The sequence below is a fragment of the Ovis canadensis genome, chromosome 15 (assembly GCF_042477335.2).
Source record: "Ovis canadensis isolate MfBH-ARS-UI-01 breed Bighorn chromosome 15, ARS-UI_OviCan_v2, whole genome shotgun sequence".
NCBI lineage: Eukaryota > Metazoa > Chordata > Mammalia > Artiodactyla > Bovidae > Ovis > Ovis canadensis.
The window spans coordinates 15,648,347-16,191,839 of NC_091259.1; the positions used below are offsets into that span (position 1 = coordinate 15,648,347).

The window sequence follows — 543,493 nt, forward strand, 5'->3', positions numbered from 1 at the left end:
CATGAGGGCAAGCTTGCACACACAGCAATCTAGAGAAAGATGTAGCTGAGTTCTTCTTACAAGAGAGAACAAGGGTCATCAGTGCAGGCTAAAATACAGGGGGAAATAGTCTGGAAGTTTAAAACACTTGTGTTCTGTGCTGTACTCTGACACTTCTTACTGCGCCAGTGTGAGTTACCTAACATGTCTGAACCTCATTTTCCCTATCTGAGAAATGAGGACATATGATATACAGGTATCTCAAAAGCTTTGGAACTTACAGTTCTATTCACTGCATTGTAGACTCTTTAACTTTGCCTTTTCTTCACATTGAAATCTAGACAAAAGTAGTTCTATCTAAATTTTAACAGATTTTTAATTTATATCTTGGCTTTGTTTAACCTCATGCAATTTGAATTTGAATGTTTCTATTTAATTTCTGAAAAAATTAAAGGAAAACTTACTCTTTATTTCCTACACATCTATCAATAATCTGAAAATTATGAAATTTCCCCAAAGTGATTTTTACCCTCTCAGTTATAAAATTGGATAGCTATAGTATATAACACTAATGAAATTTAAAATGTTGACTTGTGATGTTTTCAAACCTAATATATTTTTCCTGCATTAAATCCTACTTTTCTGTACTTTATTGTCAGTGAATTCTAATTCTCTGAAATAGTGATTTGTGTCTGATACAATATTCCTTTCATCTTTCCATCTTCTCTCTACACATTCCCTTTAATAACACCTTGGTTCTGAAAAACAAATTACGTTTTCCATTATACTTTCTTGAAGTTGATTTTAATGTTATGATTCAAAATGTTAATTTGCATTTTAATTCTTCCCAGTTATATTCATATAATCCTATTGTTATAACTGCTTAAAATAATAAGTGAGTAGCTTCAAACCATACCCAGAGGATAAATGGTTTAGATGGAAATATGGAAGTCATTTTATTAAGTCCAAGTTAATTGTGAAATAATTTCAACTGAAAATTAACAGTGTGCATGATAAAGGTAAAACTTAGTTATTTAAAAATCATCTTCAAAATGTGTATTTCAAATTAATAATGTCTTCTGTATTAATTTGAAAGTCATTATGTTTTAATTGTTCTCTGAATCAGTATATTTTTCTATATGGACTTTTTGAATGACATGAAAAGAAAATGTACCTCTAGAAATGTATAAGTTAATTCATCTTGTAATAAATAGAAATCTATCATTTAAAACATTACTGTTAAAATGCCTTATTAGTGCTGATATATTTTATTCACTTCTGCATATCAAATTCATTATTTTAACCACGTTCCAAACATCACAATCTAGTATCTAAATTGATCCTCTTACCCAGATACATGTTGTTCCTGAATTATCTTTTTGCTTATATATGTAATATGTTTCTTCCCTTTTTTCTCTCATTATACTATTTAAAGCAAAAGTATGCTCAGAGAGTCATAGGATATTAGAGTTACACTGGCCTTTAAAAATCCTCTGATTCATGAGTTCTGTACCTGTGGTTCAAGGAATGACTTTGAGCAGCTTAAATCCCAGCACAGTCTGTGTATAATTTTAGTGTCCGTATGTACGTGTGTCTTCCATTGCTTTCATTAACTTTCTAACTCAGCAACAACAACAAAAATTTGTAAGGAAACAAATCAATTTGACCACCTCATTTTGCAAATAAAGAATCTGAAGCTCAAATGAGTGCACAAGTCATCCAAGGTCATGGAGGCTGTGAATGGGAAAGTTGGAGTGAGGTACCAATTTGTAGGTTGAACACTGAATGTTATCGCTCAGGTAGAACTCCCAACAGAAGTGGGTTTTCAGCTGATACAGAGGCTGGAAAATTGCAGGTTCCCTTTAATTTTGTTCACATAGATTTGAGTTAGTGAATTTAACCTCCCATTTCAGTTAGCATCACAATATTATTTTGATACAACTATAAGATAATTATTATTTGCTATCCATATTTTATGGATAATATGTATAGCAATAAAATATGGATTTACTGAAGAATTGAAATGAATTTCTCATATTTCTGCAGATAAATGAAGTTGTTTTGGGACACATTATCATTCTTTTTTCTCAACCAAAAACAATGATAGAATGATAGAAGTAGGCATTTCTGCTCCACTGATGATTATCTTTGACCTATTCATCAATAAATGTGTGAAATCTTTTGCTTTCTTATTTTTTCAGGCTAAAAGAGAGACAAAAGCAAAGATAAGAATAAAGTTTAATGAAGAGTTTATTAGTTCTAGAAATTTGTAACTTATCTACATCTCATCACTAATTTGCACAAAATTCAGTAGGGTGATTTCATATATGAAATGAATATATGAATGATCTCTCTATGTATTTTATGTTTTCAAGTATGTAAAATCACAGTTCTGTAAACCTGAAAGAGGAATGGCACTGCATTATCTTCCAAAAGTGACCAAGATTAAAAAAAAAAAAAAAGAAAAGAAAAAAAGATGTAGTTTTCAACTAAATGCTTGATCCAATGACCTTTAAAATAGCATCCTATTTTAATGACTCAAGGTCTATTAATAAATTGGCTTAAAATGATTAGGGGGGAGGGGAATGACATAGAAAACATTTCTTCAGACCATCTAAGGACCTGAAAAATGACAAGATGGAATGTCCCCCACAGTTCCCAAGAAAGTAACCAACATACATCAAGGTTGTATCATGTCCCATTCAAGATCTTAAAGGGTTATCTAAGTAGAAGACAAATTCCATCCACATTTAATTCATGATCTTATTAGAGCTGAGGAATACTGCACACATGATAAAAACTCAAGGAAATTTATGCCATTTTATAACTAAATCTTAAATCATGGGTTTCAATTCTAGTGTTATAATTCAGGGACGGGAGAGAGGCTAATGTAGCCCAAAGGAACGTAATCCGGAGCTGGGTCTGTTGGGCTTGGAAAGGTTGACAAAAAGGGAAATAGCAAGTCAAAGTGGTAGCATGAAATGCTTCATAGATGCAAACTTTTGACAAAGTCTTACAAAGGCAATGAAAAAGCCAGTGAAAACAGTAGTGCTTGAGTATCTGAGAACTTCATATTATGAAAACAAGAGTTCAGTGAAAGAAGGGGCCTAAGACAAGTATCTTAAGTAAGAACACCACCATGGTTTGACAGTGTCATTTAAAAGATGTTATATAAATAAGAAAAACAGGAAAGATTATTGAAAGAGAAAACTTAGAACTTGAAAAAAGAATTAAACTGTACTATCACATGAAAAATGTCACAGTAAATAAATCTTGTCCCCTCAGTCATCTGCAAGGGCCTTTCATTTAGGAATTATTTAATAGCTAATTATTTCTCAAAGCTCTGTCGATGGTATTATGACTTATTTTTATGTTTCTTTTCCAAATAAAAATGTCAGCATCTGAGAAATGCAAACCTAACTATGTCAACAGAGCAGCCACTCACTTTACAAGCAACCCAAAGAGAGACAGAAAAAGAGCTTGAACAGGTGCTGGACGTTGGTGGGGAGGGTGGGTGAGTTGGTCCCATAGCAGACTGTGGTCCCTTATGGGGTCAGAGTCCTTTCATTGCCAGGAGAGGCAACTGAAAGAAAATGTAACAAATCAGCTTCTCAATTACATTAACAAAGGTTTTAGCTTCCTGTGTACAGTACTTCTACCACTCCTCTGTGTTCTAGCTGTGAAGGTCAGTGACCATTCCCATGAATCTTTGTGTGTTTATATGAAAAGTACAATGTGAACTTTGGCAAAGGAAGTGGCTCTGGGTTAGCTGGGCTTTATAGGTAGTTACTGTAAATACAATTGAAAGCTAGCTAATTTTATACTATTGCTAAAGAATGAACACATTTATTAATGGCATCCAAGGACTCAGAAGTGATCCCAGAGAGTTGTGAAAGCAGATTTGTCTTTTGCACCCATACTGCTACTGTGTCTCTGCCATTTCCCTTAGGGCACCTTCCACATGTCTGCAGGGGCTTTGAGAACTCAGTCAATCCCAGGCACACGAGCCTCCCCAGCCCAGGTATTTGCTGCACACTATACAGCCAGTCCATTCTAAAGGAGATCAGTCCTGGGTGTTCTTTGGAAGGAATGATGCTAAAGCTGAAACTCCAGTACTTTGGCCACCTCATGCGAAGAGATGACTCATTGGAAAAGACTCTGATGCTGGGAGGGGTTGGGGGCAGGAGGAGAAGGGGATGACAGAGGATGAGATGGCTGGATGGCATCACCGACTCAATGGACGTGAGTTTGAGTGAACTCTGGGAGTTGGTGAGGGACAGGGAGGCCTGGTGTGCTGCGATTCATGGGGTCACAAAGATTCGGACACGACTGAGCGACTGAACTGAACTGAACATCTCTCCAGTTACTGCTATGAGAGAAGATGCAAATACTTTCCAATGAGACTAAAACTGTTACACAAGTGGGCCCTGATAATGCTTTCACATAAATGTGTATTTATTTCTTAGGGTCTGTTGGAGATCTTGAGAAGTAAATAAGGCAGTAAATGTGTTAGAGTCCACAATTCATGTTTATTGTTGTAAGTGTCCAAACATCTGACAAATAATAGGCTTTAGGGCAGGAAAGGACTGGGGCTGTTCCTCTTTGCCCTTTGAGTAAAATTCTTAAAACTTTCAGAAGTTTCAAAAGAAAGGAAAGTGAAACATTTTTTTTTTCACCTTGGCAGATTTGCGGGTGTTATGAGTTGGGTTTTGAAGGCAACTAGTTCAGAGTGAATCAGAACTCAGCTCAGAGTTCCATGGGTCCAGCCAGCACCTATCATTTACACCATCCCTTGAACTTTCAATGTGCTCTGTTTTTTGTTTTTTTTTTTTAATCTTAAAAGGCCAAAAAGAGGTGCTTCAACTAGATATATGCTTTTTAAGAGTACATTAATTCAGGTGATACATAAAAAAAATTCTACAACATGAAAGTTTTAGCATATATCAATTGTCCATATAAGTAGGCAAGTTGTACCACTAAGACATACTAAATTAGGTGTAATTCTTAAAACAGGTGAAGAGAAATAAGGACAATGAAATCAATGGTAACAATCTTCCATGAGTGTCCTCTGCTTTGCTATTTGTCTAAGGTTTTTTTATCCTTTAAGGATTGAATCGAAATCTCCTTTCCTAGGATGATTTCCCTAATCCTTTTTTTTTTTTTTACTGTTAGATTAGATAGTAGAACCTTTTATTATTATTATTATTATTATTAATTTTTATTTTTACTTTATTTCACTTTACAATACTGTAAGGAACAATGTTACCTTCCTAGGAAGACCTTTCTTAGTGTGGCAGCCACGAAGTTGACACAGAAGACTAAGAAACAGTAGAGAGGCTTTGCTGAGAGACAGAGGGCAAACACTCGCCAGTCAGTTTTGCTTCGCAACATCACTGACTATTTTGTTAAAATATCCCATGAAATACCTGTTGTGCTCTATGGAAAGGTTTTAATAAATAAGAGTCTTAGTTTGTTTAAAGATTTTATAAAGAAATTTTAAAAATTAAAATTCAAATATTTTAAGCTGTTCCTTCCTACCTCATACTATTTATCCTACTTATCTATTAATATTATATTTCCTATAGGACTATCTTTCATTTTAAATAAGACTCAGGTATCTTTGAGATTTAAAGCACCAGGAATAAAAACAAAATAGGTATTAAATCTTTTAATGGAATATGAAAATAATATATATAACTGAATCACTTTACAGTATAGCAGAAATTATAAATCAACTATGCTTCAATAAATTTTTTAAAAAAACACATAATGAAATAGAAGTAGTAATTCAATTTCTCCCCTTAAATAATGCCTATGGATTCTTATACCATTAGAATTTAATTTAGCATGCCTTCTTCACTTCTTCAAGCAGCAGCTGACATGTTAATAACTGCTCATATTTGGATTGACTTCTACCATTTGAAAAACTTACACAATCACTCTCTCATGTGTTGTCTGGAAAAGCATCCCTGATGGAAAGCAAGAATTTATTATCACTACATTTTTGAAGTACAGAAAATGAAACTCAGAAAGCTGATCCGCCTTGTCCCATGGTAACGAGCTGAGCATGAGAAGGAAATTTGGCTTTCGTCCCTCTCCCGGTCCATTCTTCTCCCCTCTTTTAATTCCATCTTTGCTTATGGTTAGACTAGCCTCTTCTTTGTTCAACAGGTCAGTTTGGAGAACAATCATAATTTTCTATTCTTAACATTCATAGAGACGCTGGCTGCCAGTCAGGCTGCCCGTGTGATTTAATTTTTAAATGTAAACCATTTTCTAGAATTTTTTTTAAAACCATGTGAAAAGCTTTGAACAAGAATGTCTAGTAGTGTTGTTTTCCTCCACCATTAAATGAAGGTTTTGAAAGTCTGGTATTTAAAACTATATTTATCCTATTCATCTATGTTATCCCAACCAGCAGTGCTAGCAACATGGAAGATTTTTCTTTAGTATTTTTATTCTCATCTGAGAATGCATACCTATTAAATTTGCATCTTGTAATGTATTTTTAAGCCAAATCGCTTGATACAACCAAGAAACCCAGCACACATTAGGCCAGTTCTGGTATCATGATTAAGAGGAAAATTATCATCAATATTGGTGGAAATTATGCCTTAACTAGGGCTAAAAGAAGCAACAAGAATCTGTAACTTCCCATGAGAGGCACTAGTTATGAAGAAAAAATAAAGACTTTTAGACTTATACTTACTTTCTTGTTATTTGTTGTTGTTTAGTTGCTCAGTTGTGTCCGACTCTTCTGTGACCCCCCAGACCACAGCCCACCAGGCTCTTCTGTCCATGAGATTCTCCAGGCAAGAATAATGGAGTGGGCTGAGGGGTCACATAATTTCCTTCTCTGGGGGGTCTTCCAGACACAGGATGGAATCCAGACCTCCTGCATTGCAGGCGGATTCTTTAAGGTCTGAGCCACCAGGGAAATAACCCTTTCTTGTTATTGCAGTTTCTTAAATTCACTCCACATCTATAAAATTTAGATAATACTTTTCTTTCTAGGATTGATATAAGAACTAATAATAATAGAAACTGTTTATTAAGGGGGCTTCCCTGGTGGCTCAGATGGTAAAGAATCCATCTGCAGTGCAGGAAACCCGGGTTCGATCCCTGGGTTGGGAAGATCCCCTGGAGAAGGGAATGGCTATCCACTCCAGTATTCTTGCCTTGAGAATTCCATGGAGAGAGAAGCCTAAGGACCACTTCTTGTACTACTTATAATCTATGAGATATTTTATTAGTGTTCCTGTGTTATAAGTTAGAATATTAGGATTTAGAAAATCAGGATTCAAATCCAGAAAGCTGGAGTTTAACCACAAGTCTCTCTGCCCTCTGTGAGGTGATAATACTGACAGAATAAAACCATCAATACAGGTGACACCACAAGAGGATAAAAGGTCAAACAGAAGAATTCTATGAAAATGTAAAGTCCTTATCCAGAGAACAGAAAGTTCTTTTTTTTTTTTCCCCTTTTTAAATATTGAGCCCTTTGCCTATCATTGCATGAAAAAGGAAATGAGCAGCTTACAGGATTTCTTGTCATGAGTCTAAAGGGCCCCAGATCTACACGCCTGAAATGAAATGACTAAAGGAGATAGGCTAGCCTAGAGCCCCAGACAGTCAGCATCCAAGCGGTGAGGCCCTTCTCTCTCTTTGCAGTGGCTGTGCTCCACCCCATAACTGCTCCACTCTTACTCAGAAAGAAGCAAACCCACACCAGGAGGATTTTTTTTTTTTGAAGAGTTAATTCTAATAGATTTAATCTATATTTTAAGAAGAATTTGCCAAATGCTACCTCAGCATAGGTATGTGGCAGCCTCCACCAGAACAAAGAAGCAGCAGAGAAAACTCCTCTCCCCGTCCCTGAAAGGATGCTCCTATTGAGAAAACAGAAGGTAGCAGTATGGGTTAAAATGTGGAGGCAATAATATTTCAGTGAAGCGTGCTTCACGTTCACAAAGACTTGATGATATTGATTACGACTCGTCCTGAACCTGAGGATCTCAGGCTGAAAGATGCTGGACACAGGGTAAAAAATTCAAGTTTTGTGGTTTTTTTTTTCCTGAGATCCCAGTAAGCCTATTTTAGATGACCGTTTAAAATGTTCATGTTCTAGGCCACCTCCTGGTCACACACAATCATCTTTATTTCACACACAAGGCCCACTCACTGTGCCAATGAGATAATGCAACTTTTCCTCAGCACCTTTAGATTCTGCTGAGCTCTCCTGTTTGTTCACAGCTATCTGCTTTCAACTCTGCCAACTAGACTTTTTTTTTTTCCTTAATGGAGCCTGTCTGTTTACTCATAAGGCAAATGAGGGAGCTGTGTTGGCGGCAAGGGCTTCAGATGTTGGTAAGAGTTTCCTCATCCAAGAAGACCTATTCTTCAACTGGAAGAAATGAACAGAAAGGTTGAAGCCTTCCCCTAAATGTACTGAACCCAAAGATCACGAACAGGTAGCCCACTAGGTGCATTTAAGATTATGTTGCTTGGTCCAACAAATCTTTCAATATTCTGAAATATTTGCCAACACTCTGAAAGCAAGGGATTACAGACAAATACCCAGATCTCAGCACCTCTCAAAAAATCAGAAAAGCCTACAGTTTTGCATGGCAACATCCACTTATTTAATCCTCCAACAGTAAGTAAATGCCATGAGAGTACTTCTATTCTAAACAGAGGGAAACTGAGGCTGGGACCTGCGTGCAGCCAGTCTGGCTCCTGAGCCCCTGATTTCCACTGCCTTTGCATCCGCGTCTCTCCTGTCTCCTGCACGGACAGGCGGGCTCTTCACCACTGAGCCCCCAGGGGAACCCTACTACCCTCCAGCCCTACCTGGTGGGTAGGTAGACCTTCAGGGATTTCCCAGGTGGCTCAGTGGTAAGGAATCTGCCTGCCGATGCAGGAGATATAGGAGAGATGGGTCCAATCCCTGAGGCGAGAAGATCCCCAGGAGGAGGAAAGGACAGCCCACTCCAGCATTCTTGCCTGAAAAATCCCATGGACAGAGGAGCCTGGTGGGCTACAGTCCATGGGGTCCCAGAGAGTCGGACACGACTGAGCAGCTAAGCACGTGGAAATCAGTTGGCGGTTAATAGGTCTGGGCCTTTTAGGTACAGCATTCTCTAAATCATGAGTCTTATTTGGCTCACTTTGCACTTTTATATTACCTGCCTGAACTCTAAGTGTGGCTGTAAGATCCCTGCTAACCCATGCTTTCTTGGCCATATCCCTGTCAGTAGATTCTGTCTTTCACCTTTTAAATTTTGCTGGGGAGTACTCTGGGAGGAGAAATATACTAGTCTATAGAAGTTTCATAAAAAACTATGATAGATATTATCTCTATTTTTTTCTGATGGAGAAACTGAGGCTAACAGAGAAGGGCTGCACAGAATTAGACAACTAAGTCCACAGCTAAATGAAGACTCCAACCTGGTTTTCTGACCCCAAGCCCAGCCTTATCTCCATTTAAGTATAATTCCTGTTGACCACTGAAGCTTGTGTCAAGACATTTGATGGCAAGAACCAAATGACTGCAAGACTCAACACATATACTAAAATACAATTTATACTTAGAAATTAATAAGCAAGCATGTTATATAAAGCTAAGGAGGACTTTAGTCTTCCTTGACAGTGAGAGAGCTGAGGCTTTGCACAACTGCAGAGAGAAACACTGGGTTGGGAGCTGGGAGGCAGGGCAGGAGACTCCTGCACTCACTCACCCGGTCACTTTGAGACAGGCCTGGGACCTGGGGCCCTTTGCTGCCACGCTACGATGCTTGCACCTGAGCACACCTCTCCTTGAGCGACAGCATACAAAGAGACTGTGTGGAACTATAACTGCGTGCATGCCCAGTTGGGGCAAATTTTGGACCTAAAAGATACAAAGAGACCAAAACACCCAGCTGCCACTTTTGAGGAGCCTGGGGTCAAAAACAGGGTGTTGGGAGCAAAAGCGGGATACGGCACGCCCCTTGCACACACACCATCTAAGGGGTGAGCAAAAACAAGCCAGCCCTCTGGCCCAACCCCTGGGCCATCCTACCTTCGCTCTACTTTCACCTGCAGGAAGGGGGCACCTAGGGAACCTGATGTTTGTTCTGGCTCCACCCTGCTTATCGGGGCAGGGGCCCCAACCAGCCCAGCATGAGTTTCTTTTCTGGCCTCTAGCCAATTTCTATTAACTGGGGGAGGCCAAGAACTCTGATTGGTAACAGCGTGAAAGTGAAGTGAGGTGAAGTGAAGTGAAAGTTGCTCAGTCATGTCTGACTCTTTGTGACCCCTTGGACTATACCGTCTGAAATTCTCCAGGCCAGAACACTGGAGTGGGTAGCCTTTCCCTTCTCCAGGGGATCTTCCCAATCCAGGGATCAAACCCAGGTCTCCGCACTGCAGGCAGATTCTTTACCAGCTGAAAAGGTCCCCTGTCTATTCCATGCCTCCGTGTGTGCTCAGCGTTTTATAACAGTCTTCAGACATAAGTGGCAGCATCCTCTGTTCAGAGACAATCAGCTCTGTCACTCTGCAACCCCTGAGTTTTCTCTTCATTCTCCCTTCTCCCTCTTTTCCCCCCAAGTCTACCTTTTCTGACTTGAACGTTTTCCCTGGCCTTTCTGTCATAAGTCTCTTTTGTCCATCTGAAGTAGAGCATCCCTCTGGAAAGTGCTTAGAGATGAATACAGAGAAAACATTTATGATAGAGAATGAACTCTAACTAGGTGAAAAGTGTTCCTATGGGCCATTTGCTGTAATACATACCTTTTAAAGCAGATTCATCATATTCTTATGGAATCACAAATAACACTCATGATTATTAACAAAATACTCATTTTAAAGGTTAGGTTGCAAATCTCTATGACATAATTGGATTGGTGAGTTCAGTTACTCAACATATAAATGGGGAGAGAAGCATAACACAGTGAAGGCCTGAAGTGGGTACATTCATCAACCATACATGGAAAGTCGTATCTCACAAACGCTGAGCCTTTTACATCAGGGTTCCTGGTTCCTTCAAAAATGCAGGTGAAATTAGTACTCAGCCACGATGTATGTAAAGCACAGCATTTTTTCATAACTGATATTCTTCAGTTCTGCAAATGGTTTAGTAGAACGAGGAGGAAGAAGGTATTCCATTTGGCTGACTGTAGCTGAAACTCAACTACACTGCTTAACCAATATGGTTTTTTCCCTCACAAAACAGCACAATTTGCAGTTATATTCCACAATAACATAAATGACCCAGGCTCTTTCTTGCTTTCACCTTTAGGGCCACAAAATTGTTGCTTCACCTCCAGGCTCTCATCCAATTTCCCGGCAGGAAGAATAAGAAAAGAAATCACAATGAAAAAGGGTGTAGCACTTAATCAGGAAAATAAAACTGAAACCTGCATAGAAACTTCCCATTTATAACCTTTAGTTACAAATTAGTGGCAGAAACTGTATCAGATAGTCTTCATATTGCAAAGGAGTCCAGGAAATACACTTCTTCAACTGGGCATATTGTCTCCTTGCCGTGCTGTGCTTAGTCACTCAGTCGTGTCTGACTCTTTGTGATCCCATGGACTGTAGCCCACCAGGCTCTTCTGTCCATTCGGATTCTCCAGGCAAGAATCCTGGAGTGGGTTGCCATGCGCTCCTTCAGAGGATCTTCCTGACCCAGGGATCAAACCCAAGTGTCCTGCATTGCAGATGGATTCTTTACCATCTGAGCCACCAGAGAACCCCAGGAATACTGGAGGGGGTAGCCGAGCCCTTCTCCAGGGGATCTTCTCAAGCTATGAATTGAACCAGGGTCTCCTGCATTGCAGGCAGATTCTTTTACCAGCTGAGCTACCAGGGAAGCCCACTGTTTCCTTAAAGGAAATCTAAATTCCTTAAGCATGGAGGAAGATCAGATTTGGGTAGGCCACTTACACAGTGCTCCTTCCCTGGGCTCAGAGTCTAGTGACTCACAAATAGCTAACAGAGAGATACAACCCAGATGGTATACTCTGAGATGAAAACGTGATTCACATCGCCTGATTCAGAACCCGCCTACCACTGCAGGAGACCCAAGAGACAAGGGTTCAATCCCTGGATCAGGAAGATCCCCAGGAGAGGGCATAGAAACACACTCCAGTATTCCTGCCTGGAGAATCCCTTGGACAGAGGACCACGCTGGGCTACAGTCCAATGGGTCGCAAAGAGTCAGACACAGCTGAAGTGACTTAGCATGCACACACTCAGCTGGAGGACACGGCTTTTGTTTATCTATGAGGATTACAGGTGCTAGTGACTAACTCCCCAAGCTAAGTAGCCAATCATGCCTACTTCCAGTTATTCCCTTGGCTGCCCTTTGACCTCCTGGAAAGCTACTAGGGAAGCCCCTGGGTTTATTGCCCTGTGTCCCTCTTCCTGGTATCACTGCTTCCAAGGTCTTTGGTGAGTAGAAAATGAATGTACTTGTTAGCATACAAATGCAACAGAGCCTTTGAATGAAAGAGAAGTTTCTCTTTCGTGTAACAAGTAGGTGGCCTAGTAGGATGGCGGTTCTGCTCCATGAAGTCACGAGGGGACTCCGACTTTTATCTTGTTGCTCTAGGCACGCATCCTGGGCGGCACAAAAGCACTCATCTTTCAAGATGCAGGATGTAGGAACAGAGTGAAGAAGAGATTGTCTCCTATCTTTAAGAGCCAAGAAGGAAGATGTAATTATTTACTCTCTTATTACTTTGTTGGAACTTAATCACACAGCCACACGTAACACCGAAGAAGGCTGGAAAATGTAATTTTCTTTGGAGCTACCATGTCACAAGCTAAAAAATGGGATTCCTATTACTGTGAGAGAAAGGAGGACTTTGAGAGTGCTGGGAACTGGACAGTTTTCACCATCAGTTCAGTTCAGTTCAGTTCATTTCAGCAGCACAGTCCCATGTCCGACTCTTTGCTACCCCATGAATTACAGCGCGCCAGGCCTCCCTGTCCATCACCAGCTCCCGGAGTTCACCATACTCAGTCCCAGTGCTTTGGTCCCGTAAGTATTGTTTCAATGATCTACATGGTTCCATAATTATTGTTTCAATGATCTACAAAAGTGAAAGTGAAGTTGCTCAGTCGTGTCTGACTCTTTGCAACCCCATGGACTATAGCCTACGAGGATCCTCCGTCCATGGGATTTTCCAGGCAAGAGTCCTGGAGTGGGTTGCCATTGCCTTCTCCAGTCAATGATCTATATGGTCCCATAGTTATTGTTTCCATGATCTATTGCTACATAAACTGTGCCAAAATCTGGTGGCTTAAAAGAATTCAGTATTTGTCATGCTTTTACGTGTCAGAACTTGAACAAGCGCATTGTTGTGTTCACAGGAGTTGTCTGGGGCCACAGTGAGCTGGCTTCGGGGCTGGAGCACGCGACAATGCTACCCCTCATGTCCTATTCCTGTGGCTTCAAATAATTGCTTGTATTAGTCTCAGCTTCTTTGTAGCGCAGTGAGGGGCTAGTGGCCCTGAGCTGGCCCAGAACCAGCACAGCACTTGTACCACATTCTCCTTGTCACAGCCAGCCTAGATTCAGGAGGAGAGTGACCTGCTCCAGCTCTGGAAGGGCAGAGAGGACATGGGCAGTGAAGACTGTCTTCCCACTTCTGGAAGACTATTTACCACACTCACCAAGCACAGTTTGGAATTTTGATTCTTCCTGCCTCTCCTTTCCTCCACCCTTTGCGATTTTAACAGGCAGAAGGTAGAGGCTAGTTGGTCCTTAAGCAATTCCCTACTATTTCCATGAATCAAGTTTTATTATCACTAAGAAAAGCAACTCTTTGAAAGCATCCATTATAAGAGGTATTGGTTTATTTAAGGTAATGTTTCTACCTAAAAAGACCTGATAACTATATATCTCTTTTTAACATATATTGGGGAAAAAATGGCTAACACATCAAAGCCAGACTTCATAAACATTGCTATGACAAAGCTAAAAATAAAATCCTCCGCCACCTTCAGCACTTTCACTCACTCGACAACCCCTGAGTTTTGTGCTTCACACCACTCAACACCCCCTGGGGAGAGGGAAGACTGGTCTACCCCAGGATTCCCGAGACGCTCACCATCAGGGAGAGAGTGTGAAGGCCCTCTGCCCTGCAAGGACCAGAAAACTCCTTCTAGCATAAGGATCACATGAGTTCCCAAAGCAGAAGAAAGGCCACCACCTCAGCTTCTAGGTCACAACTTGGCCCCAGGCAACAGGCTGACACTGGGGTCTAAACCCCCTGTAGCTGCCTCTGGCCCCCTTTAGGACCGTTCCCTTGATGTGTGATGTGGTCTCAGCATTTCCTCATCAAGCAGCTGCAGCATTTGGCTACATGAGCTTTTGAGCTTAGTCAACAGAGCTTCATTCCTTGGGTCAAGGTGTCCCCACTCAAACTCCACTCCCACCTTCAGGGTCAACCCCTGGTTCTGACAGACACGCTGGTCACAAATGTCAGCATCCATGTATGCAGCAGCATTTGGTATTCTTGCTACTTGGAGAAGGTAGATCAACTGAGCGCTGAAATTTGAGAGTTTGAGCATACCTATGGACCCTCTTGCTGAGAGGAAAAACGTGCATATACTGACTACCTAGGGGGTTCACAGCCCCTAACCCAGGAATCCTATCCTTTAAATTCTGGTTAAAGCCCCTGATTTTGTGGGCTGCACTAAGCAATCAATCTCTTAAGCATTGCTGCTAGTCAGCGCCTGAAGGGCTGTCCATCAGAAAGGCTCAGGAAGGTGAGCCTGTTACCCACTTCCACCACTCACAGTGCCCAGGGTTGTCGGCTGTTTGTTTCAGAATTGATAGCTTTGCCCATTGCCAGTATTGCTCTTCCTTCCCCAGTACCCTACAGACATCTGAGCCACATTTGAATCCCCTAAATTACTCATTCAAACAATGGCCATGTCATGTCACTTCGACCTCTGGAATGAATCATTTCCTTGGACTGACCCAGTTTGTCTTTCAGGGTTGAGGTAACATTGCCTCCTCAGCTTGCAGGGCCTGATACACATGCTCGACACTCAAACACAAACTCACCCTGCATTCTGCTCTCCGTAAAGCTAATCTGATCACATCCTTCTCCCTAAAGCCTTCCTGCTGCTCCAGGTTGGCCCTCCTCATGAAATCAGCTCTGCTCGTTTGTACCTCTTCCTGTCCTCCCATCTCCCTTTAATCTTGAATGGGAGAAACCCACTCAACTGTTTGTTGTTGGTGGTGTTCAGCTGCTTTGCAATGTTATGTTCGTTACTGTTGTATAGCAAAGTGTACCAGCTACACATATACACATACCCCTCTTCCTTGGATTCCCTTCTCATTTGGCCCTCACAGAGCACTGAGCAGGGCTCCTGCGCTGTGCAGTCGGCTCTCATTAGTCACCTGTGCATACAGTGTAGTGCATATATGGGGCTCCCAGATGGCGCAGCGGTATAGAATTTGCCTGCTATTGCAGAAGATGGAGGTTTGATCCCTGGATCAGGAAGGTCCCCTGGAGAGGGAAATGGCAACCCACTCCAATATTCTTACCTTGAAAATCCCATGGACAGAGGAGCCCGGCGGCCTACAGTCCATGAGGTCGCAAAGAGTCGGACACGACTGAGCAACTAAGCAACAGAACAAGTGGATACACATCAATCCCGATCTCCCAGCTCACCCCACCCCCCACTCACCTTGAAGTCTCTGGGTCTCTGTTCCTTGATTCCTCGCCCACCTTCCATTCTTGAAGGTCTACTGACGACATTTCCCTTCATGCGTAAAAGCTTTCACATGTGTTTCTCTATCACACTTTCTTCATTTGTACCATTGTTTTTAACTCATATCTGTTTCCCTCATTGAGCTATGAACTTGAGAACAAAGACCATATCTATTATTTTTTTAATGGTGAGCAACTAGAACACTGCTTGGTGCTATGCTTTGTTATTTGAAAGGATGAAGACACAGGAAGAGAGGAAGTGCAGCTCATCCCAGCACTTTCCCACTCCCCATTCTCATCCCTCCCTCTCCCCACCCCTCTCTGTGAGCCTTTCCTCAGCTTGAGGGGAGCTCCCACCTGCCTGCAGAGCCCTGCCCCCTTCAGCTCCTCAGTTTGGCCAAACTCAGTTTGATGGCGACATCCAGGCACAATTGCCCACAGTCTCTCTCTGGATACAATCTACTAGTGTATTCCTTGTCATCACCTCTCCATCTCCTGGGTTCAGAACAGCGCCTCTCCTCTGCTCTCACAGCATACAGTGCTCCATCTTCTCAACATTTCGACATTTCATTGATTTATCTATTATCCCAATTAACTACAGTCCTCTTGAAAGGAAGAATAATGTCTAATTTACTCGGGCTCTCCAATGATTTGCATAGGTCCTGGTGCTCAGTGATTGTCTTTTGAGACTTGTCTAAATTCTCGTTTTTCTGTTTTTCTTTGTGAAGCTCTGACAAATGGTGAGTCATCCAGATGCACTTAAACACTATGACGGAAAGCTGTGCTTTGAGTTCATTCCTTGAAGTGTTAGTGATAAAACTACTTTTAAAAAAGCTTTGCATCAGTTTTTGTGACTTCTTCCAAGGGGTCCTATCTTTGGCCTTTAGAATAATAAGACATAAGCTCTGTCTCTTCTTGCCCTTAGATCTCCCTGAAAGCCTCATCAAAACTTCAATAAATCAGTGCTTTTCAAGTGTAGTGTTTATACAAATGCACTCGAAATCTTATTACAATCAGATGCTGCTTCAGAAAGCCTGAGAGTCTACATCTCTAAACAGCTCTTGGATGGTTTCAAGGTTACACATGGAGTAGCAATACTCTGGTCTAAAACAATTGTCAGAGAACAGGGCTTGAATCCTCTCATCATCTTCAGTTTTCTTCTGGGTAAGGTTGAGTTTGCCAAAGACCTCTTTCAAATGCAGTGGTCTGTGAGTTTTTACCACACCCCACTTAGTGTCATTCTTGGTGGTTTAGCTGTATAGAATCTGCCTGCAATGCAGGAGATGCACAGGAGACCAGGTTGGGTCAAGATGATCTCCTGGAGAGGAAATCCACAGAAGAACCTGGCGGGCTACAGTCTATGGGGTCGAGAAAGAGTCAGACATGACTTAGTGACTAAACAACAACATGCTGATTGTAAAGAGTACTGGATTTCAAAGCAGACATGTGGGCTTGAGTCCAAGCTATCACTATCAACTATCTGACCTTTGGGAAGTTGGAGAAAATAACCTTTTGGTCTCAGTTTTCTAAAAAAAAAAAAAGACATCCAATGTCTGTGTCTAGTAGTTGGAAGGATCAGGGGATCATGAGACAGTATGGACTTCTGGTTATGTACCATATTTTTGGTACATTGTTTAATGTCTATTATTACAATTTAAGGTTTCACTGGTTCTTTTGCCATTTACATCAGAAAGTTGCAAAATTGTCATATGCCTAATTTAATAATAATTAGTATCCAGTAATATCTATTAGGTTCAAGGCACTGGGCTAGATATTTTATACCTACTTTTCAGAAATTCTTGAACACTGAAAATAATTTTTTTTCTTCCTTTTATAATAGCCAGTGCTGGTGAATATTATCTTTTGCCTTCTCATTGTACAAGTACCCATCAGGGAAGACACCCTTCATCAGAGGATATCCTTTCCAGATAAAGTTAAGACTTTTCAAAGGTCAAAGCATATAAGAAACTATCCTCCCCACATATCTAAAAATTAGCGGTCAGATCACAGCAGAGGATTCCAGGATTCCACTGAAAACATACTGACACGGCCCTCAGTTTTCTAATTAGTGATATGAGAGATTCTGACTTATTTCTACATCTTGCTCTCAAAAGCCTCAAGGATTCTAGATGCCAAAGGCTGTGGGCCTGGATGGGGGAACACATAGAGATGTACCCACTAGTAGCTAGGCTCACGTGTTTAACATACTGTGTTCAAAGCATGAAAAGACATAATTCTGCTTTTGTTGCTCCACAAATGTTTGAGAGACATTTAAACTGTAGTTCCTAAGGCAATATACAATGCACTCAATCTGTGAAAAATAAGCTTGTCTGTAGATATGTGATTCAGTGATATCAAAATCCGTAATGAGTATTGGGAAATATATGTTATTATTTTCCTTACTCTAGCCCAGGCTGACCAAGGGAATCTTCTTTAGTAGACTGGCTCCTGGTAATTTGGAAAGGTAGGAAGTTTCAGGTAACTTATTTTTATCAACCAGCAGAGCCCTGCTGAATGCCATGCTTGGCTCATTGACATGAAACACCCAGAAACAGCATTTGTAAGTAAGTATTCAACCAGTATTTTGCGAACTTGTGTTCCCAAGGGTGTCCCATATGAAGAGGTTTCAAATGTTCTCATCTACATTTTTTTTTTTTTTTAATAGGAAGAACTGCTGTGTTTTTCAGTTTTAAGAACTCAACTTTTCTGGACCAAGAAATTCCATTGTAAGTTTAGCTTAGCTTAATTTTCAAGTTTTGGAGTTATTCTGTATGGAATGGTTTAGAAAATCGAGCACTTCCACATCACTGCCAAATCATCCAGTTTAATTCAAGTATTTACAGGTCTATCAGAAGAACAGAGACATTACTTTGCCAACAATGGTCCGTCTAGTCAAAGCTATGGTTTTTCCAGTGGTCAGGTATGGATGTGAAAGTGAAAGTCGCTCAGTCGTGTCTGACTCTTTGCAACCCCATGGACTGTATAGTCCATGGAATTCTCCAGGCCAGAATACTGGAGTGGGTAGCCTTTCCCTTCTCAGAAGATCAAGTTTCGTATAATCTCTATACTTAAGAACATTATATAATGATCATGAGGAAGGGTATGTTTTCTCCTTTAATATATAAATAACTCCAGGGTAGAACCATGCATTCAGAGGATGTTAAAGAATGAATCCCATTATTCCTGGGCAAGGAGACATAGACACAAAAGCAACACAGGTGGATTCTCTAAACCCTAGAAATGTTTATTAGTAGATTCATTCATTTAATGAAAGGGCCTGACCCTACTGTAGACCAAGCTCTGATCTAGTGCCTGGATTCAGTGATGAATAGGCAACACGTCCCATACAGAGAAGGGGGAAACAAGTAAAAGTATTTGTCTTGAACAAAAGCAACTTAAATTCCACAAAGGAAATAAGGTATCCCCAGTTCATGTCACTATCTTGTGGCTACTTTCTGGTACTGTTTTAATTTTTTACATTATTAACTAAACTTTAGATTTTCTTTGGACGTCATCACTTTTTCCATTTATATCTTCTTTCCTTTCTAGAATGCAATCCAGGGGTCTAGTCTTCCAAGTCTCCTCTGATCTGTGACTCTTTCTCAGTATTATCTTATTTTTCAAAACTTTGACAATCTTGAGACGTACTGACCTAGTATCCATCCTGTAAAACGTTCCCCATCTGGATGTACCTGACATTTTTCTGATGATTAGACTGGATTTATGGGTTCGGGGAAATAAAACCACAGAGGTGATATGCTCTTCCCATCACATTGTCTTACAGATTGCAAGACAACTGCACAATATCCATGATGATAATTTCTATCACTTGGTTAAGATCTTGTGTGCCAGCCTTCTCCTCTGTAAAGGTACAATAATTTTTCTGAACTCTATTTTTAGAAGCTAGTCATTAAGTCTAGCTCATCCTCAAGTTGGGAAGGGTTTAACTCAAATCCCTACAGGAAAAAATAATAAAATATCAATTGTTATTTGAAATTCTTCTGTACAGAATATTTGTTTCTTCTCTATTTTACATTTATTTCTATAAATGAAATTTATCACCATTTCCTTGCATCAGTGTGGTTATGGACATTTTACACTTTGGGTTATAAACCAATTAGCCAATGCTACATGACTAAAATAAGTCATCAAAATAGATGTTTAAAGGATTCCAGGTTTGCCTATTAGGATACGTATAATGCCTTTAAAAAAATTATTTTTAAAATATCAGTTATAAGAGATTCCATCTAGGTCAGTTTCTTCTAACCTAACACTCTCAAACAGTAGCTGATCCACAGTGATTTCTAATACCTATCCTACAGTCCTTTCCTGCTTAATCATATGGGAATTTATTCACATTACTATCTTTTTATTCCAACAGATTTTGTCATGAATTTATTCCATCTCCTCTTGACACGGAAGAAATTTGCACAAATCAGGTTGTGTGCCCAATGACTGTTACTAACCCATCAGGCTTAGTTTTTGCAATGTGATTTGTTACAATCTAATAATCCACTTAGCACCAAAAAATAAACACATGATTCTCTTTTTTGAGGGAGAAAAGTAAAATTTCTAGCTAGAAGTCAGAGTGACCACGTGCTCAGTTGTGTCTGACTCTTTGCAGCCCCAAGGACTGTAGCCTGCCAGGCTCCTCCATCCCAGGCAAGAATACCTCCTACTCCAGGGGATCAACGCAGGTATCAAACTCCTGTCTCTTGCCTCCCCTTCATTAGCAGGCAGATTCTTTCCCATTACCACCGCCTGGGAAGCTAAACAATGACCAAAAGGGTCACAAAACTAATAAACATCTAAGAGGAGTATGCATATGCTGATACGTCTTCCTGGTGGCTCAGTGGTAAAGAATCTGCCTGCAATTCAGGAGCTGCAGGAGACACGAATTCCATCCCTGGGTCAGACGATACTCTTGCCTGGAGAATCTCATGGACAGAGGAGCCTGGAGGGCTACAGTCCATAGGGTCACAAAGAGTCGGACATGACTGAGCACGCATGCTCTTCTTTAACAGTACACTTGTGAACTTTCATGTATTTATTTATTTCAGGGAAGCCTACATACCTGCTTTTTTTTAAAAAAATAATTTGTTTATGATTTATTTGCTTCCTTTTCCTGTAGACATCTGCATTCTTATTACTTTGGCAATTTTTATTTACAGTTGCACTGAGTCTTTGTTGCTGTCCATGGGCTTTTATTGGCAGCAAGCAGGGGCTACTCTTGTTGCGGTTCATGGGCTTCTCATGGAGGTGGTTTCTCTTGTTGAGGAACACACGCTCTAGAGTGCACAGGCCTAGTTGCTCAGAGTCACCTGGAATCTTCCGGGACCAGGGATTGAACCTATGTCCTCTCTATTGGCAGACAGATTCTTATCCACTGTGTCACCAGGAAAGTCTAGCACCTGCATTACTAGTAAGTACCAACATTACAGTTGCTCAGGAAAGGGTCCAATTATCAGGAAAAAGTTATCAATTGTTATGATTTCTCCATTCAGCCATACCCAAAATGACCATTCATGGTACCTGAAACTTTATGAATCCAAGACAGCTGCCCTCTAACACAGTGGATTTTCAAATACAAAGACTAAATTAAAATGTGCTAAACATAGTTTATTTTTAAAGTAATTTAAAATACAGTGTAAACATACATTAAAGAAATTGTGGCAATTCAGATAAGGAATAACATGAAGTTATTTACATGTTTGTATATGTATGTGTGTGTGTATATATATATATACACACACACAAAGTGCAGATAAATACAAGATACTACAAAATAAACAAAAATTTCAATATGATAATTTACTAACAATCATTTTCATATTTATTATTTGTTATGTTAATTAATGGCTTCAGACAAATTACTAATACTGACATATATCATCTAAATACTCAACTTTTATATAAACTATAGTACCTCAAATTTAACAGTATATAAATAGGATTTGAATTAAAAAACAAAAACAAAAACAGCCATCTTCCCTGCCACACTCCCAATTTATTGTAAAGGCTTCAGCTTAGAGTTCAAAAAGACTCTTGAAATCACAACCCTCGATTTGTGATGACTTCTCAGCTGTTAAGCATAAATCATGACTGAAGATACAGAGGCAGACATAAAATCCTCAACATTCTGCACATAAAAAACAATGCACACTGTTAATCTAAGAGACAATGGATTCAAGGCAAAGTTGGGCTCTGGAAGGGTAACGACCATGGGAAACCTTGTCAAGAGATGGTACAAAGGGGAGAAAGTGATCATCTAACTAAGGTGGGGTAGGCACCTCCTCCAACATCAGAGGTCCTCACGTGGCCCTGGACATGACCATCGTGGATGGTGGAGGATATCTGTGTTTGTGATCCTTGTAAACGGCACTGCCTTTTGAGACTCTGCAGCAAACACAGAAACTCCATTTCTCCCTATGGCACCAAAGAAAGAATGTCCAACCTCTGAACGTGGCATGTCTCCTGTGAGTGCCACGGAAAGAGGATGACCTGTTAGGCTCCCTAAGTCATGCAATGACTTCTAAACTTTGGTTGAGAACATGTAATCAGTTTTCTGCCTATGGCTTGCTGTGAGTGCTGTCCATGTACTTGAGATTTCTTGTTTAAAACAGTGAACGCAACAGTCCAAAAAATAAGTGAAAAATCCTATTTATTGATCTGATCCTCTAAAAGACCATGCCATTCGTAAATGTGAATTTGTCCAAGGTTACTACCACATAATTTGGGGCAGGGAGATACTGGTGACAACAAATGGATACAGTGAATGTGGTGAAGAGATATGAGAATCGTTGACAAATACCAGAATTATGTCTGAGGATTAACAGGAGACAGGTAGGATACAGATTATTCATACGTCTATTCAATAGGTTACTAATTCTCTGGGAAAAGTGTTTTGATTTTGGAAGGTAAGCAAACAGGGTAGGAGGCAAAAGTTAACAGCAATATCTACGCAAAGTGGGAAACTTATACTAAAGAGGAAAATAACTTCCGGACAGTAATTAAGTCTCTACTTTTTTCCTTTAGCAAATGACGTGACTTTGGGGTCTAACTCAGTGATGTTAGGTCATAGTAACAGCTGTGAATTACAAAGGCATTGTAAAACTAAAGAACAAAACGCGTGCTGTAATGAGTCCACCTCTAACTTCAGTCAACAAAGTACAAATCAAGAAGGGGTTCTAACTGCTGATCAAGGCATGCAAAATATCTAATTGGGGGAGGCATACTAACAATGGAAGGGGTGTGAAGAAAGGCTCTGAGGGACCCTTGTAAACCAGCACCCTTGTGAATGAGACACTGCACATCAGACACGCACAGACCTGAAGAAGGCCGGGAGTGAGCAAGCTAGCAGGTTTTATTTCCCAAGACTGCAGTGCAGGTTCAGTTTCCTGACATCATGGTGGATTTTTAGGGGGCATGCCACACTAAGTAAAAGCTATTACCACAGAACAGGAAATAATCCCCAAATCACTATGTCTCTTTGCCTTCTTTTCCTATTTGAGAACCTGGAAACTTTGGAAGGTGCATTTGGGAAAAAAAAAAAAAAATCTCTACCCTTCCTGGAATTCCCTGGTGGCTCAGACGGTAAAGCGTCTGTCTACGATGTGGGAGACCCGGGTTTGATCCCTGGGTTGGGAAGATCCCTTGGAGAAGGAAATGGCAATCCACTCCAGTACTCTTGCCTGGAAAATCCCATGGACAGAGGAGCCTGGTAGGCTACAGTCCATGGGGTCGCGAAGAGTTGGACACGACTGAGCGACTTCACGTTCACGTTTCCTGGAAGAGCCATCAGGTAAGCCACTGTTGGGATGCCTGGTTATATCCATTCACAGTGCAAGGCACAGAGAGTGCATACAAGGGTAAAAACACTCCCATCAAGCAAGGAGAAATGGTACTTCCTCATGCCTCACAGACTTCAGAGTGATACAGAGATCATTTCACTGCTCAGGCATTTACACAAAACAAAAAGCCTTCACTCAACTGACTACTGCTTATAAGCCAGTAGATATGGTACAAGAGTCACCTGTGAAACACAGCAAGGTTTGTACTCAAGGATATCTTCATCTAACAGGTGAGAGGACTGACTTGGACTCATTAGTCTCACCCTCCTTGTTCCACTGTCAGAAGTGATTAGGGTGCCCATCTGGCCTGTTCCCAAGGTGTGGATGTGGCAATTCTGTGGTATCTTCATGAAGTCTCTGAAAGGCTATGGTTTCATTATTGAAACACTGTTGTCATTTCAAATGTGATCTTCCTGTAGTGACTGACATGTACCTTCTGGTGTAATGAATATTCCACGTGATCGGAGCACATGCCCTGATTTTCTCAATGTTTATAAATACTTTTATCTGTTGGAAATATTTCTAGGGAAGAGCAGCTTCATTTGAGCGCTAGCATAGGGCCATGACTTGCTTCCACACACAATCAATGCGAAGGGAAAAGAACCATTCTCACAAATCTGTGAGATTAAAACGTCAAACAAAAGCACACTTGGAACAAGCACTTTTGCAGCTTGTTTCAAAAAAGGGACCATATCAAGTACTGTCACAATATATGACTCACCATGAGGAAGGAGAGGGGCTTCATGCCCATGACTTTTAGAGCAAAAGGTTTAATTCCTCACTGAGCATCTGCAGAATTAGCTCACAGACAACTCAGAGGCAGGAACACGCTGGCCCGTGTTAAAGGAAAATGAAGGTTGAGATTTCTCTCTGCAGCAGCAGCAAGTTAAGTAGGACTCTGAATCACTTTTCAGAGTCAAGTTGGTCTTTGAAAGAAAATCAATTTGCCTTAAGAGACTCTAATTTAGCAGGATGCCAGATGCTAGCAAGGGTGCTTAAACTGAGGGTGTTGTGGATGAAGGGCCTGGTCCCTTAGGGAGACTACCTCTGTTCCAGCAGAGGGCAGTCAGGATGTCAGCAATGCAATTACTAAGGACCACCAAGGATCTAGAGGTCAAGAAGCTCTAGCAACACATAATCATAGTGCACAAAAATCAACAGTAGCAGGTAAAAAAGAAAAAAAAAAAAAGGAGACAAATGTACCAGATATTTTCATTATATTACTAATTTTTACAACATTAAATATTTTCCATTTCTTTATTGCCATACTGATATTTATTTCCGGTTGTAATTCTGCCTACTGTTATTCTCTTTACCTTTAAATCCTAATCCATTATTCCATTTTAAATTTTAAAAGCTCCAAGGCATAGTTGTGTATGTGTTTGTATATAATTTAACCTAATAACTCTAGAAACATTAACTTAACGTAGGAGAGATGGAGATTACAAATCAGTATCATGTAAAAAGAACTGTCTACAGTCAATACCTGAGTGTCTATACAGTGAAGAACTTTGAAGTAGCATGTACAATACTGTGGCCAAGGGGGCCAGTGCTGTGGCAATCGATGGCAGAGAACCAGCTTTCGGGAATCTTGAGAAGAAAGGCTCTTTGCCACATGCAGATATGTTAGAAATAATATGAGGATTATTAAATAGAAATAATAGAAGAAGTGGTCAACATATGACCAGATAATTATGGTGTATATAAATGGACAGTAAATACCTATTTCTATGCTCTATAAATACAGTGAAATTTCTATTAAAGGCTGTAAATCAAAAGGCATAATGGAAAATTATATATGATTTTATTCCTGCTAAAGATGATGAAATAATTTCAAAATAATTTAAGAATCTTGTACCTTTATGTAAAGATTTTGCCTCAAGTAATCACAGACTTTAGAAGGCATAGTGTTCCAACCACTGTCTTAATACATCATCTTTATCATTTGGAGCCAAAAGGGTATCAATAAAATCCTTGGACACAGAATAACAAATAGAATTTAAGCTATATGCTTGTATACTGTACTTTTCCATCGTTTTCCTATCATTGTAATTATACATTTGTGATACTATTATAATGATTCTAGCAGAGGATATGTGCATATCACTTGTCAGTATTTATATGTTAATGGAATAAAATTTCATAAAATCTCAAAGTAATACAGACAGTTTTAAACATCCTCCAAACCAGGGATCAGCAAACCATGACCCATAAGTCAAATCTGGCTTGCCATCTGCTTTTGTATGGCACATCAGCTATAAATTTCTATTTTTAAATGATTTTTTAAAAGTCAAAGAAGCTTAATATCTTATGGCACGACAGATTCAAAATTTCAGACTTCAGTGTCCTGAAAGAAAGCTGTATTGGTACACAGTCACACCCACTCACATGTTGTCTGTGACTGCTTTCCACTACAATGGCAGTATGGACAGTGTGATGGAGACAACAGGTCCTGCCAAGCCCCAGATATTCACTATTAAGCTTTTGCAGAAGTAGTTTGCTGATCCCTGCTCTAAGCCCATAGATGGCATCTGGAATGCTGGACAGAGTGTTTACAGCGGAATCAGTGTACGACTTAACTTGGTTTCATTTACAGACACCATATACATTATTGCTTTTGAATATTACCATCTACTTGGTAAACAAATAAAAATAAACTTATGTTTAAAAAAACCCTTATTTCCTTGAAATGTTTAGGACCAGCAAAACAATCATATATAAAACCAGTATATTTTTAAGAAAAAATAATTAATGAACAATTTAAATTACAATTTTTTAGCAATGGTTTCAAGGTTTCTCAGAGAATACCAGACAGTAAAGGGCAGGTCTTAAAAGTCTTACAGCAAATTTCTGGTTTCCAAATTTCTGGTATATAGTACTTAACACAGTATTTGAGATTTTTATAAATGTTATGAGAGACATTGTGGAGAGTTACTTAAAAAAAAAAAAAAAAGCAAGGGATGGGGATAAGCTATTTCAAAATAAGAAATCAGCCCAAGATAAAAAAGAATGGCAAACAATTTAAACATTTTTTCCCTTTCTGTTAATAGAGCTACATAGTCTGCTTTGGAAACTGGCTAGAAATGGATTATTTTTCATTTTAATGGGCTGATCCTCATATCTGTGTCAGATAAAAATCATAGCACTTATTACTTGTTACCATGGATACCATGAAGATACTGCCGTCCACTAAATAGCATTAGAGGAAGACAACATAATTTTCTGGGACGAGTCCTGTTTTGCCTTCATAAGTTGCCTTCAACCATCCTGGTTCCACTGATGGGTACACTGGCAAAGATAAAAATACATTAATAAACATCACTCAGTCAATATTAGCTTCAAATAATTACACACACAAATGGGTAAAAATCCACATCAGATTTTATGCATATACTTAAGCTGTCAAAACAATGTCACAGGACCTGTAAAGCTGTAAATGCCTCTTGCATTCACATAACCAATCACTCTGGTCGGGAAGATCCCCTGGAGAAGGGAATGCCTACCCACTGCAGTATTTTTGCCTGGAGAATCCCATGGATGGAGGAGCCTGGTGGGTTTCACAGTCCAAGGGGTTGAAAAGAGTCGGACACGCTGAACAACTAACGCTTTCACTCTCTCTCTCTCTCTCTGACACAGGAGAGGAAATCTGTTCCAGAGGAATTTGATGTGTTTACTTGCACAAAAGGCAGGGCCTGGGCTGGATCCCGAGTCTCTCCTGTTCTGCTTTAGACTGCTCCTTCGTCCTTTCATGATTGTAACCTTAGCGCGGGGGAATGGGTGGACTTACCGTTGGAGAATAGCGCCCCCTGTGGGAAGGAAAGCTCATGGCTGTGCTCTGCTTTACAGGAGTACATGGCTTTGGCTTGGCTGAAAGAGCAAGAGGCAATCTGTGAAAACCACAACACTCAAGGATGTTTGCACTGGACACTACTCTTAAAAAATGATTCTAGTTTTCAGTTATAATTGAAGCATAATACACACAGTGTGCACACAGAAGCGTGCATAAGTGCATTTTATAAAGTGCACACACCCGTGTAACCAGAGCACACCGATAGCACAAACAAAGCCTTTCTCACGTTTCCAGGCAATGCTCCCAAGAGTAACCACCTGGCTTAGAACAAATGAAATAATCTAGTTTTAAAGAATGCCAGGATTTGTTCGCATTCTGCTAAAGAGGCTATTTTTCAGCTCCACAGGGGTTCACAGGTACATTAAAGCACTATGTATTTACTTGCTACTTTAATGTCAGAGTATCAGATGTGAGCTCCACATATTAAAAGGACTACAGGGTATGGAAAATTAAGTGGGCGTGCTATAAGAAAAACAACAGGATAAGCTGATGATAAAGGGGAACCAACAACAGCCTCACTGTCAGGTAGACATGGAGCCATGTCTTTGTAAACCACAGTATACGCAGCTCTTTAAAAGGGAAGCCAGTACTCATCTCCGACATCTGTTCCCATATGGGAGTTCAGTCTTCGTGTAGGCAGATACTCTGGCTTTTTTTTTAACAGGAGCCAGAATTCCAAGTTTTGTATGAGACCTCCTTAAAACGATCTGAGCTAACACTAAAAAGCCATCCTCTGAGGCTGCTAACCAAGTCATATAATCAGTGAAGTCGCCTTTACTCTGCAACAGCCGACGACCTGACTACACTCCTTCTCACCATCTCTCCTTCAACTAGAGTCCGAGCCAAGATCATCTCTACCATAGCTCACTGAACGGCCCCCTAACTTCTTAAATCCTCCGTGTTTTTTCCTCTCCTGTCCCCTTGCCATCCCTTCTAAACAGAGCAACCAGAGGGTGGTTTGAAAGGTTTTGATGATCACATGATCTCCCTGAAAACAACCTGTCAACTGGTTCCCAACTCTGGCCTCCACGCTGTGCCCAACCAGGCGCCTGCCGGGCTCTCCTGCTTCTCCTGAACCTGCCTCTATGCACCTGCTGCACTTGAGTCACACTGGCCCGCCTTTTCCTCTTCAAACACGCCAAACCCATTCCCTCCTCAGGGCCAGCTGAGATTCTTCCTCATCTTCACTCAGCTCTGGCCTTCTAGTTTACCTTAAATCTCCTGAGTTTCACTGAAGGCCAGGTCTTCTCTGCAACACACTCTAAACAGCTCCCAGGTAACTTTCACATTCCCCTGTTTTAAGTCTGAATGGTACCCTGTTGTCGTTGTTGAATGTAACCTCTATGAACAATGCCTGATGCTAACTAGTAACTCAGTAAATATTTGCTGAATGAATGAGTTGGAAAAAAAAAAAAAGCGGGGGGAAGATGTTGTGGTCTCCAACCTCTTCGGCAGCAGGGCCGGGCTTCATGGAAGACAATTTTTCCATGGACTGGGGGTGTGGGGTGAGGAACGGTTTCAGGATGATTCAAGCACATTACATTTACTAAGCCACCACCGATCTGTTAGGAGGTGGAGCGATAGTGAGAGCAATGGAGAGCAGACGTAGACATAGACGGGGCTTCTCTCGGTTGCCCACCGCTCACCTCCTGCTGTGCAGCCCTTCCTGATGGGTTGCCGCCCAGTACCATTCTGTGTCCTGCAGGCTGGGGTCCCCTGCTCTGGCCTCTTTTTTTTTACATGATGAGTCCTTTTAAAGATTCAAGGTACCCTGTCTTTCCTGCCTGAGGTCCCAATACTTGATCTGCAAAGAGGCATCAGCAGTATTTGCATTTGTATGCTCTCAAAGCAACAGTGTAACATGATGATTACATTTCTCTGTTGGAACAAAACTCTGAATCTTATCTCCATACTTCCAGAATGAGGCTTGGTCACCTGAACCAGGGTTTCCAAGTGGCTACTGAAGATCAGAAAGGTTAGAGAGGAGAAGTATGGCCCTGCCCCCAGAGTCTTTTTCACATGAGCTGGGTTCTCAGGCTGCACTTTCAAGAACTTGGCTAGGAGAGTCTGCAGCAAGCAGGTTTAAGAAGGACCACCAACCCCACTTCCCAGTTAAACATAGTTTAAAAGAAGAGCTGATGAAGTGGACGCAGCCCGAGAAGGACAGAGTTTCACACTAAAGAGGAGCCATGAGTATGCGTGCTGCACGTGGGTGTGTTGCCTGACAAGGGCTGGGGGCAAGGAAAGGGTGCTGCCAAGTTACAAAGACTTCTGATAATGAGCCTCTGGGGACCTGACGTAGAAAGAACGTTAGTTTTTCACAGAAATCTTCCAGTCAAGTATACTCATTTGATCTGATATAATCTGGTGTATCTTGATCTGATATTCATAAAAAGAAAAATACTCTTCACTATCATTTATATATGGAATCTTAGGGAAAAAACAACAAATGAATATAACAAAACAGAAACAGACTCACAGACACAGAGAACAAAGAGCTGTTACCAGTGGGAAGAGGAAATGGGAGAGGGGTCAAACAGGGGTGGGGACTAACGGATAAAAATTACTTTGTATAAAATAAATAAGTAACAAGGATACACTGTACAGCACAGAGGCAAATAGCCATTATTTCATAATCACTTTAAATGGAGTATAATGTACAAAACTATCGTATCACTATGCTATAAACCTGAAACTTATATAATATTCAGTTTTTAAAAATGCATTTTCCAGGGACCACTCTCAGACTTATTACACTAGAATCTCAGGTATGCGAGTGGGGGTTGGGAACTGTTATTTAACAAATATAACCTTAGGTGATGGTTCTTTTTTCTGAGCTTCACTGAGATATGATATACGAATAAAAACTGGATATATTAAAAAATGATTTTATCTGATATCTGATACAATTGAAGGTTGCAGGACCATTTCTCTAAAAATATGTAAAGACTTTTTGTCAGATTTTCTAGCAGCAATGATTTCCACCAATAAATACTGTCTTATTACCTTGAATCATTAAAATAAATTAAGAGATACATAAGGAAACAAATTCCAGAGTTATAGAAATGTTTAAGATATAGTAAATCTTGCAATGATATATCTCATACTTCAAATGCAACCTAATTAATTTATAATAACATTTTAGATATGAGTATTGTATGAGATTGGATGGTGAGGGAACACATGCAGAACAATATCACTAAATGAACGGATATGTTAAATGTGTCAAAATACACAGCACAAAATAATATCTGTTGCAACTTTCCAATTATCTGTGCATGTGACTTAAACAACCATAATTTTCTTCCATTGAGATGTGTAACTACAGGTTACAGCTCAGTTCAGAGCTCTGATGATTTAATCTAGAATTCTGTGACAGTGGAGTTTTCTTCCCAGGTGCTAATGCTTTTTCTTTTACTGTCTTGGTGTATTGAAGAAGACGTGAAAATAACACTGTCACCTATTGAGTCTCTGTTCACAAGATTCTAATATCTTTTGAAAAGGATTTTGAGGATCCTGCTTCCTGTCGTATTGGAGAGTAAGGTGATGATGCTCGCTATCCTGAAAGCTCATTTCTTCCCTTATAGTTTTGAAGATGATCTGTCCACAAGCCCCATTCCTAATACTAAACGTTGTCTAATGCCAATGAGTGAACTCACACAGGTTTGACAAGGTCAGTGTGTGAAATTCACAATACTCATCTTAATCATAAGCAAAATAAAAAAATCACCACATCAAAACTGATGCAATGTTTTCTGAAGGGCCACTTAACAATGATACGCACACACACACATATGCCATCTCTCACATATATTTTTTGTACGCTAAGAATTTCACTTCTGAAGAGAGCAGGAATGCACTTCTGAGGGAGTGGAAGATATAGTCAAAAGGGTAGCAAAGAAGTAACATACACAACAGCAAAGCTAAAAACAAACAGATCACAACAATCTAAGTGTTCATCAGTAGAGAATTTAATAAATAAATTATGCCAAATTCAATAAATTAGTAGGTAGTTATTATGAATAAAGCTACAGAAGAACACACATGAGCAGTATTAGGATGTAAGGCAAATATTTTACAGAAAAATTAGTCACTGGCAAGACCTTTAAACTGACCAAGATAATCTGCAATAAATACTCATAAATAATGCAATAAACACATATTTACTTCTTGGTCATTGGTTGGAGATTTTTAAAAATTAGTTACACACCCTTTTCTTAGGTTTTTGTCAACAAAAATAAGCTGTTTCTGGCTTGGATGTCTTAGTGTTGGATGTCTCAAAGCTAATCTCTCATGGGAACCTGTAGAGTTAAAGCTGCTATGTCAAAGAACGAATATTGCAACTCTAATAAAAATGAACTGAACACATGAATAACAAAGTCTTTTAAGGTTAAAATGTTTATTTTATCTATTTACCCAGGAACTCTGTTGAGCATCTACTTCGTTGGGCACCAATGTAAGAGGAACACCATGAGCACCACCTTCGTGGGTCCTTTTCTGTGTTCATTACAGAGGAGTGGGTCTCTAAGTGCTCTCAAGGGAATCTGGAAGGAGGGGCAGGCAGGACCTGAGAGGCACTGCTCTGACAGCTAATGGAACGTGTATGAGGGTCCATTTATTTTCCACTATGCCAGATATTAGGGCTTCCCTGTGGCTCAGACGGTAAAGAATCTGCCTGCCATGCAGGAGACCCAGGTTAGATCCCAGGGTCGGGAAGATCCCCTGGAGAAGGGAATGGCAACCCCCTCCAGTGTTCTTGCCTAAAGAATTCCATGAACAGAGGAGCCTGGAAGGCTACAACCATGGGGTCATGAGTCAGACATGACTGAGTGACTGACACTTTCATGGCAGATATTTAGGAGATCTGCAGAAACGTAAAATAATGTGAGTTCTCAAGTTCCAGGCAATGAGCATTATTAAGGGACAGAGCTGACTGCAGCTTGGGGTGGGGGGGCGGTACACGGGAACAACAGAGGAACATACTTCTGTGTGGCTTAACTCAGGGGAGGAGGAGAAACAACTCCTGTTGTCTTAGAAATATGATCTTTGGAAAAGGGAAGAAATGGGAAGGTGAGACCCTATGAGGACCTCGGGGGCAGGCACATAAACTTTCTAACTAGGTTTTACAGAAAACAGTGATCCCCATATACTGGGGGTCTTGTGATCATCCAGACGATTCGGGTCATACAATGAGTTTGGACTTTGAAAGGAAATCTACATATTTCCCTGTCTAACCTCTATAATGAAGAAATGAAGGTCAAGAGACATTAACATTATGGCAGAGTCAGGCTAAAACTTACATCTCCTGATTGCTGACCTAGTGAATATCTGGTGAATCCACTTAAATGTCATCTGTAAAATCCCAAGATAACGTCACTGAGAAAATCACTTCTACTATTAATAACAGTTGGCTGTTAATGAGAGTGAATAATCACATCTACACAGGGCTATTGTTATGTTTTAGTTATATGAACTTATTTTTATTTTAAATATATTCATAAACATTTAAAAATTTTCTCAGCTTAAATTTCTAATACCACAAGTTTTAATAGATTTAATTCACACAAACAAAAGCTCTTTGGAGATCTTCAGTAAGTTTTTTAATTGTGTGTTGTTTTGAGACCAAAGGCTTTTGAGAACCACTGTCAACTGATAAGATTAAATGGCTGTGCATCAAAATGCAGTTATTCTTAGGGGATGAAATGAGTGGTGGTTTTCATTCACTTTTTTAGCGTTTTAGTATTTTTCATATTCTTTTAAAAACAGAAAAATCAAGCTATTCTTCCTAGCCATGGCTTCCTTTGTCTTCCTTATGGGTGTTCTATCCTGGGTGTCTTACATGCGTCACTGTGCTCTGAACCAGTGACCTACAGCCTTTTATTTATTTATTTTAAATTGTGTATTTATTTATCCAGCTGTGCTAGGACTTAGCTGTGGCAAGTGGGATCTTCAATTTTAGTTGCAGCATCAAATTGCCTAGCCAGGAATTAAACTGGGCCCCCTACGTTGGGAGCACAGTCAAAGCCACTGGACCACCAGGGAAGTTCCTTTACAGCCTTTTAAATGGACAAATTCACTAGCCGGGAAGACTGTGCTGAGGTTTGTTTTGTAACTATAAAAAAATTTTTGTTTTTAGATTATTGTAACAGAAAATTTGAATACTTATAATGAGTCAAGCATTCAATTCTTAATTAATCCTCTTAATTCTCAAGCGTGTAATTCTCAATTAAACCTTCAGAAGATACTAGTATACCTTGCCTAAATCATACTACTTTAAAGTGTATTTCTTCACTGCCCAACTGTAACTGATTGAGACAGAGGTGAAAGCTTTAAGAGTCCTGTTTTCCGTAGACTTTTGTAATGCTGAGACAGAGCCTAGTTCCATTTGCCTCTTGAAAGCAAGAGAAACATTTAGTACTATGGCATTTTTCTCTATTCCAATGGCTCTCAAAGGTTTTGATATACAGAAGGATCACTTGGGGAAGTTGTCAAAAATACATATTCTCTAGGCCTCAGTCTCAGACACTACAGTGTAGAGAGTCTGAGCAAATTCAAGAATCTTCATTTTAACAAGTCTGGCACATCAAGTTCCTTTGACAGAGAGAGCGGCCCCTCCCACTCCACTGAACCCAATTTCTGAAATGTTTCCAGTGAGGTCTTAGAGGTAAAAACCAATGCCCTCCTCTAAGGATCTCCTTGACCTTTTGCTAGCACCCATCACTGGGTAACCCCACCTTCATCTGTGCAGTGTGGCTGCTGTGCAGAAGTCTCTCAAACGGCATCAAGCTTTATACTCTCTCCCGGTTCCAGCTGCAGGTCTCTCGCTGCCTCTCAGCGCTCCTCAGCATTCTCAGACAATGGGGCTAAAACTTTCCTTGCCTTTCTGTGTACTCACACAAGCTGAACTCAGAAGCTAAATCACCATTCTTTCTTGCAGTCAGTCTTAAAAACCTAGAATCTTCTTTACCTGTCTCTCATTCCCAGTAGCAAAGCAATTGCTCAACTCTAGTTCTAGCCATAACATTCTCCTTACAGTTTATCATGCTTTTGTTAATGTGCTAATTAAGGCTTTTTAAGTATCACCTGTTCCATCCTAAATGGTTTTCTTCCCATCAACAACCTCCTAGAGAAGCCACCTCAATTATCTGATCAAGTGCGTCACTGATTAGATCAGCTCTTTGCTCAATGACTCCCAGAGCCTGCAGTCAATCCAGAGGTGTTACTTTTCTGTTGCTCAAGACCATCCACTAAAATCTCCCAACTGTGGTATTTCTCATAATGGCTGGTCTCCCTATGACCCACTACTGGTTCATCCTTCTTTGAGGTCCAATTCAAGAGTACCCTAAGTTTCCCAGAAGGAAATCAAAATAGGTATTGTGGGAGGTCAGTAAGGGAAATATCCTCACTTTATGTTGTTCAGTTGTATTTAATGGTACAAAAGGGTTTCAAGTGACTGATAAACATCCAAATACCCAATACATATTAATTAGAGGCTTGAATACCTTAAGTAGTTTCAACGATAATGGTTATAACAATATTAGCTATTATTGCAGAGGCAGTATATGGAGAGCTGACTGTGTACTTCAAATACATTGCTTCCTACACTGATAATCTGTCAAAAAGGGAATCATGACCTTCACTTTATACATTAAAAAAGTGGATTTCCCAGAGTTCAGACCAAGGTGACAGAGTAAGAGAATGTGGAACTCATCTCCTTCCATGAACACATCAAAATTATTATATCTGCATGCGGAAAATTCTCACTGAAAACTAACGAGAAACTGGCAGAACTCCTGTACAGCCCAGGCTGAAACATACACACGTAATGAAGGGAAGAAAAGCATCTGAGTCAGGACTCATGCCCCTGGGTGGGGACTTGTCCGAGACTTGTCCAGGAAGTGAGCACCTGAGCCACAGCCTGGGGGCCCCAGTCCTGAGGTCTTGAGTGGGAGAGAAAACCCTGGCTGGCTGGAGGGCTGGGGGAAGCCTGACTCCTCTTGAGAGGGCAGGAAGGAGAGAGGTCGACCAGTTGCAGGGTTTCCTGCAATCTCTTTGCTCAAGCCAAGCTAACGCTCCATCGCCACTGACTCCCCATTCCAGCGCAGCTCTGACTTCTCCCATGACTAGGGAAGAGACTCAACTGTGGGGAGCACAGGTGAGCCAGTGCCCGGCAGAGCCTGGGGGTGAAGAGCGCCTACGCCAGCAGTGGATCAGAAGCTACCCAGACCTCTGACGGTGGCTGTTCCACCACGGCTCCTTCCCACCCCAGCCAATGCACACAGGGTCCACGTGGGCCCTGCTGACCCTATGAAGTCAGGCCGGTGAGCTGGCTGTGACGAACAAACGGGGGTTGCGCCAGAGGCTGTGGCCGAGCAGAGCCATGGGCATCTGCACAAACAGCGCATCGGGCCTCGGTCTGCAGCTGACATGGGCTGGGAGTCAGCCCGGGCCCCACCTGCGTTAGCATCTCAGAGGCAATGATCCCAGGGCAGAGAGGGAGAAAAGCACACACGTAAAGGGTGTTCCTTGGCAGGAATGATGCTAAAGCTAAAACTCCAGTACTTTGGCCACCTCATGCCAAGACTTGACTCATTGGAAAAGATTCTGATGCTGGGAGGGACTGGCGGCAGGAGGAAAAGGGGGTGACAGAGGATGAGATGGCTGTATGGCATCACCGACTCGATGGACGCTGAGTTTGAGTGAATTCCGGGAGTTGGTGAGGAACAGGAAGGCCTGGCGTGCTGCGATTCATGGGGTCACAAAGAGTTGGACATGACTGAGTTACTGAACTGAACTGAAAGGGTACAGGGCTTCCCTGGTGGCTCAGATGGTAAAGAGTCTGCTTGCAACGTGGGAGACCTGGGTTCGATCCCTGGATCAGGATGATCCCCTGGAAAAGGACATGGCAACCCACTCCAGTATTCTTGCCTGGGAAATCCCATGGACGGAGGAGACTGGTGGGCTACAGTCCCCGGGGTTGCAAACAGTTGGGCGTGACTGAGCAACTTCACTTTAAAGGGGACAGAGCCAGGTCAGGCCATCAGGGCTTCTGCTCCACGAAAGTGAGATCAGCCTCAGTCCCTGGCAGGGCAGTGCCGGTCACTGAGCAGAGGAGAAACTTCACTCACACTCTGCAGAGGCTCTGGTTCCTCCAGCACAAGCTACACCCCCGAGCAAACTGAGAGCAGCCAGCACATCCTGAGAAAAGAGGTGAATCGGGTCCATGTCAAACCCACCTCTTCCAGCAAAGGCACTGGACACACACAGTCTGTACAGGGATGTGCCACTTGAGCTTCCCCTTTGAAGGCCTAAAGAGGTAACTATTTTACCTAAATGCATAAAGGCAGACAAAGTTAAGTAAAATAAAAGGACAGGTGAAAAGTTACGACACTGTCCACAAGTACTGCGGATTAAGTCTTCATCTTCAGTGTATCAGTGAGTGAGCTCTAAATTTATGCTGACAGCTTATTAGAAGTGGATTTAGAGTATTTGGAATGTAAAAGTATGTTCTAAATGCACAGGATGCGTGTTGAGCATGTGAGTAAACTTATTGTATATCAGCTTCATTAATTTACTGTCATACTAATTTATTTCATTAATACCTTGCTGTCTTCAAGCTCTTAAAAGATTATCTCTTTGATTCCAGTACTTAATAAATTGTTTAGAGTTTCCTAATAAAAGGGCTCCATCTAGTGGAGCAATTCAATCATTTTTGCAAGACAGAAGGTAGCAAGGTTAAATCCCTTATATTAAGGCCTGACAGCGGTGATAATTTCAGGGAAACGTTTGTTCTCCTCCACAGGGCCTAGTTTTCACCCTACCTTGATAAAAAGGCAGAGACAGAGGTAAGGTACATGCAAGGATGCTGGGATTTGCTATATAAATTGAAGGCATTAACCATCAGTAATACACCGAAGTGGCTCTCCTCTAAAAACACTAATTTACGAATGCGCTTGCTAAGCTTTTGAAAACACAGTTTGAAGTTTATTGTTGTCTCTAGTAAGTAGGATAAGCCTTATATTGTGTAGGTGCTTAAGAACTGCTGAAAAGGTCCTCATACTTTTAATTTTCAATAAAAATGCTATGGCTGAATAACTTCTAAAAGAACTATATTGTAATACTTTAATCATATTTGACTCCTTTCCTTCACAGCCTCAATTAACTGGTTGTGGCAAGCTCAAAATTTCCTGAGTACATCCAAAAAAAAAAAAACCCACAAACTAGGTTAGTCCTTCAAATGTTCCCATTTATACTCCCTTTCAAAAAGCATTTATTGAATACTTCCAACATGCAGTAGTTGCTGATGGTAAAAAAAAAAATAATAATAATCCATTAGTTTAGACATATTCAAAATTAAAACCAAAGTCTAACGAAGATGAGAGAATCAATTTGTACTAAGAGGAGAGGAAGCAGGAACCTTAGAAGCAAGCAAATGAATAGCAGCAAGACATAATCATTCATATCCTGTTAACAATGGAGCAGAAGGTAAAATCCGGAAACCCGGAATAAAGCAGAGTACTCAAACCCCCACGCCGCCTGGGGTAATCAGCTCCGCAGCACCACAGGCCACTAACAATGAGCACAGTCTGGACCTAGAGACTGTCACACTGAGTGAAGTCAGCCAGCCGGAGAAGGGAAAGTATGGTATGGCATCCCTTATATGCGGACTCGAAAAAGAAATTACACAAATGAACTTACTTACAAAATAGACTTAGAGAATGAAACCTATGGTTGCTGGGGCTGGGGGGAGGAGGAGGAGGAAGGGACAGTGAGGGAGTTTGGGATGGACATGGATACACTGGTATATTCAAAATGAACAATCAACAGGACCTACTGTACAGCACAGGGAACTCTGCTCAGTGTTATGTAGGAGCCTGGATGGGAGAGGGGTTTGGGGGAGAATGGACACGTGTATATATGGCTGAGTCCCTTCGCTGTTCACCTGAAACTATCACAGCATTGTTTGTTAATCGGCTATACCCCAATATCGTACAAAATTAAAAGTTTAAAAAAAAAAGAAAAGTATGCAGTTTTGGTGCATGTTCATGAAGCTTCTTACAGAAAAAAAAAATGCATTGAATTTTACAAGACCAAATATACATTTGAAAAATTTCAACAAACTGTCATCGAAAGTCTTTGGGGTACAAAGAGTTATTGCAACTTGTCTTTTAGAAAACCTGCTTGTTTAGAACTCTTCCTTTGTGAAGGTTTTAACAAACAAGGTACGGCAGTAACACTCTGAGATGCTAAATGCTATATATATGGTCACCATTTATTCCCTTGTCAAGATATAGGAGATGTGAATTTGACCATTTGCAAAAGTGAGGTGCAGAGCAGTCAGAGATGACCTGCCACGTCAACACAAAACCATGTCACCACTATTTTATGTTTTTTCACTGGAAGTTGAGAACTTACCGCCCAGAAGAAACTGGCTTAACTGAACCAGCGTTTTCAAACAGTTGGGCCTTTGCTGCCACACTGAAAAATAATTTCAAAATGCAAGTTTCATTAAAATCCATTAGAGAATCACACAGCTCGAAGTGAAATTCAGAGTTAGCAGTTAACGAAACAAAAAAATGAGTTAAAAATTGTCCCCAAAATATGAACTGAATTTTAACTGTTTTAAGTTTTAATATAGAAGTAAGTTTTAGATCTAGTTTCTAGTTCACTGAGTACCAGATGGGAATAAACCTGTATCTTCTTCCTCTGGGGATTGCACTGTCTGCATCTTTTGCACCCCAGAAAACTGGGGAAGCAGAAGAAAAAGAACCTTTTATCTCCCCACTCCACCTCTGGAAGTCCTACTATTGACTCCATGGAGCCACAAGAGAAGAGTCACATCAATAAGACGAAACAGAGCTGCTCTGTATTCTCATAGTCAAGACAATACGAATTCAATAACTGTTTCATGTATTTTTAAAATATTTGACATACTTCCTATAAAGTGAAAAGAGAGAACTCTGAAAATATGATCAATAAGTCAATTCATGGATTCAAATCTTGTTTCAAAGCATGACAAGGGAAAGGCAACTATATGAAAAGTGAGACTATAGGGTAGAATGAAAGGACTTAAAACTAATGTAACCTAGCTAATTAGATAAGTTCCTATATTTACTAGACGAGAATATAAATTTCTTTGAATCACGTTTTAATGAACTAAATATTTAAAACCTACCTTATTTCTTGAATTGACAAACCTTTCTCCCAGAACTGAGTCATTTGATAATCTGCAGGATCATTTTACATCTAACGCAGAACAAACACTCTCTACAATTTAAGTCCTATTTTATCAGTAAATCACAAAACTGAACCTCTTCTCTTTTGCTCACAAAGAATCAAGTTTATATTTTCTCATCTCCCTTTGGGCTTCCCTGGTGGCTCAGACAGGAAAATGTCTGCCTGTAACGCGGGAGACCCAGGTTTGATCCCTGGGTCGAGAAGATCCCCTGGAGAAGGAAATGGCAACCTACTCCAGTATTCTTGCCTGGAGAATTCCGTGGATTCAGGAGCCTGGTAGGCTACAGTCCACGGGGTCGCAAAGAGTCAGACATGACTGAGCGACTTCACTTCACTTCACTTCATCTCCCTTTATACATTTGGCTTAAAATTCATTTCCCTTAAGGGCTAGAACTATGCACCTGGAAATAGACAAACTTACACAAAATCTGGCTAATATTGTGGGAGCTGGATTTCTGATCACGAGAGAGAACACATGTGAAACTCACTCTGAAACCAAAGGGTCTTGTTAATGGGATGAATGAATGAATGTAAGATGTTGTTCTTATGGAAACAGGCTTAGTGAAATGTCTTACTGGACTTTCCGTGAATAATTAAAAGGTCAGCAATACCACCACAGTACAACTGGGCATGGCATAAGAGCAACAGCACAGACTCAGTTGGAGAACCCCAGGTTAGAATGCTGGCTCTGCCACTTACTAGCTGAATGAGGGTGGACTGGCTCCCTGACTTCCCAGGATGAGTTCTCCTCATCTTTAAAACAACGTTCATACTGCCTCCTGCAGGAGGACACTGTGGTCCTTAAAATAAGTAACATGTCCAAGGATGCTCAGTAATAGCTCTCGCAGCATCCGGAACAGCTCAGCCAAAGTCAGAAACATAAGATGGAAAGGAGGAAGAATGTCCCTCTTTGGATTCTGCTTCCAAATTTACCCTGCTTTCTCCCATCTGTGTCCTAACTGCTCTTGTCTACACACCCGACCCTCCCAGCCTTTACATTTCAGGGTTGTATCCTGCTCTTAGAAGCACGCTCTCTTGCTTTTCCTGCTCCCTGTTCTCCAGGAGTTGTTTAAATCAGTGAGTACTCAGGTTGGGGAGACAAATGGAGAGGAGAGGAGACCACCCCAGCTAGAAAACAGCCGTATTTCTAACAAAGAGGTAGGATTGAGGATATGGGCAGTCCAATAGTGGAGTGGTGGGTATTTAGTTTCCAGACTCCAAACCACTATATTATACACCAGCTTTCATGTCCTTAAAGAAAGCCTACTTCCAAGGAAAGTGCCTGAAGTGTGTACTAATGTTCACACCACTTGCAGAAGAGGACAGGGTCCTGCAGAAGTTGGTGGTACCCACTCTAAGGATGAGCGTTCAGCTGTGGGAACCTCGAGGGTTCTTCTGCACATGCTCAAGCCCTGTGTACCCACGGGAGACACAGAAAAGGCCAAACAAACACCCAGTCACTTACACAGAGCCGGGGCGCTGGTAGCCGTTGCTGGAGGTTGTGTCCAGCCTTAACCTCCTGCACATTTTTGGAGGCAGATCTGGATTTGGCGCCGCTTTGGGTGTCTCTTTGGAACCTATGGAAGTTAAGCTTTGAATGGATCCACTGTAGCTCTTGTTTCCTGAAAAGAAAGCCCAAGAAAACAAGCGAGGTGCTATTAGACAAAATAATAGCAATAACACAGTCCACAGGCATAACAAAAGGAAGCCGTTGTCTCTGTGTCCAAATGAGAAGGCACAGAATGTTCTCCGAGCCTAGCAGCCCGTCACTCAGGGGAGATCACAATCGGAAGTAATTGCAAATACATCACTGCTCAGAGAGGGAGAGGTCCAGGAAAAATGTCACAGCACACAGGAGGTTTAAAGCTCCCAGCTCAGGGACAAAGCAGAGAAGCACCGTTTGTGCCCTCGCTGTTCACGCCTCCCTCCTGAGTCATCAAGCTCCACAAGCCGCCAGGCAACGCAGAGACACGACATTAGCCGAGGCTCCATCCTGGCTTACCTTCGGCTGCAGAGACGGATCTGAGGGAGGAAGCCGAGGCTCTTTTCAGTCCCGAGAGCCCATAGGGCCCCTTCTTGGCCAGGTCAATGGGTGGGGACGCATCCCCGGGACTGGTGACGGAGGTGACGCTCTGGCAGTCTGATTCCGCGTCCGTTTTGGTTGCATCTTCTCGAGAACTTGACTCGGGACTCGTGGTCCAGAGACCGAGACTCTTCTGTCCGTTGCTGGGCGATGGGGATGCAATCCAAGGGATCCCGGTGGACTTCTCCCTGGGCTGGCAGGAGGCAGGCTTCGTGGTGCTATTCTGCTCGGAGGAGTGAGAGGAGAGGGACTCGATGCTCCCCATGGGCGTGCTGTCAGGGCTGCTGCTGTAGGAATCGCCTGGGTGGGCCGGGCAGAGACGGCAGAGTCAAGCACGGGGCCCTTCTGATCTCAGCCTCCCAAATGCTCCGCAGCCTCTTGACCCCACTGCAGTGCCAGACCTGGCTTAGAGAACTGTCCTCAGTTGTGCAGAAAGGCTTTAAAAAATTCATCTGAACTACACTATTCAAGGAAGGCTGTCTACGTGTCCCTATGAAATCATGTTGCTTCTTGAAGCATCAGTGGGGCTGACTTGAAATCAGACAAAATGTGCTTCTGAAACAGGACTCACCAGTAGGAGAAGCAAGATGCCTTGATGATATAATAAGAAATCAATGGAAAGGGGGAATACTAAGACATATTTCTGCCTTCTACTTTTCTGGTCCTAGGTGATTTTGAGTTACCATGTATCTGAGTCCTCCTGGTAGTAAAGGTGCTATTAAATGTCAGCAGCTCCACAATTTTTATTTTTGTCATTTTTTTTTTTTTTTACAATTTTTAAAAGGAAAGCTTGTGGAAGAAAATAGGAAAGGATTTCTTTCCTTTCCCTGCTAAGAATATACCAACATAAGAAAACTTGCTCTTTAACTGGGTGTATTTTTTAATGTTTCTGAAAGTTAAGGTATAAGAAAAAACATGAGAGAAGCAGTAAGGGAGTATTCAAATACTGTATCTAAACAGCAATTCTGGGGAAAACTGAGGGTGGATAGAAAGGGCTGGGTGTACAAAATACAACAAAAATGGTCAAAGCTGAACTCACACTTTGAGCTGAAGCTGCCACCCACCTTATGGTGGGGCTTGGCTCAGAATAATAAGTTAGGGATAATGTGAGGTGTAGAATCTCTTATTTCCTTTCTCTCTCTTTCAGACACTGATACACGAGAGATGAGGCTTTAAGAACATAATGTGAAGGAAAGAAAGAAAGAAAATGACTGCCTGGGCCAGGCTCCCCAGCTTTCTTCCTGACCACTTTGACAATAGGACAAAAGATGCTACAAAGTAGCACCTGATGTACTTAATCACAGCTACAGGAAAGGGCACTGAGCAAAAACTATTTTTCTTCCCTTTGCAGCAGGAATAAATTGGCTTGTCCAAGATCTATCCTGACTGAGAACATTTAAATGCGGTGGAAGGGGCTGGTGTTGGGAGACAGCCTCAGTAAGGGCATTTCCTCTTTCTACCTAATTGTCCATAAGGTGGGATAGAGCTGAATTAACGAAGACAGTATCTCCCTGAGGGTGGGACACTTACTGTCGGGTTCTGCCAAACATGGAGTATACCTCCCTCTGGGCTTCCGGGAGCCTGAGGAAAGGCAGATTGCACGCGTCCTCCGGGATCCGGATCGAGACTGAGGCTGAGGAAGAGGGATGCTGGGGTCTGGGGCAGTGTGAAAAATCTACGTGGAAGAGAAATGGACCAAGGTCAACGGAAGGGTGACACTGATATTTTCATCATAAAATAAGCTTTGAGTGTTATTAAATGATCTTAGAACTCTATGCTCCTGAATCAGCTGCCTGGCAAGAAATAAACCTTCTAGAGCAATTACAACTTTCTTTTCCATTTACACGGAATAATGTTTCTCCTCTGGATTTTTTATTCTTCCCTATTCTCCAGCAGTGAAATTCAGATTTTCCAATATTTTTAAGAAATGTGTCAAATAGCAACGAATGTCTATTGTCAAGACACGCTGATTCTTTTCACTGTTACAGTCACTCTTCCCCTTTATCCTGAACATAACCTGAGGGGAAGAGGACCCTGCTGTTATCATTCCCCAGCTAGCAGGCCCTTGCTTCTCAGAAGGTGTTGGCATGCTATTGGCCCTGAGCTGCAAAGAATGTGATGAGCTGCAGGCAGGCATCTGAGCAAGGCTACAAGATGCAGCTGTGGACTTTCAGGGTTGTGAAAGCACTTCCAGTCTGAGCAAGGCTCCAAGACTATCCTACAGGCACTAGAAAGCAACTGGGAAGGAAAGAGGCACCCCCATCCTCTCACAAGGACAGTGTCAGACATAAATAAATCACAATGTTTAGACCTTCGATGGCTGAGTTAGCTTAACAATCAGATCATTTTGGTCTTCCCATTTTCTCACTTTCATAATTATTCTAAGATCTCACTCCTAAAGAAAACCTGCTTAGTGACTGGATATAAAGAGGATTTCAAGATTGTTCTCTGATTTTTATCTAAAATATTAGTTCTATTGTATAATGGGACTCTAATTCAAGAGAGATAAAAAAGTTACAATATGGTAACTTAACAATATGGTTAAGTTACCATCACTTAACCATAAAGTGATTGTATTTTCTGAATACTGAGTAAAAACCTAGTTATGTAAATACTAAAGAAGAAAATCTCAACAAGCAAATGATGCAGAAAGAAGGGAAACCATCTACCTAGAGGATTTTGAGAAGTATTTAAACACTGAATAAGAAAAAGAAAAGCAAAGTCTGCATAAATAATTTATACAAAATTTATGAGACTGATACCATATAGGAATCTGACAGCACAATGAGATCATAGATGATACAAGTGCAAAATTCCTTCTTAGAAACAAGATAACAAAATGTTATGCTTCCACGCAAAAATTCAGCCTACCTTTTCATAGTGCTCTATCAGAATTTCAACCACAATGTTCTGAAACTTAATATTCATCATGGCAGCCACAGTTTCTTCCTGTGCTCTCATTAGAGTTGGACCAAATATAACACCCAGGTTTGAGACTGTCATGAGATTTTGTTGACTATGTAGGGACACTCTGCAAATAAAAGCAACAAAAATATTTTAAGTTATATGTTTAATAATTATGGAATGTTCTAGTCTATCAAATAATAGTGAGATGTAAATATTATACATTTTATATATGTATGATACATATTTAAATATGATACATAAGATGTAAATATGCCACTACAAACTAAATTTCTCAAACAGTCAGGTTCACCCACTACCAGTTGGCATTAGGGGAGTATAGTCTAAATAGATGTAAAAAGTTAATAAACATTAGCACAATAAAACATAATTACTAAGGTTAATCTCTTAAAGGAAAAAAAAAAGTCTTGTTTTCTTAAATCAAGTGTAATTGCCCTCGGAAACTACCAACTGTTTGGCAAACCCTATGGTAGTATACTCTTTTAGAACAAATGGGTAAGAGTAGACTGGTTGCAATTATATTTGGACTTTGATGCTGGGAGGGATTGGGGGCAGGAGGAGAAGGGGACGACAGAGGATGAGATGGCTGGATGGCATCACGGACTCGATGGACATGAGTCTGAGTGAACTCCGGGAGTTGGTGATGGACAGGGAGGCCTGGCATGCTGGGATTCATGCGGTTGCAAAGAGTCGGACACGACTGAGCTACTGAACTGAACTGAACTGCAACACTTTATTAGAAACTACTGCTAAACATTTTCAGATAACACTGCACTTAATTTTCCAAAAAGTCAGTTTTTCTTACTGTACAGATTTTAAAACAAGAAGCTCCTAAAGTAAGCATGATGTACCTGCTGCTGCTGCTGCTAAGTCGCTTCAGTCGTGTCTGACTCTGTGCGACCCCAGAGACGGCAGCCCATGAGGCTCCCCCATCCCTGGGATTCTCCGGGCAAGAACACCGGAGTGGGTTGCCATTTCCTTCTCCAATGCATGAAAGTGAAAGTGAAAGTGAAGTCGCTCAGTCGTGTCCAACTCTTAGCGACTCCATGGACTGATGTACATGAGGTCATAGCAAATTAAGGACACAGTTTTGTTTCAAGTTAGAGCTCCTAACTACAAGTCAAGAGTCTCCCTGAGCTCCCCGTGTCAGATGACTGATCAGGGCATGTTCCCATCCTGTCTTCCATCTATCCATCAACCCATCCAACCATCCATCTCCTACTTCCCCGAGGGCCTCCCAAGTGCTGAGCACTGTGTTAGGCAAACAGCAAGACAAGGAGATCTGGAAGCATTAGTACTGGCCTGAAAATAAAGAGTCTCTGACATTACTGACTTTAGCAAAGTAATCCCAGTGAACTCTCAAAAACAACTTTGACTAGGTAACTAATTTAATTTGGAGACTGGATGCATTGTTAGAGGTAACCTCATTTTATTTAACCAATCTTCTAGGGTAACCACTGCCTTTTCTATCTTACTCCCAGCGGGGCTGTGAGGATGAAAAATTCTAGTTATGAGCACAACATAAGATAATGTTTATACATGACTGAGTACGCATACTAACTCCATTCTAGAAGCAAAAGTAAAATTTTATGAGGAATCTAGGATTCTGGATTATCCACCCAACATTTGATGTAGGGCAGGAAGAGCCAACTGTCCCATTGACTGAATTTACCCCTTGTGCCCAAGACAGCGTTAGCTAAGATTCTTGGTTAGCATAAGAAGAATTTCATTCTGTTTCCTTTTTATGCAACCAAATATTATAAATTAATTGGAGAGTCTAATAGGTCATCTGTAAAGGCAGTGAGCCTGTCTGGATTTAAATCTTGGGTCCTTCCAATGTGGAAGCTGGGTGCAATCAGCCTTGTTATTTAATCTCTTTCAAGGCTTCAGTTCCCTCATCTGTAAAGTATAAGAATAATAACCCTGATAGCATTGTTTAGAAAATTAAATAAAATGAGTTAAATAAAATATGATCTTAAAATAATATTCTTCCTTGTAATTAAATTGGCTCCGGGTATTCTTGCTAAAAAGTAAGAGTGCCTGGTAGTATAAGTAATGATTAATATGGGAATAAATTTAGAAATCATAAAAAAACTGCTCTATTTTGAAAATGAAGTTGATAACCACATTCTTCGGAAGATGATATAATTTGATTACCATATTCCTCTTCACTGAATTTCCCTTCTGCTGGGCTAGTCAGCTGATATAGATCCTTATCATCCCACGTTTCAGCCAGTTCTGCACTCCACCCCCTCCACTTGTATATGAAGCACATTCTGAACTGCACTTTTAAAAATGTAAAGTTTAAGTCATCGAGGAGACTACATAAGGCCTTGTCTTAAAGACAATGCATTCTCAGAAAGAAGTCAATGATTTATACCATGTTTCAGAGCTAGTTACTGGGGATTTGTAATCAGTCATTGGTCCTTTAGGCCAGTGAGCAATCTAGGTCATTGATTTTAAATTCCCCTAAGTCAATAAGGTGGCCAGGGACCAAGATTGTTATCAGTTGCTACTAGTTTACTTAAGTAAACTACTATTGCCTGCCTGGATGAAGTATAAGTTGCAATCATGATTGTTGGGAGAAATATCAACAATCTCAGATATGCAGATGACATCACTCTAACAGCAGAAAGTAAAGACAAACTAAAGGGCCTCTTAATGAGGGTGAAATAGGAAAGTGAAAAAGCTGGCTTGAAACAATATTTAAAAAACTAACATCATGGCATCTGGTCCCATCACTTAATGGCAAATAGAAGGGGAAAAAGTGGAAGGGATGACAGATTTTCTTTTCCTGGGCTCCAAAATCACTGTGGACGGTGACTGCAGCCATGAAATTAAAGGACACTTGCTCCTTGGAAGGTAAGTTATGACAAACCTAAACAGCATATTAAAAAGCAGAGATACTACTTTGCCCACAAAGGTCCATACAGTCAAAGCTATGGTTTTTCCAGTAGTCATGTATAGACGTGTTGGACCATAAAGAAGGCTGAGCACTGAAGAATTTATGCTTTCAAATCATGCTGTTGGAAAAGACTCTCGACAGTCCCTTGAACTGCAAGGAGATCAAACTAGTCAATCCTAAAGGAAATCAACCCTGAATATTCATTGGAAGGACTGATGCTGAAGCTGAAGCTCCAATACTTTGGCCACCTGATGCGAAGAGCCAACTCTCTGGAAAAGACCCTGATCATGGGAAAGATTAAAGGCAAAAGGAGGAGGAGGCAGCAGAGGATGAGATGGCTGGATACCATCACTGACTCAATGGACAAGAATTTGAGCAAACTCTGGGAGATAGTGGAACACAGAGCAAAGAGTTAGGTCTGACTTAGCGAATGAACCACAAGAAGAATTAAGTAAGTCACTGGTGATGTGAGCACACATTCTACTGCTGCTGCTCAGTCAGAGGAGATTGACATTTTTAGGTTCAGCTAGTAACAGTGGTGAAGGCTGGGCAGAAGGATTTTCAGTACTCTTTAGTGGCTACATATACTCTATTTCCTGTATTACAGTCACAAATAAAGGTGAGGCTTGTGTTCACCTAACACTCTGGATAATTAAGGAAAAATATTTTATGTGACACTCATGAAGCTTTTAAAGTATATTTTAAAAGGATTTGCTAAAAAACTCGCTTGAATGTAGCAAGAGAATGCCCACTAAATGTTGTATGGTTAAGTTTCAAGAAAAGGACACACAACTCAAAAACAGAATTCAAGACTATGTAATTCAGACCAAGGATAGTGAGTCCCTGTTCATTAGCTAAATGCCAACAAGGGCAATCGTTAACAATGAACTTGAAATGAAATCATTCCTAGCGGATTTCCTTCTTATTTCAAGGAGGGCCAACTCATATTATCTTAAATCCTGCAAGTTAAGATGAGACTGATGAATATAGAGCACAGTTTCAAATGTGCATGGCTCAAATTAGCATAAATTGGGTTACTACTTATAGCAAACAAGGAAGGATTAATCATTTGACTGTGAATGCAGTACTCATTAAGACAAAAACTGTTCCCATTTGTAAATGAGACTATAAAGGAATTCTTAAGTAAGTTTAAAACCTGAATTTGGACTTTTGTTTCCAGCAGCATGGTAGCTGAACTGAAATCTCTGAATTAAATGTGTGTGTGTGTGTGTGTGTGTGTGTGTGTGTGAATCAAGATAGATCTGTTACGGCTAATATTACATGTCAAATCTACTAGGCTGCAGTACCCCAATATTTGGTCAAACATCTAGAATTCTAGATGTTTCTGTGAAGGCATTTTTAGATGACATTAACATTTAAATCAGTAGGCTCTGAGTAAAGCAGACTACCATCCATTATCTGGGTGGGTCTCATCTAAACATTAGTTTAGGGTCTTAAGAGAAAAAGACTGAGGTCCCTGAGGAAGAAGGTATTCTGCCTCCAGACTGCCTAGATTTGGACCACAACATCAACTTCTCTGGGTCTCCAGCCTGCCTTGAAATCAGCCTCCACAACTATGCAGCCAATTCCTTGCAACCAATCAGTCTCTCTTGCATATATATGTATGTATACATAGACACACATACAACAACCTATTAGTTCTGTTCTCTGAAGAAACTTGATTAATACAATATTTATCAAAACTTTTAAATACATAAGAGTCAAAAAGATCTTCAGAAACCAACAGACACTTGGAATCTGGGGAAGGAAGCTAATATTCCAGTGGCATGTTGACCTGGTAGAACCTGGTGACCCTAGTAAAACAGAGACCTGGTCTTCAAACTTCAGGCTTACGATGCATCTAAAAGAACTGGGAAAGAACTATATACTCCTTCATATATTTTTAAGTTGACATTCCATCGTAAGTATAACAGTTGCAGGGGTATAATTATTTGCATGTCATAAACACACATTTACATACACACATAGATTATATCCTAACAAACTGCCACATCATTTTCAAGCAATTAAATGGACTCTGATTACAGTAGCAAAGTTACAGCTCTATGACCCCCTTTAAAAGACATGAATATACTCAAGTTTAACAGATGAACAAGTAAGTGAACAATCTAAGTCAGAGAATTACTTGACCAGGTGCTTTATCAAGATGTCCAGCATCTCTCTGTTTTTCTCGGGCAGCTTGTGCACCAGTGCATGTACAGCCTCCACCCGGTAGTTTTGGTCATCAGACTCTGTAACAACAAAAAAAAGCTTGCGCATATTCAAATTCTAATCGTATAAACATTAATAACTTAAACATCATAACCACTTCCATCCATCATGCCTTGTAAACACTGCTTCACATGGTAAGTATTATCACTATTATTTCCTAAGGCTTAGAGTCACTGGGTAACTTGTCCGTGATCTGCAATCACTAAGGAGAGAAGAACTCAGTTCTATCTAATCCAGACCTATGCTCTTAGCCCCACCACACTACACTTTATCACATTGAAATCTCTGAGTGACTCTATCAGACCAGAGGAAGGAGGCATTCTTTTCTAAATTGTATAGATTAAAAGATGGCAGAGAGTTCTTTTTCTCAGGTGTCAGGATAATTGCACAACCAAAGGCCTAGTAGATTTTAAGTCCATGCTGACCATGGTACACCTGAAAGAAAAAAAAAAATCATCTCAAGCAGATTGAGTCTGCAAGGAAAAAGCCAAGAGGCTGACAAGTTGGCTAGAGAAACTTGTAATGCTTCAGAAAAAGGAATCTATTTAACAGTCTCTTACTACAATAAACAAATTCTAGAGTGACAGCCCATCCTGCCAAGCCCTTTCTCCAGAAAGTGCCCACTGCACAGGGTTTATAAATGGGACCTTCATCTCTTCTGGGCACAGCTATCTGCACACGAGGTGAGGAAAGGGCCTGTTTTCGTCAGTCTAAACATGAAGTCTCTCCCAGGAGTTGGAATGGAGACACCAAAACTCTGATCTGTCTGCTGGATTCATGTAAAGGCAGATCATGTAAAAAAAGGCAGACCATCACCAAATGTGCTCCCAAGTGAAGAAAAATCTGTCTGCAAATGAGGTAGATATGCAGCAGAGAACAAAAATGAGACATCTGAAAAGAGCTGGGAGGATGGATGAGAAACATCTCTTCCAAACTTTGTGGTTCCTGGGTGCAGACCATGGTAGGCAGGACCCATTTTCTGCCAAGGAGTTCTGACAGATTCCCCTTAGACCCTGAGTAACTTGCCCTTTCTTCCTGCTGGAAGAAATTTCTCTTGCTGGAAGCCAAATGATACCTATTTCTATTGACCCAGACAGAAGATGGATTCTTATACATGAGATGTGCTTTAATTATCATGTGAGTGAATAATACGATCACTATTTGCCACAAAGTGAAGAAAAAAAAATCTTGTGACCAAACGTTTTTATCAAAACAACCAGCTCATTGAGCCATTCTAGCTAACTGGATCAAACACATTTGTTATGAGACGAATTTCTTGTAACAAAGTGTTCTAGGTTAAGAGTCAAAAAACCTGGCTTGTAGTCTTGATATTGCTATGAATTTACTAGTGTCCTTGGACAAAGTCATTTGCCCCCTCTGGGTCGTGATTTCCTCACTAATAAAATGAGGTTGGATTATATACTTTCTAAGGTCTCATTGTTCTCACAAGGACGGATTTCTATAAAGAGGAAGTAGAGTGCAGAGCCTTCAGGAGAAAGCTAAATGGTATAGATGTTCATGAGATCATGTGGTCAGTCATGCATGCAGGGCTGCAAATCAAGGCCATTCAGCTTTAGCTGAGCAACTGAACTGAACTGAACTGCTCAGGTTACGTGACTGTCACTGGCCCCCTCTCCTGCTCCCCACAATTTTGAATTAAACCTGTTTATTCATATAACACCAAGGCAGTCACAGATGAGTTTGTGAGTGTGTGTGTGCTCAGTCATGTCTGACTCTTTGCGACCCCATGGACTGTAGCCTGCCAGGCTCCTTTGTCCATGGAATTTTCCAGGTAAGAAAATTCCCTACTCTAAGGGATCTTCCTCACCCAGGGATTCAACCTGCATGACCTGCACTGGCAGGCAGACTCTTCACCACTGCAGCATCTGATCGTCACCAATAAATATAATAAGAGAGAAAAGGTGTTGTTGCCTGCCAAAAACAGCTGACTCTTTCTCCAGATTTAGAAACAAAGCATGTGAGCACAGTGGAGGTGGGGGCATAACTGATTGTACCTCTTTGTGGTCTTGTTTATTTAACCATGAAGTCACTCTTGTAAGAAACTGACATTCATTAATCAAGGAAAATGTAATTTGAGCAATTAATTCCTCACACAGCTCTTTCTAATCACACCACATATGCCACCCTAAAGAGTCTTACTAAGTAACAAAGTATTTTAGTTCATCCTGTGACTTCTCATAACCATCTTGTAAACTATTAAGTTATGAGAATGACAATTTCTTAAGCCACAGGTAGGAAAATGTTAACTAGCAGGTTTAAATTTACAACCTCTGATAACAGCATAAAACCACATCAATTACAATGCATTCAATGGAAATGTACTTACTAACAGCAACAATAAAATCTTTGTGTAATTTGTAAGTCATCAGTGGTTCTGCAAGGCACCTGCAAGAGAGAATGAAGCAGATTTTAGAAGAGCAGTTACCTTCTGATTCCCCCTGAACTTTCAGTGCTTCTGTGAGAACTGGGTGACTAAATGTACGATAAAGTCCTACCAGGCAGTCGACAAGTAGCTCTAAAATGCAGACCTCAAAGATACCACTGTCCTGAGCACCTCTTCCTGTCACTGTATTAAAATGGGAGAGGCTGGGGGAATTATTTTTTAATACTTTGTGAGAACTACTAGACTACGGGAACAAAATCGCTCTCAGATATGGGGGCAATAGTTTCTTTTTTTTTTTTTTTTAATTTCCAATTCAGCTTGTGAAGTTTTATAAAAAAATATATGAAGACCTGAATCTGAATCTAATATGAAATAGAAATTATTATTTAGCACTCATAAACTATCGCAGCCTTTTAAGTTTACTGTTTGAAATAAGCACATATAAATCCCAGAACACTGAACGTAACTGTGACCACTCTGTGCTAACCCACCTCAAGTGAATGAGCTGTGCTAAGGAGGGAAGAGGACCCCATGGGGCTCCCTACGGTCCACAGTGCTGGCCCACAGGGGTGACCAAGAGACCACAGCAGAGCGGCAGCAGGCAGGCCCACCTCACCTGAGGTAGTTTTTCAGTCCACTTGTTATTGTCTTATTATCCCACAGTTCAATATCAATGTCCATGTCAGGGGGGGATTTGGGAGCTGAAAATAATTAAAGTAAGATGTTTAAACTGTGCAATTCAAAATATCATGAGCACTATTAAGAAGATGGATGCAGACAAAAGTAGATCAAAGAGAGAGTCATGTATTTCTTAGAAGGCCAGTGGAGTTAACTTTCGGACTGTTGTTTGCCTGAGTTGGTGCAAAGCTCATTCTGACAATGAACCTCAAGATTTCTTATGGAATGTAGTTTCTTAAATCAGATGTTTGATAATTGCTAACATCACAGCACACTTACCAAGTGCTGGGCGTGCTTCTCAGTGCTTTATATGGGTTAACATATCTGATTCTTACAATTCAATGAGCCTCCTATAAATGAGGAGGTGAAGGCACAGAGGGGTTAAGCAAATTATCCAAGGCCACAGAACTTTAAACTGGCTGAATCAAGAGTCCAGTTCAGGCCATCTGAATCCCAGAACCCATAAATCTTACTGTACCTCTAGCTAATCAAAGAATACTTGAGGAAAAATTCAACATTATAAAAAGGGCCCCTTTACAAATTCTGATTGGTCATCTATAATAATGGACATTAAAAATGAATGCAAATATTAATTTTAGATATTACTTGAAAATACTCAAAGACAAGCAATAATCTATACCTCAAAAAAACCTACAGTTTGAATTTTCTATAATAATGTAAAAGTTAAGTAATGGGCTTCAGCCAAAACTTACAAAATGTGGTATTCATGAGTTTCTGCACTTTGGAATTCACTCCTCCTATTCGGTAGAGACCTAAAATGGTGATGCCTAATGAGAAGGAAAAAATAAGAAAACGGCATAAGTCACAAGTTCCAAGTACAGAATGTTAAAAACTCAGATATATGCCTACATAAAATCTGGAAGGTATGCATACAATTTTACAGTCTAACTTTAGCAAACCTACCCTGAAAATATTCATCAGACATATATTTCTTAGAGCAGACAATGAACAGTGATATGAAAGTCTATGAAGAACTTCAAAATGGCAAAGTACAGCTGTCTATACACCACTACCTGAATATAAAAAACCATCCAAGATGAGAAAGAATGATCAGTATTTCTCATATTATGTTTCCTCAATCATGGAGTCCTGTGTTGAACGGATGTTGAACAGCTGGATGGAATCGCTAACTTCACTTTAAAGGTGAGGATGGGATTGACATATACACACTTCTATGTAAAAAAGAGATAACTAATAAGGACTTACTATATAGCATAGGGAATTCTACTAAATAGTCCATAATTGTCTATTTGGGTTAAGTATCTAAAATGTGGTAGATATATGCATGTGTAAAACTGATTCACTCTGCTATACACCTAAAATCTGCAACATTGTAAATCAACTATACCCCAATAAAAATTAAACAGAAATAACGGTGAGAAGACAGATTCAGAGATTTTAAGGAAATGACTTGACTTCTCAAAACTTAAATGGCAGCACCAAACTTTGAATCTAAGTTTAAAGAATTCCAAAGCCCGATAGGAGGTTTTGCTTTAGGCAAGTTTTCCTGGAAGTACAAGGCAACTAGAGTGGACTTTAGGACAGAGGTCATGACTAGAATGAAGACAGGTGCTGAATTTGTGACGGTGACGAAAATCACTCTGAGATATAATGCAGGGAAGGAGGAGAGCTGAATTCAAACTCCTCGGGAGTCTTACTTCCTACAGCTTGGAAAAAAATAATAATATCAGTCCATCAAAGTAAAGCGAGGCTATATCATGAAACTTCATGAAGAAGAAGTATGTTTGTAGTATGACTTTGGCAATCTGAAGTTCAAAGTACAGCTATTTACATGTTTGTATAATTTATAAATCATATGTTTCTTAAAATTAAGCTCCTATTGATAACAAAGTACATCCTGATTTCTGAGCAGTTTCTATGTAAGAAGGGACCATACAACAGTAACGGTATACCCATCAGGCAGCACTGACCTCGCGTTTCCACAGCTTGGATGCATTTTCTCACAAAGTTGAAGCCTGCTTCATTTAAGTACACTGAAAATAAAAGAAAACCATATTAAGTGTTTATGATGAACTAACATTACTGCTTTAGTCCGCTCTCCTGTTTCAGGGCTTGATGGCACATAGGTTGTTACTGAATTTATCAAATATTTTGGTTAGCATCTGATTTTTTATTTGGGTGTAGAAGTGAAAGAGGGAGGTTCATATTCGCGAATGTTTTTATGTCAACTTGGTTCATTAGAAACACAGATCTTTCACAGAAAGTAATACGTAAAATTGAGCCCATCCGTTTCCCCTAAAATGAGCATTATCCTTTACTATATATTTTTCTGGATGATAGAGGCAAATACAATAAAAATAAACTTTTACTGTGTGTTAATAATTATATTACAAAGGTATTCATGTGTTTTTCCCATGAGCTCCTCCAAACAACATTATGAGGTATAGATAAAGCACTATAATCTTAAGGTGATTTACCAAGTTGCTGAAAACTGCTTTTTTCTGTTCCAAGGTCTAGAGCCACATTTTAACTCAGGTCTCCTGAATTCTATGTACTATTCTATTTCATTTCATATCATATTCAAAATAGTTTAAAATATGCATAGTAAGTCCACTAAAAATCCTCTCAAAGATCCTCCATTAAGAAAGTACAATTTATTTTCACTGCTTTTTGACAGTTTTTCTTAAGGTTTAGAGGTCAAACCAAATTAGACTACTTGTTTAAGGAGAAAGGATTTAAACATACCAAATAATAACTGACAGGGAAAATTCAAAAAGTTTTGATACTATAATACAAATTTTTACCAAATATAGTGAATATATGATATCCCAAAGAATAATTTATGAAGACAAAGACAAACCATTAAAAAATTAAAGCTGGTTTCCATTTAAAGATGGTGGATTAAACACATACAGGTAATGACATCAGTTCAGTTCAGTTCAGTTCAGTCACTCAGTCGTGTCCGACTCTTTGCGACCCCAAGAATCCCAGGACGCCAGGCCTCCCTGTCCATCACCAACTCCACTCAGATTCACGTCCATTGAGTCCGTGATGCCACCCAGCCATCTCATGTTTGGTTGTCCCCTTCTCCTCCTGCCCCCAATCCCTCCCAGCATCAGAGTCTTTTCCAATGAGTCAACTCTTTGCATGAGGTGGCCAAACTACTGGAGTTTCAGCTTTAGCATCACAGATCCACAAAAAATATACATCAAAAAATTAGGCTAGAAAAAGGTGCCAGGAAAGATGAAAAACCTCTGGAGAAATGCTAGGCATAGAAAATCACTGAAACTGAATTGACTGAAAGGTTTGAGAAATCTGAGATGAGAAATGAGAAACTGAAAAACTAGAGGTACTACAGTGAGATGTCACCTCACACCGATCAGAATGGCCATCACACACACACCCCAACAAAACAAATAACAAATGTTGGCAAGGATGTGGAAAAAAACAGAGCCTGTGTACACTGTTGGTAGGAATATAAATTGGTGCAGCCACAGTGAAAAACAGTATAGAGGTTTCTCAAAAAAGTGAAAAACAGAACTACCATATAACCCAGCAATTCTACTCCCAGGGGGAATTAAAAAACAAAACACAGAACACTAATTCTAAAAAATACATGTTGATGTATGGCAAAAACCATCATAATATTGTAAAGTAATTGTCAAGATGTGAAAGAATAAATTGTGTTGGCCAAAATAACCGTGCGTTTTTGTTTTATTGCCTTTGAACATCCTTTGCTATTGCCTGAACCAGTATATGGAGGTTCTGGGATAGATGCAACACTCAGCTTTGCTTAGAGCCAAGTGAACCTGGGGTTGGATCTCAACTCCACTGCTTTATGATGGAAGCGTGCCTGTGAACCTTTATGAATGCTATCCTTTCATCTAAGAGGGATGGGATGGGGAGGGAGGTGGGAGGGGGGTTCAGGATGGGGAACACATGTACACCCATGGCAGATTCATGTCAATGTATGGCAAAACCAATACAATATTGTAAAGTAAAAAAATAAATAAATAAAACTGAGATTAAAAAAAGAAAGAAAGAAAGAAAAAGAAGGACTAGGTAAAAAAATAAATTAATTAATTAAAATGAGGGAAAGCACACTACATATCTTAGTGGGTTGCAGTAAGATGAAGACAAAACCACAGGAACTCCTGAAGAGCAACAAACGTGGGAATAGATGCAATTAGATGCTGGATTCCTTCTTCATGTGGTCCTATGCACACATCACAGAAACAGAAGAAATGATAAAAACAGCAACAAAAAAAGTCAGCCACTAGTGCTAAACAGACGAAACAGACAACAGTTACTCTCCCACTTAGTAACTATTACTGGGGATAGTTTTGATTCTTTCTCTATCTCATTTTCCTCTTCCATAAAATAAGGATAAAAGTAATACTGTCTACATAGGGCTATTCCTAGATGAAATATGTTAACATTTGCAAATCTCCCAGAAGAGTACTGAGAATATAGTGCTATAGAGTGTTGGCTCTTACCATCATCATCGTTACTGACTACAGGGGAATGTAACATTTAAATATACAAATCATACGAACAAGGCATTCTTTGGGCAGCGGTGAAGTCACTGGGGATTGAGGTACTATCTGCCTGGAGCATTATTCTTCAAAAAGGCATCAGTTCAGTTCACTCGCTCAAACATGTCCCCATGGACTGCAGCACAACAGGCCTCTCCCTGTCCATCACCAACTCCTGGAGCTCTCTCAAACTAAAGTCCGTTGAGTCAGTGATGCCATCCAACCATCTCATCCTCGGTCGTCCCCTTCTCCTCCTGCCTTCAATCTTTCCCAGCATCAGGGTCTTTTCCAATGAGTCGGTTCTTCACTTCAGGTGGCCAAAGTACTGGAGTTTCAGCTTCAGCATCAGATCTTCCAATGAATATTCAGGACTGATTTTCTTTAGGATTGACTGGCTTGATCTCCTTGCAGTCCAAGGGACTCTCAAGAGTTTTCTCCAACACCACAGTTCAAAAGCATCAATTCTTTGGTGCTCAGCTTTCTTTATATTCCAACTCTCACATCCATACATGACTACTGGAAAAACCATAGCTTTGACTAGATGGACTTTTGTCAGTAATGTCTCTGCTTTTTAACATGCTGTCTAGGTTGGTCATAGCTTTTCTTCCAAGGAGCAAGTGTCTTTTAATTTCATGGTTACAGTCACTATCTGCAGTGATTTTGGAGCCCAAGAAAATAAAGTCTCTCACTTGGTTCCATTGTTTTCCCATTTATTTGCCATGAAATGAAGGGACTGGATGCCATGATTTTAGTTTTTTGGAATCTTGAGTTTTAAGCCAGCTTTTTCATTATCCTCTTTTACTTTCATCAAGAGGCTTTTTAGTTCCTCTTTGCTTTCTGCCATAAGAGTGGTGACATCTGGTATCTGAGGTTATTGATATTTCTCCGGGCAATCTTGATTCAGGCTTGTGCTTCATCCAGCCCAGTGTTTCTCATGATGTACTCTGCATAGAAGTTAAATAAGCAGGGTGACAATACACAGGCTTGACACACCCTTTTTCCAATTTGGAACCAGTCTGTTTTCCCATGCTCAGTTCTAACTATTGCTTCTTGATCTGCATACAGACGTCTTAGGAGGCAGGTAAGGTGGTCTGATATTTCCATCTCTTTAGGAACTTTGCACGGTTTGTTTTGATCTTAATATCTTCCGCTTCTGTTAGGACCACAGTCAAAGGCTTTGGCATAATCAATAAACCAGAGGTAGATGTTTTTCTGGATTCTCTTGCTCTTTTGATGATCCAGTGGATGTTGGCAATTTGATCTTTGGTTCCTCTGCCTTTCCTAAATCCAGCTTGAACATCTGGAAGTTTATGGTTCATGTACTGTTGAAGCCTGACTTGGAGAATTTTGAGCATTACTTTGCTAGTGTGTGAGTTGAGTGCATTTGTGTGGTAGTGTGGGCATTCTTTGGCACTTCCTTTCTTTGGGGTTGGAATGAAAACTGACCTTTTCCAGTCCTGTGGCCAGTGCTGACTTTTCCAAATTTGCTGGCATGCTGAGTGCAGCACTTTCACAGCATCATCTTTTAGAATCTGAACTAGCTCAACTGGAATTCCATCACCTCCACTAACTTTGTTTGTAGTGATGCTTCCTAAGGCCCACTTGACTTCCCATTCCAGGATGTCTGGCTCTAGGTGAGTGGTCACACCATCGTGGTTATCTGAGTCATGAAGATCTTTCTTATATAGTTCTCCTGTGTATTCTGTCACCTCCTCTTAGTATCTTCCGCTTCTGTTAGGACCATACTGTTTCTGTCCTTTACTGTGCCCATCTTTGCATGAAATGTTCCCTTGGTATCTCTAATTTTCTTGAAGAGATCTCTAGTCTTTCCCATTCTATTGCTTTCCTCTATTTCTTTGCAGTGTTCACTGAGGAAAGCTTTCTTATCTCTCCTTGCTATTCCTTGGAACTCTGCATTCAAATGGGTTTATCTTTCCTTTTCTCCATTGCCTTTAGCTTCTCTTTTTTCCTCAGCTATTTCTAAGGCCTCCTCAGACAATTTTGCCTTTTTGCATTTCTTTTCCTTTGGGATGGTCTTGATCACCGCCTCTGTACAATGTCATGAACCTTCATCCATAGTTCTTCAAGTACTCTGTCTATCAGATCTAATCCATTGAATCTTTTTGTCACTTCCACCGTATAATGTAAGGTATTTGTTTTAGGTCATGCCTGGATGGTCTAGTGGTTTTCCCTACTTTTTCATTTGAATCAGAATTTTCAATAAGGAGTTCATGATCTGAGCCACAGTAGGCTCCTGGTCTTGTTTTTGCTGACTGTGTAGATCTTCTCCATCTTTGGCTGCAAGGAATGTAATCAATCTGATTCCAGTGTTGACCATCTGGTGATGTCCATGTGAAGAGTCTTCTCCTGTGTTGTTGGAAGAATGTGTTTACTATAAATAACAATGAGGAGACACATCCTCTCATTAGAACTAAACCGATTACAGTAGCTTGGGACTACCGTTCACCTATATTTGTTGCCCTTTCCTGTAGGATGGTTGTGTTTCTCGGCTCTCACTAAAACAGTTTGGTCATATGATATATACTAGCCAATGAAACATGAACGGAAGTGACAGACATCGTTACCCACCAGTCTGGAAGAACTGATATGTAGGAGCTTGACATTTCCTAGTCCTGTCTGGCACAAGATCATCAATGTTAGAGAGACAAGGTACTCCATGAGCTTGGATTTTAGAGTAAAAACCATAAAGAAGAGAATCACAGCATGATCAAGACATGAACCTTCACTGTGGTAAGTCTCTCAACCGCAGCTTAACCTGGTGTTTCTGATTTAATTATATATAACTTAAACAGTCTTCTACTCAAAAAGGACTAAATGAAAGAAAGCCAATCCCACACTTTTACTTGCTTAACTGAAATGTAGCAGAGGTTTTCTGGCTACTGACTTGCCAATCCCTATAAAAAGACATCAAAAGGCAATAATAGCAGTACCCATTCATGGCTGCCTTACAAACTACTACTCTTGCCTTCACACAAGAATTCAGCAGTTTCTGCTGAGTCTGAGGAGAAGAACACGATATGGCTTAAACACGCTCCAGAATCCTCAGTCTCCCGGTGACTGATGTAGGAGAAAGTCAAGGAGTGGTGCTTCTGAGGGAAGTAAGGGAGGAGTACATTCTGTAAAGGAATCCTTTCGATCTTCGAAAGCCACGAAGGCTACATTCCACTTAGTATGCTAGTGCTAAAGAGAATTCAGCAAAAATAGGTCTCTATAGCTTATAAAAGAAAGACTGGGAACTCTAATTTAGTGTTCAAATGAAAAAATCAGTGTAAGGTGTTTTTCCTAAGTAAGATCACACCATTAAAAGTTGATAATTTATACTTTTTTTTAGTGGAGTGCAAGTATTCCTGTTGTGACAGTAGAGAGGGGAGTATACCTGTCTGTATGAAACATGGACTGCTCAAAGCCTCCAGAGCAGGCACCCAAGAAATGCTTGCTGATCACTGGCTGGCTAGTTACTGGTTTGTAGCAGCCTTGCTCAAGTACCCTCTGGCTTCTACAAGGGTTAGAGCTTATCAGCCAACAGAAGCTGCTTTGGTCAACTCTGCAGGACTCTTAACCCAGCACTGTATCTCTCTGTGAAGACCAGGGTTAGGCAGAGTACAACTATCACAAATTTCCAGGAATTGAAATCCTATAGTATTAATGATACTTGGCCTTTAGGCGTAAAGCAGAAGATAGGCTAACTTAAAGAACTTAATTTATTCAATCAAAACTTAAAGAGAAACATTATTATTTTTCCCCTGACAACTAATGAAGGCTCAAGTTTTTACTGAAATTCAAGTAAAGTTTTCAAAAGGCAGTTTAACAACACAAAAGGCTATTAATCTCAACAGAATTCCAAAAGCCATGAGAAAAAGAATAGTCTTCCATGCAGTTAAAAAGTGAAAATCCTTGTATCTTCAATTTCCTAGTAATTAAAAACCCAGCATGTCCTTACAGATGTAATCTACTTGGCCTTACAATACATTCCCAGGATTGACAAAACAAAGCACCACTTGCCTTCAATTTTGAATTCACATTTCTAATCTGCCATTTCAGATTAAAAGGCTCCTATCACACACAACTAATATCATAGTACATGTGGCCGGAAAGAAACAGAAGAAAATGAATGCGTTTATGGGCATTCATGGTTCCCACAGGACCTTTTCTCTTCTCCCTAAAGGTGACTGCAGCCATGAAAATAAAAGATGCTTGCTCCTTGGAAGAAAAGCTATGACCAACCTAGACAGCATATTAAAAAACAGAGACATTACTTTGCCAACAAAGGTCTGTCTAGTCAAAGCTATGGTTTTTCCAGTAGTCATGCATGGATGTGAGAGTTGGAATATAAAGAAAGCTGAGTGCCAAAGAATTGATGCTTTTGAACTACGGTGTTGGAGTAGACTCTTGAGAGTCCCTTGGACTGCAAGGAGATCAAACCAGTCAGTCCTAAAGGAAATCAGTCCTGAATATTCATTGGAAGGACTGATGCTGAAGCTGAAACTTTGGCCACCTGAAGTGAAGAACCGACTCACTGGAAAAGACCCTGATGCTGGGAAGATTGAAGGCGGGAAGAGAACGGGACGACAGAGGATGAGATGGTTGGATGGCATCACTGATGTGATAGACATGAGTTTGAGTAGGCTCCAGGAGTTGATGATGGACAGGGAGGCCTGGCGTGCTGCAGTTCATGCGGTCACAAAGAGTTGGACAGGACTGAATGACTGAACTGAACTGAAAGGAAGAGCAGATAACTCTTCACAGCCCTGACCTAAACTGTTTTCTTTCTGTTCCGTCCAGGAAGGGGACTTGATTTCTGACTCTCTTCCTTGGTCTTGGTGACGAGAACAGAACTGTACTTGATTAGAGGCTTTGGGGAGAATGTAGTGAAGGAAAATGATTAAGCCAGGGACGTCTGAGAATTTCCATAACAAAACTATCTAAAGGGTAGTAGGAACTGCCCAAACGTTCATGACATTACAGCACTTGTCATGGATAAGAATGAGTTCACTTTTCCTGTTTGATTCCTGGTAGAATAAATTCCTGGAGTACACATGGGGAAAGCTACTGAAACACACAGTGGCAGAAATTTGGAGTTGTTGGGAAATTCTGAAAGTGTCTTCTGGTCCAATACCTTTGGTTTTGTATAAAGACTGACTGTTAGTACACTTTACCACTATACAGCCTAATAGTGACTTTAATCAGAAAAGTATCATTTGAAAGAACTTCCTTTTTCTTATTCACAATGATTAGAATAAATTAGTTTCATAATGGAGTATTGCTGAAATGAATTGTATGAGAGAATGAGAGCTAAAAAATTTGCCTTTCACAATTCCAGTTTCTGCAGACCTGGGATAGAAGGATCAACTGAAAAGTCGTCATATGAAACATATGCATGAGTGGAGACAAGGCTCAGGGCACCAAGAGAGAATGCCAGAAGAAGCAAGCCTAGGAAAAAGGACAACTGCCTCCACTCCTGTTAACAACTAGGGCCATTATGGGAGTCTTGGAAAAGAAAAGATGCGTCAAGACAAATACTTTGTGTTTTTGAACAATGGGCTCAAATGGCATAATTACATTTTCAGTGGTATGGTTAGAAGAACAGCTGGGTTCTAATCTTAATTGAGTGATATCTGTTTAGTTACTCTACTCTCAAAATAATTCCCCAAGTTAAGTTCAAGAAAAGGATACTGTGGGATATTTTACAGCCAGCAAAGAATCTGTGGATTTAACATCCTGTAACGAACTGGTGCTCTAGCTTTTAAACTTGACACTTTTTTCATAAAGATGAGTCAAGTTTTCCTTCTCTGCTGAATTATGTTAGGCTGATTTATGATATCTATACTCTTCCCTGGTGGCTTAGATGGTAAAGAATCTGCCTGCAATGCGGGAGACATGGTTCGATTCCTGGGTTGGGAAGATCCCCTGCAGGAGGGCATGGAAACCTACTCCAGTATTCCTGCTTGGAGAATCCCATGGACAGAGGAGCCTGGCAGGCTACAGTCCATGGGGTCACAAAGAGTTGGACACGACTGAGCAACTGAGCACGCATAGCAGCACATCCTCTGAAAATGGTAAATTAAGAGTAACCACAAAGGAGGGAGACTTTCAGGTTAGGCTGCAAAGAGCCTCATTACTCTGCATTCACAGCATGGTTTCATTCTCTATCTCATGGCGTGTGCTCCCTGCACATTCACAGCATGGCCCTATTTTAGGACACTAGATAGTTCTTTGTCTGCTGCTTATGAAAGATCATATGTCTGTCCACGACAGCACAGACACATGATGGCTCCCAATGGCTGACATTCAAAACAAATTTTTATCTGAGTTTTGTATTTTACCATCCTAAACTTCATTATTATCTTTTGCAATTCAAAAACACAAACACTTTCTTAGCAAAACTGAGTTTCCAAAGGATAATAGGAATAATTTAACACAAAAGGAATCCATCTGAATTGCCAAGGCTATAAAGAAGCACTTTTCAAGGTGGCAAATGAATAAGGGCTGGTACTGGTTTCAGATGCCAATTGTGAGAAATGTTAAAGACTAAAATGGACACCATGCTATTTTGGGAGAGAGTCAAGTGTCAAAAGGCGACACAGATCGCGGAAAAACAAGATGACATATAGAAAAATGGTCAAAGGTACAAACGTAAAGAAGACATAGCTGCTAAACTCAAAACAGGATGAGCCTGCAGGACTTATTCAAGACTTATGAAAGAGGACGAACACGTCACAATCACTAGAATATAATTTTGAATTGAAACAAATAAAATTCTGGATGTATCACTAGGAAGGAAATATGATGCTACTCAATAGGATCAGTGCTTGAATCTGGAATACAGTTTAGCATAAAAATGTTATCTTATGACTTGTTAAATCACTAGCAAACCAGTGATATGATACATGAGAAGGGGGTAAAAATACAGCCTAAGCCAGTCAAAAGCCATTAATAAATATAAGGCCTTGATGTAGTAGATTATTCAAAATTATATGGAAAATGATGAAATTCTGAGAAACTGGCAAAGCACTTCACTGCATGTTGGATTGGAAGAATGTTTAGAAAGCCTCACCCATGCAAACTGGCAATACTAAAATATCTACCAAGAGCAAGGGGCGTTTACTTCTAGAAGGTGCATTCAATCCTGTGCCTCTACTACTCAGAGTTACTTTTATTGGTGACATATGCCCTGGTCCTGACTTTTAAACAGAGCACTGATTCTGTAAACAAATTTGAATCTCCAAGAATGTGTAAAAACAACCAAAACCAAGTGCAATTTTGGGTCACTTGGTTTTATAGGAATGTGTAGCAAGACGTTTCTGAGGCAGCTACACAATTTCACAAGTAATTTGAGAAAATTTAGAATAGTTTAAAACGTATTAATTTCTGGATTTTTAAGCAAATTTACTAGACTACAAAAGTTGTCTGGTTGTTTAGTGAGATTATATTTATCAGAATCATTAATCTGTCTTATTAGGGTATTAATCTCATTTTATTAGAGGATGAAATTTAATAGCTTTGCAATTATAACTTGATATGATTCTAAATATCATACATGACAAATATATAGATACATATGTTAGATATAGACATAACATCAATAACCTTAGTATGCAGATGATATCACTCTAACAGCAGAAATCAAAGAGAAACTAAAGAACCTCTCAATGAGGGTTAAGTAGGAGAGTGAAAAAGCTGTTTTAAAACTAAATATTAAGAAAACTAAGATCATGGCATCTGGCCCCATTCAGCATAGTTGAGTTCAGTCCAGTCGCTCAGTCGTGTCCGACTCTTTGCGACCCCATGAATTGCAGCACGTGAGGCCTCCCTGTCCATCACCATCTCCCAGAGTTCACTCAAACTCATGTCTATTGAGTCGGTGATGCCACCCAGCCATCTCATCTTGTCATCCCCTTCTCCTCCTGCCCTCAATCCCTCCCAGCATCAGAGTCTTTTCCAATGAGTCAACTCTTCATATGAGGTGGCCAAAGTACTGGAGTTTCAGCTTTAGCATCATTCCTTCCAAAGAACACCCAGGACCAATCTCCTTTAGAATGGACTGGTTGGATCTCCTTGCAGTCCAAGGGACTCTCAAGAGTCTTCTCCAACACCACAGTTCAAAAGCATCAATTCTTCAGCACTCAGCTTTCTTCACAGTCCAACTCCCACATCCATACATGACCACAGGAAAAAACATAGCCTTGACTAAACGGACCTTTGTTGGCAAAGTACTGTCTCTGCTTTTGAATATGCTATCTAGGTTGGTCATAATTTTCCTTCCCAGGAGTAAGTGTCTTTTAATTTCATGGCTGCAATTACCATCTGCAGTGATTTTGGAGACCCCCAAAATAAAGTCTGACAGTGTTTCCCCATATTTCCCATGAAGTGATGGGACCAGGCCCCATTACTTCATGGCAAATAGATGGGGTAAAGATGGAAGCAGTGACAGATTTCATTTTCTTGGGCTCTAAAATCACTGTAGATGGTGACTGCAGTCATGAAATAAGAAGACAACTGCTTCTTGCCAGGAAAGCAATGACAAACGAAGACAGTGTGTTGAAAATCAGAGCCATCACTCTGCCGACAAAGGTCCTTACAGTCAAGGCTCTGGTCTTCCCAACTGTCACATAAGGTTGTGAGACCTAGGCCATAAAGAAGGCAGAATGCCAAAGAATTGATGTCTCTGAACTGTGGTGTTGGCAAAGACTCTTGACAGTCCCTTAGACAGCAAGGAGATCAAACCAGTCAATCTTAAAGGAAACCAACCATGAATACTCAATGGAAGGACTGATGATGAAGCTGAAGCTCTAGTATTTTGGTTATCTGTTGCGAACAGCTGACTCATTGAAAAAGTCCCTGATGCTGGCAAAGACTGAGGGCAGAAGGAGAAGAGGGCACAAGAGGATGAGATGGCTGGATGGCATCACTGATGTAACAAACATGAACTTGGGCAGACTTTGAAAGATGGTGAGGGACAGGGAGGCCTGGCGTGCTGTACTTCATGGGGTCGAGTCGGACACACTGGGCTACTGAACAACGTTTATAGAAGCTTGCTTGATTAAATGCATAAGTGGGAGAATTCTAGCAGATTTATGAAAATATAAAGAAGTAAAAATGACTTACTTTTAAAATTAGTACATTTATAAATAAGAGTTGTATGATGATTAAAAATGTTTAAAGAAAAATTATGGCTTAAGAAAAAATAAAATTCAATAAATAAAAATAAAATTCAAAACAGATTTAAGATTTATAATTTCAAGTGCTACCTATCAATAAAGCAAAGGTAATTTAAACATCCTTTTCATGATCAAAATCTTCCCCTTGGCAATAAAAGCCTCCTGGAACTAAGTAAGAATGAAACCAAGCAGGACCCTCTGGGGCCCCTGGGCAGGAAGTTCTTCTGTGTCTTCTGTTCCTGCTTTGTAGGGAACAGACTCCAGCCTCCACAGCCTCCCCTGAGTTCCCAAGGGCAGATTCAAGAGGCTGCTAATCAAGGAAGGGAGGAGATGCAGAGACAAGGAAGGAACAGTCAGGAAACAATAGTGCAGCCTTGGGCAAGTATCCTGGTTCTTCCTCAGAAGACACAGAACAATATCTTTACAGTTCTTCATAGAACTAAAACCTAACCAAGGAAGATGTCAGCATTTTTCAGACCAGAGAAGACCACCTGAGACTAGATGAAAAGAACCAGAGCAGCTCACTGTGAGATTATCTTTAAAGAAGGGCAGGCCCTGCACACACTCTGAACTTCTGAGAAACCCTACCCTTGAGCTACTGCTAAAAAACTCCTCACCAAGTCCTCCTGGGTTGGGACACACAGTGTTTTAGTTTGTTGGGTTTTTTTTGGCGGGGGAGGGGGAACACAATTTTCAACGTTAGGAGCTCTCTGTGCCCTGCTTTGCCTGGCAAAGCAATAAAGCTATTCTTTTCCATTTCATCCAAAACACTGTCACCAAGATTCCATTCAGCACTGGGGCAAAGAGGCCAAGTTTTCAGAATCAAGAATAAGAACAAATAACGTGCTGAACACACATCTCAGGGGAAGTTTGCATGGAGAACTATGGAGGAGAAATGCGATCTGTCACAAGGAACTGAGGGAACTGGTGGGAAACTAATATGTCACATCAAAATAGTCAGAATATGATAAATCATGCAAACACATGGACCCTTGGACTGCCATTTTTCTGAAAGACATATCAACTTATAATTATACCTGGTGGCAAAGAGATGCTTCAAGTGCCTGAGACTACAGGAAAGCTGATTTCCAAAAAAATAAGTCTTTACTACAAGAAGAAGTATAATCTCTCTCCATCACAGCATAAGTATATTTGACAACTTTCTCATTCAAGTTACCTAATTATGATTTAAAAAAAAAAAAACTAGTTCCGAGGTGCATTAACTATCACGTATATTCTGATTGACTTGGTCACATCCTATTCAAAAGCCCTATTCAGTATCATACAGATGTTCATTTGTTTTTCAGGGATTGTCCTTGAGAAGGTTCATTTGAATTTGAAAGGACTATCTTTATACTGAATTTCAACAATGAAACCAGTATTAGAAAACACATTTCAAACTCTAGACAAATGCAAATTACACAACAGATTACTTTTTAGGTAATTGTTTAGAATGGACATTCAGTACTTATAAACCTCTTAATGGCTGGTTAATGTTTTTGTGATTAGATAAAAGTGGGCAATGAAAGATATACTAATCACTCTGATTGGCAATAAAGAAAGAAACACAAGAATAAAAATTGGGAATATTTTAAAAATCTTTAACATTAAAGGTATTTTAAATTATGTATTTTCTTTTGATAATTTTTGAAATTAATCACTAGAAAGCACTTCATTCAGATAAAATGACAGGCTTCACATATACTCAATATTTATGATTTTCAAATAAGTGCTTTCCGAGTTTTTAATCTATACTCCGTTCTAACATATTTTAATAGCAATATAAAAGTCAGGGTTATTAGGCTGTTTTAAAAATAAATTTAGACATTATGAGAGAAAGTCAATTAAGTAAAATAAAATTTGAAAGTGCTTTAAAGGATATACATACAACCTTAGAAACACATAAAACTTGATTTTAAATGTCAAATTATTTGACTACTATAAATTACATATGAAAATACTCTAAACTAACCAAGGATTAAAGGTGGCAGATGATTAAAAAGGATTCACAGTATGATGGAAAATACATAAAATGTGTTCATTCAGAATGGTTTGATACTAAGGATTCAGTAATGAAACAAGGTGTTTTGACCATGTCCTTAAACCTCACAATCTTGTACATAATTTTCTAAAATTAGCAGTGTTCATGTATTCAATCTTGTAAACTGGAGCAGAAAAAATAAAAGAAGCCTTCTATTGCCATTTAAAGAAAATAAAACTAAATATTAATTGCCTCAAATCTCTTTCTGGGATAAAGTAGGGTATATACTTCTAAGTAATAAATACTAAATAAATAATTAAATAGGTTACTATAAAGTCCAGTAGTTAGTGGTTTTAACGTGAGAAACTTCTTTGAATGAAAATTTCGAATTTGCTGAATATCATCAGATCAAAGGTGTATTACTGTGATTTTCCAAAGTTAACTTCTAATATTACATAATACCTCTGTGATAAAAGTAACTGTGATGGAGATTGAATCTAGGTGCTGACTTGGGAAGATGCTGATTCTACCTCCTCCCACAGGCACACAAAATCCGCAACTATACAATGGATCAATTTCCTCTGAAAAAGACCCAAAAAACTGGCTAAGATGTTCCTCAACAAAGGATTAAAGGACAACATCAACATGGGTAGGAGAGTCAGAGGTGCAGTCTCACCCAAAATCTCACCTCTGGCACAGCAACCCAGAGGCACAAGAGACCTCACACATGTGGAACTTCTCCCAGAGGAGCTGGGCGTTGGTGGCCCATATCAGGCACCCCAAACCTTACAACCTGCACTGGAGAGATGAGCTCCCAATACTTTTGGCTTTGAAAACCAACAGGGCGGATGTTCAGAAAATGCAAAAGGCTGAAGGGACTGAAAAATTGCCTCATGCCGAGCAACTCACACCAGGACTCAGCACAAACCCAACAGTGTGGCAAGCTACTAGACCATATATGAAGGAGATCGATTAGTTAAGATTGAAGGCTCTGCCTGGAGTGCAGAGGTCTGTGAGAACCTCCTGAGACACAGGAGCTGATCTTTTTGGGCTCTCCTATCACACTGCTAGAGCCATAGGACTTCCCTTGCCTCCACGCTCTTCCTGGTCCCACTGAAGCCAGGGGGCTTACCCACATGTCCCTGTGGTCCTGCTGCAGCCTGTGATCTCACCCTGTCCCCCGTGTTCCTGGGGCCTCACTGTGGCCAGTGGGCTACCGTGCACTCCTGTAGCACTGGTGTAGTCAGCAATCCCATGCTAGGCTCTCCTGGCGCCCACTGAGCTGTCAGGAATGTTCACCCTATACAGGAGACACACCTTGACCACCTGGCTATGATACAGGGATGACTGGATTTCTGGGCCTTATGGGTCTGAAACAATAGAAGAGACAGTTCATGGTAGTGAACCATCACCAAAATATAGACAGTAGACTGAAACACACCCCTGGACTTCCTGTGAAACAAGCCCTAATTACTTGTCCCAGAGCTCAAGTGAGCGGAAGGCTTCCAGGGTACCATGTATCTAGAAGCTGCAGAGGAGCTCCCAGAACAGAGAACACAGACTCAGGGAATCATCTTCACATCGTTCTATGGCCTCGTGACAGCTCACCTGTACTTGCCAGAGAGAAGCTGATACGTCCATTTGGAGCTCTGATTTTGGCAACTGTCACCAAGGGGACACCTCAGAACCACTTGAAGCTAGCAGGGGTTATAACAGTGGTCACATAAAATTGTGTATACACACACACACACACACACACACACACACTTTTTAAAAGCTGATTCCCAAAGGTCTATATTCCAAACAGCCTAAAGCTAAGTGGTGAATTAGATCCCTCTCTGTGGAACACTGATAGTGACCTATCAAGAATAAAAAACTACTTAGATAATTACAAATGCTCCAGAGACAACAAAGAGCTAGGGCAGGGCTGAAAAAGAAGGTTCATCTCCTACAAGTCACTCCAACAAGACTAGAAGTAACTGCTTTGCCTAATTCGTAGAAACAAACACAGAGAGACAAGCAAAATGAGAAAACAGAGGAATGTGCTGCAAACAAAAGAAAAGACAAAAATTCAGGAAAAAAATCCCTCACTGAAATGGAGGTAATTTACCTGATAGTTTAATGGACATAAACACACTCACTGATCTCTTGGAAGAACAGATGAATACAATGAGAACTTCCACAAAAAGATAGAAAATATAAGTAAACACCAAAGATAAATCATGGACCTCAAGAATACTCTAACTGAAAAGAAAAATATACTAGAGGGTTTCAGTAGAAGACTAAATGAAGCAGCAGAAAGGATCAGCAACCTGGAAGACAGGAAAGTGGAATTCATCACAACAGATCGGAAGAAATAAAAGTATTTAAGAGACCTATGGTACAATATCAAGAAGAATAACAGTCTCATTGTAGGGGTCCCAGAAAGAGAAGAGAGAGAGAAAGTGGCAGAATGTTTAGTTCCAGAAACAATGGTTAAAAACATCCCTAACTAGGGGTAAGAACAAACGTGAGGAAGCATGCTCCATGAGGAAGCATGGAGCATTCCAAATAAGATGAACCCAAAGAGATCTGCACGAAGGCACATTATAACTAAAATGTCAAACATTAAGACAAGGAGAGAATCATAAAAGCAAAAAGAAAAGATAACTTGTTATATACAAGGGAAACATTAGAAGATTATCAGCTGATCTCTTAGCGAAAAATTTACAAGCCACAGGGAATGGCATAATATATTTCAAGTACTGAAAAGAAAAACCATTCAACCAAAAATACTCCACAGGCAAGGTTATTACTCAGAACGGAAGGAGAAATAAATAGTTTTCTACAGAAGTAAAGGCTAAACATAATCAACACTAGATCTGCCTTACAAGAAATGTTAAAGGAACTTCAAGATGACAAAGAAAGCCATTAAATAGTAACAAGAAAACATAAGAAAGTCAAAATCTCATGAGTAGAGGGAAACATATAGTATAGTTAGTGAATTAACCATTTAAAAACCTAGAATAAAGGTTAAAAGACAAAAGCAAGTAAAATTAACAATAACTACAATAATTAAGGGAAATAAAAACCGTATATAACGTCAAAAATATAAAATGAGGGTGGGAGAACTAAAGATGTTTTTAATGTTTAGAATGTGTCAAAACTTAACTTCCTCTCAGCTTAAAATAGATTACTATACACACATACATACACGTTTTTTATTTATGAATTCCATAGAAACCACAAACCAAAAACCTATTGTACATACACTAAAGATATACACATAATGTGAAAAAAAGTCATCAAATCACAGGAAAGAGAACCAGAGAAGAAAGGAACAGAGAGAAACTATAAAAATAACTAGAAAACAAGTCACAAAATGACAGGAAGCATTAATACATACTTGTTAATAACACTTTAAATTTAAATGGACAAAACTTTCTGATCAAAAGCCAGAGCGGCTAAACATATTTTGAAAAAGACACAATCATATAGTGCCTACAAGAGACTCAATTTAGATCTGAGGACACAAACAGACAAAGTAAAGAAATGAAAAAAGATGTTTCTTTCAAACAGAAGCAAAAGGAAAGCTGGTGTAGCTATACTTACATTACACAAAATAGAAGTTAGAATACAGATTGTAATAAGAGACAAAGAAGGGCATTACCTAAGGATAAAGGAGTCAATCCAAGAAGAGGTCATAATATTTTTGAATATAGAGTAACTAATACAAGACCACCTTAATATAGGAAGCAGATATTAACTGACCTAAGGGGAGAAAAATAACAGGAATACAATAATAGCATGGAACGCTAACACCCTGATTTCATGAACGGACAGATCATTCAGACAGAAAATTATTAAGAAAACATTGGCCTTAACATATTCGATCAGCTATACTTATAGATAATGCATAGCACATTCTATCCAAAAGCAGCAGAATATACATTGCTCTAAAGTACACATGGAACATTCTTCAGCATATATTACATTTTAAGCAACAAGACAAATTTCAATAAATTTAAGCAGACTGAAACCATGTCAAACATTTTTTACAACCACAATGGTATGAAACCAGAACTGAGAGAAAACTGAAAAAAATCACAAATATATGGAGATTAGGTAACACACTACTGAGCAACCAATGTCAATGAAGAAATCCGAGGGAAAATCAAAAATAATTTTAACAATGAAAACAGAAATACAACATTTCAAAATCTATGAGACAAGGCAAAAGCAATTTTTTAAAAACTATTAATTTGGCTGCCCTGGGTCTTCACTGTGGCGAGTGGTCATCTTCAGTTGTGGCTCACACGTTCTAGACTATAGGGGCTCAGTAGGCACGGTGAGTGGGCTTAGCTGCCCTGCAGCATATGGGATCTTCGTACCCCAACCAGGGATCAAACCTGGATCCCCGCATTAGAAAGTGGATTCTTAACTACTGGACCACCAACTAAGTCCTGGAAAAGGTTTTTAAGAAGGAAGTCAGGCCTACCTAAAGAAAAAAATACAAATCTCAAACAATCTAACTAGAAAAAGAAAAACAAAGTCCAAAGGTAAGAGGAGGAAGAAAATCATAAAGATTAATGTGGAAATGAATAAAACAGAGGCTAAAACAATAATAATAAGAAAGATGAAAATAAAGAGCTAGTTCATTGAAAAGATAAACAAATATGACCAACTTTTAGTTAGACTAACCAATAAAAGAGAGAAGGCTCAAACAAAGCGAGAAATGAAAAGAGGAGAAATTGCAGTGATAGTAGAGAAATACAAAGAATCATGGGGGACTTTTAAGAACAATTTTATGACAACAATTGGATCAGTTCAGTTCAGTTGCTTAGGAGTGTCTGATTCTTTGCGACCCCACAGACTGCAGCACGCCAGACCTCTCTGTCCATCACCAACTCTCAGAGCTTGCTCAAACTCATGTCCATCGAGTCAGTGATGCCAGCCAACCATCTCATCCTCTGTCGTCCCCTTCTCCTCCTGCCCCCAATCCCTCCCTGCGTAGGGGTCTTTCTCAATGAGTCAGCTTTTCACATCAGGTGGCCAAAGTACTGGAGTTTCAGCTTTGGCATCGTTCCTTCCAGTGAATATTCAGGACTGATTTCCTTTAGGAATGGACTGGTTGGATCTCCTTGGTGTCCAAGGGACTCTCAAGAGTCTTCTCCAACACCACAGTTCAAAAGCATTAATTCTAAGGCGCTCAGATTTCTTTATGGTCCAACCCTCACATCCATACATGACTACTGGAAAAACCATAACTTTGACTAGATGGACCTTTGTCAGCAACATAATGTCTCTGCTTTTTAATAAGCTGTCTAGGTTAGTCATAGCTTTTCTTCTAAGGAGCAAGAGTCTTTTAATTTCACGGCTGCAGTCACCATCTGCAGTGATTTTGGAGCCCCCGAAATTAAAGTCTTTCAGTGTTTCCACTGTTTACCCATCTATTTGCAATTAAGTGATGGGACCAGATGCCATGATCTCAGTTTTCTAAATGCTTAAGGCATTTTAAGTTTAAGGTAAATTTTTCACTTTCCTCTTTCACTTTCATCAAGAGGCTCTTTAGTTCCTCTTCGCTTGTTGCCATAATGGTGGTATCATCTGCGTATCTGAGATTACTGATATTTCTCCCAGCAATCATGACTCTTGCTTGTGATTCATCCAGGATGGCATTTCACATGATGTACCCTGCATATAAGTTAAATAAGCAGGGTGACAATGTAAAGCCTGACGTACTCCTTTCCCACTTTGGAACCAGTCTGTTTTCCATGTCCAGTTCTAACTGTTGCTTCCTGACCTGCATATAGATTTCTCAGGAGGCAGGTAAGGTAGTCTGGTATTCCCATCTCTTTAAGAATTTTCCAGTTTATTGTGATCCACACAGTCAAAGGCTCTGGCATAGTCGATAAAGCAGAAGTAGATGTTTTTCTGGAATTCTCTCGCTTTTTCAATGATCCAGCGGATATTGGCAATTTGATCTCTGGTTCCTCTGCCCTTTTAAAATCCAGCTTGAACATCTGGAAGTTCACCGTTTATGTACTGTTGAAGCCTGTTCAGGAGGATTTTGAGCATTACTTTGCTGGTGTGTGAGATGACTGCAGCTGTGTGGTAGTTTGAACATTCTTTGGCATTCCCTTTCTTTGGGATTGGAATGAAAACTGACCTTTTCCAGTCCTTTGGTCACTGCTGAATTTTTCAAATTTGCCGGCATACTGAGTGCAATACTTTCACAGCACCATTGTTTAGGATTTGAAACAGCTCAACTGGAATTCATCACCTCCACTAGCTTTGTTTGTAGTGATGCTTCCTAAGGCCCACTTGACTTCACATTCCAGAATGTCTGGTTCTAGGTGAGTGATCAAACTATCACGGTTAAGTGAGTCATGAAAATCTTTTTTGTATAGCTCTTCTGTGTATTCTTCTTACCTCCTCTTAATATCTTCTGCTTCTGTGAGGTCCATACTGTTTCTGTCCTTTATTGTGCCCGTCTTTGAATGAAATGTTACCTTGGCATCTCTAATTCATTTGAAGAGATCTCTAGTCTTTCCCATTCTACTGTTTTCCTGTATTTCTATGCACTGATTACTGAGGAAGTCTTTCTTATCTCTCTTTGCTATTATTTGGGACTCTGCATTCAGATGGGTATATCTTTCCTTTTCTCCTTTGCCTTTAGCTTCTCTTCTTTTCTCAGCTATTTCTAAGGCCTCCTCAGACAACCATTTTGCCTTTTTGCATTTTTTCCCTTGGGGATGGTCTTGATCACTGCCTCTGTACAATGTCATGAACCTCCATCCATAGTTCTTCAAGCACTCTATCAGATCTAATCCCTTGAATCTCCTTGTCACTTCCACTGTATAATGTAAGGTATTTGTTTTAGGTTATGCCTGGATGGTCTAGTGGTTTTCCCCACTTTTTTCATTTGAATCTGAATCTTCAATAAGGAGTTCATGCCTGGATGGTCTAGTGGTTTTCCCTACTTTTTTCATTTGAATCAGAATCTTCAATAAGGAGTTCAAGATCTGAGCCACAGTAGGCTCCTGGTCTTGTTTTTGCTGACTGCATAGAGCTTCTCCATCTTTAGCTGCAAAGAATATAATCAATCTGACTTCAGTATTGACCATCTGGTGATGTTCATTTGTAGAGTATTCTCTTCTGTTATTGGAAGAGGGTGTTTTCTATGACCAGTGTATTCTCTTTGCAAAACTTTGCCAGCCTTTGCCCTGCTTCATTCTGTACTCCAAGGCCAAATTTGCCTGTTACTCCAGGTATCTCTTGTCTTCCTATTTTTGAATTCCATCCCCTATATTGAAAAATCCATCTTTTTTGGGTGTTAGTTCTAGAAGTTTTTGTAGGTCTTCATAGAACAGTTCAACTTTAGCTTCTTCAGCATTACTGGTTGGGGCACAGGAACTGTATAATTTAGATCAAATGGATAAATTCCTAGAAACATATTACCTTCTAAGACTGAAATATAAAGAAATAAAATATCTGAATAGACAGATTATTAGTAAAGAGATTACAAAAAAAAAAGAAAAGAATCCCAACAAAAAGAATCCCAACAGCATCAGACTGTTTCATCTGTAAATTTTATCAAACATTCAAAGACTGAATATCTATCCTCAAACTAATCCAAAAAGTGAAGAAGACAGAACATTTCCAAACTCATTTTATAAAGCCAGCGTTATCCTGATAACAAAAACAGACAAGGACAGATAAAAAACGAAAATTACAGGCCAACATCTCCAATGAAAGTAGATATAAAAGTCTTCAACAAAATACTAGCAAACTGAATTCGTGTATGCTGCATGTTGGTTGCTTCAGACTGTGTGCTAGTTATGTCCAACTCTTTCTGACCCTATGGATTGTAGCCCACAAGGCTCCTCTGTCCATAGGATTCTCCAGGTAAAAATACTGGAGTGCATTGTCATGCCCTCCTCCAGGGGATCTTCCTGGCCCAGGTTTTGAACCCTCCTCTCTAGTGTCTTGTGCATTGGCAGGCAGGTTCTTTAACACTAGTGCCATCTGAGAAGCCAAACTGAATTCAATCGTATATGAAATTAAAATAAAAAGGAAAATAAAATAAAAAGAAAAGGACAATCATGATCATTAAGTGAGACTTGTTCCAAGGATGCAAAGTTTATTCAATCAATAAACATGATACTCATACTTAAATAATGAATCATAAAAAATGTAGGACTGTCTCCAAAGATGCAGAGAAAGCATTTCACAAAATTCAGCATCTAATTATGATAAACACTCTCAACAAAGTGGGCAGAGAGGGTACATATTTTGACACAATAGAGGCTATATATGACAAGCCCAAGGATAATACCATACTCATTGGTGAAAAGCTGAAAGGTATTCCTTTCAGATTAGGAACTATATAGAAGAATGCTCACTCTAACTACTTTTATTCAACATAGTATTGGAAGTACCAGCCACAGCAGTTAGGGGAAAAAAGAAATAACAGGAATCTCAACTGGAAAGGAAGATGAAAAAATATCAGTATTTGCAGGTGACATGATACTATAAAAAAAAAAAAAACAACTATAGAGTCCACCAAAAACAAAAACAAAAACAAACACCCACCTATTCAGTTCAGTTCAGCTCAGCCACTCAGTCGTGTCCGACTCTTTGCGACCCCATGAATCGCAGCACCCCAGGCCTCCCTGTCCATCACCAACTCCCGGAGTTCACTCAGACTCACATCCATTGAGTCAGTGATGCCATCCAGCCATGTCATCTTCTGTCGTCCCCTTCTCCTCCTGCCCCCAATCCCTCCCAGCATCAGAGTCTTTTCCAATGAGTCAAGTCTTCGCATGAGGTGGCCAAACTACTGGACTTTTGGCTTCAGCATCATTCCCTCCAAAGAAACCCCAGGGCTGATCTCCTTGCAGTCCGAGGGACTCTCAAGAGTCTTCTCCAACACCACAGTTCAAAAGCATCAATTCTTCAGTGCTCAGCCTTCTTCACAGTCCAACTCTCACATCCATACATGACTACTGGGAAAACCATAGCCTTGACTAGATGGACCTTAGTCGGCAAAGTAATGTCTCTGCTTTTCAATATACTATCTAGGTTGGTCATGACTTTTCTTCCAAGGAGTAAGTGTCTTTTAACTTCATGGCTGCAATCACCATCTGCAGTGATTTTGGAGCCCCCAAAAATAAAGTCTGACACTGTTTCCCCATCTATTTCCCATGAAGTGATGGGACCAGATGCCATGATCTTCATTTTCTGAATGTTGAGCTTCAAGCCAACTTTTTCACTCCCTTCTTTCACTTTCATCAAGAAGCTTTTTAGTTCTTCACTTTCTGCCCTAAGGGTGGTGTCATCTGCATATCTGAGGTTATTGATCTTTCTCCCGGCAATCTTGATTCCAGATTGTGCTTCTCCCAGTCCAGCGTTTCTCATGATGTACTCTGCATATAAGTTAAATAAGCAGGGTGACAGTATACAGCCTTGACATACTCCTTTTCCTATTTGGAACCAGTCTGTTGTTCCATGTCCAGTTCTAATTGTTGCTTCTTGACCTGCATATAGGTTTCTCAAGAGGCAGGTCAGGTGGTCTGGTATTCCCATCTCTTGAAGAATTTTCCACAGTTTACTGTGATCCACACAGTCATAGACTTTGGCATAGTCAATAAAGCAGAAATAGATGTTTTTTTCTGGAACTCTCTTGCTTTTTCCATGATCCAGTGGATGATGGCAATTTGATCTCTGGTTCCTCTGCCTTTTCTAAAACCAACTTGAACATCTGAAAGTTCATGGTTCACATATTGCTGAAGCCTGGCTTGGAGAATTTTGAGCATTACTTTACTAGCATGTGAGATGAGTGCAATTGTGTGGTAGTTTGAGCATTCTTTGGCATTACCTTTCTTTGGGATTGGAATGAAAACTGACCTTTTCCAGTCCTGTGGCCACTGCTGAGTTTTCCAAATTTGCTGGCATATTGAGTGAAGCACTTTCACAGCATCATGTTTCAGGATTTGAAATAGCTCAACTGGAATTCCATCACCTCCACTAGCTTTGTTCGTAGTGATGCTTTCTAAGGCCCACTTGGCTTCACATTCCAGGACGTCTGGCTCTAGGTGAGTGATCACACCATCATGATTATCTGGGTTGTGAAGACCTTTTTTGTACAGTTCTTCTGTGTATTCTTGCTACCTCTTCTTAATATCTTCTGCTTCTGTTAGGTCCAGACCATTTCTGTCCTTTATTGAGCCCACGTTTGCATGAAATGTTCCCTTGGTATCTCTAATTTTCTTGAAGAGATCGCTAGTCTTTCCCATTCTGTTGTTTTTCTCTATTTCTTTGCATTGGTCGCTGAAGAAGGCTTTCTTATCTTTCCTTGCTATTCTTTGGAACTCTGCATTCAGATGCTTATATCTTTCCTTTTCTCCTTTGCTTTTTGCTTCTCTTCTTTTCACTGCTATTTGTAAGGCCTCCTCAGACAGCCATTGTGCTTTTTTGCATTTCTTTTCCATGGGGATGGTCTTGATCCCTGTCTCCTGTACAATGTCACGAACCTCTGTCCATAGTTCATCAGGCACTCTATCCATCAGATCTAGGCCCTTAAATCTATTTCTCACTTCCACTGTATAATCATAAAGGATTTGATTGAGGTCATACCTGAATGGTCTAGTGGTTTTCCCTCTTTTCTTCAATTTCAGTCTGAATTTGGCAATAAGGAGTTCAACTCTTAGAACTAACAAACGATTTTAGTAAAGTTTCATCATACAAAATCAACATATAGGAATCTCCTGTATTCCTATAACTAATGACAAAACATCAGAAAAAGAAATTAAGAAAACAATCGCATTTACAACCGCATAAAAAAGAAACACCTTGGAGGAATTCAATAATTTTATGGAACCATGACAGAATCTGATAAGGCAGATTTCAGACAAAAGAATCATCAGAAAAACAAAACCCTAAATGAATAAATTAAAGCGGGAGGTATCAAACTCCTTGATTTCAAAGTAAACTACAAAGTCACGGTAGTCAAAGAGAGTATGGTAAGGGCATAAATACAGACATAAATCAACGGGAGAGAGTGAAGGGTCCAGAAATAAACCCATATGCATGGTTAAATAATTTATGACAAAGGAGTCAAGAATATAAAATAGAAAAGGCAGCCTCTTCAATAAATGGTGCTTGGAAAACTAGACAGACACTTGCAAAGACATGAATATAGTATCACACACAAAAAGTCAAATTTAAATGTTTTACAACTTAAACATAAGACCTGAATCCATAAAAATTCTAGAAGAAAATGTAGGCAATAAGCTCCTTAGTATCAGTGTTGACATCGAATTTTTTGGATCTGACCTTTTTTGTTGCAAAGGCAACCAAAGCAAAAATAAACAAGTGGGCCTATATGAAACTGAATAGCTTCTTTACAGCAAAGGAAATCATCAACAAAATGCACTGGGTGACCTACTGAATAAGGGGAAAATATTTGCAAATCATATATATTATAAGGGGTAAATGTCAAAAAATATATAAAGATTTCAAACAATTGAATGGTAAAACATAATTTACTTAAAAATGGGCAGAAGATTTATGTATTTTATTCAAAACACACACAGGTGGTCAATAGGCACATGAAAAGACATTTAACACCACTAATCATCAGAGAAATGCAATCAAAATGAGGTATCACTCATACCTGCTAGAATGGCTCTTATCCAAAGGATAAAAACAGAGAAGTTTTACAGAAAATGTGGAGAGAAGGGAAACTTTGTACACTATTGGTGGGAATGCATACTGGAGCAGCAACTATGGAAAAGAGTACAAAGGTACCCCAAGGTTTAAGAACAAACTACCATAAGATCCAGCTATACCACTTCTGGGTATTTATCCAAAGAAAATGAAAAATATGAATTCGAAAAGATATATCCATCTCTACACTCACTGTGGCATTATTTACAATAGCTAAGACACAGACACAATCTAAATTAACACTGATGGGAGAATTGGATAAAGAAGATAAGGTATATACACAAAATGGACTACTGCTTGGCTATAAAAAAGAAAAATTTTTGTTTGCCATTTGCAATAATATGGAGGGAACTCAAAGGCATCTTGTTAAGTGAAATGAGTCAGAGAAGGACAAATACCATACGATTTCACTTATATGTGGAATATAAACAATAAAACAAAGAAAAAAGAAAACAAATTCAGATTCATGGGTATCAGAGGGAAGGGCATTGGAGGGTGGGTGAAGTAGATGAAAGAGGACAACTTTATGGTGACAGATGGTACTAGACTTATTGCAGTAATGACTTTACAGTTTATACAGAAAGTAATTATATTGTTGTACAGCTGAAACTAATTTGTTATTTTTGTTCTTGTGGTTTAGTGGCTCAGTCGTGTCTATACTCTTTGCGACCCTATGGACTGTATCCTGCCAGGCTATCCATGGGATCCCCCAGGCAAGAATACTGGAGTGGACTGCCATTTACTTCAACTAAAAAAAAAAAATCTACATGATAACATTTCAAATAATTATTAAAGCAACTTACTTTCTTCTTTCTTGCTGATAATCGCAGGCAGGGTATAAATCTAAAACACAAAAAAAGTCAGCCAGTCATCTGCAGTTAATGAGCCACAACAGACAATGACCAGGGTGATACTGGTTCAGTGATATACAAAGGGAGTGTCCTGATTTCAAAGTCCTACCACTACTGTATGCACAATGCCCTCCTCCAATCTTGCCTCCCACTCCTTTTCCTCCCTTGCTGTCCTGCCCTGGGCAAAGGTTTACCCCTTTCCCTCGGATCTAAGCATCTCATTCTATTCTCTAACACGATGCACAATCTCCCTTCTTCAGGAAGTACCTCACGATGGATGCACCTGATTGTTTCCTCCTCAAATTACCTGCTTAGCATTTTTTCTCAGCATGTACCTAACTTGTGCTTGTTAAGCTATCACACTGTCTTCTAAATTTCCTCTAGGTCAGGGCTTGCCTCTTAACTATTAGCAGTAAAGAGACAAGTTGCTTTGTTTTTAATTTTTAATCTGTCACTGATGGATAATTTTGTAAATTACAAAAAAAAAGTGTAAATGTAATCAACAATCAAGAATAGACAGTCTAAATTTTTTTATTATTAAATTCAACAGATATAAAATGACTTCTAATTGCTACAAAATTTTCCAGATCCTTAATCATAATCTCTGCACTCAGTGTAGCCTGGTAATAGTTTATAGGATAGACTCAAAGTCTAGGGTCCACACTCTGTGTAGCTCTGCTGTTGCACAGGTACTTTTCACAAGTTCTTTGCCATTTAAAAGACAGTCTTCCAGGGACAGGCTGGTGTCTTCTATTGGCTCTGTGTGCTCATCCCCCTAAGCACTCAGTGCTGTGTGCGTCACAGACGTCATCAGTGGCATATTCCCTTTTTTATATAAGCCTCCCTGACCATTTCAAGTAAATTTATGTCAACATCAAAATATCTATTAGAAAACTGGGGATCTGGACTGAGGGAAATGTCAAGTTACAAACAGTTTTACCAAAGGAGACTTCTAACCCATGGTCTAGGTTACCCTGAAATTTGTTCATCATACTGATCATAAAACCTCACACTGGCCTTGCAAAGAGTAGACACTCAAGAACTATTAGCAAAACAAAGCAATCCAATCAATGTAGCCAAATAAAATTACCTTTTTAAAGTAATTTTAGGGTTTTAAATTAGTCCTAGAAGTCTCCCTGAAAAACAAATTCAAAAGAGTCTCTACTCCTGATTTGCTATTTTAATATTTTTAAATATACTATACATAGGCATATAAATTTTTTTAGATGTACTTTGCAATTATTAGAACAATAAAATCAAAATTAGAAAATGAGTCATATTCCTACCGGTTCCTTCCCATCCATGGCTTCAAGCCAGAGTTTTCGATTAGCTTCTGAAAAGGCTTGCAATGTGATGATTCCATGCCTATTAAAAATAAGTATTATATATATTCAATTCACTTATTTATGCCTTTAAACATATGCTGTTTATTTAAATTCTTAATTAATTAATTCTTAGTTAACTAAGTAAAATTTGAAGAAAAAGCAGGAAAGAGAAAAAAATGAAAAGAGAAAATAATATAGATAGGAGAGAAAAGAATAAATAAATTAAAAAATTATAAAAGAAATCCTAAGTGTTTTAGGTATAAGACTGTCCGAAGGAGGCTAGTCTCAAACTACTTCCCCTAAAATGACTGAAAAGGATGACAGAGCCACATTCATCAAAGTTCAAAACCACCTAAACATTCCATAAGATGTGAATAATTAAGAATATGACCCAGGGTATTATCATATAGTCACTAAAAATAATTACAATGAATATATAGCAATGTGGACTTCCCTGGTGGCTCAGATAGTAAGGCATCTGCCTACATCATGGGAGACCCAGGTTCAGTCCCTGGGTTGGGAAGATCCCCTGGAGAAGGAAATGGCGACCCACTCCAATACTCTTGCCTGGAAAATCCCATGGATGGAAGAGCATGGTAGGCTACAGTCCCTGGGGTTGCTAAGAGTCGGACATGACTGAGCCACTTCAGTTTCATATAGCAATAGGAGAAGCCTTATACCATAACTAGTTAATTTTACAGAAGAAAATAAGACCAAAGTGTTTATACAATGATCACAGTATTATCATTAACACTTTAGAAAACAACTCTCTCCCATGCACCCATTCTGAATTAGCTACTTGAGGATGTGCTTCAAGAAAGAGCAAGCAAAGGGAGAGATGAAATCAATATGAAGACAATGACAGAAAATACAGGAAAAAAAGTGAAATTAACCTAATGAACTGTGCAAGCTGTTCATAGGATAAACAGAAACGTAGAGGGCTGTGTGACAAGGTAAAGAAGAAGGAAATCTCATTTAAATATTGTGTAATGGGGAAGCCAATTACAAGCCTAGAATGAGCTAAAACTGTGAGAAAGGGATATGTCTTCATGGGTACAAGAAAATGGATCATTATATTGATAAGAAATGGATAAACTGATTATAAAGATCAAAGTAATTTTATCTTGGGTAATTTAAGCCAGTTTAAAACAGCAGTAATAACAGCAATACTTTAGGCTGTTTATTGCGTGCCAGGCACTGTTACGTCTCCTTCATTAACCTATTTATTCCTCACAACAACCCTTTGATGTGCGTAGTGACTAGCCTTGTTTTACAGATGAAAAGAACTGAAGCACAGGGTTTAACAGCGTGCTCCAAGGTTATATATCTAGAAAGCACTGAAAAAAGAAAAGAAAAATCACTAATATGTTAGTATTCATCTACACAGAAAATCAAGACGTTCCTATCACAAAATTATTAAAACCAATGGACATAGATTGATATATAAAAAAAATTACTAGCCTTTACACAGCAGTTTCAACCATAAAACAAAAATGCATTTCTACTAATCAAAGAATTCTATTCAAAATTTCAATGAAAAGAAGACACCCAAAAATAAAATGGGGGGAAGAAAAGATACATAAAATCTTAGGGACAGTTCAATTCACCATTTTTAATCTAATAACTTAATAGAACTCCAGTCAAAAATCCCGAAGGAATTTTTGGAGAGAAAAGTAAACTTGCTCAGCAGATCTACGAAGTATAAGAACACAGGGCCAAAACAGCTAACACTGTTTTAAAGAAGCATAAGAATGGGGCCATGTCTTACTAAATAATTATAATATGTAAGCTGTGGTATATAACAGTGTATACAGTATGTCAGAATGTTATATATATATATATATATATATGTGGTATATATTCACATGCAAAGCTAGAGTATTCAGAAGCATGGTGGTAATATAGGGGAAGAATAGATTATGGAATACAACAGAGATCGAGAAAACATACATACTTTTCCTGACTTTGTTTCTATTCTACCTGAAACGATAAATGAGTACAGCTGAACAGTTCCGTTAGATGACGAGCTTGGCTGCACAGCCTTTATGTCTCTCCCAATATCCTGTGACTAAGAATGCCCAGAACAGCGCTGTGTGCGTGGAAGGCACGGAATTTCACTGGCCGAAGGAAGCTTTCGGCAAGTGCAGCAGTGTCTTTTTTTATGCTTTGGCACAAGGCCGCTAGGTTTCAAAACCATACAGAAAGCTGACCCGGGAGCCATGAACAATGCTGTCAGGTTCCTTCACTGGATGGGGACCCTAGTCCAGTGTGTGCGTTTTTCAGATTCTTCGCTGCATGATATTACCCTTTGGTAGCACTCTGTGTCTAATTTATTTTTTTGAAAGCATCATGTAATCCATATTTATTGAATAAACAAGTGAGAGAATGAATTAAACATATATTTCTTTTTTAAAAAGAGACTGAAAAACAAGCACTTTATGCTGTTTCATATTTACAGCTATACACAGAAAAAAATTAAACCAAATTAAAACACAGAAAGTGAAAAGTTCAAACCTTTCGACCACTTCTATGTCAAAGCAGAATCGTTTATCAATTGAATCTGTCTTTCGTCGGATACAAGATTTTAATTTAAACATTTCTGGTGAGCTAGTAACAAGGCCATTCTGAAACAAGAGGTGGAACATATTTTTGACATGATGACAGAGTGAACTGAAATATATTAAATATACCATCTAAAGTTTCCATATTAAAATAACTCAGAGCACAGTTTATGTATAAAGATCATATTCATGCCCTATTTCTATAAATATTAATACAGAGATGTCTGGCTAATGTTAACTTCCCAACTGTAATACACCAAACAACTTATTACTAAATTAACCACATATATGTTTTATTCAAAGAATTCTGAGAATTCTGTGCCTAGCACCCTTCAACATATTTACTTATCATGTTAAATTATACTATAATGTGTATATATTTGAATCAGAGCTGTGGAGTATTAAATGACAGCTGACAGTTGACTCCAAATCTCAAGAGAGTTAGCAAAATAATATAGCTCTAGTAGATACTTGTTATAACATTATTACTATCATGCATACCATGTGATTCTTCTGCTGGTAACCAATTGCTAGTTTGCTTCTGAAACCAAACCTCTTTGGACAGAATCCAACATAAGCTCAATTCATAATTCTCTTCTATACCTGAAAAGCCATTCAATTTTAAGGAGAATATTTACCTAATGCTTGGTTAATTCTATTATCTCTGGTTGCAAATCTTATAGATTTACTAATAGAACTCTGGCTTAGTCTGTTTATTATCTCACTACTGTCACATGAACTCACTCCTGGGCAACAGCTTTTCTTACGAAAACTTGAGTAGAAACTAAGGTGTGATTACAGCATTTAACAACTTCCTGTGATGGTAGCAATCTAAGATTTCTTTTTCTCTGGTATGTTCTTCTTTACTTTATATCGGTCACTTTGAATTATTAGACTCTATTGAATGCCCAAGCACAATAAGTTTCAGTTGATATATTTGAGTATGTGCCTAAATTAGGTCAACATTTACTACTCCATGATCTATACCACAAATTAGGTGGGGAGTCACTTACTTTCTACCACCTTTATCTTCTAGTCAGTTAAAAGGAGGCGAGCCTCAATAATCTTTAGGATAACTTCCAGCTCTAGGATTCTCAGATGATGGCTCAGTCATCTTATTTGTAGGTCTCAGCGTCTGCCATATTCATATCTTAACTCATAAAAAGATTGCAAACTACGTGCAATAAAGGTGCTGCACTCTGCAGCACTTCCGCAAACAAAGTACACTTAGTTTGTACTGTTCACCACCCATGTGAGACATTCAGTGACTGATTGACTTCAAGGGTACATGAGCACTCACTGTTTTCTTTTGAGAAACTTTGTTGGCCAGCATTTCAGTAAGAAGGACTCAGTGCTTGCAGGGACTGTGGGATGCAGGGACAAACACGGGCTCCCACAGGAAACCACCAGGAAGAAAGAGGCGGACTCCGAGAGCCTCAACCCGCCCCTGACAACCTCTGTGGGCTGCTGGCAAACCAACACCACAAATGACTCTGCTGCCAGGAATGTGAGATGCCATTCACCAAGGTGTCCATACGTGTAATGTAACTGCTTATAAAGATTCATGGCCAAAGTGAAAAAGAAGTACTGGCTGTTCTTTTTAAGTGATCAAGGTCATTTAAAGTGAGGGAAAACTTTTGTGACTTTTCAATTTTTAAAAATTGTGAACACGTTTATTAGAAAAATAAGCACAAAAGATTTTTATTTCCATTACTTAAATAACAAGTTCAGTCAAAAAACAATAGAAAAAAAATGACTCACCATTTTCCCACTGGATTTCACTTCTGAAACACTCATTGTAAAAGTTTTACTTCCTTTATCATATGTACAATAATGTTTAATCCATGTAAAACCAAGAGGTCCTAATGAAAGGAAACAAACGATACAGACTGTTAATATATGAGTTGCATCTAAGTTTGCGCAGTTTTTGACGCTATGAAGTAAAACCGAGGATTTCCATAGACCATGCAAGTCAGTAATGCTTATTGTGAGTGAGAAAGGCCAGACTGGAGCTACAGTGGTGTAGGGTAGAGTGTCTTGCAACCAGACAACTTGGCTTAATTTGCAGCTCTGACACGTACTTGGTAACCTCAAGAGTTACTTTAGCTCTCAGCTTCAGTTATCTCGTCTGTGACAGTGGTTTACCCACGGATGTGGGAAGGATGAGAAGGAACAGTCTGAGGTGCTGTAACAGGTCTCCTTACATCTTCCTTCGTCGTCTACTTGCAAAATTGCCAGAAATACCTTGCTCAAAATTTAGCCAGGTTATTTCATCCTTTTGTTCAAAACTCTCCAATCATTTCCCACATCTCCCCAGATATAAACCGAAGGCTCCAAATGATCTGGATAGAAGGATATTATTGGTCTTACTGCCTTTTGCCTCCTACACTTGCTAGTTACACTGGGCCCTGCTGGTCTCTGAACATGGAGAATGCATTTCTACCCCAGAGCATTTCCACTCACAGGATGACTCTTCCTTCAGATGCCTGCATGACTTACACTGTCACTTCCTTCAGTTTTTTTCCTAAATGTCACCTTTATAATATGGCCCTTTTCTGTAGAGATAGCTAATATCACAACACCTTCACCATGACATTTCATTTCTTATCTCTCTCTTTTTTTTTTTTTTTGCTTTACTTTCTTCTCAGCAGTTAACACATATATGATCACCACTTTACTAATTCATCCTATTTATTGTCTGCATCCATCACTAGAATCTAAAGCTCTATGAGAGAAGGAACAAGTGATGTTCTGTGGAATAGCATATTCTTAATCCATAGAACAGGGCCAGACACATAGTTGCTCCTCAATAAAGATTTCATGAATGAAGGAATGAATTATTCATCTTTCTCTAAGACTTTTTGACCACAGAGCTGTTCCCTTTTAACACTAATCTGAAAAATATTAAATTCAAATCTCTCTTTAAAATGAAGGGTTTCCTTGGTGTCTCAGACAATAAAGAATCCGCCTGCAATGCAGGAGACCAGGGTTTGATCCCTGAATAGTGAAGATCCCCTGGAGAATGGAAAGGCAACCCACTCCAGTATTCTTGCCTGGAGTTTCCCTCGGACAGAGGAGCCTAGTGGGTTTACAGACCATGGGGTCAATGGTGCTGGTGGTAAAGAACCCACCAGCCAATGCAGGAGCTGTAAGAGATGTGCATTTGACTCCTGGGTTGGGAAGATCCCCTGGAGGAGGGCATGGCAAACCACTCCAATATTCTTGCCTGAAGAATCCCATGGACAGAAAAGCCTGGTGGGCTACAGTCCAAGGAGTCAAACACAACTGAAGCAACTTAGCAGGCATGCATGTCTAATGTTCACTATCTTTTTCTCCATAAATATAACCTCGCTGGGGTATGCAACCCTTTCCCACTGCATACCACTCTGTCATCCAGTGTTCTCCTTAAAAACTGGTTGATGCTGCTTCACCTGGGCAAACAGATAAATCACGAGTTCAATTATTTCATGACCTCGGTGGAAGACTTCATCTTTCCCACAGGGAAGCCAATTATCTTGCACCCAAGTGCCCTAGTGGGCTGAGTAGGTTGAAAACGGAGCTTGTTTCCTAAAGCTTCTTCACACAGGGTCCTATCTGGATTAACACCTGGATCTCTCTAGCAACAATTATATACAATGTTATTGCTGGCTGTGTTTTATAACAATGTATTCAACACTAAGAAGCAGAATTGTGAAAATGCACCTCTTGAGAAAAGTGTTTCATGAGCCATTTGAATTTTTCCCTGTAATAATAGTGCCCTTGGTGTCATATGTAGCTTTAATACTTAAACCACTCCAGACTTTAAAATTATGGGGTGCAGCTACGTACTTGGTAATCACAAAGGGTTACTGCAATTAACTTCAATTCTGTTTTGGGACTATTTCACACTGTAATACTTAATAATACTTGTTGATAACTCTGTTACATGTGGTGTAAAATACTTAAAGGCTTAGAGTTGATTAGTAGAGAGTGGCTGGATAGAAATCTTTATAGTGATTTTACTTCTTAGGAAGCAATTTATGAAGCAATATTAGCTATAATTTTTAAATAAAGCTGCTGCAACACTCTGACGACCTATTAGACCCAAAATGTTTCATCCTGCCTCTATGTTAACTTCAGAACCCCATGCACTTGATCTTCAAGTATGCTGCACACACATGCTGCTTTCTTTAAAGTTGCTTGGCACCAGGCCACGACAGATGTTCTTAGGCAAGTGATTCTGAAGTCCCTAAAAAAAAGTCTGGGAAAATAAAATTTATTACAGCTCTGAAGTTTCAAACCAAAACAAGTTTAATTATCTTATCCAGTGATCATCTGAGGTTGCTGGGATGATGCCTGTGGATTGGGAGGGAATTAACATTCACTGGATACCTACTGTCAACATTTTATCTAGGAACTTTTAAAGTCAGACATTATAAGGAGCATTTTACATAAAAGAAAATAAAGCTTAAGAGCAGCAGATGGTGCTGCTTTCTTCATTAAGAGGGCATGTGGTTGGAGTTGTTCTTTTTGGAGGAACGATACTTCTCAGGAGTTGTTTTAAGAATTAAATGACATAAATACAAATTGCACAGAATAGGAAGGGCTCCTGGAAGTACAGTGGTATTACTATGCACCACTACTGATAACAGAGACATTCCATATACATTACCTCTAATTCTTACAATGTTATTATAAGATTGGATATAAATATCCCTCTTTTAAAAATGAGGAGACTGAGCTCAGAAAGTTGCCTATGCAGAATCATCCAGTTAACAGGTGACATAAAATTCCAATGTAGTTCTATCTGACTCTGGACCCCATGCTCTTTCTGCTTAAACTGGAATCTACCAGAATGCAATTCACTGTATACCTGGAGGTGGGTAACATACAAACCACATACTCAGATGAAGTGGAGTGCTGTGTCTAAATAGCAATCATCTGCTACCATCGCATTAAATCCATCTCCATTTATCAATCAGTTTACAGCTCTGATATTTACTATTAATCACTGGTTGCTAACTGTGTAAGTCTATCTGTCTTGTACCTCCTACAACTGAATAAACATCTTGGAGCCATATTCTTCATCTCCTCTTTTGTTCTCCATAAGACTTACTCAGTGATAGTAAGAGCACAATCAATATGTCTTCGTGAAATGGTCAGATTTTCTTAATAAAAATGCTCTCAAAGATTCCAAGAAGAAAGGGGCTTTGAGTACTTTTTCCTCTTAGAAAAATAATTCCAAAGCATATAATCCCATTCATTTTCCTTTTTAAATCCTAGGCAAAAGGAAGAAGTGAGGATGGTAAGTGAGAATGAAAGGAGTGAGGGATTACAGTGAGGCAAAATAACACTTTTGGAGTGATGAATACATGTGTTATGTTGACTGTGGTGATGGCTTCATAGGTAGATATATGTAGCAAAACTGATCAAACTGTACATTTTAAATATGTGCAATTTATTGCATGTCAAGTGTGCCTCACTAAAGCTATAAAAACAGCACAGGTGGATATAGAGTAAAATGGAGATGGACGCTGTGCTGGGAACAGGAAGAATGTCATAAGAGAGGATGCTACAAATAGACGGGAGCCTTGAATGCCATGCCTGACCACGGCCATCACAGGAGAGGCACAACCAAGCAAGCACTGCAGAGGAAGCTGCTGTAAGCTCTCTGAGAAAGGACTGAGGCTGATAAGCCTGGAGGCAAAAAAGAACAGTAAGGAGGCCAGCGCAAGACTATGGAGATGGAGAGAAGGTATGGGTTCACAGGTTATCAAGGAGATAGACAGATTTGGTCCCAGGCTACAGAGACACTGGAATTGAAGATTTACCTGAGTTCTGTAGCCTAAAAGCAGATGTTAGAGGGATAGGAACTCTCAGAGAAAAGGTCAGTGCCACAGAGGGCTTTATGATCATTTCAGACTGACCCAGAGAAGAAGTCAGGTATCTGAGAATACAAGATATCAGCATCAGACAGGGGCATAAAACACTGCATTCTGTCTATGCATCCAGACCCCAGATTATTAAAGGGCTTATGCTTTTAGTGAAGTTGCTCAGTTGTGTCTGACTCTTTGTGACCCGTGGACTGTAGCCCACCAAGCTCCTCCGTCCATGGGATTCTCCAGGCAAGAATACTAGAGGGGGTGCCATTTCCTTCTCCAGGGGATCTTCCCGACCCAGGGATCGAACCCAGGTCTCCCACATTGCAGGCAGACGTTTTAACCTCTGTACCACCAGAGATCCAAATGTCCAACAGCTGGGGAATAGGTAAGCAAACCTTGGCACAATCCAATGGATGGGCTACCAAGTCGTGGCTGAACAGGACATATGTGAAGATTATGAATACAAGAATTTTGCTAGGTAATCCAAAGCTTTTTTGATTAGAACATGATATTGTATACCCACAATGATTTTAGCAACTGTGTTAACAATAGGAGTGAGGGGAGACATCAAGAAATAAAGTATTGCTGAGCTGCAATGAATAAAAAATCTTTGGGCAACAGGATTGCACCTACTTTACCAGATGCAGACTTGACAAGCCTCACTATCCACATATTCCTCTACTAGGCACAGAACCTCTCCATGTACCCTCACACTGAGGCTCTCAAATATGGAAAAACTATTCAGTATGTAGACTCTTTCTTAGGGTCCTGAGTTAAATCCATATACTCTTGCATATATGATCAATGAATTGGTCTTTTCTCATGACATTCTTGGAAAACCTATTTATTATATTTTAATTGTAGACTATAAAGGCAGGACATTAGATTCATCATTTTAACATCTGAAAACAGTAGATTGGTCAAGGTAGATAGCTATGAGAAGGAAAATCCTAAAACCAGATCCCCTGAGTCAGCAGCCCACTATCACCAATGTAGTAATAAATGTTTGCTGAGACTACTGGATCAAACTGTTATCTGCTTCTGTACTGTTAAGGAACAAATGACAATCTGATCATGTCAAATATAAACTACCTTGGCATATTAGTGATCACTTTGCATTATGCCCCCAAAACTTTCACACTCAACATCTACAGCTTCCACATCTCAAACCCTTTAACTATAATGTCTTCAAGAAAACTACCATGATCTATTGTCTAGAGATGGGGAAACTTAGGGCAACGTTACTCCATGTTGTCTTCAAGTCCACATGTGTGAGAAAAACTACAGAAAGTGAAAATAGGCATTTACCAACTTTTAGAGCAATCTGAGATTACTGCACAATCCACGCACGTGATTCTGTGTTTTATGAAGACCCTGGCCCATGATGCACTGGGAATGCAAACAACTGTTCCTTCAACACAAAGAGTAAGAGAGTGCTTTAGGGCATTCTGGGTTGAAACAGAGAGTTAATTTAATCACTGGTTCCACTTAATGACAAAAAAGGACTCTAGTTATACAAGTTTGAATGGCTTTTATTAACTTTTGTGAGAAAAACTTTCTCAGTGTGAGGCAATTATAATAATGCTCTATTGGATCTGAAGCTTATTTCCCAACACCAGGAAGTAAACAGTGCCAGTTTGAGATCATGTAACTGCCAGATTTACTCCTGAAAACTGTCAGAGCACAGAATTAAATGAAATAATGCTGCTGAAGGGGAAAACCACTACCAAAGTCACCAAGATGATTCATCTGATAAAGGCTTTGGGTTTCAATTCTCCATGAAACTTTGCATTGAGATCAGGCACCATAATTAAATTCTAAAACTGAACTCATGTTACGGTATCATCATGAAAATTCTAAGTTCCAAGTTCAACAACATACCAGCTTAGAGAATCCAATGGTGAAAAGTGGAAAAACTTCCACATTCAGTGATAGTCGCTGGCCAAGCAGACCATATAGGATAAAGCTGTTAGGAATTTCAGTCTTCCTTCTTGAAGGAAAAGCAAGTAACCAACTCACGTCTCATAGAAACAGAAGGTTAATCTTAAGAGACATTAATTTACATCTTTGCAACTCACGTTTCTCCTGGACATACAAGTAGCCTTCCATTGTCCACTGGCTGGGTGGCCTGTAATCTTGATTGGCAGATTTCATCCTCTGCATCAATCGCTCTACCTCTTGTCGAGTACTTTCAAAATTATTCCTCGTCTTTAGTAAACAGAAACAACAATTTCATTCAGTGTTTTCTGCCAGTTTTGAGGAACACCCAGTCTAAGGTTTCAAAACTATAAATGGTGCAAAGGATAACCTTGACTCTTTCAGGACTGTTTACCATATCCATCACCATCTACATTGAATCCTATGCTCTAATTTTGAATTGCTTTAGTGAAACTTTTCTGAATGACCTCCTGCATGTTTCTCTTTGCATCTGTGTATGTGAGTATTTTATCCAATTTCCCACTTAACATTATCTAGGGAACAACTTATAGCTTTACAAATATAAGATATTAATTAAAATAACATTTTATATCCCATAATACCTAAGATAAAAAAAAGCAGATACACAACCACTTAGTTTGTTTTGAGGGTTAAAATAAATTCACATAGTTCTGATATATGTGGCACTTATCAAGAAAAAGGTTCATCATTTTTATTCCAAAAACCTCTTTGAAGAAATATCACTTACCTTGTTTTCCCGAAATCCTAACATAGTTATCAGGAGGTCAATGCATAAATTAACACATAAAAATGAATAGGTTTCCAAGTTCTAATGTCTTCTACTTTGGAAATAATTTACTTACACCATAGCAAGTTTACTTAAGATATAGAAAGTATATGGCTTTTCTCTATGAATATCAATTTTGCATTCAGGTCATATTATCTCAACAATACGTACTTGGAAACATAAGAATAATCATCAACCTGTGAGGCAGTGATGATTATCATTCTGTTACGGCCCCTAATAAAAGATCTGAATCTCAAGGTAAAGTTGGGAAAGTTTTCTTAATTGCCACTTTTGCTGCTTTTCCCTTTAAAACATAAGGATATGAATTTTTTCTGATACTTCACCTGTCTCTTGTTCTCAAATCCCAGGAATCTTACAGCAATTGCATTTAATATGGAAGTAATAAAAATACTTTGGGTTTATAATTTACCCTTTTAATATTTACTGAGAAAGCCCAAATGGATTCCATATTGAAAAACAGTGGAATGAATTGCATGTGAAATTGATTCTGCGAGAAAATCTAGGTTAAATAAAAAGCTAAATGCAAAACACAAGTAGAATAACTGCAATTACTTATTTCTCATGGTACGCTCTGAATACATATTTCTATTTGCTGAACATCTTTACAATGGCAAAAATCAGGTAAGGAGTGAAAGGCATGCTTTTTATAGAAAATTAAGTGAAACCTTCACAAACTATTTTAGCTAGAGTACCAGACACGGTTTCAGAAATAACTCTTCATTTACACAAAATCCTCAACAACTAAGATTTTGTTATTGGCATCATCGACTCAATGGACAAGAGTTTGAGCAAACTCTGGGAGACAGTGAAAGGACAGGGAAGACTGGTGTGCTGCAGTCCAGGAAGTTGCAAAGAGTCCGGACATGACTTAGCAACGGAACAACATATTTGATAATACAGAATGGATCGGCTAGCTTTTTAAAGTGTAACTGGTATTCAGTACATGTAAATCAGAATTCGTATAACTGCAATCAAATATTAAAAGGATTTACTGGACAACTTTACAAAATAAACTCTGCCAGAAATAGGGTGTTTTTAAATAATTCTCCCTGAAGCTTTAAAGCAGCTTTTATGGATGCTTGAAAGCCACATTTAAATTTATTTTTAGAAAACAGTAAATATCAGCTATAAAATAAATAGCTTCAGGGAGGAAAGGGACAGAGCATGAAAGTCCATTGTGCAAGTCCTTTTCACAAATACAGAAATATTGCCCTCTCAGGAAAGACAACATGCCTAGGGTCACTCAGCAAAATAATGAAAACACTAGATAAAGGTAACAGTTTCCAAGGTTTCTGCACTCAGATATTTTCATTTTCATGAAATTTGGCAGTATATAATTTTCAAACATGAGATTAGCTCTTATTTTAAAAAGTTAATAAATTTATTAAGTGGTTTTTCTAAATGAGTGAGGCTTTATTGTACTCAGATAAGTTCAGCTTGGCTATAACTCAGTTGCCCTGGGATCGCCTGATTAACGAAGCAGAGGCAGTGAGAACAGGTATAGTCTTACATTCTGCAAGTTGAACTGCAGCTGTTGTTTATATGGTGCAAATTCCTGGGCGAGTTCATATCCCTCGTGGTAAAAAGTAAACAAACCCTGAAGGAATGATAAAAGCTGCAAAAATAAAGAGAGAAAAAAATAAACCATAAAAATGTGTTTTTTAAAAAGGATGATCATCAAATAAAATAAATTAGAGAAATTATATTTCATTCTAATTCCTCTAGCTAGTAAGTTTTGAATATCCTCAACTAAGTTGGCACTAGAATTACAGATATGAAATGGAAGCCATGGAACCTAATTTTTACTTCCTTTTTGGCAGACATGATTTAACTTTTAGGTCTTGTCATGGACAGTTGTCATGTTAACTACTCTTCAAATGCACTAACAAAATATCCAGGAGAGAATTAATGGAAATAAAGATGAAAATAACACAGTTCAGTTCAGTATAGTCGCTCTCTCACGTTCGACTCATTGCGACCCCATGATCAAGAGTCTTCTACAACGCCACAGTTCAAAAGCATCAGTTCTTCGGTGCTCAGCTTTTTTTATAGTTCAGCTCTCACATCCATACATGACTACTGGAGAAACTTTAGCTTTCGCTAGACAGACCTTTGTTGGCAAAGTTATGTCTCTGCTTTTGAATATGCTGTCTAAGCTGGTTATAACTTTTCTTCCAAGGAGCAAGTGTTAATTTCATGGCTCCAGTCACCATCTGCAGTGATTTTGGAGCCCCTCAGAACAAAATCTCTCACTGTTTTCATTGTTTCCCCATCTTTTTTGCTATGAAGTGATGGGTCCAGATGCCATGATCTTAATTTTCCAAATGTTGAGCTTTAAGCCAACTTTTTCAGTTTCCTCTTTCACTTTCATCAAGAGGCTCTTAGGCTCTTCTTCACTTTCTGCCATAAGGGTGGTGTCATCTGCATATCTGCTGCTGCTGCTGCTAAATCACTTCAGTCGTGTCTGACTCTGTGCGACCTCATAGATGGCAGCCCTCTGTCCCCAGGATTCTCCAGGTAAGAATACTGGAGTGGGTTGCCATTTCCTTCTCCAATGCATGAAAGTGAAAAGTGAAAGTGAAGTCACTCAGTCGTGTCCAACTCTTCACGACCCCATGGACTGTATATCTGAGGTGACTGATACTGCTCCCGGCAATCTTGATTCCAGCTTGTGCTTCATCCAGGCCAGCATTTCTCATGATGTACTCTGGATATAATTTAAATAAGCAGGGTGACAATATACAGCTTTGATGTACTCCTTTCCCGATTTGGAATCAGTCTGTTGCTCCATGTCCAGTTCTAACTATTGGTTCTTGACCTGCCTACAGATTTCTCAGGAGGCAGGTAAGGTGGTCTGGTATTCCAATCTCTTTAAGAATTTTCCACAGCTTGTTGTGAGTCACACAGTCAAAGGCTTTGGTGTAGTCAATAAAGCAGAAGTAGATTTTTCTGGAAGTAGTTTTTACGGAATTCTGTCGCTTTTTGGATGAGCCAACGGATGTTGGTAATTTGATCTCTGGTTCCTCTGATTCTTCTAAATCCAGCTTGAACATCTGGAAGTTCACAGTTCACATAGTGTTGAAGCCTGGCTTGGAGAAGTTTTAGCACTACTTTGTCAGCGTGTGAGATCAGTGCAATTGAGTGGTAGTTTGAACATTCTGTGGCATTGTCTTTCTTTGGGACTGGAATGAAAACTGGTATTTTCCAGTCCTGTGGCCACTGCTGAGTTTTCCAAATTTGCTGGCATATTGAATGCAGCACTTTCACAGCATCATCTTTTAGGATTTGAAATAGCTCAACTGGAATTCCATCACCTCCACTATCTTTGTTCGTAGTGATGCTTCCTAAGGCCCACTTGACTTCCCATTCCAGGATGTCTGGCTCTAGGTGAGTGATCACACCATCATGGTTATCTGGGTCATGAAAATATTTTTTGTATAGTTCTTCTGTGTATTCTTGCCACTCCTTTTTAATATCTTCTGCTTCTGTTAGGTCCAAAGGGTAATGGGCTTCCCTGGTGACTCCGATGGTGAAGAATCTCCCTGTAATGTAGGAGACCCTGGTTTGATCCTTGGATCAGGAAGATTCCCTGGAGAAGGGAATGGCTACCCACTCCAGCATTCTTGCCTGGAGAATCCCATGGACAGAGGAGTCTGTTGGGTATACAGTCCATGGGGTCAGAGAGAGTAGGACATGATTGAGCAACTAACAGCAACTAACTAACTAATCCTAGAAGAGATTCTAACCAGAAGTCGGAGATCAAAAATGTGCAGATGTGAGGAATACTAAACCAGTAAGCCAGAAATAAGAAGTACCCAAAGAGAACGAATAAGGATGGCCAGGTGAAATTCAGGAAAAGATCACGAGGTGGCAGTACTGGTTTATGTAATAAACAGACAGTATTTTAGCAAGCAGCAGGAAAAACTCAAAAAAGAAGCAAGAGTTGAGCAAAAACATGGAGCTACAGACAGATCTTTTCATGTAAGAGTTAGAATAAAATTTTCTTTGCAAAAGCATAATTTCTATGACCCTAGCTTTCTAATCCCACATTCATATGCAATTATTTATGATGTTTTTATTTGTAAAGAGCAGCTGTCCATGGAGTTATCAGACATGGTCATTTATATGAAATGTTGTAACTTAAAAATAATTTATTTAAATTTTTCATTTAATTTCCTGGGATTTTATTCCATATACATGTCTACCAATTCAATCTCTCCCACAACTTCTTCCTACAGTAAAGTTAGAAAACACATTTGAGAAGATGCTAATATTTTTCTAATTCAAATAGCATGTCTGTAAACTTTTATTTTATATGAGGAAAGAAACACAGTTTGAAATCATCTTCATATGTGAATAATATCCTGTCATTTCCTCTGTCTGGGGAAGAAGGAGGATTCAGTCAAGAATCAACTGGTATGTGTGTTATGATTTCCAACAGTTAAATACTGGTTCTGCAATGATCTAATGCTTCTCTTCCTAAACAAGTTAACTTCTTACAAAATCATACACATTTTGGAAAGCATATACTTTCAAATTGGTGTTAAGTTGTTACATTTTAAGGAATTTCCTTTCTTTGTTCAACAGTTCCTGATGATGTATCAAAATACATTGTCTGTAATTTTAGAATTATTTTATGCTGTCAATTTTATATCAACAAATAATTATTAGGGAAACTAAAGATTTAATAGATAACCCTTTAGTAAAAGGATGCTACATATATTTATTAAATTGTTCAATAATTTAAGATATATAGTCTGCACATATTGTGACCCAATTTAAAAGAACTGTATCTTAAAATAGTATTAAAAAACCTTTAATTAACCATGGCATAGACATGTAAATTTAGAGATTTTCAGAGACAAAATAAGAAAAAGCCTTTGAAGTATATACTTAGGCAACAGTAGCCTTCTAAATACTTGCACAGTAGTTATGAATTTGTTGCAGTAATATTGTTTCATTGCTTAATGTCTATACTGTCTTACTAGGCACTGGGTATCATAAAAGAAAGATACTATTGCAATATTATGTAAAGTATAGAGAATTCAACTTACAAAGGAGATACTTTAAGAACATCTGCAATAAATATTCCTATAAGACACCCAATTCCCTGAGATACTTTTTCTACTGGCAACTTCTGGTAAAATTCAGTTTTGCTTAGTAGTAAACAAGTATCTTTTAATCTCACAGTGCATGCTGAGGACAATTCTTTAGGGCGTAGAGAAAAATTATATACAAAGAGTTTTCCACCTTTTACTTTTGTTCCACATCTACTCTGGAAGCAGCATTTGAGAAAGTTTAATCAAGACAGCATGTATGACATAATTGCCTCTAGGTGGTGGCAAAGTTAAATGTTTAGTTCATTTTATCCTTAACAAATTCCATGATGCTAAATCAAGGAAAATTAACAGGGCAGCCTGACAGTCTTTAGGAATTGCATTTCCACTCTGTCACTTTCTTTGTTCAATGTGCCAGGGTGGGTGGGGTGGTAGGGAAAAGACTATTGTCTCAGCTTACCTTGAAGTAAACCTAAAACTTTTAACATGATAATGTCAATAACAATAAGCCAGTAGGTAGATTAGATTTTAATATTAAGAAAGGCACTTTTACCTTCAGGAAAAACTCATATAGCACTCTATGATTTGCAAGGGTTTTACAATCAATTTACATAATCACCACAACAAACTGATCAAAAGTAAAAACTGATACTGCATTAATGGATGAATAATCTTTCATGACATTGTACAGGAGACAGGGATCAAGACCATCCCCATGGAAAAGAAATGCAAAAAAGCAAAATGGCTGTCTGGGGAGGCCTTACAAATAGCTGTGAAGAGAAGAGAAGTGAAAAGCAAAGGAGAAAAGGAAAGATATAAGCATCTGAATGCAGAGTTCCAAAGAATAGCAAGGAAAGATAAGAAAGCCTTCCTCAGCGACCAATGCAAAGAAATAGAGGAAAACAACAGAATGGGAAAGACTAGAGAGCTCTTCAAGAAAATTAGAGATACCTAGGGAACATTTCATGCAAAGATGGGCTCCACAAAGGACAGAAATGGTCTGGACCTAACAGAAGCAGAAGATATTAAGAAGAGGTGGCAAGAAAACACAGAAGAACTGTACAAAAAAGAGCTTCACGACCCAGATAATAACGATGGTGTGATCACTCACCTAGAGCCAGACATCCTGGAATGGGAAGTCAAGTGGGCCTTAGACAGCATCACTATGAACAAAGCTAATGAAGGTGATGGAATTCCAGTTGAGCTATTTCAAATCCTGAAACATGATGCTGTGAAAGTGCTGCACTCAATATGCCAGCAAATTTGGAAAACTCAGCAATGGCCACAGGACTGGACAAGGTCAGTTTTCATTCCAATCCCAAAGAAAGGCAATGCCAAAGAATGCTCACACTACCACACAATTGCACTCATCTCATACGCTAGTAAAGTAATGCTCAAAATTCTCCAAGCCAGGCTTCAGTAATACGTGAACCGTGAACTTCCAGATGTTCAAGCTGGTTTTAGAAAAGGCAGAGGAACCAGAGATCAAATTGCCATCATACGCTGGATCATGGAAAAAGCAAGAGAGTTCCAGAAAAACATCTATTTCTGCTTTGTTAACTATGCCAAAGCTTTTGACTATGTGGATCACAATAAACTGCGGAAAATTCTTCAAGAGATGGGAATACCAGACCACCTGACCTGCCTCTTCAAAAACCTATATGCAGGTCAGGAAGCAACAATTAGAACTGGACATGGAACAACAGACTGGTTCCAAATAAGAAAAAGAGTATGTCGAGGCTGTATATTGTCATCCTGCTTATTTAACTTCTATGCAGAGTACATCATGAGAAATGCTGGTCTGGAAGAAACACAAGATGGAATCAAGATTGCCAGGAGAAATATCAATAACCTCAGATATGCAGATGACACCACCCTTATGGCAGAAAGTGAAGAGGAACTAGAGAGTCTCTTGATGAAAGAAAAAGAGGAGAGTGAAAAAGCTGGCTTAAAGCTCAACATTCAGAAAACAAAGATCATGGCATCTGGTCTCATCATTTCATGGGAAACAAATGGGGAAACAGTGGAAACAGTGTCAGACTTTATTTTTGGGGGGCTCCAAAATCACTGCAGATGGTGATTGCAGCCATGAAATTAAAAGATGTTTCCTCCTTGGAAGGAAAGTTATGACCAACCTAGATACCGTATTAAAAAGCAGAGACATTACTTTGCCAACAAAGGTCCATCTAGTCAAGGCTATGGTTTTTCCAGTGGTCATGTATGGATGTGAGAGTTGGACTGTGAAGAAAGCTGAGCACTGAAGAATTGATGCTTTTGAACTGTGGTGTTGGAGAAGACTCTTGAGAGTCCCTTGGACTGCAAGGAGATCCAACCAGTCCATCCTAAAGGAGATCAGTCCTGGGTGTTCATTGTAAGGACTGATGCTAAAGCTGAAACTCCAATATTTGACCACCTCATGCAAAGAGTTGACTCACTGAAAAAGACTCTGATGCTGAGAATGATTGAGGGCAGGAGGAGAAGGGGACGACAGAGGATGAGATGGCCAGATGGTATCACTGACTCGATGGACGTGAGTTTGAGTGAACTCTGGGAGTTGGTGATGGAAAGGGAGGCCTGGCAAGCTGCGATTTATGGGGTCGCAAAGAGTCAGACACGACTGAGAGACTGAACTGAACTGAACTGAATCATTTAGCAAAACCATAGCAAGTCAGCAAAGGAATAACTTATTCACAATCTCTCAGCTGATTAATCACCAGGTCACAGCTTAGTTGGCAAAGAATCCACCTGCAATGTAGGAGACCCTGGTTTGATTCCTGGGTTGGGAAGATATGCTGGAGAAGGGATAGGCTACCCACTCCAGTGTTCTTGGGCTTCCCTTGTGGCTCAGCTGGTAAAGAATCTGCCTGCAATGCAGGAGACCTGGGTTTGATCCCTGAGTTGGGAAGATCCCCCAGAGAAGGGAAAGGCTACCCACTCCAGCACTCTTGCCTGGGGAATCCCATGGGCAGAGGAGCCTGATGGGCTTACAGTCCATGGGGTTGCAGAGTCGGACACGATGGAGTGACTTCACTTTCATTTTTCACTTTCTTACACTGGAGTAGGAAATGGCAACCTACTCCAGTGTTCTTGCCTGGAGAATCCCAGGGACGGGGGAGCCTGGTGGGCTGCTGTCTATGAGGTCACACAGAGTCGGGCATGACTGAAGTGACTTAGCAGCAGCAGCTAGCATGGGAGTAAGGGACAGGCCTCTGAAGCAATCTGGAGTAATTCCAGTTATTTCAGACGACTGATGCCCAAACTGGGCAGAACTGGAATAATGAACACAGGGTGATACTGGAACAAGGACAGACATATGCATCAACAGAAGAAAACTCAGAGTCTGAAATAAACTCAGATATCTATGAACAACTTATTTTCAACAAGGGTGCCAAGATCATACAATGTGTAAAGAATGGTCTTTACAGCAAAGAATTCTTTGATGACTGAAGAGCCACATGGAAAAGAATGGAGTTTGACACCTACCTCAGACCACAGACAAAAACTAATTATAATTGGGTGAACTGAAGAGCATGTGTATTATATCCCAATAAGAGTGTTTTTAAAAAATACAAACACTTCTCATAAACAGAGCATCATAATGTACTAAAAGAGATCAAAGCCTCATATAGACGTCTACATTTGGCCACTGAAATCTCCAAGAAGACTGGAAAACTAGAGCACAGGCAAGGCATAAGTTTTCATCCTGTACACATGTCTGGCCTAGGAGATAATCCTGTGGTTTTTGCTATTCTTTACTTGGAGGAAAATGAGAGAAAATCACAAGGGATAGCTTCTGAATGACCACAGAGTGCTTTAAGTCTAATGTACGGATTGAACGGGAATGAAAAAGTATCAGTATCTAATGCAATGAATGAGAAAACCGAAGAAAAAAAGAGTCATGGATGGAAAGAGGTCAGTCAGTGTGGCACAGGGGACAACTTGTCAAAGAGGGTAATAATCAGAGAAGGTGTGTTGTTGCAAAGTTGCTAAGTCCCATCTGACTCTGTGACCTCAAGAACAGCAGCACGCCAGGCTTCTCTGTCCTTCACCATCTGCTGGAGTTTCCACAAACTCACGTCCACTGAGTCAGTGATGCTATATAACCATCTCATCCTCTGCCACTCCCTTCTTCCCTTGCCCTCAGTCTTTCCCAGCCCACGGTCTTTTCCAATGAGTCAACTCTTCACATCAAGTGGCCAAAGTATTGGAGCTTCAGCTTCAGTCCTTTCAATGCATATTCAGCGTTGATTTCCTTTAGGAATGACTGGTTTGATCTCTCTGCTGTCCAAGGGAGTCTCAGGAGTCTTCTCCAACACCACAATTCAATAGCATCAATTCTTTGGTGCTCAGCCTTCTTTATAGTCCAACTATCACATCTGTTCATGACTAATGGAAAAACCATAGCTTTGACTATATGGACCTTAGTCAGCAAAGTGATATCTCTGCTCTTTAATATGCTGTCTAGGTTTGTCATAGATTTTCTTCCAAGGAGCAAGCGTTTTTTAATTTCATGACTGCAGTCAACCACCCACAGTGATTTTGAAGTCCAAAAAACTAAAGAAAGAAAGTGAAGTCTCTCAGTCATGTCCAATTCTTTGTGACCCCACGGACTGTAGCCCACCAAGCTCCTTGGTTCATGTGATTTTCCAGGCATGAATACTAGAGTGAGTTGCCATTTCCTTCTCCAGGAGATCTTCCCGACCCAGGGATTGAACCTGGGTCTCCCGCATTGTAGGTAGACACTTTACCATCTGAGCTACCAGGGAAGCCATTTAAAAAAAAAAAAATCTGTCACCGTTTCCACTTTCTCCCCATCTATTTGTCATGAAGTGTCACGGGACTGGATGCCATGATCTACATTTTTTGAATGTTGAGTTTTAATCCAGCTTTTTCACTCTCTTCTTTGACTTTCATCAATAATAGGCTATTTAGTTCCTCTTTGCTTTCTGCCATTAGAGTGTTAGCAACTGCATATCTGAAGTTTTTGATACTTTTCCCAGCAGTCTTGAGTCCAGCTTGTGCTTCATCCAGCCCAGCATTTCTCATGATGTACTCTGTAGATAAGTCAAATAAGCAGGGTGACAATATACAGTAGTCTATGGTTCCATTCCTGTCCTAACTGTTGCTTCTTGACCTGCATACAGATTTCTCAGGAGGCAGGTCAGGTGGTCGTATTCCCATCTCTTGAAGAAGTTTCCACAATTTATTGTGATCCACAGTCAAAAGTTTTAGCATAGTCAATGAAGTAAAAGTAGATGTTTTTTCTGGAACTCAATTGCTTTTTTTATGATCCAGTGGATGTTGGCAATTTGATCTCTGGTTCCTCTACCTTTTCTAAATCCAGCTTCAACATCTTGAAGTTCTTGGTTCACTTACTGCTGAAGCCTGGCTTGGAGAATTTTGAGCATTTTTTGCTAGCGTGTGAGATGAGTACAATTGTGCGGTAGTTTGAACATTCTTTAGCATTGCCTTTCTTTGGGATTGGAATGAAAACTGACCTTTTCCAGTCCTGTGGCCACTGCTGAGTTTTCCAAATTTGCTGGCATATTGAGTGCAGCACTTTCTCAGCATCATCTTTTAGGATTTTCAATAGTTCAGCTGGAATTCCATCACCTCCACTAGATTTGTTTGTAGTAATGCTTCCTAAGGCCCACTTTACTTCACACTCGATGATGTCTGGCTCTAGGTGAGTGACCATACCATTGTGGTTATCTGGTCATTACGTCCTTTTATGTACAGTTCTTCTGACACTTGTATTCTTGCCACCTCTTCTTAATCTCTTCTGCTTCTGTTAGATCCTTGCCTTTTCTGTCCTTTGTTGTGCTCATCTTTGCACGAAATGTTCCCTCGGTATCTCCAGTTTTCTTGAAGAGATCTCTAGTCTTTCCCACTCTAATACTCTGTTACAGTGTGCAGGATTCTTACTGTGGTGGCTTCTCTTGTGGCAGGGCACCAGCTCTAGACTCAAGGGCTCAGTAGTTCTGGTGCCCAGGCTTAGTTGCCCCAAGGCCCGTGGGATCTCCCAGAGCAGAGACTGAACCCACATTCCGTGCACTGGCAGGTGTATTCTTAACCACTGGACCACCAAATCAATGAGAAAAGTATGGAAGAACAAATGAATGAATGAATGAACAGATATGAACACAGATTCAATTAATTAAAAAGCCAAAACTTTCTGAAGTCATGGCTATATAGTGCCTCAGCAGTGAAGACTCACTGGAGTTCCTAAAGATGAATTTCCAATATTTCAAGGGGATGGAATTCAAATGAAACAGAGCTGAAACTTCTTTGGTGAAGAAACAAGGCAATAAAGAATAGTCAGATTATCTTTTCAACTAAATGGGAATGAAGAAGGTAACATGGCCATCAATGTGATAAAATCCAGCAGAAGCTATGTTTAGACCAGGCCTTTACATGATGGATTTCTAAAATGAAGTATAAGAGATGAGTCAGTTAAATAGATAGAATGCATTTTTCCGACTTCTCCAAAATTCTTCATGGTCTAACAGTCACTGCAAACTTCAAACTTTCAGTAACAGCACCTATAACTAAAACCAAAGACTAACAAGCTTTTATTTAAATGTATGCAACCTGAGGAGAGCTTTATCGTTTCATTTTTTTACAATGACTGCACTTAGATTTTCAGCAGAATAGAAATCTTTTAGTCCTACAATGTCTTTAAAAAAAAATAATACTGTCTTATTTTCTCACTTTAATCTACTCTATAAATTTTCTATACTAAGGTTAACCAATTATATTGAAAATGAACACAAAATCTTTTGCTTTCAGGACCTGAAGGTCTACATACTATCTGGGAGACCTTTTTAACTTAGCAAGTAGTTGTTCAGTTTCAAAATTATTCACATCTATTAGAAAAGCTAAAAAGCATTTTATAAGTATAATTCATGATATAATAAGCTAAAGAGCTAAAGCATGTTAACTAAATTACCTTAGATTTTTTTCAGACAATGATTTAAAATTAAATTTAGCAGTCTAAGGGATGAGTATTAAAAGGAGCATGCTTCAGTTTATATTTAATTGCTTATTTTCACTTTTCCACATGACGTTTAAACATAATACAAAAAGACTGAAGTCTAAAAAAATAAAGTGAAAATGTTCTTATAGAATTTAGATGCATATTTTGAAGCATGTTAAAATTAAAAACGTGGTTTTGAAAAAGCTTTACTTGGCTTTGAAGCACACAGATAAATGACTCATCTAGTTGAAGATCTAGAGATCTCTTCAAGTTTCTCTTCTTGTTTTCTTATCTAGTGATGACAGTCCATGTGCAAGCTCACACTAGCTTATTGGTGCTTATGACAAACCAGGTACTTTGTGCATTACCTGCATCAGATGTGACAATTCTGGGAACTACACACAAAGTTTATCCCCGACTGACAGATAAAAACCTGAGGATCACAGAACTGGAAAAGCATTCCAAATTCACAGAGCTGTAAGACTGAGGCCAAACTTCAACTTATAGTCACTTAACTATTATACTTTGTCTCTACATGAAAAGTGGCCAGTTACTTGTGGCCTCGGGAGACAACTTAAAACAGAACTATGAAAGAAGGATGGAAGATCAAGTGAATGAATGAACAGATATGTTCATGGACTCAATCATCGTTACCAATGTGAAGAAAAATCTCTTGTTTTCTTCTTCTAATTTTTAAGGAATTAAAATAAATTTACAGTCCAGTTGTCTAGGGTCATCCATTTTATTTGGTCAGAGCAAGCAATAAGAACTAACTTTGCAATGAAGCAGTCTTTAAGGTTGTTGGTGGTATGAAATAGTTAACTCTGGACTTGGGTTCTGGCTTCCTGGTTCTCCCCCTCTTTAGGTTTGTGACCTCAGGCAACCACTAGTCTTTCTGTGACTTAAGTTCCTCATCTTGAAGGATAAAAACTACCAATAATAAAGCCATGGAGGGGTTCACATGGGAGAATGCGGAAAACACAGGACACAGAATAGTTGCTCACAAAACACTAGTCCCAACTACGTACGCTTGCAGGATACAGTCAAAACATCCAGCAACTGCAGCTGAATGAACCGTAAGGGAGTGAAGTTATAACAAGATTATTTCAGTTTTCTGAGCCACAAACTTCATGTTCCATAACAGACTTCCAAGACAGGGCATTCAACTCTCTTACGTAGGCTGTTCATGTTCAGCTACTTCTCAACGTTTTTCTCCTAATCCCTCAAAATTCTCGTAAAATCTGGGCAACTGTGAGAAATAGGAGGATCTTACAATCAAGAATCAGGAAATCATATTTCTCCCTTTCTGATCTCTTTTCCCCCACTACAGACCTGAACTCACATATCTTGTTGGCAAATCTGAAAGAATACAGTCTAGCACTGCTAGACAGAAATATAACACAAACTACAAATGCAAACTAATGTGAAAATTTTGATTTTCTAGTAGTCACAAGAAACTTAAACCAAGTGAAATTTAATATTTTATACAGTGTATTCAAAAGATTATCATTTCAACATATAAGCAATATCAAAGAGGATTTAATGATGTTTCTTTAAAAAAGAAAGGTTTTCTTTTTTGTACTAAGCCTTTGCAATCTAGTATGTGTTTCAGGTTTGGAGCACATCTTAATCTACACTAGTCTCATTTCATGGGTTTGACAGTCATACATAAGTAGTTGCTACCACACTGAGCAGTGCAAGTCTAGAGATCATGAATTAGCTACCATTGCATTCCAAATAAACTATGATAAACAGGGAAAAGGGCCATTAAAAATCATATAGCTAATGGAGAACTGAGTTTAAAAAGCTGGCTTTCAGTATGCTTCAAAAATAGTAATTTATAAAAAAATATATATAAATGTCCCTCTTTTCCCATATATTAGACCCAGATTCTCCTAGGAATAATGAAGCTGTAGCAACATCCTTCCCTGGTACCGCCTGAATATTCTGTAGGCATTTTATCATAAGTACAAGTTGACCTTTAAATAATGTGGGAATTAAGGATGCCTATATGCTCATGCGCGTGTGTGTGCACACAATACACACACACACCTTTTGGAACTCTGTGTATAACTTTACAGACCAGTCATGGCATCTGATGCTCTGCATCCACAGACCCAACCAACCCGCAGACTGTGTAGTACTGTGGTATTTATTGAAAAACATCCGAATATAAGTGGGATCCACACCGTTCAACGTCATATTGTTCAAAGGTCAATTACAGGAGGATCTTGACGTTAACTGAAATCATGGAAAATTAGTCTCAAATGATCATCATAAAGTAAGAATGTTATTTAATGGGAATCAACAGGACTATTTATATTTTCTACTTGCTATCACAGAATCTGTTTTAAGTCACATTCCTAAAGTACTTTGCTTTACTCTAATGCTTATTTGTCAAACAAATCTCAGCTAAACTAGCACAGATTGCTTCATTTCTTCAGTATAAAGCTTTACACAACAGGAATTGGATTTCTGCAGGAAATAACCTTCAAAGATATTAAAGTATCCTCATGTGTTTCTATCTTTATAGCTCCTGGGGGCTTTGTTTTTGAAATCGTAAAGCCTTTTTTCGTCTAAATTAATTTGTAAATGTATAACCTAAAGAGTAGCAAGCCCATGTTCTAGTGCTCCCATTTCTATTCTTCTCAGTACGGGGGTGGAAATTAAGTAAAATCCCATGGATGAGACTTTGTGGCTGGAAATGGAATGAGAGAGACTAAACTGACAGTACTATTTGGTTTGGCCAGACATTCTAATAAGAAAAATCCAGCAGCCAGGAAAATATTTTGGAAGAAGGACAAATTTAACATCGACCTTGACTGTGGTGTCACCAGAAAGGCATGCATTACAGAAGACTTATCAGACCATCCCAGTATGGGATACCGCAGAGGGAAGGAAGAAACATTTCAGTTGAAGGACAGTTTCCACTTCTCTACCTGTATTGTCACATGAATTCACAAATTCTTAGCATTCCTTCTGTGACCTGTGAGCAAATGATTTTACAACCTTTTCCTTATATACCTGATGTCATCTTACAGAATAGTTTGGTTCACTGTTCCCAGACAGGATAGGCTATAAAAGAGTCTTGGATGGGGAAACGGGCTACACGGGTGCCTCTTCAGAGGAGAGAGTTACTACAGCTGTGGAAGGATCATTCCAGGTGTGCAGAAGACCCGCACAGCAGATGAGCAGAGTATCTGCAGGGAATGGGAACACACAAGGAAGGAGGGTGAAGGCAAAGCATCAGAACTAATGGGGACACTCTAACAAAGAGCTGACATTCAGAAATCCCAAGAGGCAGGCCAGAGGGAAGTGTGCCAACAAGGAGACAGGCTTCAAAAACCATGATATGTATGACTCAGAGGCAGGACCTACTCCATGAGAAGAGGAGTAGGAATTTTAAGAATTAGTCATCTTCCTTGATGAGGGCTTGTCAAGCTGACCCTATGTCCAAGAAACCCAGCTGAGTTTCAGAAAGCCAAGTGAAAGTTTATCTGACCCCAAAGCATCTGCTAAATAAGAGGCTATCAATTCAAACTAGGGGGTTTGAGGACTTAGTGATTGGCAAACAGAACTTGGGAGTCAAGGCTGTCATCACAGTGAAAGCCGCTCAGTCCTGTCCGATTCTTTACGATCCCACAGACCCCATGGATCCTATACAGTCCATGGAATTCTCCAGGCCAGAATACTGGAGTGGTAGCCTTTCCCTTCTCCAGGGGATCTTCCCAACCCAGGGATCGAAGCCAGGTCTCCCACATTGCAGGTGAATTCTTTACCAACTGAGCTATTTATATAATAGCTAAATTGTTAAATTCTTGAGCCTGTGGTGTGGTCTCCAGTCCCTTAAAGCCTTCGAGGTGAAGGGTTGGTCTTGGAAACCTGCGAAGCGGCCAGTAGAAAGGCAGGCGGCTCTAGTCAAAGGGACAGGAGTGAAGCAGGGGTACAGAGCCAGGCAGGGGCTAAGACTCTTCGTGGACTCTGCTCTGTCCCAGTTTCCCATCACCTTTAGGTAATCACTGATGGGTTTTCATCAGGAAATAAAATTTCCAAATACATTTAGAAGTGTATTTTCCCTTCTCCTTATCATCCACTAAATTAGGAATAGGGTATTTTATTGCTCATAATAAGTAGTTGTGTTTTTTTAAATAAACTGACATAGGAAGAAAAGATGGGTTAAATTATATATTTGATTTCTTAAATATTTTATGATCAATATCCTATCATCTTGACTATAGAACTTACCATTATTCATCACAGATGATACCTCATGAAAATGCCTATTCAGGCAATATTGTAATATATTAAGGTATTACTTGGGAAAAAATGCCAAGAAAACGAAGTAAGCTTATAAAGACCAGCCACCTGTTCTTTTCTGCAATGCAGTTTACATTAGGGAATCCATTACTTTTTACACTGACTTAGGAAAATAAATGACTTCACTGGAAAGTCAGGCAGGTCCCCGCCTTGTAAGGAAGCAGAGTGGAACAAAGGAAGAAATACAGCCTTACCTTCTCTCCCTTCAACTAAAGGTTTGATAAATGGGTCACTGTAGTGGGGAGGTGTTTTCCCTTAGGTATATGTAATATACATACTTTAATGTTAAGTTTTAGGCTTTTTAAATCAACAGGCTATTTCAGAGCAGTGCTAGATGTACAGAAAAGCTGAACAGAAATTAGAGCTCACACACCCTCCCTGGCCCTTACCCACACGAGTTCCCATTATTAACACCTTGCATCAGTGTGCCACATCGGTTACAAAATGATAACCCAGTACTGACATATTATTATGAAAGTTCATAGTTTACATTACAGTTCACTCCTGGTATTGTACCTGCTACAGGTTTTGACAAATGTATAATGAATAACATGTATCGGCCATTACAATCTCCTATAGATGAGGGCATTTCATTGCCCTAAAGTGCTCCATGCTCCACCTACATACTCTCCCATGCTTCTCTCCTTTTATTTTTAAAAACCATAATTGTCAACAGAAAAAAACTGCAAATTTTTCTTAGAAGATGTATTATAGCTACTATTTTATACAGAAAATAGATCTCACCGGTTCAACAAATTCAAACTTCTTTTTTTCTTGAACTTCTTGAATTTTAAAGACATATTCTAGTGATGCCTCATAGAAGTTCTGATGTTCTCGGTCAATCTGTGTATCTGCCTAAAAAGCATAAAAAGGCAAATATTACATATTGAGTGATTATTGAAGGTTCTGTGTTAGAGAGGAAATCAAATGGTATTCTACTCTGAAACCTTTTTTAAAAATTAAGTCCTACAAAAAGTTTGAATATAGCAATTGTATCTTGGGAATATCAAGACTAGGAAAACACAGTCTTTGTCCAAGAGAGCTTATAGTGTATGGAATGGGAAGAAAATGCATGCACACACCCACACACACAGAGCAAACATACAACATTCATTAACTTAAAAATGATTATAAAAGGGTATGCAAATCTATATGAAAATCTAAGCAATCACAAAGGAGAGTCTAAATTCTGGGGAAAAAATGGTGGTGCTCTGAGTTGAATCCTAAGATGACTAACTGGCCATGAGTAGTCAAAGATAAGAAAGGGATCACTCCCATGAAAATGCAAAGAGGCATGAAAAAGTCTGGCAGAGTCTGCCTTCAGAGTAAGTGGAGGGAAGGAGGCAGAAGTAAGGCTGGAATAACACTACAAAAGATCCTGAAAACGGCATGTGGTGGTTTAGTCATTAAGTCATGCCTGACTCTTAAAACCCCATGGACTGCAGCCTGCCAGGCTCCTCTGTCCATGGGATTCTCCAGGCAAGAATGCTGGAGTGGGTTGCCATTTCCTTCTCCAGGGGATCTTCCCAACCCAGGAATTGAACCCACGTCTCCTGCATTGCAGGCAGATTCTTTGCCACCTGGGCAACAAGGGAAGCCCTGAAAACTGCATAATGTCTTGATTTAATTGAGGAAGAATCATCTCAGAATATTCAACAGCAGGCTTTCCTGGTGGTTCAGACAGTAAAGAATCCACCTGCAATGTGGGACACCTGGGTTCGACCCCTAGGTTGGGAAGATTCCCTGGAGGAGGACATGGCAACCCACTCCAGTATTCTTGCCTGGAGAATCCCCACGGACAGAGGAGCCTGGTGGGCTGCAGTCCATGGGGTTGCAAAGAGTTGGACACAACTGACTGACTAAGCACACACATAATAGAAATAATACTGGTAGCAGAGTTCCCAAAGCAGAGGTTCTAAGCAATGACTCATGCTGCAACAAAGCTCTGCACATTCTCTTCCCTCTTCTATGATCATCATCGTCCTCACATGCTATCTTTAGAACTGACTGGTTCAGTAAAAAGGCATGATTTTACCTTACTTTCATTGCCCAACTACACTACTCCTCACTGCCAGCTGAGATTAGTAAAGGCAGATGAGTAGAATGGCCTCTCCAGAATACTAAGTATCTGCCAGCAACAATTTGGGAATAGGAAACTGCTTTGGAGCCATTTTACACTGATAATTTAACAAATAAGAACTTAAAGAAAGATCAAGTTAGGTTTTCTGGCTTTGACAGCATAGCATCTTAAAACTTCATTTGAAAGAAGGACTTTAAAAAATACTTACATAATTAAAAATAACCCAATAAGTAGTTCATTAGCGATGGATAAACTTGAGAATTCCAAGTTTATAGACTAATATATCAGAAAGTGAAAGAGTCAGTCATGCAGTTGTGTCCGACTCTTTGTGAACCCCATGGACTATAGCCCACCAGGCTCCTCTGTCCGTGGGGTTTTCCAGGCAAGAGTACTGGAGTCAGCTGCGATTGCCTTCTCCAGGGGATCTTCCTGGCCCAGGGACTGAACCCCAGTCTTCCGCATTGCAGGCAGATTCTTTACCATTTGAGCCACAGAAGGAAGCCACAATACATCAAAAGAATATTATAAACCAAGTGGGAAATTTGGACCAGTAGTTTTTCAGTATCCTAAGTTAGTATTTCCCACAAGTTACATACATTTTCTTCCTACCACCTACCACTTAGAGGAACACCCTATTTATAGAATAAATGGTAAGGGGATATAGGTGGTGTTATGCTAATAAAGTTTAACAATTGGTTCCCTTCAGGGTGGGGGGAGATCCTGATTTACACTATTTGCTGGTCTTTGTGGTATAAACATTCCCAAGATAACGAGTTCCAAAGCACAAATACAACATCACTGAACCAGCAACAAGAAAGAGATGGAAAACTGGCCCAAGAGAAAGCTCCAGTGTACACCACAGGGTGTAAAAGATGAAAAAATATTTTCAGTCTCAGAAAGTCTATCCAACAAGTTATTTCTGAAGCTTCTGTTTACTTTAAAAGAGGATCTTTGCGTCAGCTCGCACACAGGAACAAACCTGAATGCTTGAAACACTGTTAGAGCCTAAAATGATTATTTCTGGTTAACAGGGCTGCAGAGCAGGCATGCTAGCCATTGAAAGGCCTGCTTCGATTAAAGAGCTAATACTGGTAGCAGAGTTCCGAGAGGCAGAGGTTCTAAGCAATGACTCATGCTCCAACACTACGGGAGTGTGGATTTTAGGAGGGTTCCCCACCTGAAAGAAGGAGCAAATGAGCAAGAGGGTGTGGTCAGCTCTCCCCTCCACATCCTCTATCTCTCACCCTATGTTTTGTAAATCGCCACTGTGTAACAGCTGAGAGCTCTTACAGCGCAGGCGCGCGCCGTCACAGGGAACTCGCTTGGCCACGGGCTACTTGTGTTCTGGAAGCATCCCTGAGCTGCGCCTGAAAAAGCCCCTGGGGCCACCTTATGGTGGGCAGGCTGAGTCTCAGCTGCCGCCTGGGTCAACAGCGAAGAGAGAAGACGGCGTGTCTGCTGCTCTGGCTGCTGCGCCAGTCGGGAGAGAAGAAATGTGTTCGCGGCTCCGGCAGCTCCTTGAGTCTTCTTCCCATTTCCCTGCTTACGCCTTGCCTACCATGGGTTCCAGGAACACTGTGCAACAGTGTGAATAGCGAGACACCACCTGCCTGACGGATGAAAGTAGTTCACTAATGCTAAAACTGTACAAGCGATATGGGCTGTTTTGAACCCCTGCTTTGTATCTGGGAGTCAGGAATTTGCGTACATGACAAGCAGAAGGTGTCTACATGACCAGCCTCCAGTAAAAACCATTGGCTCTCAGTCTGCGAGATTCTAGTAGATACCATCTCACATGTGTTATCCTAACTCGTTGCTGAGGGAATTAAGTCCTGTGTGTCTCCTCTGGGAGACGATTCTTAACGCTTGCGCCTGGCTTCCCTTAGACATCGACAACTAAATTTAATATACAAACCTGCTTTGAAAGGTCATCTAGAATGCACAGTTCCAACAGAATACAATAGCTTAATTCTTTTTTTTTTCAGTACCAGATTTAGAAAGACATTCTTTTACCTCAGATGAATTCCTTTAGTCCTTGAGCTCATAATGTATCAGTTGCTATATATTCATTAACAACTGTGGTCAAGTATTTTGTACTGGAGAAATAAGATGACTATGTAATTCATAGTCCAAACTTTTAAAAATGATAGGGAATAGTAATTACTCCAGACCAACAGATTGCTTAAGTAGCTGTTGTTTACGTAGCAAAGTCATCCAGTAAGAAACCAAATTAGGTACATAAGAAAACCGCACAGTTCAGCAGACAGCAGCTACCTAAATTCTTCCTCACACACCCTAAGCTGTCTTAATTCAAAATAGAGGAAAAAAGGATAGTGAAAACAAATATCACTCAGGTGACAGCTACTGATTTATTCCCAGAGGGAAAAGGATTTAAGCTGGATGCTGAGGAATGGAGAGGTTCTGAGAAGGTGGAGATAAAACAGGAGTTTTAGTGAGGGACTAAAGTCAGGAGAGGTTATGTTCCCATAGATGGAGCAAAGGGGTTTGTCTGGAACTGTCAGAAGTGAGAGCTGAGGCAGCACAGAGAGAATGAGTACACACTCATCTTATAAACCAGGCACGAACTGGAGGAAGGCGTGGTCAGGATCAGAGCTGGACTTCAAGAAGCTTAGAAGATTAGCGTGAGCATGATGTAGAATGCATTGATTCAACGGTGAAGCTGGGTGCACCTGCATGTAAGGAGACCTCTTACTTGATACGGGTGAAGGTGTTTGGTATATCCTAGTAAGACAGGCTTGAGGATGCAGGTGTGAGAAGCAAAGGGGGAAAAAGTCGAAGATAATTTTGACACAGGAAATAACACCAAGCATTAACAGAATTAAAGAAGTGAGAAGCAGGGTCAAATTGGAGAAAATGGGCGAGATTTCACACGTGTCACTATGGTGTCGTAGTAACCCATCAGTGGATAGTGCAAAGGTGGTCAGGATGGGAAATACGGTGGGAAACACTCACATGGTGGGAAACACTCACATGGTGGGAAACACTCACATGGTGGGAAACACTCACTGAGATGTTACAGATAATATGAAAGGGGTAGAGCCACTGGGGACAGAGAGAAGGACAAGAATAGCGGTAGGTAGAACCTGAGTGACTCCCTTCACTCAGGAGGTGGGAGAGGAGAACCTGTTGAAAGCATCTTTACTTATAGATGTTAACAGAAACCCAAACTCTTAGCTCCTAAAAGGAACCCTTGTACTGTTCTCCTAACTATAAAATTAATACATACTCATTACTATATGTTTATTCATTGTTCATTATTAAACAGGGAAATGTAAAGATAATAAATTAACTGCAGCCTCACTGTAAATATTTACAACATGTACACAAAAAATTACTTTAAAAGACGTGAATAATAGTATATATTCTGGTTTCAATCCTGTTATTCCACACTTAGGCTAACAAATATTTCCAAATGTCTTTAAATGCTTTTCCAAATAAAACTTTCACAGTCATATCGATTCTGTTTTTGGCCAAGCTCTACTTGTGTATTTATCCCAATCATTCTTTTGTGCTATTTTGGATGTTTCTAAAATTTTTATTGTGAATAACTCTTGGATCAACATATTTACACAATTTATTTTTATACTCATTTCTGATCATTTCTTCTGGTCAAATCCCTATCAACAGAAATCATTTTAAATCTCTTGGACATATAAGGTTGATTGAAATATGGTCAAATGTACCTCAAAAGTTTTTGAATGATTTCATATTCCCACCAGAAGAGCCAAAGTCTGCTTAGTTTCCCATACCTTCACTAACAATAGATATTATCTTTTAATAAATTAATGTGCTGCTGCTGCTGCTGCGTCACTTCAGTCGTGTCCGACTCTGTGTGACCCCATAGACGGCAGCCCACCAGGCTCCGCCATCCCTGGGATTCTCCAGGCAAGAACACTGGAGTGGATCGCCATTTCCTTCTCCAATGTGCTGCTACTATTATTAAATTATACTTTTAAAATATATGATATAGAAACTTACAATATTTATTATGGTTTATATTTCTTCGATGAAATGCACTTTCATATTCTTACTGCATTTTTTCCAATAAAACCTTTATCTTTTCCACACTGATTTCCAAAAGCATCTTATACATAGGAGACGGTTATCCTGTGTCATGTTATGTAAGTCCCCTAATACTTCATCTTTTAATTTGATTTAAGGTCTTTTGAAAGAGACAGATTACTTTTATGCATTTTGGTCTTTTTACATTCCCTTCATGATCTCTTCCTCATAGTTTATGCTTAGAAAGAAATTATCTATTCACATTTCAAATATTACTTCTTTTTGTCTACTGTCAAGTCCATAATTTTGACAAGTCTGTTTCTAATTCTGTGTACTCCAATGGTCCATCTAATAGCTGGCCTTGGAGCTTTACCAACACAAGCTGACCCCTAATTCAGTCATGGTAATGGGTAGTCACTCACGTTCCATGAACAAAATGAACAAAGAGACAGCTGTGTCAGTGAGAAGACACAGAAGGGTCTTTCTGAGAACAACTTCATAGGCTTGGTGCCGACAGAAGGACCAGAGCCGCTCTGGAAGTGAACAAATGGATTTAATGCCACGTTACAGAATTAAACATGTGCGTAGCAGCACCTCCCCGTAACCGATTTGACTCCTGGAAGGGCCGAGGAAAAAGTAAAAAACAACTTACATTGTGTGTGTGTGTCTGTGTCTGTGTGTGTGTGTCTGTGTGTGTGTGTGTTTGTGTGTGGTGGGGCAAATGGATGATGCTACTAACCATGTTACAGGTTTTTTCTAGCATCCAACTAAATATAAAACCAGAATGAACATTCTATTCCATCATATCCCAAGGGATTAGGAGCCACTAACAAGTATTAAATATTGAGCTACACTGTCAGGGAAAATTAAAGCATAACCTCTAGAGGACTTTACAATTATGATAGAGTTACAAAGTCAAACCAAGCAATCCCTAAGGGCAGTCAGTCCTGAATATTCACTGGAAGGACTGATGCTGAGGCTGAAGTTCCAATACGTTGGCCACCTGATGAGAAGAGCCGATTCACTAGAAAAGTTTCTGGTGCTGGGAAAGATTGAGAGGAAAAGGAGAAGCGAGTGGCAGAGGATGAGATGGTGAGACAGCACCACTGACTTCACGGACCTGAGTGTGAGGGAACTCTGGGAGATGGTGAAGGACAAGGGAGCCTGGTGTGTTGCAGTCCACAGGGCTGCAAAGAAGTCAGCCAGCTAAGGGCAGCCTCTTATGTCCACCAAGAATCTGATAACTCTTCAGAGACTCTATGCATTGCCCATGATTTTGAGGCAGTCGATTTTTAGAATGTGCCTTGGCCTTGGTCTTTGGTACATGATGGTGACAACTGGGGGAGCTTTTCCAGAGATGACTTCATCTACATACTGCATTCTCTCTCAGGTTTATTCTGAAGCAATGTTTAAAAGTTTAAATAGACACACATTTAAGAAGTTTAGAATATGTGAACACAATATTAAAGAACACACTACACTATAAGATTAAAAATGTCCATGAAAATTAAAAATATAATTTCTCTTAATAACAGATTTTTCTCCACTTCACATTAACCCCAAAATCTTTCCATAGGCACCCAACGGTCTATTAAATTATCCTATTTTAATAGCAGGTATTAATAACAAGTTGTTTATTATAGTGAAATACAAATCTTTCCAATGTTCAACATTTTAAGTGAGGAAATTCAATTCCCTCTAGGGGAACATAAAAATACAGTAAAAAGGAATCAAAAGTAACTCTTCCATGACTTTTTGACTGCAGTTCCACTGCACTTGAACTCGTCAAGCATGTCTCATGGCTGAACAAGAAGGTCAGAGAATAGGAATACAAATAAGTAGAGCAGGGGACCAAGCTGAACTTGAACAACAGTTCAGGAAGGAAGGTGACTTTGCTAGAGGATCAGAATCAGACATTTAAAAGAGTTCCACAATGCAATCCCTAGAAATACAGAGAAGAGATGAAGAAGAGACTGCAAGAGGCTCAGCGCCATGCAAGATTTCCTGAGGTGGGCTGGGGGCAGTGATAGGTGCTGGTGCTCAGCAAGTCCTGGTTCAGCTCTGAGACACAATGCTGTACACTGGGGAAAGTGTGCATGGTGAAAGACAACAGAGCCATCTAGAAAAACAGACAAAACGTATGCTATCACTAGAGCTGAAACTGCATCATCACTCCTCAGTAAGAGAGTTTTCTATCCGGCTAACTATAGTTAAACACTACCAATGAGAGGAGCAAATTTTCAGGAAAAAAGGAAGAAATGCATTCCTTGTATGAGGACATGGTCCACATTAGTAAAATATTTCTGTCGACTTGTTTAAATTGACAAAAAATAATAAAGATTTCAAAACATGTAACTGTATATCTTTTCTCCCTTAATGCTGATATAACAATTGAAGAACAGATATTTTTACCTTAATATAAATGTTACACCATGAATTTGGTAGGTCTTGCTATTTAGAATGGCTTTCTAGGTGGTTCAGTGATAAAGGATCACCCTGCCAAACAGGAGACGCAGGTTCAATCCCTGGGTTGGGAAGATCCCCCAGAGAAGGAAATGACAACCCACAGCAAGATTCTTGCCTGGGAGATCCCGTGGACAGAGGAGCCTGATGTGCTTCAGTCCACAGGGTCACACAGGACCAGGGCATGACTTAGTGACTAAATAGCAGCAGCAGTTATTTAAAATATGCCCAATAGGAAGAAAAAGAAATAACCTTGTTTCACTCTTTTTCATTATTGAAGGAAATATTAATCTTTCTCTTGGAACTGTTAATTTTAAATGTCACAAAGCATGTAAAATACTCAGCACCATGCCTGTCTATCTATAGCAAATGCTCAATTAGCTTAAATATTCTTATTATCATTATTTTATTAAACAGGAGCAGATTCTGAGATAATGTCTACTTTTGGAAATCTGGGCTTCACATGACAATGCTAATGCTCTTTTCACAGTTTAATTGGAAAAACTTACCTCTTGCAAATGAGATTCCTTTTTCTTTGCAGACAAATTTAAATGTTTGTCAAGAATGGAATAGTATTTTTCACTCTCTTTGTCAAATTTCTTCTTTCCATCCTAGGAGATCACAAAAACAACAAAACATTCAAATCAGAGAATCAAGATAGCTTTGATTGTCATCATTCTCATCAAGCATCCAATAAAATTATTTAATAAAGATTCAGTGAGCTTCAACTATGTGGAAAACTTGATGGAGTAGGAAGAAGGATATGAAGCAAAATCATCTGAATATGTATTCTGCTCTCAAAGAAGTTCATAGAACTATAGCATGGAGGGGGCAGGCCGCCTTTAGTAGAATCCCTTTGAGCACTCTATAACTGATTCTCAAGAAATTTTGACTTAGAAGTCTGGGACATAGCCAACAGAAAAATGTCTCTTTTAGGCTTTTTTGGTGATTCAGATGAGTTAACATACAAACAGTCTAGAGGCCATTCACAAACTCTTTGCAAGGAATCATAATATTTCCCAAATCACAAAAAAAGATGCTTGATATTTCGAACAAGTCATTCTCATTTTTCTAAGTAGGAGAAATTTTTATGGGCTTTCCACATGGCTCAGTGGTGAAGAATCCACCTGCCAATACAGAAGACACAGGTTTGATAATTCCTGAGTTGGGAAGATCCCCTGGAGAAGGAAATGGCAGCCCACTCTAGTGTTCCTGCCTGGGGAATCCCATGGACAGAGGAGCCTGGTGGGCTATAGTCCATGCGGTAGCAAAAGAGGCGGACATGACTTAGTGACTAAATAACAACAATTCTTTTATAGAGAAGGGGAGATAGGGAGGGGCTATTATAAACAAAAAGTCCACTGGAGGAAATTGGGAGTTTGAAGTATAGTGGCTTTTCAAGGGTTTAATTTGATAGTTTCACATTGGCTGAGCTGTTCAAACAGCACATTCTTGATAAAAAGGAAAATAAATCTTCACAAACTGGTGGTGTGAAATAATTAGACCAGTTCAAAGTCAAATCAAAAGGATTAGAATCATCTGTATCATACACTCAACATAACTTAATAGCTGACCTTTGAAATGAAATGAAATGAAATGATTTGCTCAGTTGTGTCAGATGCTTTGCGACCCCATGGACTGTAGCCTACCAGGCACCTCTGTCCATGGGACTTTCCGGGCAATAGTCCCGGAGTGGATTGCCATTTCCTTCTCCAGGGGACCTTCCCAACCCAGGGATCGAACCCGGGGCTCCCGCATTGTAGACAGACGCTTTACCTTTGCAATGCCTAAAATGACATTGTTTTATGGGTTCAGCTGTAACCAGGCTAGCCCTTTGTTGGAAGAGAATACCTTTCCCCTAAGGCATACTTCTATAGAAATTCAAACAGAATACAGTTCTAAAGAGAACAAGGCATGCCTAGACATATGATCTTCTCCAACTATAAATATGTTATCCACCAGGTATGTTTTTTCCATTTATGAGTCCACATGAAATAAACACTACATGACCCCAGTCATAAATTTCACTGGCCAAAGAAGTACTACTCCTTCCGTTTATCTCAGTGTTTCTTGATGTGCAATGTCTGGACCACATTAATCAAAGTTAAGTATTTTAAAGGCTACTCAAAATGTAGATTCTTATTTCCCTCATATAGAGATTCAGACAGGTCTTTTTAACAAGCTCTGTGATTATCACAGATAATGGTTTTCATTTATTTGAATCAGTAAATATTTGGAGGAGATTAATTAAAAATAGTGGGTGAATGGATGGATGAGGAGAGGAGGAAAGACTCTGGGAGGAAGCGAGGAAGACAAGAGAAGACAAGCAGGCCTCTGGTTTGTCTGTCTCACAATTCAGGTTGTCAGACCCAGACTAACAGATGAAGGTATTCTATTCTAAGCCAGTAGCACTCTAAACTTTTATCCACTCAATTGTATTTCCAGGAACCCATCATAATCTAGTTGCATGGATGGAACTTTAGAAACTTAACTGGTAAAGTTGCATTGAATGAAAAGAACAAGTAGGGTTCTGCTGTAAACGTTCTAGACCTTTGAATAAGTGCGGGAATGTTTGTGCATTGTTGTATTATGCCTGTAAATAAGGCAGAGGAGTCACATCTTCAGAGGATTTTTATCATTTAAGGAGAAAATGTGGCTCTACTAGGCGAAACACAATTGGAAAATACCAAGTGGCATTCCCATCCAAAAAAGGGGTCGGTGGAGGAACTCGCACAACAAAATGTGGCGGAGAGGAGCCAAAAGGAAGCAAAGAAGTCCAAGGTTCAGGACGGGAGGCGCTCGTCCCTCCACTGTTGAAACAGATAACTGAGTGAACGTTCCGTTGTCTGCTCCTTAATCTGGCATTTTATGCCCACAGCTGACCTGCTCAAGCAATCTTTCCAAAAGCCTCTCTTATTAGCCTTTCTGACCGCCTGTTCTTTCTTCTCTACAGACTATAAATATAAATGCCTACTTCTTCTAAGAGCCACAGCTTCAAGTTAGAGTTACTCTTCGCATCCAGCTTAAACAGACCTCATTCACAAGTCCGCTTCACCAGTTTCCTCTGCTTTGTAACTGTTCATCTACTTTTATAAATGGGTCTCTTACAGTGTTCAAGCCCTACATTGCAGCAGGGAAATGCATATCCTAAATTTACACATATATAAATATATATATATATATACACATATATATATATATATCCTATGCTTCTTAAAATTTTGACAGAGTACTCAATAAGTATTTAATGAACATGCAAAATTATTCCTCTTGTAACAGTGGGCATTACAGTCTCTCACAAACATTCCATTTGATCAAAAAACCGATATCTATGATACACGGGGCGATTCTGCACAAATGGCCTCAATTCAATCCCTGTGATACAAGAGCACTGTAGGGGGTGCGGGGCCACCAGCTGCCTTAGAGACTAGTACGGGAAACTGACTCACTTTCATCTTACAATAGGGGGCTTAAAATTTCTCACTGTGTGCAGAAGAAATGAGGTGGGGGAGAAGGGAGCACAGCTGTGGTAACTACACTTGCATCTTTGTTTTTCAGCGTTTGCTGGCATTTTTGGAAATGTTAACTCAGTGCCAACATACCAGCATTCCTGGCAATACAAAAATCATTCCCAGAGGAACTTCCTGGACTCCTAATCAAACCCTGGCCCTTCACACCACCAGGCCAACAAAAGAGATCTACTCAAAGGTTCCAATGATGCAGATAACACAAACACATTCAGTTCTAGTATAAAATTAAAGAGCTGAACTGAAAGAGGAGGGCACATGAAGGACAACTATAATCTAGGGAACCATATTCTCGAAAACAAAGAACACTTTTTGTGACTCACATCTCCCCCCAAAAGCCATGATTTACTCTCATGTAAGTTAGGTCCTATTTGGTTTTAGTAACTGAATACCACACAGCTATCGACTGTCTATTATGTATTTGTGGATATCAAGCTAAGAATTTTCTCCAAAACCAGTGCTGCAGAAGGAAGGGAAAATAATGCATGAATCTTTACTCTAAACGCTGTATGTGATTACTGACTTCTCACTGTCATAACATGACTCAAATAAATGGAGACTATGTTATAATGGCATGGTATAACGGTTTTCTGTAGAGTCACCGTAAGTGCATCTGAACCAGGTAGTCAGGTACAATGAAGTCATACATATGTGTGATATGTTTATACGTGTATATTTTTAAATCTTTAAAAAATGCCATCAAAAATGACAAGCTAATCCCCAAACCCAATTATAGTGGCAAATGTGTAAGATAAGTTCAAGGTCTGTAATCAATCTGTGTTCCAAGCTACACTGTATTTACTCTGATCACACGATCACATTATTATTTAGCATCTAAGATTAGCAACTGGGGTTATGTTGCACTTTCATCATATCCCCTGAGCTAAGGAATGGGAAGAAAACTCCAAGTGTCAGTCTTAAAGTTGTGATATATAACAAACAAATAGGCAAAAAATAAGTCAAAATACTCATATAAACTATAGTTCTATCACAAGTTATACACAAATGTTAAATACAAGGCCAAATCAACACGTTCTACTGACCACAAGAGGGTATCAAAGGGAACAGACTCTACCACAGTACCTAAAAAGTCACAAACAGACATATTTCAAGCTTTATCCAATTGTTTTTTCTCTATAATATAAAGACAACTGCAAAGCTTTGTTAAACAACTGTTTTAGCAACCTTTATCTTAACATTATCATGATCAATTTTTTTTAAGTAGAGGCAATGAAAAAATATTTTCTACTTATTTCTTTTAATGAAGCATACATTTAGAATTCATGCATCCAATTTTTAACACAATTTCAAGGTTATAATTGCCACACAGGATACTGCAAAATTTCCCATGCAATTATTTATGTTACCATGTTAGTATAACCATTAGCTAAAGCATATATTTTTAAAATCCTTTTAAGTGAGTGCACAGTAACAGAAATAGTCATGTAAAGAATAATAATAAATACCAATAGATAAATTTCTATTTCACAAATGCTTAATTCTTATAAACTGGCACTGTGCTAGGCATTGAGAGGACAAGATACAGCCCTAACTACCAGTCTTGGCTAGACTTCCTCCTTCTCTGATAGAGGGATTTCCTCACTGCTCAGAAAAGTGACCTAGGGTGACATCATCATTTTTAAGTCTCAGAAAGAACAGCTGCTTGGATATTCCTTAGACCCAAGAGATTCCTGGCGTCCAGAAACTCAGATTGTTGAGACCCTTAATACAGCTTTCATAGCAACATCCCAACTGCGGGTGACTGCACCAAACCATTCCCCACCATGTCCCTCCTCCTTAATCTGCTGAAATACAGACATTTCAAAAGGGTTTCCTTCTGCAGAGTTAGGCCAATATAATTCACCACATTGTCCCCATTCCAATTATCTTGCACTACCACCACCAGGTGATCAGATTCCTAAGAGCCAAAGCTTTCATATTTGCCTATATGAGGAACTCCTACAAAATGAGTCTTCCCTGGTGGCTCAGCTGGTAAAGAATCCACCTGCAATGTGGGAGACCTGGATTCCCTTCCTGGGTTGGGAAGATCCCCTGGAGAAGGGAAAGGCTACCCACTCCAGTATTCTGGCCTGGAGAATTCCTTGGACTCTACAGTCCATGGGTTCGCAAAGAGTCAGACATGACTGAGCGTCTTTCACTTTCACTTTTAAAAAATGGGAAGATAGAAAAACAAAGAGATAAAAATATAGATGAAGGATATGAAGGGATAACCAACAGAAGAGGGAAGTCAAGGGTAACAAGCATATACAGAGTTTTTCAAACTCATTAATAATTAAGAGGAAAGCAAATTAAAATATTGAGATATCACATTATATGTATCAGATATTGGTTGGCAAGAGTTATAAAGGTGAATAACAGGTTGAATGCATGTGGAAACATAGGAACTCACATATGGTGGAAACACAGGAACTCATAAAGGGGTACAGCCTTTCTAAAGAGAAATGTTACATTCAACATTTCTAAGTGGTTTATATGTGTGACTTAAAAACAAGCTTCTGGGTGTATATCCCAAAAATATCCTCAAAGAAAAGTCCATAAGGAAACCTGAAAGAGGATCTGTCTGGAACAGGAAGATAGCCAGGGTATTTACTGGTGAATATAAACGCATTAGAAGCATACCACAAAGTGGCAGGCATGAAGTAAGTACTACAAGTAGATGGATCTTAAAAGATAATTCTGAGTGAAAACCACAAAACACAAAATAGGTATGTAACACAAAATCATTTACATAAATTGAAGTCATGAATAGAAAAATAATATCAATTTTGTAAGACAAATATATACACATTAAACTTATGAGAATGGTTGCTGTATAAGAAAGAAAATGTGAATGAGGTATGAGTGAAAGAATAAAACAAAAGAGTTGGGAACTAAAAAAGAAAAGAGATGAGAAAAAATAAGAGAATTAGGAGATTAATCAGGAAACCCAACCTCTGACTAACAGAAGTACTGAAAGAAAAATGAAGGGAGGAATTACCAAAAAAAAGAAAAAAACATGAAAATTTCCAGAACTAATAAAAAAAAGTATCCATATTAAAATGACACAATATATACAAAGCACAATAAATGAAAAAATATCTGCAAGATATATCGTACACTATTATAAAACCATGATTAAAAACAAAAATCTAAAAACAGAGGTCGAATAAATGTCATCAGAAACCAATGAGTTCACAATAACATCACAGGAAGTTATAAAACAAAGGCGCAGTGCCTTTAAAACTCTGAGAAATAATGAGTTCCAACTCTGATTTCTATATCCAAATTGTCAATCTAGATTCATGATAGTATAAAAATATTTACAAACATACAGGGTCTCAAAATTATTAATATCTAAAACTTTGTACCATTTTTCAAAAAGATACTAAGGGTCAACTAAAATGATGGAATAAGCCAAAAAAATCAAGACATGAGATCTAGGAAAACAACAGTTCAAAGAGGCAAAGAAAATTCCCAAGAAAATGGTAATATGACCTTCCATGAAAACAGACAGACAAATAAGCCTATGAACTTTAAAGCAGCAGTTAAGATTAGAGTCCCAGGAGGGATGTGTCTTTAAAAAATCTGGAGAAAATATTCAATGTATACAAATGTATCATATGCATTTTGTAATTACACTAATGCAACTGGGAACAGAGACTTTTATGCAAAATTTAAAGGTAATTATTCACTCTAAAAAAAAAGTCTCCCCCTCCTTTATGTATATATGTGTGTTTACATATAAGTGAAATAAATGACAGCAATGGTACAAGGACAGGAGGAATTTTGTTAAAGTGTTTACACTACTTGTGAAACAGTGCAACATTATATCTAAAGTGGATTTGGATTAGTTGTAAATGTACATTTCAAATGTACAAATTTGTAAATGTACAAATGGAAGAAATAGGGAAAAAGAGAAAAAAAGATGAGAAATGGAAAAGAGTGGGAAGCAGAGGAGGAATTTATAATGCCACTTTAGGGCAATCATTAAAAAATGTTTTTAAAAAGTATAATTGATACAGTAAGAAAGCAGAGAAAATGAAATCATATAAAGCACCCAATTAAAATCACAAAAGGCAGAAAAATCGTGGAAGAAGAAAACAAGGAACAAAGAACAAAGACAAAAAGTAGAAAACAACACCAAATATCGTAGATATTAATCCAAATATAGCAATCATCACTTTGAGAGTGAATGGTCAAAATCCACCAATTAAAACACAGACATGGTCATAGTGAATCCAAAAACAAGCCTCAACTACATGTTTTCTATCAGAAACCAACTTGAAATGGAAAGACACATATTCATTTAGCACAAAGAGAGAAAGATAAACTTTGCTAACACTAAAAAAGAGATAGCAGGAGTAGCTATATTAATGTCAGATAGATCAGATTTCAAAACAATGAAAGCTATTGGGGATAAAGAAAGAAGATTACCTAATGCTTAAAAGGTCAGTTCTTCAAAGACAATGTGAAGGGAAAGTCGCTCAGTCATGTCCGACTCTTTGCGACCCCATTGACTATAGCCTACCAGGCTTCTCAGTCCATGGGATTTTCCAGGCAAGAGTACTGGAGTGGGGTGCCATTTCCTTCTCCAGGGGATCTTCCCGACCCGGGTATCAAACCCAGGTCTCCCACATTGTAGGCAGACGCTTTACCCACTGAGCCACCGGGGAAGTTATGCATACATCAATGTGTATGCAGAGCATAAGAACAGAGCTTCAAATATGTGAGGGAAAGACTGACAGAACTTCAAGGAGAAACAGGTAAATCCACTGTCATAGATGAAGACTGTAACACCCATCTACTAGAAATGAACAGATCCAACAGGTAGAAAACCAGTGAGACCACAGCTGAACTCAACAGCATCATCAACCAACTGGACCTAATGCTGTTCATTCAAGAACAGCAGATTATACATTCTTCTCAAGCTCACATGGAACATTTACCAACACAAACTACACTGTGGGCCATATCTTAGCAAATTTAAAATAATAAAAATCATTCTCAGAGCACCATGAACTGAGCTGGAAATCAATGACAGAAAGATAGCTGGAAAATCACAGAATACTTAGAGATTAAACAGGCTTCTAAATGACACATGGATTAAAGAAATATGAAAAGAGATTTTATAAAAAGCATTTTGAACTGATTAAATGTTAAAACGTGTAGGATGTAGCAAAGTCAATGCTTATAGGGAAAATGACTGCACTGAAAAACATTAAAGAGAACAAATGGATGGGATAGGGAAAAAGAGGGGAAAAAAAAGACGAGAAACGGAAGGAGTGGGAAGCGGAGGAGGAACTTAAAATGCCACTTTAGGCAAGTGGGAGAGACAGAGAATGCTGCTGACAGTTTCTGATGATGTTTGATTGTTAACTGTCTCTTGGGCGGTGTGAGGACAGAGCGGACTGGGATTGGGTGGGATATTGCTTGGACTTGCTAGAATCTTATGGGCTCTGGCATGACATCATGGATAAAACTAAGTTACACAACTGAGCAAACTCCAGGCAGGGTGAGTGGAACACCCTCCAGACAGAAAGTTTGGAAAATTACTCTGAGTGAATATAGGGATTTCTTAATTAAAGATAACACAGAGCTCTGCTTTACACCCACATTCAAATTTCTCTTTTTTCTTGCTTGACAGAGACCTTGGAGAATGAAATTAAATATTAAGTTAAAAAAACAAAAAGCACTGATAACATGTAAGGAAGAACTAACCTGGGGACAAAAGACGGACACAAAAGAGCGTGCTCATGAGAAGCCTGCATCTGACTGAAACACAGAGAGGTGTCTTTCCTGAACTCCCAGGGTGAAAGTCAGAGCAAGTAGAATTTAATTTCACATATTATGCTAATTTTATACTTTTTTAGTGCAACATTCCTAGAAAACAGAGCCAGAGGCAAAGCTTGCCTGCTACAGCTTGCATGCAATCCGTGGGGAGCAGGAATAGAGAAAAAGGGAAGAGAGACAGGAAAGGAGGAAGGAAAATATAAGCATTTATTCCTGAACTAACTGCAGAAACAAGAGGAGAAACAGCCTGTTGCTCATGCAATAAGGCACACCTTCATTCAGGTTTCACAAAACCAATACACCTCTGGACATTTCAGTTGGGTAAGCAAGGATTTACCTGCCACTTTCTAATTGGTCAACATCTGCCCCATGGATAAGAACTCTCCTGAGTCCTTTTTGGACTGTCATCTGCTTGCTCAACAGCTGTGCGAGGGGCCAGAACCCAAGGCCCCCGCGGCACTCCATAAAGGGTCCAAACGGGATGGGGAAGAGCCAACAAGACCGTAAGGCTGTGCATCGCTTATGAGGAATAAGAAGCGACAATCCTCGGCCAGAGTTCTCTTCTGAGCAAACCCCAAGGGTCTGGGAAGAGCATAAACCATGCTGAACAACAACACACACATTCCTAAGATGCAGATATAAGATTTTATCATTATTGAGGGTGCTATATTTGCAATTTTAGATAATAAAAGTATAACATTTTCAAGGGATTTGCAGACTTATTCACAACCTTGTTCTCTTGAGCCTGTTTTGTATATGTTACTATCAGAGGGTTTTCAAGAGGATCATGTTTATAAATAGGGAAGAAAGAGTGCATTATCATGACTCCCATGTTACACAGTGGAAAAAAGAGGTTCATGGAAATTAACCATAGGCCACTCAAACAGCAGAAGGGTGGAGTTCAGACTAAACTGTAAGATCTTTCTCAACATTGAGCATAACTAACACAACTGCTCAGTTTTAACATTTTAAAAGAAAATGATCCCCATCCTCCATGGGATTGAAGTGCCTTGGTCAAGGTCAAAGAATTAGTCACATGAGTCCAAGCTTGGAACAGCCCTCTCCTGCATGCAGAATTCATGGAGTTCTAAATTTCTTTTATCAAAAGCCCTTTCTGGCTGCGTGCCATCCTTTTTCACAGTAATAGAACCCCAGATTATAGCAGGGCACACAGCGGCCACAAATAAAGAATACATTTCCCAATCTCATACCAAGGAGATGTGTCCATGTGAGTAAGTTTTGTTTGAAGAATAGGAGCAGAAGCATTGCAGTGCGGGTGGCTTCCAGAAGCCTCCCAGAAATGCCTGGTGCTCCTCCCTCAACCTTTGCTACCACAAAGGAAGAAAAGGGTCTGATCGGGCACTGCAGAATATGTCCTTTCCATTTCCTCTGCTCTGTCTTCCTTGACTTCCAACATCAGGTTCATCTCTTTAAAAGAGTTATACATTCATGAGAACAGGTCCACGAGAAAGTTATTATTGCAGGTATTTCTGCCTAAAGGTCTAATTTCAACAGCCAGACTGAAGGACTTCCCTAGGATACAGATGAGTGGAAAGACAAGGAGATAGAGTCAGAGAGAGAGAGAGAGATACTGACTGACTAATTCAGTCCAACATGTTCATAGTGTAGAGGCTGACAAATCCTTTACTAGGCTATCAGCTAATACGGTATTTCCCAGTAGAGAAGTCTCAATGTGTAACTGCGAGTGAATGAATTATAACCAGCCCATTCTGTAACCACTGTCACATAGTCGTGGCCATCCTCTAGAACTGATCACCAACCGTATTACCTGGAACACTGAATAACTCTGGGGCCTTGGTCATCTTATCTGTCGCCTAACAGTTAGACTCAATGACTTCAGCTTAAACATTCTGGAAGCAAGTAGCATATAAAGAAGTGCTCAGTTACTGAAAATACAAACATGATTATTTCTCCTGCATTGCTCTACATAAAGCTTTTCCTAGGTACACCCATCAAAAGAACCACCTTGGAGGGATGGCCATTGATGGCGTGGGCCTGCCAGCTGGCAAACAATCCCTGATATAAAAAGATCAATATCAGCAGTCGGTAAGGTAGGGATTAGTAAGAAATAGCTCTTAGTTGCACCTTAGTCTTATTGAACTTAGGATTTTATACCTCAAAGATAAGAGCCAATCCTCAAAATGTCACACTAATTACTAAGAACATGAAGAGCTTAAAGGAAGGAGAGAGCACCTCAGGCTGCCAGCGCTGGAAGCCGTCCACTCGGCAGCTAAATGTGGAAGTCAGGGGGTACTGCTACTACTTGGCTACTTTTAAGCCACGTGACTTAAGCCACAAACTTCAGAATAAATCTCAATTTTCATTCACAGAAATATACTCTTCACTGCGTGGGTTGAGCATGCAGTGCTGTTTGTGCCTGAAGTTTAAACAGCTACATGTCACTTCTGCTTTATAAACAAGCAGTCTCTCTGTTTCATCCTATAAACACGATGAGCACACTTGTGAGATGTAGTCTGTGTAGTCTAGAGTCAGCGTCGCCTCTTGTGACATTACCAAAGTTACCATTCCTACAGCTCCCTGAAGTTTAGACCATTTTTATAACGATGCCAACTAGGGGAGAGCTGGTCAAACCTGATGCTATTAAACCGAAATACCCTGAAGGACTATTTGGCAGAATACATTCAGCCACTTCTTCAGATCATGGGAGTAGAAGAGCGGGTAACTAAGAATTCTCTTTTACTTTTAATGGAATGCAATTGTGCTAAAACTGAAAAACATCACTCACAAACAATGCTTAACTCTTTCTCATTTATCAAATAACATAGAAAAACTAAGACTTTGGTTAGTAAAATGTGAGCTTAATTCCCAGACGTGGAGTAATTCACTATTTCTCAAGAAATAATTAACAAATATTTTTAATGACAATCAGTCTAGTTTTGAGCCTTAGAACAACCAAGATGTTAAAGTGAACAATGAAGAAAGCTAAATTAAATTTTCCCACCAAGTGTACATAGAGCGTGATTTATGAAATAGAATTATTCTTTATCAGGGAGCTTACCAAATAGAATTAGCAAAAGTAATTTCTAAAAGTTTAGTTTTGCAGCTGCAAAAACTCCAAAATTGATTAATATGAATTTATATCATTATTTCTTCTAACTGCTGCTGCTGCTGCTGCTGCTAAGTTGCTTCAGTCGTGTCCGACTCTGTGTAACCCCATAGATGGCAGCCCGCCAGGCTCCACCATCCCTGGGATTCTCCAGGCAAGAACACTGGAGTGGGTTGCCATTTCCTTCTCCAATGCATGAAAGTGAAAAGTCAAAGGGAAGTCGCTCAGTCGTGTCCGACTCTTTGCGACCCCATGGACTGCAGCCTACCAGGCTCCTCCGTCCCTGGGATTCTCCAGGCAAGAGTACTGGAGTGGGGTGCCATCGCCTTCTCTGTTCTTCTAACTATTAACATGCAAATCAACAGAAATATTTAAGTATTATAATTTTCATAGATTTAATAACCAAAAATACTTACTTCTCAAAGGAAGTTAAATTTTATACCAAAGGACATAATTTTCTTTCAGTGAGTTAAATGAAAAGAGTAGCCATCTGTGCGCTCTGTCAATTATTTTTGATTCCAAGTTTTCTCTCCCCTTAACTCTTATTTGATAGCCTTTGGGTTATTCACTGTGTTCATTCCAAATTAGTGAAAAGGAATGTTTTAGCCCAACCAAATCTACTTTGTATATTATTCACAATACACTTAGAGTTTATAAAAAGGTCATTTTAGTGCAAAGGCTAAGAATAGGAGTTATCTATTTGTTCTCTCTCAGAGTCCAAGGAGGACGAGGGGACGACAGAGAAAAAGATGGTTGGATGGCATCACTGACTCGACAGACATGAGTTTGATTGAGCTCCGGGAGTTGGTGATGGACAGGGAGGCCTGGCGTGCTGCAGTCCATGGGGTCGCAAAGAGTCGGACATAACTGAACGACTGGACAACAACAAGATTCCAAATATCCTCTCTCTTTACCATAAGTCCAACCTTAAGTTCAACAAACTGAAGTTGAATAAAATAAATTTAGAACGGCCTAAAGGTACAATTTACAACCCTAAGACTCAAAAAGCTCTAATGTAATCCCATAAAGAAACACACACACACACATCCTGCTGCATGCTCTCTAAAGAGTGGCATTGGTTGAAAAGGGATTCTGTCATTTCTTATAACATGATCCCTTGACCTGAAACCACGTTATTCAAACGCTTCTGGCATCCTGGAGGGATGAGCACAGGTGAAAGAAATAATGTGCAAGTTCTTCCAGCTGCTTGGAAAATCTGAGTATTTCACATAGTGGCCACCTGCTCTCCAACTCCAGTTGAGGAAACAGCAGAAGGAAACGGACGACACTTGAGTTATTTAGCTTAGTCGTAGGGAAGAATTTTTCAAGTACTTACTATATCTGATGATGCTGGTAGACATGAGGTACTAACAACTAATAAAGAGGACTGAGCGGGCCAGGAATCTTCTTTCTGAGAGCTCCGTCACGGGGTTTACATGGAAAGCCCGAGATTAAAAAAGTGCTTCTGTTTTATGGGCAGAGAAAATCAATAGCTAACTTGACAGTACAAGTGAATTATGGTGACTGACTAGAACCCTGGTATTTTAAGACTTGTCTAGAAGCAATTACAAGTCCTTCTCTGAGAATATTATTTTCTTCTTCACTTGGTTCTAGACAGATGTTATACATAATCAGTTCCATTTATATTTACAAAAATGGCTTCTTTTTATCACACTTTCTAAACACAGGACTCAGACACCAGATTTGACTGTGAATCAGGGATAAGCCTACAGCATCACCTTTTTTTATAGCCTGAATCAATCAATATAAAACAACTTACCAATTAGTAAGCAGAATATTCAAGAAACTGACTGCTGTTGGTTATAATTTGATGCAGATCAGGAGCCACAAAGTATCTGTTTTCAGAGCAACAGATTACTCTGAGGACACAGCTAGCTTGCCCCACCATGCTAGTTCAAAAATATATACAATGAAAAGCATACCTTTCAGGTACTTCCATTGCTGCAACTTGTTCAGCCTCTGCCCACATTACATAGGGCTTTTGGTTCAGGGCATTTTATTATATACATTTTTTTTCTTTACTGCTTTTCTCTAGAAATGATCTTGGAAAGGCTACCCTTCCCTTCCAAACACTCTGATTTATTCATTCAATGAATACTGAGCAATTAGGTCTCTAGGGGACAAATATGAGCAAGACATACTGTGTATGTTTAAGGCCCGAATAGTTTAGGGGTAAAGAGACAAAGCAAAGCAAAAAATAAAATGCACTAGTCAGACAAAGGGGACCAGCGCACAATCAATGTAAATCAAGGAAGACATGGGTCAGGACCCAAAATTATTTGACTACTTAAAAGTGCAAAGAGGCTATTTGGGAGTTAAATCATGGCGCCAAAGAATAAGATTTTTGCACATGCTGAAAAGTTTTAGACCCTAAAAACTATGCTTTATATCATTTGTAGATTTTTATTTGGAGGGAGGTTTCTTGGGCTCCAAAATCACTGCTGATGGTGACTGCAGCCACAAAATTAAAAGATGCTTGTTCCTAGGAAGAAAAGCTATGGCCAACCTAGACAGCATACAAAAAGCAGAGACATTACTTTGCCAACAAAGGTCCATCTAGTCAAAGCTATGGTTTTTCCAGTAGCCATGTATGGATGTGAGAGTTGGACTATAAAGAAAGTTGAGCGCCAAAGAATTGATGCTTTTGAACTGCTGGTGATGGAGAAGATGCTTGAGAGTCCCTCAGACTGCAAGGAGATCCAACCAGTCCATCCTAAATGTCATCAGTCCTGAATGTTCACTGGAAGAACTGACACTGAAGCTGAAACTCCAATACTTTGGCCATCTGATACAAAGAACTGACTATTTAGAAAAGACTCTGATGCTGGGAAAGATTAAAGGCAGGAGAAGGGGACAACAGAGGATGACATGGCATCACCAACTCAATGGACATGAGTTTGAGCAAGCTCCAGGAGTTGGTGATGGACAGGGTGGCCTGGCATGCTGCAGTCCATGGGGTCACAAAGAGTTGGACATGATTGAGCGGCTGAACTGAACTTAGGGAGAGAGAAAGATCAGATTTATTTTAAGTGATATTTCTCTGGCAGCAAAATGAAAGAAGCATTTGAGAGTGGAAGTAGAGCCAAGAAATAACTGGGGCCTGAATTAAAAAACAAAAATACAGGAGTAAGCACCAAGGTACTAATTCAGGAAATCACTCATGACTTGGTGACTGTATAGACATGAGGGGTGTCAGCACGTTTGAACGAACACAAAGTTGGGGAAAAACACAGCTTTGTCTAAGAATTAAGACAGGAAATCTTCAGATTGCTCCCTTTCCCTAAACAACCATATCCATGTGCCCTACCTATGATTTTTGCCTTCAAAGTATGTGTCAAAACTTCCCCTTGTAGATTTCAAATTCACTGTAATAATTTAGGGCCTTCAGATCTCCCAGCTAAACTTCCAACTAATTAGCACTGACTTGGTCTTCCTGCAGATGGTATTCTTGTCCCTACTGGTTATCCATATTTCAGTTAGAATAATTAATCTAAAACACAATTTTTACTATCACATTTCCATAGGTAAAATTTCCCAAAACTACAGAAAAAAAAGTCCACTCTTGGCAAAGCAAATAAGACCTTTGGTAATGCAGCTCTCTGATTTCATCTCCGACACTTCCAACTTCATATTTTATGTTCCGGTAACACCAGCAGACCTCAAGTTCTGTCCACAAACCATCATCACCTCTTGCCTGCTTTGCTATGCTCTGTTCTGCCCAAAAGGCCCTTCTTCCCTGGCAAACTCTCACTCATCTTTCGATTCACCTCAGGGATTACCTTTCCAGAGACTAAACTTCCATATTGTATCAAGTGCCTTTTGTGTCCACAAAGCATTATGTACTTACATATAGCTCTGTTGTTGTTCAGCCATGTCCAGCTTTTTGTGACCCCATGGACTGTAGCACACCAGGCCTCCCTGTCTCTCATCATCTCCTGGAGTTTGCCCAAGTTCATGCTCATTGAATCAGTGATGCTGCCCAGCCATCTCATCCTCTGATGCCCTCCTTCTGCCCTTGATCTTTCCCAGCATCAGGGACGTTCCCAGTGAGTCGTCTGTGTACATCAGATGACCAAAATACTGGAGCTTCAGCTTCAGCATCAGTCCTTCCATATGCATATACCTCTAACCCAGCATTTATCATGACAAACTCCAGTGTTCTTGCCTGGAGAATCCCAGGGACTGGGGAGCCTGGTGGGCTGCCGTCTATGGGATCACACATAGTCGGATACAACCGAAGTGACTTAGCAGTAGCAGCAGCAGTGGATATAGAACCCACCTGGAATGCAGGAGAGGCAGATGATGCCGTTTCAATCCCTGGGTGAGGAAGATCCCCTGGAGGAGGGAATGGCAACCTATTCCAGTATTCTGGCCTAGAGAATTCCATGGACAGAGGAGCCTGGTGGGCTACAGTCCTTGGGGTCACAAAGAGTCAGACACGACTGAAGCGACTGGGAATGCGCAGATGTACACATATGTACACTGTCTCTATTTCACCCATCAGTAGTTACTGACTTTGAGTTATTTGCTACAACATACTCATCTTTGTACTTTCAAGTCTAAGAAAAATATCTACCTGCCATGTAGAAGGTCACTAAATGTTTTTAGACCAAAGTGTCTGAGAAATATATATAAATTGAGTCAACTGGGGGACTGAGTTCAGAAGAGACAGGGACAGGAAAAGAAAAGGGATTTGCTACAGGCTATAATGATTTTTGGTCTTGATTCTTCTGTGGATAAAAGTCTTATGAAATATTTGCTTGGAACTAAAATGAAGTCATATTTTAGTAAGTGCTTTCTTTTTTGGGGGAGGGGCTAAGAGTTGAGATATTATGATTTATAATAAGAAATATACAGTCTTCATTCCCACTTCTGGTACAGGGCTTCCAAAAACCCTTGGCATTTCCCAAGTGATAAAAATGATAAATATATCTTGACATTCATAATACATCTCTTTCATTAACACCTGAGTTTAAGTTAATAAGGTGACTTCTGAAAAGCCCCCAAAGATGGAAGTTGGTTGTCAATGGAACCAACTATGTGATTAGAGGGTTGGAACTTTCAATTCCACCATTTTTCCCTGACCCTGCACCTCCAGGAAAGGTAAAGGGCCTGGAGATTCAGTTTAATGAACAGCCAATGATGCAATCAATTATGCCTAAGTTATGATGCCTCCAGAAACCTAACAATGACAGGATTTGGAGAGCTTCAGGGTTTGTGAACTTGTAGAGGTTCTAAGAGAGCATGGAAGCTCTGCATCCATTCCCATGTGACTTATCCTACCCATCTCTTTGATCTGGTTGTTCCTGAATTGTATTCATGAGTCATATAGTAAGTACAATGCTTCTTTCAGTTCTGTAAACTGTTCTAGACAATTATTAAAATTCAAGGAGAGGATTGTGGGAAACTCCCACTTACAGTGAGTCAGGCAGAAGCAGAGGTGACAATCTGAACTTGCCATTGGTGTCTGGGGATTGGGGCGGGGGGTGGGGTGGACGCTACAGATTTGAAGGACTGAACCCTTAACCTGTGGGATCTGGCACTATTCTGCAGGTAGTGTAAAAATGAGCTGCTTGGTGGTATAGGAAAACTACACACATCAGAAGAGTACTATTCCTTCTCATCAGTCTCATATGCCTCAGAAGAATCAGATTCATTCAAAAAATAATCTCAAAGCCAGGAAGTAGTTGTGGATAAGGGAGAGATGCCACCATTCATTTACCTCATCTGCCCTGAGATGCTAAGAGCCCTCTCATTAGCAACCACAACATCTCTCTTGGAGAAAACCATGGTGATGAGATGACACAGCTCTGAAGCAGGTGCAACCCTCAAAGACTTGGAGCTCTTTCTTGAAAAACACACTGCCATATACCCACCTCCCCAGACTTCTAGATACTAGATTATTTTAATTAGTATCCTTGATAATAGGGTATCCCATTGCTCAGCAATGGAGTTTATGAAAGAGTAAAATTGATCTGAAATTAATAAAATACTAGTTTTTGCCAAAGGCACAGAACACAAGGATAGTTCAGGTAGCATTTAAACAAAATTTTTACTTCAAAACCATTAAAATCTGTCTTATTGATTAAAAAATAATATTACATAAAAATAGTGTATTATATCTATACCATATAATATATTATGAGCACAGCCTTTAGTGATAAATCATACAGTCTGCTTCCAAATCCTGATTCTACTACTTAGTAGCTATGGAAGCCTTAACACAGGTGATTTTACTTCTCAATTTTCCTCATCTGTATAATAGAAATAAAAATAGCGCTAGCTATGAAGTCCTTCAGCTTCCTGGTGGCTCAGATGGTAAAGATTCTGCTTATAATGCAGAAGACCTGGGCTCGATCCCTGGGTTGTGAATATTACCCGGAGATGGGAATGGCAACCTACTCCACTATTCTTGCCTGGAGAATTCCATGGACAGAGGGGCCTGGTGGGCTGGTTGCAAAGAGCTGGATGTGACTGAGAGGCTAACAATTTCTCTTTTACTTTCAAGAAGTCCTTAAAAACAGTAACTGAGGCAACCTCCTGTAAATTATTTAGTATTGGGTTGGCCAAAAAGTTCTTTTGGGTGTGACACCCTAGGGAAAAACCAGAACAAACTTTTTGGACAAACCAATATAGTTCACAGCACATAATGAATACTCGGTACTTATGGAACTTACAGGATAATATACAGAGTCATCAAAAACCAATTAGACCTTTAAACCATGAAAGGATATAAACATAAAAGAACTTTCGAAAGATCACCGGCCTGAAACTTGGGGGAAGTGAAACACCAAGAATCAGGTGTTGGCTGCAGAGCTGCTTTAGATCATGAAGGGCCATCAGTGGAGGCAAAAACACAGACCTTCAGAAGAAACAGCGGCAAGCGGCGGGGTCAGAATGGCAGAGTGAAAGCAGCCCTGACCTACCCCCCACCACTGTCTGTGAGAATGACCTGAAGACCAGCAGAGAAGGTGCTCCCCAACCAAAGACGCAGCACACAAAGTCATAGTGAGAGGGCAGAGTGAGAGCAGCCCTGACCTACCCCCCACCACTGTCTGTGAGCATGACCTGAAGACCAGCAGAGAAGGTGCTCCCCAGCTAAAGATGCAACAGATGGAGTTATAGTGAGATAGGCAGGAGGGAGACAGATGTGGTCTAGTCAGGACACACATTCCCAGGTCAGTGACCGACGGATGGGTGAGACAGCACAACAGCAGAGATCCTACCCAATTGTCAAGGGACCTTAAATGACACATCAGACCAGATCAACTTAATAGGTATCTATAGAACATTCCATTCAATAATATTTCATCCAGAATGACATTCAAGTGTCCATGGGACATTCTCCAGGATGTATGACATGCTAGGCCACAAAACAAGTCTAAGTAAATTTAAGAGTGCACTCATAACAAGCATCCTTTTTTACCACAATGGTATAAGACAGGAAATCAACTACAGGGGAAAAAGCACAAACATGTGGAGTCTAAAGGATATGCTACTAAACAACCAATATGTCACTGAAGAAATCAAGAGAAAATTTTAAATTATCTTGAAAGAAAAAAAAAACAAAACAAAACCTTGGGGTAAATGAAAATGAAACAGAAACACAATGTTCCAAAATCTATGGGATACACAATGTTCCAAAATGCAGTTCTAAGAAGGATGTTTATAGTGACACAGGCCTAGCTCAGGAAACAACAACAAAAAAATTAAAATAAACTAACCTTACACCTAAAAGAACTAAGAAAAGAAGAACATGCAAGACCAAATATGACAAGCCCCCAACGAGCATCATACTTTACCACAAAAAGCTGAAAGCATTTCCTCTTAAGATCAGAAACAAGATAAGAGTGACCAGTCTTACCACTTTTATTCAGTATAGTATGCAATTCCTAACCATAGTAATCAGAGAACCCTGGGAAAGCTAGTCAGATACATATAAAAGAGTTACACATAAATGAATGATCTTAAATAAATTCAAATGGATTAAAGACTTAAACATAAGGCCTGAAATCATGAAACTTCTAGAAGAAAACAGTACACTCTTTCACACTGGTCACAGCAATATATTTTTTAATCTGCCTCCAAATGGGACTAGATCAAACTATTAAACAGCTTTTTCACAGAGAAGGAAACTATCAATAAAACAAAAAGGCAGCCAACTGAAAGGGAGAAGATATTTGCAAATAATATATATGATTAGGCTTCCCTGGTGGCTCAGAGGTTAAAGCGTCTGCCTCCAATGCGGGAGACCTGGGTTCGATCCCTGGGTCGGGAAGACCCCCTGGAGAAAGAAATGGCAACCCACTGCAGTATTCTTGCCTGGAGAATCCCATAGATGGAGGAGCCTGGTAGGCTACAGTCCACGGGGTCGCGAAGAGCCGGATATGACTGAGCGACTTCACTTACTTACTTACATATGATTAGGGGTCAATATCCAAAATATATAAATAATTCATACGATTCAATATTAAAAAGAAATCTGACTTTAAAAAGGGCAGATCTAAATAGACATTTCCCCAAGGGAGACACAAGAATGGCCAACAGACACATAAAAAGATGCTCAACATCACTAATTATCAGAGAAATGCACATCAAAGTCTCAATGACATATTATCTCACACCTTTTAGGATGACTTATCATCAAAGAGACAACAAATAACAAGTGTTGGTGAGAATGTGGAGAAAAAGGAAATGCTAGGGCACTGTTGTTGGTAATAACAAATAGGTGCAGCCCCCAATAGAAGATAGTATAAGGTTTCCTCAAAAAATTCAAGATAGAACTACCATATGATCAAGCAATTTCACATCTGGGTATTCACCTGAAGACAACAAAAGTACTAATTAAAAAAGATATATGCACAATGTTTACTGTTGCATTACTTGTAATAGCCAAGGTGTGGAAGAACTCTTAGTGTCCATTAATACACAAATAAAGATTAGTGTGTGTGTATGTATGTATGTGTATACGTGTGTGTGTGTGTGTGTGTGCTCAGCTGTGTCTGGCTCTTTGCAATTCCATGGACTGTAGCCCACCAGACTCTTCTGTCCATGGAATTTTCCAGACAAGAATACTAGAGTGGGTTGCCATTTCCTACTCCAGGGGATCTTCCTGACCGAGGGATTCAACCCACGTCTCCTGCATCTCCTGCACTGGCAGGTAGATTCTTTACCATTGAACCACCTGGGAAGCATATATATATATGTCATATAAATATATAATAGAACACTGAAGTGAAGTGAAGTTGCTCAATCGTGTCTGACTCTTTGCAACCTCATGGACTGTAGCCTACCAGGCTCCTCCGACCATGGGATTTTCCAGGCAAGAGTACTGGAGTGGGTTGCCATTTCCTTCTCCAGAGGATCTTCCCGACCCAGGGATCGAACCTGGGTCTCACTTAGCCATAAAAAATGAAATCTTGCCATTTGCAAGAACATGGGAAGATATTAAGGGTTTCACACTAAAATGTGAAATCTATAAAACAAAACAAACAAAATTTAAAAAGACTCACAGATACAAAGAACAAAATGGGAGGTGCCGCAGGGAAGGTGGTAGGGGGCTGGGCAAACAACTGAAGAGGACTAAGAGGTACAAGCTTCCAGTCATGAAATAATTAAGTCACAGCAATATAATGTCACAGCATAAGGAGTAAGGCCAATAACACTGTAGCAACCTTATACAGAAACAGATGGTTAGTAGACTTCTCTTGATCATTTCATAATGTGTTTAGATGTTGGAATCACTGTGTTATGCATCTAAAGCGAATATGATACAGTACATCAAGTACATTTCAATTAAAAAATTAAAGATGTGACCGCATGAGGAAAATCTGTCTCTGGATTCCTCAGAACTGCCTTTATCAGATTGCTACCTTTATTGCTTAGTTCCCTAAGCAATGGGCCATCTCCCCATTCTTTGGATTTTGTGTCTTATTTCTTCTAATTTGTTCTTACCATCCTATTCCTTTCCTGACTTGCCTTCAGCCAGAAAACGCCAAGTTTTTAAGCCTTCTGAATATGGTGAAGTCCTAAAAGCTGGCCTTGACTATCTGTCACCAGACACAGATCTGAGAAACTGGACTCTGAAGAATGGCCAGAACATGGAAGGATGGACAAGGAAGGATAACAATTAAGTCAAGGAAATGAGGAAAGTGCATGCATATATGAACTAACTAAATATGCTGCTAGAAGTGAGAGAAGACAGAGAGAACATACAGACTTTGTCAGGACTAGTCTGATTTTCATCTTTCAGGAAAAAAAAATTTAAATATCTATAGGGTAATAATAAAAGAGAACTGGATTAAATCTGAAAGCTAGAGTGTAGACCAGACCACTTATTAAAGGTACTAACAAAGGAAAGTTTCTTAACCTCTCTGACCTTCACTTTTGTCATACTGCCTAACACATTCATCCACCTCAGTGATTCATTAAACATTCACTAAACACTTACTATCGGAGAAGGCAATGGCACCCCACTCCAGTACTCTTGCCTGGAAAATCCCATGGATGGAGGAGCCTGGTAGGCTGCAGTCCATGGGGTCGCTAAGAGTCGGACACGACTGAGCGACTTCACTTTCACTTTTCACTTTCATGCATTGGAGAAGGAAACGGCAACCTACTCCAGTGTTCTTGCCTGGAGAATCCCAGGGATAGGGGAGCCTGGTGGGCTGCCATCTATGGGGTCGCACAGAGTCGGACACGACTGAAGCGACTTAGCAGCAGCAGCAGCAAACACTTACTATGGTCTCTAACTATATTATTTAAGACACAGCTTTATTTCAAAGATCTTATTTTCAAATAGAGGAGAGAATTCAGTATGTATATTTCCATAAAGCACAATAGAAATTCCTATAGCAAATACCATAATAGAAATTTTGATAAAGTGCCCTGGAACCCAGAGGATAAAAGACTGGATTCTGAAGTGAAAATACCACACCCAATAGATTTTCACACATTATAAAAATATGATGATATTAGAACTATACCACCAACACCAGTGTGACCATCACCGCTGAATATACCAGCTGCTGCTGCTAGTGCTAAGTCACTTCAATCATGTCCGACTCTGTGAGACCCCATAAGCAGTAGCCCACCAGGCTCCCCTGTCCCTGGGATTCTCCAGGCAAGAACATTGGAGTGGGTTACCATTTCCTTCTCCAATGCATGAAAGTGAAAAGTGAAAGTGAAGTCGCTCAGTTGTGTCCGACTCTTAGCGACCCCATGGACTGCAGCCTACCAGGCTCCTCCATCCATGGGATTTTCTAGGCAAGAGTGCTGGAGTGGGGTGCCATTGCCTTCTCCGGAATATACCAGCACTCTTCTTCATATCAGAAAGAACATACTCTTGCTTCTTCTACAATATTACACATTTTTGAAGAACTCTACTAAATCCTTTTCATTCTGTAAACAATTAGCGTCAACTATTTTTATAATTCTAAAAGGTAAACTATTTGGAATGTTATTAAGCCTTTTTATGATAAAACAAAAAATTGGTTCCATTTAGTCAACGGAATCCTTTTAAACGCCATGAAACTAATGGTAATTTGCATTTTCCACAGGCGCTTAAAATATACTTTAATAAGTGACCAAAAAATGCCAGTGCTAGAAGGAAAAATAATATGTGCAATTACAACAAAACCTGCACACATTCCCACACACAGTCACAGCACCCTCCATTTTGTTTTAGGTCAACTATTCTACTCTTCTCTATGCAATGCTTCATAAAATCCCAGTTTTCTCTAAAATATGTCTCAATTGTCATGTTGAGGGCACTTTTACAAAGATCTAAATGATCATTATGGACAAAAAGTTTGGTGTAGCCTGCGGATATATGTCAAGCTAAATTATTGAAAAGCATTGAAAAGGGAAAGGCTGTTTTTCATGGCAGTCAAAGACAGTGAAGCCCTAAATGACATGTGCGGCATTGAACTTCATGGTGAAGCGTACCTTCTTATTTAAAATGCTTCCGTGTCTCTCAGTCTTAACCCTTTTCACCCTGAGGAAGGTTCTATTAGTCTGAAAACAGCTTTCAAAGAAAAAAGAAGAAAAAAAAAAGAAATGAAAAAGCACTGTTAATAAGATATGGCACTTGAGAGGGTAACAGAGAGCAGTTTTATAAAGCTCACTGCTGTTACATAGGTTCTGTCCACGACTGGACAGAGCGATTGGAACTGTGATGTGAGACACAGGCCAAGGCTCACAAGGTGTGAGCCTAGAATCATCAGTTCCAACTGTCCTGGAGCGGGCTCTCCACGCCTTTTTAGCCCCACTTCTATCATCCACTTCATGTGGGCTGCCTGAATGTGTCCTTACCCAAGAGAGACCCGCGAGGTGAGAAGAAACTGACAGCCGTGGGTGTCTGCTCAGGACAGAACTCCAACAGCAGGGACAGCAATTCCCCCCACCCCCGAAGGGGGATCTGGGTGGTGCGTCTCGCATCTATCACTTGACTTCACGCAATTATATTGCATCACAGCCCACATCTTAGGCAAAGGCTTCAAATGAAAATGTTAAAATTACAACGTAAGAAAGGCAGGGCTTTTTGAGCTAGAAAAGGCCCAGGGAAATCATCTAACCTCATTTCAAAAGGTGGAAAACAAAGACAGAAGGGTTCAAGGGGTTTGAATGAAGGTGAGGAGAGAGATCTCATCTCTGATGGGATACATATCTGGTGGCATACGGTGGAGAACAGGATTAGATTCCATCAGCTCTATATGAGCCTGGAGAAGGGAAGCTACGGAGATCCAGAAGGGAGCTTCCTAAGAACCTGGACTTCACAGTTGAAGTCAATGTGTGGCCAGTATTCAAAATGAGACTAGATCCATAACAACTGAAATGTTCAATAAAGAACTTCCGCACAGAGCTATGGACATCCGAAATGAATGCCTCTGAGGAGTGTCTTCCCCTCTGGCCTGAGGAGAAGACAGGGTGAGTACTAACAGACGGGCCTGGAAAGGGTGTGGCAGACAGGTGGTTGGACTACATGGTAAGACCCCATATGGGAGCTGCCATGACTCAAAATCCAAGTCTCCTGATTCTTAATTAGTGCTTTTCTTTTAAACTACCCAATTTAACATGGTACCGAAAGAAATCTTCATTCTAAATCAAGGATAATCTACATAAAGCATAAAACTGAGTGTTCTGCCCACTGCAATTTATTTCTTCTCAAAAACGTTAAACCATTACTACAATCTTGCAAATACCTACAATCTTACTGTTAATCTGGCTTTAGGTTGATCAGCTAGTAAAAAAGACACTCTGATTAATCTCTTATGATTTCTAATGATTAATTTTTTATAATTTATAATATAATTTCTTATAATTTATAATTTTCAATACAATGCATAACGTATCAATCATTGAAATAATATGTAACTCCTGAACAGGAACATGGGCTTCATTTTGATCTGTAAAATTAGTCCAGATACAAAAGCAAATTCTTTGTGACCAGCATTAAAAAATTAGAAGGAATAAAGAGTTACTCCCAAAAGTCATGGGATAATTTCTAAACCAAGGAACGGCAAAAGGGAGTATCTTTCTAAAAATTTACAAAATTAAGCAATCAGAGAACCCTACAGTTTGAAGAAAACTAAGAGGTCATTTAGTTCACTCTATAAAGAAAAGTATTATTCCATATTCCCTACAGATGATTAGTCAGCCTCTGCAGGAACTTTTTGCCTCACTATTTTTCAAGAAAGTCAGTTCCCTGTAGGATAGCTATGTTTTTTAGATTAAAATAAATCACAAGAAAAAAATGCTTGTTTTGAAAAAGGACAAGCTGGAAATAAGTTCATTATAATGGAAAAGAATAATAGCTAACAGTTGAATAATACTTCAGATTTCACAAAACATTTCACATTAGAAAATGCATCTGGTCCTTTCAAAACACAAAGAGATGGCGATGAGAGGTATTTTTTGATACTAACTTTCCCAAAGTTATCCAACTTTAAACCTTTAAAATAAAAAAGAATGCAGCCATCAGAACTTTTAATGCAAGAGATGTTACCCATTGAAAGAGGTTAAGTAAAAGCTCAACTCGTCCTCTTGGCTTTAAACTTACTCCATTGAGAACTCTTTAAATCACAGTGCTTTTAGAGAGAAGCAATGCACTTATTTTCCCAAAGTACTTAATTAGTTCTTTTTGTAGAAGTTTGAAAAGGATTTACATTCAATAATTTGAACTATGTCTGCATAAATTTATACATACATTTTGATTCCAGTCATCTTACCTGATTTAAAATATGTTATTAATTCTTACAGTTGCATATATCCCTGGGCAAAAAAATAAAAATCCAGTCTGAAGTTTTAGACAATGCACTTTTTGTTCTATTTATTATAATTAAGCCCAAGTACTTACATGTGATAAGTCAACAACAAAACATGTTAAAGAAGTTAACAGAAATGTAGTTTTGCAAAGAAACTCATTATGAATTGGACTTCATAAAGCCAATTTTGAATAAATATACTCAAGCTCAAATACAAAGGTTTTTGTTTTTTTTGTTTTTTAAGTGGAAGTTAGGACAAAAGCATTTGATATTCCAGTGAAAATAACAGGATTGATTTAATCTGATTCAATGGGAAATGGAATTTGATGCTTGCTCTGCGTAAGCTTTAAGGCAGCAGGGCAAGTGATATATAAATAATCAAAGCCAATGGTCGACATGAAACATTCTGTAACATTCTATAGGGAATCAACCTGGGATAACATAACAAACATATTTAGCTCCCTACACTTTCTGGCACCAATACAGATGGTGAAATCATAGGACCCAATCACTGAATTAACTTAATTTGCCCCAATGCCCTGTCTGGCACAAGGAAAACAGCTGCTGCTAAATTTTCTTAGGCTTGTATGACAGGGCACAGCAGAAGAACCAGAGTTTTCAAGGCTATTGGAATCCACATCCCAACTCCACCATTTAATAAATTCTGCCTCATCTTTCTATGACCAAACCAGGACATTTTTGCATGGTACCGGATCTAAGCTAGCAACTGTTGAATGTGCCACATACTCCGGGAAGAAGGAAAAATACTCTGCGGTGAGAAAGTAACTCCTACACTGACACTCAGGCTCACTGCCAGGGAAAAGCAGGCAGGGAGAACTGGCTTCATTTGAATCTGTGATGATACCCAACCCCAAAATCTTGTATTGTCACCATCATATGACCACCCATGCTCTCAGTCTTCCTGGGCATTTTTAAGATTTGATGCTTTTAGCATTCTTCCTGGGGCGGGGCCTTGAAGAAGGATTCAGCTCAGTTTGTACCATAATATAACTCAGTATTTCTCAAATCCACAAATTGCTTTATCTGATTGTTAGTTCTTGAGAGGTAAGTGCCCAGAAAGGATTTGGAGATCCTCTGAAATATGAACAATAAATATCACTAAAGTCATAATGCAAAAGAAACTTGAGAGAGGTAGGACCGGGGGACTCAAATGAAGCGGCAAGTGAAGTGCTATAAATCTATTTTGTTTCATCAATGACATTTTCATTTTTGTGACTTTGTCATCTAATGATTCCATTTTGGCTTCTGTTTAACATTTCTGTATCAATTTGCTAGCTAGCATTAAATGATTACTTTCAAAGTCTTTTGAGTTTACTGGGCATATAGAATTGTTTACGAAGTTGAATTTCTAACTTTGAAATGTTAGCCCCCTAAAAATAAATACCACAGAGTGAGAGAAAGAAGGCTGCATCAAAGCCTTGGGCTGGATCTGGGGACATTCACAGTCAAAGGATGTACGCGGCATATTGTTTTTTAACGTGGACCAGTTTTAAAGTCTTTATGGAATTTGTAACAACACTGCTTCTATTCTATGTTTTGGTTTCTCGGCTATGAGGGATGTGAGATCTTAGTGCCCTGACCAGGAATCAAACCCACACCCCGGCACTGGAAGGCAAAGTCTTAACCACTGGATGGCGGGGAAGTCCCTGTGCAGCATATTTTGAACCACTACCACCAACAATAAAAAGCTTACTGCTCTTAAGACAAGTTTTAACTTTTAATTACTATGGTGGTTATAAATTTTGCTGAAACAATAACTTGAGCAATTTATAGTAACCACAGAAAACCAACTAGTACCAATCCCAGGTTGGTAGGTTTTATGTTACAATCAAGGAACTAAGCAACTACACAGTATATCCTATAATGAGGACATAGTGGTAAGACCACACATAAAGGCATGACTAAACGGTACAAAGTGAATAAAATGAAAGGGCCTGTGCAGGAGTGGGAACAGCCACAAAGTTCTCATTCTAATTATGCCTAAAGTAGTATTAAGGATGAGTTTTAAGGGTGACAATCGCGCACAAACTGTTGTCATAAATGTAAAATTACTAGCATCAAAATGTTCAGTATTGTACAGACAGGATAAACTACCCTGGATATTATCTTCTAAAAACATTCTGCACTCCGAGAACCACACTCACCTCCAGGGCTATGCAGGTACCTCACAAAGACCCACAGAGAGTCCTACCTTCCCTCCTGTTGACCCTAAGGATTAAGCCTGTCCCTTGTTCTTAATTATTTTTATCACCAATCTTCATCTCCCAAATCAAACATCCAGTTCCTCAGTCTTCAGAATTTTGCTATTAGTGAGCCATTAGACATGCTATATCAACACCAACATTTTATACTGTCTTGCTCTGTGCCAAGCTCTCGAGCTATCAAACTGAACAAATAATCTGTCTTCCAGGAGCTCAGTCGGGAGATGAAGGTGGGCATGTAGGAAGATAAATTACAGCCTGGCTCAGAGGCTGCGTGTTGAGCAGGAGAGTTCAGTGACTACTAAAGCCCACTGACTCCAGACTAAGAGGTGATCTTAAAATTTGAGCCCTCAAAATTTTAGTTTTTAACCCTTTTGCCAGATGATTTTCTCACCTAAAAACCATACTGAAGACAGAGGGGAAAAAATGGCAAAGAAGAGGAAGGAGACCCAAAGCAAGCCAGAAGAGAGGAGAAAGGGGGTGATTATCAACAGTTAGGAAAAGCAGTCCCTTGGAACAGCAAGGAAGTCAAACCAGTGAATCCTAAAGAAGTCAACCCTGAATATTCATCGGAAGGACTGATGCTGAAGCTCCAATACTTTGGCCACATGATGTGAAGAGCCAACTCATTAGAAAAGATCCCGATGCTGGGAAAGATTGAGGGCAGGAGAAGGGGGCGACAGAGGATGAGATGGTTTGATGGCATCACCGACTCAATGCACATGAGTTTGAGTAAGCTCCAGGAGTTGGTGATGGACAGGGAAGCCTGGTGTGCTACGGTTCATGGGGTTGCAAAGAATTGGCCACGACTGAGCGAGTGAACAACAACAAGAAAACCAGGAAGAAAAAAAAAAAACTCCTGTAACATAGCCAGGGAAGGAGGAGAGAAATCAAAACTAACCAAACATCATGAGCCTCAGGGTCTGCAGGAATGTAAGTGACTAAGCAGAAAACGTAAATTGGGGGACTGAGGATGGAAGATAAGAATCAGATCAAAAGGAATGGTAATACCACAGTCTGCAATCTTCTGCCCCAAGAAGGAACCCCCAGCAACACTGATGAGCACTTACTATCTTTACACACACACACAGCCCTTCTCTGAAGGAGCTGACGACTACAACCCAGCCAGAGATGATGGTGGTACAAGCAGAGAAGTTCACATACATGCGGAACTGACAATTAAGCACACAAGCTGGGAAAAATAATTTTCATAGACATCTCCTGAGTCATCTCTCTGAAGCCAATTAATTACTGCAAAACCCGGGGATAATCCCCAACATAGAGAGGACCTCATCAGAGCCACAGATCCCCAGGAAGTGACGCAAAGCAGTGCTTTTTAAACTTTATCGTGCATTTGAATTAACTAGAAATCTTGTTACAATGAAGATACTAATTCAACAAGTTTGGAGTGGGACCAAAGATTCTGGATTTCTATTAAGCTCTGAGCTGATACTGCTGGGCAGCCGTTTGAATGAGAAGAATATGAAGAACCCTTTCTCTCCTGCTACAAAATAAAAAATTGATGACAGGAGCAGAAAGGATCAGCTAGATTATATGAATACAATCTAAAAGGAGGCAGTTTAAAGTGAGGCCAAGGAAAAGCTGGAATTAGTCCACTGCTGGAACAGAATGAATGGGAATTGACATTTATTAAGCATCAGTTTTGTACCTGGCACGTTCACATACATTCTCTCTCACAAATCCTGGGAAGAACGGGATTCTCCTTTTATTGTCATGAATGTTTAGGAACTGTCCTAAAGTTAATAAGTTCACATCAAACCAAGGTCTATCTGACTCAAAAGCCTTTTTCCTCTAAAACAACTGACTCTGAAAAATCGAATTCAGGATATAGCCAATCTTGAGGCAGGAATTTTAAGGAGAAACCATGTAAAGCTGCAGCCTCTCTTTCCTAAACATGAAGTCCTACAGGGTTACTAAAGGAAATGCAATTAAAGATTCCATTGCAAAATTCTAACATACAGAGTAAACTTACATGAGCATATACAGTAAATATCCTAGAGCCAAAAAGTAAACACAAATTTGCTTCCCAAAGGAGACTTGTTCTTCAAGGTAAACATTAAAACCAAAATTGCCCCAAAGCCTAAACAAGGTAAGCACCACAGTAGACCAGAAAATACATAAAGAAAATTTACAAAGTGTCAGTGTATCTGAGTTTTAATTTTCAAAATAGAATACTGTCCTTTCAGATTTGATGTAGTCCACAGCACATCAAGAAACACTACCCAAACACTATTTTACACTCTAATTCTAATGGATTAAAAAAAAAAAAAAAAACAAGAATTAAGCTTAAAGAGACAGTACATCTCACAATGAGCTCACCAGCACTGCCAGCTGGGACCAGTTAACCACATTTACCAAATAAGGCAAGTTTTTTCAATGCTTAAAATCTTTCTACAGTGAGCTCACTTCACTTCTCACTGGGTTTCTAAAGTAATTGTAGAGGTCATCTCTCTACCTCAGGGCCAGTAAATCACCAGGCTTTCCATGCAAACAAAGGCACATAGTCCCTGGAGAGCATTCGGTTTGGCTTTATTACTGACTGTACACAGAAGAAAAAGACACAAAATCTACTCTGAAGGCAGAGGCGCAGGAAGCTGTATGAAGCAAAATCTATTCATAAAATCAGTGAGAGCTGCTTACCATTGTGAACAAAAATGGCAGATCTTACTTTATTTTAACATATTTGTCCAGTTGCAGAACATGCTTCTTGTTACCTAGGACTGAGTCTATACAAACATATCCACAAATTTTTTTTTTTTTAAATTTTAGTTTTTTATTTTTTAAATTTTAAAATCTTTAATTCTTACATGCATTCCCAAACATGAACCCCCCTCCCACCTCCCTCCCCCAAACATATCCACAAATTTTAATAATCTTGGTTAACAAATGAATCATCTTATCTGCAGAGTCCTCCCTCCATTTTTCCCCATTGAATTGACTGTTTTTGTATAGCACAGTGTAACTGTGCACATGGACAACAGAAAGTTAAATCTATGATGAAGTTTATCACATTCCTACTTAAAATGACACTCTTAGGAGAAGGGGTGTCCACACTCTGTAGCAGTCCATGCTTGTATTTTAAACTTAAACAAAAGCCTGCAATTGTAAGTGGTTTTGACTTGGCCTTGTCTTAAGTATTTAAATACATTCTCCTTCAGATGTAATAAAGATTTTTCACCTTCTTCTTATAAATGGCCTGTGTGCCAAACCATAGCCATAAACTGAGCATATGTACTTGGCTTCAAAGGTAAAATACTCAAAAAAGATAAATATACTTCATATAAAAATTCTGGCTTGTGTTATAAACATGACTTTAGTCACTTGCCCATAGGGTCACAAAGAGTCAGACACGACTGACGTGACTGAGCACAAGCACACGTGTGCTGAACGTCACACCCAATTTTATCTTGTTAAAAATTCTGTAGTGTTCCAACATAGGAAGCTTAATTATGCTACTCATGCTAACTCTGTGATATCAGAGAAGGTCTTGCTTTTTTTGGGTTTTGTTTATTTTTATTGAAGTATACTTGATTTACAATGTCAAGCTAGTTGCAGATGTACACAGTTACTCGGTTATACATAAATGTTTATTCTTTCTCAGGTCCTTTTCCCTTATAGGTTAGACTAGGTGATTAGTCTAGTTCCCTGTGCTATACAGTAGGTCCTGGTTGTTACCTATTTGGTATCTATATTTTATATACATATGTTACCTATTTTATGTATAGTAGTATATATATGTTAATCCCAAACTCCTAACTTATCCCTCCCCACGCTCTCACTTTTAGTAACCATAAATTTACTTTCTATGTCTGTGGGTCTACTTCTGTTTTGTAAATAAGTCCATTTGTACACTTTTTTTAGATTCCACATATAAGTGATATGGCATTTGTCTTTCTCCATCTGATTTACTTCACTTTGTATGATAATCTCTAGATCCACCCATGTTGCTACAAATGGCATTATTTCTTTCTTCTTTATGGCTGAGTAATAGTCCACTGCGTGTATATTATACATATTGTTTTATATATCATATCTTCTCTGATGATTCATCTGTTGGTGGACATTTAGGGTGCTTCCATGCCTTGGTTACTGTAAATGGTGCTGCTATGAACATTGGGATTCATGTATCTTTTCAAATTATGGTTTCCTCCAGGAAGTTCCATTTGAATGAAGACTTAAGAGACTGCAGAGGTAAAAAACGAAATCTGTCTCAGGCTTTAGACCAAGGTCACATGCACGCGTGCGTGAGTGTATGCTAAGTTGCTTCAGTTGTGTCCGACTCTTTGTGACCCTATGGACTGTAACCTGCCAGACTCTTCTGTCCATGGGATTCTCCAGGCAAGAAGACTGGAGTGGGTTGCCATTTCCTCCTCTAAGGGACCTTCCCTGCCCAGGGATTGAACCCGTTTCTCCTGCAGCTCCTGAACTGCAGGCGGATTCTTTACCGCTGAGCCACCGGAGAAGTCCCTTGGAGAAGGAAACGGCAGTCCACTCCAGTATTCTTGCCTGGAAAATCCCGTGGATCTTGGAGCCTGGTAGGCTGCCGTCCATGGGGTCGTAGAGTCGGACACGACTGATCGACTTCACTTTCACTTTAGACCAAGGATTGCATTGTATGCTTTGTGGGCCATGTGGTCTCCGACACGACTACCCAACTGTGCAGCTGTAAGGTGAGAGCACGTAAAAAAACACAAACGGGCCATGTAGTGTTCTAATAAAACTTTAATTATAGGCACTGAAATCTGAATGTCACATAATTTTCGCTTATCACAAAATATTATCCTTAATTTTTCAAAAGCCATTTAAAAATGTAAAACCACTTCCAGTTTGCGGGAAAGAGACAGGGCCAGACTTGGCTCAGTTTGCAAATCCTTAAACATACAGAATAAAAAGTATATTCTCAGCTCAAGAAAGGAAACAAAGAACACGCTTAAACTCTTCAGGGTAAAGAGCACCGTAAGGTAGAATGGAAGAACCTGGGTCTCCACTGCGAAACTTGCTCTGAGCTGGTGCTGGTGCAGAAAAGTTGGCAAAACCCCTCACAGGAGGGTAGGCTCACATCCTCCTGTGCCTCTCCCTTCTTCGGGGAACTTGAAAACAGCAGAATTCACAGACAGAGAGGTAAGTTTCTCATGCCCAAAGGGAAGGGCAGAAGTAAATTTAAAAAGGAAACATGGTGCAGACTGGAGGACTATACTGACTTGAAAAGCACCGCAATGGCAACAGCTACTGAATCAGGGCAGAAGACGAGAAAGGCAGCGCCCGAAAGAAACTGGAGGGCTAACAGAGAGGCTCCTCTGTGAACCCCATGGAAAAGATCAGGACTCCAGCAGTTCAAGGTTCAACTGGCCTCATGAGAACAGGGTCACAATCAGGGACATGTGCCTTAGAGCCCAACTGCCTGGCTTCAACCCCTGCTTTGTTGCACACTAGACCCTGATGCTGGGAAAGATTGAAGGCAGGAGGAAAAGAGGACGACAGAAGATGAGATGGTTGGGTGGCATCACCGACTCGATGGACATGAGTTTGAGTAAACTCTGGGAGTTGGTAATGGACACGGAGGCCTGGCATGCTGCAGTCTAGGCAAATTAGATTACCCCTCTGTGTGGCCCAATTTACTCTTTGGAAAGAAGAGGGTGAAAACAATAGCCCTTGACTCACAGGGTTGTTGCAAAGATTAAACAAAAGAATATATGAGCTCCCTAGAGAACTGTCTGACATAAATGATCATTATCTAGCCTATCCTGATCATCATAATTATCATTTACCAAACAACTCCCTGGTGCAGCACAAAACTCCCCACTATTCTGCCCCAGCTGAGTATTTTTCACTGATTTGCTCCTGAGTGAAATTTTCATGATTTAGTATTTTTCACTAATTTTACTGCCCCATTTTTTACTAATTTACCCACGTCTTCCATTTTCATACACAGGCTAAGCTCAGATGCAATCTTTATTCATACTGTGGGTTACAGCATACTAAAAAATACCAGATTACATCACGTGTATAGAAGTATACTGGCACATATATTCACTGTTTGTGTTTTGTTTTTATTTTCTCTTGGAGTAAAGTTGCTTTACAACATTGTGTTAGTTCCTGCTGGAGAACAAAGTGAACCAGCAAAATGCACATTCATATCCCCTCTTCTCCAGATTTCCTTCCCGTGTAGGTCAGCACAGATCATTGAGTAGAATTCCCTATGCTATACAATGGGTTCTCGCTCCTTACCTATTTTATATATAGTAGCGTATATATGTTAACCCCAGTCTCCCAGTTTGTCCCAACCCCTCTACCCCCTTAGTAACCATAAGTTTGTTCTCTATATCAATGACTCTATTTCTGCTTTGCAAATATGTTCATCTGTACCATTTGCCTAGATTCCACTTACAAGTGGTATTTTTCAATATGTGTTTTTCTCTTTCTAATTTACTTTGTCTGTATGACAATCTCTAGGCCCATCCACATCTCTGCAATTGGCACTGTTTTGTTCCTTTTTAAGGCTGATTAATATTTTATTGTACACAGGTCCCACATCTTCTATATCCATTCCTCTGTCAACAGACATTTAGGTTACTTCCATGTCTTGGACATTGGAAATAGTGCTTCGATGTACATCAGAGTGCAGGCATCCTTTCGAATTATGGTTTTCTCTGGATATATGTCTAGGAGTGGGATTACTGGGTCATAGCGTCTGTTTTGTCTTTTAAGGAACCTCTATACTGTTCTCTGCTTTCCTGGTGGCTCAGCTGGGAAAGAATCCACCTGCAATGTGGGAGACCTGGGTTCGATCCCTGGGTTGGGGAGATCCACTGGAGAAGGGAAAGGCTACCACTCCAGTATTCTGGCCTGGAGAATCCCATGGACTGTCTAGTCCATGGGGTCACAAAGAGTCAGACAAGACTGAGCTCTTTCACTTCACTTCATACTGTTCTCTGCTTCTGTTTGTTCTCTGCTTCCCTGGTGGCTCAGACGGTAAAAAATCAGTCTGCAATGTGGGAGACTTGGGTTCGATCCCTGGGTTGGGAAGATCCCCTGGGGAAGGGAATGGCAACCCACTCCAGGATTCTTGCCTGGAAAATCCTCATGGACAGAGGAGCCTGGAGGGCTACAGTCCATGGGGTTGCAACGACTTGGACACGACTGAGTGACTAAGCATGACCGTACTGTTGTCTATAGTTGCTGTACCAATTTACATTCCCACCAAAGTGTAGAAGAGTTCATGTCTCTCCTCACCTTGTAAATTTTTTTTTGATGATGGCCATTTTGCCCAGTGTGAGGTGATATCTCGTTGTAGTTTTGATTTGCATTTCTCTAATAATTAATGCTGTTGAGGATCTTTTCACATGTTTGTTGGCCATCTATCTGTATGTATTCTTTGGTGAAATCTCCATTTAGGTCTTCTGCCCATTTTTTCATTGGCTGTTTGTTTTTTGATATACTTTGGAGAGTAATCCCTTGTCAGTTGCTTCATTTGAAAATATCTTCTCCTATTCTGAGGATCGTCTTTTCATTTCACTAATAGTTTCCTTTGATCTACAAAAGTTCTTACGTTTCAATTAGGTATCATTTGTTTATTTTTGTTTTCATTCTTATTACTCTAGGCAGTGGACTGAAAAAGATCTTTCTTTGATTTATGTTAAAGAGTGTTCTTGCCTATATTTTCATCTGTTTTATAGTGTTAGACCTTACATTTAGGTCTTTAATCCATTTTGACTTTATTTTTGTGGATGGTGTTAGAGAGTGTTCTAATTTCTTTCTTTCACATGTAGCTGCCCAGTTTTCCCAGCACCACTTATTGAAGCAACTACTCAATAGTATTTTTTCCATAGTATATTCTTGACTCCTTTATTAAGGGGCATGGGTTTATCTCTGAACTTTCTAGTATAGTCTGAAGTCAGGGAGCCTGATTCTTCCAGTTCTGTTCTACCTCAAAATTGCTTTCACTATTCGTAGTCTTTCGTGTTTCCATATAATATTTAAAAAATTTTGTTTTAATTTTTTGAAAAATGTCATTCATAATTTGATAGGGATCACACTGAACCTGTAGATTACTTTGGTAGTAGAGTCATTTTCACAATATTGATTCTTTTATTACAAGAATGTGTTATCTTTCTCTATCTCTTTGTGTTTTCTTTGATTTCTTTCATCAGTATCTTCCAGTTTTCTGAGTAAGGTCTTTTGGCTCCTTAGGTAGATTTTTTACTCTTTTTGATGCAATGGTAAATGAGATTGTTTCCTTAATCCCTCTTTCTGACCTTTTGCTGTTAGCATATAGGAACAGAAGAGGAAAAAAAAAAAGGCATGCAAGAGATCTCTGTGCCTTAATTTTGTATGTTGCAACTCTTCCAAATTCATTGATGAGCTCTAGTGGTTTTCTGCTAGCATATTTACAATGTTCTATGTAAAGTACAATGTCATCTGCAAACAATAACAGTTTTACTTCTCTGCCAATTTGGATTCCTTTTCTTTCTTTCCTTTAGCACTTATTGTAAAGCTGATTTGGTGGCGCTGAATTCTCTCAGCTTTTGCTTATCTGTAAAGCTTTTGATTTCTCCATTGACTCTGAATGAGATCCTTGCTGGGTAGAGTAATCTTGGTTGCAGGCCTTTTCCTTTCATCACTTTAAATATATCATGCCACTCCCTTCCGTTGCACGTTATTTGTTACTTTTCCTTTGCTGCTTTTGATACTTTTTCTCTGTATTCAGTTTTTGTTAGTTTTATGAATATGGGTCTTGGCATGTTCCTCCTTGCATTTATCCTGTATGGGACTCTCTCCGCTTCCTGGACTTGGGTGGCTATTTCTTTTCCCAAGTTAGGAAAGTTTTTGACTGTAGTCTCTTCAAATATTTTCCTCAGACCCTATCTCTTTCTCTTCTTCTTCTTCTGGAATCCCTATAATTTGAATATCGGTGCATTTAATACTGTTCCAGAAGTCTCTAAGACTGTCCTTATCTTTTTTTTTTTCATTCCACAGCAGCTATTCCCATTATTCTACCTTCCAGTTCACTTGTCCTTTCTTCTGCCTCAGTTATTCCGTGCACATATACTCAGTGAATTGTGATATTAAGTGTATTTCTTAATGCAGTTCATGGTTTTTTGTTGTTGTTACAAAAAGTGGTAAAAGCAACAGCTCTAATCACACTGAAATAAATCAAGCTTTTAAGCCACACTGCAAAATTTTTTGCCATTACCACTTTTCTTTTGTCAAGGATGCTATTTGCCAGCCTTTAAACTGTACCTGTGGAATATCATAATTTCACAAAGGGCTATGCCAGCCCCCTTTCCCCTGTTAGGCAGAATAAATTGTTTCTTCCACTGTGCATATATAAGACTGCAGGCATATTTCAGATATACCACTAATCCCATTCAATCTTAATTACCTGTGTCCTTGGGGCTTCCTCTGCTATTCTGTTAGCTGCATGAAGGTAAGCATCATATTTTGTTTTTGAGTCTACAAGACTGAACACCATGTCTAGTTAGTATAAAGCAGATCAATACTGCAGTTGAATGTTTTTGTATCAATAACTTAAGGCAAGATGACTGATGGCATGCTCATCAGATTTCTAATGACTCAGAGCTTGGAAAGGAGAATGAGGTAGTAGAGAACCTGTCAATATGTTAGATGATAAACTCTAGATGCCAAAAAACTCATGACTTTGGAATGAAGTAACTGAAACGTAAGTTTTACCACCAAATCCAAAAAGTCTACCAGACAAGCATGTACTCAAAGAACTCTAGTTAATAGATGCTGAGATTTTATTTTGACTGGAAGAAACAATGTGGCAGGAACAGTGAAAAGGTAAATAATTTTACTAGTCAATATTGATACTTTTTAAAATGTGGTAATCAGGGGCTTCATGTTCAGTTTCCACTGCTAATTTTTTTTAACAAGAATCCTGAAAAAATGAAGCTGTTTATAGAAAACAAGAGTTGGTAAGTTAAACCAACATGATATTAAAAAAAAAAAAGAAAAACCAAAACTTAACACGGATGTTGAACAAATTCAGATGCTTCCTGGCAACTTTCACGTTTGGTAGTCAGGAACCCTTTTTTTTTTTTTTTCTTTTCCTGAACTAGACATGAAAATGTTCTGTATTTCCAATGTAACAAAAGGTTTTAATTGATTTTTTAGAGGAAGTAGCCTGTGATTCTTCATAATTTTTAAATCTGTAGAAGTTTTCTAAATATTTAACATCCTAATTAATAGTCTTTGTTGTTGTTTAGTTGCTAAGACATGTCCAGCTCTTTTGTGACCCCATGAACTGTGGCCCACCGGGCTCCCCTGTCCATGGGATTACCCGGGCAAGAATACTGGAGTGGGTGGCCATTGCCTTCTCCAGGGGATCTTCCAGACACAGGGATCAAACCTGTGTCTCCTGCATTGGTAGGCAGATTCTTTACCACTGAGCCACCAGGGAAGCCCTTCATAGTCTTTAGAAGGTTTCTAATTACTTCAATGTATATTATAAAGTTTTAATTCTAATTTGATACACATAAAATATAGGTGATGGCAATAGAAACAGACCAATAGAGAACCATTAAAATTGAAATGCTGGCATAACTCATTTGTAAAACACTCAAAGAATAGGTTATAATGTATAATGTATAAAAATTAGTATTCTATAAAATGATTTAGAAAATCCTTCATCTTTCATTTTCTTTCTTAGTTTACCTGGTAATAAACTCCAATATTTCTCTGTTATTTTTCACAACAAACAAGCAACTACTACATTGTAAAGTAAAATACAGGATAGCTTAGGTCACTGATGATAGTTATTTTATCAGAGATTCATAGTTAACAACAAATGGTGCTTACTAGACACTAACCTATTCCTAATGCTTGAAACAGACTTCTGTTTATATCTGTAACTGCTTCAGATTAAAAAAATGTAAACATAAAATGCTTCCAGTTTTACTGTCTTCTTCTTTGAGTTGTCCACAGAAGTAAGTATCAAGTTCCCCAAATATTTCACAATATTTCTAACCACTTAACTGTGGGGAAAAAAAAAAAAAGTAAATCCCAGATAGCTTTCCAAGCATCTCAAGGACCACTGGGAAGGCAGTGATCCTGAACAAATAAAGTAGACGTAAAAATAGCAACATACATAGTAATGCTCAGAACCAACACGTGTATGCTGAAATGAATTCGAGGAATAAACCCATGTATGAAACTCTTCTGCAGCAGAGTAGCCTGTACAGAGGGTACAGGAAAGAATGCATCTACAAATAAAAACACCAGGTCTCAGAACCACCTTGTTATCTGGAGAAGATACACAATTGGCTAGGGCAATTTGCTCTGTGGAGATGGAACTTTTGAACTGCTCACAGATGCCCTATGTAGAAGCAAGAGACCTAGAAAATTTTCATTATTTAGAGTTTCTCCCTCCATCAGGTTAACCCTAAGTAACTAGATTTGCTATGGAGATTTCATTATAAGGAAATAGGTTTGATTCACACTGAAGAAGGTTGACCACTGAAGAATAAGAAGAATCTGAACTGTACAACAGATTTCACTCTCCAGATCTCTGGGCGCTGATTTGAACAATGATGCTCCTTAGCAAGGTTCCACTGTATTTTATCAGTTCCTATTTACATGTGGTATTTGTGAACTGTGGGAAAATTTTTTAAAATTATATATTTGACCTAAAAATTTAGCATAAGGATCTTTTGTAAAAATATATATCATGGGGAATCTTAAAATATTTCTTAAGTGTCAGTCTTCAGGCATCAACATAAGAATAATTAGGCGGAAAAATAATGATACTCTCAACTACAATCTATTATTATCAAATTATAAGAGCATATCTTCTTATCTGAGCAAACAGGAGCCACTTAATGAAGTCTACAATAATCTATATCTGTATGTAAACACACAGAGACATTTAATATATAATGTCCCTGTGTGTGTGTGTGTGCTCAGTCGTGTCCAATTTTTTGTGACTCCATGGACTGCAGCCCACCAGGCTCCTCTGTCCAAGGAATTTTCCAGGTAAGTATACTGGAGCGGGTTGCCAGTTACTCCTCCAGGGGATCTTCCCAGCCCAAGGACTGAACCCACGTCTCTTGCGTCTCCTACATTGGCAGGAGGCCTCTACCTCTAGCGCCGCCTGGGAAGCTCCTAATATATAAAGATGTAATATATATAAATTGACTTGTTCAGTAAAATGGTTTTGGGGTTACATTCCTACCCAGAATTCTAATTCTATGTGAAGCTCAGCTTTCCCAATGACTGTCAGATTCTGAAATATACATAAAAACACAACACATTTAGAATTTTCAAAGTACACAGAGACACCGAATGGTACCACTTGTACAGAAATGACTACCGATTCATTGTCTCCAAGGAAAATGGTTTGGTTTGTTTCTCTAGTGGTGGCAATGGGGTCAATTAGGGCTGATAGTAACCTTATAAAATGCTGTAAAGGATGGTGAAAATACAATATATATACAGAATCAGGTAACAGAAGCCCGGGATCTGAGTCCCAGGCAGAGCACAGTAACCTTGGGGTTACTGGCAACACCACTCGATCCTTCTGGGTCTCAGTCATCTAAAGAATGATGATAGTTCCAACTCTGTAAGACTATTATCAGTGATAAGAATAGTGCTCCAGAGATTGTACAGTGTTATTAATTATAAGTAAGGTACATTAAAGAGCCTCTTGCTTGGTAGCCCCATGAATCACTCTATGTAAATATTTAGCAATGAACTTGCATTTGTCTCTGTCCATAAAATAAAGACAAATTAACCTACATGAACAGTATTTTTACTGCAATACTTTGATTAATGCCAACACAAAGTATTACTACTAATGATAAAATATGAACAATTAACATTGTACTATTTTTCTGAGGGTGAAACCAAGGCTTTAGAAAGTTATTATCCAAGTTCACATTTCCTAAATATTAAATGCCAGGTTTTGATCTCAAATTTGTGTGATTCTACAGAACTGGCTGATAAATAATTAAAAGACAGTAAATTTTGCTCTCTAAACATGCTAACCAGACAACGTTTCCTTTTCCCAGTATAGAGAAAAGGGATTCGTATTTCTTCAGCATCAAACATGTGGTAGTGGTACTAAAGTACTCTGCAGGCTTGATCTCATCTCCAGCTAAAATCTAACTCTACACCTTTCCAGTTATGTGACCTCTGCCCATCTGCTGAACCTCTCGGTGCCTCATTTTCTTTATCTATCAGTTTTAGCAGTTTTCTTATCTGTCGGGTGTGAGGATTAAATGAGTTTCACCTGATGGCTCAGCGGTAAATAATCTGCCAGCAATGCAGAAGACTGCCTATAATGCAGGAGACGTGGGTTTGATTCCCCTAATTGGGGAAGACCCCCTAGAGAATGAAATGGCAACCGAGTCCAGTATTCTTGCCCAGGAAATGCCACGGACAGAGAAGCCTGGCAGGCTACAGTCCATTGGGTCACAAGAGTTGGGCACAACTTAACAACTAAAGCCCCAGCACTATCCTCACTGCTACATGGAACATGCTTAGAGCAGTACTTAGTTAACTACTACAAAGAGTAATATTATTATTTAAAAACGTGACCAAATAACAAAATCAGTTATTCTGTCACTCTATATAACATAATAGAATCTACTGATAGAAGGTACAGTAAAGGAAATTGCAAGTAATTTCAAATCAACTATCAAGTGGTTTCTAATCTGCCCAGAAACTCAGTCCCAATACAGTCACTGCCAGAGAATATCTGTTTAAGAGAGAGACTCAGCTCAGAGGCCAGAAGCAAACATGAAAATCGTGACCATTCCCTGAAGGACCTGTTGGAGGAAAGTAAGGTGATCTAAGTCCGTTGAGCACAAGCTCAGTTGCTTCAGAAGTGTCTTGACTTTTTGTGACCCCATAGACTGCAGCACGCCAAGCTTCCCTGTCCTTCACCATCTCCTGGAGCTTGTTCAAACTCATGTCCATTCAGTCGGTGATGCCATCCAACCATCTCATCCTCTGTCATCCCCTTCTCCTCCTGCCTTCAATCCTTCCCAGCATCAGGGTCTTTTCCCAGGAGTCAGTTCTTGGCATTGGGTGGCCAAAGTAGTAGAACTTCAGCTTCAGCATCAGTCCTACCAATGAATATTCCAGACTAATTTCCTTTAGGATTGACTGGTTTGATCTCCTTGCAATCCAAGGGACTCTCAATAGTCTTCTCCAACACCAAAGTTTAAAAGCATCAAATAGCAAAGAAAGGCAATGCCAAAGAATGTTCAAATTACCACAAAATTGCAGTCATCTCATACGTTAGCAAAGTAATGCTCAAAATTCTCCAAGCTAGACTTCAACAGTATGTGAACCAAGAACTTCCAGATGTTCAAACTGGATTTAGAAAAGGCAGAGGAACCAGAGATCAAATTGCCAACATTCATTGGATCATAGAAAAACCCAAGAGAATTCCAGAAGAACATCTGCTTCATTGACTACACTAAAGCCTTTGACTGTGTGGATCACAACAAACTATGGAAAATTCTTCAAAAGGTGGGAATACCAGACCACCTTACCTGCCTCCTGAGAAACCTATATGCAGATCAAGAAGCAACAGTAGAACCGGACATGGTACAACAGACTGGTTCCAAATCGGGAAAGGAGTATGTCAAGGCTGTATATTGTCACCCTGCTTATTTAACTTACATGCAGAGTACATCATGCAAAATGCCAGGCTGAATGAAACACAAGCTGGAATAGATTTCTGGGAGAAACAGAAATAAACTCAGATATGCAGATGACACCACCCTAAAAGTGGTGAGGTGCAGAAGGTGAAGAGGAACTAAAGAGCCTCTTGATGAAAGTGAAAGAGGAGAATGAAAAAGCTGGCTTAACATTCTGCATTCCAAAAACTAATATCATGGCATCTGGTCCTGTCACTTCATGGCAAATAAATGGGGAAAGCATGGAAATATTGAGAGACTTTATTATCTTGGTCTCCAAAATCACTGCAAAAAGCCCCTGATGCTGGGAAAGACTGAAGTCAGGAGGAGAAGGGGACGACAGAGGATGAGATGGTTGGATGGCATCACCAACTCAATGGACTTAAGTTTGAGCAGGCTCTGGGAGTTGGTGATAGGCGGGGAAGCCTGGTTTGCTGCAGTCAATGGCACTGCAAAGAGTCGGACATGACTGAGCAACTGAACTGAACTGAACTTCTTTGGGATTGGAATGAAAACCGACCTTTTCCAGTTCTGCGGCCACTGCTGAGTTTTCCAAATTTCCTGGCATATTGAGTGCAACACTTTCACAACATCATCTTTTAGGATTTTAAATAGCTCTGCTGGAATTTGATCACCTCCACTAACTTTTGTTAGTTGTGATGCTTTCTAAGGCTCACTTGACTTCACATTCCAGGATGTCTGGCTCTAGGTGGGTGTTCACACCATCATGGTTATCTGGGTCATTAAGGTCTCTTTTGTATAGTTCTGTGTATTCTTGCCACCTCGTCTTAATATTTTCTGCTTCTGTTATGTCCATACTGTTTCTGTCCTTTATTGTGCCCATCTTTGCATGGAAAGTTCCCTTGGTATCTCTAATTTTCTTGAAGAGATCTCTAGTCTTTCCCATTCTATCTCTATTTCTTTGCACTGATCACTGAGGCAGGTTTTCTTTACCTCTGCTTGCTCTTCTTTGGAACTCTGTATTCAGATGGGTATATTTTCCCTTTTATCCTTTGCCTTTTGCTTCTCTTCTTTTCTCAGCTATCTGTAAGCTATTTGTAACCAAAACGATCCCATAGATCACAATGCCGTCTAATTTAATGAAACTATGAGCCATGCTGCGCAAGGCCATCCAATTGGACAGTCATGTTGGAGAGTTGTGACAAAACATGGTCCACTGGAGAAGGGAATGGCAAACCACTTCAGGATTCTTGCCTTGAGGCCTTGAGAATCCCAAAAAGAAGAGGCATTGGGAGTATTAAGAAACCAGGTGGGAAGTCGATTCAAGTCCATACTCTGATCCTATAAACAACTTCCTTTTGTTTTTTTTTAATTAATCTTTATTGGTGCACAGTTGGTTTACAATGTTGTTAGTTTCAGTTGTATAGCAAAGTGAATCAGTATATAACCGTTCTTTTTAAGTTTCTTTTCCCACATAGGTCATTACAGAGTAGTGAATAGAGTTTCCTATGCTATACAGTAGGGTCTCATTAGTTACCTGTTCTACAGAAGTACTGTGCTTAGTTGCACAGTCATGTCGGACTCTTTGTGACCCCAATGGACTGCAGCCCGCTTGGCTCCTCTGTCCATGGGGATTCTCCAGGCAAGAATACTGGAGTGGGTTGCCATGCCCTCCTCCAGGGGATCTTCCCAACCCAGGGACTGAACCTAGGTCTCCCGCATTGCAAGTGGATTCTTTACCATCTGCGCCACCAGCGAATTAGTGTGTATGTGTCAATCCCAATCTTCCAATCCCCCACCGCCCCTCCGGCTTTCCCTTGTGGTAACCATAAGTTCATCACCTGGCTGAGTTACTCATCTAATTTAATGTTTGGATTCATCATGAGAACAATCCAAAAGAAGTGGAAGTCCAGTGCCCCCTGCAGTAGGAGAAGAGAGTCATAACCACTCGACCACTAGGGGATTCGCTTTTGGATTGTTTTCAACACGAGTTCAAGTATTTAGTATGCTTTAAATAAGATGAATAACTCAGCTTGGTGACAAATTCTTTTAAATTTGAAAGCATTTGTAATTCTTCTAGATTCCCTAAACCACTTGCATATTTGAGACAACAAATTAGGATGCAGTTTCCACATGAAGGAAATCTTAAGGTTGTAAAGAAATTAATTGTGACAGTTATCCACAGATATATTTTAGGCACCATATGCTAAAATTATTAACATGCCTTGTCATGTAATTAACAATGTTCAGAAGCAGAACCAAATTGTTCTACGGACAAAACAAAGGGACAAGAACTATCCAATTCTACTACAGTTTTCACTGTGAAATTAATGTAAAGAAAATCAAGTTCTATTTTTACATGACTAACATTATATCATTTATTTTTGTTTTAAAACCATGGAAGAATGTTCACATGATTTCCAGTAAAGTCTAAGTGAAAATGAAAACCAGTTTTAAAAACATTTCCCATAAAATGAAAATGTACCTTTCAACTTTAACAGGTAGTATTTCTCATGTCTCTCTTATCTAATAAAACCAGACCATGTTAACTGCCTACTGTATGCTGGGGAATTTTTAAATCAAGGGAGATACATTAGTTAGGCTTGCTTCAAAGTGGTCATCTTTGGGCTTATTTGCAACATTTTTATCATTAAAATGTTTCACATTGAAACATTTATTTGCTAATGGTAGACAAAACAATAAAATTCACAGAAGAGTATTCTAAAGAGCAGCATGGAGGAGTCAAAAGATCGATGGTCCGAGGGACTGAGCTCTGGTCCTTACTCTGCCCCCAACTACCGGCTCAGTCTGTTTATATGTGGAAAATGAGCCCGACAGAGATTTCTCCCTACATGTATCTTTGATTAGGAACTCAGGTATGAAATTCTACCAATATTTTGGAGTCAGTTTATGCAGGAACATGAGTGCATATGTGACTTACAATTCATTCTCTCTGGGAGCAAGGAGAACACTTCCAATGTAATGAAATATATCCGTCAGCGTATACAAAAAATGTGAAAAAAGTTATATCTCATCATGTTCTACAATAATGCTGCTCTAAGTACATTCATACTGTGGGAATTCTAGCTCGCATTAATCATTCTAAATACCTACTTTCCACTCATTTCTAGAATTTAAATCAGCAGTGTATCAAGAGGCAAATTAAAGAAACCAAACATTCACTTCTATACTCTGGCATGCGTAATAGGTCAGCCCTGCAATACAATTCCATTCTGTGTACACCCTCAGAATAAGATCCTCTAAAATAAATACACACTTGCCAAGTGTTTATGGATAATTCTTCCAGTCTTTAGCTGTTCACAAAGCAGGACTCATCTCCCCTGTCCTTCAGTTCCCCAATCTCATCATTAATCTTTTCTAATGTCCCTCACAGATGCAGTGGTTTGTTTTGTTTTGTGTTTCCCCACAACTGTAAGTCACTCAGGGCCTTGCTTTCCACAGCAAAGGATCAGGTGTCTCAAAGCTCCATAAAAACACACTTCACACAGGGGATGTTTGTGGTCCGTGGACTCTGTCCACTTCATCTAAACAGGACCATCCACCCGTGAGGAAGGGCCAACTGGACGCAGTCTTTCCACCAGCACCAACTGAGCATGTCCTGCTGTAACGGACCTCTCCTCTGGCTCCCTCACAGGCCTGAACACACTTGTGTGAAACCTCCACTGTCAAGACTGTGAAAAGCAGCTGAGTATCATTTGGAGAATTCACTTTACTTACCAAGTAAAAAATTAACTAAGTACAACAGGAAGTAAAGCGATAGAAAGAAATCAACATCTTCAAGATTTGTATTCCTACCAAGATGGTTCTACAATACCAGAAAAAAAGATAATGACCTAAAAAATATTGCAGAGGACAATTCCTGCTTTCTATTCACTTTACTATACAAGGATTACTTAGAAACTGAGCAACTATATAGTACTAAGAGCTATCAGGCAAATAAAATACACAGAATCAACACCACCAGGAGGCCCACTACAATCACATTTTTGCTCAAGATGTCATCTGAATTAATTCAATCTTAAGTTTAACCTCCCAATGAGTAGGCAAGATTGTAGAATGCTGTTGTGTGCTCCCAGCTGATCTGTTCAGCAACTGAGATACTTAAAATACAAAATAAAATGAGTGTATTCGCTCATGCTACTACCCCTGTAGCAAACGTAAACAAATAAGAATTTATACAAATGTGAAATTTACTATTTCATATGAGCTCCAAACTTGGAATATTCTGTGCTAGAAAAAGACTTCTTCACAAAGCTTTTTAATATTATAAAAACATCACTGATGAAATGAAAGTGAAGTCGCTCAGTCATGTCTGACTCTTTGCGACCCCATGGACTGTAGCCCACCAGGCTCCTCCGTCCATGAGATTTTCCAAGCAAGAATACTGGAATGGGTTGCCATTGCCTTCCATTGCCTTCTCCAGGGGATCTCCCTCGCTCAGGGATTGAACCCAGGTCTCCCACGTTGCAGGTAGATGCTTTACCGTTTGAGCCACTGGGAAGCCCACTGATGAAATGAAATACTGTAAACCAAGACCTTGAAGGAAAATGGCTTGGTTTCATACCCAGAGTCTGACTTCCCAGCTCTGGGGTCTGGTGCATGCAGGTGACCTCATCGTTTTCCTCACTGTAAAGCAGATGTAACTAACACCTGCACTCACCTCCCAGGCTGCTTGTGAGGATTTAATCAGGTCACAGATTTAATAACTCTGTGAAAACCCCTGCAGTCTGGATCTCAAGGAAGATCAGCTATTTTACTCTTGAAAAGACTCTTGCTTGCTGTAGGCCACCACATTCTTATATTTTTTTCCTTCTTCTGCTTCTTCCTTCTTCTTCCTCCTGTCTTCCTCCTTCTCAGCCTCCTTATCTGTCTTTGTTTCTTTCCAAACATCAAATGTTGAGAGTTCTCAGGTCATCAAGAATATAGGTCCTCTTCTCCCTCTCTTCTTTCCCTAAGGGCTCTAACCTACTCCCATGATTTTCATCCCATCTGGAGGACAGATCCCAAACACATTTCTAATTCAGATCGGAACACATACCTGTCAAGTCACTGTCTCCACCTGGATGGCGTGTTGAGACCCTGAGTTCAGTCATCCTACCTCAAGGCCAAACTCCCCATTTCTGTCATTCAAATGTAAACGCAGCCTAAGTCAGTAAGCAGCTGGAAAAAATGCCCAGTTTTACAACACAGAATCCTGGGAGTTATCCCTGAAATGTCCTGTTGCTCACTTTTCAGTCTGTAACCCATTTCCTACGCTTTCCATTTTATGCCTGAAATATACTCTGTTTTCTCCACGGCTCCGTCCCCTTCTGAACCTGCAGCCACTAAGGACTAACTCCCAAACTGGCTTCACTCAAACAGTCCCCCCTCCTCCAGTCCAACTAGAGGAATGTTTTAAAGCGCAAGTATAATCACTCCTCTACCTACATTTCTTTACATGATCAGAGAATAAGAGTAAATCAGAATAAGGAGTAAACACTGTGAACCACTAATAAAGGTGTGCACATGTCCTCCATCCCCACGGTCGTCTATGTTTCAAAGACATTAAAACTTTTTACTCTAAAATGCCAGGCTCTCTCCTTCTTCAAGGCCTTCATTCATATCCACCCTGTTCCCTCTTTGGGAATGTGAAAAGGGGTCCTCCCTTCCCCTCCCTGTATCCCCATTTCCAGCTGTTTCTTTCCTATCATTCAGCTCTCAGTTTAACCAATACTTCCTCCAGAAGGCACTGGTTGGTTCTCTGGACAAGGTCAGTTCCATTAATTATATTCTCACAAAGCACCATGCACTTCTGTTCCACAATCCTCAGTGCATTTGTAAACACACAAAAGATAACAAGTGCAGGGAGCTTGTCTGTCCTGTTTACAGTTGTATCCCTTAATCTTATCAAACACCATAAGTGGGCCAACAGAGATACTGATAGATGTTTGCTGAATTAATTAACAGAGAATGGTTCTGGTTTCATTCTTGACTTGATAAGGGCTCATAATTGGTGGGTAAGTGCACATAAAACTCTAATTCAAGGCAGACTGTGATAGCTTTTCACAGGAAATAAACATACAGATTACTTGATCCTCTAAGAAAAAAAAATCAATTCTGGAAGGGAACAGACGTATAAAGAAAGACCCATGTAAAGGAAGGCTTCTTTCTGATGCAGAGATATGAAATAAGCCATGGAGAGCTAGCAAGACTTCAATAAGTTAAGGGTAGGAAATATTCCAAGGAGGGGAAAAATTTCAGACAGAAGGGAGAAGGATAGAAGGAGAAATATTTCTGCAGGAGAATGAAAACACTGCTCAAAGGAAAAAAGGGTTTGTCATTGAATGGAAAACCAAAACAGAGAAAGGATGGGGGAAGTATGACAGATGATGAATTCTGTTTTAGAAACTCAAATTTTAAGTCCTTACATGATGTTGAGAATGTAGTTAAATATGGAACTACGAAAGAAGTTGCAAGTAAATTTCAGAAATTATTAGGCTCAGAGAAATTTTAGTTGATCCATAAGGAATTAAACATTAATGCAGAGGCATGACAAAGAGGTCTAAAGTTATCCACAAACACATATCTTTATTGAGAATAAAAAATAGAAAAAGTAAAAGCAATTTTATAACTACTGCCTCAATTTTCAACATACATACCTAATTTTTATTTTATATAGGTGTTAGTAATACTTACCATATTTTTACAATGATTTTACCCTCTTTAAAACTGCTAATGTCCTACCACTGTTGGGATGGGAGAAACTCACTTATGCTGACTTTTTCTCTATTCAGTAGGAGAATAATATCTTCCTTCTGTTTAAAAGAATTTCAGTGTTTGTAATAGGCTCTGTGCAAAAATTTTAAATGATGTACAGAATTTTAAAAAGGTCATTCTAATTTCAAAAATGTTAACATCTGAAATTACATATATTATCTTTAATTATCAAGAGAATATATGAAGAATAATAAAATGTAATACTTACTTTTGCTGCACCTATTTGTTCTTTGCGAAATTTCTCAAGTGGTGCAATTAATACATCATTAGCATTTTGAATCTGAAATTAAAAATACAAATACATTAAATTCTATATAATTCATGCTAACAATATTGAAAAAACGATATCTCCCTTATTCCACTTACTTAAACAAACAGTTTTTGTTCCCTTTTGCATCTATAAATGAAATAAAAAATACCTCACACATGTCATATAGTCTTTTTCTACTTTATAATTAAATTTTCACAAATTATTTCACTTGATCCTAGCAATAATGTGACTAATGTGAAAACAAATACACATGGTGAGATCTTAAATATTTAAAGTTCATATTCTAAAATTTAACTACACATCAGACATTAAATTTTAAGATACCTTTAATTATACTGGTTTAATGTAGTCAGTTCAAGCATCATTTGAAAATTGAGCCATATAAAAGCCTTCTGTCTTGCCACTAGAATATTATAATTGTACAGCTGCAAACTAAAATCAGGCTTATTTTTTCCCTATTTAATTAGATTCCTTATACTTGGGCTTTGCCTGCATATTCTCATAACATTTTCAACCACACTAAAACAGTAACTGATTTTATTTCAATGAACAGCGTTTTAGTCCAAAACTCCAAATTGGATTTCACTTAAACTTTCAAACAGATAAATCTTTAAATCAATCTGTAAGAATACTGTGAGGGGGTTCAAGCTGGGTCGGGGCAATGACTGGATTCAGAAAACATATTTTTAACGAAAGCAACATGCTGGAAGGAAATCTTGATTTTTAAAAAAATCACTTTAAAAAGTATTAACATTAAACATAGGATCTTAAATGTTTTCATGACAAAAGGAAATAATAATGTGGCAAGATGGAGGTATTAGCTAATGTCATGGTATTAATCATTTTGCAATACATAAATGCTTCAAACCAACATATTGTACAATTTAAACTTACATAATATCAATTATATACCAATAAAGTTGAGTGGGGGAAAGGTAGGCCCAGTTAACAAAATTACCATTCATTCTACCGCTGTGATAATACTATGACCTACTACATAGTTAGCAAACGCTAAGATGAAGAGAAAAATCTATTTTTCAAATTAGTCACTATTTTAAATAGGTTAAAACATATACAGGAGCTCCTTATATTATTCTTATAATTTCAAATAAGTTTGACATTATATCACAATTTTAAAATTTCAAAAAATGGGTTTTACTTTCTATTATTTTCACTAAACTGGTTATTCTCCAGTCAAGCTTTATTTCTTAAATTCCATAATCTACCTAACACACAAAGACAGTAACCACAAAAATAAAAACTAAATAATGCTTCCCATGATTCTGTCATTTTCCAATTTGTAGGAAAATGAGATGACCTCTTGAAAAAAGTACCTAAAATCCTCTATTGTGAAAACATACAAAGTAGATCAATACTCAAAATCCTTCCCAAGACATTGAGAGCCAGCACAGATACCTCTGCCATCAGTCACCTACCGCCCTTTTTGTGAGCTCGGACAGGCATTCATCCAGATACACTGGGCAGGCATTTTACTACAGAAAGATGACTGGGAACAGTAGCAAAGTAGCTCACTTTTAATTCTCACCCTCTAAATCCTCTTTGCCCTAGTGAAACTCCAAATACATTGAAAGACATACATATATATTTCTCCAGATGTTACAGAGGTATTAAATAACGGATTCTGTCTTTAAAGTTCACATAAGGAAAGACAGCGTCATGGACACTTTAGTGTAATTTGGAAAAATAGCAACAATAAAGGCCAACAGTTACCGAATGTTTGCTTTATGCTGGAAACCAGCATGACCTAATGTATTTAAAGGCAATGATTTTAAACAAAGAGATAGTTCTCAAGTGGTGAAAACTCAAACAATGAGGCTGAATGAGAAGATAGGCAGCACAAGTCTTAAGTACATGTATTTAAAATCAAGAACGGCTGATTTCAACACAGTTCCATAGCTTATGAATCGCTATTTAAACATTCTGATCACCAGCTGTATCACCTAACAACTTGATTTTAAGGATGAAGATAATGAATGTGAAACACTTAGTTCAGTGCCTTACATCCGGAAAGTACTCAAAACTTACAGCTTTTAATATCTCCAAATAAACATATATGACATATATCCATCTGTAATGATATACCTGATACACCTGCATATCCAATTCTTCTATACTACCCTTTTGGTTGAAGGATATCTATGTGCACATTATGAGAAGGTATTTTCCTTTGACAGTCACAAAAGACAGATGGCCTAGACACTCCCACATTCAATCACTAGGTGCTTATATATGTGCCGAGCACACTATTGAGCTACATGGGGAAGGGAAAAAAAACTAAGGCATGAAAGTTGATGCCTACTTGTGAAAAGGGGGAAAAAATATTCACTCAACAAGTATTTAATGTCATAAAGTCCTGCTAAAGTTTTCGGAAAATTTGAGACAAAACTGATCACAGTACATTGAGAATAGTTACATGATTAACTATGCAGAATTCATCCCAAACACATCAGAATTTTGACAACGGAAAAGATCCATGAGAACTAAATAAGTCAAGGTAGTATTTGGATAGTGAACAGGAAGTATTGGATAGAGGTAAACAGGAAGTGGATATGAACTGGATATACCAAAGAGAAAAAAATATCCTAGGAACAGGCATCACCATAAAAAAGGCAAGAGACAGAATTACGCAAATATGAGGCGGGGGTGGGGGGTGGTGCGGGAGGGGTTCAGCACAGGGAAAAATAGAAGCATTTACTACACGCTCATTAACAGTCCATCCTGACTGTGAGTGCCAACCAAGTTACAGGCCTTCAGTTACCTTTTTAAAAATGGAAATGGCACAGTGCATACAAAGTATGTTGAAAAGTTTTGGCACACGGCAGGTTCCATGTGTTATTAGCTACTGACATTATCTAACTGGAGAAAAGTGTGTAATTACTATTAGGAAATTTAACTGCAATAAGGAAAGAATACCCATAATCTAAGCAAAGTTACCTGAATATGGAATCACTGCTGGTTTCTAAAGAGAAGATTAATGTAAAAACTTGTTCTAGGAAGTAATATGCAGGATACTTTGAGAATGAAGAGATAAGGACAAGATATGCCAGGTGAATGGCTGGGAGAAGAACACAAGTTTGAAGAGACAACTAGGTCAGAGGCCTGTGGTGTTGACAGACGGGTAGCATGGAACTGCAGAGGCGGAGGAATCAAAGGTGACACCAAGTTTTCAGCCTCAGGCACTGGAACTCCAGCATAACTTTAAGAACTAGGGTAAATGAGGCAGGGAGCATGTCTGGTAGAGAAAGAGTAATGACAACGAATTTCACTTTGGACCTATTACTTTTGATACCATGAAAGAGTCACGGAAATATCATAGCACAGTATCCCACTTCAAAACATGGAACTAGTCAATACGAATGAAATGTTTTTTAATTGGGAAAAGACCAGACAAAAGAGTGGATGGCGGATCCATATGCTAAGACGCTAGCACTCACATTCATACCCAATAGTTTAAATCTCTGCCACAACTATTCTCTGGCTGTTATGTAAATATGGCCTGGGAATAAAACAAAACGTGAGAATATAAACTTGAGCCAAATGTGATAATTAACAACCACCCAGTGGGGCAAGCATTACTTCCTATCTCTAGTTTGTCCATATTTCTTCATCTCTTTCTTTTGTTTTGGATTTGCTCAATTTTTTTCTTTCTTCCCCCTGCTCTCATTCTATTAATGTGAAACTTAGGGAATAAAAACATAAGTTCCAGAGGTACTAAACAGGAAAAAAAAAAAAAAGAAGGGGAAGAAAAACATCCAATGGAGTGATAGAGATAACAAGAGATATGATTTGTTGAGTGTTTAATGCATGCCAAGTACTATGCTAAGCCCTTCACAATATCTAGATTAAAGTTGATTTCATATGAGTAATGAAGTTCAAAACCTAACAATCATCTGGAATATATTAAGAATGTGAATGCTGAAGTTAGACCCTCTTCCATTTCGAATCTCAGCACCTAACCTGCTAAGACTCAATGCCTTCATCTCTGTATCTCTTAAGAATTTCATAAAAATCAAAGGAAAAATACACATATTTTAAAAATCACAAGCATAGATTCGGCATATGGCAGGCTTTCAATAAATGTTTGTTTCATCACAGAATTCACAGTGTCAACTACTGAGTTCAGAGCCATCCTCAGCGGTCTGAGAATTTCCAAGATGATTTAAAAGGTAGTTATTCAAGAGGGAGAAATTGAAATCCAAATAAATTTAACAGAAACTTTTTCAGAGTACCCATCTGCAGTGGTAGATAACAGGAACCTACATTTTTCCATAAACCATAATAACATATGTGTGGCTTTACATCTGACATATGATGCTTCTCTTGTATGCAGTCAATGGGCTGCTGTTCACAATATGTGAATCTAAATTCAAGAGATCAAAATAGGAATGCCAACACTCAAAGGGCGCAAAGTGGATTTACAACCCAACTGTCTGCTCCTGACTCTCAGCTTTGAACACCCCCTACGGGACGAATGCCTTTTATCCCAACACACTGGTCGATCACATGGATGAAATTCTCCAATTCTGATGTAATCCACGTGTGAAGTAAAGAAGGTATTTAAAATTTAGGTAGGTTTAAAAGGGTTACTGTTACAACTGAAAAATAATGGAAAATAACATACAAAATGCTAAGAAACCATAATTAAAAATCTGAATCTGGGGTACAACACTGGTGACTTTATCAAGATTTAAAAAGCAATCTAGAGAAATGAAATTCTGGCTCACATGGAACTCTTTCTCCTCAAATTTACACAGGGGGCTTGATAAAACTCCTTCCAAAAGGTAATACTAGAGGATGGGGTGGGGGGTAGGGCATGGAACCAAGTCACAGAGTTCAGGAAATTCAAACTTCCATAATATTTCTGGAATGTGTTACTTTGTATGACCTCATTAAGAGGCTTTAGGAAAAATTCAAATGCAATTTTAATGCTCTCTCTAGATATTGATAAGATAAATTTTTGAAAAGTTCATATTTCAGTAATTAAGGGTTAACTATTTTATAATTTTTAACCATTATCTAAACCTTGGTTTTAAAAAACTTATTTTTGTAAGTACTGGTCCATTTTTAAATTCAAAAATAATCACAGCTTTTTCACTTATTTTCTGTATCAGAGAAGCAAATCTAATATTGGGTAATAAGACATTACAATACTGCATTTACTGGGTAGACACACTTTGACCGTGGGTGTACTACATTAAACCAGGCAATTCAGCTTCCTGTTGCTTTTCTTTTGCTATTTCAAGTGATTCTAATAAACAGCCACAAGGGAGTGCTCATAAATCACTCAAAAGTAATGGCTAGAAAATGTTTTTATGTGGTTAGAAGAATCATTATCCAAACATGTTTGGGTTTTTTTTTTTGTCTCCAAGTACACATGAATTATAATTTTCTACAGACCATGAATTTTTAAGAGCTATCCTATAGGAATTTTCAATGCTTGTTTTCCACTGCAGAGACTCTTACCATAACTTGTCTGTCTAAGGAAGTGAATAGTGATGGAATAAAATAAATCTGAAAAGTAATTCTTCTTACACTTTTACTTTCTCTTCCCCTTTGGGGTCTTGGTTAAACTTGACTGTTGTTGGTAGCAGTCACAGCTCATCACAAATCAAAGATTACCGTATCCCACCAGGATGTAAGAGAAGATAATTCTCTACCTCTACAAGCTCTAAAAGACTGCAGGTTTTGAAGAGATTGGGGCTTCCCTGGTAGCTCAGATGGTAAAGAATCTGCCTGCCATGCAGGAGACCTGGGTTCAGTCCCTGGGTTAGGAAGATCCCCTGAAGAAGGAACTGGCAATCCACTTCAGTATACTTATCTAGAGAATTCCATGGACAGAGGAGCCTGGCAGGCTATGGTCCATGGAGTCTCAAAGAGTGGGACATGACTGAACAACTAATGCTTTTGAAGAGATTTAATGATTTTCTGCTATCAACTGTTTGAGAAGGCTACAAAGAACAAGCTATCTATAGAAATAAAGCATGGATGATGTAGCTCACTGCAAAAACAACTTCCTGTTGAGATGGCTATTATAATCAAATCCACACAAAGTGAAAATATTACAAAGGTATGTATATTGAGTAGACTGAACACAATCAATGTGGAAGACACCTATAAACAGGCTGAGAAAAGACTGGCTCATTGTCTCACTGGTATTTACAACTGGAGAAGTCAGATCAGAGTCCTTGGGATTACAAGCAAGTATCTCTTCGCTGCCTGTCCCAACCCCTTATCCTATTCCCGCCCACCCTTTTGGACAAAGCTATGGCAGGTGGTCTTGGGATAGTCTGAGTTTCACTCCTAGATACTGGTAAAGTTAGCTCTCCACAACCTCACAAGAGGCATTTCTCTAAGTCAGTAAACCCACAGTTTTTCTAATTGTTATGCGCATTCATGCTCAGACAAGCTATGTGACCCCATGGGCTGTAGCCCACCAGACTTCTCTGTCCACAGGATTTTTCTGAGCAAGCATACTGGAGCGGGTTGCCATTTCCTTCTCCAGGGGATCTTCCAGACCCAGGGATCAAACCCACATCTCCTGCATCTCCTGCATTGGCAGGCAGGTTCTTTACCAAGTAAGTTAGAACTCAAAACCCAAATCTCACAGAAAGAGTGGAGGACAGACATATGAACAAGACCTTCATACAATAAGTAATATGAAGTAAAAACTAAATGCATTTTACTTTCTATCCTTTAATGTGAATAGCAACTTACTCTGAAAAATCATGCCTTCATCTTTTAAAAACATGTAAGGTTTTCTGGCCACTGCAATAATCCATTAAATTTCTACTTAAATGTCACTTATTACTTCAATATTGGATGTTTTGATTTTACTTATTAAGTCAGTGTTCTATGATAAATCCCTACTTCATTGGATTTCATCTATTTAGATCCAACTCACTTATATTTAATATTAGTTTCATCTTTACTTCTACTAGTATAATACTTATAGGAATATATTTAGAAAAAGAAATTAAAGTTTTTGGAGAATGATGCTACAGGAATCCCATTTTTTACTTCAGAAGATAAGTAGACATATACTCTCTAGGGAAGTGCATGGGTTTGTATTTAATTCTTGAATTATCCCATGAAAACCGTGTGATTTTGGTCAAATTATTCAAACACTCCATGTCTGTTTCCTTTCTGTAAAGATGAAAATATGCCTTTATCTCATAGCCTGTATATAAAAATTTTTGCATTTTATATATAATGATCCTAAGAGTCTATTAATACAAGGTTGTACTTGCTTCTTAACTAAATTCATCCTTTTTGAGTAGGTCAACTGTAAAACAATAATTTTTTTTAAAATGACTTAGGAATTTGCAACTGCAGTTTCATATATTAATAAAAGAGTGAAATCTCACCAGCAGGTATTAGATGCCAAGACTTCTTAAACGGAACACCGTGGCTAGTAGGCTAAATGGCAACCAATCCTCTCTGCTTCTACAGCCTATGACTGTCCTGAATATAACTCAAAGTATAGTTAGGTATTTTTTAATAAAAAAAAAATCTATACTCGTAAGACGAAGGAGCAGAAAAGCATTCATCCAAGAAGAAATTGACCATTTTCATAGTATAGCTGAGAAAGTGGAAGAGAGGGGTAAATTGCAAAATTTCACACAATTCATTGTGATCTAATAGTGTCATAACTCTAGGTTGTACCAAATGAAATTCTCTGAATATTGAGTTATTTGGACTAGAAAGGTAAGTTATTTTTCTCAGATATTTTTGTTGCTCTTAAACTACTTTTGCTTTATTCTTTCTTATCCAGCAATCTCTAACAGTAGATTAAACCAAAGATAATTTTAAAGTTTTCAAGCATTGCAGAAAATATCTGTAAACAACAGATCTAACCATAATATATGCCTCCTTACAAACTTGTGTCTACTTATTGCCATCCTGATTACTACATTTATAACTATCATGTGAAAGTCACTCAGCCATGTCTGACTCTTTGCAACTCCATGGACTATATAGTCCATGGGACTCTCCAGGCCAGAATATTAGAGTGGGTAGCCTTTCCTTTCTCCAGGGGATCTTCTTGACCCAGGACACAAACCGGAGTCTCCTTCATTGCAGGCGGATTTTTTACCAACTGAGCTATCAGGGAAGTCCATAATGGAGGCTTAAAAAAAACAGCAAAAGAGGTCAAACTATATTTCAACTTTAAATAACAGATATACGAAAGATCCAATTAAAACTGACATCTTAAAAATTACATAAAACAATTACTCCAAACATCCTGCACATATGTTCATTGTAACAAATACCTTCCTTTTGATTTTGACCAAAAAGTATGCACTTAGGAAAACACTCCTATAGAATATATGGCTGCATTACCTCAAAGGTCATACAAGGAAAATGTAGAGTTTAAACCTACCTTTGAGAACAGAGTCGCCAAATAATCTAAGAAATACTGCCATCTCAGTTGTTGCTGCTGCTGCTAAGTTGCTTCAGTCGTGGCAGACTCTGTGTGACCCCATAGATGGCAGCCCACCAGGCTCCCCCATCCCTGGGATTCTCCAGGAAAGAACACTGGAGTGGGTTGCCATTTCCTTCTCCAATGCATGAAAGTGAAAAGTGAAAGGGAAGTCGCTCAGTCATGTCCAATTCTCAGTTGTTAAAAGGTATTAAATAACTGCTCTGCACTCCCCGCTAGGTGAAAAAATTACGCACAGAAACTGGTGGAGTTACTTCTGCAGTCCTCTACCTTTGGCCATTCTCAGGAAACCCCATCATCTCCTGAATTTGTGTACCTCTAGTGGCATTCTGGTGGGCTGCAGTCCATGGAGTCGTGAAGAGTCAGACACGACTGAGCGGCTTCACTTTCACTTTTCACTTTCATGCATTGGAGAAGGAAATGGCACCCCACTCCAGCGTTCTTGCCTGGAGAATCCCAGGGACGAAAGAGCCTGGTAGGCTGCTGTCTACAGGGTCGCACAGAGTCAGACATGACTGAAGTGACTTAGCAGCAGCAGCAGCAGTGGCATTGCTCGGAGAAGGCAATGGCACCCCACTCCAATACTCTCGCCTGGGAAATCCCATGAACAGAGGAGCCTGGTAGGCTGCAGTTCATGGGGTCGCTAAGAGTCGGATAGGACTGAGCGACTTCACTTTCACTTTTCACTTTCATGCATTGGAGAAGGCAATGGCACCCCACTCCAATACTCTCGCCTGGGAAATCCCATGAACAGAGGAGCCTGGTGGGCTGCAGTTCATGGGGTCGCTAAGAGTCGGACAGGACTGAGCGACTTCACTTTCACTTTTCACTTTCATGCATTGGAGAAGGAAATGGCAACCCACTCCAGTGTTCTTGCCTGGAGAATCCCAGGGACAGGGGAGCCTGGTGGGCTGCCGTCTATGGGGTCGCACAGAGTCTGCCATGACTGAAGCGACTTAGCAGCAGCAGTGGCATTGCTATTAAATTTCTATGATGCCCTCATGTTTCTCAACCCTAAAGGAGATGACCAAAGATTTTCCTGTAACACAGCTTTCCCATGTATATCAGTGTCCGCCTGCTGATGGAAACATACCTCTGCCCCTTTCCCTCACTTTAAACATCAGAAGCTCCGTATATCCTGAACTGAGCCAATCATAGCAAAAAGGAAGATTTTTTTTTTTTTCTCCAGGTTTTATCCCAGAGTTTAGAGGAGTCAAAGTGGCTTCAAGTGAGGGGTCAGGGGGAAGGAGCCTCAACAATTTGATAATTTATGTAACTCCATGTTTATCACCTCCTCCTCTTTTAATGCTAATTCTTCTTGCTAATTTTCCTCTACCCTTCTAGGTAGACACTACTAAAAAAACACCTTTTGAGAGAGAAATTAGAATCATGTGTTTTTTTTTTTAAAGTGTGTTTGTGAATTTAAAGAAAATTCCAATAGATGTTTATAAAAATTTATAAAAGACATTAAAATTCATTAAACAAATTCACAGTTAATTTATGGCAGTTATATTTTAGTATCTGGATCTTAATGTATTTTAATCATAATTGCTCCGTGTTTATGTAATGGCAGACTGTGAGAGCCTTAAGAAAGATTTAAGATGCAATTTCTTAAATTTCTTGTTGCAGCCTTTGCAATAACAGGAGGGCTGGAAGAGAAGGCGGGGACAGAGGATAGAGGGAGGAAGGAGTTTTTCTCTGGACAGAGATTCACCTAAACAAAGCCAAGAATGACCTAGCTCGAACAAGGATCCACTGAGCAAGCTTAGGAAGGTGGGCGGCGGGCGAGTGCTGTGCTGGGCGGGGGCGCTGGGAAGGCTCACAGTGGCTCTCGAGGTCCATTATGAGGTATCTCTTCCCACCCTACATTCAGCAACTTGGGCCAAATTGAGCTGAGGTAAAGATTTCTATATCTCGAAATAGGCCAGCATTACATATCAGGGTTTTACACACACACACACACACACACACACACACACACACACACCTCCCTAAGAGTTGGCAGTTTGAGCTGAGGTAAAGATTTCTATATCTCGAAATAGGCCAGCATTACATATCAGGGTTTAACACACACACACACACACACACACACACACACACACACACACCCCTCCCTAAGAGTTGGCAGTTTAGTTTCTACCACGCCTCACTGCTTCAGAGCTAAACGTGTATTGAGAAGACACTAATACTAAACCATAAACAACAGTAAAGAATGCTAACTATACAAGATTCCTTTCATCTAGTTGTTAAAGCATCTCTTTAAAACATGTATCTGTGGGCTTAAAATAGTGCCAATTTAGTATGTATTTCTCAATGCCTGCTTATTTAACTTATATGTAGAGTACATCATGAGAAACACTGGACTGGAAGAAACACAAGCTGGAATTAAGATTGCCGGGAGAAATATCAATAACCTCAGATATGCCGATGACACCACCCTTATGGCAGAAAGTGAAGAGGAACTAAACAGCCTCTTGATGAAAGTGAAAGTGGAGAGTGAAAAAGTTGGCTTGAAGCTCAGCATTCAGAAAACGAAGATCATGGCATCTGGTCCCATCACTTAATGGGAAATAGATGGGGAAACAGTGGAAACAGTGTCAGACTTTATTTTTGGGGGCTCCAAAATCACTGCAGATGGTGATTGTAGCCATGAAATTAAAAGACACTTACTCCTTGGAAGGAAAGTTATGACCAACCTAGATAGCATCTTCAAAAGCAGAGACATTACTTTGCCGACTAAGGTCCGTCTAGTCAAGGCTATGGCTTTTCCTGTGGTCATGTATGGATGTGAGAGTTGGACTGTGAAGAAGGCTGAGTGCCAAAGAATTGACGCTTTTGAACTGTGGGGTTGGAGAAGACTCTTGAGGGTCCCTTGGACTGCAAGGAGATCCAACCAGTCCATTCTGAAGGAGATCAGCCCTGGGATTTCTTTGGAAGGAATGATGCTAAAGCTGAAACTCCAATACCTTGGCCACCTCATGCGAAGAGCTGACTCATTGGAAAAGACTCTGATGCTGGGAGGGATTGGGGGCAGGAGGAGAAGGGGATGACAGAGGATGAGATGGCTGGATGGCATCACGGACTCGATGGACGTGAGTCTGAGTGAACTCCGAGAGCTGGTGATGGACAGGGAGGCCTGGCGTGCTGTGTGTGATTCATGGGGTTGTGAAGAGTCAGACATGAGTGAGCAACTGAACTGAACGGACACTTAAACTGACTTTTACACAAAACAAGGATTTTGTATTTCCTGGCTTCCATAGTGACAGGAAGTTTCTGTAGTGCCGATTTAATCAATTTTGAAGCTAAACCTGGACACTGCAAGCTGAATCCAAGATGTTGGCTCTAAACATCTCGTGCTAGGAAGAACGACAGCATTCAGGCTGCAGGTTATCCATACATCTACCTTCCAGCCCTGTAAAGGTAGAGATAATGTCTTATTGATTTTTGAATAGTCATTGCCTAGCAAAGTGCTTTTGCCATAGTGGAAATTCAACACACTACTGGGAAGTTAGTAAAGTTATTTACAGTAGCCATAATTGATACCTGCAATGAATTACTGTAACAAACACTGTTCCTCATAATATTACTGTGGATGACAACCTACCTATAGGAAACTAAGTATTTCTGAAAATAAGAAAAGTATTTTGTAAAATACGCTTTTGATATATGCTGTATAACATGGGTAGCAATCTGAAACTAAGCTAATTAATATTATCTTTAGAAAAAAACGCAGTCACACACACACAAAAAAAACCATTTACAATGACTTCTACATTCACACAAGTTCTTCACTTATAAATCAGTTTTGCAAGAAAAATAAAGCAATATTATGTTTCAAGTTAAAATGCCATGGAGGGAAGATTATTATCATACAAACTGCCATAGTGGGTTAAAATGAAAAGAGCAGTAACTCCTCGAAATAAGAAATGCAAACCACCATCCAAATTCTTCCTACTCCTCCATCCTTAAGGTTGGTTACACTGCTGCGATGAACTGAAAACTTGAGAAGGAAAATCACATGGCTTTGTTAGATTTTAGCTGGAAACCAGAACAGGGCTTTGAGCAGGGGAGTCAGGGAACACAGACTGAAAGCATGGAGGAGAAAAGCAAACAGGTCAGAACCACCAGACAAAGGCTGGGAAAATGTATTCTATAGTACACCCATACAGTGCTTCGGCAACACTGACCGCGGGCCAAGGGAGTTCTCCTTCAGTCCTCACAACAACTCCCTAAAGAAAGTACTATTATTATTCCTATTTTGTAGTTGAGGAAACTGAGACCCAGAAAGACTAAGTAACTCATGCAAAGTCACAAATAGCTGGTAGGTGGCAGGACCACACCATGAACCCAAGTAGTCTGACTATATATACCACATTGCACAGTCTCAGACAATAAGGATACACTGCATGACCAAAAATAAGTCTTGCCCCCAAACAAAGTTACATGAAATATGAGTAAGGCTATCACTAAACAAAGGAAAACCTGAAAAAAGGGCTATAGCATTAGAGGGATGAGATGATTATTGTCCTATTTACTAATTTATAAATGCTGAAATGTAGATACATTATTTTCTCTATTCCAGATCTTTTTTGGAAAATGATACACACTTTCTATTGCATCCCCAAACAATTTCATTGTTGCGCTGATGTCATATTTAAGTGTGTGATAAAAGGTCATGCTAAGTTGAATAATACAGATTTTCTTGGCTCTTGAAATGCTAAGTTATGGGTTCAGGATGGGGAACACATGTACACCCATGGTGGATTCATGTCAATGTATGGCAATACAATATTGTAACGTAATTAGCCTCCAATTAAAATAATTTATATTAAAAAAAATAAATGCTAAGTTATAATAATAATGTAATGGTGAGATAAGAATCAGCATAGGCACAGGGAAGATTAGGAAGAGATTATTGCCATTATTAACTTAAAATCGGAGCATTTCTCCCACATAATTCTACCCAACTAAAGTTTAGGAAATGAGAAAAAAGGAGTATTCATTCAGAAACATAACCACAATAGTACTGCCTTTCCTAGTTCACTTTCCCTAGTGCACTTACTTGGGATGTTTATGTCACATACTATCTTGATATAAATAAATACAGGAAACATTGTAACTGGGACTTGTACAGTTCAGAAAAAAAACCAGCACCAGAAGCTCATACACACCCAGTATATCTTCCCTATAAACTACCACTGTAGCAACTGCTTGTATGTGAATATTTTAAGGATCTCTGGGGGCTGGGGAAAGAGAAGATAATCTTTTGAAATAAATAATTCCTTAATTGAATAAACCAACAAACTGAATCTCAGTGTTGTTAAAAATAAAACCGGAAAAAAAATGGATTAAAAGAGAAACCTTCAGAGCTTCAATACAGAATTACAGAAGTCCATGAGTACCCAAAAGTTATCTAAGTCCTACAATTTAGCAAGCAAGAGATATGATTTATTTTGCAAACATTTTCTTTTAAACTTTCCCAGGCATCTGAGCACAGGCTCTTAGTCATAGCTAAGAATTACTTCCCAAATAAGTTCCATATGTTATAACTCTCGTTCCTGGTCTTTTCTAAACCCAGATCTGGTCATAAACTATGAGCTAGTTTACCACACTGTACAGCTGTCAAAAACTTTTCTTACCCAATGAAGTAAAGAACCTCACTCAGCCTTTTCTGTGAGGTCTTATATCATGTGAAATACGAGGGATATGTCAATACTAGAGAAAGTCTTCTTTACAACACGACAAACATAAAAACCAATATGCTCTTCCTTATCTGTGAAAAGGAAGCCCCAATAGAAAATACAATCATTTAATAAATCATTAACATCTGACCTCTTTGGGGTTTACCCTCAGGCTATGGCTTGAATTACATTCAGTTCATATAACTGGGTCAAAGGATGTTAAGATTATTTTCCAGAAAATCAAGCTTGGAACTACTTCCCTTGCTGACAGCAGCAGACAGCCCAAGACATGTATCTCTCATGCATCCTTTAAACCTCAGCCCAAGTGTCACCTCCTAGGTAAGCTTTCCCTAACATTCCCAAGTGTAAGGTGTTTTGTTTTATTGAAGTATAGTTGATCTATAATGTTGTGGTAGTTTTAACAGTACAGCAGAGTGATTCAATTATACCCACACATACACATACACACACATTCTTTTTCACATTCTTTCCCCTTATAGGTTATTACAAAATACTGAGTTAGTTCCCTGTGCTATACAGTAGAACCTTGTTGGTTATCGTGTGTGTGTGTGTGTGTGTGTGTACATATATATATATATATATATATATATATATATATATATATATATATATATATATATGACTGTGTATGTGTTAATCCTAAACTCCTAATTTACCACCCCCCTTTTCCATTTTGGTAACCAGAAGTTTGTTTTCTAACTCTGTGGGTCTACTTGTAATAAGTATTTGTGTACTATTTTTTAGATTCCACATATAAGCAATATCATATGGGATTGGTCTGTGTCTGGCTTATTTCACTTGGTATTATAATCTCTAGGTCCATCCATATTGCAGCAAATGGTATTATTTCATTCTTTTTTATGGCTGAATAACACTCCACTGTGGACTTTAAGGACCTTCTTCCAACTCCTGGAGGACTGTTATCCTACACTGTCTCAGCAGATCACAGAACACTGCAGGCCACCCTGCACCAGTCTGTCTTTCCCACCAAATTATGAGTATATGTGAGAAAACGCCTGTGCCTCCAGCTTTCACTTGTGTATTCTCCACATCCCAGAGTAGCATCTGAGGCATACTGTCACAGGCCAAAAATGTATCATGGTACAAGCTCATTGGCTGCAAGCAGGGGAGCAGGTGGTGAAACAAGTGGAAGTCAGCAAATAAAAAATGCCAAGATCAAACTGAAGTAAGTTGAACTTCGCATTCAACAAACTGCAATTTTCCTATTTATAGATTAGTTTTGATCTGAAACAATAGTTTACGCATTCATATACTAGTTGAGTGTGAACTAGTGACACTCCTGAAGAAGCCGAAAATGGAAGCAAATAGAAATCAATATTAAAGATACCCCACCCTTGTCTCTTTGGAGAGAAGGAGGATTTTAACAGATATGAAGGTAGCCCACCTACTACTTGGACTGCAAGGAGATCAAATCAGTCAATCCTAAAGGAAATCAATTCCGAATATTCATCAGAAGGACTGATGCTGAAGCTGAAGCTCCAATACTTTGGCCACCTGATGCGAAGAACTGACTCATTGGAAAAGACCCTGATGCTGGGAAGGGCTTCCCTGGTGGCTCAGCTGGTAAAGAATCCTCCTGCAATGTGGGAGACCTGGGTTTGATCCTTGGGTTGGGAAGATCCCCTGGAGAAGGGAAAGGCTACTCACTCCAGTATTCTGGCCTAGAGAATTCCATGGACTGTATAGTCCATGGGGTCATAGAGTAGGATGTGACAGCGACTTTCACTTCACTGATGCTGGGAAAGATTGAAGGTGGGAGGAGAAGGGGACGGCAGAGGATGAGATGGTTGGATGGCATCACCCACTCAATGGACATGAGTTTGAGCAAACTCCAGGAGATGGAGAAGGGCAGGGAAGCCTGGAGTGCTGCAGTGCATGGGGTGACAGAGTCGGACATGACTGAGCGACTGAATAACAACAATCTTCTACTTGGGCACTCCAGGGAATAGATTTTCACTATATATACAAACAAAAGTTAATTACAACAATAAGTTTTCATTTCTACTTTCAAAGGTGAATGGATAAAATTAACTTCTGTAATTTATCCTGATTCTTTATTTACTCTAGTTACCATTTGGAAAGAAATCTTGAATAAGTTCTGGGGATACGGGAGGGAGAGCAGGCAAGTTGGATGCTCTTTGGCAAGCCAAGCTCCTTAAATGTTTATTAGGGATGAATAAGCAATGCCTTCTGTCTTATCGTTGGAAGATGCCTTGCTACCCTGTGCCAAAACTTCAATTAGGCTTATAAACACCCTGGAAAGAATGAGGAATGAAACACAGAGCTTCTTGTGGACTTTGAACTTACCAGCCAGGGAACATACTATCTACATCCAGAAGGCACTAAATTACATTACTGTGTTACAGCTAGAACATTTATCTAGGACAAAAGGCAAAAAATAAGGGCATGCTTGCATCAAGTTGTGAAGTGGGTAAAACCGGTTGTCAGAAGCTTGTACCTCTTCAGTTGCCACCGCAGAGGCTTTATTTGGCCTTTCTTCCAGTGTGTTTACTCAGACCATGCACCACCATCCCCTTTCTCTCACACTGGAGCCCCTCACCAAAGATTACACCTCCCAGGGAACCTAAATTCTAAATATTTCCAACCATTACCACACTCGCTGGCCCATCAATAAAGTCTTATTACTTCTCTGGCTTCTTTCATTAAGATGTTTCTCCATGCTTCCTAACAACCAGTAAATCTTGCTCACTGACAAGTGCTAATCTTCATGTTTCTGAAAGCCACCGGCCCTTGGGAAACATAAGATAGTATGACAACCCAGGGGTGGGGATTTCAGTGCCACGCATGGTCCTCTGAGAACTGGACTGAGGAAAAAATAGTTGCCTACTATCTCTACATGTGTGGCAAAATGTGAATGGCTTCTTGTCTGAAATAATGACAACTTAATTGCAGGCTAGCCTCATTTTCAAGATAGCTGGTAACAATGCTTTTTCTTCTTGGCTTAGATATATACAGATGATAGTGAATATAGGATTAATAGGCCATTTCAATGACGTTTATTTTCCACCCAGAAGCAACACAAATTATTCTTCGAAACACTGCAAGTGAGAACTTGAAATTAACCACAAATGAATTGCTTGTAAACCAAACCTAGAAGTTTCTGATAATTTAGTTTAAAATACAATCACGGACTTCCCTGGTGGCCCACTGTTAACAAGCTGCCTTCCAATGTCGGGGATGTGAGTTTGATCCCTGGTGGAGGAACTAAGACCCTACAGGCCACAGAGCACGGAATCCACACGCCACAAGTAGAGCACCCATGTGCCACAACTAGGGAGGACCTGTGCACTGCGGCAAAGATCCCACGTGCTACAACTGAGACTCGAGACAGCCAGAGATACTAAATAAATATAAACTAATAAATAAATGAAATACTTCAATCATTAAGCTGTAATTCATGACAATTCCTGAGCTCAAATGGTTTTCAGGCAAATATTTACTATGGAATTCAAAGGCCCTGCTCTCGTGACACTATTATAATTCAGAAAGACAGGCAAATTAAACAAAAATAAATAAGATAATATCAGATAATGATAGCCATCATGAAAAACATGGTAAAAGTTGATGTGACAAAAAATTATGGCAGCAGAGATCTGAGCTTGAGTGGTAAGCAAAAGGCTCAGTGAAGAAGCACCTTGGGGACTGAGGCATGAGTTACAATAACTCCTCCCTTTCTGTAATTTCCACCCAAAGATGTGGAGGAAGACTCCAGGCAGGGAGAACAACAAGGGCAAGCATCCGAAGACAGAAGTATGCCCGACATGTTGATGGAAGGAGAAGACCAGCACAACTAAGGCAAGGGGAAGGCAACGGAGAATGGCCTAAGATGAAAGCAGAGTCCAGAGCATGCAAGGCCTTGAAAATCACAGTATGAAATTTTTACTGTATCTCGGAGAAGGCGATGGCACCCCACTCCAGTACTCTTGCCTGGAAAATCCCATGGATGGAGGAGCATGGTAGGCTGCAGTCCATGGGGTCGCGAAGAGCCGGACACGACTGAGTGACTTCCCTTTCACTTTTCACTTTCATGCACTGGAGAAGGAAATGGCAACCCACAACAGTGTTCTTGCCTGGAGAATCCCAGGGACGGGGGAGCCTGGTGGGTTGCCGTCTGTGGGGCCACACAGAGTCAGACACGACTGAAGTGACTTAGCAGCAGCGGAGGATGAAATGGTTGGATGGCATCAGCGACTCATGAACATGAGTTTGAGTAAACTCCGCAAGTTGGTGATGGACAGGGAGGCCTGGCGTAATGCAGTCCATAGTGTCTCAAAGAGCCAGACAAAACTGAGATGCTGAACTGAACTGAACTGATACTAGCTATCACAGAAATACCGATTGGGATTAAAATGACAAAGGAATGCAAATTATACTCAGAATTCACATTTGCACTATTACATGCATTACTATTGATGAAAGTATTGAACCTGAGGTTTTTAAAGCTACTGTCACTGCAAAAGAGAGTGATCTCCACTGAGAGTTGAAGGGAAGTTCTGCCCCTAAGTTGAACTCAACTCCTGTACAAACCAAAAAAGCAAAAACAACAAAATGAGCTATGGAAAAACCCTTTGGTATTAACTGCCAAGAACTTCCCATCAGATAAACCCAAATACTCTTAGCTTTTCTCTATGGCTACACAGATAAGGTTAAAGCAACTGCTTCCTAGGGTGAAAGAAAGGGGGTTTTTGTATCTGAATTAACCTGAGTGGTGACCTCCATTTATCACATTCAATGTCATCTAATTATAAAGTACGTGTCTACATACACAAAAGTGTATAGCCTTGATTTGCCAAGAGACTATATTTCATGGTATATCTACAAGCTGAATCTACTTTCCACATGTCAAGGTTAAAGCAAATTGAAAGCAATCTAGAGCTAAGGGCCAGCCCTGAGATGATCACACCGCTATCGTCCCATTCAAGAGGAGCTCAAAGAGGTTAGAACTGCACACATGTTGAATAGCACATTCAGGACTAACGTAGTGCCTCTTACCCACTGAACTCGAATGAACTCATGCCTGTCCTCACTCCGTGATCACTTACTAACACTCTAATACAAACTTAAGGACAATTTCAAACACTCTTCCACATTATCAAGAAGCAATTAGGTACCTCATCAGAGAAAGACAGCTTTACACAAAAATACAAGAATCCTAAAACATGAATGCTTATGTTGTCTCTCCTTTTTTTTTCTTTTATTAAACCATTCCAACTGGTAGCATATGAGCAAGAGAAAGAGAAAAAAGAGGCAGAAAGAGAAAGAGAAGCAAAGAGAAAGTGAGGCTACATTTTCTCTTCTTGACATATTCTAAAATCAACATATTTAACCAAAAAAAGTTTTAAGAAATCAGCATTAAATATTAAATGCTTAGTATTGTTATTAGCATTATAAAATAGATAAGTCCAACGTACACAGCTTATTTATTGAATATCAAAGGCCTTTAGTTATTTGTGTTCAAAAGTGGGAAGTCATGAGCAGTTTCTTGAGCCACTCGTGGGAGGAAATGCTCACGGGATGGAGGAACATTTTCAAACTCAGTCTGTTCTTTGAAAATTATTGCCCTAGAAAGACACCGTGAATGACAGAAGTGTGACAGGGGCCTCCAATGAGCTGAAACAAAGAACAGAGGGCAAGTGCTGTGTGACTTAATTGTTTTGAGAGGTTGTGGACTGTATGTTTAACGCACAGATTCAATATATGATTTTAGAAGTTCTTTCCTCCTTTCTAATATTATTACTTCAATTTACAACAATGTAAAATTTAAAGGCTAGTTCATAGTTTTTACTGCTAATTTAACCTACAATCCATAAAGTAAAAACTAAGGCCTCTGGGTCACGCCGCACACCTAGAGTTGACAGGATGCTCCGGCATTGTACAGTCTTTCAGGCGAGATCTGAAAAACCATTCCAGCCCTTAGTTTGCTTCTTAGATCTTAAGAATCATCAATTATTTGACACAAAACTGAACACACTGCCTGATTATCAATTAGCTTCTCTGGCAGTGGCTCACATGCTATCAATTCTGTCTTTGGGTGACGGTACTTCTGCTCTGTGCCATCTCAGGACTTTATTCCAAATATCCTCAAGCTACTCCTTTCCATTTTCTTTATAGTAGATCCTGGTAAGAGTAGATCCTGGTTAGCAGAGGAGTAGAAGTTACAGTATAATAGATTTATCCCAATTAACCAGGGAATGACAACTTTAAAATCGCTATGTTCAAACTCACTTATATTCATCTTTTTGACTACAGAGAAAGTTAATGTTTTAAGAAAAAGGAGCCTTGTCTCCAATTAATGATTTATCTGAATGACCATAAAATATCAATGAAATAAATTTAGGATTTGCAGATATTGCCACATCTCAGGAACACAAGTGTTGTAAGTAATAATAATGGCTAGCCGAGGGTTGTCAGTCGCTCTCCATTTAATTCCATAAGAACTGAACACATACTTGCTTACCACACCTTGCTAGATGCCAAGAGATTATCACGACGCTAAGGTTATCATGATATAGCTGTTTTCTATAGATGATATGTAGGCTGTACACTAGAGCATATACTACATGGAAGCAGTATGTAATACATGTCCTAAATAGGTTATAATTTCACTGAGACACTAGAAAAACTATGAGAGATTGTTTCAAACAATGAATGTTGGCCAAGACTAAACAAACAAACCAAAATGGAGATCAGGATGGTTCCCAAGGAAGTGAGCTGGGCCACTACTGAAAACATTCTATTTCTTTTCTTGTCGATCCTCAAAGACTGAAGAGTTATGTACTCTATAAACAGGCTAAATATGCCTCTTTTTCCCCCTTTAAATGATCACGTTCTGATGCTTCTGAGCTGTGGTGTTGGAGAAGACTCGAGTGAGTCCCCTGGACTGCAAGAAGATCAAACCAGTCAATCCTAAAGGGAATCAATCCTGAATATTCATTGGAAGGACTGATGCTGAAGCTGAAGCTCCAATACTCTGGCCACCTGATGTGACGAGCCAATTCATTAGACGAGACCTCGATGCTGGGAAAAACTGAAGGCAGGAGGAGAAGGGGACAACAGAGGATGAGATGGTTGGATGACATTACTGACTCAATGCACATCAGTTTGAGCAAGCTCCAGGAGATGGTGAAGGACAGGGAAGCCTGGAGTGCTGCAGTCCATGGGGTTGCAAACAGTCGGACATGACATAGTGACTGAACAACAAAATACTACCATGTTCTAAAACAGAATCTCCAAACGTCTTTCAAAGATGCTACCACATGGCAAGAGAAAATAGTTTTAAAACGGTCAAAAATAAAGCAAAAGTAGAAAAAGGATGGGAAGAAAAAAATGGTGATGTGAAATGAACAAACACAATGAGTGCCCAAGGTCTTGCAAGAGAACTCAAGGAGGTTTAAACATTACAGCTGGCCATAAGCTGCAACGTGAGCTAATGGCTAGTTCTTGCCACCTTTGTATTGTGGACTTCCCAGGTGGCGCCAGTGGCAAAGAGCAGGCCTGCCAATGTAGGAGACGTAAGAAATGTGAGTTGATCCTTGGGTCAAGAAGATCCCCTGGAGAAGGAAATGACAACCCACTCCAATATTCTTGCCTGGAGAAGAGGCTCTTGGGGAGCCTGGTGGCTATAGTCCACGGGGTCACAAAGAGTTGGACACGACTGAAGCGACTTAGCATGCCTTTGTATTACCAAAAAAATAATATGGAAGTCGTTAAATGTTTCTTCTGTGGAGTACTATTTCTTTATACTTCTTTTGGTAAACTGCAAGGCATGAAAAATATTTTTTGTTAGAATTATTAAGAGATAACCTGAGATATTCAACTTGTGGGTGAAAATTTGATGACGAAACAGGATGTCTAAACACAGTCTTCTCTTACAAGGGACTTGCTAATTCCAAGGAGCGTAAAGGGAGCTTTATAGTGAGAAACATGTCACATACCATGTTAATCAAGAGATCAAAGTTTACAAAAACTGTAAGAAGACAAAGTAATTTAATTCTTGCCAAAGCTTTACAACTTGAATTTATTTACATGAAAACAGCAGACACAAAACCAAACTGAGGTACATTCTACAAAGAAGCTAGCACAAACCTTTCAAAAATGTCAGTGTCATGAAAAACAAACAAACGAAAAGAAGATGGAGGAATCATTCCAGATGTTCATGGTCAAGGTCAAGAAGAAATTTCTATACAAGGAATAATTATGACAGCAACATTTCAAAAACTCTACGGTAACAGTAATCTCTCAGTGTAAACTTTCTAATGAGAATAACTACAATGTAGTAACATAAGTGAACATCTCTGTTTTAGGGAATACACACTTATTAATGGGTTGTTTTTTTTTTAAAAGCACAGTGGTGGCAACTTACGAGACAAAGGAAGAATACTAAAGCAAATTTGGCAAAATGTTAATAACTGGTGAAACTTGGTGACAGATTCATGGGAGACCTTTGTGCTATTCTTCAATAAAATTTAAATTATTCCAAAATGAAAGGCTAAAGATTTTTAATGACTAAGAATGAAAATGTGAGAAATGTAAAATTTTGAATATCCTTTTCATATACTTCTACAAACCAAAAATATTTTCCTATAAATTATTTAGTCATGATATAGCTACATCCACAGGACAGAAAACAGAAAGTAATCCATAACATTCAAACGGTACAAAAGAGACAGACTGAAAATAACAGCAAGGTGTTTTTAAGATGTCTATCTAGTGGGATCTTTAACATATCTTTGTATATTTTTTATGTATTTTGAGGACTTTCATTTAGTTTAGCTAAAAACAACATTTCCCCTGCAAAAAAAACACACCTTACATGTCTCAAATCAGATTTAAAAGAGAATACTCATCACTCTACCACAAAGAAAACCTAAGTATACACAAAAAGTTTTACAAAGTCAAATGAATGTCACCAATTCATGACAGAATTTATCTATAAATTTAAATCATTAGGAAAAGCAGAGAGAACACTGAAACATAAATTCCTGTTTATTTAAACTTGACATTTTCCAACTATACTTCACATTTCTTTAACTCAGAGTTCTCCTGACTGACCTCAGAAATATTGCACACACAATTTCAGACCTAAATTCTAAACATTGGCATTTAACTTTAGCAAAAGGCCTGATTGTCCATTATGGAAAGTTTCTTTTCTACCTTTCAAAGGTCTATATAATGCAAAATTCTAACCTTCCTTCAGGAACCACTAACATATCTACCGCTTTACACAATCTACAGAATTCCATTAACATAGGAAAGTAAAAGTTGACCTGTGAAAAATTAGGAAAAAGATCTGCAACTATGAAACTAGAAGATTAAACTGTAATAACTGGCTGAATGATCTTAGGTGAATAATTAGAACTTTCCGAGGCTCAGTTTCTTCATCTATTAAAGAATGAGATTTAAAACTAACTGGTCGCAAAGAGTCGGACATGACTGAGCGAGTGAACTGAACTGAACTGAACTTTTCATCAGTCATTTTCAAAGCTCTAGTGACTTGTCAGTCCAGTTCAGTCGCTCAGCTGTGTCTGACTCTTTGCGACCCCATGGACTGCACCACACCAGGCTTCCCTGTCTATCACCAACCCCCAGAGTTTACTCAAACTCATGTCCATCAAGTCAGTTATCCCATACAACCATCTCATCCTCTGTCGTCCCCTTCTCCTCCTGACTCAATCTTTCCCAGCATCAGAGTCTTTGCCAATGAGTCAGTTCTTCGCATCAGGTGGCCAAAATATTGGAGCTTCAGCTTCAGCATCAGTCCTTCCAAAGCATCAATTCTTCAGCACTCAGCCTTTTTTATTGTCCTGCTCTCTACTGGAAAAATCATAGCTTTGACTACATGGACCTTTATAGGCAAAGTAATGTCTCTGGCTTTTTAATATGCTGTCTAGGTTTCTCATTGCTTTTCTTCCAAGGAACAAGCATCTTTTTAATTTCACGGCTGCAGTCACCAGCTGCAGTGATTGTGGAGCCCCTCAAAATTAAGTCTCTCACTGTTTCCATTGTTTCCCCATTTATTTGCCATCAAGTGATGGGACCAGATGCCATGACCTTAGTTTTCTGATGTCGAGTTTTAAACCAGCTTTTTCACTCTCCTTTCACTTTCATCAGGAGGCTCTTTAGTTCCTCTTCACTTTCTGCCATAAGGGTGGTGTCATCTGCATATCTGAGGTGACTTGTCACTCTTTCTTAAATATGCTCTTATCTGCTATTTTTGTCTTGGTTCTGATGAATGACCAAAAACTCCCAAGAAGAATTCCTCATTCAGCAGCCATTACAATCACAGTAACTAGATAATTACAGGTGTAGTGTAAGCTTGGAACTCCATGATTAACCATATGATGAAAAGCATTCAAACACACTGGTGAAATTCAAAGTCAGATCTATCCCTGGCAAATATTGCCTTAAAAGAAGAAGGAAAGAGCAATTAGCTCTTGCTACCAATTAGAAATCTAATAGAATATATATAAATATATAACATACAAACAAACCATGTTTATTATAACTGAATGAAAACTAAACAATTGAGATAAAAATACAGACATATGTAGATAATTAAGATGAAAATGATCTAAACCACACAACTTCTGGAATACTTTCAGCTATATATAACATGTACTATGGCTACGATAGGTACTGTTACCATGAGTTTCCCCAGTCTCAATATCTGAGAGTCTTATGTTGTTCAATTCAAATGTTCCATGAAATGAGTCTGGCCAAAAGAAAAAACTGATTTTAAGGAAAGTTACAATGCAAAGCAGTATTTAAGAATAAAAAAGCATCACCATCACAAAATTCACATAAGAACATGATGAAGCACGAAATCAAGATCACCATGGGTCTTATTAAGGTTTTATAATCAAGAATCTTCAGGATTAAATTAGAAGATTATAGAAGATTATAGTCTCTATGTATAACTGTGAGTAAAGGGAATGTATATACAGACTACAAAATGATGCAAAGTCATGTAATTCCTTTGAAACTCAATAATACACGCAAAGCTGGACGTCTCTTGTAGGATATTAAGCAGGAACAACAAACTACAGAGGAAGAGGGATTTCAAGGTTGATTTCCTCACTTTTTTATTCAAAGCCCTTGGGGAAGGACTTTCCTCTTAAACAGTATAAAATACATAGATGTAAAGATGAACCTCTATGGTAGTTGACTCATTTCAGACTTTTCATGAACGTGTACAATTTAATGTTAAATATTATTTCACTCAGATGAGGTGTTTATGAAATTGGGTGGATGAAGTCATCCCAAAATTAGTTTATAAGTCTTAAGAAAGTTTGAAACCAAGGTTTTTAGGCAGGAAGGCCCACTCAAAAGTCGAGAATAATCACTTCAGTGTCCTGGACCGAGGACTCAAATATCAAAAGCTCCCCGTGTGAAGTAGAGGGGTGGCCCAGCAACACACACTGCCGCCTCCTTCCCCTACTCTCTCCTCTTTCTCTCCCATCACTTTGTTTAAATCTTGGTCATAGCATTTCTCATCCTCTTCTTTAGATCATTTGCTACAGTTTGTCTGGATCTATGCCCATTTCCTTTTTGCTACTAATGATGCCTTCAGCATTAATGGATGTCTCTTCATGATGTGAGTTTGAACTTTGGATCCTCAGGATTGTCTTTGCCTTCACTATTTGAATCTTCTTATGTCTTTCTAACCTGCTGTTCATATTCTTTGGCTTGGCTTCAGTACCTAATGACAACCCATCCCAGGTCTGATTTCTGTAGTTGTCTCAATTTACAAACTGAAGCCACATTTCAACTGAGACACCACAAAAGTTGTCCTGGACTTGGCCTCAATAGACCAGTATACACTATATGGCTGAAAACAACACAGGCAGACTAAGCTTGGCTCCATATAAAGGGAATTTTCTACTAATCATAGAAGACACTCCCCCTCCTCAAAAACAAGGAATGCTCTGGGTCTAGAGAGTATATAGCAAAGAGGCTATGAGAGCCGATTCTGGAATAGACAGACCTGGGCTCAAATCCAATTCCTCTGCTGTCTACCTACCTTAACCTCGCTAAGCCTAAAATTTGCTGGCTAAAGAATGAGAATAATAATCACTTTAATAAAACTTTATGTCATATATAGCTGTAAATGACGGCTTGAGAGTTTTAAACAAGGTTAAATATAAAGTACTAGAATAATGCCCACCATATAGAGCACCAACGTGGTTCATTAGAAACTGGACATATTTATTTTTCCAAACCTAAGCACAGACATTACTTTGCCAACAAAGGTCCATCTAGTCAAGGCTATGGTTTTTCCAGTGGTCATGTATGGATGTGAGAGTTGGACTGCGAAGAAACCTGAGCACTGAAGAGTTGATGCTTTTGAACTGTGGGGTTGGAGAAGACTCTTGAGAATCCCTTGGACTGCAAGGAGATCCAACCAGTCCATTCTGAAGGAGATCAGCCCTGGGAGTTCTTTGGAAGGAATGATGCTAAAGCTGAAGCTCCAGTACTTTGGCCAACTCATGGGAAGAGCTGACTCTTTGGAAAAGACTCTGATGCTGGGAGGGATTGGCGGCAGGAGGAGAAGGGGACGACAGAGGATGAGATGGCTGGATGGCATCACTGACTCAATGGACATGAGTCTGAGTGAACTCCGGGAGTTGGTGATAGACAGGGAGGCCTGGCGTGCTGCGATTCATGAGGTCGCAAAGAGTCGGACATGACTGAGCGACTGAACTGAACTGAACTGAATGGAGTAGATCTCAAAAGTTCTCATCACAATAAAAAAACAAACAAACAAACAAAAAAACTTGTAACCATGTGAAGTGATGTTTGCTAACTAGAATTACTGTGGTGATCATTTTACAATATACACAAATATTGAACCATTATGTGGTACGTGTGTGCGCTAAGGCACCTCAGTCATGTCCGACTCTTTGTGACCCTACGGAGTGTAGCCCACCAGGCTCCTCTGTCCACAGGATTTTCCAGACAACTGGAGTGGGTTGTCATGCCCTCCTCCAGGGGATCTTCTAGACCCAGGGATTGAACCCACGTGTCTTATGTCTCCTGCACTGCCAGGCAGGTTCCTTACCACTAACGCCACCTGAGAAGTCCTATTACGTGGTACACCCGAGCTACTATAATGCTGTCAGTTCACTAAATAAATACCACCAACAACAACAATAAAAACTAAATTATTTGTTCAAATAATTGAGGATAAAGCTATCTTTCTTTCCCTCCAGGGTATTTTCTCTGCTTTTCCTGTTTCACCTTTCTTGTGAAAGCAGTCACACTCCCTCAACTATTGCCTAAAAATGACAAGATATATATTTGCCCACAAACTAAGTTCACTCACAAATCTGCTCTTGTTCAACCCAGAGAACTGACTTCAAAACACTTTAAAAAGATTTATTCCAACAGGAACCTTCATAAGTTACTGACAGAAACATAGATGGTACAGTCACTTTGAAAAACAGGCATTTTCTTAAAAGTTAAACATACATTTATCATACACCTAGCAGTCTCACACCTAGGTGTATAGCAAAGGGAAATAAAAATATTTGTCTACAGAAAAATTTGTAACAAGTGTTCACAGCAGCATTATTCATAATAGCCAAAAAGCAGAAAACAACTCAAATGTCCATCTACTGCTGAATGGTTAAGAAATATATACGGTATGTCCATACAATGGAATACTATTCAGCAATAAAAAGGAGCGAAGTACTCACTGATGTTATAACGTGGAAAAACCTCAAAAACCTATGCTAAGTGAAAAAAGCCAAAAACAAATGACATACAATATATGATTCCATTTACATGAAATATCCCAATAAAGAACATTTGGATAGACAAAAAGTAGATTAAGTGATTGCCTATGACTGTGGATTAACTGTACATGGAAATGAGGAATTTTACTATGGTAATGAAATATTCTAAAACTGGATTGTGCTAATGTCTATGACAACTGTATAAATTCACTAAAAAAAGAAAAAAGAAAACCCACTGAATTATTAAGTTCAAATGGACTGTGTAAATTTATTTCAAAATATTGAATTATTGAGTTAAAATGAGTGAATTTTATGGTATATAAATAAAACTGTAAGGAAAAAAGTGTGCCGTGTATAGACAATCTAAAAATAAGGCTATTCCACTCCTCCTGCATCTAACTGCCTAAATGCTGTGACACACTTCCTATACTCAACAAACTTTAAATAGAACATTAACATTTAAAATAAAACAACGTGGGACTTTTCCAGTGGTCCAGTGGTTGAGAATCTGTCTTCCAGTGCAACAGACACAGGTTTGATCCCTGGTGGGGGAACTAAGATCCTGGGTGCCTGAGGGCAACTAAGTCCACAGCAAGCAACGACTGAGCAGCACACCACCATGAGAGAAGTCCCCGCACTCCATAACAGAGGCCCAGTGCAGCCAAAACAGCAAGCAGGGCAATCAGCTTCTTTCTGGCTCTCTTTTCACTTGGGACATGAACTTCGGAAGACTTGATTCTGCATGTAAGAAGTCTACTCCCTAAAGGACCATGCTGAAGAGACAGCATGCAGAAAGAAATGTCCAAGGAACCTCATGCCAGTTTCAGCACCAACCAGGAGACATGAGTGAGCCTTCAGATGGCTGCCGCTCCCCTCTGCCTTCACAATCACCCTAGGGGACACTGAGCAAAACAGTGAGGAGCAGTCCCACCAAACCCTGCCCAAACTTCAGGTTCATGAGTGAAATGAACAGTGCAGTTTCAAGCCACTAATATTGGAGCTGATTTGTTACATGGCACTGAAAAATCAGAACACTAGCTTATCCACATCTTAAAATATTGGACAGCAGTTATAAGACAGAGTGAAAAAAAGTAACCACCTCTAAGAATGTATTCAAACTCCCTAAAGCTGAGAACTTTCAGCAACAGGCTGATCTTATCCATTCCAACAAAAAGGTAAAAATTTCTATTTCCATCCTGGATAATGACTTTATTCTTAATGTTGAGTCTTACAGCAGAGATAAAGCATTCAGAGTCAAAACAACCTCTAGGGCAGAGGAAAAGAGTAGCTATTCAGACAACTTAGGATATAGAAGTATGCAAAAACAGAGTCAAGGTTTTTGTCAGCAGCCTGTATTCACAGGATATAAAACCCACACTCTAGTCAGCTATGATGTCAAGCACCACACACTTCCCTCCTGTTAAACTGACAAGGGGCCCAGTTGTCTGCTCAGCATACCCATCAGAAGCCCTCCACCTCATATGTCACAATCAATTGCACTGATTCAGGTCCAGTCTTTTTTCAGCGAAAGGAATTTATTACAAACGGCTTGCTTCCTTCCAGTCCACACCCTGCGCCCTGCAGCGCCCAGGAGGGCACCACATCTGGTCGAGCTAACTTCTCGAGAGAGCGAGAGAGAGGAGAGAGAGGAAATCCTACCAGTCAGAGGATACAATCAATAACCTACGAGAAATCAAACTCTAGAGTTCACTGCAACAGTGAACAAAGGCTTGTCAGATACTCTAGCAAACAAAATTCTTATCCAAACTCTCCAATCCTAAGAGAATTCATGACCTGTATGGATTACAAGATCCTAAAAGCTTCTGCCCACATGTTGTGTTAGAAGAGCTTTATTCTAATGCTTAAATCAGTTACAAGGTTTTAAAAACAAGAGGTGGAAAACCCAGTTCAAAGTGGTTTAAATGACATGAACACATCAGTCCATAAAACAGGAGACATAGGAGTCAGAGAAGCTTCGGTGTTGACTAACCCATAAAGTGAAGGACATCGTCAAAGACTCAAGGTTTCCCAGTCTCTCCACCTTTCTGCCCAGAATGTCAGTCAGCTTTACCCACAGCTCCCTGTAGGAGGGCCATCAACAGACTAAAGACCTTCCTTGTTCAGGTTGAGCAGAGTAAAGAGAATACCGCGTCATCTGCACGACCATGCCACCTGAGGCCTTTGGCTAACAAGGGAATATTGATGCTGAATGGCCTGGCCACAGGCCCACAAAGCCTTCTTGACAAGAGGGCCAGGTGACCACAATGGGCTTAGAGCCACTGTGACAATCGAGGAAACAGACCTCCTGAAAGCAACAGACCAACTTCCAAGTCCACTAAAATCCAAACCATCATTTAAACCTCATCAATTAGAAAGACAGATTCTTTAGTTTCCAAGTGGATTTTGTTCTAAAAGTCCACCCCACGTCAGTTTTGATCTTGAAGTATGATTAGGGCATAGAATGCATTTTCCCACTGAAGTATATATATTTCCCATGTGCTAAATTGGTTCTTGGTGCATTTCAACCATTTATAGTTGAAGTATTTAAGCTGGGAATGCCTCTTTCCTTCTTTTCCCAGTAGTTCAGGAAAAAATAGAGACTCACCACCTATAAGCTATCATGCCCTGGGACCAGCCGGGTGAAAACAAGGAACTCTCCACAAGCAACCATCAGTAAGAGCACAAAGACCTCCAGGAGGAACCCGTAATCCACAGTAGCAGCAGCTCAGAGGGTAGTCTGGTGAGCTTCCCAAAGGGCATCTGTGCTCACAGAATACCCATAAGTCACTGACATAAAAACATTTTATCTTGAATTACAAATAACAAAACCTATTAACTAGTTTTTTCTAGTACAAAACTAAAACACCCTAATAATGTGGATGCATGTGTGTGTGTTAGTCACTAAGTCATGTCTGACTCTTTGTGACCACATGAACTTCAGCCCATCAGGCTCCTCTGTCCATGGGATTCTCCAGGCAAGAATACTAGAGTGGGTTACCATTTCCTTCTCCAGGAGATCTTCCTGACTCAGGGATCAAACTTGGGTCTCCTGCATTGCAGGCAAATGCTTTACTGTCTCAGCTACTAAGGAAGCCAATAATGTGAATGCTTCCTTTTAAATTAAGTCATTTCTGTGTTTTTAATATTTTTTTAATGTGTGTTCCTTTTAGGAACTCAGAAATCCATCATGGGATTAAAGCCTTGTTTAATGACCTAATGAGGATTTTCATGAGAACACTGATGACAGTAAACAGAGCTGTGCCTTAGAGAGTACATTCTGCGATTTAATCCGCGAAACAGCCTGGCAAGGTTGTTGTTGTTCAATCGCTCAGCCAGGTCCCACGCTTTGCGACTCCTTGGAAGAAACACACCAGACTTACCTGTCCTTCAACATCTCCTGGAGCTTGCTCAAACTCATGACGGTGACGCCATCCAACCATCTTATCCTCTGTCATCCCCTTCTCCTCCTGCCTGCAATCATTCCCAGCAGAAGGGTCTTTTCCAAGGAGTCAGCTCTTCGCATTAAGTGGCCAAAGTACTGGAGTTTCAGCTTCAGCATCAGTTCTTCCAATGAATATTCAGGGTTGATTTCCTTTAGGATTGAGTGATTTGATCTTGTTTCAGTCCAAGGGAATCTCAAGAGTCTTCTCCAACACCACAGTTCAAAAGTATCGACTCTTTGGTGCTAAACTTTATAGTCCAACTCTCACATCCATATATGACTACTGGAAAAACCAGAGCTTTGATTACATGTATCTTTGACAGCAAAGTAATGTCTCTGCTTTTTAATATGCTGTCTAGGTTGATCATAACTTTCCTTCCAGGGAGCAAGTGTCTTTTAATTTCATGGCTGCAGTCACCATCTGCAGTGACTTTGGAGCCCAAGAAAATAAAGTCTGTCACTGTTTCCATTGTTTCCCCATCTATTTGCCATGAAGTGATGGAACCAGAAGCCATGATTTTCACTTTTTTAATGTTTTAAATGTTTTCTGAGTTTTAAGCCAGCTATTTCACTCTCCTCTTCCACCTTCATCAATAGGCTCTTCAGTTCCTCTTCACTTTCTGCCATGAGGGTGGTGTCATCTGCATATCTGAGGTTATCGATATTTCTCCTGACAATCTTGACTCTGGCTTGTGCTTTATCCAGCCCCAAATTTTGCATTATGTACTCTCAAATTAAATAAGCAGGGTGACAATATACAGCCTTGACACACTCCTTTCCCAATTTGGAACCAGTCCATTGTTCTATGTCCAGTTCTAACTATTGCTTCTTGACCAGCATACAGGTTTCTCAGGAGACAGACAAGGTGGCCTTGTATTTCCACCTCTTTAAGAATTTTGCACAGTTTGTTGTGAGCTACACAGTCAAAGGCTTTAGCATAGTCAATGAGGCAGAAGTAGATGTTTTTCTGGAGTTCTCTAGCTTTTTCTATTACCTAATGAATGCTGGCTATTTGATCTCTGGTTTCTCTGCCTTTTCTATATCCAGCTTGAACATCTGGAAGTTCTTGGTTCATGTACTCTTGAAGCCTAGCTTAAAGGATTTTGAGCATCACTTTGCTAGCAAGTGAAATGAGTGCCATTGTGTGGTGGTTTGAACATTCTTTGGTATGGCCCTTCTTTGGAATTGGAATGAAAACTGACCTCTAACGTAGATGTTACTGATCCAAGGTCACACACATAGAAACTCAGGCTAGGGGCACTGTGGTAATGTGCCCAAATTCACATGATTAGATGTGGTGGGGAAAGGATCCCACTGTAACAGATTTGATTCTGAAATGCAAGTACAGACAATTCCAACTAATAAATTTGCAAGTACTTTATGAAATCCAGTCAAATAAGCTTAAAAATAAAATTTAAAGTATGACCTGTTTCCCATATTTTCAGCACCCTATACATTACTCATGATATTTTGAGAAGGGGAAAAAGAATATGTTCCAAGAACGTTTCCCTCCACGTTTTCCCTTTGGCTCTGAAATAGTAACATCTGGTGCCCACTGGCATTGCTCTAAGCAGGATGTTGACCTTTCCAGAGTTGACAAACCAATTCCCAACAATGCCAAATAATGGGTCACTGTATGACGTGATTGTTATAGCTGGCACTAAGCCAAGACTAGATAACTGGTTCCCTGTCCGCTCACGAAAAGCTGAAATTCTACCCAAGTAACAATTTGACAAGAATGCTGCTAGCAAAGACGATCTCAGATGTGATTCTCTAGATCAGGTCTTCTCAGACTTTAAGATGTACAAGTAGCACCTGGAGATCTTATTAAAACACTGGTTCTCAATCAATAGGTCCAGGCCACGCCTGAGATCCTGCATTTCTAACACGTCGTAGGTTGGTTCTGACGCTGCTGCACCATAGCTCACCCTCTCGGTAGCGATCATTCAGTTCATCACAGAAAAAGAAAAGCACGGATTCTTCAAATTACAGTCCCAGCTTGCCAACATTTATCTTAAATGGCATGGCGCATGCATTCATGCTAAGTTGCTTCAGTCATGTCCAACTCTTTGCAACTCTATGGTCTGCAGCCTGCCAGGCTCCTCTGTCCAAGGGATTCCTCAGGCAAGAATACTGGAGAGGGTGTCCATGCCTTCCTTCAAGGGAATTTTCTGGCCAGAGATTGAAGTCCCATGTCTCTTATGTCTCCTGCATTGGCAGGCAGGTTCTTTACCACGAGTACCACCTGGGAAGCCCCAGATGGCATGGTACCCTTTTCTAAACTGCCATATAAATTTGTTGCTGCCTCACGGTCAGCACTTTCCAAAGAGCACGGTATAATGCTGGTCAAGTTTGGGCAGTGTTATATGCTACACACTCTTTTCTTGGTGAGACACTGTGCATGAACATATTTAAAACTGATATGTACTCTGGTACAAAAACTAAAAGCTTCTACTAGATTTCTGAGTACAGCCTGTATGACAGCAATTTCTCAAATGCGTCCCTGGCTCAGCTTGAACGGTCTGAAATAAAAATAGCTCTAAGTAAAAGCCTCAAAGTCTTTCATCGAACTTTGCAAAGCACTGAGGAATTAAAACACAACTCCTCCTCCTCCTCTTAGAGGGTGTAACCCCACAGGAGAAAAGTCTTCCCTACATTTTTGCCACTGATTATAAATCAGTATTGGTCGAGTGAGAAATCTGCATTGATTAAGTCAAAAAACCACTGGGACCCTAAGCATGAATGTCCTGCTAAAGCCTGTTGACTTTTCCTCCATTGTCCTAAATGTGCTCAGAGGGAACAGTCCTTCACCAGCTCTCAAGATAAGACTCTGGACAGTCCCCAGGACTTTTCTGGACATTCAGGAAGACAGAAATCTCTAAATCCCCTACCCTCCCATCCCATACCGCTGCAGAGGTAAACCTATGTTCTGTGAAGTGTTAATCCAAGGCAACTTCTTTTCTTTTCCACAAACTTAATTTCCCACTTACTTCTTTCTGTTAAGAACCATTTTTAAGGATTACTGGGGGTTACTGGGCAGGAAAGTTCCCACTTGATAGTAAATAACAAAAAACTCCTGTTCTCTAGCCAGGGAAGTGGCTAAGGCCAACCCTCTCTTGCGGGTATTTATACAGGTTCTTTAGAAACTCACTCTCCTAAAGTCCCTCTATCTGTGGCTTCCCTAACGTCTCTCCTTTGCTAGCCACTGGTCTCCCTTCTCAGCTTCCATCCCTGGAATATACGCTGCAGTGTCTTACTGATGGGTTCCCTACCCTCTGGCATGATTCCTTCTTTAAATGATCATAAGTAAACATTCCATGGGGTCGCAAAGAGTCAGACACGATTGCGTGACTGAAATGAACTGAACAGGTAAACATTTCTGTCCTAGGTTCCCCAACACATCCTTGGCATTCACACATTTTTAAGATGCCACCAATTAGAAATACAGTCACTCCCTTAGAGGATCAGCTGTCTGTTTCATGAGTCAGAGTCTCCATCAGTTTCCTAAAGGATGAGTTAGACACCAGACCACTGTGCCCTCCATTAACTACAGGAAAGATCCACTGGTCCCACTGACAGTCTGCCATCACTCTACTGAAAGATATAAGACTCACAGCAAAGCTCTCCCAAGGAATCCTTCCCACCAAATCCTCTCTCCAGAGCCACTCTCCTTCATCCATGTGGAATATGGAAATTGTGTAATCAGTTTCTGTGATCTTTCTTTGAAAATCTGTAGCTTGGTCTTTTATCTCACCTCTGGATAGGGCATCAACAGCAAAACATTTTTCCCAGCTGAGCATCAGAAAGAAGTGCATGCCCCAGAAAGGCAGTTGTAACAGCAGCAGGAGACATTTCTCTGGAAATATATAAGACAGTCCCTAGGATTTCTAAAAATCAGTAGGTAAGAAAACAAATTCAGGGGTCTGGAAATCATGTAATTTGAGGATTGGAGCAGCAAATCAGTAAAACACAAGTTGTTACTCTTAATACAATTTTATTAATACTCAAAACTTGATAAGAACTATACTAATTCACCTTACTGAAATATTAATATGATAAATTCTTATAAACATCAATGAAGCCCATAAATTTTATCCAAATTTATCTTTATTTGGTCTTGAGTATTACATGATTCAGTGTGAGTATCAATTACTTTCTAATGATACTGTCCCTTGGATAATAGCAAAGTTAATTTGGATATCCAAGATATACACCTCAGAGTCAAGAGGGATAAGTACAAAGGGAGTAAATACATTCAGAAGCATCCGGGATTAATGGGGGTGGTCAGTTTAGAACTTCAAAACCAAACTACAAAAAGGCCACAAAACGGATAACATACATATTCAACAACCATCTGATTCATGTGTTGCCCCAACAGGAAATTATAGGATGTGTTCTACACCAAGCCACAAAAATATTTCCTTAAAATACTTTGCACCGAATTATGAAAACTCTGACATAAATGTTAGATGGATCCCTTCAATGCTATGCTCTCAAAAATACATTGTAAGAGAGAGAGGGAGTTTGAAAGGAAGACCCTTTCACCAGCTATAATAAAATAATTCATCCATCATTTAGACTCATTAATCCTAGATATAAAGCTTCTAATGTAGAGATCAAAGACTAGTGAAGTGAAACATTTGACAATAACAGAATCTCAGTCGCTGGGTGGTTTTCCTCATCCTATGAGGTCCTGAGCTCTCTAGCAATCTTGAGCAATTTGAAACAAATACATAAATGAGCAAACACAAAAGACTGTTTTCAAAACTGGCTGCCTAAATTGAAGCCACAAAACACATGCACACTGAATGTGGGTACATGCCCACACAAGCTGGACTTGTAAAGACTGCAACCAAAGAATGCAAGACAGAAGAGATCCGGGAGTGGCCCTTGCAAAGAGATTTAAGGAGCATGCTGCTTAACAGATACAAGGCATCCTCACTTCAACCATGCAGAAAAGGATTGCACATGTAGCCAACACAGCCTGAGAGAAGAGGAAGCACCATCTGTATGCGCTCTGTCCCAAGATCACACAGTCAAATGCCAGAATCCAACTGTTTTCTACAAATAAATTGGGAATTAAGAGAACGGTAAAAGTATGCACTGAAGAACTGCTGCTTTCGAATTACAGTGCTGGAGAAGACTCTTGAGAGTCCCTTCGATTGCAAGGAGATCAAACCAGTCAATCCTAAAGGAAATCAACCCTAACATTCACTGGAAGGACTGACGCTGAAGCTCTAATACTCTGACCACCTGATGCAAAGAGCCAACTCACTGGAAAAGACTGATACTGGGAAAGATTGAAGGCAAGAAGAGAAGGGGGCGACAGAGGATGAGATGGTTGGGTGGCATCACTGACCCAAAGGACATGAGTTTGAACAAACTCCAGAAGACAGTGGAGGACAGGGAAGCCTGGCGTGCTGCAGTTCATGGGGTCACAAAGAGTCGGACGCGACTTAGCAACTGAACAATAACAAAAGTATTTATATTTGGGTAGCTGATATAAACAAAACATTTTAACGTCATTACATTAATGGCTTTAGAGTTAGCATTTTCCAAATATTAAATGGGAAATTTTCAACTGCCCTATGAAGTTAAATTACAGTTGTGTTAACCCTTTATATGATTAGATGGGTATGGCCTCTTCTCATAAACTTAACAGAATTAACATCCAACTGGCTAAGAAACAAAGTATCATGTGAGAAATAAACACAGAACATAATATGAACAAAAATTATCATGTAAAATCTGAGTTTACACTACTCAACAATTATTAAATGAGCAGTGAGTCCACATTAGTTGAGTAATTATGAAGTATTTCAATTTTCCAGGAGAATTCTCCAAAATTATTAAGTATATAAAACCAAGGTACTTCCACTACTATTATTTTCAGAGTTACATCATTTCTTGTGATTAATGTGCAATACCTCCAATCCTATTAACTGTTTTCCTTTGTTTCTCTATTAGTTTATACAAATATTCACTCATCAAAATGATTTAGCCCAGCTGTGCTATGTGCTAAGGGTTCTGAAACACATAAGAGTTACAAGGAGCCTACTGCTTAGAAGAGGAAACAGAAAAAATAAGCAATGACAGAAACACAAAGCAAAATGTACAACTGAGGTGCACATTATTCAAAACTCCTCAGATTTCAAACTGCTTTCATAGACAGTAAGTTTCTATATAACTCATGAATTATTTAAAATCTCAATATTAAGGAGCATGGACTCCAAAATTAAATCTATCATTCACTAATCAGACAGCTGATTAGTGGCAGAATCTCAGCTAAAATAATGGAAGCCGAGACTCACATTATAAATTCTTTTCTCACAGTTTATGAAGGTCTGACAAAAAAGTCACCATCATATCCACAACTCGTTACTGAATTTATACGCTTCCTAGATCTGCATTCATACTGAAAAGCACAGCAGCTAGCGCAATGGTCTCTATGCTCTGACCCTCTGAAATTTTAATGACACTCTATTCTTTATTCTCATTTCTAACCTGTCTCTCTCAGCCTTTCTTGTCTTCCCCTTTCATTGAAAATGACTTGAGTTGTTAGTAGGCTGTGAATGAAAAACAATAAGGGCAACCCTCAGGTAAGTACGTCTAAACATTAACTTGGAAAAAAAAGAGCTAAGGGCAGACCACACAATGTATATAAGCATATACAGAAGCTATGTGGCCACGAACCAGTTTAATAACAACTTCATGTTATCCGGGAGATTGCTTGCAGACAGGCATTCCTCAAACTTTACATCCAAGGCTGCACTTCTCCCCTCTCTCTGCTGTCTTCAGAGATGCCTACTGTGCAAAAGCACAAATAGCCCGTCTCAAATTACAACAAACTAATAAACTAGTGGTTAAACTCTTGGCCAAATTGTGCCCTCAATTTTTTTCAGCAGTGCTTAACTTGAAAAACCTTTGTTTTAATATTTTGCTTCTGAAATTGCCACCAGAATAGCACATTTTCTTTTCAAATACCCTCAAAGATGACATTTATAGACTTTAAATGCAGGTGTGGTTTTCAGGGGAAAAAGAATGACTGTTATTAGAGGCAATTCTTTGTTTTGACCAATGACCTCATCATAGAACCAACTGGAGAGCTTCTCAAAGGAGGATAGAATTTATGAGGACAATTAAATAATGGTATATATCTTATAAACTAATCATCGCAGTGTTTTAAATTGACAATCTGCCAGATTCATGACGGAAGGGTTAATAAGAGAGGCTTTTTCCGGTTAGAAAAATATCTCAGACTTCATTGGCTGTTGCTTACTTCAAGGGCTTGCAAAGCACTCCAAATAAAATATTCCCTCTAGAAATACTTGGATTAAAATGGTGACTTGAGTGTTATGGCCAATGAAGACATTAGGGGATTGCAAGCCTCAACCAGACACAGCCTCTACAATATAAAGCTGAACCATATGTATGTTAGTTTCTCAACCAAATAAATTTGGAGAGATGCCAACTAAAAAAGAAAATCTACTGTTCCCCTGTCTGCATTAGTTACTAAGACAGCTCTGAAATATCCTCTTCCCGAGGAGCCCTTGAGCCAGAAGTGGTGCTCCTCGCCCAACTCAGAGAAGCCTGAGGAAAAGACAGAACAAAAGAGACAACCCTCCAAGCTCTCCTTCAGGACAAGATCGCACAGATGCTTTCTAGTAAAACAAACCAAATTAAATGAAGCAAACTATGCTCCTCGACCAAAGATGAGTAAGTTGGGTTCTAATTCTTTCTTCATCTGAAAGATTTTCATGTGACCCTACCCACTGTCTGGGCTTCCAAGCTTAATGTTCATGTTTATTTTGCTTAATATCTATATTTATTTATAGATTTTACTTATCTATATTTTATAGTTTCTAATTTCTGGGAACAAAAATAAGAGCTTTGAGACAGTGTAGTACCGTGGGAAGGCAACTAGACTGAAAGAGCTGGAAACCTGATGACTCTAGCCATTGCTATAATCCCCATCCCATTAATAAATCCTTAGTTATAGACACCAGTGAAGGTCACAAACTGTCCAAATTTACATCTATTTGGTCTTGAGTATTCTTTAACCCTCACCAGTGGTGTAACTGTCCACTTGTTTGGGTGCCCGTTTCCTCTGTTAAATGGGACAACTAGTGGGCACTCCACTTCAAAAAGCATCCTTAACCCTCATTCACTTTTGGCTAACAAAAGCATCGTTTCTATATCACAGACTGTTATGCACAGATGAATGTGTTAATTCATTCTTGGAGGGTAGCTTTCTGTTGCTACTAAATTATCTAAAGGCTTCTCACCCTTTGGTCACAAGTAATTACATCTGTCAAGTGCAAAACTTACTGATCTGTTGGGGGAAAAACTGCGTACTCTGTAGAATGAGACCACACAGTTCACATGGGCACAGAGCTAATAAGCATTTTATAATGATGGATGATTGCTCTCCTCAAAGCATCTGGAAGTCTTTCAGATTAAATCACTACAGTCTACAAATAGTGTGGAAATAATTCAATCACTTCCACCATGGCTGAGGAAATTGAGGGATAAAAAGTTTTCAGAAACCAATTTGGAAGTAACATCCGACTATTTAAAAAAACAACAAGAAAACCAATGGAATTATGGAAAATGACAGTGAAATAAATAGTAATCAGTTTTATTACTATTATAAGACTTAATGTACTTATTCATGACTGACCTCTATCAGCTACCAGTGATTCAAAAGAAATTTATCTGGGCAATGATGATAGAAAAATAAATGAGAAAATACATTGAAAAATACTCAAGAAAATTCTGAAGTTTTTCTGACGATACATCCTAAAATTTATAAATGACTTAAGGTTTTGCTTTGAGGTAACTCTTAATTTTTATTCCAGGGCCAAATTACTGAAAATATTGTCTTTCTGGACAAATAGTAAATCGTGCAGCCAATTTATCAAACACCACAGTAGCAAACACCACACTCTAGTTAGAATTCATGACATCTAAGTCTTATGGAAAGATTGTCTTTTAGGCTATAGGTAAAACAATTTCACATAACTAAATGTTTTACTCAAACATTTCTCTGTACTTTCAAGGACAATCACTGGGTATTCAGCAGCAGCTACAGTACCTATGTAGATGAAGAAAACAGAAGAAAAATACAACTTAGTAGACATGGAAATGATTTAAATCTAGAGTCACTAGGAATAAGCCCATCAATAGCCACCAGAGCATGTGGTTTGGATTAAGGTTAAATAAGAATGCATACACATATACACATAATACTCAAGCTACTTCAGTTGTCATAATAAACTGTTGCTTCAAACTGTGTTGGAAAGAAAAGAAGTGTAATATATAGGAAGGAAGAATTAATAGAAAAAATAAGATAGTGAAAAGGATAACCCAGTTGACTGGGCATACACACCGAGGAAACCAGAATTGAAAGAGACAAGTGTACCCCAATGTTCATCGCAGCACTGTTTATAATAGCCAGGACATGGAAGCAACCTAGATGTCCATCAGCAGATGAATGGATAAGAAAGCTGTGATACATACACACAACGGAGTATTCAGTTCAGTTCAGTTCAGTTGCTCAGTCATGTCCGAAACTCTTTGCAACCCCATGAATCGCAGCACTCCAGGCCTCCCTGTCTATCACTAACTCCCGGAGTTCACTCGGACTCATGTCCATCGAGTCAGTGATGCCATCCAGCCATCTCATCCTCTGTCGTCCCCTTCTCCTCCTGTCCCCAATCCCTCCCAGCATCAGAGTCTTTTCCAATGAGTCAAGTCTTTGCATGAGGTGGCCAAAGTACTGGAGTTTCAGCTTTACCATCATTCCTTCCAAAGAAATCCCAGGGCTGATATCCTTCAGAATGGACTGGTTGGATCTCCTTGCAGTCCAAGGGACTCTCAAGAGTCTTCCTCAATACCACTCAGCCATTAAAAAGAATACATTTGAATCAGTTCTAATGAGGTGGATGAAACTGGAGCCAACTATACAGAATGAAGTAAGCCAGGAAAACACCAATACCGTATACTAACACATATATATGGAATTTAGAAAGATGGTAACGATAACCCTGTATGCGAGACAGCAAAACAGACACAGATGTATAGAACAGTCTTTTGGACTCTGAGGGAGAGGGAGAGGGTGGGGTCATTTGGGAGAACGGCATTGAAACATGTATAATATCATATATGAAACGAATCACCAGTTCAGGTTCGATGCTGGATACAGGATGCTTGGGGCTGGTGCACTGGGATGACCCAGAGGAATGGGGAGGGAGGTGGGAGGGGTTCTGGATGGAGGAATATGTGTACACCCATGGTGGATTCATGTTGATGTATGGCAAAACCAATACAATATTGTAAAGTAATTAGCCTCCAATTAAAATAAATAAATTTATATCTTTAAAAAGGCAATAAAAGGAAGGGAGGTCTGCTGCTGCTTTGATTTTCTTTTACATTTTACCCCTTTTGTGGGGTGGGGAGAGAAGAGGAAAAGAGGAAAGTAACTTTCTCAGGAACATAAGCACAAGTTTACAGCCATGTTTCACTCCTCTGATACAACACGGGGCAGTTCTTTCAGTTTTCAACATTCTGTCCATCTGCCTCCCTGCAACAGCTTCTCAGCACTCAAAACTTGATGATCTGGTAACGGGGAGATCGTTTCCAAACTCCTGCTGATTAAACACTGTCACTTGCCATCTGCCTCTTCAAGGATGGAGTCACTAGCCACTGCATCCTCTGACCTTCAACACCCTCTGAAAGGAGCTCAAGGCGGAGATCAGGAATGAGGCACTCTGGGCTCCGGGAAAAAACTGGAAGAACAGGCCTTCAGATAGATCATTTCAGGAGAAGATTTTATGAGCCCAAAATCATTAATGGAGACATCTGCTCCTCGTAACCAGCAGCAACCTTTTTGGGAAACTTCTGCCAAAATGAGGGCTTGACCTCCACCCTTACCTCTCTGGAGCAGCTCTGCAGGGCTATTTGAGAGGCTGTTCCTTGGGCTATAGTCCTCATTTTGCCCCAAATAAAACTTAACTCACAACTCACTTTGTGCATTTTTGTGTGTGTGTGTTTTTTTTTTTTTTAAGTCAACAGTACATAACAAAGAAGCCTTGCCCTAGCCACAGGTCCTCCGTTCCTTCCCTCCCCTCCACTCTGGCTCTAGGAGGGACATCTCTTCACCATACCCTCTCAAGGTCCTGCTCCCCACAGCTGTGACTCCCCCTACCTGAAAGAGTCTAGAACCTACCTGGTCTTTTCAAACCAAAATCGTACCTAGTCCTGGTCACTGTTAGACCTGGTGACTTCACTCCATTCCAATTCTGTGTTTTCTAAATGTTGCATGTTTATGTTTTTCTCTGCAGTGAAAAGTGAAAGTCGCTCTGCTGCCGCTGCTGCTGTCACTTTAGTCATGTCCAACTCTTTGCGAGGCCATGGACTGTACAATCCATGGAATTCTCCAGGCCAGAATACTGGAGAGGGTAGCCTTTCCCTTCTCCAGGGGATCTTCCCCACCCAGGGATCGAACCCAGGTCTCCCGCATTGCAGGTGGATTCTCTACCAGCTGAGCCACAGGGAAAGCCCAAGAATACTGGAGTGGGTAGCCTATCCCTTCCCCAGGGGATCTTCCCGACCCAGGAATCAAACCGCGGTCTCCTGCATTGCAGGCAAATTCTTTATCAACTGAGCTACCAGGGAAACCTGTTTCTCTGTAAGTGGACACTAAACCTTACTCCAAAGTTAAGTCAAATCCTTCTCTCATATTTCCTCTAAGAGCTGGAAAAGGGAAGTACTGAATGTAAAAATATGGTTTAAAATAAAAATTTTAAAAATGTGATTAACTGACAATTACTCAAAAAGAATTCTCTTCCAAAACACCAGACAGCCTGTGTACTGGTTACAACTTATTCTAGGAAATCATAAACTGAACCTTTACTGCACCCTTGAAACACCCTAAGGACATCATACTATGACTTTGGTCTTCACCTGTTTCTGGCTTATCCTATTGCAACTGTCCCCACTTCAATTACCCAGGAACCTCAGAAGTAGGAGTGAATTGTCTTTACAAATTAAGAAATATCTTCAAAATTAGGGAAAAGAAGTTATACACACTGATGTGAACATGAAACTCAATACTTGATTATAGCTTTAGTATTAATATTTTACCACATTTACTTCCAACAAGAATTAGGTGTACTAGCAGATATTGCACCAAACATATGCACCAAATATGTGCTGATGTGTTCACTTGTGGCTGACTCTCTGCAACCCCATTGACTGTAGCCTGCCAGGTACCTCTGTCCACGGAATTTTCCATGCAAGAGTACTGGAGTGGATTGCCATTTCCTTCTCCAGGATGCACCAAATATATGCACCAGATATTATCAATGAAAAAATCCAACTGTTCATATTCAAAAAGAAATGGGAAATGCCAATGATGGAAAAATACTTCTGTGCTGCTAAACTCAAAAGTAATGTTCTTTAGTCAAAAATTCTTGAGTATCAGGGAGAAAAAGTAGCCCACTAGCTTAAAAGTCAAGTCATTCATTTTCTATTCCTTACCCCCTTCATTAGTCTGTATTTAGATACAGATTTGAAGAACTCTCTCGTAATTGGATTTTATTTAACAAATAAGGATATAGCCTTAATGCAGTAGGCACTATTCTAAGACCTTCACAAACATTAATCCTACAATGGTAAGATTTTTACCCTATTACTGATTGGGAAACTGAATATAGAAATACATGTGCCTGAGGTCATACACAGTTAATTTTACAGGGCAGATCCAGGGTCTGTCCACTGCAAACTCTGTGCTAACTATTACATTATGCTGACTCCCCTAAAACACCCCAGGCTAAACTCAACACCTTCCTCACCCTTCCCAGTCCAGCATTCCTTAGAGATTCAATGACATCCTCATTCTCTATGTAAACTGCTACAACACCACATCTGTCTCTCCCACCCTGCTCCACTGGCCCCCTCCACTGTCAGTCGTCCCTTAACTTCTGTTCCTACCCACCGCTTGCTTCCATAGTTCCTCTCCACCTCCACTCGTAGAGTTATCATTTTGTTGTTTAGTCGCTCAGTCGTGCCCAACTCTTTGTGATCCCATGGACTGCAGCATGCCAGGCTTCCCGGTCCTTCACCATCTCCCAGAGTTTGCTAAAATTCGTGTCCATTGAGTCAGTGATGTTATCTAACCATCTCACCCTCTCATCCTCTGCTGCCATCTTCTCCTTTTGCCTTCAATCTTTCCCAGGGTCAAGGTCTTTTCCAATGAGTCAGGTGGCCAAAGTATTGAGCTTCAGCATCAGTCCTTCCAATGAATATTCAGGGTTGATTTCCTTTAGGGTTGACTGATTAGATCTCCATGCTGTCCAAGGGATTCTCAAGAGTCATTTAGGACCTAACTCTTCTTAGCATTAATACAATACCCTTGTAACTAATTTGGCCTGCCTCTGGTCTTCTATGATCTGTTCTAAATATCACCAATAAAACTGACTAACTCAGTATGCATTTGTCAAACGAGGTCCCTTGTTAAGTGCTGTGAAATTAAAAAAGAATCAAAGCCCTGCTGCAGAGGCAGGGAACCACACAGGTGTTCCAGCTCTGATCAGGTAATCTGAAAACACTCACAGTTGGCTGAACTGTGTCCAAACTCCTCACCCGTCTTCCAGGTTTTCCACAACACTAAGTTTTTCCCCACTCTCTCACACAACCCCAGTCTTCCCTGTTATAGCCACCCATACTTTGACATCCCCTGTCTGTGTTCTCTTTCCTATCACAACACTGTCTCTGCCACCTCCACACAGTCTACCTGAAGTCCCACCCAACTACCACCACACAGCTTTCTCAATATTCCCAGCTACACAACAGCTTCCAACAGACCAAGAACCTTAGCACCTTGGACCACATAGGACATACCCATCTGTCTTGCAGTCCCCTATTTGCAAACAAGTTCTGATTTACAAAACCACATTTAAGTTTCTCCTTTGAGATGAATACATTCTCTGATACTTAACTTCAAGAAGAGCTGGCTCAGCTGAACTGTCCCTTCTCCCTGTATTTCACACTACTTGGCATTCTCTTCTCTTCTCTCTGCTTCTCCTCCATTTGTTGTGGCTGGTGTATCTCGCTTAAGGCCTGTCACAAATGCAGTGTCCTCCATGAAGCCTCTCCAAATCCTCCAGTTAGAAGTAACCTCTCCCTCTTCTGAGTTGTCATAACATTCTTCCTGCACATCTCTCCTAGCATTCACCAGTTGGTACATTATTGACATTATTTCCATACACCTCCACCAGTAACTCAGCAGCTCAAAAGTGGACACTTGCCTTACTCATTTCCAATTACTTATCATTTGCTGAGTTCTGTGCTATGATAGTGAGAATGGATGAGTAACAGGTAACGGGTGATTGCATTTCCATGTTGGTCCTGGTCAAGAAGCTAACATCATTAAAGAAAGTGAGCCAGATAACCCCAAAAGAGGCAGGATGGTGGGCAAATACTTCCCCTCTCCTGTGGTCTCCAACCTGTCCTTAGTCTATTGGTGCCAACAGGAATGCTTGTAACATGAAATTATGGTTTCACAAAAGCAATACCTGGGAAGAAATGAAAGTTCTTGACATGCTAGGTTGGAACTCTGACGACACTCCTACAGACAGATGGCTACTATATTGGGTTGGTTCTATGTAGTCATTCACTGAAGACCTCACACAAGGACCTGAGAACTGTTTGGCTGCAGAAATAGTCATGAGTGCAGTTTAGAGCTGCACTTCTGGATACAGGTTAAATTTTCAGTTCTGCTACTTATAAACATCAACAATACACAGGCCTCAATTTTTCCACGTATAAAAATCCAGATAGGGACTTCCTAGTGGTGCAGTGGATAAGAATCCGCCTGCCAATGCAGGGGACGTGGGTTCAATCCCTGGTCTGGGAAGATTCCACATGCTGTGGGCAAGCAAGCCCAAGTATCACAACTACTGAGCCTGCGTGCTGCAGCTACAGAAGCCCACATGCCTAGAGCCAGTGCTCCACAACAAGAGAAGACACCGCAATGAGAAGCCCATGCACCACAACGGAGAGAAGCCCCCACTCACCACCACTAGAGAAAGCTCACACACAGCCACAGAGACCCAGCACAACCAAAAATAAGTAAATTAATTAAATTTTTTTTTATGGGTTTTTTTTTTTTTAGTTTTTTAGTTTTTTATTTTTTAAATTTTAAAATCTTTAATTCTTACATGCATTCCCAAACATGAACCCCCCTCCCACCTCCCTCCCCATAACATCTTTCTGGGTCATCCCCATGCACCAGCCCCAAGCATGCTGCATCCTGCGTCAGACATAGACTGGCGATTCAATTCACATGATAAAATGAAGATCATACTAGAACTTAGCTTACACAGTGAAGGTGAGGATTAAATAAGTACATGCAAGCAAAGTGCTTAACAGTGGTCTGGCATATAAGAAGGGATTAAGCAACATTAGTTATTGTATAAACACGTAAAACATTTTATTTGACTTTAAGAAATTTATAATCAAGTTGGAAAAAATAACATTTGCTGAAATACTTCTGAAATCAATTTAGCAACCATTTCCTGAACTTCAACTGATTATACAATAGACAACATTAGGTACTAAAGAGAATAAAGATAAGAAATCGGGAATTTTTAAGTCTAGGAGACAAGGCCAGTAAGCATCCCCAATTAACTATAGTAAGTCAGATCTTGTTAAGGAGTGACTAGTAGATACACTGGGGCTGCCCTGGCAGTGCCAGTGGTAAAGAACTCGCCTGCCAATGCAGGAGACATAAGAGATGCAGGCTCGATCCCTGGGTCAGGAAGATCCCCTGGAGGAGGCCACAGCAGCCCACTCCAGTATTCTTGCCTGGGGAATCCCTTGAACAGAGAAAGCTACAGTCCATAGCATCACAAAGAGTCAGACACAAGTGAAGTGACTGAGCACGCACATACACACACACTAGATATATAAGAATGGCTCCCTAGTAAACACCTAGTCCACTGGTTCTCAACTGGGGACATCTGGCAATGTCTGGAGACATCTTGGCTTGTCCAACTGGGGGCGCTGGGGCCGATGTGTGTTGCTGGCATTTAGCAGAGGAGAGAGATGCTGCTGACCATCCTACAATGCTCAAGTTGATCCTCAACACTAAGGAATCATTCTGCCCAATGTCAACAGTGCCAGGTCAGGAATCACTGCTCTCTTCCAACTGTAAACAACTCTGCTCTGAAGATCCAGGCCCCACATCTCTACCGACTGCCTGGATTCACTTCTGATGAAACAAGCTTTGGTAGTGTGACACTTCACCAGTCTTGTATAATAGTTGTTTCTCTTGCAGACTTACCACTCTTTGTTCACGGCCTACCCTTCCACATGTGAACACATGCCCGACCATGCCACGATCAGATCTATGAAGCTGCCAAACCTCCCGGTTTTATCTTCCCCCATTATGGCATCTCAGCCCTGCTCAAGCTCCAGTTACAACAACAGATGGTCTGCATGAAAATATCAAACTATCTTAATTTTTATAGCCTGCTTCTTGAAGCTGGCAGTAAAACCTTTTAAATCTTTGACTGAAAAGAATAAAAGGTAAAGTAAATTAATGTTACTTAACTGCTGCCAATTAAAATAATGAAGCTTCAAATGACTGAATTATCCATTGAGTAAATACACTTTAGACTTTTGTTTCCACAATGATCATCATTCTTAATGATTTAATAATTTAAAATGCAGACTAAAATTTTTTTTTAATGTTTTGGCATTGTCTACCCTATCACAATGCCAAAACATTAAAAAAAAAAAGGCGGGGGGGGGGGGGGGGGGCTTCCCTGGTGGCTCAGAGGTTAAAGCGTCTGCCTCCAATGCGGGAGACCTGGGTTCGATCCCTGGGTCGGGAAGATCCCCTGAAGAAGGAAATAGCAACCCACTCCAGTATTCTTGCCTGGAGAATCCCCTGGACGGAGGAGCCTGGTAGGCTACAGTCCACGGGGTCACAAAGAGTCGGACATGACTGAGCGACTTCACCTCACCTCACCTCACCCTGTCACAAAGCATACTCTGCATCAGTGTCTTCTGAAACACTCAGCATTTCCTGTTGCTTTAAAACATTCACTACCTGTTAACCTTGTAAATTCATGGATATAAAGCATATATGCCTGCCCACCCCAACCATACCTGGAAGCAAACTTAAACACTAAAGTTGTCATACCAAATGAGATGAAAAGTTAAAGTGCTAGTCACTTGTGTCCTTCTCTTTGTGACCCCATGGACTGTAAGCCGCCATGCTCCTGTGTCCATGGGATTCCAGGCAAGAATACTGGAGTGGGTTGCCATGCCCTCCTCCAGGGGATCTTCCCAACCCAGGGATCGAATCTGGGTCTCTGACAATGCAGGTGGATTCTTTCCCATCTGAGCCACCAGGGGAGCCCACCAAATAAGATGGCTACTATCAAAAAAAAAAAAAAAGGAAAACAGCAAGTGTTAGGGTAAATATTAGCCAAGATGTAGAGAAACAAGAACCCATATGCACTGATGATGGGAATGTAAAATGGTGCAGCCCCTATGGGAAACAATACTGTGGTTCCTCACAAAATTATAAAGGATTGTAAGCAGAATCTCAAAGAGAAATTTGCACTCTATATTTATAGCAGCATTATTCATAATAGTCAAAAGATGCAAGCAACCCAAGCTTCCATCAACAGATGGAAACCAGCAACAGATAGTTGGACAAACAAAATGCTGTATATACATACAATGGAATATTATTCAGTCATACAAAGGAAGAATTGTGATACATGTTACAACATGGACAAACACTGAGGATATTACACTAAGTGAAAAAAGCCATTATATGTTCAGTTCAGTTCAGTCGCTCAGTTATGACTCTTTGCAACACCATGGACTGCAGCACACCAGGCTTCCCTGTCCAAAACCAACTCCCGGAGTTTACTCAAGCTCATGTCCATTGAGTCAGTGATGACATCCAACCATCTCATCCTCTGTCATTCCCTTCTCCTCTCACCTTCAATCTTTCCCAGCATTGGTCTCTTTCCAATGAGTCAGCTCTTCGTATCAAGTGGCCAAAGTATTAGAGTTTCAGCCTCAACATCAGTCCTTCCAACGAACACCCAGGAGTGATCTCCTTGCAGTTCAAGGGACTCTCAAGAGTCTTCTCCAACATCACAGTTCAAAAGCATCAATTCTTTGGTGCTCAGTTTTCTTTATAAGTTCTCTCACAACCATACATGACTACTGGAAAACAATAGCTTTGACTAGATGGACCTTTGTTGGCAAAGTAATGTCCAAGCTGTGTAATATGCTGTCTAGCTTGCTCATAACTCTTCTTCCAACGAGCAAGTGTCTTTTAGTTTCATGGCTGCAGTCACCATGTGCAGTGATTTTGGAGCCCCCCAAAAATAAATCTGTCACTGTTTCCCCATCTATTTGCCATGAAGTGATGGGACCAGATGCCATGATCTTAGTTTTCTGAATGTTGAGTTTTAAGCCAACTTTTTCATCCTCCTCTTTTACTTTCATCAAGAGGCTCTTTAGTTCTTCTTCACTTTCTGAGATAAGGGTGGTGTCATCTGCATATCTGAGGTTATTGATATTGCTCCCGGCAATCTTGATTCCAGCTTGTGCTCCATTCAGCCCAGCATTTCTCATGATGTACTCTGCATAAAAATTAAATAAGCAGGGTGACAATATACAGCCTTGATGTATTCCTTACCCTATTTGGAACCAGTCTGTTGTTTCATGTCCAGTTCTGTTGCTTCCTGACCTGAATACAGATTTCTCAAGAGGCAGGTCAGGTGGTCTGGTATTCTCATCTCTTTAAGAATTTTCCACAGTTTGTTGCAATCTACACATTCATAGCCTTTGGCATAATCAATAAGGCAGAAGTAGATGTTTTTCTGGAACTCTCTTGCTTTTTCGATGATCCAGTGGAGGTTGGCAATTTGATCTCTGGTTCCTCTGCCTTTTCTAAATCAAGCTTGACCATCTGGAAGTTCTCTGTTAAAGCCTGGCTTGGAGAATTCTGAGCATTACTTTACTAGCATATGAGATGAGTGCAATTATGTGGTAGTTTGAGCATTCTTTGGCATTGCCTTTCTTTGGGATTGAAATGAAAACTGATCTTTTCCAGTCCCGTGGCCACTGCTGAGTTTTCCAAATTTGCTGGCATATTGAGTGCAGTACTTTCACAGAATTATCTTTTTGGATTTGAAACAGCTCAACTGGAACATCACCTCCACTAGCTTTGTTCACAGTGATGCTTTCTAAGGCCCACTTGACTTCGCACTCCAGAATATGGGGCTCTTGGTGAGTGACCACACCATCATGATAATCTGGATCATGAAGATCTTTTTTGCACAGTTCTTCTGTGTATTCTTTGCACCTCTTCTTAATATCTTCTGCTTCTGTTAGGTCCATACCATTTCTGTCGTTTATTGTACCATCTTTGGATGAATTGTTCCCTTGGTACCTCTAATTTTCTTGAAGAGATCTCTCCACAATTAAAACTTTGTCTTGTTAATATTCAATGTGGCAGTCCCAGGAATCTTTAACTCAAAATTCTCTACACATTTATAATTCTGTCAGTTATGCATGCTTAGTCACTTCAGTCTTATCTGACTCTTTGTGACCCTCTGGACTGTAGCCTGCCAGGCTTCTCTGTCCATGGGATTCTCCAGGCAAGAATACTGTAATGGGTTACCATGCCCTCCTCCAGGGGATTTCAAGACTCAGGGGTTGAAACTTCATCTCCTACATCTCCTGCACTGCAGGCAGATTCTTTACCTGGTGAGCCGTGGCGAAAGCCCTTGATGTCTGCTAGCTGGCAGGTATTCTTTGTTTTTTTTCCTAAATTCCCTCAGGGCTCAGTAGCTCACCATCCGTGGTGGCTGCAGCAGCTGATGACTGTGACGTCTTCTGTTTACTGATATGGCAGGAAGTACTCCGTTTCTCAATCCCATCAGGCCCAAACCTGGTGGTTTTCCATGAGTGAACTTTGTCTCCCAGGGTATAAGATGTCTGAAAGGCATTTTTCACTACATAAATTGGAAGGAAAGGAAAGAGGCACTTCAATCCAGAGTACAGAGGCCAGGGATCTCACTGAACATCCTTACAGTGCACCAGGAAGACTTCCATAACAAAAATTTATCTGGCCCCAAATGTCAAAAGTGCCGAAGTGGAGAACCTCTGTCTGTGAAGCAGAGTTGCCTTTTTTCTCTCAATCTGTATGTGATCAAGCAGCAAGCCATGTTAGTATCACCTGCAAAATAAGCCCAGAATCAGATGGCTTCCACCACTTTCATCCTGGTGCAAATGACCATGGTCTCGAACCTACTGGAATAACTAAAATAGTCTCCTAACTGGTATTCATAGTTAGGAGATAACCACCTAGCTGTGTGGTCCGCACTATACAACAGTCAGGTAATCACTTAAAATTCTAGATCAGTTCACGTCTGTCCTCTGTTGACCCTTCCACAGAGCAACAGACCAACCCCTGGCGAAGCCCTACACACTCCTCACATCCCACCCCACCCACTGCCCCTCTGCCCACTTTCTCGTCTGCTCCTTTGATTCAACCACACTGGCCCAGGTGCTGTTTCTCAAACCCCAGCCACTCTCCAGCCTCAAGGTCTCTGCACCTGTTGAGCCATCTGCACCACCACCAGAGACCTGCAGGAGAAACCACCCACTCTTTCGTCTGGCTACTGCTTAAATGACACCTAATCGTGAGCCTTCCTCTGACCAGCCTATGTTAAAACACACCTGCACCCTCCCTCCTCTCCATCCTCTTTCACATTCCTTTGTCCAGAGCACCTGTTACCATCTGACACTGTCTGCTCCTGCCAACTGCAAGACAGGTAAGTCTTTTTGCCCAGAATCTGACTGCTTCCAACGCTTTCATCCTGGTGCAAATTACCATGGTCTCCAACCCAATGAAATAACTAAACTGGCCTCCTGACTGGTGCTTATAGTTAGGAGATAACCACCCAGCTGTGTCTTAGCTCCTGGAGAAGAAAATCAGCATTTGGTGAATAAATGACTGCTATCTTTCCCAACTACTTCAGTGCAAAAAATTACAGAAGCTCTGCTTCATAAATAAAAAACCACGCTATGCACACTGGTCTACCACCTACTTTGTTTATAAAGGTATCCAAATTCTACTATTGACAGCTTCAATTTTGGGGGGGTAAGATACAAGGAGAATCTGGCTTAACCTATCACTAATGTGTTTACTATATGAAGGCTTATTCTTTCATAAGAAACTGAAATCAGATAGCCTTGGGCATAGTTCTTTTTTTTTTTTTTTTCAATATGAGCTCCATAAATGAGGTGGTGAACTTGGAGGGTAGTTATTGGCTATGTCTAGCAACGTATTCAGTCAGAGAAGACAATCAAAGTCCAGAACATTTATAGCACCCTTATCACCTATTCCATGGATTCCAAAATTTCAGTCACTCATATACGACTTCCACAGTTTGGGCCATATCCATGTCCTATATTTTTACTTATAAATCGATCCACTTCTTTTACTATGCTTACTGCAAAACAATAACTTCCATTAAACCCAGAGTTGTTCTTTATTCAGTACACATTAAAATAAGCATGGAACTACTAAAATGTAAATTTTTCATTCATATAATGCTTAATTATATTGCTGGTGGTTTCCATTTTACACTCTGGGAAACACAGAATATTCTTCATTTATAAAAAAAGAAAACATAATTCTAAGAAGCTTACTGCTTTACTTGATGTCAACAACTGGAATCAAGATTTTCCCAACTCTGCGTTCTGGTTTCATGCTGAGTAGGAAAAATAGATTTTATATGCATCGCTTTAATAGAATTCTGTTCTGTGTGGCAAGTAGAAATTATACTGTGAATGAAATATAATGTGAACAGAATTAAAAGTTTCAGATCAGTGGGGATATTTTACTATGAGAGGCTTGAATAGAAATATAATAATAACTATGTAAAGCACTGTTCCACCACCAACTTAGTTAGATATGGTTATACAAACGAAGAGCGCCTCAGCGTTTCAAACAACAGTGTTTCTGTTGCTGAAAATATCTTAGATCCAAAGGTTTGGCAGAAGTTTAGAAATATGATTAAAGTACGGTTTCCTACTTGACCACATTTTCCAAATGAAAGAAGGAAATACACTATCGCTAGGAATAGCCTGTGGTTTACCACCACACTAGTAACAGTGAAGTCGCTCAGTCGTGTCCAACTCTTTGCGACCCATGGACCAAGCTCCTCCGTCCACGGGATTCTCCAGGCAAGAATACTGGAGTGGGTTGCCATTGCCTTCTCCAGGGAGTAAAAAGTTGATCAAATTGGTTAAGTTAGATTGTTACAGTAAAACTCTCTTGTCTGGTATAGCTGAGGGAAAAGGAATGCTGGTTGAAATCATTCTTTCTAACTGACTCACAGTACTGCTTTCTGTTTAGTTATCCTTTAATTCCTTACAATAAAGCATTGGAATTTCACACATAAAAGTCCTACACATCCTTTGTTGAGTTATTCTTAAATGTCTTATTCTTTTGTTGTAATTTTGAGATGGTGTACAGAAATAAAATTCATATATATGAATTATATTGTATATAAATTATATATATGAATTATATTATATATATTCATGAACATATATATTCTATCCACCTGGCTAGGCTCATATTTCTAATACATGCTCTGTAGATTATTGAAGATATTCTATGTAGGAAAATCACATCAATAAATTATAAACGAAGGAAACAAAATTAAGTCCTATATTTTCTATGCCTCTGCTTTTATTTTACTCCACAGATTAGGTCCCCTCCAAAATAATAATAAATTTAAGTAGCATTAATAGTAGTATATAAGGACCCTTATGGATCTGCCTGCAACACAGGAGACCTGGGTTCTGTCCGTGGGATGGGAAGATCCCCTGGAGAAGGGAATGGTAACCCATCCCAGTATTGTTGACTGGAGAATTCGATGGACAGAGGAGCCTGGTGGGCTACAGTTCATGGGGTCGGGAAGAGTTAGACATGACTGAGTGAAAAACACAAGCCCTGCCTGACTCCTGTGAATGTTTCTAATGTTTGGATGGTGAGTATTATGTTTCTAAGTCCTTTAAAATGTCAGACATACACACAGTTCAGGCACAATTCACTATCATAATAGTCTGCTCAAATGACATTAACTAGAAATGTCCTAAGGCCATGACCATACTATAATAGACAAGAGTTGGGTAATTATCTAAATTACAGTAATTTCTTCATTTCTGAAAATAATACTCATATTTAGAGGAACACATAAAATGTACTCAGTCCCCTGGGCTTTGAGTGATTGGTCAAGGGTCTTTAAGTGATCTTGACTGGGCCAATCAGAGGCTTAAAAATTTTTTTCATTAATAGTTTACCAATGGAATTTGAAAACAACAGAATGGGAAAGACTAGAGATCTCTTCAAGAAAAGTAGAGATACCAAGGGAACATTTCATGCAAAGATGGGCTCAATAAAGGACAGATATGGTATGGACCTAACAGAAGCAGAAGATATTAAGAAGAGGTGGCAAGAATACACAGAAGAACTGTACAAAAAAGATCTTCACAACCAAGATGATCATGATGGTATACTCACTCACCTAGAACCAGATATCCTGGAATGTGAAGTCAAGTGGGCCTTAGAAAGCATCACTATGAACAAAGCTAGTGAAGGTGATGGAATTCCAGTTGAGCTATTTCAAATCCTTAAAGATGATGCTGTGAAAGTGCTTCACTCAATATGCCAGCAAATTTGGAAAAGTCAGCAGTGGCCACAGGACTGGAAAAGGTCAGTTTTCATTCCAATCCCAAAGAAAGGCAATGCCAAAGAATGCTCAAACTACCGCACAATTGCACTCATCTCACACACTAGTAAAGTAATGCTCAAAATTCTCCAAGCCAGGCTTCAGCAGTATGTGAACCATGAATTTTCAGATGTTCAAGCTGGTTTCAAAAAGGCAAAGGAATCAGAAATCAAATGCCAACGTCCGCTGGATCATGGAAAAAGCAAGAGAGTTCCAGAAAAACATCTATTTCTGCTTTATTGACGATGCCAAAGCCTTTGACTGTGTGGATCACAATAAACTGTGGAAAGTTCTGAAAGAGATGGGAACACCAGACCACCTGACCTGCCTCTTGAGAAACCTATATGCAGGTCAGGAAGCAACAGTTAGAACTGGACATGGAACAACAGACTGGTTCCAAACAGGAAAAGGAGTGCGTCAAGGCTGTATATTGTTACCCTGCTCATTTAACTTCTATGCAGAGTACATCATGAGAAACACTGGGCTGGAAAAAGCACAAGCTGGAATCAAGATTGCCAGGAGAAATATCAATAACCTCAGATATGCAGATGACACCACCATTATGGCAGAAAGTGAAGAGGAACTAAAAAGCCCTTTGATGAAAGTGAAAGAGGAGAGTGAAAAAGTCGGCTTAAAGCTCAACATTCAGAAAACTAAGATCATGGCATCTGGTCCCATCACTTCATGGCAAATAGATGGGGAAACAGTGGAAACAGTGTCAGACTTTATTTGGGGGTGCTCCACAATCACTGCAGATGGTGACTGCAGCCACGAAATTAAAAGACGCTTACTCCTTGGAAGAAAAGTTATGACAAACCTACTGAAAAGCAGAGACATTACTTTGACCAGCATATTGAAAAGCAGAGACATTACTTTGCTAAGAAAGGTCCATCTGGTCAAGGCTATGGTTTTTCCAGTGGTCATGCATGGATGTGAGAGTTGGACTGTGAAAAAGCTGAGTGCTGAAGAATTGATGCCTTTGAACTGCGGTGTTACAGAAGACTCTTTAGAGTCCCTTGGACTGCAAAGAGATCCAACCAGTCCATTCTAAAGGAGATCAGCCCTGGGATTTCTTTGGCAGAATGATGCTAAAGCTGAAACTCCAGTACTTTGGACACCTCATGCGAAGAGTTGACTTATTGGAAAAGACTCTGATGCTGGGAGGGATTGGGGGCAGGAGGAGAAGGGGACAACAGAAGATGAGATGGCTGGATGGCATCACCAACTCGATGGATGTGAGTCTGAGTGAACTCCGGGAGTTGGTGATGGACAGGGAGGCCTGGCGTGCTGCGATTCATGGGGTCGCAAAGAGTTGGACACGACTGAGCAACTGAACTGAACTGAACTGAATGGAATTTGTAATAGTTACCAATGAAGTTTTTAATTTTTTTTTTACTAGTAGTTTACCAATGGAAACAGCACCCCTGGTGTCTCAGAGGTAAAGAATCTGCCTGCAACGCAGGAGACCTAGGTTTGATCCCTGGGACGGGAAGATCTGGAGAAGGGAATGGCAACCCACTTCAGTATTCTTGCCTGGAGAATTCCATGGACAGAGGAGTCTGGCAGGCTACAGTAGTCCATGGGATCAGAAACAGTCAGACACAATTAAGCAACTACACATACACACACACACCCCCCAATGGAAACTAGACAGGCCTTCTCCAGAAACAGTGTCTGTGAGGCTCGGAAGCAATGCTTACGAATCTCCACGTGGAAGAAGCCAACTGAGAAAATGAAACTGCCAGCACACGAAAGAGACAAAACAGCCCTCTCTTTTGGAAGAGCTGATGAAGCTAGCTGTTCCTGGATCCCACATGCAACCCAGCCCCTCCCACAGATAACTGAGACATCCCACTGTCTTCCCTGCCAGGGTGCTGTCTGCCTTGCAAATGAGTGTCCTGAATGACACTCAAATGACAGAGTCTGTCCTGAAGGGACACAAAGCATGTTGGTAAGAATCCACTAAGTGTCAGACTTTGTCTTGAGACAGTGAGTCCTGATTCTAGGACAAATGGAAAGTTTATGACTTTGCTGTTAAGTTGGTATTACAAGTTAAAGTAAAATGTAATGAGCTATTACACTGTATATTTACAAAATCTCACCATTGAGAGAAACTGGTTAAAAAATACACAGGATTTCTCTGTGTTATTCCTCTCTGTGTTATTCAAGTGTACATGAATTTATAATCATCTCAAAAATTTGTTTAAAGTGTAATTTAAAAAGCTTTCATTCTCTTTTATCTTGATGGTAATTAAATATGCAATTCCTTCTGTGAAGCTGAAACAACATGACTCTGTGGTTTAATCATGAAAACAAAAACCTTTTCCTCACTGAAGAGTATCCCAACCTCTTATTTCTGAATATCTGTTTGGTCTGTCCACTGCTATCTCCAACCCATCAACAGCTTTGTCATAACTTGCAAAACTTCCCCTCATGCTTATCTTTCACCTCTGTTTTTCCAGTCTAATTTATGTCTACTTAGGTTTATTTTCTTTGCCTTTTAAAATTAAATGCCCAATCCGGATCTTAAAACGTTGGGGTATGCTGCCGAAGTGACTATACATTTACTATTTATGGTATCAAAGTATCTTTGTGCTTCTTAAGTATCAAAAAAGAAATCAAAACATATGGATGTATATAAACATAGTAAAGACTAACACATACCCAACTGTATCAGTGAAATATGATGACCAACCCCACAGAATAAATGTATTTTTGAAAATATGACATACACAACTGTCAGAATTCAAAGTAAAGCCTATACACCTGGGGTCAATAGCAAAGGCAGGAAGACAGGAGGACCAGAGACAGGAGGGAAGACATGGGGAGCACAGGTGCTGTGCCCAGGAGTAGACTCCTGCAGCCACAAGCACCACCTAACACCCAAAGGTTCATGCCAAAGCAGCAAAACTAAAAGGGATATATTTAATACAGCTTATGTCTTGAGAGGAGAAAAAAAAAAAGTAAAAGTCTGTTATTCGCGTATCCTATTTTAAATTGATGGCTTTTAAAATAGCACTATCTGGTGGAAAAGTTCCCCTAAATCCTTCCAGTTGGTCAAGGTTAATCTTAAAAAAATAAAAGAGGTCTTGGGAAAGAGGAAAGTATAAAGACTGGATGCTTACTGTCACGTATCCATTAACAAATCTTTAAATCTAGCCATTTGATAGACACCCATGACATATCAGCTTTGAGAATGGTGTCAAGCAAATGAAAAAAAAAAAAGTATGCCCAACTGTTAATGAAAGTGGTATACGTAAATGCGAATATGGTTCAAAATCAGGGCTATCTTAGTTCCCCCTGCCGATTGCTAGCCAGGAAAGCAGAACTTACAATAGCGTACAAACCTTCATTTAATTACAGAAGGAACAAGCTGCTCTTCTTCTGCGAGAGCAAGTACGTAGCACGACGGTCAAGTCTCAGCTTCCTGTCCTTCATCCCCCTTCCTACACCGTGTGCAGAAGCATGAACAAGCAGGGGATGGCTCGAAGGCAGCCTTCTAGGACAGCTTCCCTGTCTGACACCTATACAACTATTTGAAGATCTTTTCAGAATTTTGACAGACATTTCTAATTATTAAGTGTGCTAAGTCTTTTTCAGTTACAGAAGCAAAAGACAGAATTCGCAAACATGAGCACTTTGAGGCATTTTCTGAAACCCTGGCAATTATTCTCTTGAAGGCCTTCACACGAAATTAACAAAATTTACTCAAAGAAAGTTTATTGCCCTTGTAACCATAATGAAATAAGATAAACAATCTGAGAAACGGTAAATGAGAAACTACAATAACTTTCAAAGACACCTTTTCTTTTTCTGTGAAGGAGTAAATTTTTGGACAACCGAAGTAGTTTTCAGAACACCTGATATAGAAAAGAAAAAGCATATAAAGCAGATCAGGCCTTTGTCCTCAAAGTGTTTAAAATTTAAGTAAAAAAGAACACACAGGATCCAACAGAACAGTGGGCTGAAGTCCAAAGACCTGAAATTGAGTCCTATGTCTTAGACTCTGTCACTTACTAGTGGCATGTATCCCTTTCAGCGCCTCACTCAGAGTCTGAGCTCAGTTTCAGATTCTCAGAAGATAAATAAAAATATATATGAAAGCACTCTGCACACTCTAAAAATTATAAATCAATACTGGGACTATGAGCAATAAAAAATAAAAGCCACCATCATTGCAGTCATGATGAATTATGTATGACCTGCCACCTCTCAATCCTACCTTTTAATATTTCACTAAATAACTGAAAATCAGGGAAATCATGGGAAGCCTTTACTTTTTTTCAATAAAGTGAAAAATTAGAACTCTGTACATGGAAAATTGAGTTTTGGGGTTTTTTTTTTTTTTTAATTTCAGATGACATGGTTATATAAAAATGTTGGCATGTAGGCAAGCATATCTAGCTTTTTTCTAATAAACGTTAACCTAGGACATACTAGAAACATAATCCATACTCATATATGTGTGGATTTCTGGCATTTATTTATCTGAGCTAATGAAAGGAATTGGATTACTTCACAGAAAATCGGACTTCAGCATATAACAGCATCAATGCCAGAAACTGAGAGACTAATCAATATCATCTATGGACAGCATATGTGCAATGCAAAACTTTATAGCAAATTTTCCGTTTAACAAAGGAAAATCTTGCACTGAGAGAAATAAGGATGTGCAATTTCCTCAACATTTAAAATATTCTTCAATTTCATGAATTCTTGGTTCAAAGGCGTGGGGAAAGACTTAGGCTCTCACATGTCAAAATGTAATGAGAAAACTGTCAATGGATTACTGAATTAACTGTTTAAATAAGAAGAAACTGAAAATTTAATTTCAAAACTTGTAATACCTGTGTTCTTTTCCTAATTTTCGTAAGATTTAACTAATAAACCTACAGCACTTAAAGGAGCATTTCACATACTGTATTATAACATATGTTCTGCTATTGTTATGCAGTTTTTAGTTTTAAAAGTCTTAGTCTCTACCCGTATGGATTATGTGAAGGCTGTGAAGCCCAAAAGCCTGGGGTTGAACACCTGTGTATCACTCATCATATGTGACTTTGACTTTTCTCCTCTTTAAAATGGATCTGTTAATAACACACACCTTAAGGTTGCTTGCAGATTAAATTTGTGCCTGTCGTCAGTCATGTCTGTCTCTTTGCAACCCCATGGACAGTAGCCCACCAGGCTCCTCTGTCCAAGGGATTTCTCAGGCAAGAATACTGGAATGGATTGTTATTTTCTTCTTTCAAGGTAACTTCCCCATCGAGATTGGACCTATGTTTCCTGCATTAGCAGGAAGATTCTTCACCACTGAGCCACCAGGGAAACCCTCTAAAGACTCATATAACAGACATCAAAAATCAAGTAATTTATATTTGACACAATTTTCGCTTTTTTAATGCCAATCTAAAACTATTTTGATTTCATCCCTTATTAACTCTTTTATAGGACTGATTATGGGGTTCCTCTGATGGCTCAGTGGTAAAGAATCCATCTACCAATGCAGGAGACGAGGGTTCAGTCCCTGGGTCGCTTCGATCCCTTGGAGAAGGAAATTGCAACTGACTCCAATAACCTTGCCTGGGAAATCCCAGGGGCTGAATAGCTTGATGGGCTACAGTCCTTGGGATCACAAGAGTTGAACACGACTTAAGAGACCAAATAACAACAACAAGGACTGATTACGCTTTTTTTTAAAAAAAAAAAAAAAGTATAACAACAACATATAACGAGGGAAAAGTTTCAGTACTCTTACAAAGGAAGTGATTATTAGAGTTATAAGTTTCCCCTTCTAGTATCTCATCTTTTGCTGCTGTTGTTCCCAAAGATTGCCTCGACACCTAGGCCATTTCAGTAAAGTACTTTCATTGCCCTAGAATAAAAAAAGATTAACATAGGCACTGAAGAGAAAGAATATAAATCCCAAGAAACCTGTCCACCACAGCTTGGCACTGGCCATGGGGGCTTGCCATCCACTCCTACAAAGATTAAATCATGCACTGCAGCAGCTGCTGACCTCCAACAGCCCCGAAGGGGTTCCAAGTGGAGAGCAGGACGAGGCCCTCTGTGCTCCCAGAAACGGGCAGGACGGGTCTTCAGACAGTTAGATATTCTCAGGAGCTGGTTTTCTAAGCCCAGTTTTTGTATCTCCTCATCCCTAGAAAAACACTAAAATCCTTCACAGTGACAACTTTCTCATGACTAGCAGCAGCTTCACAAGGCAAGCAGAAGCTTCCTAAAAAATACATGTGCTTGATTGCATGTACTGCCCCTTTACCAAAATCACATATATACCGACCTTCCCCCTCTCCTCTTTGGAGCAGTCTCTCAGAGCTATCTGAGGTGCAGTCTCCCAGGCTGCAGTCTTCCTATAGCCAGCCCCAATAAAACTTAACTCGCAGCTCTCATGTTGTGTATTTTTTTTAAGTCAACAAACCTAAAGCAAAATTTATAACTTACACAGGCCCAATGTAAATGTTAAATGCTGTGGGTAATAACAGTCAAAATAAGAGGTTTCCTACAGTAATCAAAATGAAACCTATAAGAAATAAATTCACCTGCATAAATTGTTCATGGTAAACACAAGCTGCAATATTCCAAAGCTGCAGGTTCCTTAACTGGGGACAAAGATGGCTTTGTTTCCTTAATTGGAGACAAAATCTACATTGCTACGCACATACATCCACACTCAAAACAACCAAACAACACATGTACACACCAAAAATTTTCTTTGTCAAGGTGAGGGACTGAGAATCCCCAAAAAATGAGGGCCCCAGAGGCAGGGGTGGAGGAGCAACATAGGGTGAACCAGATGATGCGGAGCCTCTATCCTGAAAGAAGGCGGAAGCCACTGGTCCACAGTGTGGGAGCTGCTATTTATTATCACTCGACATCTCCACTAAGACCAGGAGAATAAACGGGACTTTGAAGAAGCTGTCCAAACAGCTTTCTCCTGATTCTGCTACGGATCCACACCTCCTTTGCTGATTCTACCCCATCTGAACAAAGTCTGGATTCTACACCTCAGGGCTTGACCCTCCCACCTCGTCTCTTCTGTCTGCACGCTCACAGACTGGGTGAGCTCATACATTCCCACAGCTTTAAACACTCTCAACATGTTGACAATGTCTAAATTTATATCTCTAGTTCCACCTGCTCCCGTGAACTCCAGACACATATATCTATACGCTCCTTTGACAAGGCTACTTGGATATCCAGTAGGCATCTAAATAGATCCAATATTTAACCATTTCTTCCTCATCTCCTTCATCTCAATAAATGGCAACATATTCTACCAGCTACATTAGTTTTATTTCTAGCATTTACCTCCCTCAGATTTAATTTATTGACATGTCTGTTTGTTCCCAGCAGAATGCAAGCTGCATGAATGCAGCTATTTCTATTGTAATACATAAGAACCAAAGGAGACTAATTTAAACTGTATGGAAAGTGCGGGCCCCCACAAGGTACAGGAGGTGAAGTCTGGAGGAAAAAATGGAAGCTCTCATGAGAGGATACGGATCAGGCTGCTCAAGGCAGAAGAAATGACGGATGCAAAGATATAAAATTCAAACGAAGCTTGTAGAGAGACACACAGTAGAAGCAGACCCAGCGGGATGGAGAAGAGGAAAACAGGAAAAGTACTGAGAAGGGAGGAATGGCAGGAGCGGGGGCGAAGGATAGTTTCAGAGATTCTGGGAGAGGGGATTCGAGACCAAAGGCCAGCAGGAGAAAGGGTCAAATTCAGTGCTTCAGTAGAAATAACAAAGAGGAGGCTACCAAGATCTCTTCCGGAGGAGGGCTTCAACTGAGCATTTCAGTCTTCCCCAGAGGGGTCTCTGGATATGTTAATATTTGTTCATATTAATTTTGAACAGCCTGGGAAAAATGGTATCATTTTCATGGCCCAGCCAGCTGTGATCTGAAGTAAAATAGAGCAGTTCCTATGCAAGTATGGAAATGGAAGCAATCTTACCAGGAAATTTATATGGCTGAGAATTCCCTCTCTGCACTGGGGATCATCTCAAAATATTTCCACCAAGACATCTGATCTACAGCATCTCTAATCAAAAGCATTGAAGGGCATTTCCAATAAAGATGCACTTCAAAAAAAAAAAAAAAAAGCCTATGTCACTAATCAATACCATATCCTGACTGCAAGTATAAGAATTTTACTAAAGTCATTACAAAAGGCTATTAAGTTATTTCTTACACTTGTGCTGTTGAAAGGCTGTCCTCTCAGAGCCACTTGATGGCAAGTGTCAAATGATATCTTGGGGAATGTCAAATCATGGAAGATGGATTTTTGAGTGAGAAGTATGAGATAGAATAAACTATACCCATACAAGTTCTAAAACGAGTGTTTTCAAACTTTTCTTCATTATTTTGCCTTTTTTTATCCCAGACCTTCTCTGAAACAACAAGTAAGGCAATCAAAACCCACAATAGGACTTCACTCATGAATAAAGAATTCCCTTCTTGCCCCAACATGAGAGACACTGCTGAGGGCAGAAATATAGATCCTTGAAACACTATGAGCTAGTAGGCCAATCTCCATCTCCAAGGCTTATGAAATACGGTACCATATTCCTCAGCCACTGTTTCTTGGTTTTCTCCCTTTATTCTGTCATCATATTAAATCTCAACATCCTGCTCATAAAATATCCAAATGCCAAAGCTCAGCCTTAATTTCTAAGGACTTTCTCCTTACTCAGCTCCACCTTAAGTTTGTCACTATGCACACTAGTGCCATGGCCAAGTTCACTGTTTCAACTCCCTCTCTTGATCATAGCTTCCTTGTCTCTCCTGTGATCCTAGTGTAGCCTTCAACACAATTAAGCCACCATGCTTGCCCTCTCTGCTTCCTAAGGTTGTCAGTATCCTCCTGCCTCAATCATCACTGTCCTCATATCATTATATATATACGAACCCACAGCCCTGTAATCCAACACCATGTCTTCTGGGCCAACCACCCCCTGAACCCCTGACTTCCCAACTATTCTTACAACTCACAACCCAGGGCTCTGGATACTGTTAGAAACATCTTTGAAAACATGGTTGTTAATCTTTCCTGGACATATGCATGATGTCTAGCTTCAGCATCTCTTTATCCCTAGGCAGGAGTCCCTTTCCTCTTGTAGAAACTGCTCCTGGCTGTTCTAAACTATTTCTACTGACTCCTCTCTCAGCAGATGACCATTTCTTCCTAACAGTATTATCCATCTGTCCAACCAACCAACTTACTGTCCAAAGTTCTGTGTTTTAGTCAATCCTCCTTTTTGTCCCAGCACAGCAGAGCTTTCCCCCTGATGTTTGCAGGCCTCCCCTCAGTGCAATAAGAACATTCTCTTGGCTCATTTTCCTCTTGCAAGCTACAATACACTTTCACATATTCTTTATACATTTTCTAAAATTATAGCCCATACTAGTTGACTTGAGGCAGGAGACAGATGGGCCTCCAAGCTAAGAAGCTGGAGTCTGTCCCCTGTGGACAGACACTCCAAATAAGCAGGAGCTCGAGAGGAGCTGAGCCCTGCCCAGATAAGAGATAAAAGACCACATATTCTTCATTCTCGAAGTCAAGAAGACTTTCCTGAGCACGTACACACAGAAAGGCTCCTTGGAGGTCAGAGAGGGGGCGTCACCTTATAGTAAGTGATGTCGACCTAGCCTTACGCTGCTTCGCAAGACTCCATCCTGGCTGAGAGACGTGTGCGCACGTGGGAAGATCTGAGGTGCACTAAATGCAGACTCAGGACCATGCAGAGCAAGATGACTGATCAAAAACAAAGTGTCCCCAGCTACCACGAGGCCATGGCTCTGTCTCTGAGCCCAACGGTGTATCTAACCATACATACTCTTTTTCTAATAAACACTTTGTTCACTACTTTCTATCTCTGTGTGGAAATTCCTCTCTACACAGCTGACAGGCCAGGGCCTTGTCACTAGTGCCTAGTGGTCTAGTGGCTAGGATTCAGCTCTCACTTCTGTGACCCAACCTCAATCTCCAGTGGTAACCAAAACCGTGCTTCAAGCTGCCGCAGGCGGAGGCCACTCAAGATCAAACTCATGACTCTCCTCAACTATCTGCACAAGATTTGACTTGCTCAACACAGAACCCCAACTAACACAGGAGTTAGGGGCACAGTGGAATATCCATGTGTAACTGATGGTTGGCCCTCTTCCTCCATGGATTCAGCCAACAGTGAATCATACAGAACTGCAGTATCTAATACTGAAGAAAATCTGTGCATACCTGGACCCAGGCAGTTCCATCCCATGCTGTCCAAGGGTCAACTATATTTTCCTGGCTCCATGTAATTTCCAACTTTTTTTTCACGTCTCCTTAACCATTCTTTACAACTTCCATCATCAGCTCGTGATCTGAGCCATAAGTGCACATACTACCCACATATCTCCATGGTACCTGAACTTCTATTGTGAAGCTCAGAAAATCAGAGTGAAGATTATACTTAAAGCACTTGAAAGTGTCAAGTCACCTCCACAGACTGAGCCAGAGAGGGTCAGTCTCCCACAATGACTGATCTCTACCTAGATTATACTGCATGCTGTCTCTCTGATGGGACTAGACCTAAGGTAGGAGGATGTTTCCTGATAAAATATGGTCACCCCTCCTCCACAACATTTCTTCCTCGATAGTATCTCCCCCACGTAGCCACCAGATTAATTTCTTATAAATCCCACATTGATCCTCTCGTTCTACCAAAAAAGTCTAGCAATTTTCCCACAGACTATAACAAACAACTCAAACACTCAAAGGCAGGGCTGGCTCAGTCTCTGTGGGGTCTCTGGGTGCTGGTGTGCACAAGGTTTTGTTTGAGCACTCCAAGTGTCTCTGGTGGGTATGGGGTTTGATTCTAAATGTGATTTCGCCCCTCCTACCATCCTGATGAATGAAGCAAAAGCTAGAATCCAACAAGACTGTTGACGTTTGGCTGGATGAAGCATATGCTAGAATCAAGATTGCCGGGAGAAATATCAATAACCGCAAATATGCAGATGACACCACCCTTATGGCAGAAGAATGAAAGAGCCTCTTGATGAAAGTGAAAGAGGAGAGTGAAAAAGCTGGCTTAAAACTTAACATTCAGAAAACTAAGATCATGGCATCTGGTCCCATCATCTCATGGCAAATGGAGAAAAAGTGCAAACAGTGACAGATTTTCTTTTCCTGGGCTCCAAAATCACTGTGGATGGTGACTGCAGACATGAAATTAAAAGACACTTGTTCCTTGGAAGAAAAGTTATGACCAATCTAGACAGCATATTAGAAAGTAGAGACATTACTTTGCCAACAAAGGTCTGTCTAGTCAAAGCTATGGTTTTTCCAGTAGTCATGTATGGATGTGAGAGTTGGGCCATAAAAAAACCTGAGCACCAAAGAACTGATGCTTTTGAATTGTGGTGTTGGAGTAGACTCTCGAAAGTCCCTTGGACTGCAAGGAGATCAAACCAGTCAATCCTAAAGGAAATCTGTCCTGAATATTCATTGGAAGGACTGATGCTGAAGCTAAAGCTCCAATACTTTGGACACATGATGGCAAGAACTGACTCATTTGAAAGACCCTGACTCTGGGAAAGATTGAAGGCGGGAGGAGAAGGGGACAACAGAGGATGAGATGGTTGGATGGCATCACTGACTCAGTGGACATGAGTTTGAGCAGGCTCTGGGAGTTGGTGATGGACAGGGAGGCCTGGCGTGCTGCAGTCCATGGGGTCGCAACAAGTAGGACACGACTGAGTGACTGGACTGGTAACAAACAATAAAACTTCTTAGCCCAGCTCTTAAACCCTACATATGCCACAAACTACCAACCAATCTTCTACTACTACCTTCTAAGAACCTTCTGCCTTATTCTACAAATGTACGCAGTACTCTCTCACCCTGTGGCCCCTGCTCAGGGTCACTTACATAACTACCATGCCCTAGTTGCATGATCTCCCTCAACTCAGACAATGCTCTCTAGAAGTCAGGGCCACCTTAAGGACACTCTTCTCAAACTGCACTTCCTCATCAGTGGGCAAAATGACACCAAACTGTGCTGGTTTCCCAGCACATTGAATTCACAGTCTGACCATATTATGTATGTGAATCTCAACAAGGTGGTGAGGCCACCAATATCGAAGATGATGTTTTAAATAAGTCTGTAATTCTCACTGTAGCTGACAACCAACATCTTTATCTCCATCAACACTCATTCATCATGTGCCAGGTACTTTGACAAAGCTTTACAATGATCCTGTGGACTACATATTACTGATTTTCCCATACACAAATGGGCAGCCTGGTTCATTGACAGGGGCCTACCAGAACTTTGAACACAATGCGTAGAAACCATCTTTGTGATCTGTATTCTTAATACATTTATATTAGTGATAAATGTATTCCTAATAACTATGCTCTGATACTGTTTATTAATTAATCTGTCAAAGTAGAAAGTTTTCCCACTCTTCCCAGTCAAGCACAATCTTCCGAGCCTTCAAGACCCAATTCAAATGTCACCTTTTCAGAAAGTCTGAAACACCCTGATAACACCCTGGCAAAGTTAGTTGCTCCTTCTGAGAACTATCTTTAATGCTTGTAATGTGTCTTCACTACAACACTAAGGTTATTTAGCAGACTGCTCAGTTAGAATGGGTTTCTTATTGGCAGTTTGTTCAATACTTTTAATTTCCAGAACAATTAAATGGAAAGTAAAATGAATGAAATTTATATCTGCTGGCCAAATACAACAAAAAGAAATGGTACATCTTATTAGCAATATTTGATCATCATACCTACAACTCTTTTCTGTAATATTCAGTACGTGTATCATATTATAAAATGAGTTATGGCTGAGTGTAATTCAGAAAGCCTGTTCTTCTTTTCAATATGTCCAAACAAAGCTTTATTCTTAAGAAATGGGGAAGAGACTTACCAGTCTTCTCCTTTCTTCTTCTACTGCGATAAGTAGTCTTGCGAATTCTTTTAGTGACTGAGCTATTTAAAAGATAAATTAAAAAAAAAAAAGGCATGAACCTCTTTACATTGCCAGTATCTAACTGCACAAGAATAAACATTACAATAAAGATACTCATAAATTTGTATATATTCTGTGGTTTTATGTTTCTATAAGCACAAGACAGTATATACAATGGATTTCAATGACTAAAAGTTATAGATAAGAAATGGCTACAAACTGAAGCTTAGCACATATCAAGTATAATATTTTTTCTTCATAAGCACTAGGGGAATATAGTTTATAAATTTAATAAATCAAATGTACACATTAACAAACAAAAGTATAATATTGGAATCACTTCTAAATAAAATTTTTACAAATTATTTTTTACAAATAAATAAATTTTAATAAATTATTTGTAAAAATAATGCATCATCTATAAGAAGCAATAAATCCAGTTCTATTTGGATGTATTATACGTCGTGAAAGTGAGTAAAAGCCACTCGGTCGTGTCTGACTCTTTGTGACTCCATGGACTATACAGTCCACGGAATTCTCCAGGCCAGAATACTGGAATGGGTAGCCTTTCCCTTCTCCAGGAGATCTTCCCAACCCAAGGATCAAACCCAGGTCTCCCGTATTGCAGGCGTATCCTTTACCAACTGAGCTTTTAGGGAAGCTCATTGTACTTAGTAGCAGCTAGTAATGCAAAGTCTTCCAATGACTTCTTTCTAGAAGCTCAACACATATAAATACTTAGAAATGGATTCTGTATTCTGTCTCGCTGTATTACTCTCATATCCAAGGTACTTTAGACCTTCAGTATTTGGAGTGGTCAGAGGATGACCAGCATCAGTACTTTGGGAGCTTGTTAGAGATACAGACGCTCAGACCTCATCCCAGAATCTGCATTTTAAAAGGATCCCCAGGTCATCCCTTTATACATTAAAGTTGAGAAACATTACTTTAGAAAACTATCTGAAACTGTATTGCTGTCGTTTGCAAAGTATTCAGAAACTATGGAAGGACAAAGAAATTTAAAAAGTGATAACAGCATATACTTTAAAAATGCACAGTGCTGTGGAAGATGAATTCATCCACATTACCATGAATTATTAAGTAAAGTCAGAATGTTTGGAGTACAAAACTAACAAAAGAAATAGTGAATACAAATTTTGTTTTGATTTAAGCTAGATCCTTCCCATCTATGTCTTTATTCTTTAGGCTCCCACCTCTTTCTTCATCCACACTAATAGTGAAAATACCGTGAGACCAGAAGTTTAGTAATTCTGGCATAAAGTCTACAATAAAGGCAGGTGAGTACTATAATAAATCAAGAGTCTCATCAACAAAACTTATCGAATGCTTATAAGAATGCTTTCTATTCAAGAATTTAAAATTACAAACTTGGATTTTTTTCTTTCTCTCTTCTCAGAACTACTAGGTTTACATTAACTAAACTGGTTTGAAATGCTACCCCTATGATAACTTCACACTGTATTTTATTCAGTTACCAAGACAGATTAATCTGATAAACACATGAATGGCCTTAGAATTAAGTGTAACTTTTTTAAGTGTTTAGAAAATGTGATTTTAATTTCTGTAAAAATAGCTTTAAATATTATAATACAATACAACCCAGTTTTGACAACAATAAGCTGAAGAGAAAAACATTTTATTAATACAAATAGATGATTTTAACTGGTGTGTACAATAACATATTATATTTTTGTAACTTCAGTAAAAAACAAAAAGTATCCAAACACCATCTGGCAACTATCTACTGCCAACTGAAGATCTGTCGAAGAATCTGGAAAAACAAGCCCCATGAAAGTTTGGATGGTGAAAGGTAATGTTATTATGCCTACAGAGAAAGAAGCCAAGAGACACTGGAGACAGCAGGCACTCCTGAGGTGAGAGGACAAGAGAAGATATAAAGAGTGGTTAAGTCTGAAAAGGACTTTTAACCCCATACTTTTAACTCAATGTCTCCCAAACTTTTTAATAAGTATCAAAAAAATACAAAAACAAAGATCCTTACCCTCATATGCTTCTTTTTATCAAAAGCTATTGGGTTAACACACTATTGAAACATGGGAACAAAACAAGAGCAAAGGATATGAATTCTAGCAAAAAAAAGGCAGATGAATTCTCAGGACAATACAAAGCTATTCCAGAACAATAGTGCCAAACTTCCAGAGGCTTTTGTCTACACCGGAGCAACAGGTTAGAAGCTCCAGGAAAGATCTCCAGAGAAAGAAAACAAAGAACTGATCAATATCCTGACACATCTAAATACAATGAGAAGAAATTTACATTCCTTTAAAAAAAAGAAAGAAAGAAAGAAAACTCAAAGGCAATTATAGTCAGAGGTCAAAAATGTTCAGGGGGAAACATTCTGGAAAGCTCCAAAGCTTGAATTTGCTACATGCAATGGCACCCCACTCCAGTACTCTTGCCTGGGAAATCCCATGGATGGAGGAGCCTGATAGGCTGCAGTCCATGGGGTCACTAAGAGTGGGACATGACTGAGTGACTTCACTTTCACTTTTCACTTTCACGCATTGGAGAAGGAAATGGCAACCCACTCCAGTATTCTTGCCTGGAGAATCCCAGGGACGGTGGAGCCTGGTGGGCTGCCGTCTATGGGGTCACACAGAGTCGGACACGACTGAAGCGACTTAGCAGCAGCAGCAGCAAATATTTACACAGCATTTACACTGTATTAGGCAGTATAAGGAACATACAGATGATTTAATATAGTATGGGATGGTATGCACAGGTTATATGCAAATACTATAAGATTTTACATAAAGGACTTGAGCAGTCAGGGAGTCTGGAATCTGGGGGTACCGGAACCAATCCCCTCCAAATATCAAGGAGCAACTGTATTGACTCTCGGGAAAGCAAAGTGATACAGCTAACACTATCAAAATAGTTCAAATAACAGAGTTGTGAGTAATGTGTACTAACTCACTGAAATATAAACACTGACAGAGTCATTAAGAACAGGATACCACAAAAACTGGTTAAAACCAACTAACTCCAAGAAGGCGGAAGATTTAGCTTTCAGGAGACCCTGTGCCTCATTATACATGCACTGTAGTGAATTAGCATGCTAAGTGACACAACCACAGGTGCCATGACAGTTCTGAAGCCAAAAGGCGAGCAGTGGCCCAATTCCTGGAAAGCTCCACGCCCTTCCCCAAACAGTTAGAGTAATCCTGCCCCTTGTTAGCCTACGAAATTACCCAGCCTTATAAAACTAACCACTCCACATTTTGGGTCAATCTTGCCTTCTGAAACAGACCACATTCCGCCTGTGGAGTGTGCATCTCTCAAAGTAAATGTGCTTTCACTTAATCAAGGCTTGCTCTTGAAATTTTTCCTGATGGAAGCCAAGGACCCTCACTGGGCAGCCCGTCCCAGGGACCTGTCCAAGACCTGGGGCATGACCATCTTCCAGCACCCCATTCTCCTGCAATAGTCCTTCTGTGGAATTAGTGGCAGGGACTGGTAGAAATGGAGATTGCTCATTTTTGTTAAGCTAAAAATAAATCTGTAATTTCTCAAACAAAATTGCATATAAAAATGCCTTACTTTCCTACTAGCCAACACCACAAGAGGGCACAGACCATGTATTATTAATTTTCTCAAAGGGTTAAACAAATATCTAGCACACCGAAGCCTATCAGCAGGTATTTTTGAAACACATGAGACAATAACTTAATGTTAGACTGGCAGGGGTACACCGTGTGTGTATTAGTCGCTTAGTCGTGTCCAACTCTATGAACCCCATCGACCGTGGCCACCAGGCTCCTCTATCCATAGGATTCCCCAGGCAAGGATACTGGAGTGGATCGCCATGCTGGCTTCCAGGAGACCTTCCCAACCCGGGGACTGAATCCAAGGCTCCTGCATTGCAGGCAGACTCTTCATGATCTGAGCCACCAGTGATACACCAGAAACTCCCAATTGGTCAACCCAGAAAACGTTCACCATTCCATATAGCATGCCCTACTAGTCCTGGGGTGTATTTCAGGATGATGAACTCAGAAGTCCAAAGGCTTCCCCAAGGTAACTACTACTCAAAAATTGTGGAGTTGTCTTAAATCAGATTTTGGTTACAAGAATCTGCCCTCAGTGCAGAAGATCTGGGTTCAAGTCTTGCCTGGAGAATTCCATGGAGAGAGGAGCCTGGCGAGCTCCAGTTCATGGGGTCACAAGGAGTCAGACATCACTGAGTGACTCACACACACAGACACACACAGACACACACACAGACACAGACACACACACACACACACACACACACACACACACACTGAAACTCAAGTTCTCGGTTTCCTGTTACATTTCTACATCCAAACTTAATGATGCCGTTTTATACTTTATTTGAGTGGCTTTCTGGTCTGCTTCCCTTATAAATACTATTTATAGACTCAGTGCAATAACAGTGGCTTATAATGAGAAAGTCGGAAGAGAAATCTTAACTTGCGAAAGCACACACATGTTTGGCTCCTCACAACAAAAACTACTCGCCTTCCAGCAGTTTCCTGTGTCTGCCTCAATTTGACAATAACTTCTGCTCCTTCTTTTTTTTCAGTTGATTTTTCCAGGGAAATGACTTCATAAAAATTAAACTAAGATTTTTCTCTTTAAAGATTATAGTCCTAGTTCTATAAAATCAAACTGTTTCTTGGTCCAAATGAAGCTTTCAGGTTCACCTTTTGCTCTGTAAGACAGTGAACAGCCCAGGAATACTAAACATTAGTAATTTATTTCATGAATTAGGGGCAGTGGCCAACTAATTTTTAAATGTTTTCCCTAAATCTTTAGATTTATAATGCTGAAGTATCACATTAGCAGTTTACTAAGCACAATATACCACAGAATAAAAACAGGAATTAACAATCCTATAAGGCAAGAATAAAACAATTCAAAGTATTATCATGTAAATTGGGTTTTAGGAGAAGGGGCTAATGGATAGCCACTCACTTGCCTGCCCCATTCTTAAAGTCGAACAGGTACCTCTGACACAAATCAGGCAGATCCAAGCTGCCCAGTGTACCCCAGCAACAATCTAGAGATCGGAAGCCAGTTATTAGAATCTCCAACGCATGGGACCCACAAATGCCTTAAGCAATCATGAAAACACACCTTCTCCACCAGGCCCTGGGCACAACACATATACAAAATGACTCTTCCAACACTCATCACAGGGTCTTATACAAAATGGCTACTGATTTTGTAACTGCTTGAGCCACTGTTTTCTAAAATTTTGCTTAAGCAAAATCTGAAAATATTTTTTATTACACGCAACTTTCTGATACCCAAATACTTTCTCTTATAATAAATTACTTGTGATGCTCCATATTTTCTTAATTTAATATCCGCATAAATAAAAAACACTGCATTATCTGATTTAGGAGGTTCAAACTAACACTCAGTATAACAGCAAGTCCTGTGATGCAGTGGTAAAGAATCTGCTTGCCAACGCAGAAGACTCAAGAGACTTGGATTCAGTCACTGGGTTGGGAAGATCCTCTGAAGGAAATGCAACCCACTCCGGTATTCTCGCCTGGGAAATTCCATGGTGAGAGGAGCCTGGCAGGCTACGGTCCATGGGGTAGCAAAGAGTCAGACGCAACTGACCAACTGAGCACACACACCTGCAATTATAGGTTCTGACCATACCGAGGTGGTATGACAGGAGTTTGATTTAGTGAGAGTAATATTCCAAAAACAATACTTAATACACAGTGGGCTTTCGATAGATGGATTTAAGGAAACATTCCCACCAGCTATTTTCTCTGTAAGGAGAAACATACCAACTTATTCTAGGCTTCATAAAATATTATGAAAAGAATAGGCCAGAGACTGAAAAATTATGTTAGCTATTCACATTCTTGCCACCTGCATGAAGTTTTCCTGGCTGTATTCACCAGTAATAATCTTTCCCCTTCCTGACCATCTGGACTATGAGATTACTGGAAAGCAATCAAAATACAGCTTTATATATAAAATTTAACTTTCAAAAAATTACTGAGGTCAACAACACTGCTATAGGTTTCCTTTTTATCTCTACAATGTGATATTGAAAAAACACTTTTGGAACAAAAGAAATCTATTACTCAGACGCATTTATGGCAGTCCCAGGAGCATAAACATTCACAAAGATAACAGCTGAATTATACCTAGATGGTGAAGAAGTGTGATAATGGCTTCTATATATACTAATACCGTAAATTCTGAAACATTTATGAAGTATCTAAAATACCTATTTCCTCACATTCTTTTCAAGACGCTTAAATTCATCCTACTCTTTTCAACTGTGGAAAATCTGTTCAGAGTCTGAGAGTAAGAATGAGTGAGAATAAAGAAAATTAGTCCTTGTTCATTGTTGATATAAACTCTACTACCTTAAAAACTAAGCATTATATTCTATTAAATATTTCAACAACTTAACAGGTTGGGCCTTACAGATTTCACAACCGGAAGAAATGAAGAATATCTCTCCTGCATCTAATCAACATTTATATTACAGTCAGACAATGATGTGCTAAGTATTTCTCCTAGGAGCCTTTCCTCAAACCTAAGCAACATAAACATATACTCAAAAACAACAACAACTACAAAAAAAAACAACAACAAACAACAGATCACAAATTCAGTGACATACAGAATTATGTCCACAACACATTTTTCTCACTTTATTAGAATGAGCAAATCACTTATGAAGTTCAGATATGCTAATGAATAGAGGGAACTGGGTTAGCAGTAGGACTTAGACTTGGATAAACCAAAAGGAAAACATGAAAACCTGTAAAAGTCTATAAAGTCAGACTGAACCAATGCAACCACATTTTGTAATCCAGATGATGCCCTTGACTTTTATATTCAGGTGTGAGTGGGTTCTGTCAAGCTTTTTCTCTGGGACTGACTTTTCATGAAAAATAGTAGCAAGGCAGTAAAACATCAGTACTGAACTGAGGTTGTGAGCCAAAGCTGGTGAATCCATCATATCCTTCTGGGCCACATGGAGAAAAATTAGAGCAGAATCAACCTAGATAGCCGAGGGACCCCAGCACTACACAAGCATGCAATGATCTAACAGGGTATCACATCAGCAGTTCACAGCTGGAACTCCCACTGAGGGAGTTTTCATTGTTTAAACACTAAAAAGATCAAAGGTAGCATACTGGCTGAAGTATCCAATAGAAAGTTTTCTTGGTTCAGGAACAATTTAACCCATAACCAGAGCAGGCAGCATGGTCAGTCTGTGGTATGTCTGAATAATAAATACTGTGTCTGCAAAACGGACAGGGTGATATAAAAAATGACAATTCTCCCAACCAGATATTGTAAGTTTTTGGTAACAATTAATATCCCTACTGATGGGCTGTCCACTCTGTCTGCAATACTGGCATTATTTGCAACCACAAACTCTACCTATTCTTTTCTGAAAGCCGCACATCAAATAAGATTTTTCCACTCCATTTGTGGCTTCAAGCTCCATGGATGCCTAGTTGCAAAGTCAATAAATTGCTTCCCAAACCAACAGAAAAAAAGTCACAGGCCCACTGTGGAATTCAGGCAGGTCACAATAATAAACACCACTACTCAGAGCAACTGATCTTTTTTCAAGCGCTTCACAGGCCTGTGGAATCCAAGGTCTCACAAGCACATTTAGTTCTCTGTGAGGTAATTGAACTGGGTTATCCACAATGTCCCCAGGTTACTGTTTTCTTTAATTGCCAAATACATCAAAAAGCAAGATTAACCTTGAAAACAAGCCCCTTTAAATTAATTTAAACATGCATATAAATTCTTTTATCAATATACCCTACCAATGCATCCTTCTGTAGCATTGAATTCAAGTGAATTAGGCTTCAGTAAATATGAGATGTATCAAGTTAGAAGAGCATCAGTTCAGATCAGTCGCTCAGTTGTGTCTGACTCTTTGCAACCCCATGAATCGCAGCACGCCAGGCCTCCTTGTCCATCACCATCTCCCGGAGTTCACTCAAACTCACATCCATCAAGTCAGTGATGCCATCCAGCCATCTCATCCTCTGTTGTCCCCTTCTCCTCCTGCCCTCAATCCCTCCCAGCATCCGTCTTTTCCAATGAGTCAAGTCTTAGCATGAGGTGGCCAAAGTACTGGAGTTTCAGCTTTAGCATCAGTCCTTCCAAAGAAGACCCAGGGCTGATCTCCTTTAGAATGGACTGGTTGGATCTCCTTGCAGTCCAAGGGACTCTCAAGAGTTTTCTCCAACACCACAGTTCAAAAGCATCAATTCTTCAAGGCTCACCTTTCTTCACAGTCCAACTCTTGCATCCATACATGACCACTGGAAAAACCACAGCCTTGACTAGACAGATATTTGTTGGCAAAGTAATGTCTGTTTTTGAATATGCTATCTAGGTTGGTCATAACTTTTCTTCCAAGGAGTAAGCGTCTTTTAATTTCATGGCTACAATCACCATCTTCAGTGATTTTGGAGCCCAAAAAATAAAGTCTGACACTGTTTCTACTGTGTCCCCATCTATTTCCCATGAAGTAATGGGACCAGATGCCATGATCTTCATTTTCTGAGTGTTGAGCTTTAAGTCAACTTTTTCACTCTCCTCTTTCACTTTCATCAAGAGCCTTTTTAGTTCCTCTTCACTTTCTACCATAAGGGTGGTGTCATCTGCATATCTGAGGTTATTGATATTTCTCCCGGCAATCTTGATTCCAGCTTCTGCTTCTTCCAGCCCAGTGTTTCTCATGATGTACTCTGCATAGAAGTTAAATAAGCAGGGTGACAATATACAGCCTTGACGTACTCCTTTTCCTATTTGGAACCAGTCTATTGTTCCATGTCCAGTTCTAACTGTTGCTTTCTGACCTGCATACAGATTTCTCAAGAGGCAGGTCAGGTGGTCTGGTATTACCATCTCTCTCAGAATTTTCCAGTTTATTGTGATCCACAGAGTCAAAGGCTTTGGCATAGCATAAAGCAGAAATAGATGTTTTTCTGGAACTCTCTTGCTTTTTCCATGATCCAGCAGATGTTGGCAATTTGATCTCTGGTTCCCCTGCCTTTTCTAAAATCAGCTTGAACATCTGGAAGCCTGGCTTGGAGAATTTTGAGCATTACTTTACTAGTGTGTGAGATGAGTGCAATTGTGTGGTAGTTTGAGCATTCTTTGGCGTTGCCTTTCTTTGGGATTGGAATGAAAACTGACCTTTTCCAGTCCTGTGGCCACTGCTGACTTTTCCAAATTTGCTGGTATATTGAGTGCAGCACTTTCACAGCATCATCTTTCAGGATTTGAAATAGCTCAACTGGAATTCCATCACCTCCACTAGCTTTGTTCATAGTGATGCTTTCTAAGGCCCACTTGACTTCACATTCCAGGATGTCTGGCTCTAGGTGAGTGATCACACCATCATGATTATCTGGGTCATGAAGTGCTTTTTTGTACAGTTCTTCTGTGTATTCTTGCCACCTCTTAATATCTTCTGCTTCATAGTAGATATTATTTTAGTAATAAGAAATTACTATCACTGCATAATTTTCTAATTAAGTATTAAAGAATAGGAAGAAATACAGAGCCTGCAAATGAAAACAGTTATAAAATTAAACTTTTATCTAGTTGACAAGGGACTCTGCACAGAGTTAGGAGCTGCCTTGTCCCTGCCTCTTCACTTGCTCCATTCTTCCATCAACTGAGCTATCAGCCATCTGGGCAGTACTCGGATGCCAATGCAGATACCAAACAGGCTCAAGGGCAGAATCCTCACTTTGGAATCCACTGGCTTAATATCAAGTGATTGCTTCCTGCTTTCTCTTGTTCCTGTTGATCCTCTAAGAGTACTCAGATTTTTGCAGGGGTTATAACCCGTAATACAGTCTCCTTTTAAATTCCCGACTCCTGATCCTAGCGCCTCCATCCACACTTGGCTTCACACATTCCTCGGGTCCCCAGGCACTAACCTCTGGTAGACTTTGATTGATCAATATGGGTCACAGCATTAACTGCCACTGCACCTTTGGGCTGAGATTCAAAACTTGTGGCCAAACTGTTAACCTTTCACTCTTTTCTGGTCTAACCAGATATGCAGTCTGGCTTCGCTTTTCCTCACTGGTTTAACAACTAGACTGAAAAGAACTGTATTTCCTGTAAACCAGGGGCTTCACCCACAAACGAAACCTACTGCTGCTACTACTATTACAGATTGTTAAGATGACGACTCAAATACAGGAGAATTATGATGCCAAGATGAAAGCCACAGTGGATGCACAGGAATAATTCTAGACTACAGGTCTAGTGATTTTCCTTCATACAGTCTCTCTGAACAGGAACAGGACTTTTTAGTAAGATCTGCTTTAAAACTGTCAAATTACCAGGAGCTTGAGAATTCTAATATTTTCTCTCTATACAGATAGATAGATGATGTAGGTATATAGACAGGGTTGTTATTTCGTTTATTTCATATAACAAGATATAAAGTAACTAACATTTAGATATAAAGCAAATAATAATTAGATATAAAGTAAATAATAATTCACATAAGCCCAAGTTTTGGCAAATAAATACATACAAATACAGAAAGGCAGCCTTTCACTTTTACACAATTCCAAAATTTGATTCCAGCTGCTTTCTCTCACAACTTCATCACACTACTCATTTCTTTCTTCAAATTAATTTCATCTGATTCCTAGTTAAGATTTTTTTTTAAACTAGAGATTTTCTGTTGATACAGTAAACATTGTTGTGCATAACATGGTCTGTACGTCACATATATTCATTTAGTTTTCTTTCCAGGCACACATGTTAGTTAAAAAACGAAAAACTGTGCAATTCTGATGTTACTTTGTTTTAGCTCTTGTTTTGTGGTGTTTGACCTGTTTCCCAAAGCCAAAACAACTCCCGATTCAGAAAGCATTTTCCTAAGATGTAGACCACTCCCATTTTGGAGCACCTCTTCTGAGAGGTAGAGATGCTACATAAACTGGGTCATTGAATGGAGCTAATGACAGGCAGAGCTGAACTCAATGATATGAGGTACGGAAGCAAGCATTATCTTCATTTTGCACACGAGGAAAGGGGCAATCAGCTGGCGTAGTTTGCCCGATGATATCACAGTTAGTAAGTGGAGAAGCAAGTATTCAGTTCTGACTGTTTGATTCCAAAGTCTGTTCTCCTTCAGCAAATCATTATTGCCAAAGGAGGTAAGTGGATAAAAGGTAGTGCCAGCCTACTACCCAGCTATATTACAGGAAATAACAGGCTTATCATCTCTAAAGGCAAACAGAGCCAGAGCTATTTGGGCTTAGAGGATAATCAGGCGCCAAGTATCCTGGCTTAAAGGGAACAGTCAGTAACTTGCTGCTGACAAACAAGCACTTACACCAAGTCCCCCCTCCACTAAAATCCTTACTGCCGTCAGGAACTGACCTCCTAACACTCGTTCACATTCCACAAAGCCTCAGGCACCCCATCCTCCTCCTCTGCACCCAAACCTCCTGCCACCACCTACTGAAGCTTCAGACATCTGCATCCTCGTCCAGTATGCAACCTCCCTCTTCCACAACCTCTTAACCCCCAATGACCTTCTCGCTTCTGTCATTTACACACCCACAAGAACACGAAGAGGTCAAGCAATCTAACCCCTCTGCTTCCTGGCAGTCTTTTTCTTCAACTCTAGTTTACTCCTAATCTTATTTCCCACAGTGGCTATCTAAGAAGAATGTTCTCCTTTCTCAAGAACCCAGCCCAAACTTCCCTCGCTCACACCAGATGGCCTGGCCTCCTGCTTCTCTGATCAACACTGTCTCCATTCATTCTCCTCAACTTGCCTGTCTCAGAGCAGGGGCCCTCTTCCTCTCGAAAGTTTACAGCTCTCCATCAAGCCTCCGGTCTCAAGCATTTCCATCTCCAGCTATACTTTTCTGTCTCCCTATCTCTGATTTCCCCACCATCACCCTTCTCTCCTCACAAGCTATTTTTCCTTCTCCTAGTCCCAAACCAACTCCAGTTGAAGCCCATTCTCACGAAGGAGAAAGAGCTGGAAGACAGGGCTGGGGAAACAGGAGACTGGGTACCCACACCAGCATGGTGCACGGCTATTTCATCCTCAAAACACCCTAGGAGGCACTCACAACTAAAACTCCCAGATCTTTTACAGCCATTCTCCTGTTTTTTGAATATTAAGCTGACAGATCCAGGTTAAATAGTATGCAAGGTCACGGAGCAAATGACTTGCAGAGCTGAACTTTAAATTCAGATTAGCTCACCTGAAACTTACACAATGTCCCTCTACTCGAGGCAAAGTCCTACAACACCACCTCACTGTTCTAAATTTAACAAATCCAATTATACATCCTCGGAATTTCCATTAGGAATTTTGTCTGAATCTCAAAACTTGTACCAAAACTTAACTCATAATTCTGCTCCACCCCCAGGAACACTCAGTTCAGTTCAGTTGCTCAGTCGTGTCCAACTCTGCGACCCCATGAATCGCAGCACGCCAGGCCTCCCTGTCCATCACCAACTCCCGGAGTTCACTCAGACTCACGTCCGTCGAGTCCGTGATGCCATCCAGCCATCTCATCCTGGGTTGTCCCCTTCTCCTCCTGCCCCCAATCCCTCTCAGCATCAGAGTCTTTTTCAGTGAGTTAACTCTTCGTACAAGGGGGCCAAAGTCCTGGAGCTTCAACTTTAGCATCATTCCTTCCAAAGAAATCCCAGGGTTGATCTCCTTCAGAATGGACTGGTTGGATCTCCTTGCACTCCAAGGGACTCTCAAGAGTCTTCTCCAACACCATAGTTCAAACACATTAATTCTTCAGCACTCAGCCTTCTTCACAGTCCAAATCCCACATCCATGCATGACCAGAGGAAAAACCATAGCCTTGACTAGACGGACCTTAGTCGGCAAAATAATGTCTCTGCTTTTGAATATACTATCTAGGTTGGTCATAACTTTTCTTCCAAGGAGTAAGCATCTTTTAACTTCATGGCTGCAGTCACCATCTGCAGTGATTTTGGAGCCCAAAAAAATAAAGTCTAACACTGTTTCTACTGTGTCCCCATCTATCTCCCATGAAGTGATGGGACCGGATGCCATGATCTTCGTTTTCTGAATGTTGAGCTTTAAGCCAACTTTTTCACTCTCCTCTTTCACTTTCATCAAGAGGCTTTTTAGCTCCTCTTCACTTTCTATCATAAGGGTGGTGTCATCTGCATATCTGAGGTTATTGATATTTCCCCCCGGCAATCTTGATTCCAGCTTGTGTCTCTTCCAGTCCAGCTTTTCTCATGATGTACTCTGCATAGAAGTTAAATAAGCAGGATGACAATCTACAGCCTTGACGTACTCCTCTTCCTATTTGGAAGCAGTCTGTTGTTCAATGTCCACTTCTAACTGTTGCTTCCTGACCTGCATACAGATTTCTCAAGAGGCAGGTTAGGTGGTCTGGTATTCCCATCTCTTTCAGAACTTTCCACAGTTTATTGTGATCCACACAGTAAAAGGCTTTGGCATAGTCAATAAAGCAGAAATAGATGTTTTTCTGGAACACTCTTGCTTTTTCCATGATCCAGCGGATGTTGGCAATTTGATCTCTGGTTCCTCTGCCTTTTCTAAAACCAGCTTACACATCAGGGAGTTCACGGTTCACGTATTGCTGAAGCCTGGCTTGGAGAATTTTGAGCATTACTTTACTAGCATGTGAGATGAGTGAAATTGTGCGGTAGTTTGAGCATTCTTTGGCATTGCCTTTCTTTGGGATTGGAATGAAAACTGACCGTTTCCAGTCCTGTGGCCACTGCTGAGTTTTCCAAATTTGCTGGCATATTGAGGGCAGCACTTTCACAGCATCATGTTTCAGGATTTGAAACAGCTCAACTGGAATTCCATCACCTCCACTAGCTTTGTTCATAGTGATGCTTTCTAAGGCCCACTTGACTTCACATTCCAAGAGCCAAGATGTCTGGCTCTAGATTAGTGATCACATCATCATCATTATCTGGGTCGTGAAGATCTTTTTTGTACAGTTCTTCTGTGTATTCTTGCCACCTCTTCTTAATATATTCTGCTTCTGTTAGGTCCAGACCATTTCTGTCCTTTTTCAAGCCCTTGCTTGAAATGTTCCCTTGGTATCTCTAATTTTCTTGAAGAGATCTCTAGTCTTTCCCATTCTGTTCTTTTCCTCTATTTCTTTGCATTGATTGCTGAAGAAGTCTTTCTTATCTCTTCTTGCTATTCTTTAGAAGTCTGCATTCACATGCTTATAGCTTTCCTTTTCTCCTTTGCTTTTTGCCTCTCTTCTTTTCACAGCTATTTGTAGGGCCTCCCCAGACAGCCATTTTGCTTTTTTGCATTTCTTTTCCATGGCGATGGTCTTGATCCCTGTCTCCTGTACGATGTCACGAACCTCATTCCATAGTTCATCAGGCACTCTATCTATCAGATCTAGGCCCTTAAATCTATTTCTCACTTCCACTGTATAATCATAAGGGATTTGATTTAGGTCATATCTGAATGGTCTAGCGATTTTCCCTACTTTCTTCAGGAACACTGGCCACATATAAATATATAAATGGACACAACTCCCCTGTAATTCCAGTGATGGGTTATCCTCAGTCCTTCCTGCCACACATTCCGTCACCAAAGGCTGCTGCTCTCTCTCGTCTATGCTTCCCCAAACCCACGTAAGGGAACCACTTCCTCTCTGCAGTGCTACTGCAACAGCCTAGTTACTGGTTTCCTAGCTCCTACAGCTCCAACTCACCATATGCACTAATGGTCAGAATAAACTTCCTAAAGTGCACCTTTGATTATGTCATTTTCCAACTCAAAAGCTGATTGAGTGAATCAGGTCCAAAGTGCTGAGGCTTCAAATGATTTGAGGCTTCCATGACACAGCCATACCAAGTACCTTTCCAATTATATTACCCTGAGATGTCACTACTTCTAATTTCTAACTTAGGACTTTGAAACTACTAACATTCCTACAGTATCCCACTTCCATGTCTTTCCTTTAATACACATATCCTAAACTGTCCCTTACCTAGACATTAGGACTCAGTTCAAATATCACCTTCTTTCCGAGCATCTTCTGATGTCCCTTTGTCCAGCACTGGGGATCTCACAGCATTTCTGTTACTATTATACCTAAAGCACTCAGCACATTCTCTTGAGTATTACACTGATTTTATCACAAAGCTATTTTTAGACCCCCTTCTATTTTCTAAGCTTAATAAGGATATAGGAAGATCCTATTCATGTTTGTATGTACCAGAGAAGGTTCTTCGCATTCAGAAATATTTTTAGTAGGGAATTTTAAAGAATCCAACATCTATATGAACACAAACTAAGTCACATCTTACATGTGATTTTAATTTGTAAAGCTGATTGTGTTTTTCATACCCAAGAAATCTGCACAGCATCTACACTAGCCCATGAACACTGTCTCTCATTCTAAAATAGATAGGCAGTTAGATAGATATTTTGCCTGCATAAACCAAAACTTTTCTTAGGTTTTTAAGGAAAATGGAGCAGCAAATGACCAGGTTTCCCCACAAACACATGGCTTCTATGGCCCCAGTGGCTCCAATGGCAAAATGCTGAATGCTGGTCATCAGGGGTCTGGTGACCCATGGAGCACACCTCTGGAACAGACTTCTTCCCAGTTTTAGTACATTCCCCAGCTGTGCCTCCCTCCCTCGGTATAAAGCACACATATATTGTTTAGAGTAGTGGTTTCCACAGGCTATGTAAAACACTAAGTATCTCCATAAAATGAAAGGCTGCTGAACTCTCAGCCCACGGGATTCTACCCAGTTCACATCTGGGGGTGGAGCTCAAGAATCAACATTTTAAGGCTCCCCATAGGTGACTCTGATGGTAGGCAGCTGACAATTGTTGACTTTGGTGGGCTGGGGGAGGAAGGCATGCTTTGGATGAGGAATTAAAGCAGTATATACGTATGTATGTGTGTGTGTAATTTTTTAAGCTGAGGTTTGTAACACTGTCCTTGAGGGCAGATCTGTACTTTCAACGGCAGAAGTAGACTCATAGCCCTCACTGTTCTGGAGGACACACACACTTTGTCTGAGTCCTAAGACTCGGGAAGGCCCCAGGCCTCCTCTCCCTACAGCCCTCCAACCGTGGCTCAGCACCCATCCTGAATTCTCCCAATGACTGGGAGATTACTCCGGATTAGCTCTTGTCCCAGCCACATATTGCTTGATAACTATCCAGGGTGAGCTTTTCTTTCCTTTACAGGCCTGTTATTTAACTGCTTTCTTGCCTTCTTCCTCCCTCAACCCAAATTTGTGTCATTGCTCCTTGTTGTCCCTGCCTTTTGTCAGTGAGTTTTCCATTAGTCTCTGAGTGCCCATGCCCTGCCTTCTAAATCACTTATTTCAGATAGAGTCTTCAGGACTGTTGCTTGTCTGGTCCAAACCTCTTATGTCAGAACTAAACTGTAACTTTTATGATTTCATTCACATTTAGAAAGGTTCTCTCTTGGTCTATTAAAAAATGCTGATGAAGGCAATTTCTGACTCAACTCTGAACTGGCCAAGACTTCCGTGCTATAATTTATCACATATACACAGTCCAGAATTAACCTCTTATAAAGGCAGCTTCAATCAAGCCTGAAATGTCTCCTGAGAACATGCAAACTAAACTTGAGACTATGTGGCTAAGCCCTCTGTGATATTCTCTGGAAACCAATCCTTGTACTCTGGTTAGGAAGGCACCTTTATGTCTTTTGCACCAATTGGTTCAAATCTATAAACAGGTTAATGCTCACATGGTCATACAAATTTTATCAATCACACAGGGAATGGAGGGTAAAATGAGATTCACTTTATAGGCAGTTTACAGTAAAATCACTATATTAAAATTAGGTACCTGTATATTAAAAATACTGAAGAAAACTTTTCAGCAATCTCCTTTCTTTTTTTTAATCTCTACAGCACTTATGGTCAAACTCAATATATGATAAAGTTACATATTTTATCATCTAACTCCTCCAGCAAACGGCAAACCCATTAGGGTGGGGATGTTTTCTTTTTCTCTTTTGCACATTGATGGGTCTCCAGTGCCCAAACAGTGTCTAACAAATCACACGTGCTTTACTGAACGAATGGAGAAGTAAACTAACAGTCAAAGTGCATTACCTAGGAGCCAGGCAATCAAATTTCTAATACTTGTGTGACTTTATAAAATCATTTCGCCTAAGTCAACATGAAAAGATCCTGATGCTGGGAAAGACAGAGGGCAGGAGGAGAAGGGGAGGACAGAAGATGAGATGGTTGGATGGCATCAGCGACTCAACGGACATGGGTTTGGGTGGACTCCAGGAGTTGCTGATGGACAGGGAGGCCTGGTGTGCTGTGGTTCATGGGGTCGCAAAGAGTCGGACACGACTGAGTGACTGAACTGAACTGAAATCAACATGACAGATTTAGCTCTCATATTCTCCAAAGTCTTTTTCTACTCTAACATACTAAGCTTGGGATTCTAAGAAACGAAGCTAACATTTCTGTTAGAAGTAGTGTTTTCTGAAAATTTTAAAAAAAAAAAGGTAATAAAAATAGTTTGTGCAACTTCCCACTCTCACATGTACATAAAGAAAGTACAAGAATCATCCTAGAACTAAAGAAATGAAGCTCCCAAATAGAAAAATATAAACTACTCCACACTAAGAAGATAATTGTGACACAATATTGTCTTCAAAAGCTGTTTTCAAAGTGGATATAGAATTTACACAGTGGATAAACTCTATTAAGCAAAGCAGAAATTTAACCGACAAAAGAGTAAATTATGCACCTACCATACACATGGGCCATGGCTTACCTTTCTGATACCTGATATTTACTGACATGCAATAAAACATATTTTTGTTATTATTCAACAAATTATGATGAAAATTTCATCAAGAGTATGCCTTCCTTCAGACTTAAAAGTATAAACTAATCGTATGATTCCAAGGTCATTTTACCAAGGCCATTCTGTTCATACCTAAAATAAAAGAAATATACTCCAAAGGTGGTTCTGTGATTCCGTGCCAGTGCATTAAAACAAACCAACCAAGTATTCACATTGTTAAGGTGTAAACCCAAGCTTCCCATGCCCTATCTTTGTTATCGAGTCCAAAGTCACTCTGCTTGCTGCAAGACAGGCCAATAAACTGGAAACAAAGTAATGGGGCAAGGGATAATGACTTTATTTAGAAAGTCAGCAGACCGACAAGATGGTAGACTGGGATCAAAACGTGATCTTATTCGGGTTGGGATGCCAGTATCTTTTATAGAAAAGAGAGGGAAGGAGGTAAGGAAGAAAAGTAAAAAGGGCGTTAATTGTGCAAATATCTCCTGGAATAGGCAGACTTGGAATAGGGATGTGTTAAGCTCTTCTTTCTCACAGCCTTTCAGCAGCGGACAGGGCCAAGCTAGTTCCCTGAACACAGGCACTTCACCATTCAGGCAGAGGGGCATGGTTCCCCGAGATTGAACATTGTTTATCAGTTCAGTTCAGTCGCTCAATCGTGTGCGACTCCTTGCAACCCCATGAATCGCAGCACGCCAGGCTTCCCTGTCCATCACCAACTCCCGGAGTTCACTCAGACTCACGTCCATCGAGTCCGTGATGCCATCCAGCCATATCATCCTCTGTCGTCCGCTTCTCCTCCTGCCCCCAATCCCTCCCAGCATCAGTCTTTTCCAATGAGTCAAGTCTTAGCATGAGGTGGCCAAAGTACTGGAGTTTTAGCTTTGGCATCATTCCCTCAAAAGAAATCCCAGGGCTGATCTCCTTCAGAATGGACTGGTTGGATCTCCTTGCAGTCCAAGGGACTCTCAAGAGTCTTCTCCAACACCACAGTTCAAAAGCATCAATTCTTCGGCGCTCAGCCTTCTTCACAGTCCAACTCTCACATCCATACATGACCAGAGGAAAAACCATAGCCTTGATTAGACGGACCTTAGTCAGCAAAGTAATGTCTCTGCTTTTGAATATGCTATCTAGGTTGGTCATAACTTTCCTTCCAAGGAGTAAGCGTCTTTTAACTTCATGGCTACAATCACCATCTGCAGTGATTTTGGAGCCCAAAAAAATAAAGTCTGACACTGTTTCCACATCTATTTCCCATGAAGTGATGGGACCAGATGCCATGATCTTCGTTTTCTGAATGTTGAGCTTTAAGCCAACTTTTTCACTCTCCTCTTTCACTTTCATCAAGAGGCTTTTTAGCTCCTCTTCACTTTCTGCCATAAGGGTGGTGTCATCTGCATATCTGAGGTTATTGATATTTCTCCCAGCAATCTTGATTCCAGCTTGTGTTTCTTCCAGTCCAGCGTTTCTCAGGATGTACTCTGCATAGAAGTTAAATAAGCAGGATGACAATCTACAGCCTTGACGTACTCCTTTTCCTATTTGGACCCAGTCTGTTGTTCCATGTCCAGTTCTAACTGTTGCTTCCTGACCTGCATACAGATTTCTCAAGAAGTAGGTCAGGTGGTCTGGTATTCCCATCTCTTTCAGAATCTTCCACAGTTTATTGTGATCCACACAGTCAAAGGCTTTGGCATAGTCAATAAAGCAGAAAGAGATGGTTTTCTGGAACTCTCTTGCTTTTTCTATGATCCAGCGGATGTTGGCAATTTGATCTCTGGTTCCTCTGCCTTTTGTAAATCCAGCTGGAACATCAGAAAGTTCACGGTTCACGTATTGCTGAAGCCTGGTTTGGAGAATTTTGAGCATTACTTTACTAGGATATGAGATGAGTGAAATTGTGCGGTAGTTTGAGCATTCTTTGGCATTGTCTTTCTTTGGGATTGGAATGAAAACTGACCGTTTCCAGTCCTGTGGCCACTGCTGACTTTTCCAAATTTGCTGGCATATTGAGGGCAGCACTTTTACAGCATCATCTTTCAGGATTTGAAATAGCTCAACTGGAATTCCATCACCTCCACTAGCTTTGTTCATAGTGATGCTTTCTAAGGCCCACTTGACTTCACATTCCAGGATGTCTGGCTCTAGGTGAGTGATCACACCATCATGATTATCCGGGTCATGAAGATCTGTTTTGTACAGTTCTTCTGTGTATTCTTGCCACCTCTTCTTAATATATTCTGCTTCTGTTAGGTCCAGACCATTTCTGTCCTTTTTCAAGCCCTTGCATGAAATGTTCCCTTGGTATCTCTAATTTTCTTGAAGAGATCTCTAGTCTTTCCCATTCTGTTCTTTTCCTCTATTTCTTTGCATTGATCGCTGAAGGCTTTCTTATCTCTTCTTGCTATTCTTTGGAAGTCTGCATTCAGATGCTTATAGCTTTCCTTTTCTCCTTTGCTTTTTGCTTATCTTCTTTTCACAGCTATTTGTAAGGCCTCCCCAGACAGCCATTTTGCTTTTTTGCATTTCTTTTCCATGGGGATGGTCTTGATCCCTGTCTCCTGTACGATGTCACGAACCTCAGTCTATAGTTCACCAGGCACTCTTATCTACCAGATCTAGGCCCTTAAATCTATTTCTCACTTCCACTATATAATCATAAGGGATTTGATTGAGGTCATACCTGAACGGTCTAGTGGTTTTCCCCACCTTCTTCAATTTAAGTCTGAATTTGGTAATAAGGAGTTCATGACCTAAGCCACAGTTAGCTCCTGCTCTTCTTTTTGTTGACTGTATAGAGCTTCTCCATCTATGGCTGCAAAGAATATAATCTGATTTCGGTGTTGACCATCTGGTGATGTCCATGTGTAGAGTCTTCTCTTGTGTTGTTGGAAGAGGGTGTTTATTACGACCAGTGCATTTTCTTGGCAAAATTCTATTAGTCTTTGCCCTGCTTCATTCCGCATTCCAAGGCCAAACTTGCCTGTTACTCCAGGTGTTTCTTTACTTCCTACTTTTGCATTCCAGTCCCCTAGAATGAAAAGGATATCTTTTTTGGGTGTTAGTTCTAAAAGGTCTTGTAGGTCTTCATAGACTCGTTCAACTTCAGCTTCTTCAGCATTACTAGTTGGGGCATAGACTTGGATTACCGTGATATTGAATGGTTTGCCTTGGAGATGAACAGAGATCATTCTGTCGTTTTTGAGATTGCATCCAAGTACTGCATTTCAGACTCTTATTGACCATGATCGCTACTCCCTTTCTTCTGAGGGATTCCTGTCCGCAGTAGTAGATGTAATGGTCATCTGAGTTAAATTCACCCATTCCAGTCCATTTTAGTTCTCTGATTCCTAGAATGTCGACGTTCACTCTTGCCATCTCTTGTTTGACCACTTCCAATTTGCCTTGATTCATGGACCTGACATTCCAGGTTCCTATTCAATATTGCTCTTTACAGCATCTGACCTTGCTTCTATCACCAGTCACATCCACAGCTGGGTATTGTTTTTGCTTTGGCTCCATCCCTTCATTCTTTCTGGAGTTATTTCTCCACTGATCTCCAGTAGCATACTGGGCACCTACTGACCTGGGGAGTTCCTCTTTCAGTATCATGTCATTTTGCCTTTTCATACTATTCATGGCCGGGAGGAGCAATCCCAGGTCCAAGGAGCGGTGGCTGTCCAGGAGACCCTACAGGAGCCATTCCACATTGAAGGTCAGGAAGGGCAGTGGTAGGAGATACTCTTCATCCAAGGTAAGGAACAGCAGCTGCGCCTTGCTTGAGCAGCCGTGAAGAGATACCCCACACCCAAGGTAAGAGAAACCCAAGTAAAATGGTAGGTGTTGCAAGAGGGCATCAGAGGGCAGACACACTGAAACCATACTCACAGAAAACTAGTCAATCTAATCACACTAGGACCACAGCCTTGTCTCAGTGAAACTAAGCCATGCCCTGGGGCAACCCAAATCGGGCGGGTCATGGTGGAGAGGTCTGACAGAATATGGTCTACTGGAGAAGGGAATGGCAAACCACTTCAGTATTCTTGCCTTGAGAACATTATGTATAGACACCATAATAAAAGCAACAGGAAGCAACATGGAGTCATAGTTTCTTCTTCCCTGTAACATTTTCTCCTGTGCATAAACCCAGAGAAATGGCCAAGCACAACATTGTAAGAAAGTTCTGGGGCAGCCTTCTTCAGTGTTCCATAAGGCAGTCAGAGTAATCTTTTTAAATACAAATACAGTGTCATTTCTCTGATTAACGCCAAGCAATGGCCTCCTAGCTCTTGTCTACCTGCCCATAACCTTCAAAAAACACAACCTTTTTTCCCCCTTGGCTGTCTCCTTTCCTTCCCTACACCTTCATTCATCCCTTCGCTAGATTTAAAGTGTTCATCCTATTCCCCTTTAGCTACTTTAAGACTGATTTAAATATAACTTTTCTAAAATGGTTTTCCTTCATCTTACTACTCACCTAACGAGACTTCAGTTCAATTCAGTCACTAAGTCGTGTCCAACTCTTCACAACCTCATAGACTGCAGCACACCAGGCCTCCCTGTCCATCACCAACTCTCAGAGCTTGCTCAAACTCAAGTCCATCAAGTCAGTAATGCCATACAACCATCTCATCCTCTGTCGTCCCCTTCTCCACCAGCCTTCAATCTTTCTCAGCATCAGGGTCTTTTCCAAGGAGTCGGTTCTTCGCATCAAGTGGCCAAAGTATTGGAGCATCAGATCAGTCCTTCCAATGAATATTCAGGACTGATTTCCTTTAGGATTGTCTGGTTTGATCTCCTTGCAGTCCAAGGGACTTTCAAAAGTCTTCTCCAACACCACAGTTCAAAAGCATCAATTCTTCGGCACTCAGCTTTCTTTATAGTCCAACTCTCACATCCATACATGACTACTGGAAAAACCGTAGCCTTGACTAGATGGACCTTAGTCGGCAAAGTAATGTCTCTGCTTTTGAATATACTATCTAGGTTGGTCATAACTTTTCTTCCAAGTAGCAAGTGTCTTTTAACTTCATGGCTGCAGTCACCATCTGCAGTGATTTTGGAGCCCAAGAAAATAAAGTCTCTCACTGATTCCACTGTTTCCCCATCTATTCACCATGCAGTGATGGCACTGATGTCATAACCTTAGTTTTTGAATGTTGAGTTTCAAGGCAGCTTTTTCACTCTCCTCTTTCACTTTCAGCCCTCGTCTAACTTAAATATGTTCTCTTAGCATAATGTAGTTTGCATTTATAGCATTTGACACAATAGTGACTGGACTGTAACTGTTATTTAATGTTGGTCACCCAAGGAAAGGGTTTCCCAGATGACTCACCAAAGCATGTGACTTAAAAGACATGAGTTTGATCCCTGGGTTGGGAAGATCCCCTGGAGAAGGAAATGGCGACCCACTCCAGTACTCTCACCATGAAAATCCTATGGACAGAGGAGCCTAGCAGACTACAGCACACAGGGCAACACACAGTCAGACTCAATTTAAGCAATTAGCATGCACACATGCATCCAATGAAAACAAATACAAATTACTTAAACCACAGACGGTTAACTTAGATGTGGTTAGTACTTGAATATCTAGAGAATAAATAAGTTTCATCAATAGGAAATAGAAGCATGAACAGGTCAAAAAGAATGGAAGAAAGCTACAAAATCAAGTTTCATACTCTAATCTCTGGTTCTCTGGCTGGTTAAAATAATCAGCTAAGGCTGAAAAATGGGGTCACCTGTGCAAAACTCCACAAAGCCAAAGCAAAAACAAGCCCAGGGGTGGATGTGAGTGGTGATGGAAGTAAAGTCCTATACTGAAAAGAACAATATTGCATAGGAACCTGGAATGTTAGGTCCATGATTCAAGGTAAATTGGAAGTGGTCAAATAGGAGATGGCAAGAGTGAACATTGACATTTTAGGAGTCAGTGAACTAAAATGGACTGGAATGGACAAATTTAACTCAGATGACCATGTAGGCAAGAATCGTTCAGAAGAAATGGAGTAGCCATCATAGTCAACAAAAAGTCTAAAATGCAATATTTGGGTGTAATCTCAAAAACAAAGGAACGACCTCTGTTTGTTTCCAAGACAAACCATTCAATGTCATGGTAATCCAAGTCTATGCCCCAACCAGTAATGCTGAAGAAGCTGAAGTTGAACAGTTCTATGAAGACCTACACGACCTTTTAGAACTAACGCCCAAAAAAGTTATCCTTTTCATTATAGGGGACTGGAACACAAAAATAGGAAGTCAAGAGATACCTGGAGTAACAGGCAAATTTGGCCTTGGAGTACAAAAGGAAGCAGGGCAAAGGCTAACAGATTTGCCAAGAGAACACACTGGTCATAGCAAACATCCTCTTCCAACAACACAAGAGAAGACGCTACACATGGACATCACCAGATGGTCAACACTGAAATCAGATTGATTATATTCTTTGCAGCCAAAGATGGACAAGCTCTATACAGTCAGCAACAAGAAGACCGGGAGCTGACTATGGCTCAAATCATGAATTCCTTATTGCCAAAATCAGACTTAAATTGGAAAAAGTAGGGAAAACCACTTTGACCTAAATCAAATCCCTTACAATTATATAGTGGAAGCGACAAATAGATTCAAGGGATTAGATCTGATAGAGTGCCTTAAGAACTATGGACAGAGGTTTGTGACACTGTATAGGAGGCAGCAATCAAGACCATCCCCAAGGGGAAAAAAATGCAAAAGGCAAAATAGTTGTCTGAGGAGGCCTTACAAATAGCTGAGAAAAGAAGAGAGGCAAAAGGCAAAGGAGAAAAGGAAAGAGATAACCATTTGAATGCAGAGTTCCAAAGACTAGCAAGGAGGGATAAGGAAGCCTTCCTCAGTGGTCAACACAAAGAAATAGTGATCAATGCAAACAATAGAATGGAAAAGACTAGAGATCTCTTTGAGAAAATTGGAGATACCAAGGGAACATTTCATGCAAAGATGAGGATAACAAAGAACAGAAACAGTAAGGACCTAATAGAAGCAGAAGATATTAATAGGTTGCAAGAATACACAGAAGAACTATACAGAAAAGGTCTTAATGACCCAGATAACCAGGATGGTGTGATCACACACCTAGAACCAGACATCTTGGAGTGCAAAGTCAAGTGGCCCTTAGGAAGCATCACTACGAACAAAGCCAGTGGAGATGAAAATTCCAACTGAGCTATTTAAAATCCTAAAAGATGATGCTGTGAAAGTGCTGTACTCAATATGCCAACAAATTTGAAAACTCAGCAGTGGCCACAGGACTGGAAAAAGTCAGTTTTCATTCCAGTCCGAAAGAAAAGCAATGCCAAAGAATGTTCAAACTACTGCACAATTTCACTCATCTGATGTGCTAGCCAAATCATGCTCAAAATTCTCCAAGCCAGGCTTCAACAGTACATGAACCGTGAACTTCCAGATGTTTAAGCTGGATTTAGAAAAGGCAGAGGAACCAGAGATCAAATTGCCAACATCTGCTGGATCATAGAAAACCCAACAGATTTCCAGAAAAACATCTATTTCTGCTTTATTGACTATACCAAAGCCATTTCCTATGTAGATCACAGCAAACTGTGAAAAATTCTTCACGAGATGGGAAAACCAGTCCACCTTAACCTGCCTCCCGAGAAATCTGTAGCAGGTCAAGAAGCAACAGTTAGAACCAGACCTGGAACAACAGACTGGTCCCAAATTTGGAAAGCAGTACTTGAAGGCTGTATATTGTCATCCTGCTTATTTAACTTCTATGCCAGAGTACATCATGCAAAATGCCAGGCTGGATGAAGCACAAGCTGGAATCACGATTGCTGGGAGAAATATCAATAACCCCAGATATACAGATGATACCAACCTCATGGCAGAAAGTGAAGAGGAACTAAAGAGCCTCTAGATGAAAGCAAAACAGCAGAGAGAAAAAGTTCGCTTACAACTCAACATTCAGAAAACTAAGATATGGTATCCGGTCCCATTACTCAATAGTAAAGAGATGGAGAAACAATGGAAACAGTGAGACTTTTTTTGGGTTCCAAAATCACTGCAGATGGTGACTGCAGGCATGAAATTAAAAGACACTTGCTCCTTAGAAGAAAAGTTATGTCACCTAGACAGCATATTAAAAAGCATAGACATCATTTTGCCAACAAATGTCTGTCTAGTCAAAGCTATGGTTTCTCCAGTGGCCACGTATGGATGTGAGAGTTGGACTATAAAGTTGAGTGCCAAAGAACTGTGCTTTTGAACTGTGCCGTTGGAAAAGACTCTTGACAGTCCCTTGGACTACAAGGAGATCAAACCAGTCAATCCTAAAGGAAATCAATCCTGAATATTCATTGGAAGGACTGAGGCTGATACTGAAACTCCAATACTTTGGCCACCTGATGTGAAGAACTGACTCCTTGGAAAAGACCCTGATGCTGGGAAAGATTGAAGGCAGGAGGAGAAGGGGACAACAAAGGATGAGATGGTTGGATGGCATCACCAACTCGACAGACATGAGTTTGAGCAAGCTTCTGTTGAAGGAAATGGCAACCCACTCCAGTATTCTTGCCTGGAAAATCCCATGGACAGAAGAACCTGGTAGGCTACAGTCCACAGGGTGCAAAGAGCCAGACATGACTGAGCGACTTCACTTCTATCTTTCTATCTTTCAGGAGTTGGTGATGGACAGGGAATCCTGTAGTCCTGCAGTCCATGGTGTCCCAAAGAGTTGGACATGACTGAGCGACTGAACTCTGCTAACTGTGCAAACACATCAGCAAGCCAAAACTTAAGTTTCCACGCTGGCTCTCCCAAAAAATAAGGCCTAGGTGAACCAATCACCCTGGCTTGCTCAGCACAAGTTACTTACCAATTTCTAAAGATTCCCTTTGCTCCATATAAAGAAGCTTTTGTGTGTGCATACTAAGTCATGTACAACTTTTTGCAGTCCCATGGACAGTAGCCCACCAGGTTGCTCTGTCTAGGGAATTTGCCAGGTAAGAATATTGGAATAGGGTGCCACTTCCTCCTCCACACATCTCTTGTGTCTCCTGCATTGGCAGGTGGATTCCTTACCACTGCACCACCTAGGAAGCCCCCTACATAAGGAAAGTAATCAGCAAACCTGTAATCACACTGAAATAAGCCTTTTTTAAGTCATGTCGTCCTCTAAAGAAAAGATACTGCTCCCAGTTTATCCCTTAGTCTGTACACTCCACGAGGGCAAAAGCTCTGACTACTCTTTCTCCACCAGGTCACTGGAGATGGGCACAGAGCTGCTCACCTAATAGGTAGTCAGCAAACATTGAATAAACTAAAGAACATGAAAACATTTAGCTCTGGTCCCGATATTTACAAATATTAAGATATTTGTTTCAAATCATTCTCAATTATATGCAAAAGCTGCATATATGTCTGTGCTATATTTGTGAATAAATACAGTCGACTCTCTGTATCCACAGGTTCAGCACCCTCAGTCAGATTCAACCAACTGTGAACTGAAAATATTTGAGGATATAAAAAAATTCCAAAATTTTTCAATAAGCAAAACCTGAATTTACCACTTGCTGGCACCTATAAATTACAACTACTTGCGTAGTGTTTATATTGTGTCAGGTATTATAACTAAACTAGAGATAACAAAGTATATACACAAGAGGACTGTGTAAGTTACATGCAAACACTATACCACTTTACATAAGGGGCTTGAGCATCTAAGAATTTTGGTATCCATGAAAGCTCCTGAAACCAACCCTTTGAGGGATGACTATATATAAACTATTTTCTCTCTCAAAATTTAGTTTATTAACATGCTGAAAAGAATCATCTAGATATACGCAAATATGTACATATTTTATTTTTTAACATATGATCCTAAAACTTTATTTATGTACCTTAAAGTGATTTGTTTCTATAAACACTTACTAGATTTTCCAGGTGGATTTTCATGCAATAAATATTTAGTAAGCTTCTGCTACAAACAAGGTGCTAAAGAATTTTGCAGGAATCTAAATGTGAGAAAACTTTCTGACCTCAAAGAGCATATAATTTGCTGGAGAAGATAAGAGACTTGCGTTTTCTGTGAAAAAGCCAACCACATTTTGTTTAGTAGAACAAATCACAGAAGACAGAAAGGGGTTCTAATGTACATCAGTAAATTAAAAGACAAATTGTTTTCTTTCAGATGTGCCTTTTAACATGAAAAGTTTCTCTTTTTTATTTCAGATTCTGGAAAAACAGTCTAAGCCTTTGAATTTCAAATTAAATCAAATAAAGTTCTTTAAAATATAGAGATAATATGATGAAAACATCTCTCTAAAATGGCATGTTTTTTTAAAGACAGGAACTCCACCTGAAATGTGCAACTTTCCCAGCTGTTTCAATCCTTAATTGTGGGTGGTTTCTGTGTGGGTGCAAAAATAAGGGTGGTAAAAGAAAATGGAAAACAATAATTCAATTGTCCAACTGAGAGCCATAAAAAGTCAAATATGCTTTCTCCACAGAGTTCAAAAGAAAATGTTATTTATATAAACAATTTAGGCATTTGGAAATGTTCCACTTTAATAGAGGACTTCCTGATTTATATAACCACATTTAAGTGGGTTGTAATGAAGGTCTGTAATAACTGATGGATTTTCTTTTGACTCAGCAAATGAGAAGGTAATTTGTTTCCTAGAATTTAATAAAATCGCAGGGTTGTTTTTTTTTTTTTTTTTTTTAAGAGTTCACTTGTGGTTGGTAATGGCATTGTCTCTGGTTTGCTAACTTTTTCCTGAGAGAGGCCCAAGAAGAGTTTCAGGCCATGCTCTACCTTATGCATCCTGCCATCAGCAGATAACAGTGATCTCTATGGATGAGGATTTCTAGCTCATAACTGAATCCTTAGGAAAATCTTTACAGAAGCATTTTCAATTTAGTAGCTTAATAACTGAATTTTATTAGTTTAATTTGAAGAAAATAGGTGTTTTTCTTAGCTAAAATCATTTATGATTTATGTTTTATTGTTTAAGTGAATTTCCTGAGATTTATAAATATATTGATCCTTTTTAACCTGAAATATAGGTTACTATTTCTCAAAGTGTTTCTATTCTATAAAGGAATCCTCTCAAAACACACAAAGAAAATTGTTTGCATACTACCCACACTAGACCATATTCTTGTTTATCACTTGGAAAATTTGATCAAATACTACCTTTCCATGAGACTTAACAGATGCATTCTCAAAGGCAATGGATGTATTTGATAAAGATTTATGCATTTGCCCCCAGCCTGCAATGCAGGAGACCTGCGTTCAATCCCTGGGTCTGGAAGATCCCCTGGAAAAGGGAATGGCTACTCACTCCAGGATTCTTGCCTGAAGAATTCCATGGACAGAGGAACCTGGCAGGCTACAATCTATGGAGTTGCAAAAAGTCTAACACGACTGAGCAACTAAGCACAATTCCTCTAACAAGGAAAATGAAAATTTTCAAATACTTCCCTGAAAAATGTCTTCTACTTCACACCCTCTGAGAAGGCATTCATGATCAGTTTCAGGCTTCTGTTCGTATTCTCAGGCAATTTCACTTAATCACTGTGTTATACTGGTGCACACTTAGCTTCAGAAAAGTAATCTAACAACAAATATTTGCACCTGGGTAAAACACTGTTTGCTCAGGAAGATACAATAAAGTCCCTGTGACATAAAAGGTCAGTATTTTAAATTCGTCTCCTATAATCTTAACTTTCAGTGCAGTCTCTTAAAGCCAGAAAAGAATTCAAAATATAAGGCACACTCCAGCCAATTCAGTATAGAAAACTTAAGAGTTCAAGTTACCAACTGTCAGTATGTACACATATGAGTCACATGTAGACTTTCATGTAAAAGGGCTTTTAAAAAATATATTATGCTCTTCATTCTAAGAACTATTAAGCACTCACCACTGTTATGGCTATGTCTGCATATCTGCATTCAAAACACAGACCTGAACACAGACACATGAGTTATGTCAGACCTATCTGGACAATTATTATGAAATATATTTTGATCTGAATCACCTACTTGATGGCCTCACTTCTCCACTCTGAGTTAAGAGCAATAACCTTAGTTGACAAGAGGTTCGATGTTGCCTGTCTGTCTCTACCACAGGAATTTTCTCTTTAGGTGTGTCTAAAGGAGTAAGTCCCCACCTAAAATATTTACTAGCAAACTGCCTCTCCTTCTTGGTAAATGTTTAATCTCTTGAGTGCAAAGGTCATATGGATGGGCCAGGACTTTCCTGAGCACTGCAATAGGCCATCACAGAACATCATTAACCAAGCTGTTTATAACAAACCACAACCGGACTTTCCAATAGTTTCCAAGATTACATAGAATGAATGAGCTTTGCTTCATATTAATGACTAATATTTTTACTGGCACTGGTTCAGCATGACTAACAATATTTGATTTTTATTTGATTTTGTTTTTAATCTAGACTTCTTTTAAGACTTGGTTAAAAGTGTTTTCAAACTATAGGCACTGAGTAGGCAGGAAAAAATATATAGTCACTTGCAAGCCCCAAACTTGGTATGGACATAAATTCTGAAGTGATATACTAAGATTTACAGACCTTTATTATCCCATACTCTAAAGTGCTAAATTAACCAAGTAAAAACCACCACCTCAGACAGATTCACAGTAGTATCTTTGAGCTTCTACTTGCTTGAATGAACCACTATAGAGTTTTCAAAAGAACAGTGTTTTTATGTTCTGTAGAGAGTATTTTATTAACTACTAGTAGTAAGGTTTTAGGGATGGACACATAACATCACCAGTTTCCAGGTATGTACCAGGGTCAATGCAGCAGGTATTATCTTCTGTATAATTATGGTTATGCAATAGATACATTTTGTATCCAGTCTGCCCCAGTGGTAAAGAATCTGCTTGCCAATGCAGGACACACGTTCAAATCCTGGTCCAGGAAAATACCCTGGAGAAGGAAATGGCAAATGGTATTCTTGCCTGGGAAATCCCATGGATAGAGGAGCCTGGGGTCACAAAGAGAGACTACACAACAGCTAACCATATAAATATGTTATTTGAGGAGCACTGACTGTTACGCCAGTTTGTGATCACTCTTCTCTCTTCCATCATCAGTTTCTAAGCCCCAAGTGTCCAGCTAATCAAGTCCTAACTTATTGCTAACTCAGCGTCTTTCCTCAGTCCAGAAAAACAAAGCAGCATAAAAAGTGGACAATTAGAACAGCTGCCGGAAGTTAAGCTGGATGGCCTCCCATTGGGCCAGCGCCGCCGTGGTGGGCAGATAAAAGGAAGCAATCAAATGCTCAGAGGCAGCTCAACCATCCTCAGAGGGAGGAGGACTTGTTTCTTGCTGCTCTAGGATGAGAAGGCGGTGTTCCAGGTAGAGTGCAGGGTGCTGTGCTGCTTAGGACTTCAGTTCTGGAAACAACTGACCTGTTCTGTGAGCCACAGGAATTCCCCACTGGGTCCCAGACGACTAATCCCATTTTGCTTCCTTCCGAGCCAGCACTGTCTCTCTGGCACCAAGAAAACAAACAAACAGGCAAGCAAAAAGCCAGAAGGCTGGGAACAGATGGGGACCGCTGAAGAGTGGGTCTGATTTACGGGACAGACACAGGCCCACGGGTCTCACGAACTCCCGGAACAGCTTGCACAGGTTCACTTGCAACCCTGATACAGTAACAGCACTCTCTTTTCCTTACTTTGCTCAAAATCTGTTTCTCACTTTATTCTACTATAAGCACACTGAAAGCAGACATCTTACTCATCTTCCACCCACTCTCACCACCATAACTTGTACACAGAAAAGTCCACAAATGTCTTTATAAGCTATTTTTCAGAGACACTGCTTGCTTATAAAAGAGGAGCTTTTTTGTAAGTCACTGCAGTGATTGTAAGTGATCATTGTAAGTCTCAAGGCTGCTCTGGCTGAGGATATTGTGACTATTACTCATCACGAATCTTCACAGCTGTCCCCACTTCACGCCTCTTTCATTAAGTCAGAAGAATAAAGAAGAACCTGAAACTAGGGCTTCAACAAGCTGTTTTAAAGGCAGCCGAAATTTTGCATCTTTCCATGTGGAACTGGATCTGACGAAGGTAAGGTTAGTTCTTCCACTCCATCCACACCAGCCTTATCCATTATCCTCAGGGATACATTCCTAGATCACTGTCCTTGGTACACAGCTGTGTTAGCCTCACAGTCTTTTACTTTCTGTTATATACTAGGTATTTTTAACAATTTACAGTGCATTTGGTGGTGCAGTAAAAGGATAAAAAGTGCTGAATGGTGAGGATATGGGAATATATCTATATTTTTACAATAGTTTCGGAGATAATTTTTGTTCACAAATCTCTGTGCTCTAAGTTAAGTTTTCCTATCTAAGCATTGGTGTTTAAATCAGATTCCCAGTAGGAGCTAAATAAGTCTCAATTTAAAAATAGTGAGCAATAATATCTTTCCCCTATATAGTATTCACCTTCCATTTGTCCAGCTTGGATCTAGTTCCAAAAAGCCCTGAAAGCATTGGAACTTAATATTCATTGCCTATCACAGTCTTCACTTCCCTGGTGGTTCAGTGGTAAAGAATCCTCATGCCAATGCAGGAGATGCAAGTTCGATACCAGGAAGATCCCCTGGAGGAGCGCATGGCAACCTATTCCAGTATTCTCTCCTAGAGAATTCCATGGACAGAGGAGCCTCACAGACTACAGTCAACTGGGTCACAAACAGTCAAACACGACTTAGCGACTGAACAACAATCATAAGCCTTCACATAGTGATCAATTCACAGCTTTCCAATCTAAACTGCAAGAGCCAAAATAATAACATCCATTCAGTCAAAGTGGAAACAGAGCACAGTTGAGATACCAAGTTCACCACGATCAGGGAAAACTCCCTACTATCGACCCACCTGCAAGGTTGAAAAGCATAGTGATTAAAGTCCCCTACCTCTGCTGTTACACCATATGGCTTCAAAAAAGTTTTTTAAGTAAGAAACTTAACGGGAATTATGAAGAAATGACTTAGCAGCAGCAGCAGCAGTATTTATTGTACTGTTAAAAAGTAAAAGACCAACTAGAAGCAACCTGAGTGTACCAGAGTATTTCATAAATTCATGTATAAAAATCTATGTAATATTTTAAAATCATAAAATGAAAAAGTATAATACCTACAAAAAATCCAGAAGTATTTGCTATAAATCTCTTTATGAAGAAGAAATACATCATATATAATATATAGCTATATGCAGTATAACTATATTTATTAGAAAAAGATACACATAAATGAAAAAAATAAAGTTTATAGGCAAAATTATGTCATTTATTCAACAATTTAACCAAGAGTTTACCAAGAGTCAGACTGTGGATCAGGTGCTAAAGTGAAATGACTGAAAGAAAAAAAAAAAAGGAAAAGATCTGGCCTCTGTCCTCTTGCACTTTACAATCTCATTCAGTTTAGTTCAGTTCAGTTCAGTTGCTCAGGTATGTCCAGCTCTTTGCAACCCCAAGGACTGCTGCATGCCAGGCCTCCCTGTCTATCACCAAATCCTGGAGCTTACTCAAACTCATGTCCATTGAGTCGGTGATGCCATCCAACCATCTCATCCTCTGTCGTCCCCTTCTGCTCCCGCCTTCAATCTTTCCCAGCATCAGGGTCTTCAATGAGTCAGTTCCTCACATCAGGTGGCCAGAGTATTGGAGTTTCAGCTTCAGCATCAGTCCTTCCAATGAATATTCAGGACTGATTTCCTTTACGATGGACTGGTTGGATCTCCTTGTAGTCTAAGGGACTCTCAACAGTCTTCTCCAACACCACAGTTCAAACGCATCAATTCTTCGGTGCTCAGCTTTCTTTATGGTCCAACTCTCACATCCATACATGACTACTGGAAAAACCACAGCTTTGACTAGATGGTCCTTTGTTGGCAAAATAATGTCTCTGCTTTTTGCAGTCTCATTACTAAGTGGAAACAACTGCCATTATATGAGTATGTGGGTGTTCTTTTTTCTAAATAACAATGCTACTATATTAACATTTTAGTAATACAGTCTAAGCTTTTGTCTCTGAGCTGTGTGTTACAAAACCTATGTTGGGGGCTAGACACTTATGATAGAGACGTCACGAAGTGACACACAGGATGATGCCATCATTCCGGCTGTGGGTGTCACGTGACCCCTGATGCATCCTGCCCCACTCGCCTGTAAATAGAAGTCACATGGCCAGGGGTCCACCTGGCAGCCCTCTCCTCCTTCTGGGAGGCTCCCTACCTACACCTCCCCAAAGTCAGGCTTAGCCACCCTCCTCCACAAACCTGAGGGCGGAGGGAGCCCCTGGCGATCCTAACACCAGCCACCTCCACACCCCGAGTACCAAATGTTCCCAAAGGGGTGGGCAAAGCAGCAACTGCCTGGCAGGGGCCTCTGCAAGAGCCCGGCCTGGCCCCGCAGAGTCCATACGACGTGAACCACACAGTAGGAGCTGCATGTCTGCGGACGGGCAGGTGACTTCTCCAGAAGGGACCTTCGTGACTGTCATAAGCTAAAGCCGCCCAAGGAATTAGAAACTCTTCCGGCTTTTCTTCTTGAGAGCCCTTTCCTTTCACAGTGGGGTTTGGACTTGATACTTTAGGTTTTCAAAAACAATAAAAATATTGAGAAATATGTATATACCTGACAAAACTATAAAAGAAAAAGAAAATTCAGAAGAAGGAGAGAAATAAGATTGTGGAGAAGGGTGTCAGGGATTTCAAAGTCCTGCTACTCAAAGAGAGGTCTGTGGACCAGCCTTCAAGCGTGTCAGAAGTACAGAAACCACACTCCACCTGAGATCTTCTGAATTACAGTCAGCATTTAATGATATAACCAGGTGTATCATATACATATTACAGTTCAGGAGTCTATTGTAAATCCTTACAATATTCTATTTTTATCTGGAATGTGAGTAAATTGATATATTATTCTCTAAAATGTATACACATATTTTATACAGTCTCCTGACTGCCTTGAAAATCCCATAGACAGAGGATCCTGGTGGGCTGCAGTCCATGGGGTCACAAAGAGACCGACACGACTGAAGCCACTCGGCACAGCTGACTGCCCGACTCAAACCCAACCTACAGATTGACCCCATATCTACAAACTGACAAGTAAGGATTATTAAAATGTGGGGGAAAGAATGCTACAAGAACCAGACCTTCAACCAGTAAAAACTCAGCTACAGATAAAACTTGAGATCACGAAACCCAACCTTTTCACTAATGGGAAATGAAACCACCCGATTCAGGAAGGGGCATGCTTTCACCAGGGCTGGACTGCTAAATATGAGGGAAAACCAGATTAGGTCTCAAGTCTCCTGATCTCAGTAATGTTCTCTGCTCTACACTAATACTGATTAACACATCATGTCTAATACTGTTTTCTTTATAAAGAAATACTGAAGTTAAAAGAGAAATCAGTAGTAAGATTTTAAAAAGTGAGATAATTCTTAAACTAATACCTTATATTTAATAGTAGATAACCAATATGTATTTGTTTGAATGAATGATTCACTTTTGTTTCCCTTTTTTTTTTTTTTTTTTTGCTACAACCCGCTGCTGTGGGATCTTAGTTCCTAGACCAGATATTGAACCAGGCCCTGGGCAATGAGAATGAAGAGTCTTAACCACTGGACTGCCCAGGAATTCCCTGAATGATTCACTTTTAGGCAAGAAAAAAGGATGCTATCCATATCTTCTCAAAGGGCTGAGCTGAATTATACAATGATTAATTTCCTTATGGAAAAAACCACAGACCTCAATTTTAAAACAATTTATAACACTCTTCCACAGCAACCAAAAATCACCCTTACACTTTTATCAAAGTCAGAATATTTGACATACTTAGTAATTGGTCGGAGAAGGCAATGGCAACCCACTCCAGTACTCTTGCCTGGAAAATCCCACGGACGGAGGGGCCTGGTAGGCTGCAGTTCATGGGGTTACGAAGAGTCGGACACTTACTGAGTGATTTCACTTTCACTTTTCACTTTCATGCATTGGAGAAGGAAGGGCTGCCGTCTATGGGGTCGCACAGAGTCGGACACAACTGAAGCGACTTAGCAGCAGCAGCAGCAGCAGTATTTGGGTGTATGTTATCTGTTTGATTTCAATGAAGTTATTATCTGAAGTAAGACTTTTAAAATTATTACTTAGGATATTGAAAAACAGCAGTACTTACCAATACTAATTTCATCATCTGTTTCAGCATCACCGATACATTCAAACTGGAAATCCTGCAGCGACTGGGAAAATTTCTGTACTGCCACAGACAGATCTGTAATTAAAAGTTTAAAAACTTCAGTTTTAAAAAAATCCTAAGGTGAAGATACCATGAAATACTCAAGATTTTCCACATGTATTTATATAATTTTGGTGCTAATGCTTTATTACCCAGAATCTTTTTCAATACCAGCTTGACAAATTTAAACAAAATTTAAAGAGACTACAAAAGAAATGCTTTAGGGATTAGATCTGTTCTGCTTCCAAAGGAGATCTGCCCACTTAAAAAAGTTTTGGTGCTAGTTGTGCATTATCTGGAAGTCAATCTCCCAAAGGTTTTATCGAAGAATTACCATTCACTACAAATGGACCATTTTTGTTAAAAAAAAAAAAAAGAAGAAGAAGAAGAAGAAGGAAAGAATTCTACTGGGGTTACTACTGGTGGGGAGGAAGCATTGAATCTTTGATTAGAAAGTGTCACTGATGTTATTCTCCACAGACTGTGGAGGAGATAGGGAATGTTCTTTTACCAATAAACACATTCTCCTTATAAGCTGAAAGTACATCTGAAAAGTTGTTTACAAATAACCTTGTGATTTATAGGAGACCTCATGTTAAACATACTCCTCAGTCCTGACTTCAATCTGAACAAAGTCCAGAGAGTAACTAAATCCAGAAGAAGAAGAATGCTTTATTCATCGAGAGAATAAAGAAAAGCCCAGAATAATGAGAAGTAAATCCCTGGGAGGCAAAAGCCTAGGATGCACCCTAACAGAGACTAGGAATGCAGATGCTGGAGCCAGGCAGCCTGGGTTGAAATCCAAGTCCTGCCATTTACTCATTATGTGACCTTGAGCAAATTTTTTAAACTCCTCTGGGCCTCTGTTTCCTCATCTATAAAGAGTGAACAACGGTGGCATAACCACTTTATAGGGTTCTTTTGAGGATTAATTAACATAACACTTGCAAAGCGTTTAGAACAGAGTCTAACAATAAGCACTATTTATGTTTGTTAACTAAAATTAAAAATCAGTCTGACAGTGCAGCATCAGGGCAGCTTGAAAGGTCCCTCCTTTCAGGGCTACTGTGATCATCCATGCTAATCCTTCACAGAAGTCTGTGCCAGTAGGAAAACTCATTTTTCTAGAAGTCACTCTGGTGGTAGTGGTTTAGCTGCTAAGTCATGTCTGACTCTTTGTGACCCCATGGACTGTAGCCCACCAGGCTCCTCTGTCCATGGAATTTCCCAGCCAAGTATACTGGAGTGAGTTGCCATTTCTTTCTCCAGGGAATCTTCTTGACCCAGGGATCCAACCCACGTCTCCTGCACTGCAGGCAGATTCTTTACAGTTGAGCCACCAGGGAAGCCCACTGAACACAGCTTTAAACATCAAATGATATGAGATACAGAAAGGTGAACAGATGGGAACACATCACATATGCGTGATTTTTGCCTGTTAGAAACTTAAGAGGAACATAGATCCATAGTCACAAAGTCAATTTTCTATACAAAGGCATCTCATACATGTTGAGGTAATTTGGTGAAGTTTTATTCTGATTTCAAAACAAGACTTCACAGTGGAAACGGCCATCACTCTACACTTCATTTAATGTTATCTCCTGGGGTTCATATCTGCCACCCTGAATGCTTACCATTGAACTCAAGCAGTCACACCTGACGAAGACCCTCTCCTTGACCAGTCTTCAGTCAGGCTCCTCGGAGCCTCCTTCTAGTCCAGGCCTCTACCTAGGCTCCCTAGCCTCACTGTGCCTCCCCATCCTAGTTTTAGCACAGATTCTGCCAAGTCAGCGTAGACAGATTCCTGACCTGATATCTGACCAAGTTCCTCAGCCCACCTGTGATACTAAAGTCCTCGACCTGCCTCCGCCAAGAACTCTCCCACCCTTTACATCTTCTCTTAGTGATTTTCCATCCACTGACAGGGCCCACCACCCAGAGGGTTCCTTGGCTGCATAAATCCTCATTTGCTCCTGTTGCATTCAGAGCTGAACCTGAACCCTCTCCCCTACTGTAACACTCTTGATATCTACAGCAAGTCCTGAGTAAAGTCCTCCTTACCACTGTAAATAGTATTGGAATCTTTTTTTTTTTTTAAGAGAAGAACTGTGGCCTGGTGTCTAGGCCTGACACCAGAACTTAACTGTAAAAACCCACCACTCAGAAACCTCAAGCCCATTTACCGATCACAGTAAGGGCCCACAGAAGACTAGGTCTCCAAACACGAAGGTCACTTAATGCCCCCTGTGAACCCAGAAATTACCAACACCCCCACCACCACCAATTCTGAAGACCATAGGCCTTGAGCCTCAGAGAGGCTTTTAACACACACACACACATAAACATGAGAGACTGAGATTTTCTTAAATCTTGTTTGAAAAAATAAGTCATGCTCTGGAAAGAGGGCGTTACTACTCACAAACTAACCCTTCTCCCCAAGAAGGTTTTTGGCCAGCTGCACATCTACCTAAGAAGTGTTCTGAATTTAATGGAATGGAACAGTCTGTCTGCCAGCTTAAGAACGGTCCTGCTTTGGGTTCTCAGGAAAAAAACTGGAAACAGCCTCCCTAGTGGATTGTTAGTCAATGAGGAAAACAAAGGCTTCATCAGAACTAGACCTCCCGCGCTAGCTGTGAGACCTTAGGCAATCACCCAACCTTCACAAGGCCTGCTTTTCTTACCTTTGCAACAAAGGAGCAATATGGACCTCAGAGGTTGTTATAAACATGAAGTGAGGTCTGTGTCTGGTACATATTAGACAACTTGCTGCTGCTGCTGCTGCTAAGTCACTTCAGTCATGTCCAACTCTGCAACCCTGTGGACAGAGGAGCCCACCAGGCTCCTCTGTCCACAGGATTCTCCAGGCAAGAATAAAGGAGTGGGTTGCCATGTTCTTCTCCCCAGGCAACTTAATAAATGTCATCAATTGTTATCTTTCAAACTCAGCTCAAAAGGTGAGAGAGTCAAGTGATTTTTCGGACAGAAAGGGGCTTCCCTTGCGGCTCAGCAGAAAAGAATCCACCTTACAATGCAGGAGATACAGGAGACTCGGGTTCAATCTCTGGGTCAGGAAGATCCCCTGGAGACGGTATGCATGGACAGAGGAGTCCATAGGGTTGCAAAGAGTGGGACACAACTGAAGCTACTGAGTATGCACACAACAGACAGAAGGGACCCATGCGTGCAAAGGTGTGCAGTTACCTGACATTACAGAGCTCTGGCTAAGGGTAAAGAAATCTTAACACCTGTATCAAATGTTCTGAGAAGACACACACACCCAACAAATCAAAGCTGTATGCAGGCTGAAAAATTATCCTAGGAGTCTGATGTGTTGTGTTCCTGAGACACTGGGACTCGAAGTCACAGATGGAATTCCTACAGCAGAGAAGGGGTAGTGGGTAATACGGGGGCATCAGGAAGCTTAGGAGTCTTGGAACAGATAGCCTTCCTTCTCTCCCCTCATCACCAGTTCCTGTGCGTCTCCCCGCAAACTCAAGGAGCTACCTGGAAGTTCTGTCCTAGGAAACTCCTGACACAAATCCTCACAACAGAACATGTCTTCCAGGACCATTCTTTGCTTCCCGTGGCCTTGCTTCTCAAATGAGAAAGGCAAGCTGCTTCATCTTTTCACTGAGATCTCAGTGAGGACACTGTACATATTCCCGTCCAGAAGAAGAACACAGGAGCCCACCATCAATCCAGAGTATGGGCTCCAGTGGCAGATGATGTGGGCTGGCTTCCCACCTCTACCAGGCAGTGTGGCATGGCCGTGGGCCACCTTCATAGCCCCTCTGGATCTCATCTGTTAAGTGGAACAGAACCCATCTCCCAGGGTCACTGTGAGGACTAAGTGAGTTAATACAGATGAAGCACTCAGAACAGTGTCTGACACATAGCGAAAGCATTTTAAAAGTGTTGGCTATTTCCATGCTGAGCATCTCAGAAAAGAAAGGAAACGTTTAATTTTCAGGAATGAAGCTGGCAGCTAGTCGGCCTCAGATAACCTTGGCAAGTGCTCAATATAGTAGTCTGTTGACTGCAGTTTCAAATTCTCTCTTGATGCACTGCAATCAAGCCGTAACACAGACTACCTGATTATTCAGTGTTTCTGCATGAGGGATGGGCATCTATTTCAATGCTGGATAGAATCAAGAATGCGTGAATGATCCTTTTTGAAGCATAAGGAGACAGGACTGTACAGGAAAAGATGGTTCTCAACTAGTTCAGATTAATTCCAAAAATACAGGGGAAGTTCAAAAAACAACTTATTTTCAACTTCAAGTGCCTGGGATCCTCATTTTCCTTTCATTTGTTCTCATTTTCCAAAAACCAAAGTAACAATGAGGTAAAAAATATGACATTATCTTATGATATTTTCTGGCAATCATATGGATCAATCTGAAAAATGAGGAATCCAGATCACACTTTTAATCTTGACTCCATCCCCTACTGAGTGCAATTCTGAACTAAAAAGAACAACACCTTTCACTGACATCACTCCATGGAACACATTCTTCCCTAATTGTCTAAAGTTTCTAAACAACATTCAGATGCACGAAACAGAAGTACTGGTCCTTATAAATAAAATTGATTTACATACGATTACATAGACCTTGAATGTAAAACCTAATTCAGTTCTTAAAGTTTATTGTTGAATTTCAAACTCTCAAATTGTGTAATGATAGGAGTTACATTTCTCTTAAATACAAAATGAAAGATCGAGTGTCTAAAATATGACAAGCAGAGAATCTAGTGTAGGCAAGAGTGTCTCCTTCTCCCTATTTCTTCGCAACTATTAGAACTTGAGGACAAACAAGGGAAAAATCCCATCCTGGCTACATTCAAGGTGAAGGGGGAGGAATATCATTTACTAGGGGTCAAAGTTGTACACAGTAAAGATGCTATGACCATCACTCATACCACAGCCCTTTCTATTTACCTAACCTGCAAGTTAAGCATAGGGTGTCTTCACATGTATTCACATTATAACTTTGAAGAAATTACAGTAGGCTCTAATTAGCCAGCAATGTTTTTGTATCAAGGAGTTAACCTGTAGCACCCATGATCAGATGATGCTAATAAAACATTAAAGCTTCATTTAATTAGAAATACTTCAACCTCGTTAGAGAAATACAAAACACTTAGCAAATATTTAATTACATCTCCTTACACATACACTTAAGAGCTGCAGTTACTTGTTACTTTAGAAGTATCAATGGAATGACTGTCACAATGTTAGCTATATTTATCTTAGAACAAGTACAACCAGCCCGTCCACTGATCTAAGACTGTTTTTCTTGAAATCTGGTTGCTCTGGGATTAGATTTAAGTAAGATTCACAGGAGCAGACATATGTGTCGTAGAATTATCATCTTCATACTACTGTACAGAAGGTAGACTATGAAGGGTATACAAAGATAAAAACAAGATATGTCTTTTTCTCAAAAGGGCACAGCCCCGTAGGGACATGAGGTATGTAAATAAATCATATCAGAGGACAATGGATAAAATCTCCAACAGAGGCTAATAAAAACAATATCACTGCAGACAGAACTTACTATGTGCCTGAAACTCATCCTATAACTTAATGTAAATTAAGCCGTTAATCGTCACAACAGCCTCTCAAAGTAGGTATCATCACTCCCGTTTTACAGATGAAAGAACTGAGGCACGGAGAGGTTAAGCGGTGTCCCCAAGGTTGCTCAAGCCAGTAAAGAACAGAGCAAGAATTTTGATTCAGGGAGAATGGCTGCAGAGTCTCCACTTAACCACAACTACTCTGCATACAGAAGTAGCAAAGAAGGGCACAATCCAGCTTGAGTGCATAGTGCAAGGCTTCTCAGAGGAATCAATGGAAACAGGGACTGGAAAGGTGTGATGACACAACAGGCAAGGCCAAATTAACAAGACGTCCAGAAGCTTTCAAAAGGCAGCTTCCGCCTGCACATCCAAAACCCTCCAACAAGACTCACATCAAGCTGAGGACTGGTTACCACCAGAAGCAGACTGCTCAGTCTCTGATACTTATTTTTATATCATTATTCCACCTTGTAAGGACAGAGTCTTCTCTCACATTCTGATTCAAGATCTCTCTCTCTCTCTCTCTCACTCAGGTCCCTATTTCCTCCAAAAAGCTCTTCCTGATCCCTTCCACCCTGGCATTATCTCCTCCTTTATACCTCCCACTACATGCTCTGACACTCTTGCTGTGCTTTCTCTATTTTACCTTCTATCAAGTTATCCATGAACCTAGGTTATTCACCTTATTTTAAATAGTGTTTTAAAGGCAGAAAACTTTACCATCAATGAACACATTCCAAGTATGCATTATCGTATCATCTATATAAGAGCTCATGTTGAAACCATTAATTTCTGCAAGACGGATAAATGCTCCAACCTTCCACATATAAAATACGAGTTATCTACTTATCCATCTTCCAAGGTAGGAAGATGTTTTACTATTTACAAGAAGCTTTCACATACATTTACAATAATGATAACAGTGTCGGTAAGACATTTTACTCGCTCCAAGTTCTCACATATTTTCCTTAATTAGCACACAAAGCTATGAGGGCTGAAGTTCTGAAAACTTAGGTAATAACTTAAGTTGCCCAGGGTCTAAGATGTCAACTCCAACCTAAACAGGTCTTCTATTTCCAAAATTGGATGCTCTTTCTACTATATTCCATAGTCAATTCCCAAAAAGATTAAAACAAGGAAGTGTGCCACCTTTACATGACATCTAATTAATCCCTTACCTGCTGTATAAAACCTAAGCTAGTAAGACTTTGTGTATTGAACATGGGAGTGATCTAGGCATACTTATTAGCTTAGAATAAGCTATCAGCAAATGCATTAATTAGATAGTCTAAATGTTAAAAGAAATGCACATTCTTTTATTTGCTAGTGCCACAAGATAGGAGAAGGAAATGGCAACCCATTCCAATATTCTTGCCTGGAGAGTCCCAGGGACGGAGGAGGCTGGTGGGCTGCCGTCTATGGGGTCGCAGAGTCAGACACGACTGACGTGACGCAGCAGCAGAAGCAGCAGCCGCAAGATAACTAAATAATGTTAGAGGTGTTCATTTTCTTCTTGTTGTTGTTCAGTTAGTAAGTCATATCCAATTCTTTGTAACCCCATGAACCGCAGCACGCAAAGCTGTGCTCAAATTCATATCCATTGATTTGGTGACTCTATCCAACCATCTCATCTTCTGCCTCCCTCTTCTCCTTTTGTCTTCAGTGTTTCCCAGCATCAGGGTCTTTTCCAAAGAGTCAGCTCTAGGAGCTTCAGCTTCAGCATCAGTCCTTCCAAGAAACATTCAGGGATGATTTCTTTTGGGATTGATTGTTTTGATCTCCTTGCAGTCCAAGGAACTCTCAAGAGTTGTCTTCAGCACCACAATCGGAAACCAGGAATTCTTCAGCACTCAGCCTTCTTAACGGTTCAACTCTCACATCCATACGTGACTACTGAAAAAAACATAATAAACCATAGCTTTGACTATACGGAACTTTGCCAGCTAACTGATGTCTCTGCTTTTTAATGCACTGTCTTGGTTTGTCACCATTTTCCTTCCAAGGAGCAGAGCAAGCATCTTTTAATGTCATTGCTGCAGTCACCATCCACAGTGATTTGGGAGCCCAAGAAAAGAAAATCTGTCACTGTTTCCATTTTTTTCTCCATCTATTTGCCATGAAGTGATGGGGCCAGGTGTCATGATCTCAGTTTTCATAATGAGCTTTAAGCCCACTTTTTCACTCTTTTTTTGCCCTCATCAACAGTCTCTTTAGTTCATCGTCACTTTCTGCCATTAGAGTGGTATCATCTGCCTATTTGAGGTTGTTGGTATTTCTCCTGGCAATCTTGATTCCAGCTTGTGATTCACCCAACCTGGCATTTTGAATGATGTACTCTGCATATAAATTGAATAAACAGGGTGACAACATACAGACTTGTTGTACTCCTTTCCCAATTTTGAACCAGTCCATTGTCTCATGTCCAGTTCTAACTGTTGCTTCTTGGATCATATACATTTCTCAGGAGGCAGGTAAAGTGGTCTGGTATTCCCATCTCTTACAGTTTGTTGTGATTCACACGGTCAAAGGCTTTAGCATAGTCAATGAAGCAGATGTTTTTCTGGATTTCCGTTGCTTTCTCTATGATCCAACAAATGTTGGCCATTTGATCTCCAGTTCCTCTGCCTTTTCTAAACTCAGCTTGTACATCTGGAACTTCTCGGTTCATGTACTGCTGAAGCCTAGCTTGAAGAGTTTTTGGCGTAACCTTGCTAGCATGTGAGATGAGTACAGTTGTTCAGTACTTTGAAATTATTTGGCATTGACGTTCTTTGGGATTGGAATGAAAACTGACCTTTTCAAGTACTGTGGCCACTGCCAAGTTTTCCAAATGTGCTGGCATATTGAGTGCAGCACTTTAAAGCATCATCCTTTAGGATTTGAAATAGCTCAGCTGGAATTCCATCACCTCCACTAGCTTTGTTTGCAGTGATGCTTCCTAAGGAAGGCTCACTTGACTTCATACTTCAGGAAGTCTGGCTCTAGGTGAGTGACCACACCATCATGGTTATCTGGGTCATTAAGACTCTTTCTGTATAGTTCTTTTGTATATTCTTGCCACCTCTTCTTGATCTCTTCTGCTTCTAGGTCCTTACCATTTCTGTCCTTTATCATGCCCACCTTGCATGTCATATTCCCTTGGTATCTCTAATTTTCTTGAAGAATCTCTAGTCTTTCTCATTCTATTGTTTTCCTCTATTTCTTTGCATTGTTCACTTAAGGCGGCTTTCTGAGCTCTCCTTGCCATTTGCTGGAACTCTGCATTCAGGTGAGTCCATCTTTACCTTTCTCCTTTGCCTCTCGCTTCTCTTTTCTCAAGCTATTTGTAAAGCCTGCTCAGACAACCACTTTGCCTTCTTGCACTTACTTTTCTCTCTAAGCTGCTTAAAGGTAGGTATATATTGTTGCTCTTTCTTCACAATTAGTGCCCAAAGCAAAACATACACAGAGAACAGAGGGGCCCAAAGGGAAAACGTGTACACCAACTACCAGTGGGTTCATGACACAAGAATCCACCAGAGGTAAACTACTGAAAAGCTTATGGTACTGGGAACATGAATGAGGATCACTGCAGGCCTTCACTTAATTAAAAAAACAGACCGTGTATTACATAGGAAGATATGTCAAGGAATTACCAAACAACCCTTGGCTTTTAATATCTGCAGTTATGCTTTTAATATTCTTTCACAGAACTTCAAGTGTTAGATTGTAAGATGGAGAAAAGTCAGAGGAAGAGAACACCGGGTGTGTGACTAAAAGTGTAAAAAAAACATCATGAGACCCTCTTGTCAATAGGAATCATTCCTATGGCTCTTATTTGAACAAAGTTTGAAAATGCCCACTTTGGCACCAAATGTGCGATTGTGGTTATGTGAGGGATGTGCTCAGATATGAGGAAAAAATCCTTCCTTCAAATCAACCATTCTTTCATGTATGGCCTAAGTGTGCACAAGATTCAGACATGGACACCAATCCAGGGACCATCACTTACTGCGATATTCTTAGAACAAGCACTTAGCTTTTCTGAATCTCAGGTTCCTCCTGTACAAAGGGAAGACACTAATCCCTTACAAGAATGTCATGACCATTACATGAAATGAACTTAACACAGGGTCTGGTACAGAAGAGAAACTTGAAGTTCTGGTCCTCAGCAAATGTTAACTATTAAACCACTGTTTGTTATGTTGGCAAGTGCAGAATATGAGATATTTTCATTGTAGGCATAACATTTAATGTGTATTAAATTACTATCTTCACAAGAGCTTCAGAGCAAATAAACAGTGGTGCTGGCCTCTAATAAAGACCAAACAGTTTGTAATCCTATAAATGATATGTGTCTGGGAAGCAGTTCCAGATTTCAGCTGAAAAACAATAAACAGGAACCAACACTTGGCCAGATTTTACCCCCAGTTTCTATAAAGCTACAAATTCCATAAAAATTAAAAATGAAAAACCACAAAGACTTCACTATTGCTACAACCCAAGTTAAAAATAGAAAGTTCAAAGGAAGAACTAAACCACCCATCTCCCTACCCTGGGGATAAATCTCAGGGGTGGGTATGGCAGGGTGCATGGAAACCACACACGGCAGTTTCTCCGGATTCTCTTCCTGACTCTGAGCCTTCCTCTCCTGCCTCCGTTGATAATCTTCCTCATATGCTTTTCTTCAGGACAGATAAACCAATCTCTTGCTACCTTGTTTTAGCTCAATATATGTTTTCTTTAAAAAGCACTACCTGTGTGTCTATATGCAGGCAACTCCTGAGTGGGTATGTGAGTCTGGATGCTGGAATTGCCAGCAAAAATGTATGTTATTTTTGCTGTATGAACTATCTCCCTTGCCTTTTTTTGACTTAACTAAAAAATATTGAGCTATCCAGCATGGAAAACCAGCTTTCATGGAAAACCAGCTTTCCTAAGCGTATCAGCAACACAGGTATGGCCTGGCATGCTTTTCTGAACTTCCTGGTCTACCTTCCTACACACGACCTCTTCCTTAGGCCAAGCCTTGTTTGTAGGGCATCTACAACATTTGCCCTTATCAACAGATTTGGTAATGGAAAGCACTGAGCGTTCCAGCCCTCTTTTCTCTCATCTATCTGAAGTATCTATGCAAGATGATGACTGGAAGAGCGCTTGGCATTACTTTTTTTTCATGTCACCCATCAGCCTGTCTCCAACTCTTAAAACATACCTCCCTTTTCCATCAGCTCCTTCTTGTTATTATACAACAAACACATTTGTAATAAAATCATGATCTAACTAGTTTAATCTCCTTTTCAAAGCAACACACTAAATTGTTCAGTTCAGTCCCTCAGTTGTGTCTGACTCTTTGCGACCGCATGGACTGCAGCACACCAGGCCTCTCTGTCCATCACCAATTCCCGGAGTTCACTCAAACTCACGTCCATCGAGTCGGTGATGCCATCCAACCATCTCATCCTCTGTCGTCCCCTTCTCCTCTGGCCTTTAATCTTTCCTCGCATCAGGGTCTAAATTCTATCCTCTATGTTTCTAAGGCCATCTTCTTTCTCAAACTGGTCTTTGCATCAGCAATGTTTTAGCCAAACCAAAGAATCTAAACTTCTACTGTCTCAACATCCACAAAGCCATTCTTCAAGTTGGAAGCACCCATTTGTCTCTACTGTGGCCTTCAAATGCCTTCAAATAAACCAGTACTCACAGCTCCACTGTGAAGTTGGATTGTACTTTTTAAGAGCATCTGGCTATCCTTGAAGACAGTACACAGAGCTTCCTTTACACCTTTTTCAGCACCTATAAGACCGGCTTCTTTCTAGATTAATTAGAAAGTCCCACCCTAAATAATCTAACCAGGCCCACACATCTGCTGATACTTATAAATACCAAATACTGGCATGCCGTATGGCACACACAGCAGTGTGCCAGGCGCAGGAGTACAGAAGCCATGGATACCTGCAGTGTGTTTTTCTGGTACTGCAACTTTTATTAGAAAACTAAAGAGAAGGAAGCAAAGCAGTTTTATCCTGTTTTACATTTTTTTTTAATGTACCATATTGCCAATATCACAGAATTTGTATGAATTAACTTGACTCTTGTCACTTCCATTGAGGCAGCTAGTTTGGGTCATGTTTCCAGACTGCTGAGAGTGCATTTTTCCCCTACTCTGATATAATACTCTGAGAAGTACTATACTACCACAATCTAGAAACTTTCTGCATAACTACTGAAATACTCTATAATTGTATTATATATTTACTAACATTTGTGTCTAAGTCCCATTACCCTCACCAAACATTAAGCCCATGGTTGACAGAACCTCTCCAGTCTTTACTGCCTCAGGCATAGGGCTTTAAAAATATGAGGTTGCAAGAACTTAGAGTATTTAGAAAAGGTAAAACTAAGGTCTTTCCAGGACTGGCAAAGAGCAATTAGAGATAAGAAGCCAGGTGGTTAGACTCAGCCTTATCTCTAGCTATAAAAGGTGTAATGGGAACAGAGGAGCCCCAGCAAACAAACACACCTAAGAATCAAGTCAAGTAAATGGGATCAGAGGGAATGGCTATAAGGTTCTTTCATTTAGGATCTGTTGACAAGCGTTACAAAAGGCAAAGGAGTGCAAGTTGACAGAAGAAGACCAGATATTTTAGGTGGTAACCTAAACTTTCAGTATTGCTTTAGAAAAAATCCACCTCTAAAAATGCTTCTGGTAATCTAATCAAGCTTGATGGAGAGAGCATCCAGTTAAAAAAAAAAAAAACAACAACAAAAAATAAAAAAACAACTAAAAGTTCCACAAACTTTAATCACTGTCAGTTCAGTTCAGTCGCTCAGTCGTGTCCGACTCTTTGCAACCCCATGAATCACAGCACGCCAGGCCTCCCTGTCCATCACCATCTCCCGGAGTTCACTCAGACTCACATCCATCGAGTCAGTGATGCCATCCAGCCATCTCATCCTGGGTCGTCCCCTTCTCCTCCTGCCCCCAATCCCTCCCAGCATCAGAGTCTTTTCCAAAGAGTCAACTCTTCGCATGAGGTGGCCAAAGTACTGAAGCTTCACCTTCAGCATCATTCCTTCCAAAGAAATCCCAGGGTTGATCTCCTTCAGAATGGACTGGTTGGATCTCCTTGCAGTCCAAGGGACTCTCAAGAGTCTTTTCCAACACCACAGTTCAAAAGCATCAATGATTCGGCACTCAGCTTTCTTTACAGTCCAACTCTCACATCCATACATGACCACTGGAAAAACCATAGCCTTGACTAGACGGACCTTAGTCGGCAAAGTAATGTCTCTTCTTTTGAATATGCTATCTAGGTTGGTCATAACTTTTCTTCCAAGGAGTAAGCGTCTTTTAATTTCATGGCTGCAGTCACCATCTGCAGTGATTTTGGAGCCCAAAAAAATAAAGTCTGACACTGTTTCTACTGTTTCCCCATCTATTTCCCATGAAGTGATGGGACCAGAGGCCATGATCTTCATTTTCTGAATGTTGAGCTTTAAGCCAACTTTTTCGCTCTCCTCTTTCAAGAGGCTTTTTAGTTCCTCTTCACTTTCTGCCATAAAGGTGGTGTCATCTGCATATCTGAGGTTATTGATATTTCTCCCGGCAATCTTGATTCCAGCTTGTGCTTCTTCCAGTCCAGCGTTTCTCATGAGAAAGCTAATCCAGGTTATTACCTTGTATCATTTTCTAATATAAAGTAGTTTCACTTTAAAAAATGATAAGACCAATGGTTCTGGTGTCAAACAAACTACCAGTTTTGGTATATAGGAATGTTACTTAAGCTCTTCAAGTTTCAATATACCTATTTATAAAATGAGTATAATATTAATATACCTACTTTGTAAGACTGTTGCAATGACCAGATGAAATCATGCATGTCAAGTACATAATATGAGCCTGGCAAACTATCATAATCATAACCACTGTTATTTTTAAGGAAGAAATCATTGGCTAGAAAGATATGTTACTGTTGGTTCCTGGTCACTACTCTTACGTTAAGCTTAACCGTCTGAGGACCTAAAAAGACAATTACCACTTTAGGATGGCACCAAACTGAATGCAGCCGAAGTACCTTCCAACCAAGGAAACAGTCAAGGGACAGCAAACATCGTAACTAACAGTCAACTGTCTCTATTCCAAAGGTAAATTTATCATTTGCTCGAGTATATTTTCCCATCACTAGTTTAGATCAGGCACCATTAGTAAGAGTTATACGACACTCACATTGCTGCTGATGAAACTTCAAAGTATCATCTCAGTAGTTAACAGTTTATCCACATTCTAGCATCCCCTAAGAAAACATTTTCTTGCTGCTGTTTAGTCACTGTCTTGCCAGACTCTTTTGTGACGACACCATGGAGCCTGCCGGGCTCCTCTGTCCATGGGATTTTTCACTCAAGAACCCTGCAGCAGTTTAAATTTCTTTCTCGATGGGATCTTCCTGACCCAGGGGTCGAACCCATGTCTCCGGTGTCTCCTGCATCAACGGAGACTTTACCACTGAGCCACTGACATCTACTTAAGCAAGCAAAGAAACAATCTAACATATATGAACCTCCAAAAATGTTCTAAGTTCACTTTAATGGAGTGGTGAGCTTAAAATGTGGGTCTAGCATTCTAATGTGACTGGCTGTGTCAATTGTGAGTACATATTTGGGTTTTCACTATTCTACTTTTATTTACTTATTTTCTTTGGACAAACAAAAGTGCATTATATTGTGTGATATCATGACTACACATAAACAGTATAGTATGGCAAAATAATTTTTTCACATAGCAACAAGGCTAACATCCTCTTAAAGACTGGAAACATTTTATAATGAATAGTAATTGAAAGCCGAATACATAAGTCTCTGTCTTGGACAAGATGTGGAAGTATGCTGGCATCTTGCCTTGTTCTTCCAAAAAGAACAGAAAAGAATAACACTGCAAAACACAGTTGAGCCTGGGCTGCCAGGGAAGTACGGGCACAAAGATCATCATTCTCCACTTACACAATGTTTTTTGTAAGTTGTTTTCAGTAAACTTGCTATCCCACATGTTTACAGACTTCATTTTTCTGCTGCCCTACCCCATTTTGAAATATTAAAGCAATATTTCAGAATATTTCAGGAAAACTTGTGTTTTAACAGTGTAGCTTTCATTTTGCACCTTTGAGCCCATCCCATCTTTAAGGTATCACAATGGAGAAAATTTTGTTGGGATACATTATTTTATTACTTTTTATTCTACTTTAAGTTTCAAATATTCTGCTTTTAATTAAATGGCTTATTATAGTCACCTCACTATCTTAAAGTTGAAAAAAAAAAAAAAACCTTTTTTTTAACCAGATCATTTGCAGTTTTCTTATCATTTTCTCACTTGAAAAAACAATTTCTTATTCTTATGGATCTTAGTGCATCTCTATTATGTAACAATTTTAACTGTTGGTGTTTCATATATATACATGGCATAGTCATTATAAAAATGCTTTAAGTGGCTTTGAAGAAGATACTTTAAATATATGATGCATACTGTTTTAAGGGTGACTGATTATACTCATCAAAAAACCTGAAAATAAACTCAATCTTTTATTCCAAAAACTAAAACTCATTCACCTAAATACCATGCTCTCTGAGTTTCCAACATGCATGCACAATGATCAGTACACAGCCAGCAACTGCCTGCTGTGACTCTGAATAGCTAAGACTTTTATTTCGCAGTCACAACTGAGGAATTCCAACTGTGTCAACTTGTGCAATTCTGTCTGGCTTCAGAGCTTCCCACACCCTGGGAGACACATTGTCTCTAATTATTTTATTGCTGCAAATAAAGAGACTTTTTATAGAAACGATACACGTAATTTATGCCAGGCTCTTATCAGACAGCACACAGTCAACCCATGATGAGGCCATCATTCAATTTAAAACTTAAAAACGTGTATGTGTGACCCCATGACTGATTCATGTCAATGTATGGCAAAAAAACCACTATAATACCATAAAGTAATTAGCCTCCAATTAAAATAAATTAATTAAAAATAAATAAAGTGAGTTCCAATAAAAAAAAAAACAGAAAAAAAATCACGTATGTTGCTTTCGAGTCTTCTAACCTGGTATGTTTTATCTATTTCAAAATTTATTAGTTTCTCAGCTACTAAATTTTAAAGTGCTATAATTTGTATTTACTGTAGTTTATACATTCTAACATACTAAATTGTAAGCCCCCTACCCAATTTTAGAGATAAATAAAAACTACAACTTTGGCTCCCTGAGTCCCAGTGTATCTTTATATTTTATTCACCCAGTAACACTGAACAAGACATCTTCTGCAGCATTTGACACTGTACCCCTAACCTCAAGGAGCTAATCCTCTCCAGAAACAGCCAGCACACAGTGCATTGCCTCCAGGGCCTTGTTCTAACTCTGAATGCTACAAAAACCTACCACCAGGAAAAGCCTGTGTCAGAAATATTGGATCTCAGTTGTCCCTACCCATTATGAGAGTGGGAAATATGAAATCAGCTCCCTAGCTTAGCTTCTCATTTCTTTTGACATATAAAAGACCTGAAGCCTTGAAGCCACCCTGTCCCTTGGGCTTGTCTCTGGGCTCCAAGCCTAAAATAAGAGCCAAAGGGAGCTTCCAGCAGCTGTGTGCTCCTGGAAGCCACCTGAGACCACCAGAAATACTGTAACCGTGGGACTGTGGGCACTATTTCAACAAGGGCTATACAGATAGTGAACAAGACAGTGACGCAGTGGAGACTCCCTCTGTATTTTCAGGAAGAAAATTCATGAAAGAGATAAAAACCAAGAAACTGAAATTGTGTATACTGTTTCTGTTTGCTCCACATTCTCCTGAACTAACTTTTTCAGTGTAAAAAATTCTATATGTTCTAAGACTCACATTCAGTTCCAATGAGGTGCAGTTTAGGAGGCAACACATTGTGATTCAGGGACAGTCATGAAGTCAACTTTGCGCATTAGTCACTTTAAGGCTAGGGCAAAGCTAAGTATTGCCTTTAGCTGACAAATTTAGTAACTTGAGCTACATTAGAACAGTGAAAGGTATAACCTAAACTTCTCTCTGAGAATCCCTAGAACTCATGCCTTTTAGTGACTAGTATCTGCTAGTATAGTAACACCGCAAAGTTACACTGAATATCAGACTAACTACATATCTAACTTACTAGCTCATTTCAGTGAAATTAAATAGTGGATTTCTTCAATCATGATGACTCAAACCAAAAGAGTAAAGTATTAACCAAGCAGAAAATAACCTTTACTAAATTGGAAACCTGATAAATAATCAGGTTTCATTAACTCATAAAAACATCAATTAAATCTAAACGGTAGTTTCTAAAGGGCTTGAGAGATTTTCCAACTAAATCCTTGACAGTTTTCCCCCAAACAAATCTTTATGCTATGAACTTGCACCTTAGAGAAACTACCTGCTTAAGCAAAGGTAAAATTTAACCCTGCATTAGTTGCAATGGCAATGAATCCTTAGTTAAAAATAAGTTAATGAGTTTCTTATTGAAAATGTTATGATGCAATAGATGAAAAAAATAACCAAGTGGTTCTTTTTATCAAAACTTTCCCACATAAGCTCATTCAGTCAATCCAAAGGTATGTATTAACACTCTTATCTGTCCTACAAAGATCTAACTTCCTATCACCCAGACCCACTGGTAAGAAAGAACTGAAGTGATCTGGAATGTCAAACTGCTCAATCACTACTAGAGGTAGGTGGAGAACAAGCTTTGCAGGATTACAGAAACTAAAGAAACTACTTTCATCAACCACAAACAATTAGCTGTAAGGGGAGTTTGTCAACTAAATTGAGAGTCACCTTCAAATTCTACAGGCAGTGAAAGATGAGTAATAACAGTATGCTGCTGCTGCTGCTAAGTCGCTTCAGTCGTGTCCGACTCTGTGCGACCCCATAGCCGGCAGCCCACCAGGCTCCGCCGTCCTTGGGATTCTCCAGGCAAGAACACTGGAGTGAGCTGCCATTTCCTTCTCCAATGCATGAAAGTGAAAAGTGAAAGTGAAGTCACTCGGTCGTGTCTAACTCTTCGTGACCCCATGGACTGCAGCCTACCAGGCTCCTCTATCCATGGGATTTTCCAGGCAAGAGTACTGGAGTGGGGTGCCATTGCCCTCTCTGAATACCAGCTAGCTAAAAATCACTAAAATGAGAATCACTGAGAGTTGCTCAGTCCTGTCCAACTCTTTGTGACCCCATGGACTATACAGTTCATGAAATTCTCCAGGCCAGAATATTGGAGTGGGTAGCCTTTCCCTTCTCCAGGGGATCTTCCCAAACCAGGGATCAAACCCGGGTCTCCCACACTGCAGGCAGATTCTTTACCAGCTGAGCTACCAGGGAAGCCTCAAATGAGAATTTCAGTCAGTTCAATTCAGTCGCTCAGTCATGTTTGACTCTTTGTGACCCCATGGAATGCAGCATACCAGGCCTCCCTGTCCATCACCGACTCCCAGAGTTTACCGAATCTCATGTCCATTGAGTCGGTGATGCCATCCAACCATCTCACCCTCTGTCGTCCCCTTCTCCTCTTGCCTTCAATCTTTCCCAGCATCAGGGTCTTTTCAAGGAGTCAGTTCTTCCAATCAGGTGGCCAAAGTATTGGGCACTGAGCTTCAGCATCAGTTCTTCCAGTGAATATTCAAGACTCATCTCCTTTAGGATGGACTGGTTGGATCTCCTTGCAGTCCAAGAGATTCTCAACAGTCTTATCCAACACCACAGTTCAAACACTTCAAATCTTCGGCACTTAGCTTTATAGTCCAACTCTCACATCCATACATGACTACTGGAAAAACCATAGCTTCGACTAGACAGGGATTTGTCAACAAAATAATGTCTCTGCTTTTTAATATGCTGTCTAGGTTGGTCATAGCTTTTCTTCCAAGGAGCAAGTGTCTTTTAATTTTATGGCTGCAGTTACCTACCATCTGCAGTGGTTTTGGAGCCCAAGAAAATAAAGTCTGTCACTGTTTCCATTGCTTGTCCATCTATTAGCCATGAAGTGATGGAACCAGGTGCCATGATCTTAGTTTTTGAACACTGAGTTTTAAGCCAGCTTTGTTACTCTCCTTTTTCAATTACTGTGGGATTCTTGCCCACATTAGTAGATAAAATGGTCTGCTGCTGCTGCTGCTGCTGCTAAGTCGCTTCAGTCGTGTCCGACTCTGTGCAACTCCATAGACGGCAGCCCACCAGGCTTCCCCCTCCCTGGGATTCTCCAGGCAAGAACATTGGAATGGGTTGCCATTTCCTTCTCCAATACATGAAAGTAAAAAGTGAAAGTGGAGTCGCTCAATCATGTCTGACTCTTAGCAACTCCATGGACTGCAGCCTACCAGGCTGCTCCGTCCATGGATTTTCCAGGCAAGGGTACTGGGAGTTGGGGTGCCATTGCCTTCTCCTAGATAAAATGGTCATCTGAGTTAAATTTGCCCATCCCAATCCATTTTAGTTCACTGATTCCTACAATGTCAATGTTCACTCTTGCCATCTCCTGTGTGACCACTTCAAATCTGCCTTGATTCGTAGACCTAACGTTCCAGGTTCCTATGCAATATTGCTCTTTACAGCATCAGACTTGACTTCCATCACCAGTCACATCCACAACTGTGCAATGGTTTCACTTTGGCTCCATCTCTTCATTCTTTCTGAAGTTATTTCTCCACTCTTCTCCAGTAGCATATTGGGGATCTACCGGCCTGGGAAGTTCATCTTTCAGTGTCATATCTTTTGCCTTTTCATAATGTTCACGGGGTTCTCAAGGCAGGAATACTGAAGCGGTTTGCCATTCCCTTCTCCAGTGGACCACGTTTTGTCAGAACTCTCTACTATGACCCGTCTGTTTTGGATCAGGTCATATGAGCATCGCTCATAGTTTGATTGAGTTAGACAAGGCTGTGGTCCACGTGACCAGTTTGATTAGTTTTCTGTAATTTTGCTTTTCATTCTGTCTTCTCTCTGATATACAAGGATAAGAGGGTTATGAAAGCTTCCTGATGGGACAGACTGACTGTGGGGGAAACCAGGTCTTGCTCCAGTGAGTGGGCCATGCTCAGTAAATCTTTAATCCAATTTTCTGTTGATGGGCAGGGCTGTGTTCCCTCCCTTTTGTTTGACCTGAGACCAAACTATGGTGGAGGAAATGAAGATAATGGCGACCTCCTTCAGAAGGTCCCCTGCACGCACTGCTGCTCTCAGTGTCCCCAGCCTTGCAGCAGGCCACCGCCAACCCATGCCTCCACCAAAGACTCCTGGACACTCACAGGCAAGTCTGGTCAGTCTCTCGTGGGGTCACTGCTCCTTTCTCCTGGGTCCTGGTGTGCTGAGATGTTGTTTGTGCCCTCCAAGAGCCTGTTTCCCCAGTCCTGTGTAAGTTCTGTAATCAGATCCCACTGGCCTCCAAAGTCAAATTCCCTGGGGCTTCTCAGTTCCTTTGTCAGATCCCCAGATTGGGAAATCTGTTGTGGGTCCTAGAACTTTCGTAACAATGCAAGAATTTCTTTGATATAATTGTTCTGCAGTTTGTGGGTCATCTGCTTGGTGGCTTTATGGTGGGGCTAATGGCGACTTCTTCCCAGAGGGCTTCTGCCATAGGCTACACGACCCAGGTCTGCTGCACCCAGAGCCCCTACCCCTGCAGCAGGCCACTGCTGACCCGTACCTTCACCTTAAATGTTTTTCTCTCAAGTTAAGAATAAGTTGGTTCTTGTATTATCTAAACAAAGACTTCCTCCCTCCCTGTCTTCAAATATCACTTTCTCAGTAAGGCCTTCCCCTGTAACGATCTATACCTATAGATACCCAAACAGAATGCCAACAGGATCATGTGTACACGCACGCATACACACACCTATAATATTCTCCCCAATTGACTTTTCTCAGTAGCATTTTCATGATCTGATCTATGACATATTTCTTTGGTTTTACAATTTTTTTTTAAACTAAGATAGCATTGGTTTAAAACACTGGCTTCTTGTATACATTTCAACTTCTGTATACATTACAATGAGCTCACCGTGCAAAATTTAGTTTCCAACCATCATCATACAACTGACCTCTTCTACACCATTTCACCTTCCGCCCCCTCCTCACCCTACCTCCAATTCCTTCTGGTTGTGGGTGCTGTATAGTTGCTAAGTCGTGTTTGACTTTGCACACACCCATGGACTGCAGCCCACAAGGCTCCTCCGTCCATGGGATCTCCCAGGCAAAATAATGGAGTGGGTTGCCATTTCCTTCTCCAGGGGAACTTCCCAACAATAACAAAGGCAGTGTGTCAAAGAACTGATGCCTTTGAACTGTGGTACTGGAGAAGACTCTTGAGAGTTCCTTGGACTTCAAGGAGAACCAACCAGACCATCCTAAAGGAAATCAACCCTGAATATTCCCTAGAAGGACTGATGTTGAAGCTGAAGCTCCAATACTTTGCCCACCTGATGTGAAGAGCCAATTCATTGGAGAAAACCCTGATGCTGGGAAAGAATGAAGGCAGGAAGAGAAGGGGACGACAGAGGATGAGATGGTTGGATGGCATCACCAACTCTATGGACATGAGTTTGAGCAATCTCCGGAAGTTGGTGATGGACAGGGAAGCCTGGCATGATGAAGTCCATGGGACCACAAACATTCAGACATGACTGAGAGAATGAAAAACCACCACCCAACTGCATCTGGCTATTTTTGAGAATTGTCACTTTCCACACTCTCCTGCCTCTGCCAGAGTGTCACCAGTGCTCTTGTGCCACTGTTTGCACCTCCAGAGTCACTGAAGCCTTTGCTGCTGCCAGTGTTGCCACTGTCACTAGCATTAATGCCAGGGCAACAAAATAGGCAGGCACCTCCATGTCCAAGGTTGCCTAGGTCACAGGCTCTGCTGCCATGGGCAGGGGCAGCCAGTGTTGTGGCCATCTCTGCTGCACACAGGGTTTGGTGATTCACAGCAACTGGTGCTGCAGGCAGGGGGACTGAATTAGTAGGTACCTCCATGGCTGGAAAAGGTCAGTTTTCATTCCCATCCTAAAGAAACGCAATGACAAAGTGTGTTCAAACTATGGCACAATTGCACTTATCTCACACACTAGCAAAGTAATACTCAAAATTCTCCAAGCCAGACTTCAAAAGTATGTGAACCATGAACTTCAAGATGTTCAAGCTGGTTTTAGAAAAGGCAGAAGAATCAGAGATCAAAATGCCACCATCCACTAGATCATTGAAAAAGCAAGAAAGTTCCAGAAAAACATCTGCTTCTGCTTTATTGACTATGCCAAAGCCTTTGATTGTGTGGATCACAACAAATTGTGAAAATTTCTTAAAGAGATGGGGATACCAGACTACCTGACCTGCCTCTTGAGAAATCCGTATGCAGATCAAGAAGCAACAATTAGAATCAGACATGGAACTACAGACTGGTTCCAAATCAGGAAAGGAGTACATCAAGGCTGCATATTGTCACCCTGCTTATTTAACTTCTATGCAGAGTACATCATGTGAAATACCAGGCTGGATGAAGCACAAGCTGGAATCAAGACTGCCGGGAGAAATATCAATAATCTCAGATATGCAGATGACACCACCCTTATGGTAGAAAGCAAAGAAGAACTAAAGAGCCTCTTGACGAAAAGTGAAAGAGGAGAGTGAAAAAGCTGGCTTAAAAGTCAACATTCAGAAAACTAAGATCATGGCATCTGGTCCAATCACTTCATGGCAAATAGATGGGAAAACAGTGGAAACAGTGACAGACTTTATTTGGGGGAGGCTCCAAAATCACTGCAGATAGTGACTGCAGCCATGAAATCAAAAGAAGCTTGCTCTTTCGAAGAAAAGCTATGACCAACCTAGACAGCATATTAAAAAGCAGAGACATTACTTTGTCAACAAAGTTCTGACTAGTCAAAGCTAAGGCTTTTCCAGCAGTCATGTATGGATGTGAGAGTTGGACCATAAAGAAAGCTGAGTGCTGAAGAATTGATGCTTTTGAACTGTCGTGTTGAAAAAGACTCTTGAGAGTCTCTTGGACTACAAGGAAATTCAACCAGTCCATCCTAAAGGAAATCAGTCCTGACTATTCATTGGAAGAACTGATGCTGAAGCTGATGCTCCAATACTTTGGCCACCTGATGTGAAGAGGCAATTCATTAGAAAATCCCTGATTCTGGGAAAGATTGAAGGCAGGAGGAGAAGGGGACGACAGAGGATGAGATGGTTGGATGGCATCACCGACTCAATGGACATGAGTTTCAGTAAGCTCCAGGAGTTGGTGATGGATAGGGAGGGAGGCCCGGTGTGCTGCAGTCCATGGGGTCACAAAGAGTTGGACATGACTGAGGGACTGCACTGAACTGATTGCTGCAGGGATGGGATCACAGGTCAACATGCCCCCTGGTTCCCTGTGACCATGGAAGCCAGCAACCTAGAGCTGTCCACACCACCTCGCAGCTGCTACCAGTGAAGTTCTCTGCAGCTCTGGGCTCAGTCAGCCTAGCTGGGCTCATAGGTACTGCCTCCTCTGGTCTTCCAGTCTACCCACCTTTACTTGGGTGGTACATTGGACAGAAGAACCTTTGTTGATTTATGGATGTTTTATTGGTTATAGACTAAAGATAAGAGACAGTGAAAGCATCCCACATTGCCATGATGTTGACCTGATCAATACATTTTATTCATTAATTTCCCTCCCCTAGTTAAAATATAATTTCTATGAAAGTATGAATGTTTGCCTTTTTTGTTCACTGTTCAACAAACAGATCTGGGCCTGATACATGAAAGATATTTAGTTTTGCATAAAGAGTTGAAATCATAAAAAAGCCTGTAGTAAAAACCTCTAATAGTGCCCATTTTAAAACAGGATATGTGTATCGTGTAGTGGATTAATACAGGATAAGCATTAACACTTCATTAGGAAAAAAAACTATTATGAAAGAAAGCTATTAAAAAAAACTCAAAAGAAGGTGTGGCTTGTGATAGGCGGATTGGAGCTATTTAGTGATCAGTCACATAAGGAAGAGTAGTAGGTATTTAGAATGGGTTGTTTCCTCTTATAAGTAATATTATAGGAACATATGGAAAACAACATTCTGGAACTAAAATTTAGCCAATAGAAACAATTACACTTTTTAACACACTTGAAAAGAAATAAGTGTTTCCCAGTTACATATCGCACTATTAAGGAATCTTCTTTAAAGCTACCGTGAATCACATATTTAAAGACTAAAATTTTCAGTTTCTTTCCTACAAGTATGGAATAGAACTTAGCCACAGATAAAGGAGACAGTGAGGAACTGACAAAAAAATGGACATGGCCTGAACTCAAATTTCCTTAAATTACCAAATGGTTTCTGAGATGAAATAGGCCATCCTCAATCAATTGTGCCTTTTTTTACATCATAAACTTAGCACTTATTACATGAAAAATCTTTTATTTAGTCTTTCTCCCCCCTAGTAAAGATTTTAAACATGTCTGATGTCTAGGTCAGTCCTCAGTTTTAATTCCAATTCTTTGATGCTCCTCCACAATCTACTAGTACCCTTGTTCACAAAGACTGGTAAAAATCTGTATTTATCTAAATAAACTACTATGTTTAAGTGCTCCAAAAACATTACCAATTTGATGAAAATGATTTTTTTGAAAACCCCCCAATCAGCTAGCTTAAATTTCATTTACATTCATTTTATCATGTGGTTATATACAGTTCTTAAGGGAATTAACTCGTTAAAGATTTAGAACTAAAATGTCCATCTGACACAATAAACATTTATACCTCATGAAACTTACAAATATGTAGACTTTGGATTATTACTCACACATAACTGGACAGAGTGTCAGAAGTCAAGGGTTACAGTCCCAGTTCCACTGGTATTTACCACATGGCCCTGAATGACAAGCTACTATGCACTTACTTCTCTGGGCCTGAAGGGGAACATCATTTTTGGCATGAAGTAAGTGCTCACTAATTCAATGAAGGAGGCTTTCTAATTGCTAGGATCTGTTGTTTCAAATTACTAAGCACTTTTCTTCCAAAGGAATCTCAAAGCACTTCAAATATATTAGCATCACCAACCACAGGTCACATGCCTGAAACCTTGGCTAGTCACAGCACTGCAAAGTCGAGCCCCTGTTATCTGGAACTCCAGGCTCCTGCACCGCGTTGCTATTGGACAGTGAACTGCAAACTACAGTCACTGCAAGAGATGTCATGGCCATTTCAGTCCAGAGGCCAGCTTCCTGGAAAATTTTCAAAAGAAATTAAGGAAGACACTGGTTCTGGTTCAATAATGATAATCGGTTAACATGAGAAACACAAAGGCCTACCTATGTTATACTAAAGATAAGATCCTCTCTCTAATCCAGAGTGAAGAGACTGGTAAAGAATAAACAGAGTAGTTTCATTTCTAGGATCCGTGTGATGATAGAATTTGACTCACGGTGAGACAGAAGCACAAAGAGACCATTTTACTTATGAGTATGAGCTTGCTTGGGGGGAAAAGGGCAGTGTGGGAGGGCGGGGGGAGGCTAGCTATCATTTGTTTAGAATAGCTGCCCTTCACTTTCTGTTTACTGAGAAGATCACTAAGATTTTCTCTAAAGTTTATTTTTTATAAATCCCCCTCAAAAAAACAAAAAGTCTCAGATTAAAGCAGACTACCTGCTGAATTTCCTTCTCAAGCCCGGACATGCCAGAACTACACATGGCCCGTCACTAGCACAAAGTAATTCATGCTCTCAACTTGGTTAAGGAAAATAATCACATTTTCAGTTTAAGAGAAGTATTTCTCATACTAAGTCGTTTTTACCAAAATTTGTCTCTACTTTCACCGTGGAACACCACAGAGGAAAAAGTCTTCTACAAGAGAAACCTGCTTTCCAGGCAGCATTTCAGGGACAAGTGTCCTCTAACACTTTCATCAGACGCAGAGCAGTTAACCAGCGCGGCCATCATCCAGACTCATAGTAACCGAGACAGAAAAAGGAAGCTCAACCTTCCGTGTTCCTCAGTTTCGGCCAGGGCCGCAGAGAGCAGCCAGGGGTGGTAGGTCAGTGACACAGCTGAGAGGCTGGAACAGGAAGCACTCCACTGCGAGTTTCCTGGGTCCCACACTCCTCTCCTCACACGTGCTCAACCCTCACAGCCTGCAGCAGCTTCTGAGGAAGTGTCACATCTCCCTAAGTCCAAGAATAATAAGGCTCCCTCTTCTCTTACAGCCTGTACTCCACACAGCGGCCTGGCGTTGTTGCTGCTCAGTTGCTCAGTCACGGCCGACTCTTCCGCAACCCCCAGCATGCACTGCGGCCTGGAAGTTTCCTCTGTCCGTGGGATTTCCCAGGCAAGCATACTGGAGTGCGCCACCATTCAAACCCCGGGACTGAACCCAATTCTCCTGCCTTGGCAGGAGGATTCTCTACCCATGGAGACCCCAGGGAAGACCCAAGTGGCCTGTAGTCCATCAAATAAACCTGCCTGCTTTTCCACCCGAGCCCAGTGAGGTGAACCTGGGGCTCACATCCTTGCTCTAGGAGTAACTCACTTCATACAGAACCCTGACACCTCCTGTCTCCCTAGGACAGGTGAAATCAAGTATCATTACGAGTATTCCCTTTATGTGTATGTCTCTTAAACAGTCAATTCCCAAAACTGGATTAGGGTTAGGGTCAGGGTTAGCCTCAGGGTCAGCCTCAGGGTCAGGGCTGGAGAACTCTCTCCTGGGGCAGCAAAGTCTGACACTGGACTACAGGACCAAGTTCCTACAGGACCGAGTTCCTACAGGACGAGTTCCTACAAGACCGGACCTATTTCCACGACTGACTAGCGTTTTGCTACCTTGGGCAAAATACTTAAGCTTTCCTTTGCAGTCTCAATTTTCTATATCTAATGAAACAATGTTATTGCTTACTTCAGAGTGTTAGTGGGAAGTTTAGAGATACTCAGTTTTTCAAACAAACATGTTTCTCTCCCCGCTATAACAAAAGAAGAAATGTAGTGCATCACATGAGAACTGAGGTGGGGGGTGGAATGGATTGTGACCAGCATAACCCAGTCATTTAGAAAACTCTTATGTTCATGATAAATGACACAGAACAAGGGAATCTAAAGTATGCTTTAGCAACTAGATTTCACTGTCAGCAGCAAAATTTCCAGAAATAATACAAAAAGGATGTACAGGCACACACATACATACTAGCTTCAGTGAGCCCAAAATTAGAGAGAAAAAACAGACATTAGTTAACCTGTAGCTTCCAGGATCACACAAAGTAATTTTTTTTTTAATTTTCTATATACATGCAATATATCACACACAAAATGCCTTCACAGATACTCACTACTCTAGGTAAAAGCCTTCCCCACTAGTGCTGTAAGAAGCTGCAGCTGGACTCTGGGTCAGATGGCACTCAGCAGCTTTGTGTGTGCTGGGGGTGGGGTATGTCAGGAATGAATGTGGTTATCAAGGCATTTCTAAGTACGGAACCCTTGGAACAACATTAGAGCGAGGGTCATGGGAAAAGAAGCTTTGCTCACCCTACTTCCTGGCAGCATTTTCAGTACGCAAGCCATAAGCAACTCATGTTTACAAGATGGAACAGGAAAAGAGGGGCTTATTAGATGAAGGGGGGCAGGGAGAATCAATGCATACGTACACACAGATTATAAATTATGTACACTTTTAAAATTTTTATTTTAAAACTCCAGAAAGTTTAAAAGTCTTCTATATCATGCCTCATTGTGTGAAATATCCTTACCTCTTTAATGAACTAAGTTAGAATATTTTTATTAATGTCAATCACACAAATGAAACTCAATCAGGAAGAAAACATTCATTATATATCTATTTCACATTTCTGAAGAAAAAATGTTATTTGGAATTATTTTTAGGAGTTATAGAAAAAATATTTCTCAGGACTTCAGAGTTTCAAACCTAGAATTCTTCATGTTAAATCAAGATTGTTTAAAAAGGAGGTGAATATATCCTGGAGTTGATGTAAAATTCAAGAGCATTTTATTTACCAAGGGTCAACAGCGCCTCACTTTTTAATCACCTTGCAAAAATTCACAAAGGATAGCCAGTTAACAAATCTTAGATTATTCAACTAAGACTAGCTACCTCTTTTTTTAAAAGAAGGGTCTAAGACAATTCAACCTAAGGTGTGGGGGAGCCGCAGAGCCAAATCTATATATTTCTATTTTGTGTTTCCTGATTTTAATCCTGGAAATCTGGAGAATTATAAGCACTTTTCAAAAATATGTCAAACTAGGTCTGGGCGCAACAAGCAACTTTTTTCTTAAATTCTGAAGTACATGCTTTCTTTATAGCTATGGATTTACCAAGGAGAGTGTGCTCCTGATTGCCGTTTTGCTTGAGTGTTATTAAACTAAACAGACAAAATATGAAGAACCGACCTTGGCATGGAACGCCACAGGCATAGTTTTATCTCCCCCTCTGCTTCTTCTTAAAAAGAAAACAAATATCCAAACTTGAAATGTAAAAATACAGATCTCCACATGTTTGCTTTACTTGTAACATAGCATTTCACTCTTTGGTAGTAGTAGCAGCAGCAATTGTATAACATACTTTATCATTTTATGTAGAAGAATATATGGTTTATCAGCTTCACACATATTACTCTCAAGGATGAAAATCAAACCTTTTCCTTTACATACTAAAAAAGTAAGATGCTCACATGCAATGTTCTGATCAAACTGCAAAATGAGAAGAAAAGAAAATCCATTACAATTGTTGAACTATACTTGTTTTATATCTTTAAGCTAATGTCAGATCCTTTACATGGCTAATATTTGAAACCTGAAACAAAAGCCAGCACTTACCTGTTAGATTCAGACATCAGGATTTCCCTCACAGTGCTGTGAGGTCTGAACATACAGCATATCTGAATTATAAACATCTAATATATCCTTGTTATTCCAGTGGCTTTTAGTCTCTACACATGAATGCCAGTCTACATTAAAGAACTCTCTTTCCCACTCACCCCCAATTATTAACATTCAAGGTGACGAGAGAAAACATAGGAAAATAATTGCCTCTGAAGAGTTACAGTTACAACCAAATCAATATTTGACAGCTGTCAATTACAGACCACAACAGTATCTCTACAACTAAACAGTTTCTCTAAGCACTTAAAATCACTTCATAGATCACATATTCTCCTGACTCCCCATGAAGATATCCAAGAACAATTCCAGTACAAAATATAGAGTCTTCTTTGACATCTAGCATCTGCCTACTCTGTGCAAGAAACTATAGAAAGGAGTCTAATATGATTTCTTCCTCACCTTATAAAGAGTTTATATCCTAATTAGAATTAATTTATAATCTAATTAGAATGGCCACAGGAGCACTTTCTGAGGAAGAAGAAGGGACCTGATTGGGCAAAAAGTGAATGAATGAAACACTAATGTGAGGGTCCAGACACCAGTGTCCACTACAGTGCTAGACTACGCATGTGTGGGTGCTCAGCTGCTTGAGTCATGTCTGACTCTTTGTGACCCCATGGACTGCAGTCCTCCAGGCTCCTCTGTCCATGGGATTTTCCCAGCAAGAATCCTAGAGTGGGTTGTCATGCCCTCCTCCAGGGATCTTCCTGACCCAAGGATCTAACCCGAGTCTCCAGCATCTCCTGCGTTCCAAGTGGATTCTTCATCTGCTGAGCCATCCAGGAAGCCCCTTTTATATCCTCACCCAGCAGGTTGGTCAATATAAGTCCCGGATCATTTAGTACCAATAATAAGCATTTCAATAAAAATTAATTTGTCTTCTATAAGTTTTACAGAAAGTAGAGCTTACTCATTCAACAAAATACTAAGCATCTATTCAAAGCAAGTCACTGGCCCTGATATAAAACTTAGTGATCAGAGTAAACAGTGAACAAAGCCAAGATGCGCCAAGATGTCTAAGATTTGTGGAACAGGCCATCTAGGATAACTGTCAAGGTATTGAAGGTGAGGACACAAACAAGTTCACCAATAGGGACGTGCACAAACGTTTTAAAGAACAAGCTCACATTAGAATTAAAATGATACTTGAAACTCACTTAGTGACAATAATAATGGAAGCAGTAACAGCAACAAAATGTAAGAATTCTGGACCAGATTGCGCTGGGACCCTCATTCTATATTCACATCAACACTACAAAAGCCTCCATGATAATCATCTTCATTTCACAGATGCAGAAACTGACCCTGGGACAGGTTAAAGGACTTGTCTCACTTGTGCCATGTGGATGGGGAGACAGAGGGTGCTCTTACGTGACCGTAAGGCTATTATCATTTGTAACAAAATTAATGATTCTCTAATATCATCAAAAGCTAGTCCACATTTAAATTTCTCCAATTACCTCTAAGACTTGTCTTCTTACTTGCTTATAAATAAGGATCCTAGCAAAATCTACTCATTGCATTCACTTACATCTCTTAAACTTCTTAAATCCCTTTTAATATAGAATAGTTGCCTGTTTCTTTTTCCTTCTTGTCCCAAGCCACTGACTCTTGACTAAACTGATTTAGTCATTCTCTCAGTCAGTCAGTTCAGTCGCTCAGTCGTGTCCGACTCTTTGTGACCCCATGAATTGCAGCACACCAGGCCTCCCTGTCCATCACCAACTCCCAGAGTTCACCCAAACCCACGTCCATCAAGTCGGTAATGCCATCCAGCCATCTCATCCTCTGTCATCCCCTTTTCCTCCTGCCCCCAATCCCTCCCAGCATCAGAGTCTTTTCCAATGAGTCAACACTTCGCATGAGGTGGCCAAAGTACTGGAGTTTCAGCTTTAGCATCATTCCTTCCAAAGAACACCCAGGGTTGATCTCCTTTAGAATGGACTGGTTGGATCTCCTTGGAGTCCAAGGGACTCCCAAGAGTCTTTTCCAATACCACAGTTCAAAAGCATCAATTCTTTGGCGCTCAAATTTCTTCACAGTCCAACTCTCACATCCATACATGACCACTGGAAAAACCATAGCCTTGACTTGACAGACCTTTGTTGGCAAAGCAATGTCTCTGCTTTTGAATATGCTGGTCTAGGTTGGTCATAACTTTCCTTCCAAGGAGTAAGCGTCTTTTAACACAGAGGGGAAAAAAGAGTTGTTAGAAAAAATACACTCAAAGATCTCTTCTTGGGTGTGACTCTGTCTCTACAGCCCAATCCCAGGCTGTCAGATTTGATAGCAACTCTACAGTTTGTCTACCAGTCATTATCTATGTGCCCAGAGATTCATGATTTCTCAAACCAGGTTTATTCCAGGAAGGCAGCTTAGGGGATTTCCACCAAGTTTTCCCTCTCACCAGAGCCATCCTCAAGTGATAACTGGGAAGCCCTCGGTGCAGGTCCACAGAAGTGACTGTGGAAAATGGAGAAGAAGAATGAAAAAAGTTCACAAAGCTCCACAAGTCAAAAGTTCTCTAACCCTATTCCTTGCTCAAATCCACTGAGGCCTCAGCTTTCAAACCTTGGGTTCAATATAATATGTCCTCTCCCATCACATTCTCTAGAAGAGTCCCAGGAGAGGTAGTTGGCCATGACTTTAAAGAAAAATATGTCCCAACTCTGAAAATTAACTTTCCCTTTCTACCGTTTTCCTTTCCTTTCTGATTTCTGAGCACTGTATGTATGAATGGCCTTTCCAAATTACCTACGTAATCAAAGACTCAGTAGCATATGAAACAGCACTTTTATGGCGTCGGTGAGATACTGTCCTATCACAGACCTCTCTTCACCTGTTTGCGTCCTAAGTTCTTCTTATTTCTAACTCATAAGAGCCCCCAAAAGACCAGCTTCCATACAGATTTCTCCCTGCATAAGCAATGACACAGAAAATGACGTCAAGTGACTCTAATGCAAAACTTCCAGAGTTTAGCAAGCCTCTTAGGAGGCCAGAGACAAAAAATGGGGGATTCCACTCCCTGAGAGAAACCAAACTAGGAGAAGAGGCAGGAATTCATTTGATCTGGCACTGGCTTTGGCTTAGCATTAAACCTGAAACACATAAAACTGAAAGGAATAATTAAAACAAAAATGTATTTACAAGAGAAAATCAAAGCAGGATGGGAAATTAGAGCTTGTTTTGGCAGGCCTAACTCCTCACCTCACAGTGAGGAGCCCAAAGGGTTGGGAAGAAAATTTCATATCCGGTGGGGTTTTTTGCTAATTTTTTAAAGCTATTTCACACTGTCTTTAATGTGTATTTGTATTCCATTTCCCTCTCTTCTGTCACTGTGAGCCAAGTACCTCTTTATGCTGAGGAACAGAACATATTCAAGTTTCTGTTTTCATAGCACACTGGACACCTCCAAAAATTAGAAAATGGAAAACTTCAGTCTATTCTGCTATAATGTCTTTCTGTAATGCGAATTAAGCCATTCACGATTAACAGATAAGGCATGACATGAAAGTTAGATTGGTTCAAATGTGATTTTTTTTTCCTCCAACACGTTGACATTTTAAAGACATCAGGGATAGGCCTTTTCACAACTAAAAAGTTTTTTTACCCATACAGAAAGACTTAAAGAGAAAAGCCAGAAATCCTGCAGAAGAACTTTCTTTCAGTGTAAGAAGTGGGGGATTTGGTTGATTCAGTATCTACACTTCCACAGCATTAAGTTATTTGGTAAAGCTGTACATGCAGACTCTGCATGTATATATTAAGAACAAAAATTAAGGAACTCAACGTTATGGAGGAGATTTTGTGAAGAAAGCAAAAGAGCCAGGGTTTAAGGTTGCATGGGATCTACTGGTGCTGGGTACAAATGCCAGTTTAATTCTGCTGGTATTTTTATCAGAACTGTTTGTTTTTCTTGATGCTCTAGTTAAAGTTGCAGACCATTTTAATTATGTGCCCTTAACCCTATTTATTCCCAGTAAGTCCTGATACTTGCGGATATGTGTGTGTGGGGGGGGGGGGTGTGCGGGGGGGGGGGGTGCGGGGGGCGGGGGTTGTACAGTATCTCAAATAGGATAAGACAAATGTATTTTCAAAACTACAGCGTCTCACTATGGCAGAAACATCTGTCTCTGAGAAAAAGCAAATTCATAAGATATTCAGGTTTCACAAATCCATCAAATCATATAAAATCAAACTACCCTTTTGTACTGCACATTTGCTTGAGAACTGTTCAGTACACTCTCTCTATATATAGTCTACACACTTCTCAAAATTTTCTGAGCATTGTATCCACTGTCAAACAGAGATCCTGATCCGTGGGTCTAGCAAAGGCCCTGATGAGTTCAGGACATTAAACAAAAGCTACTGGGTCGATGGGGATGCTGCTGGTTCATGAAACACTGTTTGAGCAGCAAGTCTCTAGGAAACACGATTTGTTCACTGGGATCTTCCCGACCCAGCTGGTGCAATGGTAAAGAGTCCTCCTGCCAATGAAGGAGACTCAGGAGACTCATATCTGACCCCTGGATGTGCAAGATCCCCTGGAGTAGAAAATGGCAACCTACACCAGTATGCTCACCTGGGAAATCACACGGACAGAGGAGCCTGGTGGGCTATAGTTCATAGGATCTGAGCTCGACACAAATGAGCACACACACATCAGCAGGTTTTTTTTTGAAGAATTTAGGGCTAAGCACTTTCTGAACATTTCTTCTAATACACATTACTAGGAGAGACAGGGATAGAGGGAGAGATAATTAAAATGAAAGTACATTTTATCCATTGATCTACTTTTGGCAGCATATAAAAAAAGAATTTGTTGAATCAGTGAAACCCATTTCAGCAGACAATTTTGAGTCTTCATTATTAGGAAATCCTTTATCTTCTATGAATAAGCTATGTACTATTTAATAAATACTTTTCTGAAATTTAAGCTTTTTTGTTTATAATAAAAAATTTTATAGGATACTTCAACCATGGTCAAAACTGAATAGGATATAATATTTATTGCTATGTTTTTAAAATTAGAACTTGAGAACAAATGCCAGATGCTGAAGATAAATCCACAGGCTCCACTATACTCCATAGTTTCATGTTTATGAAATTGGCCTTAGTGATGATTTTAAATACTGAGAGTTAAGGTATCATCTTGCAATCTCTTTACCATGCAAGCATTACCCTGTTCAGCAAAAGTTGCAGTGCATAATACATCTAATATTTGCACAATAGATGTTACATTTATATGACAGTACAAAAAAATTCATGGAATATGTTCTAAAGTAAATGCTTTCTTGATAAAGTGTGTGAGAAAACTAGAAAAGAGAGAAGGTGAGGGAAGGGACCAAGAAGAGTGAGAGAGGCAGAGACAGAGGCGATGGAAACTGTATCCACATCTTTCAGGACCTTCAAATATATTCAGGCCTGCTCCTTCAAAACCAGAAATTCAGCCCTGTGTTTTCCTATTCCACCCTCTTCATAGTCTCAACAAAGGTTAAAAATTAAATAGCTAGATAAAGCATTCCATATTGCATTAAACCTTTTGGTTTAATAACAAAGATCATTTAAAGAAAGAAAAATCCTGAAACCTTGGCTTTTGCTGGAACGGTTTCTTTACTACTTAAGGGGTTTTCTAGAAACCACTGTGTACATCTAAGTTGTACAAGCAAAGTTCATCTTAAAAATACAAGGAAATCTTGATCACTTAATGATTTCTGCTCTTAATCTGTCTATGGCATCCCACTCATTAAACCATTCATAACCAAAGTATGTGCTTAGAATGTGGTTTTATAAGCCTGTTTCCTTTCTTAACTCTACAGTGCTGTAGACACAAAAGATCTCCGACAAGCAACTATATTTAAGCTAATATTTGCTGAGCACTTACTATGTGCTAAGCATTTTGCCAAGGGCTTTATAAGAAATCTTACATACTCATGACCACTCTATAAGTTAAGTGCTTTCATGCCATGTCATAGACATAGAAACTGAGGCTTAGATATATTAAGTCTGAACCTAAATCTGAATCCAGCAGTCAAACTACAGAATCAGGGCTTTTAACCGCGATGCTATTTTCATACTTGGTTTGCATAAACTGAGTGCATGGCAAATTCCAAGCTTTACCTGTGTATGTGTTATACTGGATTGCAGTGGAGTTATTTATTTTATTATGAGTAAAAGGAAATATGTGAATAAGTTAATCTGAAAACATCTTGGGGTGAGCTAAAAGTGTCCTAAGTGAATCAACATCTCGATGTTAGATAATTCACATATAAAGTCTCTCTCAAGATTTTAGGCCTGGTATAAAAAAATTAAGAGATAATTTTTCCATTGGTAATACTCTTGCTTCAGGTAAGGGATCTGCAGAGGAGTAAAAGCCCCCAGTCTTTGATTTTTTTTTTTTTTTAATTTATTTGGCTGTGCAGGCTCTTAGGTCTTATTTGTGGCATGCAGGATCTAGTTCTCCGACCAGGGACGGACACCAGGCTCTCAGGACTTAGTCTGTAGAGTGTTAGCCACTGGACCACCAGTGAAGTTCCTTCTCTTCTTTAAATGAATAAAACACTCACTATGCCACAGGCCCAGCTCTCCAATCCACAGCTTCTTGGACTGGCTCCACATCAAAGATCCTGGCCACCTAAGCTGATCAGAGGACCTACCAATCTTGTCCCAAGAATGTCCCAGCATCTGCTTTAGAGAAAAACTCTCATGTAAGGCGTTGTTTATTATAACTGAGGGACATATAGGAGGAATTCCCACAGCCAAACATGGCTGGTCCTTGATGTTTAGTTGCTAAGTCATATCTGACTCTTTTGTAACCCTGCCCCATAACCTACCAAGCTCCTCTGTACACAGGATTTCCCAGGCAAAATACTAGAGTGGTTGCCAAATCCTTCTTCTAAGCATCTTCCCAATCTAGGGATGGAACCCATGTCTCCTGCAATGGCAGGTAGATTCTGTATCACTGAGCCACCTGGGAAGCTAGTGCTGCTCCTACTTACAATTAAAGCCCACAGTTTTAGCTAAATTTGGTCTGAAGCAATATACCTACTTTTAGGAGTTTCCATACCAGGTTGATTATATTCTCTGTGGCCAAAGATGGAGAAGCTCGAGAGCAAAAACAAGACTGGGAGCTCAATGTGGTTCAGATCAGGAACTCCTTATTATAAAATTTGGACTAAACTGAAGAAAGTAGGGGAAACTACAAGGCTATTCTGGTATGACCTAAATCAAATCCCTTACAATTATACAGTGGAAGTGACAAATAGATTCAAGGGATTAGATCTGATAGAGTGCCTGAAGAATTAGGATGGAGGTTTGTGACACTGTACAGAGGGCAATGATCAAGACCATCCCCAAGAAAAAGAAATACAAAGAGACAAAATGGTTGCCTGAGGCGGCCTTACAAATAGTTGAGAAAAGAAGAGAAGCTAAAGGCAAAGGAGAAAAGGAAACATATATCCATCGGAATGCAGAGTTCCAAAGACAGCAAGGAGAGATAAGAAAGCCTTCCTCAGTGATCAGTGCAAAGAAAGAGAGGAAAACAATAGAAAAGGAAAGACTAGAAGTCGCGTCAAGAAAATTAGAGACACCAAGGGAACATTTCATAAAAAGATGGCCTCAATAAAGGACAGAAACAGTAAAGACATAATAGAAGCATAAGTTATTAAGAAGAGGTGGCAAGAACACACAGAAGAACTATACAGAAAAGGTCTTAATGACCCAGATAACCATGATGGTGTGATCACTAACCTAGAGCCAGACATATTGGAATGTGAAGTCAAGTGGGCCTTAGAAAGCATCACTATGAACAAAGCTAGTGGAGGTGATGAATTCCAGTTGAGCTGTTTCAAATCCTAAAAGATGATGCTGTGAAAGTGCTGCACTCAATATGCCAGCAAATTTGGAAAACTCACCAGTGGCCACAGGATTGGAAAAGGTCAGTTTCCATTCCAATCCCAAAGAAAGGCAATGCAAAAGAATGCTCCAACTACCACACAATTGCACTCATCTCACACGCTAGTAAAGTAATGCTCAAAATTCTCCAAGCTAGGCTTCAACAGTATGCGAACTGAGAAATTCCAGATGTTCAAGCTGGATTTAGAAAAGGCCGAGGAACCAGAGATCAAATTGTCAGCATTCACTGGATGATACAAGAGACAAAAGAATTCTAGAAAAACATCTACCTCTGCTTCACTGACTATGCTAAAGCCTTTGACTGGGTGGATCACAACAAACTGTGGAAAACTCTTAAAGAGAATTTAAATTTAAGAATAATAAATTTAAGAATTTATTCTTAAGGGGAATACCAGACCACCTGACCTGCCTCCTGAGAAATCTGTATGCAGATCAAGAAGCACAGTTAGAATTGGCCATGAACAAGAGACTGGTTCCAGATAGGGAAAGGAGTACATCAAGGATGCAGATTATCACCCTGCTTACTTAACTTATATGCTGAGTACATCATGCGAAATGCTGGGCTAGATGAAGCACAAGCTGGAATCAAGATTGCCAGGAGAAATTATCAATAACTTCAGATATGCAGATGACACCACTCTCATGTCAGAAAACAGAGAACTAAAGAGCCTCTTGATGAAAGAGGAGAGTGAAAAAGCTGGCTTAAAACTCAACAGTCAAAAAATAAAGATAATGGCATCTGGTCCCATCACTTCATGGCAAATAGATGGGGTAACAATAGAAACAGTGACAGACTTATTTCTTGCGTTCCAAAATCACTGCAGATGGTGACTGCAGCCATGAAATTAAGAGATGCTTTCTCCTTGAAAGAAAAGCTATGACAAACTTAGACGGCATGTTAAAAGCAGAGACATTACTTTGCTGACAAAGGTCTGTCTAGTCAAACCTACGGTTTTTCCAGTAGTCATGTACGAATGTGAGAGCTGGACCATAAAGAAAACTGAGCACCAAAGAATGGATGCTTTTGAATTGTGTTGGAGAAGACTCTTGGGAGTCCCTTGGACTGCAAGGATATCCAACCAGTCTATCCTAAAGGAAATCAGTCCTGACTATTCATTGGAAGGACTGATACTGAAGCTGAAACTCCAATACTTTGGCCACCTGTTGGGAAGAGCTGACTCACTGGGAAAAAAACCTTGATGCTGGGAAAGATTGAAGGTGGGAGGAGAAGGGGATGAGAGAGGATGAGATGGTTGGATGGCATCACCAACTGGATGGACATGAGTTTGGGCAAGCTCCAGGAGTTGGTGATGGTCAGGGAAGCCTGGCATGCTGCAGTCCATGGGATCACAGAGTTGGACATGACTGAGTGACTGAACAAATTTGCAAGAGTGGAGATTGACTCCATCTGCTTGTAACTAGTGACATCAATTCAATCATCAATCATCATTCATTAAACATTTATTGGGCACTGTTTAGGTACTGAAATCCAGCAGTAAACAAAAGAAAAACCCCTGCCCTCGTGAACTTACCTTCTAGTGGAAAGAGAAGCGCATAGTGTTTCAGCTGGTGATTAAGTGCTAGATGAGAGGGGTAAAAAAGTGAATGATGAGAGAAAGTTATTCAGCTATAAGATGGTAAGTGAAGTGCTCTTTGAGAAAGCGACTACTGAACAAAGATCTGATAAAATACAATATTCACCAAAAAGAAGCATCCATTCATATAACTGCTAACTGCAGTGGGCAACTGGCTACACAAAGGTTCTTTTCTTGCCAGCAGTTTATTTAGAGACTCAGAATAAGTCAGCCTTATGCACTCAGCTTCCTCAATAGACAGCTCCCACCATACCTGCTCCCCGGGCCCTGAGACTAGTCCCCCAAAGAGCCAGTCCCCCCAGGTTCAAGAACCCATTTCTCAAAAATAGCACCTTCCCATTGACCAGAGCTGAATATCCAGTAAAATGAAGAGATCTTCCCAGTTATTTAGAGTTACTAAAATACAATTCTTTACAGTCTCGACTTCAAATCTTTAAAAGTACACAAAGATGTAAACACAGGCTATATGGTAAAGCAAAGCATCATTCCTTATTTTAAAGGGTATTCAAAATGCCTTTATATTGAAAGGTGAAAAAAATACTGAAAGATAGCACAAAATGATACAGAAAAAAAAGCAAAAACCAAGCATCATTTAAGCAACCTATTTGAAGGGAAAAAATTGCAGTTCAAACATTTATTTGACATGGCCTTTGTCAGCATTTGCATGAAGTTTAATCAAAGGCATACGCCATTCTGATAGTCCTTGAGAGGAAAGGAATTCAAGCTCTGACGTGCATCTTCAGTGTTTCTTAAAACTCCCCTTGTGAGAAAGCAGGATTGGCTTTCCAGCTGTAAATAAATTCCAGCCTAAAGAGGCCATTCTTGGTCAGAGGACGTCTCTACACTCACCCACAAACTCAGCAGCATTAATATACAAGCTTTAATAGCCACAAGTACCTCTGAGGTCAAATGCAAGACAGCTGATCATCACCTAAAGAGAATTCAACTGTAGCTGCTTAGCAGTGAACAGAAAGATGTACCGCAGAGAGCAAACCCATGACACAGTTTTTGAGCTTGTCTCCCTGCTGTGCAGTTGATGAAGGAAATCATGACACCCAGGTGGAAAATGCAGCTATACAATCCACCATATATCAAACCTTCCCCAAGTAGAAAGCTGCCACCTCGTGTATTCGGTCCCACTAATCTTGAAATGTACATGACAAACTTACTAGTCAGGGGTTTTATTGACTTTGTAAACCCTGAGTCTTGACATTTAACAACTGTTACTAATAATTAATAAATACATTTTCTATAAAGGTAAAAGCTACCTCCACGGTATAGTGAGAGGTAGGGGAAAGCACACCTCCATGAGATGAGCTATTTATTCTCTAAAATACCTCTTTAGCTGTGGAGTGTTAGTCAATAAAAACTGAAAACTGAACTTTTTTCCTGTCCAGCCCAAGGCAGCCCACGCAAAATAGATGACTCCAGACATAAAGAAAGGGGAAGAGTAAACTGTGGGCACAGAAGCGGGAGGCCATGAGTCCCTGTTGCTTTCTGAGACCTCTGCTACACATCACTGGTGTCACGGGGAGGCGGGGGGGGGGGGGGGGGGGTGGCGGGGTGTGCAGAGAGGCTCAGGCGCTTCTATGGTGGTGGTGGTTTAGTTGCTAAGTCATGTCCGACTCTTGCAACTGTAGCCTGAGTCTGTAGGCTACCCCATGGACTTGCTATTTCCTTCTCCAGGGGATCTTCCCAACCCAGGGATTGAACCCAGGTCTTCTGCATCACAGTCAGATTCTTTACCGACTGAGCTACAAGGGAAGCCCAATGCTCACCTACCTGGCATCAAAACCAAAGATTCTATGTATTCATAGACTCTGCGTTAGCTAACATGAGCACAAGTACATCATTTCAGAAAGGTTTAAACTGTGACTTTTTTGAAAGTTATCTTCATTTATCTATAAAATGTACGTGCACCATTTCCTCTTAGTGACAAGCAAACTCTCATGAAGCACAGCTGGAGGATGATGATCAAGCAACGCAGACTTTCTTCATAGACCTGAAACGTAACTTCATCTGGCATAGTCTCTAAAACCAAGCCAAATACAGGACAGGGGCAAAACCTCCTTAACTGATAACAGCTATGGTTTTCTTAAGCTTTAATTTTCAACTTCTTGATGCCCAGGTTTCCTTTTGCCTCTTGAAATGTGGATATGCCTACTAACATCTGCTGAAATGTCATGATTCATGATTTACCCTTACTCAGTAAGTAAGTGTGTCATCTTAAAGTCACCAAACATCCTTTGGCCAATATATTAATGAAGTAAACACAGGTCTATTTTTTGTTACAGTTATCAGACAATTAAATGTTTGGGCTAATTAAGGAAGGGCTTCCCAGAAAGGGCTTCCCAGGTGGTGCTAGTGGTGAGGAACCTGCTGTCAAGGCAGATGTTAGAAACATGGGTTTGATCCCTGGGTTGGGAAGATCCCCTGGAGGAGGGCACTGCAACCCACTCCAGTATTCTTGCATAGAGAATCCCATGGACAGCGGAGCCTGGTGGGCTGCAGTCCAGTGGGTTGCAAAGAGTCAGACATGACTGAAGCAACTTGGTGGTTTAGTTGCTAAGTCATGTCCAACTCTTGTGACCCCATTGACTGTAACCTGCCAGGCTCCTCTGTCCATGGGATTCTCCAGGCAAGAATACTGGAGTGGGTTGCCATTTCCTTCTCCAGGGGATCTTCCTGACCCAGGGATTGAACCCAAGTCTCCCACACTGCGGGAGAATTCTTTACCAGCTGAACCACAAGGGAAGCCCGAGAATACTGGAGTGGGTAGTCTGCCCCTTCTCCAGCAGATATTCCCGACTCAGGAATCAAACCAGGGTCTCCTGCATTACAGGCAGATTCTCCTGACCCAGGAATCGAACCAGGGTCTCCTGCATTACAGGCAGATTCTCCCGACCCAGGAATCGAACCAGGGTCTCCTGCATTACAGGCAGATTCTTTATCAACTGAGCTATCAGGGAAGCCCCGAAGTGACTTAGCATGCATGCAACTAAGAGAAACCCTTAACTCTTTATTTTCTGACTCTATTATTGGAGGTAAAATATATATATATATAAAGAAAGTTGCTCACATAATTTCATTTATTCAAGATTTATTTAGACCTACTATGTACCAAGCACATAGTTGTCCTCTTCCATGGAGCTTACAGTGAGGATAACAGAGAAGTAAACAATTGCAACGTACAGTCTAAGTGCCACAAGTGCCAGCTACTCCCGCAGAGGAAAAGGGAGAAGATGCAACTCTGTATTCCTCAGTGTAACTGTTTCTCTCCTAAGTCATTCTTACTCTCTCAACAAAAATACCTCCAGCCCCCGAATCAATGGTTAGACAGGAAAGCTCTGGAACTCTTATCCATGAACCTCCACCTCTCTGCCAAATCACCACCTAATATAATTATTCCACCCCTACTTCTCCTGCAGGTGGAAACCCAGGTATAGCCTTTTCATCAGCTGATTGCATGATTAAGGAGCTTCAATCTTAGCAGGCTCGTTGACAGAGGTATCAATACATGCAGTCTTCTCAGACAGGAACAAAACTTATCAACCAAGCCCATGTATATTTTTAGCAACTACCAGCATATATCATGGCATGCTAGGCTTCAGCATCACACAAACCAAGAAGTTCCAGACATCCAAGCTGGGTTTGGAAAAGCCAGAGGAACCAGAGATCAAACTGCCAACATTTACTGGATCTAAAGAAAGCAAGGGAATTCCAGAAAAAACATCTACCTCTGTCTCATCAACTACGCTAAAGCCGTTGACTGGGTGGATCATAACAAACTTGTGGAAAGCTCTTAAAGAGATGGGAATACCAGATCATCTTCCCTGTCTCCTAAGAAAACTGTATGTGGGTCAATAAGCAACAGTTAGAACCCTGTATCGAATAACTGATTGGTTCACGATTGAGAAAGGAGTACAACAGGGCTGTCTGCTCTCACGTATTTAACCTATATGCTGAGCACATCGTGAGAAATGCCAGGCTGGATGAGTCTCAAGCTGGAATCAAGACCAGCAGGAGGAACATCAACAACCTACATACACTGATGAAACCACTCCAATGGCAGAAAGCGAAGAGGAACTCAAGAGTCTTGATGGGGATGGAGGAGGAGAGTGAAAGAGCCGGCTTAAAACTAAGATCATGGCATCTGCCCCCATCACTTCACAGCACACAGAAGGGGAAAAAGTCAAAGTAGTGGCTGGGCTTCCCAGGTGGTGCTAGTGGTAAAGAACCCACCTGTCAATGCAGGAGATATAAGAGACGCAGGTTTGATCCCTGGGTTGGGAAGATCCCCCTCGAGGAGAGCATAGCATCCCACTACAGTATTCCTGCCTGGAGAATCCAATGGACAGAGGAGCCTAGTGGGCTACAGTCCATAACATCACAGAATCGGACACGACTAAAGTGACATAGCACAGCATAGTGACCAATTTCTTCTTCTTTGGCTCTAAAATCACTGTGGATGGTGACTGCAGCCATGGAATCAGAAAACAACTGCTTCCTGGCAGGAAAGCGATGACAAACCTAGACAGTGTGTTGAAAAGCAGAGACATTACTCTGCTGAGAAAGGTCCGTATAGTCAAGGCTCTGGTGTTCCCAGTAGTCACATACTATTGTGAGAGCTGGACTGTAAAGAAGGCAGAGTGCCAAAGAACTGATGCCTTTGAATTGCGATGCTGGAGAAAACTCCTGAGAGTCCTCTGGACAGCAGATCAAACCAGTCAATCTTAAGGGAAATCAACCCTGAAAACTCACTGGAAGGACTGATGCTGAAGTTGAAGCTCCAGTATATTGGTCACCAGATAAGAATAGCCAACTCATTGGAAAAGTCCCTGATGCTGGGAAAGACTGAGGACAGAAGGAAAAGAGGATGTCAGAGGATGAGATGGTTGGATGGCATGACAGATGCAATGGACCATCAACTTGGGCAAACTTTTGAGAGACAGTGAGGGACAGGGAGGCCTGGCATGCTGCAGTCCATGGGATAACAAACAGTTGGACATGACTGGGCAACTGAACAACAGCAGCATACATATATCAGTATCAACCCATGCAATAAATGTTAGTGATTTTCCAGGTATGTTGCACAAAACTGTTTCAAATCAAACTGTTTATCAGAAAAACAGAAAAGCTTTTCAGAATAAAACAATAATAACTTTCTCTTAGTCTTCCTTGCTTTCATCTATAGCTCTTCAAACACATGGTAGCACGCAGGCACTCATTTTCACCGATCCCTGTTGAGGAGCAGAGGAATTAAAATCAACCTGCACTGAAATCATGCCCCTAAGTTGACAAGACAATTCTGCAGCATTCCTCAACTTTCCATACCTCTCGGATCACCTCACCTCCCCCTTGCAAAGATGACTTCAAACTGGGCAACCTCAGATGAATGCTGAATAAAGACCAGCTGACACAGAAACAATCCTACACAAAAGTACCATGAGATGGCCATCCAGCTGAGCTCAGCCACTTCAGAAAATGCAACTCCAATCACTTCCACAACAACAGAGAGAGCAGAGCTCTGAAGGAGCTGAAATATGCAGGGCTTTCCTGGTGAGGTTCTATCATGACTCTCTGGTAGAGTTCCATGTAAATTACAGATATAGAAATACAGCTCCCCAAATAATAATGCTTTCGTTTGCAAATAAACTCCATTTTCCTTAGAAGTAAAAAAAGTTTTGGTCCTTTTTTCATTTGCATGACACAGTATTTCTAAACAAAACTGTAGCTGCCATTTAACTCATTAGCTTACATTCACTAAAAATGAACAAAAAAGATATCTTTTACCCAAAACAGTTAATGTGGCACACACGAGTTTCAGTTTTATTACTATTGCTGAATAGCAGTGATCATTCACTGAGTACCTGCTGGGTGACAAAGTGACTTAATTACTTTACCTCCATTTAATCATAGTAACCCATCAGCATCATCCATTTAACAGAGAACAAAGCTGGTGACTTAAAGGGACTGGATTTCAATCCCCTTGCCTTAACTGTCAAGACTTGGGAGATACTTTCTCAAGTGGACAGAACCAAAGACTTTGTTCACTACTCTAAGATCTTCAGAGTACATTTATTTAATCTGTAAGGTAAGAACCTTTAATTTCTACTCCTTAGTTCAGGCTGCAGTTAATTCTCCATTCTACTAAATTCTAAATAATTAATCAATCATTTGGTCAACAACTTGGACAGCTTGTTCAGAAAACTTGGAGAAATAAACTTGGGAAAAGGAAGCAAATCAGTTGTTAGCACTTTGGATTCTAATTTCAGCACTTTGATACTGTGGTGAGGTTCCCTGATTTAGGGCCTCTCAAATCTGTCTATGGGGACTAGCTCCACTGCTAAAGTGATCTATTCACCCGCTCAATTCACAGCGCCCACTACTTCTATAACCAGCCATTAACCCTGGACAATGACATACCTTGTTTTTCTATTTATGCTTATCAGCTTGTATGCATGCCTTAACTTTTCACTTCAATCTCACATAAAATATTAGATTTGATGCCTCCTACTCATTTATATAAAATGATTCTGCTTACATTTTATAATGGACGATTCAGTGGTATGCTTTTACATTGTTTCAGAAAATAAAACCTGCCTATAATAGTTTAAAGAGAATTATTAAAATCTATAAATCCAGTAGGAATACATACTAAATAAGCAATACATACACATTTACACAGAACACATTCAGAAGTGAAACACTAGCAAGAAATGTTAAAATAGCAAATACTTGGGCATACTGGAAGCTACGATTTCATCACGTGATCCCCTCTCAATAACACTAAGGTTAAGTGAATGAATGGACAATAAAAGGGTCATTTACAAATGAAATTAGCATGAAATAGACAATTAAGCACTTATATATATGTCACACTGATAAAAATTGAGTACTCTCTACCCAGTTAACTATTATTTATTCAAAATCCAGTTTATTATTCTATTTAATGCATAGTCATGGTACTTTCTATCTGCTAAATGAACTGAATGAAAAGGTGATTTAATATTACTTTTAATATTTAACAGTAAAGATCAAACGGCCAACATACACTGGATCGTAGAAACAGCAGGGGAATTTCACAAAGCAGCTACTTCTGGTTCATTGACTATGTTAAGACTTTGACTGTATGGATCACAACAAATTCTGTAATATTCTTAAAGATATAGGACTACCAGACCACATTACCTGTCTCCTGAGGAACCTGTATACAGGACAGGAAGCAACATTTAGAACTGGACATGGAACAAGAGACGAGCAACATGGTTCCAAATTGGGAAAGGAGTACGTCAAGACTGCCTATTGTCATCCTGCCTATTTAACGTATATGCAGAATACATCATGTGAAGTGTGGGGCTGGATGAATCACAAGCTGGAATGAAGACTGTAGGGAGAATAGCAACAACTGCAGATATGCAGATAATACCCCTTTAATGACAAAAAGTGAAAAGGAACTAAAGAGTCTGTTGATGAAGGTGAAAGAGGAGAGTGAAAAAGCTTGGCTTAATTCAAAAAATGAAAGTCACTGCAGCTGGTCCTATCACTTCATGGCAAACAGACAGGGGAAAAGTGGAAACAGCATTAGATTTCATTTTATTGGGCTCCAAAATCAAGGCAGATGATAACTGCAGACACAAAATTAAAAGATGCTTGCTCCTTGGAAGATTAGCTATGACAAAAGTGAAGTGAAAGTGAAAGTCACTCAGTCATATCCGACTCTTTGTGACCCTATGGATTATACAGTCCATAGAATTCTCCAGACTAGAATATTGGAGTAGGTAGCCTTTCCCATCTCCAGGGGATCTTCCCAACCCAGGAATCAAACCCAGGTCTACCATATTACAGGTGGATTCTTTACCAGCTGAGCCACAACGGAAGCTATGACAAAACTAGACAGCATATTAAAAGGCAGAGGCATCACTTTGCTGACAAAGGTCCATCTAGTCAAAGCTATGGTTTTTCCAGTATCATGTATGGATGTGAGAGTTGGGCTATAAAGAAGGCTGAGTGCCAAAGAATTGATGCTCTAGAACTTCAGTGCTAGAGAAGACTCTTGAGACTCCCTTGGACTGCAAGGAGACTAAGCCAGTCCATCCTAAAGGAAATGAGTCCCGAATATTCATTGGAAGGACGGATGCTGAAGCTGAAGCTTCAATACTTTGGCCATCTGATGCAAAGAGCTGACTCACTGGAAAAGACCCTGATGCCTGGAAAGATTGAAGGCAAGAGGAGAAGGGGACGACAGGATGAGATGATTGGATGGCATCACTGACTCAATGGACTTGAGTTTGAGCAAACTCAAGCAGATAGTGAAGGACAGGCAAGTCTGGAGTGCTGCAGTTCATGGGGTTGCAAAGAGTCAGACACAACTCGGTGACTGAACAACAACAACAATTTTACCTTCAATATTTAATATTAATAGAAAAAGACTACTAACCTAAAATTCTGAATCCAATGAAATTATCCTTTAACAGTGAAACAGAAATAAAGACTTTCTTAAACAAAAAGTGAGGGACTGTGTCATCAGTTGACCTGTCTTGCAAGAAATGTTAGTTATTTAGTCCTACATTAAAAAAAAAAAAAAAAACAGAAGAAATAAACATAAAGTAAAAATTTTATTTTCTTTAAAGAAGGAGAAATTGGGAATACTCAGATTAACTGCCTGGAGAATCCCATGACAGAGGAGCCTGGCAGGTTACAGTCCCATGGACAGAGAAGCCTGGTGGGCTAAAGTTCATGGGATCGCAGAGAGTCAACTGAAGTGACTTAGCATGTACTACAAATGATGCAGGATAACATTATTTGAAGGTGGACCTGCACTAGTTGTATACTGTAGATTCAGGGGCAAACACTTTAAAAATAATTTTTAAAAATATAATGGCATGCAATAGAGGAGAGAAAATGCAATCATATAAAATCCCCGAATATTTGGAGATTAAACAACACGTTTCTAAATAACACATGAGTCACAGAAGTCAAAAGAGGAATTTTAAAATATTTCCCATTAAATGAAAATAAACAATGTAATTTTAAAAAACTGTGGAAAGCAATGCTCTGAGAAAAATTTATAGCACTGAATGCAAATATTAAAGAAGAATATCTGAAATAAATAAGCTGACATCTTAGGAAACTAGAGAAAGAAGAGCAATATAAGCCTAAAGCAAGTAGAAAATACGAAATAATAAATATTATACAGAAACCAATAAAATTAGAAACAGGAAATCAATAGAGGAAAAAATCAATAAAGTCAAAAGCTGAACAAATATAAAATTAGAGAAATCACTATTAATGATATGGACATTAAAAGGATAATAAAGGAACAATATGAACAACTCTATGCCTACAAATTTGGTAATTTAGATGAGATTCACCAATTCCTTGAAAGACACTAACTACCAAATCTCATACAAGGAGAAACAGTATCTGAACAGACCTATAAATACTAAAGAAAGTAAATCAATCATCTATGCCTCCCAAAGCGAAAAACACATCATGCCTAGGTGGTTTCACTAGTGAATTCTAACAAATATCTAAGAAAGAAATAGTAACAATTGTCTAAAAGTTTTACCAGAAAACAGAAGCTGAAAGAATACTTCCCAAGTCATTCCATGAGGCTAGCACTACCATAAAACCAAACCAAAGATAAAATCAAATTACCTCTCTCATGGTTGTTGTCCAGTCACTCAATCGTGTCCGACTCTTTGCAACCCCATAGACTGTAGCACACCAAGCTTCCCTGTCCTTCACCATCTCCCAGAGCTTGCTGAAACTCACGTCCATTGAGTCAGTGATTCCATCCAACCATCTCATCCTTAGTCGTCCCCTTTCCTGCCTTCAATCTTTCCCAGCACCAGGGTATTTTCTAATGAGTCACCTCTTCACATCAGGTGGCCAAAGTATTGGAGCTTCAGCTTCAGCATCAGTTCTTCCAATGAACACCCAGAACTGATTTCCTTTAGGATGGACTGGTTGGATCTCCCTGCAGTCCAAGGGTCTCTCAAGAGTCTTCTCCAGCACCACAGTTCAAAAGCATCAATTCTTCAGTGCTCAGCCGTCTTTATAGTCCAACTCTCACATCCATACATGACTACTGGAAAAACCATAGCTTTGACCATATGGACCTTTGTTGGCAAAGTAATGTCTCTACTTTTTAATACACTGTCTAGGTTTGTTATAGCTTTTCTTCCAAGGAACAAGTGTCTTTTAATTTTATGGCTGCAGTCACCATCTGTAGTGATGTTGGAACCCAAGAAAATAAAATCTGTCACTGTTTCCATAGTTTCCCCATCTATTTGCCATGAAGTGATGGGACCAGATGTCATGATCTTTGTTTTTTGAATGGATATAGATGTAAAAACCCTCAACAAAGTATTAGAAAATTGAATCCAATAATTATAAAATAACAACTTAAGATTTATCCTAAGTATATGACTTATTCAATATTTGAAAATCAATTAATGTAATCCATTACACCAATACTCTGAAGGAAAAATGAATCATATGATCACATCAATAGGTGTGGGAAAAGTATGTGACAAAGTCCAACACATATTTATAATAAAAACCCAGTAAACTAGGAATAGAGGGGAACTCCCACAACTTGGTTTAAACACATCTGAAAGACATCTATTGCTAAAATCATACTTAATGGTAAGAAACTTATAGATCTTCCCTCCAAGACCAGAAACAAGACAAGGATGTTCCTTCTCACTATCCTTCAATATCATGCTAGAAATCCTAGCTCATGCAATAAGACAAGGAAAGAAAATAAAAAGTATACAATTTGAAAAAACATAAAACTGACTTTGTTTACAGATACCATGACTATTTACGTAGCAATGTTCCAAATAATTAACAAAGATACTCTTGGAACTAATAAGAAATTATAGCAAGGTTGCAGGATACAAAGATAATATATAACAATCAACTGCTTTTTCATATATCAGAAAAGAACAATTGGAATTTGAAATTTAAAAAAATTTCCACTAATGCCAAAAAGTAAAATATTAAGCATTACATCTGAAAAGAAAAAAAAATGTACACATTCTAAATGAAGTGCATGTATGCACCACATGTTCCTTCATTTACAAATGAAGAAAATCACAAAACTCTAATGAAAGACATCAAAGAAGATCTTCATACAGGGAGAGATATTCCATGTTCATGGATAGGAAGACAATATTGTCAAGATGTCAGTTCTTCCCAGTTTGATCTATAAATTCAATACAATCCTAATCAAAAGGCTCAGCAAATAACTTTGCCTGCTGCTGCTGCTGCTGCTGCTAAGTCGCCTCAGTCGCGTCCAACTCTGTGCAACCCCACAGACGGCAGCCCAACAGGCTCCCCCGTCCCTGGGATCCTTCAGGCAAGAACACTGGAGTGGGTTGCCATTTCCTTCTCCAATGCATGAAAGTGAAAAGTGAAAGTGAAGTCGCTCAGTCATGTCCAACTCTTAGTGACCCCATGGACTGCAGCCTACCAGGCTCCTCTGCCCATGGGATTTTCCAGGCAAGAGTACTGGAGTGGGTTGCCATTGTCTTCTCCAAACTTTGACTAACTGATTCTAAAATTTATATAGAAAGGCAACACAACCAGAATAACCAACAAAATATTCAAAGAGAAGAACAAAGCCAGAGGACTGAAACTAGCCAACTTCAAGACTTAGTATAAAACTATAGTAACTGAGACAGTGTAACATTAACAGAAGATAAATAGATCAACCGAACAGAACAGAGAGCCCAGAACAGACCTCCAAAAGTAAACTGAAATGATATTTGACAAAGTAGCAAAAGAGATTCAATGGAATATGAATAGCCTTTTCAATAAATGATGCTCAAACAATTGGATATCCATATGCCAGAAAAAGAAAAAAAAAATTTTTAAAGAGTCTAGGCATAGATCTTACATGCTTTGCAAGAATTAACTCAAAATGCATCCTAGATCTAAACATAAAACTCTAAAACTCTTAGAAAATAACATACGAGAAAAAGTAGATGACTTTGGCTTTGGCGATGATGTTTTAGATCCAACACCAAAAGCACAGTCCGTTAAAAAAAAAAAGTTTGAAATCATTAAAAGTAAAAAAAAAAAAAAAAATTGCTCTGTGAAAGACACTGAGAAGAATAAAAAGCCAGAGACTGGGAGAAAATATTCGTAAAACATATATGTGACAAAGGACTCATACCTAAAATACACAGAAACTGTCAAATCTCAACAAGCAAACAAACAACCCAGTTTTTAAAAAATGGGCCAAAGAGCTTCACACCTCACCAAAAAAGATCTCTGGGTGGCAAATGAACACATGGAAGGAAAGAAAAAAAAAAGACAGCTCCACACCACGTCACAGGAAAATAAAAGATACAACAAGATGCCACTACATTTCAGAATGGACAAAATCCAAAACATTGACAACATCGTATGCCGGAGAGAATGTAAAGCAACTGAAACACTCATTCATCCATTACTGGTGGGAATGCAGAGTGGTTCAGCCTTGCTGGAAGATAGTTTGGCAGTGTCTTACATAACTAAACATACTCTTACCATACATTCCAGCAATTACACTCCTTAATATTTACCCAAAGGAGGTGAAAACTATGTCCACACAAAAATCTGCACACACATGTTCATAGCAGTTTTATTATAATTGCCAAAATTTAGAAGCAACCAAGATGTCCTCAGGTAGGTGAATGGATAAACAAACTGTAGTAAATTCATACAATGGTCTGTTTTTCAGCAATAAAAAGAAAGGCGCTATCAAGCCACAGAAATGCATGGAAGGACCTTAAAGCATATTGATAAGTGAAGAAAGCCAATCTGAAAAGGCTATATATAACATTCTTGAAAAGGTAAAAACTATAGAGGTAATAAAAAGATCAGTGCTTACCAGGGGTTTGGGAGAAAAGGAGAAACAAATGGTTTTATTAAGGGATGCACAAGGTATATTTTAGGCTTGTGAAACTACTCTGCCTGATACTATAATGATGAATAAATGACTTTATGCATTTGTCAAAATCCTTAGAACCATACCATATAAACAGTGAATGTAAATGTAAACTATGGACTTTAGTTAATAACAGTATCAATACTAATTCATTCATTCAAATAAAAGTACCACACTAAAGAAAGATGTTAATAATACAGGTACCTGCCTGTGTGTGTGCATGTGGGAAAGGGGTGAATAATACAGGAACTCTTATTATGTGCTCAATTTTTGTAAATAGTTTTTTTCAACTGTGCATAAAAACTGAATGATAATTATATGGTTGTTGATTGTAACAGCCTCTCTAATTTTGAGTGTGCTTGAATGTCTAGATAAAAAGTACTAAAAAATTTTAATAAAGCAAAATCCTAGTTAGAAGATCATTCACATTTACATTTTAAATTGTTAAAAGCAATATGTGCTCCATAATACTAGATAGTCAGAAAAGAAACAATGTTACTTCAAACAATAGTCAGATAAAATTAACCTTTAAAACTCAACGTTTTGTTTCTCAGGTTTTTTGTTGTTTTTTAGAAATATTTTTCAAGATCAAGAATCTAAGCATGTTACTTTTATATTAATAAATGTGTAATTTTCATCTTAGGCTTTTTTCTCCTACAAAAAAAAAGTTCTGTTATTATTAAGAACTATTACTACTATTACATAAGCAATATGAAACATTAAAGAAAAATGGGAAAAAACAAAAGTAAACTATATTCTCATCATCAGAACAGTCACTTGTATGAATTGTCTTCCAATTTCTCCCCAACATTATTAACAACTATTACACATTAATAATTTAAATAAGGAATCCCTGAAAGTCAACTTAAACTTTCCATTCTGTTAAGCAAAATAATCCATTTAATTAATCAGGTCATTCCGGTTTCTGGGTACTCAGTAACAGACAGGAACTGAATCAAGGGATTTGTTTAGATTTCCCAGCCTCACATACACCAGGTCATCTTACCATACAGCCAGCAACCATGGTGTGTCCAATTTAAGAAAACCACGGTATATGTCCATCACAACCAAAGCATGGGGACCACTTCCCCCAGAGAGACACATAAAGAACAGTGATCTTGCTCTAAAGCAAGGATTCCAAGGCAACACCAAGCCAGCTGGGGCATGATGACTCATCCCATAGCAAACACTGCACCAGCCAAATTCATCACAAGAGGCAAGGCTGGGAGTGAAACTATGGCTTGGAATAGAGCCTGGGGTGCAGAAGTAATAAATAACTTTGCTTATAGGCTTTTTTGGCTTCTTTTTCTTTTTTTCAAGCACCTGTCTCTATGACTGTAAAAGATGGCTTCTTTTTTCTTCTTTGTAAAATAACAGATTTAGCACGTGCAATATCCGAATGACAGCCAGAGCTGGTATGAGCCAAGAGTGTCCCTTTGCTGCCAATTTCACCGTCTGTTAGTCTGAGCTTGCCCACACGCACACACGTGGGCAGCACACACACAAAGAGGAGGGCAGAGAGGGAAGCAGAGACATGGGTGAGGCTGCCTGTGAGCAAATACCAGAACCAAGAGCAAAAGGCTATGTTTGCAGCATAGCCTTACCTTCCAGCCTGCTGCAGAGTTCAGGCAGATGCACGTAAGCTAAGGAAAATGCTAATAGGATGCCCAGAGAAGGCCAGCTCCTGGCTCCTCCAGGACAGGACCACTTACCTTCCCCTGAAACAATCTATTTGCCTGCCTAGATGTTTCCTCCTTGTTGCCATACAGACTGATGTTAAATAATTATTATGGCCAAAACTGCCAACCGAGGTCAAAGGGATCAAATCCTATCATCATAGCCTTCATCTGCAATAGTATCTGTCTAATTTAAAACTATCATTGAACATTCAATTGTTTTCTGATAATATGCAACATGGCTGGTATTTCAGCAAAAAGAAAAGGACAACATCCAGTGGAAGCAAGAAATCTGAGTTCATTTAGCTGTGTCCTGACATTTAAGTTCATCCATCACTAAGTATTTATTTTTAGTTTTTCAATTAATTCAAAGGTCTTTTCAATACTTTTCCAGTAATACCAGTTTTCTTTGAAAGATCTACAGCCCTTTCAGGGCTTCCCCAATAGCTCAGTTGGAAAAGAATCTCCCTGCAATGCAGGAGACCCCAGGTTGATTCCTGGATCAGGAAGATCCCCAGAACAAGGGATAGGCTACCCACTCCAGTATTCCTGGGCTTCCCTCATGGCTCAGCTGGGAAAGAATCCGCCCGCAATGCGGGAAACCTGGGTTCGATCCCTGGGTTGGGAAGATCCCCTAGAGAAGGGAAAGGCCACCCACTCCAGTATTCTGGCCTGGAGACTTGCGTGGACTATATAGTCCATGGGGTCGCAAGGGGTCAGACTACACTGAGCAACTTTTATTTTCACTTTCACAGTCCTTTCACCTACTGTGGAGTCAGTCTGTTCAATAAGTCACATAAATAAAAATGTACAATGAATCATCACAATCTCCCCTAACTTCCTCCATCACAAACACCATTCTAAAGTTTGAATCAAGTACCATAGGATCTACCAAATGCAATGAATGTTTAAATAAGTTATGCTAAATAAAATACTGAACCATTATTTGCACAAGAAACTAATTTACATGATAGTTTATTCAATATAAGATTCAATTTAATTCATATTTTTTGCCAATATGTGCATCAATATATAAACATATCCCTAAGTGAGAAATTACTATGCACCACATAGTAGATGATTTCAGTTTTACCAAATTTTTATTCTTCAGAGACACCTTTATTTTCCTCTTTGAAATCTATTTTTAAATATCCTACCTATATGTAACTTTAATTTTTTTTACTTGATGTATTCAAGTTGTGTCTAATTTATTATCCTCTGCTAACCTTGTAAGATCACCTGTGCTCACCGTTTCTGACTCACTCACTTATAAATCTTCCTTCTAACAACCAAGCTATGCTCCTCCAAAACTGTGAAATATTCTCAATAGAACAAAATATAAAGACATGGTTTCTTTTAGGAGTATAGGCATTCACTCAGAAAATATCTGCTTTCAAGAACTAAATATATTCTCTTTCTTGACCTTCATGTCAGTAGCTTGGTACTGTAGCTATGACTACCCTCAAGAGCTATTTGCACTGGAGTTGACCAGGATCTCCTTTACAGAGCCTCACAAGACCTAAGCAATGTGCTACTTCCAAGATCTCTGTGACCTCAAACACCTGGACGCAACAGAGAATTTCTCTTCCCCATGCACCTGACCATTCACCTGCCTAAAGAAAACTTAATCAGGCTTCATCACATACATCTTACACAGACCCACCTTAATTCATGAAATAGCATTCTCATTTTTTTACAATTCTTGAAAAAACATTGTGATTTATTTTTTTTACATTTGTGTCCATGACTCACAGTAAGAAACACATTTCAGAATCCAAAATTGTCTACTCATTCACATGTACTTATAAAACAGAAACAAGTTTCATTAAACAATATTTTCCCTTAATACATTCAATACACAGTGATATCTTATTTGTTCTATTTCTTTCCTAATACTAGTTCAACTCACCAAATCTTTCAAGAACCCTCTAGGATCACAACTCACAGCCTGAAAACCAAAGGAAAATCTGAATATATATTTTACGTGAGTGAACTTCAGTGCCAGCATTAACACTCAAGGCAGCTCTGTGAAGAGTAAATACTAAATTCATATTAAGCTCGAATTATTTTTCCTTCACTCCTTGCAAGAAACAAAACCAGGACTGCTTCTCCATGGTTTCCTTTTATCAACACGTCCTCTATATAACCTAGAATCATCCTGAGATGATAAATGTTCAGTGATATTTGTTATTCAACAGATGTTTGAGCTGCTGAAATCCCCCATGAATACTTAATTCTGTAGCTTGAAGTCCCTAAGAGCTCATCCTGGAATTTTCCTTCCTGGCTCTCTCCTTCACTTCAGGGGCTCTGCACTGATACCCACTGTCTTTCTCTCTTTGCTTATTTAATATTTCTTGTTGCTCTCCACTCAACATATTCATTCTCAAAATAACCTTGAGACAGTTATCTTCCCCCAGGGAAACACGCTTTACCCGAAAGGATATAAAACCATAAAAATGCAGTTCTATTTTATGTCACAAACACGTTGTTGTTGTTGTTGTTTAGCCACTCAGACCTGTCTGACATTTTGCGAGCCCACGAACTATAACCCACCAGGCTCCTCTGTCCATGGGATTCTCCAGGCAGGAATACTGAATTGGGTTGCCATTGCCTTCTCTGGGGGATTTTTCCCCACCCAGGGACCAAGCCCAGGTCTCCGTGTCTCCTGCACTACAGGCAAATTCCTTACTGCTGAGCCACCAGGGAAGACCCGATAAACCTGTAAGGCAGGAGAAAGAGCTGATGCTTCCGAAATCAACAGTAAACTCACTAACTGGAAAACTTCTACTGGTTTACTTCTTGACTTAGGTACTCAATTTTATTATCTTCATTAATTAACTATAGCATTGCTTTGACCCAGGATCCACCAACTTTTTTCATTTACATATATTAAGTTTCGGTGCCTTAATTATCTAAGCCTAAAAATATCCCTTGTAGTGCAACACACCACAAAGGAGTTTTAACTAAACTGCATACACTGATACACGCCACACTGCTGGTCAGAACCCGTGTTCAACATCTGACTCCACACCGCCCGAGGATCCAGTTCAGTTCACAAGACGGAAACTGCAGTGAATCAAAATACAGGGCAAGCGAAGTTCCCAAGGAGCTCACATCTAGTGGACTCTCTTAGGGTCCTTTTCAAAGACATTCACAATAAGTGTCTCCCCAGTTCTCTTCCCTTTATTGTTACCTGCTTCAGTTAACATGGGGGCTTCTCTGGTGGCTCAGATGGTAAAGCGTCTGCCAGCAATGCGGGAGACCTGGGTTGGATCCCTGGGTGGGGAAAACCCCTGGAGAAGGAAATGGCAACCCTCTCCAGTATTCTTGCCTGGAAAATTCCATAGATGGAGGAGCCTGGTAGACTACAGTCCATGGGGTCGCAAAGAGTTGGACACAACTGAGCGACTTCACTTTCACTTTTCAGTTAATACAAGAAATCAATCTGCCAGCCCTCCTCTCTACTTCAGAGCACAGCTAGCCTTTCTCCTCACACCTGTCCAACCTGAACACAGTACCCTCTTCGAGACATGCTGCCTGCAATTCCTCCAGTGACCTCTCACCTTCCAAAATGGATCCACTTTGTTCTCTTCACATCTCTGCTCAGGCTGTAAGCTTTTCAGGAACAGAAATCACTGCTTCTTAATGCTTATGAAGCCCCTAACAACTGGTATAGTTGTAGTTTCCCTGGTAAATAGCAGGTGAATCCTCTTGACACTTAGCTTTCCTTGTGCTGATATTTAGCTTTCCTGTTCAATTATAGTTTTAATTAAGAAAAAAAAAAAAAGAAAGAAAACTTTTTAGTAGGGCCCAGAGTAGTGAAAAAGAAGTAATAATCTCATAAATCAGAACAAATATATATCTAGAGCCATAAGGACCTGCACTGTTTATTCTTCTTACCGTCTTCAGATAAACATGTTCCCAAGCAGCAAGTAGAAGAGGAAGTGGAATAGAGACGGGGAGTCCCCTCACAAGCAGATCATTGCTTCCACCAAGTTTTAAGTCTTGTCCCAGCCCAGAGCATTTAAGGACAAAAAGAGGAAAGTTAGGTCCCCCTATTCTCAAGCCAGAGACAAGAGTTTAATAAGACTGCACAAGGGTATGATTACCTTGGGATCCAAAGTCAAAATTAAATAAGAATTGGGTTAGATCTGTCTCTTAGAGTTCAACCAGAACAAGAAAAAAAAAAGAATCTGAGAAGCCTAGAAGGTATCCCCTGTCTTCTCTGACTGATGTTTGCTATCTCTTCATCAGGCCCAAGAGTCATCTCTAGATGAGAGGGCTGACTGTCACATCTGCTCCAAAAAATTCTCTTCAAGTTGAAACTCTGAATTCCCATTCCCACCGCGGATGGCAGAAAGCTAAAGGACCTCAGCAACGTTGGAAGTAGGGGTTCAGTGGGAATGGCTGCTTCAGATGGCAGTAAATGATCTCAAATATCACACAAGTGAAAGCACACAGTAATTTGTAAGCTTTACATATAAACGGACATAAAATTCACTTCTGTGTTCGTCCTTTGAAGTGTTTTTATAACCTTTAGCAAATCTGGGAAAATCAAATGCCATTAACAAAAGCCTTTTCACAACGCAGCATTGAAGAACCGACTTCACAGGTAAACACATTTTAAACGTCTTTAAGCAGATTATTTCATAGTCTCTCTAGATCATTTAAAACCTCTGCTAAAAAGATTCTGCTTATTTCCACAAAAACAGGATTTCAGAAATCTTTGCATCATTCTGCCCACTATGGTTACTCATGATTTAAATAACAGAATGCACAGGATACTGATACCATATTACAAAACCATACCTGGCCACAGTGGCCAGACAGAGCCCATCAGCCAAAATTCTTGCCTTAGATTATTTTTTCTTTTTCATTAAAAAAAAATTAGAAAAGACAACTGTGGCATAACTTTGTTAGAAAAGACGACTAATAAATACAATGAAATCCAAATCACATTAAAAAAAGACCCATGGATTACCAATGTTAACAGAACGCAACAAATTTGCTTAAATTTAAGCTTGGCACAGAAAGGCAATGAACACAGCAGACCACTTACAGTAATACTTCTAAAGGAACAAATTTTCACAGATTCCCTAAAGAAATCCCCAAAGTATAGCCAAAAAATAGTTGATGTTTTATTATTTCAAATTCTTCTCAACTAAATGCTTTAAACTTTCCAAGAATTTTTTAGCAGAAACTAAAGAGAACCAAGTTATCATTTTACTGTTATTCTATACATGATAATCTGAATTTAATTTAAAATACTATGTTCCTTGCACAATGCCTGATCTACAGTGGATGAGTAACAGTTATCTGATAAATGAATGGATTTAATTATCAAGCTTTCTCCTTTTAACTCTGACCCATCTGCTCCGATATTTGTTACCTCAGAGATAATAAAGTCACATTTTTCCTCTACAGGATTTTCACAGGAACTAGATTTGTTTCTTATAGTTTATAAAATGTTACAAAAGAAATCAAACTCAGCCTAGGTTCTATTGCTTAAACCTTGACAAGAAATATACTCTCAACATCATTAAAAGCTGAATCTATTTTCAGGAGAACCCTTACTGCTACTAATTGTTTTTTTTTAACAGAACATTAGGCTTTATTGACTATGCCAAAGCCTTTGACTGTGTGGATCACAATAAACTGTGGAAAATTCTGAAAGAGATGGGAATACCAGACCACCTGACCTGCCTCTTGAGAAATCTGTATGCAGGTCAGGAAGCAACAGTTAGAACTGGAAATGGAACAACAGACTGGTTCCAAGTAGGAAAAGGAGTATGCCAAGGCTGTATATTGTCACCCTGCTTATTTAGCTTATATGCAGAGTACATCATGAGAAATGCTGGACTGGAAGAAGCACAAGCTGAATCAAGATTGCCGGGAGAAATATCAGTAACCTCAGATATGCAGATGACACCACCCTTATGGCAGAAAGTGAAGAGGAGCTAAAGAGCCTCTTGATGAAAGTGAAAGAAGAGAGTGAAAAAGTTGGCTTAAAGCTCAACATTCAGAAAACGAAGATCATGGCATCTGGTCCCATCACTTCATGAGAAATAGATGGGAAACAGTGGAAACAGTGTCAGACTTTATTTTGGGGGGCTCCAAAATCACTGCAGATGGTGACTGCAGCCATGAAACTAAAAGACGCTTACTTCTTGGAAGGAAAGTTATGACCAACCTAGAGAGCATATTCAAACGCAGAGACATTACTTTGCCAACAAAGGTCCGTCTAGTCAAGGCTATGGTTTTTCCAGGGGTCATGTATGAATGTGAGAGTCGGACTGTGAAGAAAGCTGAGCGCCAAAGAATTGATGCTTTTGAGCTGTGGTGTTGGAGAAGACTCTTGAGAGTCCCTTGGACTGCAAGGAGATCCAACCAGTCCATTCTAAAGGAGATCAACCCTGGGATTTCTTTGGAAGGAATGATGCTAAAGCTGAAACTCCAGTACTGTGGCCACCTCATGGGAAGAGTTGACTCATTGGACAAGACCCTGATGCTGGGAGGGATGGAGGGCAGGAGGAGAAGGGGACGACAGAGGATGAGATGGCTGGATGCATCACCAACTCAGTGGACGTGAGTTTGAGTGAACTCCAGGAACTGGTGATGGACAGGGAGGCCTGGCCTGCTGCAATTCATAGCGTGGCCAAGAGTCGGACACGACTGAGTGACTGAACTGAACTGAGGCATAATTAACTTGTCCATAAAAACAGTGCATTTATCTCAACCAAACAAAACAGCCCAGGCCTGTACATGTGTATTTCAGTTGTGCTGTACTCAGTCACTTCTGACTGTGCGACCCCATGGACTATAACCCTCCAGGCTCCTCTGTCCATGGGAATTCCCAGGCAAGAACACTGGAGTGAGTTGCTACTTCCTCCTCCAGGCTATCTTCCCAACCCAGGGATCCAACGCACATCTCCAGAGTCTCCTGCATGGGCAGGTGGATTCTCCGCCACTTAGCTCTGTTGGAAGCCCGTGTGTATTTTAGGATAGCCTCAATATGCTACTTTTAAAGGAATAAAGAGAGAAGCTGCTCAAAGACAAATGGATACATGTAGAGAAAGCAAATGAAATAGCCAGAAACTGGAGGGTGGGAAGGCAGGGAGGGAAAGAATGTGAGGACTATAAACGAAAGAAGTCACCAGCCAATTATTCACAGGGAATTGTTAATGGATTGGAAAGAAATGCAGTTCAAGAGTAAGGACAGTATTTCTCTCTGCTACCTCATCAGCCCTCGGTAACTGACTGGAGCTTGAGAACCGGCTGCCTCTGACTCGACTTCCGCCCCCTGGAAAACAGCGAGGACACCTGCAACCGCAGCTGCAAAGCCCTCAGGAAGGAGCCGTGCGGACACCTAGGACTCGCTCTCCAACACCTCCCGCGAGGGAATCTTTCTCATCTCACCACCCTAGTAAGCTTACCTATAGCCATTTCCTTCTTGTACTATCACAAGCATCTTTTTCTCTCATACAATGATGAAAGCCGCACACATTTCTGTACCTTGTTTTTCATTAACTTAGATTTATAGCCCCAGGGTTCGCTGGAATTGGCTATTTAAGTAATGACTGTCAAAGTTTACAAAATTAGTTAAGTCATTGCTAATTATTTTCTAAGTAAATCTGAATTACTGAGGAAGGTTGTGATCAGGGTTCCCCAACTGAATGCAGTACCACCACAAACTCAGGGGGGCGCTGTTAGTCACCGAAACCTGAGAGAAACAGAGCTGATGTCCCTCAAGTCAAAATGGTCAGAAATGGGTTATGGGCAAGGGCAGATGGGTAACTCAACAAATCAGGATTTACCCCTGATTGGGGGAGAGGGTTGTGTTCTAGAAGAAACCCAATAAATAAAGGGCTCTTACAGAAGAAACACACAGAGAGTGTGTGTTTACAGCACAGACACTGGGTGGGAAATCAACATTACCCATTATAGGAAAAGAACCAAACTTGGGATCACTGTAGCACTGTACTCACTAAATCCTTTAAGGGTCTTAAAGCAAATTACTAATTTACAATCCTATCAGCAGCATAATGAAAGTAAGTGTCTTAGTACACCCTAATTAAAACAAGGTATTTTTTAATATTTTAGCTAATAGATAGAAAATGGATACCTTACTCATATTCATTTGTATTTCTCTGACTCCTCCTGATAAAGGTTAACAACTGTATTTATTCTTCAGCTAATCAACCGTACTGAATTCTAGTGCTCAATTATCTACAAGCCTCCTAACCTTTTCCCTCCTTTTATCTTACAAATACAAACCGTTTGGCTTTGGATATATATTTGTTACCAATTTACACCTATTGAAAAAAGTTCTCTTTGTACAATATGAACACCTACATTCAAGAGGAAAGAAGAGGTAAGGGAACTCTGAAAGACTAAACAGAAAAAGTTGGAAGACTGAAGATTCTTAAGTGAATATGGCTCCACAGAAGTCAAGCGAGAAGAAGCTTCAGGAAGCCAAGAGTGACTGGCAGGGTTAAATATACCACAATCCAGTACAATGACAACCACAGCGTCCTTCAGATTTCACAAGTGGTCACTAGAGTTCTAAGCTTTAGAATGTATCAGTGTTAAATTTCCACAGGCTTAACATAACTGTATTCATTCAACAGTTACCTGGCCGTAAATATGTACCTGGCAGAGTACTAGACACAAAGAGATAGCTACCATAGTTTAGAGGGTCCTAGATAGAAACGTGTACACATGTACAATTTGAGGGGGGTCCTGGAGCAGCAGGGGAAAATTTAACAAGTGGTCAGAAAGACTATGAAAAGCCAAATAATACCCAAAGGAATGAGTTTCTCCTCTTTAATTAGGAAGTTAACTCCCTTAAAATGTACAGCATTTATAACATATAAAAGATAAAGTAATTTATCATTCAAATAAACTAATAATTTAGGACCTGAAAAGAAACATACAAGACTAAGTTCTCCACATTAAGAAAAATAAGCAATCTAAATGTCTGAAGATTTTTTAAATAGTTATTTCTGATTTCTAGTCAAGTTCAGCAGATGCCAAAGTTACACTTCAAAGACAGAGTACATGGGGGCTCCCCAAATTCATGTCGCAAGGTATATATCACAGGTTTCATTTCAGAACAATAGATGAATGCAGATTTTGGACAGGAAAAATTCTTTAAAACATGAAAGTCTGATTCTATCACATAGCTGATACATGATCCAATTTCCTTTTGGTGAAGTGCAGTATACTGCAGATGTTTCTTTATACAAAATGGAATCCACTCTGGTTTTACTTACATTTCAAATGTAGACTGCTCTAAATTACTTACACATAAGCATCACCTTCAATCTAAGGACTTTTGGCCATAAATATGCTAATAATAAAAATATGCAGAAGCAAGGAAAGCATCTGACATTATGGTATTAATTTATATATAAATGGTATGTACATTATTATTGTATATTTTTAAGTATATTCATGTGAACATGGAAGGCAAAATGAAAAATAGTTTACTGACCTAGAAAGGCACTGAAAACGTTTCCATTTTAAACATCCTTAATATGAGAATTACTTCATTTTTTTCTGCTAAAAGATATAATGTGATTACTATACCAACCACTGGCTGACTTCCGTGTGCCAGGCACTATGACTAGGTATATCTAACAAGAGTCTCAATCCTCACAAAAAACAAAAGCAGGGGTTATTATTACTGATATTAATCCCATTATTAAAATGAGGAAACCAGGGCTTCAGAAGGAGAGTGACTTACTAGGGTCAGCCAGCAAACAGGTGTGCGTGTGCTTGCGTGCGTGTGCGCAAGCACACGCACTCAATATCTAATACAGTATCAAGTGCCTGAAGTGTGGTAGGCGATCCCTAAGTTTCCTGAATAGATCCGAATGAATGAAGAATGGACACCCATAGTCTCACACGAGATCCCTATGCTGCACTGACTGCTATACCTGTTCAGCTCAGTTGCTCAGTCGTGTCCGACTCTTTGTGACCCCATGGACTGCAGCACGCCAGGTTTCCCTGCCCATCACCAACTCCTGGATCTTGCTCAAACTCGTGTCCATTGAGTCGGTGATCCCATCCAGCCATCTCATCCTCTGTCGTCCCCTTCTCCCCCTGCCCTCAAACTTTCCCAGCATCAGGGTCTTTTCCAATGAGTCAGCCCTTCGTATGAGGTGGCCAAAGTATTGGAGTTTCAGCTTCAGCATCAGTCCTTCCAATGAACACCTAGGACTGATCTCCTTTAGGATGGACTAGTTGGATCTCCTTGCAGTCCAAGGGACTCTCAAGAGTTTTCTCCAACGCCACAGTACAAAAGCATCAATTCTTCGGCGCTCAGCTTTCTTCACAGTCCAACTCCCACATCCATACATGACCACTGGAAAAACCACTCTGTGAAAGAGAAACGGTGTCTAGAGGAAACAAAGTGTCTACACGGTACCACTAAGTCCAAGCAGGAACAAGCCACACGGCACACAGCATCAGCAGCACATCCCCAGCAATGTGAACCCAGAAGAGCTGGGCCTCAGTCTGTGCTGTATTTCCAGGGCCTAGAACAGTATGAGATACGGGAAGTGCTAAATAAACATGCTGAATGAATACGTGAGTAAAACTCCATTTCCTCTTTCTTCTCCATGCCTCCTCTGGCTTATCACACTGCGACCTTTACATTTTCTCCTTGCTTTTCTCCTCTCTGCTCCTCTTGCCACTCTTTGCATATACACAAAAAGTATTATTATTCTGTATGTACATTATGAGATTTTTAAATACTTACTCACCTATAATGAAAAATAAAGGCACAAGGGAACATTTCCTCTTTAAATATCCACCAAATGATTCTGCTTTCTCCAACAAAACATAAAGGCCATCACTAAATTTGTCATGTGAAGTTATACCTTTGCTTTAAATATACATTTAGCTCTCAAACTGCTTTCTATTATAAGAATGTAACATAAATGCTTATAAAGCTATTAAATTTCTATTTATAAGGGTGAGTTCCAACACAGAGTTAACATATGACCCAGCAATTCCATGCCAAGGGATATATCCAAAAGAATAAAAACATATGTCCACACTATGAACAGAGGAGCTAGGGCAAGCTACAGTCTGTGGATTCGAAAAGAGTCGGACACAACTGTGAGATTAACTTTCTTTCACACAAAAACAGGTACACAAATGTTTATAGCATTATTCATAATGAAAAAAAAAACAGGAAACAGTGAAAATGTCCATCAACTCATGGACAGATACAAAAAATGTGGTGGTACATTCACACAATTGAATATTTGGCAATGAAAAGAATAAAGTACCATTACATGTCAAAACACAGGAGAACCCTGGAAACACTAAGTGAGAGAAGTCATTCATGAAAGGCCACAAATTGTATAATCTATTTACACAAAAAGTCCAGAGCAGACAAATCTGTAGTAATAGAGGGAAGACAGAGAAAACCAGTGACAGCTAATATGTCTGAGATTTCTTTGAGGGCGATGAAACTATTCTAAAATTAGGCAGGAGTTCCAAAATATATATTAAGGGGGGGGGGGAACCTCATGCAACTCAATTGCACGAAAAAAAATCAAAATCTGACAAAAATAAGCAGAGAACCTGAACAGACATCTTTCCAAAGAAGACATACAAACGCCCAAGAGGTACATGTAATGGTGCTCAACATCATTAATCACTGGGGAAATGCAAATCAAAACCACTTCACATCTGTCAGTGTTATTTGTCATCAAAAAGAAGAAAGAGGGCAAGCACTGGCTACATATGGAGAAAAGGGAACCCAGAGCATTTTTGGTAGGAATGTAAACTGGTTCAGCCACTATGGAGAACACTACAGAAGTTCCTCAAAATATTAAAAATAGAAATACCGTTGTTGTACAGTTGATAAGTCACGTCCGACTCTGTGATCCCATGGACTACAGCACTCCTGGGAAGGAGAGGGCTTCCCTCTCCTTCACTATCTCTGGCAGTTTGCTCAAACCCATGTCCACTGAGTCAGTGATGCCATCCAACCGTCTCATCCTCTGTCATCCCCTTCTCTTCCTGCCCTCAATCTTTCCCAGCATCAGGTCTTTTCAAATGAGTCATTTCTCCACATCAGGTGGCCAAAGTATCAGAGCTTCAGCTTCAGCATCAGTCCCTCCAATAAACACCCAGAACTGATCTCCTTTAGGATGGACTGGTTGGATCTCCTTGCAGTCCAAGGAATTCTCAAGAGTCTTTTCCAACACCACAGCTCAAAAGCATCAATTCTTCGGCACTCAGCTTTCTTCATAGTCCAACTCTCACATCCATCCACGACTATTGGAAAAACTATAGCCTTGACTAGACGAACCTTTGTTGGCAAAGCAATGTCTCTGCCTTTTAATATGCTGGTCTAGGTTCGTCGTAACTTTCCTTCCGAGGAGTAAGCGTCTTTTAATTTCCTGGCTGGAATCACTATCTGCAGTGATTTTGGAACCTCCAAAATAAAGTCAGCCACTGTTTCCACTGTTTCCCCACCTATTTCCCATGAAGTGATGGGACCTGATGCCATGATCTTAGTTTTCTGAATGTTGAGATTTAAGCCAACTTTTTCACTCTCCTCTCTCACCCTCATCAAGAGATTCTTTAGTGCATCTTCACTTTCTGCCATTAGAGTGGTATCATCTGCATATCTGAGGTTATTAATATTTCTCCTGCCAATCTTGATTTCAGCTTGTGCTTCATCCAGCTCCACATTTCGCATGATGTACTCTGCATAGATGTTAAATAAGCAGGGTGACAATATACAGCCTTGATGTACTCATTTCACAATTCTGAACAATTGATCCGTGTCCAGTTTTAACTGTTGCTTCTTGACCTGTATATAGGTTTCTAAGGAGGCAGATAAGGTGGTCCCGTATTCCCATCTCTTAAAGAATTTGCCAGTTCGTTGTGATTCACACAGTCAGTGGCTTTAGCGGAGTCGATGAAGAAGTAGATGTTTTTCTGGAACTCTCTTGCTTTTCCTATGATCCAGCATAGCAATTTGTTCTCGAGTTGTTCTACCTTCTCTAAATCCAGCTTGAACATCTGTAAGTTCTCAGTTCACGTACTGTTGAAGCCTGGCTTGAAGGATTTTAAGCATGACCTTGTTAGCATGTGAAATGAGCACAAATTCATGGTAGCTTGAACGTTCTTTGGCATTGCCTATTTTGAGGACTGGAATGAAAACTGACCTTTTTCCAGTCCTGCGGCCACTGCTGAGTTTTCCAAATTTGCAGGCATATTGAGTGCAGCACTTTAAAGAGAAAAAAAAGATATACCCAACTGAATGCAGAACTACCATATGATCCAGCAAACTCACTTCTGGGTACATATTCAAAGGAAATGAAAACAAGTTATCAAAGAGGTATCTGCACTCCCATTTCCACTACTGCAATATTTATAGTAACCAAGATATGAGAAAACCTAGTTGTCTTTTAATGGATGAATGGATAAAGAGGATGTATATGCACAGTGAAATATTACCCAGACATGAGAATGAAGGAAAGGATGCCATCTGTGACAACACAGATGAATACAGAAGGCAGTATGTTAAGCGGAATAAGCCAAACAGAGAAAGAGAAATACTGCATGTTATCACTCATGTTAAAAACAAAAAAAAATCAAACTCATAGGAATAGAAAGCAAATTGGTGACTTCCAGGGACTAGGGGAGTAGGAGAAATATGGAGAGGCTGGTGAAAGGATACAAACTTTAAGTTATAAGATGAATCAAGTATGAGAATATAACATAAAACATAGTTGGTAACACTACTGGACAACTGAAATTTGCTAAAAGAGCTGAACTTAAACGGTCTCACAAAAAATGAAAAATAAGCAAGTATGCAAGATGATGGACAAGTTAACTAGCAAGCAGGGATCTGTTGGAATTTTTCACAGTGCATACACATATTAAATCAGAAGTATATACACCTTGTCAACTGTACCTCAATAAAGATGAAAAAATGTAATAAAATTAGACAGTGGTGATAGTTGCACATTTCTGTAAACATAAGAAAAACCACCAGATTGTGTTCTTTTAAAAAGGATGGATTTTACGGCAGTGAACTATATTTCAATAATACTATTTAAAAAGCAAATGCCATTTTTAAAAGAAAGCATTTCCACACAATTAGAATCAACACTTTGAAATGGCATCTTGAAAATAACACATGCAATACTCTGTTACAAATAGGAGACAACATAAATCATTTGTGCAATTACACTTTCTTAGCAACATCTTTTGTATTAAAGATACTAACATATTAATGTCACTGCTGAAGAGAAAATTTATTCTTTAATACAAGTATCAATTCCTTGAATATGCCTGTTCAAATCACTCTCATTCTGATGAATCTACATCCTATGCAACTGGCTTTTTCACTAAGATATTTATTTTCATATAGAAAGTTTTGGAATTGATTTCAATATTAAATGGAGTGACAACCTGTGGACTTCTCTATCTCCAAACATTAGTTTGATACCACTTGCTATAAGTTCGGTCATACAACAGGCATTGACAAAAAACGGATCATGTGTCCAGCTCCAGAATCCCCAAGACTTGCTACCAGTTCTTACACAGCTGACTTCCTAGAGAGAAAAATAATCAAATGAGCAAACTAAAGCGTGATGGATACCATGTTTTCTACGACAGCACAACTCTGACACGGAAAAGATATCTTAAAAAGATAACTACACCAATCCATGGAAGCTATGACTTACTCCTCACTGCAAGCCCCATGAATGATACCAAGTCAGGAAACATGATACACTTACACATCCACAGCTTTCCCATCAATATCAAACACAGTGCTCTCTCAACATATCTTGTACATATCCCCAGTACGATAGAGATTTTGCTTAGAAAAGCCACCTCACTTTCTGTTTTGAATGAAATATAATGGCAGTTGTTACTCATAACTTGGTCTCAACATGAGCTAGAAATGAGACAGATGAGAAGATTAATTTTAATATCAAGTATCATACACGGTTCTAGACACTTTACATGTGTTATCTTACTTAATCCCGCAAATATGCATACGAATCAAACATTCTTTCCATATTATAGACAAGGAAAACTACAAAAGAAGCCAAATAACTCGCTCACAGCCATGTAGCTAATAATTGAAGGCACTGGGACTGAAAAGCATTGCTCTGATTCTAAACCCCAGGCTCCTTCTATTAAAACTATATCAGGCTGACTGCTATTAATGTTAAATCTGCAATGAACCTACTTAACATTAAATTGTTCTAATAATTAAAGATTAAACATGTTTAGCACTGCACATGTATCAATGATAACGCTAAACTTAGCTGAAGAGCAAGCCCTCCGTTTCTTTCAGTTCAGTTCAGTCGCTCAGTCGTGTCCGACTCTTCGCAACCTCATGGACTGCAGCATGGCAGGCCTCCCTGTCCATCACCAACTCCTGGAGTTCACCCAAACTCATGTCCATCGAGTCAGTGATGGCATCCAGCCATCCTCTATCGTCCCCTTTTCCTCCTGTCTTCAGTCTCTCCCAGCATCAGAGTCTTTTCCAATGAGTCAACTCTTCGCAGGAGCTGGCCAAAGTACTGGACTTTCAGCTTTAGCATCGGTCCTTTCAATGAACACCCAGGACTGATCTCCTTTAGGATGGACTGGCTGGATCTCCTTGCAGTCCAAGGGACTTTCAGGAGTCTTCTCCAACACCACAGCTCAAAAGCATCAATTCTTCGGTGCTCAGTTTTCTTCACAGTCCAACTCTCACATCCATACATGACCATAGGAAAAACCATAGCCTTGACCAGATGGACCTTTGTTGGCAAAGTAATGTCTCTGCTTTTCAATATGCTCTCTAGGTTGGTCATAACTTTCCTTTCAAGGAGTAAACGTCTTTTAATTTCATGGCTGCAGTCACCATCTGCAGTGATTGTGGAGCCCAAAAAAATAAAGTCTGATGCTGTTTCCACTGTTTTCCCATCTATTTCCCATGAAGTCATGGGACCAGATGCAATGATCTTCGTTTTCTGAATGTTGAGCTTTAAGCCAGCTTTTTCACTCTCCACTTTCACTTTCATCAAGACACTTTTTAGTTCCTCTTCACTTTCTGCCATAAGGGCAGTGTCATCTGCATATCTGAGGTTATTGATATTTCTCCTGGCAATCTTGATTCCAGCCTGTGCTTCTTCCAGCCCAGTGTTTCTCATGATGTACTCGGCATATAAGTTAAATAAGCAGGGTGACAATATACAGCCTTGACGTACTCCTTTTCCTATTTGGAACCAGTCTTTTGTTCCATGTCCAGTTCTAACTGTTGCTTCCTGACCTGCATATTGGTTTCTCAAGAGGCAGGTCAGGTGGTCTGGTATTCCCATCTCTCTCAGAATTTTCCACAGTTTATTTTGGGATACACGCAGTCAAAGGCCTTGGCATAGTCAATAAAGCAGACACAGATGTTTTTCTGGAACTCTCTTGCTTTTTCCATGATCCAGCAGATGTTGGCAATTTGATCTCTGGTTCCTCTGCCTTTATGAAACCAGCTTGAACATCTGGAAGTTCACAGTTCATGTATTGCTGAAGCCTGTCTTGGAGAATTTCGAGCATTACTTTACTAGCGTGTGAGATGAGTGCAATTGTGCAGTAGTTTGAGCATTCTTTGGCATTGCCTTTTTTTGGGATTGGAATGAAAACTGACCTTTTCCAGTCCTGTGGCCACTGCTGAGTTTTCCAAATTTGCTGGCATATTGAGTGCAGCACTTTCACAGCATCATCTTTTAGGATTTGAAATAGCTCAACTGGAATTCCATCACCTCCGCTAGCTCTGTTCATAGTGATGCCTTCTAAGGCCCACTTGACTTCACATTCCAGGATGTCTGGCTCTAGGTGAGTGATCACACCATCATGATTATCTGGGTCGTGAAGCTCTTTTTTGTACAATTCTTCTGTATATTTTTGCCACCTCTTCTTAATATCTTCTGCTTCTGTTAGGTCCATACCATTTCTGTCCTTTATCGAGCCCATCTTTGCATGAAATGTTCCCTTGGTATCTCTGATTTTCTTGAAGAGATCTCTAGTCTTTCCCATTCTGTTCTTTTTCTCTATTTCTTTGCATTGATCACCAAGGAAGGCTTTCTTATCTCTCCTTGCTATTCTTTGGAACTCTGCATTCAGATGCGTATATCTTTCCTTTCCTCCTTTGATTTTCACCTCTCTTCTTTTCACAGCTATTTGTAAGGCCTCCCCAGACAGCCATTTTGCTTTTTTGCATTTCTTTTCCATGGGGATGGTCTTGATCCCTGTCTCCTGTACAATGTCACAAACTTCAGTCCATAGTTCATCAGGCATTCTATCTATCAGATCTAGGCCCTTAAATCTATTTCTCACTTCCACTGTATAATCATAAGGGATTTGATTTAGGGCATACCTGAATGGTCTAGTGGTTTTCCCTACTTTCTTCAATTTAAGTCTGAATTTGGTAATAAGGAGTTCATGATCTGAGCCACAGTCAGCTCCTGGTCTTGTTTTTGTTGACTGTATAGAGCTTCTCCATCTTTGGCTGTTAAGAATATAATCAATCTGATTTCAATGTTGACCATCTGGTGATGTCCATGTGTAGAGTCTTCTCTTGTGTTGTTGGAAGAGGGTATTTGCTATAACCAGTGCGTTCTCTAGGCAAAACTCTATTAGCCTTTGCCCTGCTTCATTCTGTATTACAAGGCCAAATTTGCCTGTTACCCCAGGTGTTTCTTGACTTCCTACTTTTGCAGTCCAGTCCCCTATAATGAAAAGGACATCTTTTTTGGGTGTTCTTTCTAAAAGGTCTTGTAGGTCTTCATAGACCCGTTCAACTTCAGCTTCTTCAGCATTACTGGTTGAAGCATAGCCGTGGATTATCATGATATTGAATGGTTTGCCTCGGAAATGAACAGAGATCATTTTGTCGTTTTTGAGACTGCATCCAAGTACTGCATTTCGGACTCTTTTGTTGACCATGATGGCTACTCCATTTCTTCTAAGGTATTCCTGCCCACAGTAGTAGATATAATGGTCATCTGAGTTAAATTCACCCATTCCTGTTTCTTTAAGCAAGATTTAATATTCAGATTATTTGGATATTTTGGGATTACCTTAAATGAATATCTGTTCTGACAGAAACGCAAAACTCAATCTCAAACAAGAAACAAGCGGGCCTAAGCCGTAAACCTAAGGACTCAAAGTGGAACGAGTACCGAGAAACCGACATCTGCTTCTCCCCGGTCCTCCCCTCATCAGTGGGTGTCACAAAACCTCAAGCTCAGCTAGTCACAGATACTCACTGGATCCTCATTTCCATAAGAGCAGTCTGAGGAGCCAAGGCAACACTGACAGAAAAAACAAAAAATGCATCCAACAGGATTTAAACCTGACAAGTCTGAAAGTTCTCACTTGCTACAACTATTCCTTATTCAGGATTATTCAAGATCTTTATTTTCTTTCTTTATCCCCTGAAACTGGCTTTTTTCAGCCCTTGCTTTACTTTCCAAACTGTCCCCAAAGTCCAGACTTCCTGCTGCAGCCCCTGGGTAGAGCTTCTCTTCAGCTCACAGATTCCTTAAGGAGAAAACACACACACACACACTTTAAATAACCTATTTTGTCGTTATGTGCCATGCTAAGTCAGTTCAGTCGTGTCCAACTCTTTGCAACCCTGTGGACTGTAGCCCACCAGGCTCCTCTTTCCATGGGATTCTCCAGGCAAGAATCCCAGAGTGGGTTGCCATGCCCTCCTCCAGGGCATCTTCCCAACCCAGGGATCAAAGCCACAGCTCTATGTCTCCTGCACTGGCAGGTGGATTCTTTACCCCTGTGCCACCTGGGAAGCTCTGTCTTATATTTAGGGTACCATCTAAATAGCCTCTTCCAGCAATTCTGACACCTATTCAATCACACCATTTTTTCCTGGATCAACTGGCTTATAGGTTCAATTTAATTTTCTCACTGAGCCAACTGAATCTTCCTCTTCAATTCCTAATTCAACATTCTCTTTTCCCATAATTTCCTGCTCCTAGACCCTCCAGCAACACCCTAGCAATCTCATCATTCTTTTCTTACCAATAACCATTAGAATGATATCACCACAAACATAATTACATTTACAAAACATCTGTGAAGCATAAGAAACACCTCAGAAAGCACTTTTCTAAGCCACTGTCTGCCTGCAATGCATGAATCAATGCGGAAAAAAAACCTCCCTTCTTCATTTTGACCTGTTGTATTACGTGAAATGACCCAAGTACTTATTTCACTTCTGACAACATCACTTTTAACAACTTTTACAGACCACTGACCTAAGCCAACAGCATCAAGGCACCAGCAGACACATCAATAAAGTCTTAAAATCTACACTGCCAGTTCATGATTATCGCTAAATGCCAACCCAGTGTGTCCTTGTTCCTTGGTTCCCAGATCATAATAGATAATTATTTGTTTAAAAGTAAAAAGCTAAATCAAAGCCAAGCCACATCTCATGATCACTTCCTATCAAAAAGATTTAATTTGGGGACAAACTCATGCTTTAACATTCCATTAAAGCATTTCTATCTCAATCATCCTGTCTATGGAGTACAATAATAACACTGACAAGAACCTAATAAAGTCAAGCCTTGAAAAAAGCTGAAGTTGTCTGGATTACAAAGATCCTGCCTCAAGCAAGTGAAAATAATACCACATTTTAAAACCATGTTGTTAGGCATTTTATTCACTGGCCACATAAAAATCCTACAAGGAATCTATGGTGAATATGTTCGCATTTTTTCCTGACAATAGGGTCTGGGACAAATGGCTTCTCCCCATGGCACTACTTAGCGGCAGCAGCAGGACTAGCATGAACCCCAACTCCAGATGTCATCTGCCGTCCCCGGGTTACCCAGCCCTAAAAGTCAGTATGACCCTGACAGGTGAAATACTCAAGCGCAAACTTGCAGTCTCCATTTCCTGGCTCATTTGCTCCACAGATAATCAACACCCTTCTCCATATCATGTTCTTAGTAAAATGTAAACTGATTCATGTTCACCATTACCGACTATTCACAATGCAGTCAAATTAAAATACAGATATCTACGCGCCCTCAAAGTTTATATTCAAAAGACAGAGTAAAATTTAATAAACAAAGATACACAGTGAATACTCTCTGTGTGACTGCAAAGGCAGAGACTGGAGTAATACAGCTACAAGGCAAAGGATGTCTTGGACTGCTGACAACACCATGAGATAGAAGTAGCAAAAAACATCCTCCCTTAGAGCCTCTGGGCTCTCCGGTGGCTCAGCTAGTAAAGACTCCGCCTGCAATGCGGGAGACCTGGGTTCGATCCCTGGGTCGGGAAGATTCCCTGGAGAAGGGAAAGGCTACCCAGTCCAGTATTCTGGCCTGGAGAATTCCATTGACTGTATAGTCCCTGGGGTCACAAAAAGTCTGGACATGACTGAGCGACTTTCACTTAGAGCCTTCAGAGAGAGCATGCTCTGCTGACACCTTGACTTTGCATTTTGGGCTCCAGAGCTGTGAGAGGAAACATTTCTAACTTTCTATGCTAAGAAAAAAATTATTTTGTATCTACATACACAGAGACACACACACTTAAGGACTGTTGGTGCAAGCAGAGAACATCACCTTTAAGATGCTGTAGGCACAAAAAATTGCAGGACCAACCAAATGCTGGAATCTGGGTGGAATGAAAAAAAAAAAAAGCTATCTTAAAACTGGAGTTTACAAACCGGAGGAGAAAGAAAGCATAAGCATTAGAAAGACTCAGTGGTTTCTCTCTAAGATGACCAGGTGGATGAGCAAATAAGTGACCGAACGGGAACCCAAAGAACAAGCTTCAGCTGGACACCTGGCGTGTGAAGGGCCCACAGCACGCCCAGGTGGGAACAGGTAGCAGGCTGCTGCAAATCAGACCCAGAGCTCGGGAGAAGGAGGTCCGAGCTGGAGCCCTGCAGGCAGATGCTGTCACACAAGGAAAGCAAACAGAAGGACCCCTTGCTCACTACCAACACTGCAGAGCAGGCTAGACGCAATAAGGAAGAGGGATTCTGCAACAGCGCACACTGCGAAAACAAGAGGCCACGAAGCAGCTGGGATCCAGGGGCAGCAATAACATTTTTAAAAGGGTCACCTGAGGAAAAAACCAGGACTGCCATGCAGTCAGTACAAGCCTGCAAACATCCCTTCCTATCACCTATGCTGACATGTCTTCAGGAGTACACAACTTTCTCAAATCTTCCCCAAACGGTGTACCCCTTAAAAATTCACACCAATTATCTCTTACTTGACAATTTTTACACTGGCCCTCAAACTTTCTGCAACCAACTTTTAAAACAATTGTAACCTCTTACTCCTTTGACCATCCAGTGTCACATAAGAACTTGCTCACAGAAGGCACAGAGAAGTCTGATACAAGTTCCAAAACCACACTATTTAAATTGTTTTCACAACTCACTTTAATCTGTTTCTCCTCGCTAATCCCTCCCACCACTACCACCACTCCTTTTGTATTTGTTTTGTTTGAGGCCATATCTTTCAAACATGTTAAGGAATAAGAAAATTAAATAAATGAAAAAGAAAAAAGTCTCACCGCAGCAAAGTAATCAATTTACATAGCTTCCATTCGAAAGGAGATACACTATACAATACTCATTTCACATATTACAAACACATATCAGTTTTCTAAATTAAATCGTCACTTTTCCTGTGTACTAAAGAGACAACTGAAGCTGGGGCTTTCATCTGGATAAACTCCAGTATATGTTTACACATGAGGGAATACTTTTGGCATGTCTTTCATAAACTAGCAAGCAGTATGGCTTTTTAGATTTGTGCAAGGAAATACAGAAATTCCACTACTGAGAAATGTGTCTGACTTTCAAACGAAAGGGGTCATTTTGTGTCTATCCACTTTTTCCCAGAATAAAGCCAAGGTTCAAGAGAGTACTATTCATGTAACAAATGTGTGTAAACTGTGCATTTCTTCCCAATATTTTCATACCACCCAACACTGAGAATCATCCCAGGATAGTTCCCCATCCTTCACAAAATATATTGCACCTGGTAATCATCCAAATTACATAAAACAACAATATACAAAATGTCATGTTTGGACATTTTAAAAATACCATTTGGGGAACTTTCTTGATGCTCCGGTGGCTGAGACTCTGCTCTCGCAATGCGGGGAGCCTGGGTTCAATCCCTGGTCAGGGAACGAGATTCTCACAGGCCACAACTTAGAGTTCACAGGCCACAACCTAAGATCCTGCATGCTGCAACGGAGAACTGGCACAGCCAAATAAATAAATGCATATTTAGAAATACCATTAGGCATGGAGACTTTTACCATTAAAAATCTAAAAACTGCAAGTCAAAAATCTATAATAATTAATATAAAATAATCTACAAAGTGTTAACTATTAGTTTTATCCTAGCCTTTTCCCCACCATGTTCTATGTAAAATTATAAGTAGGTAAATTACTTTCAAATGAAAAATTTAAAATCCTAGAGAAATAGGGCTTATTTTTTCTTTTATGAATACACTCTTCTGCAACACAAGAAAAAGGTTGGAAAAACTGAGAGATGATCAGCTACTGTACGGTATGTTGTATGTGTGCGTAGTCGCTCAGCTGTGTCCGATGTTTTGCAACCTCACGGACCACAGCCCACCAGACTCCGCTATCTGGATCTCCTGCATTGCAGGCAGACGCTTGAGCCACCACAGATGCCCGTATGGCACCTTACTATTCTGCACTTCATTTTTTCTGAAACAAATCACTTCCCTTACAGAGGATTATACATGCAGGTTTTGCCACAACATTTTCCTTAGCATTATAACTAGATTCTTGATTATAAAATTGGAAAACTGCAGATATGAACAATGGTGCATTCTGATAAACCAAACATTCCAGTTAGCTGGAATCCTAGAGGAGGTTCCACCATACAGGAAATATCGAAGCCAGTGTTTAAATGGGCCTGGCCAAAAACAAATCTGTTAAAATAAGTAAATTTCCATTATCTATCCTGTTATTATCCTACCCCAAGGGCCATTAAAATTAACAAATTCAATGGAAGTCACTACACTTATATGAAACCCAGCCATTAAAAGTCAGAATACTGGCAGCTGCAAAAGCTGACACAGATTCCTTGAACTGGAGAGCCAGGAGCTCGGCAACTGGTTTTCATTTTCATGATGAAAGTCAGCAAGAAGCAGGTAGCAAGTCCTCGGCTGATAAGGCCAGAGCCGCTGAGGATACGCTCCAAGGATGCTGAGATGCTGGGCAGAGGTTCAGGAGGCTGGAGGGAAAGGGAAGACTGGCAGGGCTGCCAACCGAACCGGGCAGGCGGCAGGTGGGCCAGCGGGGAGTCTGGCACCTGCCAAGAGGCTGGAATGAGTGGAAATTACCATCCAGACAAGACAACAGGGATGGCTGGGGCCAGAACAGGTGGCAACCACAGCTCTGGCAAGAAACAATACTCTGGAAAAAGATTCAAGACTAAATAACCCCCTTTTCTTCACCCTTTCTCATCTGTCCACAATAAATATTTCATTGATGCATAACATTTACTGAATGTGGCTTAACAGCCTGAACACTTTAGCATTTCTCTTTATAAATCTAGAGAAGACTTTTGCCATTCCATGCATACACTACTTTAATATACTTGGCACCAAAGCCATACTGAATGTAAGCTTTATTATTTTTTCTTATATAATCTGAGAAATGCTTCTTCAGCATCATCATGAACATGATTAACACTGGGCTCTAAGAAATGTTAGTAACTGAAAGCATGTCTGTTGAAGCAGCTTTTCAGCAATTTCAAAGTTTTGTGGTTTACCTGAGTTTTCTGCATGCTCAGAGTACCCTGATCATAACTGTCATGGGAGGCAATGTAAGAGGTGGTTACTGCAGCACCTTCCTCTTCCACTAGACAGGAAATAGGTTCTATTCTCCCAGAAACCCACTCCTTTCCAACAAGGCAGCTCCTCAATTACTACCTGCAGAAAAAGGAAATCCAGGACTTCCCTGGTGGTACAGTGGATAAGAACCTGCCTCCCAATGCAGGGGACAGGGGTTTGATCCCTGGAGTTGGTGATGGACAGGGAGCCCTGGCGTGCTGCAATTCATGGGGTCGCAAAAAGTTGGACACAACTGAGCAACTGAACTGAACTGAACTGGAAAGATTCCACATGCCCTGGAACAACTAAGCCCATGCTCCACAAGTACTGGGCCCACACACTAGAACCAGGAGCCAAAACTACTGAGGCCCATACGCCTAGAGCCCGTGTTCTGCAAGGAGAGGCACCACAATGAGAAGCCAGCGAATGCAACAAACGGTAGCTCGGCTCAGGACAGCTAGAAGAAGGCCGAGTGCAGCAAGCAAGACCCAGCACAACCACATATAAATAAGGTGTTCTTATTTATGAGAAAGACATTCAACAGAGATAAAGTTACTGTTAGAGGACACCCATCAAGCTCATGTAGACAATTAGAAGAGAGGTAGACGGAAGTTCTCAGCCAGCTGAATTTAATTCCACTTTAGTGAGCTCCCATTTAAATGAACACAAACCAAACTGCTCTTACTTGTACAGGGCTCTGAAGCAGAACCTTAGAGCACTTCATTCTTAATCTACCCGTTCCTAAATTAATTACAGTTCATCTGAAAGATACAATTATTTCTGCTCATTTAACTCAGATTCTAATGAGTGGAAGAATTTCACTCAGAAATTCTTCCAGACAAACGGTGGAAGTAATTACACATCCACATCTCTGACAAGGCTGCCCAGCTCAACAAGCAAAATAATGTTAGTGCAATAAGCAAGAGTGAAGGAGCTCCTGCAGGGTAAATGGGAATCTGCATTGAGTTGTGGTAAACCAAACAAAATCTAGGTGCAAATTTAAACACCAAAAGTAGCCTGCAACAATAGCAGTTCTCATTAAGATCTCAAGGATGACCAAATAGTCCAGTAACTACAGAACGTCTTTCATATTCCTTAAACTTGTCACTGTTCCTTCCATTTATTTAACTCCTTCCCTGTGCCACCAAACACTGGTAGCAAAGTGGACCCTGAACGCATACAAAACAGAGACAGGCTTAAAGTGAAAAACCGAGTCAAGCACAGCAAATGGAAGGCAGGAATCTCTCAATCTCACCCTCTCCAAGATATCTCAATGCAGCCTGTGCACTCAGGGTTTCCTTTCACACTAAACATGTACTTTACTCCCAGACCGCAAGTGCACCGCAGCAGCGTGCTTCCAACGGAGGCTGTGGACAATGAACGCAGACACCTCAAAGAAACTGTGTGTGTTTCCCAAATGAACTCATCTGTGAAACAGACTCACAGACACAGAGAACACAGCTGTGGTTGCCAAGGGGAAGGAGAGGCTGGGGGAGGGACGCACCGAGAGTTTGGGATTAGCAGATGCAAACTACTACACAGAGAATAATGAATAACAAGCTTCCCCTGTACAGCACAGGGAACTATATTATCTCGTGATAAACTAAGGTCCGTCTACTCCAGGCTATGGTTTCTCCAGTGATCATGTATGGATGTGAGAGCTGGACTGTGAAGAAAGCTGAGCACTGAAGAATTGATGCTTTTGAACTGTGGTGTTGGAGAAGACTCTTGAGAGTCCCTTGGACTGCAAGGAGATCCAACCAGTCCATTTTGAAGGAGATCAACCCTGGGATTTCTTTGGAAGGAATGATGCTAAAGCTGAAACTCCAGTACTTTGGCCACCTCATGCGAAGAGTTGACTCAGTGGAAAAGACTTTGATGCTGGAAGGGATTGGGGGCAGGAGAAGAAGGGGACGACAGAGGATGAGATGGCTGGATGGCATCACTGACTCGATGGACACGAGTCTGAGTGAACTCCAGGAGTTGGTGATGGACCGGGAGGCCTGGCGTACTGCGATTCATGGGGTCACAAAGAGTCGGACACGACTGAGCGACTGAACTGAACTGAAACCATAATAGAAAAGCATGTGAAAAAGAATGCATATGAATGTATAACTGAATCACTTTGCTGTACAGCAGAAAGTAACACAACATTGTAAACCAACTATACTTGAATAAATCTAAAAAAAAAAAAGAAATTGTGTGCTTCCTCTTGCTAATGTCTTAATTAACTGCATATTCTGTATCAATTTATGAGCAACCAACTCCTACCATTCTACCATGCCCCTGTTTGTGCCATGGATCACTAGTGCCAGAACAACCACTTTAAGAACAGACAAAGAAATAAGGTTTATGAGTCAGAGAAGGCCATCAAACAGACAAGTAGATTTTGAAAACCTGCACTTTCAATCAGGAAAAGCGATAAGAAAATGAATCATCAACAATACGTAAGACATTATCAGCAGTCTTTATAGAAGAGAAAATGTCATTCTGGCAAAATAACATCATCCATTAAGTTGATTAAATGTAGTTTTGCAAGTTTTATATTGGATTCACAGTATTATTTATATTTAATTTGTAAGTTGATCTGCCTTTAAGATGGCATGAAAATTAGTTTCATGAATATATTTAACTGTCATAAAAATAAATTATATTAGAGTCCATTAACTTTTTTTTTCTTTAAAAGAAGCCCAGCCACACAAGGTTAAGAAACACTCTCCTAAAGGTAGAGGAAAAAACTGACCAATTCTACTTTAAGGTGATGAGAGGAAGTGTTATAATAGATAAGAAGTGATAAGAAGGGTGGGATAGCCAAGATGCTGCAGGGTAGATGGGAGGAAAGAATGTTGATAAGCTCTCCACATAATCAATTCTATTTAATGAGCACAATTCCATTTCAGCCTTTCCTCCTCTTTTCCTCTTCTTTTCTTAGGAGGTGGGGGGTCTGTCTATTCTTGGAAAGACTACGTTCTACTTAAAGATGGTTCTTTGAACTCAAAAGGTTTTATACAAAGTTTTGAATTCAAAAATTTATGAAGGGGAGATTATATTTTATACAAAGTAAAGAGGGAATTGTATGAGAAAGACACTTTGAACTGTTTCTTTGGATATGGTCTATAAATGGAGAAAATTAATAAGCAAAACGAGCCTATAACTTCACAACCCAAAATTTCAAACTGGCACCTGTTAAAGGAACAAAGTTCACAGACTAACTTTTATAAGAGTAGAGACTGTGAGTCATACAGCGTGAACTAAAACCCAATTCACCAGTACAATATATTCTCAAATACCACTCACCAAACGACTAGATGGCATGTAACAAAATGAGCAAACAGTCCTAGTGGTAAGATCTTTATAGCTGTTTCCTCCCCATAAGGAAAGGTAGGACCCAGAGGTTAAGTTACTTGCGAAGCATCACACAGCATTTGACAGCATCAGAACGTAAACTCAGGTCTACATTAATCCCTATATTAACTCGTTTACTGTCATCCATTTTCTCAGAGTGGATGTGAGACTGAAATGCAGTTCAGTTCAGTCGCTCAGTCCTGTCTGACTCTTTGAGACCCCATGGACTGCAGCACTCCGGGCCTCCCTGTCCATCACCAACTCCCAGAGCATGCTCAAACTCATGTCCATTGAGTCGGTGATGCCATCCAGCCATCTCATCCTCTGTTTTCCCCTTCTCCCACCTTCAATCTTTCCCAGCACCAGGGCTTTTTCTAGTGAGACAGCTCTTCACATCAGGTGGCCAAAGTATTGGAGTTTCAGCTTCATATCAGTCTTTCCAATGAATATTCAGGACTAATTTCCTTTAGGATTGACTGGTTTGATCTGCTTGCAGTCCAAGAACTCTCAAGAGTCTTCTCCAACACCACAGTTCAAAAGCATCAATTCCTCAGCACCCAGCTTTCTTTATGGTCCAACTCTCACATTCATCTTAAAAATATGTTAAATACCTTACACATTTAAAGTTCAAATCATCTAGACAAGGTCCTAATTTATAATGATCATTCAAAATTCGCTCCTAAAAAAATGCACACCCTGAACCCAAGCTGAAGGAGCACATGTGACTCTCACTGGAACAGTAGAGCATGTGTTCCCCAAGAGAGCATGCCAAGACTTTCAGCAGAAAACTTATTAACTGGGTTGGAAATAATATAAGATGCTTAGAAATGCATGGATGATTGTCAGCTCAGCAAAGTTTTATTAAGAAACCATTCATTATAAATGACGGCAAAGTGCTACATATAAATATGAAGTGGATAATGGATAACACTTACTGAAACAACAGGTATGGAGAATAGAAAGGCATAGTTTAAGGCTGGGGAAAACTGAAGGCTTCCTAAGGCAGAAAGGAAAAACAGAAGGGACAGAACTGAAGAAAGGAGCGCTCCTTGGGATAGAATTAAGGGAGTTTTAACTCTTTAAACACACTCCTGTCCTCCTACAGGAGCAGCTTCAGAGAGCAGCCATTTAGCAGCTGTAGCCAAACCCCAGAGCATCCTCCCCAAGGGACAGAGGTCGCTTGCTGGGAAAAAAAGAAGTGCCCTCATATGACTTCAAGGGTTTCTCGGCCCCAGATCTGTCCTGCTTGGCAGCTAATGCTGGAAATTCTTTTAATAAATGCTTTCTTTCCACTACAAGAAAAGTAATAACCAAATGTTAATGTAATGCACTCTCCTCACAAATCCTGGAAAGACAGATTGTGCATTTTAAGTGTAGACGTTCAAGTTCATGAGGCAGGGTCTGTATGTTCAAGAAACTTACACTCTTGAGATATACTCACTTATAAATGGAAGAACAAACTTATAAAGGAAGCACTTGATAGTTGCAAGGCTAGATTCAATCATAATACAGTTAATAAGATTACTAGTAAAATGATATACATTTCAGAGGTTTTACCACAGCTATGGAAGTGTTTTCCACATTTGAAGCACTGGAATTGATCTCCGGCCGATCGAGGAGAAAATGTCATTTGTAGACCATCTGGCAGCTCAAGCAAGAATCAGTGCTCTGAGAGAGGGAAACTCTTTTTAAAGAGGCATCATCCTCTCCAAGATGCAAAGAGGCTAGTCCAGAGGCTCAAGTGGGCTTTGTAAATCAGATGGAAGCTAAATTCACCTTTGGTATACACAAGAGGGACAAAACTACAGAGAAACTCGTATATTTTTCACAAATCAGTAAATACCATCATTATCAGTAGCAGCATCAAATTCAGAAATTAAGTGAATGTAGATACAGAACATATTTTCTTTACCCTGGCTAAGTTAACACAAGTAATAAGTAAATGTTTTAGCAATTAGGATGGTTTAAATGGACAGGATTTGGAGACACTAATTTCAAGACATTTTGCTAAGGTTCATCTTTACCATGAATACATGCATCTAAATAGAGATCAGATGCTAAAGTCCTCTTAGTTTCAGGCATACACACACTTCCATAATGTTGTTAATGACATACACAATAATGCTTCCCCTACCTATATCCTGGGGTTGCCATGTCAACCAAAGGCCTCTTCACCTTAACAAAAATACCTCTCATCTAAAAGAGACCTCCAGGGCTGCATTTCAGAGGCTTTCTATTAAAGAGCAAATAGGTCCTCAGAAAAGTAACCTATAAAGCTTTATCCTTTAGTCAGTCAATTCTCTATGAGAAGCTCTAGTGTTTCTTTTACTAAGACTCTCTGGGACCCCATGGAGGTAGCCTGCCTGTAGTCCTGTAGTCCTCTGTCCATGGGAATTTCCAGGCAAGAATACTGGAGTAGGTTGCCATTTCCTTCTCCAGGGGATCTTCCAGACTCAGGGACCGAATCAGAGTCTCCTGCATTGGAAGGCGATTTCTTTACCACTGAGCTACCTGGGAAGCCCAAGACTCTCTTTTGTGCTAGTAACTGAAAGTGAAGATTCAGAGAATGCAAAAAGCACAGAAAATCTGAATGGGAGGTGTGCGGGAAAGGAGGTGGGAAAAGTTCCTAAATTGAGGCAGTCTTTACTTTCTATAGATCATCAGAAGTTCTGACTGGTCTTTAGCCACTAGGGACTCAACACACCAGAGTTACAAGGCAAACCGAAAATTAAGAGGCACAAAAAACAAACAAACAAACAAACAAACCTTGAAAAGAGATAAAATCCACTGGTGCCATGCTCTCTTCATCTTACTAAATTGCAAAGCTACAAATCTATAAAGTGCCAATGCAATGATTTATTGCAGTGATGAGTAGCTGATGTACCTAAGAACTTAATCATTTCTTTTAATATCACTAAAGAAACTAGCTTCATTTTTATCCTTCAGATAAACTCCTGAGTCCTTCCTCAAGGGCTTTTTTTTTTTTTTTAAGCGTTTAAACTAGGCAGAATAAAGTTACAAAAATGACAACAGTCCCCAACACTGTTCCAGGAGCGTTATACAAAAAGATGCCGAAAAACGTTCCTCAGGATACACTCGGAGGTCCAACAGAGACTGCTCGCTTCTCTGCAGCCTTGGAAGTAAATAAGTGAAGAACACCTCCGAACAAACTTTGCTGGCCACCAGCAGGGGAGCTCTTCAGCTTCTGTCCCCAAACCCATTCAAACAAAAGAAGCTCCGCTTCCTCCAACCCAGCCCTGAGACCCCCACCCCGCGGGGGCTCCCCTGGTCCCCGCGCCCTGTCCGCCCGCCGGCCGCACTCACTCCTCAGCGCCCCGATGAGCAGGGAGCCGTCCTTAATAAGCTCCTTGATGAACTTGTTGGTTCGCTCCAGCTCAATCTCGTGACACTGCAGGCGCTCCCTGAAATCAGGGCTGTCCAAGTAGGAGTCGCTGAACTCCAGGGTAGGCAGCCCCATGGCAGCAGCACGGCAGACGGCCGCCGGGAACGCGTCGGGGCCGGCGGTCAGGGCGGGCACAGCAGGCGAGCGCCGCCGGCCGCTGGGGCGCGCGATCGCGGGGAGCGAGGCGGGCCGCGCGGGCGAGCGCAAGGGGAGCGGGTCCCGCGCCTCCCGCGCCGGGCTCGGGGCTCAGGCTTCCTCGCCGGCGGGGAAGCGCGCGCACGCACGGGCGGCGGGTCCGCTCAGCTCGCCGTCCTCCGGGCGCATCGTCGCCGCGAGCGCTGAGGCGGCGGGGTCCCGGGCCGCGGCCGGCGCAGGGAGGTTCACGGCCGGCGCAGGGACGCTCACGGCCGGCGCAGGGACGCTCTCGGCCGGCGAGGAACGCGCTCGGGCGGCGAAGGAACGCTCCCGGCAACTCCGCCCGCTTGGCCCCCTCGACAGCGCTCTGCGCCGGGAGCCGCCAGCGCCCAGCCGCCGCTCCGGCCGGGCCGCCTAAACCCGCCCCCGCGCCGGACGCAGGCTCAGCGCGCCGGCCGCCGGGCCGGGCTCCGAGACCCTCCTCCTGCCGCCGCGCCCCCGGCCCGCGCCGCCCCGCCCTCTGCCCGCCCCGCCCGCTCTGCGCTCCCAGCTCCGCGTGCCGCCTGCTCTCGGGCGTGACTTCGGCTGCCTAGGGGCTCCGGGCTCCTGCTGACCCCGCGGTAACACTCCGGGGTCCTCCGGACCACAGAACGATCGCCCACTCCCAACACGCCTGCTTGCCCGTCCTTCACCACCCGCTCCCTCGAATTGAACCAGCGTTAACTTTCCCTAAAGTTTAAAGCCAGGTTTTGAAGATACTACTTAGATTTTACTTCTCGAGTTTGCACTGCAATGCATGTATATTCCAGGGTGAAATGTTTTTCTCTTTCCCATCGTTCACTGCCTTGATCTTAGAGAGTCAAGTTTTTTGGTTTTTGTTTGTTTTTAATACTCTAAATGAAAAGTTACAGAGGCCCAAAGGCTGTTTTGTGGTTGTTGTTTTTCCTAGTTGCTGTGAAGGAGGGAGGATTTTAGGTCGTTTTTATTTCACAAACAAGCACCTCGGACTTAGGTGTTCCTCCTCTAGAAGAGGAACTATTTGCATCACAGTCCTATATCTTTTATGATCGCCTCACCTGGAGGGAATTGCCCTACAAGCATGGAGATTTTCAAACTGCGGAAGTTGGCTGAAGTTCCAATTGAATAGTTAATTCGTACCAAGAGGCAGTTACCTCTCCTCTGGTACAGGCTCACCTAATAAACTTCCGTTCTCTGAAAACCTTGACAGCGAAAGAAACTACTGCTTTACATCTAGTCCTGCCATCATCTATAGTGTTTCTGAGCACTCAGTTATTTTTTCTTAAGGATCTCCTTTTAATTTCTATGTTTTCATTGCTTTGTCCATTTGAACCATCTATTAAAAAAAATCTTCTACATATCATGGGAAAAATTCCATTAAAGTGCTTTACATTTTTCCCAATTAAGTTTCAGAATCTGTCAGGACTTTTAGTTTCATTTTTTAAGTGCACATGGACATTAAAAATAGCATGGAAACTAAACCAAGACTGATAAGATGATGTAAACAGTGTATTTGATGGCTTTGATTTTAATTCTTCCTAGCCAAGGAAGTTGGACTTTAACTTTCCATCCATGTTTGCATCATTAGACGTCAAATATTGGCAGAATGGCCAGTCACTATTAGAGTCATTTTAACCTTTAGTAGCTGACCTGTCAGTTGAATACTTCTCTTCTGGGGAGGTGGGGTGAGGTGGAGGACAACAATGTTATTTGTCAGTTAATGTTGTGATACAAGCTGCAGTGGGACTGGTTTTCTACTGAGGTGATTTTACATCTTTTCATCGCACAGCCTGAAAGAAAAAATTAGGCCAAACAAATAGTTCCCTTTCAACTTTTGCCATGTTGCTATTACAAGCAACTAAATCCAATGCCAACTGCTGAGATATGAAACAGGATAAAATATAATAATCTCTTCTTGTTTATCATTAAATGAAAGTCCTATGATTGATTCTTTCAAAATGCACCAACAGTCCTTGATATGTAACATTTCATAAGTTGGACGTCAATTTTCACCTTTTTTTTAAAAGTCTTATATGTCAGGACAGATTTAATCTAGATTCTAAGATATACATTACCATTTACCCATTCATGTGTGTAATCTCATGCTTTATGCCTGCTGTATACATTATTAGGATCTGGGCAGAGAAATGATTTATAGAAGACAAAGCAAAGCATGGTGCCTGACCTCAAACAGTTCTCAGAATAGAAAACATGAGTACCTATTTATCACCAGGCAGAATATGCTGTGTTACGGAGCCTCACACAAACATTGGACCAATAATGCGCTGATGCCATCAACATGTTTTCACTCAAGCCCATCATCAGTTCATTTATATAGAGTTTGGATTTTTCCTCCCACCCGCCATCATTTAACCTCCAAAGTTTGGTGTGTTTATAATGGACTTTTCCCCTGTAAGTATTTTCAGAGTTACTCATGACTTATTCCTGTGATTCATGCTTTAATTATACCTGCTAGTCAGGCTTTCTCATATGCCACATTAACCCTGACGCTTGAGAGACACCAGAAATGGTTTTGCTTTAAGGTGACTTACAGTCAGTTTTGAACTGACTGCAGTTGTTTTCATGTTTTATTTCCCTACCATAATGATAAAAACAGATTCTTTCTTAATTAAAAAAAAAAAAAAGTGTCCTTATCTGCAAGCTCTTTTGCACAGGAAATTTTAATGGACTGAAATTTAGCCTCTCCAAAATGTGGCCCTGTGAACTGCATGGTGAGTTTCACAAACCCTACTGGCTGACATACACATTGGCATGGTTACTGGCTCAGAGAAATGGCTGTTTGCTTAATCCTGAAATGGGGTATGTGGGCTTTGCTTCTTTGTTTATTTTAAAGAGAAAAATGATGAGGTAAGGATAGTAAACTAATATATATTTGTAAATCTACCTAAAACATTTTTGTTGACCTGTATTATGTCAGGCAATTAAGCCTGGTGCTTAATTGTACTTAGTAAGTGAAACTGTTGGGTTATTATTAATTGTAATTAGTTTTGTAGACGTAGGCCTCCTAGACTAAGATATTCTGAGGCTAAATTCATGGCTTAGTAAGAGATGATGAAATAGAAGGGGAATGCACCCGAGAAGACTAAATGCACCCTCAGCCCTCTCCATGTTCCTGTTTGTATTCACATCTGGGTGTTATCCTTTCTCAAAGCATACTCCTTGGAAATGCGTTTATATCATTCTAGTTCAACTTTATATCAGGTCTAGAAAAACAACATTCACTCCAAATGTGCAAAATACATGATTCAATTTTTAACATCATTTTCTGTTGTGGTTTTATATATATATATACACACATATATATATATAAACATACACACATATATAAACAAAATTCACCATTTTATTTACTTTAAGTGTACATTTCTGTGGCATTAAGTACATTCACATTGTTGTGCAACCATCACCAGCAACCAGCTCCTAAACATTTTCATCTTCTCCAGCTGAAACTTGTTATTCAACAACTTTCTATGCCCTACTTTCCTCAGCCCCTGGTCAACACCATTTTACTTTCTGTCTCTATGAATTTGACTTCTAAGTACCTTATATAAGCAAAAATAACACAATATTGGTCTTTTGTGTCTGGCTTATTTCATTTAGATAATTTCACTGTTAATTAGAGAAGCAAGGAAGACAAGACTCAGTGGGGCTGTGGAAGCAGCAAAGTCAAGACCACCAACTAAGGAAGCAGGAATAACTGCAGATGGTAGAGTTTGTCTCACATAATAGTATGACTTCTAAAATTCCCTTCTAGAATTAAGATTTTATGATAATGACAGATTTCTAAAGAACAGGCTAGAGGAAAAGAACAGAATTCTAATATGAACTCACCATTATCATGAACTAACTACGTTTACCAGGGAGAAGAAACAGGGAGAGAGACAGAAAGAGAGACATGGGAGTAGGGGAAGAAACTGACTACTATAGGGAGATCTTTTGGTTTGGGTTTTTTGTTTATTTGTGTTTTGGGGTCTTTTCGTAAAGATTTCAATTTCCATTGAGTATTGCCCCCTTGTGGCAAACCATGATGTTTGCTGACAAAAATTAACAAAATCATAAAAAGAGCAAACGTTAAAGGGACAAAAATGTACTGTGCACCTCCGTGTATTGAGTTTGATAAGAAGAATGAATTTATGTATCACAGAGTGCTTATGTGTGTCACCTCATCTAAACTTCTCCACGAACCTCTGAGATAGGTATTGTCTATGGACCGATAGCCTCACTTTTGCCCTCCACTCTTCAAGGAAGACTTCCCTGGTGGCTCAGATGGTAAAGCATCTGTCTACAATGTGGGAGACCCAAGTTTGATCCCTGGGTTGGGAAGATCCGCTGGAGAAGGAAATGGCAATACACTCCAGTAATATTGCCTGGAAAAATTCCATGAACAGAAGAGCCTGGTAGGCTACAGTTCATGAGATCGCAAAGAGTCAGACATGACTGAGTGACTTCACTTGCTTACTTCAAGGAAGAAGAACCAGAGATCCAATTGCCAACATCCACTGGAACACAGAAAAAGCAAGAGATTTCCAGAAAAACATCTACTTCAGCTTCATTAACTATGGTAAAGCCTTTGACTGTCTGGATCACAATAAACTGGAAAATTCTTAAAGAGATGGAAATACAAAACTGCCTTACCTGTATCCTGAGAAATATGTACGTAGGTCAAGAAGAAACAGTTAGAACAGAACATGAAACAATGGACTGGTTCAATATTGGGAAAGTAGTACAACAAGGCTGTATATTGTCATCATCCTTATTTAACTTATATGCAGACTACAACATGCAAAATGCCAGGCTGGATGAAACACAAGCTGGAATCAAGATTGCTGGGAGAAATATCAACAATTTCAGATATGCAGATGATACCACCCTTATGGCAGAAAGCAAAGAGGAACAAAAGAGCCTCTTGATGAAGGTGAAAGAAGAGAGTGAAAAAGCTGGCTTAAAACTCAACATTCAAAAATCTAAGATCATCTGGTCCCATTACTTCATGGCAAATAGATGGGGAAAAAATGGAAACAGTGACAGGCTTGATTTCTTTGTCTCCAAACTCACTGTGGATGGTGACTGAAGTCATGAACTTAGAAGACACTTGTTCCTTGGAAGAAAAGTTATGACCAACCTAGACAGTATATTGTGAAGTAAAATAAAAAATAAAAATAAAAATAATTTGTAAAGATGGAAAAAAAAGGCAGAGACATTACTTTGCCTTGCTGACAAAAGTCCATCTGGTAAAAGCTATGGTTTTTCCACTAGTCATGTATGGATTTGAGAGTTGGACCATAAAGAAGGTTGAGTGCTAAAGAATTGATACTTTCAAACTTCGGTGTTGGAGAAGACTGTTAAGAGTCACTTGGACTGCAAGGAAATCCAACCAGTTAACCCTAAATAAAATCAGTCCTGAGTATTCATTGGAAGGACTGATGCTGAAGCTGCAGCTCCAATACTTTGGCCACCTGATACAAAGAGCCAACTCATTAGAAAAGACCTTGATACTGGGAAAGATTGAAGGCAGGAGGAGAGGCGGACGACAGAAGATGAGATGGTTGGATGGCATCACCGACTCAATGGACATGAGTTTGAGCAAGCTCTAGGAGATGGGGAAGGACAGGGAAGCCTGGTGTGCTACAGTCCATGGGGTTGCAAAGAGGTGGACATGACTGAGAAACTGAACAACTTCCCCAGTAGCATATTGGACACCTTCTGATCTGGGGGGCTCAATTTCCAGTATAACATCTTTTTGCCTTTTCATATTGTTCATGCGGTTCTTGTGGCGAGAATAATGGAGTGGGTTGCCATTTCCTCTCCCAGTGGACTAGGTTTTGTCAGAATTCTTCACTATGACCCTTCTATCTTGGGTGGCCCTGCATGGCATGGCTCATAGCTTCAATGAGCTATGTAAACCCGTTTGACCTGATAAGGCTTGACCCATTAAGTGTCAAAATTGGCAAAGAAGTACAACAAGGCTGTATAGTGTCACCCTGCGTATTTAACTTATATACAGGAGAATGCTGGGCTGTATGAATCACAAGCTGGAATCAAGATTGCCAGGAGAAATATCAACAACCTCATATATGCAGGTGATACCACTCTAATGACAGAAGGTGAAAAGGAACTAAAGAGCCTCTTGATGAAGGTGAAAGAGGAGAGTGAAAAAGTTGGCCTAAAACTCAACATTCAAAAAATGAAGATCATGGCAATAAGTCCCATCAGTTTATAGCAAGTGTGTGTGTATGCTTAGTCACACAAATGTGTCTGACTCTTTGTGATCCCATGGACGATAGCCCACCAGACTCCTCTGTTCATGGGATTCTCCAGGAAAGAATACTTGAGTGGGTAGCTCATTGAAAATATAAAGGGAAAAAGTGGACACAGTGACAGATTTTATTTTGTTTGGGCTCCAAAATCACTGCAGATGATGACTGCAGCCATGCTCTGGGAAGAAAGCTATGACAAACTTAGATGATGTTTTAAACAGCAGAGACATCACTTTGTTGACAAAGATCTATACAGTCAAAGCTATGGTTTTTTCAGCAGTTATGTGTGGATATCTTCTTTATGGAAGAAAAGGTGAAGAATTGATACGATGCTTTCAAATTGTGGTGCTGGAGAAGACTCTTGAGAGTCCCTTGGACAGCAAGAAGATCAAAGCAGTCAATCCTAAAGGAAATCAACCCTGAAAATTCATTGGAAGGACTGATGCTGAAGTTTCAATAGTGTGGCCACCTGATGTAAAGAGGTGACTCACTGGAAAAGACCCTGATGCTGGGAAAGATTGAAGGCAAAAGGAAAAGAGGACAGCAGAGGATGAGCTGGTTGGATGGCATCACTGACTCAATGGACAGGAATCTGAACAAACTCCAGGAGATAGTGGATGACAGAAAAGCCTAGCATGCTGCAGTCCATGGGGTTGAAGAGAGTCAGACACAACTTAGCAACTGAACAACAACAGCAAGTCTCATTTTTAATAGGTGGAGAAATCTTGACTAAAAGAGGTGAAATACCTAGAAGGTACTGGAATTGGGATTTCAACCCAAGGTCCATGCTTTAAAGAACCAAATGGCCTCAACAGAAAGTTTCAGTATCAGTTATATGCCTGTCCTGTCATAGATGCTGAGAATACAAGGGTAAGCATAAACTCACCTCATACCTGCTCTAGAGAATTATAGTAGAGACGTTAGTCACATGGTTGCATAAAGGCCATTTGTTAGCAATGTTACTTAGGCAAATTTACCTGTCAGGCTTTCTGTGTCCCCTAAATATAAAATCAGCAGTGAAAGTGGTTATTTCGAGCACTTGCAACAGGCTAGTCACCGCCCTAACCACTTTGCATTCACTGTTTCACTTAGATTCCTTTGCATCCACTGTTTGACCTAGGTCCCTTTTAGCTCTGTATCAGAGACATCGGCTGTGCCTGAGAGTTAAGATGGGGAATCTCCTCCACGCTTTCAAAGAGAATAAACTATGAGTAGAGTATTTCGGAGAAGGCAATGGCACCCCACTCCAGTACTCTTGCCTGGAAAATCCCATGGACGCAGGAGCCTGGTAGGCTGCAGTCCATGGGGTCGCTAAGAGTCGGACAGGACTGAGAGACTTCACTTTGACTTTTCACTTTCATGCATTGGAGAAGGAAATGGCAACCTACTCCAATATTCTTGCCTGGAGAATCCCAGGGACGGGGGAGCCTGGTGGGCTGCCGTCTATGGGGTCGCACAGAGTCGGACACGACTGAAGCGACTTAGCAGCAGCAGCAGCAGCAGCAGAGTATTTCTGACACTTCATCCATGTGTCCTGAGAGACGTACTGCTGCTTGGAGAGAAAGTTCTGAATTTCACTCTCACTGAAACCCCTCCCGAGGTGGTGGCTCTGGCTTCCACAGCAACCAGCAGACCCAGAGGAAGGCACACAGCAAGCTTCTACTGAGCAGCTGCAGCAGTCCTGACCCACTCAGCCTACCACTCTGCTTTCCACCTCTGGACGTAAGAATTTTACAATGAAGATGAGGACACTCAGAAAACCCACAAACAAGCCAACCCCCTGGGATAAGCAGCTCTTTGACTCCCAGACCACACAAGTGTGAACATCTCTGTTAGGATGCTTACGATACGCATTTGGGATATATAAATTGTATATAGCTTTTCCCACACTGACATCCTTGTTTGTAGACTCTAAACTTTCAGTCCACCTCTTCTCGTTTGTATCTCTTGCACTCCACACACGAGCAACCCACAGAGAACACCTAACTCATGTTGTGAGTGCTGTACCATCTTCTAAAACTAGTGTCTTGACTTTTCGGGTAGAGATGCCTGACCAGATCTGTAGGGACATAGATGAAGGGTCCTCCTATTTGGCTTGGAGGGCTCCCTGACCTTGGAAGGCAGCTGGAGTTCATCGTCCATGCTCGCGGGTCCCCCAGATCGGCGCTCCCACCGCCGGGCCCATCCTGCTCTAACAGGCCGGGGCGAACGTGGTGAAAAATGCGATGAAGAAAACAAGCGCGGAAGAAGCTTAGGGAAACTAACTCAGATAAATGAGTCCAACATTTATTGCTTGCAGATTTTTGGATCGCAGACATTCTGACTGGTGTGAAGTGGTGCCTCATTGTGGTTTTGATTTGCATTTCTCTAATAATGAGTGATGTTGAGCATCTTTTCATGTGTTTGTTAGCCATCCGTATGTCTTCTTTGGAGAAATGTCTATTTAGCTCTTTGGCCCATTTTTTGATTGGGTCATTTATTTTTCTGGAATTGAGCTGCATAAGTTGCTTGTTTATTTTTGAGATTAGTTGTTTGTCAGTTGCTTCATTTGCTATTATTTTCTCCCATTCAGAAGGCTGTCTTTTCACCTTGCTTATATTTTCCTTTGTTGTGCAGAAGCTTTTAATTTTAATTAGATCCCATTTGTTTATTTTTGCTTTTATTTCCAGAATTCTGGGAGGTGGGTCATAGAGGATCCTGCTGTGATTTATGTCTGAGAGGGTTTTGCCTATGTTCTCCTCTAGGAGTTTTATAGTTTCTGATCTTACATTTAGATCTTTAATCCATTTTGAGTTTATTTTTGTGTGCAGTGTTAGAAAGTGATCTAGTTTCATTCTTTTACAAGTGGTTGACCAGTTTTCCCAGCACCACTTGTTAAAGAGATTGTTGTTACTCCATTGTATCTTCTTGCCTCCTTTGTCAAAGATAAGGTGTCCATATGTGTGTGGATTTATCTCTGGGCTTTCTATTTTGTTCCATTGATCTATATGTCTGTCTTTGTGCCAGTACCTTACTGTCTTGATGACTGTGGCTTTGTAGTAGAGCCTGAAGTCAGGCAAGTTGATTCCTCCCGTTCCATTCTTCTTTCTCAAGATTGCTTTGGCTATTCGAGGTTTTTTGTATTTCCATACAAATCTTGAAATTATTTGTTCTAGTTCTGTGAAAAATGTGGCTGGTAGCTTGATAGGGATTGCACTGAATTTGTAAATTGCTTTGGGTAGTATACACGTTTTCACTATATTGATTCTTCCAATCCATGAACATGGTATATTTCTCCATCTATTAGTGTCCTCTGATTTCTTTCATCAGTGTTTTATAGTTTTCTATATATAGGTCTTTAGTTTCTTTAGGTAGATATATTCCTAAGTATTTTATTCTTATTGTTGCATTGGTGAATGGAATTGTTTCCTTAATTTCTTTTTCTACTTTCTCATTATTAGTGTATAGGAATGCAAGGGATTTCTGTGTGTTGATTTTATATCCTGCAACTTTACTGTATTCATTGATTAGCTCTAGTAATTTTCTGGTGGAGTCTTTAGGGTTTTCCATGTAGAGGATCATGTCATCTGCAAACAGTGAGAGTTTTACTTCTTCTTTTCCAATCTGGATTCCTTTTATTTCTTTTTCTGCTCTGATTGCTGTGGCCAAAACTTCCAGAACTATGTTGAATAGTAGTGGTGAAAGTGGACACCCTTGTCTTGTTCCTGACAAATCTGCAAGCAATAAATGCTGGAGAGGGTGTGGAGAAAAGGGAACCCTCCTACACTGTTGGTGGGAATGCAAACTAGTACAGCCACTATGGAGAACAGTGTGGAGATTCCTTAAAAGATTGCAAATAGAACTACCTTATGACCCAGCAATCCCACTGCTGGGCATACACACCGAGGAAACCAGAATTGAAAGAGACACATGTACCCCAATGTTCATCGCAGCACTGTCTATAATAGCCAGGACATGGAAACAACCTAGATGTCCATCAGCAGATGAATGGCTAAGAAAGCTGTGGTACATATACACAATGGAGTATTACTCGGCCGTAAAAAAGAATTCATTTGAATCAGTTCTGATGAGATGGATGAAACTGGAGCTGATTATACAGAGTGAAGTAAGCCAGAAAGAAAAACACCAATACAGTATACTAACACATATATATGGAATTTAGGAAGATGGCAATGACCACCCTGTATGCAAGACAGGAAAAAAGACACAGATGTGTATAACGGATTTTGGACTCAGAGGGAGAGGAAGAGGGTGGGATGATTTGGGAGAATGGCATTCTAACATGTATACTGTCATGTAAGAATTAAATCGCCAGTCTATGTCTGACGCAGGATACAGCATGCTTGGGGCTGGTGCATGGGGATGACCCAGAGAGATGTTATGGGGAGGGAGGTGGGAGGGGGGGTTCATGTTTGGGAATGCATGTAAGAATTAAAGATTTTAAAATTTAAAAAATAAAAAACTTAAAAAAATAAAAAAGATAAATGAGTCCACACCCCGCAGGGAGAAGTCATAACTCAATCAGAGTGAAGCATATTAATGAATGTGATAAGAAGGGTAATTGAAAAAGAACAGATCCACTCTCTCCACAGTTTGAGCATTTTAGATGGAAAAAAAGACCACATCTGCAAGAGAATCTGCAACCTGTGGTCCTAGTGGCAATGAAGTTTATGAGAAAGTGTATGCTATTATTCCTGAAAATGTACATTCACTTACATTCTGTCAGAGTGAACTGTATCTGATAATGGAACTAGAAAAATTTACAAAATCATATATGTAATAATGACAAAGCTATTTTCAGAAGGGGTGAGTTCTTATTTTTACACTTCTTAATGAATTCTTTTTCCCCCTCCTGCTGCCAGTTTATAAATTTTTGTTGAGACAGACATGACTTACAGAGATTAGACTTTAGTTTACTAGATAAATAAAAGTCGTCTAACTGGTCTGGATTTCACTTAGTGCTACAGCACATTTTGCCTTTCTAATCCTTTGCTCTGTGATCTTTTGCAGAATGCTGCAAAGATTTGTGAAGGTCTCTGAACTGTGTTACATTGTAGTGTCAAGTACATCATCATTTACCATGTCCTGAAAATCTCTTTGGTGTGAGATATATATATATATATATATATATATAGAGAGAGAGAGAGAGAGAGGTGGTTAAACTGATCAAAACATCTATCTATCTATCTACCTATCTATATAATAAGGAGAAATAAGCAAATATGGTAAAATGTAAACAATTTTTGAATACAGGTAGAGAGCATGTAGGTATTTATTATATATACAGCTATAATATATATAATCTATTTATCTATCTATAATATCTATATATAAAACATTTTACTCACTATATGAGAATGATCTCTGTTTCCAAGGCAAATCATTCAATATCACAGTAATCCAAGTCTATGCCCCAACCAGTAATGCTGAAGAAGCTGAAGTTGAACAGGTCTATGAAGACCTACAAGACCTTTTAGAACGAACACCCAAAAAAGATATCCTTTCCATTATAGGGGACTGGAATGCAAAAGTAGGAAGTCAAGAAACACCTGGAGGAACAGGCAAATTTGGTCTTGGAATACAGAGTGAAGCAGGGCAAAGGCTAATAGAGTTTTGCCAAGAAAATGCACTGGTCATAGCAAACACCCTCTTCCAACAACACAAGAGAAGACTCTACACATGGACATCACCAGATGGTCAACACCGAAATCAGACTGATTATATATTCTTTGCAGCCAAAGATGGAGAAGCTCTATACAGTCAGCACAAATAAGACTGGTAGCTGACTGTGGCTCAGATCATGAACTCCTTATTGCCAAATTCAGACTGAAACTGGAGAAAGTGAGGAAAACCACTAGACCATTCAGGTATGACCTAAATCAAATCCCTTTTGATTATGCAGTGGAAGTGAGGAATAGATTTAAGGGCTTAGAACTGATAGATAGAATGCCTGATGAACTATGGGATGAGGTTTGTGACATTGTACAGGAGACAGGGGTCAAGACCATCCCCATGGGAAAGAAATGCAAAAAAGCAAAATGGCTGTCTGGGGAGGCCCTACAAATAACTGTGAAAAGAAGAGAAGTGAAAAGCAAAGGAGAAAAGGAAAGATATAGGCATCTGAATGCAGAGTTCCAAAGAATAGCAAGAAGAGATAAGAAAGCCTTCCTTGGTAATCAATGCAAAGAAATAGAGGAAAAGAACAGAATGGGAAAGACTAGATATCTCTTCAAGAAAATTAGAGATACCAAGGGAACATTTCATGCAAAGATGGGCTCGATAAAGGACAGAAATGGTCTGGACCTAACAGAAGCAGAGGATATTAAGAAGAGGTGGCAAGAATACACAGAAAGTGAAGTCACTCAGTTGTGTCCAACTCTTTGCGACCCCGTGTACTGTAGCTTACCAAGCTCCTCCATCTGTGGGATTCTCCAGGCAAGAATACTGGAGTGGGTTGCCATTTCCTTCTCCAGAGGATCTTCCCGACCCAGGGATTGAACCCAGATCTCCCGCATTGCAGGTAGACGCTTTAACCTCTGAGCCACCAGGGAAGCCCCAGAAGAACTGTACAAAAAAGATCTTCACAACCAAGGTAATCACGATGGTATGATCACTCACCTAGAGCCAGACGTCTTGGAATGTGAAGTCAAGTGGGCCTTAGAAAGCATCACTATGAACAAAGCTAGTGAAGGTGATGGAATTCCAGTTGAGCTATTTCAAATCCTGAAATATGATGCTGTGAAAGTGCTGCACTCAATATGCCAGCACATTTGGAAAACTCAGCAGTGGCCACAGAACTGGAAAAGGTCAGTTTTCATTCCAATCCCCAAAAAAGGCAATGCCAAAGAATGCTCAAACTACCACACAATTGTACTTATCTCACACGCTAGTAAAGTAATGCTCAAAATTCTCCAAGTCAGGCTTCAGCAATACATGAACTGTGAACTTCCAGATGTTCAAGCAGGTTTTAGAAAAGGTAGAGGAACCAGAGATCAAATTGCCAACATCCGCTGGATCATTGAAAAAGCAAGAAAGTTTCAGAAAAACATCTATTTTTGCTTTATTTGACTATGCCAAAGCCTTTGACTGTGTAGATCACAATAAACTGTGGAAAGTTCTGAAAGAGATGGGAATACCAAACCACCTGATCTGCCTCTTGAGAAACCTATATGCAGGTCAGGAAGCAATAGTTAGAACTGGACATGGAACAACAGACTGGTTCCAAATAGGAAAAGGAGTATGTCAAGGCTGTATATTGTCACCCTGCTTATTTAACTTATATGCAGAGTACATCATGAGAAACACTGGACTGGAAGAAGCACAAGCTGGAATCAAGATTGCTGGGAGAAATATCAATAACCTCAGATATGCAGATGACACCACCCTTATGGCAGAAAGTGAAGAAGAACTGAAAAGCCTCTTGATGAAAGTGGAAGAGGAGAGTGAAAAAGTTGGCTTAAAGCTCAGCATTCAGAAAACAAAGATCATGGCATCTGGTCCCATGACTTCATGGGAAATAGATGGGGAAACAGTGGAAACAGTGTCAGACTTTATTTTTGGGGGCTCCAAAATCACTGCAGATGGTGACTGCAGCCATGAAATTAAAAGACGCTTAAAGAAAGTTAAGCATATTTTAAGTTAATTAAAAGACCCTTGGAAGAAAAGTTATGACCAACCTAGATAGCATATTCAAAAGCAGAGAGATTACTTGCCAACAAAGGTCAATCTAGTCAAGGCTATGGTTTTTCTAGGGGTCATGTATCGATGTGAGAGTTGGACTGTGAAGAAAGCTGAGTGCCGAAGAATTGATGCATTTGAACTGTGGTGTTGGAGAAAGCTCTTGAGAGTCCCTTGGACTGCAAGGAGATCCAACCTGTCCATTCTGAAGGAGATCAGTCCTGGGTGTTCTTTGGAAGGAATGAAGCTAAAGCTGAATCTCCAGTACTTTGGCCACCTCACGTGAAGAGTTGAGTCATTGGAAAAAACTCTGATGCTGGGAGGGATTGGGGGCAGGAGGAAAAGGGGATGACAGGATGAGATGGCTGGATGGCCTCACGGACTCGATAGACGTGAGTCTGAGTGAACTCCGGGAGATGGTGATGGACAGGGAGGCCTGGCATGCTGTGATTTATGGGGTCGCAAAGAGTCAGACATGACTGAGTGACTGAACTGAACTGAACTCACTATATATAACAGAAAGTAAAAAGTTATACTTCTTCATAATATACAGATACTATAAATAAATTATATGTATGTAACTATATGTATAATGCTACATGCTCTCTACCTATATTCAAAGAATGTTCACATTTTGCCATATTTGTTTCTCTCTCCTAATTTTACATATATATAGATAGTTTGAGTACTTCAACCAACTGTGTAGTTATTTTCTCAACTTTTTGTATGTTTGAAAATTTTTATAATATAACAGATATCTATATATAAATAGATATAACAATATAATGTAATGTATACATATATTTTTCTGAAAGATTTAAAGTAAATATTAGATATCTTGACACATAGAATGAAGACATTCTCCAAATGACTAAAACTTAAATAAAATTAATGTATTATTAAAAATTCATCAAATATCCCATTGTTCCATGAATATTCTCTTAAGAAAAAAACACATAAAACAAAACAGGATCTAACCAGTGTTCCAAACTGAGTCATAATCAACAGCCCATATAGCCACAAAATACTATTTTGGAGGACAGAAAACAAGCTCATCAATTATCATTCCACTAATTCACAATTTGAAATAACTGAGCCTAGATTATATGAAGTTTCCCTTCTCACTGTCCAGGAGAAACTGTTTGCTAATCATTGGCTAATCAAATTAGTGGAATAAGACTGTGTTGAAGAGAACCATGTCAAAAATCCCTAAGCCTCTGAATTTGTCACTAAGGGTTTCTGGGAGAGGACTGCCCAGGGAAAGAGAATGCTACACAAAATATCCTGTCTGTCATAGAGTGTGTGATCAGTAAATATTTTTTGACTAAATTAATAAATGAAATACTGTAGTGGACACAAGACAAACTGAATCAAAATTGCATGAGAACTGGTTAGAAATATATAATTTTCATGTCTGTCTATGAAATCAGAATCTCCTGGTGAGACCTAACATCTGTATTTTAACAAAATCTCCAGTTAATATTGATGCTGGCTAGAATTTGAGCATCAGTATTAGCTGGAGGATTGATGCTGGCTAAATCTTGAGAGGGAACCTAGGTGGCACCATGGTAAAGAATCCTCCTGCTGATGCAGGAGACACGGGAGATGCAGGTTCATGTGTCTGGGTCAGGAAGGCCCCCTGGAGAATGAAATGGCAACCCACTCCAGTATTCTTGCCTGGGAAATCCCAAGGACACGGGAGCCTGGTGAGCTGCAGTCCATGGGGCTGCAAAGAGTCGGACATGACTGAACACACACACACACACACACACACACACACACACACACAGAAATTTGAGAATAGCTGATCTGGAACTATTCCTGGTAGGCATAAGATGGCAGAGACATCTTAGAAAACAGAGTGGAGGATGTAGCCTTAGGAGAAAAGATAAATGAAATGACAAGCAGATGTTTAAAGATGCCAATATCTTCTGCACTCAGGGCCTTTTCTGGGAGCTGACAGTAAAGAAGCCAAGTTTCAGTGACATTATTTATAACTAATGATCATGCTTCACTCTCACTGTTGATGTGAGTTTTTGGTACACTTGCAGGTAGTTTTTATTTGCAGAAAAGTTGATCAGAGTGTTTTACTTCTTAATTTTAATAACTGACACTATTAAAACTATAGGGATACCTTGTTTTACTGTAATTATTATCTCTCACAGATAATGCATTTTTTACAATTGGAAGGTTTGTGGCAACCCTGAATTGAGCAAGTTTGTCAGTGCCATTTTTGTAGCCTTTGCTCACTCAGTGTCTCTATGTCACATTTTGGTAATTCTCACAGTATTTCAAGCCCTCCACAAGCAAAAGGATTACAACTCTCTGAAGGCTCAGAGGATGGTTAACATTTTTAACAATACAGTAATTTTTATTTAAAGTATATACATTGTTTTTTGCTACAATGCTATTGCACACTTAGTAGACTATAGTATGTTATAAACATAATTTTTATATGCACTGAGAAACAAAAATTTGTGTGGCTTTCTTTTTTGTGATATTTGCTTTAATGCAATGGTCTGAAGGTACGCTTGGACGATTTATTTTTAAAAACTGGTTTTGTCATGGGCTTCTGAGTTAAAATTACAAATGGCATTATTCTACTTGTAAGTATAGCAAATGTTAGCAATCATTCTTAAGGAAACTTTGAATAATGTTTGATTTCATTTACGAATGTAAACAACTTTCTAATTAACATCAATTTAATGGACCAACATTTAAACATTTAATGTTCATTTTTCCCTGTTTAGATCTTCAGTCTTCTACCTAAACAAAATCTTTCTGAATCTGAACAGTTGTATAAATTTAGTACCATAAACTTAAAAATGGCTGATCACAAGTTCTCCTAAATATCCTAGTATTTTCATGAAATTTTTAAAATTTCAGTGCAACTTAGTTAAACTTTCTAAAATTAAGTTATTTTTAAAAAACAAATTCTCATAAACATTACAGGTATGTAAAATATCACACTGCATTTACCTGAAAATTTAATGCTACAGTTTTCATTCTTTTAAATCTTTCTCAATGTATGAAATTTTAAATTGCCTTGGGGTTAAAATATGGCAACCCACTCCAGTATTCTTGCTTGGAAAATTCCATGGACAGAGGAGCCTGGCTAGCTACAGTCCCTCTGCAGGCTCACAGAGCCGGACATGACTGAGCAACTAAGCGCATGCACACACACACACACCCACCCACCCACACACATACACACACACACACTAATTGAGGAGAAGCATGGAGACAACATGAGGAAGTGCTCTGGATGAGGGGTAGACGCAGCTCTGTGAGCCAAGGGAACACTGCAGGTGTTTTAAGTTATTCCAAAAAAAAAAAAAAAAAGGACAGGACCCCCCTCCAGGGACTCACAGCCTACTGTGTGAAGAAGAAGTCTCCTATGAACCATTAAGCACTGATACACCTGCCATAACATCCAGCTGGGTTCCACTTGTTCTGGAGGAGAGGCCGAAAAGGCACAGAAAAAATGGGACTAGGCAGGAAAGACAGACATAGTTGCCTGACAGGATGAGCTTCTTTTCCTAGTCCAGTCCCTTCCCTTGGGAGAAAATTTAGTTAAGATGGGGAAGGGATAGGCTTCATTTCCACAATGACTCTCTGGATTATGTTTAAGGGCAGTATCAGCATGAAACAGGTATGCTGGCATATTGTCTCGTAGGTGCTTTACTCAAAGAGTAGACAGATGGCCCAAGACCTGAATGACCTGACTTTTCTTTCATGCTAGAGATGAAGTCAGTGGAAGAGGGAAAAAAATATTGAGAGAGTGCATTTGACAAGGGTGGGAGAGCAGAGAGGAGGGACTTCCAAGACATCGTTGCTGCTTAGTTGGACTCTAGGTGACTGAGGGTGACAGAACAGGAAAAGAGAAGAATGGCTGTGCATCTTTCTTAAAAGCCATGTGCACCTGTTGGTGAGCTTTTGTTTCTGGTAATAGCTTCTTTCTGCCCTTCTAGAGAGTTTGTAGTGGCTGATGTGAGAAATGCTGGGCTGGAAGAAGCACAAACTGGAATCAAGATTGCCAGGAGAAATATCAATAACCTCAGATCATGACACCACCCTTATGGCAGAAAGTGAAGAGGAACTAAAAAGCCTCTTGATGAAAGTGAAAGTGGAGAGTGAAAAAGTTGGCTTAAAGCTCAACATTCAGAAAGCGAAGATCATGGCATCCAATCCCATGACTTCATGGGAAATAGATGGGGAAACAGTGGAAACAGTGTCAGACTTTGTTTTTGGGGGCTCCAAAATCACTGCAGATGGTGATTGCAGCCATGAAATTAAAAGATGCTTACACCTTGCAAGAAAAGTTATGACCAACCTAGATAGCATATTGAAAAGCAGAGACATTACTTTGCCAGCAAAGGTCAATCTAGTCAAGGCTATGGTTTCTCCAGGGGTCATGTATGGATGTGAGAGTTGGACTGTGAAGAAAGCTGAGCGCTGAAGAATTGATGCATTTGAACTGTGGTGTTGGAGAAGACCCCTGAAAGTCCCTTGGACTGCAAGGAAATCCAACCAGTCCATTCTAAAGGAAATCAGCCCTGGGTGTTCTTTGGAAGGAATGATGCTAAAGCTGAAACTCCAGTACTTTGGCCACCTCACGTGAAGAGTTAACTCATTGGAAAAGACTCTGATGCTGGGAGGGATTGAGGGCAGGAGGGAAAGGGGACAACAGAGGATGAGATGGCTGGATGGCATTACTGACTCGATGGACGTGAGTCTGAGTGAACTCTGGGAGTTGGTGATGGACAGGGAGGCCTGGCGTGCTGTGATTCATGGGGTCGCAGAGTCAGACACGACTGAGCGACTGAACTGAACTGAACTGAACTGATGTATGAACAAAGGAGATTACTACTTTGTACAAAGAAGAGGGCTAATGATGAACCTTCTCTAAAGCAGGGAAAAGTGTTACATAATTTTTTTTTTTCTCAAATAAGGAAAGACCTCACAGTTCTAAGCCATTTCAGGACATTCAAAAATGAGAAAAACAACTGGTAGCTAAATCCTTTCTTTAAAAATGCCTTTATTCTTGTTAATGTAGGAGTCAAGACCCTTAGCTGTGACAATATGGAAAGAATCATAATTTTGTCCAAGAGTGAAGAACTAAAGTAGATTTAGTGGGAGTCCATTTTAATATGTAGATTATATGGGAGCAAGGCAATAATTTAAAGTTCAACCTCTTCTCCATAAGTTATTTCCTGATAATTCTGCTTGCAATAGCTTTTACCTCTCTCAAACCTACATGTCCAGGCAGATTCTTTGTCACAGCTGCTCACTGGACATCTCTGCAGTGGATATTCCAACGTTTCCTTGAACCCAGTAAGTACATTTTGCTACGCTGAATCCTTTTTCCTAAACCTGCCCTTAGAATTGCTTTTCCTGCCTTAGTTGGCTGAGAAAACATTTTGACATGCTATCAGTCACCAAGTTGCCTCCTTGCTATCTCTGGTGCCCGCCCTCCCTTCAGCCCCAGCTTCTGTGCTAGGTCAGCCCTCATTGCCGGGGCAATTAAAGTAAGCCCTTAGCTTGTCTCCATGGCTCCAGCCAGCCGTCCTCTAATCCATGATTGCAGCCCAAGTAATCTTTCGAAAAAAGCAAATCCCATCATTCACTCCAGGGCTTAAAGTCCTTCAGTGGCTCCTCATTGATTAACGGATAGAGTCCAAACTCCTTAATTTGCCACACCAGGCCAATCTTATTGACTGTCATTATCTTTTAACCCTGTAAATACATTCCAGTCAAGCTGGATTTCGTGCTTTTTTAAATTTTATTTTTATTTTTGACCGTGCTAGGCCTTCATTGCTGCACACAGGCTTCCTCTTGTGGGGGCTACTCTTCTTGCGAGAGTGCCTCTGTTGTAGAGCACAGCCTTTAGTAGTTGCTGCACGCAGGCTCTAGAGTACAGGCTCTGTAGCTGTGGGGCACTCATTTAGTTGCTCTGTGAATTTGGAATGTTCCTGGACCGAGGACTGAACCTGTGTCCCCTGCATTGGCAGGTGGATTTCTTAACCAACGGACCACTAGGGGAGTCCTATGGATTTGTTTAAATTCCACTCTTGGACTAGCAAGAGAGACCCTCAGGAGGTCAAGAGGTCCCTATGAGAAGTTTTCTATTTCGTGTTTTAATTCTGATCATTATCTTCAAAAACAATATAAGCACGTTTTGAATCATCTAGAGTAGTGCTTTTCAAACTTTAATGTGTCCAGGAATCACCTGGAGGTCTCATAAAGGGGCTGACTTTGAGTCAGTAAGTACTGTGTGGCCCAAGGCAGTTCTAATAAGCTCCCAGGTGATGCCAATGTTGCTACACTGTGGACCATATTTTGAGTAATAAGGGTCTAGAATGATCACTTTCTAATTGAGTACTTTCTAAAATTGTCTTCTTGTTATTGATTAATGAATAACGAAGAAAAGCAGATTTAATATTTTTAATGACATATTCATTACAAATGAAGACCAAGTGATGTTGCAACTTATATAAAGATCTAGCAATGGTTCTAGTTAAAAAAAAGAGATGGAAGAACTGAATCATCATTTTATACAGAATAGGGTATAGGCATGTCAGTCTCAAGTCACAACAATTAAGACGACTCTCACAGTAAAAAGTATTACTTATACCATTCGATTGATATTTAGAATGATATTACATTTGTATTTTTCTTTATAATTATATAATATCTATAAACATTAGGGTTTATACTTAGTTTTACATCTACACCTAAGAAAAAAAACAATTTGACTTTAGGGTACAATAGGAATTTTATGAGTTCTACATATTATTCAAGTTTGAGAAACACTGGACTAAGCCAAGTCATACCTCTTTGCCTTTGTTCTTGCTGTTGCCTCTGCCTGGAATCCCTCCTCAATCCCTTCCCAACCTTGCCACCCTTCCATGTCCGTTTAGCAAACAGCTACTTTTCCTTTTGGCTCTTTTTCAGAAACCTGTGGTCAGTGTCATATTACAGCTGCGCCTTATTTTCATCTCTTTCACAACCTCTCTGACACACTGCTGCACATTCAGTTGCAAGTATTTGCTTATTTTGTTGACTGTCTCTTCTATCCCAAGAAAAAGGCCTTGTCTTTGTCTTCTTCATATTTGTTCAATTCTTGGGATGTGACACTTGTTCAGTAAATGTTTTTGAATTCATGATTAGATACAAAACTTGGCTTGCTTCTGCTTGGAGAGAAAGAAAGAGTATATCAACATACCATGTGTTCACATTTGTGAGTGAAAAAATTAAAAGTATAAAATAATTATAATATTCTTCTACATGCAATTTGCTTTCCATGTAGTAACTGAAAAGCCTTGTTTCCTAGAGTGTCTGCTGATAAGTCTATATTTTTACTAGCTTTTCAGAGACTACTTGTTGAGGTTAAAGCCTAGAGAGTTTTAAAATAATGTTAAAAAAAAAAAAAACACTGATTACATTTTGGTGATGCATCATCAGAACTAAAAATAGAATGGAAAGACTGAAAAATCTTCACTCAAACATCCAGCCAAAGAACAGTTAAACATTTATGGGTGAGCTGGAACTGTGGCTGGCTTTCAACTTCCAGTTATGCAGGACAAATTCTGCAGCACATTAAGACTCCTGACCCCAGCTTCCTCATGTTTTGGTTTTGCCATTCAGCTTTGATTACCACCTTCACTGGAGTTGGAAGAGGGAGTGAAGCCCAGTTTGCCTTTAAGAACAGGACAAAGCCTGACTAATTTATTTATTTGATAGTGAAATCGATTTTCTGGCCTATATGCAAGAGGCCTACTTCCCAATAAGACCTTCTCTAAATTAACCAGGATGATGTAGAGTGTGGGATTGGGGTTGGGGTTGGCACGAAGAGCTAAAAACCACAAAATGAGTTCCAACCATTTCTGTCTGTAATGTAAAAAGAAAGATATGGGGCTTCTCTGTGGCTTAGATGGTAAAGAATCTGTCTTCAATTGTGGGAGACCAGGTTGGGTTGGGAAGATCCCCTGGAGAAGGGAATGGCTACCCACTCCAGTAGTCTGTCCTGGAAAATTCCATGGAGAGAGGAGCCTGATAGGCTTCAGTTCATGGGGTTGCAAAGAGCTGGACACGACTGAGCGACTAACAGTTTCACTTTCAGTAGCGTTATGCAAACACTGTTTGAGAGAATGGCTCTGATGGAACAAATTTGGGCTGGTACAGATTAGAACTAGGTTTTCACTGCATAGCCATTGTCACGTCACTATCAGAACAATGTTCTTTTGATCCCAGAGCCATGGAAACTTGTACAACTCAATGGTTTCAGAGTATAATTAATTCATTTATGGCTTCAATTGGACATTTCTATACTTAGAATAAACAGTCTTGGGGATTTCTCTTCCGACTCTTTCTAAGTTATTATTTGACTCTCTAATAGTATCGCAGTGTACTCCAAGCTCATCAGAATTTCTTACTTCTTCCTGGAATGTCCCTCCCCATCTGTGGTGGCTAATATTATGTCAACTTGACTTGGTTAACTGATGCTCAGATGGCTGGTAAAACATTACAGACAGGTGTATTTATGAGGGCATTTCCAAAAGAGATCAGTATTTGAACTGGTGAACAAAGATAAGCAGATGCCCCTTGCCAATGTGAGTGGACATCATCCAATTCACTGAGGGCCATAAGGAAAAAGAAAAAACTCTTGGGGAAGGATGAACTTACTCTCTCCATTTGAGCTGGGGCATTCATCTTCTCCTGTCCTTGGACTTTGGTCCTCCTGGCCCTTAAGTCTTCAGGCTCCATTGAAACTTATACCATTGCTCCTTCTCTTTCCCTTCTCCTTCCTCTTCTCAGGTCTTTAGACTCAGATTGAATTACACTACAGACTCTCCTGGTTTTCCAGCTTGCAGATGGCAGATTCTGGGACTTCTTAGTTTCTTAATCACATGAGCCACTTCTTGTAATAAATCTCTATGTATATCTTATTGGTTTCCCTGAAGAGTACTAAAATATTGTCCAAGGAAAAATCATTTTTTCAAAACCCTAACCAGGGTTTTCCCTTCAGAAAACTTCCCAACCATTCCCAGGGGGAATTACTCAACTTCTCCTCTGGACTCACTTCACGTCTTTTATGAGGTTAGTTAATATACAACATTCTATTAGTTGACTTGATCTAAACAGGGAAGGAGTAGACAAATGCAGGCATGTAGAATATTAAACCCATGGTACAATGAAAAAAGCACTTGATTAGGGGTCAAAAGAAGTGGTATCAAGCCCTCCTTCTCCATATGGTCAAGTGGAGAAATTTATCGTTCTTGCATCTTATACGTTGGGCTTCCATAGTTGATTTTTCTCTTTGGGGGTAGAATATTAATGAGTTTGCATGCCTACTCTCTCACCCCATTCCTGTCATACAGTGTGTGTACAAATATTTTTTAAATTGAGCTAAATTAGACTTGGCATTCTAGTTATTGCACCAACAGTGTCATCTGTGTTTCACACACAGGAACTTGGTACAAAATCGTGGGCCCTTTTCCATTAGGTAAAGAGGAAAACTCTCAGAACAAAAACAGATTTGTCCCATTTATTTTCTGATGTGTCAGAAAATTGTTCAACCCACATGTCAGAACAGAAGGGCTATTTAACATCACTGTGCATTTTACTGTCTAGCATTTAACCTAGAACTGAGTGAGCCTTCTAGACTTTATTTTGCTTGATGTCTTTGCTTCACCTGTACACTGCGTTCATTTCCAAACGGACTCCTATTCTGGGAATCCCATTTTTGAGACAGATATCTAAGCCACAATCTGCATTCTGAACATCTTAAATGCCTACGCACTAACCACAACTGTTTGTTTATCCCCTATTACAACAGGGACAAATATAGTCACTAATTTTTGCCTTTTATGGTAACAACCCAATTTAGTACTTGGGAGAAGGAAGAGAGCCATCATAGTCATAGAAGAAACAAAAACACAAAATATCATAGCAATCTGTGTTCTTTGAGCATTCACATTGAAGACTAAAACAATATTTACACATTATCATGTAAGGGAACAGGAGCAATTCTGTGATAGACAGTCTATCTAAGTGATTGCTTTGGGGGAGCAGCTTTTGAAACTTACATCATGTGGTAAGGTTCATCAGAGTTCAGCCTGAATTTTCTTTATCCATATGCTATCACCAGAAATTCAGAGTGATCTCCAGAAGGGAAAGTCCCCACCCCCTTTCCTGCTTATTTTTGGTTATGGGAATGATTGTAAACCATGTAATGAGGATATTCATATTTAGCAAGTGATCCCCACATGGTACAGTCCTGACTATACTTCTCTGACACCAATTTCTAGCCATGATAATTTGGAGGGATGTCATCCTTGAACAGTAATGTCTGCACACATCTTTATACTTTGTATACTTTATCTCAGTTAATCCTTTATATTAGTCTCAACTTCTTCAGTTGCAAGAGATAAGAACCATTTTGAACCAGTAAAGGATTAAAGGGAGATCTTTTTGGAGGGCAAGGGCACACTTGAAAACCTCAGGAATAGTTCTGACTTTAAACCTGGCAGAACTAAGGTGTCTAACTCAGATCAGCTTTTCTCTCTGCTAGTTCAAAGTCATCTAACTTTAGCTTCACATGTTTGTGTTTGTTACCCTAGAGGATAGATTCTCTTTGTGTCTTTATAGAGTGAGTGAAGTCGCTCAGTCGTGTCCGACTCTTTGCGACCCCATGGACTGTAGCCTACCAGGCTCCTCTGTCCATGGGATTCTGCAGGCAACAGTGCTGGAGTGGATTGCCATTTCCTTCTCCAAGGGATCTTCCCAACCCAGGGCTCGAACCCGGGTCTCCCACATTGTAGACCGATGCTTCCAGGGAAGGCTTTATAGAGCAAATCTCAAAGAAGGACTCCAATTGGCCCTTTGTAGGTCATTTGCCCTCCTCTGGGACCAATCACAGTGGAGAGAAGGTTGAGCTATTCTGACTGGCCAGATTGTTGTCACTTGCTAAACTTATAATCAGGAGATTGGTGGGACTCAGGGAATTAACAGCTATATGGGGTAGAGAGTTTCTGTTCCCTGAGGGAAAAAGGGTTGCTGGGAATTTGAGGATAGATATCCACTCTATTATCATGAATAATATGAGAGGTATTGTTTTTCCTATTTTAGAAGCTCAAAGAGATTGATTTGCTGAAATTCACGCAGCTGGCAAGTAGCTAAAGTAAATCTTCTAATCTATCATATTCCTTTTCCTTTCAGTTCAGTTCAGTCACTCAGTCATGCCTGACTCTTTGAGACCCCATGGACTGCAGCACACCACGCTTGTCAATCGCCAACTACCAAAACTTGTTTCATTTAGTTGGTGATGCTATCCAACCATCTTATCCTCTGTTGTGTCCTTCTCCTGCCTTCAATCTTTCCCAGCATCAGTGTCTTTTCCATTGAGGCACTTCTTTGCATCAGGTGGCCCAAGTATTGGAGCTTCAGTTTCAGCATCAGTCCTTCCAATGAATATTCAGGACTGATTTCCTTCAGGATTGACTGGTTTGATCTCCTTGCAATTTAAGGGACTCTCGAAAGTCTTCTCCAACACCACAGTTCAAAAGAATCAAGTCTTCAGCATTCAGCTTTCTTTATAGTCCACCTCTCAAACCCATACATGTCTACTGGAAAAACCATAGCTCTGACTAGATGGACCTTTGTCAGCAAAGTAATGTCTCTGCTTTTTAATATGCCGTCTAGGTTGGTCATAGCTTTTCTTCCAAGGAGCAAGGATCTTTTAATTTCATGGCTGCAGTCACCATCTGCAGTGATTTTGGAGCCCAAGAAATCAAGTGTGTCACTGTTTCCATTGTTTCCCCATCTCTTTTCCATGAAGTGATGGGACCACACGTCATGATCTTTGTTTTTTGAAAGTTGAGTTTTAAGCCAGCTTTTTCACTTTCCTTTTTTACTTTCATCAAGAGGCTCTTTAGTTCTTTGCTTTTTGCCATAAGGGTGGTATCATCTGCATATCTGACATTATTTATATTTCTCTCAGCAATCTTGAATCCAGCTTGTGCTTCATCCAGCCCAGCATTTCACATGATGTACTCTGCACAGAAGTTAAGTAAACAAGGTGGTGATATACCACCTTGACATACTCCTTTCTCAATTTGGAACCAGTCTGGTGTTCCATGTCCAGTTCTAACTGTTGCTTTTTTACCTGCATACAGATTTCTCAGGAGGCAGGTAAGGTGGTCTGGTATTCCCATTTCTTGAAGAATTTTCCACGGTTTGTTTTTATCCACATAGTCTAAAGCTTTGGCATAGTCAATAAAGCAGAAGCAGATATTTTTCTGGAACTCTCTTGCCTTTTTTGATGATACAATGGATGTTGGAAATTTGATCTCTGGTTCCCCTGCCTTTTCTAAATCCAGCTTGAACATCAGGAATTTCTCGGGTCACCTATTGCTGAAGCCTAGCTTGGAGAATTTTGAACATTACTTTGCTAGCATGTGAGATGAGTGCAATTGTGTGGTAGTTTGAACATTCTTTGGCATTGCCTTTCTTTGGGATTGGAATGAAAACTGATCTTTTTCAGTCCTATGACCCCTGATGGCATGTTGAGTGCAGCCCTTTCACAGCATCATCTTTTAGAATTTGAAAGAGCTCAACTGAAATTCTATCACCTCCGCTAGCTATGTTCGTAGTGAGGCTTCCTAAGGCTCATGTGACTTTGCATTCCAGGACATCTGGCTCTAGGTGAGTGATCACACCATCGTGGTTATCTGAGCCATTAAGATCTTTTTTTGTGTAGTTCTTCTCTGTATTCTTGCCACTTCGTCTTAATATCTTCTGCTTCTGGTAAGCATTGTAAAATCAAAATACAAAAATGTACGAACTTTTGCTGTAACTCTTTTTTCCTTGTTGGAAGTAACAATCTAAAAAGTAATTATAATTTAAAGTTTTAATGTTGGTATCATTACAAAATAAATTTGAAAAACACCACTGTCAGAAAAAAAAACTCTTAAAAATGCAGTACAATGTGCTTTTAAAAATACAGTCACATTGATCCCGTTTTTCCCATATATATTCCTATGATATATCTAGGCGAGGTGTCAGAAAGAGTTGAGTCAAAATGACACAGGGGAAAGGGTAGAACCAGGCGAAGAAAGTGGCCTTTCTGTTAAGGGGTAGCTTCATACAGGTCTGATGACAGAGGAAGCCCAGGTCCAGGAGAACAAAGGCAGTAATAGAGGTCATAGTAATAGGGGCTTCCCTAGTGGTTCAGATGGTAAAGAATCTGCCTGCAAGAGATGTGGGTTCCATCCCTGGGTTGGGAAGATCCCCTGGAGAAGGAAACAGCAGCCTATACCAGTATTCTTGCCTAGAGAATCCCATGGACAGAGGAGCCTGGCTAGCTACAGTTCATGAGGTCGTAAAGAGTCAGACAGAACTGAAGAACTAACACACACACACACACACACACACACACACACACACACACACACACACACAGTAGAGATCAAGCTGTCTGGTCAAAAAGCTAAGTGTATATACCTGACATATTTGTCTGCTCATGGAGACAGACAAGGAACCCAGTGGATTGTTCTCCCTTAAATCCTAGAATTTCTAAAGCCTAATTATGAAGGCACATTTCCAAATTTAGCAATTGATTATTGTATAATTTCATCATAAGTTTTCTTGCTTTATAGAGTTTCCTAACAAGTATCAGAAGCATCAAGATAGTCCCTCAAGAAATTAGGAAGTTAAAAATAAAACTACAAAACCATTATAGAAGTTTTGTGAAGAAAATAATTGAGAAGAACACTAGTATTAGATTGGACTGAGAAGAAAAAAAGTTCAACTTTCTGCCGTGGGCTTACAATGTTGATTGTAAAGAAAAATGTGTTAGATTTTATGGGAAACCTTATTAAATAAGATAACCAAGATAAATTGTAAGTATATGGTTTTAGGGAAGCAAATTCCTGTAATATATATCTTGAGGTCTGACCAAGAAAAAATGACCGTAACTTAGAAATATTCTGTAAGCAATAAAAAATTTTAACCACATAATTAAGAGGCTTCTCAAAAATAGCCTAGTACTTAAAATAGCCTTGTGGATTTTTACTGTGAAGATGACACAATGTTTTTGGTGTTAAAAAACAAAACAGGCACTGGAGAATTAAAAAATGCTACATGTGTTTAAAATAAGCACTATTTTCAAAATCATTGGGGGGGGGGAATACACTGACCCCATGTTGTCTGTGGAGACTGGACAATGTCTGCAAATTTATATGCAACAACAAATAACAGATGTGTTAGTTTCAATCTTTTAAAATATTTCCAAAATCTCCGTGAATATAACTTATCTTTAAATAAGGAGTGGACATTTGATACTAATCTTGGTTATTTCATCTTTTATTTATCAGGTTTTCAAAAATATTTCTGAAATACTGTACATTTTAGTAGCTAATGGCAGTCTACACCAACTCTTCTTGTGTGAATCAGATGAGTTTTTATTTTCAAGAACAGCAGGAGAAAAAAACACAGTGCCAGAGGTTTTTTAAAAGAGTTGATCCTCTCACTCTCATCCTTGAATTCTTATCTGCACTCTGGTACAGCCAGAAAGTTCTTTGATGCTGCTTATTCAGGCAACTGGGTAGTGGCTGACTGATGTGCCCAACAAGTAGCTCACCTGGAAGGGCCCAAGGGAAAAGCATTGATAGAGGATCATATGTTCACCTATTGCTCAATGCTTCCTTCTTTGATAAACTTTCAACTCACCAATTTTCAGGTAGGAACAAAATTCCTGATCCCTCCTGGAACACAGTGTTGGCTATTATTTGTATAAACCTCTATGGACTAACGAAAACAACTCTCATATGCTTCTTGGTATTTCATCTGTTTGAAAGTAGAGGAGTTTCTCTATTTCCTAAGTGATGCAGGGACAAAAGCTTATGTGTGATGAGGATTTTTTTGAGGGACTAGGAAATAGTGTGGCAGGTATACCCTCACTATTCAATCTATAAACCATCTTAGAGCTATAGTGAGACAATTGCATTTGGTTTAACAAGACTGGAAAACTTTTCAAGCTTCAGCTCATAAACAAACCTGATGATACTGTCATTTGTTTCCAACTTGGAAACTCAGATGACTTAAACTAAGACTTACAATGACTTTGACTCTAGCAGTAGAAGCAGCTATTTTAAGAACAAGAGCCTACTAGTTTTTTTTTTTAATTGCAGCATAATTGCTTTACAATATTGTATTAGTTTCTGTTCTACAAGCAAGTGAATCATCTGTAGGTATATACATATCCCCTTCCTCTTGGACCTCCCCACCATCCCACTGACCTAGGTCATCACTGAATACCAAGCTGAGCTTCCTGTGCTACATAGCAGGTTCCCAGTAACTATCTACTTTACATAAGGGGCAGGAGGGATGAATTGGGAGCCTACTAGTTTTTGCCTAGAAAATATACTTTTGGCTATCAACTAGATCCTACAACAGTTTCAAGCTTGTTTCCTCATTGTCTTGTTTGGTAAGTAGGTCTTGCCTCAATTATGATTCTGTAGCCTTTGTTCTAGATTCACTTAAAGACTCAGTCAGTCAGTCAGTTCAGTTGCTCGCTTGCATCCAGCTCTTTGGGACCCCATGGACTGCAGCACGCCAGGTTTCCCTGTCCAAGACCAACTCCCAAAGCTTGCTCAAATTCATGTCTATAAAGTTGGTGATGCCGTCCAACCATCTCATCCTCTGTTGTCCCCTTCTCCTCCTGCCTTCAACTGTTTCCAGCATCAGGGTCTTTTCTGATGAGTCAGTTCTTTGTATCAGGTAGCCAAAGTATTGGAGTTTCAGCTTCAGCATCAGTCTCTCCAATTCAGAACTTCCCTCCCATCTCCCTCCCCATCCCACCCCTCTAGGTTGATACAGAGCCCCTGTTTGAGTTTCCTGAGCCTACAGCAAATTCCCCTTGGCTATCTACTTTACATATGGTAATGTAAGTTTCCATGTTACTCTTTCCATACATCTCACCCTCTCCTCCCCTCTCCCCATGTCCATAAGTCTATTCTCTATGTGTGTTTCTCCACTGTCGCCCTGTAAAAAAGTTCTTCAGTGCCATTCTTCTAGATTCTGTATATATGCATTAGAATATGATATTTATCATTCTCTTTTTGACTCACTTCATTCTCTTTAATAGGCTCTAGGTTCATCAGCTCATCAAAACTGACTCAAATGTGTTCCTTTTTATGGCTGAGTAATATTCAATTGTGCATATGTACAAAAACTTCTTTATCCATTCATCTGTCAATGGACATCTAGGCTGCTTCCATGTTCTAGCTATTGTAAGTAGTGCTGCAATGGACAATGGGATACATGCGTATTTTTCGATTTTGGTTTCCTCAGGGTATATGCCTAGGAGTGGGATTGCTGGGTCATATGGTGCTTTTATTCCTAGTTTTTAAAGGAATCTTCATACTATCTTCCATAGTGGGTGTATCAATTTACATTCCCACCAACAGTGCACGAGTGTTCCCTTTTCTCTACTCCCTCTCCAGCATTTATTGTTTGTAGACATTTTGATGATCACCATTCTGACCAGTGTGAGGTGATATCTCATTGTAGTTTTGATTTGCATTTCTCTAATAATGAGCGATATTGAACATCTTTTCATGTTCGTTAGCCACCTGTATGTCTTCTTTGGAGAAAAGTTTGTTTAGTTCTTTTTCCCACTTTTTTTTTTGTTGTTGTTGTTGTCGTTTTTCTGGTATTGAATTGTATGAGCTGCTTGTATATTTTGGAAATTAATCCTTTGTCAGTTGTTTCATTTGCTATTATTTTCTGGCACTCTGAGGGTTGTCTTTTCACCTTGCTTATAGTTTCTTTTGCTGTGTGAAAGGTTTTAAGTTTAACCAGGTTCCACTTGTTTACTTTTGTTTTTATTTATGTTATTCTAGGAGGTGGGTCATAGAGAGTCTTGCTTTGATTCATGTCATTGAGTGTTCTGCCTATGTATTCCTCTAAGAGTTTTATAGTTTCTGGTCTTACATTTAGGTCTTTAATCCATTTTGAGTTTATCTTTATGTATGGTGTTAGGAATTGTGCTAATTTCATTCTTTTACATGCAGCTATCCAATTTTCTCAGCACTATTTATTGAAGAAGCTATCTTTATCCCATTGTATCTTCTTGCCTCCTTTGTCAAAAATAAGGTACCCATAGGTGCATGAGTTTATTTCTGGGCTTTTTATCTTGTTCCATTGGTCTATATTTCTGTTTTTGTGCCAGCACCATACTGTCTTGATGGCTGTAGCTTTGTAGTATAATCCAAAGTCAGGAAGGTTGATTCCTCCAGCTCCATGCTTTTTTCTCAAGACTGCTTTGGCTATTCAGGGTCTTTTGTGCTTCCATATGAATTGTGAAAATTTTTGATCTAGTTCTGAGAAAAATGCCACTGGAATTTGATAGGGATCACATCAAATCTGTAGATTGTGTTTGGTAGTATAGTCACTTTCACAATACTGATTACTCCTACCCAAGAACATGGAATATCTCTCCATCTGTTTATGTTGTCTTTGATTTCTTTTATCAGTGTCTTATAATTTTCTATGTACAGTTTTTTTGTCTCCTTAGGTAAGTTTATTCTTAGATATTTAATTCTTTTTGTTGCAGTGGTGAATGGGATTGATTCCTTAATTTCTCTTTCTGATTTTTCAGTGTTAGTGTTAGAAATGCAAGTGATTTCTGGGTATTGATTTTGTATCCTACAACTTTGATAAATTCACTGATTAGCTCTAGTAATTTTCTGATACTATCTTTAGGGTTTTCTATTTACAGTATCATGTCATCTGCAAACACTGAGAGCTTTACTTCTTCCTTTACAATCTGGATTCCTTTTATTTCTTTTTCTTCTCTGATTGCTATATCTAGGACTTCCAGAACTATGTTGAATAATAGTGGTGAAAGTGGACACACTTGTCTTGTTCCTGATCTTAGGGGGAGTGCTTGCAGTTTTTCACCATTGAGAATAATGTTTGCTGTAGGCTTATCATATATCACCTTTATTATGTTGAGGTAGGTTCCTTCTATGCCCATTTTTTGAACAGTTTGAATCATAAATAGGTGCTGAATTTTGTCAAAGGCATTTTCTGCATCTATTGAAATTATCGTATGGTTTTTAATCTTTATATTTGTTAATATGGTGTATCACATTGATTGATTTGTTTGTATTGAAGACTCCTTGCATCCCTGCAGCAAACCCAACTTGATCATGGTGTATAAGCTTTTTGATGTGTTGCTGAAATTTTGTTGAGGATTTCTGCATCAACATTCATCAGTAATATTGGCCTGTAGTTTTCTTTTTTTCTGTTGTCTTTGTCTGCATTTTTTTTTTTTTTTTTTTTTAATCAGGGTGTTGGTGGCCTCATTGAATGAGTTTGGAAGTGTTCCTTCCTCTCCCATTTTAAAAAGAGTTTTAGAAGAATAGGCATTAGCTCTCCTTTAAATGTTTGATAGACTTCTCCTGTTGAAGCCATCTGGTCCTGGGCTTTTGTTTTTTGGGAGATTTTTGATCACAGCTTCAATTTCAATGCTTGTAATTGAGTTGTTCATAATTTCTATTTTTTCCTGGTTCAGTCTTGGAAGATTGAACTTTTCTGAGAATCTGTCCATTTCTTGCCTATTATCCATTTTATTGCCATATAGTTGTTCATAATAGTCTCTTATAATCCTTTGTATTTCTGCATTGTCTGCTGTAACCTCTGCCTTTTCATTTCTAATTTTATTGATTTGATTCTTCCCTTTTTTTCTTGATGCATCTGGCTAACGATTTGTCAATTTTGTTTATCTTCTCAAAGAATCAGTTTTTAGTTTTATTAATCTTTGCTATTGTTTCCTTCATTTCTTTTTCATTTATTTCTGCTCAGATATTTATGACTTCTTTCCTTCTACTAATTTTGGGGTATTTTTGTTCTTCTTTTTCCGGTTGTTTTAGGTGTAAAGTTAGGTTGTTTATTCGAGGCTTTTCTTGTTTCTTGAGGTAGGATTGTATTGCTATAAGCTTCCCTCTTAGAACTGTTTTTGCTGCATTCCAAAGGTTTTGAGTTGTGTTTTCATTGTCATTTGTTTCTAGAAATTTTTTTATTTCTCTTTTGATTTCTTCAGTAAGCTGTTGGTTATAGAGAAACGTTGTTTAATCTCCATGTGTTTCTGTTTCTTAGTTTTTTTCTTTTAATTGATACCTAGTCTCATAGTGTTGTGGTCAGAGGTGATGCTTGATATGATTTCAATTTTCTTAAATTTACTGAGGCTTGATTTGTGATACAAGATGTGGTCTATTCTGGAAAGTGTTCCATGTGTATTTCAGAAAAAGGTGTATTCTTCTGCATTTAGATGGACTGTCTGGAATATATCCATGAGACCCATTTCCTCTGGTATTTCCTAATTAATTTTTTTTTTCAATTATCTGTCCATTGGTGTGAATGGGACATTAAAGTCTCCTACTATTATTGTGTTACTGTGAATTTCTCCTTTTATATCTGTCAGTGTTTTACATATTGAGTTGCTCCTATGTTGGGTGAATAGGTATTTACAATTGTTATATCTTCCTCTGCCGATGTCCAGCCCCGGTGGATCCAGAGTAATTTGAAGCGGGAACGGAGTCGGCAATTAGGAAAGAAATGTTTAATTAGAGATATGGAGAGAGATTAGAAAAGAATAGTGTAGTAGGAAAATTAGTGGAGAAAAGATGCTGAATAACTTGGTTTATGCAGAAAACCAATAAACCCCGAGACAAGGGGTTTGCACCACCTATGTAGGCCACAGGCTTCTTCCCGGTCTCCCGGAGGAGTGGAGACACAAAGTGCCTCCCTGTTCAGATCTTAGAAGCCCAGGCAAAATTAGTAGGCCTGGCGAGCCTCCACGCTCCAAATGGGAATTCAGCCAGAAAAGAAGAGAATGAGAAAGGATGACACAAGGGAAACCAGTCTTTCCAGGAACTGGCCCATTTCTTTATTTTTCCAGAGCCGCTTTTATACTTTAAGTCATACATAGAGATAAATGGAAGATACAAAGTCACGTGGGGTCAGCAGTCCTGACCCTTATTGAAACCATGCTTTCTTTCTGCATTCCTTCTGATACACAAAGTTCTCAGGTGATTTACATCACCTTCTAGCCAAAAGGGCTGCTAACATTTTATGACCCTTTCTGATGATGATTAGTCAACCAGAAAACTTATTTTCTTCAAAGGTGATTCTTCTTAAGTCAGGCACCACCCTCCAAAGGCACCAGATAAAGTTGCATTCCTACAGGGCAAAGGTGCAGTGGGCTATAATCAAGAAAAGAATTTACTTAGCCTAAGGTCTAATGTGATTAATATCAAGGTTAATATTTATTTCTCCTATATGCTAGTTATATCAATTAGTGTATATAAGGGGCAAGGGATATGGAGGCTTAGCAGCAAATATTGGCTCAACAATGAAACCCTCCACTGGTATAATTTCTAACTAACTCGCTAACACTATACTAATAATTTTCTAACTTCTCAAAAGAATCTGTATTTAGAAAGTTTAGAGCATCTCATGCCTCTCACGGTTGGGAGGCTGTGAACAATCACATGTGGCCAGACAAACCTGTCAGGCAGGCTAGAGAGCCATCAAAGGAGCTTGTGGACTGAAACACTCTTGTTACGCCCAGGAGATTTATTAACTGGAGCTCTAAGTTAGCTCCTTTTCAGAGCGAGGTGGTGGGGGATAGCCCTCTGTAATGTCAGAAGTGTAGGTGAAAGCATAATGCAGTAAGATAGGCAGACTCTGGTTTTAGGGGTAGATGCTCGAGTATGTCCAGGGGGACCCCTGAGGCCTGATCCTGCCTTTATGTATGTCAGGCCTCCTTCCTCATAACCTTTGCCATGGGCAGGATTCCTCATGCTGGCTCCTGCCATCCCTCTTGGATTGATCCCTTGATCATTATGCAGTGTCCTTCCTTATCTCTTGTAATCTTCTTTATTTTAAGGTTTATTTTGTCTGATACGAGGATTGCTACTCCAGCTTTCTTTTCCTTCCCATTTGCATGGAATATATTTTTCCAACCTCTCACTTTCAGTCTATGTGTGTCTTTGGGTTTGAAGTGGGTTTCTTGCAAACAGCATATGGGTCCTGTTTTTTTTTTTTTTTTTTTTAATCCATTCAGCCAATCTGTGTCTTTTGGTTGGAGCATTTGATCCATCTACATTTAAAGCAATTATTGATATATATGTTCTTGTTGCCATTTTCTCAATTGTTTGGAGTTGATTTTGTAGATTTTTTTTTCTTCTCTTCTATTTATTGACTATATAATTCCCATTAATATTTGTTGTAAAGGTACTTTGGTGGTACTGAATTCTCTCAACTTTTGCTTGTCTGAGAATCTTTTTATTTCTCCATCAGTTTTGAATGTGGTCCTTGCTGGGTATAGTAATCTTAGTTGCAGATTTTTCCCTCTCAGTACTTTAGCTATATCCTGCCATTCCCTTCTGTCCTGCAAAGTTCCTGCTGAAAGATAAGCTGTTAAGCGTATGCGGTTTCCCTTGTATGTCACTTGTTACTTCTCCCTTGCTGCTTTTAATATTCTTTCTTTGTGTTTAGTCTTTGTTAGTTTGATTAGTATATGTCTTGTTATGTTCTCCTTGGGTTTATCTTGTATGGGATTCTTTGTGCCTCTTGGACTGATTGGCTATTTCCTTTTCCATGTTGGGGAAATTTTCAATTATAATATCTTCGAAAATTTTCTCATACCCTTTCTTTTTCTCTTCTTCTTCTGGGACCCCCTATAATTTGAATGTTGATGCATTTGATATGGTCCCAGAGGTCTCTGAGACTGTCGTCAGTTCTTTTCATTCTTTTTACTTTATTCTGCTCTTCAGAACTTATTTCCACCATTTTATCTTCAAGCTCACAGATTTATTCTGCTATTGATTCCTTCTAGAGTATTTTTAATTTCAGTAAATGTGTTGTTTGTCTCTGTATGTTTATTCTTTAATTCTTCCAGGTCTTTGTTAACTGATTCTTGCATTCTCTCCATTTTGCTTTCAAGGTTTATGATCATCTTTACTATCATTCTGAATTCTTTTTAGAGTAGTTTTCCTATTTCCTCTTGATTTATCTGGACTTCTGTGTTTCTGGTTTGTTCCTTCATTTGTGTAGTATTTCTGTGCCTTTTCATTATTTTTCTTTAGCTTATTGTGTTTGAGGTCTCCTTTCTCCAGGTTTCAAGGTGGAATTCTTTCTTCCCTTTGGTTTCTGCCCTAAGTCCAGGGGTTTGTGCAAGCTTGTATAGGGTGAGATTTATGCTAAGTGTTTGTTTGTTTGTTTGTTTTTCCTCTGTTGGGCAAGACTGAGTGAGGTGGTAATCCTATCTTCTGATGATTGGTTTTGTATTTTTGTTTTGTTTGTTGTTGTGACTTCCCTGGTGGCTCAGCTGGTAAAGCATCTGTCTACAGTGTGGGAGACCCAGGTTCAATCCCTGGGTTGGGAAGATCCTCTGGAGAAGGAAATGGCAACCCACTCCAGTACTCTTGCCTGGAAAATCGCATGGATGGAGGAGAATGGTAGGTTCTAGTCCATGGGATTGCAAAGAGTTGGACACAACTAAGTGACTTCACTTTCACTTGTTGTTTAGCTGAGGCATCCTGCTCAGGGCACTACTGGTGGTTAGATGATGTTGGGTCTCATATTCAAGCAGTTTCCTTTGTGTGAGTTCTCATTATTTGATAGTCCCTAGGGTTAGTTCGTAGTGATGTGTTCTAAAGGCCCACTTGACTTCACATTCCAGGATGTCTGGCTCTAGGTGAGTGATCACACCATCATGATTATCATGGTTGTAAAGATTTTTTGGACAGTTCTTCTGTGTATTCTTACCACCTCTTAATATCTTCTGCTTCTGTTAGGTCCATACCATTTCTGTCCTTTATCGAGCCCATCTTTGCATGTAATGTTCCCTTGGAATCTCTAATTTTCTTGAAGAGATATCTAGTCTTTCCCATTCTGTTGTTTTCTTCTATTTCTTTGCATTGATCACCGAGGAAGGCTTTCTTATCTCTTCTTGCTATTTTTTGGAACTCTGCATTCAGATGCTTATATCTTTGCTTTCCTCCTTTGCTTTTCACTTCTCTTCTTTTCACAGCTATTTGTAAGGCCTCCCCAGACGGCCATTTTGCTTTTTTACATTTCTTTTCCATGGAGATGGTCTTGATCCCTGTCTCCTGTACAATGTCATGAACCTCTGTCCATAGTTGATCAAGCACTCTATCTATCAGATCTAGTCCCTTAAATATATTTCTCACTTCCACTGTATAAACATAAGGGATTTGATTTAGGTCATACCTGAATGGTCTAGTGGTTTTCCCTATTTTCTTCAATTTAAGTTGAATTTGGCAATAAGGAGTTCATGATCTGAGCCACAGTCAACTCCTGATCTTGTTTTTGTTGACTGTATAGAGCTTCTCCATCTTTGGCTGCAGAGAATATAATCAATCTGATTTCGGTGTTGACCGTCTGGTGATGTTCATGTGTAGAATCTTCTCTTGTGTTGTTGGAAGAGGGTGTTTGCTATAACCAGTGCGTTCTCTTGGCAAAACTCTATTAGTCTTTGCCTTGCTTCACTATGTATTCCAAGACCAAATTTGCCTGTTACTCCAGGTGTTTCTTGACTTCCTACTTTTGCATTCCAGTCCCCTAGAATGAAAAGGATATCTTTTTTGGGTGTTAGTTCTAAAAGGTCTTGTAGGTCTTCATAGACCCGTTCAACTTCAGCTTCTTCAGCATTACTGGTTGGGGCATAGACTTGGATTACTGTGATAATGAATGGTTTGCCTTGGAAATGAACAGAGTTCATTCTGTCATTTTTGAGATTGCGTCCAAGTACTGCATTTCAGACTCTTTTGTTGACCATAATGGCTACTCCATTTCTTCTAAGGGATTCCTGCCCACAGTAGTAGATATAATGGTCATCTGAGTTTAATTTAACCATTCCAGTCCATTTTAGTTCACTGATTCCTAGAATGTCAACCTTCACTCTTGCCATCTCCTGTTTGACCACTTCCAATTTGCCTTGATTCATGGACCTGACATTCCAGGTTCCTATGCAATATTGCTCTTTACAGCATCGGATCTTGCTTCTATCACCAGTCATATCCACAGCTTGGTATTGTTTTTGCTTTGGCTCCATCCCTTCCTCCTTTCTGGAGTTATTTCTCCACTGATCTCCTGTAGCATATTGGGCACCTAATGACCTGGGGAGTTCCTCTTTCAGTATCTTATCATTTTGCCTTTTCATACTGTTCATGGGGTTCTCAAGGCAAGAATACTGAAGTGGCTTGCCATTCCCTTCTCCAATGGACCATATTTTGTCAGACCTCTCCACCATGACCCGCCTGTCTTGGGTGGCCCCATGAACATGGCTTAGTTTCATTGAATTAGACAAGGCTGTGTTCCTAGTGTGACAGGATTGACTAGTTTTCTGTGATTATGGTTTCATTGTGTCTGCCCTCTGATGCCCTCTTCCAACATCTACCGTCTTACTTGGGTTTCTCTTACCTTGGAAGTGGGATATCGCTTCATGGCTGTTCCAGCAAAGCGCAGCCGCTGCTCCTTACCTTGGACGAGGGGTATCTCCTCACCACTGCCCCTCCTGACCTTGAACATAGAATAGCTCCTCTAGGCCCTCCTGTGCCCATGCAGCCACTGCTCCTTGGATGTGTGGTTGCTCCTCCCAGCTGCCGCCCCTGGCCTTGGGCGTGGAGTAGCAGAGACATTACCTTGCCAACAAAGGTCTGTCTAGTCAAGGCTATGGCATTTCCATTGGTCATGTTCCGGGAGTCAGCACAGGAGATCCCACCCATGTCAAGGTCATGCGGAGAGGCCTGACGGGCAAGGCGAGTCAGGTCTCAAGGGGTCCTCTGCCTGAGCATCTACCCTGAAACCAAAAACTGTTTACTGTCTGCTATACTATACTCTTCTGACATTACAGGGGGCTATCCCCGACCACCTTTCTCTGGAAAAAGTTAACTTAGAGCTCCAACTGGTCTTCTGCATATGAAAGGAATGTTTCAGCTCAAATCCCTCTGATGGCTCTGTAACTTGCCTGACGGTTGGAGACTTTTACAACTTGTGATTGTTTACAGCCCCCCCACCGTGAGAGGCATGAAGCTTAAAACATCTTAAAGATATAGAGCCTTTTAGAGCTAAGAATTGGTTTGGTGAAGGGTTACATTGTTGAGTTAATGTTTACCGCCAGGCCTCCATATCCTTTATCTTTCAGGCACCTGGGAGGATATTAATCAATGTAAACAGGATGCAGAAATAGGAATATAGTAGTTTTGATGTTAGCATTACTAGACTTTTGAGTTAATGAATTTTCTCTTTTGTTATAAATCACTGTACTCCTCTTTCTTTGTTATAAATTGTTGTGTCCTTGCTATGTAAGAATGTAACTTTATTTAGTGCTTTCTGAGAGTGGCACCAGACTTTGGGAAGAACAACACTATTACCCTTATCAGAAAAGGGCTGTAAAATGTTAATTGGCCTTCTGGCCAGAAGATGATGTAAATCACCTAAGACTTGTGTATACAGCTAGGTATGCAGAGAGAAAGCCTGGTCTCGATGAGAGTCAGGGCTGTTGACACTGCATAATTTTGTATTATCCATTGATCTCTATGTACAACCAAAAGTATAAAACCTTTCCTGAAAAATAAAGGATGGACCAGTTTCTCAGACCAGCTTCTCGAACTGGTTTCTTAGAAATCTGGCTCCCCCCATGTCGAATCTCTCTCTCTCTCTCCCTCTCCCTCCCTCTCCTTTTCAGGCTGAATTCCCAACTGGGGCATGGAGGCTCTCCGAGTCTACTTACTTGCCCTGGCTTCTAAGACCCACGTGAGAGGGAGCCCAAGGTGGGGCACCTTCTGCTATTCAAGTGGGCACTGGTGGCCTAATGTAGATGGTGCAAGTTCCTTGTCTTCGAACTTTATTGGTTTTCCACGTAAACCAAGTTATTCAGCCTCTTTTCGCCACCAGTTTTCCTACTATACTATTCTTTCCTAATCTCTTTACATTTCTAAATAAGTAAGTTTTTCCTCGCCTACTCCGTCCACCCTTCGAATTACCCGGATCCACCAGGGCTAGACCCCGGCAGTCATGTATGGATGTGAGAGTTGGACTGTGAAGAAGGCTGAGAACTGAAGAATTGATGCTTTTGAACTGTGGTATTGGAGAAGACTTGAGAGTTCCTTGGACTGCAAGGAGATCCAACCAGTCCATTCTGAAGGAGATCAACCCTGGGATTTCTTTGGAAGGAATGATGCTGAAGCTGAAACTCCAGTACCTTGGCCACCTCATGCGAAGAGTTGACTCATTGGAAAAGACTCTGATGCTGGGAGAGATTGGGGGCAGGAGGAGAAGGGGACGACCAAGGATGAGATGGCTGGATGGCATCACCGACTGGATGGACCTGAGTTTGAGTGAACTCCGGGAGTTGGTGATGGACAGGGAGGCCTGGCATGCTGCGATTCATGGGGTTGCAAAGAGTCGAACATGACTGAGTGACTGAACTGAACTGAGGTTTAGTTCTCTGGTAGTCTAGGGTCTTGGAGTCAGTGCTCCCACTGCAAAGGCTCAGGGCTGATCTATAACCAAGAAAGCATGTAGTCCAACGTCAAAATGCATATATACTTGGTTATCAGGGTGGTAGGTAGTGGCATCTCTATTTTCAGTGAAGGAACTACAGTTCAGAGGCTATGTAACTGGTACAAAGCTCACAGCTGGGAGGGGATTGAACATTGAGTTTTAAGCCAGCTTTTTCACTTTCTTCTTTCACTTTTCATCTAGAGGCTCTTTAGTTCCTCTTCACTTTCTGCTATTAGGGTGGTGTCATCTGCATATCTGAGGTTATTGATATTTTTTCTGACAATCTTGATTCTAGCTTGTGCCTCATCCAGCTCTGCATTTTGTATGATGTACTCTGCATAGAAGTTAAAAAAGCAAGGTGGCAATATACAACTTTGACATACTCCTTGCTGAATTTGGAACCAATCTGTTGTCTCATGTCCATTTCTAACTGTTGCTTCTTGACCTGCATACAGATTTCTCAGGAGGCAGGTAAGGTGGTCTGGTATTCCCATCTCTTGAAGAATTTTACAGTTTGTTGTGATCCACATTCTCAAAGGCTTTGGCGTAGACAATAAAGCAGAAGTAAATAGTTTTCTGGAACTCTCTTGCTTTTTTTTTTTTCTCTCTCTCTCCCTTTTTTTTTAAATTTTTTTTTATTTTTTTATTTTTTAAATTTTAAAATCTTTAATTCTTACATGCATTCCCAAACATGAACCCCCCTCCCACCTCCCTCCCCATAACATCTTTCTGGGTCATCCCCATGCACCAGCCCCAAGCATGCTACATCCTGCGTCAGACATAGACTGGCAATTCAATTCACATGATAGTATACATGTTAGAATGTCATTCTCCCAAATCATCCCACCCTCTCCCTTTCCCTCTGAGTCCAAAAGTCCGTTATACACATCTGGGTCTCTTTCCCTGTCTTGCATACAGGGTCGTCATTGCCATCTTCCTAAATTCCATATATATGTGTTAGTATACTGTATTGGTGTTTTTCTTTCTGGCTTACTTCACTCTGTATAGTCGGCTCCAGTTTCATCCATCTCATCAGAACTGATTCAAATGAATTCTTTTTAACGGCTGAGTAATACTCCATTGTGTATATGTACCACAGCTTTCTTATCCATTCATTGCTTTTTTAATGATCCAGTGGTTGTTGGCAATATGATCTCTGGTTCCTCTGACTTTTCTAAATTCAACTTGAACATCTGGAAGTTCATAGTTCACATACTGTTGAAGCCTAGCTTGGAGAATTTTGAGTATTACTTTGCTAGTGTGTAAGATGAGTGCAATTGTGTGTTAGCTAAATACTGGTATCAGGGCAAATACTTTTCTATTGGGGTTTAGTTGCTTTAAAATGTTGTATTGATTTCTGCTGTACAACAAAGTGAATTAGTGATATGTTTACATATATCCCCTCCTTTGTGGACCTCCGACTGCTTCCCCCATCCCACTCATTTAGGTCACCACAGAGCACCAACTTTAGTTCTTTGTTTGCTGTGCTCTATATTTCTGTGCTTCTATTTCACTATCCTCAAAAACATTTCAGGATTTCATTGCAAGTAACTGCTTTCAAACATCTTCCAGGGCTCAAACTAAAGAAGTTATATACATTTAAATATTATTTTTATAGACTTTGACATTTGACATTCTTTTTCATTTTAGCAATTTTCATGAGTTTAAATGTAATAATGCTTAATTATTGTTATCTACTATTTATCCGATGATCTCATGGTAGCTTATAAACACTAATTAATTGAGTTTTACAAAACTCTGCAAAGTTCCAAGTACAGTGACCAGGTTATATTTAACCACTTATTTCTCTAAATGCTGCTTTGAAGTCTTTGAATGTTTAACTAGTGATTATAACTCTGTTGCTCTCTGGGAAACTTGGAGTAGACTCATTTTTATCTTCTTCCCATGGGTTTCAAATTAAGTTTTTATTCATGATTTCTGGAAAGAAAGATAGAAAACTTGACTAAGTAATTTTGACTTAGAGTTGACCCTATATCTTTAAGTATTTTCAGATTAGTGAGAGAGCTATGCTGACATCTTCAGTCTGCTACAACTGCTGTGATGACACAACATTATTCACATTATTTCCTACTATTTCCTATTATTTCCCATGACACATCATTTCCTACTATGCCTGTTCCACAGCAGCCTTTAAGGCTTCAGACTCTGACCCACAGAGCACACTGATCTCACAAAGATTTTGTCATGAACCTATCTCCTGCTTTTAACACTTTCTTGGCTTCTTTCTGTTGAACTCTGACCCAAATTAAAAGTATAGAATACAGCTATGACCTGGGTAAACAAAGGCCAATAGTCCTCTAAGTATTAAACAAAAAACTAATTTCACCCGTTTAACATTGTTATTATTTTTTTATAACAATCTCAGGCAAAATAATACCTATCCTATTTATCAACATCGTGGTCATCACAAAGTGAGATTATATATAAATATGGTTATTCTTCTTTGGATTCCCTGTGTATTTTATTTTCACTCAAAAAATATTTATTCAATGCCTCTTATGTGCCATGTTCTGTTCAAAGGACTGAGTTGTTAGTTGTTAGTGAACAAGCTAACAAATGAAAAAAAAAAATCATTTTTACCATGCAGCGTATTTCTACTGGGCAGGGAGAAATAAATAAAACATATAATGTTATGAAAATGAAAGTGAAGTCTCTCAGTCGTGTCCAACTCTTCAAGACCCCATGGACTATATCCTACAAGGCTCCTCTGTCCATGGAATTTTCCAGGCAAGAGCACTGGAGTGGGTTGCCATTTCCTTCTCCAGGGGATCTTCCCAATGCAGGGATTGAACCCGGGTCTCCTGCATGCAGGCAGACACTTTACCCTCTGAGCCACCAGGGAAGCCACCTATAATGTTATATATGGTAGTAAATATTACAGAGAATCCTGAGTCAATACAAGTTCTACCACTTATGAAATTTGTGATCTTGAGAAAGTTAGCATACCTCTCTATACCTCAGTTTTCTAATCTGTAAAATGGAGAAAAGATTACTACTTACATTTTAAGGCTGTTTTGAGAATTTACACCCATCTTATTACAAATTGTCCAGTTTGATAGTCCAGTAAGATTTAATAAATTCCAATACATCTTACAGTCGTGATTACAAGAAAGCAAAGCAAGTTTCTATGACAAACAGCTTGTATTTCTTATACATGAGATTTGAATGCAGGTGGTCTGACTTAAGGTTTCTGTGCTTAATACTGGCCTATATTACTTCCACCAATAATAATAGCTAAGAACTTCACATGTGTAACCTTATTTAATCCACACAAAACTCCTAGAAAACATTAAACGTCATGTTCTCATTTCACAGTCCCCTCCTTCAAGCTGGAGAGTTACAATCACAGCTGGGTAGAATTCTCTCTGACAGATGAGAAGAAAATAAAGGACAGAAACAGAATGGACCTAAAAGAAGCAGAAGATATTAAGAAGAGGTGGCAGGAATACATAGAAGAACTATACAAAAAATCTCTTAGTGACCCAGATAACCATGATGGTGTGATCACTCATCTAGAACCAGACATCCTGGAATGTGAAGTAAAGTGGGCCTTAGGGAGCATCACTATGAACAAACCTAGTGGAGGTGATGGAATTCCAGCTGAGCTATTTCAAACCTTAAAAGATGATGTTGTGAAAGTGCTGCACTCAATATGCAAGGAAATTTGGAGAACTCAGCAGTGACCACAGGATTGGAAAATTTCTCCCACATTGCAGGTGCATTCTTTACTAATATGTAACATATGATTATCTTTTTTCAATGTGGATGTGTTAGATAAGTATTTCTTTGGATTAAATCATTAAAGAACAATGGCTAATAGTGTTGATTGCTTTTATTCTGGCAGAGAAATTATGGATGATTTTTATTATCTCCTTTATAATATTCTACATTTCTGTTTTTTGTTTCAATAAGAACATTTTTTATTTTTGTAATGGAAAAAATAAAGTTATCTGCTGTTCTCACATTAATGCCATTAATTTTGCCACTATCACAGGATGAGTTTTACTCAGCTGTGATTTAGTGAAACAGCAACTTTCAGCTGTATAATAATCAAAATAAGTCATTAAGTCAACTGAACTATTGCTATGGTTCATTTGTTTGATCAATTCTTTCTCCTCAAGGGTAAAAGTAATTTTCAGTAACTCAGAAAATCATAGCATCTCTAGGTTGTAAAGGACTTTAAAAACGGCCTAAAGAAGATTTCAATTTTATTATTAAAATATATATAATTCTATAACTTAATAAGTAGTTAAATATTTAATATGTTAAATATTAGGAAATCCTCAAGGCTTTCTAGTCTTCTCACCCTGCTCTTTTCCTTGAAAAACTCATCTGAAACAAAAGTTTCTTTAGTTGCTGACTATAACCATTCAAAATCATATCTGTGGCCTATAGATTCTCTGATCTCCACATGAAGTGAAGTGTTAGTCATTCCATCATGTCCGACTCTTTGTTACCCCATGGACTCTAGCCTGCCAGGCTCCTCTGTCCATGGGGATTCTCCAGGCAAGAATACTGTAGTGGGTAGCCATGCCCTCCTCCAGGGGATCTTCCCATCCCAGGAAGTGAACCTGGGTCTGTCCCATTGCAGGCAGTTTCTTTACTGTCTGAGCCACAGGGAAGTATGTTTCTAGGAAAATTAAGAATAAAGATTTGCATTGGAGGAAATAGGATATAGAGTGTATATGTAATAAAACTGGATCAAGAATAGAGGCAGATATCTAGCATCTGCAGGTAGAAAAGAATACCTAAGTTGGAAATAGAATGGAGGAGGAGAATAGGATGTGACCTCTGACAAAGACCAGGCATATAGATCTGATTTAGTCCATTTATGATTCGGTGAGTGGTGCGTCATCAGATGGAGAGCTCAAGATCAGGAATGCTGCATAACTCACTGATGAACAGTACAGGTGAGGCACCTAAAAGCCAAATCAAAGAATCAGTTCAGTACAGGGCCCCCATGGACTTCAGCATTCCAGGCTTCCCTGTTGATCACCAGCTCCAGGAGCTTGCTCAAACTCATGTCCATCAAGTAGGTGATGCCATCCAACCACCTCATCCTCTGTCGTTCCCTTCTCCTCCTGCCTTCAATCTTTCCCAGCATCAGGGTCTTTTCCAACGAGTCAGTTCTTCACATCAGGTGGCCAAAGTATTGGAGCTTCAGCTTCAGTCCTTCCAATGAATATTCAGGACTGTTTTCCTTTAGCATTGACTGGATTGATTTCCTTGCAGTCCAAGAGTCTTCTCCAATACCAAAGTTCAAAAGCATCAATTCTTCAGCACTCAGCTTTGTTTATGGTCCACCTCTTGCATCCATACATGACTACTGGAAAAACCATAACTTTGACTAGACAGAACTTTGTTGGCAAAGTAATGTCTCTGCTTTTTAATATGCTGTCTGGGTTTGTCATAGACTTTCTTCCAAGGAGCAAGTGTCTTTTAATTTCATTGCTACAGTCACCATCTGCAGTGATTTTGGAGTCCAAAAAAAAAAAAAAATAAAGTCTGTCACTGTTTCCATTGTTTCCTCATCTATTTGCAATGAAGTGATGAGACCAGATGCCATGATCTTAGTTTTTTGAATGTTGCATTTTAAGCCAGTTTTTTATTTTTATTTTTTTACTATCTTCTTTCACTTTTATGAAGAGGCCATAAAGGTGGTGTCATCTGCATATCTGAAGTTATTGATATTTCTCTTACAAATCTTGATTCCAGCTTGTGCTTCATCCAGCCTGGCATTTCACATGGTGCTCTCTGCATAGAAATTTAAAAAGCAAGGTGACAATATACACCCTTGGTGTAGTCCTTTCCAAAATTGGAACCAGTCTGTTTCCCTATATTCAGTTCTAAGTGTTTCTTCTTGACCTGCATACAGATTTCTCCGGAGGCAGGTCAGGTGGTCTGATATTCCCTTCTCTTTAAAAATTTTCCACAGTTTGTTCTTTGAAGAAGTTATATTTTCAAATCACTTGCTTCTTTTAAAATTGAGCTACTTGGTTTTATGCTGTCGACCTATAAGAGTTCCTTGTATATAGTTCTGGATAATAACCCATATTGGGTATATGATTTGCAATTAATCTCTTCCATTTTCTAGGCTGGCATTTCACTATTGATTCTTTCACATTAATGTGCAGACTTCACTCTGTTGATTTTTTCCTCTAATTTGCAGGAGATTTTTAAAAATTTTAATTGAAGGATACTTGTTTTACAGATTTTTGTGGTTTTCTGCCATATCTCAAAAAGAATCAGCCATAGGTACACCCATATCCCCTCCCTCCTGAACTTCCTTCCCATCTCCTTCCCCATACCATCCTTCAGCCTGTCACAGAGCCCCTTTGAATTCCCTGAGTCATACAGCAAATTTTCACTGGCTATCTATATTACATATGGTATTGTAAGTTTCCATGTTGCCCTCTCTATACATCTCACCCTCTTGTCCCCTATCCCCATGTCCATAAGTCTGTTCTCTATGTCTATTTCTCCATTACTTCCCTGAAATATAAATTCATCAGTGCCATCTTTTTATAGTTCATATATGAGTGTCATTATATGATATTTATATTTCTCTTTCTAATTTATTTCACTCTGTATAATAAGCTCTACATTCATCCACCTCATTAGAACGGACTCAAATGTGCTCCTTTTTGTGGCTGAGTAGTATTCCTTATATATACGTACCACGGCTTCTTTATCCATTCATCTGTTGATGGACATCTAGGTTGCTTCCATGCTCAGGCTATTGTAAATAGTGCTGAATGAACATTGGGTTACATGTATCTCTTTCAATTTGGTTTCCACAGGGTATATGCCTAGGAGTGGGATTGCTGGGTCATATGGTGGTTTTATTCCTAGCTTTTCAAGGAATCTCCATATTGTCTTCCATAGTGGCTGTTTCAGTTTACATTCCCACCAGCAATGCAAGAGTGTTCCCTTTTCTTTACATCCTCTGAAGCATTTATTATTTGTAGACTTTTTTATAATGATCTTTCTGATGGTATTAGGTGGTATCTCATTGTAGCTTTGGTTTGCATTTCTCTAATAATGAGTGATGTTGAGCATCTTTTATGTACTTGTTAGCCATCTGTATGTCTTCTTTGGAGAAATGTCTTTTTAGGTCTTTCCCCCACTTTTTGATTGTGTTGTTTGTTTTCCTGGTATTGAGTTGTATGAGCTGCTTGTATATTTTGGAAATGAATTCTTTGTTAGTTGTTTCTTTTGCTATTATTTTCTCCAATTCTGAGCATTGTCTTTTCACCTTGTTTGTAGTTTCCTTTGCTGTGGAAAAACTTTTTGAGTTTAATTAGGTCCCACTTGTTCATTTTTGTTTTTATTTCCATTACTCTAGGAGGTGGATCATAGAAGATGTTGCTGGAATCTATGTCAAAGAATGTTCTGCCCATGTTTTCCTTTAAGAGTTATAGATTCTGGTCTTACAGAATCTTTATGTCTTTAATCCATTTTGAGTTTATCATTGTGTATGATGTTAGGAAGTGTTCCAATTTCATTCTTATGCACATAGCTGTCCAGTTTTCCCAGCACCACTTATTGAAGAGGCTATCGTTGCTCCATTGTATATTCTTGCCTCCTTTGTCAAAAATAAGGTACCCATAGGTGCATGGGTTTATTTCTGGGCTTTCTATCTTGTTCCATTGGTCTACATTTCTGTTTTTGTGCTAGTACCATATTGTCTTGATGACTGTAGCTTTGTAGTATAATCTGAAGTCAGGAAGGTTGATTCCTCCAGCTCCATTCTTCTTTCTCAAGACTGCATCAGCTATTTGGGTTCTTCTGTTTTTCCCTACAAATTGTAAAATATTTTGTTCTGTGAAAAATGTCATTGGTAATTTGATAAGGATTGCATTGAATCTGTAGACTGCATTTGTTAGTATAGTCATTTTCACAATATTGATTCTTTCTACCCAGGAAGTGTAATATCTCTCCATCTATTTATGTTGTCTTTGATTTCTTTCATCAGTCTTATAATTTTCCATATACAGTTCTTTTGTCTCCTTAGGTAGGTTTATTCCTAGATATTTTATTCTTTTTGTTGCAATGGTGAATGGGATTGGTTCTTTAATTTCTCTTTCTGATTTTTCATTGTTAGTTATAGGAATGCAAGTGAATTCTGTGTATCGACCTTGTACTCACTGATTAGCTCTAGTAATTTTCTGATAGTTTCTTTTGGGTTTTTAATGTATAGTACCATGTCATCTGCAAGCAGTGAGAGTTTTACTTCTTTTCTGACCTGGATTCCTTTTATTTATTTTTCTTCTCTAATTGCCATTGCTAGGACTTCCAAAACTATGTTGAATAATAGTAGTGAGAGTGGACACCCTTGTCTTGTTCCTGATCTTAGAGGGAATGCTTTCAGTTTTTCACCATTGAGAATAATGCTTGCCGTGGGCTTTTCATATATGGCTTTATCTATGTTCAGGTAAATTCTTTCTATGGCCATTTTTTGAAGAGTTTAATCATAAATGGGTTATGAATTTTCTCGAAGGCTTTTTCTGCATCTATTAAGATTATCATATGATTTTTATCTCTCAGTTTGTTCATATGGTGTATCACATTGATTGATTTGCATATATTGAAGAATCCTAGCATCCCTGGAATAAACCTGACTTGATCATTATGTATGAGCTTTTAAATGTGTTGTTGAATTCTGTTTGCTAGAATTTTGTTGAGGATTTTTGCATCTATGTTCATCAGTGATATTGGCCTGTAATTTGTGTGTGTGTGTGTGTGTGTGTGTGTGTGTGTGTGTGTGTTATCTTTGCCTGATTTTACCATCAGGGTGATTGTGGCCTCATAGAATGAGTTTGGAAGTGTTCCTTCCTCTGCAATTTTTGGGAAGAGTTTTAGAAGGATATAGGCATTAGCTCTTCTCTAAATGTTTGACAGAATTCCCCTGTGAAGCCATCTGGCCCTTGGCTATTTTTTAAGGGGGGGAGGAGGTGGTTGATAACTGTTTCAATTTCAGTGTTTGTAGTTTGGTTGTTCATACTTTCTGTTTCTTCCTGGTTCCGTCTTGGGAGGTTGAACTTTTCTAAGAATCTGTCCATTTCCTCTAGGCTGTCCATTTTATTAGCATATAGTGCTCATATTATCTTATGATCCTTTGTATTTCTGTGTTGTCTGTTTAACCTCTCCTGTCTCATTTCTAGTATTATTGATTTGATTTTTCTCCCTTTTTTCCTTGATGAGTCGGCTAGTGGTTTCTCAGTTTTGTTTATCTTCTCAAAGAACCAGTGTTTAGCTTTATTAATCTTTGTTATTATTTCCTTCATTTCTTTTTCATTTCTTTCTGCTCTGATCTTTATGATTTGTTTCCTTCTGCTCACTTTGGTGTTTTTTTTTTTCTCGTATCTTTTCAGAAACTTTAGATGAATAGATTGTCTATTCAATGCTTTTCCTATTTCTTGAGGTATGATTGTATTGCTATGAACTTCTCTCTTAGAACAACTTTTGTCGAATCCCATATGTTTTGGGTTGTTTTGTTTTCATTGTCATTTGTTTCTAGGACTTTTTTGATTTCCTTTATTATTTCTTCAGTAACCTCTTTGTTGTTTAGTAATTTAGTAATCTCCATGAGTTTATTATTTGCAGTTTTTTTTTTTCCCCCTGTAGTTGGTATCTAGTCTCATAGAGTTGTGGTCAGAGAAGATACTTACAGCAATTTCAGTTTTTTTTTTTTTTTTTTTAAATTTACTGAGGCTTGATTTGTGGCCCAAGATGTGGTCTACCCTGGAGAATGTTCCATGTGCATTTGAAAAGAAAGTGTATTATTCTGCATTGGGATGGAAAGTCCTGAAGATATCAATTAGGTCCATTTGGTATAATGTTTAATTTAAGGTTTGTGCTTCCTTATTGATTCTCTGTTTTGCTAATCTGTCCATTGGTGCAAGTGGGATGTTGAAGTCCTTTAGTCTTATTGTGTTACTGTTGATTTCCCCTCTTATTCCTATTAGTGTTTGCTTATGTATTGAGGTGCTTCTATATTGGCTGTGTTAATATTTTTAATTGTTATGTCTTCTTCTTGCTTGATCCCTTGATCATTATGTAGTGTCCTTCTTTGTCTCTTATAATATTCTTTATTTTAAAGTCTATTTTTTTTGAAATAAGGATTGCTATTCTGGCTTTCTTTTGGTTTCCATTTGCATGAAATATCTTTTTCCACCCTTTTACTTTGAGTCTGTTTGTGTCTCTAGGCCTGAATGGGTCTCTTGTAGGCAGCATATATAAGGGTCTTAATTTTGTATCCATTCAGTCAGTCTGTATCTTTTGGTTCCCTGCATTTATTCCATTTACATTTGAGGTAATTATTGATACATATGTTTCTATTGGCATTTTCTTGGTTGTTTTGGGTTTGTTTTTGTAGGTCTTTCCTTTCTCTTGTGTTTACTGGCTATGTAAGTCCCTTTATTATTTGTTTTAAGGCTGGTTTGGTGGTGCTGAATTCTCTTAACTTCTGCTTGCCTATAAAACTTTTGATTTCTTCATCAATTTTGAATGAGATCTCTGCCAGGTATAGTAAGCTCGGTTGTAGATTTTTCTCTTTCATTACCTTAAATATATCCTTCATTCCTTTCTGTCCTGCATAGTTTCTGCTGAAATATCTGCTGTTAATTATATGGGTTTTCCCTTGTATGTTACTTGCTACTTTTCCCTTGCTGCTTTTAATATTCTTTCTTTGTGCTTATCTCTGTTAGCTTGATTAATATGTGTCTTGATGTGTTTCACCTTGGCTTTATCCTGTAAGGGACTCTGTGCTTCTTGGACTTGACTATTTCCTTTCCCATGTTGGGGAAGTTTTCAACTATAATTTCTTCAAAAATTTTCTGTGTCTTTCTTTTTTTTTCTCTTTCCTCTGGGACCTCTATAACCCTAATGTTGGTGCATTCAAAATTGTTTCAAAGGTCTCTGAGGTTATCCTCAATTCTTTTCATTCCTTTCCCTTTATTCTGCTCTTCCACAGTTATTTCCACCATTCTGTTTTCTAGCTCACTTATCCATCCCTCTGCCTTGGTTATTCTGCTATTGGTTCCTTCTAGAATATTTTTAATTTCAGTAATTGTGTTATTCATCTCTGTTTGCTTATTCTTTATTTCTTCTATGTCCTTGTTGATTATATTAACTGTGTTAAATGCTTCTTGCAGTTTCTCCATTCTATATTCAAGTCTTTGGAGCACCTTTACTATGATTATTCTGAATTCTCTTAAAGGTAGATTGCTTGTTTCCTCTTCGTTTATTTGGTCTTGTGAGTTTCTACCTTGCTCTTTTATTTCTACTGTATTTCTGTGTCTTTTCATCATTTTTTTTTAACTTGATCTGCTTAATGTTTTCTTTTCCCAGGCTTTATGGTTGTATTCCTTCTTCCATTTGGTTTTTGCCCTTGTAAGGAAATGTTTGTGTGGTGGTTTCTGTTGATTTCTTGTTAGGGGTCACTTGTGCCTGTTTTTTAGTGGGAGGAGATCAAGCAGATCAAACAGGTAATTACAGAAATAATGGGACATATACACGCATTTCTACACACACAGTTATAACCAAAGCGTTCTAAAGAAGAGTATAGGAGATTGACTTGGTTAACAAGGAAAACCAAAAGTTTTCCAGTTAAAAGCAGAGCTATCTAACGGTGAATCTGGAAATCTGAACATGAGCAGAGGGCCAACTGAGGAATATAGCAAAGAGTGCTCAACAATTTAACTTACTTGGTGAAGAAAGAAGGAGTGAAGGAAAAAAGGGAGAAGAAAAACTGAGAGAGAGGAAAAAGAGGAGAATGGAGGGAAAAGAGAAAAGGAGGAAGTGGAAAAGGGGTAAGAAAGAGAGAGAAAAGAAAATATAGAAAAGCAAAGATGAATAGATGTATGTGGAAAAGATTTGTATATATTCAGGAAAAGCGATGGCTGGTAAAGAACTATAGAAAAGAGAACAGGAGATTGACTTGATTAACAAGGAAAACCAAAAGTGATATCAACCAATTGATATTGATATCAACCAATATCAGTCAAACACAAAATTAAAAAACTCATCAAAAAAGGGTGCAAAATGAGAAAAAAGAAAAAAAATCTTGAATTATCTTTTGACAAGAGACACAAAGAGCTCCACAAAAGACTCCACAGCACTGCAAAAAGCTAATGTGAAGGTGAAAATGTTTAGGGGAATAAACAGTGTCATATATAAGAAAAAAAAAACAAAAAGGTTCTCAAGGTCGTAGTTCTTCATGGTTGCGGAGTCTGTCCCTGTGGATGGGTTGGGTTAGTGTCCTTGATGTTTTTCTGGTTGAGGGAGCTTGTGCCTGCATTCTGTTGATGGATCTGGATCTCATCTCTCTGAAGGGCAGGGCAGTGTCCAATAGTAGGTCTTGGGGTCTCTATGGGTTCAGTATGCCTTTGAGCAGTCCTTCTGGCTTTAGCAGAGTAAGAAAGGTCCATTTCTGCAGCCGCGTCAGAGTGGCCCTCTCAGCGTATCTGCAGTACTGCCAAGCCCCCTACTTGTCCCTGGGATCATCGTTGGTGCTTCTGTTCTGCTGTTCTGCCCTGCACTGCTGGCTGAAGCTGGCTGAGTAGGGGCTTGTGTGGATCTTTGCTTGTGCCCTCTTCATCACTGAGACTTGTGTGGGCTTCCCTCAGCCCCCTGAGTTCACCCTCTACTTCACGGGGCTTGTGTGCCCTTGTCTTGGCTCCCGGGGCCTGCCTTCTTCAGCACGGGGCTTGTGTGCACTAGTCTCAGTTCCCGAGGCCCACCCTCTTTGTTGCGGGGCTTGTGTGCACTTGTTTCATCTCACTGGCTTGCCCGCTTCATCACAGGGCCTATGTGTTCTCCTTTCTGCTCCCCAGGTCCGCCCTCTGTGCTACGTGGGTTGTGTGCACTGCCCAAGTTTGTATGCCTCCCATCTCAGGGCACCCGGCCCGCCCTTTGGGCTGCAAGTGTTGTTTGCACTCCAGGGGTTTGTATGCCGCCTCACTCAGTTACCCGGGCCCGCCCTCTGTGCCACGTGGGTTGGTGCAATAGAGAGGTTTGCACGCCTCCCCACCCTTGGTTCCCCAAGCCTGCCATCTGTTTGGGGCCGCAGTTCATGAGCTGTTAATGGGCTGAGAAGGGCAGTTTTCTCTGTTTTCTGCCCTCAAGTCCCTGCATTGCCTGGTTTTCCAAGACTGGGCCTGCCTGCCAAGGAGCTTCCCTATGCCTGGATCTCCTCCACCTCCTGCTGTTGTGCCCCCCTCAGGGCACAAGTTCCTGCCCAGACATTCTCTATCTTTTCCCTTTTTATGTCTCCATCCTCTCTCTTACCTCATTCCAGGGAGCTTAGCCTGTCCCCCTGGAGGCCTGGAGTCTTCTGCTGTCATCCAGAGGTTGCTTTGTAGGAGTTGTTCCATACCTTGATGAGTTTTTGGTGTATTTGTGAGGAGGTTGGCAATCTCCCTGTCTTACTCCTCCACCATCTTTTTCTGCCTCTAATGTGCAGAAGATTTTCAGTTTGATGTAAGCCTCATTTGTTGATGTTTTTCTTTTGCTTTGTGATTTTTCTTGTGCTTTTGGTGTCATACCCAAGAATTTGTTTCCAAACCTAATGTCTCGAAACATTTTCTGTTTTCTTCTAGGAGTTTTGTAGTTTTAGATCTTATGTTTAGATCTTTGATCCGTTTTGAACCATTTTTGATATATGATACATAGTTTAGTATCCAAATTATTTCTTTTGTATATGGATACCCAGTTTTTCAAATGTTGCTGCATAGGAATTTCACAGAAGTGATAATGGGTTCTTCTCAGTCAGCTAGTTCATTTCTGAGGATAACTTCAGTCATTTGGACAAGGTGATGTTTGCTAAATTTTAGGAGTCATCACTTGACAATTGTTTTCTTTCTTTCTGTGTTCAATGCATGACTTCCTCATGTGGATTTTACTATTTAAATATTTATTGAATCCATCTGTTTTTCTTCTGTGTTTCTGATCCAGTCTCACTGACCTTCACTGCCTCAAATGTGCTTTTATTTTCTCTAGGAGCTACTTTTCACACCATCTTTGTCCTTTGTTCTATTTATTTGGTCTTCATTCTGATCTCATCTTAAACACCAGTACTTCAAGAAGGCCTCCCATGAGGCCTGACCTTCCTGATAAGAATAGCTCAGGTCTTTTATTTTACATTCTCATAGCACTATATGCCTCTTCTTCATAGGAATGTAGTAAATTTAGATTTTGTGTGTGTGTAATTCTGGATAAAATTTATCTCCTTGAAAAATGGCAAATTCAATGTCAGCAGAATTGGTTGCTTGTGACAGCACAAAATGTCTGGTTCATAGCATTCATAAATAATAGTCTAGTAATAGCCAAAATAATGCTGAGTAGCTTTCAAACTGTGATACTGGGGAAGACTCTTGAGAGTCCCTTGGGCAACAAGGAGATCAAAACAGTCAATCCTAAAAGAAATCAACCCTGAATATTCATTGGAAGGACTGAAATTCCAATACTTTGGCCACCTGATATGAAGAGCTGACTCATTGGAAAAGACACTGATGATGGGAAAGATTGAAGGCAGGAGGAGAAGGGGGCAGCAGAGGATGAGATGATTGGATGGCATGACTCACTCAATGGACATGAATTTGGGTAAACTCTGGGAGACAATGAAGGACAGGGAAGCCTGGCATGCTGTAGTCCAGCAGCACATGTTGCAAACAGCTGTATGTAATTTAGTGACTGAACAGCAGCAATAACTCTACTAAGTTTTCACCATCTCTGTATTACCTTAGAAAAGCAAATGTGATTAAAATATAGTTCATGAAAACAATTTCTTTGAATGTTTATGAATTTTCATTTATGTAATCTTGAGTAAATTATATAATTATGTATCTGCTTTGGGTAACTTATTAGATAGGCAAAACATATTATTAACTGCAATAAGGGGTCTACAAAAAATGAAATCATATCTGTAATTTCACAGAGAAAACTATATAAATAGCAACCAGTATTTCTTTAAAATTATTTTTGTGTTGAGACACATACTTTTCCTGCATTTGTAATCTTACAAAACTCAAACTGCATGAAGAATTCTTTTCAAACAATGATCTCCTAAATTCTTTTTAAATAATTTTCATTACTGGTGCCACTAGCAGAGTAAACAAAGAGTGAGGATGTTATAAGTTCACAGTGGAAAGTAAACCAAGATTTGTATTTTTAAATGAATGAAATTAGAAAAAGAAAGAAATCATTCCCCAAATAATCACACTATGGCTTAAATGTCATTTTTATTTTTCAGAAATTACCTGCAAGTATTTATTGGTAAGGTAAGGTAAGGTAAGGTGAAGTCGCTCGGTCGTGTCTGACTCTTTGCGACCCTGTGGACTGTAAGCTACTAGGCTTCTCTGTCCATGGGATTCTCCAGGCAAGAATACTGGAGTGGATTGCCATTTCCTTCTCCAGGGGATCTTCCCGACCCAGGGATCGAACCTGGGTTTCCTGCATTGGAGGCAGATGCTTTAACCTCTGAGCCACCAGGGAAGCCCATTGGTAAATAAATATCATATCATATTCTTTTGAGGTCTTTGACTTCCATCACCAATGACATTCTTTGGCTTTAACTGTTGTGCCTGTGGTTTTAGCTGCTAATGGTCAACTGGAGAACATTTGCTTTGGACAACCTTTGAAATGATGAACAGACTAGATTAACTTTATCAGTCTTTTAATTACAAATTGTATGCATGCAATTTTGAGATCTTCAAGAGCATCCACAGGGCCCTGTGGAAGAGGAAGTGGTTGTTTTGCTTCTTTAGAATTTGTTTGCAATAGTTATCATTAACTTGAATTTGATTAATGGTGTGTGTTGACTGGGTTGAAGGAGTAAAGAGTGAATCTTTTGGTACCTATTGTACTAAAGATGCTTAGTGAAAATTTGCACATATTGGTAAGATCAGCTGATTGTGTGAATTTTTCATTACTGGGAAAAATAGGTGTTCCACATTTTTTATAGATACAGAGAGTAGTCTTGTTATCTACATAAACTAAGAACCACCTGAATTTGTTTTATTTTGGAATCTGGTTTAACCTCCGTGTTCTTTTAAAGAGACTGAAAAAGCCTTGACAGTGTCAGGGCACAGGCCTGGATTCTAGGGTCCAGTGTTTCCTTTAAGATGGGTGTACAAACTGTTTTATGGAATGAGGGGAGAAATCTGCTTTTATTTATGAATCTGACTGAATAATATTTTATCATCAGCCAGAATATGAAGAAGAGATTGCAGTGCAGCCAGTTGATTCAAAATAGAAACGATGTTGTAGCTCAATTTCTTAGGGCAATAAACTAAGAAGCTTCTTTATGGTGTACAAAATAAATGTTAAAAAAAAAGAAGCATTATGTGCTGTATATCTGAGTATAGAGTAAAAAAATGTTGGATTTTTTGTTGTCATATAAGTAGTCATAACTGTTACAGGAAACACAGAGTCAAAAAGTAAAAACATACATGTGTATCATGTCTTTAACACACACATCTATGATTTTTTATAGAAAAAAATGGGAACCAACTGCCCATTTGTCACTCAGCTGTATATAACTAATCTCTTCCTGCAATTTAAAATATTCATCTGTCAGCTTGTTTTAAAATTAATTTTTAAAGCAGCATAGCCCTTTTATCTATTAGGTAGTCAATTTTACTTTACATTTTGAAAAAAAACATAGTAGATCTGATTTAATTAGAAAAGGGATTGTAATCCATAAGATGATAACCCCACAGCTCCAGGGCAAGTTCCTATTGCACAGTCCCCAGCATCATTTCAAATGCTGCTCAGTATCCACGATATTGCCACATTATGATTTATCAAACATTTTCACTGTTGTTGAGCATTATGTTGCTCCAAGTATTTCCTAATCAAATACAGAGCTGTAAACAATACCCTTGAGACTGATTTACACGCACATCCATAATTATTTCTCTGGAGTGATTTCTTGAAAGTGAAATTCCAGGGTGAAAAGTTAAATATTTTTAAAATATATATTTAAATATAGATAGCTAAATTGCTCCTCATAAAGGGCTTTTAAAATCTCAATGTATTGCCCCAACAATAATGTTGGGAGAGTTTAATCATCAAAATATTGAATGAAGTATTGATTCAAGCAAGCACATGCTTGAAACTTGAAAACATTACACTTAATGAAAGCAATCACAAAAGACCCCATGCTGTATAATTCCATTTATGTAAAATGTCCAAAATAGGCAAATCGTTGGAAACAGAGAGTAGATTAATGACTGCCAGGACCTGGGGGGAACGAGGAACAGAGAGTGGCTGCTAATGGATGTATGGTTTCTTTCGGGAACAATCAAAATGTACTAAAATTAGTGGTGATAGTTGCACAACTCTGTGAATGTACTGAAGCCACTGTATTGTAAACTTTAGTTACTTTTATCTCAGTAAGGCTATTTTTTTTTAAGTTATTAGAAAATTGGACCAATGAAGGAAAAAAAATAGTAGCTCTGGGATTTGGCTTTCCATTAACAGTATTGCACTGCCCCCCGCCCCCCACCTCCTGCCCCGCCACACATGTATTGTTCCTTTTTTATTTCTTTGGTGAGTTATTTGTTGCATCTCTCATTCTTTTCCTTTAAAAAGTATTCAAACTTTTCTTAATAATTTGTGTATTTCTTTTATGAAAGAGGATAATAATGTCTGCCTTTTAATATGTAACTTTCTAAATACAAAAGAAAATACCTTTAATATACTATTTTAAAATGTAATATTCTGGGTACAATGACACCTATTTTATATCAGCAAGAGGCTGAAGCAGGGTTTTAATACCTTAATTTAATTCTAGAATCCCTGTAATTTTGATAATTCTTTCGGAAGTAAAAAGCAAAAGCTATTGATTCCATCTAAATTAGTTTCAGTGTTAGAGGTAGTCACAGTCTGCAGCAGCTGGCATTTTCTCAACCCCTAAATTAAATGTCAAATGTAACTGGAGAAGGAGCACAACCTGGCAAGTGCCCTAACAATGTATATCAGTTCATAACATGCTTTGGAAAGTTAGAAGATGAAGAAAACAGTTGATGGCGCTAAATGGAAGATGTGTCACTGGTTATTTTATGATGAGGTAACATTTAATTCCATACTTCAGGGTAAATTAATCAAGGACTAAAAATTTATTCTCTTACTGCTGAGAAAAATATTCATTGGGTAGAATAAAAAACAAAAAAAGCAACATTCTTTCAAAAATGCTATTTTGAAACACTGAAATCCAAATTTTACCATCTATTTGTAAGAAACAACACTAATACTTGAGGGGAAAAATCAGCACAACCGTGTTAAATGTATGCATCAATTATAATTGTGTTAAATGTATGCATCAGTGGGGCTTCCCTTGTAGCTCAGTTGGTAAAGAATCTGCCTGCAATGCAGGAGATCTGGGAGAAATGGCCTTCAATTCCTAGGTCAAGAAGATCCCCTGGAGAAGAAAAGGGCAACCCACTCCAGTATATTGCCAGGAGAATCCCATGGACAGAGGAGCCTGGCGGGCTGTGGTCCATGGGGTTGGAAGAGTTGGACACGACTTAGCAACTAAATCACCACCACCACCATCAAATTATAAAATTCATCACAGGACTTCCTGTGATGGTGGTCCAGTGGTTGAGAATCTGCCTGCCAATGCAGGAGAGGCAGGTTGGATCCCTGGTCCAAATGCCTCGGGGAAGGATTCCACATGCCTCAGGACCACTAAGCTACTGAGTCTGAGCACCCTAGAGCACTACTCCACAAGAGAAACCACTACAGTGAGAAAACTGAGCACTGCAACTAGAGAGTTGCCTGGCTCCTTGCAGCTAGAGAAAGCCCACGTTAACAGTGAAGACCTACTGCAGCCCCAAATAAATAAGTTAAAAAGAAAAAAACCCGCTATTTTAGAAAAGCTACATCATGAAAGATATGTCTTAGTATTGTGAATATGTGGCCTTGGATGCCTTTTGATGTTAAAGAAACTGTGAACATTGAACTGGTCGGAGATTTTGTCTCCCTAAGGAACATTAGGGCCTCCCTGGTGGCTCAGACAGTTAGGAATCTGCCTGCAATGCAGAAGACACCGGTTCGATCGCTGGGTAGGGAAGATCCCCTGAAGAAGGAAATGGCCACCCACTCCAGTACTGTGGCCTGGAGAATTCCATGGACAGAGGAACCTGGATGGGGCCACAACTGAACAACAACAATGAACATTAAATCCTTTTATCCCTTAGTGTAAAAAGTTCATTTTCAGCAATGGAGCCCAGAAAATGGTGCGTTACATGCAGATGATGATTTTAAGGAGGGAGTAGAACTACAGAGGTCAGATTATAATCTATACTGTTATGTTTATTGTGAATTTGTTATCTGGCCAAACTGAGGCCTTCAAATGCAGTCCAAGAGCTAATGAACAGTAAGTTACTGCTTGCAAGTCGCTGTACAAAGAGCTTCTGGGATGCAAAGCTGAATAAGTCTTTGTTCACTGTTTCTGCCCTTGGGGAGATTTATACAATTGTTTTCTTCTTTTTGTTTGGGGGAGAGACCGGGGAGATAAGTACAAAATTTTAATTTGCTCCAGTTAAAAGGTGAAAAGCAGGGTCATTTCTTTATGATTAAAGTAGGGTGAAGCAGAGACAGAAGTGGTAGAGAAGTTTGGGCCTAAAGATAGAGCACCGGGGGAGAAGTCAAAGAAGAGATACGAGCAAACCCTCTATGAAGGAGATGTTGGGGAGGGAAGACTTCTGGGTCAGGGGCAGTTCAACACGCTCTGAGTCATGGGGAGAGCAGAGGCAGGCTTTGCAGTTGGAAAACTGATGATACATCACAGCACAAACAAACAACCTTCTCAAAGAGTGGGTCACTTGTCGAGAATGCCGAGAACAAGAGCAGGCAGGCTCCCTGGGAAACCCTGTGGGGATGAAGGGAGCTGGTTTTGGGAGAGCAGTCAGAACAGCATAGGGAGTTTGTGAGTGCACATATCTTTCAGACTCAGCTGAAAACATGTCTATTTTACACTTCTCATATAAGGACCTAGGAATGCTTTACTGACAATTACATTGATAGCTCCCTTGTATTCCCAGGGAGAGAAACAAAATTGCAGTGATTTGGGGAGCTGTCTCTTGTCCTGCAGTTTGATGGAATTGATTTCCTTTGAAAGAGAGACAATATAGAATCAGGGTTACGTTAACAATAGGGTGGTAACAATAGACAGAATAGAATTTTAGATGGTTTTTAATCCCAAATTATATAAAATGGGAGGCCATGAACACATTTGGTGACTTTTAGCTTCATAACACACTTCTGATGTGGAGAGAACAGCACTTTCATAGGGGGACTCTGTGGGGTTTTGATGAAAGGTAATGAGATTATATCTGTGCTTTGCATTTCTTGGAAGTGGTACAGGGCATTCACATGTAAGTACTACACAGTTTTAGTTTTCTACAAAACTACAATGAATATGAAATAAAGTGAGGCTTGAGTTTCTAAGACTAAAATTTCATCCATTTTGGAGGGAAACAATTTTATCCAAGATTTGATGTATTTCATCTACCAGTTTGTTTGACTTTTCAACTGTTCTTGTAACTTCTCAGAAGGCACCCTGCTCACAGTTAAAATAGGAGTTTTAACAAATTTCTCAGGAATTGGGATTTGGAAATAAAAGACAATGTATATGAGTCTGCAAAGATACATGTAAAAATGTTTGCTTATGTATTTTTTCCTAACTTTGCTACAACAAATACGTATATTTGTGCCTAATACCATAACCGCTACAAAGAGGAAAAACTAAGATTGAAGGACAAAATATGACCACGATGAAAGACTACATTCGTAATTCTTTTTGTTAAAGTGTGTCTTTCCTACAAAGAGAAACTTTCCATGTAAAAACTCCTTCTTAAGCTTTCAGGACATATGAAAACAACAGATGGTACCAGACCAGTGGGAGAAAGCAGATGGGAGCAAGAGGAGGGAGAGGAGGAGTGGGGAACTCGGGGAACATGGGGAACTCGGAGGGCAGCGGGCAAGCGGAGATCCAAGTGCAAGCCAATAGGAGGCGATGGGACATGGAACTTGTTGGGATTTTAAAGACTGTTGAGTTCCAACCCTTATCCTTTTATAAACACTGCAGGCTTTGTCTCCAGAGTTCAGGGTAAGTGGGCTATCAGAGGCTTCTGAATACAGGCTAGCGACATCACCTATTTATACAAATGCCATGGAATAGTGACATGTGCATGTAAGTGACGGGAAGAGTCTCAGTTCTATGGCTGCGCCAGTGCAGTCAAGTTCTGGGTTCCCAAATATCACTAACACAATCTGTGGTAAGACAAAACTGAGTGTATCACTTACCACAGTGAGGAAGCACCTCACCTCGACAGAGCCTTGGCACTGCCTTGGATCAGGGAAAGCAAGTTCAGGATTTATTTATAGAGAAGTAGACATTCGGTGCAGTGTGAAAGTGTGCACAGGAGAGTAAATAGGTCTAATTCAACTCAAGTAGGTGCTCAGAGCTAAAGTTTACTAGGCAATATATAAGCTATGCCTAGAATTCTTAAAAGACTAGAAGAGACCCAAGGTTGAACGTATGAGATGAACTTTGGGCAGTTTAATCAACAGTCTTCAGCAGTATGCCTTCCATTCCACCGCTGGTCAAGGTTGACAGTGACTCTGCAATTATCAGACCCAACACTCTTTTTAGGAGTCTCCTGATACACATCTTGTTGTTGCTCTAGCGGTAGCAGGAAACCTTCCATCTCTCCTCTAAACTCCTGCGGCCCGCTCCTCTTTCATCAGACATTCCATAACTTGCAGGCAAAGACTTCTGAGGCTCGTCTGCACTTTCTAGGAAAATATTGAGTATTAACTTGGAGTAGAAGGTGGTTCATTGTGGACCCTTGGTACTTACTTACCTCTCCAACCTCCTCACTTGGTGAGCTTTATTCTTTGACCCCATTTTCAACTGCACAGAACACTGCCAACCTCTCTGCTTAGAAGGTACCTGCATGGTCTTTCCCCTTTCTGGCTAATGACACTTGTCTTTTAACACTCTAATCATGTTCCTTCTCTGATAGTTTTCACTTGATAATACACTGGTTAAGTCAGTAGTATTTAAAGTACTGAGTTTGGGAGTTCCCTCGTGGTCTGGTGGTTAGGATTTTGGGCCTTCACATCCATGGTCCAAGTTCAATCCATGGCTGGGGAACTGAGATCCTACAAGTCACATGGCATGGGAAAAAAAGAACAACAACAACAAAAAGAGTAAAGTAATGAGCTTAACAGATGGTACACGTGAGTTCTAGCCAGTCAGAACAGATGCTAGGTGGAAACAACGGTATAAAGCACGGCTGTCCTGAGTGGATCTGCCCGTTCTTGTGTGATGTGTCACCTGAACTCAGTAGACATAGTCTTGCATTTGTGTGTTCCCAAGGCCATCTTCCCCTGAGACTGTAAGCCTCATGAGAGCATGGGCCACACTTATTAATTTCTTTACTTCTAGAACCTAGTGGTAATAAAGGCACACAGAGATTCCTAATGTTTACTGACACTAAAAATGAGAAATATCAGAGAGGACTGAATGCAGCCTTGGCCAAAAAGAAAAAAGAGGATTCAAACCCGTGGCTGATTCATGTTAATGTATGGCAAAACCAATGCAGTATTGTAAAGCAAAATAAAGTAAAATTAAAATAAAAAAAACCCCAACATTTACCCAATGAAGAAAGTATGACAGAAGTTAAGTAAATTTGCTTGTATTCCCACAGGTAGTATGTAGATTCAAAACTGAGATAGCTGATCTCAAACCCGAGTCCCTGGTTTGCTGTGGGTGGAGTTAAGGGACTGGGGCTTGAAGGAACATAGGTCACCATTCCCTCTTCTCTCCAACACACTGTGGCATCAACCTCATTGCTGAGTCTTTCACTTATGGGTTCACTTATAGGTTCATTCATTTCTTCCTTTGTCCTTTCATTGCCTTGTTTCTTAGTTCCTGTTCTCTTCCATAATTATTTTTTGGGAAAGAATTTTTTTTTTTGTCTGCACTGTGTCTTTGTTGCAGTGCACAGGCTTCTCTACTTGCTATGTGTGGGCTTATTGCCCCTCAGCATGTGGGATCTTAGTTCTCTGACCAAGGATTGAATCCACATTCCCTGCACTGAAGGCAGATTCTTAACCACTGGACCATCAAGGAAATCCCTGAAAATTATTTTAAATGAAGTGACACTTAGACATATGTTTTAAAAAAGCAGGAACTTAAATAGATTTTTGTACACCAGCATATTAGCCAAAAGGTAGAAATATCCCAGATGTCCATCAACAAATAAATACAGTGTAGAAAATAGATGAGGAAACAATGGAAACAGTGACAGATTTTATTTTGGGGGCTCCAAAATCACTGCAGATGGTGATGACTGCGGCCACGAAATTAAAAAATGCTTGCTCCTTGGAAGAAAAGCTATGACCAACATAGAGAGCATATTAAAAAGCAGAGACACTACTTTACCAACAAATGTCCATTTGGTCAAAGCTAGGGTTTTACCAGTACTGATGTATGGATGTAAGAGCTGGACCATAAAGAAAGCTGAGTGCTGAAGAATTGATGCTTTTGAACTGTGGTGTTGGAGAAGACTCTTGAGAGTCCCTTGGACCACCAGTTCAAATCAGTCAATCCTAAAGGAAATCAGTCCTGACTATACACTGGAAGGACTGATGCTGAAGCTGAAACTCTAATACTTTGGCAGCCTGATGCAAAGAGCTCATTTGAAAAGACCCTGATGCTGGGAAAGATTGAAGGTGGGAGGAGAAGGGGACGATAGAGGATGAGATGGTTGGATGGCATCACCAACTCAATGGACATGAGTTTGTGTAAACTTCGGTAGTTGGTGATGGACAGGGACACCACCCTTATGGCAGAAGAAGAGAACTAAAACGCCTCTTGATGAAAGTGAAAGAGGAGAGTGAAAAAGTTGGCTTAAAGCTCAACATTCAGAAAACAAAGTTCATGGCATCCGGTCCCATCACTTCATGGGAAATAGATGGGGAAACAGTGGAAACAGTGTCAGACTTTATTTTTTGGGGCTCCAAAATCACTGCAGATGGTGACTACAGCCATGAAATTAAAAGACGCTTACTCCTTGGAAGAAAAGTTATGACCAACCTAGATAGCATATTCAAAAGCAGAGACATTACTTTGCCGACTAAGGTCCGTCTAGTCAAGGCTATGGTTTTTCCAGTAGTCATGTATGGATGTGAGAGTTGGACTGTGAAGAAGGCTGAGCGCCGAATCATTGATGCTTTTGAACTGTGGTGTTGGAGAAGACTCTTGAGAGTCCCTTGGACTGGAATCATTGATGCTTTTGAACTGTGGTGTTGGAAAAGACTCTTGAGAGTCCCTTGGACTGCAAGGAGATCCAACCAGTCCATTCTGAAGGAGATCAGCCCTGGGATTTCTTTGGAAGGAATGATGCTAAAGCTGAAACTTCACTGCTTTGGCCACCTCATAGGAAGACTTGACTCATTGGAAAAGACTCTGATTCTGGGAGGGATTGGGGGCAGGAGGAGAAGGGGACGACAGAGGATGAGATGGCTGGATGGCATCACTGACTCAGACGTGAATCTGAGTGAACTCCTGGAGTTGGTGATGGACAGGGAGGCCTGGCGTGCTGTGATTCATGGGGTCGCAAGGAGTCGGACACGACTGAGCGACTCAACTGAACTGAACTGAGGGAAGCCTGGTGTGCTGTGGTCCATAGGGTCACAAAGTGTTGGACACAACTGAGCAACTGAACTGAACTGAGATAATGCTACAATAGAATATTATTTAGCCTTTTATAAAAAGAATGAATTTAAGATGTATACTGCAACAAGATGAACTTTAAAAATAAAATGAAATAGATTAGACATAAAGGGACAAATATTGCATGATTCTACTGATATGAGATACCTAGAATAGGTAAATTCAAAGAGACAGAGAGTGGACTAGAGGTTAAAAGCAGCTATGTTTGTGTGTGTGTGTATGTGCTCAGTCATGTCTGATTCTTTGGGATGCCATAGGCTGTAGCCTGCCATGCTTCTTGGTCCCTGGAATTTTCTGGGCAAGAATACTAGAGCAGGTTGCCATTTTCTATTCCAGGGGAGCTTCTTGACCCTGGGATCTAACCTGTATCTCTTACGTTGCCTGCATTAGCAGGCAGATTCTTTACCACTGCACCACCTGGGAGGCCTGTAAAATGGACTGGGTAGTGATTAATTAATGTGTACAGAACCTCCATTTGGGATGATGAAAAATTTCTGTAAATAAATAGTAGTAATGAATATACTAATGCTACTGAATTTTACATTCAAAATGGTAAATTTTATGTTTCAATTCAGTTCAGTTCAGTTGCTCAGTTGTGTCCGACACTTTGCAACCCCATGAATTGCAGCATGCCAGGCCCCCCTGTCCATCACCAACTCCAGGAGTTTACCCAAAACCATGTCCATCGAGTCGGTGATGCTATCCAACCATCTCATCCTCTGTCATCCCCTTTTCCTCCTGCCCTCAATCTTTCCCAGCATCAGGATCTTTTCAAATGAGACAGCTCTTTGCATGAGGTAGCCAAAGTACTGGAGTTTCAGCTTCAACATCAGTCCTTGGACTGATCTCCTTTAGGATGGACTCGTTGGATCTCCTTGCAGCTCAAGGGATTCTCAAGGGTCTTCTCCAACACCACAGTTCAAAAGCATCAATTCTTTGGTGCTCAGCTTTCTTCACAGTCCAACTCTTGCATCCATACATGACCACTGGAAAAACCATAGCCTTGACTAGATGGACCTTTGTTGGTAAAGTAATGTCTCTGCTTTTTAGTATGCTGTCTAGGTTGGTCATAACTTGCCTTCCAAGGAGTAAGCATCTTTTAATTTCATGGCTGCAAACACCATCTGCAGTGATTTTGGAGCCCAGAAAAATAAAGTCAGCCACTGTTTCCACTGTTTCCTCATCTATTTCCCATGAAGTGATGGGACCGAATGCCATGATCTTCGTTTTCTGAATGTTGAGCTTTAAGCCAAATTTTTCACTCTCCTCTTACTTTCATCAAGAGGTTGTTTAGTTCCTCTTCACTTTCTGCCATAAGGGTGGTGTCATCTGCATATCTGAGGTTATTGATATTTCTCCCGGCAATCTTGATTCCAGCTTGTGCTTCATCCAGCCCAGTGTTTCTCATTATGTACTCTGCATAGAAGTTAAATAAGCAGGGTGACAATATACAGCTTTGCCATACTCCTTTTCCTATTTGGAATCAATCTGTTGTTCCATGTCCAGTTCTAACTGTTGCTTCCTGACCTACATACAGGTTTCTCAAGAGGCAGGTTAGGTGTTCTGGTATTTCCATCTCTCAGAATTTTCCACAGTTTATTGTGATTCACACAGTCAAAGGCTTTGGCATAGTCAATAAAGCACACATAGATGTTTTTTCTGGAACTCTCTTGCTCTTTCGATGATCCTGTGGATGCTGGCAATTTGATCTCTGGTTCCTCTGCCTTTTCTAATACCAGCTTGAACATCTGGAAGCTCATGGTTCATGTATTGCTGAAGCCTGGCTTGGAGAATTTTGAGCATTACTTTACTAGTGTGTGAGATGAGTGCAATTGTGTGGTAGTTTCCACAATTAAAAATTAGTACTTTAAGGCATGTAATAAAAACTATTAATAGTTGCCTCCCTCCATGTATCTTCCCAATTTCCAGTTTCAATCCTTAGAGTTAACCACTTGTTACTAATTTTCTTCTGTTATTCACTTCTGTATTTCTAAAATTTTTATTTATAATTTTTGATTTATTACTTCTTGACAATATCTGATTATTTCTTATGGCAAATGAGGATTTGGCTGTCATATGCTTCTTTTTCTAGAGATCCAGGGGATGAAACTGGGAACTTGGGTTACAATTGAAGGGAAACAATTTGTAAATTCACAAGAGAATGTAAAGTGCCATGAAGGTGGGGCTCCTGGAAGAAGTACATGATTAGTGTAGGACAAAAATAAGCAACACCAACGTAAGAAAATAGGTAGAAGTTCTAGATTTGAGTACTTGAACTTCATCTTTTTCTTCTGTAGTAATAATATGTATATACCTCCTTCACAGGGTTACTATAAAGAGTGTGTTAAATGATACATATGAATGTATCATTCAGTTCAGTACAGTTGCTCAGTCTTGTCTGACTCTTTGTGACCCCAGGGACCACAGCACACCAGCCTCCCCTATCCATCACCAACTCCCAGAGCTTGCTCAAACTGATGTCCATCGAGTCAATGATGCCATTCAAATATCTTATCCTCTGTCATCCCCTTCTCCTGCCCTCAATCTTTCCCAGCATCAGGGTTCTTTTCCAATGAGTCAGTTCTTCCCATCAGGTGGCCAAAGTGTTGGAATTTCAGCTTCAGCATCAGTCCTTCTGATCAATATTCAGAGTTGATTTCCTTTAGATTAGACTGGTTTGATCTCCTGGCAGTCCAAGGGACTCTCAAGAGCCTCCTCCAACACTACAGTTTAAAAGCATCAATTCTTCAGCACTCAACTTTCTTTATAGTCGAACTCTCACATCTATACATGACTACTGGAAAAGCCAGAGCTTTGACTAGATGGAACTTTGTTGGTAAAGTAATATCTCTTCTTTTTAATACGCTGTCTAGATTGGTCATAGCTTTTGTTCCAAGGAGCAAGCGTCTTTTAATTACATGGCTGCAGTCACCATCTGCAGTGATTTCTTTCACTGTTTCCATTGTTTCCCCATCTATTTTCGAGGAAGTGATGGGACCAGATGCCATAATCTTAGTTTTCTGAATGTTGAATTTTAAGCCAACGTTTTCTTTCTCCTCTTTCACTTTCAACAAGAGGCTCTTTAGTTCTTCTTCACTTTCTGCTATAAGGGTGGTGTCATCTGTGTATCTGAGTTTATTGATATTTCTTCCAGTAATCTTGATTTGAACTGGTGCTTCATCCAGCCTGGCATTTCTCATGATGTACTCTGCATAGAAGTTAAATAAGCAGGGTAATGATATGGAGCCTTGATGTACCCCTTTCCCGATTTGGAACCTGTCTGTTGTTCCATGTCCAGTTTTCACTGTTGCTTCTTGACCTGCATACAGGTTTCTCAAGAGGCAGGTGAGGTGGTCTGGTATACCCATCTCTGTAAGAATTTTTCGCAGTTTATTGTGATCCACACAGTCAAAGGTTTTGGTGTAGTCAATAAAGCAGAAAGAGATGTTTTTCTGGAACTCTCTTGCTTTTTCAATGATCCCGTGGTTGTTGGCGATTTGATTTCTGGTTCTTCTGCTTTTTCTAAATGCAGCTTGAACATCTGGAAGTTCACAGTTCACATACTATTTAAGCCTGGCTTGGGAAATTTTGGGCATTCCTTTACTCGTGTGTGAGATGAGTGCAACTGTGTGGTAGTTTGAACATTTTTTGGCATTGCCTTTCTTTGGGATTGGAATGAAAACTGACCTTTTCCAGTTCTGTGGCCACTGCTGAGTTTTCCAAATTTGCTGGCATATTGAGTGCAGCACTTTCACAGCATCATCTTCCAGGATTTGAAACAGCTCAACTGGAATTCCATCACCTCCACTAGCTTTGTTTGTAGTGACGCTTTTTAAGGCCCGCTTGACTTCACATTCCAAGATGTCTGCCTCTAGGTGACTGATCACACCATCGTGATTATCTGGGTCATGAAGATCTTTTTTGTACAGTTCTTCTGTGTATTCTTGCTACCTCTTCTTAATATCTTCTGCTTCTGTTAGGTCCATACCATTTCTGTCCTTTATTGTGCCCATCTTTGCATGAAATGTTCCCTTGGTATCTCCAATTTTCTTCAAGAGATCTCTAGTTTTTCCCATTTGATTGTTTTCCTCCATTTCTTTACATTGATCACTGAGGAAAACTTTCTTATCTCTGTTGCTAATTTTTGGAACTCTTCATTTAAATGGGTATATCTTTACTTTCCTTCTTTGCCTTTAGCTTTTCTTCTTTTCTCAGCTGTTTGTAAGGCCTCCTCAGACAACCATTTTGCCTTTTGGTATTTCTTTTTCTTGGGGATGGTCTTGATCACTACCTCCTGTACAATGTCGTGAACCTCCATCCATAGTTCTTCAGGCTTCTATCAGATCTAATCCCTTGAATCTATTTGTCAATTCCACTGTATAATCATAAGGGATTTGATTTATGTGATACCTGGATGGTCTAATGGTTTTCCCTACTTTCTTCAATTTAAGTTGAATTTGGCAATAAGGAGTTCATGATCTGAGCCACAGTCAGCTCCTGGTCTTGTTTTTGCTGACTGTATAGAGCTTCTCCATCTTTGGCTGCAAAGAATATAATCAGTCTGATTTCGGTATTGGCCATCTGGTGATGTCCATGTGCAGAGTCTTTTCTTGTGTTGTTGGAAGAGGGTGTTTGCTGTGACCAGTGCATTCTCTTGGCAAAACTCTGTTAGTCTTTGCCCTGCTCATTTTGTACTCCAAGGCCAAACTTGTCTGTTACTCCAGGTATCTTTTGACTTCTTACTTTTGCATTCCAGTCCTCTATGATGAAAAGGACATCTTTTTTAGGGGTTAGTTCTAGAAGGTCTTGTAGGCCTTCATAGAACTGTTCAGCTTCAGCTTCTTCAGCATTACTGTTGGGTCATGGACTTGGATTACTGTGATACTGAACGGCTTGCCTTGGAAATGAACATAGTAGGTGTCATAGCAGGTATGAATCTCAGTCCCAAATGTCAAGGGGCAAGAAATTTATTTTTTCATTGCAAGCTCCATTCCCTCTAATAATAGCTTTCATTTTGGTCAGTTTGGGGTTTTATTATCTCCTTTCCTTTGCTTGCAACTGAGGTCCTTGGACTCAATTTGGCTTATTTAATCAATATCTGAAGACTCATCACATGTAAAACACCCCCAAAAAATAAAAAAAAGGTTTGTTTTCTTTCACAAAGAAGTATGAAGTTCTGTAATTTGCTCCTTTTTAAAACTTTACCTTGAATCCATGAAGAATATCCTTGAATTCATGAAGATATCCAACTTTCACTTGCATAAAATGTTGCATGGCTTTGCTGCATGGTGTGACTTTCTAAGTCTACCACATAGAATGTGATGTGAATAGGACTGCCAACTTGTGTGGTGCCTCAGCATGAAACACAGCTTATGTTTTGATGTTCATTTTACTTTTTTTTTTTTCATTCCAACACGGATCCACTTGTGTGTGTATATATATATATATATATATATATATGATAATTTCACAAATATGATTGTGACTTATGAAGCTTGCCATTGCAGAGAAAGGAACATGCATTAAAAATAAAGTCATTCAGGAGTACTATTTTTAGGCATTACTCTGTTTAGTTATTCCCACATCTAGCTAGTTGTTTATGTTCTGTAAATGACTTCTAATATTTAGTAAATGTACTCTGAATGGATGAATGAATAAAAGAATAAAGAGAAAAAGAAGGTGATATGAAATAACATTTAACTTTGTTCTTTGGTGGTTTAATGGCAATTGCTTGGCCTCCCCCCCACACCTCCACCTCAACCACTAATGAAAATTTGGCTCTCTTTCAGAGTATCTGTTCAAAGTTGATTGTCTGAGATGCAGAAGTCTCCTCTCCCTCTTCTGATCTGTTTTCCAGGCTAGACCACCTGCTTGGAACACCTTCCTGGCTTCAGCTCTCCAGACTGCTTTTCCCATTCTTCAGAGAGCTCTTGAAATTGTGCAGCTCTCGATGACAACACAGGAGGTGGCTTTCCAGAATGGGAAGTGTACTGGAGGACGGCCAGGAATGATTCATTTAAGGTCTGAGGTGAATAGAGAGAGGCACCCTGGAGATTTGAGGGTATTGGAGACTGTGGGGGGCAAGTCAGTGAAGGTCTTAAAGCAGAACAAAAGGCTCTATAACTTAACCGAAAGGTAACTTGGAATTTCCTGCATACTTCCTGAAAGCAATGTGGGTTATTGTCTGCTTCAATTTTCATGTATGAGAAATAGCAGCCTGGCTGGAGCTGCTCTCTCTCTTGTTCTTGTTCTTTATTATCCCACTGACCTTATAATTTACATATATATGTAATTATATAAAATAAACATATATTATTTATTTTATATAATTATATATTATGTATTAATTAATTATATAATGTATTATAAATAAAAATGTGAAATATATAAAATTATATATGTATTAGGTCTGAATAAAAGCATTTCTAGTAGCCCTTCTTTCCTTTCTTTCCCAGCACAGGGAAGCCTGATATGCTGCAGTCCATGGGGTTGCAAAGAGTTAGACATGACTGAGCAACTGAACAACAAATCTTTCCCTAAAATCTATGTATTCATGGCTAAATTGTATCTGTTCATTTCTAACTCATGTGTCTTTATCTTTCTACAAGAACATATGTGTGCTATAATTTCCAAAATCGTTTGGTCTCCAGGCAGAACCTCACCTCCTTGTCATTGTTTCATTTACTGAAGAAGTCACTGTTTCATCTACTCTTTTCATTCTCCAGTTGCTAAATTTTTCCTTCCCTTAAAAGTTTCTCTCTAGTCTTACCTACTCCCCACATCTTGGTGATCTGTTGTCTAGGCTTGGAATACCTTCAAACCAAATAATCTTTGCATCTAATGTGCTTAATTACATAAGTCCTGACATCTATTGTACAGATTTCCAAATATTTGAGTAAAGTTTTTTCTGTATTAGAGTATCACATATTTATTTTAGAAAAATGAGAAAATTAAAAAAATTAAAGGAAGAAAGTTGTGATCAACTTTAATGTTATCATTTTATAAAGCTGCTGCTTCTTACATAAAAACATTTTATGGATTCTCCACAAAATAGTTATACTTTCAATATTTTGATTGAACAAGATATAATGAATAAAAAATCACTATGATATCAGCAATGCTTTTAAATAAACCAACAATTTCTTTTCATGACGACATTACCCATGTTTTTTTGAAAAATAGTACTTCATGTATGAGAGAGAATTTTGCCTAGGTTACATTTTGAGTTTTGTAACGCCTATTTTCAGGGTCCTTTGTGTGTTCTGGATTGACAGTTTTCCTTTTTTAAAAAAATGCAATATTGTGTCATTGAGCTAGAGATTTGTAAATGCTAAGGACCTAGGCAAGCATTTAAACACGTATACCTCTGTAACACTTACACAGTCATGCAGGTATTTATTTGCATGTTTTTAATGTTATATATAATGTATATTATGTCATGATTGTGTAATCTGTATAAAAATCACATGGCTGAACTATTTATACCATTGGAAGTCAGAGTTTTCCAGGTGGACAGATTAGAATTACAAAATTTTTGATGCTCTGTTGATGTTTTTAAAGCCAAGCGATAGAATAGCAGAGGCAGTTTTTTGTTTTTGTTTTTAATCAGTATTTTTATTCAAGGATTGCCTTGCATGCTATACTGGTTTCTGTTTGTCCCCAGAAAACTGTGTAATCCTGTCTAAAATGTCACTTTTTGTTAGCCTGGCCCTATAGCCAGCATAATCTCTCCATGGTGACCTGCTGGGAACAAGGTGGGTGAGAGGCAGCTGTACCATGTGTCTGGTCAATCTGCGATACACAGCAGAACTGAGGTTAGGAGAAAATAAGTGCTATGGCTTGGCTGCTTCTCTCAGATGCTTCTCTTTGGAGAGAAGGGGAAACCTAGTGCAATAGCAAAGTTGAGATTGCAGTAAAGTTCAACTCTGACTTCTGCTTTGGAAATATCATGATCACACTACGCAACCACTGAGTCTAGGCTTCCCTGGGCTTGCCCACGTTTGACCACTTTATGGGGATATATACAATAAGAGAAGGCAGTGGCATCCCACTCCAATACTCTTGCCTGGAAAATCCCATGGACGGAGGAGCCTGGTAGGCAGCAATCCATGGGGTCGCTAAGAGTCAGACATGACTGAGCGACTTCACTTTCACTTTTCAATTGGAGAAGGAAATGGCAACCCACTCCAGTGTTCTTGCCTGGAGAATCCCAGGGACGGGGTAGCCTGCTGGGCTGCTGTCTATGGGGTTGCACAGAGTCGGACACGACTGAAGCGACTTAGCAGCAGCAGCATACACTAATTTAAATATCAGCAGGAGAATAGAATAGTTCCCGCTACTGAAACAAAAATCTGCCACAATAGCAACTAACACCTCCCCTTATAGTGCCTCTGAGGTTGTAGATATCAGAAAGAAGAAGCAAGTGAGAAAGTCAAAGAAGATAAATGCAAAACAGTGATCTTGGCTCCAGGAAAGTAATCCATAAAGCAGATAATTGAGAGGCTAGTATAATCCTTTACAAAGCTGCTTTCTTTCAGATTTTCTTGCTGAATAAATTGCTCAACAGAATTAAACTAAGCACTTTTAAAGTTCCATTAACATATTCAATCTGTGAAGTTACTGTTAATGCTCTAAGGGATAACTTACTGAATTGTTAAGTCTTCATGGCAGAAAAAAAATGTGAAGCTACTACAAGGCCTTAAGATTATAAGAAGAAGCACATATATATACTTGGAGGATCTGCTTAATCAGTGTCAGTTTACCTTCTCTAATAGAAATAATTTGGGTTTTGAGAAAGAGGAGACAAATGGAAACTACCAACAACAAGTGATTCTTTGCCTCTGGAAAATTCTCCTGTCTTCTCTCTCTGGATACTGTGCTACTGTGGTTCTCCTGAGTAACTCAGTGTCTCCAAAAATTTATTCCCTAGAAAATTGATTCCACAAGATGATAATTTTAAAAGTTTCCTTAACCAGATAGATTTGAGAAACGCTGCATACTATATCACTGTCTTGGAATGAGTGTGCATACTAGCATATTAACCATCTTAAAATATTGCATATTAAAGAAATCTTTTTAACTTTTTTAGTAGCTCATTTCCAAAACTCACTTAAATGAAACAATATTAAAAAATATTTACAGATGTTTTTCCATATTTGAAAATACTGATTCTCCAAGGTTCCCACCTTTTGAAGCAATGACTTTTGCAGTTTCAGACACAGGGTGGGTTGAACTAGAATGATAAAGGCATTGTTCAATTCTGGCTGTCAAATAGCATTTGCTTTTGGCACCTAGGAAGGAAACAGTCTTGAGCTGCAGGCTTTGTTAAAAGTTGAGATCCCTATTTGCCACAGGGAGAGAGCTCTAAAGAGATGATATAAGGTAGTTCTTACCTTAGGGAAGAAAGCCTGAGTCTTCTAAATGGAGGCATATGGGATGAATAGAGTCAAAGGTAAGAAGAGCAAATGTGGTCAATGGTTCTACCTTTAGACTAAGACCTTGTGGCAGCAGATTGATAGGTGTATCTGCCATGAGGAAAAGTCACAGTGCAGGGTTTTGTGCAGCATTTATGGGTCAGACCTCTGGGAAAACATCACTATACCAACTGTACCAGCTGGAATGAAAACGTGGTGTGGCAAATTCCTACAGACACTGAGCCCAAGTTTGGACCTCTTTTAGATCCCAAATGGCATAGAAAGATCCGAGGAGTTTCAGTAAGACCTATGGACTGGTTCCAAGTTGGAAAAGGAGTACATCAAGGCTGTATATTGTCATCCTGTTTATTTAACTTCTATGCAGAGTACATCATATGAAATGCCAGGCTGGATGAAGCACAAGCTGGAATCAAGATTGCTGGGAGAAATATCAATAACTTCAGACATGCAGATGATAGTACCCTAATGGCAGAAAGTAAAGAAGAACTAAAGGGCCTCCTGATGAAAGTGAAAAAAGAGAGTGAAAAACCTGGCTTAAAATCAACATTCAGAAAACTAAGATTGTGGGATCTGGTCCCATCACTTCATGGCAAATAGATGTGCAAACAATGGAAACAGTGAGAGATTTTATTCTTTTTTGGCTCCAAAATCACTACAGATGGTGACTGCAGCCATGAAATTAAAAGATGCTTGCTCCTTGGAAGAACAACTATGACTGACCTAGACAGCATATTACAAAGCAGAGAGAGTACTTTTCTGGTCCATCTAGTCAAAGTTATGCTTTTTCCAGTAATCATGTAAGGATGTGAGAGTTGGACCATAAAGAACGCTGAGTGCCGAAAAATTGATGCTTTTGAACTGTGATGTTGGAGAAGACGCTTAAGAGTCCCTTGGACTGAAAGGAGATCAAACCAGTCAGTCCTAAAGGAAATCAGCTCTGAATATTCATCAGAAGGACTGACGCTGAAGCTGAAACTCCAATATTTTGGCTACCTGATGTAAAGAACTGACTCATTGGAAAAGATCCTCATGCTGGGAAAGATTGAAGGCTGGAAGAGAAGTGGATGGGACGACAGAGGATGAGATGGTTGGATGGTATCACCGACTCAATAGACATGAGTTTGAGTAAACTCCAAGAGTTGGTGATGGACAGAGAAGCCTGGTGTGCTGCAGTCCATGAGGTCGCAAAGAGTCAGACACAACTGAGTGACTGAACTGTACTGAACATATATACATCTAATACAGCAGCATCTAAATATATAAAGCAAATATTGACAGACATAAAGGGAGAAATTGAAAGTAATGTGATAACAGCAGGGGACTTTACTTTAACTCCCTACTTAAATTAACAGACAAATCACCAGGACAGAGCATTAATAATGAAAGAGTGGTCTTAAGTGACACATTAGACTGGTTGGATATAAAAGATATCTAAGGACTTTCCATCCCCAAACAGCACAATACACATTCTTTTTCAAGTACACATGCAATATTCTTCAGGGCAGATCACATTTTAGGCCAAAAAAAAAGGTCTCAACAAATTTAAGACAATAGAAATTATATCAAGTATCTTTTCCAACCAAATGGTATGAAACTATAAATCAATTATAGAAACAAAAACATAAAAGTATCAACATACTGGAGACTAAAAACATGATACTAAAAAAAATAATGAATTGCAATGAAATAAAAAAGGAAATCAGAAAATACCTACAGATAAATGAAAATTAACATGGAACTTTCCAAACACTCTGGGATGTTGCCAAAGTAGTTCTAAGATGGAATTTTGTAGTAATACAGGCTTACCTCAAGAAACAAGAAAAATCTCAAATAAACAACTTAACTTTCCATTTAAAGGAATTCGAAAAAGAAGAACGAAAAAGTCCAAAATCAGCAAAAGAAGGATACATGCTTGGTCACTCATTCATGTCTGACTCTCTGTGGCCCCATGTAATATAGCCCTCTAAGCTCTTACTCTGTCCATGGAATCTTCCAGGCAAGGATACTTGAGAGGGTTGTCAACTCCTATTCCAGGGGATCCTCCCAACCCAGGGATCAAATCCACATCTCTTGTGTCTCCTGTATTGGCAGGCAGATTCTTTACCATTAGCACCACCTGGGAAGTGTGAAGAAGGATATACTAGAGTGGAAATATGTAGAGACAAAAAGAAAAGACAGAAAAGAGAGAAGAGATCAGTGAAAGCAAGAGCAGGTTTTTTTTGAGAAGACAAAGTAGATAAACCTTAGTCAGGTTCATCAAGAAAAAAGAGCGCAAATGAACAAAGTAAGAAATAAAACAGGAGAACTAACAGTAGATATCACAGAGATTAAAAAAAATACCATAAGAGAATGTGATTCAGACGGTAAAGAATCTGCCTGCAATACAGGAGACCTGGGTTCAATATTTGGGTTGGGAAATCCCCTGGAGAAGGGAATGGCTACTCACTCCAGTATTCTTGCCTGGAGAATCTCATGAACAGAGGAGTCTGGCAGGCTACAGTCCATGGAGTTACAAAGAGTTGGATATGACTGAGCAGCTAAGCAAGCAAGGAATGAACAGTTATATGCCAATAAATTTAACAATGTAGAAGAAATAGACAAATTTCTAGGAGTATCCAGCCTTCCAAGACTGAATCAGGAAGAAATAGACAACCTGAAAAAAAAAAAAAACATCTCTCAGCAAATAAAAATCCAAGAGTGGACATCTTCATAGGGGAATTCTACCAAACATTTAAGGAAAGTTAATACCTATCCTTTTCAAAGTATTCCAAGAAAATAGAGATGAAGGAACACTCCCAAATTCATTCTATGAGGTCACCCTTACCTCGATATGAAAATGAGGTAAAGAATTATGAAAACAGATACAGGCCAATATCTCTGATGAATATAAAAGCAAAAATTTTCAACAAGGTATTAGTAAACTGAATCCAACAAGATATAAAAAAATATCATACACCACCATCAAGTGGAAATTATTTCAGGGATGTAAAAGACGGTTCAGCACTCAGAAATCAATCAGTGTAATATATCACACTAAGAAAAGTAAGGATAAAATTACACGATCATCTCATTTCAGAAAATTCAACATCCATTCCTGGTGAAAACTCCCATAAAAGCTGGTATGAGGGATATATTTCAATATAGGAAAGGAAATTTATGACAAACCTACAGCTAACATCATACTCAATGGTACAAAGCTGAAAGTCTTTCCTCTAAAATCAGGAACACAACAAGCATGTCCATACTCATCACTTTTCTAATATAGTATTGAAAGTATTAGCCACAAAAGTCAGATAAGAAAAAGATATAAAACATCCAAATGGGAACAGAAGTGAAACTGCCACTATTTGTGGATGACATGACACCATGTATAGAAATCCCTAAAGTCTCCACTAAAAAACTGTTCAAACTAATAAGTGAATTCAATAAAGTATCAGGATACAGCATTTCTATGTACTAATAATGAACTATCAGAAAGAGAAAGCAAGAAAACAATCCCATTTAAAATCACATCAAAATAAATAAAAAAGTGAGTGAGAGAAGTCACTCAGTCATGTTCAACTCTTTGTGACCCCATGGACTGCAGCATGCCAGACTTCCCTGTCCATCACCAACTCCCAGAGTTTACTCAAACTCATGTCCATTGAGTCGGTGATGCCATCCAACCATCTCATCCTCTGTGGTCTTCTTCTCCTCCCGCCTTCAATCTTTCCCAGTATCAGGGTCTTTTCCAATGAGTCAGCTCTTCGCATCAGGTGCCCAAAGTATTGGAGCTTCAGCTTCAGCATCAGTCCTTCCAGTGTATATTCAAAAATGTCTCTGCTTTTTAATATGTTGTCTAGGTTGGTCGTAGCTTTTCTTCCAAGGAGCAAGCGTCTTTTAATTTCATGGCTGCAGTCACCATCTGCAGTGATTTTGGAGCCAAAAAAAGTCTCTCACTGTTTCCATTATTTCCCATATATTTGCCATGAAATGATGGGACTGGATGGCATGATCTTAGTTTTCTGAATGTTGAGTGTTAAGCCATTTTTTTTCACTCTCCTCTTTCACTTTCATCATCGAGGCTCTTTAGTTCGTCTTCTGCCATAAGGGTGTTTATATATACATAATATAAGTGCATATATATACATGTTTATGGGCTTCCCAGGTGGCACTAGTGATAAAGAACCTGCTTGCCATTGCAGGAGACTTAAGAGACATGGGAAGGTCCCCTGGAGGAGGGCATCGCAACCCACTCCAGTATTCTTGCCTGGAGAATCCCCATGGACAGGGGAACCTGGAGAGTACAGTCAACAGTGTTGCCAAGAGTTGGACACGACTGTAGTGACGGAGCATGCATACATGTATTTCTTGTTGTTATTCCTTTGGCCAGTTGTGTTTGACTCTTTGTGACCCCATGGACTGCAGCAGGCCAGGCTGCCCTGTCCCTCACCATCTCCCAGAGTTTGCTCAAACTCATATCCATTGAGTCAATGATTCCATCCAACCACCTCATCCTCTGTCTTCCCCTTCTCCTCCCGCCTTCAATCTTTCTCAGCATCAGAAGCTTTTCCAAAGATTCAGTTCTTAGCATCAGGTGGCCAAAGTATTGGTGCTTCAGCTCCAGCATCAGTCCTTCCAGTGAATATTCATTGTTGATTTCCTTTAGGATCAACTGGTTTGATCTCCTTGCTATACAAGGGACTGGCAAGAGTCTTCTCCAGAAACACAGTGCAAAAGCACCAATTCTTCAGGGCTCAGCGTCCTTTCTGGTTCAACTCTTACACCCACAATTGACTACTGGAAAAACCATAGCTTTGACTGTACAGACTTTTGTCAGCAAAGATATCTCTGCTTTTTAATATGCTGTCTACATTTGTCACAGCTTTTCTTCCCAGGAGCAAGCATCTTTTAATTTCATGGCTGTAGTAAAATATATAAATATTTAAAAATATATACATATGTTACGTATGTAAATTTGCGAGTCTCTGTCTCCAGGGTGACACCACATCTAAAGCTCAGGAATATGAAATTCATTTCTTCTTGGTTCTCTGTCATCGTATCTAGTCAATATATTCATAACTGAAGCTGTTTTCACCACTCTCAAGTCAATCTCTACTTTCCTTACTCCCACTATTCTTGGAATCAATCATTCTTCTTCCCTCTGTTCACACTCACTTGTAAGTAATGTTTATTTTACTTTTTACCTTATTTTTCACTCTCCTTGCCACAGCCTGAGTTCAAACATTCATGATTCCCCATCTAATTAATCAGAATAGTCACTGTGTATAATGATTTTTGTTTTATTTTAAACACATATCTTTTGTACATAATTAAAATGGTTTATCATAAAATTAGAAAGTATAGTTAAACAAAAATAAATAAACAAGCTGAAAATAACCCTTAAATTCCACTGCTCTATTTGTTAAATAGGATTTGTTTAATCTCATTTAGCTGACACAACTTGCTAGACCTTTTGATCAGTCTTTTTTCAAGTTATGAATATGTGTATGTGTGCATGTGTAGGAGAGAGAGAGTGAGAGAGAGAGGCACTGTGCTAGACAGTTTACATATATCATCTTCTCAGATACTCACAAACTTCCATGAGGCAAATATGATTATTCTCATTTTACAGATGAATAAATTGGGGCTCAGCGAGTCCTACAACATTATGTAGCTAGTTAAATGGAGGAACAAAAGAAGTCTGATAAATCCCAAGGTTTGTGCCTTCATCACTACATGATAACACAACCATGGGAGCACACTGTGCACACAATAAATGTGACTACTTTATGCTTGTTATTGCAGATAAGTCGCTAAGTCATGCCCAACTCTTTTGTGACCCTAGGGACTGTAGCCAGGCAGGCTCCTCTGTCCATGGGATTTTCCAGGCAAGAACACTGGAGTAGATTGCATTTCCTTCTCCAGGGGATCTTTCTGACCCAGGGATTGAAACTGCAGCTCCTGCCGTGTCTCCCGCATTAGCAGGTGGACTTTTTAACCCTGAGCCACTGGGGAAGCACAGATTAAATATTCATCTTACAAGCATGGATTCATAGTGTGCATATTATATCTAACTATATATTAGGAATTCCCTGCTGGACCCATGGTTAAGAATCCACCTTGCAGTGAAAGGGATGTGGATTCAATCCCTGGTGAGGGGTCTAAGATCCCACAAGCCATGGGACAACTAAGCTTGTGCACTCTGGAGCCCTTGCACCACAGTCCATGCATCACAAAGAAGATCCTATGTGTTGCAACTAAGACGACACAGCCAAGTAAATAAATATTTTTTAATGTAATTTCAATATTTTTGTATCAAATATATATTTATAATTTTAATAAGATTCCATTGAATGGCTCCTTTTATCTAACTCTCTACTGATAGGTATTTTGTTATTTTCATTTTTGCACTGTAAGAAAAAAATTTCAGTATATATTTGTGTATATATATCTTTATGGATGGAAGGATTGCAAGTATTTTTTATGTTTATGTGAAATTCTCCATGTTTAACACACACACATATAGTGTGTGGATTCAACACCCCCCCCCACACACACACCCACACACACATTGTGGACTGGCAGCAAATGGGGCAAGAGAATGAAGGGAAGTCATTGTCTGGGCCCAGGCCAGCTGCTGCCGTATTCTCACAGACCACAGAGGAGCAAGAGATTTCTAAATTCAAACCTGAACTTTTAGGACCCCATGGTGTTATAGTTTTAAAGTTTTAAGAAAGAGGAAGAAGAAAGGAGACAATCCTAGCCTAGTGGTTGCCTAATCTATGCTTGAATAATTGCAGAAGCAAAGAGTTTGTTATTTTTCCAAAATCCCAATTGAGTTCATGCCTATCTTTAAGATTCTGGGGATCCAGAGCAAGAAGCCCACATACTATGTACCTAAATATTTAAAATGAATCCTTCAGGCTAAAAAAAAAAAAAAAACAAACTATGCTTTTTCCCCCTCCTCTTGGCACCATCCGATACTATGAGGTATCTGGCCCTTCTGTGTGTGGACATCTTGCCCACAAGTCTGAGGTCTGCATATTTCTGCCTTGGAGTCCCTAGGCTTTGATGCATACATTAGAAAGGAAACTCTTAGAAAAGCCTTGTGAATATGCATAAAGATGATATTATTTCCAACTGGTGGAATGTTTTCGTGCAAGTAGGGCATTTAAGACATGAACTCTCAACAGTGGAATGGGAAAGAAGGGAGGAAGTATGTATGAGGTGTGGACAGAAGCAAAGGAGAGAGTGAATGCTGGTGTGAGTGAGAAATGGTGTGGTGAGGAAGCTGGTGGGGATTTTGTGAGACAAGGGCCTATGGTTGATTAGGAGGACCTAAACTGATGTTAGGAGGACCTAAACTGATGTAAGGAGGTAGAACTTTATCCTGCAGGTAGTGGCAAGTTTTTGAATTTGTGAGCATGGAAATGACACAATTGATTAGATCTGTATTTTAGGTCACCAACTTCAGTAGCAGAATCGAAAGTGAATTTTAATTAGTTATTGACAAGTAGAGAAGCTGAATAGTCTTTCAAATTTCCTGCCTCTGAAACTTCTCTTCACAATTCCCTCATGTGCATGCGAAGTCACTTCAGTCGTATCTGACTCATTTTTACCCTATGGGCCATAGCCCACCAGACTCCTCTGTCCATGGGGATGCTCCAGGCAAGAACACTGGAAGTGAAGTCACTCAGTCATGTCCTACTCTTTGCAACCCCATGGACTGTAGCCTACCAGGCTTCTCTGTCCACGGGATTTTCCAGGCAAGGGTACTGGAATGGGTTGCCATTTCCTTCTCCAAGGGATCTTTCCAACCCAAGGATCGAACAAGCATCCCTTAGGTCTTCTGCATTGGCAGGTGGATTCTTCACCTCTAGCACCACTTGGAAAGCCCCAATTCTTTCACAGTAGTGGAATAAAAATTATTAGTTGGAAAGTAGACTGTCATGTGTAGAAAGACAAATGGTGAGTTTAATGTTGGCCCCATTATACAACATATATCGCAGAGGAATAGCAGCGTTATCTCAGCAGACACTTGCCTTCAGAAAGATGTCCAGATCTGTTAATGCAGAACCCATACGATGTCATAAAAGATGTTTTGGTTTTTGGAGTTTTGGCAATAGATTTTTTGTTGTGTGTATGATATTGAATACATGGATGTTGAAAATCTGAACCCTGCTTGCCATCTGCAGTGTTTGGTGAGGGGCAGAGAGCAACAGTCTTCAGCATGACTCTGTCCTGAAGGAGCTGATAAAAAGCAGAAAGAGGGAGAGAGAGATAAAGACAGTTACCTTTGGGATCTAATTTGGGAACCTGGAGAACATTGCAAAGCAAAATCTGTGTACACGTGGGGAAAGTAAAATATCTAGCAATTATATTGTGTTACTTTAGGCATACTTGTGGACTTTAAAAAGGCACATATTATTTATAAGGAACACTATAATTATACTCATTCCATGAAATGCATCATTTCCTGGACTACCTGCAATAACTCCTTTGAGACTGGCTGTGAAAGGTCAAATTATTGTTCTAATTTTGGTCTGTTGACCACGACACAGAGCTGAGGGTTGGTGGCCATCTTCACTGCCTGTCAACTAGGCACAATCACATGCCGTGAGGAAATGTCAGGAAATTTTTAGGGTGAAGTCCAGATATTGCATATAAAGCTTCTCAATTTTAAAAAAAGACACGTGATTTGGGTTTGTTGTCTTATCTATTTACTTTGTGAAATTGAATGCAGAGCTGTTGGAGATGTCGGTATTGCCCTCCCTCAATCTATATTCTTACTGATGACGTCAGTGACATTTCCTTTTTTCTTTGCTCTGGTTATCCAGCCCTTCGCTCTGCCTTACAGCTTTTTCTGCTGACCCCTTCTCTATCTTCTATGCTTGTCATATTTCCTGTCTGCTCACAAAGGAAGATCAATGAAGCAAAAGCTGATCATCAAGAAACATGGATTTTTATAATCTCAGCTCAGTCACTGATTAATTGCATTAACACTGGGCAAACCCTATTACCTTCCTTACCCTAAATTTCTTTCATCATTACAAAGTGGAGTACGAAATAGGTGACCTCCAAGGTACCCTTCAACTCTGACATTTGTGATTCTACCAAACCTGGAAAGTAATTATTATAACAGTTGTAAGAAGTATAATTAAAGCAAAACTGCTCAAAAATATGAAGTGCTTTTGTGGTAATACTACAGAGACATCATGAATGCTGTACAACGCTCCATGTGAATTAATTTTGTTATATTTTTATGAAGGTCTTTTCTCCCCCTACCCCCCAAACTATTTATCAATGGGGAAATTTACTCTATTTTTTCCTTTAATCACCGTATGTTACTGTATTCAAAATTTAAGGTCACTCTGGCCACTAATAATACATGCTAAAATTTCTTGTGGAAGAATATTCAGAGAGTTAGTTGGTGCTGCAGTTATTAAATCCCGTGGATAATTGATTGGCTATATAACAGACTCTTGTTCTCCATCAAATAATAAATGAAGAGCAGTTATCCAGAAATTAAACATTTTGCAGAGCATTGATTACTACAAAGAAATTGGGATTTGGAAGGCAAGACCTGAGTTTCAGTTCTGGATTCAACAATTCTTAGTTTGTACCCAAATCCAGTTGGGTCCAACTGACTCAGAATCATAGCATTCTATTTACTCATTGAGGAAAATATTTTTGAAAGAAAGCATGATGTAATTTCTAGCCAGAAAATAGAGTAATAGCAGTATTCATGAAAAGCAAAAGGCATTTTAGAAAAGTTATTAAGCAGAAATCAATAGGACCAATTGGATTTGTGATCAAGGGAGTTATATTTGACTAATACAACTCCTGGTTAATAAGATTCAGGCCAGAATGATTGTGGCAGAAATAAAGTCAGAAGTCATTTGATGAAGGGAAAAGTGGAGTAATGAGCATAGTATTAGAATATATGACTTTGAGGTGGTAGAAAAGTTATTTGTGGATGTGTCTGACAGAAACTGAATGCAAAGCCTGGCAGTATATGTTGAGGTGCTATTTGTGCAGAAGCCTTTTCAGTAGATCTCTGAGAGAGCACAGAGCACAGATTTTTAGACTTTAGTGGGAATGAGAATATTTTGGAGTTGCTGGTTCTGACCTCAGAGGTTCTAATTCAGTAGATTTAGAAATCCACATTGGACAAAGACATTCGTATATTCTACTAGCACTCCTAGGATTTTTACGCAGAAAGTCTGTGTGCTACATTTTAGGGCAGTGGTTCTTAAGCTTTAACATGCATCAGAATTAACTGACGGTCTTGTTAAACTACAGATTGCTGGGCCTCACTTCTATGGATTCTGATGCAGCAGACCATGGGGTCAGACAAATTACTACTCTAACAAGGCAAATCCTGATGCTGCTGGTCAGAGGAGCATGTTTTGAAAATGCCTGCCTTATGGTGCATTGATTTCACTGACACAGACTTTAAAAGAGATTCAGGAGCAGAATTCTGGAAAGCAATTACATTCAATGGCAGCACAAAGAAGGGGTGCATGCTTATAAGCCCAGGGGAAAGCACCACAGGAGGAAGGTGGCTGGAAGATGCAAGTGAGTGAGGGACTAGGAAAGGGAGCAGTGGCCTGGAACAGTCTAAAAGGATGCGAGTAAGTCATAGGAAGAGAGAGTCTTTAAAATGAAGGTCATATCACTTGACAGCATCAAATCTACAACTACACATAGAGCAGCTCTCACTGAAATGGACCTGAAGACGAGCATACTGGCTCCTCCACAACCGAGGCTGTAAAGGAAGAACCATGCTGGCTCGAAAGGAGGGGAGAAGTGATCTAGTTGGGACCTGAACTCCCAGTGGGTCACTCAAAGAAAATGGGAGTATCATTGGCTCAGAGAGTCCCCCGCTGGGGGCTGAGGGGTTCAAGGCACACACTAGGCACAGCAGTCAAGGGATCTGACACCAGGAAGACAAACCTCTTAGTTCGTTTGCAAACCAGAGAGATTTACGAGAGGGATGTAAGAAACCCAGAATCTTGCTTCCTCCTGGGAACACTGTGGAGTCTATATCGAAAATTGCCTCCTGTTCTGGCCAGCTTGCAGGACCACCTGAACATGACCTCCAGCACCATAGGGCTCCTGCTCCAGCATCTCCTGCTTTCCTGCTAAGATGGAGGCAGCCATTGCCAGGAAGACTGTGCATATTTGAAAGGAATGGAGTTGACTTGGGCCCTGACCCTGCCTCTGACCAGAGTAGGAGCCTGTGTAGCCTTGGGAGGGAGTGGAACCAGCTCTGGGGTGGAGGCCATCACCACAGGTATGCGTATCCACATGCAGACCTGGGAACATGTGGAAACAGCTCAGTACTGTGACTCCAGCCCTTCAGCCCTTCCTGACCTGGTCTCTAACCAAGATGGTACACCTGGGAAATAGTAAAAAGAGTGCAAAAGTGCAGCCCCAGGACCTCAGGCTCCAGCCGTAGCCTCAGTCATCATGGAGATGGTTATCACATCTGGGAGGAAATCCAACACCATCCACGCTCCTGCTCCAGCTCCTTGGGCCCTGGCCCCACCCATGATAGGGCAGTGGTTGCCCTCTAGCCCTGGCTCATACCTGGCTCTGACTCTAGCTCTTCTGATTCCAGGCCAACCTCCCAGAAAGGTGGTTGCCAGAGCACCAGGAGGGAAGATTCAGTTTGAGATCATTTCAGATTCAGCTCTCCTGCCAAAGCTGCTAGGCATACATATGCTGCAAAGGGATGCTCCCACACAAGGATATGCCTTCAAGACTGGGATAGATAACTGTTTCACCTAATTTCATAGAGACAGAGAAAGTTAAACAAAATGAGAAGACATAAGCATATGTTTCAAATGAAAAAGCAAGAAAAAAACCCTGAAAAACCCTAATGAAAGAGAGATAAAAAATTTACTTGATGAAAAGTTGAAAGAAATAGCAATAAGGATATTAAGTGACTTGGGAAAACAGTAGATGTGCAAGTGAGAATTTCAATAAAGAACTAGAAAATATAAAAAAGAACCAATGAGAACTGAAGAATACAGTGAAAGTGAAAGTGTTAGCTGGTTAATCGTGTCTGACTCTTTGTGACCCCATGGACTGCAGCCTGCCACGTTCCTCTGTCCATAGAATTCTCCAGGCAAGAATACTGGAGTAGGTAGCCATTCCCTTCTCCAGGGGATCTTCTTGACCCAGAGATTGAATCCAGGTCTCCTGCACTGCAGGCATATTCTTTGCTATCTGAGTCACCAGGGAAGCCTTATAACTGAAATGAAAAAAATATGGTAAAACAGAAGAAGGGGAGGGGATTAAGAGATACAAACTACTATATATACATGCTGCTGCTGCTGCTGCTAAGTCGCTTCAGTCGCATACATACATATATATTTCTATATAAAATAAGTAAGATACAAGGATATAATGTACAACACAGGGAATATAGCCTGCATTTTATACTAACTTTAAATGAAGTATAGCCTATAAAAATTTCCAACAGTTATGTTACATACCTGAAATTAATATAAACTTGTAAATCAACTGTACTTCACAATTTAAAAAGTCGAAAACAGGTGCTCAACATCAGTAATTATTAGGAAAATGTTACTCAAACCAAAAATAAGACAACTGCAACATACCTAAAGTAGATCTAAAGTTTAAAAAACTGAAAAGTTTTTTTAGTATTCACATAGATGTGGATCATTTGGAACTCTCATTTACTACTGGTGACAATGTAAGACAATATAACCATTTTAGAAAGTGGAATGGCAGATCTCTATAAAGTTAAATTATAATGTAATTACCATATAATTACCATGTAATTACCATATGACCCAAACAAAAACCTATACATAAATACTTATAGCAGATTTGCTTGTAATAGTAAAAAGTGGAAACAAATAGGTATCATTCAACAGGTGACTAGAAAAGTAAAACTGAGTTACATCCATACAATGGAACACTGTACAGCAAGAAGAAAAATGAACTATAAATTCATGTGTAAATGTAGATGAATCTGAAATGCATTTGGCTAAGTGAAAAAACTCAGATCTGAATGGCTACATGGTATATTACAATTATATGACATTTTGCAAAAGGAAAAACTATAGGAAGGAAATCAAGTCCAAACAAATGATGTCTGGAACCACTGGGTGGGCAGAAGAGTTGTCTTTAACAGTGTAGCACGTGGGAATTTGGAGGCAGGGAGGCTGGGCGTGGGTTGGGGATCAGAACTCTTCTGTGTGGATCCATGGTGGTAAAGACATGACACCACACATTTGTAAATCCTTTAGATGTATACATCACAAAAATAAACAACCATTACTGCACAGTACCAGAAATTCAACACAGAAGAGAGTAAAGATGGAATACAGGCTATACGGAAAGGAGAAAAAATGAAGGCCATCGTTAACTAATTGGATGTCAGAAGAAAAGATGTCAAAAATCAGAGGTTTTTTGAAATAAAGAGAGGGGAGGAATCTTCAACTACTTGTTCCACTGAGAAATCCTTGGTTTCTTTCTTTTCTCTGGTGCATTTGTCGTAAAAAATTCCATTACATGTTTGGTTAGCTCCTAATATGGCTAATGAGTACCTCAAGTAACTAAAACCTTCTCAGAATAAAAGTATCAACACCATATGGGTTTTCAGGTGGCACTACCGGTAAAGAATCTGCCTACCAGTGCAGGAGACATATATCCAGGGTTTATCCGGGGTCAGAAAGATCCCCTGGAGAAGAGAATGGCATCCCACTCCAGTATTCTTGCCTGGAATATCCCATGAATAGAGGAGCCTGGTGGCTACAGCCCATGGGGTCACAAAGAGTTGGACATGACTGAGCAAGCGAGCATAACCCCATGTGTTGTCCTATGTTTTCCCACATAAGCTCTCTTTCACATTTTTCATGTTCCCAAATCCATCTTTGAAATTTCCTAGCATGTCCATTATATCTCCTCAAGACTCTCAGTGGATAATTGGATAGCCTCTTTCACTGTCTTGAATATTGACACTTTTGTTTTATTTGCCAGTGTACAGAATAGAATAACTGATTCTCTATCATCCTCCAAAAGTGAGCAATGGGGTTGTTTTTAGTATGATCAAGAACTTAGGGATTTGAAAATATTTTATTATGTTTTTATCAATTAAATTATTGTTTTCTTCATATTCAAATTATCACATTTTTTCTTTTTTAACAAATTATTTAATGGAGGATAATTACTTTACAATATTGTGATGGTTTTTGCTCTACATCAACATGAGTTGGCCATAAGCATACAGGTGTCCCCTATCCCCTGAACCCCCTTCCCACCGTCCTTCCCACCCCATTCCTCCAGGTTGTCACAGAGCACCAGCTTTGGCTTTGGGTTCCCTGTGTCATACATCCGACTCCCACTGGCTCTCTGTTTTACATATGGCAATGTATATGTTTCAATACTATTCTTTAAATTATTACATTTTTGTCCAATAGGAAATACTTCAAACTGGACATGCCCTGCTGGTTGTTGTTGGTGTTGTTCAGTCGCCAAGTCATGTCTGACTCTTTGCGACCCCATGGACTGCAGCACACCATGCCTCCCTATCCCTCACCATCTCTCAGAGTTTGCCCATGTTCATGTTCATTGAGTCATGCTCAATGGACTTAATTGAGTATATTGGTGATGCTATCCAGTGATTTCATTTTTTTCTTCTGCCTTCAATCTCTCCCAGCAACAGCGTCTTTACCAGTGATTCAGTTCTTTACATTAAGTGGCCAAAGTATTGGAGCTTCACCTTCAGCATCAGCCTTCCAGTGAATATTCAGGGTTGATTTCCTTTAGGATTGACTGGCTTGATCTCTTCACAGTTCAAGGGACTCTCAAAAGTCTTTTCCAGCACCACAGTTCAAAACATCAATTCTTTGGTGCCAGCATTCTTTATGGTCCGACTCTCACATCCATACATGACTACTGGAAAAATCGTAGTTTTGACTATATAGACCTTTGTCAGCAAAGTGATGTCCTTGCTTTTAATTCACTCTCTAGGCTGGTCATAGCTTTTCTTCCAAGGAACAAGCATCTTTTAATTTCTTGGCTACAGTCACCATCCACAGTGATTTGGGAGTCCAAGAAAATAAAGTCTCTCACTGTTTCCAGTGTTTCCCCATCTATTTGCCGTGAAGTGATGGGTTGGTTGCCATGATCTTAGCTTTTTGAACGTTGAGTTTTAAGCCAGTTTTTTTCTCTCTCCTCTTTCACCTTCATGAAGGAGCTCTTTAGTTCCTCTCCACTTTTTTCTATTAGGGTGGTGTCATCTGCATATCTGAGGTTATTGATATTTCTCCCTGCAATCTTAATTCCAGCTTGTGATTCACCCAGCCTGGTATTATGGCCTCTGCATATAATTTAAATAAGCAAGGTGGCACTATATACCCTGACATACTTTCTCAATTTTGAAACAGTCCATTGTTCCATGTCTGGTTTTAACTATTGCTTTTTTACCTGCATACATGTTTCTCAGGAAACAGGTAAGGTGGTTACAAGGTTTCAAAAGTTACAAGCTGAAAATTATAGGGTGTTCAGAATTACAGGAAGTTTTCTATTCTCTTTTTAAAGCACCCTCCTTTTGTTTCCAATACATGATTTTTCTTAACTCATCTGGATGATTCTTCTCAGTCTTTGTAAATGGTGATTTTACACACAATCTCAATATACACACACTCACTGGGTAATCATATCCATTCCTCTAAACTACATCCATATGACAATGTATTTCACCATAAGCTACCAGCAAAGGTCTCTTTTATAAACTCTCTATTCCTCATCACATTTCTTCATTCTTTTTTCTTTTTAAAACTTTCCCTCCCTTACACCTTGTACCTCTGTCCATCCCCTGCATCTCTGTAACCCTGCTCCAACACCATCAATGCCGACTTAAGCCAAAAATCTGGGATTCCTTTTGGAGCCCACCTCTTCTTTTCATTCCTAATTTGCAGCTCTTTGTTGAGTTATGTCAATATAAACCACTACCAGGGAGGTCTACAACACCCTAACCTCAGAGGTCTTTAACACTCTAATGGGCATACTGCCTTGACCCTTGGATCCTCTTTAATCTGCTGTCATAGAGCAACTGGCAGAATTTTTAGAAATGCTTAAACACTGATTTCAGCCTAAAACCCAAGGCTTGCCATCTCATTTAGAATAAAGCCCAACCCTTTCTCATGGTCTTCCAGGCCTCTGTTTACTTCTCAGCCCTGATCTGCTCCAGTCTCCCCTTGTTTATACTTTGCTAACCGAAGGGCTGAGTCTACTCAGACACATGGCCTTCCCAGGTGGCGCTAGTGGTAAAGAACTTACCTGCCAACACTGGAGACATGGGTTTGATCCCTGGGTCAGGACGATCACCTGGAGTAGAAATGGCAACCCATTCCAGTGTCCTTGCCTGGAGAATGCCATGAATGGAGGAGCCTGGCGGGCTATGATTCATAGCAAAGAAAGAGTGGGATTGGGCTAAAGCGACTCAGCACTCAGGCCCGCACTCCTTAGACACACCAGGCTCATTTTTCATGTTAGGCCTTTGCTTTCTCCAGTGCTGCTCTTTGGAAGGTGAAGTGAAGTGAGATGAAGTGAAGTCGCTCAGTCGTGTCTGATTCTTTGCGACCCCATGGACTGTAGCCTATCAGGCTCCTCTGTCCATGGGATTTTCCAGGCAGGAGTGCTGGAGTGGATTGCCATTTCCTTCTCCAGGGGATCTTCCCAACCCAGGAATCGAACTGGGGTCTGACGCATTGCAGGCAGATGCTTTACCGTCTGAGCCGCCAGGGAAGCCCTTTGGAAGGTACTCCCCTCCAATACCTGTTATTTCAAATAGCTGTCTTAGCAGTTTCCTCATTCATTTGGAATTTATTGCAAACGTTTATTAAATAATAGAATGAACAAGCAGATAAAGCTGAATAAATTCATATTTCTTTCCTTAAGTTTGTACTCCTTCAATTCCTCTGTATTGATGTCAGAATGAAATCAAGCACCAGGAGTAAAGGGAGAGAAAAGATAAAGAACATGAAGAAAGGGAATGCTTAGTACAATTATTGTAGTTTGAATACTAGAAAATTCAGTGAAAAACACGTAGAAAGTAAACAGGCATGCCCTGTTGGAGTCTTATGTGAACGTTAAACTTTAGATTGTTGACAATAACAAGGACACATGATATTTAGAATCTATAGCTTAGGCAGTTTTAATTGATATAGAGATATGCTACTGTGTGTTTACGCTCCTAACATTGTGCTAAATATTCACTTAAGAGTTCTGTGATGTGAGACATGAGAATTTGTGAAAAGAAATGAAAAATATTATTTTCATATATATGTGATTGCATGTTAACAGAATTATTAAAATTATTTGGTATTTCTTGGATAACTATAAGAAATGATGTTTTCAGGGAATTTTATAACATTTAACAGTTTTGTTCTCAATACAATTCAGTCACTCAGTCATGTCCAGCTCCTTGTGAAATGGACTCAAAATGCTGGGCTTCCCTGTCCATTGTCAACTCCCAGAACTTGCTCAAACTGATGTCCATCAAGTGGGTGATGACATCCAACCATCTCATCCTTTGTTGTCCCCTTCTCCTCTCACCTTCAGTCTTTCCCAGCATCAGGGTCCTGTCCATTGAGTCAGTTCTTTGCATCAGGTGGCCAAAGTATTGGAGTTTCAGCTTCAACATCAGTCCTTCCAATGAACACCCAGGACTGATCTCCTTTGGGATGGACTGGTTGGATATCCTTGCAGTTCAAGGGACTCTCAAGTGTCTTCTCCAACACCACAGTTCAAAAGCATCAATTCTTCAACACTCAGCTTTCTTTATAGTCTGACTCTCACATCCATACATGACTACTGGAAAAACCATAGCTTTGATTAGATGGACCTTTGTCAGCAAAGTAATATCTCTGCTTTTTAATATATTGTCTAGGTTGGTCATAACTTTTCTGCCAAGGAGCAAGGATCTTTTAATTTCATGGCTGCAGTAACCAAAATAATCTGCAATTATTTTGGAGCACCTGCCCTACCCAAAGTAGTCTCTCACTGTTTCCATTGTTTCCCATCTATTTTCCATGAAGTGATGGGACCAGATGCCATGATCTTTGTTGTTTGAATGTTGAGTTTTAAGCCAACGTTTTCACTCGCCTCTTTCACTTTCATCAAGAGGGTCTTTAGTTCTTCGCTTTCTGGCATAAGGGTGGGGTCATCTGCACATCTGAGTTTATTGATATTTTTCCTAGAAATCTTGATACCAGCTTGTGCTTCATCCAGCCCAGCATTTCACATGATGTACTCTGCATATAAGTTAAATAAGCAGGGTGGCTATATACAGCCTTGACATACTACTTTCTCAGTCTGGATCCAATCTCTTTGTTCCATGTCCAGTTCTAGCTGTTGCTTCTTGAACTGCATACAGATTTCTCAGGAGGCAGGTAAGGTGGTCTGGTATACCCATGTCTTGAAGAATTTTCCACAGTTTGTTGTGATCCACACAGTCAAAGGCTTTGGCATAGTCAATAAAGCAGATGTATATGTTTTTCTGGAACTCTTTTGCTTTTTCAATGATCCAGTGGTTGTTGGCAATTTGATCTCTGGTTCCTCTGCCTTTTCTAAATCCAGCTTGAACATCTGGAACTTCACAGTTCATATACTGCTGAAGTCTGGCTTGGAGAATTTTGAGCATTACTTTGCCAGCATGTGAGATGAGTGCAATAGTTTGAAAATTCTTTGGCATTGCCCTTCTTTGGTATTGGAATGAAGACTGACCTTTTCCAGTCTTGTGGTCACTGTTGCATTTTCCAAATTGGCTGGCATATTGAGTGCAGCACGTTCACAGCATCATCTTCCAGGATTTGAAATAGCTCAACTGGAATTCCATCACCTCCACTAGCTTTGTTTGTGGTGATGCTTCCTAATGCCCACTTGATTTTGCATTCCAGGGTGTCTGGCTAGGTGAGTGATCACACCATCATGATAACCTGGGTCTTGAAGATCTTTTTTCTATAAATCGTCTGTGTATTCTTGCCACCTCTTCTTAGTATCTTCTGCTTCTGTTAGTTCCCTTCCATTTCTGTCCTTTATTGAGCCCATCTTTGCCGGGGTCCAGCCCTGGTGGATCCAGGGAATTCGAAGGGTGGACGGCGTCCGCGTGGAAAGACTTGTTTATTTATTAATGAAAGATTAGATTAAGAAACTATAGTGTAGTAAGAAGATTAAGTGGAGGAAGAGGGCTGAATAGCTTGGTTTACGCGGAAGGCCAATAAAATTCCAGACAAGGAATTTGCACCATCTACGTTGGGCCACCGGCGCCCGCTTGAATATCTAAGGGTGCCTTGCCTTAAGCTCCCTTTCTCACGGGTCTTAACAGCCGGGGCAAGTAAGTAGACCTGGCGAGCCTCCACGCTCCAGGTGGAGATTCAGCCTGAAGTAAAGAGCAGAGAGAGGGAAAGAGAGAGAAAAAGAAAGAGAGAGAGAGACATGGGGGGAGCCAGAGCCCCAAGAAACCAGGCCGGGAGACTAGTTAGAGAAGCTGGTCCAAGAAGCTGGCCCCCGGCCCCTGGCCCCAGAAGCTGGCCCGAGAAACTGGCCCCTGGCCCCTGGCCCCCTCCTTTATTGTTCAGAAGGCCTTTTATACTTTTGATAAAACACAGAGATCAATGGGTAACACAAGATTATGTAGCGTTCGCAGCTCAGGCTCTTTCTATACATCATTTGGTATACAAAAGGTCTCAGGTGATTTACATTATCTTCTGGCCAAGAGGCTTGTTAACACTTTTTGGCTCTCTTCCTTAATGAATGTTAATCTTGTTTCCCCTGAAGTGTTTTTCTTTAATCTACATCTCCTTAAAGCATTAACATTAAAGTTACATCTCTATAGAACAAAGGTGCAGTGGGATATAACAAAGAAGGTACTTAACTCAAAGATCTAATGTTGCTAATACAAGGTCTACTACTTGTTTTTCTAACTATATCTACAACTAAAGGATGTGAAAATTTGGCAGCAAATATTGACTCAACAAATGAAACCTTTAATCAGTCCTATTCTAAAGATTTTGACTCCTCGGAAGCTCCTACATTCCTAGGATGTTTTAAGCTTCCTGTGCCTCCTGCGGTCAGGAGGCCTCAAACAATCACATGCGCAGCTGTAGGAGTCCTGCAGGCAGGCTAGAAAGCCATCAGAGGGTTTTTTGGATTAAAACACTCTTTCAAATGCAGAAGACTAAAGCCCTGACTTGACTTTTTCCAGAAAATGTCAGAAGAGTGGAAAAGCAGAGCACAAGAGCCGGTAGATTTTTGTTGGGGTACATGCTTAGGAATTTCCAGAGGGGTCCCTGAAGTCTGAGCATGCCTTGCATATGTCAGCTTTCTTCCTCGTGACCTTGTCACGGGCGGGATTCCTCACACTGGCTCCCGGCACATCTTTGCATGAAATGTTCCCTTGGTATCTCTAATTTTCTTGAAGAGATCTCTAATGCTTCCCATCCTATTGTTTTTCTCTATTTCTTTGCATTGATCACCAAGGAAGACTTTTTTATCTCTCTGTTGCTATTCTTTGGAACTCTGCATTTAAATGGGTATATCTTTCTTTTTTTCCTTTGCCTTTAGCTTCTCTTCTTTTCTCAGCTATTTGTAAGGTCTCTTCAGACAACCATTTTGCCTTTTTGCATTTCTTTTCCTTGGGGATGGTCTTGATCACTGTTTTCTCTACAATGTCATGAACTTTCAACCATAGTTCTTCAGGCACTCTGTCTAGCAGATCTAATTCCTTGAATTTATTTGTCACTTCCATTGTATAATCTTAAGGGATTTGATTTAGGGTTATAACTGAATGATCTAGTTGTTTTCCCTACTTTCTTCAATTTAAGTCTGAATTTTGCAATAAGGAGTTAATGATCTGATCCATAGTCAGCTCCCGGTCTTGCTTTTGCTGACTGTGTAGAGCTTCTCCATCATTGGCTGCAAAGAATATAATCAATCTGATTTCAGTTTTGACCATCTGGTGATGTCCATGTGTAGAGTCTTCTCTTGTGTTGTTGAAAGAGGGTGTTTGCTATGACCACTGCATTCTCTTTTCAAAACTCTGTTAGCCTTTGCCCTGCTTCCTTTTGTACTCCAAGGCCAAATTTGCCTGTTACTCCAGGTATCTCTTCACTTCCTACTTTTGCATTCCAGTCCCCTATGATGAAAGGGACATCGTTTTTGGTGTTAGTTCTAGAAGATCTTGTAGGTTTTCATAGAACCATTCAGCTTCAGCTTCTTTAGCATTACTGGTTGGGGCATAGACTTGAATTACTGTGATATTGAATGGTTACCTAGGAAACAAGCAGAGATCATTCTGTCGTTTTTGAGATTGCATCCAAATACTATGTTTTGGACTCTTTTGTTGACTATGAGGGCTACTTCTTCTAAGGGATTCTTGCCCACGGTAGTAGATATAATGGTCATCTGGATTAAATTCACCCATTCCAGTCCATTTTAGTTCGCTGATTCCTACAATGTCAATGTTCGCTCTTGGTATCTCCTGTTTGACCACTTCCAATTTACCTTGATTCATGGACCTAACATTCCAGGTTCCTATGCAGTGTTGTTCTTTACAGTATCAGATTTTACTTCCATCAGTAGTCATATCCACAATCAGGTTTTGTTTTTCCTTTGGCTCCGTCTCTTCATTGTTTCTGGAGTTACTTCTCCACTGATCTCCAGTAGCATATTGAACACCTACTGACTTGGGGAGTTCATCTTTCCATATCCTATCTTTTTGCCTTTTCATAGTGTTCATGGGGTTCTCAAGGCAAGAATACTGGTTTGCCATTCCCTTCTCCAGTGGACCACATTTTGTCAGAACTGCCTACAAGGATCCATCCATCTTGGGTGGTTCTACATGGCATGGCCCATAGTTTCATTAAGTTAGGCAAGGCTGTGGTCAATGTGACCAGTTTGATTAGTTTTTGGTGATTTTGGTTCTTTATCTGTGAGTTGTGTTTTGCTGTTTTATTGGAACAGAGCAGGACCATATGGTCCTTCCACCCTGCACCCCCCCCCCCCCACCCCAACACACACACACACACACCATGTCCTATGTCTGCCTTTTACCTGTGGACAATTTCAGTCAAAGAATAAGTTTAATCAAAGAAGTGTGAAATGCTGGAACAAAGGAAAACTGACAAAGGAGATCAAATAATAATAATGTAGTCATTAAACATAGCCAAGCACCTTTAGCTCTTTCTCAATGGCTAAAGATAATATTCTGAGTCATGTCCTGTGAGCGATCTTATAGATATCAAGACACCAGTTGGAGAAGTTAGCTACATGATGACCAGGGTGTACCCAGGACATGAGCTGCCACAATTCTGAGAACTGACCACAAACAATGGGAACAAATGGACCCTTGAACTGAAGAGCAATTGTTTCTGAACCAATTAAGATGATGCTGGTCAGGCCACTGATGACAAATTTGGAGTTGACTGTCAGAGATCACTATGCTGTTTCTGCATGAAATACCCTTCCCTCACTCTGTCTATAAAAGCTCTGACCCCTGGCTTGTCAGGGGAGGGGAACTGGCCTTTGGGTAAATGTCTGTCTCTCCCACCTCCCCTGACCATTGCTTGCGTCTGAAATAAAACAAAGTTTCCTTTCCATCAAGTTGGCCTGTTTATTGGCAGTGAGTATCTAGACCCACAAATTCCTTTCAGTAACAATTTTTCCTCTGCTATTTCTAATGAGAAATTATGGACATTCAAATTGTTGTCTCCTTCCCTGGTGGCTCAGACTGTAAAGCATCTTGCTTATAATGCGAGTGACCTGGGTTTGATCCCTGGGTTTGGAAGAGACTCTGGAGAAGGAAATGGCAACCCACTCCAGTACTCTTGCCTGGAAAATCCCATGGCTGGAGGAACCTGGTAGGCTATAGTCCATGGGGTCACACAGAGTTGGACATGACTGAAGTGACTTAGCAGCAGCAGCATATATAATGTATAATATTTTCTCTAGATGCCTTCACTGCATTTTTGCTTCTGATTAAAAAAATTGTTTTTTAGCAGTGTGACTGTGATGCCCCTAAGCATGTGGTTTCCTTTGCACTTACTCTACTTGGAATGTACTGAGCTTTTTGAATCCATATATATATTTACAAAACTTGAGAATTTTAAATTTATTATTTCTTCAAACTTTTTCTATTGTATTATCTCTTCTCCTTCTGGAACTTCAATTATACATGTTAGCTACTTTTTTTCTTTTCTATAGACCATGATCATTTGGTTTCATTCTTTTCTTCTGTTACTCAGAATGGATAATTAGAATGATCTGTTTTTCAGTTTCCTGGGTCCTTTCCACTATGTATCCTTTCTGCTTTCAGCTATCCAGTATATTTTTCAGTTTTCACATTTTTTCATTTTAGAATTTACATTTGGTTTACTTTTATAGTTTCTATTCCTTTGCTCATATTTTCTATCTTCTTATTCATCACAAGCATATTTTCCTTTACATCACTGAGCAGAGTTGTAACAGCAGGCATAACATCTTTGTCTACTAATTCTCACACATAGGTTATCTTGGAATTAGTTTCTGTTGATTTTTTTTCCCTCTTGAGAATTGTTGATATGTTCTTGATTCTTCATTTGTAAAGTGATTTGGCATTATATTCTATACATTTTGCATATTATGTGAGATGGCTCCAAATTTTGTAACTTGCTTATGAGAAAGGTTGATTTTTGCTTGTTTGATGTTTATTTTTTTCAATGTTTGCTTGTTTAAGCAGACAATTAACTTGTTTGGAGTCAAGAGGAAAACTCTTTCTCTTGGGTGGAAGTTCCAGTTTCAAGCATGTTCCTTTATTATTAGCTGGGTGAATTTTGGTTGCATGGTTCAGGGGTTACAGAGATTTGAGCACAGTTATAGAGAGAAGTTGCAGCTCAGTCGGTAAAGAATCTGCCTGCAAAGCAGGAGACCTGGGTTTGATTCTTGTGTTGGGAAGATGCCCTGGAGAAGGAAATGGTAACCCATTCCAACATTCTTGCCTGGAGCATCCCATGGATGGAGGAGCCTGGTAGGCTACAGTCCATGGGGTCACAAGTATCAGACACAACTGAGCAACTAAAGAGAGAGAGAGAAGCTGAGGGGCCTATTTTATCTCTATTTTTCAAAATTCTTCCTTTACTATCCAGTTGCTGTAGTTTCCTAAATTCTTATATTTCTTCAGTCTACAAGGACTATCTATAGGTTTTCAATAAATAGTTTTAGTAAACCCATTGGATATTGAGTGCCTTGACCCTTGGGTTAAAATTCAAAAGAACAGGAAAAACTCTCTACGGTAGTCTCCTCTCTCTTTGTCCAAGTGATGATTTCATTCTGTTTGACTGCTCTACAGTAACTTCAGGTACATTATTTTCTGTCTGTTTATTTGTTTTATTTTGTTTTGTTTTTGCACAGAGTTTATAGTTGGTATCTGCAGGAGATTCAATATAATAGAGGTGTACTTAGCTATCATGGAACTGGAGTTTTAAGGGATATACTTTTAGATATATAGTTTATATAAAATTTAATTTTTTGATATCAAAGTGTAAGATGTATTTTAATAACAAAGAATAGTTTACTGTTTATTATTGTCCAAAACCAAAAATTTTTTTCCTTCAAGACTTTGCCTTGACTTTTAGAATTAAAGGGTATAGAATAGTTTCATAGTTTATCCTTTTTCACAACTTATTAAATACTATTTGCATTGCTTGGTTTATTCAGTGACAGTATGTAAGGGCATAGTTCATGCCTGTGGATATGTGTTAAAGGGTAAATTAGAATATCTGCCCTCAAGAAGCTCTATTAATAGAGCAGACCAATATATCAACAAATATTGTAAAAAAGGCCATTAACTGCTATATCATAGATAGATTCAAAATGCTTTGGGAACACAAGGAAATGTAAAATTAGCGTCACCTTGTACAGTAGGTGTGGAGGGATCAAGGAAGACACCATAGGAAAGATAATACTTATTAACCAAGTCTTGAAAGTGTATAAGCACTCATAGGAATTTAAAAAAGCTATACACACACACACACACACACACACACACACACAGAGTTGGTGTAAAAAACTGAATAGTTTGGACTTACCTTTTAATGACTCTGTGCATACTGTGTAGCTATAAATTCAATTGATTTAATACTGCAATTAATATTTAATGAGAGAGTGTGATTTCATTAGGGAAGGCAATGATTTTTAATTCATTCAAAAAAACTTTTCATTTTGAAGTATAGATTTACAGGGAGTTGCGAAGATAATACAAAAAGTTTTGTGTATTTTTCACTCATCTTCTTCCAATGGTCACATCTCACATAATCATCAGTTCAGTTCATTCCAGTTGTTCAGTAGTGTCTGACTCTTTGTGACCCCATGTATCGCAGCATGCCAGGCCTCCCTGTCCATCACCAACTCCCGGAGTTCACTCAAACTCAGGTCCATCCAGTCGGTGATGCCATTCAGCTATCTCATCCTCCATCGTCCCCTTCTCCTCCTGCCCCCAGTCCTTCCCAGCATCAGAGTCTTTTCCAATGAGTCAATTCTTCTCATGAGGTGGCCAAAGTATTGGAGTTTCAGCTTCAGCATCAGTCCTTCCAAAGAACACCCAGGACTGATCTCCTTTAGGATGGACTGGTTGGATCTCCTTGCAGGCCAAGGGACTCTCAAGAGTCTTCCCCAACATCACAGTTCAAAAGTATCAATTCTTTGGCCCTCAGTTTTCTTCACAGTCCAACTCTTACATCCATACATGACCACTGGAAAAACCATAGCCTTGACTAGACGGCAAGTGATGTCTCTGCTTTTGAATATGCTATCTAGGTTGGTCATAACTTTCCTTCCAAGGAGTAAGCATCTTTTAATTTCATGCCTGCAATCACCATCTGCAATGATTTTGGAGCCCCCCCCCAAATAAAGTCTGCCACTATTTCCACTGTTTCCCCATCTATTTCCCATGAAGTGATGGGACCAGATGCCATGATCTTAGTTTTCTGAATGTTGAGTTTTAAGCCAACTTTTTCACTCTCTTTCACTTTCATCACTTTCACTTTCCTCTTCACTTTCTGCCGTAAGGGTGGTGTCATCCGCATATCTGAGGTCATTGATATTTCTCCTGGCAATCTTGATTCCATAATTATAGCACAATATAAAAGCCAGAAATTTAATATTGGTGTAATGTGTATGTGTGTATGGCTCTATGCCATTTTAACACACATCTAGATTTGTGTGGCCACTACAACATCAAGATGACAGGACTGTTTCTTCACCACAAAGACCTCCCTCATGCAACCCCTTTATATCACACACACCCACCCCCGCCCACCAGCTCTAACCTCTGAAATCCACCAGTCTCTCTTCCATCTTTATAATTTTGTCTTCTTGAGAATGCTATCTAAGTGGAATCACCATATGTAACCTTATGAGACTGGCTTTCTTCACTCAGCACATGCCCTTGAGATCCAACCATGTTGTTGCATGTATCTCTATTTATTGCTATATGGGCTTCTCTCAAGATTACTTTAGCTGCGTTCCTAATTGTTAATAGGTTGTGTTCTCATTTTCATTAAATTCAATATATATTTTTATTTCCATTTAGACTTCTTTTCAAACCCATGGATTATTTCAAAGTGTATTATTTAGATTCCAAGTGTTTGTAGATTTTCCTATAACCTGTTACTGATAGTGATTTAATTCCATTGTGTTCAGAGGACATACTTCGTATGGTTCAACTCTTTTAAAATTTGTTGAGGTATGTTTCATGACTCAGAATAGGGTCTGTTTTGGTGTACGTTCCACGGGTGCTTGAAAAGAGTGTGTGTTCCGCTGTTGTTGGGTACAGTGTTCGATTAAGGTATCTTAGCTCCTGTTAGCTGATGTTTTTGTTGAATTCTTCTTTAGTCTTGTTGATTTCTAATTATTTCACCAATTACAGAGGAAGGGGATTTAAAGCCTTTGTAACTGTGACCTTATCTCCTTTCACATCTATTGGTTTTTTTAAATTGAGGTATAAGTGAGTTGCAATGTTGTGTTAGTTTCAGGTGTACAGTAAAGTCTTTCTTTTTCGGATTCTTTTCCTTTATAAGTTATTACAAGATATTGACTATAATTCCCTGTGATATGCAGTAAATCCTTGTTTTTTAAAATCTATTTTATATGCAATAGGTGTACCTCTTAAACCCAAGCTCCTAATTTACCCCTTAATCTCCATCCCCTTTCCCCTTTGGAAACCACAGCTTTGTTTTCTGTGTCTATGAGTCTGTTTGTGTTCTGAAAATAAGTTCTTTTGTATTATTTTTTTAAGATTCTGCAAGTAAATGATATCATGATTTTTGTCCAACTCTGTTGCCTCTCTTTACTTGGTATGAGAATCTCCATGTCCCTCTATGTTGCTGCTAATTCTTTTTTCACTGAGTAATAGTTCAATAGACTGTAAAGAAGGCAGAGAGCTGAAGAATTGATACCTTCAATCTATGGTGCTGGAGAAGACTCCTGAGAGTCCCTTGGACAGCAAGAAGATCAAACTAGTCAATCTTAAGGGAAATCAGCCCTGAATACTCATTGGAAGGACTGACGCTGAAGTAGAAATTTCAGTATTTTGGTAGTCTGATGCAGACAGCTAACTCATTGGAAAAGTCCCTGATGCTGGGAAAGATTGAGGGCAGAAGAAGAAGAGGGTATGAATGGCATCACTGATGCCATGGACATGAACTTGGGCAAACTTCAGGAGACAGTGAGGACAGAGAGACCCGGCATGCTGAAGTCCATGGGGTCACAAAGAGTCGGACACAACTGTGTGACTGAACACCAACAATAGTCCGTTGTGTAGATCTCTATCTATATGTTGCTATGTATATATACACATATATATATCTTTATCTATCTCTCTATATATACATACATATATCTTTATCCATTCATCTGTCAATGGATACTTAGGTTGCTTTCATATCCTTGGCTAAATAGTGCTACTATCAACATTGGTCATCTACCTTCTCTTTATCCTTTGTCCAATCTTTAAAGGAAGAAGTCTGCAAAATTGGGCTTGAGACTAGACACTGGCATTTCCTAAACTGATTTTGGCTCTGGGCATCAAATGTGGGTGGAACCAGAAGGAGGGTCCAGTGCTAAGTTTATAAAAGTAGGAGACAAGACCTCTTGATGTTTACTTACTATCTTCACAACTACTGCAGTTCTTGCTGGATCAACTTCGTTTCCTTTTCCCTGGAGGCTGATATTTGTAGGGGGCAGGGGACAAGTTGAAAGTATGTAATGTCAGGGTTTCTTATACAGAAACAGTGGTCAAGAGTGGGGATGGAGTGAGGATGTGGGAGGCGGGGGGATGGCTAAGCCTCCACACATTCTGGGGAAGGTCCACCCAGGAGAAAGATGGATGGGCCAGGACTACTTGGAAGTACCAGCTATGGTCCTGGGTCTCTGACTCTTGCTAGGGTGTGGGCCTCAAAAATCAGTTTTATTTTTCAGTTGCCAGTACCGTGTTCTAGACTCTGGGCTAGACCAGTGAAGTACAGAGGGGGATGCTATTCAGGTGCAGGATGGAGGGGAGGAGAGGAGAGAGGCAGGCCTGCCTGGAATGTTCTGGCCCCACCCACCCCTGTGCTCCAGTTTAGAAGCAGCGGAGGAAGGAACTGCTGCCATGAACAAAGAGAGGACCGGTGTCGATATTACTGTCATCAGCCACGTGGACTCTGGCCAGTCTACCACCACCACAGGGCATCTCTTTTAAAGTGTGGGAGAACAGCAAGAGGACCACCAAGAAGAGGAGAAGGAGGCAGCTAGGCGCCTGTGGTGTTGGTGTCTAGGAGTGGTGGGACTATCTGCATGATGGTCATCCATACAGTTGTCTGGATTCAAGGGCCAGAAAGTTGAGTGAAAGGAGGAAAATGCCACTGAGGTGACTCTGCTGGAAGCTCTGGAAGTTCTGGACTCTAGCCTGCTGCTCACTTGCCCCGTCAACAAGGCCCTGAGGCTGCATCTCCAAGACTGGAGGTAAGGTGACCAGACTTCTTGAGGAATAGAGTTGAAGGAGCTCCAGTGTCTGACTTGCCAGGGTTCAGATCCTGACTTGCTATCTGGGATAAAGTGTCAAAGCCCCCAGCATTTCCAGTTTATCTGATACACCATAAGTTACCAGTCACTGGATTTAGCGCTTCCCACCAGTCCTGCCCAGGTGGTGCTAGTGGTAAAGAACCCACCTGCCAATGCAAGAGACACAAAAGATGAGGGTTCAATCCCTGGGTCAGGAAGATCCCCTGGAGGAGGGCATGGTAACCCACTCCAGTATTATTGCCTGGAAAATCCTTTGAACAAAGAAGCCTGGGTATAGTTCATGGGGTTGCAAAAAAGCTGGACATGACTGAGCATGCATGCACCAGTCTTGCAGGTGACCTTGGTCCTTGATCCCCTGACCGAAGAAGCCAGTTCTCACTGGATGGGTCTGGAATTGTTCTGGCTGCCTGCCCTTCTCCTATTGCATAGGCACTGTGCCTGTGGGCTCCACAGAGACCAACTTCCTGAAACCTGGCATGGTTGTCACTTTTGCCTCCAGCAATGGCACCATGGAGGTCAAGTCTGTGGAGATGCACCACAAGGCTCTGCCTGGTGGGTTTCAGCGTGAATAATGTGTCTGTGAAGGATATCAATCTTGGCTTTGTGGCCAAGATGACCAGAAGCAGGATGACAAGAATGATCGGAAGGAGGAAGGAAGGAGGCCGGAAGCTTTGTGGCGCCGGTAAGCTCCCAGGAGGTCAAGTGTCTTCGTGGTCGGAGGTGGTAGAAGCACTTGTAAGTAACCCTAATTTTGAGGGAGGCCCCAGGTTGGTCCAGATTTGGTGCAAGATCACAGGTGCCATTAGACCTCTTCTATTTTCCTCCCCACTTACCCACCAGGTGATCATCTTGAATCACACGGGACAGATCCACACAATACCAGCTATTCCCTAGTGCTGACTGTCATTCATCTTGTGCAAGTTTGCTGAATTGAGGGAAAAGATCTCCTGGTGCTCTAGCAACAAGCTGGAGGACGACCGAACAAGGCCCTGACATTAGGCTACGTGGCCATTGTGCAGATGGTCCCCAGCAAGGCCATGTGTGTGGAGACCTTCTCTGAATACCCAGCTCTAGGTGAGCCAGGGACTGATGATGGCTGCTGAGCCCTGGGAAGGAAATGACCTCTGACTGAGGGCAAGGAATCTTCCCTTCTGTGCCTCATTCTTCCTTCCTCTTTGGGCCATTTTGTTGTGCAGGACATGAGGCAAATGGCAGCCACTGGAGTCATCAAGGCTGTGGATAAGAAGACATCCACTGAGGGCAAGGTCACCAAGTTGGCAGTGAGGGACAGCAAGAAATGAAGCATGTTTTCCTCCCGGCCATTTCCTTGCCAATCTCCACTGTATAAGACACTTTTGTGTATTTACTGAGTAAAATTAATAACAATGCTTAAACTTGCTATCTATCCTGGTTTCTTCCAATGAGGAAAGCACAAGGTCAGTGAGGAGCCTCTGTGTTGATGAACAATTAATTCAAGGCCTGTGGGCTTCAAAGTGTTTTACCACTCAGAGGTCTATACCATCCTTTTCCTGTTTTCCCTCACACTTACAAGTATTTTACAATGGCATAATGCCAATAGGCTAATCCAACACTACCATGTATGTCCCTCTCACCCACCCTCTCTTTAATATGTAATTTTTTTTTTACTAAAGTATAGTTGTTTTCAATGTTGTGTTAGTTTCAGGTGTACAGCAAAGTGATTCAGTTCTTTCTCTGTGTCTCTCTAACCATATCTATACGTTTTCAGATTTTTTTACATTGCAGGTTATTACAAGATATTGCCTCTAGTTCCCTGTGATATACAGTAGGCTCTTGTTTATCTATTTTATGTACAGTAGTGAGTATCTGTTAACCCCAAACACCTAAATTATCCCTCCCTGCCCTACTCCGCTTCCCCCTTTGGTTAACCATGTTACTTTTTTATGTCTGTTTCTGTTTTGTAAACAAGTTCCTTTGTACAATTATTTTTAGATTGCACATAAAAGTAATATGATATGATATTTGTTTGTTTGCAGTTGACTTCTTTACCTTAGTATGAAAAGCTCTATATCCATTCATATCCTCTCTTCCCATCTATTCTGTTCCTGCCCAGCATGCCCCTCCCCACTTATAATGGAAAATAATCTGAAAATGAAAAGAAAATGTATATGTACATACCCATATATACATATATATATATATATATATGAATCACTTTGTGGTACACCTGAAATTAACACAATATTGTAACTCATACTTCAATTAAAAGAAACTGATAGATGTGAAAGGAGATATAGACAAGTCAGGTACAGAGACTTTTAAATCCCCTTCCTCTGTAATTGGTGAAATAATTAGAAATCAACAAGACTAAAGAATTCAACAAAAACATCAGCTAACAGGAGCTAAGAGACCTTAATTGAACACTGTACCCAACAACAGCGGAACACACACTCTTTTCAAGCACCCGTGGAACGTACACCAAAACAGACCCTATTCTGAGTCATGAAACACACCTCAACAAATTTTAAAAGAGTTGAACCATACGGAGTATGTCCTCTGAACACAATGGAATTAAATCACTATCAGTAACAGTTAGGTTACAGGAAAATCTACAAACACTTGGAATCTAAATAATACACTTTGCGATAATCCATGGGTTTGAAAAGAAGTCTAAAGGGAAATAAAAATATATATTGAATTTAATGAAATTGAGAACACAACCTATTAACATTTAGGAACGCAGCTAAAGTAATCTTGAGAGAAGCCCACATAGCAATAAATACAGATACATGCAACAACTTGGTTGGATCTCAAGGGCATGTGCTGAGTGAAGAAAGCCAGTCTCATAAGGTCACATAGGGTGATTCCACTTAGATAGCATTCTCAAGAAGACAAAATTATAAAGATGGAAGAGAGATTGGTGGATTTCAGAGGTTAGAGCTGGTGGGTGGGGGTGGGTGTGTGTGATATAAAGGGGTTGCATGAGGGAGGTCTTTGTGGTGATGGAACAGTCCTGTCATCTTGATGCTGTAGTGGCCACACAAATCTAGATGTGTGTTAAAATGGCATAGAGCCATACATGCACACACATTATACCAAAGTTAAAGTTTTGATTTTTATATTGTACTGTAATTATGTGAGATGTGACCATTGGGAGAAGATGGTTGAAGAATATACAATAACTCTTTGAAACTCCCTGAAAATCTATACTTCAAAATGAAAAGTTTCTTTGAATGAATTAAAAATCATTGCCTTCCCTAAAGAAATCACATTCTCTCCTTAAATATTAATTGCAATATTAAATCAATTGACTTTATAGCTACACAGTATGCACAGAGTATTAAAAGGTAAGTCCAAACTATTTATGGTTTTTACCCTCAGTGTAAATACCTATAATATATTTAATGTATTTAATATATTATATATATAATGGAATATATATATATATTCTTTTTGAAATACCCTTGAAAACTTATGAACTTGTAAGACTTCCAAGATTCATAAGTTTATACACTTTTGAGACTTGGTTTATAAATATTATCTTTTCTATGGTGTCTTCCTTGATCCTTCCACATTTACTATACAAGCTAAAGTTAATTTTCCCTTTCCTTGTGCTCCCAAGGCACTTTGGACTTACCTGTGATACATTTCACATGCGAGCAAGGTAATGCTCAAAATCCTGCAAGCTAGGCTTCAACAGTGTAAGAACCAAGAACTTCAAGATGTTCAAGCTGGATATAGAACAGGCAGAGGAACCAGATACTAAATTGCCACAATCTGTTGAATCACAGAAAAAGCAAGGAAATTCCAGAAAAACATCGACTTTGGCTTCATTGACTATACTAAAGCCTTGGACTGTGTGGATCACAACAAACTGTGGAAAATTCTTAAAGAGATGGGGATGCCAGACCACCTTACTTGCCTCCTGAGAAACCTGTATGCAGCTCAAGAAGCAACAATTAGAACCAGACATGGAACAAAAGACTAGTTCCAAATTGGGAAAGGAGTACGTCAAGGCTGTATATTGTCACCTTGCTTATTTAACTTCTATGCAGAAGGCGTGTTTTGTGCTAAGTTGCTTTAGTCATGTTTGACTCTTTGCAGCTCCATAGACTGTAGCCCATCAGGCTCCTCTATCTATGGGATTCCCCAGGCAAGAATACTGGAGTGGGTTGCCATGCCCCTCTTCAGGGGATCTTCCCGAAATGGGGATTGAACCCATGTGTTTTGAGTCTCTTGAATTGGCAGGCAGGTTCTCTACCACTACTGCCACCTGAGAAACCCTCTATACAGAGTTGTTGCTGCTGTAGCTAAGTCGTTTCAGTCGTGTCTGACTCTGTGCGACCCCACAGACGGCAGCCCACTAGGCTCCCTGATCCCTGGGATTCTCTAGGCAAGTACACTGGAGTGGGTTGCCATTTCCTTCTCCAATGCATGAAAGTGAAAAGTGAAAGTGAAGTCGCTCAGTCATGTCCAACTCTTAGCGACCCCATGGACTGCAGCCCACCAGGCTCTTCCGTCCATGGGATTTTCCAGGCAAGAGTACTGGAGTGGGGTGCCATTGCCATGCAAAATGCTGGGCTAGATAGATCTCAGCTGGAATCAAGGTTGCTGGGAGAAATATCAATAACCTCAGATATGCAGATGATACCACCCAAATGGCAGAAAGCAAAGAGGAACGAAAGAGCTTCTTGATGAAAGTGAAAAATGGGAGTGAAAAAGCTGGCTTAAAACTCAACATTAAAACAACTGAGATTATGGCATCTGGTTCCATCACTCATGGCAAATAGATAGGGAAACAATGGAAACAGTGAAAGACTTCATTTTCTTGGGCTCTAAAATCACTGTGGAAGGTGACTGTAGCCATGAAATTAAAAGATGCTTGTTCCTTGGAAGAAAAGCTATGACAAACCTAGACAGCTTTTATCTTTTATTTTGTTAATTTTATTTATTATTATTATTATTTTACTTTACAATATTGTATTGATTTTGCCACACATCAACATGAATCCACCACAGGTGTACACGTGTTCCCAATCCCGAACCCCCCTCCCCACCAACACCATCCCTCTGAGTCATCCCAGTGCACCATCCCCAAGCATCCTTCACCCTGCATCGAACCTAGACTGGTGATTCATTTCTTATATGACATTATACATGTTTCAGCTTTTAAAAAGCAGAGATATCACTTTGCTGACCAAGGTCTGTATAGTCAAAACTATGATTTTCCAATAGTCATGATGAGTTGGACCATAATGAAGGATGAGTGCCAAAGAACTGATGGTTTTGAATTGTAGTGCTGGGGAAGACTCTTGAGAATCCTTTGGACAAGGAGGTCCAAAGGAGGTCAAACCAGTCAATCCTAAAGGAAATCAATCCAAAATATTCATTGGCAGGACTGATGCTGAAGCTGAAGCTTCAGTACTTTGGCCACCTGATGCAAAGAGCCAACTCATTGGAAAAGATCCTGATGTTGAGAGAGATTGAAGGCAAGAGGAGAAGGAGAAGACAGGATGAGATGGTTGGGTGGCATCCCTGACTCAATGGATATGACTTTGAGTAAACTCCAGGAGATGGTGAAGGACAGGGAAGCCTGATGTGCTGCAGTCCATGGGATCACAGAGTCAGACATGACTTAGTGACTGAACAACAATGAAAATGATATAGCAGTTAATAACCTCTGATACAACATTTGTGGGGGTCTTCTCTGTTAAATACATGTCTCCTCTGTTAAATAGAGCTTCTTAAAGTTAGATATTCTAATTTACTCTTCAGTGCATCCACAGGCAAAAACTATGCTCTCCCGTAATAGTCACTGAATAAGACCAAGTAATGAAATTATTATTTAATAAGTTACAGAAAAGGATAAATTATGAAACTATTGTATAATTTTTAATTCTATAAGACCAAGCAAAATCTTGAAGTTGAAGAAGACATTGATTTTTGGTAATAATAGTTATTATTATCTCTCATCAAAATATATTTTTAGTACTTTGATGTCAAGGAAATGAAAATTTTAAGTAAATTTCATTCCTCAAAGAATATTCCTTAAAACTCCACTTCCAGGATAGCTAACTCACCCCTATTATAGCGACTCTCCTGCAGATACCAACTATAAACTCTGTGCAAAAAATGAAACAAAATAAAACAAATAAACAGAAAAAAAAGTACCTGAAGGTACTGGAGAGTGATTAAAAGGCATAGGGAAATCAGCACCCGAACAAAGGGAAAGGAAACTACCGTAGAGAGTTTTTGCTGTTCTTATGACCCAAGGCCCTACTTGGTTACTAAAACTGTTTATTGAAAACACATAGATGGTCCTTATAGCCTGAAGAATTAGAAGAAAGAATTTAGGAAACCACAGCAACTGGATAGTGAAGGGAGAGTTCTGGAAAAAGAGCTGAATCACAAAAACTGCAGTAGACAAGGCAGTCTTGAGAAAGATGAATAAAATTGGAAGCATCACCTTTCCTGATTTCAAAGTATGTTACAAATCTATAGTTATCAAAACAGTCTGATACTGACATAAAAATAGATGCTTAGGCTAATGGAATAGAATGGACAGTTCAGAAATAATCCAAGACCCATGGATGAATTTGAGCAGTTCAAGACTTCAGTTAAGGCATTAATTTCAGATATATTGGAAATAGTAAGAAAACTAGAATCAGAAGTGGAGTCTGAAGATATGATTGTATCCCTGCACCCTAAAGTTGCAGTTTCAACAAATGCAGAGTCGCTTGATATAGATGATTAAAGAAAGTGGTTTCTTGACAAGGAAACTACTGCTGGTGAGATGCTGTGATGATTGCTAAAATTACAACAAAAATGTAGAATAGTCCAAAAACTTAAGTTGAAGAAGCAGTAGTTTGAGAGGACGGACTCCAATTCTGAAAATACTTCCACTGTGGGAAAAATGCTATCAAGGACCATTGTATGCTCTAGAGAAATGTTTCATGAAAGAATAAGTCATGTGGCAAACCTCATTGTTGTCTTATTTGAAAAAATTACCACAGCCACCTCATGGCTTCAGCAACTACTACCACGGTCAGTCAGCAGCACTCAACTTCAAGGAGACACTCTCCTCCAGTAGAAAGATGACAGCTCAGGGAAAGCTCACCTGCTAACATTTTTAGCACTGAAGTGTTTTTAAATTAAGGCATGCACACTATTTTTGGACAAAACGTTTTGCATAAAATAGACTACAGTGTAGTGCGACTATGACTTTATATTCACTGGATGAAAGATTAGTGTGACTCCTTCTATTGCAATTTTCACTTTATTGTTGTGGTCTAGAACCAAACCTGTAATATCTCCAAGGTACGCCTGCATTTTGCATATATTGACACTTTTCAGTTGCACTTAGTGAAAAGAATAGCAAAATGTCCCTTTGCTCTATTTTTGTGGAAACTGAAGTCTGAGAATTTTCTAATTCACTGTTTTTTTTTTTTAAGAACATGTAGTGAATTAACTTGATTCAAAACCAACAAAGTATAACAACTTATATAGTAAAAAGTAAACTTTTTCTTGTTTATCTTCTGTCCTATATCTACTCTGACTTCACCCAGTTTCCTTTTTATCCCTTCAGAGTTTCTTTATATATATGTGAAGAAATGATAAAGTTTTTACCCCTCCTGTTTTACATAAAACTGGCCATATATATATATTATATACAATGAAAGGAAGAGTCCATCCTGCAGCAAACTTCATTGTTGCCTTATGTGTGTGTATGTATCTATATATAAATACACTCTCCAGATCTTCCTCCCTCCATTTAGCTATATATTTTAGAGATCCTTTTATATTAAGGACATAAAGAGCTTTCTTGTTCTTTTTTATAGTCCTATAGATTCTACTGTATTAGTAGAAGACAGTGTTTTAATGGCAGTTTCCAAACTGTGTTGATCAATTGTGACTTTCCTCAGAAGTATTAATACCTTTTTATAATACATAGTATATCAGTGTTTATTCTTTAACTATCACATGTTTGGGAAAGTTGGAGCCAGTTGGTGTGATTTTCCTTCTAGAATCATTTACATATAATATGTTTATTTTGAAGATAAAGAACATTTGTCATATTCTTTTCTGTATACTGTGTGTGTGTGTGTGTTTTTTTTTTCCAGATGATCTCAAGGATTCTATGATCCTGACATCTTAAAAGAAAAAGATAAATGCCAGGTCTAATTATGGGAGTTACAGAAGTGTTTAGTGTTTTTAATTATAAGAAAGCGATGCAAGATTTGGATGTTCTCTTTCTACTTTCAGAAAAAAGCCGTTAAACAGAGTCTTTCCATAGACTCTCTTCCCTGTTCCAAAGGCATGTTTCATGGAGCCTGCACTCAAGTGCTGTGCATCTAAGCCAATGTCATAACTTGTTTGAGATTCTTGGCAAAACAATGGTTTACAAGATTGGCTAGGTCACATGAATTAGTCCACCTAACCACCTAAGAAATGAGAAGCTTTTAATTGGAACATAGACAAATCAGTTCACTTGCCTCAAGGAAACTGCAAAGAAGGAAACCAAAAGAGATTTCAAGAGTTTCTTCAGAGAAGAGTTCTTTTTCTGTTTCTTGATATCATTCTTACAGGCTCTACTGTGATTGCTGCCTGTGAGGCTTACCTGCTGATAGGAGAAAGGAGAGAATCAAGATTGCAACCCTTCCTCCTATTTCTACAATCACCATAAGGAGTTAATGGTGATAACTGGAGGTAGCTGAATCAGAATATAAGGGTTTGGTTCATTTTAATGCAGTTATATTGGTAGGTCAAATGGCTAGTTGAAAGTTGCTGTCAATAAACATTACTAAATAAACAATGTCAAGAAAATTAAGCTGCTTTGAAAGTATCAACTTGTTAGGTCTTAACTGGCTCATGACACTTGTAGCTGACATAACTTCTTTTTCCACTTTTTGTTTTTATTCGTGAAATCAAGATTTTTGCTGAGGGTAGGTGATCCTAGTCCCAACTCAGCAATAAATTCTAATTAGTCCAAGCCAGTCCCTTGCCAATGTTTGTCCTAGCAATAGGCATGTGATATAACTTTGGCCAGTGAAATATAAAAGGGAGTATTATTTGTTTTGCTTTATTGTTGCTTTTTTTTTGCAAGAGGTTTCCTCACATAAAAAGAAACCCTTAGTAAGAAAAAGGCTTTCTTATTCCTAGCTGTTTCGTCTGATCTTAACCGAAGACAAAGCCAGTTCTCTGAGGATGGCAGTCGCAGATGGGAAGAATTCAAGACCCTAATGTTATCACAAGTCTAGATGCTGAAGCCTTGTTATATATAATTGATGGGACATAATGAATTCTCTAGGTTTTTAAAGTTACTGTAATTTGAGTTTTCTTTTATTTACAGCCAAAAGCATCCTAACTGATAAAATATCTTAATGTACTACATTCGAAAAAAAGAGCAGTGATAATTCATTTGTGAAAGTACATATATTCAAATTGGTCATTTAGATTTGAACACATGGCAGATGGAAATGAAGTTTCCTTTTGATAATTCCATTTATCCTCTGAAGAAATGGATTTTGAACTAATGTAGAATTATTTGATAATTACAATCTTACAATTTCAGAAGTTACAGATTTTGAAGAGTAAAAGACACACTATTACATTATTTTGCAATCCTCTGGATGTTTCTGAATTACTATATGTCTTTTGAAACAGTATAACTTACTTTCAAGAAAATTTGAAAGAGTTGAAAGAGATCTCTGTTCATCAAAGAGAAACAGTTTTCATAAATTTTCAGACCGTTTATGAATCCTTGGGTTACACTGGAATTTCTAACTATGTGATAAAACCCTGAGATATGTTTGAGCCAGTTTTCTCTCTGAAAGCACATTTTCTTAGGAATTTACAGATCTCAAAATTGAGTGCTATTTCTATGTGCATTTACAGGGGAGCCTGGCGTGCTGCCATCCATGGGGGCGCAGAGTCAGACTCTACCTAGCAACTGAAGGACACAAGAGTTTGGCTGTGCCAAGTCTTAGTTGTGGCATGCAGGGACTTAGCAGTGATGTGCAAACACTTAGTGGCAGCAAGTGGGGTCTAATTCCCTGACCAGGAATTAAACTCAGGCCCTCTGCATTGGGAGCTTGGAGCCTTAGCCACCAGACCACAAGAGAAGTCCTAGTGCTATATTGTTTGATGTAAACTTAAAGCCAGAATTGAGTTCTGATCCATGAACATTTCTGTAGTTCCCCAGAATAATTCAGTTTAGTCTGTTAAATATCACCATTCTTATTGGTTAACCATGGCTGATCAATGGTTGATAACCAGGACTTTAAAGGTGGCAACAATCCATTCTAAGATGCCTACCTTATTGAAATTATAGCATATTACTTTTAAGTCAGTATACCAATTCAGTAGCCTTTAAAATTTCACAGTTATTGTAATTAAAGCATGATTTAATTCTGTAGGCAATTATTTTTAAAAAGCTGAAATTGAGGAAGCAGCAATCAAGGTGGCCATCATAATAGATAAGAAATAAACATTTGCATAGAGAGCCAGAGATAGGGAAAATGCCTCTCGTCATATTATTCATTACAAAAAGCAAAGCAATTTTAAGCATCTTTTTGACATTGTAGAGGAGAAGTTTATAAAATTTCTCGTTAAAAATAAAATGTTAAATAATAATTAACTTAGGTATTTCCATTGTGAGCCACCAGGGAAGCCCTTTCATTGTTAGTCATTGATTTTATAAAATAGTGTCAGTGTTTATTCAATGTGTTGTCTATAATAATTTATTTGAATAAATGTTATCATATTTGCACGTCTATACTCACTTTAACAAAACCATTTGCGATTTCTGTTTCACTAGAACTGTTTTCCATCATTTTTTTCTTCTCCAAAGTTGAGGTTTCCAGGAATCTAACTTTTCTAATTTGTAAATATCTACTGTATATTGACTTTTTTGAAGGTACAATTCTCATATTATTGCTAAAAAATCCATCTTTTTGGATAGATTTAAAAATAAGAACTTACATGTAAAATATATGTATATTTATGTACCACTGGACTGTGAGGAGATCAAACCAGTCAATCCTAAAGAAAATCAATCCTGAATATTCATTGGAAGGACTGATGCTGATGTTTCATTACTTTGGCCACCTGATGCAAAGAACTGACTCATTGGAGAAGACCTTGATGCTGGGAAAGATTGAAGCCAGGAGGAGAAGGGGATGACAGAGGATGAGATGGTTGGATGGCATCACCTACTCAATGGACATGAGTTTGAGTAAACTCCGGGAGTTGGTGAGGGACAGGGATGCCTAGTGTGCTGCAGTCCATGAGGTCACAAAGAATTGGACACAATTGACTGAAGTGAACTATTGAAAAATAAGAATTGAGCTTTGCATAAAATCTTTTAGCAAATGCCGCTTGTGATATTATGATATAATATATATGTGTTTGGTGTCTGTCCTAGTTCCTGGCACAGAACTCCTAAACTCCTTGATATTCCTGAATGATAGAGACGAGAGGATTATATTTGTTATTTCACAATAAGTTCCTTTTAACTATACCTTGGGTTTCCCAAGTGGCACAGTGGGGAAGAATCTGTCTGCCAATACAGGAGATGCAAGAGGCATGTGTTCAATCCCTGGGTTGGGAAGATCCCCTGGAGTAGAAAATAACACCCACTCCAGTATTCTTGCCTGGGAAATCCCATGGATGGAGGAGTCTGGCAGGCTACAGGCCACGGGGTACCAACGAATTGGACACAATTGAGAGACTCAGCACCTGTGCACACACACGCACGCACGCGCACACACACACACACACACCTATAACTGAATTTATGCTACTGAGCTGATGAAGGGTGAAGGTTGGTTGCCAGAAGAATCAACTGTCTGACAGAAGATTAGAACTATCACCGCATCCCCTGAGTTAGTCATCAACAACCAATGATTTAATCAATAATACTTGCACAATAGAAACTAAATAAAAACTCTAAACAAAGGAGAACTCCCATATGCTCTCCTTTGGAAAGGAAAGTGGTGCACCCCAGAGCCCATGGGGACAGAATTCCTGTACTAAGGACCCTTCTGAACCTTACTTTATATGCCCTCTCACATGACTGTTCATTTGCATCCTTCATCAGTTCAGTTCGTTTGCTCAGTAGTGTCCGACTCTTTGCGAACCCAGGAATCGCAGCATGCCAGGCCTCCCTGTCTGTCACCAGCTCTTGGAGAACACTCAAACTCATGTCCATCGAGTTGGTGATGCCATCCAGCCATCTGTCATCCCCTTCGTCTCCTGCCCCCAATCCCTCCCAGCATCAGGGTCTTTTCCAATAAGTCAATGCTTTGCATGAGGTGGCCAAAGTGTTGGAGTTTTTCAGCTTCAGCATCAGTCCTTCCAATGAACACCTGGGACTGCTCGCCTTTAGGATGGACCGGTTAGACATCCTTGCAATCCAAGGGACTGTCAAGAGTCCTCTCCAACACCACAGTTCAAAAGCATCAGTCTTTGGCCCTGAGCTTTCTTCACAGTCAAACTCTCACATCCATACATGACCACTGGAAAAACTATAGCCTTGACTAGATGGACCTTTGTTGGCAAAGTAATGTCTCTGATTCTGAATATGCTCTCTAGGTTAGTCATAACTTTCCTTCAAAGGAGTGAGCGTCTTTTAATTTCATGGTCAGAGTCACCATCAGCAGTGATTTTGGAACCCCCCAAAATAAGGTCTGACACTGTTTCCACTGTTTCCCCATCTATTTTCCATGAAGTGATGGGAACAGAGGCCAGATCTTCGTTTTCTGAATGTTGAACTTGAAGTCAAATTTTTCACTCTCCACTTTCACTTTCATCAAGTGGTCTTTAGTTCCTCTTCACTTTCTGCCATAAGGCTGGTGTCATCTGCATATCTGAGGTTATTGATATTTCTCCTGGAAATCTTGATTCCAGCTTGTGCTTCCTCCAGCCCAGGGTTTCTCATGATATACTCTGCATATAAGTTAAATAAACAGGGTGACAATATACAGTCTTGATGTACTCCTTTTCCTATTTGGAACCAGTCTGTTGTTCCACATCCAGTTCTAACTGTTGCTTCCTGACCTGCATACAGATTTCTCAAGAGGCAGGTCAGGTGGTCTGGTATTCCCATCTCTCTCAGAATTTTCCTCAGTTTATTGTGATCCACACAGTCAAAGGCTTTGGCATAGTCAATAAAGCAGAAACAGACGTTTCTCTGGAACTCTCTTGCTTTTTCGATGATCTAGTGGATGTTGGCAATTTGATCTCTGGTTCCTCTGCCTTTGCTGAATCCAGTGTGAACATCTGGAATTTCACGGATCACATGTTGCTGAAGCCTGGCTTGGAGAATTTTGAGCATTACTTTACTAGTGTGTGAGATGAGTGCAATTGTCTGATAATTTGAGCATTCTTTTGCATTGCCTTTCTTTGAGATTGGAATGAAAACTGACTTTTTTTCCAGTCCTGTGGCCACTTCTGAGTTTTCCAAATTTGCTGGCCTATTGAGTGCAGCACTTTCACAGCATCATCTTCCAGGATTTGAAATAGCTCAACTGGAATTCCATCACCACCAGTAGCTTTGTTTGTAGTGACGCTTTTTAAGGCCCACTTGACTTCACATTCTAGGTGAGTGATCACACCATCGTGATTATCTGGGTAATGAAGATCTTTTTTGTATAGTTCTGTGTATTCTTGCCACCTCTTCTTAATATCTTCTGCTTCTGTTAGGTCCATACCATTTCTGTCCTTTATCGAGCCCATCTTTGCATGAAATGTTCCCTTGGTATCTCTAATTTTCTTGAAGAGATCTCTAGTTTTTCCCACTGTGTTGTTTCCCTCTATTTCTTTGCACTGATCACTGAGGAAGGCTTTCTTATCTCTCCTTGCTATTCTTTGGAACTCTGCATTCAAATGGGTATATATTTCCTTTTCTCATTTGCCTTTACCGTCTCTTCTTCTCATAAATATTTGTAAGGCCTCCCCAGGCAGCCATTTTGCTTTTTTGCATTTGTTTTCCATGGGAATGGTCTTGATCCCTGTCTCCTGTACAATGTCATGAACCTCCGTCCACAGTTCATCAGGCACTCTATCTAGCAGAGCTAGTCCCTTAAGTCTATTTTTCACTTCCACTGTAAAATCATAAGGGATTTGATTAAGGTCATAGCTGAATGGTCTAGTGGTTTTCCGTACTTTCTTCAATTTCAGTCTGAATTTGGCAATAAGGAGTTCATGATCTGAGCCACAGTCAGCTCCCAGTCTTGTTTTTGTTGACTGTATAGAGCTTCTCCATCTTTGGCTGCAGAGAATATATGATCAATCTGATTTTGGTGCTGCCCATCTGGTGATGTCCACGTATAGAGTCTTCTCTTGTGTTGTTGGAAGAGGGTGTTTGCTATGACCAGTGTGTTCTCTTGGCAAAACTCTATTAGCCTTTGCCCTGCTTATTCCATACTCCAAGGCCAAATTTGCCTGTTCCTTCAGGTGTTTCTTGACTTCCTACTTTTGCATTCCAGTCCCCTATAATGAAAAAGACTGCCGGGAGCCAGCATGGGGAATCCTGCCTGTGGCAAAGGTCATGAGGAAAGGGGCCTGACAAACGCAAAGGTGGGATCAAGCCTCAGGGGTCCCCCTGGATTTTCTTGAGCATCTACCCCCAAAACCAGAGTCTGCCTGCTTTACTATATTATGCCTTTCACCTACTCTTCTGACATTAACAGGGGGCTGTCCCCCCACCACCTTTTCTGGAAAAAGTTAATTTAGAGCTTTTAGATAATAAGTGTCCTGGACATAATAAGAGTGTTTCAATCCAATAACCCCTCTGATGGCTTTCTAGCCTCCCTGATAAGTTTCTCTGGACTCTTACAGCTGCACATGTGATTGTTTGTGGCTTCGAGAGAGGCACGAGAGGCACAGGAAGCTTAAAACATCCTAGGAATGTAGGGGCTTCCGAGGAGTCAAAATCATTAGAATAGGACTGATTAAGGGTTTCACTGTTGAGCCAATACTTGCTGCCAAGTTTTCATATCTTTTATTTGTAGATATAGTTGGTGTGTAGAAAAAACAGGTAGTAGCCCTGGTATTAGCAACATTAGATCTTTGAGTTAAGTACTTTCTTTGTTATAATCCACTGCACCTTTGTTCTACAGGAATATAACTTTATTTAGTACTTTGAGGGTGATGCAGATTAAAGAAAAAACACTTCAAGGGAAATTGAGTTTTCTGGTTGATGGATATTTATTTAGGAAAAGAACCATAAAAATGTTAACAGGCCCCCTGGCCAGAAGATAATGTAAATCACCTAAGACCTTTTGTATACGGGAAGGTATGCAAAAAGAAAGCCTAGTCTCAATAAGGGTCAGGACTGCTGCCCCTGCATAACTCTGCGTATTCCATTATTTCTTTATGGACAACTTAGGGTATATAAGCTGCTTTTGAAGATAAACTTGTGGGTCTGGCACCAATGCTTGGCTCCCCCATGTCATTCTTTTCTCCCTTTTCAAGCTGAGTTCCCATCTGGAGCACAGAGGTTCTCTGTGTCTACTTATTTGCCCTGGCTTCTAAGACCCACACGAGAGGGAGCCCAAGGTGGGACACACTCCACTATTCAAGTGGGCGCCAGTGGCCTACATAGACAGTGCAAGCCCCTTGTCTCAGAGCTTTATTGGTCTCCTGTGTAAACCAAGTTATTCAGCCTCTTTTCTCCACTAATTTTCCTACTACACTATTCTTTCCTAATCTCTCTTTATATCTCTAAATAAATAAGTCTCTCCTCGCCGACTCTGTCCCTGCTTCGAATTACCCTGGATTGACCTCGGCTGGACCCCAGCAAAGGACATCTTTTTTGGGCGTTAGTTCTAAAAGGTCTTGTAGGTCTTCACAGAACCATTCAACTTCAGCTTCTTCAGCATCACTGGTTGGAGCATAGGCTTGGACTACCATGATATTGAATGGTTTGCCTTGGAGATAAACAGAGATCATTCTGTCATTTTTGAGATTGCATCCAAGTACTGCATTTCAGACTCTTTTGTTGACCATGATGGCTACTCCATTTCAACTATGGGATTCCTGCCCACAGTAGTAGATATAATGATCATCTGAGTTAAATTCACCCATTCCAGTCCATTTTAGTTTGCTGATTCCTAGAATGCCGACATTCACTCTTGCCATCTCCTGTTTGACCTCTTCCAATTTGCCTTGATTCATGGATCTAACATTCCAGGTTCCTATGCAATATTGCTCTTTATAGCATCGGACCTTGCTTCTATCACCAGTCATATCCACAACTGCGTATTGTTTTTGCTTTGGCTCCATCCTTTCTTTCTTTCTGGAGTTATTTCTCCACTGATCTCCAGTAGCATATTGGGCACCTACTGACCTGGGGAGTCCCTCTTTCAGTATCCTATCATTTCGCCTTTTCATACTGTTCATGGGGTTCTCAAGGCAAGAATACTGATATGGTTTGCCATTCCCTTCTCCAGTGGACCACATTCTGTCAGACTTCTCCACCATGACCCGTCCAACTTGGGTGGCCCCATATGGCATGGCTTAGTTTCACTGAGTTAGACAGGCCTTGGTTTGTGTAATCAGATTGGCTAGTTTTCTGTGATTATGGTTTCAGTGTGTCTGCCCTCTGATGCCCTCTCACAACACTACCGTCTTACTTGGGTTTCTCTTACCTTGGAAGTGGGATATCTCTTCACATCTGCTCCAGCAAAGCGCAGCTGCTGCTCCTTACCTTGGACGAGGGGTATCTCCTCATGGCCACCCTTCCTGACCTTGAATGTGGAGAAACTCCTCTTGGCCCTCCTGTGCCTGCACACCTGCTGCTCCTTGGACGTGGGGTTGCTCCTCTTAATAAACCAGTAATAGTAAATATATAGTAAATAAACTAGTAATAAGTAATGCATTTCTCTGAATTCTTGAGCCATTACAGTAAACTGTTGAACCTGACAAGTAGGTTGTGGGGATCACCAAATAGTCGTCAAGTCAGAAGTATGGTTAACCTGGAGAACACAGTACTTGCAACTGGTGTTTGAACTGGGGGATAGCCTTATGAGACTCAGGCTTCCCTGGTAGCTCAGTTGGTAAAGAATTCTCCTGCAACGTAGGAGACTGGATCCATCCCTGATTTGGGAAGATATGCTGGAGAAGGAATAGGCTACCCACTCCAGTATTCTGCTGAAATAAGAAGCACCAACATTAACTTGTCCAGCAAGTGGTCACCGTGTGCAGAGATATAACACCATTTCTATTTGATGGTGCTTATGAATTAGATGCCTAATTTATCAGAGTAATCTGTTGCAATATCTCAGCAGTTTGAAAATGGGCTCAAAGTGTAACAAGAAATCACAGATCAAAATAACCCACATAGGATGACCCATTATTACATGAAGTATGTACTCATTTCAGAGTCTAGATGTTAGGTTAGTACACTTTGTTCCACCCGAGAACACAGTCATGAGTATGGGTATATTATCTCTCCCCTGGCCCTGCCGCTTCCCCCCAAAAACTCAGATTGGATAGATGGGAAGCCTTAATTTTTGCACTCAGTATCTGTTATGTACCATAATTTCAAACCTATCCCTCACCAAATCTCTTTGAAGTGAAAATTTTAATGTGTGCATGCTAAGTCGCTTTGGACTCTTTGTGACCTCATGGATGGCCATGGGAGGCTCCTCTGACCGTGGGATTCTCCAGGTAAGAATACTGGAGTGGGTTGCCATGGCCTCCTCCAGGGGATCTTCTGGATTCAGGGATCAAACCCATGCCACTTATGTCTCCTGCATTGACAGGGGTTCTTTACCACTAGCGAACCTGGGAAGCCCATTCTTACCAATTATGTATGGCTTTAACTACCAGCCTTTACAGATGATCAAAACTTCAGAGCGAGGATTGCTAGCAGAGATAACCAGTGAGATTCCTGGGATCACAGAGGATAGCTGCTACTGCTGCTGCTGGTTAGTCACTAAGTCATATTTGATGCCTTGCAACTCCGTGGATGGCAGCCCACCAGGCAGGAATATTGGAGTGGGTTGCCATTTCCTTCTTCAGGGCATCTTCCTGACCCAGGGATTGAACCTGTGTCTCCTGCATTGGCAGGTGGATTCTTTACCACTGAGCCACCAGGGAAGTCCTTACGTAGGACTGGTACCTTCCCTTTGAGGCTCTGGGGCAGAGTGGAGTGGGAATCAAATTAGCTATTATGGAGGAGATAACATCTGAATTGACTCTTACAAAACAAGAGTGAATCACTCAGTTGAAAGAGATTCGAAACAGCAGTTTAGGCAGAGAGTGCAGAACGTGTAAAGGCTTGAAGATATGAGCGAGCATGGCACTTTCAGAGAACTGTAAATTAAGCTATGGAATATGGTTAAAGGGAGGCAGGGGAGTTTAAACAAGGCTGGACTGACCCTAGGCCAGAATGTGAAGTTCCTGATATGCCATGTTTAAGAGTTCATGAAGGCCATCAGCAATCTGTAAATGATTTAACCAAGGGGTATGACATGATCTTATCTATATCTATATCTGCAGTGGACTTTAAAATATTGGATTGTTAGAGGCCAAGACAAGAAGCAGAGAGTGCAAGAGTGCAATTATTAATAGGAGGCAGCTACAATAATCCAGGCAAGAAGACATGAGTATTAAATGACTGCAGCATTACTGAGAATGGAGGATTCAAGATGGTGGTGGTTCTAGGAGCCCAGTAAATGAGACGTACTTGGCTTCTGCCTTTGGCAAATGAGAAAATAGTGCTGTAACTTAGGATATAAATGGCTGAAGAAAGGATCCTTCTTGATTTAGCATGACCAGTTTCAAGGGGCAGTGAAGGAAATTGATGAGGTCAGGCCCCTGGGTTTGATGGCCATTAGAGAATTTACAGGGAGTGAGCTAAGTGAAGTGAGAGATACTGTAAACAAAGTTATAAGGGCTTCAAGGAGTGAGCAGGAGTGAGGAAGTGGAAAAACCTGGTTTAGACCAGATTTTTTTTTTTTTTTTTACACTTTTGGCAGAGAGATGAAGGTGAAACGTGAAACATAATGGTTGATGGAAGGAATTACAGGGTAAATGGAGGTCTTGCAATTAATTTTAAAAATTATAAATGAGATCTATGCATGCTTTTAAACTGAGTGGGAGTAGGGAGAGACTGAAGAACAAAGAGGAATCAGAACAATTAAAGAAAGAAAGGCCCACAAGAGCCAGAAAAAGATGGAGATAGTTTAAAAAGAAAAAAAAAAAAAGATGGGTTTGGGAAAAGTGACCGTGAATGAATCCTTTTCTCAAAGTCAGGAGGACAGAAAAATGTTGATGTGAGAAAGGTAAAAGAGTTTTGTACAGAAAGACTAGTGGAAGTACAGAAGAGTTTAGAGGCGGAGCAATAAGAAGTTCCAGCAACTCATGTGAACAGTGTCCATCTCCTGGGGACACATTCATGCTCATGCAAGCAGTTTGGTTTAGTGGTTTGGGGGATATGACTGGGAGTCAGTGAGTGATGGCGGATAGCATTGCAAGCATGAGCAAGCATACATTTGGAATCAGTTAGCATGAATTCATAGAAAATGTCTCAGCATTTTTATTTCAAAAAGCTTTTTCAGGGTTTAGTTGACTGTTGGGGAAAGAAAGACTAAGGGAAGACCAAGACAGTGATCTGACAGCTGCCACCATACATCTCATTTCTTGTGTTCCACATCCACTTTACATAATGTATATTTTTCAACTCATTAATGGTTTCCAAGTTTATCATGGCTATGTCTCACAGTTAGTAGCCGTGCTTACCAGTAGAATGCTTTTGTGACAGAAATGGAGAAACAGGGGTAGGAAAGTCTGATTGTGCTGGACAAGGAATCTTCTACATCCCAGCCACATCAATGGACTTACTCTTTCTTGGATGGAAAATTTCTGCTTTTTCTTGCCTCTGGACCTTGTTTTGTCTCCCTCCCAGAATTTCCTTCTTTTTACCATCTGAACATCATTAAGATCTGCCTCAAATGCTCCCTTGGAAGCCTTCTCTTGTCACTTCACTGAGAATAGATCTCTCATTTCTGAATGTTTCTGACACTATGCACAACTTTTATGGGCTTCAACATGTTTTATATTATTTTGTGGATTGTTTGCATGTCTACCATCCTCATTTAGTTTGTGTGACCCTTGGGTAGTGCAACCATGTTTTAAATGTCTTTGGATCTTAGACTAGAGGTTATCACATAATAATTGTTCAATAATTTTTACTTTTAAAAAACATACAAATAAACAAAGGAGAGCTGCTAATTGGTAACTCTGAGATGTAATGGCATAGTGAAAAGACCATAAGTTTAAAAGCAGCTTTGAATTTGAACACTGCTGGTAATCAGATTGCTAATGCTGTGATCTCAGATTAGCTACTTAACCTCTCTGAGTTTCCATTTCCTTCTCTATAAAGTAGGGGTAATTATTGTTTTACAGATTTGTTAGGGAAATTATACATGAGGTAGTCATTAAGTAAAAAACCTGGTAGGTAGTATGTATTCAATAAAAAGGGTTCAGTTCAGTCACTCAGTCATGTCCGACTCTTTGTGACCCTATGGACTGCAGCACGCCAGTTTTCCCTGTCAATCACAAACTCCTGGAGCTTGCTCAAACTCATGTCCATTGCGTCGGTGATGCCATCCAACCATCTCATCCTCTGTTGTCCCCTTCTTCCCCCACCTTCAATCATCCCTAGCATGAGGGCCTTTTCCAGTGAGTCAATTCTTCACAACAGGTGGCCAAACTATTGGAGTTTCAGCTTCAGCATCAGTCCTTGCAATGAATTTCAAGGTTGATTTCCATTAGGATGGACTGGTTGGATCTCCTTGCAGTCCAAGGGAATCTCAAGAGTCTTCTCCAACATCACAGTTCAAAAGAATCAATTCTGCAGAGCTCAGCTTTCTTTATAGTCCAACTCTCACAACCATACATGACTACTGGAAAAACCATAGCTTTGACTAGATGGACCTTTGACAGTCAAGTAATGTCTTTGCCTTTTAATATGCTGTCTGGGTTGGTCACAGCTTTTCTTCCAAGGAGCAAGCGTCTTTTAATTTCATGGCTGCAGTCACCATCTGCAGTGATTTTGGAGCCCCCCAAAATGAGGTCTCTAACTGTTTCCATTGTTTCTGCATTTACTTGACATGAAGTGATGGGACCGGATGCCATGATCTTGGTTTTCTGAATGTTGAGCTTTAAGCCAGCTTTTTCACTCTCCTCTTTCAGTTTCATCAAGAGGCTCTTTAGTTCTTCACTTTCTGCCATAAGTTTGGTGTCATTTGCATATCTGAGGTTATTGATATTTTCTCCCAGCAATCTTGATTCCAACTTGGGCTTCATCCAGCCTGGCATTTTGCATGATGTACTCCGCATGTTTTCTTTTTTTTTTTTTAATTTTTATTTTACTTTATTTTGCTTTACAATACTGTATTGGTTTTTACATACATTGACATGAATCATCCACGGGTGTACATGAGTTCCCAATCCTGAACCCCCCTCCCACTTCCCACCCCATATCATCTCTCTGGATCATCCCCGTGCACCAGCCCCAAGCATCCTGTATCTGTATTCCGCATGTTAAATAAGCAGGGTGGCAATACACAGCCTTGACTTACTCCTTTTCCTATTTGGAACCAGTCTGTTGTTCCACGTCCAGTCCTAACTGTTGCTTCTTGACCTGCTTGCAGATTTCTCAGGAGAGAGGCAAGGTGGTCTGGATTCCCATCTCTTACAGAATTTTCCAGTTTGTTCTGATCCACACAGTCAAAAGTTTTTAAGTAGTTAATAAAGCAGAAGTAGATGTTTCTCTGGAACTCTCTTGCTTTTTCGATGATCCAATGGATGTTGGCAATTTGATTTCTGGTTCCTCTGCTTTTTCTAAATCCAGCTTGAACATCTGAAAGTTCACAGTATATGTATTGTTTAAGCCTGGCTTGGAGAATTTTGAGCATTATTTTGCTATCATGTAAGATGAGTGCAATTGTGCAGTAGTTTGAGCATTCTTGTCATTGCCCTTCTTTGGAATTGAAATAAAAACTGAACTTTTCTAGTCCTGTGGCCACTGCTGAGTTTTCCAAATTTGCTGGCCTATTGAGTGCAGCATTTTTGCAGCATCATCTTTTAAGCTTTGAGATGGCTCAGCTGGAATTCCATCACCTTCACTAGCTTTGCTCATAGTGATGCTTCCCAAGGCCCACTTGACTTCACATTCCAGGATGTCTGGCTCTAGACGAGTGATCATACCTTCGTGATTATCTGGGTCATGAAGGTCTTTTTTGTATAGTTCTTCTGTGTATTCTTGCCACCTCTTCTTAATATCTTCTGCTTCTGTTAGGTCCATACCATTTCTGTCCTTTATTGTGCCCATCTTTGCATGAAATGTTCCCTTGGTATCTCTAACTTTTTTGGAGAAATCTCTAGTGTTTCTGATTCTATTATTTTCCTCTATTATTTCTTCGCACTGATCACTGAGGTAGGCTTTCTTATCTCTCTGTTGCTATTCTTTGGAACTTTGCATCCAAATGGGTGCAACTTCTAATTTTCTCCTTTGCCTTTCTCTTCTCTTCTTTTGTCAGCTATTTGTAAGGACTCCTCAGACAACCATCTTGCCTTTTGCATTTCTTTTTCTCTGGGAAGGTCTTGAATACTGCCTCCTGTACAATGTCACAAACCTCTGTCTATAGTTCTTCAGACGGTCTGTCTATCAGATCTAATCCCTTGACTCTATTTGTTACTTCCACTGTATAATCATAAGGGAATTGATTTAGGTCATACCTGAATGCTCTAGTGGTTTTCCCCACTTTTTTCAGTTAAAGTCTGAATTTGGCAATAAGCAGTTCATATCTGAGTCACAGTCAGCTCTCCATCTTGTTTTTGCTGACTGTATAGAGCTTCTCCATTTTGGCTGCAAAGAATATAAGCAATCTGATCTCGGTGTTGACCGTCTGGTGATATCCATGTGTAGAGTCTTCTCTTGTGTTGCTGGAAGAGAGTGTTTGCTCTTGATAAAACTCTGCTAGCCTTTGCCCTGCTTTGTTTTGTACTCTAAGACCAAATTAGCCTGTTACTCCACGTATCTCTTGCCTTCCTACTTTTGCATTCCAGTCCCCTATAATGAAAAGGACATGTTTTTTGGGTATCAGTTCTCGACGGTCCTGTAGGTCTCCATAGAACTGTTCAACTTCAGCTTCTTCATCAATACTGGTTGGGACATAGACTTGGATTGCCATGATATTGAATGGTTTGCCTTGGAAATGAACAGAGATCATTCTGTCATTTTTAAGATTGCACTAGAGAAGGAAATGGCAACCTACTCCAGTATTCCCACCTAGAAAATCCCATGGATGTAGGAACCTGGTAGACTACTGTCCACAGGATCTCAAAGAGTAAGATACAACTGAGAGAGTGAGTAACTTCACTCTCACTTTCACTGCATTTGGACTTTTTTGTTGACTATGATGGCAACTTTCTTCTAAGGGATTCTTGCCCATGGTAGATATAATGGTCATCTGAGTTAAATTCAGCCATTCCAATCCATTTTAGTTCACTGATTCCTAAAATGTCTATATTCACTCTTGCCATCTCGTGCTTAGCCACTTCTAATTTGCCTTGATTCATGGACCTAACATTTCAGGTTCCTATGCAATAGTACTCTTTACTGCATTGGACTTTACTTCCATCACCAGTCACATCCACAACAGGACATTGTCTTCACTTTGGCTCCATCCCTTCATTCTTTCTGGAGTTATTTCTACACTGATCTCCAGTAGCATATCAGGCATCTACTGACCCGTGAATTTCATCTTTCTGTGCCCTATCTTTTTGCCTTTTCATCCTGTTCATGGGGTTCTCAAGGCAAGAATACTGATGTGGTTTGCCATTACCTTCTCCAGTGGACCACGTTTTGTTAGAACTCTCTACCATGACCTGTCCATCTTGGGTGGCCCTACATGGCATGACTCATAGTTTCATTGAGTTAGACAAGGCTGTAGTCCCTGTGATCAGTTTGATTACTTTTCTGTGATTGTGGTTTTCATTCTTTCTGCCCTCTGAGGGGTAAGGATAAGAGGCTTATGGAAACTTTCTGATGGGAGAGACTGACTCGGGGAAAATGGGTCTTGTTGGGCTTCCCTGGTGGCTCAGAGGTTAAAGCATCTGCCTGCAGTGTGGGGGATTTGGGTTCCATCCCTGGGTCAGGAAGATCCCCTGGATAAGGAAATGGCAACCCACTCCAGTATTCTTGCCTGGAGAACCCCATGGATGGAGGAGCCTGGTGGGCTACAGTCCATGGGGTCGCAAAGAGTCGGACACGACTGAGCGACTTCACTTTCACTCACTTCACTTTCTGATGGTCAGGGCTGTGCTCAGTAAATCTGTAATCCAACTTTCTCTTGATTTTTGTGGGGCTGTGTTCCCTCCCTGTTGTTTGACCCAAGACCAAATCATGGTGACCTCCTTTGGAAGGTCCAGTGCGTGCTGCAGTCAGTGCCCTGACCCTGAAGCAGGCTGCCTTCATCCCATGCCTCTGCCAGGGACTCCTGGACTCACAGGAAAGTCTGACTCAGTCTCTTGTGGGGTCACTTCTTCTTTCTCCTGGGTCCTGGTGTGCACAAGGTTTTTATTGTGCCCTCCAAGAGTCTGTTTCCCCAATCCTGTATAAGTCCTGGCAGCTCTATGGTGGGGTTAATGGCGGCCTCCTCCAAGAGGGCTTATGCCATACCCAGGTCTGCTGCACCCAGAGCATCTGCCCCCATGGCAGGCCACTGCTGACACATACCTCCACAGGAGACACTCAAACACTAAGGGGCAGGTCTGGCTCAGTCTTTGTGGTGTCTCCTGGGGCACATAAGGTTTTGTTTGAGCCCTCTGAGCATCTCTGGCAGGTATGGGGTCTGATTCTAAATGTGATTTTGCCCTTCCTACCATCTTGCTGGGGCTTATCCTTTGCCCTTGGACGTGGGATATCTTTTTTTGATGGGATCCAGCATTCTCCTGTCGATGGTTGTTCAGCAGTGCGTTGTGAATTTGGAGTTCTTGCAGAAGATGAGCACACATTCTTCTACTCTGTCATCTTGTAGGGAAAAAGAAAATAAAGAGGTAGCTATTTCTTTTATTATTTGCTTTATGATTTGTCCTTTTATTCTTAAAACTTAAGTAATGGAGTTGCAAAGACCCACATACATTTATTAGTACATTAAATACATTAAATAGTAACAAGAGGAAGCCAGAAATGAACTATTGACAAGCTTTAAACTGAGCTGGAAGAAACCCAGGACATTCTGTTTATACTCTGGTCTTGGATCCAGTTAGGAACCGATCACAGCTGCTGGATGGATGCTCCATAAGGACATCAGGTGCTTCCAGCCTCACTGCTCAGGGCAAGTGCTTATCCAGGGGTCCATACTAACCCCTCAGAAAATGGCTTCATGCACAGATGGTCTGGGCTTTACTTCATTTACTTTGTGTAGTCGACCACAGCCAATCTGTCACAGGGAATAATCCTACCCTTACCAGATGGAGGGATCAATTCACCAAGTATTGTCTCTTTCTCATTCTCACAACTATAGGAACATGAAGCAATCTTTCTAACCAGCAAACATCTTTTACATTAACAATAAAGCTCACAGTTAATCTGGAGGAATTCTTTGCTCAGGAGTTCTGGAATTAGTACATGTGTTGTTGGGTGAGTAGCAGGGTACTGAGGTCTGCTACCCAAAGTGAAAACAGGCCACAGTGCAAGAGAAACACTGGGGTAATTGGACGCATGTACTCAGGGAACCATGAGGTTGCCAAGGAGAAATGCACTGTGAGGGGCTGTTTAGAACAGAGCAAGTATTTTAGGAAGAGAAAAAATATTCAGTTCTATTTTGCGAGACATCATTTGTAAATATCTTTCCATCCAGGTATGAAAGATTATATGCAAACAAGCACGCCAATAACTCTTTTCAACAAACACTTGTCTAAACTTGGCTAAGAAACTTAACATTGTCAAGGAAGTTGTTGCAAATGATGTGCTTCTCTTTGCTAATATCAAACAGTCCTGAGCTGGCTAAACCATGCTGTCTTCAGAGTCGCCTTCTTGGAAGATGTGTAGGTAGAGACGTGGCAGCAGCAAGCTCTGTGACTAGATTACTGGAGGTAGCACTAATAATCTGGGTGATACAGGGGTTTCAGGTGCGATTAGTGCTTTAGGAATTTCCAAAAGGTTATCCTCTGGGCTTCCTCCTCTCCAGGTTCATGTCCTGAGATTCTGCCGCATATTCTATGCTTCAGTTATCCTCAGCTCCTCGCGGTATCTCCAGCAGGCCATGCCCCTGCTTTCCCCTTCAGCTCCTCTCTATATGCTGTTTCATCTGCCCGGACACACCTGCTATGCATTTCCTCTCACATAATTCTGAGTTTTTCACCAGGTCTCAGAAATGTTCTGTGATAGGATGTCAAATCCCTCTCTTTAGGAAATTTTCTCTAAGATGCCTCTCCTCTGTTCTCCTCTTCCCCTTGGTATTTCCCAAACATAACGCATGTCACATGACATGATGATTATCTGCTTATTTGTCTGTCTCCCCATTAGTCTGAAACTCCCTAGAGACAAATGCTGGATCTCATTTGTAGTTAAATTCTCAGTGTTCAGCAGGTTACTTGGGACATAATGGGTGATCAGTAATTGTTTATTTAACAAATGAATGAATAAGTAAATAAGTGTACTTCCCAACAGCCTAAGAATACCAAAAGTTGACATGAAGCATTGGCATGATTCTAAAGAAATCAGTCATAGAAGAGGTGAAACAAAAATATTTGGAGGAAATATTTTACTTTTAAAAAGTAGTTCATTTTAAAAGAATCTTAATTACAGAAATGTTTCAAGGACAACAGAAAGAACTTTTATGTATTGAGTCACTGAGAGTAAATTGTCGGTTGGATGCTCCATCATCTCCAAATACTGTCTTGTGTATCTTTTTAAAGGGCACTTTCCTCTAGAACCCTAACTCGGTCATATTTCACAAGTAGCAACAAAAAGAACAATAAAAATGTTGCTTTATTTATTTTAAAAAAATAGACAAGTCATGGTTGATTATTTAAAATAAAATTATATGTTTAAAATGACAAGTTCTCCTTTAAATTTCAATATACATTTGCCTTGAAATTTAGAGAGTACTTAAGAAACTTAAAGAAATGGGCTAAGATGAAAAACATGTTAATAACAGATTGTTAAAAAAGGGCACTTTTTAACATAACATAATACAGAGAATCAAAAACTTAACTTGATTAGTAAGCTACCAGGATATATTGTACAGCACAGGGACTATAGCCAGTATTTTACAATAACTTTAAATAGTATATAATCTATAAAATTTTTTAATCACTATATTGTACACCTGAAACTAATATAATATTGAAAGCCAACTATACTTCAATTAAGAAAATAAAATAGAAAACTAAGTTGGGTTGCTATCTAATCCTCAGGTCCCATTCGAGTATGGATAAACTTTCCCAACATCCAGCCTAGTCCAGAATCACAGGTTACATTTAGTTCTGATAACTTCTTAGTCTCCTTCAGTCTGGAGCAGCCCTTTAGTCCGTCTACCAGTCTTCTCTACTGTAAAGTTACTCCCCCCAGCCCCTGCCCCACTTTGGGCCCTTGGATTCTTGTAATTTGTAAGAGCTTTTTGGAGAGGTACTTTGAAACAATGTAATATCTTGTTTCTCAACAACTTTTCCTGTCTGCCTGTCTTTCAGTGTAGTTTGCTAATTTCCTTTACAGACTAAAATTCATTACTATCATTTATTTGGATGCACTAAGTGGCCCACATTTGGCCAGTAGGAGCACTTTAAAGCTGACTTTTCTGTATATTTGACGGCCACATCATTTGAGCATTTCTTCATTTTCTGGCATAAGAAGATATCCAAGTTCATCTTACACCTCCTTTGCTGCAGCCCAGGAGTCAGTAATTTCTCTGCGGAGCCCTGTTTCATTTTAGTGGTGGCTTGTGTTTATGATATGATGATCTTTATTCTAGGGGTGTCATTTATGCCATTATGTCATTTATGGGTCCTGATGTTCCTATCCTTCCTCGGATATAAGAAAAGGATATAAGTGCATGGATATAAGAAATTTATACAAACTGCATTTATGCCTATATATACCTATATATTTGTATTATTGAAAACCATGAGTTCACAGTGATATCTCAAATTTCAATCTAACACCACAGCCTTCTGTCTCATTCTCTTATTTTCCATATTTGTAACTTACTTTCACAACATTAGAAATCCTGGCTCCCATTCTCTTAAATAAGTTTCCTGAATGGACCAATATATCCTATATGTACCAACCTCTCTAACACCACATTCCCTTAAACGGACACCTTCTTTGTTCTTTTTGAGCTCTGACATCCTCAAGTCATCACTGTTGCTAGTTCCTCCCACATTGTGGCAGGATTGGTCAGTGTAACCAATAGAATATGTGACAAGTAATACTATGTCATTTCCTAAGCTAGATCATAAAAAAAACCCCAAAACCCTAATATCATGACTTCTGTCTTTCTCTCTTGGATTGTTTGCTCTAGGGAGAGGCCCGCGCAGTGACGAACTGAGACCTTCAGCCACAGTCATAGCAGTGAGCCATCTTCAGAGTAAATCCTTCACCTTCAGTTGAGCCTTCAGATGAGACTTCAGAGGACTGCAGTACTGGTCCTCAACTTGACAATAATATCATGGGAAACCTGGACCCAGAACCATCCAGGAAAGCTGCTCCTGAGTTCCTAACCCTCAGAAAAGAAAGTGAAGTCACTCAGTCGTGTCCTACTTTGTGACCCCATGGAGCCCACCAGGCTCCTCCATCCATGGAATTTTCCAGGCAAGGATACTAGAGTAGGTTGTCATTTCCTTCTGTAGGGGATCTTCCCAACCCAAGGATCGAACCTAGGTCTCCTTCACTTCAGGCAGACTCTTAACCATCTAAGTCACCAGGAAAAGGATAAATAAGAAAGAAAGCGAAAGTGTTAGTTGCTCAGTCATGTCCAACCCTTTGCGATCCCACGGACTGTACCCTGCCAGGCTCCTCTGTCTATGGAGTTCTCCAAGCAAGTACACTGGAGTGGGTAGCCATTCCCTTCTCCAGGGCATCTTCCTGATCTAGGGATCGAACATGGGTCTCTTGCATTGTTCTAACTCACTAAATTTGGGGATAATTTATTATGCAGCAGTTGGTAACAAATACAACATATTAGTAGGGTGACTAAATAATCCTGCTCTGCCTTTAATATTCCTGGCCTTAGCACTGAAAGTCCCATGACTTGGGAAGCCCTCTGTCTTGGGCAAACCAGGACAGTTGATTATTCTACCTGTTAGTCACAATATAAAGTGCATTCACATCATAAAAAATAATTTGTCCTGACACACAATCATGAGTTAATGAGCATGGCAGATAGCAACAGTTTAATCACCAGAGTAGTTAATATCAACTTTAAAATGAAATAATTAAATCAGATGTATCCTAAATTCCTTCCCAGCCCCAAATTAATTCTATGACTTAAGTTTTTGAGTGGTGGCTGCAAAAATGATTCAATAAGTGGTAAGCTGAGGCTAGTCAGTAAACGTTACTACTAAAGCTGCATCAGTGCAATAAGAGGAATATCTTGCATCAATTCATGGCCCACAAAAGGGATTTTTAGTCTAACTCTTGCCTGCCTGAAAAAAATTAAGTGGTTTTTTTTTTTTTGTTGTTTCTCTGTAGACTATATGGGATTTTCCAAAAACACAAATTAAAGTGTTCTGGATTTCTTTGGAAGGAATGATGCTAAAGCTGAAACTCCAGTACTTTGGCCACCTCATGCGAAGAGTTGACTCATTGGAAAAGACTCTGATGCTGGGAGGCATTGGAGGTAGGAGGAGAAAGGGACGACAAAGGATGAGATGGCTGGATGGCATCACTGACTCGATGGACGTGAGTCTGAGTGAACTCCTGGAGTTGGTGATGGACAGGGAGGCCTGGCGTGCTGTGATTCATGGGGTCTCAGAGTCGGACACAACTGAGACTGAACTGAACTGAACCACCTATCACTTAAAAAACAAAAAAAAAGATTTATTATTTTATCCAAGGAACAAATTATTACCTAGCTCAGCAGAAGTTTTGTATGAAACTGCCCTTGTGTGCCTCTCTGTGTGTGTGTGTGTATGACTCTTTTGTTGTTGTTTAGTTGCTCAGTCGTGTCTGACTCTTTTTGACCCCGTGGACTGTAGTCCACCAGGCTCCTCTGTTCACGGGATTCTCCAGGCAAGAATCCTGGAGTGGGTTGCCATTTCCTTCTCCAGAGGATCTTCCAAACCCAGGTCTACTGCATTGGCAAATGAGTTCTTTACCACTGAGCCATCAGGGAAGCCTTGTGTATGACTCCTTACACACTTTAATATTGAAAAGGAATCTTATTTTGTCCTAGATATCCCAGGAACTTCAAAAAATAGTAGCAGAAGATTCCATGGGGGAGCAGAGGGCACTTATGCAACCTGAAGAATCTGAGCGTGAAATACTGGATAAGGGACAAGGAGGATGAGGAAGCTTACAAGAAGCCCACTGGGTCATCGTTAACATGGAGAGAAGGAATATAGCCATCACTCTCTCTGAAGACAGCCCTGTGGAGACCTGGGGTCAAGAGATGGTGCTGTGCATGGTGTAGTGGTGCCAGTCTAACATTCAGCAGAGGTTCTACAAAGCTTTAGGGGGCAGAGATAACCATCATAGTAGCCAGGGAGATGCCGGGGTTCTTCCCAGTTTGTACTAGACTGTTCCCTGCCTTCACACTTGTATTGTGTCGTTTGGGGGTACTATGTGGTACAGAAGACAAGCGCAAGCATAAAAGGATAAAAATGCATCTTCTGAGGTGGTGGTTTTAAAATATGCTGATAAAGTATCTAATACTACTTCATGCAAAAGGCAAAATCAAATTCCCCTCCCCTTGGCCATGGGCTTCCTTAGGATTTGTTTCTTATGAAGAGAGTATGGTAGAAGTGAAGACGTGTGATTTTTGAGACTGCAGTAGGCATTGTGGCCTTCTCCTTGTTCTCTCTCAGATCACTAATGCTTTGAGTCATGAGGACACTGAGCAGCCTTACGGAGAAGTCCATGTGGCAAGGAGTAGAGGCCTTGACAAGAATCAGCAAAGAACTAGGCTGAGCATGCTGCCAATGGCCATGTGAATGAGTCACTTTGAAGCAAATCCATCAGCCATCAGATGACTACAGCTCTCACCAGCAAATTGACTGCAACCTCATGAGAGGCTGTGAGGCAGAATCACACAGCTAAGCAACTTTCAGATTCCTGGTTCAGAGAAACTGTGAAATAAGACATGTTCAGAGATCTTAAAAATCAATTTAGTTTAATTAAAAAAAAATTTTGACCATGCCAGGCAGCATGTGGGATCTTAGTTCCCTACCAGACATTGAACATGTGCCTCCTATATTGGAAGCATGAAGCTCTAACTATTGAACCACGAGGGAAGCCCCCTACCTTAATTTTAGAGAAACTTGTTATGCAGCAATAGGTAACTAGTATATGTGTTAATCCAGACATGGACTCTTGGGCTTGTTTTAATAACATTTGGTGAAATAAAGGAATATGAATTTGCTTACTTGCCGAATAGTATATCATGTGGACCTAGTACAACAGGGATATTAAACAAAATGTGAGATGATAATACACACCCCAGTTTATGGGTCCTGTAGGCTACCAGGACCTTTCTAAGCATTTCCTCTTCTGTCTTGCTCTGTGGTTGATGGGAGCCTGGCCTCTGGAGACCGGTATTTGGTGATGTAAATCATGGAATCATCATGCCGTTTCAGGACTTATGCCTGTATTCGGTTATGACAAACCAACGTATAAAAGCTAGTCTGTGGAGACAAGCAGGGAAAATGGAGCTGAGATTATTTGCCCCTTCAGAGAGAGGGGAATTAGCTACATGAAGACCTTAATTTTCAGGAGGACACAGTATTTTCTGCATTTAGGCTCTATGAGATTCTGCTTACCCTTCTAATTGGTCTATTTGTATTGAGATAGTTGGAATAGTTTCATCTGCCTTGCAACCAAATGATCTCTGTGAAATAGCGTCTGAGGGGCTTGTTGCTGATGCCTTGTTTCTTCTCTATAACAGCATCCAGGGAGCAGAAGCTATTGCCCCTGGGATTGTATTTTCAGTAAGGCTAGTTCTTACAACATGAGATTGGACAGCATACATGGAACTCTTATTATAGAAAGAACTTTTTTATAGCAAGCCATGAAATTAAAAGACGCTTACTCCTTGCAAGAAAAGTTATGACCAACCTAGACAGCATATTCAAAAGCAGAGACATTGCTTTGTTGACTAAGGTCCGTCTAGTCAAAGCTATGGTTTTCCCTGTGGTCATGTATGGATGTGGGAGTTGGACTGTGAAGAAGGCTGAGTGCCGAAGAATTGATGCTTTTGAACTGTGGTGTTGGAGAAGACTCTTGAGAGTCCCTTGGACTGCAAGGAGATCCAACCAGTCCATTCTGGAGGAGATCAGCCCTGGGATTTCTTTGGAAGGAATGATGCTAAAGCTGAAACTCCAGTACTTTGTCCACCTCATGCGAAGAGTTGACTCATTGGAAAAGACTCTGATGCTGGGAGGGATTGGGGGCAGGAGGAAAAGGGGACAACAGAGGATGAGATGGCTGGATGGCATCACGGACTCGATGGACATGAGTCTGAGTGAACTCCGGGAGTTGGTGATGGACAGGGAGGCCTGATGTGCTGCAATTCGTGGGGTTGCAAAGAGTCGGACACTACTGAGCGACTGAACTGAACTGAACTGAACCCCTAATAAGCAAGCTGTTCTTGGAGGGCTTCAGGGTATAAGTCCAAGGTGAAGAAGGTTTGTTTCATAGTTGAGTTTAAAGAAAATAAAAGTATGCTCTTTTCTTGAGTAAAATGTTTTTAAGCAATCTTAAATTTTCCTCTAGATGAAAAGTTTCAAGCAAAAATGATTCAAAAACTATACAAGATATTTCTGAATAATCAAAATGTCTCTGGGATTTCTCATCTAAATTTCAACAAATATTTGAGACATGATAATCTGAAGTACTCATAACAACTTCAGGGGCTTGTTATGATTAAAAATAAACAAAATGCAAGAAAACAAAAGAGAATATCAACTGCCTCAGCCCCAGAATAAAAAGCCTGTGAATAGTTTCCCTGGGAACTGAACAGCGTCTGATCTGTGCCCCATTGATTCTCCATTGTTAGGTGAGCAAATGTCATTTTGCAAACACAAATTGCATTAGACAGACACTTACTGTCAACCTTCCAGAAAGAGGCACCCCTTAGGTGGAAATTCAACATAGCTAAGATTATCGTTCAAAAATAGAGACATTTGCAGGGTGAAAAGATTTGCCTGTACTACCCACATTCTGATACTTGCTTTTGATTTCTCCAAAGGCTTTGTTTACTGGTTCAATCATGACCAGATTCAGGTCACTGGGAATTCCCCATTGGCAGCTTCAACTGCAAAATTTGTTTTAGTTTAAAGATGATTTGAATAAAAATTGATTGTTCAGGTTGTCAGTAGTATGAACATATAGAAAGAGAGACACCACTTCCCCCGCCCCCTGCCACACACACACACACAATTCCAATAGGAAGATATTGCTGTACTTCTGATAAAGTTTTGTTCTTGCTGTTGTTCAGTCACTAAGTTGTGTCCGACTCTTTGCAACCCCATGGACTAGAGCACACCAGACTTCTCTGTCCATCACTCTCTCCTTGAGTTTTCTCAAACTCCTGTCCATTGAATCAGTGATTCCATCCAACCATTTCACCCTCGTTGCCCCCTTCTCTTGCCCTCAATTTTTCCCGGCATCAGGGTCTTTTCCAATAAGTCAGTTCTTTGCATTAGGTGGCCAAAGTATTGGAGCTCCAGCTTCAGCATCAGTCCTTCCAATGAATATTCAGGACTGCTTTCCTTTAGGATTGACTGGTTTGACCTCCTTGCAGTCTAAGGGACTCTCAAGAATCTTCTCCAGCACTATAGTTTGAAAGCATCAATTCTTCAGCACTCAGCCTTCTTTATGGTCCAACTCTCACATCCATACATGACTACTGGAAAAGCCATAGCTTTGACTATACAGACCTTTGTCAGCAAGGTGATGTCTCTGCTTTTAAAAACACTGTCTAGTTGATTTACAATATTTCAGGTGTATAGTAAACAGATTCAGAATATGTATATATATATATATATATACACACACACACATACATATTTTTTCAGATTCTTTTCCATTATAGCTTATTATAAGACATTGAATATAATTCCCCAAAGAGTAGGTCATTGTTGTTTACCTGTATTATTGTAGCATATATCTATTAATCTTAAATTCCCAATTTATCCTATACTTCAATAAAAAGGATTAAAAACAAAATACAAAATAAAATTACAAATATGGCTCACCATAAATAAAATAAAATAAAATAAAACACTGTCTAGGTTTGACATAGCTATTCTTCCAAGGAACAAGTGTCTTTTAATTTCGAGGCTGCAGTCACCGATAAAGTTTAGTTAAAAATAACTTTTCTGTTCTAAATTCTTTTTGCTAAAGGCTCAAAATAATTTCATAGCACACTTACAGGACAATTTTTTAAAAATCTTAGATGGATATTTTAAAGATCAGAGCATGGATAGGAAGCAGATCATTCAGTCAAATGATTTCTTTCTAAAAATGTTAAGGAATCTCTTCAGGGGCTCTGAATGAAGCAGTTTTGTTTCTTACCAAGATGCCCATGCTCATTTAGAATGCTGAGTAGATGTATTAGCTTTGCACTTTTGGAGATCTGGATGGGATGGAAGAACACAGTGGCATTTGGGGTTTGGCAAACCCTCTCAAATTATTTTTCAAACACTTTAGGTTTGGCAAAGGCAGACTGGATTTTGCCAAATGCCTTTTCCCTGACTTTGGAATTCAAGTGTACTTCAAGGAAAATTTAATCCATATGTTTCTGATTTATTTATTCTTCAGTCATCAAATTATTGTCTTGAAACAATGGGTTAATGCTCAAGAAGACCTTTTGAACGATTTAATGAAATTGTTGTAAATCCTCCCTGCACTCCATTCCAATCCCTTTGCCCTGAATGTTAGTGCATGTGATACCAGCATTAAATCAATTCTGGAAAATTTACATTTGTTTCCTAGTTAGAACTCTGTGGGTATAAGGTGTGTTGCCCTAAAATTAGAACATTACCAATTATTTCTTTAGCTGAAAATGGGTTTCTTTGGAATCAGCCAAGAATTGCAATTTGGGGTCCCCAACCATGTCAAGCAGTGTGCAAGGCCCTGTAGGGTAGGTGAAGAAGAATGCTGTTATAGAGGCGAAAAGGAAGTTGGGGAGGGCTATAGTAGACAGAGAGCACACGGCTTTTCATTGGCTGAGTTCTTGCTACCAAAGAGAAGTCTTTCTTCTTGTTACTGGACTCTGGGAGAGCACTCTCTTCTGGTCTCCAAACTCTTTCTAATTGAGGCTTTTTTTGGGTTTATTTTTTACAGGTGATTCTAAGATTAGCCAAGAATATAGCCTGTTGTTACTAAGTAGGGCTTCTTAAGCGGCTCTGGTGATATAAAGAGCCCTCCTGCAATGCAGGAGACGTAAGAGATGCAGGTTTGATCCATGGGTCAGGAAGATCCCCTGGAGGAGGGCATGGCAACCCACTCCATTATTCTTGCCTGGAGAATCCCATGCACAGAGGAACTTGGCTGGCTACAGTCCACAGGTTTGTAAAGAGATGGATGCAACTGAAGCAACTTAGCACACACATTACTGGGTAATACGATTACAGGATTATACAATTTTTGATCTTAGTCTTTCCTCTGTGTAAAATTCCTCTTTCCATCCTTCTGAGCAGATGTTCACCCACCACAGCAGGAAATAGTCTCTTTCTGTATCAGGTAACTCTAAATTCAAACTTTTTTTCTTAAGTCATGATTCAGGTTCACAGTAGGTGAAGTGGTTATTATCCAGGGAGGTTATGCCATGGTGATGGGAAATCAGCTGTGTTCAGAGTCACTTCTCTAAACGTAGGCTATACTCTTTGCTTGTGTGGGAGTTCTAAAAGCACAGCAAGCCCCAGATGTTGTGAACTAATCTAATTTCTACCTCCAAACCTACTTTTTCCCCTGTCTTTCCTAGCTCAGAGAATGGTTCCAGACTCTCCTCTGAGCATTCTTGAGGCAGCACCTACCCTCCACCTTGTCTAGCAAAGGGACTCAATAAACAAGCACGTTATTGAGTGCAGCTTCAGTTAGTAAATGAAGAGGGCTAAAGCCAAAAAGAAAGTGCAAATCAAACAGATATTGAATGCACACCCCCAATTCTGTTCTATTCTGAGTTTAAATGGCAAAGTGAGATTGGTCAGAGCTCTGAGGTGGCGTGCCTTCTGATAACATCTGGCCAACCAGAGGCAGGGGATGGCCACAGTTTGAAGCCATTTGATAAAATCACTATCCAGACCCTGATGACTGCCCCTCATCAACTGACCCAGACGTATCCAGGGAGTTTGTTTTCATTCAACTTTTTTTTCATGGGTCTTAAATTCTGTGACAGATTTTTGGTCAAGTTGTCACCGCTAAAAACAGTATGAGGTACCACTTCACACCAGTCAGAATGTCTGCAATCCAAAAATCTGCAAGCAATAAATGCTGGAGAGGGTGTGGAGAAAAGGGAACCCTCCTACACTGTTGGTGGGAATGCAAACTAGTACAACCACTATGGAAAACAGTGTGGAGATTCCTTAAAAAATTGCAAATAGAACTGCCGTATGACCCAGCAATCCCATTGCTGGGCATACACACCGAGGAAACCAGAATTGAAAGAGACACATGTACCCCAATGTTCATCGCAGCACTGTTTATAATAGCCAGGACATGGGAACAACCTAGATGTCCATCAGCAGATGAATGGGTAAGAAAGCAGTGGTACATATACACAATGGAGTATTACTCAGCCGTTAAAAAGAACACATTTGAGTCAGTTCTGATGAGATGGATGAAACTGGAGCCAATTATACAGAGTGAAGTAAGCCAGAAAGAAAAACACCAATACAGTATACTAACACATATATATGGAATTTAGAAAGATGGCAATGACGACCCTGTATGCAAGACAGCAAAAAAGACACAGATGTGTATAACGGACTTTTGGACTCAGAGGGAGAGGGAGAGGGTGGGATGATTTTGGAGAGTGGCATTGAAACATGTATACTATCATGTAAGAATCGAATCGCCAGTCTATGTCCGATGCAGGATACAGCATGCTTGGGGCTGGTGCACGGGGATGACCCAGAGAGATGTTGTGGGGAGGGAGGTGGGAGGGGGGTTCATGTTTGGGATCACATGTACACCCGTGGTGGATTCATGTCAATGTATGGCAAAACCAATACAGTATTGTAAAGTAAAATGAAGTAAAAATAAAAAGTTAAAAAAATAAAAATAAAAAGCTAATAGCTTAAAACTGCCACAAACAAAACAAATGGTCCACAATGCATTCTCCCTTCCTTCAGAAGGTTTTACAATGCATTGTTATCATTAACCAGTCTTTAACTGTTAAACTTAAATGGCCAATTGAGACAAACAGCTCTGAGATCACTCTTCCTCCATTGATTAAGACTGGGGTGGCAGGTATTTGGGGATAATATTCATTCTGCTGAGATTTCTGGGCAGATTCAATGACCCTGCCAGCTCCAGCTGCCTTCTTATCTACTGCTTTGATGACACCCACAGTCACCGTCTGCCTCATGTCACAAAGAGCATAAACTCCTTGGGCTATCTAACAATGACCTTACTCATAGGAAAGTGACTTTGGTGCAGGAGAAGAACAAAAAATTGTAGAGGGATTGCCTTCCATGGGGACAATGGCTTAATTTGGAGCCTGGCAAAAGGTGGGATGAATGGACTGTTTTGGTGAAGAGCTCCAGACCAAGAGGCTTGTTCCTTTCCTGTCAGTGCAGGATCTTGCAATGAGCACACAGCACGCAGTTCTCAAGTAAACCTGTCCCCATGCTTGCAGTCAAGAGATTTCTGTCACTTTCTGTAGCATTCAGAAGTCTGGGCTGATCACTATGCTCTGGGTTCTTGGTGCTAAGAACTACATGCTAGGTGGATGAATCTTAATAATTTTTTTTTAGAACATTCAAGAAAGCAAATGTTATAACAGTATGTCTTGTGGTAGGACACAGTATAATGGGTGATTCTAGCACAGGCAACTGAGATTACAATGATGAGGAAAGGTTTCCCAGAGGAAGTAGCAGATGGTTTTAGTCTGGAGAGAAGCTGGGAGTCATCCCTTAAGGAAATGAATAGGAACACATAGAAGGGTATTCCTGGCAGAGATATCACCCTGGACCAGGGCATGCAAATAAGATAGCCAGGCTTGTCCAAGAAACCACAAATAGGGAACTTCTCTGGTGGTCCAGTGGTTAAGAATTCATCTTGCAAAGCAAGGGACGAGGGTTCAGTTCCTGATCAGAGAACTAAGATCCCATGTGCTGCAGGGAAGCTAAGCTTGCTTGCTGAGACTATTGGGCCTGCACTCTGGAGCCTGCAAGCTGCAACTATGACCTGATGCAGCCAAATTTGTTTTATAAAAGAAAGAAGCCACAGATAGTTCATTGTGGACTATGAGGAAGGAAGGGTGAACAATGAAGGAGGAGACACGATTTAAGGCCCAGCGCAGAGTGGGTTTTGTATTTCACGCTAAGTGATTTGGTCTTTATCACAGAGGTAATGGGAGAATCATTAAAAATTCTAAACTGAAGACTTACACCATCAGATTTGTATATTAGGAAGATTACCATGGTAACTCTCTGGAGGGGCAGGTTAGAGTCAATAGCATAAGCTTGGAGGTTGTTTCTGTGACCCGGTGGAGGTATTCTGATACCCTGAAGAGCAGGGAGTATAAATTTGAGAGCAAACTGACAACTTGATGACTTATTAGATAGAAGTGGAAAAGGACAGGGACAGGCTGCAAGCGACTCTAGAGTTTCTGTAGCTGAGGCATTGATGGTGCCATTTACTGAAAAGAATTTAGTGAATGTAGGTTTCAGGATAGTAAGTCCACCTGTAGACAGTCTAGGTCTGTGGGACATCCAAATGGAAGGATTCAGATTTAGGTCTATGGTTCAGAAGACAGACATACAGGTCAGGAAATTGTCACCATATGAATGGCTTTTGCAGTCATGGAAACAAATGTCCTCTTTCTAGAAAGGTATATATGGTGGAAAGAGGGCTAAAATAGAGTCCAGAGGCAGACTTTTTCTTCTAGTGGAATATGGCACTGATTTTCTATGAGACATTGAACACTTCAAGTGTAGAAGAGCTGAATGGGATTAACAATGTCCAGAGTCCTTGGGCAGGTTGCCTCCAGGTGTGGCAGCCATTTCCAGGGACCCTTGATGGGATGTTTGACATAGCATCCCAGTCCCCTGGGTTGCGGTCTTGAGGTTGCCTAGCATGATGAAAGTCTTCTGTACCTTCCAAAGCTGCAAAACCCAGAATACAGTCAGGCATATAATCCACCACCCCAGTATCTATTCTAGAGTGGAAGTGGCCAATTATAGCATTTCTGAGGATCTAATCCCCAAACCTGGAGTGTGAAAGGTAGGATAATGGAAGGAAGGCCAGACAGGATGGTAGGTGCAGTTCCAAGTGGCGGCTCCAAATCTCTGATTCACAAACAGTGGGCAGGCCTGCTGGTTTGTGGCCAGGGTGGCACCCAAATGATCAGTGATACTGCAAGTATATCAGATGAAGACATCAGCATTTTGAAATTCTTGATGTGAAAAAGTTCATTCAATCAGATTATAAATTCACTCATGTTCACAAGAAACTTTAACATTTCCATTTTTCAAGGAAAGAAAAGAAAGGGTTCTTAGATTATGGAAACATGATAACTGTTGTAAATATTCAAATGGTTGTCAAAATTAAGAAAATATTTTTATCACCTACTTGTATGAACAAAGTTGCTTACTGATGGTGACTTCTCAAAAATATAAAGAAATTGCCACTATAAAGCCTTAACAAGAAACTGTGAGTAGCCATTTCAAGAATGAAAAAATTTAAAAAATTCAGCATTGCAAAAAAATAGTATTTAATATCTTTCCTAACTCTTTTTTCTCCTTGTAAATTACACAATATAAAGAGAAGGCAATTACTTTCACCAATAACATAGATACTTCCAAATAGTGTCCAGTTTATCCTAGAAGGTTAGAAAGTTTCATTATCCTTGTACATTGCTAAGTCACTACAGTCATGTCTGACTCTGAGGGACCTCACAGACGGCATCCCACCAGGCTCCCCCCATGCCTGGGATTCTCCAGGCAAGAACACCGGAGTGGGTTACCGTTTCCTTCTCCAATGCATGAAAGTGAAAAGTGAAAGTGAAGTCGCTCTGTCGTGTGAGACTCTTTGCGATCTCATGGACTGCAGCCTACCAGGCTCCTCCATCCGTGGGATTCTCCAGGCAAGAATGGAGTGGGGTGCCATTGCCTTCTCCATCCTTGTTCATTATGGGTAAAAAAATTTGGACTGACCTGGGAACACCAACATTTAAGGCATGAGTTAAACAAACAATAGGAATCTATAGAAATGAAGTTGAAAAAAATTGGCCTAAGAGTGGGTGTCAAATAAGGAGAGTGTGATATTAAGGAAGCTAAGGAGGATGAGAGTGTGGTTCATGGAGTCATAAGGCATGGAGAGGTTGCATGTGATGAGAAAACCCCTCTCCGCTGATATCATTGGGAGATAACTGATGATCTCAATGAGGGCAGTGTCAGTGTGGTTCCCGGGGCAGGATGTGGTTTGCAACAAGTTAAGGAGTGAAAGGAAGTGAGACTGTAGAGGTGATGAAATAAATATTCACCACTCTTTCAGGAAGCTCTGCTTGGAAGGAACGGAAAGGATGGCAGCTGGGGAGAGAACCATATAGAACTAATAAGAATTGTCAGGCTTCCTCACAAAACTGGAAAAGATGGATACATTCATGAGTTGACATAAAAGACACGTGAAAGAAAGTGGCTATATTAAAGCTATAGGAAGGGGGTGCGATGCGGATAAGTACTTGGAACCATCTCTGAAGAGTAGGAGGAGAGAAGACCAGAGTATAGGAAAGAGGATTAGCCCCGAACACAAGGGACACGTTTTTCTTGGACCTTGCAGGAGTGGAGCTTGCATTGTGGCTGCAAATATTTGACAGCATATGAACCATAGCTCGGAGAAGGCAATGACACCCCACTCCAGTACTCTTGCCTGGAAAATCTATAGATGGAGGAGCCTGGTGGGCTGCAGTCCATGGGGTCGCTAAGAGTTGGACACGACTGAGAGACTTCACTTTCACTTTTCACTTTCATGCACTGGAGAAGGAAATGGCAACCCACTCCAGTGTTCTTGCCTGGACAATCCCAGGGACGGGGGAGCCCAGTGGGCTGCCATCTATGGGGTCACACAGAGTCGGACACGACTGAAGTGACTTAGCAGCAGCAGCAGCAGCAGCAGCAGCAGCAGCAGCAGAACCATAGCTTTAATTTTTCTTAGGGTATTAGGAAGTTAAATTAAAATAGGAGAAGAGAGCATGAGAAGAGTGGTTAAGTTTGAAGAAATTGTGGCTGGAGACTTGTTTTCATAATGGTGCTAATCTGAACAGCTGGATGATTTTCTCCAGCCATATTCAAAGTGTAAAAAGCAGAGAAGAAAAATGACTGGGCTGATCCAAGATTGAGAGTCTGCAGAGTTTCCACAGTGGAAAAGTTAGGTAGGTGAGTGGGCTGATGAATGTGCTGGAAGGATGGTTGAAAAGACAAACCACAGGGTTTGGGCAACAAAGGGAGGAAGAGAACCAACTTGATATCTCCAAGGTGGTAGCGGGGCTAGATGTAAAGCAGGCTTCTGAATATCCAAAGAAGGAAGAAGGAAAGACAATAGATTGTGCACTGTTTGAGGGATCTTAGAGGACTTTATTTCCAATGAAGCTAAAATTCTGCAGATGCTGGGGAAAGGTTTTGGGGAGGGATAAATGGCATTGGAAAGAAAAAAACAAGAGTGAACGTACAAGGCAGTAAGAGGAAAGAGAGGACCCTGGATGTCTGCATTCAGGTGGAGTTGTAGGAGATGTAGGATCTCAGGCATGAGAGGGATCTGCGGATCCTCAGGTCTTGATGTCCGGGTGGAGAGAAGGTTGAACTGTAGATGAAGAGGCCCCAGGAAGCTGCTGTGGCCTCTCCATGGGGCCCTAAGCAGGATATGGAAAGGAAAGTTTCCATCTCCCAGGAGATGGCAAGGGTGATGAGAATTCAGCCCTGGTAGCCACCTGCTCAAGGGGATCGCTCATCCTTCCAGCCTCAGCTCAAAGCGCAGATCCTCCAGGGTGCTCTCTCTCTCCATCAGGTAGTGAGCAAACATTGTTTTTGATCAGGAAGGATGCCAGGAAAAGAAACTGGATGAAGTAAGGCGGCGGAGCAGGAGGTCATTCTACCTCGGTGTTGTGTTAGTTTCATCTTCCAGGAACAGTTCAGGGCTGAAGGATCCTGACTCATGGTCAGTAGGTCCAGCTGGAGTGGCCACAGGACCCTGGGACCAGCGCCATGTGCAAACCCAGAGACACTCCCAGAGTCCAGCCCCTAGCCTCCAGGCTGGTCCAACTAAAATACAGCTTTGGCTCAAAAGAAAAAGGCATGTCACTGTCCAGCTTTGCCACTTGAAATGAAACTAGTAAAACATCCTCAGAATAGAGGTAGGATGGTTGTTCTTGATTCATTCTTTCTTCCCCTGAAGGAGTTAGGGTTTTAATTACTGTATTCTAGATCTGATCTAATGCTGTGTATAGCACCCATTTTGCCATAATTGTCTGAGGTGATCTGATGAAGAGGAAGTGCTCATTTTGGGGGAAATGCTATTTGAAACATCTTTTTCAGAAATAGGATAACCCATAAGGAATTATAAAACTTATTTTTAAAAGCTGCCAGACATGAAGTATAACACATGTTTTCAATTATAGGCCTTTGAAATATTTTTATATAAAAATGGAATTTTCTTTTCATCAAATGTTTTGCTTAATTTTTTAAACAGTTGACAGCACTAAGATGATGGGGAGAGGACGAGGGAGGAAGTAGATTACCTGTCAGTAGTTTGATATTATGTATTTAAATAATAACTGCTATACATTTCATTCTATTTCTTGACCCTCTCCAGTCTTCTGCTTATCATTATTCTGGTTCAGTTCCTTACCCCCCAGAGGACAAAGAACATATCTTGTATTTCATGGTAACCTCTTCCATACACTATGGAAGGTATAGCCCTTTGCCCAGAAAAATGCTTACAGGGCTCATGGGCACATACATACGCACACACATAATTTCAGAAGATACATGCCTTCTGCCTTCACTCTGCCTTCTCAAATTCCATCCCAGGCTCCCAAATTAAGTCCCTCTAGAGGCTTCCCAGGTGCCACTAGTGGTAAAGAACATGCCTGCCGATCCAGGAGACATAAGAGATGTAGTGGGTTTGATTCCCACCCTGACATGGGTAGGGAAGATCGCCTGGAGGAAGAAATGGCAACCCACTCGAGTGTTCTTGCCTGGAGAATCCCATGGACAGAGGAACCTGGCGGGCTACCATCCATAGGATCATAAAGAGTCAGACACGACTGAGCACACGAGAACATTAAAAATTAGATAGGCATTATATAATATCTATATAATCTTTAATAACTATAGATATTATATGGGGCTGCCCAGGTGGTGTTAATGGTAAAGAATCTGCCTGCCAATGCAGGAGACGCAGGAGACTCAAGTTCGATCCTTGGGTCAGGAATATCCCCTGGAGGAGGAAATGCAACCCACTACAGTGTTCTTGCCTGGAGAATCCCATGGACAGAGGATCCTGGAGGGCTGCAGTCCTTAGGGTCGCAGAGTCTGGACAGGACTGAAGTGACTTAGCACACACAAGGACACTCTCTAGAAAGGACATCCAGTACGGAGTGCCAGCCAATACGGGGGGCTGCCTTTCTTATCTCTGTGTCCCTGTGGTGCCTAATGCCTTCCCTGGCATGGAGAAGACATTCAGACATGTTGATGAGCTACTACACGAAAGCTGTGCTATCTTGTAAGGGTGTGTAGGAAAGGAGGCAGGAGTCTTGAGCCTTGAGTTGTTAGGTGACCTCCAGAGTGTGGGGAGAGTTCTCAGAGCAGAGGTGGATGGCTATGCAGCAAGTTCCCAGCATACCAACAGTTTCTATTCCAAAAGCACATTTGTAAGTCCAAGAAAGTTAGCCTCGGTGCCCAACTAACACAATCAGATTTAGAGTACTGTACAGCAATAGGTTTATAATACTTTTAACACAAATAGTACATAAACAAACAAACAAATACACAAAATAAAACATTTTTAATCTTACCATACAGTACTTCAAAAGGTACAGCAGTCTCAGCTAAATCACCACTGTTTTTGGGATACCCTGGGCTTGAAATAAAGATACTGTACTACTGGACTCTATACAGCACTGAATAGTAAAATATGCAAACGCACAACCATTTGGAGAGGATGCACGCACGTGACAGGATGTGCCAGCCATGTGAACTAACATACATGACTGAACATGCAAGGGCATGCTCACACCTTTGAAAGTCCACAGCTTGAAGGTTCATATGTAGGGGACTTACTGTGTATTGAAGTTTAGCCCTTGTTTTCTCTTAGATCTCAGCCAGCCAATGATACAGACCAAGAAAGAAGCATTCTTTGGTTAAAGGAAAGAGTCCTAAATTTCTGAAGCTGGGCTATGTTGATCATAGGAAAAAGTGGGTTAATCTCAGAAATAAGATGAGTTTCTAAAGAATGATGTGGATCAAAGAAATATCTAAAGGAGCGTTGAGACAAAGAGTAAACAACAGAGGGCCCAGCAGGATGCCTTCTACCACCAACATTTTCTAGGTGAAGCTTAACCCCCTCCTTGCTTTTATAGATCAAATTCCCGAAGCTGTGGGCTCAGGACACAGTCACTGCCTCTGTTGCTCCCTCTCAGACAGTGGCACGAGGTCACTCATTCCTCGGTCCTCTCCTGTGTCACCTGGATGAACAGGAATCCGGCAGCATGCGTGTGGCATTTCCACCCAGTGTGATTCCACTTAATCACGGTTACAGTCAGGGAAAGCTCTGGCTTGCCTTCTCTGCAGCCTGTCTCAACTGGAGATCTCAGCTCTTGCCAGAAACAAATTCCTGACGTAGAGGACTAAAATAAAACTGCCTGTGAAAAGCTAGTTTATGCATCAAGACAGAGACATAGCTCTAACTGCAATTGTATTTACAGGGGAAAAAATAAACAACAGGATAGGTCATCAAATAACACTCTCTTCTTCTTTATTCCCATCCCAGCTTTCCTTCTTTATTATGCTCAACCCAGGATCTCTTTGTGGGTAGTTTATTTTTATCAAAGAAGCTGTTTGATCAACTTGGAATATGTCAGCTGAAAACAAATCTATTTGATCTAGAGTGTCAAGAACGCTTTGTCTTTAATCTGAAAAAAAAAAAGGCTGCTGAGATGATAGTTGTCATGGGGACAGAAGAAAGACATCATAATTTTGATGTCTTCCATCACATTTCACTTGGATTCCATTTAAAACAAGGTCAGCCCCTCATCCACACACCAGCTGGAGGTCAAAAATCACTCTAGAATTTTTTTTTTTTTTTTGCTGCTTCCCAAATAAAGCCCTGATATGCCAGTTTAGGACAAAAGAAGGTGAGACCTTCCAGTAGGTTCTCTCCCCCAGGAGATTCGGAGGGAAGAATCTGTTTTGTGACTCTCTTGGTAGGCAGGGTACACATGATACTGATCTGCTAAAGTAGACAATTTTATAGCTGGGAGGAAAAGAGTTATAAACTCTCCACCTCAGTTTGCTGGATTATTTCATCCTCTGTCATGATACAAATATCTATGATGTTAGAGAGAGAAGTTTGGTATGAGACATTATACTCTTATCAAAATACGTGCTTGTTATTGCTGAATCACAGATTGATATGATCTAAATAGTTGTTAGTAATCAGGATTTGGTTTTCCTTTGGCTTAGTTTTTCCCATCTGGTTTTGGTTTTGTGGTTGCCTTTCCAGCTCTGAGCAAATGTAATAAAAAGCAAGATTAAGAAAATAAAAACACAATATGATTTGTGAATCTCATCCAGTTCAACCCTCTAAGTAAATATATTTTTAGGAAATCAAGCCTGAGTATGATAATATCCTTGAGACTCATGTATTAAATACCCCAACCAATATGCAGGCAAAATGGACATATTTCATTCTTGAATGCTGTGTTTAACAGAGAAAAATTATTCTTCCACCGCACTGTGATACTCTTAACAATGACAATAACAGAAAGAAAGAAAAAAACAAGAAGGAAAGGAAGGAACAAGAAAAGAAAGAAAGGAAGAAAGACAGATAACTCAGTAATGAGGAGAAAGGCACGAAAAGGTATTGGTTAGAGTTGCAAGCGATCGGAGCTCCGTTCTTGTGCGCAAAGAGCAGTCCGCCTCTTGATGCAGAGGGTGCTGGTATTCTCCTCCAACCAGATCCATCTGTCATGATACAGTGAAAGCTAATGCTGCGTCATCCTGGTCGCCTCCAGCTTGGGACTACGGAGTCTATCGGTCATAACATGAACGTAATAATAGTAATGACAGTTCTCAAAAACTCTGTGCCAGTTGTATCAGGCACTTCACAGACGTTATCTTTGGTCCTCCCAGCAGTCCTCTATCGTAGGCTGGGCCGGTGTTAGTACTCCTTTATTTAGGGAGAATCAGAGCTTGGAGAGGCTGAAAGGCTTGCCTTGGGTCATAGGGCTAGTGAGAGAATGGGAAAGGACTTGAAACCACACCTGCCTGTCAGCCCTTATCTTTGTCCGGGGTCTCTGTGGTGTGGATTAGGCACCAACCAGGAAAAGGAACCTACCTGGAGGGTCTGGAGCTCTCCCTCCGAGTTCTGATTCCCAGCTCGTGCTGTATACTCCATCAGCACACTGATGATTACAGCCCATCTCCCTATCTGCTTGTCTACCTTTCGCCCTAGAAGAGCTCCTTGACAGTGAATCCGGAACACTGACAATGACCCACAGTAGGTACTGAAGACATTGTTGGGTGAAATACGCTAAAAGCGATTACCTACCAGAGATCTGTGATAATAATTGAGACCAGTCTTATCTAGCTAATTCTGCATTCATTTCTAGATGTTTAATTGCTTGTAATTGTGTACCAACTTTTAAAATGTAGGCAGGTGTGGTCGAAAATGCAATTTGATGCATTATTGCCATTATTATACTTGGCACTTGCAAATTTAATTCTACAGAATTAACTGTTCCACTGTACTGAAAAGAAAAGGAAGTGTTTTAATTCAACATTTTAGTAGGAAGTGCATGCATATTTACTAACTTTATTATAAGAGTACCATCAAACAAGTTTTGAATATCTATGCTGCAAAACAACAATTAGTTTTTTTGGTGGAACATGTAGTCTTATTTTTGGCTTATTTTACTCACGACATTAAGTTGTACTTAGCTCAGTTTTCAGATGCCCTCTAGTGGTGATAAATAGTAAGTAGATAATAAAGGGGGTGAAAATGAGTTTATCTGGTAGTGGCCCTTTAACAGTCAGTAAATGCATCTGTTCTGACATTATATAGATTAAATATAATAAAAAGATAGAATATTTGCTTTGTCTTCCCAGGTTAAGGTAATAACTTTAAAAATATCTCATAGTATTAAAAGATACTAGTAAAAGAATACACACATATAATTGATAAATAAGAGAGTAAAGAAAAAAATGTGTGTGTATTTAGGATCTGGTTCAAGAGAGAGAAAAGAAAAACATTCAATATTTGCTTTAAAAGACCACTGTCTTTCCACGATGCCATACTACAGTCAGCCCTCCATAACTGCAGTTTCCCCATCTATGGATTTTGATCTGCAGTGTTGAACTTGCAGGTATTGACAGCCAACTGTCCTTTGTCATTTTATATAAGGGACTTGAGTATCTGTGGATTTTGGTATCCGTGGGGGAAGGTATGTGTGTGTGTGTGTGCCCTGGAGTCAGTCCTTCTTAGTTATCTAGGGTCAACTGTATCTACCAGGAAGGAAAACAAGAAAACCCATGCCCATGTGAATAAAATCAACCCTTAGCCTCATTAACAAACATTCTCTAGCCAGCTGATAAAAGCAATAGGTTTTAGTAAGGGGAAAAAAAGAGCAAGTTTTCATAATACCTTGTACATAGTGAGCACTCAATAAATAATGTTACTTGCTTTGTACTTGGTAGAAAATCTTGTGCTAATACATCTTGATTTTTTGAATCCTTTAAAAGATATCCTGGGGAAATAAGAATTCTATCATGGAGAAAATTTAATACTCTCTGCTTTTACATTAAATTAGTTTGAACCATCCCCAGGGGAAATTTTCATTTACATTTTGAAAACAGAAACAAGATAACTTTTTAAATGTCCACAGTTATAAAACTCACGCAGTGTTTCTTTCAGTATCATGTCCCACAACTCCATCAGTTTAGACCGCTCATGACTCAGAAAGAGTTTATTATTTTTCAGTGTATTGGAAATGGGTATGAAACGCTGTTATCTTAAATTTGTATAGGACCAAATTGTATTTCTATCATCAAATGGAGTCTGATGAGCATTTCCACTTCATAAGGAGACAAAGTAGTTCTGCAGCATTCGGAAATGCCCAGTAGCAACTTACCATGTTTTTCCCACAAGATGTCACTATGGTACCTATGAAATATAATCACAGATTATTTATCAGTCTGTTAACTTTGTATTTAAAAAACAATCAGAAAAGATCTATGCACAGACTTATGACCCTCAAATTAAGCATGCACAGGAAATTACTGAATTCATAGATATCCAATATCTACCATACGACAGCAAACATACTTATTTGGATACATATTGAAACATTAACTATACGGATCAAAAGAGAAGTATAAAACTGATAATATAAAAAGATTGTACACCAGATTATCCATTCTTTGACAAATATTCTGAAAGTACCTGACGTGTCACTCACTCTGTGACTCTTCTCACCAAGTATGTGATACAGGCATGGCTGCTCACAGATTGAGTTCACACTTTACTGTGTGTGTGTGGTAGTTATAGGTGGAATACCAGGTGATTTCTGAGTGATGAACAGCTGGCAAATTCACGTCTGTCCTTTGTTTCTGCTTTAAATGAGCTAGAGGTTAAGAGCCAAGAAGTCAGAGCAGAGTTCAAAATCGAGCTCAACCAACCATACAACCTCTGCCCAGTTAATTAACCTCCTGAGTCTGCTTTCTTATTTATAAAATGGGCATAGCAATATCTATCTCATTGCTGTTGCTGTGAGAGTAAATGGAGACAATGTAAAGCACCTGGCACAGAAGGGATTACTTAATAAGTAATAGTAGTAATTATTAATTTCAAGAGGAAGTGTTAATGAGAATCACATTTTATGCTTTGATCACAGGCCTTAGCATATGAAAGCCCTGAGTTTTAGTCACAGACGTGGAATGCTTATGTAATAAAATTCAAGCAGATCTATAAAAATTTAAACACTCGCAATAACCGATATTCCATAATGGCCTCTAATCAAAGCTTTGTTTGCTAAACCCAACCATTTGTTTGAAGAGTAAACAGAGGTCCTGCCTGGCTTTTTGGAATGACTCTCTTCTGCTGGTGACAGTAATTGAAATTTGCCTTAATCTGGCAGCTGCACATAGTTAAACATCATTTGGCCAATTGTTAACGTGAACTGTAGGGTTCTCCTCGTCCTCTTGCGCAGGTCCCCCGGCGTAGCCTTGTGCTATTCTCCTTCCGTCCTCCCGAAGGCTCTGAGGACAGAGTGCACACGCGGCAGGCCTCCGCAGTGTCCAATCAGCTGCATCAGCTTCAGAAGTCCCCGCACAGACACTCTCACCAGCCGCTCAGCTGCCACACTTTAGAGGAGGAATCTGGATGCTCGGAGGAGGAAATGACCGGCCGAAGGAATGCTGCTTCCAAATGTCCGAGCTTAGGCTGGAAGCTAAATGTCTCAGTGGCACCATATCTGGCTGCGGAGGACTCCTAATTCCACGGGAAGGAGAATTTCTTCCTCCACCTAAGTGCTATTAAAGACCCAGTCCAGGCTGGGATGGCAGGGTACTTGTCTTTCCAAAGCAGCCAAGTTTTACCAAGCTGTTTTACAAGACGTTTCAAGGGCCATAAAAATACATCTTTTTGTTTGATATCTCTTATTTATTTTTATTTTTCTCTAAATTAAAAGTTTTAAGTAAAATAATATCGCTAATCATTTCTGCCTGTGGGCCGCTCTGAGGTCCAGTTCCAAGTGGGGACTCAGCTGCATTAGAAGTATTTATATAGATTCCTACAGCAGTTAGGAGGACTGACAGCAGAACTTTGCTACTCAAAAGCATGGTCTGCTGGTTAGCAGTGTCCAGTATCACTTGGGAGATTGTTGAAAATGCAGAATCACAGCCCCCACCCCCCCCTACCCCCCTCCCTAGATCTTTAGAACTGGAATCTGCTTTTTGACCAGGTTCCCAAGTAACTGATGCAGATAATCAGGTTTGAGGAGCACAGTCTATAGCCGTATATGACAGAGCCTCATGGAAACAGTGTTCTGTCCTTCCTGATGCTCTGGCTTGGCTGCCCAAGAGAAAAGCTTGTGATATCCTTGGCATGGTTATTGACACTTCTTTGAAACTCCACGAATGATACTTTTCTTCTCCTTTCTTAGAACTTTATTCACTCTACTTGTCTGACGAGGAGTTAGTTTAAAAAAAGAAAAGGACAAAATATTTGGCTTCCTCTCTTGTCAAAGAAATATATATATTTTTTTCTTTAGAGGATATCTGGATGACATGTGGAAATAAGAAAATTATCTACTCTTAACTATCTTGGTATATTGCCTTTCATTAATGTATGCATATATATATGCACACACACACACATATATATACATGTATGATGTTTTGAAAAAGTAATACAGTCTTATTGTTAAAAAATTAAGAAAAGATATATGACAAATTATTTTGCCCATTTGTGCATGATATCTGTTCAGTTCTACCCCTAATCCCAATAGATAACCACTGATTAATTTTTGTGTATCCTTCAACAGATACTTTAAATACAGTCACGTAAATATGATGTGTATACGTTTTCCACTTTTATCACAAATGATAGCTTTGTTATGCATAGGTTTTTACATTTTATAAAGTACATTCCACATTATATTTACCATAAGCATTTCCCATGTTTTCACAGAGCTTTTCATAAACATTTGAAATGGTCTCACAGTAACTCGTTATATATTTGCAAAAAGTGACTTAACTAGTAGGGGTGACTGTTGCACACTTGGATCCTTTCCACCCCCCACCCCCTATCTATTGCAGATAACTCTGTGATGAAATTGTCTGCGCATAGAGTTCCTCCCACCCACTGAATACTCGTGAGCTCTAGGGTAGACACACCCAACAGCTGCTGCTGAGAGCCCAGAGCAGCCCATACTCTTTTCTTTCCTCGGCTTTGTAGTTCAATTCCTTTTCAATTTTAGGGATTACTCTGTATCCTACTAATATAATCTCTCTTTTCTCTTAATATATGGGAATTTATAACTTGCAACAAATAAAGCGTAGCTAATACATAAAACAATGGGAAAGAGAGAGAAAATGACGCTTCCATCTGGCAAAGTGTTAATTTCGTATTGGATAGTAAAGGAATGGGATTGCTAATAAGGCAAGTAGAAATGAAAAACAAAGAGCAATCCAAACTCACCTAACCCTGAGGAAATGGCAAAGAAACAACCATGGGAAATGGACATCATAGAGGAGTCAGGTATAGGAGGAAAAAAGATTGGAAAAAGGGAAGCATTTCATAGAAAAGGTTTCTTAAAGTCTGGAGAACTCAAACAGCTGTGGAAACAAGTTGACAGGGAGAAATGCATGGTCTGCTTCCCATCTATGAAGCAACAGACTAGGAGAGTATCAAACAGAAGAAAGTCCTTGTCAGATGCTTCTGAAACTTATTTACTAACCAGAGCAAACTCATAGAACTATAGTTTATCTCCGGGCAAATACTAGAGCAGGAGGTAGCCCACCACTGAAGTGTAAAGAGACAAAGTATTGGGATAAACATAGAGGAAAACACGAGTGTGGGATTGCTGGAGAATGCCCCTTCTTATGGTAAGGTAGGTGAGAACAGCAAGAGCCGAGGAATTCTGTCCTCAAGAGGGGGAGTGAAATCCAATCTACTCCTATCCAGTCCTATCCAATAGTAAACTCAGCCTCAGAGAGTCAGTCGGTCAGCCAGGGATTAGAGGAAAATTGAAGCCTTAATTATTTGTGATAGATTCCAACTGGAAGAGTGTCTCAGAAAAGACCTGGGGACTAGAGGGATATATATACATATATATATATATATATATATATATATATATATATATATATATCTAGAGAAGGAATGGCTACCAATGCAAGTATCCTTGCATGGAGAAGTCCATGGACAGAGGAGCCTGGCGGGCTGCCATCCATAGCGTCTCAAAGCTTCGGATACTACTGAGGGACTAACACTTACCACTTATATATCTATATACATACATACATATATATACACATATTAACTAGCATACTAAAAAGCAGAACTTGTAGGATACAATCTTAAGGAAGCTATAATTGTGCTCCCTCATTCTCTTTCATGAGCCATAGGAAATCTGCAACTTTGACACAGCATGAATGGGAGTTCAGTTACTCCCCAAATGTTTCCAGAGACTGCACTGCTCTATAGGTCAATCCAACCAGCATCTCAGTCTTTAGATTCCTCAGTCATGAGTGGAATGCCGATACCATGTTTTCCTAACTCATAGCAGGTATATTTAGTTTCAGAAGCCATTCTTCACTGGACCTCAGGGAAAGGATACCCCACCCCTCCCAGGGGTGGATAGAAGGGGAAACAATGGAAGCAGTAGCAGACTTTATTTTCTTGGGCTCCAAAATCACTGCAGATGGTGACTGCAGGCATGACATTAAAAGACACTTGCTTCTTGGAAGACAAGCTATGACCAACCTATTTGTGAGAGGGAAAGCTCTCACAAATACCATCTCCTACTCTAATTCTTGACAGTCTGAAGGTGCATGGCTAGCTAAGAGCTGTAAAACTACTGTTCTGCAATTCATAATTTGGTGGTCTGGCACCAACAATTTTATATCTGATGGGATTAAAATACTCCATTTTGTTGTTTTTCACAGTTGATAGGCACTTACATATGTAATTAGCTCATGTGCAAATTCACAGCAGTTTTAGAGTTGCTTTGTGACATCAAAGATATTGAGAAACTTTTGTGATATGTTATTCTAGGAACAATACAGCCTAGAAGGGTCTTGAATTTTCTTAAATTTCATTTTTATACCAAAGGAGTTGCACCGCTTTGAACACTGAAACTTTCAGTTTGGAAGTATATTTTATTTTCCGAGGAAAAATTCAATTCAATTTTTCAGAGCAACAAAGAAATGAAATGCCGCAAGTGAGAAAACTGTTTAGGCTGGGGATTGTGCAAGTTTGGGTAAGTTGTTGGATGTCTGTGAGATAAATCTGTATGAGAAATGTCATTTTGGGATTATATTTTTTATGTTGTGGGAAGGAGAGAGATGAATAATTGACCCTTGCCATTTTAGTTTCCACTGGTTTCTCCTACAAGTAGAGAAAATGCATAAACACTAAATGCACACATAAAACTGCTCCTTCGCAGATGTGGATTATATTCCGAAGGGACACATTTAGAGAGCATCACCCGAATGACTTATTTATCTTTTGTCCCCTAAGCATGGCTCAGGGCAGGTCTACAGTAGAGTCATGTACAGGTTTACAGCTCTCTGTGATTGCTCTTTTGCTGTTTTAACCCTGAGTGAACCTTATTTTGAGCAAACCTCCTATACAATCTATCTTGAGCAGATTTGCAAATTGAGGTTGGAATATTATTTTCTTAATACTAAATATGTTTCCAGTGTACAAAATTGTCACTATGAATTTCTCTAATATTAAATCTTCTTCAGCATAGTTTTAAAAATTAAAGTTACATAAAGTTGGTCTTGACATATTTTTAGTAACCTGGAGTTTCCTCAGAGGACACAGGGGTGCATACAGTATCGAGGTGCCCCCAGCACCTGATGGGCAGTGGAGGACAGTAGACAGGGAGGGCGGATGCAGACCTATTCTCGAACTCACCTGAGGCCAGCCCTGACATGAGGGGTGTGGAAGTAACAAGGGGGTGGGGGTCAGACAGTCATTAGGGATCTCATGTGGGCAGGTATGGGATATGAGTAAAAACTATTTTCTTACTGATGTTAATATCCTTTCACCTGTCCCCATAGACAAGGTGAGTGTGGGGGAGGAACTGGGGATGTCTAAGACATGTGTTTTAAGGAGTTTCTTTTCCTCTGGGTCTTGTTTCTCTACCAGGATCTACCTTTAACAACACATCCAGATTTGGCAGCTTGTTCAGGATCTAATGGCAGTCATAAATGAACAGCAAGATGAAGTTGGCACAGGGAACCCCAGAAGAGCAAGCCATATCTTGTGCTCACATGAAAAGTGGGCAAAAAAATATAGGTGTTCATGTGAACTGCTTAAAGACAGGAATAATATCCTCAGGAGTGACCATTCAATAAACGTTGCTTAAGAAAAGAACAGATGAATAGATAGATGGGGAAACAATGGAAACGGTGGTAGACTTTATTTTCTTGGGCTCCAAAATCACTGCAGATGGTGACTGCAGGCATGAAATTAAAAGACACTTGCTCCCTGGAAGACAAGCTATGACCAACCTAGACAGCATATTAAAAAGCAGAGACATTACTTTGCCAACAAAGGCCCATCTAGTCAAAGCTGTGGTTTTTCCAGTAGTCATGTATAGATGTGAGGGTTGGACTATAAAGAAAGCTGAGCACCAAATTGATGCTTTTGAACTGTGGGGTTGGAGAAGACTCTTGAGAGTCCCTTTGACTTCAAGGAGATCCAAGCAGCCCATCCTAAAGGAAATCAGTCCTGAATATTCCTCGGAAGGACTGATGCTGACACTGAAGCTCCAATATTCTGGCCACCTGATGCGAAGAACCGACTCATTTGAAAAGACCCTGATGCTGGGAAAGATTGCAGGCGGGACGAGAAGGGGACGACAGAGGATGAGATGGTTGGATGGCATCACCGACTCGATAGACATGAGTTTGAGTAAGCTCTGGGTGTTTGTGATGGACAGGGAGGCCTGGCGTGCTGTGGTTCATGGGGTCACAAAGAGTCGGACACGACTGAGTGACTGAACTGCACTGAATAAAAGGATGAAAGTTTGGACCTCCCTGGTGGTCCAGTGGCTAAGACTCTGAGCTCCTAATGCAGGGGGCAAGGATTTGATCCCTCATCTGGGAACTAGATCCCACATGCCACAACTAAAAAGTCCCACATGATGTAACTAACACCCAGTGCAACCAAATAAATGTTTAAAAATAAATAAAAGATGAAAGTGTTAGTCTCAGTTGCGACCAACTCTTTGCAACCCCATAGACTGTAACCCACCAAGCTCCTCTGTCCATGGGATTTTCTGGCAAGAATACTGGAGTGGGTTGCCATTTCCTTCTCCAGGGGATATTCCCAACCCAGGGACTGAACCCAGGTCTTCCACTTTGTAGGAGATTCTTTACCATCTGAGCCACCAGGGAAACCCTAATAAAAGAATGACTGAATCCAAGGGCAGGCAGTTTAGTCTGCTAAGATGTCAGCCGCATCTCTGATGCAGAGCATCAATTTGTCAGAACGTAAGATCTGAGAGGGCAGAGCCCACTTGTGTGATTTTAGTTTCTCCCTCCTCTCCCTACCTGTTGTGACTCCCTCCTACCTGCAAGTACTGAGGAAGTGTTGTACATCCAGTCCCAGCCTAGTAAACGTTTGTGTAGGGTTGTCAGATTAGAGTCATTACAAATGTCTCAGAAATATGGTCAGTATCATTTTATTTTTGAATTTTAAGAATTATGTGAAACATGTATGTGCAATTTACAAAGACTGGAAAATAGGTAAGATCAAAAGAAGAAAATAATTCACTGTGGCACTAATTAGAGATAGCAAGATAGATAGCTCTGTACAAAAATGGGATCACACTGTGCATATTGTTTGTGTCCTGTTTTTTCCCTTTGTAACAAACTGTGAACATCTTTTCTTGTGAAGTGATTATAGAAGCACGCTATTAATGTAATGCCCATCTCTTATACTCTAATGGAGATTAATCAGCTACTGATTTTTTTTTTACCAAAATTGGCAGTTTTCTCCCTGCTTCTAATGAGTCGTTGCCATTTATTATGCCTCTGAGATCCAGCAGACAGTATCACTTCTGCATGTGATATGTTAGTGTACATATTACATACAATAGTAAAGAACTGAGTTCACCTAAAGAGGGATTAAGTTTAAATACCTAGCTAACAGTACACAAAAGAGTGGCAAAACCTCAAGGAAAAGTTGAGCTTCGTTAGAGAGAGAATGTGGCATCCTGGAGAATGCAGCACAGATACTATCCTCCCTTGCTCTCCAAGCACAGGTTCAGGGGCAGAGATGCCAGGAGTGGGAAAGAAGCAGTTCCTTGGAACAGAGACAGCAATTCAAAGGGATTAGTTAGGTTTCAATAAATTGGTGACAGTAGTCCTAATACTGGGCTTCCTTGGTGGCTCAGTGTTAAAAAGTCCATAGGCCAATGTAAGAGATGCAGGTTCAGTCCACGGGTCAGAAGATCCTGTAGAGAAGAAAATGGCAACCCACTCTAGTATTCTTGCCTGGGAAATCCCACAGACAGAGGAGCCTGGCAGGCTACAGTTTATAAAGTCACAAAAGAACGGCAGACAAATTAGTGACTAGACAACAATATTCCTTTTGTTTTTCCATTCATCAGTTGACAGGTGTTTGGGTAGTTTCCACTTTTTGGCTTTACTGAATCATGCTGCTATGAACCTTTTTATGTGAACATATATTTGTGGAGAAGCTGATATGTTTGAATATTTCTTTAAACAAAAATGTAAGGATTGGAGAACTCTTTGTTTTCATTTTTTTCTGTAAACCTAAGCTGAAGAAGCTGAAGTTGAACGGTCCTATGAAGACCTACAAGAACTTTTAGAACTAACACCCAAAAAAGATGTCCTTTTCATTATAGGGGACTGGAATGCAAAAGTACGAAGTAAAGAACCACCTGGAGGAACAGGCAAATTTGGTCTTGGAATACAGAGTGAAGCAGGGCAAAGACTAATGGTTTTGCCAAGAAAATGCACTGGTCATAGCAAACACCCTCTTCCAACAAGACAAAAGAAGACTCTACACATGGATATCACCAGATAGTCAACACCAAAATCAGATTGATTATATTCTTTGCAGCCAAAGATGGAGAAGCTCTATACTGTCAACAGAAACAAGACCAGGAGCGGACTGCGGCTCAGATCATGAACTCCTTATTGCCAAATTCAGATTTAAATTGAAGATTAAAGTAGGGAAAACCACTAGACCATTCAGGTATGACCTAAATCAAATCCCTTATGAATACACAGTGGAAGTGAGAAATAGATTTAAGGGACTAGATCTGCTAGATAGAGTGCCTGATGAACTATGGACTGAAGTTTGTGACATTGTACAGGAGACAGGGATCAAGACCATCACCATGGAAAAGAAATGCAAAAAGGCAAAATGGCTGTCTGGGGAGGCCTTACAAATAGCTGTGAAAAGAAGAGAAGCAAAAAGCAAAGGAGAAAAGAAAAGATATAAGCATCTGAATGAAGAGTTCAAAGAATAGCAAGAAGAGATAAGAAAGCCTTCCTCAGTGATCAATGCAAAGAAATAGAGGAAAAGAACAGAATGGGAAAGACTAGAGATCTCTTCAAGAAAATTAGAGATACCAAGGGAACATTTCATGCAAAGATGGGCTCAATCAAGGACAGAAATGGTATGGATCAACAGAAGCAGAAGATATTAAAAAGAGGTGGCAAAAATACACAGAAGAGCTGTACAAAAAAGATCTTCAATACCAAGATAATCATGATTGTGTGATCACTTATATAGAGCCAGACATCCTGGAATCTGAAATCAAGTGGGCCTTAGAAAGCATCACTATGAACAAAGCTAGTGGAGGTGATGGAATTCCATTTGAGCTATTTCGAATCCTAAAAGATGATGCTGTGAAAGTGCTGCACTCAATATGCCAGCAAATTTGGAAAACTCAATAGTGGCCACAGGACTGGAAAAGGTCAGTTTTCATTCCAATCTCAAAGAAAGGGAATGCCAAAGAATGCTCAAACTACCGCACAATTGCACTCATCTCACATGCTAGTAAAGTAATGCTCAAAATTCTCCAAGCTAGGCTTCAGCAGTACATGAACCGTGAACTTCCAGATGTTCAAGCCAGTTTTAGAAAAGTCAGAGGAACCAGAGATCAAACTGCCAACATCTGCTGGATCATGGAAAAAGCAAGAGAGTTCCAGAAAAACATGTATTTCTGATTTATTGACTATGCCAAAGCCTTTGGCTATGTGGATCACAATAAACTGTGGAAAGTTCTACAAGAGATGGGAATACCAGACCACCTGACCTGCCTCTTGAGAAATCGGTATGCAGGTCAGGAAGCAACAGTTAGAACTGGAAATGGAATAACAGACTGGTTCCAAATAGGAAAAGGAGTACGTCAAGGCTGTTTATTGTCACCCTGCTTATTTAACTTCTGTGCAGAGTACATAATGAGAAACGCTGGACTTGAAGAAGCACAAGCTGGAATCAAGATTGCCAGAAGAAATATCAACAACCTCAGATAGGCAGATGACACCACCCTTATGGCAGAAAGTGAAGAGGAACTAAAAAGCCTCTTGATGAAAGTGAAAGTGGAGAGTGAAAAAGTTGGCCTAAAGCTCAACCTTCAGAAAACTAAGATCAAGGCATCCGGTCCCATCACTTCATGGAAAATAGATGGAGAAACAGTGGAAACAGTGTCAGACTTTATTTTTTGGGGCACCACAATCACTGCAGATGGTGATTGCAGCCATGAAATTAAAAGACGCTTACTCCTTGGAAGAAAAGTTATAACCAACCTAGATAGCATATTCAAAAGCAGAGACAGTACTTTGCCAACAAATGTCCGTCTAGTCAAGGCTATGGTTTTTCCAGTGATCATGTATGGATGTGAGAGTTGGACTGTGAAGAAAGCTGAGTGCCAAAGAATTGAGGCTTTTGAACTGTGGTGTTGGAGAAGACTCTTGAGAGTCTCTTGGACTGCCAGGAGATCCAACCAGTCCATTCTGAAGGAGATCAACCCTGGGGTTTCTTTGGGAGGACTGATGCTGAAGCTGAAACTCCAGTACTTTGGCCACCTCATGCGAAGAGATGACTCATTGGAAAAGACTCTGATGCTGGGAGGGATTGAGGGCAGGAAGAGAAGGGAACAACAGAGGATGAGATGGCTGGATGGCATCACGGACCCGATGGATGTGAGTCTGAGTGAACTCCAGGAGTTGGTGATGGACAGGGAGGCCTGGCGTGCTGCGATTCATGGGATCACAATGAGTTGGACACGACTGAGTGACTGAAATGAACTGAACTGAAGACTGTTTTATAAAGTCTACTAATTAATTTTTAAAATTCATGGATCAGTATTTTTTTTGTGTGTGTGAATGATGGTTTATGCCAGTGTATGAAAGTCAGTGGTACAGCAAGAATTTGGCTTTTTTCCTCCCCATCCCCAGCTTTGCTACTGTAAAATCAATAAATAAGAGTGTATACAGTAGTTTTATTCCTAGTTTCAAAGGAATCTCTGTACTGTTCTCCATAGTGGCTGGATCAATTTATATTCCCACCAAAAGTGCAGGAGGATTCCCTTTTCTCCACATTGTCTCCAACATTTATTATTTGTAGATTTTTATGACCCAGAAATCCCACAACTGGGCATATACCCTGAGAAAGCAATAATTCAAAAATATACATATTCCCCAGTGTTCATTTTGGCAGTATGTACAATAGCCAGGACGGAGAAGCAACTTAGATGTCCGTCTATAGACAAATGGTTAAAGAAGATGTGGCACTTATATGCAATGAAATATTACTCAGCCATAAAAAAGAATGGAACTGAGTCAGTTGAACTGAAGTGGACAAACCTAGAACCTGTTATACCAAGTGAAGTAAATCAGAAAGAGAAAAACAAATTTTGCATATTAACGTATATGTATGGGATCTAGAAAAATGGTACTGCTGAATCTATTTGCAGGGCAGGAATAGCGACCCAGATATAAAGAATGGACTTGTGGACACAGAGAGGGAATGAGAGGGTGGGATGAATTGAGATGGCAGCACTGAAATATAACGCATTACTGAGTGTAAAATAGATAGCTAGTGGGAGGTTGCTGTGTAACACAAGGAACTCAGCCTGGTGCTCTGTGGTGACCTAGAGGGTTGGAGTAGGGGTGGTGTGAGGAAGCTCAAGAGGGAGGGTTGGGGAGAGAGCAAATTAGTCAAGATGGCAGGTTTCGGCTCTCTTGCTCCACGTTTTGTAAATACTGACTGTGTAACAGCTGAGATTATTTAGAGCACTATGTATGTGCGTCATGAGGTACCAACTTAGTCAGGACTAGTTTGTGCTGTCCGCATGACCTCCACCTTAAACAGCAGCAGCGTTACTGCTGGGTCACGGCTGTGTCCGATGGGTCCACCACGAGGGAGAGAATATAACACGTTTACTGCTACGGCTGCTGCGTCTGCCAGCAGAGAGGTTGTGTGCGGTTATGTTGTGTTATGTTATGTCTGCTGCTATAGCTGGCTGCAAGGAGATCCAACCAGTCCATCCTGAAGATCAGCCCTGGGATTTTTTGGAAGGAATGATGCTGAAGCTGAAACTCCAGTACTTTGGCCACCTCATGAGAAGACTTGACTCATTGGAAAAGACTCTGATGCTGGGAGGGATTGGGGGCAGGAGGAGAAGGGGACAACAGAGGATGAGATGGCTGGATGGCATCACGGACTCGATGGATGTGAGTCTGAGTGAACTCCAGGAGTTGGTGATGGACAGGGAGGCCTGGCGTGCTGCAATTCATGGGGTCGCAAACAGTCGGACACAACTGAGCGACTGAACTGAGCTGATAGCTGGCTGCATCCAGCAGAAGAGAATAAATGTGTCTGCGGTTCCTATGGCTCCTTGAGTCTCCTTCCAGCCTCTTGCCTACCCTGGGTTCAGCGAACAGTGTGGACAGTGCGAACAGTGAGGCATTTGGTGCTGTGCACAGGATGAAGAGCAATACAGAGAATATATCACTTATGACTGATTCGTGTTGTTGTATGACAGAAACTAACACAAGAATGTAAAGCAAGTATCCTCCAATTAAAAATTAAAAAAGAAATAGACGAAGTTAATTCATTTCCACATAGATTAGATAGCATTATTAGTATTTCTTTTTAAAAAACATGAAATCACTTTTTTGATGACTATAGTTTGTGTTCTGCTTTTCCCTGTAATCAATGAGCTAGGAATATATTTCAGAGGCGTCTGGTTAGAATTATCTGTTAATGAGGTAATGTTTTTTATTTATGTTCTGCTGTAAACAAATTTAATCATATTAAGATTTTTTTTTTTCCTTGGGAGAAAACACAGAGGGAACACTTTTGTTTCTAGTTCAGAGCAGGCACTTCCACTTATTTTATCCTAGGATCAAACAATGCAGAAAGCATCGGTCTCACCTAAAGGGACATGCAGACATTTTGCGTGGAAGTGAGGAGTAGATCTTGCTGCATTAGGAAAGAGAAATAAAAAGGGAGTAGGGGGTTTCTGTTTAGTGGTGAAGGTTACTGAAGCCATGGTAGTTTTTAAAAAGGAGGAAAAGCAAGATATTTTATATAAGCACATGGCAGAGTCATGAGTTCATTCCTTGCCCTGGTCCCCACAGCATCTGGTACGGATGGTGCCATTCATTTCCTGAGGAAGGGTGTATGCTCCAAGCACTGCAAAAATAGTCATATGTTTAATAAGGTTATTTAGAAATAACCAATGTTAGCTAATGGCAGCACTGATATCACGTTCACTTTCAAATGTATGGTATTATCTTTCAGATTTTCAAAATGGTGGGAGGAATAAAGGTTTATTTAAGAAAAAGTAGAAAACACAGATGGATAAAAGGTAATAATAACTCACTATTTTACATTAGGGGAATCGTATTGTTCACATCAAAAATTTTTTCAAGGCAAAAAGCTATACTTTAGTGGCGTCACTTTTGAGGTACCTAACAACTTTCATTGTGTTCAACCACTATGAATTAGTCAAGATATTTTTTCAGTAATGAATGGGCAGCCATGTTCTGTCTCCAGCCAATCACTACCTTGCACTTATCCTCAGGTGAAAGCGTAACATTGTCAATTGATGGTGCGTTAAGGCAAGGGCTGCTCTGTCTTCCAGGGGCATGATGAATTTTCAAAGTCCTGCTGGAGCCACTTGACAGTTTAGAAGAGTACAAAGGGAATGAAGCACTGAAGAGAAGAGTCAAGTCAGAAGACACGCCAGGTACGAGGAATCCTGGGATCTCACCGTGGGTAGTAAAGATTACCCAGTCTAAAACCCCTAAAAGCTGAGACAAGGTTTTATGGAGGGGTACCTGGCAAAGTTATTGGCCCCCACCCCATTTTATCTAGGATAATGTATCTAGATAGTAGTGTTATCTAGGATAATTTAGATAACCTTTTATCTAGGATAGTATTGTACACCTATTCCGAGGTTAACGGAACACTTAGATTGATTAGGATAATGGCAAGTTTAAAGGTGCTATGCATATTTATAAGTGGCTGCAATGAACTTAAGGGAGCTTTTGGATTCAGTGTCAGTGTTACTGGGGGAAATGGATTTCTGGACCGTGTCTTAGGACCAGACTAATGATCAGAGTCACATCAAGTGTGACAGTGGCACAGTAAGAATTTAACTTTTTTTATTTTTTCCCAGCTCTGTTAGGAATCTCTCTGGCCAGCAATGCTGCAGGCCATCTGCGTACCCTGTAGGGAACTCAGGAGTGAGGGAAAACCCAGGCCAAGGTTAGATGCATCTGTTTCTGCTCTATGCAGTTATTTCACTTCCATGACTTCAGAAATCCTGGCTTGGTAAATTGAGAAGATACAGCAGGGTATTTGTGTGTATGTCGTGTCTTCTTGCCAATATGTAACCTACCTGCAGTTATCTTTTTACAGTTTTAATGTGTCAAATACCACGTTTATTTACAGAAAGAAAAAAAAAGGCTAGAAACACTAATCAACAACAACTAAAATATTTAGGGTTATTCAAACCCTAAAGTATTTTTTTATACTTTTCAAATGGAATTGAAAAAATATACTTTTCAAATGGAATTATTTTGTATATACTGTCTACATCCTTTTTATCTTAGTACAGACTGAGAATGTCTTCTCCCTGGCAACATATTTGAATTGCATTCAAAACTGAGTGCTGTTTCTTCTTTATGCTGTTCCCTAACCAATATTACCCACCATAAAATTTTATTTTCCTGTTGAGACAGTCATAATTCCCTTTCTTGTCCCATGAAAAGCAATAACACCCCCTGTCTTCATGATCCAACAAAACACTGTTGGAGAAAGAACGGAGTCTTCCAGAACTGAGTTCCTGTAGGAACTGCATGGAAAGGGTAGTAGAATAATAGAGGGAACTAGAACATTGAAGAAGTCAGTTTTTTTCTGCCGTAGGAGACCCAGGAAAAGGAAAGAGACTGGGTTTTCCTTGGGCAGTGAAGTTTATGCCAATTTCAGGAAATGCACAAGTTGCAGTGTCAATGAGTCTTTCTAGGAGAACACTGGCTCATCGCCACCATTGTTAAGAAACACAATGGATGGTTATGATGAACAAGATTTTCTAAGAGGCTACTTTTTCATAATCCCATGACAGAAAGATGGTTTACTTTCAAACTTCTAAAATTATAAAATGATACATATTCATTTCTAAATAGATAAATATAATGAAAGTGAAGAGGCAGAAAGTGAAGAGGAATGGAAGAGCCTCTTGATGAAATTGAAAGAGGAGAGTGAAAAAGCTGGCTTAAAACTCAACATTCAAAAAATGAAGATCATGGCATCCAGTCCCATCACTCATGGCAAATAGATGGGGAAACAGTGGAAACAGTGGCTGACTTTATTTTCTTGGGCGCCAAAATCACTGTAGATGGTGACTGCAGCCATGAAATTGAAAGACCCTTGCTCCTTGGAAGAAAAGCTATGACCAACCTAGACAGCATATTAAAAAGCAGAAACATTACTTTGCCAACAAAGGTCCATCTACTCAAAGCTATGGTTTTACCAGTAGCAGTGTATAGATGTGAGAGTTGGATTATAAAGAAAGCTGAACACTGAAGAATTGATGCTTCTGAACTGTGGTGTTGGAGAAGACTCTTGAGAGTCCCTTGGACTGAAAGGAGAACAAACCACTCAATCCTAAAGGAAATCAAGCCTGAATATACACTGGAAGGACTGATGCTGAAGCTGAAACTCAAGTACTTTGGCCACCTGATGTGAAGAACTGACTCACTGGAAAAGAGTCTGATGCTGGGAAAGATTGGAGGCAGGAGGAGAAGAGGGCAACAGAAGATGAGATGGTTGGATGGCATCACTGACTTGATGGACATGAGTTTGGTGGTTGGTAATGAAGGGGAAGCCTGGTGTGCTGCAGTCCATGGGGTCACAAAGAATCAGACACAACTGAGCGACTGAATTGAACTGAATGAAAGTGAAAAGAAAAGTGCAGTGTTTGTCGCTCAGTCATGTTCAACTCTTTGCTAACCCCTGGGACTGTAGCCCACTAGGTTCTTCTGTCCATGGAGTTTTCCAGGCAAGAGTACTAGAATGGGTTGCCATTTCCTTCTCCAGGGGATCTTCCTGATCCAGGGATTGAACCAGGTCCCCTGCATTGCAGGCAGATTCTTTACCATCTGAGCCACCAGGGAAGCTCTTTAATCATGACCGTGTACCTTGACAACAAAACCTTTCATGATATAGAATGATAACATCAATAAGTCAGCACATAACAGCTGCTCAAACCTGACAACTCCCTATCTTCAAATTGTACTCACATGTGAAATAAATATGATGGGCTTATTTCACAACAAAATAGAGTGCTAATAAAATCATTATTCTCTATGTTGTTCATTTGTGATAACACTATACCTTTTTTTTTTTTCCCAAAACTGGGATCATATTGTGAATTCCATTTTTTAGCCTTTTTTTCCTCCAAATATGCTTTATCAGTTGCACAGTGTCTCATTTTTCTATTTGACCTGAAACATGATAATTAAAAAGAAGGTCCCAGCTGCCATTTTACCTTCAGCTGCCCTGGTTTCCTAACTTCCTGTCTTGAGTGCTCAATTCTTCCTTCAATTGAGATACTCCAGGGCCCTTTCAATAAATTGTCCCTTCTACTTGAGCTGAGGAATACTTTTTGGTATTTGATTACAAGGAAAACTTAAACAATGTACACTAAGGATTATGGGAAAGATAAAGGAAAATGGACAAAGATACTCAGAGTTAATAAAGGTGTTGCTCTCTAGGGGGCAAGTTGAAGTTAAAAATAAGACAAAATGAAAAAAACCCTCATCTGAGACTGCATGAAAGAGAGAAACTTACTGAGAAATGGGACATTATTAAAAACAGAATTAGATCTTGCTGCAGCAAGAAAAGATATTAGAAATTGGGGAGTCTGCAATTTCATAAACTTAATAAATGATATCCAGAGCTTTAAAAAATAGCTTAAGAAACAAAAAAGGCAAGATTTTAGGGGGAAGTATGTGGTCTAGGCCTCTCTATGGATGTTAGTGTAGGGAGAACCAAACAGTAGTAATCCTAGCTTAGAGACTCTCTGAGGATTCTCCAGCTGGCAAAATCTCCAGTGAGACAATAGTGACTGGACGCAGTGTTAAGGAAGAAGTGGGTCATCAGCCAGTATAGCAAGAAAGAAGACGAGAACAAGAATTGTTTCTTCAAAGCAATTAAAAAAATTTTCTGTATAAGTACTCTGAAGTAAACAGAGCAGGAGGCTCTGTTTTCTTTAAGATAAAGTATACTTTTTTTCTTTTTTTTGAAGTATAGACTAATCTTTTAATTCATATACTTAGTGCTAATCTGGGCAATAGCAAAATCAGAAGCCTACATATGCAACAGTTTTTTTTTTTTTTTTCCCCGAATACAACCAAGACATTTTAAAATACAGGAATAAAACAAATGTAAAACTAGGAATCATGGATATCCTTAGAAGCTGGATCTTGAACATAATTTTAAATTGTTTCCTGTTTAATGTCTTTCATTACTTTCTTTATCCTAATTTTTGCTTTTTTGGTCAGTTTATTGCTAAATTACAAAGAGATTTTCTAAGAGATTTCAGCTGTTTTTTCCTCTCACCTTATACATTTTGGAGAGATTTATTCTTGTGTTTTAAAATAACTGAATATTCTGAGATTTCTTTCAAGTATATATTGTTTTTTCTTTTTTAAAAATTAATTGACTTGTTTTAATTGGAGGATAATTACTTTACAATATTGTGGTGATTTTTGCCATACATCAACATGACTCAGCCATGGGTGCACATGTGTCTCTCCATTCTGAACCCCCTTCCCACCTCCCTCCCGACCCCATCTCTGTGTTATCCCAGAGCAGCAGCTTTGAGTGCCCTTCTCCTAAGACAGAAAAAAAAAAAAAATCCAGGAGGAAAAGAGACTATATGCGGATTTTTAAAAAATTCAGTATACAAGCTGGGAGCATTATTTATCCCTCAAGTTATACTGCATTACGTTGCCCTCAAATTCAAGTCATGTATGGCTATCCGTGATTGGCCTGTGTCCTATTCTATCAAGTTTCAAGCTTGCTACTGTATTTATTGCCAATCAGCGTTCAGAGTTTACTAGGGCACTAATGGATCTTGATCAGTGATCTCATTTCCCCAGATTCCTTAGCCTTTGTTGTGTATGCTTTTAAAAATAGGTATCCATCTTTCCTAGAGAAAGAACACTCATTGACAATAAGAAGTCACTGAGAAGCTAAAGCAGATTTCTGTCAGTCTGCTTTTCAGAAGCAATTACTATTATTGGGCTCAATTCCACTGGTAGTATAGAGAGGTACATTAGTCTGGAAATAGCTGTTGAATAGTTACCTGTTTAGGAAGTTAGCATTTACTTCTGTTTTTCCTCTAAGATGTAGTATGGACAATAATATGAGTAAACTGATGACAATAAAGCGAGGAATCTGATGCTTCCTTTGAGTGCATTGACTTAGAAATAGAGGGAAGAAAGGAAAATCTTCACTGGGACCTCTTTGAAAGCCCATGCTATGGAAAATGAATAGGAAGTCAAAAAGGAATCAGGGAAGGAGAAATATTCTAAGGATGGAGCAAAGGTGATTTGTTTTATTTTTCCAGATATGGTTCCCCAGGTAAATATAAGAAAAAGGACAAAGAATTTTAATTCCCATGAACAATACTACTTTTAGCTTATTTAAGTTACATCAGAAATTGACTACACTTATAAATGTTCTTTGGTATGGTTTTGTGAATTTTATTTAATTTTGCAGTTTATGTTGTGTTCAGAAAGCTCCAACTCTGTCTTAGCTGAAGTAAAAGAAAAATATCACTTTTCATTCTTTCAAGGTTTGTGATTTTAAAGCATGCAAATTAAATCTGCCAAGGACCTCGTTTAGGAATCAAAATCAAAAGCCGAGACTGTTCAGTACAGGAATAGATTTTGAGGCAAGAAGCAAAATGGAAACTGAGTTAGAAAAAAACTAATTACCCTCAGAACAGGATTGAGATGCCAGAACTCTTTTTTTTACCAGGTGGTAGAGTCCAATTGACTCTGTTCCATTGTATATCAGGCATGTACATGAGGTTGCTTCTGAGGATCATCTCTGGGAAGAGGTAGTATGATCTCTATATATTTATGTCCCTATTCTTGTTTAGCTCCTCAGGTTTTATGAGGAGGTCAACTCCATCCCCAGCACAGTTCATCATTAGTATGTTTGGCTCTGTATGCAACTGGCATCAAGAAATAACTCTCCCTCAAGTGCTGGTCAAGCTGCATGACCTTAAACCCACAGCTGCCACATAGCTACACTCTGAGGAGTACTGGGAGGGTAGGCGGCTGTGCTTAAATTCATTTATGCAGAAACCTAACTCCTCATGGATTGTCTTTCCATCAAAAAACAGAATCTCAGATTGTATTATTGGTTTTCTGTAGAACTGCTTTTACTGAATTATGCCTTCCTGAGGGGCTGACTGGGTAGTGTCTAGGTTGACATAATTGGGTCAGATATGTTCCTTCTGAATAAATGCAAGTAACTGGTTAGCTTGATTGGTTCAGGCTTTTGGCCTCATTTTTTCTTTTTTTCTTGCTGTGTGTGGTAAGGAAAACTGAACTAAGCTATTTGTGACTGAAGAAGACTGAGTTGTCATTTTTTAAAAACTGATGAACCACTGAGCTTTCTCCAAGTAATTACACTTTTCTCTAGTTTGGGGTCCACTGTTCATTCTGGTCCACAGATAGGCTGTATTTCTCTCTTCAGCCATCTCTCCCCCTGAGCAAAGAAGGCTACTATGAAATGGTTTCAAAACTTGGAAACAAGGCAAAAGGATGACTGCATGCCATTTCACAATCATTTTAGAGCATTCCCTAATAGGTTTAACAAAGGCTTATCTAATTCTTTAGAGGAAAATCCTTTGATTTACTATTTATTATTGATTAGGGCCAGAACTTTGTATAGTTAGATGACTGATAATTTACAAATGATTTTTGCCAGTAGAAACTAATTGAACCTAGAGACTATGGTTTTATTGTGTTACAAATATTAAAAATCTAATTTTATCTAATTTGTTTCATCACTACTTTCCTGACTATATAAACCCTGTTCTGAAAATGCTCTTTGAGTCAGGCTTACCATCCTGCTGGTTCCATTAATGAGTTAAACAAACCTTTGGCACACGGTCACCATATATTTGACTGAAGTATTTTGAGCACTTTGAAAATGGCACTTCGACAGAGCCTTTCCCTATCTGCTCCATGAAGGCCCATATTATACAATTTCAGACTTTGTTTTTCTTTTGTATCTTTTCTCAAGTGCTCTCTGTTCTTGCATGCATGGGAATCAGCTTGCAACTGATTATTGTTACAAAAGGCAGAATAGCATCCTGAGCAGGCTATTGGTTTTAGAGTCAGATAAATTTGAGTGGAACTGTAACTTCCTGATATAAACCTTTGCAACCTTGTATAGAGCCCTTAACTTCTCTAGTTATGTCTTTCACTAAGATAGAATAAAGCGCATATGTTGCAATCATTAAATTTCTCAGTTTATTCATTTGTAAAGTGGATAAGTCAAATCGGTTAATCTTCAAAGTCCTCTTCTGTTCAAATATTCTATGATTCCAACATTTAACAGCTTCATATTCACATTTAACTTTTAAAAGTCAGTAGTTTAAGCATGCAATTTAATACTCAGTTCAGTTCAGTTGCTCAATCGCGTCCGACTCTTTGTGACCCCATGAACTGCAGCATGCCAGGCCTCCCTGTCCATCACCAACTCATGGAGTTTATCCATACTCAATCCATTGAGTCAGTGATGGCATCAAATCATCTCATCCTCTGTCATCCCCTTCTCCTTCTACCTGCAATCTTTCCCAGCATCAGGGTCTTTTCAAATGAGTTAGCTCTTTGCATCAGGTGGCCAAAGTACTGGAGTTTCAGCTTCAGCATCAGTCCTTCCAATGAACACCCAGGACTGATCTCCTTTAGGATGGACTGGTTGGATCTCCTTGCAGTCCAAGGGACTCTCATGAGTCTTCTCCAATAGCACAGTTCAAAAGCATCAATTCTTCAGCACTCTCACATCCATACAAGACTACTAGAAAAACCATAGCCTTGACTAGATGGAGCTTTGTTGACAAAGTAATGTCTTTGTGTTTTAATATGCTGTCTAGGTTGGTCATAACTTTCCTTCCAAGGAGTAAGCTTCTTTTAATTTCATGGCTGCAATCACCATCTGCAGTGATTTTGGAGCCCCCTAAAATAAAGTCAGCCACTGTTTCCCCAGTTATAGAACAGCAACTGTAGGTTGAGCAGTTCAGTTGAGATCAGTTCAGTAGTTCAGTCATGTCCGACAATTTTGAGCCTGTGGACTGCAGCATGCCAGGCTTCCCTGGCTATCACCAACTCCCAGAGCTTACTCAGACTCATGTCCATCGAGTCAGTGATGTCATCCAACCATTTCATCCTCTGTCGACCCCTACTCCTCCTGCCTTCAACCTTTTCCAGCATCAGGGTCTTTTCAAATGACTCAGTTCTCTGCATCAAGTGGCCAAAGTTTTGGAGTTTCAGCTTTAGCATCAGTCCTTCCAATGAATATTCAGGACTGATTTCCTTTAGGGCAGACTTCTCGGATCTCCTTGCAGTCCAAGGGACTCTCAAGAGTCTTCTCCAACACCACAGTTCAAAAGCATCAATTCTTCAGTGCTCAGCTTTCTTTATAGTCCAACTCTCACATCCATACATGACTACTGGAAACACCATAGCTTTGACTAGATAGACTTTTGTTGGTGAAATTATGTCTCTGCTTTTTAAATATGCTGTCTAGATTGGTCATAGCTTTTCTTCCAAGGAGCAAGGGTCTTTTAATTTCATGGCTTCAGTCACCATCTGTAGTGATTTGGAGCCCCCAAAATGAAGTTTGTCACTGTTTCCATTTTTTCCCATTTATTTGGCATGAAGTGATGGGACCAGATGCCATGATATTCATTTTCTGAATGTTGAATTGTAAGCCAGCTTTTTCACTCTCCTCTTTTACTTTCATCAAGAGGCTCTTTAGTTCTCTGCTTTCTGCCAGAGGAGTGGTATCATCTCATCTGTGTATCTGAGGTTATTGATATTTCTCCCAGCAATCTTGATTCCAGCTTGTGCTTCATCCAGCCCAGCATTTTGCATGATGTACTCCATGCATAAGTTAAATAATTAGAGTGACAATATACAGCTTTGATGTACTCCTTTCTCGATTTGGAACCAGTAGGTTGTTCCATGTCCAGTTCTAACTGTTGCTTCTTGATCTGCATATAGATTTCTCAGGAGGCAGGTCAGGTGATCTGATATCCCATTTCTTTAATAATTTTCCACAGTTTATGGTGATCCACACAGTCAAAGGATTTGGTGTAGTCAATAAAGCAGAAGTAGATTTTTTTTGGGAACTCTGTTGCTTTTTTGATAATCCAATGGATGTTGGAAATTTTATCTTTGGTTCCTCTTCCTTTTCTAAATCCGGCTTGAACATCTGGAAGTTCACGGTTTATATACTGCTGAAGCCTGGCGGGGAGAATTTTGAGCATTACGTTGTAGCATGTGAAATGAATGCAATTTTGTGGTAGTTGGAACATTCTTTGACATTGCCTTTCTTGGGACTGGAATGACAACTGACATTTTCCAGTTCTGTGGCCACTGCTGAGTTTTCCAAATTTGCTGGCATATTGAGTGCGGCACTTTCACAGCATCATCTTTTAGGATTTGAACTAGCTCAACTGAAATTCCATCACCTCCACTAACTTTGTTCATGGTGATGCTTCCTAAGGCCCACTTGACTTTGCATTCTAGGATGTCTGGCTGTAGGTGATTGATCACATCATCGTGGTTATCTGACTCATGAATCTTTTTTGTATAGTTCTTCTGTGTATTCTTACTGCCTCTTCTTAATGTCTTCTGCTTCTGTTAGGTCCATACCATTTCTGTCCTTTATTATGCCCATCTTTGAATGAAATGTTCTCTTGTATCTCTAATTTTCCAGAAGAAGTCTCTAGTCTATCATTTCTATTGTTTTCCTCTATTTCTTTGCAATGATCATGGAGGAAGGCTTTCTTATAGCTTCTTGCTGTTCTTTGGAATTCTGTGTTCAAATGGGTATATCTTTTTCTCCTTTGTCTTTAGCTTCTCTTCTTTTCTCAGCTATTTCTCAACATGGTTGCCTTTTTGTATTTCTTTTTCTTGGAGTTGATCTTGATTGCTGCCTCCTGTAGAATGTCAGAAGTGTCCATCCATAGTTCTTCAGGCACTCTGTCTATCAGATCTAATCCCTTGAATTTATTTGTCATTTCCACTGTGTATTGTAAGGGATTTGATTTAGGTCATACATGAATGGTCTAGTGAGTTTCCCTACTTTTTTCAATTTAAGTCTGAATTTGCCAACAAGGGGTTCATGATCTGAGCCACAGTCAGCTCCTGGTCTTGTTTTGGCTGACTGTATAGAGCTTCTACTTCTTTGGCTGCAAAGAATGTAATCAGTCTGATTTCGGTGTGGACCATCTGGTGATGTCCATGTGTAGCGTCTTCTCTTGTATTGTTGGAGGAGGGTGTTTGCTATGACCAGTGCATTCTCTTGGCAAAAACCTGTTAGCCTTTGCCCTGCTTCATTTTGTACTCCAAGGCCAAATTTGCCTGTTACACCAGGTATATCTTGACTTCCTCCTTTTGCATTCCAGTCCCCTATAATGAAAAGGGCATCTTTTTTGGGTGTTAGTTCTAGAAGGTCTTGCAGGTCTTCATAGAACCTTTCAACTTCAGCTTCTTCAGCATTACTGGTCAGGGTATAGACTTGATACCCTACTTTGTTACTGTAATATTGAATGGTTTGCCTTGGAATTGAGCAAAGATCATTCTGTCGTTTTGGGCATTGCATCCAAGTACTACATTTAGGACTTTTTTGTTGACCATGAGGCCTACTCCATTTCTTCTAAGGGATTCTTGCCCCCAGTAGTAGACATAATGGTCATATGTGTTAAATTCACCCATTCCAGTCCATTTTAGTTCACTGATTCCTAAAATGTTATGTTCACTCTTACCATCTCCTGTTTGAACACTTCCAATTTGCCTTTTTCATGGACCTAAATTCCTGGTTTGTATGCAATATTGTTCTTTACACGATTAGTATTTTCATCACCAGTCATATCCACAATTGGGTATTGATTTTGCTTTGGCTCTATCTCTTCATCTTTCTGAATTTCTTTTTCCACTGATCTCCAGTAGCATATTAGGCATGTACTGACCTGTGGAGTTCATCTTTCAGTTTCCCATCTTTTTGCTTTTTCATATTATTCATGGGGTCCTCAATTTAAGGATACTGAAGTGGTTTGCCATTGCCTTCTCCAGTGGCCCTTGTCTTGTAGAACTCTCCACCATGACCCGTACGTCTTGGGTGGCCCTATATGGCATGGCTCATAGTTTCATTGAGTTAGACAAGGTTGTGGTCCATGTGATCAGTTTGGTTTGTTTTCTGTGTATGTGGTTTTCATTCTGTCTGTCCTCTGATGGAGAAGGATATGGAAGGCTTATGGAAGCTTCCTGATGGGAGAGAGTGACTGAGGGGGAAAATGGGTCTTATTCTGATGGGCAGGGCCTTGCTCAGTAAATCTTTAATCCAGTTTTCTGTTGATGTGCAGGGCTATGTCCCCTCCCTGTGTTTGACCTGGGGCCAAACTATGGTGGAGGTAATGAAGGTAAATGCAACCTCCTTTAAAATTGTCTGAATCCTGCAGCAGGCCACTGCTGACCCACACCTCCATAGAGACTCCTGGACACTCATGGGCAAGTCTGGGGCAGTCTCTTGGAGGGTCACTGCTCCTTTCTCCTGGGTCCTGGTGCATGCAAGGTTTTGTGTGTGTGTTTCCCAGAGTCTGTTTCCTTGGTATTGTGTAACTTTTGGCGACTCTATGGTGGTGTTAATGGCAACCTCCTCCAAGAGGGCTTATGCCACATGCAGGTCTGCTGCATCCAGAGCCCCTGCCCCTGCGGCAGGCCACTGCTGACCCGTACCTCTGCAGGAGACACTCAAACACAGTTCTGGCTCAGTCTTTGTGGCATCTCTGGTGCACACAAGCTTTGTTTGAGCCCCCCGAGCATCACTGATGGGTATGGGGTTTGATTCTAAATGTGATTTTGTCCCTCCTGCCATCTTGTTGGTGCTTCTCCTTTGCCCTTGGACATGAGGTGTCTTTTTTGGATGGGATCCAACATTCTCCTTTTGATGGCTGTTCAGCAGCGAGTTGTAATTTTGGAGTTCTAGTAGGAGAAGATGAGTGCCTATCCTTCTACTCTGCCGTCTTGTAGACATCTGCAAGGTTGAGCAGGGAAATTCAAATATTCTCCACAAAGCAGGCTCAAAAATTCCCAGAATGCCAACTCACCATGCAATCTCTAGGTCACTTTCAGTGCCACTCATCAAAGTGTCAGTTGCTTCATTATAGTTTAAATCTAAGTATCTAACAATTCAGGGATCTGATATCTAACTTTAAAATAAAGATAGCTTATAGGTGAGAAAATTATTACAATTTGTGCTAAAGTCCACTGGGAAAAAAATTATAAGATGAAGCTAGTTTATTCCTGGGGCTCTGATACTATCTTCAAGGACAGACCTTGGCAGATGGTGTTGTTTCAGGGAATTATGTTAAAAATGAGACTCTAACAAGAAATAATATTTCTCTATTTCTTTGGACTAATGAAACTAATTTTAATATTCCTTATATAAAATCCTAAAAATAAAGGATACTTCACCATGTTTTTGAGCTTAAAAATCTTGGTCTATTTTTTTTCACTAACAATGAAATATTTGTTAATAATGTTCTTTTATAGTATTGGCATGCTGTTATCCTGCTAATATTTCTGACCTCAGTTAACCTGTTTTCAATTTCTAAAGAAAGCATATTACACTACCATTTGTAAAATAGATAGCCAATGGAAATTGACTGCATGATTCATGGAACTCAAACCAAGGTTCTGTAACAACCTAGAGGAATGGGGAAATGTGGGATGTGGGAAGGACAAGACATATACATTTGACTAATTCATGTTGATGTATGGCAGCAACCAAAGTAATATTGTAAAACAATTATTCAATTAAAGATAAATTAAAACATACACACAAAAGTTTGCATTGCAGAGTAGTAACTATGATAATAACCTAATTCTTTCCAAACACAATTATTTTACCACAAGAGCTGATGACTTCCTGCTTGTGAAACTTATATGAATTTTCATATCTTCTAATTTGCCTTAACTAGACTGAAGTTTGAATCTCATGTAACAAAGGTATGTTTGTGAAACAAGTCTGAGGCCCTACTCACAATTGAGGGGAGAGGGTCAACACAAGGGCATGAATCCCAGAGGCAGGGATTACTAGGGGCCATTTAAGAGTTGACTCACCACAATTCACAAACAAAGAGTCACAAAGCTATACCTATGATTTACTTACAGAGATGTAATATTTTCCAATGAAGTCATTCTGTGTCTACAATTTAAGAGTATCTTCTCTGGTATTTCAACTTAACAATGCAATTCAGCTAAGACTCTCTCTTCTCTTTGCCACATTTAATTATTTGCTTAGCTATAAATATCTTGGGGAAAGGTATTTTTCATTCCAAAATTCCATCTGGAGACATAAAGAGAAAAGCTCCCCTTTTGTAGTGGCAGTAGAAAAGCTGCATTAAATAGCTACATTAACCCCCATTTATTAGACTCAACTCATATGTCCCCAGCTTGTGCTAATGAAATACTCCTCTTAGATTTGTTCTACCATGCATTTCTACCCTCTCAAAATAAATGAAAAATTCTATATTACTGTTTTTGTTTTTAAAAGCTGTCTTGGGGATTTTACATTTCATGAATTTCTCATGCATATGGTTGAGCTGGCTCACATAAATGAGTATTTGAATTGGTATAAATGATATTTGAATTGACTGTTGCATAAAACATGCTTGTTTTAAAACTACTTGTTTTAAACTTATTATCAAGAAAGTGATTTCTATGGAGAGAAGCCTGGAATTTTCTTATAATAGGATAATCCCCTAGTTCATCACATAAAACATGGTAGCCAAGGTAACTCAGGAGCTGGGGGTTGTGCATGCCAAAAGTGCAGGATCACCTGTGAGTAATCATGATCTACATCACTGTAAAGACAAAACTGTGGAATCAAGAAAGCACAGAATGTCACAGCTGGAAATTGTAGATCTTCTAGTCCAATCCTGGGTGTATTATTCAAAGTTTTATGTGAATGATTTGATGCCTTATAGCTCATCTCCAAAGATCTACTGAAATACATTTGATGTGATAGTGAGGAAATCAAAGTAGCTAAGCTCCAATCAACTGAAGTGGGTATTTTTGTATTTTTCCCTACTGAGGAATGGTAAGATTTCAACCATTTCACAACCAAATCTTGCTTTGTTGCTACATGGCTTGAGTCAAGCCAACAGCATGTAACTTTTAAATAAGAGTTTTATGTGTAATACTTAACCAGAAACCATATAATCACATCTTGTGTTGATGTTTAGTCACTAAGTTGTGTCCAACTCTTTAGTGGCCCTATGGACTGTGGTCCACCAGGAACCTCTGTCCATGGGATTTTCCAGGCAAGAATACTGGTGTGGGTTGCCATTTCCTTTTCCAGGGGATATTCCTGACTCAGAGATCAAAACCACATCTCTTGTATTAACAAGTGGATTACAGGTGGATTCTTTACCACTGAGCCTCCAGGGAAGTCTCATAATCACACCTTATTTAAAAATTATTAAAGACCATTTATTTCAGCTATTCCTCAATTTCCAAATATTTTGTAAACAATTTTTATTTTAGTTTAATATCATACATAAATGTAAAAACTAAAAACACTTATAACATTTTCCCATGTTTACATCTCCTACACCACAGTATATAGTTCCTTCTTAACTTATTTCCAAGCGTTCCATCCAAAGTAGGGGGAAACGGGCCATTATTCCTGATTCTATCATTAGGAAGGAATTGAAAGGAAGCAACCCAGAAGAAGACAAAGAATTTTGTTTTTAAAATTTAGTTTTTACAGATTTTTAAACATTACATCAGCATGGTAGCAGGATACAAAGTTAGCATACAGAAAACTATTGTATTTCAATACAAAACTATTGTTATATTCAATGTAAAGGAATATACTGTTAATTGTATTTAATTAATAATGAAATATCAGGGAAAGAAAGTAAAAACAAAATCCTTTAAAATCTTATAAAAGAATACCTAGGAATAACTGACCAAGGAGAAAAAGGACTTGAATATTGAGAACTGCAAAACACTGATAAAGGAAATTGAAGATGCTTCAAAGAAATTGAAAGATAACTCATGCTCTTGGATTAGAAAAATATAGTTACATGTACACCCATGGCTGATTCATGTCAATATTTGGCAAAAAACACTACAACATTGTAAAGTAATTAGCCTCCAATTAAAATAAATAAATTAATTTTTTTAAAAAGCAAAAAATAATTGCTGTATTACACAAAAAAGTACATATTTAACATGATTCCTGTAAAATTACCCATGCCATTTTTTTTTCCACAGAGCTAGAACATATAATCTTAAAATTTATTCAGAATCACAAAAGATACAGAATTGCCAAAGCAATCCTGAGAAGAAGAACAAAACTGGAAACATAACCCTCTCAGACTTCAGACAATACTACAAAGCTGCAGTAATCAAACCTGTGTGGTACTGGCACAAAAACAAACACGTGGATCAATGGAACAGAAAGAGCCCAGAAATAAACCCACACATCTGCAGTCCTTTCATCTTTGACAAAGGAGGCAAGAATATACAATGAGAAAAAGACATTCTCGTCAATAAGCGATGCTGGAAAAACTGAATAGCTACAGGGGAAAGAATGAAATTAGAATATTATCCAACACCATATGTAAGACAAACTCAAAAGAGATTAAACCCCTAAATGTAAAATTGGATACTATAAAACTCCTGGAGAAAAATATCGGCAGAGCATTCTTTGACATAAATCTCAGCAAAAAGTTTGGATCCATCTTCTAGAGTAATGGAAATAAAAACAAAAATACACAAATAGGACCTAGTTAAACTTAAAAGCTTTTGTAAAATAATGAAACTATAAGCAAAATGAAAAGACACCTACAGAATGGGAGAAACTATTTGCAAGTGATGTGATCAACAAAGGATCAACTTCTGAAAGATACAAACACTCTCCAGGTACATCCATGTTGTTGCAAATGACAAAATGTCATTACTTTTTATGGCTGAGTAGTATTCAGTTGTATATCTATATATACCACATCTTCTTTATTGATACTACTATTGATGAACACTTAGTTTGCGTCCATATATTGGCTATTGTAAATGCTGGTAAAATTACTTAGTTTGCATTTTCCTGGTGATTAGTGATACAGAGCATATTTTCATGTGCCTGTTGGCCCTTTGTATGTAGTCTTTGACTAGTCAATCTTCTGCCTATTAATTGCTTGTTTTATTCATATCATAGATATCTTTGTATATTTTGGATATTAACCCCTTATCATTTGTAAATATCCTCTCCATTTCAATACAATTTCTTTCACTCTGCAAATATTTTAAGTTTGATCAGGTTTCACTTGTTTTCCTTGCCTGAGGAGACATATTCAAAAATTGTTGCTAAGACTAACTGCAAGATGTATACTCCTACATTTTTTTTCCCCCTAGGAGTTTTAATGTTGCTGCTGCTACTGCTGCTGAGTCGCTTCAGTCGTGTCCGACTCTGTGCGACCTCATAGATGGCAGGCCATCAGGCTCCCCATTCCTGGGATTCTCAAGGCAAGAACACTGGAGTGGGTTGCCATTTCCTTCTCCAATGCATGAAAGTGAAAAGTGAAAGTGAAGTCGCTCAGTCATGTCCGACTCTTAGCGACCCCATGGACTGCAGCCTACCAGGCTCCTCCACCCACGGGATTTTCCAGGCAAGACTACTGGAGTGGGGTGCCATTGTCTTCTCCGGTTTTAAGGTTACAGGTCTCATATTTAGGTGTTTAATCCATTTTGAGTTTATTTTTGTACATGGTGTGAGAAAATGTTCTAATTACATTTTATTTTTTCATGTAGCTGACCAGTTTTTCCAACACCACTTATTGAAGAGTGTGTCTTCCCATTGTATAGTCTTGTCTCCTTTGTCACAGATTAATTGACCATATGTGTGAATTTGTTTCTGGGCTGTCTCTTTTGTTCCATTGGTCTATATTTCTTGTTTTGTGCCAGTACTATACTGTTTTGATTGGTGCAGCTGAAGTCAGTTAGTGTGATATATCCAGCTGTGTTCTTCTCATGATTGCTTTGGTTATTCTGGGTCTTTTTCCAAACAAAGATATAGGATTATTTGTTCTAGTTCTATAGAACATGTTATGATTATTTTGATACAGATTGCATTAAATCTGTCGATTGCTTTGGGTAAAATGCACATTTTAACACTATTAATTTCTCCAACCTATGAACACGAAAGATTTCCATTTCTTTCTATCATCTTCAATTCCCTTCATAAATATTTTCTCATTTTCAGAGTATAGGTCCTTCACCTCTTTTGTTAAATTTATTCCTAGGTATTTTCTTCTTTTTGATATGATGTATGTGGGATTGATTTTTCTTTTCTGCTTTCACTTTCTGATAGCTTATTACTACTGTATAGAGATGTAGTAACATTCTGTATATTAATCATATATCTTTCAAATTTAATGATTTATTAGTTCTATATTATGGGTGGAATATTTGGGATTTTTTATATATAATATTAGAACATCTGCAACTTCTTCCTTCCAATAAGGATGCCTTTTTCATATTTGATTGCTGTGGCTAGAACTTTCAATGTTATGTTAAATTGAAATGGTGTGAGTGAGCATCCTTGTTTTCTTCCTGATTTCAGAGGAAAAGCTTTCAGCCTTTCACCATTGAGTGTGATATTTGCTATGTATTTTGCATAAGTGACCTTTATTATATTGAGATATATTCCTTGTATACCCACTTTGTTGAGTTTTTTTCATGAGTAGCTGTTGAATTATGTCAATTGTTTTTACATCTATTGAGATGATAAAGTGATTTTTATCCTTTGCTTAGCTTATGTATATCACATTGAATTGATTTGAGATATCAAGACTTTCTTGTGTCTCTGAGGTAAATCTCACTTAATCATGGTATACAACTCTGTTTATATATTGTTGAAGTATGGTTGCTAATATACTGTTGAGGATTTTTGCATCTATGTTCTTCAGGTACATGGGCCTATAATTATCCTTTTCTTTTCTTTTATTTTGTAGTGTTTTTGCCTGACTTTGGTATGGTATAACGATAGTAACTCTTAGAATGAGTTTGGGAGTGTTTTTACTCTTCATTGTTTTTGCAATAGTTTAGGAGGGCTAGGTTGATGAATCAAGGTAAATTGGAGGTGGTCAAACAAGAGATGGCAAGAGTGAACATCGACATTCTAGGAATCAGCAAACTAAAATGGACTGGAATGGGTGAATTTAACTCAGATGACCATTATATCTACTACTGTGGGCAGGAATCCCTCAGAAGAAATGGAGTAGCCATTATGGTCAACAAAAGAGTCTGAAATGCAGTGCTTGGATGCAATCTCAAAAACGATAGAATGATCTCTGTTTGTTTCCAAGGCAAACCATTCAATATCACAGTTATCCAAGTCTACGCCCCAACCAGTAATGCTAAAGAACCTGAAGTTGAACGGTTTTATGAAGACCTACAAGATCTTTTAGAACTAACACCCAAAAAAGATGTCCTTTTCATTCTAGGGGACTGGAATGCAAAAGTAGGAAGTCAAGAAACACCTGGAGGAACAAGCAAATTTGGCTTTGGAATGTGGAATGAAGCAGGGCAAAGACTAATAGAGTTTTGCCAAGAAAATGCATTGGTCATAGAAAACACCTTCTTCCACCAACACAAGAGAAGACTCTACACATGGACATCACCAGATGGTCAACACCGAAATCAGATTGATTATATTCTTTGCAGCCAAAGATGGAGAAGCTCTATACAGTCAACAAAAACAAGACCAGGAGCTGACTGTGGCTTAGATCAAGAACTCCTTATTACCAAATTCAGACTTAAATTGAAGAAAGTAGGGAAAACTGCTAGACCATTCAAGTGTGACCTAAATCAAATCCCTTATGATTATACAGTGAAAGTGAGAAATAGATTTAAGGGCCTAGATCTGATAGATAGAGTGCCTGATGGACTATGGAATGAGGTTCGTCACATCGTACAGGAGACAGGGATCAAGACCATCCCCATGGAAAAGAAATGCAAAAAAGCAAAATGGCTGTCTGGGAGGCCTTACAAATAGCTGTGAAAAGAAGAGAAGTGAAAAGCAAAGGAGAAAAGGAGAGATATAAGTATCTGAATGCAGAGTTCCAGAGAATAGCAAGAAAGCCTTCCTCAGCGATTAATGCAAAGAAATAGAGGAAAAGAACAGAATGGGAACGACTAGAGATCTCTTCAAGAAAATTAGAGATACCAAGGGAACATTTCATGCAAAGATGGGCTCGATCAAGGACAGAAATGGTATGGATCTAACAGAAGCAGAAGATATTAAGAAGAGGTGGCAAGAATACACAGAAGAGCTGTACAAAAAAGATCTTCATGACCAAGATAATCATGATGATGTGATCACTAATCTAGAGCCAGACATCCTGGAATTTGAAGTCAACTGGGCCTTGGAAAGCGTCGCTATGAACAAAGCTAGTGGAGGTGATGGAATTCCAGTTGAGCTAGTTCAAATCCTGAAAGATGATGCTGTGAAAGTGCTGCACTCAATATGCCAGCACATTTGGAAAACTCAACAGTGGCCACAGAACTGGAAAAGGTCAGCTTTCATTCCAGTCTCAAAGAAAGGGAATGCCAAAGAATGCTCACACTACTGCACAATTGCACTCATCTCACATGCTAGTAAAGTAATGCTCAAAATTCTCCAAGCCAGGCTTCAGCAATACGTGAACCATGAACTTCCTGATGTTCAAGCTGGTTTTAGAAAAGGCAGAGGAACCAGAGATCAAACTACCAACATCCGCTGGATCATGGAAAAAGCAAGAGAGTTCCAGAAAAACATCTATTTCTGCTTGATTGACTATGCCAAAGCCTTTGACTGTGTGGATCACAATAAACTGGAAAATTCTGAGAGAGATGGGAATACCAGACCATCTGACCTGCCGCTTGAGAAATCTGTATGCAGGTCAGGAAGAAGCAGTGAGAACTGGACATGGAACAACAGACTGGTTCCAAATAGGAAAAGGAGTACGTCAAGGCTGTATATTGTCACCCTGCTTATTTAACTTCTATGCAGAGTACATCATGAGAAACGCTGGACTGGAAGAAACACCAGCTGGAATCAAGATTGCCAGGAGAAATATCAATAACCTTAGATATGCAGATGACACCACCCTTATGGCAGAAAGTGAAGAGGAACTAAAAAGCCTCTTAATCAAAGTGAAAGAGGAGAGTGAAAAAATTGGCTTAAAGCTCAACATTCAGAAAACAAAGATCATGGCATCTGGTCCCATCACTTCATGGGAAATAGATGGGGAAACAGTGGAAACAGTGTCAGACTTTATTTGTTGGTGCTCCAAAATCACTGCAGATGGTGACTGCAGCCATGAAGTTAAAAGATGCTTACTTCTTGGAAGAAAAGTTATGACCAACCTAGATAGCATATTCAAAAGCGGAGACATTACTTTGCCGACTAAGGTCCGTCTAGTCAAGTGTATGGTTTTTCCTGTGGTCATGTATGGATGTGAGAGTTGAACTATGAAGAAGGCTGAGCACCGAAGAATTTGTGCTTTTGAACCGTGGTGTTGGAGAAGATTCTTGAGAGTCCCTTGAACTGCAAGGAGATCCAACCAGTCCATTCTGAAGGAGATCAGCCCTGGGATTTCTTTGGAGGG

The 543,493-nt window shown here is 39.9% G+C and overlaps 1 protein-coding gene and 1 non-coding gene across 2 annotated transcripts; both read right to left on the reverse strand.

The window, feature by feature from the left end:
- Window positions 1–24,742: 24,742 nt before the first annotated feature.
- Window positions 24,743–357,384, reverse strand: ARHGAP42 (Rho GTPase activating protein 42). The gene is made up of 24 exons (XM_069554888.1): window positions 356,649–357,384; window positions 273,418–273,513; window positions 237,272–237,333; window positions 169,045–169,116; window positions 119,012–119,113; window positions 110,681–110,791; window positions 95,097–95,201; window positions 92,919–93,048; window positions 86,741–86,841; window positions 84,933–85,042; window positions 82,380–82,458; window positions 81,046–81,085; window positions 54,809–54,871; window positions 53,570–53,644; window positions 52,795–52,879; window positions 52,122–52,180; window positions 49,689–49,794; window positions 44,584–44,743; window positions 43,243–43,387; window positions 41,632–42,012; window positions 41,095–41,251; window positions 38,808–38,870; window positions 27,330–27,409; window positions 24,743–26,830 (listed from the first exon to the last, which is right to left on the reverse strand). Exons 1-24 carry the CDS (start codon window positions 356,800–356,802, stop codon window positions 26,742–26,744), a joined length of 2,625 nt encoding a protein of 874 aa, XP_069410989.1. The 5' UTR covers window positions 356,803–357,384; the 3' UTR covers window positions 24,743–26,741.
- Window positions 357,385–412,880: 55,496 nt separating this feature from the next.
- Window positions 412,881–412,952, reverse strand: TRNAW-CCA (transfer RNA tryptophan (anticodon CCA)). The gene has a single exon. It is a non-coding gene; the product is annotated as a tRNA-Trp (tRNA).
- Window positions 412,953–543,493: the final 130,541 nt, after the last annotated feature.

Excerpts from the sequence above, each read along its gene's own strand:
- ARHGAP42 (XM_069554888.1), bottom strand. The coding sequence starts at position 356,802 with ATGGGGCTGCCTACCCTGGAGTTCAGCGACTCCTACTTGGACAGCCCT. Across the intron at positions 169,117-237,271 it reads AAGAAGAAAGGAGAAGACTG|ATTCAAAATGCTAATGATGT; the intron begins GTAAGTCTCTTC and ends TTTTAATTTCAG. Across the intron at positions 93,049-95,096 it reads TGCAGTTCAACTTGCAGAAT|ACGAGGAATAATTTTGAAAG; the intron begins GTAAGACTATAC and ends TGTTTACTAAAG.